Raw genomic sequence first — 541,700 nt, 5'->3', positions numbered from 1 at the left:
AAAAGCTTTACATGCTAAAAGGAAGGAAACTATTCTTAATATTTTATCACTTTTTAAATGACAGTGGTATTGCATTACATTCATGTATGTCAAGTTTCTTTAATCACCCAACCCCACCAAATTGATGACAGTCCATCGTTATTTTAGTAGAAGATGGGATCAACCAAATTTGCTTTAATTTTTACTTCAAATGAAACAGTAAATAGGATAAGGTAAATACAATCCTTTAACAAAAAGAAATACCTATGATTATATCAGCAGGACACCCCAAATAGTCCCTGGCTTCCCTGAAGCAACTTCCTGTGTCTAAGGGCATTTATATTTCCACCCATATAAAGTCTAGGCGTCTTAGACTCTGTGGATTTCTGAAGATGAGGAGGATCACCATGTCCTTTACTGTTTCTTGCCCTAACAACCAGATACATCTCCAAATGGAGGAAAAAGGGCCGCATCCACAGCAGCTAAGAGCTACTATAACCTTGTAGAATTTTCTCATTGTGATAGGGCAAAATAACCTCCTTCTGTTAACTGTTCAGTAACTCTCCAATACCTTATTTGATCCCCAAATCAAACTTGAACTAAGAGAGTCAATTCTACTGTCTGCTTTCTGTTGATTATTTTCTGTTTATCTTGTATATAGCTTGTTTGCTATTCATAATCATTTGCATGTTGTCTCTCCCATGGAGAACTGGCACTATTTCTTTTTTGACCTTTCTGTGCATCTTCAGCACTTAGCACAAAGCCTAGTACATAGTTAATTGGTGTCAAACATCTGCAATGCTTATTCTGCAGAGCTATAAGAAATAAAGTGCTTTGTGAACCTGAGGTACTGTAGCAGTGGGAGTTAGAGTGTTTTAAAAAGAGAGTTATTGAGCATTATATTATATTGAGCAAATGCAGAACAGTAATTTCTCAATAAACATTTACTAGATACTCATTATGTGGTCTGACAGTATACTAAAGGCAGTGGATAAAAAGAAAGGCAAAAAGCAATTCCTGCCCTTGGGAAAGTTCTGTTTCAGTGTGGACCAGTCAGGGAAGCTGGGATCAAACCCTGACTCACTTATTATTTGTGTGACTGGGGACCAGGTCCTTCTCTATTCTGGATCATTTTCTCCAATTTAAAGTCAGGGCGATGGTCAAAGAGAAGCCAATTAGGTATGTCTAGAGTTTAGTTTCTTGGAGAAAAGCCTGGCTACCCTATGGGGGACATATTATTGCATTGTTTAAGCCTAGCCCTGTGTGTCTCAGAGGTCAGACCTGTTATTTAGAGACAAGATTTGTTCAAGGCGTAACTCAGGACTCCAGGTTAAGCTGATCCCAAAGAAGGGTCAGTGCAAATTATGTAGGAAACCTGGGACCCCCATGCGTTGTTAGTGGGATTAAGAACTCACCTAAGTTGTCTGCATTTGTATCTGACTCTTTGTGACTCCTCTTGGAGTTTTCTTGGCAGTGACACTGGCATGGTTTGCCATTTCTTTCTCCAGCTCATTTTATAGATGAGGAAACTGAGGCAAACAGGGTGAACTGACTTGCCCAGAGTCACACAACCAGGAAGTGTAAGAAGCTAGATTTTAACTCAGGAAGATGAGTGTTCCTGACTCCAGGCCTGGCCCCCAACCAGTTGTGCTCCCTCACCTCTCCTAGGTAAGTAGTTCTCTACCAGGTCTGAACCACTGGAGTTTGAAGCACTGGAGATCCTCTCTCATGAGGGCACTCATTCTATACTATGCACCCTAAGGTTTCAGACCCTCTATAGTTCTTATCACTCTCTCCTGGGGTTTCCCTTTACCCTGACTCCAATGGGATTCAGCCTAAACTATATGGTCACACTCTGTCCAACTGCCTTTGGATTTGGACTGTCCTCTAGACCATCCTCTTCCTCCTGCTCCCCAACAAATGAATTTGCTCCTAGGTACAAGAATTTATAGTCACAGCTCTTCTTAGTACATAAAATAGAGCTAGAATATCAGAGCTGAAAGGATGGCTAGAATGTAGAAAAAGAGAATGCTGAAATTGGGAGGAACCTTAGAATGCTGAAAATAGAAGAACAGAAGTGGGAGGAGGCTTAGACCAAAGAACATAGAAATCTTAGAACAAAGAACAAAAAGAACATCAAAGGTCCATCAGCTACTGCATTTCTCAAGAAAGATGTTAAGGTCCAGAGATGAAATGATTTGCTCAATGGTATGCAGTGACAAAGGGATGCATGGCTGGAATTGTTCTAATGCTTTTTCTCCAGAACCTTTTTACAAAACCTATACAGGCTCAAATTCACCAACATTTGCAGTCCATTCTCTATGTGTGATGTCCTGTGGGGAGACGGAAAGGAAGAGGGTGTTGATCCTGTCCCTGCATCACTCACCATTGGGCTGGGCTGGGAACACTTATATAAATGAAAAAGTGAATGTGCTTTGTCTACCTCCAGGATGTACAGGATATGAATGATTCTTGTTATTGGATGAGTAACATTTGGCACCAAAGATCTATGGGTTTTGTGGGCCAGAGAGAGGAGGGAAGAGATTCTGGGCATTTGGTGAGGAAGGAGTCAGGAAGGACTTCCTGAAGAAGGTGGCATTTGAACTAGAAAGAGTCTTGATAAATAGAAAGAAGAGCTGTATTTGAAAGACAAATATCAGAAGTGGCATTGAGGTTATAATGGATAAAGCTGAAGGGACTGGGTTCAATCCCTGACTACAGTGTAATAACTGTCTAATCCTTCTCTGCACCTATTTTTTACTCATATGTAAAATGAAGTGGTCGGACTAGCTTGACCTTCAAGGCCCATTTTGTTCTAACATTTACATGACATTTGTTCTAAGGGCCTTTCCAGCTTTCAGATTCTACCTTCTGAGGTCCTTCCCAGAGCAGATGTTCTATGACCTAAGATCCCTTTCAAGCCTGATGCACTTTTTTAATAGTCTATGGGCTCTGCCAGCTCTGTCATTTTCTGTCCAAAGATCCCTCCCCACCAAAGCTTTTATTCTATTTATGCATCCCAAGGTCTCTACAATTTGCCACACAATCCCTGTTGAGTAAGCACTTGTAATTAGAAAGAGATGCACAGCCAGCTCCATGGCATTCTGTGAGTGGGACTGGCAGCCACTGGAGCAGGTATTGGCCAGGCCAGCAGGCCTGGGACTTGGGGAGAAGTGACCCCTCCTTCATGTGTGACTGCTGCAGGTTCTGGGGAATGCTGGGGCTTTCCTGGTCTCTTGTTGCCTGTTAAAGTTATCCTCTGTGAGGCTGTGAGCTGAAGGAGAGTGGGGACTGAGGCTTATTCATCTGTTTTCAACATTGTGTAGTGGAGCATAGGGTTTGGCAGGTTGGAAGCTTTCAGAATATTTTTGCCCAACTGCTTTGGGCCAGTGTACATAGCACAAATAGAGCAAATGTTATCTTTTCATGAAGAGAGGAAATTGGCTTGGGATGGTGCAGACTGGGTGGATCCCACTTACTCCCATGGATCTGAGACTTGGGCTGCTGCTTGAGGGTCTGACTTGGAGTGGGGGAGGACCACTCCTCAGAAAGAGATGATATAAAATTATGTCCCCATCTTATGGAGGGTAAAACTGAGTCTTGGGGAGGCTAAGTGAACTGCTGGCATAGAAATTATATGTCAGAACTGGGATTAGGACACCCCCTAATCCACTGATGGGTTTGGGGGTTCTCAGTTCCCCTCAACTTGGTTTAGCCTCTCTATGGTTTACCAGAGTGTGGCCCTGCTCTTGTTTCAGCTTCCTGACATCATAGGTAAGAGTTGGGTGGAGGCAGCCCTGCAGAAGTCTGAGAACTCGATTTAATATATCAGCAAAGTGGCACAGTGAATAGGATCCTGGACTTGGAATCAGGAAACCTGAGTTTAAGTCCTTAATAGTTGTGGGACTTTAAATAATTTATCATCTCAGCCTCAATTTTCTCATCTATAAAATGAGGGACAATAATAGTACCTGCTTTCCAAGTTTGTAATGAAAAACAAATGGGATAATATGTGAAACACTTTGAAAAATTAAGGTACTATGGAAATACCAGCTATTTATCAGACTTGCTTTTGGCTATACAATTATTTGGAGAGTCCTGGAAAAGATGAGGGAGATTAAATCTGGAACAGAAAGAAAGAAATGTTTGTAGCATTTTGACAGGAGCCCAACCTTGGTTTAGAAGCTGCATCTGTGGGGAATTTGCCAACCAAAGAGAAGGCAGATCTGCTGCATCTGATTTTTGTTCCCATCTTGTCAAACAAAACTACAAAAAACCCAGTTGAAGCAGCTTAACTCGGTGATATCAGAGGTCTTTCTTTACCAACTCTAAATCCATGTCATAGTGTTAATAAACTCTTGATTCAAACCCAGGTCTTCTGCCTCCAAATCTGACAGTCTTCTCTCCCCTCTTTCCTTTCCTGCTGTACTCCAGGTCTGTGATTTCTCAGAATGTGCTCAATATAATAGGTGGTTCCCTTCTCATGAATTAAGAATTCTTCCCGTCTTTTTGCATAAACATCTGGCATACCCTCTAACTCACTGGGCTTCTTTGTAACCACAAAAAACATGTCATTGACCCATGTCACACAGCCAACCTTATGCCTGTTGGGATCAGAGAAATACATGTGGATGATTGGAACTGGGGCAGAGGTTGGAGCAGAAATCAGTTTGTCTAATAGTTAGTCATCCCCTAGGGAGCTAATGGCATTCCGGGGGTCAAGATGCAAGACAAAGGAGTTTCAGTGGAGTTGTTGGAATGGGGAGGAGAGAGTTTTGCAGAAACAGGAAAGAGAGCACCATCCTATCAGAACTGGAAAGGCCATTTCAACAAAAAAATATAAGAGCTGAGAGGATCCCCAAGAACAAAGAACAAAGAATGTCCTAACTGGAACTAACCATAGAACACAGAATTTAGCATGGCAGAGTTAGAAGGAATTTTAATCATTGAGATAGAGAGAGCTTAAGAGACTGCAACAATCTGCCTTCTTGGGTGGACAGTAGTCATGGAGCTTCCTGAGCAGGCACCAAAGGCTCATGAAGTTCAAGTCCTCTACACAGCGTGAATTGAACTTAAGATTTCCAGTCATCTGTAAATTCTTCAATAGGGTGACAGTTTTCATTTTTGGTCAATCACGCAACCAGAAAAGAGGCTTTGGGATACAGGCACAAATTAGTCCTCATTTAGTCCCCATAGTGGAGATAACTGAAGCTAACAGGTAAATTACATGCCTAAGGTCACACAGCAAATTTCTGACTCTCAAATCTGGTGATACTGGATCTAACTCTTGATTCTGATGGCGTCTCTCCAGTCGAGTGATTTTTTTTTTCTCTATTCACTCCAACGGGTATCTAAGTGCTCCACCTGCCATCATAATAACCCCCTACTGTTGGCTTCACAGGTTATGTGGAAAGATCTGGCTACAGAACAATAGCTCATTCCAGCCACAGTGGAAGGATGGGGGAAAGGGTCTGTTCTTCTCGTTACAGATTCTGGGGACAAGGTAACCATACCCTGGAGAGCATAATGGCACATTGAGAGTAAAGCAGTGGTTGAGAAACAACAGAAGATCATGTTGTGTGGCCTGTTCTTTAAAGAAACATTCTAAGCCGAGTGTGGTGGCCCAGGCTTATAATCGCTGCTTCCAAGAAAGATGGGGCAGGTAGTGCCCTGGAATTGGAGGCTATGTGGTGGAGATGGAGGCACTAACCTGCCTGAGGAGGGGCTGAACAGCCCAAGTCAGAAAAGGAACAGTTTTGAGCTCCAGCTCTTGCTGCGGTGGGATCCTATCTATTAGTGACCGCCGCACTTTCAGGCTGGGCAAGATGGGACAATGCAAGCTAGATGGACAGAGAGATGGAAAGATAGAGTGATAAATATGTAGATAGACACACATATAAATAGATGGATGATAGGCAGAAGATAGATAGATATAGAGATAGACAGAAAGACAGATGATAGAGATGGATGGATGAATGGATGGAGGCACAGGCAGAAAGATGGCTAAATGATAGCTAGGAGATAGGCAGGTAGAAGATAGATACAAACATATATATACAGACATAGATGACAGAAGATAGGGAGGTGTAAGAAAGGTAAATAGATAAAAAGATAGGTAGATGTTTAGAGAGGTGGATAAACAGATAGATGATGGAAGATATAGATAGATTAGATAGGTAAATAAATGTGTGTGTATACACACACACACAGGTAGTAGATAGAGAGGTTGGATGGAGAGATGGAGAGAAAGACAGACAGATAGATGATAGATGCTGCTGCTGGTAGAATCATATCCATGGATAGTTGCTGCTCTTCCAGGCTGGGCAAGATAGGACCACACAATCTAGATGGACAGAAAGATGGAGACAGAAAGAGAGACGAGAGAGAGAGAGTCAGGAAGAGAGAGAGATGGAGAGAGAGAGAGAGAGAGATAAAAAGAGAGAGAGAAAGAGAGAATAGAAGATTGGAAAATAGATGATAGATAGATAGATGGATAGATAAAGAGAGACAGCTAGATAGATGATAGAAAATAGCCAGGTAGGGGATAGATGCATAACATACATAGATACACAGATATAGAATTCGGATACCCAAGTAAAAGTTAGGCTGACAGACTGACAGACAGCATTTGATTTGGATTGATAGTTCCCTTCAGAACCATCCTTGAACGTCTGAGCCAAGAGAGAAGACACTGATTTACAGATTCCCATTCTAGTATCTAAGCAGCAAATCCCTTTCTGTTTCCTGCTGAACGGGACTGGTTGGATAGTTTTCTTATGAGACTAAGCCTAAGTCACATGATTTGTTACCTATACCCAGCGCCAGAAGATGAGGTCTTGGGCCTCAGGTTTCAGGAAGTCACATGATCTCTGGACCTAGGTCTCTAAAGGGCAAACCCACAGGAAGTGTTGTGACCCTCAGGAAACAGACCACATTGGTGACCATTGGTCAAGGATGGTTACTTCCTTTTAGTCTATCTGATGAAAAGGCTTGGGAAAAACCTTTTCCTTCCTATTTAACTGGGTGTCCTACTTCCTGCTGGTCAGATCAAGCACATGGTGGGAGCTGGGATGCCTCCTGGGTGTGCTGGGGCTCTCCCTGCAGGGAATAAATGCTTTCTCTGTGTACCTGAAGATGTCGCTGATTAGTTAATTTGGGAAAGGGGGTCTAGCACCCATCCCACACACGGCCATCAGAAAAACACTGACTGTCCTCTTTCCACTACCTGTGTGGATCACTTCCTCTCTCTTGGGAGTGTTCTGTTCAAGCCCTGCCCAACCCTTTCTGTCCCAATCCCTGTTGTTATAACTGTTGTTTGTCCCTTTTCCAAAAGAACACTGACATCAGGGCTGATGTCCTCACTTGTGCGAGAATCAGATTAATGTGAGGCAGAGTTACAAAAATCCTCAGCCTCACTCACTCTTCCTGAGCACTGAAGCTCAGTGGCAGGAAGAGAGTCAGGATGGCTGCTGATGGCCCAGGATTCGGTGTGTGACCTTGATGTCTACAATGCCTGACCAAGCTCTCAGCTCTCCACAGCCAAGTGGCATATTTGGCTGCCATAATTAATTACCCTTAAGAATACCTTTATCCTCTACTCACAAGAGATCAGCAACCCGCCATCTGAAGATACACAATCCTTCAGAGCAAGCCCATAATCTGCGGAGGAACCTTATTCCCTCTTACTGTCTACTGGTTGCTACTTCAGGCCCATTCTTTCCTAATTCAGCTCAATCATGCTTTTCCTAGAGGCATTTGTGATGGTAACAATGCTGTTTGGCCTCATATGGCGGCATCTCCGGTGATCGTTAGGGCATTAGGTAGTTTTAAATTTGGGAGTGGTTTATCAACAGGGCAGGAGCCTGGGGGACCCATTAAAACTGCAGACTTACATAACAAGATCCAACAACATTTCAACCGGACATCAACTGAGAATGAATTTAGCACACGCGCTTATTTCCAAATGGTGATATTTAATGAATGATAGTTAAACATAATATTAATTAAAATCAATAATAACATATAATGTTTAGATATTAAGTTAAATAATTATAATCAATTATATTAGTCATAATTAATCAATGATCGATAGACATATTATTATTATATTACTATAACCTCATTAGACTATGCATTTATATCCCCCCCCCAACTGTAACAATCACAACCCAGACGAGCACACAAGCGTATAAGTGTAGGTGTGAGTGTAAGCATAAGCGAATAATAATTTATAATAGTTTTTTACTGCTAAACCCTTCTAACCCCCCTTACTAAATTTTATCGCTTCCATCAAACCCCAAAACCGGATGATAGGCCTTTAGTATGGTAATTAAATACCACAGAGAAATAGGTACCAAAACACATGTAAACAGTAACTGGGCCCAACTCAAGCCTACAAACCACTGCTCACTGCTAGAAATCATACTATTATAACTATTATAAGATATTATAGAATATTATAGGATATCATAGGATATTATAAGAGGACCCTTAAATATCCTATAAACTTTATAAACTATTAGGCACCCCATCTTTCAAACCAAAACCTTGGTTCATCTATTTTATAAGTTAAAAAAAAATGAAAAAAATTGCAAAACTTTTAATACTGACATAGTATACAAACTTAAATTTTATTTATTGTTTGTGTAGCTTAACCCAAAGCAAAGCACTGAAAATGCTTAGATGGGCTTTAATCAATCCCACAAGCACAAAGGTTTGGTCCTGGCCTTACTGTTAATTTCTTTTAGACCTACACATGCAAGTTTCCACATCTCAGTGAGTATGCCCTTTTAACTTTCATTGAGTTTAAAGGAGCGGGTATCAGGCACACTTCCCAAAGTAGCCCATGACTCCTTGTTTAACCACACCCCCACGGTTTACAGCAGTGACTAACACTGAGTTATAAACAAAAGTTTGACTAAATCATAATAAAAAGGGTTGGTAAATCTCATGTCAGCCACCATGGTCATATGATTAACCCAGATTAACAGAAGAACAGCATAAAGTGTGTTTAAGCATTCATTTCACTAAATAAAGTTAAAGCTCAACTGTGCTGTAATACACCCTAGTTGATATTAAAATACACAACTTACATGACTTTACCCCTGCTGAAGACACTAAAGCTAAGGTACAAACTGGGATTAGAGACCTCACTATGCTTAGCTGTAAACCAAGGTAATTAAATAACAAAATTACTCGCCAGAGAACTACTAGCCACTGCTTAAAACTCAAAGGACTTGGCGGTGCCCTAGACCCTCCTAGAGGAGCCTGTTCTATAATCGATAGACACCGATATACCTCACCTCTTCTCGCTTATCAGTCTATATATCACCATCGTCAGCTCACCCCAACAGGGTCCCAAAGTGAGCAAAATCACGAAACCATAAAAACGTTAGGTCAAGGTGTAGCATATGGAGGGGGAAGCAATGGGCTACATTTTTTATATTAGAACACAATGGACTGTCTATTGAAACAAAGACATGAAGGAGGATTTAGTAGTAAATTAAGAATAGAGAGCTTAATTGAAATAGGCAATAGGGTGCGTACACACCGCCCTTCACCCTCCTCAATAAAGTAACTTCAAATACCTAATAAGAATACGCCAAAAAGAGGAGAAAAGTCGTAACATTAACCCTATTCATTCATTTAGGACAAGAAACCACCATTACAAACTGACAATGATTCTCAATAAATACATTCAACCTAACAATAAAGTTTAAACTGGACTATTTTTCCATCATCTTCACCCCCATTGCATTGTATGTCACATGATCCATTCTAGAATTCTCAATACGATACATGCACGTAGACCCAAATATTCACTGCTTTTTAAAATATCTAATTATCTTCCTATTCACCATAATCATCCTTGTATCTGCGAATAATTTATTCCAATTTTTCATCAGATGGGAAGGTGTAGGAATTACATCATTTATATTCATCGGATGGTGATTTGGGTGAGCCAATGCAAACACTGCCTATACAACCGAATTGGCGATATCGGTTTTATACTGATTATAGCATGACTAATGATTAACAATAACTTCTGAGACATCCAACACATCTTCATAACAAACATCGATATCTTAGCACTACTAGGACTGATCATTGCCGCAACTGGAAAGTCATCCCAATTCAGCCTCCACCCATGACTACCTTCAGCCATAGAAGGCCCCACCCCTGTATCAGCATTGCTCCACTCTAGCACCATAGTTGGATCCCCAAGAATAAAGAACAAAGAATGTCCTAACTGGAACTACCTGTAGAACACAGAATTTAGCATGATTGAGCTGCAAGGAATTTTAATCATTGAGATAGAGAGAGCTTAAGAGACTGCAACAATCTGCCTTCTTGGACGGACAGTAGTCATGGAGCTTCCTGAGCAAGAACCAAAGGCTCATGAAGTTCAAGTCCTCTACACAGTGTGAATTGAACTTAAGATTTCCATTCATCTGGAAACAATGGGGTGACAGTTTTCATTTTTGTTCAATCACGCAACCAGAAAAGAGGCTTTGGGATGAAGGCACAAATTAGTCCTCATTTAGTCCCCGTAGTGGAGATAACTGAGGCTGACAATTAAATTACATGCCTAAGGTCACACAGCAAATTTCTGACTCTCAAATCTGGTGATGCTGGATCTAAACTCAGATATTCTTAATTCCTGCGTTGCCTCTAAATTAGTAACTAAGGGCTTCCAGGGTTGTGCATTAGCACAATATTTAACAAGTAACTGAGTGTAAAATTTTCAATGTGAGCATCTACGCTTCAGAATTGCTACAAAATCGGGATTTGGATTATTGTTTTGTTCAGTTTCTATTTTTAAGAATGTGGTGGAGAAAATTTCAGTAATACAGATTACAATTTAAAGTGCGTTATAAACATCACTTTCTGGGGAGTGGATTGTTAAATAGCTAACAGCACACTGTCAAAAGAAAACAAAAGTTTCATTTTAACATTTAATCAAAAGCTGTTTGGGGGACCTGCAATAATTTTAAGAATGTAACAATATCTTGAGGCCAAAAAAGTTTGAGGATTGTTTTTCTCACACTTCCTTACAGATTTGTGATGATCTCATTATATCCAAAGCATTATGCACAGTTTAGAGAACTGTGAAATGTCACTGATTACTGTATCATAGGGGAAGGGCTTTTAGATGTAAAGGAAGAGAGGTTCCCATCTCTGAAATTCCCATGAGGTGGGCCTATTCATAAGGTGAATCTTGATCAAAAATAAATAATAAATGTGACTGCCACAATGACTGAAACAGTATAGCATGGTTGGTGGCTCATTTCTAAAATGAGAGAATGAGGGGAAAAATTGAAATAAATAATTTACAAAATAATAATAAAATGAGACAGTAGGGCTAGTTTTGTTTTCCTCTACACCTGGGAGGTTGGGATGCTGAAATCTCTATTCTGACAAGTAACTAACAGTGGGATGCAATCCCCACCCTTTCTCTCTATGCCTTAGGCAATTTCCTAGGATTGAGCTATTCAGTTGCTTTCAGTCCAAATTTTTCTTACCATGTTGGGGGTTTCTTGGCAAAGATATTGGAATGGGTTGCATTTATGTCTCCAAATCATTTTACAGATGATTTAACTGAGGCAAACAGTGACATGTCCGGCATCACACAGCTAGTGAGAATTTGAGGCCAAATTAGAACTTGGGAACAAACAGCTTTGCAAACCTTAAAGAACTATGAAATGGGAATTATGTTTAGACTACAGACATCATTGGAGGAAAGACTGATGAAAGAAGAAGTATTTGTGTCTTTAGAGTTTAAAAATTTACAAATATTAATGCTTTAGTCAATAGCCTATTCTTTCATAGGTACTATGATATCTGAGTAAATATTTGCCAAGTTGGCAGATGTATTCAAGGTCTTGTTTCTGTTTACCAATTTTCACTAAGCTGCAAGGCAGAGGCAAAGGGTAATATTCATGGTCAGTCTATGAGATGTGTGTATTTTTTGTACTCTCTTAGAGAGCAAAAAATTGAGAGGCACTCCAGTACCTTGCCACTTTTTGTAACCAGCTGGCAGGACAGCTACCAGTCCATACACCTATCACTGCTCTACAAAAAAGCTGGTAACCTCCTGGCCATGAAGGCAGACCCTACAGGCTTTAAAAATGAGTAAAAAAATAAAAAAGATGATTAATATTTTCTTTACAGAAAGAGAGCAGCTTTTCAACCCTGAAGAGGCTAATAGCAGATAGTCTCCAGATAATTTTTGGTCCCCAATATAAAAGGCTCTCCTAGAAGAGACTATTAAAAACCTTAAAAAGAGAACTAGAAGAAAAATGGGGAAGGAAAGAGAAGTTATGCAAGAGAGCAAAAACTTCCTGAAATGTGAATTGGAAAAGGTAAAAAACTTCCAAGAAGTGCAGGGACACAGAATTTATGAATTGGAAAAAGAAAATAACTCACTAAAAAAAAATTAGTGAAATGGAAAAAAACTCCATAGAGCAAAACAACTCATTTAAAAACTCAATTGAACATATACAAAAAGAAGTAAAAAAAAAAAGCTAATGAAGAAAATAACTCATTAAAATTCAGAACTAAACAAATAGAAATGACTGATTAATTAAGACATCAAGAATCAGTCAAGCAAAACCAAAAAAAATGAAAGTTTGGGGAAAAAAATGTCAAATACTTACTTGGAAAAACAACAGACCTGAAAAATCGATCTAGGAGAGATAACCTGAGGATCATTGGACTACCCAAAAATTATGATGAAAAAAAGAGCCTAGATACTATTTTACAGGAAATCAAAGAGAACTGCCCAGAAGTAACAGAACCGGAAGGTAAAATAGGCATTGAAAGAATTCATCAAACATCTTCTGAAAAAGACCCTAAAATAAAGACTCTGAGGAATATTGTGGCCAAATTTCAGAATTTTCAAACTAAAGAAAAAATATTATAAGCAGCCAGAAAAAAACAATTCAGATACCGAGGTGCCACAATAAGGGTCACGCAAGATCTGGTTGCCTCAACATTAAAGGATCAAAGGGCCTGGAATCTGATATTCCGAAAGGCAAAAGAACTTGGATTGCAGCCAAGAATAAACTACCCAGCTAAGCTGAGCATTTTTTTCCATGGAAGAAGATGGACATTAAATGAAACAGAGGAATTCCATTTGTTTCTAAGGAAAAAACCAGACTTAAACAAAAAATTTGATCTCCAACCACGGGAGTGAAGAGAAGTAGAAAAAGGTAAAAGGAACTCTTGAAAACTGTATTTCTGTTGTGGATATACATAAAAACCACATGTATAATTTGATTTTACTGATATAACATAAAAAAGAGAAATAGAAATGGAAAGGGGACAGTGTCAGCAAAAGGGAAAAGGGGAGATAAAAAGAGGGAAACTACATGCGATGATGAGGCAAAGGAAACCTATTATATCTGAGGGAACTTAGAGGGGGGAGGAACATTGTGTGAATCCTACTCTCATCAGAGTTGGCTCAAAGATGAAATAATTAACATATTTGTTTTACAGAGAATCTTCTCTCACCTCATTAAAGAGTGGGAGACGAAAAGGGAAAAGGAAAAAGAGTAATAAGGAAAGGGTACAAGAAAGGGGAAGAGATTCAAAGGGAGGAGAGAAGGATACTAAAGAGGGAGAGCTGCGTGATGCAAGGGGGACCCATAAGTTTAATATTAGGGAAGGGGGGGAAGGAAGGCAAGAAAAAGAAAAGCATAATCTGGGGATATTAGGATAGCAGGAAATACAGAATTAGTAATTTTAACCATAAATGTGAATGGGATGAACTCTCCCATAAAGAGGAGGCGGATAGCAGACTGGATCAAAAGTCAGAACCCTACAATATATTGTTTACAGGAAACACATTTAAAACAGGGAGATACATACAGAGTAAATGTAAAAGGCTGGAGCAGAATCTATTATGCTTCAAGTGAAGTAAAAAAAGCAGGGGTAGCCATCCTTATCTCAGATCAAGCAAGAGCAAAAATTGATATAATTAAAAGAGATAAGGAAGGAAACTATATCTTGCTAAAGGGTACTATAGACAATGAAGCAATATCAATATTAAACATGTATGCACCAAGTGGCATAGCATCTAACTTCCTAAAGGAGAAGTTAAGAGAGTTGAGAGAAGAAATAGACAGCAAAACTATAATAGTGGGAGATCTCAGTCTTGCACCAATGAAGATGAAATTAAATAAATAATAAGGGGTTACTTTGCCCAACTTTATGCCAATAAATTTGATAACCTAAGTGAAATGGATGACTACCTCCAAAAATATAGGCTTCCTAGATTAACAGAGGAGAAAGTAAATTGCCTAAATAGTCCCATTTCAGAAAAAGAAATGGAACAAGCTATTAATCAACTCCCTAAGAAAAAATCCCCAGGACCAGATAGATTTATATTTGAATTCTACCAAACATTTAAAGAACAATTGGGGTCTTGCTTTATAAACTATTTGAAAAAATAGGGAATGAAGGAATCCTACCAAATTCCTTTTATGACACAGACATGGTACTGATACCTAAACCAGGTAGGTTGAAAACAGAGAAAGAAAATTATAGACCAGTCTCCCTAATGAATATTGATGCTAAAATCTTAAATAAGATATTATCAAAAGATTACAGAAACTCATCCCCAGGATAATACACTATGACCAAGTAGGATTTATACCAGGAATGCAGGGCTGGTTCAATATTAGGAAAACTATCAGTATAATTGGCCATATTAATAACCGAGTTAACAAAAACCATATGATCATCTCAATAGATGCAGAAAAAGCATTTGATAAAATCCAACATCCATTCCTATTAAAAAAAAAAACTTGAGAGTATAGGAATAAATGAACTTTTCCTTAAAATAATTCATAGCATCTATTTAAAGCCATCAATAAGCATCATATGTAATGAGGACAAACTGCAACCATTCTCAATAGGATCAGGAGTGAAACAAGGTTGCCCACTATCACCATTACTATTTAATATTGTATTAGAAATGCTAGCTTTGGCAATAAGAGTTGAGAAAGAGATTAAAGGAATAAGAATAGGCAATGAGGAAGCCAAATTATCACTCTTTGCAGATGATATGATGGTATACTTAGAGAACCCCAGAGATTCCACTAAAAAGTTATTAGAAACAATCCATACCTTTAGCAAAGTTGTAGGATACAAAATTAACCCATATAAGTCATCGCATTCTTATATATCACTAACAAAACCCAACAGTTAGAGTTACAAAGAGAAATTCCATTTAAAGTAACTACTGATTATATAAAATATTTAGGAATCTATCTACCAAGGGAAAATCAGAAACTTTATGAGCAAAACTACAAAACACTTTCCACACAAATTAAGTCTGATCTAATCAACTGGAAAAATATTAAATGCTCTTGCATTAGGTGAGCATATAATAAAGATGACAATACTACCTAAACCAATCTATTTATTTAGTGCTATACCAATCAGACTCCCAAAAAAACTATTTTAATGACCTAGAAAAAATAACAACAAAATTCATATGGGAAAAAAAAAGGTCAAGAATTTCAAGGGAATTAATGAAAAAAAATCAAATGAAGGTAGCCTAGTTATACCAGATCTAAAATTATATTATAAAGCAGCAGTTACCAAAACCATCTGGTATTGGCTAAGAAATAGACTAGTTGATCAATGGAATAGGTTAGGTTCAAAGGACAAAACAGCCAATAATTTAATAATCTAGTGTTTGACAAACTCAAAGACTCCAGTTTTTGGGATAAGAACTCATTATTTGACAAAAATTGCTGGGAAAATTGGAAATTATTATGGCAGAAACTAGGCATTGACCCACACTTAACACCATACATCAAGATAAAGTTAAAATGGGTTCATGACCTAGACATAAAGAATGAGATTATAAATAAATTGGAAGAGCATAGGATAGTTTACCTCTCAGACCTGTGGAAGAGGAAGGAATTTATGACCAAAGAAGAACTAGAGATCATTATTGATTACAAAATAGAAAATTTTTATTATATCAAACTGAAAAGTTTTTGTACAAACAAAACTAATGCAGACAAGATTAGAAGAGAAACAATAAACAGGGAAAACATTTTTACAGTCAAAGGTTCTGATTAAGGCCTCATTTCCAAAATATAGAGAGAATTGACTCTAATTTATAAAAAATCAAGCCATTCTCCAATTGATAAATGGTCAAAGGATATGAACAGACAATTCTCAGATGAAGAAATTGAAATGATTTCTAGCCATATGAAAATATGCTCCAAGTCATTATTAATCAGAGCTATGCAAATTAAGACAACCCTGAGATACCACTACACACCTATTAGATTGGCTAAAATGACAGGGAAAGGTAATGCGGAATGTTGGAGGGGATGTGGGAAAACAAGGACACTAATACATTGTTGGTGGAATTGTGAATACATCCAGCCATTCTGGAGAGCAATTTGGAACTATGCTCAAAAAGTTATCAAACTGTGTATACCCTTTGATCCAGCAGTGTTTCTACTGGCCTTATACCCCAAAGAGATACTAAAGAAGGGAAAGAGACCTGTATGTGCCAAAATGTTTGTGGCAGCCCTGTTTGTAGTGGCTAGAAACTGGAAAATGAATGGATGTCCATCAATTGGAGAATGGTTGGGTAAACTGTGGTATATGAATGTTATGGAATATTATTGTTCTGTAAGAAATGACCAGCAGGATGAATACAGAGAGGCTTGGAGAGACTTACATGAACTGATGCTAAGTGAAATGAGCAGAACCAGGAGATCATTATATACCTCAACAATGATACTATATGACAATGTATTCTGATGGAAGTGGATTTCTTTGACAAAGAGATCTAACTCAGTTTCAATTGATCAAGGATGGATAGAAGCAGCTACATCCAAAGAAAGAACAATGGGAAATGAATGTAAACTGTTTGCATTTTTGTTTTTCTTCCCAGGTTATTTTTACCTTCTGAATCCAATTCTTCCTGTGCAACAAGAGAACTGTTCGGTTCCACACACATATATTGTATCTAGGCTATACAGTGACATATTCAACATGTATAGAACTGTTTGCCATCTCGGGGAGGGGGTAGAGGGAGGGAGGGGAAATATCAGAACAGAAATGAGTGCAAAGGATAATATTGTAAAAAAAAATTTCCCAGGCATGGGTTCTGTCAATAAAAAGTTACAATAAAAAAAAAGTTGCTATTTATGTACTATGTTTTTTCTTTTTCTTTTCATTGACAATGGGATCAATTTCTGGAAGTATCCCCAATGTTTTAGGAATTTTTTTCTTGCAATCTTAAAGCGATTAAATGCTAAACTTATTAATCATTGCTTTCAAAACTGAGAATCTGCTGAGATAATATTTTAATTTTAGTTAGCTAACTTTATTTCTGTAGGTCCCCTGCTTGACCAGAGCTAAGGTCCACAGGAAAAAATAAGGTTTTTTCTCCTTCTAAAATTGGAAATAAAGATGTTATGAAATCTTCCCAGAATTCTAACTAACTACAGCATAGAAGTTTTTTTCTTGTTGGTTGTGTTTTAAATCTTTCCAGGCAATAAAATCTAGCTCAAAGAACAAAAATGACACAGATATTCTTCACAGAGATGCAGACAAAAATGAAATGAAAGAGAATTGTCACATCTTTGCCAAAAGCCATTCTATTGCACTTCGTCTACTGTGGCATCCCAGAGAAGGTGAAAAGGTGGCAAAGGTTTCTTAGGAACTTTGCCAGAAATTGCAAGAATTTCCAAGTCTGGTCATCCCCAGTCAAGGAAAACTTGCTGAGTGTGGAACTCATGACAATCCAGATAAGCCTTCTCCCAGTTGCTTGGGGTGTCCCAGCTGTAGGATTGAGGGAGAAAAAAAATAGGGGGGAGGGGTGACCTTGATAAGGAGGGAATCAAGCCAGGGGAGATCAGCCTCTCTGCATATGGGCCACTAAATGTTGAATTTGGGAAGGAATCCCAAAAGGTTGGGTGTAGTGAGGTTCTCAAAAAAATGTGCAGACTTAAACCCATATCCAAGTCAAGGGGAAAAGTCTATTATAATTATAATGCCAATTGAAGTGGTCTAAGGCCCAAAAGAATTTAGCAAAAATCCTGCCTCAAATAGACACATTTATCCTATTCTTCATGTCATTGATATGCTAATTTTATGGCCTAGAGGTAACACTGAGGAGTGGTCTCAGGAATTTGGTTATCACTGACCAGCAGATCTAGGACTATCTTAAAGCCAGAAGGCTTTAGAATCATTGACAGACAGATTGTTAGAACAATAGCATCCTAAGGTTAGAGAGTCTCAGGATCACTATTATATCTTCCCTAATTTAAAAGAAGAAATATTATTATACTCCTAGGCCAGAAGACTTTTACAATCATTGACAGACAGATTGCCCTAATAATAGCATTCAAAATTGCAAAGGAGGGGAAGCTTGAGAACCCAGATTCCAAATCCAGAAGACTTTAAAATCACTGACAGATAGTTAGAACAGAAGTACCCTAAGTTCAAGAGGACCTTCCTACTACTGTCTCCCCTGGGAGCTATATTTCATCAACTTGGCTTCTAAATCCAGATCTGCTTTTTACTCTCTGGTGACCAAGTTACTTATACTGTCTCCTAGCTCTCTCACATGTGAAATGAGGTGGTTGGATTAAAGGAGCTCTAAGGTCTCTTCTTGCTCTAAATTCCATGATCCTGTAAGCTTTTTTCCTGATTGTCAGTGCCAGTCATTTCTTCCTTGACTGTGAAATAACTATTAGAATAACTGATCTGAGAGGGATGGGGAGTAGAGGATTCCCAGGATCTTTTGAAGATGGCTTCTAGAATCTTTTTGAGATGCTTCCTGAGTCAATGATGGACAAAGAAATAGAGGAAAGGGGAAAGGCAGCAGTGAGTGAAAGCAATGCTTTCTGTCAACTGAAGGGCATAGTCCAGACGCTTGCTGACCTCACAGCCCTGGAGGACCTGTAAGTCTTGCAGTGAGTGCAGCAACAAGATGGTGTTGTAGGGACACCACAGTGTCAAAAAGACTGCCATTAGTGCTACAGCTGACCACAGGGCTCCACCCCTGCCCCGAGATCTTAGGACTGTGAGAACATACCCTATTTGGGTGTAGAAAAAGACCATGGAAAACATGGGAGGATAATTCCCAGAATACTTCCACCAACTCATTCTTTAGGATTAGATTATTTAATTTCCAATTTATTTTTGGCCTATTTTCTCCTGACCTTATATTGCATGTGATTTTTATTGCATCATGATCTGAAAATAATGCATTTACTATTTATGCTTTTCTGCATTTGATTTTGGGGTTTTTATGCCCTAACATATGTATACATACAATACAATTTTTGTATAGGTTCTGTGAACAACTGAAAAAAAGTAAAATCCTTTCTATCTCCATTCAATTTTTTCCAAATATCTATCATACCCAACTAAGTTTTCTAACATTCTGTTTACCTCCTTAACTTCTTTCTTATTTATATTGTGGTTCAATTTATCAATTTATGAGAGAACCAGATTGAGATAACCCACTAGTATAGTTTTGCTGTCTATTTCTTTTTGCATCTCTCTTAACTTCTCCTTTAGGAATTTGGATGCTATATCACTTGGTGCATATATGTTAAGTATTGATATTGCTTCATTTTCTATGGTATCTTTTAGTAAAATATAGTTTCCTCCCTTATATCTTTTAATTAGATTGATCTTTGCTTCTACTTGATCTGAGATCAGGATTGCTACCCTTTTTTTTTTTTTTTTTTTTTGCTTCCTCTGAAGCATAATAGATTCTGCTCCAACCCTTTACCTTCATTCTGTATATCTCACTGAGATTTAAATGTATTTCTTGTAAACAACATATTGTAGGAGTCTGGCTTTTAATCCAGTCTATCTGCTTCTGTTTTATGGGAGAGTTCATCTCATTCACATTCACAGTTAAAATAACTAATTCTATATTTCCTGCTATCTTATTTACCCTTAGTTATGCTTTTCTTTTTCCTTTCCCTCTTCTGTCCTCCCCATTATTTTGACCACCTCCCTTAAACAACCAAATCCTTTTAGAGCCCCTCCTCCTTTTTTACACTTTTCCCCTAATACTTCTCTTTTCTCTTCTGTTAAGCTTTCTCTTTCTTTTCCCCTTTCCCCTCTACTTCCCTATAAGGTGAGACAAGTTTTTCCGTGAAACTAAAAGTGTCTGATATTCTCTCTTTGAGCCAAATATGATGAGATTAAGATTCACACAATGCTCACCCTCCTCTCTTCTTTCCCTCAATTATAATAGATCTTATTTGCCTCTTTATGAGATGTGATTTCCCTTTTTTTTAATCTTCTTTTTCTTCTTTTTCCTGTACAATCCCCTTTCCACGTCCAGTTTCTTTTTCTTATCATCATAATAAAATCAAGTTATACCTGCACTCTCTAAGTATACCCATAACAGAAATATAGTGCTCAAGAGTTCTTTCCTTTTTTACCATTTTTATGCTTCTCTTGAGTTCTGTGTTTGGAGATCAATTTTTTTTATTCAGTTATTATCTTTTCATTAGAAATAGGTGAAATTCACCTATACTATTGAATGTCCATCTTCTACCCTGAAAGACAATGCTCATTTTATCTGGATACATTATTTTTGGCTGTAATTCAAGTTCCTTTGCCTTTTGGAATATTAGATTCCAGGCCCTTCTATCCTCTAAGTTGGAAGATGCTAGGTCCTGGGTAATCCTAATTGTGGCTCTTCGGTATTTAAATTGTTTCTTTCTGGCTGGTTGCAATATCTTGGTGTGATAGTTCTGAAATTTAGTCACAATATTCCTGGGAATTTTAATTTTGGGGTCTCTTTCAGGAGGTTATCTGTGAATTCTTTCAATGGCTATTTTACCTTCTGATTCTAAGACATCTGGGAAGTTTTCTTTTACAATTTCCTGTAAGATAATGTCTACTTTTTTTTTTTCATCATGGCTTTCAATAAGTCGAATAATCCTTAGATTATCTTTCCTAGATCCATTTTCCAGGTCAGTTGTTTTTCCTAGAAGATATTTCATATTTTCTTCTATTTTTTCATTTTTTCATTTTTGTTTTTCTTTGATTCTTGAAGTCTTGAGTCATTCATTTTTATTTGTTCAATCCTATTTTTTAGTGTATTATTTTCTTCAGTTACTTTTTTTTAAAGCTCCTTTTCTATTTGTTCAATTGAATTGTTTTGTTCATTGCGTTTTTTTCTATTTCACAAATTTTGTTTTTCAATGAATTGGTATCTTTTTCATATCTGTTTGTAAGATATTTTATGTTTTTTCAAATTTCATCAAATCTATTTTTCTTCTAACTCACTTTTAAGATTCTTTATGCAGTCTTCCAAGAAATCCTTATGAAATGGAGACCAGCTCATATCTCCCTTGGGGCCTTCACCTGGAGTTGAATTGCCTTTAGGAACTTCAGGATTTGAGATCTGTTCTTCTCTCTCTCCATAAAAGCTGTCTATGGTGAGAGTAGTTCTTTTTTTTTTTTCTTTTGCTTATTTTTTAAAGGCTTTTGGTCTGCTCTTAACAAAAAGGAGTAACAGCTACCTTAGTTTGCTCTGGGGTAGTTCTGCTGATTGACTTCTGGTGCTGGGTCATCATGGGTAGGTACTGTGTTCTTCCAGGTTCAGTGGTTTATTTGTCTTTTGTAGCAAATCTGCCAAACCACCTGCTTGCAACCAGGACAGAGCAGCCTAAGAGGTTCACAGAAGATTCTCAGGTGCATGGAAGATGCAATGCTCTGACTCCCCACTCTAGCTCCTTGCCCTGGTCTCTCTTTGCTATAGTCTGGGTTCAGCAAACTGTCCCCTTGCATGTTTGAAACAGATCTGTTCTGAAGTCCTTTCAAGGTATCTTTTTCTGGAAATGTTGTACTCCAAATATTTGTAGGCTTTTCGACTTCAAAACCAGTTTAGGGGCTTAATCTACTGTTGGTTTGAGAGAAGGTCAGAGGAGGTCACAGAAAGTCATGTCTGCTCTCCACTATCTACGTTCTTTGTTCTTGAGGTCCTTCCCAGATCTTATTTATTTATTTTTTTAAATGTCCTTTCCAGTTATGATAGGCTGGTGTTCTCTTTCCTTTTTCCTTCTCCAACTCTCTCTCCTCTCCTTTCCATCTACTCAACTGAAACTCCTTTGTCTTGCATCTTGATCCTCTTTCTCTTCCCTCTCTCGCATACCATTAGCTTCCAAGGTGACAACTAGCTATTAAACAAAGTGATCTCTACTCACTGGGAAAGGCCACCTTTTGCCTCCCATTCCCACCAGATCAGACAAGTATCCTAGAATATGTTAGAAGCTTTCTTAGAAATTGTCCAAATCTTCCCCTATCTTTTAGTTTTATAGAGAAGGAAAGTGAAGGCAAAGAAATGAAATGCTTTGTAGAAGGTCACATGATTGTTTGAGGGACCAAGGATTCCATTCTGGTCTCAAATTTCTAGACCTGGTTCTTTCCTTTTTGCTCTTGGATTGCCAAATAATATAATAATAATAATAAACTGAGTTTGGTCATTTCATTTTGGTTTGGCAAGATGGGAACAGGGGAATTCAGGTGCAGCAGATCTGTTTTCTCTTTGGTTGGCAAATTCTGCAAGGATGCAAGTGCCATACCAAGGCAGACCTGTTCTCAAAATGCTACAAACATTTCTTGCTTTCTGTTCCAGATTTAATGCACCTCACCCCTACTAGGGCTTTCTACATAATTGTATAACCAAGGACAAGTCTGCTAAATAGCTGGCATTTCCACAGAACCTTAGGTTTTCAAAGTATTTTACATATTATCCCATTTGTTTCTCATCACAAACTTGGGAAGTAGGTGCTATTATTGCCCACATTTTACAGTTGAGAAAACTGAAGCTGAGAAGATAAGTGTCTTAAATAAGGTTCAACAATTAATAAGGAATTAAATCCAGGATTCCTGATCCCAAGTCCAGGATTCTATTCACTGTGCCACTTTGCTGATATATTAAATTGAGTTATCAGACCTCTCCAGGGCTGCCTCCACCCAACTCTTACCTGTGGTGCCAGAAAGCTGCAACAAGTGCAAATTCACACTTCGGTAAACATCTTGGCAGAGAGGTGAAACAGACTGAGGGTAACTGAGAAGCCCCAAATCTATCAGTGAGTTAGGGGGTGTTAAGGACCATGTCTAAGTGTGAAGAAGCAGGTTGATTCTCCAAAAGCCCTCACAACCCCACAGTGAATCATAACACATTTGAAGGAATTAGAAATCAATTTTTACTGACTTAGATGTTGCTTGTGAATTGGGAATGAAATAAATCAGAGGCAAGAGGGAAGAAGAGAGGTCAAAGAATGCACCTGCCTCTCAGTCTCCTTGTATTGTTATCATTCTCTTACATGAAGGGATCTATTTTGCTGGTTAGAATTAGATCCCCAGCAGCCTTTAGCAGATAGCTCTTGTAATAAGGGAGATGTACACCAAAGCAGGCAAAGGCTATCTCTACTAGGATGAGTAAACGAGAATGATTTGTTCCAATGGCCATGAAGACGGCTGAAGCAGGAGCTATAGAGAGCTGAGAGCTTGGTCAGACATTGTAGACACCAAGGTCATGCACTGCCTCCTAGGCCATCAGCAATCATCCCAACTTTTGTCCTCCCACTGAGCTTCAGTGCTCAGGAACAGTGAGTGAAGCTGAGTATTTTGTGCAACTCTGCCTCACTTAAATCTCATTCACGCACAAGTCCTGATGTCCATGTTCTCTTGGAAAAGGAACAAACAACAGGTATTCCAGAAGGGATTGGGACAGAAATGGTAGAGGGAGGGCTTGAACAGAACACTCCAAAGAGAGAGGAAGTGATTCACACAGGTAGTGGAAATAGGAGAGTCAATGATTTTCTGATGGCAGGGAGCTGAAAGGGACTTGTTGCTTAGATACTAGAAAGGGAATCACTAAATCATTGTCTTCCCTCTTGGTTCAAATGGTCAACGATGGATCTGAGGGGAGTTATCACATCCAAACCAAATGCAGTCTGCCTCTTCATTAGTCTATCATCTTCAACCTACTTGCCTATCTTCTATCTATCATCTATTAGTCTTTCTCTCCCTCCCTCTCCCTATTCCTGTCCTTCTTCCCCCTTTCTCTTTTATTTACTATCTGTTTAGCCATCCATCTATCAATCTACCTTCTATGAATGTATCTGTCTTCTACCTGCCTACCTTTTATCATCTATCTGTCTGTCTCTTCATCTATCCAGCCAGCCATCTATCTCTGTCTATCCATCTATTATCTCTGTCTGTCTTTCTCTTCATCTCTCCATCTGTTTTTCCATCCATCTATCCGGCTTTCCATCTTCTATTTCTCTATTTTACACATCCCTATCTTCTACCATCTATCTATGTATATATTTATCCTCTACCTGCCTATCTTCTATGTATCATCTATTCATCTGTTTGTCTTTCCATCTAGCCAGCCAGCTAGTCAGCCATCTGTCATATCTATTATCTATCTATCTATCTATCTGCCTGCCTATCTGTCTATCTATATTCTACTTATCTTATATTTATGTATTTATTTTTTATCTGCCAATTTTCCTTCTCTTATTTGTCTCTCTATCCTTCTATTTATCTATCTCTCTAACTTCTACTTGCTTATCTATCTCTCTTTCATCTATCTATTTATCTGTCTATTTGCATATCTATCTCTCTGAATTTCTATCTCTGTGTCCATCTAGATTGCATTGTCCTATTTTGCCCAGCCTGGAAGTACAGCAGTCATCATGGATGTGATTCCCCCACCACAGCTATGAGCAAGAGCTCAGAAAGGCTCCTTTTCTGATCCGGGCTGTTCAGCCCTCTCTCTCAGGCAGCCTGGTGGCTCCAGCTCCACCACATTAACTCTGGTACTCATCTCCAGGGCTCTACCATTCCAGACTTATTGCTAGCAGCAATTATGGGCCTGGGCCACCACACCCAGTTTAGAATTTTCTCCTTTAAATTCCTCCCACTTCTAAAGTGCTACTTGCCAGAAAAGCAAAAACTTCCTATTCTGTAGCTTTTCAAGGCTTACAAAGTTTTTTCATTCAAAGGTAGACTGTGCCAGGGATTATTTCCTCCCTTTAACAAAAAAAGAAACAAAGGTGCAAGAAGGTGATGACTGAACTTAGATTACACAGGTAGTAAATAGCATGACTGGGGTTCAGACAGAGTTCTTTTTCCACTCTACTACACTGATCCTTTACTTAAGTGACTCTGGTTAAGTAACTTCCTCTTCTGTACCTCAGTTTTCACTGCTGAGAAATGGGCAATTTTAAACATATACCACCTACCTGATAGCATTGTACAAAACTTAAATGAAGCAACAGAGCAAAGGATTTAGATCCAGGAGATCCAGGTACCCATCCTGGCACTGATATTACTGGCTATATGATCATTTCACTTAACCTTCCTGAGACTCAGTGATGGAGACATAATTTTGGATCATCTCTTTCTGAGGAGTATCTTGAGGAAAGCCCTTTAAGGGGATATGGAAATGTGCACCGTTAGTGAAGAGTAAAGCATCAAATGCCAGTGTGTGCTATTAGCTTAGCAACTTGAAAACTTGCTCACAGTGATGAAATATTTAGCTGCTTCTGCTTCACAAAAGTATTTTGCTGAGTTGTCAATGCATTTTTCAGTTTTAATATTTTATCTTTTCTCACTTCTTCAACCAAACAATCATTTATCTTTATGTTGAGTTTCATAGTGTTGATGCAAATTATATTCTTTCAACACAGACACTATATTCTGGCATATCAGACATACAGCTCTTTCCTTGTACTGCTGGAAAAAGTAATCATAAGTCCCTGTTCTTTGAATATCCTACACTCTGAGTCAATTTTTTTTTCTTGACATCATTATTTCCTAGGGATTCCAAATTGCTATTAGTAAAATACCTATATATGTATATATATATATATATATATATATATATATATATATACACACAAAAATATATATACCAGTAATAACTTTGCCCACACTGAGACATATAGACTGCAATGCCCAACTTCCTCCAAGCTGCCTCTGCCCTATGATGCCTCCGTTTCCTGCACTCTCTCTCCTGCTCTTCATGCTCCTGCTTCTGACCTTCACTGCTGCAGCGAATTCCCCCTGCAGCAGCTGTGATATGTGCAGCATGCACTGTACATCCCCTGTGCCTGTCTGTTGTGGTGACTGCTGTTACTGTACAAGGCCGCAGGCTGTCACTTCTCCATCTTTTGCATCTCTCTCCCTTCCCCACACCTCACTCCCCAGTCTGGGAACTCACCTCACCTCACCTTGGTATCGCCTCATACTCTGTCCCCACCGCCTCAGCCCAGTGCCAGAAGTGTACATTGCTAATGTGAGTTTAGGTTGAATGTCAGTTCCGATCTGATTATGCCATGACCCGCTGGGCCATATAAACGTCCTCAGTGGGCCACATCTGGCCCGCGGGCCATAGTTTGAGGATCTCTGTTGTAGGGTTAAACAGGCTGGTGTTGGCTTCCCTCACACCATGGGTTGGGGCTAAAGTCGGTGTCAGGCTCTGGTTACAAATGGAGCTGTCACTGCTGCCTAAGGACCCTGAGGTTCCAAATCCTACAAAGAAAAGTGGTACTGGGTCTAGACACATTCAACATGAAGAGTAGGGTTATGGCTTCCTTGACGAGAATGGCAATAGCTGCAATAGATCAAAGGCAAGGGGCCACCTGGATGTCACAGCATCCAGCTGTTCAGACAAGTATGCTACAGGCCTAGTCCAGGGGCCCAAGGTTTGGGTCAGAACTCCCTTGGTGACACCGGAAGATTCTGCCACAAAAAGACAGGCCGGCTTGGAGAAGTCGGAGTGGGCCAGTGCAAGGGAGCTAGATTGCACATGGTAAAATCGGCCATTGAGTGGGCCAGGGCTGCATACAATGATTTGGCTAATTCTGTGAACCCTGGAATCCACAGACAACAATAACCTGCCATCTCCAGGAATTCTCAGGCCCGGTCTTAGGGCGAGGCATAGCAAGGATGGCAGCTACTGGTCCTTGGGACAATAACCGTTGCCCCTCTGAAATGGAAAATCCCAGATAAACAACAGTTCACGAGCAGAGCTGCACCTTCTTACCAGAAACTCAATACCCAGACTGACCCAGGAGCTGGAGGAGATGGAGGGTAATATCATAACACGAGTCCTGAGTAGGGGCTGCCAGGAGATGGTCATCAATGTATTGGAGGAGGGTGACTGAAGGAAACAGCCCAGAATGGGGCTAGGGGTTAGGTCGGATGCCAGGGCCATCCCAAAGAGCATGGGGGAGTTCTTGAACCCTTGAGGCAGCTGAGTCCATGTAAGTTGTGATGTGATTCCTGAGTGGGGGTCAGTTGAGGTAAAGGCGAAGAGGGGCTGACTTATGGAGGCCAGGGGAATAGAGAAGAAGGCATCTTTCAGATCCAAAACAGTATACCACACATGGCCGGGCTCAAGGGAAGAAAGAAGCATGTAAGGATTCGGACCCATGGGGTGCACTGTCTCCACCTGAGAATTGGCCTCCCGGAGGTCTTGCACTGGTTGTATGTTCCCGGACCCGGGCTTGTGCATAGGCATCAGGGGGTGTTCCAGGGACTCTGGCACAGCCGGAGGACCCCAGCCTCAAGTAGTCTACCAATGTGAGGCTTAATGCCCAGGTGCATGGGTTGCCCCAGAGAGTATTGATTAACTCTACCTGGTCGCAGTAGCCAGGAGCTGCACAACTACTGGAGGCTGATGAGAAGCAAAACTGAAAGGATTGGTCTCAGCCCATACCCAGGGACAGCCTGTTGAAGCTCAATAAGGAGTGAAGAGTACTCTTCTCACTGGCTTCTGGACTTAGTGAGTGTAAGCAGGTGGGATTCCTCAGCTAAAGGACATGTCACCATCAACTGTGGAAGGCCCAGGGTGACTGAATGAAAGGGTCCCTCAAAGGAGATAGTGGCATGCAGTTTGTGTAGAAGGTCTCACTACTGTTCCCCTTCTGAGGTTAATGGTTTGAGAAGTAGTGTGTGGGACTGTCTGGGACTCTCCTGTGGCCCCCTGAATTTGGATTGAGTGGGAACTTAGAAGGCCATAAGGCTGTTGAAGTACTAAGGCAGTTGCCCCAGAGTCGACTAAAAAGGAAACAGGATGACTCCCCCCAACATCTAGGATTACCCTTGGCTTCTGGGGGTTTAGAGGAATCATTATGGAGCCAGGGCCCCCTTACTGGGGAGTCAGACAAAGAAATTGATCTCTGGGCCATTGGTTTGGGCACTCATTTTTCCAGTGTCCTGAATGTTTACGATATGCACATTGATCATGAGACAGGGGTGGCCTGGTTGAACCCCACCCCTTACCCCCCTTTCTGGGTGGATCTGGGACCCCCATATCCACAGGGTCCCCTGGAGCCGGGGGTCTGAGCTTGAGTTTCTGCCAATGCGGCAACTATCACCTTGGTAACTGTCTTGGTCTGTTTATCAGGGCCATCCTCCCTATTGTCATAGACTCTCTTGGCCACCTCTAAGAGTTCAGTCAGTGTCTTTCCCTCGAATCCATCTAATTTCTGGATCTTCTTGTGAATATCAGGGGCTGAATTGGACATAAAATCAATAACTATTGCCCGCCATTTGTTCAGGTCCTCTGGGTCAGGGGACTCGTCTTTTCCCTATCTGATTTCATTGACTTTTGACATATTGGTCGGTTTCCTAGCTGCCACGCCTCCCTTTCCCCGCCAAACCCTCTAACAGAAACTGCTGATACCTGTCAAGAGCATCCTTACCTTGATCAGTATTAGGGTCCCAATCAGGACGGGTTTTGGGTAGGATGCCCAAGCGATGCTCTGTGTCTGTTGTTCCCATCTGGACCAAGGATTCATTTACGGGTCTCCCCTAAAATCCTCTCCCTTTCTTCAGTTGTGAAGAAGATATGGAGGAACTGTTGACAGTCCTTCCATGGAGGCTGGTGGGTGTAGAAGAGAGTCTGTAACAGGGAAATAAGGGACTGCGGTTTCTCAGAAAAGGGAGGGTTCTGTTGTTTCCAATTGTACAGATCACTAGTCCAAAAAAGTATAGCATAAAGGGGCCAGTTTGTGCCCCGCTAGGTGGGATCTGCCTCAGGGGAAAAAGAGCAGCGGGGGAAGAGCCCAAAGGGGGCACGGAGGGGTGGCTAGCAGAGTCTGCTTCATCTGGTATTGCATACACAGAACCTCCCCTAGTGTGAGGTGGGAATGGTGCAGAAAATGAAGGAGAAGGAGGAGGAGGAGGAAGAGGAGGAGGAGGAAGAAGAAGAGGAGGAGGAGGAGGAAGAGGAGAAAAGAAGAAGAAGAAGAAGAAGAAGAAGAAGAAGAAGAAGAAGAAGAAGAAGAAGAAGAAGAAGAAGAAGAAGAAGAAGAAGAGGAGGAGGAGGAGGAAGAGGAGGAAGAGGAAGAGGAAGAAGGGGAAGAAGAGGAAGAGGAAGAAGAGGAAGAGGAAGAGGAAGAAGAGGAAGAGGAAGAAGAAGAAGAAAAGGAAGAAGAAGAAGAGGAAGAAGAAGAAGAGGAAGAAGAAGAAGAAGAAGAGGAAGAAAAAGAAGAAGAAGAAAGGAGAAGGAGAAGAAGAAAGGAGAAGGAGAAGAAGAAGGAGGAAGAGGAGGAGGAGAAGAAGAAGAAGAAGGAAGAAGAAGAAGAAGAAGGAAGAAGAAGAAGAAGAAGAAGAAGAAGTAGAACCTTGACCTTGTCTGTTCTATGTTTTAAATTTCCCTGCACCCCTGCCAGGGTGTAGTTTGGATGATGTTAGGATTCATACTAATCAATAATTGATTGCTGCTGTCAGTAAGTCCCAAGGAAATTCTGGGACCCCTACTCTGTTCTGATTAGCAATCTCTAAATATATATCCTACCCCCAAGGTAATTTCCTGGGAAAACTGTGAACGAGCAGTTCCTAACTGCCCCACACTTTTGCAACTCCTCCCTTCCAACTATTCTGTTGACCCTAGAAGATAGCCAGGCTAGGGGCAACAATAAGAGACCTGCCTTTGTTGCTTAGAAGCTGCCTAAATTGATCCAGTTTTTCTCTTTTTCTTTTTTAAAATTTAAAACTTAAATAGAAAAGAAAAACAAAATAGAAAAAGAAAAATAAACGTTCTCATGTATACAGTAAAATATAAGAGATTCAAAGATGTGTAAATTTCCGTTTCAAGAGGGCATTTACAATAATAGAAAACAATGTATGGAGAACAGTCTCTCTCTAGATGCTTTTAATTAATAGTTTGTTATTTTGGTTTCATTTTTCTGGGAGCTCACAGCTCCAAACACAGTAGCAATTGCTATGAAGAGAGAGGTTGAACAGTGGCAATTCAAAAGGAAAGACACAGAAAAGGCAAGAATGACATGAGTTGATATATTGAACAAAAACAATTGGTTGGAAGAAGAACTACTTTGTTGATTCAGGTTTACTTTATCTTTAGGGGTCTGTCCAGGCTGTCACAGACTAAGTCACTCAAGCTTAGATGTGGCAGGGAAGAACTTTCCCTTATCTCTAGAGATTTGTTGAGACTGTCTTAGTATGAGTCAGTGGATCACACTTAAAAATAGAAAGGTCCCTAATTTCTGGGTGTCAATTCTCTGGCTTAACTAAGCTCTGTTTAATAGATTTGACTTAGAGATGGGAAGGAGAAATTCAAAAGTTATCTAAAATAGGGAAAGGATTCCAGGAGCCTTCCCTGGAGATGCCCTGAATTAGTCTAGATAAGGACATTTGGCCAGAAAAGATAAGGGACTTTAATTATGCACACTTTTCCTCTATCTTTCTTCACTTCCTTATCCTCTGGGATGCTGAAAGATAGAAGGGTCATGGATTATGAGGCAAGCTGTTTTCCTTTCTAAAATCTCATGTCCTTCCAGCCATTCTGAAGAGTGATTTGGAACTATGCTCAAAAAATTATGCATACCCTTTGATCCAGCAGTATTACTACTGGGCTTATATCCCAAAGAGATTTTAAAGAAGGGAAAGGGATCTGTATGTGCAAGAATGTTTGTGGCAGCCCTCTTTGTAGTGGCCAAAAACTGGAAACTGAGTGGATGCCCATCAATTGGAGAATGGCTGAATAAATTGTGGTATATGAATGTTATAGAATATTATTGTTCTGTAAGAAATGACTAGCAGGATGACTTCAGAAAGGCCTGGAAAAACTTACATGAACTGATAATGAGTGAAATGAGCAAGACCAGGAGATCATATAGTTCAACAACAATACTATATGATGATCAATTCTGATGGATGTGGCTCTCTTCAACAATAAGATGAACCAAATCAGTTCCATTTGTTCAATAATGAATAGAACTAGCTACAAACTAGCTACACCCAGCAAAAGAACTCTGGGAAATGAGTGTGAACTCACTACATAGCATTTCCAATCCCTCTGTTTTTGTCCACTTGCATTTTTTATTTCTTTCACAGGTTAATTGTACATTATTTCAAAGTCCGATTCTTCTTGTGCAGCAAAATAACTGTATGGATATGTATACATATATTGTATTTAACATATACTTTAATATATTTAACATGTATTGTTCTACCTGCCATCTGAGGGAGGTGGTGGAGGGAAGGAGGGGAAAAATTGGAACAAAATGTTTTATAATTGTCAATGTTGAAAAACTACCATGCATATATCTTGTAAATAAAAAGCTATAATAATAATAAAAAATAAAATCTCACATCTTAGATGTCTCTTCAGACATTGGGGATTATTTAGCAAAAATGAACCTCATTTCCCTATGTAAAACGGGATGATTCTGGTAAAATCTTGGTAACTAGAAAAAAACTGCCTCAGAAAGGATCTAAATTATAATATCATTTTATAATTGGACTTATTTTGCAAGTATTTTAATTGTATTTCTCCTGTATTTATCTGGTTCAGCCTCTGTGTTGATGGAATAGCTATGTCAGTTTGTGTTGTGAACAAGATTCTGTCACCTTGAAAGATTTTAAATGCAGCCAGAAAGAAAAACTTCTAAAGAGGTGCAGTTAGGAAAATTTTATTAATATCCTTAATCACACCTTAAATGGGTTTTAAAAGCAATTGATAAGATTGAAGATTTTGAGGGAAAGAAAGTCTTTCTCTCTCAGCCCCACCACCCCTACCCCTTACTGCAATGAAAAGCAAATAAGAGAGAGAGAGAGAGAAAATATATTTAGTATAATGACGATGGCAAAAATCAAGTAAAAGAAGTTTCTGTTCAGAGTGAAAAAGAAATGAGACATGCAGTTTCAAAGGTTTTTTAATCAAAGTCCACTAAAGGGAGATGTATACAGAAAGGTAAGTGAGAAAGTTTAAGCATGTAAGAGAGTTAGGAAACTTTTGGGGAAAATGGAAAAACAGTATGATACCTTACTTTAAAAACTCCAGCCAGCAAGGAGCCTGCAACTTTATTATTAGAGCTCAGGCTTAAGGAAACATGTCAGGAAGAATCTCAAGGTAAAAAGCCCATTTGAAGCAAAAACTGTCACTTAACACTTTCCTGGCTTACAAACAATAAAAGCTTTGTGTAACTTAGGAAAACAACCAAGAGACAATTGACTTTGATGGGAACTTCTAGTTAGAATTTAGAGAATTTCACAAAACTAAAGTACTGCTTAATTTTAAAATAACTTTTATATTGGTATGTATATTAAAATTGGAAACAATTGTAAATTACATGAGACTCCTATCCATTTTTTCTATAGATTCTGTTTTACCTGAATTTTAAGAATTGCCTTGTTTTTTACCTGAACCAAAAGGGAAACTTGTTTAAGGTAACTGGTGAGGAAATTCCCAGAACTGGAATAGTTTGGGACAAGAAAATCCTACCACTTCAGCCCACTACTGAACTTTGAGACTCTGAATACTAAGTGGTAAATGATCAGTTCTTTCTGAGACTGTAGAACCAAAACTCAGTTTGTTATGTAGTAACTTGAATGTTATTAGATTGTAAACTGAAAACTAAAAAAAAGGTGGAAAATGTATTCAAAATCAGTTATTTTTATCAGTTTTGCTAACCCAGTAAATGTAATTTAGTAAATTAGGTATTTCAACATTTGCTTGTGAATTAAGAGAAAATTACAGCTAATACTATTTGGTTATTATGAAAATTCTATAATTGCCAATTAAGTTATTTAAAGTTATTGTCATGTTAAAACCAAACATTGGCAGTCACTATGTATGGGGAAAAAAGAGGTATGAGGTGAAAAAGACATATCAATTCCCTATTCAAGTATGAGGGTGTACCACCTTTTGTTGGATGGAAACTTTGAGAGCAGAAACTTCAGAACTCAGGGGCAGGAGAAAAAATATAAGCCTGCACAGGAGACAGAGAAGGAGCACTCAGACAAAGGAAGAGAGCAGAGTCACTGAAAACAAAATGTCCTACAAATGTCTGTTCACTGCTACAATCTCAGATTGGAAGGGACCACAGAGGCCATCTAGTCTGACTTGTACTTGAGTAGGAGCCCCTTGCACAACATCCCTGCAAAGGAGTTGGTCAATCTTTGATTGCTGACCTTCAGTGACACTGTCCCACCACCCTGGCCCCATTGTATCCAATGCATCCCATTATACCCTTGTACAGTCCCAATAGTTTGGAGGCTTTTTACTCTATTATTCAAGTGAAACCAATCTCTCTACAACTTCTACTCAAGAAGAGGAATCACTGAAGGAGATTAAAGAAGGGACAGAAAGACATTCATGTGAGGGGGAAGAAAAGTCCTCAGAAGAAAGAGATAGTCTAGAGTGGCAAAAGCTACAAACATGAAAGAGGTCTGAGAAAAGACAAGTGGAGCTGTTGATTGGGAAATGCACTGGAGAGCAGTTTAGTAGAGTGGTGAGGATGAGAGCCATGTTCAAGAGGGGACAGAGTGACTGTTCCCCACTGCAGCCTTGACCTTGTGCAAATGTTTTCACCATCAAGCTAGAAGCATATCCGATACTGGAACTGGACATCATGTATTGGCTGCACGGCACTAGTTCCAAACTGCTTCCTATTTACTGAAGGAATCTTCACATCCTGATCAACTAACTCTATGTCATATTGTGTGACCATCATGAACACAAATGATTTCATCTCATTAAGGGCAAAGAATCTCCCAGGACAGACAATGGTGCCGGCACCCCACTGCAATATGTGCGGCCTGATTTTTCTCCTTTGCTTGTAGAAAACTACCTTTCTGCTGCCATCAGAGTTCAGGAAATGGTCATATTTGAATATAGTGGGGTCTGAGTAGATTTCTGGGTCCCTATGGAGGAAAATATAGGGGAAGATGGACACTTCATCGCCCTGGCGGAGGGCATACTCCTTGCCACTATCCATTTTCAGGATCATGTCCTCCTTCACAGCCCTTAGCAAAAAATGGGTAAGCACCAGACGTAATGTCTCTTCCATGACACTGTCCAGCACTGGGGTCTGCTGTAGCATGCTATACTCAGCAGTGATCGGTGCCCCACCTGGTCTCATCTCCTGTCCCATTTTCCTGAGTACTCCTTCTGCCTCCTCCCTCACAGCCTTCAGAGCCTCTGGGTTCTTCAGGAGGAAAAGGAGGGCCCAGAAGGACACAATACCTATGTTGCCTTGGGAAATCCAAAGCATTAATAGGTTAAAATTGCTCTGTGTTTTCTCACGCACTCCCTTTTCAACCTGTTGCTCCTGAGCAGAATGGATCCAGGCACTCACATTATCCCTTTCCAAGATGTGCTGGGGAGAGAGAATATCCCAGAAGAAATATCTGAGTCTCTTCATTCTTTCTTTATCCTTGGGCAGTCTAAAAGAGGAAAACACCTGAGGAAAGAGAGTGTCAATTTTCCTGAATTCCTCAAAGACTTTCTGGGATTGGAGGAGATCCTCAGCATGGTCTGCTCTGCCATTAGTAGGTAAGTTCCCAAACAAGGTCAAGTAACCAGCTCTAAAGACAATGTTGCAGCAGTACTGAAATAGCCCTTTCTGCTTCCACTGCTGGGGTCCTGGTCTCTTATCAGCATCAGGCTCTAGCATCAGGATCTGCAGGTTATTCATCATGTCCTGAGTCAAACCAACTAAACCAGTACCCATCAAGTGCTTTTGGATAGAATTGCGCATAATTCCAAGAGACATCTGTCCTTGCAAATCAAAGACCTTGAGGATCAAATCAGTAACTTGGAAGAGTCCATATTGCTTCTGCTCTCCTTCAGAATGGCATCAAAAGAGAAGGGATCTGTGATGTAAGTGATGTATCTACCTGCCATCTGGACAGTGAAGATCTCCCCATGATGTTCTCGCATCCTCTTCAGGAAGCTGGAGGCATCCCTAGATATGTCCATGGCATGGCCCAGCCAGGGGATGAGGCCTTTGTCCAGAGGAGGCTCATTGACCCTCCTCTGGCGGAGGGCTCCCAACCTGTACAGCAGTCACCAGGACTATGAGCACAGAAGCCCAGAACACCATCACCACAGCATAAGAGATTTTGTTCTCAGGCCACTTAGGGAAGAGTGAAAGCTTTCTGCTGATGAGAAACTTTTATAAGCATAGGAAAAGTCCTTTCTGCCTGTACCTTGTCCTGAGGCTAGCTGGAAGCAAAAGGTTAATTACATGGAGATAGGTCAGTAAGCAACTGTTGTGCTGAACTTACTGTTTTCAGAAGGCTGAGGACAAAGGGAAAACATCCAGACAGGATCAGGAGATATTTGCAGAGGGAAGTCAAAATTGTGATTAAAATGTAGTTTTTCTTTTGGGCTCCTGACAAAAAACCTTGAGAATCAGCAAGTGCAAGTAGTTGGAATCCTATGAGGACTGTGTCACAGTTGTATTTAAATTACATTAATAAATTAACCAAGTCAAAAAATTGCAATTCAAATTAATGTCCTGTATAAATCACACAGAAAAAGTCAGTGAGGGCAGTTCAAGCAGAGGTTATAGATACTTGTTCACGTTTGTATTGTGATATCATTTCTAAAAGCATTCATGTTCAATTTCCAACCCAAAGTTATATTATTGACATTTAGACATTTAGTGTGTGAGTTAAGCCCTCTGAAAAAGTCAGCAGACCAGGAATCCAAGAAAAGGATTTTTATAGAGTAAATGGTACTGATTACATCATAAAATATATAATTTGTGAGATTATAGGTGTTTGTTAATATGGGGAGGTTCTAAAGCCTTGGATGGAAATATGCACATGAATACTCAGAATGCATACAGAAAAGGCCACTTGTAGGTGTATTAATATTTTGGTAATGACAGTACAACTAGCATAAGTTTACCTAAGGGGACTGAGTAGGAGCTATGTTGACAGAAAGATTTATTGAGGTTTGCAAGGCAATGTCCTATTCTGCATCCTGTTTGTGCAATTTTCTTACTGGCTGATTTCTGTGTTATTTTTATGGTAACAGTCATATGGAAACTAGTGATATGGTGACAGAATATGCTGGTGCCTGCTCATTGTCCAGTCATTAATTCTGTAGATTTGGGGTTAAGGGAGAGTCTGAGTTCGGGGCAACAATCAGAATCCCATCACACTTAGGCCAGATACCTGCATGGAACAACTGGTGAATCACAAGTTATGCATTGCAAGGTGTAGCAGGCTCTTAAAAAAAACCACAGGATTAGAGAGAATTCTTGAAACATGGTGGAGTAGATGAGAAAATTCCAAGCTCTTCAGATTTCTCCCACAAATAAAGTTGTGCCGCAGTGCAAATGTGTGTCAGTGAAAAAATAAATAAGAGTTGGAGCAGAATAATTGTCCTTCTAGGACAAGCAGAGAAGATAGTTGGAGCAGAATAGTACCTCTCCTAGGACAAGCAGCGAAAATCAAAAGAAAGACTCCAGACCTAAGAATTAACTTCCAGGATAACTGCTGAAATAGCAATCTGGGAACTCTAGGACTAGCTGGGTTTGGAGGTAACCTAAACCTCAACTACAGGAACATTCTCCACTGGACAGTATGTGTGTGGGGTCTGTGGTCTGAGTCAAGAAAGACTGAGGGATGTCCCGAAGATGAGGGACCAGGCTCAGGTGTCTTTCTGGGACATGGCTCTAGGTAAGAAGGAACCAGTATAAGCCCAAAGAGTGCAGAAGCAGTGGGGTAGGTATACTGCTAGATGTGGGCACTTATAGGTGGATGGAGCTTTTGATTTTGAGTTTCAGGCCAGAGGAGAGAACTGAAGCATGACTTGAAGCCAGAAGCAACATACCTTTCACCTGAATCCCAAGACTAGAAGTGATTATACTAATAAGTTCTTATTTGTCTAAAATAGTGAGGAGGCAAAAGAGAAAGAACCCAACTGTAAAAAAGTATTATGGATTTAGGGAAGATTGGATTCTTCTTCAGAGGAGTATAGTAAAGTAAAAACAAAAGTCTCCCCTATCAGAGAGATTACTCTATATGGTTATATGGCTTCCTTCTCAAAAAGAATTCAGAGAACTCAAAAAAAATTGTTGCAAACCTCAAAGAATTAAAAAATGGAAATTATGTTTAGACTACAGACATCATCGGTGGAAACTGATGAAAGGAGAAGTCTTCCTGCCTTTAGAGTTTAAATATTTACAAATATTAACACTTTAGTCCAGGGGTCCTCAAACTACAGCCCGCAGGCCAGATGCAGTAGCTGAGGACGTTTATGCCCCACACCCAGGGCTATGAAGTTTCTTTATTTAAAGGCCCACAAAACAAAGTTTTTGTTTTTACTATAGTCCGGCCCTCCAACAGTCTGAGGGACAGTAAACTGGCCCCCTATTTAAAAGGTTTGAGGACCCCTGCGTTTAATCAATAGTTTAGGTACTGTGATATCTGAGTAAATATTTGCCAAGTTAACAGGTACATTCAAGGTTACCAATTTTCACTAAGCTGCAAGGCAGAGGCAAAGGGTAATATTCATGGTCAGTCTATGAGATGTGTATATTTTCTGTACCCTCTTAAAGAGGAAAACATTGAGAGGCAAAAGGATACAAGAGAGGAAAGAGAGGAAAACAAGAAAGGAAACCAAATTATCACTCTTTGCTGATTATATGATGGTATGCTTAGAGAACCCCAGAGATTCTACTAAAAAGTTATTAGAAATAATCTACACCTTTAGCAAAGTTTCAGGATACAAAATAAACCCACATAAGTCATCAGCATTCTCATATATCACTAACAAAACCCAACAGTTAGCGTTACAAAGAGAAATTCCATTTAAAGTAACTATGGATAGTATAAAATATTTAGGAATCTATCTGCCAAGGGAAAATCAGAAACTATATGAGCAAAATTACAAAACACTTTCCACACAAATTAAGTCTGATCTAACCAACTGGAAAAATATTAAATGCTCTTGGATAAGACCAGTAAATATAATAAAGATGACAATACTCCCTAAACTAATCTATTTATTTAGTGCTATACCAATCAGACTCCCAAAAAAACTATTTTAATGACCTAAAAAAAACAACAACAAAGTTCATATGGAAAAACAAAAGGTCAAGAATTTCAAGGGAATTAATGAAAAAAAAAAAGAATCAAATGAAGGTGGTCTGGCAGTACCAGATCTAAAATTATATTATAAAGCAGTGGTTACCAAAACCAGTTGGTATTGGCTAAGAAATAGACTAATTGATCAGTGGAATAGGTTAGGTTCAAAGGACAAAATAGTCAATAACTTTAATAATCTAGTGTTTGACAAACTCAAAGACCCCAGCTTTTGGGATAAGAACTCACTGTTTGACAAAAATTCCTGGGAAAATTGGAAATTAGTATGGCAGAAACGAGACATTGACCCACACTTAACACCATACACCACGATAAGGTCAAAACAGGTTCATGACCTAGGCATAAAGAATGAGATTATAAATGAATTAGAGGAACATAGGATAGTTTACCTCTCAGACCTGTGGAAGAGGAAGGAATTTATGACCCAAGAAGAACTAGAGATCATTACTGATCACAAAATAGAAAATTTTGATTATATCAAATTGATGTTTTTGTACAAATAAAACTAATGCAGATAAGATTAGAAGGGAAGTAATAAACTGGGAAAACATTTTTAGAGTCAAAGGTTCTGATAAAGACCTCATTTCCAAAATATATAGAGAACTGACTCTAATTTATAAGGAATCAAGCCATTTCCCAATTGATAAATGCTCAAAGGATATGAAGAGACAATTCTCAGATGAAGAAACTGAAATTATTTCTAGCCATATGAAAAAGATGTTCCAAGTCATTATTAATCAGAGAAATGCAAATTAAGACAACTCTGAGATATCACTACACACCTGTCAAATTGGCTAGAATGACAGGGAAAGATAATGCGGAATGTTGGAGGGGATGTGGGAAAACAGGGACACTGATACATTGTTGATGGAATTGTGAATACATCCAGTCATTCTGGAGAGCAATTTGGAACTATGCTCAAAAAGTTATCAAACTGTGTGTTCCCTTTGATCCAGCAGTGTTATTGCTGGGCTTATATCTCAAAGAGATCGTAAAGAAGGAAAAGGACCGGTATGTGCAAGAATGTTTGTGGCAGCCCTTTTTGTAGTGGCCAGAAACTGGAAACTGAGTGGATGTCTATCAATTGGAGAATGGCTGAATAAATTGTGGTACATGAATATTATGGAATATTATTGCTCTGTAAGAAATGACCAGCAGGATGATTTCAGAAAGGCCTGGAGAGACTTACATGAACTGATGCTGAGTGAAATGAACAGGACCAAAAGATCCTTATATACTTCAACAACAATACTATATGATGATCAATTCTGATGGACATGACCATCTTCAACAATGAGATGAACCATATCAGTTCTAATAGAGCAGTAATGAATTGAACCAGCTACACCCAGGGAGAGAACTCTGGGAGATGACTATGAACCACTACATAGAATTCCCAATCCCTCTATTTTTGTCCACCTGCATTTTTTATTTCCTTCACAGGCTAATTGTATACTATTTCAAAGTCCAACTCTTTTTGTACAGCAAAATAACTATTTGGACATGTATACTAATATTGTATTTAATTTATACTTTAACATATTTAACATGTATTGGTCAACCTGCCATCTGGGGGAGGGAGTGGGGGGGGGGTGGGAAGGGGAAAAATTGGAACAAAAGATTTGGCAATTATCAATGCTGCAAAATTACTCATGCATATAACTTGTAATTAAAAAGCTATAATAATAAAAAAAAACATTGGTTGCAAGAATTCAATGGTCTGAAGTTCTGTTGCAAAGACACAACACCTTTGATATCATGAAGATAAAGGATTGGATGTCTGAAGTGATGGTTGAGAAGAATTCGTTATAGAGTACTAAGAGAGGAGACTCCCAAATCTGTTTTTTCTTTCCCACCTTCAAAATACTTCTATACCTGAACTATTGCCTAGGATGTCTACGACATAAGAATTACCAGATAACTTACAGTCAATGGTTCTCCTTCACTTGTAGGAAAAGCCAAACTAACCAGTAGAAAAGGAAAAAAAAAAATTCTGCCATCCCCTGGATACTACTTATTTCCAAAAGCATCTTCCTCTACCTGGAAGAGATGGTATTCACTCTCATTGTACAGATGATGAAAGTGAATCTCAAAATGGTATTAGAACTAATTGAGAGAATGTGTGAGACAGAGGCCAGCTGTTCAACCTGAGACTCCTGTGGGGTATTGCACAGATTCACAGCATGTTCAGAAACTTGCTTTTATCCATCTATCCAGAGGTTCTAGCGACCTAGAGCCCACTAACTAAACAAAACACATAAAAACAGACTGAGGAAAAAGGGTGTCAATTTTTTCGTGTAATAATCAAGTTATAATAGCACTTTCAAGATGACAAGCAAATTCAAAGCAACAGGTCCTCATATTGTCATGTCAAGAAGAAAGGCTTTATACACAATCCTAGAATATCAAAGTTCAAAGGGAGTTTACAACATTGGAGTCAGAATGTTAGGGACAACACTTCATCTTTCTCCAAATGCCTCATTTAACCAAAAAAGAAATTGAAGTTCAGAGAGAGAATGTGACGTGTTAAAGGTCCCACAGCAATTTAGCAGGAGGAGGGGACTGAATGCAGGTTGTGAGATTTCAAGTCCAGGGCTCTTTCTACCACAGTACACTGCCCTCCTACCCACACAGTGTGCTGACTCCCAACAAGTAGTCCAGAAGTTCCTTGGTGAGCACTGGATCATGAAATACAGAGATCATTAAATTACAAATCTCACAACAAGGAGTAGCGTTTTGTGCATAGTAGGTGCTGAAGAGGTGATTGTTGCATTGAAATGCACTCTATTGTTCTCAGAGGAAATCAAATATAACCATAGCTACTCAAAGAATACCCTCCCTTAGTTGAATGGTCTTTTAAAATTTTAAGCAATATTTTATTTTCACCCAATTTTATATAAAGACAATTTTTAACATTCATTCTCTAAAAAAATTTGAATTCCAGATTTTTTTTCCTGGCTCTCCTACTTCCTCCCTCTCTGACAAGCAATTTGATAAAATTTGTACATTTGTAATCATATAAAACATATTTGTACATTAGTCATGTTTTGAGATAACTCATAGACTCAAAGGATAAATACACATGATAAAAATAAATTAAGTAAAAAATAATATGGTTTGATTTCCATTCGGACTTTATCAGTTCTTTCTCTGGATGTGGAGAACATTTTCATTAATTCCATGAATTGTATTGGATCACTATATCACTGAAAATAGCTGTTATTCACAGTTGATCTTGATACAATATTGCTGTTATTATATACCATAGTTTCCTGGTTTTGCTCACTTCATTTTGCATCAGTTCATGTAAGACTCTCTAGTAGTCTTAGGTTTTTTTTTTCTTTTTCTGAAACCACCCTGCTCATCATATCTTATAGGAACACAGTATTTTATTACTATTATGTAACACAACTTACTCAGCTATTTCCCAATTCACAGACATCCATTTAATTTGTAATTCTGTATCACGAGAAAAAGACTGATTGAAATGTGTTTGTACAGATAAATCCTTTCCCCTCTCTTTGAATCTGGAATAGAGGCTTAGTTGTAGTGTTGCTGGATCAAAGGCTATGTACACTTTGATAGCTCTTTGGGTAGAATTCCAAATTGCTCTTCCGAGCAATCAGAGACATATGCTATAAAAATTGAATGGTTCTGATAGATAATGGGAGATATGTTAATATATCTCACCAAATATATAACAGCCAACCAAACAAAAAACCTCTGGTTATCAGTCAAGGCTTCTCTGTCCAAAGAGTGCTGGGGAAATAGTCACCAATCTTTATTTTGATACAATTTGGGAAGCATCCTCAATGAGGTAAACCAGTGGCAAAATATCAAGCATGTCCATGAATCTAAAGATGGGTTAAATTTTAGTAAATAGAGATATGGAAGATAATATTCTGGGCAGAATATCATGAGATAAAGAATTGGAAAGGATTAAAGATCATCCAATCAAACTCTCATTTTGTGGAAAAGGAAGCTGAGCCTTATAGAGGTAAAACGACTCAACATTCAGTTATAAAAAGTAAAGCTGGGGACTTGAATGATGGTTTTTTTATTCCAATCCAATGTTCCTGATACTACAGCATGCATAAATAAAGACTTGTATATGAAACCAGAGTAACTTTGAGAAATTGTGAATGATGCATTTAGAGGAAAAAGATAGCATTTAAGGGGAATCTATTTGAGAAGGTGGTGGGTAGACAAGAATGTGACATGTCTGTTGGGGGCTTTGATTGCTGGGTTAAGAATCTTGGGCAGTATCCTACAGGTAATAGGAGGTGCAGGACATTTTTTAAAGTAGTCGGTGATTTTATCACTGTTATTTTAGGGAAATGTATCTTGTAGTCTGTATTTATGGGACTATTGGGACAGGGAGGATGGGAAAGAGCAAAGCAACAATTCAAATAAGAAGTTAGGTCCTACACAATGAGAGTTTTAAGGATGGGTAAAGAAAAAAATTAAAGAGATTTGAAAGAGTTTGAAGAAGAAATCAGTTACTGACTGGCTGTGAAGACAAGGAAGGAGAGAGTCTGGGTGCCTGGGAGGAGAATGGTGTCAAAATTGGGAAAAGATTCAGCTTTGGGGAAATGAGGATGACCTCAGGCTAGAATGTGTATAGTTGGGACATAAGTTGCAGTTAGCTAAAGGTAATCACACGTCCTGAACTGGAAGGGAACCAACAGCTTAATCTAGAAAGTAAAACTGTAGCCTAGAAGTGACAAATCTGATCAAGGGAGAGAATGAAAAGAAAGACTAGAAGAAGGGCCAGGATAGAGCCTTGGGAGCTCAGGGGCAGGAGAAATAGAATGAGCTTGCAGAGGAGACAGAGAAGGAGCAGTCAGACAGAGGAAGAGAGCAGGGTCACAGAAAACAGGATGTCCTACAAATAGCTATTCACTGCTACAATCTCAGCCTGTATGGGAGCACAGAGACCATCTAGTCTGACTTGTATTTGAGCAGGAATCCTCTGCACAACATCCCTGCAGAGGAGTAGGTCAATTTTTGATTGCTGACCTTCAGTGACACTGTCCCACCACCCTGATCCCACTGTGTCCAGTGCAGTCCATTTTACAATGGGATAGCTTCAACAATTTGGAGGCTTTTTACCTTATTATTTAGATGAAATCATTCTCTCTACAACTTCTGCCCATCAGCAGAAAAGGATTCACTCAAGGAGATTAAGGAAGGGTCAGAGAGACCCATGAGGGAAAAGAAAATCTTCAAAAGGAAGGGATAGTCAAGAGTGGTAAAAAGCTACAAATATGAAAGAGGTCTGAGAATTCCCTGCCATCATCCATTTTTAGGATCATGTTCTGCTTCACAGCCCTGACTAGGAGAGAGATATCCACCAAGCCTAATGTCTCCTTCATAACTGTCCAGCACTGGGATCTGCTGTAGCATGCTATATTCAACAGTGATGGCTGCCCCACCTGGTCTCATCCTGCCCCATTTTCCTGAGGACTCCTTCTGTCTCCTCCTTCACAGCCTTCAGAGCCTCAGGATTCTTCAGGAGGAAGAGGAGGGCCCAGAAGGACACAACATCCGGCTTACTCTGGGAAGCCCAGAGCATTAGTAAGTTAAAGTGGCTCAGTGCTTTCTCAGGCACTCCTTCATCAGCCTGCTGCTCCTGAGCAGAACAGAATCATCCATTCATATAATTCCTCTCCATGATATGCTGTGAAGAGAGGATATCCCAGATGAAGTATCTGAATCTCCTCATTTTTTGCTTCTTCTTTGGAAGCAGCATAGAGAAAAACACCCGGGGAAAGAGAGTGTCAAGGTTCCTGAATTCCTCAAAGATTTTCTGGGATTGAAACAGTCCTGAGTATGGCCTGCCTTGCCATTGTAGGGAGATCCCTAAACAAAGCCAGGTAACCCATTCTAAAGACAAGGTTTTGCAATAAAGTATTGCAATAGTCCTTCCTGCTTCCACTCCTGGAGTCCTGGTCTCCTATCAGCATCAGGTTCTAACATCAGGATTTGCAGACTATTCATCATGTCCTGGGTCATACCAACTACATACTATCAAAGGCTTTAAGTTATTTCTCATTATATGTCTGAATTTTTTGTTCTTTGAACTCAAAGAATACCCAATCAATTATTACCTTGGAACAGTTCAGCTTGCTTCTGTTATCCTTCAGAATGGCATCAAAAGAGAAATGAATTGTGCCAAATATGAAGTAACTGGCCAGCAATCTGAACAGTGAAGATGTTCCCATGACTTGCATCCTGTTCAGGAAACTGGAAGCATCCTTATAAAAAAAAACAGCTCACATTGTAGGCTGATTGGATTGGCTTCTCTCTTCTTAGAATTTTAGTTTATGTGCTTGGCAAACCGACAGTATTACCATTTCTGAACACTTAACCAGCAAAAGAGTCTGTTGCCCGTTGACATTTATATGTATATGTATGTGTGTGTACACACACACACACTGTGAAAGTTGTCATTGTTTATTTGTGCAGATGTGCTCGGCTTTCACAAACCTCAGATTCCACATTTGGAAAAATCAAATACCTCTTTTTGTTGTTGTTGTTGTTGAACTACCATAATCTGTAAATACATCCTTAAACATTTATTCTCTTAGCACTGACAGAAAAGCACCAGGCAAAAGTGCTTTTTTTTTTTTTTTTTTTGGAGCTGCCAAGGTTGATTGTATGTTTGCTGATTATTTATGATCTGAAATAATACATGTTTTCTTTGGAGAAGACATTTTGTTACATAATGATGACTTTTTTTTTATATACAAGCAGAATAAATTATGACACTTCTATTGGAAAAAAAAATTACGGAGCCATAGTCAAGCTTACCCAGGATCTGGCAGCTTCTACAAGAAAGGATCAGAGGGCCTGGAATACCTTATTTGGGAATTCAAAGGACCTGGGATTACAACCAAAACTGAGCAGCAAAACTGAGTATCTTCATTCAGGGGAAGAGATGGATTTTCAATAAAAGGACTTTCAAATATTTCTATTGAAAAGACAAAAAGTACACAGAAAATTTGATATTCAAACACAGGTCTCAGGAGAAGCATAGATATGTAAACAGGAAAGAAAGCTCCCACACACATTATTTAAAGGTTAAACTTTTTACATCCTTAGATGTGAAAATGATAGTTGTAACTCTCGAGAATTGTATCTCTTATTGGGGCAGTTAGAGGGAGCATACAAAGACAAAGAGTGTGGGTATAAAATGACTCTGATGTGATAATATTAAAGAAAAAACATTAAGGATTGGAAATGGATAATACTGGGAGAAGAAGAAAGGGGAGATAAAATGGTATAAATTAGATGGCATGAAAAGGCACAAAAGACGTATTACAATAGAGGGAGAAAAGGCAGAGGGATGAGCATTATCTGAAGCTTAATTTCATCAGTTTGGGCTCAAAGAGGGAATAAATATTCAGTCAGCTGGGCATAGAAATTTATGTTACAGGGCAGCTACTTGACACAGTGACTAGAGCACCAGCCCTGAAGTCAGGAGGATATGAGTTCAAATCTGCTCTCAGGCACTTAACAGTCCCCATTTACTGCAATTTCCTCATGTATAAAATGAGTTGGAGAAGGAAATGGCAAACCACTCCAGGACCTTTGCCAATGAAACCCCAAATGAAGTCATGAAGAGTTGGACATATCTGAAAAACAACAATGACAACATCAGTAAGTAATCTTCTTGAGGGAAGGAAGTACCTTTGCTTTTGTCAGTGCCTTGAACACAGCAAATGCTTAAGTTGAACCTATATCTTGAACTAAAATGCTTTTGAAAATTGTACCAAGCTCCTGAATAATATGGAAAATCTGCACTGTGCAGCAAAAATCAACCATCACAGACAGAAAACTTTGGTAGTCTATGCATTACTGTATCATGTTTTTCCTGTGATTAGATGTCCTGTGATAGAGCCAATGGAATCTATTCATTTAGACATATATACATACAAAGAAACATATTTCTAAAATATGTATATATAAAAATACACAAATAGACACACACAAATACACACACACACACATACACTTGTATCTAATGCAAGATGCCATGCAAAGGCAAGTCCCTTGACACAGGATCATAGATAAACACAAGGGCACAAACTTTTACTTATATCTTGAAGTCTAGAATTGACATTTTGGTTTCAAAGAAGTGTATCCAGACTTGGGAGGGGGTTATTTCAATAATCGTAATCTTTGACTCATGTCCTATCCAAGGTTTCCCCTGAAAACATAAAAAAGTGACTCATTTAGCCCTTCCCCAGAATTTCTTCTGGGATCATCAGAATATAGCTCATATCTACTTCTCTATAGAAAAGCTAAAAGGGTTTCCTTGTTCATGTAAGCACTCAGCCTAACAAAGCATTAAAGATAAAAGCTTTATTTAACATAACTTAAAAAAAAAACAACATAAAACAGAGAATTTGTACTTGAACTCAAAAACAATCAAGTCAACCTTTCTCTGAGATGCCTTAACTTTCTCCGGGGACTTCCAGACTTTTCATGATATTTAATCTAAGGAAGGAGTGCTTCTAGGGGAAATTGACCCTTTCTTTCCTGAGGGAGTTCTGTTTAATTGAGGTTCACTCCCCTTACCCAGTAAAGAAAAGAATTTGGAGTTAGCAGTATCAGCCTATTTTCTACATTTCTCCCAGTGACTTGTCTAGTCACTCTAACAAATTATGACCCTGAGGTAGTTTCCCAATCCCTCCATCCTACTCCAGAAAATATTTACATTGATAATCTTTTCCCCCTACTCCTACCTCTATCTTTACAGTATCAGTGAAGGACAGGTATGGATGGGTTAAGGTCCAGATTTGCTTCTCAACTGATCATTAATTGGTGGCAGAAAACAAAACTCAGAACCCTAAAAAGAATTGCTCCATCTAGTGTCTATAAGTTTTACCTTTATAATGTTCAAACAAAGGAAAAGAAATATAACTGCTTGGCCAGCACAGAGGCAGTTTCTAGAAATGTGGGTTTCTTGAGATTTATAACAGAAGAAAATTCCTTACATTAATCTTTGGGGTTTTTTTAACATGTTACCTTTAAAAAAATTGATAGTATGTTATTTTTCTAATTACATGTAAAGATGGTTTTTAACATTACTTTTTGTAAGATTTTGGATTCCATGACAAGCATTACATGTAATGGGGACAACCTAGAAGCATTCCCAATAAGATCAGGAATGAAATAAGGTTGCCCACTACCACCACTACGATTCAATATTGTACGAGAAATGTTAGCTTTAGTAATAAGAGAAGAAAAAGAAATTGAAGGAATTAGAGTAGGTAATGAGGAAACAAAATTATCACTCTTTGCAGATGATATGATGGTATAGTTAGAAAATCCTAAACAATCAACTAAAAAACTACTAGAAAAAATTAACAACTTTAAGAAAGTTGCAGGATATTTAAAAACCAACATAAATCATCGGCATTTCTATATGTTACCAACCAAGTCCAGCAGCAAGAGATAGAAAGAGAAATCCCATTTAAAATAACTGGATAGAGGCAACTACTTAGCATAGTGGATAGAGCATCAGCTCTGAAATCAGAAGGACCTGAGTTCAAATCTAAACTCAGACACTTAACACTTCCTGGCTGTGTGACTCTGGGAAAGTCACTTAATCCCAATTGCCTCAGCAAAGATAAATAAATAAAATAAAATAACTGGATAATATAAAATATATAGGGGTCTGCCATCCAAAACAGAGCCAGGAACTACATGAACACAATTATAAAATATTTTTCATACAAATAAAGTTAGATGTAAACAATTGGAAGAATATGAAGTTCTCATGGGTAGGTCAAGTTAATATAATAAAAAAATGACAATTCCACCTAAATTAATCTACATATTCAGTGCCATACCAATCAAACTGCCAAGAAATTACTTTATAAAGGTAGAAAAAATAATAACAATTCATCCAGAAGAACAAAGATCAAGAATTTCAATGAATTAATGAACAAAAAATGCAAAGGAAGGTTGCCTGCTGTACCAGACCTAAAACTATATTATAAAGCAAGAGTCTTCAAAACCATTTGGTATTGGCTAAGAAATAGATAGTATATCAGTGAAATTGATTAGGTTCACCAGCCTATATGTGATTATAGTCACCTATAGTTAATGACCATAGTAATCTAGTTTTTGATAAATCCAACGACTCCAGCTTCTGGGATAAGAACTCACTATTTGACAAAAATTGGTGGGAAAACAGTAAAATAGTATGGTAGAAACTAGGCATTGACCAATGCTTAACATTCTATACCAAGATAAGGTGGACATGGATTCCTACTGAAAGGAAGGATGATAAAGGATGATCCTATAAGGAAATTAGTAGAACTAAGTAGAGGATAGTCTACTTCCCAGATCAGTAGAGAAGGAAGGAATTTATGGCTAAAGAAGAACTAGAGAACATTATGAAATGCAAAGTGAATAATTTTCATTATATTAAATTAAAAATTTTTTGTACAGACAAAATCAATGAAGCCAGGATTAGAAGGGAAGCAGAAAACTGGGAAGGAAATTCTATATTCAGTGTTTCCGATAAAGGCCTCACTTCTAAAATATATAGAGAATGGACTCAAATTTATGAGAATATAAGCTATTCTCCAATTGATAAATGGTCAAAAGATATGAGCAGACAATTTTCAAATGAAGAAATTAAAGCTATTTCTAGTGACATGAAAAAATACTCTAAATCTAGAGAAATGCAAATTAAGATAACTCTGAGATACCACCTCACACCATTCAGAATGGATAACATGACAGGAAAAGATAATAGATAAATGTTACAGGGAAAAACTGGGACACTAATACATTGTTGGTGGAGTTGTGAACTGATCCAATTGTTCTGGAGAACAATTTGAAACTATGCCCAAAGGGCTGTCAAACTGCGTATACCCTTTGAGCTAACAGTGTCTCTACTGGATCTGTATTCCAAAGAGATCATAAAAAGGAGAATAGAACCCACAGTGCAAAAAAATTTTGTAGCAACCCTTTTTGTAGTAGCAAGGAGCTGAAAATTAAGTGGATGCCTATCAGTTGGGGAATGGCCAAATAAGTTATAATATATGAATGCAATAGAAAATTATTTTCTATAAAAAATAATGAGCAGGATGATTTCAGAACAACCTGGAAATATTTAGATGAAATGATACTAAATGAAGTGAGTACAATCAAGAAAACATTATATACAGCAAGAACAAGGTTATGTGATGGCCTTGGCTCTTTTCAATGATGAGGTGATTCAAAGCAGTTCCAATAGATTTGTAATGGAAAGAGCCATCCCTGTCCGGAGAGAGGACTGAAGAGACTGGATCACAGCACAGAATTTTCACCTTTTTGTCATCGTTATTGTTTGTTTGCTTACTTTTTTTTCTTTCATGTTTTTTTCCCTTTTGATATGATTTGTCTTGTGCAGCATGACAAATAGGGAAATATGTTTAGAAGAACGGCACATCCTCTATTGAATTATTTGCTATCTAGGGAAGAAGATAATTGGGAGAGAGGAAGAAAAATTTGTAACACAAGGTTTTTGCATGGGTAAATGTTGAAAACTAACTTTGTATATATTATGAAAATAAAAAGCTATTTTTTAAAAGATTTTATTTAAAAATTTTTGAATTCCAAATTTTTCTTCTCCCTTCCTCCCTTATTGTGATGACCGTGTTAGCACCCTGGATACTTTAGAATCAGCCAGAATCAGGATAAGCAAAAGTCCTTGATCTTTATTCTTTGTGGATGTGAGAGGAATGGCCATACAAATCCAGCCAGGAGTCATTCTGGATTTCTTACTCCACCCTCCAATCCCTATTCCCAATCTCTCTATACACCAACAGATCCAGCCTGCACAGAATGGTGGGGCAGGCCATTTTATGCCATTAGCATATGCTAATAGAGTATTGTCCAATTGGTAATTAGCCTTAAGTGCTTGCTTGTCTGAACCTCAGTGCATGAACTCAAGAGTTTCAGCCCTTTACACCTTATCTTTCCTTTCTACAAGACAGCGAGAAATATGATATAGGTTATACATGTACAATTATTTTTAACATAGTTCCATATAAGTCATGTTGGGAAAGAAAAATTAGAACAAAAGGAAAAAACCATGAGAAAGAAAAAAAATTAAAGCAAAACAAAACTCCCCAATAAAGGTGTAAATAATATGCTTTCATCTTCTTTTGGACCTCATACTTCTTTCCCTGGATGCCATTAGCATTTTCCACTCCAAGTTTATTGGAATTGTCTTGGATCACTATATTGCTGAGAAGAGCTAGTCTATCAAAGCTGATCATGACACAATTTTGTTATTGTGTACAATGTTCTCCTAGTTCTGCTCACTCCGCATCAGTTCATGTTAGTCTTTCCAGGCTTTTCTGAAATCAGACTGTCCATCATTTCTTACAGAACAATAGCATTCAATTCCATTCATGTATACCATAACTTATTCAGCCATTCCTCAGTTGCTAGGCATTCACTCAATTTCCAGTTTCTTGTCACTACAAAAAGAGCAGCCATAAACATTTTTCCAGCTATGGATCCTTTACCTTCTAATGATCTCTTTGGGATACAGACCCTGAGACAGTTGGATCAGACGCGCAGTTTGATAGCCCTTTGGGCATAGTTGCAAATTGCTCTCCAGAATGGCTGGATCAGTTCACAATCCCACCAACAATGAATGGGGGTCCCAGGTTTCCTACAATATTTGCACTGACCCTTCTTTGGGATCAGCATAATTTGGAGTCCTGAATTACGCCTTGAACAAATCTAATCTCTAAACCACAGGTCTCACCTCTCAGACACACGGGGCTAGGTGACTGGGATATTAGCTACACTTCCCCCAGTTTCCCAAATCAGTGTATGGATAAACACTGTTTTTTAAGCATTCTCAGGAGGTGAAATAGTCAAGCCTACTGTGCCCAGAGGCAAAGATTCTATAGGCCAGATAGGGACAGATTTCACTTCTTCAGGGGCTATTTCAGTAGTCTCAGCTGCATACAACTCCTTTCTCCCTTTCTCCCATCAGGTTGCTTCTCAGTTGATTGATCATGTTGAAGTACTGAACTTCTAAAATCTCTCTGGGTGTAGCATCAGTTACCATCATGCCCCAAGTGTTCTTTTGCCTGGGGTCCTAGAGCTGAGCCCCACGTCCTGTTTCCCTGAGTCAATCTATATTATAATGCCCAATGGAAGCTTCTGTTTCATTTTGGACATGGGCTTTTGGGTCTTGTTCTCTCACCCTGTTTTTTCACTCTATTTTTATGCCAACATTGAGCTTTCAAATGCCCAACTTTACCACACTGAAAGCATTGGCAAGTCTCTCTGGAAGTCCCTTGCCAAAAGGGACCCTTTCTTTCTATGTTCAGATCTTGGGAAGTCTGCATCATAGCCTGGCTATAAAACGTATTTGTGCCTAGGGTGGCACAGCATCTTATGATTTCATCTAAAGGAGCATCCTTGTGTAGTCCTAGTATAATTCTTCTACAAACCTCATTAGCCTTTTTTTTTAAGCAAGTTGTCTTATCATAATTTCTGTTGCTACATTTTCACCAATAGTTTGTATGACAGCTATCTGCAGACATCCCACAAAATCAGCAAAGGTTCATTGGGACCTTGTGCTATTTTTGTGAAGGCTTCCCCTCTAGCTTGACTTCCTAGGAGGGTGGTCCATGCTTTGATAGCAGCAGAAGCAATTTGTTCATATGCTGTCAAAGGGTAATTAATCTGCATGAAAGTGTCTGCATAATGACCTACACTTGTTAGTTGGTCAGAAGTGACTGGTATATTAACTCCACATTGCCTATTTCATTGGGCTTGTATTCTACAGAGTTCACTATACTTATAAAGCTACAAGTTTTGTCCAGGTTCTAAACATGTCCTTGCTATAGATTTTCAATCACCTAGGGGTTAAAATTCAAGAAATTCAAAAGCCAAATTCTCTAATAACATCTTAACATAGGACAATGTAGACCCATAAAGAATGCAAGGCTTTTTCAGATCTTTGATAATTTCCAAATTAAACAGAGTGTATTTTCTTTTTTCTTGACCTGAAGAGTCAAACTCTTCGATCACAGGGTATGTGTAAGGGTCAGAGGAGAAAGATCAAGTTCAGTGAAAACAGGAAGTAAACAAGCTGTAATGCTTGAGACCCCTGGAAATGATTTGCTGTGAGCAAAACCGGGACACCTGTTCCACCAAAGGGAACTTTGACCATATTGAGATTGTTTCTCCTTCTCTGATTAGCTATGCATGTGATCTCATAAACCCTATTTAAGTTCAAAGGAGAAGGAAGTCACTCTCTTTTTAACCTGGTGTTCACCTGAGAGTTCACAGGAGATCAGAGGCAGGATGTGAACACATGAATAAAAGACTTTTAGTTTACATGGCTGTTCTTGAGCATGGTACTGGTATTTAAACTACTGTTCCTTTGGAGGAGATATGGGAAAACTGGGACACTGATACATTGTTGGTGGAATTGTGAATACATCCAGCCATTCTGGAGAGCAATTTGGAATTATGCTAAAAAAAAGCTATCAAATTGTGCATACCCTTTGATCCAGCAGTGTTACTACTGGGCTTATATCTCAAAGAGATACTAAAGAAGGGAAAGGGACCTATATGTGCAAGAATGTTCGTAGCAGCCCTCTTTGTAGTGGCCAGAAGCTGGAAACTGAGTGGATGCCAATCAATTGGAGAATGGCTAAATAAATTGTGGTATATGAATGTTATGGAATATTATTGTTCTGTAAGAAATGACCAGCAGGATGATTTCAGAAAGGCCTGGAGAGACTTACATGAACTGATGCTGAGTGAAATGAGTAAGACCAGAAGATCATTATTTACTTCAACAATACTATATGATGATCAATTTTAATGGACATGGCCCACTTCAACAATGAGATGAACCAAATCAGTTCCAATAGAGCAGTAATGAACTGAACCAGCTACACCCAGGGAAAGAACTCTGGGAGATGACTATGAACCACTACATAGAATTCCCTCTATTCTATGTAGAATTCCTCTACATTCTAATACCTCTATTTTTGTCCACCTGCATTTTTTATTTCCTTCACAGGCTAATTGTATACTATTTCACAGTCCGACTCTTTTTATACAGCAAAATAACTGTTTGGACATGTATACATATATTTTATTTAACTTATACTTTAACATATTTAATATGTATTGGTCAACTTGCCATTGGGGAAAGGGTAGAGGAAAAGGAGGGGGAAAAAGTTCAAACAAAAGGATTTATTTGCAACTGTCAATGCTGAAAAATTACCTCTGCATATATTTGTAAATAAAAAGCAACAATAAAAAAATAATAAAAAATAAACTACTGTTCTTATGAAACAGTGGCTCGAGATCTCTGAAGACCTCAGAAGGAGGTAAGCTTGGTAAAATTGGTTTAAGCACTGCAAAAGACAGTGACCAGAGATTTCTCTGAGGGCCTAGGAATTAGGAGATACTAGCAATGTAAATGCAGAGCAGTACAAGGGTGTTCACAAGTGAAGTGAATGCCTAAAGTTAACCATTTACAAGTATGCTTCTATTCTCAAATCAGATGTATCTTGTCTTTCCTCTTTAGCTTAAATTAGTGCCTTTTATAATTGTGTCATAGGGGGTGGAAAAAGTTGCTGCATGGATAGTGCTGATGGTGTCACTGCTCTTCCCCCTCCTCTTCCTTCCTCTACCACGAAGGAGAAATGGAGGGGGAAGGGTCAAGAGATGGGGAATGCCCTAATGGTGCCTGCTGGGGTGTAACTGAGCTGTGAAAATGAGAAGCATTACACCCCTTAAGTTCATCAGCTCTGTTCTTGTCCAATTCTCCATTCTTTTCAACTGCTTTGGCAGTACCATTCCCTTCCTCCTCTTTCTCCTCACACTTCCTTGTCTGGCTGTTCTTGTTAGAACTTTTCCTTTTTTTTAGAACTTGTGGGATTCTCTAAAGCCAATTATATTATAATGTACATAAGGGATGTTTCTTCAGGAATTGAATCAGAACCCATAGTTTCATAACATTCAATTAGTAGCTCTCCCACTAGTTCCTCCATATCTGCCTCTAATTTTTGTTCCTTAGAGAATCAAAGAGACGTGCACTCTAATATATTTAAGATCCATTGATCTGCTTCCATGTTACCAACAAACCTGCTTCTTTATTAACCTAACTATGCATTCTACATGCTTCCCTTGGGGTGGGGGAGGCTCTTTTCTTAGTATTTGCCCCATTTCAACTAAAAACAAAAATGACTAGTTTAACTTTTACCAAAGTTTCCTGCTTGTCTATTTTTATATTCACTCTATTTCCAGTTCCCAAGGGACTTCTCCATTGACCTCAGCTGATTGCATCAGTTGAGGTGATTTGTGCCCTGCTTTGCAAGGCCCTGCATTTCTAGGGTCCCATATCTGGTCACCAAAAATGTAAAGTCCAGATTAGCTCTCTGGAGGACCTCAGGATGAGCCTGACTCCTTGGTCTTAGTGGAGGTGTAAAGGAGGCAGGAGGGCCAAGTGGCTGGTCAAAGATGGAGTCTGGAATCTGGTGTCTTCTCTTGTGTCTGTGGCTGAGAATTGTGGCTGAGAGAGCATTTCCAGTTGTATCACATTAAGTACCACACTAAGTATGTGCTTAGCTAGAGAATCATTATCTCATCAATCACACTGAGTCTTAAGTATACCTTTTCAGAGTTCAAACTGTGAGGGATAGAAAATCCTATCCAAAAATGACTACTCAGAGACCTCTCAGAAGTAAAAAGCAGAAAAGTTGTTTATTTAATTAATTCTCATGAGAATGAGCAATTCCACTGTGAGGAGGGAAAGAGAGAGAGCTCACAGTAGAAGGCCTAAAGAAGGGGATAAGGTATACAGTTTTTATAGGGTTTAGATACAAAGGATTACATTATGAGTTGGAGAACATTAAGAATAGGTGCCCCCCCATCCCTTAATTGGATGTTATTCATGCCAAAAAAAGCAGATTCCTAGTTCTGGGAGGAACCATACATCGGGCAACTAATTGGCCAGATGTAGGTAACTTGAACAGTGATAAATGTCATCATTCAAGATTAAATACATATGTCTAAAATCTAAGTACATGTTGGCTACCACTCAACATACTCACGCAAGTCACAGAGACCTAGAGAAACTAAAAATACAGAAGAGGAAGTTAAATGTCCTTGGAAGTTCAGCTGCTGGAAGTTCTTCACCTTATCTTTATCACATACAGCTGCTGGAAGTTCTTCAACTACACACACACACACACAGCTCCCCTCTTCTAATATGTAAATGATTTTTATTGTATTGTCTATGAAGAACTTACACATTGCTCAAAGTCAGTTAACAGACTTACATATTGTTTGTCAAGTTCACTATCAGAATTATCTCCTTCCAGCACCCTCCAGCCTCTTTTCTGGGGGATCATCATCTTAATAGTATCCTCTGGATGCAATAATTTCGATAGGGACCGTTGAACTATTCTGGCTATTAAAGTAATTATACAGGGTAAACATAATAGTAACAATATAATACCACTGATTGCAATTAGTCCATACCATAAAAGTTGTTTCCACCAGCTACCATCAAATCAGGACCACCAACTATTAGAAAAAGGGGATTTCCACGCCTGTGCAAGCACATGAACTATTCTGCAATATTTTTTACCATTTGCCCATTATCATCCATTTGCATGCAACAAGTGGACAAATTTAATTTTCTACAGACTCCTCCTTCATCTGCTAGCAAATAATTTAAAACTAGTCGATGCTGTAAAACAGCTTCTTGTGTTTGAGTGACTTGATCAGCTAGCAAATCAAAAGCCTGAGCAGTGTGGCTAGTTGTTATCTCCAGAACTGCTTGTAATCTAATTAGCCTATTTAACATATATATATATTAGTGTCCTGTACCCCCAGCTTCCATCCTGAGCCCATGTGGCTGGCCCATACTCTTTGATGATTCTTTCTGGGAGCCATGTATTTCCCCATCCATTAGCATCATCTGTTTGAATCAGAGAAGTATCTATACTAGTCGTATTCCTAATTGTTTGTCACTATCTTCTGGAAGGAAGAAAAACTTGGGCCTTATTGTACTTGCATAAAAACTCCCAGTCCAATTTCTTGGGAGGCAAGTATATGCCATCTGGCTACAAATCCAATAGTGTCCCCTTAAAGCTGGGTTTTTCTCATGCCAGAAGATAAAAACTCCTGTTAAGGGTGGGAAATATATAACATCCCATGGGCCAAATGGTCCTCCTTTCATGGGTTTTGAATTACACTTCCAAAGTTGTTTTTCAGGCATCCAAGTGCAATTACAATCATTTTCCCCAGTAAAATCTATATTACTCCAAAAGTTACCAAATATTTTTCTAATAGTTCCGTTACTATTTTCCCACTTCCATCTCATTACAGTACTAGCAATACCTGGCTTTGTACTGTTTAACCTTAAACATCTCCATAAATCTCGGGGTGTCTGACTAGTTGGTTTCTTTTTAAATTCCTTCAAGCATTCTTCACTACCCTCTACTGCATGTTGATGAGTACATTTAATCACTGACCCATTGTCACAAACAATTCTTGTTTTATTCTATTTTTATATTTACTACAATCTATAATATCTACCTTCTCTGGCCGGTGGGTAAAAGTCCATTCTCATTTACTTTCTCCCGTCCAAGGCCCTGTGCCTGTTTCATTTAAACAATGTCCTCCTAGGACAGCATTAGTTAGTTTCCACTGATGCTCCTCCTGATCTGACCAAAATCCTGTACCATCATGTACAAATGACCTATTACTCAATATCCAGGCTGAAAATAAAGGGACAGGTACTCAGGGCCATCGTGTGAGTTGTTCGGGTCCCCTACATATCCAGCAGTCAGTCAATTTAAAGCTAATGGCTATTGTTTGGATCAGGGTTTGAAAGATATTTTCATACCCCACTGCTCTCGAGGTACCAGTACAAAAGGTGTACCCACATAAAATCATACATGCATATACAAGACACAGTCTCCAACCCCTTGGGTTTGGTTCACACCCCCATTCTTCCTAATAGTATATAATATCCCTAATTCCTAACAATACAGTTTAGCAAAATGTAATATCTACTACAAACAAGAAAAGTCCCAAGAGAGTTCCCCAAATGAGACAAGTCAAAAAGATTTTACATGCACAATTCATCAGTCTTTGCTAAGTTTCCTGTAATTTCAGCCACACTTTCAAGGTTCCTGGATCATTCTCTACTGCCCACTTCTTTGGCGCATCCACAGGACCTTTGACTCAAGTGTGATGTGTCCAATCTCTCTCTTTGGTGTGTATTGCTGTATCTGAAGTCAACAGGATCTGGAACAGTCCTTCCCAGCTCAGGGTCAGCTTGTCCTCTTTCCACATCCGAACCAGCACCCAGTCTCCAGGCTAGAACATATGCACTGTGAATCCTAAGGGAGGAGTCTCAGCAATAAGCCCTTTTAGTTGTAAAGTTTTCAGATGTTGCAGTAAAGACATGACATATTTCCTTAAAAACAAATCCTTGGTTTCAAATATTGGATCCAAGGAAGAATTTTGAATCCCTTTTGGATAAGGGTGACCATACAATACTCATAGGGTGATAATCCCACATCCCTCCGGGGTTTTGTTCTAATTCTTTATAAGGCAAGGGGAAGGCACTTGGTCCAGGGCAATTGTGTCTCAGCCAATTTAGTCAGTTGCTGTTTAATATCCTTATCCATCCTTTCCACTTTACCTGATGAGGGCAGATGCCATGAAGTATGTAAATCCCAGGATATTTCTAGAGCTCCGGCCACAGATCAGAGGATTTTAACTGTGAAATGGGTGTCTTGGTCTGAATCTACTTGCTCCACCAACCCATACCCTGGAATGATATATGCTCAAGGAGGACTTTTATGACTGCTGAGGCTGTTGCCCAGGCAAGGGGGGGGTGGCTTCCACCCATGAGGTCAGATGGTCCACTATGACCAACAGGTATTTGAGACGCCCCACTAGTGGCAGCTCGGTAAAGTACACCTGAATGCTTTGGAAAGGCCTGATACCAGGGGGCCTTCCTCCTTTCTGGACTTGTCATTGGGCTGCCCTATTCGTCCTCTGACAAACAGGATACCCACTGACCAGTTGCCTGATATTGTGTACAAGTCGGTGCCACCAACTTAGCACCACATCACACAGGTCTTGGACACCTCAATGACTGCCCTGATATAAATGTGGGAGTACATGTCTCATATCTGCTGCGGTCAGTACTTCTCTGCCGTCAGGGAGGAGTCAGTGCCCCTCTTTATCCTCCTGAGTGTCAAGGTTCTGGGTTTCCTGCTTCTCTTCTGGGTAAGGGAAGGTGGACGCATTGGAGGCAGAAATGCCAGAATTAGCACCATCTCCTTTGTACTTACAGATTGTTCTTCTCCAGCTCGTTTCCCCTCCTCATCTGCAAAGCAATTTCCCCTTGTCTCAAAGGAATCTCCTCTTTGGTGCCCCTGCACATGAATCACTGCAACATTCTTAGGTAACATAAGATTAGTCAAAATTTCAGTGACCAATGCCCTGTGTGCCAATCCCTTACCTTTACTATTTACCATTCCCCTTTCTTCCCATATTTTCCTCAATATTCCCAAATACAATTCCCCAGGCATGTTTTGAATCCATGTATATATATGATTCCATTCTTTCCTTCAAGCAATTTTAGGGCTTAATTTAATGCATATAATTCACAAGTTTGAGCTGACTACTCTTTTGGCAAGGATCCAGTTTGAACCAGAGTCAAGTCCTCCCCATCAACAATAGCATATCCATTTTTCCTTTTCCCCATTAACTACTCGTGAGGACCTGTCTATGAACCATTGAGCGCCTTCTAACAAAGGGGCCTCCTGCAAATCTTCCCTAATCTTAGTTTGATAATCAATCACATTTAGACAATCATGTTCAAGGGATACGTGTTCCCCAGGGGAAGCAGATAAGAACATGGCTGGATTAAGGTCATGGTCTGGTGAGAATACCAAATCATCTCTTTCCAGTAAAATTGCTTCATATTTTAAAATCCTTGAATCAGTTAGCCCCTTCCCGGCCCTTTCATTCAGAATTGATCGAACTTGGTGCGGGATACTCACTATTAAACTGCCCATAAAGGTTAACTTCCAACTTTCTTCTACCAAAAGTGCTGAAGCTGCCACTGCTTTAATACAATTAGGCCATCCCTTTGCCACTGGGTCTAACATTTTTGACAAAAAGCCTACTGGGTATCGCTGCCCTCCCCTTAATTGTGCCAGTACTCCTAAAGCCACCCTGTTTACCGTATTTACATATAAATGAAAAGGCTTTTCTAACGATGGCAAAAGTAATATAGGGGCTGACATCAACGCCTGTTTAAGTTGTTCAAAACTCTGTTCTCCTTCTGGATCCCATTGCACTATATCTGGTTTCTCTTCTAACAAGTGAGTATATAAAGACTTAGTTAATAATGCATATTCATCAATCCAGTTTCTATAATACCCCTCCAATCCTAGAAATTTTCCAGAGACTCTTTTTCATCCTAGCCTTAGGAATTCCAAGAATCCCCTCCACCCGTACAGGGTCTAATCTCTTTTTCCTTCACTTATACAATGACTTAAATATTTTACTTCACGTTTCACAAATTGCAATTTGTCTTAAGAAATTCTCAGTCCCCGTGTCCCTAAATAATTTAACAAACTGATAGTGACTTGAACAAGGTCACTCTTTTCTTCCCTGCCACAAGAGGATTATCTACATATTATGAGACTTTCAACAATAAGAAATTTATCCCAGAATGCTTACACAATTCTTATATACCCAAATATGTGTTCCATAAATTGAATATTATATCAATCATTTTGCCTTTTTTTAAAATACCCAATACATAGAAAAATCCCAAACTACATATTGTCCATAACAAAAACATTTTCAAAAGGACAGAGGCAAAAACTATTATCCTTGGAGTCCCTTTTAAATAATTGGCATCAATACAATTAATTAACCTTCCTATTTTTACATAAAAGAATCTGAAAAGTCTTTAAAAACATCAATTAAACCTTTTTGAAATAACCCTTTCAAAGTATATATCACATTTCTGATTCTTTAAACACAAAAACCATTATGTATCTAAAGAAACAAATGTTCAATCAATTAACATCTTGTAAGAGCAGTGTGTCCCCTTTAAATCAGTTTGCTTTCTTCAGCCAAAAGCGGCTTAAGCTTTCCACTGCTCTCTCCCCCTGCAAAAACACATCCCATCTCACAGCTAGGTCTCTCTGTGACCCTTCTGACTAGATGCTCCATTTAAACTATTAATTGCTTTTGTAAATCAGTCTCTCTTTTTCTCTTGTCTTTAAATCACCCCCTTTTTTAACTTTAAACTTTAAGATTCACAATTAATTTTGAACCAAATTTCATAAAACTTATAATATAGTTTACAAATTACCCAATACTTTTAAAAAGCAATATACCATTTATGTAGGGAGATACAAACATGACTCCCCCAAGGTAAACTACTGGCATTTTGTTTAATAACAATAATTTTGAATTTCAATTTGAAGTCCAACCAAATAATAAAAAAAAGAAAAGTTTTTCTCTTCAGTTGTAAAGGCCACAATATTCAAATAATTTTTAAGATTTTTATCCAGAATAAATCTAACCTGTGCAAGGCAACAGTAAAATTATTTCCCCTAATTTCAATTTTATTTCAATTTCAAAATTATAGTATCTCTTTAAAATATAGTAAGTTAGGGTTTTATTTCCACTAATTTCAATTTTATTTCAATTTCAAAATTATAGTATCTCTTTAAAATATAGTAAGTTCCCAAAACTCAATCAAATATTGCAGACAAACAATTACCCAGTTTAGTCTTCTTAAACTTTCTGTTCTCTAATACCATGAAGGCAAACTTACTAATAATGATCTTTTTTTCTTCTCCTGGCACAATTTTTTTTTTTTTTGGAAACACACTTAGTTTTCTCACAGGTCCAAGAAGTCAGAAAGCCCCCTGTTCAGCTAGTCACCTCTCTTAATCTATTTTTATTCCTCCCTTCAAATATCTGCAGTTTCTTGTTTCCAACATACCAATTTAAAATTATTTTAAAATTAACCCATACTTTAGTTTGTGAGATTTCCTGAAATCTACCTAGATATTCCATTCAAACTTCTTTTCTTTAGTAAGCCAGGAAAGAGTTAAGCACCAAATCCTTGCTTAACCTTTAGCTAGAGGGAGAGGGAGAGAGAAAAAGATTTTTCAAACTTCTTTTTCTTACCTAACCCACTGCCTGCAACACAGAGGCTGAATTCTTATCTCTTATGAGCTTGCTAACTTTTAACACAGAATAGAATGCAAAGCAGATAAACATACACACACAAACAGACCCAGAGCTCTATTTTTCTTGAATTTCCTAGCTAACGTCCTGACATAAATCTTTGGACTGCTTCTGTCCCATTTTACAACTTGGTCTCAAACCAAGTTGTCAGCGGAGGTCCTTCGTTACCCTCATGCCCGCAGTCACCCGAGAGAAGCCATCTTAGAAAGTCCTTTACCATTGGGTCAATAGCAGTCCACCAAAGCAATTTTTAGGAGGGCTAGTCCCTCGGGTCTCCCTTGACCCAGGCAATAGACCCCAGACTTTCCAAGCTCACCTTGAGAACACGTGTTTCTTTTCAGACTGCTGCTGCGGCCCGTCAGGACTCTATTTCTCCTTTTCATCTTCAATTCTGCTTTTTACTGAGTATCTCTACCTTGGGTCATTTGTCAGAGAGGGAGGGAGGCTACACACTCAGAGCCAGAGACCACGGAAAAACTAGCCGTGGGCACACCTATCCCCGTTCAGGGTGAGCAGCCGTCTCCCCCAAAGACTCATCCCAGACCAAGCCCCCAAAACTGTGAGAGATAGAAATCCTATCCAAAAATGACTATTCAGAGACCTCTCAGAAGTAAAAAGCAGAAAAGTTCTTTATTTAATTAATTCTCATGAGAATGAGCAATTCCACTGTGAGGAGGGAAAGAGAGAGAGCTCATGGTAGAAAGGCTAAAAAGGGGGATAAGGTATACAGTTTTTATAGGTTTTAGCTACAAAGGATTACATCATGAGTTGGAGAACATTAAGAGATAGGTGCCCCCCCCATCCCTTAATTGGATGTTATTCGTGCCAAAAATAGCAGATTCCCTAGTTCTGGGAGGAACCATACATCAGGCAACTAATTGTCCAGATGTTGGTAACTCGAACAGTGATAAATGTCATCATTCAAGGTTAAATTCATATGTCTAAAATCTAAGTACATAATGGCTACTACTCAACATACCCTCTCTTGAGAGGCAAAAGGATACAGAGACCTAGAGAAACTAAAAATACAGAAGAGGAAGTTAAATGTCCTTGGAAGTTCAGCTGCTGGAAGTTCTTCACCTTATCTTTACTACATACAGCTGCTGGAAATTCTTCAACTACACACACACACATACACAGAAAAACTGCCTCAGAGAGGATCTCTAAATTAAAACACCATCTTATAATTGAACTTATTTTGTTAGTATTTTAATTGTATTTCTCCTGTCATTTTATTTGTCTAAGCCTCTGTTGGTGAAATGTCTGTGAAACTGTGATGTGAGCAAGATTCTCTTACCTTCAAAGATTTTAAATGTAGCCTGAAAGAAAAACTTCTAAGAGGAGCAGTTAGGAAGAACACTGGGAAATTTTTATTGATATTCCTAAATCCCACCTTAAAATGGGTTTTAAAAGCAATTGATAAAAGCAATGAGAAAGAAAGTCTCTTTCAGCCCAATACCACTACCCCTTACTGCAATGATAAGCAAATAGATTAGAGAGAGAAAGAAAATATATTTAGTACAGTGATGATGGTAAAAGCAAGTGAAAGAAATTTCTAGTCAGAGTGAAAAAGAAATGAGGCATGCAGTTTCAAAGGTACTTTAATCAAAGTCCATTAAAGGTATTTGTGTACAACTTATATTGTATTTAATTTATACTTTAACATATTTAACATGTATTGGTCAACCTGCCATGGGGGGAGGGAATGGGGGGAAAGGAGGGGAAAAATTGGAACAAAAGGTTTGGAATTGTCAATGCTGTAAAATTAGCCATGCATATAACTTGTAAATAAAAAGCTATTTTTAAAAAAAGGTATTTGTATACAGAAAGGTAAGTAAGAAAGTTTAAGCATGTAAGAGAGTTAGGCAACTTTTTGGAAAAACAGAAAAGCAGTATGATACCTTATTTTTAAAACTCCAGCCAGCAAGGAGCCTGTAACTTCATTATCAGAGCTCAGGCTTAAGGAAACAACGTCAGGAAGAATGGCAAGGTAAAAAAAAACCATTTGAAGCAAAAACTGTCACTTAACTCTTTCTTGGCTTACAAAAGAGAAAAGATTTGTGTAAGTTGGAAAAAAACCAAGAGGCAATTGAGTTTCATTGGAACATCTTGCTAGAATTTAGAGAATTTCACAAAACTAAAGTACTGCTTAATTTTAAAATAACTTTTATATTGGTATGTATATTAAAATTGGAAACAATTGTAAATTACATGAGACTCCTATCCATTTTTGTGATAGATTCTGTGTGCACACAGGGTGTGCAACATTTTGTTGGATAGAAACTTTGAGGGCAAAAACTTCAGAGCTCAGAGGCAGGAGAAAAAAGATGAGCCTGCAGAGGAGACAGAGAAGGAGCACTCAGACAGAAGAAGAGAGCAGAGTCATAGAAAACAAAATCTCCAACAAATGGCTGTTTACAGCTACAATCTCAGCCTGGAAGGGACCATAGAGACCATCTAATCCAACTTGTACTGGAGTAGGAATCCCCTGCACAACATCTCTGCAAAGGAGCTGGCCAATCTTTGATTGCTGACATTCAGTGGCACTGCCCCACCACCCTGGTCCCACTGTGTGCAATACAGTCCATTATATCATAGGACACCCCCAGTAGTTTGGAGGATTTTTATCATATTATTCAGGTGAAACCAATCTCTCTAAAACCTCTACCCATCAGGAGAAGAGGATCAGTCAAGGAGATTAAGGAAGGATCAGAAAGACATATGAGGGGGGAAAAGTCCCCAGAAGGAAGCCATAGGCAAGAGTGGCAAAAGCTACAAACATGAAAGAGGTCTGAGACAAGATAATTGGAGGTGTTGATTAGAAAATGCACTGGAGAGCAGTTTAGTAGAGTGGTGAGGATGAGAGCCATGTTCAAGAGGGGACAGAGTGACTCTTCCCCACTGCAGTCTTGACTTTTTGCAAATGTTTTCACCATCAAGCTAGAAGCGTATTCGATACTGGAACTGGACATCTTGTATTGGCTGCATGGCACTAATTCCGAATAGCTTCCTATTTACTGAAGGGATCTTCACATCCTGATCAACTAACTCTATGTCATATTGTGTGACCATCATGAACACAAACATTTTCATCTCATTTAGGGCAAAGAATCTCCCAGGACAGACAGTGGTGCCGGCACCCCATGACAACATGTGTGGTTTGACCTTTCTCCCTTGCTTGTAGAAAACTACCTTTCTGCTGCCATCAGGGTTCAGGAAACGGTCATATTTGAATGTAGTGGGGTCTGGGTAGATTTCTGGATCCCTATGGAGGAAAAGGAAGGGGAAGATGGACACTTCATCGCCCTGGCGGAGGGCATACTCCTTGCCACCATCCATTTTCAGGATCATGTCCTGCTTCACAGTCCTTAGCAAGAAATGGGTAAGCACCAGACGTAATGTCTCTTCCATGACACTGTCCAGCACTGGGGTCTGCTGTAGCATGCTATACTCAACAGTGATAAGTGCCCCACCTGGTCTCATCTCCTGCCCCATTTTCCTGAGGACTCCTTCTGCCTCCTCCCTCACAGCCTTCAGAGCTTCAGGATTCTTCAGGAGGAAGAGGAGGGTCCAGAAGGACGCAGCACCTGGGTTGCTACTGGAAACCCAAAGCATTAGTAGGTTAAACTGGCTCTGTGCTTTCTCAGATACTCCCTCTTCAACCTGCTGCTCCTGAGCAGAACGGATCCATGCACTCACATCATCCCTCTCCAAGATGTGCTGGGGAGAGAGAATATCCCAGAAGAATTGTCTGAGTCTCCTTATTTCTTTCTTCTCCATCGGCAAGAGCATAGAGAAAATGATTGAGGGAAAGAGAGAATTAAATTCCCTGAATCTCTCAAAGACCTTTTGGGATTGGAGCCAGTCTTCAGCATGGCCTGTCTTGCCATTAATAGGTAGGTTCCCAAACAAAGCTAAGTAACTAGCTCTAAAGACGATGTTGCAGCAGTATTGAAATAGCCCTTCCTGCTTCCACTGCTGGGGTCCTGGTCTCTTATCAGCATCAGGCTCTAGCATCAGAATCTGCAGATTATCCATTATGGCCTGGGTTAAACCAACTAATCCAGTACCCATCAAGTACTTTGGGGCAGACTTCTGCATGATATTTCCATGACATTTCTGTCCTCGGAAATCAAAGGCTTTAAATACCAAATGAAACACTAACTTGGAAGAGTCCAGCCTGCTTCTGCTCTCCTTCAGGACGGCATCAAAAGAGAAGGGATCTGTGACAAAGGTGACATATCTGCCAGCCATCTGGACAGTGAAGATGTCCCCATGACGTTCTTGCATCCTCTTCAGGAAACTGGAGGCATCCCTAGACATGTCCATGGCATGGCCCAGCCAGGGGATGAGGCCTTTGTCCAGAGGGGGCTCATTGACTCTCCTCTGGCGGAGGGCTCCCAACCTGTACAGCACTACCAGGACAGTGGTCACCAGGACTATGAGCACAGAAGCCCAGAACGCCATCACCACAGCATAAGAGATCTGTGTTCTCAGGCCACTCAAGGAAAAGAGAAAGCTTTCTGCTGATGAGAGACTTTTATAAGCATAGGAAAGGTCCTTTCTGCCTGTACCTTGTTCTGCAGCTAGGTGGAAACAAAAGATCAATTACATGAAGATAGGTCAGAAAGAAATTGTGGTGAGCTTACTGTTTTCAGAAGGCTGAGGACAAAGAGAAAACAGCCAGACAGGATCAGGAGATATTTGAGGAGGGAAGCCAAAATTGTGATTAAAATGTAGTTTTTCTTTTGGGCTTCTGCCAAAAAACCTTGAGAATCAACAAGTACAAATAGTTGGAATCCTATGAGGACTGTGTCACAATAATATTTAAATTACATTAATAAATTAACCAAGAAATAAAGTAAAACATTTAGCGAGGGGCAAAAAACTGCAGTCCAAATCAGTGTCCTGTAGAACACAGAGATAAAGTCAGCAGGGTCAGTTCCAAGCAGACTTATAGAAACTTGTTCAGGTATCAAGTTTGTGTTTTGGTGTCATCTCTAAAAGCATTCAAATTCAGTCTCCAATTCAACTAAAGTTATTTTATTGATATTTAGACACTCAGTGTGTGAGCCAAGCCCCCTGAAGGGGTCAGTAGACCAGGAAACCAAGAAAAAGATTTTTATAGAGTAAATGGTACTGATTACATGATAAGATATGTAATTTCTGAGGTTATAGGGGTTTGCTAATATGGGAAGGTTCTAAAACCTTGTATGGTAGTATACACATGGTTATCCAGAATGCATATAGAAAAACCCACTTGTAGGTGTAATAATTTATGGTAATGACAGTGTAACTAGCATAAGTTTACCCAAGGGGAGCTGCTTAGAAGCCATGTTGACAGAAAGATTTATTGAGTTTTGAAGGGCAATGTCCTGTTCTGCAACTTGTTTGTGCTATTTTCTTACTGGCTGGTTTTTGTGTTATGTTTTATGATAGCAGTCGATAAACTGGTGATGTGGTGACAGAATATGCTGGCACCTGCTCATTGTCCAGTGATTAATTCTGTAGGGCTTGGGGTTGGGGGAAGGTCTGAGTTGGAGGCAACAATCAGAATCCCATCACACTTAGGGATGGCTAGATAGCTACATGGAACAGCTGGTTGGTCAGTCATAAGTTATGTATTGCAAGATATAGCAGGCTCTTCAAAACACATAGGATTATAGAAAATTCTTGAAAGATGGTGGAGTAGATAATTCCAAGTGCTCCAGTTTTCTCCCACAAATAAAGTTGTGCCTCAGTGCAAATGTGTATCAGTGAAAAATAAATGAGTGGGGGCAGAATAATGGTCCTTCTAGGACAAGCAGAGAAGATCAGAAGACTGCAGGACTGAGAATTAACTTCCAGGATAACTCTGCTGAAATAGCAATCTGGGAGCTCTGGGGCTAGCTGGATTTAGAGATAGCCTGAGTCTCAACTACAGAAACATTCACCTCTGGACAGTGTGGGGAATCTGTGATCTGAGTCAGGAAAGATTGAGGGATGCCCTGCAGATAAGGGACCAGGCTCAGATGTTCCTGTTGGGACATGGCTCTAAGCAAGAAGGTACCAACACAAGACCAGTGAGTGCAGAAGCAGTGAGACAGGTACACTGCTAGCTATGGGCATTTACAGGAAGATGGAGATTTTGGTTTTGAGTTCCAGGACAGAGGAGAGAACTGAAGGATGGCCTGAAGCTAGAAGCACCATAGCTCCCACCTTAATTCAAGGACTAGAGGTGATTACACTAACAAACTCTTATTTAAAAAAAAATGAGGAGGCAAAGGAGAAAGAACCTAACTATAAAAAGGTATTATGGATATAGGGAAGACTGAGTTCTTCTTCAGCAGAGTAAAGTAAAAAAAAAAAAAAAAAGTCTCCCCTATCCCAGAGAGTAATGTTATATGGTTACCTACTCAAAAAGAATTCAGAGAACTCAAAAAAGCTTTAAAAATCAAATGAGAGAGATTGGGGGGAAAGTACATTTAAAAAAAAAAGAACAATCAAAGAAAAACACACAGATTATAAAAAGAAAGTCAACCACGTAGAAAAGGATCCAGATCAATAATTTCATCCAGTAGAATGACAATTAAGAGACAATATAACAAAACCTAGGGGATGCAGCCAAAGCAGTTTATAGTGGAAATTTTATATCTCTAAATAGTTACATGAATAAAATAAAGAGGAGATCAATAACTTGGATACAACTAAAAAAGCTAGAAAAAGTATAAATTAAATACCAAATTATAACTTCTGAAACTCAAAATGATATGGGAAAGATTTCTATCTTTGATTCCCAAACCCCTCTAGTTAATATAATTACTCTTTGACTCACAAATCCTGATCCCTTTAAATTCCAATAGAAGATCCGGACCTGTCCCAAACCCACCTGGATCTGAGCCAACTTTGGGGCTACACCCAAAAGCCCCTAGAGCTAAATCTCCCATTATAAAAGGGAGAAGCTGGGACCCCCTCTTTGCAGAGATTCCAAACATGCTAGCCATGTGAGGACCCTCTGTCCACTGGACCCTCTGTCTAGTGCCCTCCTTATCTCTACCTTCACCTATCTCCTTACTTCTAAACCCATTAATAAACCTCTTTTATAAATCTAGCTCTCGGGCCAATAAATGTTTTTGTTGGGGACTCACGCCGCTACTAGACCTCATTTACTGCCATATCCTTGCGCCGAATCCAGGGGGGTTGCAGGGGATCTCTTTTTGACTCCCTGTACTCCAAACCTGCCACTAGACCTTAACTAAACCCTAATTTCATTTAGGTACCCCAAATCTAGACCTCAACAAAAGGAGAAATTAATAAATTGAAACTAAGAAAACTATTGAACTAATTAATAAAATTAAGAGTTGGTTTTATGAAAAAACCAATTAAATAGATAAATATGTGGTTAGTTTGCTTAGAAAAAGAAAATTACCAGCATCAAAAATAAAAAGGGTGAACTTCCCACCAAAGAAGAAAAAATTAAAGCAATAATGAAGGTGAAATGGACAGACATGAGATAGACAGCTCAGACCAGATTACTTAATTTAAAGCATCCTTTAATAGATGGCTGGCCAGGACTGACCTCCACTAGACAGGCTAGAAGAGATCAGCCCCGAACCTTTAGCGAGGTACACTTTTAAGAGAGTTTGACACATCCTGGTACAGCCTTGCAGTTACAGATTTCAGAAATCACTGATGCAATTTCTCATTTACAATGGGGAAATGTCTGGATGGGAGTGAGCACATAATGGAACCTGTCAACATGTTTTGCAATATTGTCCTGACTCTGTTAGGTACACACTTCTCAGAAAGTCTGGGACTTCAACCGTTTCTTGGAAAATCTAGGGTCTTATTGTGAGGGATAGAAATCCTGTCCAAAAATGATTACTCGGAGACCTCTCGAAGTAAAAAGCAGAAAAGTTGTTTATTTAATTAATTCTCATGAGAATGAGCAATTCCACTGCGAGGAGGGAAAGAGAGAGAGCTCAAGGTAGAAGGGCTAAAGAAGGGGATAAGGTATACAGTTTTTATAGGGTTTAGATACAAAGGATTACATCATGAGTTGGAGAACATTAAGAGATAGGTGCCCCACCCCACCCCTTAATTGGATGTTATTCCTGCCAAAAACAGCAGATTCCTAGTTCTGGGAGGAACCATACATCAGGCAACTAATTGTCTAAACATTAATGATTTGAACAGCAATAAATGCCATCATTCTAGGTTGGATACATAGAAGAGAAATTTCAAATGTCCTTGGAAGTTCTTCACTTATCTTTACTGCAGGTAGCTGCTGGAAGTTCTTCAATTACACACACACACATTATGAACCAAGGGATGGGGCCCAGTCTGAACATAATACTTCCCTCAATTTAGTTTGAGCAATATCTGCCTATAAGCCTGAGGCCCCTTGACCCAGGGATGGGGGGGGGCAGTGTTTTGCCCATTTCAAGGGACTATTTTGAACAATTGTATGCCAACAGATCTGACAATCTAATTGGAATGGATGACTATTTACAAAACTATGAATTGCCCAGATTAAAGGAGGAAACAATGACCATATTTTAGAAAAAGAAATTGCCCAGGGCATTAAAGAGCTTTCTAAAAAAAAATCTCCAGAGTCAGATAGATTTACAAGTGAATTCTACTTAACATTTAAAGAACAATTATTTCTAATACTATATAAACTATTTCAGAAAATAGGCAACAAAGGACTCCTGACAAATTCCTTCCATGACACAAAATTGGTCCTGATAACAAGGAAGATTCAAAACAGAAAAGGAAAATTACACACCAATCTCCTTTAAATTTTTAAATAAAATATTAGCAAAGAGATTACAACTTATCAATATTTTAAAGTGGAATTTATTTTTTATTATAACTTTTTATTGACAATACATATGCATGGGTAATTTTTTACAACATTAACCCTTGCACTCACTTCTGTTCTGACTTTTCCCTTCCCTCACTCCACCCCGTCCCCTAGATGTCGGGCAGTCTTATATATGTTAAATATGTTATAGTATATCCTAGATACAATATATGTGTGCAGAACTGAACAGTTCTCTTGTTGCACAGGAAGAATTGAATTCAGAAGGGTAAAAATAACCTGAGAAGAAAAACAAAAATGCAGACAGTTCACACTCATTTCCCAGTCTTCCTTCTCTGGGTGTAGCTGCTTCTGTCCATCATTAATCAATTGGAACTAAATTAGATCTTCTCTTTGTTGAAGATATTAAAGTGGAATTTATACCAGGAATTCAGGACTGCTTTGACATAAGGGAAACTATTGCTATAACTGACAATATCAATAACAAAACTAACAAATCAAATGATAATTTCAAGAAATGCAGAAAAAGCTTTTAGGGGAAAAAAAAGCATCCATTACCATGAAAAGTACTAGAGGGCATAAGAATAAATGGAGTTTTCCTGAAAATGAGAAGCAGCATCTATCTAAAACTATTAGCAAGAATTATGAATTATTTGCAATGGAGAGAAGCCAGACTCATTTTTGATAAGATCAGGGGTGAAAGAAAAATATGCATTATCACTACTATTATTCAATATCATACCAAGAATGTTGGTTTTATAATAAGAAAAGAAAAATAAATGAAAGAAATTAGAGTAGGTAATGAGGAAACAAAATTATTACTCTTTGCAGATGATAAGATTGTATACTTAGAGAATCCTAGAAAACTACTAGAAACAATTCATAAGTTTAGCAAAGTTGAAGGATACAAAATAAATCCACATGAATCTTTGGCATTTCTATATATTACATTATTATTCTTGGTGAAACCATAATTATTTGGCATTCTATATACTACAAAATCCAGCAGCAAGAGATACAAAGAGAATTTTCATTTAAAATAACTGTAGATAATACAAAATATTTGGGAGTCTACCTGCAAAGACAAAACCCGGAACTGTATAAACACTACATAAACTACAAAACCCTTTCCACACAAATAAAATTAGATCTAAACAATTGGAAGAATATCTTGTGCTTTCATGGGTAGGCCCAGCTAATATAATAAAAATGATAATGCTACCTAAATTAATCTACTTATTCGGTGCCATACCAATCAAACTGCCAAGAAATTATAGAGCTAGAAAAAATAATAACAAAATTCATCTGGAAGAACAAAAGGCTAATAATTTTAAGGGAACTAATAAAAAGTGCAAATCAAGATGGCCTATATGTACTAGACATCAAACTATATTATGAAGCAGCAGTCATCAAAAGCATTTAGTTATCTGCTTGTTGTCAGCAGACCCAGCTGGTTTAACTTGATACCACCCCCCAAAAAAATTCATCTGTACTTGCCTGGTTTTGTGCAATGAGGTTATAAGATTACAAGAGGCAGAGTTTTCATTAAACAATTAATATTCATTAATTGTCAGAAAAGACTGTGATTAGCCACAAATGAATGCCAACCCCTGAGCCTCTCCAGGCAACAACAGTTACCTAGCAACACCTACTTAGCTGTAGGAGTCAAGGTTATCTTAAATTGGCTCTGAAACCTCTTTAAGCACCCCTAAAATGTCATCCATTACACCAGCAAAGACAGAGAACAATTAGGAACAGGTGTGTTGGGCATATATCATAAATCAGGATGGCAAGGGGTGACACTATTTCTATAGAGAATGCCCTGGTTTCTACTACTACACAGAACATTGCCCCTTCATGGACTCATTGGTTTGTCTGCTTTATGTTTCTTTATGTTTCCTTAATAATTTTGCGGTTTTAGGGCTTAACTATGGAGAACATAGATATAATAAATTTGTCGTGACTACATACATTGATGTTTTATCTTTTTTTGCTTTCATAGTCTCAGCAAGAGCCAATACAGCTGGTTTGTCATTGACATTTCAGACTGGCACCTGCAAACAGGGACATCAAAGGCTTCCAGACCTCACACACAGGCTGCCAGTTCTCCAGAGACCACCCCTTGCCCAGGACCATTTGACAGATACACAGTGAAGCAAGCAGATTAATCCAAGATTAATCTGCATTTCTCAAAAGCTTATTTTTACTTTTAATTTGAATAATGGAGCAGGTAGAAGTTAAATAGCCCTATAGAGAAACCTAAGAAAAGATTTTAAAAGCCTTGCTTAAGGAGAAGGACCTCATCATCACTTCAAAGAAAATTATAGAATATTACGAAGAAATGGGACCAGATGATTTTCCTCTTTTTCAGCTGTATTTTTATACAGCTGAATTTTATTTTTAAATTGTGCATGGCTGATTTTATTAGCTTTCAAGAAATGAGACATTTCTTGACTCAAACCCAAACAGATCCTGATGGACTGCCCTCTTTAGTAATGCTCAGACTCAGACAGATTTTGATGAATTGTCCTCCTTGTACACCCAAGAGGTACATCCCAACTCTGCTCCAGGACAAAGGCAGCAACAGCTTCCTGCTTCTGTCTTGGGACAGGAGCAGTGGCAGCAGGCACAATGGCAGCTTTTTACTTCCCTGCAAAAGATCCTAAAGGAAAATCCAGGGAATCATTTTTTTCCAGCTCTTTGGAACTTTTCCAGTCATAGAAGTTTCACATCCCAAAAGGCAAAGAAACTTGGAATGCAGCCAAGAATAAATTGAGCATTTTCTTTCAGGGAAGAAGATGGACATTCAATGAAACAGGTAAATTCAATTCATTTCTGATGAAAAGACCAGAGCTAAACAAAAAATTTAACTTCCAAAATGTAGAACTCAAGAGAAGCATAAAAAGGTAAAAAGAAAAGAACTGTTGAGAACTATATTTCTGTTATAGGTATACATAGAGAGTGTATTTATAATCTGATTTTACTGTTATAATATAAAAAAAGAAACTAGAGATGGAAAGAGCATTGTACCAGAAAAAGGGGGAAATAGAGGTAAAATAAGGGAAATTATATCTCAGGAAGAGGCAAAGAAAACCTATTATAATTGAGGGAAAGAAAGGAGAAGGATGAACATTGTGTGAATCTTACTCTCATCAGATTTGACTCAAAGAGAAAATATTAGACATATTTGGTTTCCCAGAGAAACTTCTCTCACCTTACAGAAAAGGGGGAGGGAAAAGGCAAAAAGGGAAGGGTTGGGTAAATAGAAAGGAAAACAGAAATAGTAGGGGAAAGATATAAGAAAGGGGGAGGGCTGCTTGAGCCAAGTGGTGCTCATAAGTAAAATATTGGGGAGAAGGAAAGAGGAAAGGAAAGAGAAAAAATACGATTTGGGGTTAATAGATGGCAGGAAATACAGAATTAGTAGTTTTAATCATAAATGTGAATGGGGAAGCACTTTCATAAAGCAGAAGTGGATAGCAGACTGGATTAAAAGCCAGAATCTTACAGTATGTTGCTAACAAGAAACACATTTAAAGCAGAGTGATACAGAGTAAAGGTAAAAGGCTGGAGTAGAATCTATTATGCTTCAGGTAAAGTTAAAAAAAAAAAAAGGCAGGGGTAGCCATCCTGATTTCAGATCAAACAAAAGCAAAAATTGATCAAATTAAAAGAGATAAGGAAAAAAACTTTATCTTGCTAAAGGGTATCATAGATAATGAAGCAATATTATTACTAAACATATATGCACCAAGTGGTATAGTATGGAAATTCCTAAAGGATAAGTTAAGAGAGCTGCAAGAAGAAATGGACAGAAAAACTATAACAGTGGGAGCTCAACCTTCCTCTCTCAGAACTAGATAAATCAAACCACAAAATAAATAAGAAAGAAGTTAAAGAGGTAAGTAGAATACTAGAAAAGTTAGGTATGATAAACTTTGGAGAAAATTGAATGGAGTTAGAAAGGTGTACATTTTCTTCTCGGCAGTTCATGGAACCTATGCAAAAATTGATCATATATTTATATCATAAAGACTTCAAAATCAAATGCAGAAAGGCAGAAATAATAAATGCATTTTTTCAGATCATAATGCAATAAAAAATACATTCAATAAAAGGCCAGGGGAAAATAGACTAAAAAGTAATTGGAAACTAAATAACCTAAAGAATGAATGGGTAAGACAGCAAAGCATAGACACAAACCAAGAGAATGACAATAATGAGACAACATACCAAAATTTGTGGGATACAGCCAAAGTGGTAATAAGTGAAAATTTCATATCTCTAGATGCTTACTTGCATAAAATAGAGAAAGAGAAGATCAACGAATTGGGCTTACAACTAAAAAAGCTAGAAACAAACAAGTTAAAAAACCTCAGTCAAATACCAAACTTAACATTTTAAAAAGGACAGATTAATAAAACTGAAAGTAAAAAAACTATTGAATTAATAAATAAAACTAAGAGTTGATTTTATGAAAAAACCAACAAAATAGATAAACCTTTAGCTAATTTGATTAGAAAAATGAAAGAGGAAAATCAAATTGTTACTCTCAAAAATGAAAAGGGAAAACTTTCCACCAATGAAGAGGAAATTAGAGCAATAATTAGGAGTTATTTTGCCCAACTTTATGCCAATAAATTTGACAACCTAAGTGAAATGGAGGAATACCTACAAAAATATAGATTGCTCAGATTAACAGAAGAGGAAATAAATTACTTAAATAGTCCCATTTCAGAAAAAGAAATAGAACAGCTATTAATCAACACCCTAAGAAAAAAACCCAGGACCAGGTGGATTACATGTATGAATTCTATCAAACATTTAAAGAACAATTAACTCCAATACTATATAAACTGAAAAAATAGGGAATGAAGGACTCCTACTAAATTCTTTTTATGGCACAGACATGGTACTGATACCTAAACCAGGTCAAATGAAAGCAGAGAAAGAAAATTATAGACTAATCTCCCTAATGAATATTGATGCAAAAATCTTAAATAAATTATTAGCAAAAAGATTACAGAAAATCATTTCCAGGATATTACACTATGAAGAAGTAGAATTTATGCCAGGAATCTAGGGTTGGTTCAATATTAGGAAAACTATTAGCAAAACTGACTGCATCAATAACCAAATTAACAAAAACCATATGATTATCTCAATAGATGCAGAAAAAGTATTTGATAAAATCCAACACCCATTGCTATTAAAAACACTAGAGAATATAGGAATAAATGGACTTTTTCTTTAAATAATCAGTAGTACCAGCAAGCATCATATGTAATGAGGATAAACTGTAAGCATTCCCAATAAGATCAGGGGTGAAACAAGGTTGCCCACTATCACCATTGCTATTCAATATTGTATTAGAAATACTAGCTTTAGCAGGAAGAGAAGAAAAAGAGATTAAAGGAATGGAGTGGGCAATGAGGAAACCAAATTGTCACTCTTTACAGATGATATGATGGCATACTTAGAGAACCCCAGAGAATCTACTAAAAAGCTATTAGAAATAATCCACATGTGAATTCTACCAAACACTTAATGAACAATTAAGTTCAATGCTATATAAACTATTTGGAAAAATAGGGATTGAAGGAGTCCTACCAAATTCCTTTTATGACACAGGCATGGTACTGATACCTAAACCAGGTAGGTTGAAAACAGAGAAAGAAAATTATAGACCAATATCCCTAATGAATATTGATGCTAAAATCTTAAATAAGATATTAGCAAAAACACTACAGAAAATCATTCCCAGGATAATACACCATGATCAAGTAGGATTTATACCAGGAATGCAGTGCTGGTTCAATATTAGGAAAACTACCAGTGTAATTGGCCATATTAATAACCAAATTAACAAAAACCATATGATCATCTCAATAGATGCAGAAAAAGCATTTGATAAAATCCAACATCTATTCCTAATAAAACACTTGAGAGGATAGGAATAAATGGACTTTTCCTTAAAATTGTCAGGAGCATATATTTAAAACCAGCAGTAAGCATCATATGCAATGGGAAAAACTGGAACCTTTTCCTGTAAGATCAGGAGTGAAACAAGGTTGCCCACTATCACCATTATTATTCAATATTGTATTAGAGACACTAGCCTCAGCAATAAAAGTCAAGAAAGAGACTCCAGACAACTAATTAGAATAACCCTTAACTACTCTCTTCTTGTCATCTTTCCCTCTCTTCGTTTTCCAAGTTTTGTATAACACCTACTACCTAGACAGGATGCCCCCACTCATCTCCAACTGCTTAATTCCTTCTGTTTCCTCAAAGGAATTAGAGTAGGTAATAAGGAAACCCAACTATCACTCTTTACAGATGATATGATGTATACTTAGAGAACCCCAGAGATTCTACTAAAAAGCTATTAGAAATAATTCATAACTTTAGCAAAGTTGCAGGATGCAAAATAAATCCTCAGCATTTTTATACATCACCAACAAAATCCAACAGCAAGAGATACAAAGAGAAATTCCATTCAAAATAACTGTTGATAGCAAAAAATATTTGGGAATCTATCTACCAAAGGAAAGTCAGGAATTATACGAGCAAAATTATAAAAAACTTTCCACACAAATAAAGTCAGATTTAAATAATTGGAAAAATATTAAGTACTCTTGGATAGGCTGAGCAAATATAATAAAGATGACAATACTCCCTAAACTAATCTATTTATTTAGTGCTAATCTACTTATTTAGTGCTATACCAATCAGATTCCCAACAAAATATTTTAATGATCTAGAAAAAAATTCATATGGAAGAACAAAAGGTCGAGAATCTCAAGGGAATTAATGAAAAAAAAATCAAATGAAGGTGGCCTAGCTGTACCTGACCTAAAATTATATTATAAAGTAGCAGTCACCAAAACCATTTGGTATTGGCTAAGAAATAGATTAGTTGATCAGTGGAATAGGTTAGGATCACAAGACAAAATAGTCAACTATAGCAATCTAGTTCTGACAAACCCAAAGATCCTAACTTTTGGGATAAGAATTCATTATTTGACAAAAACTGCTGGGAAAACTGGAAGTTAGTATGGCAGAAATTAGGCATGGACCCACACTTAACACCCTATATCAAGATTAGATCAAAATGGGTTCATGATTTAGGCATAAAGAACAAGATTATAAATAAATTAGAGGAACATAGGTATAGTTTACCTCCCAGACTTGTGGAAGAGGAAGAAATTTGTGACCAAAGATGAACTAGAGACCATTACTGATCACAAAATAGAAATTTTTGATTATATCAAATTAAAAAGCCTTTGTACAAACAAAATTAATGTAAACAAGATTAGAAGGGAAGCAATAAATTGTGAAAACATTTTCACAGTTAAAGGTCCTGATAAAGGCCTCGTTTCCAAAATATATAGAGAATTGACTCTAATTTAGAAGAAATCAAGCCATTCTCCAATTGATAAATGGTCAAAGGATATGAACAGACAATTTTCAGATGATGAAACTGAAACTCTTTCCACTCATATAAAAGAGTGTTCCAAATCACTATTGATCAGAGAAATGCAAATCAAGACAACTCTGAGATACCACTATACACCTGTCAGATTGGCTAAGATGACAGGAAAAAATAATGATGAATGTTGGAGGGGATATAGGAAAACTGGGACACTGATGCATTTTTGGTGGAGTTGTGAATGAATCCAACCATTCTGGACAGCAATCTGGAATTATGCCCAAAAAGTTATCAAACTGTGCATACCCTTTGATCCAGCAGTACTACTACTGGGCTTATCCCAAAGAGATACTAAAGAAGGGAAAAGGACCTGTATTGCCAAAATGCTTGTGGCAATCCTGTTTGTAGTGGCCAGAAACTGGAAAATGAATGGATGCCCATCAATTGGAGAATGGTTGGGTAAATTGTGGTATATGAATCTTATGGAATATTATTGTTCTGTAAGAAATTACCAGCAAGATGAATACAGAGAACCTTGGAGAAACTTACATCAACTGATGCTAAGTGAAATGAGCAGAACCAGGAGATCATTATATACATCAACAACGATACTGTATAAGGATGTATTCTGATGGAAGTAGATTTCTTCGACAAAGAGAAGATCTAACTCAGTTTCAATTGATCAATAATGAACAGAAGCAGATACACCCAAAGAAAGAACACTGGGAAATGAATGTAAACTATTTGCATTTTTGTTTTTCTTCCCGGGTCATTTTTACCTTCTGAATTCAATTCTTCCTGTGCAACAAGAGAACTGTGTTAGGTTTTGCACACATATATTGTATCTAGGATATACTGTGACATTTAACATGTATAGGACTGCTTGCCATCTGAAGGAGGGGGTGGAAGGAGGAAGGGGAAAAGTCAGAACAGAAGTGAGTGCAAATGTTGTAAAAAATTACCCAGGCATGGGTTCTGTCAATAAAAAGTTATAATTATTTTTAAAAAGTGCTAAAGATATACTTTATAGGGGATTTTGATTGTGTTTATTGGGAAATGTCTGTTGAATACCAATAAAGTGTATAAATAAAAAATTTATTTAAAAAAGAAAGTAAAATCTATGGTTACAAATAAACGAAACAGAAAATTTAATCTCCTCATGTAAGCTCCAGACAACTAATTAGAATAACCCTTAACTGCTCTCTTCTTGTCATCTTTCCCTCTCTTCTTTTTCCAAGTTTTGCATAACACCTAATACCTAGACAGGATGCCCCCACTCATCTCCAACTGCTTAATTCCTTCTGTTTCCTCAAAGGAAGCTCAGGTGCTATATTCTCCAAGAACCAGGAAACTGGCTCCCCCGACTACAACTTGCTGGTTGCTCACAGGGATTTCTCCCTCCCCAAATTTCTAGTCCTTTGCCTAAATCTCTAGCTACTGCCTCTGTTACATTGTACCTTATATCCTGGTTATATGGGTGCTATCCTTTGAGCAGAGTCTGTGTCATATCAATCTCTGTGTCTAGTTCCCAGCAAAAGGGAACTTGCAGAGAGTAGATGCTTATTATGTGTTCTGTTTAATAGAATTCGATTCAATTCTTTTATGCTAGTGTAATGATGCTTACATGGTGGAGAAGGAAATGGCAAACCATTCCACTATCCACTCCAGTATCTTTGCCAAGATTGTTAGCAAAGGGGATGATGAAAAGTCAGGCAAGAATCAAAACAACTGAAGGCTAAAGAAAGTTTTCTGCATTTTATTAAATAAACAATAATTGACAATTTGTTGCCGACTGTGGTCAGATGAATAAGAAATGTCAAGAAATAAATTTATAAACATAAGCTCTGGAATACCTTCCAGTTGGAGATAATAAGATTAAAGATGGGAAGAAGTCAAATAGCAGGTTGAAGAGTGATCTAAAAATGATGTTGTCTACTGGTCATCCTGTCATCTAGGGGAGGGGGTGGGGGGGTAAGAGGTGAAAAATTGGAACAAGAGGTTAGGCAATTGTTAATGCTGTAAAGTTACCCATGTATATATCCTGTAAATAAAAGGCTATTAAATAAAAAATAAATAAATAAATAAAAATGATGTTGACAGACTCCAAAGTCCAGAAGAGCTAGATTTCAATTCTGAATGGCTAGTAGTTATGGGAACTTGCTGTATATATTTCATATGGTTTTTGAAAGAAATAAATAAGCCTTAAAGACTTATCAAAAAGGGGACACATTGTTATTAATATGCACTTCATCTATGTTCGTTTGGAGGGTGTTAGTTACAGGAAGTAAAGTGTAATGGAAAGATCATCAGGAGGAACAATGTAAGCAGAAGCAGAAGAACAATTTAAACAATAACCACAGTTACTGAAATTGAGAAATACTCCCGAATTCTTATCAGTGAAGTGACTGAGCAAGAGTTCAGTGAAACATACTTTCCTCTTCATTAGGTGTGGTGGACTATAGGTGCAGAATATGGCATATATTGTCAAGTATGGTCAGTTTGTGGGCTTGTCTTGCTTAATTATAATTCTGTATCACAAAGGAGGTCTCTATTGATTGTGTGCAGATGTAGTAGCCATAGTAGCCATAGAGGTGTGCATTGAGAGGTAAGTGGTTTTTTAAAGGCACAATCAGACACCTGTTTACATTTTTAAGGGGAAAAATTAGGGGATGTAAATTAGAAGGCTTGGGTTCAAGTCTGTCCTTCTCATTATACTCACTGTGTCACTCCACTAGTCAGCTGGTAAAGCCATTTCCTCTCTCTGGGGATCAGTTTCCTAATCTATATAATGTATTGGTTGGGAAATGACTTCTAATGTTTCTCTCAGCTCTGCAAGGCTATGGTTCCATGAATTCAATTTAAATTAGTTGAATTGCCTTTTACTTAGGTCATAGATATTTAGAGCTAGAAGAAAGCTTAGAACTCAGCTAATGCATGCTTTTGTATCATATTATGGATATGGAGATATCCAAATCCATTGGAGATAGAAATTGAGGATAGTTCTTCACTATATTATTTGGGTCCCACCTTATCTGTATTTGATGGTTTATTTTCTCCTCTGACACACAAGGTGTGGGAAAAACAGCAGTTGGATACTGCTCAGATCCAGCCAAATGGATTTCTGGAAGGCAGCTGTTTATCTTACAAGACTAATGAATTGCAGCTTCATAAAAGAAGATGTCTAAATTAGATAGAAATTGCTATATTCCCCGGATAACCCTGATGGAAGGATAACTGTTTCCTGCTCTAGTTGAGAACAAAATTTGTCCTGGGGAAAAATCAATTCTGTAAACAATCACTTCATCTGAACTGAGGCCACAGGATGAAGCTGTCACAGGGTTTACATGCAACAATCAGTCAAGCCTAGTGTTCATCGAGGTGCAATGGGTAGAATGCTGGGACTGGAGGCAAGAAGAACTAAATTCACATGCAGCTTCAGACACAATAGCTGGGTGACCCTGGACAAGTCACTTTATCCTGTTTGCTTGTAAAAAGTTTCCTCACTTGTAAAAAGATCTGGAGAAGGAAATGGCAAAACACTCCAGTATCTTTACCAATAAAACCCCAAAGGAGAGCATGAAGAGTCAGACAGGAATCAAAACAACTGAACAACAAAGTGTTTGTTGGCAATTGGAAGGACTGACTAATAACCAGAAGACCAGAGTTTGAAACCTTACTCTTGTCTTAACTAGCTACATGATCTCAGACAAATCACATCATTTCTCTGAACCTCAATTTCCTCATTTGCAAAATAGGGTTGTTGTGAGGGAAATATCAAGATCATAGATCAGTGCAAGTTGTATAAACTATTTTTACCTGCTGGTCCTTAGTATTCTGTTTTATAAAATGGGGATAATGATACAATAGAGATAATTTACACACAACCTATTTATGGGGCTATTCTGAAGAAAGCATTTTGTAGGCCAATTTTTATTAGCTCCTCATAGTAATGGGAAGGATCAATACTTTTTTTTGGTAAGGCACTCAGGGTTAAATGCTTTGTCCAGAGTCACACAGCTAGTAAGAGTCAAGTGTCTGAGGTGGGATTTGATCTTAGGTCTTTCTTCCTAACTTTAGGCCCAGTGCCCTATTCATGGAGCCACCTAGAGGTTTCATGTTACAGATGAGGACTCTAAGGTCCAGAAAGGTAAAGAGACTCTCCTAAAATTCTCACAGGTAGTAAGTGCCTAACTGAAATCTCTATGGGCATATGGCTCTGAATTCAGTACTCCTTACAGTACATTAGTTTGTGTAGCAATTGACAAAGCTCTATAATGAGCATTGGAAGGACTCATGAAGAGTAGAATCTGAGCAGTTCTACGGTGTTCAAATGAATTTTTAGGAGAGGAGAACACAGCAGACTTAAGGGTTTCTAAGTTGGAAAATCATGTGATAAGAAAAGAGGAGCAGGAACAGAAATAGTAGCAGCAGAACCTATTCTAAGAACTCAGAAAAAGAAGCTCCAGAACTGAGTGACAATAGGTCCCTGAGAGCTCACCTGGGATGAGAGATCTGGCCACTTGGTAGCTGTCTATTTCAACTAATGTTTCTTGCTAATGATGTTGTTATTTGTCCTTCGTTCTCAAAGAGGACCATGACATCAAAGAGATGATGTCATGACTTAGAAATGATTTGGATTTAAGTGAGGGAGGACTGAAGCAGGTCACCTGCCTCACTTTCCTCTCCAGAGCCATCTGGGTCCACTGTCAAGATATAGATCTGTAGAGGGCCACAGATAGTGGGGGAACTCTGGGTGAGGCATAAGACCCTTAAGCACAGAGGGAACCTGCTGACAATGTCTGGTTCAGCTCCCCATCTTCCCTAAGGGCTCTTGGTTTTTCTGAGAAGTCAGGGGGCAATGACAACCTGTGTTGTAATTGAAGCAGAGTGATACAGGTGGAAGAGTGATACCAGGTAGCAAGCTATGTACAATAGCAAGTTGTTCATGTGGTTCCACGTGTGCAATATATACTTAGCACATGCCTAGTGTTGTTTTGGTTACATAAGGGTATTAGAGTATATAAAGGGGAAAGAACTGGGAATAAATGGACTCCATTTTTCCACCATCCTCAGGAGTCTCACCTCATCACTCTTCAACTAAGACAGTATGTTTTAAACCCCCTGTCATGGCAGCTCTAGAAAGCACAGTACATTTTGTCAACCCAACTTGGGGGCTCTAGAAAACAAGACACAATGTTTTAATCAACCCGGCATGGGGGCTCTAGAAAGCACGGTACATTTTGTCACTCCAACTTAGGAGGGCCTAGAAAGCAGGACACAACATAGATCAGGACTGAAGATGGCCCTGAATGCAGTAGTAGACCTTGGCCTTTTGAAGTTCAATTTGATTAAGACATCTGACCATTTTGGTGATTAAAGCTAGGTAAGAAAGAAATGAAACACAGAATGACCTTTTTTTACCTTATTTTTAAAAAATCAGTCTAGGAGAGAAAGTACCTCAGTGTTTCTGGGCAATATGGCAACAATTGCTATTTACACTCACTTTGAACCAATCAGGGGCTGAAAAATGACCACATGGCTAGGACTTTTTTTTTAACCAATCAGTGAGAGACAAGAGTGATTTAGGTTTAAAGCAGGCCCCTTAAGAACAAAATCTATCCTATAAAGATACCTTTTGAGATTACATTCTTTTAGGCTGTCCACATTGAGGGAATGATACCCTATGTAGACAAAGGAAAGGAAAAAGAAAAAAGAAAATAAAGACAAAGGAGAAAGGGAATAAAAAGGAAGGAGGGAAGGAAGGAAGGAGGGAGGGAAGGAAGGAAGGAAGGAAGGAAGGAAGGAAGGAAGGAAGGAAGGAAGGAAGGAAGGAAGGAAGAGAGGAAGGTAAGGGGAGAGAGAGGGTGAAGCAACTGTGCTATCTAATTGGCCAGTTACAGTTGTGTCAGTGGACTACTCACAAAGGTTGTTATTTGTCCTTCCTTCTTACAGATGATCATGATTTTGACCTCAAAGAGTTTTGTACCTAACAGACTATGCAACACCTATTGAATTATGGTTTAGCTTTATGAATCATCATGTAATTCTCCTAAGCCTGATTTTAAAATTGAACTTGGGATTCTTTATAACTTTCCTGGAGAGTTGAGCTTGTTGAAATCTTGCTGCCATAGGAGATGTGAACGCAAGTCTGGGAGACTAAACTCCATCCCTGTTATCTGAAAGGAGGGAAGAGCTAGGTGAAATTAAAGAACTATAGAGGATCTAAGACCTTAGGAAGCATAGCATAGAATGAGTGCCCTAGTAAAGAAGATCTCCAATGGTTGAAAGTCCAGTGGTTCAGACCTGATACAGGACTTACTCACCTTGTTGAGGTAAGGCAATTACATTACATTACATTGAGGCAATACAACAGACAGGGGGCCAGGCCTGGAGTCAGGAACACTAATCTTCCTGAGTTCAAGATAGCTTCTTATACTTCCTAGTTGGGTGCTCTGGGCAAGTCAGTTCACTCTGTTTGCCTCAGTTTCCTCCTCTATAAAAACAGCTGGAGAAAGAAATGGCAAACCATGCCAGTATCTCTCTCAAGAAAACTCCAAAAGGAGTCACAGAGTCAGATACAAATGCAAACAATTGAGGTGAGGCACCAAGGTGGTAGTCACTCTGAGGAAGAAGTGCCCATCTTAACCTGATTTTTGTTGATTCTACTATGGTCTAGCTAAGGCTATGGTTAGAAGGGCTCTTCCAACTCTAATGATCAAGGCTGTTAGAGAAGCTCTGGCACCAGGGTTACACAGATGGAAAAGAAAGATGTCACATGTCCATAGAAAAGTCCACCTATTCCTAATCTTTCACTTTTCCACACTCCCACCTGCAGTTCAGATGGGGACCAAAATATCATCATTGAGCTCTTTCATCTGAACCTGCAGCCTCCCCTTTTTCACCTACATCCTTCCCTGGCCAAGTGGACCACCCTTAGTTCTCAGGCCCTCCAGGGAAGATTGCATAGCTCCTCAATTATAAGTCAAGCTGGATTTCCTTCTCAGTTACCCAATTATGACAAAACTTGATGTTGCTTTGATGCTTTACTCTTTACTTACAGTGCACATGTCCATAATCCCTAAAGGGTTACAGAGGGCTTTCCTCAGGACACTCCTCAGAAAGAGATGATATAAAATTATGTCCCCATCTTATGGAGGGTAAAACTGAGTCTTGGGGAGATTAAGTGACCTGCTCACATAGAAAATAAATATCAGAACTGGGATTAGGACATGGATCTCCTGGTTCTAAATTCTTTGTCCTGTTGCCTCATTTAAGCTTTAGCATAATACTATGAAGTAGGTGGTATATGTGTAAATGTTGCCCACTTCTTAGAGATGCAAACTGAGGCTCAGAAGAGGAAGTACTTTACTCAGAGTCACCTAGTCAGTGTAGCAGAATGGAAAGAGAACTCTGTCTGAACCCAGTCATGCTATATTACTACCTGTGTAATATAAGGTGAGTGATCACTTTCCTGCACCTTAGTTTCTCCATTTGTTAAAGGGGGGAAATAATCCCTGGACCTGCCTACCTTTTGATGAAAAATCTGTGTAAGCCTTGAAGAGCTACAGAATGGGAAGTTTTTGCTATTATGGCAGAAAGCACTTCAGAAGTGGGAGAAACTTAAAGAAATGTTTTAAGCCGGGTGTGGTGGCCCAGGCCTATAATGGCTGCTACCAAGAAAGATGGGGCAGTAGTGCCCTGGAGATGGGGACCAGAGTTACTGTGGTGGAGCTGGAGGCACTAACCTGCTTGAGGAGGAGCGGAACAGCCCAAAGCAGGAAAGGAGCAGTTTCCAGCTCCTGCTCATTGCTGTGGGGGATCCCATCCATGAGTGATTGCCGCACTTCCAGGCTGGGCAAGATGGGACAATGCAAGCTAGAGGGACAGAGAGAGGGAAAGACAGAGTGATAGAGTTTAGATAGACACACAAATAAATAGATGGATGATAGGGAGATGATAGATATATACATAGACAGATGATGGGTAGAAGATCGGTAAATAGATGATAGCTATATAGAGAGATGGATAAACAAATAATAGATAGAAGATAGAATATAGATAGATTATATAGATAGGTAGATAGATATAGATGGATGGATGGAGAGGCAAACATATAGATAGATAAATTATAGAAGATAGGCAGGTAGAAGAAAGATACAAACATAAATAGATATGTAGATAGATTATAGAAGATGTGAAGGTGTAAGACATGATACAGACAGACAGATAGGTGATAGATAAAAGATAGGCAGGTAGAAGATAAGATACATACATAGATTGATACATAGATTGATGATAGAAGATAAGGAGGTGTGAGAGAGAGAGAGAGGAAGAGAGAGAGATCATAGGCAGATAGAGGATATAGATAGATAGATATAGATATACACATAGGTAGTAGATAGAGAGATGGATAGAGAGATGGAGAGAAAAATAGATAGATGATAGATGACAGCTCTAGTAGGATCACATCTATTGGTGGCTGCTACACTTTCAGGCTGGGCAAAATAGGACCACATAATTTAGAGAGATACAGAGATGGAGACAGAGAGAGAGAGAGAGAGAGAGAGAGAGAGAGAGAGAGACAGCAGACATAGAGAGGGGAGAGAAGAGAGAGAGAGAGAAAGAACAAGAGAACAAGAGACAGAGGCAGGCAGACAGACAGAGGAGAGAGAAGCATGTGATTTGGATTTAATAGCTCCCCTCAGAGCCATCCTTGAATGTCTTAGCCAAGAGAGAAGACACAGATTTACAGATTCACATTCTAGTATCTAAGCAGCAAGTCCCTTTCAGTTTCCTATCATCAGAAAAACACTGACTGTCCTATTTCTATTACCTAAGTGAATCACTTCCTCTCTCTTTGGAGTGTTCTGTTCAAGCCCTCCCCCACCCTCATCCTACAGGGATAGTCTTTGCCTGCTTGGGTAGACATCCCCCTAACTCACTGATGGGTTTGGGGCTTCACAGTTCCCCTCAATCTGGTTTATCCTCTCTATGGTTTACCAGAGTGTGTCCCTGCTAATGCTACAGATCCTTTCCACCACAGATAAGAGTTGGGTGGAAGAACAGCCCTGGAGAGATCTGAGAACTCGATTTACTATATCAGCAAAGTAGCACAGTGAATAGAATGCTGGACTTGGGATCAGGAAACCTCAGTTTAAATCCTTAGTAGTTGTGGGACTTTATTTAAGTCATTTATCATCTCAGCCTCAATTTTCTCATCTGTAAAATGAGGGACAATAATAGTACCTGCTTTCCAAGTTTGTAATGAGAAACAAATGGGATAATATGTGAAACACTTTGAAAAAGTAAGGCACTATGGAAATACCAGTTATTTAGCAGACTTGCTCTTGGCTATACAATTAATTGGAGAGTACTGGAAAGGGTGAGGTAGATTAAATCTGGAATAGAAAGCAAGAAATGTTTGTAGCATTTTGACAGGAGCCCAACCTTGGTTTAGAACAGGCGTCCTCAAACTACGGCCCGTGGGCCAGATGCAGCCCACTGAGGACATTTATGCAGCCTGCGGGATTATGGCAAAATCAGACTGCAAGTGACATTAGACCTAAATTCGTGTTAGCAACGCACACTTCCAGCACTGGGCTGAGGGAGCGGAGACAGAGTGTGAGGTAATGCTGAGATGAGGTGAGTTCCCAGGCCAGGGTGTGTGGTGTGGGGAAGGGAAAGAGATGTAGAAGACAGAGAACTGATGGCCCGCAGCCTTATACAGTAACAGCAGCCATCACAACAGACAGGCGCGGGGTATGTACAGTGCATGCTGTGCGTGTCACGGCCGCTGCAGGGGGAATTCACTGCAGCAATGAAGGTTGGAAGCAGGAGCGCAAAGAACGAGGCATTGCAGTGCAGAGGCAGCTTGGAGGAAGTTGGGCACTGCAGTCTGTATGTCTCTGTGGGAAAAGTTATTGGTGGTATATTGTTTTTGTAGCGCTGTATACATATATACAGCGCTACAAAAACAATATATATATATATATATATATATATATATGTATGTATGTATGTATTTTACTAATAGCAATTTGGAATCCCTAGGAAATAATGATATCAAGAAAAAGAAAAATTGACTCAGAGTGTAGGCTATTCAAAGAACAGTAGACTTATGATTATTTTTTCATGCAGTACAAGGAAAGACCTGTATGTCTGATATGCCAGATACTATATTCTGTGTTCAAAGAATATAATTTGCGTGGACACTATGAAACTCAACATAAAGATAAATATGATTGTTTGGTTGGAGAAGTGAGAAAAGATAAAATATTAATTTTATCTGAAAATACATTGACAACTCAGCAAAATACTTTTGTGAAGCAGAAGCAGCTAAATATTTCATCACTGCGAGCAAGTTTTCAAGTTGCTAGGCTAATAGCACACACTGGCAGACCATTCATGGAAGGAGAATTTGTTAAAGAATGCCTTCTTTCTGTTGCCAAAGAGATGTGTCCAGAGAAGGCCGATTTATTTAGTACAGTGAGTCTTTCAGAACTTACAATTACATGGAGGATTGAAGAAATGGGAGACAATCTGCATCAGCATTTGCAAAACTCCATAAAAAAATTTCATATTTTTCCTTGGCACTCGATGAAAACAATGATGTTCATGATTCTGCACAACTTCTAATTTTTATTCATGGGACGAATGATTATTTTGAAGTCATAGAAGAGCTTGCTGCACTGCAAAGCATCAAAGGAACAACTACAGGAGAGGATATCTATGAAAAGATTTGCCAAACTATGAATGGTTTGGAGCTGGATTGGGCTAAACTAGCCAGCATGACAACTGATGGTGCTCCTAGCATGGTGGGGTCTAAGAAAGGAGCAATTGTTTGCATTAACCAAGAGATGGACAAACATAACCATTCTCATCCAATAGCCATACACTGCCTCATCCATCAACAAGCGCTGTGTAGTAAATCACTGAAGTGGGACTATGTTATGAAAATTGTGGTATCTTGTGTTAACCTCATTAAACCTAATTCACTAAATCACAGACAATTTCAGGAATTTCTGTCTGAGCTAAATGTTGAGTATGAAGATGTTCTATATCACACAGAAGTCCATTGGCTGAGTCGAGGGAGAGTTTTAAAATGTTTCTATGACTTACTTCCACAGATTACAACTTTTCTGCTTTCAAAAAACAAAGAAGTGCCAGAGCTCAATGATGCAGAATGGAAATGGCACCTTGCCTTTCTGACAGATGTAATAGAGCTACTCAACAATTTCAATATGCAACTTCAAGGAAGGGGAAGGTCATCTGTGATATGCAATCACATGTCAAAGCATTTGAAGTCAAATTAGGCCTCCTCATCAAACAAGTGAAGAAGGAAAACTTCTGCCATCCCCCCACAACTCAAAATCTGTTAGCAGAAAAACTGCTGATCGCATTCCCAAACAAAACATGTGTGGATTCACTGGAAAAATTGCAAAGGGAGTTCCAATTTAGACTTAAAGAGCTTCATCTCCATGAACAGGACATACAGCTTTTCCATAACCCATTTTCTATTGACATTGAAAATGTGGATACAATCACCAAATGGAACTGGCTGAACTACAGAACTGTGACTCTCTGAAAGATGCATTCAAGTCAAGCAACCTTCATAATTTCTATGCATCTCTCCCCTCTGAGACATATCCTCATCTCAGGAACCATACACTCAAAATGGCAACCATCTTTGGCAGCACTTATGTTTGTGAACAGACTTTTTCTAGAATGAAACATTTGAAATCTCCAACCAGGTCAAGACTAACAGAAGCATATTTGCATCACTTGTTACGACTAGCAGTGACAAATATGGAACCAGACATTGACCATCTCATTAGCCAAAAGCAGACCCATAGTTCCCACTGAAATTTGTTGATTTAACTTTACTTCATTTTAAATATTGTATTTGTTCCCATTTTGTTTCTTTACTTCAAAATAAGATATATGCAGTGCGCATAGGAATTTGTTCATAGTTTTTGTTTTTACTATAGTCCAGCCCTCCAGCAGTCTGAGGGACAGTGAACTGGCCCCCTATTTAAAAAGTCTCAGGACCCCTGATTTAGAACTTGCATCCATGGGGAATTTGCCAACCAAAGAGAAGACAAATCTGCTGCACCTAACAAGATGACAAAAACCAGATGAAGCAATATAACTCAGAGATCTTTCTTTACCAGCTCTAAATCCATGCCACAGTGATAATAGACTTTGATTCAAACCCAGGTCTTCTGCCTCCAAATCTGACAGTCGCCTCTCCCCTCTATCCCTTCCTGCTGTACTCCAGGTCTGTGATTTCTCAGAATGTGCTCAATAGGAGAGGAGGTTCTCTTCTCATGAACTAAGAATTCTTCCTGTCTTTTGCATAAACATCTGCCATACCCTTTAACTCATTGGGCCTCTTTGTAATCACAAAAAACATGTCATTGACTCATGTCACACAGCCAACCTTATGCTTGTTGGAGCAGAGAAATACATGTGGATGATTGGAACTGGGGCAGAGGTTGGAGTAGAGATCAGTTTGTCTAATAGTTGTCCCCTAGAGAACTAATGGCATTCCCTGACTTTATTGAGTCCTTATGATTTCTCTTTCATGTTTACCTTTTTATCCTTCTCTTTAGTTTTGTATTTCAAAGTCAAATTTTCATTCAATTCTAGCCTTTTCATCAGGAATGCTTGAAACCCCTCTATTTCATTGAATATCTATTTTTACCCTGGAAGGACTACACTTTTTTTTTATTGAGAATGATATTCTTGATTGTAATCCCAGTTCTTTTGCCTTTTGGCTATGATATGGTATTGTATGGTATGGTGTGTGAGGTGCCAACCTCATAGAAAATCATTATCATATTTTTATATTTATATTTTTCAAAAGAATTTTAATAACATATTTATATCAGTTTTTAACAGTTAAATCTAAAACTCAAAAGAATTAGGGGCAGCTAGGTGGTGCATTGGATAGAGCACCAGCCCTGAAGTCAGGAGGACCTGAGTTCAAACCTGCTTTCAGACACTTAACACTTTCTAGCTATGTGACCCTGGGCAAGTCACTTAACAACTTAACCCCAATTGCTTCAGCAAAAAAAAAAAAAAAAAAAAAAGAATTAAAGAAGAACTCACATTTCTAATATTATGTTCATTTACCTGAACTATCATATTAATGTTAGGCATTATCTTTATACACATTACACCTCCAGTAACTAAGGTAATGCTTAAAACCATACAGCTATCAAGTTTCCATATGCATATGGCATAAAAAATTCTAGGAGGGACACATTTCACTTAAAATGAGACTAAAAAAATTTCAGTTATGCCTAGATCTATTTTCTACTACAGGATCTCAATTTATAACATCAATTATTTAATATGATATTTCATACAAGGGCTATTTATTCCAATAATTTTATGATATGGATTCACTATTTCCAACTAATCTACTGCCAAAGATTTTAATAATGACAGTAAATATTCCAATATGATACTTAGGAACACCTTACTTATCAAATTTCTCCTAACACTCTCTAACTTTCTTATCAAGCTATAATTTTTTATTACCACTATAGGTTATTATCTTTCAAATAAAATCTAACCTTCAACTTTACTTATCTTCTGTTTATTTTTTATATGCCTATTTCCTTGTGATTCAGAAACCTAAACCTTCTTATGTACCTTCCAGTTTTCTCACAAGCATTTACTTCTCTTTCCAAATCTTCCAAATCCATTTCTCAGACTACACAATTTTCCTTTACATTTCAATACTGTTATATCAATCAGCATATCTGTTACAAACTGATTGTTACAAAACAATATCAATTAGGATATCTGTTATAGAAGCATTTTTTAAATAAATGGGTAGACTAAAGAAGGGAATTAATGAAAAAAAAATACAAAGAAGAGTGGCTTAGCAGTACCTAACCTAGAACTATATTATAAAACAGTAGCCATCAAAATCATTTGGTACCAATTAAGAAATACAGTGGTGGATCAGTGGAATAAATTAAATACATACTACATAGTAATCAATGACTATAGTAATCTAGTATTTGATAAACTGCAAAATGCCAGCTTCTAAGATAAGAACTTACTATTTGACAAAAATTGCCAGAAAAACTGAAAAATAATAAGTCAGAAATTTGGCATAGACCTATATCTTACACCCCCTACCAAAATAAGGTGAAAATGGGTACATGATTTGGGTATAAAGGATGATACCATAAGCAAATTAGGAAAAACAATGGATAGTTTGGAAAAGTGTAAAATTAATTATTAAAGAAGAATAGAGAACATTATGAAATATAAAATGGACAATTTAGTTTACATTAAATTAAAAAGCTTCTGCACAAAGAAAATCAACAGAAACAAAATTAAAAGGGAAATACAAAGCTGGGGAAAAAATTTTACAGCCAGTACTTCTGATGAAGGCCTCATTTCTGAAAAACTGTTGTCAAATGTGTAAGAATACAAGTCATTCCCCAAATGAAAAATGGTCAAAGGATATGAACAGATAATTTTCAGATAAAGAAATTAAAGTCATCTATAATCATATGAAAAGATACTCTAAATCGCTATTGATTAGAAAAATGCAAATGAAAATAAATCTGAGGTAACACCTCACATCTCCCAGATTGGCTAAGATGACAGGAAAAAACAATGATAAATGTTGGAGGGAATATGGGAAAACTGGACTTTAATACATTATTGGTGGAACTGCAAATGGATGCAGCCATTCTGGAGAGCAATTTGGAACTAGTTCAAAAGGCTGTAAAACTATGCATACCCTTTGCTCCCATTACCTGAGGAACTATTTTGGTTTTCATTTTCTTTCTTTTTGAGATTTCAATTGGCTTAATCCTTCCCAAAGGTGAAATATTTGAGAGTTCCTCTCCTTTTCAATTTTGAAACATTTTTGATGTTTTCTTGGAATGATGAAAGCTTAGATTCTGCATCCCTCTTAATGCCTCTACTAGTTAAATGAGTCCCACTCAGGATGTTTGATTTTGGGCTAGCAGGAAGAGGAATATGAAATATGCTTGGCAATGTAGGCTAGTGCTAAATCCTGAAGGGTTTTACCTGTCGCTCTAAGAGCAGAGCTTTTGTTGTTGTTTTTTAAATTAGAGGCCAGAGGAAACCACAGAAGGTTCTTGAGCAATGGAATGACTTGTACATTGAGAAGATTCTTTTGGCTGCAGTGTGGAGGAAAAATGGGAGATCAAGATTGAAAGCTAGAAGACTAACTGGGAAAAAGTTGCAACGATCCAAGTAAGAAGTGACAATACTAGGTTGGTGTGTGTGTGTGTGTGTGTGTGTGTGTGTGTGTAAAAGAAAAGATGAAATATAGGTTGTAGACTAACAAGAACTAGTAAAAATTAGAGAGTGCACATGGGAACTAAGGGAAAGGGAAGGGTTAAGAAGGACTCCAAGATTGCAAACCTACATGCCTGTGAGGGATCTTCCACATGAACAGAAGACAGTGAAGGAGGGGCAGGTTTAGGGGGAGACAATCCATTCTGCGGGGCATGTTGCTTTTGAGTTGTTTGAGGGCCATCCAGCTGGACATGTCTGCTGGTTGCAGATCCTGGAGCTCAGAAGAGAAGCCAAGACTAGAGAACATGGGCTCCTTTTGGTTTCACTTTCCCAAGTGAAGCGGCATAAGTTTCCCTTAAGAAATCTAGGGATACACCCGGAGAGGCTGGGGTGTCTCTTCTCTAAAGCCTTCTGGCTGCAGCACCCTTCAAGGTAAGTTCTTTTCATCTGCACTGTTAGATGCTAACCTCAACCACTTACATGAAATTAGCTTTTACCAAGAAATGTTTCCTTTGAAGATACAGTAATAAAAGAAGTATAAACTCCCACCTGACCCCCTATACATTTTCCTCTATAGCACTGAATTCAGACGCTCAGAGAACAGGCTCAGACTTCTATTACAACATTTGTTCCATCAAGTTCACATTTAAATGGAGCGTTGCTGCTGGTTAGTCTTCATATCAAACACTTCCCTTCTCTGTAAAATTATCCTCATTGAATAATTGAGTTGCCCTTAAATGTGCTGTTTGTTTCTTTCATAGTAGTAAATGCACTTTGTCTGATCAAATTATTTTTTCTTTTGGATTTTGTAGCTTACTTTCCCATATGGCAGCCACCTCTCCTCCTGACTCAGCTACATCAACTCACCTTGGAAATACCAGCATCTATAACTACGACTATCTTGACAATATCCTGCAGTCTGTAGGAAGGAGGCCATCTTTGGCCAACTGTTCCTGCCTACTTTCTATTCCCTGGTGTTTATCCTGGGTCTGGGGGGGGGGAACCTTTTATTCCTCACTGTTCTTTACCTTGCCCATAGAAGACAACTAAACGAAGTATACCTGCTGAACCTGGTTGTTTCTAACATCCTCTTTGTGCTGACCTTGCCTTTCTGGGGGGTCTCTGCAGCCTGGCATTGGGTCTTTGGGGAAGCCCTCTGCAAAACCATCCACACCCTTTACACTGCCAGCTTCTATAACAGCATCTTCTTTTTTGGCTGCATGAATCTGGAGAAGTATCTGGATGTTGTCCATGCTCAGATCCACCATCGCCTCTGGACCCCAGTAAAGAGCTGGCTCCTTTCAGGTGGGGTATGGACAGCAGGCCATCTAGTCTGACTTGAACTCAAGCAGGAATCCCCTGTACAACATCCCTGCAAAGGAGTTGGCCAGTCTTTGATTGCTGACCTTCAGTTACACTGCCCCACCACTCTAGTTCCACTGCAGCCCATTATACCATGGGACCCCCAAGAGTTTGGAGGCTTTTTACCATATTATTCAGATATTATTTACTGTATTATTATTTAAACCAATCTCTCTACAACTTTTACTCATCAGCAGAAAAGGAGGGTCAGAGAGGCACCTGAGGGAGAAGAAAGTCTTCAGAAGGAAGGGATAGTCAAGAGTGGCAAAAGCTACAAACATGAAAGAGGTCTGAGACAAGACAACTGGAGGTATTGATTGGGAAATGCAGTGGAGAACAGTTTAATGAGATTGAGGAGGATGAGAGCCATGTTACAGGAGAGAAGAATCTGGGGAAAGAGTGGGTAGGTCAAGAGGGGAGAACATGATTGTATCCCACTGCAGCCTTGATCTTGTGCAAATGTTTTCACCATCAAGCTAGAAGCGTATCCGATATCGGAACGGGACATCCTCTGTTGGCTGCATGGCACCAATTCCAAACCGCTTCACATTTATTGGAGGGATCTTCACATCCTGATCAACTAACTCTATGTCATATTGTGTGACCATCAAGAACACAAACATTTTCATCTCATTTAGGGCAAAGAATCTCCCAGGACAGATGGAGGGGCCACCACCCCATGGTAACATGTGTGATTTAAGCCTTCTCCCTTGCTTATAGAAAGTTGTTTTTCTGCTGCCATCAGGGTTCAGGAAACGGTTATATTTGAATGTAGTGGGGTCTGGGTAAATTTCTGGATCCATCTGGAGGAAAAGGTAGGGGAACATGCAAACTCTATCCCCCTGGCGGAGGGCATACTCCTTGCCATTATCCATTTTCAGGATCACGTCCTGCTTCACAGCCCTGGTCAGCAGAGGGGCAACCCTCAGGCGTAATGTCTCCTCCATGACACTGTCCAGCACTGGGGTCTGCTGTAACATGCTATACTCAACAATGATGGGTGCCCCACCTGGTCTCATCTCCTTCCCCATTTTCCTGAGAACTCCTTCTGCCTCCTCTCTCACAGCCTTCAGAGCCTCAGGATTCTTCAGGAGGAAGAGGAGGGCCCAGAAGGACACAACACCTGTGTTGCCCTGGGAAGCCCAGAGCAATATCAGATTATACTGGCTCTGTCCTAGCTCAGGCACTCCCAAGTCAGCCAGCTCCCGCTGAATAGAACTGATCCATCCACTCACATTATCCTTCTCCAGCATCTGCCTTGCAGAGAGAATATCCCAGAAGAAGTATCTGAGTCTCTTTATTTCTTGCTTCTCCTTGGGCAGGATCACAGAGTGAAACATCCGAGGAAAAAGAATGTCAAATTTCCTGAATTCTTCAAAGACTTTCTGGGATTGGAGCAGGTCCTGAGCATGGCCTGCTTTGCCATTAGTAGGTAAATTCCCAAACAAGGCCAGGTATCCAGCTCTAAAAACAGTATTGTAGCAGTATTGAAATAGCCCTTCCTGCTTCCACTCCTGAGGTCCTAGTCTCTTATCAGCATCAGGCTGTAGCATCAGGATCTGCAGGCTATCCATCATGGCCTGGGTCAAACCAACCAAACCAATACTCATCAAATGCTTTGAGCTGTTATTGATCACCATACCTCTATGATTTTTCGGCATTTGGAACTCAAAGATTTTGAACACCAATTCAGATGCAAACTTAGAAAAGTCCAGCCTGCTTTTGCTCTCTTTCAGAATGACATCAAAAGAAAAAGGATCTGTGACAAAGGTGATGTAGCTGCCAGCAATATGAACAGTGAAGATCTCCCCATGACGTTCTTGCATCTTCTTCAGGAAACTGGAGGCATTCCTAGACATGTCCATGGCATGGCCCAGCCAGGGGATGAGGCCTTTGTCCAGAGGGGGCTCATTGAATCTCCTCTGGCGGAAGGCTCCCAACCTGAACAGCACCACCAGGACAGTGGTCATCAGGACTATGAGCACAGAAGCCCAGAATGCCATTTTCACAACCCAAGAGATCCTGTTCCAGGCCACACGGGGAAGAGTGATAGTGCTCTTTGATAATGCGAGGCTTTTATAAGCATAGGAAAGGTCCTTTCTGCCTGTATCTTGTCCTGTGCCTAGGTAGGAATAAGAGATTAATTACATGGAGTTAGGCCAGAAAGTAACTGTTGTGATGACCTTACTGTTTTCAGAAGCCTGAGGACAGACAAAGGGGAAAAAGCCAGAAAATATCAGGAGATATTTGAAGAGGAAAATCAAAATTGTGTTTGCATTGTAGTTCATCCTTTTGGCCTCTGCCAAAAAAAAACCTTGAGAAACAGCAAATACAGGTAGACGCAATCCTATGTGGACAATGTGAAACCTGTATAAAAATCAAATTAATAAACTAATCAAGAAATAAAGGAAGGCATTCAATCCAGATCAATGCCCTGTATAACTCGAGAAGGTCAGTGAGAGTAATTCCAAGCAGAGGTCGGATATATGTTGTGTCATCTTTAAACAAATTAACTAAATTAAATTAAAACATTAAATCAGAACAAAATGAGAAAAATCAGAACAAAAGGGAAAAATCATAGGAGAGAAAAAAGACAGAAAAAAAAAGAAGTGAATATAGTGTGTGATGATTTAAATTCAGTTTCCACAGTTCTTTTTCTGGATGCAGATGGCATTTTCCATCCAAAGTCTGTTGAGATTGCCTTGGAATATTGTCTTCCTAAAGGAATTTCAGTTCAGACAGTCTCCAAGCAAAATTGTTTTGTTGATATTTGGGCACTCGGTGGGTGAGCCAAGCTCCCCGAAGAAGTTAGCAAGATAAGGAATTGTATAGAGTAAATGGTACTAATTATATCACAAGATATATAATGTCTGAAGTAATACAATATATATATATATACAGAATTTATATGTTCTGTTATGTGTTATATATATAAAACATGTTATAGGTTATATATATAACATAGGAGGATGAAACTGTGCATGCATTTACCCAGAATGCATATAGAAAAGCCCACTTATAGGTGTATTAATTTTTGGTCATGACAATATAATTAATAGAGATTCACCCAAGGGAAACTGCCCAGGAGCCATGTTGGCAGAAAGGTTTATTGAGGCTTGCAGGGCAATGTCCTGTTCTGCATCCTGTTTGTGCAATTTTCTTATTGGCTGATTTTTATGTTTTGTTTTGTGGTAATAGTCATATGGTAAACTGGTGATGTGGTGACAGAATATGCTGGTACCTGCCCATTACCCAATAAAACTCATGATTAATACTGTAGGGCTTGGGGTTGGAGGAAGGTCTGGGTTGGTCTGAGAGCAACAATCAGAATTCCATCACGCTTGGGGGTGGTCAAGTAGCTGGATGGAACAGCTGGTAGGTCATTTTATTGCAAGGTGTAGCAGGCTCTTTAAAACATCACAGGATTAGAGAGGATTCTGGAAAGATGGTGGAGTAGGTCAGAAAATTCCAAGCTCTCCAGAATTCTCCCACAAATAAAGTTATACCTCAGTGTAAATGTAGATCAATGAAAGACAAATAAGAGTTGAAGCAGAATAGTAATACTCTTAGAATAAGCAGAAAAGATCAGAAGAAAAACCCCAGGACTGAGAATTAACCTCCGGGATTACTCTACTGAAACAGCAAACTGGGACTTGGGGCTGGGCAGCTTGGGCTAATTGGGGGGCTAATCGGGGCTAATTGGATTAGGATGTAGCTGAGGCTCAACTATAGGAATATTCATCCCTGTACAGTGTGGGGAGTCTGGGATCTGAGTTAAGAAAGATTGAGGGAACCTTTGCAGATAAGGGACCGGGCTCAGCTGTGCTGCTGGGACTTGGCTCTAGGCAATAAGGAACCAGCACACTCTGTGAATGCAGAAGCAGTGAAGCAGGTACACTGCTAGCTGTGGGCACTTACAGGAGGATGGAGTTCTTGGCTTTGAGTAGCAGACCAGAGTTCAAAGAACACCTGTAGCCAGAGGCAACATAACCCTCACCACCAACTCCCTAAGGACTAAAGATGATTATATTAACAAGTTATTTTTTTTTAATGAGAGGCAAAAGAGAAAGAACCCAGTTATGCAAACTTACTGTGGGAATAGGAAAGACTATGGTTCTTCTTCAGAGGGGGTTGGTGAAGTTTAAAAAAAAAATGCACGCCTCTTCTACCCCCAGAGAATTATGTTAAATGATTACCTGCCCTAAAAGATTACATGAGAACTAAACAAACAAAAAAACTAAAAAACTAAAAATCAAATGAGACTCAGGAAAAACTAAAAAAAAAAAAATCCAAGAAAAACAAGCAGATTATAAAAAGAAAATCAGTCAACTGAAAAGGAGATCCAGAGTCTTAAGGAAGAAAATGCCTCTGAAAATTTGAATTGGGGAAGGGGAAGCCCAATGAAGTTATAAGAGACCAAGAAGTAATAAAACAAAATATAAAGAATGAACTAATAGAACACAATGTATGACAGACAACTCAAAACAAAAATGAGATCTGGAGAACAGATCAAAAAGAGAAAAACATAAGAATAATTGGATTACCTGAAAGCTATGAACCTTCCTGATTGGACCTTTCCTCTCCTGTTCATTTTACAGATGAGGAAATGCTGAGTGATGATTATGTGAGTTTTGATTATGATTGTTACTAAGGAGACTAAAATCAGAAAAATGTTTCTTATATTCCAACATACTCATAGCAGCACTATTGTAGTAGCAGAATTTACAAGCAAAGTGGAGTCCTAGAAGGTGAAGAACAAATTGTGCATGTGTATGTCTGTGTGTATGTGTGTGTGTATGTTGCCTGTGTAGATTATATGCACATGCTCATGGGTCTGTGCGAATGTGGCTCACAAAACATATAGAAAGTTCTTACTATATATAAAAAGTTGAGTAATCATTCTGTTCTCCACTATGGATAGAGAGCATCAGTCAAATTCCAGACTTGAGCTCTGGGTAACAAAGGTCATGGGATATTATTGTACTGAAAGAAATGGGGAGAATTTAGGAAATTTTGGAGAGACTTTTTGACCTGATCCAAGGTGAAACAAGCAAAACTAGGAAAACCACTACAATAATGTAAATGAAAAAGAAAAGAAAAAACCCACTACTGGAACCAAGTCAAAATATTGCCCCAGGAAAGAGGTAAGAAAATGTGCCTCCGTCCTTTTGATGTGGAGGTAGTCTCTTCTCTCAAGAGGTTTGCTTTCTGGGTTTTTTTTAAATGGTATTTTATTTTTCCAAATACATGCAAAGATAGTTTTCAACACTCACCAATGTAAAACCTTGTGCTCCAATTTTTCTTCCTTTCCTCTTGCCTCTCCCCAAGATAGCAATCTGATATAAGTTAAATATGTACAATTCTTCTAAAGATGTTTCCATATTTGTCATTCTGGGGGGAAAATGATCAAAAAGGGGGAAAAACATGAGTAAGGGAAAAAACAATAAACAAGTGAAAATATTATGCTTTGATTCATATTCAGTCTTCATAGTTCTCTCTAGATGTGGATGGTTCTCTCCATCACAAGTCTGTTGGAATTGCTTTGAATTATCACATTGTAGAAAAGAGCCAAGTCCATCACAGTTGATCATTACAAGATCTTGTACATAGCAAGATTCTCTTGGTTCTGCTCATTTCACTTAGCGTTAGTTCATGTAAATCTTTTCAGGTTTTTCTGAAATCAACCTGTTCATCATTTCTTATACAACAATGATATTCCATTACACTCATATACCATAACTTATTTAGCCATTCCCCAAATGATGGGCATCCACTCAATTTCTAATTGCTTGTCACACACAAATGGCCACTACATTTTTGCACACGTGGGTCCTTTTTTCTTTTTTATTATCTCCTTGGGATATAGAACCAACAGTGGTATTATTAGAACAAAGGATATGCACAATTTTATAACCCTTTGGGAGTAGTTTCAAATTGTTCTCCAGAATGGTTGAATCAGTTCACAACTCTACCAACAATGTATTAGTGTCCTAATTTTCCCACATCCTCTCCAATTATTCGCCATCAACCTTTCCTGATATTTTAGCCAATGTGACAGATGTGAAATGTATTTCAGAGTTGTCTTGATTTGTAGTTCTCTAATCAATAGTGGTTTAGAGCATTTTTTCATATGACTAGAAATGGCTTTAATTTTGTCTGAAATTTATCTGTTCATATTCTTTAATAATTTATCAATTGTGGAATGGCTTGTGTTCTTATAAATAGGTCCATTCTCTATATCTTTTGGAAATGGGGCCTTTATCAAAAACTCTGGATGTAAAATCCCGCCCCCCCCCAACTTTCTGCTTCTCAGGGGGCTTATTTTTAATGGAAGAGAATGACAAATTTAAAAGGAAAACAATTCATTATAAATTTAGACTTAGAGTACCATAAGAATTTGTTATTTAACCATTTCAGTCATGTCTGACTCTTTGTGATCGCATTTGAGGTTTTCTTGGCCAAAGATACTGGAATTGGCCAGTTCCTTCTCTAGTACTATAGGAATAGGTATGATTATTATTCTGTATGAAGACATCACTGGGTGAACATTCTGTGTGGAGTTCATTCCATGGGACCTGCACTAGAAAAAGGCAATTGGCCAAACAGATAAACCAAGATTTGTTGTCCTTAAGATGGACTTAGGTTATATAAAAGGAACATGTTCTCTCAAAGACTCCTCCCTCCCATTCCCCTTCCTCCTGTTTCCCCCCCCCCCAACTTTGGCATTCCTGCCCAGCCCATGTTAATGCTACTCCAGAGTAGACTCTATTTGGAGAGGAAAGTTTTTAACATCTTGAGAGTGGTGGAAAGATAAGTGCAATGTCTCATTTGAAAGATGGGATGCAAGAAGTCTCAAAGGGGGACCAGAAGAGAGAGAAGGAAAAAAAAATAGATTCAGAAAGCTGCAGCCTTTCCTCACTCCCAGTTCTAGCTAATTCCCACCAAGCTAACAGAAAGCTTCCAGCAGAAATTACAGATATCTTCCTCATAATGGTTTCCATCCCTTAAAAACCTTTGTTACAAGATTTCAATGTTCTGAAGTTCTGCTGTAGAGACATACCATCTTTTAGAGCCTGGGGATATGAGTTTGGATGTCTGAAGTAATGGGTGATGAATTCTTCAGAAAATGCAGACAGAGGGGCTCAATTCTATTCTCTTATGGTACCAGGCTGATACGTAGAGGTACTTGTTTCATTCCTCTCACATTTGAAAAGTCATGCTTTGAAAAATGGAAAAGAAGGAAGAAGATTCTGAGAAGATGTCAGGTCAGGTCAGTAAATATTAAGCTCTCCAGATTTCCCCCACTAAAAGAACAAAAAGGCATCTCAGAGCAAATACAAACTGATGAAAAATCAAGAAAACTTGGGGCAGTAGGGATCCTCCTGGTATAACCCAAGAATATCTGAAAAAATACTCCAGGCCCAGGATTAATCAGTATGAAGTGCAAGCACCTCCAGGCTAGCTCCAGGGAAACACCAAGATGGTACCCTGGGGAAAGCTGGATTTGGCTAGAGCCTCAGCAGGAACCACCAAACTTTCATCCTCTTGACAACCTGGGGAGTCATGGGTCTGAGTATGAGGAGACTGAGAGAAACTTGGCTGACTCTGAATGCCAGGCCCAGAGCCAGAGCATTTGCTGCAGAGATGCCACCCTGGGCGAGAAGGAGCCAGCACATAGGGTGAGTGCAGAAACAGAGGGGCAGGGATGGTGCTGTTTATAGCCACTTGCAGAATGTTGGAGTTTTTGGTTTAGGGTTCCAGGTCAGAGGGGAGATTTGAAGTGAAACTAAAGGCATGATCCCCTCACCCATGATTAGAGGTAATTACACCTCTCATTAAAAAAAAAAAAAAATCAACCAGTAAAGAAGAAAGAATACAATGCTAGAAACTTACTATAAGAACAGGGAAGACAGGGGTTTATCATCAGAGTAGACATTGAAGTAAAAAAAGCCTCTTCAACCCCAAAGCATAATGTTAAATGTCTCCCTGCCCAGAGAAAATTTATATATGAACTCAAAAAGGAATCTAAAAATCACATGAGAAACATAAATAAAAACCATCCAAGAAAAGATTATGAAAAAAATTATCCAACTAGAAAAAAAAGATGAAAAATCTTCTTTTATTTTTTTCTAATTCTATATTGCTGAGGCAATTGGGGTTAAGCGACTTGCCCAAGGTCACACAGCCAGGAAATGTTAAATGTCTGAGAATAGATTTGAACTCAGGTTCTCCTGACTTCAGAACTGGTGCTCTACCCACTGTACCACCTAGCTGCCCCAGGCAATAGATTGTTGATTAAAAAAAAAAAATCTGAGTTGTTATGGCCAACCTCCCTGAACTTAGGGAGGTTGACTGTAGGGTTAGAAATAAAAGGGACTTTAGAAATCATATGGTCCCATACCTACATTTTACAGATGAGAAAACTGGAGGTTTAGAAAAGTTAGCTTGCCCAAGATCACACAGCATAAAGTTGAGATGCCTTGTCTGTTTCCCTACTTCCAGTCAATCCTTCACTCTGCTACCAAGATTACGTTCGCTCAACAACTTTAAAAAGGCTCTCATGTACTTACAGAAGAAAGTCAAAATACTTTATCTTCTCAGGCAAAGCTCAGCCCAGTTTGGCCCTTATTTACCTGTCTTCAAGTATCTGAAGGGTTCGTTGGGCTCTGGAAGATTGGATTAGACCTACCCTACCTAAAATGTGCTCATAGGAAACAACATCTAAGAAAGTAAAATCTACTGGCCACAAATAAACAAAACATAGAAAATTTGATCTCCTCACGTAAACTTCAGGCAACTAATTAGAATGATCCTTAACTGCTCTCTTCTTGTCATCTTTCCCTCTCTTCTTTTTCCAAGTTTTGCATAACACCTAATACCTAGATAAAATGCCCCCATTCATCCCCACCTGCTTAATTCCTTCTGTTTCCTCAAGGGAAATTCAGATGCTATGCTCTCCAAATACCAGGAAACTGGCTACCCCGACTACAACTTGCTGGTTGCTCCCAGGGATTTCTTCCTCCCCAAATTTCTAGTCCTTTGCCTAAATCTCTAGCTACTGCCTCTGTTACACTATACCTTATATCCTGGTTATATGGATGCTGTCATTTGACCACAGTCTGTGTCATATCAATCTCTGTGTCTGCAGTTCCCAGCAAAAGGGAACTTGCAGGGCAGCTAGATGGTGCAGTGAATAGAGCACCAACCCTGAAGTCAGGAGGATCTGAGTTCAAATCTAGTATAAGACACTTAACACTTCCTAGCTGTGTGACTCAGGGCAAGTCACTTAACCCCAATTCCTGCAGCAAAATAAATAATTTTTTTTAAAAAAGGAATTTGCAGAGAGTAGATGCTTAATATATGTTTGTTTAATGGAACTTGCTTCAATTCTATCATGCTAGTGTAATGATATTTGCTTAGTGGAGAAGGAAATGGCAACCCATTCCACTATCCACTCTAGTATCTTTGCCAAGAAGACCCCAAAAGAGATGATGAAATGTTAGGCAAGAATCAAAACAACTGAAGGCTGAAGAAAGTTTTCTCCATTTTACTAAGTAAATAATAATTGACAATTTGTTGCCAGCTATGGTCAGATGAATAAGAGATGTCAAGAAATAAATTTATAAACATAACCTCTGGAATAGCTTCCAGTTGGAGATAAGATTAAAGATGGGAAGAAGTCAAATAGCAGGCTGAAGAGTGATCTAAAAATGATGTTGGCAGACTCCATAGTCCAGAAGATCTAGATTTAAATTCTGAATATCTACTAGTTATGATGAAGTTTAGGTTTTGGGGTTCTGGGAACCAAAATATGATGAGGTCTAGATTTAGGGTTGTTAGGGAACCAAATGATGAGATTATATTCAGGGAACCAAAAATGAGATTATGGTTCCTGGTGGTCAAGGAGTTAAATGATGAGGTCTAGTGGCAGGTTCGAAGTTCAGGGAACCAAATGGAGAGATTTGGCTCCCCTACACTCCCTTGGGATTCGGTGCATGGGTAAGGAGTTTTGGGAACCCTTCATTCTGGCAGCATAGACATTCTTTATAAAGGAATTTACGAACCTGAAAAAGCTAGACTGATTTTAAAAAAAAAGTTTATTATAGGCATTGGGAAATAAAATTTAGTGAAATTGCAACAGAGAGGCATAAAATCTCATTAGGGAAATAGGTGAGGAAGATAGAGGATAGTAAGTGCTGGAAGAAAATATTATTCCAACAGGCAGAGGTTTCCTTGGCATAACATGGCATGGCAGGGCATGTTAGGACCTCTGCAAAGAGAGGGTTTTAGATTGTCTGTTTCATAAGCCTTGGCTACAAGCTGGGGGTTGCTCTTGATGGGGCTGGGTACAGTTTGAGCTGAATTGAATAGAAGATCTTCAATTGAATAGGGTTGGAATTCTTTAGCTCACAACTAAACCAGCCCCACCTAGATAAACCACTTTATCTGATTTCCTGGGGTGGTCTCTCACTGAGGCAAGGTTGAAGATTTCCTCCTTCAAGAAGCTTCAAGTGCTTTACCTCATGGCTCATTCCCAAAGTCAGAGAGAGAGAGAGAGAAAGAGAGTTTTGGGGGTCCCCTTGTCAGTTATGGGAATTTGCTGTATATATTTCATATGGTTTTTGAAAAAAATAAATGTGCCTTAAAGACTTATCAAAAAGGGGACACATTGTTATTAATATGCACTTCATCTATGTTTGTTTGAAGGGTGCTAGTTACAGGAAGTAAGGTATAATGGAAAGATCATTAGGAAGAACAATGTAAGCAGAAGCAAAACAATTTAAACAATAACCACAGTAACTGAAACTGAAACTTTTGAAATACTTTTGAATTCTGATCAGTGAAGTGACTGAGGGGGAGGACTGCCAGTGAAACATACTTTCCTCTTCTTTAGGGGTAGTAGACTATAGGAGCAGAATAAGGCATATGTTGTCAAGTATGGTCAGTTTGTGGACTTAATTAATTAATTCATTTGCTTAATTGTAATTCTGTATCACAAAGGAGGTCTCTATTGATTGTGTGCAGATGTGGTAGTGGTGGGGATGTGCATTGAGAAGTGAATGGCTTTTAAAAGGCACAATCAGACATCTATTTATATTTTTTAAGGGGAAAAATTGGGGGATGTAAATTAGAAGGCTTGGGTTCAAGTCTGTCCCTCTCATACATTCACTATGTCTCTTCACTAGCCAGCTGGTAAAGCCATTTCCTCTCTCTGGGCATCTGTTTCCTAATCTATATAATGTAATGATTGGGAAATGACCTCCAATGTTCTTCCAACTCTGCAAGGCTATGACTCCATGAATTCAATTTAAATTAATTGAATTGCCTTTTACTTAGGCCATAACCTTTTAGAGCTAGAAGAAAGCTTAGAACACAGCTAATCTGATGCCTTTGTTATATGGAGGTAGAAACTGAGGACAGTTCTTCCCTGGAATATTTGAGTCCCACCTTTTCTCCAGATGATGGTTTATTTTCTCCTCTGGCACACAAGGTGTGGGAAAAACAGCAGTTGGATACTGCTCAGATTCAGGCAAATGGATTTCTGGAAGGCAGCTATTTATCTTACAAGACTAATGAATTGGAGCCTCATAAAAAATGTCTAAATGAGATAGAAATTGCCAGGAGCCCCAGATAACCCTGATGGATGGATAACTGGTTTTCTGCTCTAAGTGACAGAAAAATTGATTATGTAAACAATTATGTAAGCAATCACTTCATCTGAACTGGGGCCACAGGATGAAGCTGTCCTGGGGCTTATGTGCAGCAATCAGTCAAGCCTAATGTTCATAGGGGTGCAGTGGGTAGAGTGCTGGATCTGGAGGCAAGAAGATCTGAGTTCAAATGCAACCTCAGATACAATAGCTGGTTGACCCTAGACAAGTCACTTTACTTTATTTGCCTCAGTTTCCTCATGTAAAAAGATTTGGAGAAGAAAATGGCATTCCACTCCAGTATCTTTGCCAATAAAACCCCAAAGGGGAGCATGAAGAGTCAGACAACAACTGAATAACAAAGTCTTTATAGGCAATTGGGAGGAAGAGTGGGGAAGAGATGGATAAGAAATCTTCTTGACTAATAACCAGAGGACCAGAGTTTGAAACCTCACTCTTGTCTTGACTAGCTATATGATTTCAGACAAATCACACCATTTGTCTGAACCTCAACTTTCTCATTTATAAAAGAGGTTGTTGTGAGGGAAATATCAAGACCACAGATCAATGCAAGTTGTACCAACTTTCTATCTGCTTGTTCTTGGTATTCCAACCTATAAAATGCAGATAATGATACAACAGATATAACTTACGCTTGGCCTACTTATGGGGCTGTTGTGAAGAAAGAATTTTGTAAGTCAATTATTATTACCTCTTCATAGTAATGGGAAGGATCAATACTTTTATTTATTTGTTTTTTGGGTTTTTTTTCCCTATGAGAGGGCTATCACATTTACCTGGGCAGTACCCCCTTCTATTCCATATCCATCCTGAAGGAGGAAAGAATGGATGTTTTTTTCTCTATAGTCCCCTGTCATGTCTCTAATATCTCTATATATCTTTAATATTATCTTTCCTTTGATTGAGAAAGTTCATGATAACCAAAAAACTACCAAGAATCCAGTAATCCTTTTAAATATAATTGCTTTGATTCCCCTTCTTTTTCTAAATTGGACCCATTTTCCCATTTTCTAAATTGGACATTAATATAATGCTAATCCATTCTAACCCCTTTTCTACTTTAATCTATCATAATTGACTCTTTTTTCTACAAAAGATTGTCTTTAAAAGTTCAAGTATGAGCTGAGTTCTGGACAAGACCCATGCAATCCCTATTCCTTGTAATTATGTAATGTACAATAGTAATAATATATTTCTTTTACTATACATTTTCTGATCCTGTCAAGGTGAAACTGTAAGGAAGAATTTTATTTCAATAAAAGGAAGAGAAAAGCTTTAGGTACTAAAAAGAAAATTTTATTCCTAATATTTTATCATTTTTAAATGACAGTGATATTACATTACATTCAAGTATCTCAAGTTTCTTTAATCACTCAACCTCAAAAAATTGATGGCCAGTATTTCATCTTTATGTTAAGGAGCCAATGATGGTGGCTAGTAGAAGAGTGAATAGTTATCAACCAAATTTGCTTTAATTTTTACATCAAATAAAACAGTTAACAGGATAGGGATAAATAAAAGCCACTAGAAAAAGAAATACCTGTGGTTATATCAGTAGCACACTCCAATTAATCCCTGGCTTTCCTGATACAACTTCCTGTTGTCAAAGGGTATTTACATTTCCAGCCATATAAATTTCTAGGCCTCTTAGACTCTGTGGATTTCTGAAGACCAGGAGGATCACCATGTCCTTCACCATTTCTTGCTGTAATAACCAGACATCTCTCTAAATGGAGTAGAAAGGACTGCATCCACTGGAGCTAAGAGCTACTATAACCTTGTAGAATTTTCTCATTGTGGCAGGGCAAAGCAACCTCCTTCTGTTAATTGTTCAGTAACTCTCCAATACCTCATTTGATCCCAAAATCAAACTTGAACTAAGAGAGTCAATTTTACTGTCTTCTCTATTTGCTATTCATAGTTTGCTATAGTTGTTTGCCTATTCTCTCCACCATGGAGAACTGGCACTATTTCTTTTTTAACCTTTCTTTGCATCTCCAGCACTTAGCACAAAGCCTGGCACATAGTTAAATGCTATCAAACATCTGCAATGTTTATTCTGTAGAGCTATAAGAAGTAAAGTGCTCTGTGAACCTGAAGTACTGTAGCAATGGGAATTAGAGTGTTTCAAAGAGACAAAGTTATATTGAGCAAATCCAGAACAGTTATTTGTCAATAAACAATTACTGAATATTCATTATGTGATCTGACAGTATACTAAGGGCAGTGGATAGAAAGAAAGGCAAAAAGCAGTTCCTGACTTTGAAGAGGTTCTATTCCAATGGGTACCCGTCAGGGAAGTTGGGATCAAACCCAACTCACTTATCATTTGTGTGACTGGAGACCAGGTACTTCCCTGTTCTGGGTCAGTTTCTTCTATTTAAAATGGGAGGGAGTAACTACTGTTATCAACAAGAATAGATTACTGCAAAAATGTCAGACAGTTTCAACTTTGCATATTGCTTTTGTTTAGCATCATCTATATTTAAGTATGTTGCCCATGTGAGATATCTATATGTATGTGTATATGTGCATATAGGTGTATACATGTGTCTATGTATATATGCATATAAATGTTTGTGTATGTGTGTATATGCACATGAAACCTAAATATAAAGACAAGCAGCTTGAAGAAAAGCATTGTTAGATATTTCTGGCCTGTTCATCTCCAAAGGAGACTGTGATCCCTGCTTTGATGGGGCTAGAGAAAAGACCAGGACATCTACTGCTCTGTTCTCTGAAAAAGGATACTAGACTGAAATCACCTTTATCTGTGTCTTTCCCACCTCTCCTCCCCCCAAAAATGTTGTTAGCATGTGGATGTAACTGGTTCAGAAGAAAAAGATGTTTTCTTAGCTGCTATATCTTTAATGCCTTTTTAGAGGCAATTGGCTAACTGACTTGTCCACAGTTACACACTACTAAGTGTCAGAGGACCCATTTGAATTCCAGTACTCCTGACTCAAGGGTGGATGCTCTATCCAATGAGCCAACTAGTTGGCCGTAGCTGCCTCCCCAGCTGCTATCTCTTAAGATGAGGTAGCTATACCAAATTTATAACCATTGGTTTGGCCCTTTTTTCTGTTAAACATTGCTTATACAAATGTGAACATCAAGTAAACTAAAGGAAACCCCAGCAAATAGTAAGGTCTCTCTCTTTCCTTTCTCATTTTTGCTTTTTTTTCCTAACTTTGAAGTTTCTCAGACAATCAAAGGAGTTGCAGCTCTCTTCACAGCATCACATGACTATCTTTTGGAGGATCCCCAAAGCTGGGGGACAGAGACTAAAGATTACACCATTACCATTAAATTACATGTCAAATTACCTTTATATTAAAGCAGCTGACAATAGCAGTAAATTTCAAAAGTATCTTCGTGAACAATTGAACTAAACACAGATGTTATTGATTTCTTGCCATTCAGAAAACAAAGAAAAGAAACCAAGAGATACTGCGATAAGATAGAGGCAGCTCACCTGCTGACACTCTTGAAAAGAAATTGCTTTTCTAATGCCAAACCATAAAAATTCTTCAGAAACAGCATGGTGCCTCAGAAAGAGCATTGGATTTGGAATATGGTGACCTGGCTCCATCATCTATAGTGTGAATTTTAACATGTCGTTTACTAATTGATTCTCTGTTTTTCTCTCTCTAAAATGAGGATAGGAAGACATGATCTTAATTACTCTTTTTAAGTCTTGGTATTAAATCTCCTAGGTTCCCCACCTCCAGTTTTGACAGCATAATGTGGTAGACTTGGAATCAAAGTACTGGTAAAAACCCCACTTTGTTGTGTTAGCACTTTGTGCCTTCTAAATCACTTTGTATTTACTGATCTGTGTACAGGCTGTACTCCTTCCATAGAATGTAAATTCCTTGAGGACATGAAACAGGGGAGTTAATTCTTGAAGGCTGTGGGATTAAAAAAAAAAAAAAACTTCAACATATTAGGAGCTTGATAAATATGTTGAACCGTATCTGAGTCACCATTTCTCTATGCCTGTTTCCTGATTGGAATAATCAGGGACTAATACTGCATCATCTTTGAGGTACCTTCCAGCTCCAAATCCTATGATATTGATATATTCTATATTCTAACATTTCTTCCAGCTTTTATAGTCTGTGTTCTTGGTCCCTACTCATTTTTAGGGCTCAATAGTAAAATCAATGAGTGAAGATGCAGGAGAATAATAACATTCAGGGCAAGAGAAGATAGGAAGAGATTGACTGTGGTCTCTAAACTCTATATTTTTGAGTTCTTAGTTCTATTCTCTGCAATAAAATGTCCATCATCTCTCTTGTTACTGGAGAAGTTACCAATATCAGTTTATACTGTACCTCTCCCTAGTAGCCAAGTTTGGAAAACACACAAAGACAATTCCCTCAGGGGAGATCCAGTAAGTAGAGAGCTCAAGTCCATTTTCTGTGTACCTTGTATTCACACACCCTTTGAGAGGGTCCTCAAACCCAGAATGTCTCTCTCTTTTCTAGGTGCCAGTCCCCAGATCCAATTATAGCAGATGCCTTCTAGAAGAAACGTGGGATCAGAGTGGGAAGGAAAGCATGAAGGGAAGGATGTTCTAGAGAAAAAAGCCCTTTTACTTGTATACACAGAACCACTCCCTAGTGAAAAGAATTCTAGGTATGCTCAGATAGGTCTCCTGGCTTAGGAGCTATAAGTGACAGCTCAGCTTGCCTTACTTGATAGTACCACTGGTAGCTATAGGGAAAACATTTTGACAGTCAAATGAAAGCAGAGATAGATGATCAAAGAAAAGCCAATTAGTTATGTCTAGACTTCAGTTCCTTGGAAGAAAACCTGGCTAGTCTGTGTTATTGCATTGCTTAAGCCTAGCCCTGTGTGTCTGAAAGGTCAGGCCTGTTGTTTAGAGACTAGATTTGTTTAAGGCGTAACTCAGGACTCCAGGTTATGCTGATCCTAAAGAAACCTTCCAGGAGGGTCAGTGAAAATAATGTAGGAAAACTGGAACCCGCATGCATTGTTGGTGGAATTGTGAACTGATCCAGCCATTTTGGAGAGCAATTTGAAACTATGCCCAAAGGGCTATAAAACTGGGCATATTTTTTCATCCAGCAGTCTCATTATTGGGTGAATATTGCATCACTACCAGGAGAATATGGTACAAAGTAACAGCAAGACTGTGTGATGATCAACTTTGATAGATTTGGTTCTTCTCAACAATATAGTATTCCAATAAAATTCCAGTAGACTTCTGTTGGAAAATGACAGTCCATCTAGAGAAGGTGACTGAACTAAGATTGAAGTATAGTATTTTCACCTTTTTCCTAGTTTTATTTACTTTTCTTTTGTTTCTTTCTCATGATTTAACCCATTTGTTTTGGTTTTTCTTTCCCAATATGACTTATATGGAAAGTATGCTAAAAATGATTGTCATATATAATCTATATTAGATTGCTTGCTATATTGTAGAAAGGGAATATAAGAGAGGGAGGAAAAAAAACTGGAATCCAAAATATGACAAAAATAACTGTTGAAAACCATTCTCACATGTAATTGGAAAAATAACATATCATTAAACTTAAAAAAAAAAGGCAATATGACAAAAAAAATAAATATAAGGAGGTTTCTTCTATTATAAAATCTCAGGCAACTCATATGTTTTATCTGAAAACTTGTACTGGTCACGCAGTTATATTCTAGTTCTCTTACAAATCAAAACTTATACCACTACATAGGGCAATTCTTTTTCAGCTCTGAGTTTTGTGGGGTTTTGCCATTAATTGTTGAGAAGTAAACATGGTCCTCAACCCATCCCTGTCCTTCACTGATATTATAAAGGTTGGGATAGATGTAGGGGGAAAAGGTTATCTCTCTAAGTATATAAACCCCTCAGTGTTTTCTGGAGCAGGATAGAGGTATTGGGAAACTCTTCTCAGGGTCATAATTTGTTAGGGTGACTGGACAGGTCACTGGAGAGATGTTGAAAACAGGCTGATACTGCTAACTCCAAGTCCTTTACTCAATGTGTAAGGTGGGTGAACCTCAACTATACAGAGCTCCCTGAGAAGAAGAGAAAGGGACTGATTCTAGAAGTGCCTTCCTCCCCACATTAAATACTATGAAAAGTCTGGAGGACTATATAGATCCCTGGAAAAAGTTGAGGCATGTCAAAGATAGACTGACTTGATTGTTTATGAGTTCAAGAACAAATTCTATTTTGTATGGTTTTTTTACTTGGGTTAAATAAAGCCTTTAATGGTAAAGGTTTGTTAGGCTGGGTGCTTACATGGACAATAAAGCCTTTTCATTTTTCTGTAGAGAAGTAGACATGAGCTATATTCTGATGTCCCTAGGAGAAACACTGGGGAAGGGCAAAATGAGTCCATATATTTTTTAAAAATTGAACAAATATTTATAAAGCTCTTGCTGTGTGCATGGTACTGATAAAAACAGCTACTTCTTGCCCTCAAGGGGATTATTTTCTGATGTTGTCATTGTTTTTCAGTCATATCCAACTCTTCATGACTTCATTTGGGGTTTTCTTGGCAAGGATCCTGGAGTGGTTTAATATTTCCTTCTTCAACTCATTTTACAGATGAGGAAACTGAAATAAACAGGGTGAAGTGACATGCCCAGCTATGAAGTAACTTAACTAGGAAGTACCTAAGGCCAGGTTTCCTGACTCCAGACCCAACCCTCTATCTACTATACCACCTAGCTGACAGACATCTTCAAGTTCTAGAAAGTTTGTCAAAGAGAAGATGGATTTGATTTGGTTTTCTTGGCCTCAGAGGGCAGAATTAGGGATAATATGGGAAGGAAAAGGAAGTGGAGTAGACATGGGTGTGATGATAAGGAAAGCCTTTCTAATAAGGAAAACAGCCCAAGATGTAGAATGGGATCTTCAGGAGCTAGTGGGACAGCACCATTAGTGAAAGGGATGGAGCTTTAGGCAGAGACTGAGTGACCATCAGGGATTAGACTAGATGTCTCTGAGATGCCTTGATTCTTTACTTATTAAAAAACTCAAATAACCAATCAAACATTTCCAGAAATCTATCAGTAAAGTCCCAAGACACTGGCTATAAATTTCCCACTAGATCATGGGTCTGATTTTCCCTCCTGTCAAATGTTGTCCCCCATTAGTCCCACTCAAGTCTTGTAATAAAATTTTCTCTCTCAGTCTCAGTTCCATCCATTCAGATGCCTCCTCTGGCCTCCCTCTACTCCCTTGAATGCAGAAAGATCACAAAACTCTTTCCTGGTCCTCCCCCACTTCAAGTCAGGCCCTTAAGCAGCAGCCCAAGTTTCGGATCCATGGGTGTAAATGGGATCCACCCAGTCTGCACCATCCCAAGCCAATTTCTTCTTCATGAAAAGATAACATTTGCTCTATTTGTGCTATGTACACTGGCCCAAAGCAGTTGGGCGAAAATATCTGAAAGCTTCCAACCTGCCAAACCCTATGCTCAACTACACAATGATGAAAACAGATGAATAAGCCTCAGTCCCCACTCTCCTTCAGCTCACAGCCTCACAGAGGATAACTTTAGCAGGCAACAAGAGACCAGGAAAGCCCCAGCATTCCCCAGAACCTGCAGCAGTCACACATGAAGGAGGGGTCACTTCTCCCCAAGTCCCAGGCCTGCTGGCCTGGCCAATACCTGCTCCAATGGCTGCCAGTCCCACTCACAGAATGCCATGGAGCTGGCTGGCTCTTTCTAATTACGAGTGCTTATTCAACAGGTATTGTGTGGCAAATTGTAGAGACCTTTGGGATGCATAGATAGAATAAAAGCTTTGGTGGGGAGGGATCTTTGGACAGAAAATGACAGAGCTGGCAGGGCCCAAAACCATTAAAAAAGTACATCAGGCTTGAAAGGGATCTTAGGTCATAGAACATCTGCTCTGGGAAGGACCTCAGAAGGTAGAATCTGAAAGCTGGAAAGGCCCTTAGAACAAATGTCATGTAAATGTTAGAACAAAACAGGCCTTGAAGGTCAAGCTAGTCTGACCATTTCGTTTTATATATGAGTAAAAAATAGGTGCAGAGAAGGATTAGACAGTTATTACACAGTAGTCAGGAACTGAACCCAGTTCCTTCAGCTCTATCTATTATGACCTCAATGTCACTTCGGATATTTGTCTTTCAAATACAGCTCTTCTTTCTTTCTATTTATCAAGACTCTTTCTAGTTCAAATGCCACCTCCTTCAGGAAGTCCTTCTTGATTCCTTCCTCACCAAATGCCCAGAATCTCTTCCCTCCTCTCTCTGGCCCACAAAACCCATAGATCTTTGGTGCCAGATTTCCTCATCCAATAACAAGAATCATTCATATCCTGTATATCCTGGAGATAAACAAAGCACATTCACTCTTTCATTTATATGTGTTCCCAGCCCAGCCCAATGGTGAGTGATGCAGGGACAGGATCAAGGCACTCTTCCTTTCCTGTCTCCCCATAGGACATCACACATAGAGAATGGACTGCAAATGTTGGTGAATTTGAGCCCATACAGGCTTTTTAAAAAGGTTCTGGAGAAAAAGCATTAGAACGATTCCAGCCATGCATCCCTTTGTCACTACATCCCATTGAGCAAATCATTTCATCTCTGGACCTTAACATCTTTCTTGAGAAATGCAGTAGCTGATGGACCTTTGATGTTCTTTTTGTTCTTTGTTCTAAGATTTCTATGTTCTTTGGTCTAAGCCTCCTCCCACTTCTGTTCTTCTATTTTCAGCATTCTAAGGTTCCTCCCAATTTCAGCATTCTCTTTTTCTACATTCTAGCCATCCTTTCAGCTCTGATATTCTAGCTCTATTTTATGTACTAAGAAGAGCTGTGACTATGAATTCTTGTACCTAGGAGCAAATTCATTTGTTGGGGAGCAGGAGGAAGAGGATGGTCTTGAGGACAGTCCAAATCCAAATGCAGTTGGACAGGGTTTGGCCATATAGTTTAGGCTGAGTCCCATTGGAGTCAAGGTAAAGGGAAACCCCAGGAGAGAGTGATAAGAACTATAGAGGGTCTGAAACCTTAGGTTGCATAGCATAGAATGAACATCCTAGTGAGAGAGGATCTCCAATGCTTCAAACTCCAGGGGTTCAGACCTGGTAGAGATGAGGCAGGATAGTTAGGCAGCACAACAGATAGGGAGCCAGGTCTGGAGGCAGGAACACTCATCTTCCTGAGTTCAAATCTACCTTTTTACACTTCCTAGTTGTGTGACTCTGGGCAAGTCAGTTCACCCTGTTTGCCTCAGTTTTCTCATCTATAAAATAAGCTGGAGAAAGAAATGGCAAACCATGCCAGTGTCGCTGCCAAGAAAACTCCAAGAGGAGTCACAAAGAGTCAGACACAAATGAAGACAATTGAAGTAAGGCACCAAGGTGGTAGTCACTCTGAAGAAAAAAAGGCCCATCTCATGCTAATACTTGTTGATTCCACTCTGGTCTAGATAAGGCTATGGTTAGAAGGACTCTTCCAACTCTAATGATCAAGGCTGTCAGAGAAACTTTGGCACCAGAGTTACATAGATAGAGAAGAAAGATGCTGTAAGTCTTCAAAAAAGTCCATCTATTCCTAATCTTTCACTTTTCCCACGTCCCCACTTGTAGTTCAAATGGGGATCAAAATATAATTGAGTTGTTTCATCTGAATCTGCAGCTTCCCCTTTTCCACTTGCAGCCTTCCCTGGCCAAGTGGACCACCCTTAGTTCTAGGGCCCTCCAGGGAAGATTGCACAGCTCCTCAGTTATAAGTCAACCTGGATTTCCCAATTATGACAAAACCTGATGTTCCTTTGATGCATTACTCTTTACTTACAGTGCACATGTCCATATCTCCTGAAGGGTTGCAGAAGGTTTTCCTCAGGACACTCCTCAGAAAGAGATGATATAAAATTATGTCCCCATCTTATGGAGTGCAAAACAGTCTGGAGAGTGGGGTTAAGTGAACTGCTCACTTAGAAATTACATATCAGAACTAGGATTAGTTCTAAATTCTTTGTCCTATTGCCTCATTTAAGCTTTAGCACAATGCTATAATGTAGATGGTATATGGGTAAAGGTTACCCATTTCTTTGAGATACAAACTGAGGCTCAGAAGAAGAAATAACTTTACCAGAGTCGCCCAAATAGTGTAGAAAAGCAGAAAGAGAACTCTATCTGACCCCAGTCATGCTGTTTACTACCTGTGTAATCTAATGTGAGTCATAACTTTCCTGCACCTTAGTTTCTCCATTTGTTAAAGTAGGGAAATAATCCCTGAAACTGCCTAACTTTTGATGAAAATCTTTGTAAGCCTTGAAGAGCTACAGAATGGGAAGCTTTTGCTATTCTGGTGGAAAGCTCTTAGGAATCTTACAAGGTGCTAAGTCAGTGGAACTGATGAGATAATGATTCTCTAATTTACATGTACGTAGTACTTACTATAATTCCACAAGATTCACACCTTTAAGAGACCATATATAAGGAGGAGTTCTCAGGGCCAAAGAAGAGAAGCCATTAGAAGGCCTCAGAGGAAGAGACAGATTCATTCCATCTTCCACCTTTGTGCTGGCTGGAGACATTTGGCGGGAGCTAGAGGCAGAGGCAAAGGACTAGTGGCAGGAGTTCTTGGAACCAAGGAGAGAGATAGGCCTCTAAGAAAGCGATCCAGGCCCAAGGAAGGAGACAAGACTTTGAAGGAGATGATAAAGGATTTGGCTTAACTCCTGGCTGCATTTGGGGGAATACTCTGAACTGAAACGAAGGCTGCTCCCAGAAGCCTGTCAAGAAACCTGCTTCCAGAAAATATTATATTTTAGAGAAGAACATTACATTTTGGCGCCTGAACATGGGACAGGCATGATCCTGATCCAGTGGAAAAGTCTCCTCGACCCAGAAATTAGTACAACAAGGAAACTTTGTTAAAGAGCTCAAGTAGAATTTCAGCTAAAATGGGACAGATATTTAGAAAACAGCCTTCTTTTCCTCTTCAAGGAAAATGTGTCAAAAGCTTGGTCAGACTGATAAAAGATCAAGATTTAATTATAACTTGGGAGCAGATCATTGATCTTTTAAAAATTACAGTATACATCTTGGTTCTCTATGGAAAAAGAATTGGATCTAGAGGAGTGGAATAGTAGGAGAGCAACTATGTCAATTCTACAATAAAAATGGACCTGACTCAATTTCCAAAGACACACTTAATACATATAATTTAATACAACTGGATTTAGGAAATTAATAAGTGTTAGAATAAGGAAAAAGAAGAAAGAGCAGGAGAGGGACGTGTCAAATAAACTAGGTGAAAAGAATGAAGAATCAGATAAAAATGGAGTTAAGTACAATTCTGAATATGGCACTTCACAGCAGGAGCATTTCCCATCCCCTGACCTACTTCTCTCAATTAACCCTTCATGGGTTGAGGGAGAAGGAGGAGGGGGAGAGGCAGTAACACTTTCAGAACCACCTATTAAGCAGCCTATGACAAGATTACAAAAGGCATTGGTCAAGGCTAAGAGAGAAGGACAGGATATATCTAATTTAAAAATAAATGCATACCCTGTGATTGAAGAAATTGACTCTTCAGGTCAACAAAGGAGAAGATACACTCCTTTTGATTTGGAAAAATTAAGGATTTGAAAAAAGGTTGCACTCTTTATGGGGCTACATCTTCTTACATTAAAATGTTACTAGATAATTTGTTTTATGAAATCCTAACCCCTAGTGATTGGAAATCCATAGCAAGGACATGTTTAGAACCTGGACAAAACTTGTTGAGGCTTTCAGAATATCATGAATTATGTAGGATTCAAGCCCAATGAAATAGGCAAGCAGGCGTTAATATACAAATCACGTTTGACCAACTAGCAGGTGAAGGTCAATATGCAGAGAAGTCAAAACAGATTAATTACCCCACAACAGCTTATGAATAGATCGCTGCTGCTTCAACAAAAGCTTGGTATTCTCTTCCAGAGAAAGACGGAGGTAAAGCCTTCACAAAAATAAGTCAAAGTCCCAATGAACCCTTTGTGGATTTTGTGGGACGTTTGCAAAAAGCTGTCACAAGAACTATTGGAGAAAATGTAGCTACAAAAATTATGATCAGACAACTAACTAAGGAAAATGCTAATGAGGTTGCAGAAGAATTATATGGGGACTAGACAAAGATGCTCCTTTAGAGGAGATCATAAGACACTGTGACACAATGGGCACAAATACTTATTATACCCAAACTATGATGAACATGGGAAGAAAGGATCCCTCTTGGCAAGAGACTTCTAGAGAGAGTCGTTGATGTTTTCAGTGTGGTAAAATAGGACATCTGAGAGCCCAGTGTAGGTATAGAGATAGAGTGAGAGGACAGGGTAAGAGAATAAAACCCAAACCCTATGTCCAAAATGCCACAAGGGCTTCCACTAGGCCTCAGAATGTAGATTGACCCAGGGAAATCAGAGGCAGGGTCCAGCTCCAAGGCCTCAAACAAAAAACAGGTGGGGCATGATGGCTGCTGAGTTTACAATCAGAGAGTCTTTAGAAGTTCAGGACTCTGGTGTGATCAATCAGCCAAAAAGCAATCAAATAGCAGAAAGGGATTACAATTGGGGAGAATACAGGCTTTTTAAACCAACAGGGCAGTGTCCTGTGCAAGCAGTTCCAATGTAATTGCCAGATGATGAGGAGAGATTTATAAAGTGGTAAATAGAAGGGACTAGATAGATTAACTGCTTGGAAGAAAGGGTTTGCTTGTATTTCTACAGATGGAGAAGGAATCAGATGGGTATCAACGAGTCATATTCACCTTGTCCATCAGAGAGAGACAGAAAAAGAGAAAAATCTGGAAACAAAGGAGAAGACCTAAGAACAAAATCTGCAGGAATCATTGGATTCCCTAACACAAGATAAGACTATTGCAGGACTTGAAAACCAGCAGGAATCATTGGATTCCTTGAGATGAAAAATTGTTGATGAGACAATTGCAGGACTTCAAAACTTGCAGGAATTATTGTTCCTGGCACATGAACTAATGGACAATAGATTGATTTTGGACTATTTCTAGGATTTATGTACATGTATAATTCCTCATGTTGATTCATGCTATTTGTTACATCACTGCTAGCCTGTGTGATATTGCGATGTGGTTATGTAACTTATGTAATTATGTGTAAAACCTCCCATATTGATGGATTTATGTATACCTGTTTTAAGAGTGAGCCCCTTCAGAAACCTGCTAATCGGATTTGACTTCCCATTTCCTTTGGTGTTTTCATTTCCCTTCCTAAGACGGCAGGGAGGGTGTGATTACCTCCTTTTTATGGTGTTTTCACTTCTTTTTTGAGCAGTCAGGGAAGGTGTGATCACCTTCTTTTTTGGGGTTCTCACCTCCTTGAGAAGTCAGGGAGAAGTCAGAACTACCTATGTTCTAAATCAAAAGAAAGCAGGAGATGTTAGGATTCTTACAAGGTGCTAAGTCAATGGAATTGATGAGATAATGATTCTCTAATTTACATGTACTTGGTACTTACTATAATTCCACAAGATTCACACCTTTAAGAGACCATATATAAGGAGGAGTTCTCAGGGCCAAAGAAGAGAAGCCCACTAGAAGGTCTCAGAGGAGGAGACAGAGTCATTCCATCTTTCACCTTTGTGCTGGCTGGAGACATTTGGCAGGAGCTAGAGGCAGAAGCTGGTAGAGGCAAAGGACTAGTGGCAGGAGCTCTTGGAACCAAGGAGAGAGGTCTCTAAGAAAGCTAACCAGGCCCAAGGAAGGAGACAAAACTTTGAAGGAGATGATAAAGGATTTGACTTTAACTCCTGGCTGCATTTGGGGGAATACTCTGAACTGAAACAAAGGCTGCTCCTAGAAGTCCCTCAAGAAACCTACTTCAAGAAAATATTATATTTAGAGAAGAACATTACAGAAAGCACTTCAGAAATGGGAGAAATTTAAAGAAACATTCTAAGCCGGGTGTGGTGGCCCAGGCCTATAACGACTGCAACCAAGAAAGATGGGGTGGGTAGTGCCCTGGAAATGGGAACCAGAGTTACTGTGGTGGAGCTGGAGATACTAATCTGTCTGAGGAGGAGCAGAAAAGTCCAGAGTAAGAAAGGAGCAGTTTTTGAATGGATGTCCATCAGTTGGAGAATGGCTGAATAAATTGTGGTATATGAAAATTATGGAATATTACTGTTCTGTAAGAAATGACCAACAGGATGATTTCAGAAAGGCCTGGAGAGACTTACACGAACTGATGCTGAGTGAAATGAGCAGGACCAGGGGATCATTATATACTTCAACAACAATACTAGATGATGACCAGTTCTGATGGATTAGGCCATCCTCAGCAACGAGATCAACCAAATCATTTCTAATGGAGCAGTAATGAACTGAGCTAGCTATGCCCAGAAAAATAACTCTGGGAGATGACTAAAAACCATTACATTAAATCCCCAATCCCTATATTTATGCACACATGCATTTTTGATTTCCTTCACAAGCTAATTGTACAATAATTCAGAGTCTGATTCTTTTTGTACAGCAAAATAATGTTTTGGTCATGTATACTTATTGTGTATCTAAGTTATATTTTAATATATTTAACATCTACTGGTCATCCTGCCATCTAGGGGAGGGGGTGGGGGGGGTAAGAGGTGAAAAATTGGAACAAGAGGTTTGGCAATTGTTAATGCTGTAAAGTTACCCATGTATAAATCCTGTAAATAAAAGGCTATTAAATAAAAAAAAAAAGAAAGGAGCAGTTTTGAGCTCCTGCTCATTGCTGTGTGGGATCACATCCACAAGTGACTGCCGCACTTCCAGGCTGGGGAAGATGGGACAATGCAAGCTAGAGGGACAGAGAGAGGGAAAGATAGAGTGATAAATTTTAAATGATAGGGAGATGATAGATATATACACAGATAGATGATGGGTAGAAGATTGGTAAATAGATGATAGATAAACAGAAAGACAGATGATAAAGATGGGTGTTTGAATGGATGGAGACACAGGCAGACAGGTGGTTAAATGATAGCTAGGAGATAGGCAGGTAGAAGATAGATACAAACATACATAGATGACAGAAGATAGGAAGGTGTAAGACAAGTAGATAGATAAATATATAAATAGAGGATAGAGATGGATAAACAGATGAGAGATAGAAGACAGAATATAAATAGATTAGATAGATAGATAGATGAATAAATGGATATAGATGGATGAATAGAGAGACAGACATACCAGATGGATACATGATAGAAGATAGGCAGGCAAAAGATAGATACAAACAAAAATAGATATGTAGATAGATTACAGAAGATGTAGAGGTGAAAGACATGACAAATAGAAAGAGAGACAGATGATAGAAGACAGAATATAGATAGATAGATGGACAGAGACAAAGATTGATGATAGAAGATAGGGAGGGATAAGATAGAGAGGGAAAGAGAGAGATGATAGGTGAATAGAGAATATATAGATATATATATAGATATAAATAAATACATATACACATAGGTAGATGGAGAGATGGAGTGACAGACAGATGATAGATGACAGCTCTGATAGGATTACATCCATGGATGGCTGCTGCACTTCCAGGCTGAGCAAGATAGGACCACATAATGGAGAGAGAGAGAGAGAGCAGATATGCAAGTACAAGTTAGAGACAGACAGTCAGAGACAGAGAGAAGAAGAGGGAGGTAAAGATAGAGAGAGATGTAGATAAAGAGAGAGATAGATGGAGAGAAGAGATGCAAGTACAAGTTAGAGAGAGAAGAGACTGAGACAGGGGGAGAGGGGGGAGAGACAGAGACAGAGAAAGAGAGACAGACAGAGGGGGGGAGGAAGAGAGAGAGAGAGAAACAGAGAAACAGAGACGGAGACACAGAGAGAAACAGAGATGGGAGGGAGGAAGGGAGGGAGGGAGGGAGAGAGAGAAAAAGAGAAAGAGAGAGAAGAAGAAGGAGGAGGAAAAGGAGGAGAAGAAGGAAGAGAAGGAGGAGGAAGAGGAGGAGGAAGAAGGAAATGGAGAGGGAAAGGGAAAGGGACAGAGGGAGAAGGAGAGGAAGAGGGAGAGAGAGGAAGGATAGACAAATAGATGCTAAAAGATTGGAAAACAGATGATAGATAGATAGATAGATAGATAGATGGATAGATAAAGAGACAGAGCTAGATAAATGATAAAAGATAGGCAAATAGAAGATAGATATATAAATATATAGATACAGATGGAATTTTAGAAAGAAAGAAATAGATAGATAGATAGATAGATAGATAGAAAAGTTAGATAAACCAATAGAGAAGCAGACTGCATTTGGTGTGGATGTGATAGCTCCCCTCAGAGCCATCTTTGAACTTCTGAGCCAAGAGAGAAGACACTGATTTACTGATTTCCTTTCTAATCTCTAAGCTGCAAATCCCTTTCTGTTTCCTACCATCAGAAAAACACTGACTGTCCTATTTCCATTACTTGTGTGGATCACTTCCTCTCTCTTTGGAGTGTTCTGTTCAAGCCCTCCCCCACCCTTTCTGTCCCAATCCCTGATGTTATACCTGTTGTTTGTCCCTTTTCCAAAAGAACACTGACATCAGGGCTAATGTCCGCACTTGTGCATGAATCGAATTAATGTGAGGCAGAGTTACAAAACTCCTCAGCCTCACTCACTCTTCCTGAGCACTGAAGCTCAGTGGCAGGACGTGAGTCAGGGTAGCTGCTGATGGCCCAGGATGCAGTGGATGACCTTGGTGTCTAACCAAGCTCTCAGTTCTCCACAGCCCCTGCTTCAGCCATCTTCATGGCCATTGGAGCAAATCATTCTCATCTGCTCATCCTGGCAGGGAAAGGCTTTGCCTGCTGGGGTAGACATGCCCCTGGTTTGGGGCTGCTCAGTTACTCTCAACCTGGTTTAGCCTGTCTGCCAAGATGGTTTACCAGAGTGTAGCCTTGCTCTTGCTGCAGCTTTCTGGCACCACAGGTAAGAGTTGGATGGAGGCAGCCCTGGAGAGGTCTGAGAACTTGATTTAATATATCAGCAAAGTGGCACAGTGAATAGAATCCTGGACTCAGAATCAGGAAACCTGAGTTCAAGTCCTTTGTAGTTGTGGGACTTTAAGTCATTTATCATCTCAACCTCAATTTTCTCATCTGTAAAATGAGGGGCAATAATAGCACCTACTTTCCAAGTTTGTAATGAGAAACAAATGGGATAATATCTGAAACACTTTGAAAACCTAAGGCATGATGGAAATACCAGCTATTTAGCAGTCTTGCTCTTGGCTGTACAGTTATATGGAGAGCCCTGGAAATGGTGAGGGAGATTAAATCTGGAATAGAAAACAAGAAATGTTTGTAGTGTTTTGAGAGGATCCCAACCTTGGTCTGGATCTTGCATCCTTGGGGAATTTGCCAACTAAAGAGAAGCCAGATCTGCTGCACCTGACTCCCTGTTCCCATCTTTCCAAACAGGACAACAAAAAACAGATGAAGCAACTTAACTCAGAGGTCTTTCTTTACCAGCTCCAAATCTGTGCCATAGACTCTTGATTCAAACCCAGTCTCCAAATCTGACATTCGCCTCTCCCCTCTGTCTTTCCTGCTGTACTCCAGACCTGTGATTTCTCAGAATGTGCTCAATATATAATAGGTGGTTCCCTTCTCATGAACTAATAATTCTTCCTGTCTTTTTGCATAAACATCTGCCATACCCTCTAACTCACTGGGCCTCTTTGTACCCACAGGAAACATGACACTGACCCATGTCACTTAGGCAACCTTATGCCTGTTGGGATCAGAGAAATACATGTGGATGATTGGAACTGGGGCAGAAGTTGGAGCAGAGATCAGTTTGTCTAATAGATAGTTGTCCCCTAGGGAGCTAATGGCATCCCCGGGGGTCAACAAAGGAGTTTCAGTGGAGTTACTGGAGACAGTAGGAAAGAGTTTTGGAGAGTTAAAAGTGGGTTCAAATCCTAGCTTTGCCACTTCCCACAGATTAGAATTTAGACAAGGAACTTCTTTCTGAAATTCAGTTTCCTCATAAAAGAAATGATCTCTAGCAACCCTTTAAATTCCAAAAGCATTGCCATCCAAAGATGAATAGGCATGACTTAGGATAGGCCATTCTAGGATGAAACAAGGATATGAGAAGGTCCCATCTGGAAACCTAGGAGGAAGGAGGGACCAGTGTGTGGAACATGAAGGAAGAATCCAAGAACTTAGCCATTCAGAGCTGGAAAGGGCATTGAATAAAGAATTTCAGAGTTGAAACATCTAGGTCAGCTTTTACAGAGGAGGAAACACAGAGAAGAAAGGGAATTGCACTTGAGTAAGGCCTAGGATAAGGCCTGATAGAGCTTCAGCTGAAGGGGATTAGTTCATCGAGGCTATGGTTTCCATCAAAAAATATGTTTTTCAACTACTGTTGTTTTAAGGAAAATTTGAGCTCATTTGATTTTGACTTTAAGGTCATTTGAGTTTGAGTCAGCTTTTAATTTAAGCCAATGTCCCAGTTGTTTTGAAGCTCAGTCAAGCAGGAGGGAAATTTATGTTTTCCTATTCTGAAACAGGATATGGACTGACTAACCATTCCAGTGCTATTCCCCACCAGGACAGAAAATACTACAGTGGTATCCCTCTACCCACCTCACTTCCCTCTAGACAAGAGGATCTAAGAAGAGGAGTTCCTGAGGAAGGCACAGAGGGTCTGATCCAGCCAGAGGAGGTTTGGCCCAAGCACTGCCAGTCAGTTCAAGACCAAGGGAGGAAGCTTTCTCCACCAACCAGAGAATCGGTGAGTGTGGTAGGAACTGGTCATATGCAGGGTGCTTTCCTCCAAGGGTTAGTCACCTACAGCTGTTGAGGGGAGGACAGACCACTAATGTGAGGCAGAGGGCTGAGTCTGGTTCTTACTGTCTCTGACTTTAAACAAGTCACATTATATTCTAAGCCTTAGTTTCCTATGCTGAAAATGGTCAGGCTGGATTAGGTGATCTCTATCATCCTGTAAATACAAAGCCATATCAAAATAGGATAATATTATGTAGTATTGGGCCTCACAGGCTTGCTGTGTGCTGGAATAGCTCACATGTAGAGAACACTTTAAAGTTTGTGATGTGATTTTTAGATGTTATTTAATTTGATCCTCACACACAGTGGATCCTTTCACAGTGGAAAGCAGGTGCTAATCCTCATTTAGTCCCCATAGTGGAGATAACTGAGGCTGATGGTTAAATGACATGTCTAAGGTCACACAGCAAATTTCTGACTCTCAAATCTAGTGATGCTGGACCTAAACTCAGATATTCTTGACTCTTGAGTTGCCTCTAAATTAGTACCTAAGGACTTCCAGGGTTGTGCTAGTCAATGTTTAACAACTAATTGATTGTTAGTTTTTCAATTTTTCAATTTCAAATTTTCAATGTGAGCATCTATACCTCAGAAATTCTACAAAATAGGAACTTAATTTATTGTTTTGTTGAATGTCTGTTTTTAAGAATGTGATGAGAAAATTTCAGTAGTAGAGATTACACTTTAGAGTTTGTTATGAACACCACTTTTTGGAGAGTGGATTGTTAAATAGCTAACAGCACACTATCAAAAGAAAACAAAAGTTTTAAGGTTTAATCAAAAGCTGTTTGGGGGACCTGCAATAATTTTAAGAGTGTAAAGGTATCCTGAGGCCAAAAAAGTTCGAGGATTGTTTTTCTCACACTTACCTTACAGATTTGTGATAATCTCATTATATCCAAAGCATTTTGAACAGTTTAGAGAACTGTGAAATGTCAGTTATTACTGTATCACAGGGGAAGGGCTTTTAGATATAAAGGAAGCGAGTTTCCCATCTCTGAAATTCCCATGAGGTGGGCCTATTTATAAGGTAAATCTTGATCAAAAATAAATAATAAATGTGAGTGCCACAATGACTGAAAGAGTATAGCCTAGTTAGCAGCTCACCTCTAAAATGAGACAATGAGGGAAAAAATTGAAATAAATAATTTACAAAATAATAATAAAATGAGGCAGTGGAGCTAGTCTTGTTCTCCTCTACACCTCTCTTCCTGAGATACTGTGATTGAGTGCTGGCCTTAGAGTCAGAAGATCTGAATTGAAATCTCTATTCTAGCAATGGGAGGCAATCCTCATTCTTTTTCTCTGTGCTTTAGGGAATTTCTTAGAATTGAGCTATTCAGCTGAGTTGTTTTCAGTCCAAATTTTTCTTACTATGTTGGGGTTTTCTTGGCAAAGATACTGGAGAGGTTTGCATTTCCTTCTCCAAATAATTTTACAGATGAGAAAACTGAGGCAAACAGGGTGAAGTGACATGCCCAGAATCACACAGCTAGTGAGTGTCTGAGGCCAGATTAGAACCCAGGAAGAAAGAGCTTTGCAAACCTCAAAGAACTATAGAAATGAGAAGTCTTCCTGTCTTTAGAGTTTAAGTCTTTACAAATATTAACACTTTAGTCAATAGTTTAGGTACTATGATGTTTGAGTAAATATTTGCCAAGTTCACAGATATATTCAAGGTCTTGATTCTATTTACTAATTCTCACTAAGCTACAAGGCAGAGGCAAAGGGTAATATTAATCGTCAAATCTATGACATGTGTGTATTTTCTGTACCCTCTTAGGAAAAAATTGAGAGGCAAAAGGGTATAAAGGGAAAAGTCTCTGAGGTTCAGAAAGGAAAATTATTGTGGGTGTGGAATGGGAAAATGGGGGATGTGGAGGAAGTAGACAAAAAAAAGAGCCTTGGACCAATCAATTCAACTTAGCAAAAATTTATGTACTAGACTCTAGAGAGGGATGTAAGAGTAACACACCTGTATGGTATATCCCCAGTGTTAACACATGTGCTTGAGGCATAAACATTTTCTCTCTCTGAGATGGCTCAGCACCTCACATTAATTAATCTGATACCTCAGAGTTGTTTTAATTTGGATTTATCAGTAGGATTTAGAACATTTTATCAAATGACTATTGATATCTTTGATATGTTTATGTGAAAACTACCAGTTTATATCCTCTGTCTATTTGTCATTCAGGAAATGGCTGTTATTTTGTAAATTTAGCTCAGCTCTTTATGTATTCAAGAAATGAGGCCTTTATCAGAAAAAAAGTTGTTGGGAGGGAAATTTCCCCCAATTTCCCATTTTCCTTCTAATTTTCTGCATTTGGTTGCAACGTTTTTGTGCTGGAATACATTATTAATTTTTGTGAATGTACCAAGTACCTCTGAGAAAAAGATATGCTTTCTATTTTCATTCTGTTTTCCCCAGACGCCAATCAAATCTAACTGTTTAAAGATTCTATTCATATCCTTAAGTTCTTTCTGATTCATTTTATATTAGATTTATCTAGCTCTGAAAGGAGAAAGTTGAGGTTCTCCATTAAGTTCTACTTTGTTCTCTAATAACTCATTTAACTTTTGCTTTACAAATTTGGATGCTATGCCATTTAGTGCATATATATTTGGTATTTTTATTTATCATTATTATTATTATTTTTTTTTTTTGCTGAGGCAATTGGGGTTAAGTGACTTGCCCAGGGTCACACAACTAGGAATTGTTAAGTGTCTGAGACCAGATTTGAACTGAGACCTCCTGACTTCAGGACTGGTTCTTTATCTACTGCATCACCTAGCTGCCTCAATATATTTAGTATTGATATTACTTTGTGGTCTATGGCTCCTTTTAGCAAGATATAATTTCCCTGTTTATTCCTTTTAGTTAAATCTCTTTTTGCTTTTCTTGCTACCTAGAAATTTTTTAAACTTCAACTAAAACATAATAGAGTCTTATCAAGTTTCTAATATAACTTTGTGTGAATCTTTCTGTTTCAAGTGGGTTTCATGTAAACAACATATTGTTGGATTCTAAATCTAATCCATTCTGTTGTCTGCTTCAATTTTATGGGTGAGTTCATCCCATTCACATTCATAGCTATGTGTTAACTATGTATTTCCCTCCATCCTATTTCTTCTACTGATCCTTCTTTGTCTCTTTTATCCTTTCCCTTCCCCTAAAGTCTATTTTTCTTCCAACCACTGCCTTCTTTTGTCTATCTTCCCTTTTAACACCATTCCCCTTTCTCTTATCTCCTTTCTCTCCTACTTTTTTGTTGGGTAAGATAGATTCCTAAGACCTATTAAATATATATTTACATATACACACACGTGCACACACATGTGTATATGTCATTTCCCATTCCACCATAAAAATTCTTTCTTGCATACCTCTCTTATGTCAAATAATTTCTTTCTTCCTTTTTCTCCCTTCTTTCCCCAAGGCAACCCATTTTCTTACCTATCAGTAACATTATGTTAATTGATTCATTCCTGAAACCCTCCTTTTATGCAGAACCTCTCAACTAACCTAATAATGATAAAGTTCTTAGAAAATACATGTCTCATTTTCCCATATAAAAAGGGAAATATAACTTTATTGAGTCCTTATGATTTCTCTTTCATGTTTACCTTTTTATCCTTCTCTTGAGTTGTGTATTTCAAAGTCAAATTTTCATTCAATTTTAGTCTTTTCATCAGAAATGTCTGAAAGTCCTCTATTTCATAGAATATTTATTTTCACCCTGAAAGGATTATACTCAGTTTTATTGAGAAAGATATTCTTGGTTGTAATCCCAGTTCTTTTGCCTTCTGGCTATGGTATGGTATGGTATGGTAGCTGGTAAATTTTGGGTGATTCTGTTTATGGCTCTAAGATATTTAAATGCTTTCTTTCTAGATGCTTCAAATATTTTCTCTTTGACCTGGAAGCTCTGGAATTTGGTTGTAATATGACTGGGAGTTTTGTATTTTGGGTTCTCTTTTGGGAGATGATTGATGGATTTTTTTCAATTTTTATTTTATGGTCTGGACCTCAGATATTGGGGAATTTTCCTTGATAATTTCTTGAAATATGGTAGCCAGGCTCTTTCTTTGATAACAGCTGTCAGGTAATCTAATAATTTTTAAATTATGTCTCTTCACTCTATTCTCCAGCTTATTTGTGTTTATTTGGTTTTTTTGGTTGAGATATTTCAAATTTTCTTCTTTTTTTTTCATTCTTTTGATTTTGTTTTATTGGTTCTTGATGTCTCATGGAGTCATTAGTTTCCACTCGATCAGTTCTAATTTTTAAGGAATGGTTTTCATCAGTGAATTTCTGTACCTCTTTTTCCCTTTGGTTAATTCTATTTTTAAGGTGTTATTTTCTTCAGTATTTTTGTACCTCTTTTATTAAGCTTGCTTTGTTGTGCCACAGTTCTCTTTTAATGTCCTGACTCAGTTTCCCTAATTGTCCTATTTAGTTACTCTGCCTCAGGTTATAACCATTCCCTCTTAATGTTTGATAGGATAAAGGTCTTATATCTTAGACCTTAGGCTATACTTATTCCCTCTTAATGTTTGATGGGATAAAGGTCTTTATCCATTTTAGACATGATTAGAATATCAGGAGCCTCTCCAGTACCTCCCATTATGTCATCCTAGGTGCCTCCCCCCATTACATCATCCCCATCCAGGTACCTCCCCCATTATGTCATTGTTCTTGTTACCCTATAAAAGAATCTTGTATCTGACATTCACTGCTAGATTCTTTGAGATAATAGTCTCATTCAGCCCCGGGGCCAAACCATGGATCCATTTGGTCCCAGTAAATCTCTCCCATTTAATAAATTATTAACTCTAATCTCTATCTTGCTCAGTTTCTTCGGCATTACAGCGTTTCATAATTTTCTTCCTTTGATTTTGTGTCTTTAGTTAATTTTTTGTCTACCACTCTTATTTGATTTTGAAAATGATTTTTAGCTCTTCCAGGAATTTTTATTGGATGTGTTTAATATATATATATATTTTGTTGAGTCTTTCCTTATAACTGTTTTCACTTCATTGTAGTCTGAGTTTGTGTCCTGATCTTCCCTGACATTATAATAGCCTTTCATGGCCAGGGTTTTTTTTTTTTTTTTTTTTTTTCTCTTTTTGTTGTTTTTTATTTTTTCACTTTTTTTATTTGGAACTTTATGATAATGTTGGGCTCAGTTCCTGGCATGAGGGTAGAAGTTCAAACTGCTGTTTAAAATTGGAAATTTGGAAAATTGAAGTTTGGAAATTTTCAATGCTTTCAAGATGGTGTGATCAAGACAGAGATCACTGTTCTCCCAGTTTACACTCTGGTCCTTACCCAAGAAACCCCTCTTATCCATTGGTATTGCAATCAGAATTGCTCCTCTAGTTTCCTGCTCCCTTAGGAACAGAAAAATTACTATTCCTAGGTTCCCTGGTCCTTTGGAACTGGAAATGACACTGCTCATCACGATTCCCACTTTCTCTTGGCCAAAGATGTTCTCTGCCCCTCAACAGTGACTCAAAAGTGAGAGTAGGCAATAGATTTGCAAAATAGTGTCTAATTTTGCATCCAGTACTAATGTAGAAATCCTCTACTATCTCTTTCTTACCAGTCTTAAGATTCCCTCACCATCAATGGATTGAGAATTCTGGAAGCTGCTACTGCTTCTGTTACTATCATCTAGTCTCACAACTGGTGAGGGGGCTTCAGCTGAGCCTTTTCCCCTGTGTTACAGATCTCTTTTTCCAACCTCCTATCTTATTTTGGGTTATAATTATGTCTTACTTTTACTTCATTTTGGCTGTGTCACTTCAGAATTTAATTTGAGGTGTTATTTTAAAGTTGATAGGGGAGAAATGTTGCGAGAACTCAGCTGAGTGCTTTTTTTAACTTCATCATCTTGTCTCTGCCTCCTTAGTGTGTCTATAGTTATTTCAAATGGATTTTTTTCTATCTCTTTTTTGCTGAGATGATTTATGATCAGAAATGATGATGGTTTAGGGGAATTTTGTATGTTGCAACTTTGTTGGCATTATTTCAATTAGCATTTAGATGACTCTATTGGTTCTCTAAGCACAAAAACATACCATTTTCAAAAAGTGATAACTTTGTTTCTTATTTGCCTATGCATCAATTCATTTTTCTTGCCTTTTTCTATATAGTTTTTCTAGCACTGGGTCAAATAATTGTTACAATTGACATCTTTGTACTATCCCTCATCTCCCTGGAAATAACAATAATCTCCCTTGTTACTGGCTTTAGGTATTTAATGAATTCAGAAAAGGTCTTTTTATTTCCTTTTTACATCTTCAGCAGAAATATTTCAATGCTGTATTTAGTTGAAAGCTTTTTTCCCCAGATACTGACACAATTCCATGATTTTTTCCTTATTAATATGATCAGTTCTATGTTTATAGTTTTACTAATATTAATCAGTCCATTCAGTATAAATGCAAAATAATAAAAGTATAGATTTTGATATGTTATAGAATCTGATTAATATGTTTGCTAATATTTTATTTAAAAATTTTTCAGCAATATTCATTAGGGATATTGGTTAATAGTTTTCTTTCTCTATTTATCTCTTCTCAATTATGATGTCAATCCCATATTTCCATCATAGAAAAATTTTGGTGAGATTTTCTATTGCTGTTTTTGCCAACAGTTTGTGCGACATAGGGATTGATTTTTCTGGGAATGAAATTTTCTTATAAATAAATATGTCTTAAGTTTTCTTCTTTGAGAGGTCATTTAATGCTGGTTCAGAATTTTATCAAATAAAGGTGCTCTATCACCTTTCTTTTAGTTACAAAACCAATAGTCCTTATTTAATCTTCTCATAGCCTACAATCATGTTATTAATAACTTTGTAAGCTTTAATCTCTCAGGTTCTAAATTTTTTTCAAAGTTTATACAAGTAAACTTAGGGACCACAATCCCTGCAGCTTTTCTCTGTCCTCAAACAGATTCTTTTTTTTTTTAATTTGGTCTTCTTAGCAGTCTGCCTTTTTAATTTAAAAATTATGATTATTAACATGTGGATTTTATTAGGATTTTTTGTAAGTTAAAGTTATTTTTCTTCCCCTTTTCACAACCAAACTGTTTATCTACAAAAGGGGCAAATTGTTTTAATGCTTTTTAATTATGCACCCATTCATTATCTGACCCTTTTACCCAAGCATCTTACATATGAAATGAGTGGTCCCTTATACAAAGATGAAAATGATCTGTCATTTTCTACTTCTTTCTGCTGAGTTTTATTGGTAATATACAGGGGGAAAAATGATGATTTAGGGGGATTTATGTTATATTTTCCAAGACTTCAAGGTTTGCAAAGGCTCTCTTTCACAACAACTGTGGGGGAGGTAGTATAAGATTTATTTTCATTTCATAAAGAAAGAAGCTGTAGGTTAGGAAACCAAATTATCACTGTTTGCAGATGGTATCATGATATACTTAGAGAACCCCAGAGAATCTACTAACAAGCTATTAGAAATAATCCACAACTTTAGGAAAGTTGCAGGATACAAAATAAATCCACATAAATCATCAGCATTTTTATATATCACTAACAAAATCCAACAGCAAGAGATACAAAGAGAAATTCCATTTAAAATAACTATCGATAGTATAGAATATCTGGGAATCTATCTGCCAAGGGAAAGTCAGAAACTACATGAGCAAAACTACAAAACACTTTGCACACAAATAAAGTCAGATCAAAACAACTGGAAAAATATTAAGTGTTCTTGGATAGATCAAGCAAATATAATAAAGATGATAATACTACTTAAAATAATCTATTTACTTAGTGCTATACCAATCAAACTCCCAAGAAACTATTTTACTGACCTAGAAAAAATAACAACAAAATTCATCTGGAAAAACAAAAGGTCAAAAATTTCAAGGAAACTAATGAAAAAAAAAAAAAATCAAATGAAAGCCTAATTGTACCAGATCTTAAACTATATTATAAAACAATTATCAAAATTATCAAATTATCAAAACCATTTGGTACTGGCTAAGAAACAGACTAGTTGATCAGTGGAATAGGTTAGGTTCACAGGACAAAATAGTCAATACCTATAGCAATCTAATGTTTGACAAACCCAAAGACCCCAGCTTTGGGGGTAAGAATTCACTATTTGACAAAAACTGCTGCGAAAATTGGAAACTAATGTGGCAGAAATTAGGCACTGATCCACACTTAACACTATATACCAAGCTAAGGTCAAAATGGGTTTATGATCTAGGCATAAAGAATGAGATTATAAATAAATTAGAAGAACATATGAGCAAAGAAGAACTAGAGATCATTATTGATCATAAAATAGAAAATTTTGATTATATTAAGTTAAAAAGGTTTTATACAAACAAAACTAATACAGACAAGATTAGAAGGAAAGCAATAAACTAGGAAAACAATTTTATAGTCAAAGGCTCTGATAAAGGCCTATATCCAAAATATGTAGAGAATTGACTCAATTTTATAATAATTCAAGCCATTCTCCAATTGATAAATGGTCAAAGGATATGAACAGACAATTTTCAGAAGAAGAAATTGAAATCATCTCTAATCATATGAAAAGGTGCTCTAAATCATTATTGATCAGAGAAATTCAAACTAAAACAATTCTGAGATACCACTACACACCTCTAAGATTGGCAAGATTAGAGGAAAAGATAATGACAAATGTTGGAGGAGATGTGGGAAAACTGGGACACTGATACATTGTTGATGGAATTGTGAATGAATCCAATCATTCTGGAGAGCAATTTGGAACTATGCTCAAAAAGTTATCAAACTATGTATACCCTTTGATCCAGCAGTGTTACTACTGGGCTTATATCCCAAAGAAGGAAAAGGGACCCATGTGTGTAAAAATGTTTGTGGCAGTCCTTTTTATAGTGGCTAGAAACTGGAAATTGAATGAATACCCATCAATTGGAGAATGGCTGAATAAATTGTGGTATATGAATGTTATAGAATATTATTATTCTATAAAAAATGACCAGCAAGATTATTTCAGAGAAGCTTGGAGAGACTTATATAAATTTGAGATTGTTATACATGACAACAACAAAATTATATGATGATCAACTCTGATGGATATGGCTCTCTTGCACAATGAGATGATTCAAACCAATTCCAATTGTTCAATAAAGAAGAGAATCAGCTACACCCAGAGAGAGAACTATGGGAAATGAGTGTGAACAAAAATATAGCATTTCCACTCTTTCTGTGGTTGTGTGCTTATATTCATGTTTTCCTTCTCAGATTTTTTTTCTTCCTTTATAGATCTGATTTTTTTTTGTATAGCAAGATAACTATAAATATGTATACATATATTGAATTTAACATTACTTTAATATATTTAACATGTATTAGACTACCTGTCATCTAGGGAAGGAGGTGGGGGGAAGGAGGGGAAAAGTTGGAACAGAAAGTACATGCTATGTTCATTTCCTTTTTTCTATAAAAAAAGGGATTTTTCTCTTTTATTCTGATTTTTATTTCCCAACATGATTCATAAAGTAATGTATATTAAAAATAAATAAATCAAAGACAAAAAAGGACTATAAAGAGAAATTATGGGGAAAAAAAGACAGTACCAGATCTAAAACTATATTGTAAAGCAGCAATCATCAAAACCATTTGGTACTATGTAAAGGGTCAGAACTCTGGAGAAATATACTTGAAGCAAAGATACTTATAGCAGGGTATTAACTCAGCGGAATTGATGAGATAATGGTTCTCTAGTTCACACATATTCAGTGTGCTGTAGTGATGTAATTGCACTAAGGTATATAAGGGCTGAGAAATGAGACATTCCATCTTTGACCATCCTCCTGGTGGCTCTCCTGCCTCCTGCATTCCTTCACTAAGATCAAGGCTGGTCCCAAGATCCTCCAGAAAGCTAGTTGGACATTAACATGGTCAATCAGTGATTATAGTAATCTAGTATTTGATAAAACCCCAAAATGCCAGCTTCTGGGATAAAAATTTATTATTTCACAAAAATTCTAGAAAAAACTGGAAATTAATATGTCAGACACTCAGAATAAATGTACATCTCACACCCCATACCAAAATAAGGTCAAAATGGGTACGTGATTTGGACATAAAGGATGATACCATAAGCAAATTAGAAAAGCAAACTATCGTTAACCTATCAGATCTTTGGAGAATGGAAGAATTTATATTAAAGAAGAACTACAGAACATTATGAAATGCAAAATGGAAAACTTTGATTACATTAAATTAAAAAGTTTCTGCATAAAAAAACCAAAAGAAACAAAATTAAAAGGGAAGTACAAAGCTGAGAAAAAAATTTTACAGCCAGTTTTTCTGATAAAGGCCGCATTTCTAAAATATATGAAGAACTATTGTCAAATGTATAAGAATATAAGTCATTCCCCAATTGAAAATTGGTCAAAGGATATGAACAGATATTTTTTAGATAAAGAATTTAAACTCATCTATATTCATATGAAAAGATGCTCTAAATCACTATTGATTAGAAAAATGCAAATTAAAATAACTCTGAGTTAACACTTCACACCTCTCAGATTGGTTAAAATGACAGGAAAAGATAATGATAAATGCTAGAGAGAATGTGGGAAAACTGGGACACTAATAGCATTGTTGATGGAGGTGTGAAACCATCCAGACATTCTGGAGAGCAATTTAGAACTAGACTTAAAAGGATATAAAACTTCACATACCCTTTGATCCCATCACCTGAGGAACTATTTTGTTTTTCATTTTCTTTCTTTTTGAGATTCCAATTGGCTTAATCCTTCCCAAAGGTGAAATATTTGAGACTTCATCTCCTTTTCAATTTTGAATATTTTTAATGTTTTCTTGGAATGATGAAAGCTTAAATTCTGCATCTCTCTTATTGGCTGGTTAAATGAGTCCCACTCAGGGTTTTAGATTTTGTGCTAGCAGGAAGAGGAATATGAAATTTGCCTGGCAATGTAGGCTAGTGCTAAATCCTGAAGGGTCTTACCTGTCACTCTAAGAGCAAAGGTTTTGTTGTTGTTTTTTTTAAGTTAGAGGCCAGAGAGAACCACAAAAGGTTCTCAAGCAATGGAATGACTTGTACTTTGGGAAGATTTTGGCTACAGTGTGGAAGAAAGATGAGAGGAGGTCAAGAATGAAAGCTAGGAGACTAATTGGGAAGATTTTGCAATGATCCAGGTGAGAGATGACAATACTAGGGTGGTTCTGTGTGTGTGTGTGTGTGTGTGTGTGTGTGTGTGTGTAGAAAAGAAAAGATGAAATATAGATTGTAGACTAAAAAGAACTAGTAAAAATTAGAGAGTGCACATGGGAACTAAGGAAGAGGGAAGGGTCAAGAAGGACTCCAAGATTGCAAACCTACATGCCTGTGAGGGATCTTCCACATGAACAGAAAACACTGAAGGAGGGGCAGGTTTAGGGGGAGACAATCCATTCTGCGGGGCATGTTGCTTTTGAGTTGTTTGAGGGCCATCCAACTGGACATGTCTGCCCAGTCAGCTGGTGCAGATCCTGGAGCTCAGAAGAGAAGCCAAGAGTAGAGGACATGAGATCCCTTTGGCTTCACTTTCCCAAGTAAAGCTGCTTAAGTCTCCCCTACAAAATCTAGGGATACACCTGGAGAGGCTGGGGTGTCTCTTTTTTAAAGCCTTCTGGCTGCAGCACCCTTCAAGGTAAGTTCTTCTCATCTGCACTGTAAGGTGCTAACCTCAACCACTTACATGAAATTAGCTTTTACCAAAGAATATTTCCTTTGAAGATACAATAATAAAAGAAGTATAAACATTTCCCTCCCACCTGACCCCCCTTACATTTTCCTCTATAGCACTGAATTTAGACTCTCAGAGGACAGGCTCAGACTTCTATTACAGCATTTGTTCCATCAAGTTCACATTTAAATGGAGAGTTGTTGCTGCTGATTAGTCTTCATATCAAACACTTCCCTTCTCTGTAAAATTATCCTCATTGAATAATTGAGTTGCCTTTAAATGTGCTGTTTTGTTTCTTTCATAGTAGTAAATGCACTTTGTCTGATCAAATTATTTTTTCTTTTGGATTTTGTAGCTTACTTTCCCATATGGCAGCCACCTCTCCTCCTGCCTCAGCTACCTCGACTTACCTTGGAAACACCAGCATCTATGACTACAACTACCTTGACAATTTCCTGCATACAGTCTGTAGGAAGGAAGCCATCTTGTCCTTTGGTCAAGTATTCCTGCCTACTTTCTATTCCCTGGTGTTTATCCTGGGACTGGGGGGAAACCTTTTCTTCCTCACTGTCTTCCTCTACCCTGCGCATAGAAGACAGGTAACCGAAGTATACCTGCTGAACCTGGTTGTTTCTAACCTCCTCTTTGTGCTGACCTTGCCTTTCTGGGGAATCTCTGCAGCCTGGCATTGGGTCTTTGGGGAAGCCCTCTGTAAAACCATCTGTACCCTTTACACTGCCAGCTTCTATAGCAGCATCTTCTTTCTTGGCTGCATGAGTCTGGATAAATATCTGGATATTGTCCATGCTCAGACCCACCATCACCTGTGGACCCCAGCGAAGAGTTGGCTCCTTTCAAGTGGGGTATGGACAGTGGCCCTGCTGCTTTCAATCCCTGACCTGGTCTTTGCTCAAGTACAAGAAGGTTCTGATGCTATGTTGAGTTGTCACCTGGATTTTGGATATAATGGACCTGTCTGGAAGGTGCTTCTTCGTTTTAAGCAGAGCATTCTGGGATTCATCCTCCCGCTTTTTGCCATGATCTTTTTCTACACCCGAATAGGGTGCATCCTCACAGTCCTAAGACCTCGGGGCAGGGGTCGAGCCCTGTGGGCAGCTGCAGCACTAGTGATGGTCTTTTTTACACTGTGGTGTCCCTACAACATCACCCTGTTGCTGCACTCACTGCAAGACTTACAGGTCCTCCAGGGCTGTGAGGTCAGCAAGCGTCTGGACTATGCCCTTAAGGTGACAGAAAGCATTGCTTTCACTCACTGTTGCCTTTCCCCTTTCCTCTATCTCTTTGTCCACCATCGGCTCAGGAAGCATCTCAAAAAGGTTCTAGAAGCCATCTTCAAAAGATCCCGGGAATCCTCTACTTCCCATGCCTCTCAGAACAGTTATTCCCATAGTTATTCCACAGCCGAGGAAGAAATGACTAGCACTGACAATCGGGAAGAAAGCTTACAGGATCATGGAATTTAGAGCAAGAAGAGACCTTAGAGTTCTTTTTAGTTCAATCTACTCATTTCACATGTGAGGGAACTAGGAGGTGGTATATGTGACTTGGCTAGGGTCACCAGAAAGTAAGTAGCAGACCTGTATTTAGAACCCAAGTCTCACTAGAGAGAACTCCTTCACAACTTTCAGCAAATATCCTGTTGGCCTCTTGTAGACAAAATGATCAACCTAAAAATCAGGAAAGCTAGATTGGAATCCCAGGCTTGTCGCTTAATTGTGTTACAATTGCATGGTGCTTGGTGAAGTAGTTCCCAAATTCTTTACATATAAGAACCCTTTGTTAAAAACAGAAAAATAAAAAGAAACCTTTATATAAAAATGGATGTATTAAGCCATACTCCAATTGATAAATTATCAAAGGATATGAACAGACAATTTTCAAATGAAAAAACTAAAACCATTTGTAGTCACATGAAAAAACGTGCCAAGTCATTTTTGATCCCAGAAATGCAAATTAAGACAATTGTGAGGTCATACTATATACCTCTGAGACCAGCTAAGATGACAGGAAAAGATAATGATAACTATTGTAGGGGATGTGGAAAAACTGGGGCACTAACACATTGTTGCTGGAATTGTGAACTGATCCAACCATTCGGGAGAGCAATCTGGAGCAATGTTAAAAGGATCATCAAATTGTGCAAGGGTCTGTATCCCAAAGAGATCTTAAGGGAGGGAAAAGTATCCATATGTGCAAAAATGTTTGTAGCAGCTCTTTTTGTAATGGCAAGGAAATGGAAATTGAGTGGATGCCCATCATTTGGGGAATAGCTAATTAAGTTATGGTATATGAATGTAATGGAATATTATTCTATAAGAAATGATCAGCAGGATGATTTCAGGAAGGCCTGATGCTGATGAATTGATGCAAAGTGAAGTGAGAACCAAGAGACTAATGTATATAGCAACAAAAAAATTTTGTGATGATCAACTCTGATGGATGTGGCTCTTTTCAACAATGAGGTAATTCAGACCAGTTCCAATGGTCTTGTGTTGGAAAGAACTATCTGCATCTAGAAAGAGAACTCTGGGGACTAAAGGTGGATCACAATATAGAATTTTCACTTTTTTTGTTGTTGTTTGCTTCTTGTTGTTTTTTACTTTCTCATTTTTTTTCCTGTTTGATGGGATTTTTCTGGTGCAGTATGATAAATGTGAAAATATGTTTAGAAGAATTGCTCATGTTTAACATATCAGATTATTTGCTGTCTAGGGAAGAGGATGAGGAAAAGGAAAGAAAAATTTGGAGCACAGGGTTTTGCAAAGGTGAATGTTGAAAACTACTTTTGCATATATATATATGTATATATATATATATATACATATATATATATGTATGTATTTTGCTGAGGCAGTTGGGGTTAAGTGACTTGTCCAGGGTCACACCACTAGGAAGTGTTAAGTGTCTGAAGCCAGATTTGAACTCTGGTCCTCTTGACTCCAGGGCTGGTGATCTATCTACTGTGACACCTAGCTGCCCCCTACATATATTTTGAAAATAAAGACTATTATCTTTTTAAAAATGGATGTATTTTTAACATTGACTAATTAAAGAAATATATAATAATAAAATAGTAATATATGGCATGGATTCTCAGACCCCTTCTAGTAATTCTGTGCCTAAGGGAACCACAGACTACATGCTGAGATCCACCAATATGGCAGAGACAATTCTGAATTTGGAGTCAGAAGACCTGGCTCCAAAGTTTATCTGGGCTCCCTCATTGATTTTCAGCTACCTGCTTTCCTCTCTGAACCTCAATTTTTCAGTTATAAAATAAAAGAGCTGGTATTATAGGGAAAAAAATTAAATCAAATGAGAAAGATCATGAAATTGGGCACATCCTTTGATCCAAATAGCTTGCTGACATATTTATGCCCTAAGGAATCTATAAAATTGGACTAGCAGTTCCTACCTCCCAAGCTATTGTGAAGATCAAAAGAGATAATATTTATAAAAGCATTTAGCACAGTGCCTGGCACATAGCAAGTGCTTTATAAATAGTAGCTTGTGACAGTTAGATTATGATTTTACCAAGGAGGTTAAAGTTAGAAAGAGATATTTCCTGTATTCCAAAACAGTCATAGCAGCACTATTATATTAGCACAATTCTGGAAGCAAGTAGGGGCCTCCAGGATGAGAAATGGATGAACAAATTGTGGCCTTTAAATGCCTAAAGAAGCTGTGTGTATGTACATGTGTATGTTGTGTGTGTGTGTGAATGTGTGACGCATGTATACATAGATTATGTGCCATGGGTCTGCGTAAAACTAGCTCACAAGAAGTATAACTTAGTTTACAACACAGATAGAACATTGAGTAATCATTCTGTTCTCCACAATGGATGGAGAACATTATTCAAATCCCAGGTTTGAGCTCTGGGTAACAAATGTCATGGAAAATTATTGCACTGTAAGAAATGACAAATGTGGAGAACTCTGAGAGTTTCTGAGGGACTTTATGACTGATATAAGGTGAAACAAGCAGAATTGGAAAAACAACTACTATAATAATATAAATTAAACAACAATAACTACAACATTGGACCAAGTCAAAAGATAGCCCAAGGAAATAACTAAGAAAATGCCTCTCCCTCCTTTTGATGCAATGGCAGTCCCTGCTCTAAAGGGGCTTGTTTTCAAAAGGAAGAAGACAATACCAAAAAAAAAAAAAAAAGTCACAATGGGAAAAGTTCATTATAAATTTAGATTTAGAGCAGTATAAGAATTTGTTGTTCAGACATTTCAGTTATGTTTGACTCTTTGTGACCCCATTTGGGGTTTTCTTGGCAAAGATACTGGAGTGGTTGGCCATTTCTTTCTGTATAAAGTTATTCTGTATAAAAGCATCATTGGGTGAGGAGCTCATTCCATAGGTCCAGCATTAGAAATAGGCAATTGGCCAAACAGGGCAACCAAAAAGATTTGCTGACCTGAAGATGGAAGTAGGTTATGTAAAGGGAACATCTTCTCTCAGGAGACACCATAAACACACACACACACACACACACACACACACACACACCCCTTCACCTCTACACACACACCCTCTATCATTCCTCCAGCCTATGCTAATTTTACTCCAAAGTAGACTCTATTTGTAGAGGAAAGTTTCCATCATGTTGGGGATGGTGGGAAGATAAATGCAAATTCTCATGAGAAAGGCAGGATGCAAGAAGCTTCAAAGGGGCACCAGAAGAGAGAGAGAGAAAAAAAAAACCCACCAATGATAGATCCAGAAAGCTGCAGCCTCTCCCCACTATCAACTTTAGCTAATTCCCATCAATGATAAGCTTTCTCCCTTGCAGACATCTTCCTAGTTAGTGTTTCTACCCTTAAAAACCTTGGTTGCAAAATTTTAATGCTCTGAAGCTCTGTTGCAAAGACACATCACCTTTGAGACCCGGAGATACAGGATTGGGTGTCTGAAATGATGGGCAAGAGTTCTTCAGAGAGTGTTGAGAGAGGGGACTCCCAAATCTGTTTTCTCTTTCTACCTATCTACCTTCAAAATACTTCTATACTTGAACTGTTCCCTACAATGCCTAAGATATGAGAATGACCAGATAACTTACAATCCATGTATCTCCTCCACTTGTAGGAAGAGCCAAACTAACCAGTAGAAGAGAAAAAAAATTTCTGCTACCCCTTGGATACTACTTACTCTCAACAGCATAATCCTCTACCTAGAAGATATGGTATTCACTCCCATTGTACAGATGAAGAAAATGAATGGTATTAGAGCTAATTAAGAGAATGTGTGAGACAGAGGGGAGCTGCTCAAACTAGGCCTCTTGGAGGTACTGCACAGATTCGCAATATGTTCAGAAACTTGCTTTTATCCATTCATCCAAAGACTTTAGAGATCTAATGCCCACTAACCAAACAAAACACACAAAAAACAGACTGAAAAAACAAGATGTCAGTTTATTCATGTAATAACCAAATTATAATAGACCCTCCAAGATGATAAGCAAACTCAAGGCAACAAATCCACATATTCTCATGTCAGGAAAAAAACTTATGCACAATCCCAGAATATCAGAGTTCAAAGGGAATTTACAACATTGGAGTTAGAACATTAGGGACAATACATCATCTCACTCCAAATGCTTCATTGGACCCAAGAAGAAATTGAAGCTTAGAGAGAGACTGTGACATGCTAAAAGTCCCACAACAATTTAGCAAGAAAAGGGGACTGAATGCAGGTTGTAAGATTCCTAGTCCAAGGTCTTTCTACCATACCACACTGCCTCCTGCCCACACACTCTACTCCACTAAGTAGTCCACTTGGTGAGCACTGGATCATGAGTCAAAGATGTCATCAAATCACAAAAACCACAGTAAAGAGTAGTGCTTTGCATACAGTAAGTGCTGAAGAGATGATTGTTGAGTTGAAATGCACTGTATTAGTTTCAGAGGAAATCAAATATAACTCATAGCTAATCAAAAGATACCCTCCCTTGCTTGAATGGTCTTTTAAAACTTTAAGTAATATTTTATTTTTCCCCAATTTTATATAAGGACAATTTTTAACATTCATTCTCTTAAAAAATTTGAATTCCAGATTTCCTTCCTGGCTCTCTCATCTCCTCCCTCTCTGACAAGCAATTTGGTAAAGGTTAGACATTTGCAATCATATAAAATATATTTCTACATCAGTCACATTTTGAAAGAACTCATAAACCAAAGGAGAAATACACATGATAAAAAGAAATTAAGCAAAAACTACTTTCAGATTTTAAAGAAGGGAAAGGGACCCATATGTGCAAAAATGTTTGTGGTAGCCCTCTTTGTAGTGGCCAGAAACTGGAAACTGAGTGGATGCCCATCAGTTAGAGAATGGCTGAATAAATTGTGGTACATGAATATTATGGAATATTATTGTCCTGTAAGAAATGATCAGCAGGATGATTTCAGAAAGGCCTGGAGAGACTTACATGAACTGATGCTGAGTGAAATGAGCAGGACCAGGAGATCATTATATACTTCAACAACAATACTATATGATGATCAATTCTGATGGACGTGGCCATCTCCAGCTATGAGATGAACCAAATCAGTTCCAATAGAGCACTAATGAATTGAACCAGATACACCCAGTGAAAGAACTCTGGGAGATGACTATGAACCATTACATAGAATTCCCAATTCCTATATTTTTGTCCACCTGCATTTTTGATTTCCTTCACAGGCTATTAGTACACTGTTTCAAAGTCCAATTCTTTTTGTACAGCAAAATAACTGTTAGGACATGTATACTTATATTATATTTCATTTATACTTTAACATATCTAACATGTATTGATCAACCTGCCATCTAGGGGAGGGGGTAGAGGGAAGGAGGGGAAAAATTGGAACAAAAAGTTTGGCAATTGTCAATGCTGTAAAATTACCCATGCAAATAACTTGTAAATAAAAAGCTATAATAAAAAAATAATAATAAATGGGTTGAATTCAAAAAAATACTTTCAGACTACATCAGTTCATTCTCTGGATTAGAAGAGCTTTTTCATTAATTCCACGAAATTGTATTGGGTCATTATCACTGAGAATAGCTGTTATTCACAGTTGATCTTGATACAATATTGCTATTACTTTGTACCATAGTTTCCTGGTTTTGCTTACTTCATTTTGTATCAGTTCATGTAAGCCTCTCCAGGTTTTTTCTGAAATTAGTCTGCTGATCATATCTTACAGGAACACAGTATTTTATTACTATTATATAACACATCTTATTCAGCTATTTCCCAATTGATGGACATCAATTCAATTTCTAATTCTGTATCACTAGAAAAAGACTGATTGAAATGTGTTTGTACAGATAAATCCTTTTCCCCCTCTTTTGAATCTGGAATAGAGGCTTAGTTGTAGTACTGCTGGATCAAAGGCTATGTACACTTTGATAACCCTTTGGGTAGAATTCCAAATTGCTTTTCAGAATGGTAGGATGTTTTCTTATAAATTGGGCCCAGTTCTTTATATATTTGAGAAATATGACCTTTATCAGAAACACATGCTATAAAAATTGAGTGACTCTGATAGATAATGTGAGCTATGTTAATATATCCAAACATACAACAGCCAACTAAACAAAAAAACCTCTGGTTATCAGTCAAGGCACCCTCAGTCCAAAGAGTGCTGGGAAATAGTCATCAACGCTTAATTTGATACAATTTGGGAAGCACCCACAAGGAAGTAAACCAGTGGCAAAATTTCAAACATATCCATGAATCTAAAGATTGGTTAAATTTTAGTAAATAGAGATATGAAAGAGAATATTCTGGGCAGAATATCATGAGATAAAGAGTTGGAAAGGATTAAAGATCACCAAGTCAGACTCTCATTTTGTGGAAAAGGAAGCTGAACCTTATGGAGGTAAAATGATTCAACATTCAGTTACAAAAAGTAAAGCTGGGACCTGAATGGTGGTTTTTTATTCCAATCCAATGTTTCTGATACAATAGCATGCATAAATAAATTCTGATATATGAAACCAGTCAGAGCAACTTTGAGAAACTGTGAATGATGCGTTTAGAGGAAAAAGATAGTATTTAAGGGGAATCTATTTGAGAAGAAAGTGGGTAGAAAAGAATGGGACATGTCTGTTGGGGGCTTGATTGCTGGGTTAAGAATCTTGGGCAGTATCCTATAGGCAATAGGAAGTGCAGGACATTTTTTAAAGTAGTCAGTAATGTTATCACAGTGTTACTTTAGGGAGATGAATCTTGTAGTCTGTATTAATGGGACTATTGGGACAGGGAGGCTGGGAAAGAGTTGTAGTGTTCTTCTTGTCTAAAATATGATTGTTCTCTGGGAGCAGATTTCTTGCAGGGCTTCTGGAAGCAGTTTTAGGTTCAGTTCAATGTAATAATCACCTCAAATGCAGCCAGCTGTTAAAAATTCAAATCCTTTACTGTCTCTTCCAAAATAGCCCGGTAAGCTTTCCTTGGTTCCGAGAGCTTTTGTTGCTTGTCCTTTGCCTCTGCCAGCTTTAGCCTCCAGCTCTCTCTGAATCTCCAGTTCTGCTCGACTGCAGCCTCTTGCTTCTCAATCTCCTCAACTGACTCCTTGCTGAGGCTCCAAGAGCTTCTTATATATGATCTCTTCAAGGTGTGAACTCAAAGGTTCACACCTCCGAGAGTGGAATTGTGGGAGCTGTGACTTGTGAATCTCCCGACTGAATCTTGACTTGTGAATCTTGAATGCTGTGTGAACTAATGTGTGAACTCTTAAAGGTGTGAAAGATGTGAACTCTGAACTAGAGAACTGCTAAGCATGATGCTAAAATTAGACAATTGATATCACTTTGTAAGAATCCTAACAAAGAGCAAAGCAACAATTCAAATGAGAAGTGAGGCCCTACACAATCAGAGTTTTCAGGATGGGTTAAAAAAAATTAAAGAGATTTGAGAGTTTGAAGAAGAAATCAGTTACTGACTGATGAGGAGTGCCTTGGAGGAGGATGTTGTCAACTACAGAAAGAGGCAAAAGTTGGGAAAGGATTCAGCTTTGGGAAAATGAAGATGACTTCAGGCTAGGATGTGTATAGTTGGGACATAAGATCCTGCTAGCCAAAAGTAGCCACACATCTAGGACTGGAAGGGAACCAACAGCTTGATCTGGAAAGTAAACTTATAATGATATGAATACAAGGTCTAACTATAACCTGGGAGTGAAAGAGATGACCAAATTTGAAAGTGAAGAGAAAGAATAGAAGAAAGGCCAGGAAAGGACCTTGGGAGTTCAGAGGCAGGAGAAACAGGATGAGCTTGCAGAAGAGACAGAAAAGAAATAGTCAGAAACAGAAGGAGAACAGGGTGGCAGAAAACAAGATGTCCTACAAATAGCTGTTCACTGCTACAATCTCAGCCTGGATGAGACTAGAAGCCATCTAGTCTGACTTGTACTTGAGCATGAATCCTCTGTACAATATCCCTGCAGAGAAGTTGGCCAATCTTTGATTGATGACTTCAGTGACACTTCCCCACCACCCTGGTCCCACTGTGTGCAATACAGTCCATTACACCATGGGACACCCTCAGCAATTTGGAGGCTTTTTACCCTATTATTCAGGTGAAATCATTCTCTCTACAATTTCTATCCATCAGCAGAAGAGGATTTACTCAAAGCGATTCAGGAAGGGTCAGAGAAGCACATTAGGGAAAAGAAAGTCTTTAGAAGGAAAGGATAGTCAAGAGTGGTAAAAAGCTACAAATATGAATGAGATCTGAGACAAGACAACTGGAGGTGTTGATTGGGAAATGCAATGGAGAGCAGTTTAGTGAGGGTGGTGAGGATAAGAGCCATGTTACAGGAGAGAAGAATCTGGAGAAAGAGTGGGTGGTTCAAGAGGTGAAAACATGACTGTTCCCCATTGCAGCCTTGACCTTGTGCAAATGTTTTCACCAAAAAGCTAGAAGCATATCGGAATGGCCTCTCTCTTCTTAGAATTTTAGTTTATGTGCGTGGCAAACCAACAGTATTACCATTTCTGAACACTTAGCCAGCAGAAGTATCTGTTCCCCTTTGACATTTATATGTATATGTATGTGTGTGTACACATACACACACACACACACACACACACACACACTGTGAAAGTTGTCATTGTTTATTTGTGCAGATGTAATTGGCTTTCACAAACCTCAGATTCCACTTCTAGAAAAATCAAATACCTCTTTTTGTTGTTGTCATTGTTGGACTACCATAATCCTGTAAATTCATCCTTAAATATTTGTTCTCTTAACACTGACAGAAAAGCACCAGGCAAGAGTGCTTTTTTTTTGAGCTGCCAAAGTTGGTTGTGTGTTTGCTGATTATTTATGACCTGAAATAATACATTTTTTTCTTCTGAGAAGACATTTTGTTACATAGTGATGACTTTTTTTATACAAGCAGAATAAATTATGATATTTCTATTGGAAAAAAAAATTTATGGAGCCATAGTCAAGCTTACCCAGGATCTGGCAACTTCTACAATAAAGGATCAGAGGGCCTGGAATACCTTATTTGGGAATTCAAAGGACCTGGGATTACAACCAAGAATCAACTACTCAGCAAAACTGAGCATCATCATTCAGGGGAAGAGATGGATTTTCAATAAAAGGACTTTCAAATATTTCTATTGAAAAGGTAAAAAGTATGCAGAAAATCTGATATTCAAACACAGGTCTCAGGAGAAGCATAGATATGTAAACAGGAAAGAAAGTCCCCACACACATTATTAAAAGGTTAAACTTTTTACATCCTTAGATGTGAAAATGATAGTTGTAATTCTTGAGAATTGTATCTCTTATTGCGGCAGTTAGAGGGAGCATACAAAGACAAAGAGTGTGGGTATAAAATGACTCTGATGTGATAATATTAAAGAAAAAACGTTAAGGATTGGAAATGGATTATACTAGGAGAAGAAACAGGGGAGATAAAATGGTATAAATTAGATGACATGAAAAGGCGCAAAAGACTTATTACAATAGAGGGAGAAAAGGCAGAGGGATGAGCATTATCTAAAACTTACTCTCATCAGTTTGAGCTCAAAGAGGGAATAAACATTCAGTCAGCTGGGCATAGAAATTCATGTTACAGGGCAGCTACTTGACACAGTGACCAGAACACCAGCCCTGAAGTCAGGAGGATCTGAATTCAAATCTGCTCTCAGACACTTAACATTTCCTGGCTGTATGACCCTGGGTAAGTTAACCTAATTGCCTCGGCAAAAGAAAAAAAAAAGAAAAAAAATCTATGTTACCCCACAAGGAAGTAGAAGAAAAAAAGGGAAAGAAAAGGGAGGGGCTAGTTGGAAAGGAAGGCAGAAGGAAGGAGAAAGGGGTAAGAGAAGAAAGGAAAAGAGTGATAGAAGGGAGCGCAAGTTGAAATACAAAATAAACACCTTTTAATTACATTATATTAAAAAGTTTTGGCACAAACAAAACCAATGCACCCAAGATTATAAAGGAAGCAGAAAGTTGGAGGAAAATTTTTACAGTCAGTATTTCTGATAAAGGATCATTTCTAAAATATATAAAAATCTGAGGAAAATTTTTACAGTCAGTATTTCTGATAAAGGATCATTTCTAAAATATATAAAAATCTGAGTAAAATTTATAAGACTATAAGACTTAGGATTTGGGGATGAGAATGTAAACTGGAAAGCAATATGGCAGAAACTGGGCATAAACTAATATGCTAGACCATTTATCAAAATAAGGCTAAAATGGATGCCCCCAGCATTCTCCCATTTTACTGGTGATTATGGCCAAGACAAAGAAAGTGACTTCTCTTTACACAATTTCCTTTTTTGTATACTAAGTTAGATTCTGGTTTGAGGTTGGGGAGAGGCAGGAAACAGTATTCTTATAAGAATTTGGGGGAGTTATGAATATTTGACTAAATCTTAAATTAACTGAGAAGAGGAAGAACTCTTTAAATCATCCATTTTATCCACATTAAGTTAGCAGATTGAAGCCTAGAGAGAAGTGGTGTGGGCAAGATCACAAAGACACTAAGTACTAGAACAACAATCTGAATCACTCTCCTGTGACACACAGCCCCCCATTTGTTGGAACCCTCTCTTTCACAGCTTGGAGATTCCTCTCAGGGCATCCAATGCACACCTCAACAGGACTCTTTCTACACTACCCTATGAAATGATCACTTCACCACCCCTTAAATGAGTATATTGTGAAAATTTAGGTAACCAGCTGTAAGTCCTTTGGAAGGCCAGAGAAACATGAGGCTCAGTTGGTCATAGTGATAACTTGATAGTAATCTCTTTGCTAATATTTTATTTTAAATTTTTGCATCAATATTCATTTGGGAAATTGGTCTGTAATTTTCCTTTTCTGTTTTGGCTCTTCCCTATTTAGATATCAGCACCATATTTGTGTCATGGAAAACATTTCTCTATCACTTTCTTAAAAATAGGTGTTAACAAAATAATAAGTCCTGATTTGTAGCATTTCTGAGATATAGATGTTCACAATAAAAATTTAACAATCAGCTCAGGAGCCAGTCTAAACTGATGCTAGCATGCCCCACTATTTACATTTCTTGATAGTTACCATATTAGAAATTTGAATGTTTTAGTGTTATCATGAAAATAGTTTTGACCACACAGACCACCCTCCAAAGGAATATGGAGATGCAGGGGTCCTCAAATCCCCACTTTGAGAACTGCTATCCTAGAGATATAATTATCTTCATTTTTACAGTTAAAGAAACTGGGGCTCAAGATGGTGAGCATCCTGTTGTTCTTCAGCTCAAAGTCTCCCTACTGAGTCAAGTTCCTAATTCTTAGTCTGCCATCCATAGCCATTCCCAATCTGGTACCACATTTCCTTTCCAACTCTGCCTCCTGCTTTTTTGCCCAGTCTATACTTGTTTCAGGCGAACTTGAATGGCTAGAACATATCCCAAGTTTTCCCATTTCTATACCTGTGCTTTTGTTATTTTTTATTACTAGAATGTGCTTCTATCTGTTTTCCCCAAATTCTTGCCTGTTTTTTTAAAATCCCAATTCAAATGTTACTCCTTCTGGAATCCCTGATCACTCAGAGAATAAAGATTTCTCAGACCCCTAAATCTAACCAGGAAAACTACTTGGGCTCTTATTAGGTAATGTTGTATGTTGTAATAAATGATGTGAACTCCTTAAGATTAAGGGCTTTGTTCTTCTATTGGGGAACTGAAGCCAACATTCATATGCATTGTAGCTGGCATCTGAGATCCTTTTTGTGGGGTGGGACAGAGAGAGAAATCTGCATTCAGCACAGTACCTGGCTTACAGTAAGGGCTTGTTAATTGAGATGTGTTATGGGCCAGATCTCTGAACTTGAAACAAGGATGCTTACAAGGTACCAAGTGGAATTGATGATACAATAGTTATCTAGTTTAGCATGGTTCAGTATGATTGATTTAATCTTATAACAAATAATGGTTTTCTAGAGATATAATAATTGGTTTATACTCAGTGTGGAGCATATAAGCAGGGACTGAGAGCCACAGAGGGCATACGAGAAGCTCTCGGAGCCAAGGACAGAAATTCATTTCACCTTCAGTCAGGCTCCTGATGGCTGGCCTGGCCTCCTGCGCTTCCCCTGCTAAGACCAAGGCCAAACTGAAAGGCTCTCCAGAAAGCTGTCCAGCATCAGGCAAGGAGACAATAAAGACTTTTGGACTTTAACACTTGGCTGTCCTTGTGGTGATTACTGAGTTGAAATGAAGGCTGCTCTCAGAGACCCCAAGAAAACCGAACCAAAGAACATTACAGAGATGGAGCAGGACAAGTGTGGATGAGATGGACACAGAAAGGTCTTGGTTAAGGGCAAGAGTCTAAAACTTTGCAACACACTTTTAAGATTAATAAACATCTTCTCCATCACATTCATAAGGCTAGACAATCAATAAAACAATAAATCATTCCCCAATTTGCCAATTTCTGAGATATAAATATGGTTACATCAAAAAACATACCAACCAGGTAGGATACTCACTGGTGAAGGTGCCAGACAGGGAACCACCTTAAACCTCTGAAAGCCAATAGACAAATTATGAGAGCCATTTTGGAGAGTAGTTTGGAACTATGCTCAAAAAGTTATCAAACTGTGCATACCCTTTGATCCAGCAGTGTTACTACTGGGATTATATCCCAAAGAGATTATAAAGAAGGGAAAGGGACCTGTATGTGCACGAATGTTTGTGGCAGCCCTTTTTGTAGTGGCTAGAAACTGGAAACTGAGTGGATGCCCATCAGTTGGAGAATGGCTGAATAAATTGTGGTATATGAAAATTATGGAATATTACTCTTCTGTAAGAAATGACCAATAGGATGATTTCAGAAAGGCCTGGAGAGACTTACATGAACTGATGCTGAGTGAAATGAGCAGGACCAGGAGATCATTATATACTTCAACAACAATACTATATGATGACCAGCTCTGATGGACCAGGCCATCCTCAGCAACGAGATCAACTAAATCATTTCCAAAGGAGCAGTAATGAACTGAACCAGCTATGCCCAGAAAAAGAACTCTGGGAGATGACTAAAAACCATTACATTGAATTCCCAATCCCTATATTTATGCACACCTGCATTTTTGATTTCCTTCACAAGCTAATTGTACAATATTTCAGAGTCTGATTCTTTTTCTACAGCAAAATAACGTTTTGGTCATGTATACTTATTGTGTATCTAATTTATATTTTAATATATTTAACATCTACTGGTCATCCTGCCATCTGGGGGAGGGGGTGGGGGGTAAGAGGTGAAAAATTGGAACAAGAGGTTTGGCAATTGTTAACGCTGTAAAGTTACCCATGCATATAACCTGTAAATAAAAGGCTATTAAAAAAAAAGAGAGAAAATTCCAGAAAAAAAAAAAGACAAATTATGAGAGTGAGCATTTACATTTCAAATTGGCAAAGACTATGAATCAAGGGTTGATTTATTTTGATTGTTTTTTTTAATTGTCTAGACTTAAGAAAGTGATATAGAAAATGTAGATAGAGCACTAGCCCTGAAGTCAGGAGGACCTGAGTTCAAATCTGGCCTCAGATACTTTATACATCCTAGCTGTGTGACCCTGGGCAAGTCACTTAACCCCAATTGCCTCAGGGAAAAAAAATGTTCATAATGTCCTGTGTACATTTTTGTCAGAGAACTAATTGTTAAATATTGACCAACACATCCCTACAAGCCCTCAAGTACTAATTTAGAGACAACTCTAGAGTCAAGAATATCCAAGTTGAAATCCAGCATCACTGGATTTGAAAGTCAGAAACTTGCTATGTGACTTTAGGCATATCATTAACTGTCTACCTCAGTTACCTCCACTATGGGGACTAAATGAGGACTAGCACCTGCTTCCCATTGTTGTTGTAAGGATCAAATGAAATAACTGCAAAATGCACATCACAAATCATAAAGTGCTATCTAAATGTGAGCTATTCTTATTATTAACCAGAAGACACCAAGCCTGTGAGGCCCAATATGACATAAAATCATAAGACTTCGAATTTATACAATTCTCTAGCCACCTAATCCAACTTGATTATTTTCAGAGTGGGAAACTGAGGCTTAGAATATGTGATTTTTTTTTTAAAGTCAGAGATAGTAAGAACCAGATTCATGCTCTCTGACTCAAAATCTAGAGCTCTGTTCACCCCTCGTCAATTGTAGGTCACTGATCCTTGGAGGCAAGCACCCTGCACAAAGCAAGTTCCCACCACACCTATTGATTCTCTGGTCCATGGAGAAAACCTCCTTCCTTGGCCCTGAACTGCCTGGAATTGCTTTGGCCAATCCTCCTCTGACTGGGGTCAGACTCTCTGTGCCTTTATCAAGAGCTCCTCTTCTTAAGGGAAACTCATCTCAAAACATATATGGGTTGACTGAATCTACGTCTTTGCTGGTATTTAAACCATTTCAATCATAGCCAACTCTTCAGCATCCCTTATTGAAATTTTGTTATCAAAGATACTGGAGTCGTTTTCTATTTCCCTCTTCAGTTCATTTTACAGATGAAGAAACTGAGGCAAACAGGGTTAAAGGACTTGCCCAGAGTCACACTACTAATAAATGCCAGAGGCCAGATTTGGTCTTCCTAATTCCAGCCTGGCTCTCCGTCTACTGCGCCATTTTATACTTGGTTGAAGGCCTTAGTACCTCTGTGTCTCTGTTAACCTGACCCCTTAACTTCTATAATCATATCAGTTGGTTGAAAGTCAATTGATCAGGGGTGTCCTTATCAAATCAATAAGGAAAAAAATCCTACATATGTAACTGGCTTTGCAGGCTCCCTGACCTGACAGAATTGCTATGGAGATGAGACACCTAGAAGACTATCCTTGATCACTTGCTGACTTGAACTTGGATCTTTGTTTCTATGTTTTTGGAACCTCCCATGAGAGAGAAGCTGGAAGAGATAATTCATTCTCCATCTGGGAATCTCATGGGCAGCTATGGCAAACTGCAGGTGCTTGGTCCCTTGCCCCTTCCTCGGTGAACTGTTAGAAAAGATCTGAATTCCACATCTAACACTTACTTGCTAATGATTCTGAGCCTCAGTTTCCTCATCTGGAAACTACTATTGAATATAGTTCACCAGATTGTTGTGAGAATCAAATAGGAATGTAATATGTGCAAATCCTTGGCATTTTGCATTATTGCAGTGTGAGCAATTATTTCCTCTTTTTGCACAGAAAAAAATGAATTCCAGAAAAAATGTTTCTTAAGGTCACAGAACTACTAAGTGATAAAAATGGATCTTGAGTGCAGGCCTCCTATCTTCTCATTTGTATTAAGAGGCACTGAGACCATTATATTTTCTTTTTAGCAGACTTGTCTAATAGAATTAGCCCTAGGGTTAAGCTACCATCTTACTCATTTCTCCTTCTGCTCATTCAATAGAAACTTTCCCAAACACAGTTATCCCCAGATCATTTGCCTTCCTATCATTCCAAAAAAACAGGAATTGTAGAGATCTTCAGATGCAGGCCCCTCATCTATGAACTCACTGATCCAGGATCTTTTGTAAGCTTTTTCCTTTCCCTGACACAGAGAAAGTCAGTAACATCAATTAATAAAATAAAATTTTCTCAGCTGTTCCTTGTCCTTTGTTCCCAGAACATGAAGCAGAAGAGTAACCCAAGACCCATAGAGACAGCGTTTTACCTTCTCCTGGCCTTAGCCAGCCTTAAACTCTGGTAATTACTGAGCAGGGAGAGGAGGGTGTGGGCACATCAACTATTACCAGCAGTTTAATGCCAGTTCCAGTTCCAGCTCCAACCTCTGCCCCAGTTCCAATCATCCACATGTATTTCTCTGATCCCAACAGGCATATGGTTGGCTCTGTGACATGGGTCAGTGTCATGTTTCCTGTGGGTACAAAAAAAGCCCAATGAGTTAGAGGGTATGGCAGATGTTTATACAAAAATCAGGAAAAATTATTAGTTCATGAGAAGGAAACCACCTATTTCCATTGAGCACATTCTGAGAAACCGCAGGCTGGACTGCCTCAGGGAAAATCCAAGAGAAGAGGGGAGAGCCAGATTTGAAGGCAGAAGCCCTGAGTTTGAATCCTGGCTCTGTTATCACCATGACATGGATTTAGAGCTGGTAAAGAAATACCTCTGACATCACTGAGTTTAATTGCTTCATTTTGGTTTGGCAAGATGGGAACAGGGAGTCAGGTGCAGCAGATCTGTCTTCTCTTTAGTTGGCAAATTCCCCAAGGATGCAAGATCCAGATCAAGGCTGAGCTGTTCCCAAAATGCTACAAACATTTCTTGCTTTCTGTTCCAGAGCTAATCTATCTCACCCCTTCCAGGGATTTCCACATAATTATATAACCAAGGGGAAGTCTGCTAAATAGCTGGCATTTCCATCGTGCCTTAGGTTTTCAAAGTGTTTTACATATTATCCCATTTGTTTCTCATAATAAACTTGGGAAGCAGATGCTGTTATTACCCCATATTTTACAGCTGAGAAAATTGAGGCTGAGATGATAATAATTTCAATAAGATCTCACAACTAGTAAGGATTTAAACTCAGTATTCCTGATTCCGAGTCCAGGATTCTATTCACAGAGATATCTGTCATCTACTTTACATTTTTCTATCATCTATTTGTCTGTCCATGTATCTATCCATCCACCCCCCCCCCACTCTCTCTCTCTCCCATTTTACTGATATATTAAATAGAGTTCTCAGACCTCTGCAGGGCTGCCTCCACCCAACTCTTTCCTGTGGTGCCAGGAAGCTGCAGCAAAAGCAGGGCCACACTCTGGTAAACCATCTTGGCAGAGAGGCTAAATCAGGTTAAGGGTAACTGAGAAGCCCCAAACCCATCAGTGAGTTAGGGGGATGTCTACCCCAGCAGGAAAAGACTTTCCCTGATGTCCCTGTAGGATGAGCAGATGAGAATGATTTGCTCCATTGGCCATGAAGATGGCTGAAGCAGGGGCTGTGGAGAGCTGAGAGCTTGGTTAGACATTGTAGACACCAAGGTCACGCACTACACCCTGGGCCATCAGCAGCCATCTTGACTCACGTCCTGCCACTGAGCTTCAGTGCTTGGGAAGAGTGAGTGAGGCTGAGGACTTTGTGCAACTCTGCCTCACTTAAATCCCATTCACGCATAAGTATAGCTATCAATCCTGATGTCCTTGTTCTCTTGGAAAAGAGACCAACAACAGGTATCATAGAATGGGTTGGAACAGAAAGTGGGGGAAGGGCTTGAACAGAACACTCCAAAGAAAGAGGAAGTGATCCACACAGGTAATGGAAATAGGACAGTCAATGATTTTCTGATGGCAGGAAACTGAAAGGGACTTGTTGCTTAGATACTAGAAAGGGAATCACTAAATCAGTGTCTTCTCTCTTGGTTCAGACATTCAAGGATGGCTCTGAGGAGACCTATTACATCCAAACCAAATGCAGTCTTTCTATATTATACCTGCCTATCTTTTGTCATTTATTTCCCTGTCTCCCCATCTATCCATCTATTTTTATGTATCTATCTAGCTGCCTGTCTTCTATTTATCATCTATCTCTTTATCTATCCATTCATCCATCTAGCTATCATCTACCTTCCAATCTTCTATCATCTATTTGTTTGTCCATGTATCTATCCATCCACCTCTCTTTCCCTTCCTTCCTCCCTCTCTCTATCTCTGTCTCCCTCTGTCTCTCTCTGTGTATCTGTCTCTGTGCATCTCTCTCTGTGTGTCTCTCTTTCAATGTCTCTCTCTGACTCTAACTCTTTGTCTGTCTCTCTCTCTTCCTCTCTGTCTGTCTTTCTCTCTCTTTTTTTATGATCTATTTATCTGCAATATTAATTCTGGTCCCCATCTCCAGTGCTCTACCAGTCCCAGCCTTATTGCTGGCAGCAATTACAAGTCTGGACCACCACACCCAACTTAGAATTTTCTCCTTTAAATTCCTCCCACTTCTGAAGTGTTTCTTTCCAAAAAAGCAAAAGCTTCCCATTCTGTAGTTCTTCAAGGCTTACAAGGTGTTTTCATCAAAAGGTAGGCAGTTCCAAGGGATTATTTCCCCCCTTTAACAAATGGAGAAAGAAGGTGCAGAAAAGTGATGGGTCATCTTAGATTACACAGGTAATAAATAGCATGATGGGTTTAGACAGAGTTCTTTCCACGCTATTATACTGATTCTTTATTTGCATGACTCTGGTTAACTTACTTCCTCTTTGGGGCCTCAGTTTCTACCTCTGAGAAATTGGACAACTTTTACACATATATCACTTACCTCATAGCATTCATCGTGCTAAAGTTTAAATGAGGCACAGGGCAAAAATTTAGATCAGGAGATCCAGGTTCTAACCCTAGCTCTGGTATTTATTTTCTTTTTTTTTTGTTCCCATAATCATTGAATATATATATTATAGCTTTTTATTTACAAGTTATATGCATGGGTAATTTTACAGCATTGACAATTGCCAAACTTTTTATTCCAATTTTTTCCCTCCTCCCCATCCCCTCCCCCTGATGGCAGGTTGACCAATACATGTTAAATATATTAAAGTATAAATTAAATACAATATTAGTATACATATCCAAACAGTTATTTTGCTGTACAAAATAATCAGACTTTGGAATAGTGTACCATTAGCCTGTGAAGGAAATCAGAAATGCGGGCAGACAAGGGTAGAAGGATAGGGAATTCTATGTAGTGATTCATAGTCATCTCCCAGAGTTCTTTTGCTGGGTGTAGCTGGTCCTTAAGAGAATATGGAAGTGACAAGTAAAGCATCAAACCAACATCAGGTTTTGTCATAACTGAGTCACTGAGAAGGAAATCCAGCTTGACTTATAAATGAGGAGCTGTGCAATCTTCCCTGGAGGGTCCGAGAACTAAGGGTGGTCCACTTGGCCAGGGAAAGCTGCAGGTGAAGAAGGAGAGGCTGCAGGTTCAGATGAAACAGCTCAATGATGATATTTTGGTCCCCATCTAAACTGCAGGTGAGGACGTGGGAAAAGTGAATGATTAGGAATAAGTGGACTTTTCTGTCAACTTGTGACATCTTTCTTCTCCATCTGTGTAACCCTAATGCCAGAGCTTCTCTGACAGCCTTGATTATTAGATTGGAAGAGCCTTTCTAACCATGCCTTAGCTAGACCAGAGTGGAATCAACAAGTATCAGCATGAGATGGGCACTTTCTCCTCAGAGTGACCATCACCTCTGTGCCTCATCTTAGTTGTTTACAGTTGTTTCTGACTCTTTGTGACTCCTTTTGGGGTTCTCTGGACAGAGACACTGGCATGGTTGGCCATTTCCTTCTCCAGCTCATTTTACAGATGAGGAAACTGAGACAAACAGGGTGAACACAGTATACATAGTAGCTCTGACACAGCTAGGAAATGTCAGAGGCTGGATTTAAACTTGGGAAGATGAGTGTTTCTGGCTCCAACGCCGGCCCCCTATCTGTTGTGCTGCCTAGCTGCCCTGCCTCACCTCTACCAGATGAGTATTCCTCTGCTATGTCTAAACCACTGGACTTTGAATCATTGGAGAGCCTCTCTCACTAGGATTATCATTCTAAGCTATGCACCCTAAGATCCCAGAGCCTCTCTAGTTCTTATCACAGCATCTCTCTCCTGGGGTTTGTCTTTACCCTGATTCCAATAGGACTCAGCCTAAACTATTATGGCCACACCTTGTACAACTGCATTTGGATGTAAACTATCCTCTAGAGTCCAGGGGTCCTCAAACTTTTAAACTAGGGGTCTAGTTCATTGTCCCTCAGACTGTTGGAGGGTTGGACTATAGTAAAAACAAAACCTTTGTTTTGTGGGCCTTTAAATGAAGAAACTTCATAGCCCTGGGTGAGGGATAAACGTCCTCAGCTGCTGCATCTGGCCCGCGGCCATAGTTTGAGGACCCCTGCCTAGACTATCATCTTCCTCCTGTTCCTCAACAAATGAATTTGCTCTTGGATACAAGAATTCATAGTCACAGCTCTGGTTAAGGCATAAAATGTTGTAGCCAGAATATCAGATGTAACCACCTGGAGCGCTACTGGCCAGGCCAGCAGACCTGGAATTGCCAGGGAAGTGACTCCTCCTTCATGTGTGACTGCTGCAGGTTCTGGAGAATGCTGGGGCTTTCCTGGTCTCTTGTTGACTGCTTAAGTTATCCTCTGTGAGGCTTTGAGCTGAAGAAGGGTGGGGACTGAGGCATAATCCTCTCTTTTACCCATAGTATAGTGGGGCATAAGATTTAGCAAATTGGAAGCTTTCGGAGTATTTTTGCGCACCTGCTTGGGGGCAGTGTACATAACACAAACAGTGCAATAATTATCATTTCATGAAAAGAGAAACTTGACTTGGGATGCTGAAGACTTAATGGATCCCATTTACACCCAAGGGTCAGAGACTTGGGCTGTTGCTTGAGGGTCTAAATTGAGGTGTTTGAGAATCAGGAGAGAGCTTTGTGATCCTTTTTCTGCATTCAAAGGGGTAGGGGGAGAGAAGAAGAGGTACCTGAAAGGTGGAACTAAGATTGAGAGAGAAAATTTTATTAAAAGTCTTGGGTGGAACTAACAAGGGACAACATCTGAAAGGAGGGCAAGTCAGATCCATGATCTAGGAGGGAACTTGAACTCAGTGTCTTGGAACTTTACTTATAGGTTTCTGGAAATGTTTAATTTGATTAGTTATTTCATTTTTCTGTACATAAAAAAATCATGGCATCTCAAAGCTGGAAGGAATCTCAAAGACATCTAATACAATCCCTGATGGTCACTCAGCCTCTGCTTCAAGCCCCAACCTCCTTCACTAAGGGGGTGCTGTCTCACTAGCCTGAAGCCCCCATTCTACATTTTGGGCTGTTCTCATTGTTAGAAAGATTTTCCTTATATTACAACCATGTCTATTCCACTACAATTCCTCTCTCCCTCCTCATTACTCCTGGTTCTGCCCTCTGGGGCAAAAAAAACCAAATCTAATCCATCTTCTCTTTGACAAACTTTCTAGAATTGAAGATATCTATCAGCTAGATTGTGTAATGGCTGGATGGTTAGGCCTAGAGTCAGAAAGAGTTCAACTCTGGCCTTAGGTACATTTCACCCCATTTACCTCATCCTCATCTATAAAATGAGTTGGAGAAGGAAATGGGAAACCACTCCAAGACCTTTGCCAATGAAATCCCAAATGAGGTCATGAAGAGTTGGATATATCTGAAAAACAACAATGATAACATCAGTAAGTAATCTTCTTGAGGGAAGAAAGTAACTTTACTTTTGTCAGTGCCTTGTACACAGCAAATACTTAATATTTGTTCAGTTGAACCTATATTTTGAACTAAAATGCTTTTGAAAATTGTACCAGGCTTCTGAATGATATGGAAAATCTGCACTGTGGAGCAGAAATCAACCATCACAGACAGAAAACTTTTGGAGTCTATGCATTACTGTCTCATGCTTTTCCTGTGATAGATCCAATGGGATCTATTAATTTAAACATATATACATACAAAGAAACATATTCCTAAGCATATCTATATATATATAAATACACAAATAGACACACACACACACACACACACACACACACACACTTGTATCTAATGCAAGATGCCATGCAAAGGCAAGTCCCTTGACACAGGATCATAGATAAACACAAGGTCACAAATTTTTACTTATACATTGAAGTCTAGAATTGACATTTTGGTTTCAAAGAAGTGTATCCAGACTTCAGAGGGGGTTATTTCAATAATCGTAATCTTTGACTCATGTCCTATCCAAGGTTTCCCCTGAAAACATAAAAAACTGACTCATTTGGCCCCTCCCCAGAATTTCTTCTGGAATCATCAGAATATAGCTTATGTCTACTTTTCTATAGAAAAACTAAAAGGCTTTCATTGTTCATGTAAGCACTCAGCCTAACAAAGCATTAAAGATAAAGGCTTTATTTAACATAACTTTAAAAAAAAAACAACATAAAACAGAATTTGTATTTGAACTCATAAACAATGAAGTCAACCTTTCTCTGAGATGCCTTAACTTTTCCCAGAGACTTCCAGACTTTTCATGATACTTAATCTAGGGAAAGAAGCACTTTTTTTTCCTGGAACTGGTTTTAATTTATTTACTTAATTATTCTTTTTTTTAATAACTTTTTTATTGACAGAACCCATGCCAAGATAATTTTTTACAACATTATCCTTTGCACTCACTTCTGTTCCGATTTTTCCCCTCCCTCCCTCCACCCCCTCCCCCAGATGGCAAGCAGTCCTATACATGTTAAATAGGTTACAGTATATCCTAGATACAATATATGTGTGCAGAACCGAACAGTTCTCTTGTTGCACAGGGAGAATAGGATTCAGAAGGTATAAATAACCTGGGAAGAAAAACAAAAATGCAAGCAGTTTATATTCATTTCCCAGTGTTCTTTCTTTGGGTGTAGCTGCTTCTGTCTATCCTTGATCAATTGAAACCGAGTTAGATCTCTTTGTCGAAGAAATCCACTTCCATCAGAATATATCCTCATACAGTACCGTTGTTGAGGTATATAATAATCTCCTGGTTCTGCTCATTTCACTTAGCATCATCAGTTCATGTAAGTCTCGCCAATCCTCTCTGTATTCATCCTGCTGGTCATTTCTTACAGAACAATAATATTCCATAACATTCATATACCACAATTTACTCAACCATTCTCCAATTGATGGATATCTATTCATTTTCCAGCTCCAAGCCACTACAAACAAGGCTGCCACAAACATTTTGGCATCCTTCTTTAGTATGTCTTTGGGTATAAGCCCAGTAGAAATACTGCTGTATCAAAGGGTATGTAAAGTTTGATAACTTTTTGAGGATAGTTCCAAATCATTCTCCAGAATGGCTGGATATGTTCACAATTCCACCAACAATGTGTCCCTGTTTTCCCACATCCCCTCCAACATTCCTCATTATCTTGACCTGTTATTCTAGCCAATCTGACAGGTGTAATGGTATCTCAGAGTTGTTTTAATTTGCATTTCTCTGATTAATAATGATTTGGAGCATATTTTCATATGGCTAGAAATAGTTTCAATTTCTTCATCTGAGAATTGTCTGTTCATATCCTTTGACCATTCATCAATTGGAGAATGGCTTGATTTCTTATACATTAGAGTCAATTCTCTCTATATATTTTGGAAATGAGGCCTTTATCAGAACCTTTGACTGTAAAAATGTTTTCCTAGTTTATTGTTTCCCTTCTAATCTTGTCTGCATTAGTTTTGTTTGTACAAAAACTTTTCAATTTGATATAATCAAAATTTTCTATTTTGTAGTCAATAGTGATCTCTAGTTCTTCTTTGGTCATAAATTCCTTCCTCTTCCACAGGTCTGAGAGGTAAACTATCCTATGCTCTTCCAATTTATTTATAATCTCATTCTTTATGCTAGGTCATGAACCCATTTTGATCTTATCTTGGTGTATGGTGTTAAGTGTGGATCAATGCCTAGTTTCTGCCATACTAGTTTCCAATTTTCCCAGCAATTTTTGTCAAATAATGCGTTCTTATCCCCAAAACTGGGGTCTTTGGGTTTGTCAAACACTAGATTATTAAAGTTATTGGCTGTTTTGGGAAGGAAGCACTTCTAGGGGAAATTGACCCTTTCTCTCCTCAGGGAGTTTTGTTTAATTGAGGTTCACTCAATTCACTCACCCTTACCCAGTAGAGAAAAGAATTTGGAGTTAGTAGTACCAGCCTATTTTCTACATTTCTCTCAGTGACTTGTCTAGTCACTCTAACAAATTATGACCTCAGGGTCATAGTAGTTTCCCAATCCCTCCATCTTACTCCAGAAAATATTTACATTGATAACCTTTTCTCCCTACTCCTACCTCTATCTTTACAGTATCAGTAAAGGACAGGAATGGATGGGTTAAGGTCCAGATTTGCTTCTCAACTGATCATTAATTGGTGGCAGAAAACAAAACTCAGAACCCTAAAAAGAATTGCTCCATCTAGTGTCTATAAGTTTTACCTTTATAATGTTCAAACAAAGGAAAAGAAATATAACTGCTTGGCCAGTACAGAGGCAGTTTCTAGAAATGTGGGTTTCTTGAGATTTATAACAGAAGAAAATTCCTTACATTAATCTTTGGGTTTTTTACATGTTACCTTTTTAAAAAATTGATAGTATGTTATTTTTCTAATTACATGTAAAGATGGTTTTTAACATTACTTTTTGTAAGATTTGGGATTCCACAACAAGCATTACATGTAATGGGGACAACCTAGAAGCATTCCCAATAAGATCAGGAATGAAATAAGGTTGCCCACTACCACCACTACGATTCAATATTGTACAAGAAATGTTAGCTTTAGTAATAAGAGAAGAAAAAGAAATTGAAGGAATTAGAGTAGGTAATGAGGAAACAAAATTATCACTCTTTGCAGATGATATGATGGTATAGTTAGAAAATCCTAAACAATCAACTAAAAAACTACTAGAAAAAATTAACAACTTTAAGAAAGTTGCAGGATATAAAAAAACCTACATAAATCATTGGCATTTCTATATGTTACCAACCAAGTCCAGCAGCAAGAGATAGAAAGAGAAATCCCATTTAAAATAACTAGATAGAGGCAACTAGTTGGCATAGTGGATAGAGCATCAGCCCTGAAATCAGAAGGACCTGAGTTCAAATCTAAACTCAGACACTTAACACTTCCTGGCTGTGTGACTCTGGAAAAGTCACTTAATCCCAATTGCCTCAGCAAAAATAAATAAATAAATAAAATAACTGGATAATATAAAATATTTAGGGGTCTGCCATCCAAAACAGAGCCAGGAACTATATGAACACAATTATAAAACATTTTTCATACAAATAAAGTTAGATCTAAACAATTGGAAGATTATCAAGTGCTCATGGGTAGGTCATTAATATAATAAAAAAATGACAATTCCACTTAAATTAATCTACATATTCAGTGCCATACCAATCAAACTGCCAAGAAATTACTTTATAAAGGTAGAAAAAATAATAACAATTCATCCAGAAGAACAAAGATCAAGAATTTCAATGAATTAATGAACAAAAAATGCAAAGGAAGGTTGCCTGCTGTACCAGACCTAAAACTATATTATAAAGCAGGAGTCATCAAAACCATTTGATATTGGCTAAGAAATAGATAGTATATCAGTGAAGTTGATTAGGTTCACCAGCCTATAGGTGATTATAGTCACCTATAGTTAATGACCATAGTAATCTAGTATTTGATAAATCCAAAGATTCCAGCTTCTGGGAGAAGAACTCACTATTTGACAAAAATTGGTGGGAAAAGAGTAAAATAGTATGGCAGAAACTAGGCATTGACCAATGCTTAACATCCTATACCAAGATAAGGTGGATATGGATTCCTATTGAAAGGAAGGGGGATAAAGGATGATCCCATAAGGAAATTAGTAGCACTAAGGAGAGGATAGTCTACTTCCCAGATCAGTAGAGAAGGAAGGAATTTATGGCTAAAGAAGAACTAGAGAACATTATGAAATGCAAAGTGAATAATTTTGATTATATTAAATTAAAAATTTTTTGTACAGACAAAACCAATGAAGCCAAGAATAGAAGGGAAGCAGAAAACTGGGAAGGAAATTCTACATTCAATGTTTCTGATAAAACCCTCACTTCTAAAATATATAGAGAATGGACTCAAATTAATGAGAATATAAACCATTCTCCAATTGATAAATGGTCAAAAGATATGAGCAGACAATTTTCAAATGAAGAAATTAAAGCCATTTTAGTGGCATGAAAAAAATACTCTAAATCTATTGGAGAAATGCAAATTAAGATAACTCTGAGATATCACCTCATACCATTCAGAATGGATAACATGACAGGAAAAGATGATGATAAATGTTACAGGGAAAAACTGGGACACTAATACATTGTTGGTGGAGTTGTGAACTGATCCAATTGTTCTGGAGAACAATTTGAAACTATGCCCAAAGGGCTATCAAACTGTGCATACTCTTTGATCTAACAGTGTCTCCACTGGATCTGTATTCCAAAGAGATCATAAAAAGGAGAATAGAACCCAAAGTGCAAAAAATTTTTGTAGCAACCCTTTTTGTAGTGACAAGGAACTGGAAATTAAGTGGATGCCTATCAGTTGGGGAATGGTCAAATAAGTATAATATATGAATGCAATAGAAAATTATTCTTCTATAAAAAATGAGCAGGATGATTTCAGAACAACCTGGAAATATTTACATGAACTGATACTAAATGAAGTGAGTACAATCAAGAAAACATTGTTTACAGCAAGAAAAAGATTATGTGATAATCAACTGGGATGGCCTTGGCTCTTTTCAATGATGAGGTGATTCAAGGCAGTTCCAATAGATTTGTAATGGAAAGAGCCATCCCTGTCCAGAGAGAGGACTGTGGAGATTGGATCACAGCCAGAATTTTCACCTTTTTGTCATCGTTATTGTTTGTTTGCTTACTTTTTTTCCTTTCTTGTTTTTTTCCCTTTTGATATGATTTGTCTTATGCAGCATGACAAATAGGGAAATATGTTTAGAAGAACGGCACATCCTCTATTGAATTATTTGCTATCTAGGGAAGAAGATAATTGGGAGAGAGGAAGAAAAATTTGTAACACAAGGTTTTTGCATGGGTAAATGTTGAAAACTAACTTTGTATATATTATGAAAATAAAAAGCTATTTTTTAAAAGGTTTTATTTAAAAATTTTTGAATTCCAAATTTTTCTTCTCCTTTCCTCCCTTATTGTGATGACTGTGTTAACACCCTGGATACTTTAGAATCAGCCAGAATCAGGATAAGCAAAAGTCCTTGATCTTTATTCTTTGTGGATGTGAGAGGAATGGCCAAACAAATCCAGCCAGGAGTCATTCTGGCTTTCTTACTCCACCCTCCAATCCCTATTCCCAATCTCTCTATATACCAACAGAGCCAGCCTGCACAGAATGGTGGGGCAGGCCATTTTATGCCATTAGCATATGCTAATAGAGTATTGTCCAATTGGTAATTAGCCTTAAGTGCTTGCTTGTCTGAACCTCAGTGCATGAACTCAAGAGTTTCAGCCCTTTACACCTTATCTTTCCTTTCTACAAGACAGCGAGAAATATGATATAGGTTATACATGTACAATCATTTTTAACATAGTTCCATATAAGTCATGTTGGGAAAGAAAAATTAGAACAAAAGGAAAAACCATGAGAAAGAAAAAAAATTAAAGCAAAACAAAACTCCCCAATAAAGGTGTAAATAGTATGCTTTCATCTTCTTTAGGACCCCATACTTCTTTCCCTGGATGCCATTAGCATTTTCCACTCCAGGTTTATTGGAATTGTCTTGGATCACTATATTGCTGAGAAGAGCTAGTCTATCAAAGGTGATCATCACACAATCTTGTTATTGTGTACAATGTTCTCCTAGTTCTGCTCACTCCGCATCAGTTCATGTTAGTCTTTCCAAGCTTTTCTGAAATCAGACTGTCCATCATTTCTTACAGAACAATAGCATTCAATTCCATTCATGTATACCATAACTTATTCAGCCATTCCTCAGTTGCTAAGCATTCACTCAATTTCCAGTTTCTTGTCACTACAAAAAGAGCGGCCATAAACATTTTTCCAGCTATAGATCCTTTACCTTCTAATGATTTCTTTGGGATACAGACCTGGAGATGGTTGGATCAAATGCACAGTTTTATAGCCCTTTGGGCATAGTTGCAAATTGCTCTCCAGAACAGCTGGATCAGTTCACAATCCCACCAACAATGCATGGGGGTCCCAGGTTTCCTACAATATTTGCACTGACCCTTCTTTGGGATCAGCATAATTTGGAATCCTGAGTTACGCCTTGGACAAATCTAGTCTCTAAGCCACAGGTCTCACCTCTCAGCCACACAGGGCTAGGCTTAAGCAATGTTATAATACTTTTCCCACAGGGTAGCCAGGCTTTCCTCTGGAGCAGAACTCTAGACATACCTAATTGATTCTCTTTGACCATGTCTGCTTTGATTTGACTATCTCTGACTGTTTTCCCCTATAGCCACCAGGTGGCACTATCAAACAAGGCAGCCTGAACTGTCACTCATTCCCTAAACCAGGGGACCTATCAGAGCATACCAGAACTCTTTGCCCCAAGCAGTGGTTCTGTGTATTGTTTAACAAGTAAAGGGGCAGCCCTTTTTGTAGTGGCTAAAAACTGGAAACTGAATGGATGCCCATCAGTTGGAGAATGGCTGAATAAATTATGGTATATGAATATTATGGAATATTACTGTTCTGTAAGAAATGACCAACAGGATGATTTCAGAAAGGCCTGGAGAGACTTACATGAACTGATGCTGAGTGAAATGAGCAGGACCAGGAGATCATTATATACTTCAACAACAATACTATATGATGACCAGTTCTGATGGACCAGGCCATCCTCAGCAACGAGATCAACCAAATCATTTCCAATGGAGCAGTAATGAACTGAGCTAGCTATGCCCAGAAAAAGAACTCTGGGAGATGATTAAACTCTGGGAGATGACTAAAAACCATTACATTGAATTCCCAATCCCTATATTTATGCATTTTTGATTTCCTTCACAAGCTAATTGTACAATATTTCAGAGTCTGATTCTTTTTGTACAGCAAAATAACATTTTGGTCATGTATACTTATTGTGTATCTAATTTATATTTTAATATATTTAACATCTACTGGTCATCCTGCCATCTAGGGGGGGGTGGGGGGTAAGAGGTGAAAAATTGGAACAAGAGGTTTGGCAATTGTTAATGCTGTAAAGTTATCCATGCATATATCCTGTAAATAAAGGCTATTAAATAAAAAAATAAAAAAAATAAAAAAAAGAATTCCCAATCCCTATATTTATGCACACATGCATTTTTGATTTCCTTCACAAGCTAATTGTACAATATTTCAGAGTCTGATTCTTTTTGTACAGCAAAATAACGTTTTGGTCATGTATACTTATTGTGTATCTAATTTATATTTTAATGTATTTAACATCTACTGGTCATTCTGCCATCTAGGGGAGGGGGTGGGGGGTAAGAGGTGAAAAATTGGAACAAGAGGTTTGGCAATTGTTAATGCTGTAAAGTTACCCATGCATATATCCTGTAAATAAAAGGCAATTAAATTTAAAAAAAAATAAAAAAAAAACAAGTAAAGGGGCTTTTTTTCTCAAACACTCCTGCTCCCATCTGCCTTCTAGAAGGCATCTGCATAGTTGGATCTGTAACTTCCACCTAGGAAAGAGGGAGAAATCCTGGTGTCTGGGCTCCCTTTGGCCCTCGGGGTTTGAGGACCCTCGCAAAGGGTGTGTGAACATGAGGCACACAAAGGGAATGAACTTGAGCTCTCCGAGGGAATTGTCTGTGTCTTTCCAAACTTGGCCACTAGGGAGAGGTGCAGCATAAGCTGATATTGGTAACTTCCCCAGTAACAGGAGAGATGGGGGACATTTCATTGTAGAGAACAGGACTAAGAACTCCAGAATATTGAGCTATCTTCTCCTGCCCTGGTTGTTAACCGTTCTCCTGTATCTTTACTCATTGGTTCACCTGAAAGAGATTTCACAAAATGCTCTTAATATTGAGCCCCCAAACCACTGAAATCTAAAAACTAGTAAGGGCTAATGAAAGAACACAGACATAAGAACTAGAAGAAATGTTGAATATAGAATTTACCAAGATAATGGGATTTGGAGAGGGAAAATGCCTCAAAAATGACTCAGTTTAAGCCATTGATTTAACAAACAGGAAACAGGTATAGTGAAATGATGAGTCAGATATAATTCAACACATATTTATCAAGTATCTACTAAGCTGAAGTTTTAAAAAAGCTCATAATCTTTAAAAGTTTATTCCTCTGTTCTATATCCTCAAGGAATTTACATTCTACTGAAGGTGTACAGCCTGTACACAGATCAGTAAATGATTTTAGGAGGCACAAAGCACTAACACATCGAAGTGGGGTTTGTACCAGTCCTCTGATTCCATATCTCCCACACTATGCTGTCAGAACTGGAGGTGGGAAACCTAGGAGATTTAATACCAAGAGTTAAAAAGGATATTTAGGTTCATAACATCCTCTCCTCATTTTAGACAGAGGGAAACTGAGAAGTAAGTCAAGAAATGACTTATTCAAGTTTACACAAAAGTAATGGAGCCAGGTCACCAGATATCAAATCCAACGCTCGTTTCAGGGCACCATGGTATTTTGGAAGAATTTGTACATTTTAGCATCAGGACAACAATTTGTTTTCAAGCATGTCAGTGTGTGAGCTACCCTCACCTGTATTGATAGTATTTGATAGTTTCTTTTGTTTGTTTTCTGAGTGGCAAGAAATCAATAAAACCTGAGTTTATTTCAATTCTTCATGAATATACTTTTGAAATTTAGTGCTGTAAAAATTTTTTAAAAGAAAACAAAATGCAAGCAAACAACAACATTAACAACAACATTAGTGCTATGTGTCAGATACTTTAATAAAAAAAATAATATTAACCTGACATGTATTTTAATGGTAATGGTGTAAGCTTTATTCCCTGTCTCTCAGGTTTGGAGATTCTCTGAAAGACAGCCCTGTGATGCAATTCCTTGATTGGCTGAGAAACTTCTAGGCTAGGAAAAAGAAGCAGAGATGAGAAAGAATATAGTGGAGAAGGCCTTACTTGGATTTCTTTGAGTTTGCTTGCTAATCATCATTTGTATGCAAATACAATGTATTTGACCGGAAAAGGGGTCACACCAATGAGTATAAACTCGGTATAATCTCCTCAGGTTAAGGGGTGGGGAGGGCAATTAGGTTCCAGCTAGGTTGCTTATTGGGTAGAGTATCTACTCTTGAGTCAGGAGGACTGGAGTTTAAATGGGACCTCTGACACTTATTAGTTGTATAACCCTGTACAAGTTAATTATCCAATTGTCTCCAAAAAACAGAATTAAAGATATAGCAGTTAGGAAAACAGTTTTTTGTTCTGAACCAATTGTATCCATATGTCAACAGTTTTGGGGAGTAGCAGAGGGCAGAGAGTCACACATGAATGTAATTCCAGTCTAGTATTCTTTTTCAGAGATAGAACAACAGGTTTTCTGGCCTTTTCTCCAACCCCATCAAAGTAGGAATCACAATATTTTTTGGAAATGAGCGGGCCAGAAATATCTATCAATGCTTTTCCTTAAGCTGATTATCTTTACATTTAGGTTTCACATGTATGTATACACATATACACATGTTTATATACATACACACATATATCTCACATGGACAGCATACTTCTTAAATATAGATTATGCTGAGGGGCCAAGATGGTGGAGAGTAGACAGGATTTTGCCTGGCTTCCCTCAGAATCAACACTAGATTAAACCTTTGAATGGATTTTGGAATGACAGAACCCACAAATATTTGGAGTGTAATAAATTTCCTGAAGAAGATATCTTAGAAGGACTTCAGGAAATGTCTGTCTTTATTGGGGATACAATCCAGCCCAGGAGACACAGGGAAGCCTAGGACAGAGATGCCCCACAGAGGGAATATATGGGAGGTTCTTAGCCAAAATATAGCAGTGTTGGCTACTCTTTCCTGGTTCCGAAGGCCAGTGGATCAGCAGATTAGCTATGACACCTTCAACACAACTACAGAAGGCAAATAGTGAGTCCCTGAACCCCAACATATTAGGTGGGATTTGTTCCCCCACCCAGTGCAGTGGGAAAAATTGTAGTAGCATCAGCACCAACACAACATGAAGCCACTGTCACCTTTTAGAGAAAGCTTGAAACAATCTCCCCTGTGTCTTACGAGCAGATCTCAAACTTTAAAAATGAGCAAAAAAGCAAAAACAATTCTAACCATAGATAACTATTATGAGGACAGGGAAGAACAGGACTCAAATCCTGAGGACATTCAAGGCAAAATGCCTCCAGGTAAAGTTTTAAGCGGGGAAAGATATGAACTGGTCTCCAACTCAAAAGGCTCACTTGAAAGAATTCAAAAAAGGATCTTGAAAGAGAGTTAGAAGAAAAATGGAGAAAGAAAATGAGAGCTTTGCAGGAGAGTTTGAAAAAGGAAACAGAAATTAACTGAAGAAAATAACTGCTTAAAAAATATATTTGGTAATATAGAAAATATTATACTAAAGAAAACCACTTCTTAAAAAAACAGATTTGGTAAAATGGAAAAAATAAACAACTCCTTGAAAAATAAAATTTGTGAAATACAAAGAAAGGTTAAAAAAGAAATAAAGCATACAAACAACTATGAATAACAAACAAGGTAGACTATATGCAGGATAAATAGAAAATAATCAACAGAAAGAAAACAATAGAATTAACTCTCTTAGTTCAGATTCGATTTGGGGATAAAATGAGGTACTGGAGAATTGCCCAACAGTTAACAAAAGGAGGTTATTTTGCTCTGACACAGCTAGGATATTCTGCAAGGTTACAGCAGCTCTTAGCTCCTGTGGATGCAACCTCTTCTCCTCATTTGGAGATGTATCTGGTTGTTAAGGTAAGATATGGTGAAGTACATGATCTTCAGACATCCACAAAGGTCTAGATTTTATATGACTAAAAATGTAAATACCTTTAATTAAATACCAGGAAGCTACATCAGGGAATCCAGGGATGAATTAGAGTGTGCTATTGATATAATCATAGTATTTCTTTTTCTAGTAACTTTTATTTACCTTGTTGGTAGACAACTATCCAGCCTTCTATCAGACACCCTCTTTTGACTCCACAGCATAAAAATGAAATAATGGCCATCAATTTTGTGGGGTTATATCTCATCAATCTGAGATACATGAATGGTAATGCAATACCACTGTCATTTGAGAAATGATAAAATATTAAGAATAATTTTCTCTTTTTTACCATGTAAGACTTTTTAGAATCTAATCCCTTCTCTTTGTTGAAACAAAATTCTGCCTTATGGATTCATCCTCAAGAAATCCAATAGGAGCAGAAAAGATGTAGTAAAAGGAATTTATTATTATAAACAAGGCATACAGGTTACATGAACATGGTCCAGAATTCAGCCCAGGCTTGAACTTTTAAAGACAAACTTTTGTAGAAAAGGGAGTTAATTCTGATAGATTGAAGTAGAAAGGGGGTTAGCATGGGTTAGCATTATAGCAATGTTCAACTTATAATATGGATAATTTCCTAAAGGGGATCAAGGCAATTATATTTAAAAGCATTACTGGATTCATAGTAGTTTTTTCTTATCATGAACTTAATCAATGGAAAAATAATATTGAAGATATATTAGATATATATAGATATTGGAGATTAAAAAGCTCTACAGGGAGCTGTAGAGGAAAAATTGGCCATCCTCTCCTACCTCAGGTTGGGTATATGATAGAAAGAGGCACTCTTCAGATAAACATGACAGCTATCTCATAGGGAAGCTGCCCTATGTACCAGACTACCACACTGAGGGTATTACAGGTTAGTCATGTTAGTCCCTGTCACTTATTTTTTTTTATTATAGCTTTTTATTTACAAGTTATATGCATGAGTAATTTTACAGCATTGACAGTTGCCAAACCTTTTGTTCCTATTTTTCCCCTCCTTTCCCCCACCCCCCTCTCCCAGATGGCAGGTTGACCAATACATGTTAAATATGTTAAAGTATAAATTAAATACAAAATAAGTATACATGTCCAAACAGTTATTTTTCTGTACAAAAAGAATCAGACTCTGAAATAATGTACAATTAGCCTGTGTCACTTATATTTCTAAAGGAAATGAAAGTGATAGGTGCCCACAGATTTACATGGTGTGAGTGGATAAATTCTTCAATATTATCTTTCCATGATGGCATGATGACAAAAAACTACTATGAATTCTGTAATGCTTTTAAATATAATTCTATTTTATTCATTATAATACATGGCTTAATTTGGCTTTGTTTTTAGAAAAGAACATTGCAGCAGCTGTGGAGGATGGATTGTGGAGGGGAGGAAGGAAGCAGGTAGATCAATAAAAAGCTTAGTGTAATAGTCCATGTGAGAGATGATAAGGAGCTAGAGTCCTGTGAGTAGAGAGAAGGGAAATGAAGCAAGAGGTATTGTGAAGATAGAATATTGAATATGTGAGGTAAAGACAAGGGAGGAGTTAAGAATGATTTTAGGGTTGTGAACCTGAAGAGGTTAATGGTAGTTGTATAAGAATTGGGGTGGGAGATCCCCTTTGCTCAGAGGCACAGGTCTTATTCAAAAGAATTCACAAACCCAAATCTGTGTAGCAAAAGGGATTTATTAGCACCAAGAAGCCAGCTTGCCTAGCAAGACATACTTCTTAGTAGGCAAAAAGGTCCTGTTAGGAAGATAGCAAAGGTTAATACTGAGAAGAGAATATCTTCACTAGTTGGCAAAAAGTCTTGGCAGGGCAGCTTGCTAAGAAGACAGCGTCCTTGGCAAGTATAATCCTATTTAGGATTTCTGCAGATATCTGGGGCTTACTTTGATCTTTGGTGGTGGGGATGGGGGGAAGCAACTCCTGAGAGACTGATTTTCAATTCAATTTAAAATTGAATGAGGTTACTTACCTGGGAGTTTGAGCCACTGAAAGTTGTTTGTGGCAATTCAATGGAGGGTGATTGACCAAGATCTCCAATTGAATGAAACCACTTAACTGGAAATTTGCAGGCTTTTCCCAGGGTCTGGGAGCTCTGGAAGGGAATGCAGTTTACATCTGGCCCCACAAAAGATCTCAGTTTATGTCAAACCTAGATGACTAGAAGAATATTGGTAACCTCAACAGAAACAAGAAAGGTCAGAAGAAGAAAATTGTAATATTACAGTAGAATTTTACAATTGAATTTATATTACAAACAAATGATAATTCTGACTATCATATCTCTCTGCTCAGCAAATAAATCAAATATTTGGTGAATGAGGAGCTTTTAAATACTATTTTGGGCTCCTTTTTATGACCATTGATTCATATTAATTATATTTCATTTTGAAAGTATATAATCAGCATCTATCTTGAAATCAACACAACAGAAATATGACTTATTATCTTTCCTTCCAAGCCCATAATTCTTCTGAGTTTCCATTTCTGTTGGCAAGGGGTAAAGTGAAGTACAGTTGTAGATGATTTGATAAAGGAGCTATGGGAAGCATTCATCCATCAGGACAAGAGTTTTGGAATTTAAAGGGTTAAGTCCTCTAGGGCAGAGTCTTTGTTTGGAATGAAATGATTTCAGGGAGGAAGAAATGGCCAGTGAATGTAAATATAAGTAAGGAACTGGAGAGGTCTATGCTTTCCTCTTTTAAGGGCAAAAAAGACATAGTAGAAATCCCTTCCCCTAATGACTATAACACTAAGTCAATTCAAAGATTGGACTTTCCCCTTTCATTTCACCTTCAGATAAAAGGAGTGGAGTTTAGTCTCCCAGACTTGTGCTCACACCCCTAATGGCACCTAAGCTTCAATCAGCTCAGCTTTCCAGGAAATTATAGTCTCAAATTCAGATTTTAAGATCATGCTTAGCATGATGCATATGGAGCTATGTTTAGAAGAACTGCACTTGTTCAACCTATATTGGTTAAATCTTACTTGCTGAGGAAGAGGGAAGGAGGAGAGAGGGAGAAAGATTTGGACCACAGGGTTTTGCAGGGGTGAATGTTGGGGATTATCTTTACATATATTTTGAAAAATGGGAATAGATTAATTTTTTTAAATCATGCTTAGGAGAATTATATGATGATACATAAAGCTAAACCATAATTCAATAGTTACTGCATAGTCTATGAGATACAAAACTCTTTTAAGGCCAAAATCATGATTATGTGTAAGAAGAAAGAACAAACCACAATCTCTATGAGTAGTAGTAGACTACTGTGGACCCAACTGGAATTGACTCGATGGGCAACACAGTTTCCTCTACCTCCCTCTTCTTTCTTCCCTTTTTCTCTTCCTTCCTTTTTTCCTTCCTTCCCTTCCCTTCCCCTTCCTTTCTTCCTTTCTTCTTTTCTTCCTATCTTCCTTCCTTCTTTTCTTTCTTTCTTCTTTCTTTTCCCTTTCCTCTGTCCACATAAAGTACTTCATATGTGGGCATTCTGTGATATCTTAGGGTTGAGAGATATCTTAGGGTTTACAGGATAGATTTCTTTTTTAATGTCTGTGCCTTATATCCAAATCACTCTGAGTTTCATTGATTGACTAACAAAATGCCCCAGGCCAAGTCCCACTTGGTCATTTTTTGGGACCTGATTCAGAGAGAATGTAATAACAACTGTTGATGTTTTGCTCAGAATCAAAGGGTTTTCCTAGCTTTATTTTTTTTCATTCTGTGCCTCATTTCTTACTTACTGTGTGGCTCAGGATGGTGAGTGATCATCATTTAATAAAAAAGCTGGAGATATCTCTAGGAGCAAAATGAAAGTTTATTATATGTTCTTGAGAGAAGCAGGCATCCTACCAGCCGAACAAGCAATAGAAAAGAGTAGGCACCTTTTGGGACAAGTTTGACACATTAAATTGTCCCTAATGCATATACCCCCTCCCACAACAGACTCTCATCCTCATTGGTTGAGGGTCTTACACTCTAAATGAAGGAACTACCCAGGAATTTTGGCCAATAGGTACATAGCTGCCCATATTTGATCCCGGTAGGAAGAAAATGATGTCATGGCAGAATAGCAGGAAAGGAATTTAGGTATGTCCTTGAGTCAATGCCCAAGGACAACCTTCAGGCCCACTACAATTCTGGGATAGATGAGTTTTACTTGATTTTCACAACTGTCTTGAGAGATCTCACTCCATCTTGTTCATTGCCCCGTCTTAATAACTGAAAGGTCAATTGCCTTTGTCAGACTGAAACCCATTGAAGACCTGAGCTTAAAAAACATGTAAAGGTCTGCCACTACATCCAGGGTCATCTCCAGTCTTGATCTGTGTATCTGGCCCTTGGACCCAGATGGTTTCAGAGGAGAAAGTGAAACAGGTGATCTTGTACAGATTCCGTACTTAAATCCAAATCATTTCTAAGTCACGGTCCTCTTTGAGAACAAAGGACAAATAACATCATTATCAAGAAACATTAGTTGAAATAAGAAGCTACTAGGTGACCCCATCCCTCAGCTCAGATGAGCTCTGAGGGGACCATTTCTACCTCAGTTCTGAAGGTTCTCAAGTTCTTAGAACGGGTCCTGCTGCTTCTATTTCTGGTTCCTGTTCCTTTCTTCTTATCACATGATCTTCCAACGCAGAAATCCTTAAGCCTGCTGTATTCTCCTCTCACCTTCCTAGAAATTTATTAGAACATCCCAGAACTGCTCAGGTTCTCCTCACGAGTCCTTCTAGTGCTCACTATAAAGCTTTGCCAATTGCTACATAGACTAATATACTGGAAGGACACTGAATTTAGAGTCATGTGTCAGTAGGGATTTCAGTTCAGTACTTACTACCTGTGAGAAATTTAGGAGAGTTTCTTTACCTCTCTGGACCTCACTATCTTCATCTATAACATGGGACCACGAGGTAGCTCTGTGGATAGGACACTGGGCCTAGAGTTAGGAAGAAAAACCTGAGATCAAATCCAGACTCAGACACTTGACCTTTACTAGCTATGTGACTCTGGGCAAGTCACTTCAATCTGTTTGCCTCAGCTTCGCAAATATAAAATGAGTTGGAGAAGAAAATGGGAAGCCACATCTATATCTGCCCCCCCCAAAAAAAAGGCAACTCCAAATGGGGTCATAGAGAGTCAGACATGACAGCACAACAGTTTCTAAGATCTCCAACTCATCAAGTATTCATTCTGGGACAGCTAGGTGGGTACAGTGACTTCAGCTCTGGCCCTGAGGTCAGGAGGACCCTTACTAGCTGTGTGACTTTGGGCAAGTCACTTAACCCTGACTGCCTCACCAAAAAAAAAAAAAAAAAAAAAAAAAAAAGTATTCATCTTGTCCATTACTATTAGGTGGTAATCAAAAAGTTATCAAACTGTGCATATCCTTTGATCCAGCAATATTTCTACTGGGCTTATATCCCAAAGAGATACTAAAGAAGGGAAAGGGACCTGTATATGCAGAAATGTTTGTGGCAGCCCTCTTTGTAATGGCCAGAAACTGGAAATTAAGTGGATGCCCATCAATTGGAGAATGGCTGAATAAGTTATGGTACATGAATATTATGGAATATTATTGTTCTGTAAGAAATGACCAGCAGGATGATTTCAGAAAGTCCTGAAGAGACTTACATGAACTGATGCTGAGTGAAATGAGCAGAATCAGGAGATCATTATATACAGCAATAACAAGACTATACAATGATCAATTCTGATGGACATGGCTCTTTTCAACAATAAGAGGATTCAAACCAGTTCCACTTGCTCAGAGATGAAGAAAGCCATCTACACCCAGAGAGAGGGCTATGGGAATAATGTGGACCACAACATATCATTCTCACTCTATTGTTGTTTGCTTGCATTTTGTTGCAAGTTTTTTTTTTTCTTTCTTCTTGATCTGATTTTTTTTGTGCAGCAAAATAACTCTATAAATATGTATACATATATTGGATTTAACATATATTTTAACATATTTAATGTATTGGACTACCTGTTATCTAGGGGAGGGGATGGGGAGAAGGAAGGGAAAATTTGGAAGGTTTTGCAAGGGTCAGTGTTGAAAAATTACCCATGCATATGTTTTGTAAATAAAAAGTTTTAATAAAAAAAAGAAAAAAACTATTAGGAAGTAATAATAATTAGCCTACAAGTGCTTTCCTCACAACAGCTCCAAATATAGATTTAGTGTAAGTTATCCCTGTTGTATCATTATCCCCATTTTATAGATGGGAATACTGAGATCCAACAGGTAGAAACAGTTTGTATAACTTGTATTGATCTATGGCTTTAATATTTCTCTCACAACAATTCTATTTTACAAATGAGGAAACTGAGGTTCCAAAAAATTATGTGAGCAGAGTGAACTATCAAACTCTGGTCCTCTGGTTATTAGTCAAGGAGATTTCTTAGCTACCTTTTACCCACTCATTCTTTCAATTGTCTATAAACACTTTGTCGTTCACTTGTTTTGATGCCTGTCTGACTCTTCATGATCCTTTGGGCTTTTCTTGGCAAAAATACTGGAGTGGCTTGATATTTCTTCCTACAGGTCTTTTTACAATTGAGGAAACTGAGGCAAATGGGGTGAAGTGACTGGCCCAGGGTCACCCAGCTAGTAAGTGGCTGAGGCTGCATTTGAACTCAGGTCTTCCTGCCTCCAAACCCAGCACTCTACTAATTGTACCCCTATGAACACTAGGCTTGGCTGATTGCTGCACGTAAACCCTGTGACAGATTCATCCAGCAGCCCCAGTTCAGACGAAATGATTGTTTACATAATTGATTTTTACCCAGAATGAGTCTTGCTCTCAACTAGAGTAGAAAACTAATTATCCATCCATCAGGGTTTATCTGGGGCTCCTGGCAATTTCTATCTAATTTAGATATCTTCTTTTATGAGGCTGCAATTCATTAGTCTTGCAACATAAACAGCTGCCTTCCGGAAATCCTTTTGTCTGGATCTGAGCAGTATCAAACTGTTATTTTTCCCACACCTTTTGTGCCAGAGTAGAGAATAAACCATTATCTGGAGATAAGATGAGGGGGAATAATCAAGAACTGTCCAGTTTTTACCTCCACACAATGAAGACTCAGATTAGCTGAGTTCTAAACTTTTTTGTTGCCCTAAAGCCTGTGATCTAAGTAAAAGACAGTTAAATTAATTTAAGTTGAATTCATGGAGCCACAACCTTGCAGAGTTGGAAGACATTGGAGGGCCATTGTCCAACTATTACATTATGTAGACTAGGAAACTGATGCCCAGAGAGAGGAAATGCCTTTCCAGCTGGCTAGTGGAGTGACAACGTAAGTGTACTTAATAGGGGTAGACTTGAATCCAAGGGTTCTAATTTACATCCCCTAATTTTTCCCCTTAAAAAATATAAATATATGTTTTACTGTGACTTAAAAACCACTCACTTCTCAATAAACACTCCCACCACTACCATATCTGCACACAATCAATAAAGACCTCTTTTGTAATATATAATTATAGTTAAGCAAGACAAACCAACAAATTGACCATACTTGACAACATATGCAACTATAATCCACCACTTCTCTCTAATGAAGAGGAAAGTATGTTTCACTGACAGTTCTCGCTCAGTCACTTCATTGATCAAAATTCAGAAGTGTTTCAGAGTTTCAGTTATGTGGTTATTGTATAAATTCTTTTCCTAGTTCTGCTTACTTTGTTCCTTCTAATGATCTTTCCACTATACCTTACTTCTCATAACTATAACACTCTTCAAACAAAAATGGATGAACTATCAAACTCTGGTCCTCTGGTTATTAGTCATATTAATATTGTCTTTCTTTTGACAGGTCCTTAAGATATATTTATTTCTTTCAACAACCATATGAAATATATAGAACAAGTTCTCATAACTACTAGATATTACAGTCAGAATTCAAATCTAGGTCTTCTAGATTATGGGGTCTGCCAACATCATTTATAGATGATCCTTTGGCCTGCTATTTGACTTCTTCCCATCTTTAATCTTATTATCTCCAACTGGAAGGTAATCCAGGGTTTATGTTTGTATATTTATTTCTTAACAAAATGTTGATATCTCTCATTCATTTGATATCAGTTCCCATCAATTTCTCAATTATTTATTTAATAAAATAGAGAAAATTTTCTTAATTGTGTCATTTTTCTACATATTAAATCCCATGATCTATTAGGATTAAATAAACATTAAAGTTACCAAATGAAATTTACTAATAACTAACTAAATAAAAAAATAACAAATAATTATTTTCAATATTTTAACTATGAGAATGATCTCAATAATCACTTCAAATTCTTATTGTAATTGCAAATGACTTCACTTTTGAATGTTGGCACTGTGAACTGCAGGTGCAAGTATCCCAAAAGAATTTGTAGACTTATGTAAATCTTCATGTCAAAGGTAGATTTTTATTATAATTGTGATGTCAGTTAAAGTGGGCTAAATTCCAAGAGAGAAAGAAAAAAATGCTCAAGGAGTAAGCAGGTAAATTTATAGGATTTGGAGGTACAGAAAAAAAAATACAGCAGATTAAATGACATCATGGGATTGGAGTTCACTTGCTTAGTGACAAATTTGGTAATGGGGATTAACAACAACCCCTTTCCTTAAACTAAGAAGTGTTCATTGTTTGAGTCCAGATTTTTAGATGACAAACCAAATATCCTTGAAGGATAGTTTAGTGGAATAAAAATATTAATTCCCTTTCTTTTACCACATTCTCCAAGGTTGTGTCATATCACTCCCAATAGCTATATTCCTAAAATGACTACATTATTCCCAAGTCTCGTAGCCTAGGGGATTCTTGAAAAGTAGTGGGGTCTCTAGTACTATTGAAGTTTCTATTACATCATTCCCAAGGCTAGCTAACCTGGATTATTACTACAACACCACTCCTAAGGTGCACACCACATCAATAATCCTGCATTATTCAACACAAGGTCTTTTTAAAAGAATTCTTTCCATTTATTTGGAAAGGTGAAGATTAAAAACAGTTCCATAAAAAAAAGAAGTCTTTTCCATCCTTTCAGTCTTCTCCAACTTCTTTCTAGCCACATATAACAGGAAAATAGTTTCATTGGTTCCTCAAATTATCATTCTCAATACACTATCCAAAGTGAGTTAAAACTACCTTTTCCACAGCATTCCATGTGGCTCTTAAAGCCACAGAAATCATAATAGTCTCTGTAAGAGAGGCTTTTAAAAGAGGCATTGCAGTGGCAAAGGCAACTTCCAGGCCAGTCCCTCCATCTCTTTGCTGACTGGCCTAGTAGTAAAGAAGCCCTCCCCCAGAAGAGAGGAGGCTGTGGAAATGTTGAAAGAGAAAGTCATTTCCAATAATTTTGTGATGAAGAGAGCCATCTACACCCAGAGAGAGAGGACTGTGGGAACTGAGTGTGGACCACAACATAGCATTTTCACTCTTTTTGTTGTTCACTTGCATTTTGTTTTCTTACTCATTTACTTTCTCTTTTTTTATCTGATTTTTCATGTGGAGCAAGAGAATTGTATATATATGTTTATACATATTGGATTTAACATATATTTTAATGTATTTAACATATATTAGATTGCTTGCCATCTAGGGGAAAGGGTGGAGGGAAGGAGGAGAAAATCTGAAACACAAGGCTATGCAAGGGTCAATGTCAAATTATATATATGTATATGTTTTGAAAATAAAAAGCTTTTAAAATTTAAAAAAAGAGAGAAAGTCATATCCCAAGGGAGACTGGAGGCCTGAATCATGGGATAGTCAATTCCTAAAATGGTATGAATACTAAAGTGACTGGCAGTTATGAATGCCTGTTTACTAGCAAAGCAAACATCACTATGATGGCATGAGAAAACTGAAACCAAATCCATTAAATAAGCATGCATTAAGCATTTCCTCTTTTGAGGAGTTCCCTTTTGATGGAAACGATAGATACAGAGATTAATTTGACACAGACTCTGCCCAAATGACACATACCCATATAACCAGTATATAAGGTTCATTAGGGGATTTAGGGGTTAGGGACTAGGGGCAGAAGCTAGCAATCTAGACAAAGGACTAGAGATTTGGGGAGGAAGAAATCCCTGTGAACTAGGAGGAAATTGAAGTCAGGGTAACCAGTTTCTTGGTTCTTGGAGAAAATAGCACCTGAGTTTCCCTTGAAGAAATACAAGGAATTAAGCAACTGGGGGTGAATAGGGACATCCTCCTTAGGCATTAGGAGTGATGTCTGCAAAACTTGGAGAAAAGGGAAGAGAGGGAAAGATGATACTTTGGTTATTTGGAGCATACATGATGAAATCAGAAGCTTTTTTATGCTTTGTCTATTTGTGGCCATAGATTTTACCACTGGACCCTTTCTTAGATGTTGTCTCCTGTGAACACATTCTAGGCACAGTAAGTCTAATCCAGTCTTCCAGGACCCAGGGAAGACTTCAGATATTTGAAGACAGGTAAGTGCCAAATTGTGGAGAGTCTTGATTATGAAAATAAAGTATTTTGATTTTCTTCATGAAAGACCCTCTAGAGTTGTTGAACAAATCCAATCTTGATGGCAGAGTGAAGGCTTGATTGGAAGTTGAGGAAATGGACAGGGCATCTCTAATTAATAGCTGTATGATCCTGGGCACGTTAATCTCTTTAGGCTTTGGTTTCCTCATCTGTAAAATGTAGGTATTGGGTCATATAATTTCTAAAGTTCCTTTTATTTCTAACCCTACAGTCAACTTAATTAAGTGCAGGGAGGTTTGGCCATAGCAACTCAGAAAGATTTTTCTACCAAAAATCTATCACCTATTGCTAGGAAAGTGGTCAAAGAAGTAACTATATGAAGTTACTAGTCTGTTGAAATAGGTTTGAACACTGTGTTTTCCATCTGATGCAGATCTTAGCCAGCTTATGGTCATCCTGGGCAAACAATCATTGCTTCTTATCAGATGAGGAAGGAAATAGATTGGTCCAACCACTTATATCCTGTTACAATAAATCAACCAGGTTAGACCTCAGGATGGCCAGATTTAGGGAAGCCATGCCCTTCCTTCATTCTGTCAAATTTCATATATTTAATCATTCCTGATAGCTGATGAGAGAAGGGAACAAATAGAATCTTTCAATTCTCTTTGTCTGATCCTTTGTCTTTTAAGACTTCAGAACTGTTTTTCCAGAGACTGTCATTTTGGGCAACTTTGCAATCCTCAAGAATTTACCTGTACTGAAATGAAGTACAAATTGTTATGAACTTCGTGAATTATTTATCTGTCTTTTGATTAATTTTTTTGTTTACTGAAACCTGCAAATGCATATTGGGAAATATCTGGCCCTTTTGGTTATTCATTTAACCTGGGTTAACCTGTATTCCTTTCTGCGTAAAATCCTATAAATGGAGGATTATTTTACTTTCACTTATTAATTTGTTTTGATCTTTCATTATGATGCTTCCTCATTCATAAAGTGAGAAGATTTGACTAAAAGATTTCTATGTTTCCTTTCTGCTCTAAATTTATGATCCCATGATGATGTTAACATCTTGAACAAGTCAGAGGAAAGGATGGATAATAATGTGCCTGAGGTTTTGAAAGGGAACTCAGTAGCCAGTCAACTCTTCTGACCTGAATCCAAGAGCACCAGGAAATAGTCTTGGGGCTTGTGTGAGTTGTCTTGGAGACTAGAAACTGGTCCAGCTGTAGCAAAAGGAGGAGTAGGATCCAGAAAGCTTGTAGTGTAGTAAAGTAAGCTCAAAAAGAGGTCTCTTAGAAGCTAAGAGAATGCTTGTATTGCATGCATGGGAGTTCAAGATTTGGACCAGAGTGGAAAGAGTAAATTTAGGTGGAGTGGGCCCATTTGGAATTGAAAGGAATGAGTAAAGAGTGACTATGAATAGAAAGTATAGCAGCATAAGGAAAAGTTGGTTCAGAAAAGGAAGGAGCAGGAGAGAAGTTCTAGGGAAAGCATGGCACAACACATGTCCCACTTATCCATGGAGCCCTGTCTGACCTGAGAAGGAATATGTGCATATGTCTGCATTTTAGTATTCCCATGATACAATAGTCATACCAGCCTAGAAGCACAGTGATAAAAGAGGGTAATCAGCTTTGCTTTCATCCTATTTATTCAAACTGGACATTTTTGAGTATTTCATAGACTATTTTGTGAAGAGGGTATCCAGGAGGTCACATAAAGGAAGGAAAGAAGGGAGAAACAAGCACTAAGTACTTACAATGTGCCAAGCCCTGTGCTAAGCATTTTACAGGTAGTATTTCATTTGATCCTCACAACTATGCTAGGAGATAGGTGCTATTATTACCCCCATTCTTCAATTAAGGAAACTGAGGTATACAGAAGTTGTGACTTGCCTAGATCACACAGCTATTAAGTGTCTGAGTCTGCTTAGAACACTGCTGACTCCAAGCCCAGTATTCTATTAACTGTACCATCTAACTGCCTCTAAGGGGATCTAGAAAAATGCATATGAATGACATAAGGCAAGAATGTGATAGAATGTCTTTATGAGATAACAGACAGGTACTGATATCATCATTCAATCAACAAGCATTTATTAAGCATCTATTGTGTATGTACCAAACATATTGCTAGGCATTGTGGGGTAAAGGGAGGATACAATAATGAGAGTCCTACCCCTTAAGGAGATTAAATTTTTTAAGTCACATAATAAGGCACTTAGTAAATATTTACCAACTGTTGATTAAAATGCACCAGGACTGGATCCATATCTCTACAAGAGTTTTATTTTACTATGCAAAGTTCATGTTGAGCTCATTAGCATCACCCTGTTAGTGCCCTACAACTTCTGACAACCAAAGTCCCTTAGTCTCTGAATTAGACACACTCTTAAATCTTAAAGGTATTATCAAACATTTGTTGACTTTGTGACACAGTCATCATTATCCAGCTCTCTATTAATCATTATGTCTCAGACCCTGTGGGATGGGACTCACCCAAGATTGGAATGTGACTCTAGACTAATAATAGTGGGGTATTTGTATGTATGTTGAATGTATCTGAAAAAGTTATCCTTGTTAATCAAAATTTAGGGGGGAAAGGAGAGTAGGCACAGGGTCAGTATAATGAAGAACATGTTGGAATGGAAAAACAAGAATAATTTGGTACTTAGCAGTGCCTTATAGACTGCCTGACCAGAAAGAGAAAATAAATGTGGAATTTAGAAAAGAGATCATAAGGCTGACAGAGACATGATTTGATTATTTAGACATCTGCTGGAGTTCTTGCTCTCTTCCTGCCAGAAGCATATCAGCTAATAACTTCCTGACTTGCTTTGATAGTAATTTCATCTTTTTAGTAGGGAAATAACAATGAGGAAATTCTATTCTTTATCCAGTTCTTTAGCCAGTTCTAACCAATAGGAAGGAAGTGTTTGCTGGGGTGGAAAAACTCTTCCCTAGAGCTTGCAATAGAGAGGATGAAGGAAGCAGAAGTAGTCTGATGATCACCCTTTATTTTAAGAGAACAGAGTTCAAAGAGTGTAGAGGTAGGGGGAGGAAAGTGGCAAAAGGAGAGGTGAGGTCCATAGACAAAAATCTCACAGGCTAAATTATAGGGAAATTCTAAAGAATAAAATTCTGCTGACACAAATTCCCTGGGGAAGGAAATAAAAACAATTGTCTAAAGAGACCACTGTAAATGATCAGAGGGAGAACTCAACAACCAACTTGGATTTTTAAAAGATTTGTACAGAATTGAAAGCAAGAGAGGATAATAGAAGATGGATGAAGATGGATTAATCCTATAATAGGGGCATTGGGTGTGCTGAAAAGTTCAGAATTTTCCAAGACAGGTGAGGAAAACCAAGGACAAGAAAAGAGAGAATTTCTTTGAGGTAGTTCAAAGAGGAAGTTCAAAGAAGAGAGAGGGCTGCTGCTATAGGGGGATGTCACAAGGCTAAATCACAAGGGAACCAAGGTTGCCTAATTTATGTTTTGCTTCTGATTTCTCCATCAAGGAAAGAAAAGAATAAGAGGTTAATATGGAGTTGATATTCAAGGTAAGATGACAATAAGAGAGCACCAAACCTGCTTTCACATGTGCCAGTTACTTAACATCCAATAGTCCTGAAAGAACTAGCAGATGGGATTGTTCAACCATTCTTAATGATGGGGGAATGAAGGGAATAAACATTTATATAGTTCCTACTGTGTGCCGGGGGCTGTGCCAAGAGCTTTTCATAAATATTTGGATCCTCACAAACAATCTTGGGAGGTCTGTGCCATTATGATGCAGATTTTACAGCTCAAGCAACTGAGGCATACAGAGCTTAAGTGACTTGCCTAAGGTCACACAGCTACAAGTTCCCAAAGCTATATGTGGATTCAAGTCTTCCTCTCTCCAGGCCCACTTCCCCAAATGACAAGTGATTGATGGATAGAAAAAAACAATTCCCAAACAAAGAATTATAATATTTAACAACTTTGTGAAAGTTGTTGGAAAGAATATTCCAAATGATTAATGATAAAAGAAAAGCCAAGCAAAACAACCTTAAAATTTTATTTAACATTGAGGAAATTGACCTCTCAAAGGAGGGGGTAGGTGAATGGAAGTTGGGAACAGTCAATGTCATGGAAGAACAAGCATATCAGTGCATTGTTGGTGATGCTACAAATCATTATAATCATCCTGGAAAACAATTTGGAATCATGCAAATGAAGCAGCTACAATGTTTATACCCTTTGACCCAAAGATTCCAGAGGCAGCTAGATAGCACAGTAGACAGAGCTGGATTCAGAGTCAGAAAGAACTGATTTCCAATTTGTCTTCATGTAAAGTCCTGGTTTGCTTTCTGGAGGTCTTGTTTCAGCAGAGTAATCACCACGAAAATAGCCAGGGATAAAGTCCAAATTATTTATTATCTCCTTCACAGTCTGCCTTCTTGCCTGAGGCCTGGGCTAATTTTCTGCAGCTTTCTGGAGGCCCTTCAGACTGGCCTTGGTCTCAGTGGGGGAAGCAGGAGAGCCACCATGAGGCTGATGAAGATGGAATATCTCTCTGAGTCCAAGAACTTAAGCTCCAGCCTCTAGTCCTCTGTCTTCTCCGAGTCTGTCTCTGGCTGAGTTTGTCCCAGTTTATATGCTCTATTACAATTATATCATTACAGTATACTGAGTATAAATCAATCATTTTATCACTAGAGCATTCATACTGAACTAGAGAACTCACATGCTAAACTAGATAACCATTATATCAATTCCAGTGAGTTAAACCTTGTTTAAATGACTCATATTGAGCCTTAAGTATATTTCTCCAGAGTTCCTGCCCTTTACAGCTTCAGACATCTATTAGCTGTGTCACCCTAGGAAAATTACTTAATCTCTATCTACCTTGGGTTTCTCCATTGTAAAATAGTTACTAACCCCTACCTTGTAAGATTATTGCAAGGATTCAATAAAATTGCATTGTAAAAAGCACTTAGCACAATGCCCAACACAAAATAGGTACTATATAAATGCTCATCCTGTTCCTTCCCCACTACTGCACATGTACTCCTAGGAAGTCAGTGGCAAAAAAGCACATACACTGAAATATTTATAGCATATACACCAAAATATTGAATAGCAGTGTTTGTTGGGGTAGCAAAGAACTGGAAACAAACAGCTGTTCATCAATTGGGGAATAGTTTAACAAATTATGATACCTAAATGTAATGGAATACTGCTCTGCTATAAAAATCAATGAATGTGATGAATGCATAGAAACATGAAAACTATAATGAACTACTGATACCGCAAAATAGAGCAAGGAAAACCACAGGTAACATGATTACAACAAAGTAAATGAAAAAAGAATAAAAACAATCCAAACAAAATGCTGTGTAATTATAATGAACAAGCATAGTACCAAAACTATAAGAAAGCACTTTCTAGAACGCCTTTGTAGAACATTGCAAATTATATCACATCTTTTCTTTATACTTATCAGTTTTATGCAATTTTTTTTCCTTCTCTCCCTTCCCCAACTTTAAAAAAAAAATTTAGCTTTTTATTTTCAAAATCTATGCATAGTTTTTTTTTTTTAATTTAATAGCCTTTTATTTACAGGATATATGCATGGGTAACTTTACAGCATTAACAATTGCCAAACCTCTTGTTCCAATTTTTCACCTCTTACCCCCCCACCCCCTCCCCTAGATGGCAGAATGACCAGTAGATGTTAAATACATTAAAATATAAATTAGATACACAATAAGTATACATGACCAAAACATTATTTTGCTGTACAAAAAGAATCAGACTCTGAAATATTGTACAATTAGCTTGTGAAGGAAATCAAAAATGCAGGTGTGCATATATAGGGATTGGGAATTCAATGTAATGGTTTTTAGTCATCTCCCAGAGTTCTTTTTCTGGGCATAGCTGGTTCAGTTCATTACTGCTCCATTAGAAATGATTTGGTTGATCTCGTTGCTGAGGATGGCCTGGTCCATCAGAACTGGTCATCATCTAGTATTGTTGTTGAAGTATATAATGATCTCCTGGTCCTACTCATTTCACTCAGCATCAGTTTGTGTAAGTCTCTCCAGGCCTTTCTGAAATTATCCTGTTGGTCATTTCTTACAGAACAGTAATATTCCATAATATTCATATACCACAATTTATTCAGCCATTCTCCAACTGATGGACATCCATTCAGTTTCCAGTTTTTAGCCACTACAAAAAGGGCTGCCACAAACATTCGTTATGCATAGTTTTCAATACTCACCCTTACAAAACCTTGTGTTCCAAATTTTTCACCCCCTTTTCCTAGAGAGCAAGTGATCCAATACATGTTAAATGTGCAATTCTTCTATATATATTTCCACAATTATCATGCTGCACAAGAAAAGTCAGATCAAAAAGGAAAAAAAAATGAGAAAGAAAACAAAAAGCAAGCCAACAACTTCCCCACTTTGAAAAAAAAAAAGCTTTCTTACTGGGATAGCTCTTTGGAAAAGAAAAAGGAAATGAAAAGTTTTAGCAATAAACATTCATTTAAAAAGAAGAAGAAGAAAGGTCTGGGACAACAAGATAAATACTATATTACTGTAGAAAGGAAAATCTAACCCTGATTTAAAAAAAAAAAAAAAAAAAAAAAAAGGATGGGATGGGGTGGGAAGGAAACTATAGGCCAATGAGCTTGCCTGATTTCTGGCAAAATTCTAGAATCTAGGATTAAAGAGATCATTAACACCTAGATGTTCCCTTTTTGTTACTCAATGCTACCATAATCATGAATATAGAGAAAACATGTTAATTATCCAGCAAGTGAATTTAATTACTGCATGAAGTTTGCGAATCAGCCATTGACTGAACTTGTCTCTAGGAACCAGTCTAGGTCACTTCAATAACTTTCTGACGCATTATGAATGTTAAGGAAGTAAACCCAAGTATAATTAGTTTGGGAAAATAACTGCTCCATAGAAAAGAAATCTTTCAGACCAAGAAAATAGAATTACAAGGTTCTGTAAATAACAATAGCCCCTCAGGTTCTATTATTTCTCCTTACTGGCAACAACAAAATAAACCTGACAGATTCTATCTTGAAGTCTCCAGTACCTTAAAGATGTCATGCCAATTTAAGGATTCTGATAATATTTACTACAGAGAAAACATCCACAGCAACAAACCTGATCTTTGGCAAGTCCTGGGACGCCCCCCCCCCCCAAGGTTATCCCAAGGTTAACATATTTTCCCTATTTTTGTGTGTGGTAAATCTAAAAACCCAATCTGAAGCTTCTCCTAGACCAAGCAGTCTTCCTCAAAACTAATAAAATCTCTTTACTTTGAATCAGGCCTCCTATCTTTTACTCACAATCATTGGGCACTCGTTGATGGGACTCTCAAGAAATTGAGTGCATGCCCCAACATGAAAGAGCTTTTTTTTTTTTTTTAAACAGGCAGCTTCCCTTTCCAACCAACCTGTACCCCATCTCTTTGCTGTTCCCAGAGTAGTTCAGAAGAGACATGTTCATCCCTTACTGGTTGAGTTCCAATTTAGTCTAGAAAATCTAATGTATCAATCAAAATATTAAAATATGAAATATGATCTCTATATATGATAGCCATTAAGTTGGGGAGAAACTATTATGAACAAGGGGCTAGATGTGCCCACCAACTATTACCTACATGACAGGCAAACTGGCCTAACTAAAGCAGCAAGGCACCTCTGAATGACCAATAGGAAACATGTCGGGTGAATCAAATCCCCATCACTACCTTGACCATCACTTCCTCTCAAATCTCAATAGAGTCAGACTAAGACCTGATCTCAAGAGCTCTAGGAAAAGCAAGACCTTCTAATCTACTAGTTTTAAACCCAAACCAGCATCTTTAGCAATCCCTGAAGGGAGCAATCTCTATGGAGAAGAGAGCCAGTATTCTCACCACCATTAATACCAATTTCTGGCCAATAACTATCAATGGGCAGATTAGTTTATGAGCTCCAAGAATAGCAGAAACCCTCAGATCTCTTATCCTACTTCTAGCCTAGCCCTCACAGGGATCATTTTGGGAAATAATCCCTGGGGAGATTTAACCTGTTGTTTTTTCAGATAGTATAATATCTGCACCAGAAAAAGTTCTTGTCACTGAAATATTTGACACTGCTAATGTTCAATATCAGAAGCATGATTTTATAAGTGGAAATGACATCTTTTTAGATGTGTTGACATTTGTTTGGCTGCTGCACTCTTTCCATGGGACCCTTCCATCTGACACACAGTTGCAACTTCTTATATACATTATCTCCCCCATTAGAATATGAACTCCTTGAGAGTAAATACTGTCAGTAGAAACTGTCTTTGATGTTTTGTTTGCATTCCAAGCTCTTAGCACAATGTATTCTGAAATGCCCATTTCAAAGGCAACAAGCTTCATTTTGATTTTAAATGTAGTCCTTTCCCACTTTTGCCATCTACTAGTTCTTCCTGAAATTGGATTTCTCCTGATTGCACAGCCTTTCTGGACACTCTTTCCAATACAGACTGAACTATGACTCATTCTTCTATGTTTATTTGGTCAAGGTTTGGAATATTTTTTGCTCCCCATTGCCACTTCCAGGTTCTCCCCCTTCCATCACTCAATAATCTCTCTTCTTCCACTTTCATATTTTTAACTGCCCGTTGGACATGTCAAACTGGATGCCCTGTAGATATCTTAAACACCACATACTCCAAACTGAATGCATTATCTTTTCCCCAAAATCTTTTCCTCTTCTTAATTTCTACATTACTATCAAGGATAACACTCCTACCAAATATACAGGCTCCCAATCTAGGTTTCATCTTTGACTCTTTACTCTGACTCAGTCCCCATATCTAATCAATTGTAAAGTCCTATTGTTTCTACTTTCTGGTTATGCCTCCTTCTTTCCTCTGACATTACCATCCCCAGATAACTTTCATTAGTCACTCTCTGGACTATTGCAGTAGGCTTCTGGTTGGTTTTCCTGCCTCCATTTTTCCCCATTCCAGTTTGTTCTCCAATTGGCTATCATAGTGATCTTTTAAAAGCATCAGTCTATCTGAGTTTATCACCTCCTTTCTCTAATCCCAATTCAATAGGCTACTATGACTTCCAGGTTAAAATATAAAATCCTCTGACCCTTTCTTCTCTTTCCAGTCTTTTTAGACCTTCTCCTTCCCCATCACTTTCACCATGTTCTTCAATCTAGTGAACTAGCTGCCTTCCTAGAATATGACACAACAGTCCTCCAGACACAGGTCTTTCTTCCTTCTTCCTTCCTCTTCTTAGATTCCTGACTTCTTCAAGTCCCAGCATGAATCCCACTTAATGTAAGAAGCCTCCCCTTGTCCCTCTTAATGTTAATGTCTCCTCTCTGGGATTATGTCCAATTTATCCTGACTATATTTTGTTTATATATAAATGTTTACATGCTGTCTGCTTCATGAAACTGTGAGATCCTTGAGGACAGGAACTCTTTTCCACCTTTCTATTATTCCTAAAGTTTAACATGGTGCCAGGTACACAGTAGGCATTTAATAAATACTTGTTGACTTTGCCTATAGTTTTTTTGTGCTTATTACATACCCTCTTACTGTCAGAACAGTGTGTCAGAATAGACTGAACTGGGGGGGAGGGGAATGGAGTCAGGAAAACCAACCAATCTGAGTGTGAGTAATGAAAGAGGGTGGGGAGGGAGGGAGGGAAGAGTAATGTCAGAGGAAAGGAGAGAGAATTAACCAGAAAACAGAAACAACAGGACTTTAAAACTGATTAGATATGGGGGCTGAGACAGAGAAAAGAGTCAAGGATGAAATCCATATTGGGAGCCTGGGTGGTTTAGTAAGACAAGTTATCCTTGATAGATCAAAAGTCTAGATTGTGACCTTAGAGGGATTTTTAAAGTTTATTTTATTTTACAGATAAGTCACTTATTCAAATTACATAGAGGCAGAACAAAGATCTGAACCCAGATTCTCTGACTCCAGTTCCAGGGCTCTATGCCACATGACTTTGTTTTATTATACCTCTTGTCCCCTGAACTCCAGAAGAGTAAAACATTGGTTCTATAGTATTCTCTGTTCCATCTCTGTCACTTTTGCCCTGGAAGCTATCCACACTGGTAGATCACCTCCACCCAACCCCTCGTTTCAAGCAGGTCCCACCCATGCCGCATTTTATTCCCTATTCCCTAGTTATCTTTTCAGTAATTCCATGAACTACCTTCCAATATTCATGTACCCTTGGCCATCTCCAATTCTAGATCCATTATTAAATCAATTGGCACTGTCCCTGAAGAGGGGTAAGTCATACCATTCCCTTGAGGTACCACATACTATCCCTGAAACTTTCCAAGCCAAAGTACCCCTCTTTGACTACCATTTCCCTATTCTTATGGTTTCCTTCTTTGAGAACAGACTGTTTCTGTGTTTGTAACCCCAGCATGTAGCACAGGGTTTGGAATATAGTAAGTGCTTAATTATTGCTTCATTCATATCTATCTTTGTATTCACATAGTAAGTTCAGTTTAACTCAAATAGATGTTTATTAAGCACCTACTTTGTGCCACATATTATGCTAAGCACTGGGAGCACAAATATGGGGGGGCGGGGAGGGAGGAGAGACAGTCCCTATACTTGAAGAATTTATAATCTAATGGAAGAAGACAACACAAAAAAAGGTTGGAAAGGGGGTGAGTCACCAGGGCTTTCTTGTTCCATGATGCTGAAACTAGGCAGAGCTTAAAGTCCAATTTCTGCCTAATGATTACTGAATTAACCTGGACCTTTCTGAGCTGTGCAACTTGGTTAAAAAAAAAAAAATAATTGGTAGACATTTTGCCCTGGCAACTTTTCTGATGTAATTGTGGAGCCCTTTTCATGAATCTGTTTTGTTGGAATAAGACTAATCAATAAAAAAAAATAAAAGTCTCCTGGACTAGCTAATTCTATTATAGGCCACATTCTTCACCAGCATTCCAGGAACTAAATGGGAGAGATCCAAACACAAAAGCAGTGAAGTGCTAAAGATTTGGGGGGGATTGGAAATAGTCTTTGATTAAATCACGGGGCTTGGATTTTTTAGAAAAAAGTGATGTGGTTGAAGTCCTGAGGCCAATCTGAGTTTCCCAAATCAGTGCTAAGGTCACTAGTCAGGCCATGGGAACTGAGAAGCCTCTCATCATGGTTTAAAGGCTCCATGATTTATTCTCAGTTCAGAGAGCATGAGAAAACAAAAATATAAAAGTTGGCACAATCTGGCCAATATGCTGGCAGTAAGTCCTTCAATCATTCTTTGAGACGATAGTTAAGAGCTGATTTTATGCATTTTAAAAGGAATGGTGTGGGGCAGCTAGGTGACAGAGTGGCTAGAGCATGACCCTAGAATCAGGAGGACATGATTATAAATCTGGCCTCAGACACTCATTAGCTATATGACCTTGGGCAAGTCGCCAAACAACAACAAAAAAGACTAGAGGAGACTGAAGATGATTACATTTGGAGCCACATTCTTGAATTTAAGTTTCTAGTACTAGTATAGATTAACTGCTATTAAAGTTGACCTTAGGTGTATCATCAGGACATGGAGGTGGCCTGTGGCTCTTGGAAACTGTGCCTTTAGAGTGTAAGTTTTTGTAGGTCCTACTGATCTGGAAAGCCTTCAAGTATGAGGCTAGTAACAGGTGTCAGTCAAATGTCTGTCATCTGAGGACCCAGCCTAGCTCAATGTGGAGGAACTTATTACCAAAGAGTTGGTAAGAAAGGCATTTTTTAAATTTTAAATTTCAGTAACCATTTATCCAGTAATAAATCAAGCCACAAGGCTTTATTAAGTACCCACTATGTGCCAGGAACTATGCCAGGCAATAAAACAATCTCTATTTTCAGTGACTTCATATTCTAATAGGAGAAATGTGTGTATGTGTATATGTGTGTGTGCTCTCATTTCAGGAGGAATCAGGAAAGGCTTCCTACAAAAGATAATATCTAACCTGCATCTTATAGGCAGAAACTCTGCATGGAGAAGTAAGTAAGGTATAGGTATAGGTATAGGGTGCAGCTGGGAGATAAAGCATCATATCTGAAGAACAAAAAGCCACACTCTTTTGGATCAAAGAGTGTTGGAATAGGAATAATGTCCCCTGATACTGAAGAATTAGGTTGGAATTAGTTTGTATGGAATTTTAAAAATTAAGCTGAGAAGTTTATCCCAGAGGTAATAAGAAGTTGTTAGAATTGGTTAAGTAGTGGAGTCATTTGGTCAAATAAGAATATAAGGAAAATAAGTTGGCAGAAGTGTATGACAGTTTGAGAGCAGAGAGATGTAAAACAGAGAGAGCTGTTAGGAGACTATTGCAATAATCTAGGTGATAAGGGCCTGAATTGAGGTAGTAGTTATATGAGTAAACACAGGGCTTAAATTTGAGAGACATTGTGAAGGTAGAAACAGCAAGATCTGACCACTGATTGAATATGTAGGAGGGTAAGGAAGAGTGAGCCGTCTAGGATTATGCCAAAATTACGAACCTTAGCAGTGTCTTGATTTACATGTGTAGGGAGCATCTACACTAAAGAAATCATTAATCTCTCAAAATATCTTTTGTGTTGATTTAACTTCATTTAAAAATTTTATGTATGGATAATGGATACTCCACTGAAGTTCTTTTTCAAAGAGAACCATCAACAATCATGCAGATCTGTATCTTGCCCCTGGATCCAGATGGCTCGGAGGAGAAAGTGAGGTGAGGTCTAGAGAGTTAGGAAGGAATTAGGGTGGATCCTAGTCAAAAACAGACTCTTGAATATACTGCACAATGAGACAAGATAACTTTAGTATACTTTTAGATAGGCTAATAAGACAATCTGAGAAGTTTTGGCCTATCTTTTTGTATTTTTGACTATGGAGAACAGGATTGGCTCCTTAAAGTTCCTGCTCCATATCACTACCATGTTAAACTTAATATATATTTTTAAAGTGCATGACTTATATGAAAATGTTTTACATGGTTGCATATGTAACCTATAGGAGAAAAGGAGAGAAAGATAGAATTTGGAACTCAAAACTTAAAAAAAAAGCAAATGTTAAAAAATTGTTTTAACATGTAATTGGAGGAAAATAAAAGATATTAAAATTAAAAATCAATGCAAAATGCATGCAATAAATTTATAATATCATATATAATTACCACTTCCTGGCTTTTTTGTTTTTATTTATTTTTTAGCTGAGCCAATTGGGGTTTAAGTGACTTGCCCAAGGTCAACACAGCCAGAAAATGTTAAGTGTCTGAGGTCACATTTGAATTCAGGTCCCCCTGATTTCAGGGCTGTTACTTTATCCACTACACCAACTAGCTGCCCTGACTTTTTTATTTTTTAAATTTAGAAATGTTCAAGTTCAGGGGGGAAAAGGAAAGGGAACAAGAATTTCTTAAGTACTTACTATGTGTTAGACTCTGTGCTGAAGAAAGTATCTCATCTGAGCTATTTGTAAATTTAAAACTTTCCACCTGGCTCCTCCTTGATCTCTCCTTCTGAGGTACTGAATTCTTCCCTGGTACTTCCCCTATTTCCCAAGATTCTATTTCCCCTATAAAGGATGTGCCCAAGATGAAGAAAAAGCTTCTCTAAGTCGTTTCTAGGATTAAGTCCATTCTGTCTGTTCTGTCTTGTCTCTCTGTCTGTCCCTCCCTCCTTCCTCTCCCTCCCTCCCTCTCTGTCTCTCTGTCTCTCTCTGTCTTTGTCTCTGTCTCTGTCTCTGTCTCTGTCTCTCCCTCTTAATGTTTTCCCTTTAATGGAACTTTTCTCCTTACTCTAGCTAACTCTAGTTAGGCTGATAAACTCCTCTATGGACTTAACTTGCAGGTCAATGGCATACTCCCACCTCATGGCATATTCCTTTAATGGATTCTTCCAAACGCCTTTCCTTGGAAATCCTATTGTTCTCCCAAATCTGTTTCATCTTTGTTACTCTCCTAGTGCCTAGTTTACTTCTTCCTTTTGTCTGTAAACTCTTCTCCTAAATAAACCTTCCTTTTGGCAAAGAGAATGACCATTGTGAATTTGCAACATGTTTATTTCGAACTAGGAATTGCTACCCTCACCTTACTACTTGGGGGAAGAATAATGGAAGTATCCTGGTATACTCTATAGAGAGAATGGAGCAAAGTCAATGGCCAATATTCCTTTGCCACTCCTTTGATACCAGTCCACCAGAAACTCATCCCAGGAAGAGAAACATGAATGTTCATACCATTTAGATGAACTGAAAGTCCCTAACTACAATTCTTTCAGTCAATAAACATTTATTAAACACCTACTATGTGCCAAGAACTGAGAATACAAATACAAAAACAAAGTTTCCCTACCACCACCACAAGGAACTTACAATCTAATGGAAGAAGACAATGTAATGCCAAAAGAAACTGAGCAAGACAGAGATTAGAGATCAATCCAATAGTTTATTAAATGGAGAGAAATACTGGGATCCATGTTGATCCCAGGGCTAGAGGAGACTATCATCTCAAAGAGTCTAGCCCCGAGTATCAGGATAGCAAGCCTTTTGAACGAGATGAGGTGAGATCTTTCAAGACAGTTGTGAAAATCGAGTAAGGCTTCATCTATTTCAAAGTTTTGAGTAGGCCTGAAGGACTTTAAGCATCAAGTCAAAGGCATACTTAAGTCCCCTTGTTATCCTCCTATGACATCAGTGTCTTTTTGTTTAAGTCAGATATGGGCAACTATGTACTTATTGGTCAAGTTCAATTTCTTGGGTAGTTCCCGAGTTTAGAATGTAAGATCCTCAGCCAATAAGGCTGAGGGTCAGCGGTGGGAGGGGGTATTTGCCTTAGGGATAAAAAGTGTTGACCCTGTCCCCTACGGTGCTTTCTCCCTTGATTGTCTGCTCGATGGGTGGGACTCCCGAGAATTGCTTCTAGAGATCTCTCCAGCTTTTTTATTAAATGCTGTCTGAATCACACACTTTTATGGAATAACAACAACGGAGGGACCTAGGTGGGGATGGAGGGAGGTTACCTATATTCTAATGACATTAAGGAATGTCTATAAAACCTTTATCTCAACCATTAAGAGACAGTCATAACCTAAGGCAGAATTACGAAATAGGACAAATGGAGGAACTGGTCACCCCATTAAAAGTGAACTTTGGCATTACAACACATAAAAGGAAGATGAAAAGCAAATGGAAACTGAAAAGGGATAGGATGAAGATGGGGGAAAGAAGGTACCTGGCATGAGGAAATGATGAAGAATTCCAATAGGAGTTTACCTGGGTATTGAAGTAGGTTGAAGAACTACCAGGTCTTACCATCCACCCTATCACTGTGTCCTAAAAGTCTTCTAGACCAAAGTTTCTTAAATTGTAGGACTCCTATAATGTGTGTATTGGGGGGTGGAGGTGGGGAGGGGGGAATGTTACAAAAAATTTGGCAATAGGTTTCTGAATGTTCTGCCTGTCCTACAGTGTCAAATATTCCACCAAGATTTAGTTCTTTATGTAAAAATAAACAAGCATATTCATCTCATTAGTATGTAAATTTGTTTTTGTCTTTGATAGATGGTAAAATTATATACATACTAAAGAATGATTTTAAAATACTTTTATGATTTATTATCAGTAAATGATTTGTATGTCTATATTGTATACCTATATACTCAGGTTATATAAAAATTTGAGGAGAAAAGAGGTCTTGAGTAGAAAAAGTTTAAGAAGCCCTATTCTAAATCTTACTTTTCTGACATTGTGTTACATCTTCTAGACCAGGATGCATTGCCATCTGATGTACTGATGTACTCTTATGCTCTTTGGATTTTGACTTCTGTTTTTCACCCAATAAGAGTGTGAACTCCAGAATTGTCTCACTTTTTTCTGTTTGCATGCTTATGAATTTTATTATCAGTTTGACTAACACCAACACATCAGAAGGAATCAGAAGACTAGTTTTATTATTTATTATTCAAAATGTAACATTCTCTACCAACAGTTCATGAGGAACGTGTCATTCACAATTCAGCAAGCAATTTTTATGTGTTATACGAAACAAAAAAATAACAAAGATAATTTCATTTATTGCAGGAGATATATAAGGGAGTTATCTTCTTAGTACAACCAGTTCCACTAAATCAGAGTGAACCGTCAGAGCAGAAAATGGCAAAGGAAATTTCAAGGACTCTGGAATTTTCTATCTTCAGCAACTAAGTTTTTTTAAATAACAAGAAGACAAGGAAGGAAGGCTCTGCTGTCGCTGGTTTGGCAGTTTGTGAGAGGCCATGTTCGGAAAGTGAATGATACAGAGAATGACAGAATTGATGAGATTAGGGTAGCATTTCCTAGTTGGAAATAAACATGTGACAAATTCACAATGGCCATTCTCTTTGTCAAAAGGTAGGTACAGTTAGGAAAAGAGGTTAAGACAAAGTAAGAGGCAAAACAGGCACCAGAAGTGGCAAATATGAAATAGAACTGAGAGAGCAATAGTGTTACCAAGGAAAGGAATTTGGAAGAATTCATTAAATATGCTATGAGGCCTGAGTATGTCATTGACTGGCAGGTTAGATCTATAGAGAAGTTTATTAGACCAATCAAAGTTAGACAAAATAAGGAGAAAGGAGCCATTAAAAGGAAGACACTATGAAGGGAAGAGAATATCTCATAAAGGGCTTAGTCCTGAAAAGGACTTAGCAAGATCTTCATCATGAGTATATCTTTTATAGGGGAAATATAACCTTGGAGGTTTCTCAGGGTAGGAGAGAAGTTCCATGGAAGAATTTGGTAGCTCAGGGGGAGAGATCAAGGAGAAGCCAGATGGGAATGTACCTGACAGACTAGGTCCCAGATCTGCCTAAAGATATGCCAATCAATATTTCAAAGGTACTGAAAGATACCCAGAGGTTTGAGGGATAGACAGTAGAAGATAAAGAATTCCATCCTTACTATCACGCTATACAACCAGGATAGTCTGGGAACTGGGTATGTCTGATAATAGCCAGATGGGCTTCTTCCTGAGAGGGGGAAAAAAGTAAGTCCATATCAGAATTATGTTTCCCACCCCCCCACTCCCCATTTACTTGTAGCAGGATTTGGATCCTTTTGCACTGTTTGGCATACAGAAAGGGTTAACATGTTTTTTTTTTTTTTTTTTTTCCAGCCAATTAGAATGTGAGCTCCTTGAGAGCCAGGACAATCTCATCTTTTCTGTTTGCATTGCCAGCTCTTAGCAGTATTTGACACAGTATTCTTGTTCATTGTTTCTAGTTCTTCATGATCCCATTTCTTGGCAAAAATACTGGAGTGGTTGACCATTTCCTTCTCTGACTCATTTTACTGATGAAGAAACCGAGGCAAAAAAGTTATGTGACTTGCCCAATGTCACAGAGCTAATAAATACCTGAAGCCAGATTTGAACCCAGAAAGATCAGCCTTTCTGACTCCAGGACTGTATTCTATCCACTGGGTCACCTAGCTGATTTGAGCACTTAATAAATGTTCTTTTCATGAATTTCATTCAAAGGAAATGGTCTGAGGACCCAATTTTTTTTAATTAAAGCTTTTTATTTTGAAAACATATGCATGGATAATTTTTCAACATTGACCCTTGCAAAACATTGTGTTCCAAATTTTTCCTCTCTTCCCTCCAACGCCTGCCCTAGATGGTAATCCAATATATGTTAAACATGTTAAAAATGTTAAATCCAATATATGTATACGTATTTGTACAATTATCTTGCTACACAAGAAAAATCAGATCAAAAAGGGGAAAAAATGAGAAAGAAAACAAAATGCAAGCAAACAACAAGGGTGAAAATACGATGTTGTGAACCACACTCAGTTCCCACAGTCTCTCTCTGGGTGTAGATGGCTCTCTCCATCATAAGATTATTGGAATTGGCTCAATCATCTCATTGTTGAAATGAGCCACATTGAGGACCCAAATCTTAAGAAAGGAGTAGACAACAGGTTCAAGAAGAATTAGGGAACCCTGCCACATCTGACAGTCAATCCAAATAGGATTGAGGGGAGAAAAAGGAATTTGGGCCAAGAGCCTTGTAAATTATTGACATAGAAATCAATTCTGTAGTGAAAATGAAGACTAGAATCTCATTACAAGAAGAGATCTCAGAGGCCTCTAGTCCTGAGCAGAAATAATCTATAGTTTTTTTTAAAGTTTCTTCTGTTTAAAGCTGTCCAGTGCTAAGGACTGATTCCTAGAGGCTGCCCATTTCACCTTTGATTAGCTCTCATCGTTAGCAAGGTTAATTTTATTTGGAGTTCCTCTAATTTCCCATACAATCCTAGGTCTACTCTCTGGGAATAAATAATCCCTTTTCATTTTGGTAGTTCTATCCACATCAATGGATAGAATTGACTTCTCACCTGTAGGTGGCCAAAGCTGACAGAGCAGGCTAGAAACAGTAGTCAGAAATCAAAGAAAGTTTAATTTCAAAGTGAGACAAACAGCTTGAGACCCGCCCCTGTTGGGAATCTGAGGCAGAATGGGGAGATCTCATTACTTATACCAGTGGCTGCACTGAGAGCTATAGTCCTGATCATGAGGGGTACAGCAATAATAATGTGTCATAACAGGCATTCATGACCAGAATATGGATGCAGCAGGTGCTTCTCTGGGCTCAGAGAACACCTGGTATTGGTCAAAGCAGTACAACAATTATATGAAACAATTCTGGGATTTTGCCGTGGCTAACTGCGTCCAAAGGATAAGTTACAAAGGATTGTTGTTAAGTGAAGCTCAGGGGACAGACAGCTTGTTAGGCCTTAACTCTGGAGAACAGGATGTCTCCTAATATCTTGTCAACCAGGAGATAGGAACCATGACTCCCCCTAAGTTTTCTATAGTTTAAGCTCCAGCTTCTTAAACTGTGGTTCTCGACCCCATATGTGGGACATGTAACTGAATGTGAGGGTTGTGAGATTATTATCAGTAAATGTTTAGATTTGTATGCTTATTTTTACATACCTATATGCTTGGGGTTGTGTGAAAATTTCTCAAGTGAAAAGGGATCATGAATGGAAAAAATTTAACAAGCCTTGGTGTTAACATTACTAGTTCTTTAATGATGGTCATTTTAGGAAGGAAGGAAAATGTCTTAAGTAAAGCTTTGGTTTATTTGTATATTTATTTGATTTTGAGTCAAGAACCAAAAGTTGAATCAGTGAAAACAACAGAGAAGTCCAGTCTTCCTCAGTACTTCAAGTCTTAAAAGATACACTACAAGGTGAATTCAGAGACAGGAGAGCTGGACTCAAGTATGACACTGGCCAAGGCTCTTAATCCTTCCGGTCCTCAGAGGAAATCATAAGGAAACAAAGGGTTAGACTACATCTGAAGTATCAAACAAGACACATAATAGCAATTTAAAATGTAACTGCTGAGAAATCTTTAACAAAATAAATACACAATAAGGTAGCATTACATTTTCAAATGAATTCAAACTATGGCCTGCAGGGATTCTTCTGTAGTGTCCCTTCCCCATAACAGTTTCCCAGTTGTTTGACACTACTGGGCCGGATGACTTCTTATAAAGTCTAATAACTTAGAAAATTATACTAAGGACATTAATCTTCCTGAATATTTATGTCAACAGTTTTAAGATTGGTTTCCACTTTGTAACCTTCCTTTTTTTAGTTTGTTATTTTAAAGGAAGCTTTTAGCAACAACCCTTAAAATAGTTGAGAGTAGGAAGAGAGGGAAAGTGGGAACTGCAAATCCTCAGGGGCAGGAAGGGCAGCAGAAGTACCCCAAGGGGCCGCCGTGCCAGATTCTGGGACTTCGCACGAGTGGGGCTGCAAAGGGGCCAAAACGGGTTTCTGGGAGAGGTTTCACATCTGGAGCCGGCTCTCTGCGGGCCGGCCTCCGAGGGAGGCTTTGGAGAATGGCAGCAAGGTGTAGGGAAGAGCCGGTGGGGCTGGAGTGACAATAAGAATGTTTGTAATAATTCCCTGCCCCCGTAAGACGCTCCGGGACCCTGCTGGAGTTTTCTTGGTCAGGATATGCTTCGCCATTTCCTTCTCCAGCTCATTTTTACGCAGGAGGAAACCGAGGGTAAAATGACTTGCCCAGGGTCGCGAAACTAGCGCTTGTAGCTGGCTTTGAGCTTGGGTCCCCCAGACTCCCGCTCCATCCCAGAGCTGCCTGAAGAATAACTAGCATTGGGGCAGCTAGGTGGCGCAGTGGATAGAGCACCAGCCCTGAAGTCAGGAGGGCCCGAGTTCAAATGTGACCTCAGACACTTAACACTTCCTGTGTGACCCTGGGCAAGTCACTTAGCCCCGACTGCCTCAGCAAACACACCCCCACACACAGAATAACGAGCAATGACTTCTGGGCCTAGGAAATGGACACCACGATTATGGCACACGAGAGGGGGAGTGACTTGCCTAGTCCATACCCAGCGTCCGAGGGAGCATTCGAACTCGGGGCTTCCTGAGCACGGCGCGCTGGCGCCGGGAGGACTCTGAGGCCCGGACGAGCGGGGACTGTGGGCATCTCTCCCGAGTCCCAGCCGCGTCCCGCCCGAGAGGCTTTTGGCCCCCAGGCTCCACGCCTCCCTCTGAGCCCCGGGCGTGTGCGTGAGCGCTGGGGACACGGAGTTCACATACGGCAGCCGAGAACAGGGCGTGGGACGAGTGACGCAGCTGGGGCAGCGCGAGGCAGCCCAGGTGACCTTGAATGGTCGGCCTTTCCCTTAAAAGTACCCCGTTTCCGGGTCCGGCCCGAGAAGCCAGAGAGGATCAATCGGCTCGTGACGGGAGCTCAGTTCGGACATTCCAGGTTAGCAGTTGGAGGGGTGGGAGAGGGCGGGAAGGAAAGCCAAGCCTCCACTGCGCCTGCGCCCACCGGCGGCACGCATCCCGCGACACCTCTAGCTCCGCCCCGCTCTTCCCTATTGGCTGCTTCAGGCCGCAGCGAAGGAGGCGGGATTCTGGAGGAGGGGGGGAGCTCCCCGGATGCCCCGCCCCCTTCTCTGGAGCCTCCCCCGGGTGCCTTGGTTTTTAAGTCTGAAGTAGAGGCGGCTGACAAGCCGGTTCCTGTGGGAGGTGTCTGCGCTTCGTCTTGTTCTGTGAGCGGGGACTTCTGAGGGAAGGAGGCACGCGGGCGGGCAGGGTGGAGGAGAGAGTCTACGGGCCTAAATTGGGAGCGTGAGGGGGAGGGGCGGTGGCGTGCGGCCGCGCGGTGGCGAGGGAGAAGGGCGGTTGAGGGCACCCCAGGCTCCGGAGCTCAGGGCCGGGGACGTGGGGAAGGGGCGCGGGAGGTGGGGGCGCCTTGGAGCAGGTGAGGATTCTTGCGGGGAGCGGGTGGCTGGATGGAGGCGAGCTCCAGAGTCTGAACAAGGTCGGAGGGCTCTCTAGGCCCCCTGGTGGGTCGGTCGGGGATCCTGGCCGCTGCGGGGTGGGAAGGGCTGCGTTCTGGGGGCCCCCTTTAGGGCCTGGGCGGAGAGAGCCCGGTAGAGCCTGATGGGGTGGGGCAGAGGGAGCCGTGGGAAACTTCTGCCGAGGATGAGAGGAAGCTAGTGGGAAAGTTGGACAAGGTCATAGAGCTGGGAGAGGGGAGGCAAGGTCGGACAGGCCCAGGGACCTCCCGCTTTCCCCTCGCCACAAGTGCCCACTCAGCACTTACTTGGCCCTTCCGCCCCTCAGCCACTAGTCGGCCGGAGTCCCCTTAGCCGCGTGGAAACGTTGGTGGGCTTTGCCGGCCGGGGCCGCCTCCGGTGGGGGGCGCCGGCATGGCTCCCCGCTATTGCATTGTGATGAGGGCCGGCCTGACGGTGGGGAGGCAAGCCCACCTTGCACCGCGCGAGCCTTCGCCGGGACCGCGCGCAGACATTGGGACCGGCAGTGGGGGGAGGGGTTAGGGAGGGTTGCAGTGAAGCGCCTCCAGCGGGCCGCCCCGAGGGGGCTGCACGGCTTCTGTGCCTTTAGGGGCAGGTAGGCCTAGCACGCTTATCGGAGGCCTGTGAAGCAGTCTCTTCCTTCCAGTCCCCTTCAATTTGGTGCCGAGCATCCGCCCCATTTCCTCCCCCAGAAGTGGATCATGCCGATGCATGCATGGAGTGGGAGGCAGAAACAGAATCATTTAGTGATGAGGCTTTACCCAGACGTTCCGTGGTGTCAGGCTCGTCATCTTTGGGGAGGGTTTGTTGACAGACACGGGAATGCTTTGGCTTTTCCTTCTCCAACTCGTTTTACACTTGAGGAACTGAAGCAAGCAAGGAAGTGACTTGACCAGGATCATATAGCTAGCGTACGGGACCTACTGATTTAAACTCAAATCCTCCCAACTCCAGGGCTGGTACCACTTAGCGGCCCTGGGATAATTTACATCTAGGCAAGAAAGGACACTTTCTGTCCACCATATCTTTTTTGTTTCTTGGGTGTGAAGCAGGGAACGGAGGATATCACTTTATTATGTATCTTCTCAAAGGTGAACATTTAAAATAAGCGATATGTTTCAATAGCTTTTAAAATTATTTGGGTACCTACATTAGGAAATCAGTTTTGCCTTGTGGTTTTATATACACGGGACTGGAACTCTGGAAACTTGAAGTCTGCTTCCTGGCCTGCTTATTAGCATTGGGCAAAGAAATTTAAAATCTTTGGGTAATGGTTTCCTCATCTCTAAAGTGAATGTAGGCTTTAGAACAGAAAGGGGACCTTAGAAATCATCTGGTACAAAGGCAGGCCATCTGCACAGCTGGAACCAGATTAAAGTAACTGGGAAATGTTTTAACAAAATAAAAATACAATGGAACATAGAAAATAATATTATGGTTTTCTAAGTCAAATATATGCCCACACGATCCTTATATAATGGAGTTAACAAGACTGATCTAGTCCAACCCTTATAGATAAGGAAATTGAAACCTATATTAAAAGTTCATATTAAAGGTCACACAGATGGCTTTATATATATATACGTATATACACACAGACATATGTAATATATGTATACCTGCACATATTAAGAGTCACAGAGATTGTTCTTTATCCCCATACTCACCATCACTATTGTTAATTCCAAAAGTTTCTCTCCTGCACCTCTTATCAGTATCCAGGTGTTCTTTTATTATCCCCATACAGATAAATTTTCAGATCTATGTATTGAGTCTTGGCTTTTCCTGAACTACAGCCGTGCATCACAATTGCCTATACATCTCAAACTCAACATGTCTAAAACAGAACTTACTGTATTTCCTCAAACACTCATTTTCCTAATTGTGAAAGCACTTCTGTCTAGTCACTTTGGTGATATCTTCACCTCACTCTTACGCCATATACCCAATCTGTTAAACCAGTTTCATGGTTTCTATGTTCATAATATTTTTCACTATCCTTTTCCTTCTTAACACAGCCACCACCCCTGTTCAGGTTCCTCATCACCTCTCACCTGGTAAACACAAGGCAGAATAAGACTAAATACAAGAGTGAGTAATACTCATTTATATTGTGTAATTGTATGACTTTCCACAAGTTACAACTTCCTTAGGTCTTGGTTTCTGTTTCTTTGGAGAGTTTTAAAGGTAGATGGCAAATATGGTCTCAGCCAATTATAGGCTCCTGTGAATCTCAGGGCAATGAGAGGGATCAGTAATGGTAGGATCATATTGTGGAGGATATGGAATTCCAAGCTGAGAAAGTAAATTTATATGCTTGAGCAAGGGAGATCTGTTGGAGCAGGCAAGAAAAGCATTTTTATTTAAGATATTTTGCTAATCTCCATCCTCTGTGCTATGCTTTATCCAAAAATTTGGCCATTCCTTGATTTTATCCTTCCTGTACTCAAGTTGTTTGCATTTATACAGGCTCTATTTCCCCAAAATAGCAAGTGGCTCCAGAACCCAGACATTTTTTTCTCTTGTTTGAGGATGGAATTCAGTGCAAAGACTATTTAGGACCTGGATCATAAGTGAACTAGTTACCATCCTTGTAAAATTCAGTGCCCTAAATATTTCAACTTTTTACTTTGTTTCTTTCTGTCTTGAAAAATAGGATGAAGCTAAATGCCTATAAAGACTTGGGAAACAGGGATCAGCAAGACCAGGTCAAGGAATGTGAAGTAATGAGTGCTAGGAAACCATGGAGGAGAGAGAAAGCTTAGAAAGGAGTTGAGAATTGGTATGGAGGGATAGGGAGGGGGTATCTAAGAAAAAGGAGAAATGAGGTAAGGAGGTACAAAGTAGATAAAATGAGCAGAAAGAATAATAATTGAATGGAGGAAAGTTGTGCAGATAAATCCTCAGTTGAAAAAAGATTGAATAAGAGATCAATTTAGTTTTCAAAGGTCCTCATATTTGATAGAAAATTTACTGATAGGATTTCACTTAACAGTGTTTCATTTAAAACAGATTTTTAACATTTTTTTTCCCAGTGGACCACATGATCAGAACAATTAGTAATTAATCTAACTTTGCTAACATGAAGTCTATATTAGTAGTAGCCAAAACATGCTGAGAATGTGAGCTAATTAAGTTTTAAAATTAGCTAAAATTTCAGGCAGGACACACTTGACTTATATGACATGCTGGGAAAAAAAATTTAAAAATTTTCAATAGTATATTTTTCAAATATTTGTAAAGATAGCTCAACATTTGCTTTTGCAAAACTTGTGTTCCAAATTTTTCTTCCTCTCCCCTCCCCAAGAGAGCAAACATGCAGTTCTTCTAAACGTATTTCTATATTTGTCGTGCTGGGCAAAAAAAAAAAAAAAAAATCTTATCAAAAGGGGGGAGGAGAGGAAAAATAATAAAAGAACCAAATAAAAAAGTAAAAATACTATGCTTTGGTTCACATTCAGTCTCCACAGCTCTGCCTCTGCATGTGGATGATACTTTCTATCACAAGTCTCTTGGAGTTTCCTCGAAACACTTCATTGTTGAAAAGAGCCAAGTCCATCACAGTTGATCATCATAAAATCTTGTTGCTGTACAATGTTTTCTTGATTCTACTCATTTCATTTAGCATCAATTTGTGTAAGTCTTTTCAGGCTATTCTGAAATCAGCCTGCTCACATTTCTTATAGAATAATATTCCATCACATTCATATATACCATTACTCAGCCATTCCCCAAATGATGGGCATCCACTCAATTTCAAGTTCCTTGCTATTACAAAAAGGGCTGCTACGATAAGGTAGTTTTCAGTATTGGTTTTTGTGAGACTTGGTGTTCCACATCTTTCAGATTGGCTAAAATGACAGGAAAAGATAATGGTAAATGTTGGAGGGGATGTGGAAAAACTGAGACACTAATATATTGTTGGTGGAGTTGTGAAATGATCAACCATCCTAGAATGTGATTTGGAACTATGCCCAAAAGAGTTGATCTCTTTGGGATACAGACTTAGCAGAAATACTGCTAAATCAAAAAAACCCACTTTTTAATGTTAATCCTCTGCCTCTTCCAGTTTGTATATTTTGCTAATACTTATTTGGAAATTTTCTTTGGATAGATGATTCTTTGTAAGTTTTTTTTTTTAATAAACTGTTTAATAAAATTTAACAGTAGCAAATTGCTAATACTCACAAGCATTCTTTCTGCATCATGTTAAATATTTGAATGATAAGTGAAGTTTAGTTTCCATGTCTTTAAGTTCAAGGATGGTGAACTTTTATGTTTCTGTCATTGGCCTATTTTTATATATAAGAAAAAAGTTTGAATATTCTTAATGAGGCATTGAGCTAAAAACTGAATTTTAAGTGTTAGGAGTATTTGGAGCTTTAGCCTGACACTTAGGCAAATGTAATTCAAAAAGAATTTAGAAAAAATGAATGAATGATCAAAATTAGGAACACTTTGGGTCCTCAAGCTTTGTGTTTTAAGGTACTTTTTAAAATGTAAAATCTCTTTTGAAACTCGTAGGAAGGTACTTCAACCAGCTACAATGTCAACAGACAGTGATATTACTCTCTCCACTTATGATGAGACATCTGGATCAAAACTTGCCCGAAAAGCTAAAGAGGCACCATTTGTCCCAATTGGTAAGTCTACTTGTGACAAAACAATAATTTATCAATAAAATAAGTATCAGTAAAATTAGTCCTATTCAAATAACTTCTAGAAACGTTTCGTTTTAGGTATTGTCTAAGATATTCGAAATGTACTGAGAACAAGTGGTTGTACAATTTTCATGATTAGAATTCTTGTGTGCCAGAATTTTGTTATGTTTTCTGTTATTCCAATAAGATAAGGAAAATAGCATGATATAGTGGAAAGAGCTATGGACAGCCTTTCTGTCAGTAAAGGAATCTTTACTTTTAGTCCCAGCTTTGCTGTGTCACTTTGGGCAGATCACTGAACTTAAGTGGGTGCAACTTTTCTGTAAACTGAAGGAATTAGGCAATGTTGCTGAGGCATTTGTTTCAATGAGATGTAACCTGCATAATGTACAAAGCATCCATTTTGATCATTGTTGATTCACCAATTCAGTTTAGAGAGCCTAGCACATATGTTTCCTTTAAAGATTCTTTCCATTATGAAAATTATCCAAATAATATTTGATTTTAATTAGGATTTTACATTTCTTTTCATTGTCTTTAAAATGATTTTTTTGGCCAGAGGTGGTAATGGAGACCTGTAATCATGCCTAGTTGTGGCGGCTGAGGCTGGTGATTCTCTTGAATTTGGTAGTTCTGAGCTGAAATAGAGCTAACAATAATCATGTGTCTGTAGTAAGTCTGACACTGAAATGATGAGCTTCTGAGATGGGGCTGGAGGTGGGGAAGTGATAGGATTTCTGGTTCAGTTTGGAGAAAGCCAAAGCTTTTATATTGACCACCAGGGGGATCAGGCCTGCCTGGGTGAGAGAGGAAGATGCAATGATGAAGGTGGGATGATAACCTCTAACTGGTAATGGATCACAATTGGAAGTAATATGAAGGAGAAGACAAGAGTTCGGTGTTATTTAAAAGTTTTTAATTTGGGTTGATGGAAAGAAAGTGCTGTCAATGAAAATTGGAATTGGGATAAGTATGGTGGAGAAAACAAATTATTTTGGCCATATTTGGTTTAAGATGTTCAGCAGGCATTTGGAGTTGAGGGGAAAGACAAAGGTTGGCTCTAGAGCTGGTATTCCTTGGCACACAGACAGCATGGTTTAGTGGAAATAACACTGGCTCTGAGCTCAGGGATCCTGAGTTCAAATTTCTTCTCTGAGTGATTACTACCTGTGACTTCAGGGAATCCACTTAACCTCTATAGCCTTTAGGTCTTCATCTCTGCAATTGAGGAAGTTTGATTAGATGATCCCTGAGGTCTCTACCAGCTTAAATGGGGAGAAGATGTAAAGAAAGGTGATAGATCAGAATAACTTAGGGGGATGATCTCACTTAGGGAGTGGAAAACAAGTTGTTTCAGAAAAGATGACTAAGAGATAATGATTGGACTTATAGGAGAAGAACAGGGTCATGGAAGTCAAGGAAGGATCACACAGTGTCATTTGTTCAGAGTCACATAGCCATTGACTATGGCTGAACCAGGCAGGACTTTAACCCCAAGGCCCTTCAGCTCCAGTTCAGGCTGCTCTTCCAGCAGCAGACAGAAGAGGATAGTGGACTGTTGTAAAAGTTACAGAGAGCAGGTAGAATGAGGTGAGGAAAGGCCCTCCACCTTGGCAGCTCAGAGGAGCAGCTCAGTGCCAGAGAAGGCATGTTTGGCCCAGTGCTTGGGTCAAATTTGACTTGTGAGAATTGGTGAGATATGGTAACTTTGAATATAGGTAACTTTCTAAAATTTGACTGGGAAAAGAGAGAGGACAATAGCTTGAAGGGATGATAGGGACAAATAAAGGCTTTAAGGAGGAGAAAGACTTGGCTCTATCTATAAGCGGTACAGCATAATTAGGTGAGAATTGCTTCATCCAGCTGAAACCCGCTGTGTGCATGGCAGAGCACCATGATAGACAAAATTTGTGTAGGCAAATCTTTCCCTATAAGACACAGACATCATAGATAACATACACTGAAATATAGAAGACAGTTGATTAAATTACTTGTTTATAGCTATAATTCTTTCTCTCTTTCCCCTCCCCCTTCCTGTAATTTAACTTGCATATTACCTTTTGATTCTTTGTGTTACAGGAATGGCAGGCTTTGCAGCTATTGTTGCATATGGATTATACAAACTGAAACACAGAGGGAATACTAAAATGTCTGTCCACCTTATTCATATGCGTGTGGGAGCTCAGGGCTTTGTAGTAGGAGCAATGACTATTGGTAGGTCCTTCATAGCAAACATTCTATTTCCCAATGAAGTGCCTTATTAATGTATACTTTAAAAAAAAAAAAAAAACAGAATGGGATAAATAATATTTAGAAAGATTCCTGCAGTGATTTGCATCTAAAAATAGACTTTTAATCAGTTGATCATTTAATGCAATATGATTAATAATACCTGTAGAATTTTGTATGTCAGTTACCCTTTCTGGGCTCAGTTTTCTCATTCATAAAATGAAGGGGGTTGAACCATATGATATTTAAGGTTTCTTCCAGCTCTAAATCTCATGAAGTCTCTAGGGGTTACAAAATAGACTTTAAGCCTGTTTAAAATGGCAAGGTAATTTTCCTGACTCTGTGTGTACAAAAATCATGATGTTTTCAAGTTAATGAAAAAACATTGTTAAATTCTTTATTCTTTTTAGTCTTCATTGATACTAGCCTTGTGTAGGATTATTCACATTTAAATTCCTGAATAAATCAGTCTGCTAACAGATTTTACTTATATTAGGGACAATGAAGCATTAAGCATGAAGGAGAAAAAAAAAAATTATCCTATCCGCTAGTGAAATTATACTTTGATGCAAGAGACTGAATAAATGGCTTTAAGCCCAAAGTATTAGAAGTATCATTTTCTTTTACCATTCTCTTCTGATGAATTTCCTTTTGGCATAGAAGTACTTTGATTTCTCAAAGGCTCTACTAATGAAACAAAAACTTTAGATATATTATCCTGGAAAGGCTTTTATGTACCAACCAAAAGGCCATAAGAATATGGCCTTTTTTCAGCCTTTTCATTTGGTTATCGAGTGATTAAATGAGTATACAGAAGGAGGGAAGGGATTAGGAATTGGATGAGAGACATTTATTGGATTTTAATTGTCACTTTGTAGATACCAAGGATGCCTCTTTACAAAAAGTACTGAACTTGGAGTTAGGATACCAGGGTTATTTGACTCCTGGCTCTAATACATATTGTGCAATCTAAAGTCAGTGATTTCTAATCCATTTCCTCATTTTAAAAATTAGACTAGACTAGCTAATTTCAAAGGTCTCTTCTAAAGCTGATGATTTATGATTTGTCTATGTTGCTTTGATAGCCAGCAAATGATTTTATCCTTATGATCTAGGTCTAGTTTAGGGACTAGTTTAGGGAATTAGGGAATTATGAAAAGAGTTTAATTTATATTCCTTATAGATATAGAGGAAGATGAAAATGTCAGCACACAGTGCTTTCAGTGATTTCTTGGATAAAACTTTTCTCATTTGTGGTGTTACCTGTTGTGGTCAATTTTAATAGAAAGCCACTTTGAAATCTAACTACTTGTTTTTTTTTTTTTTTCTTTCTTTAGGTATGCTGTACTCCATGTATCGGGAATATTGGGCAAAACCCAAACCTTAGGAGGAAAGATGCTGTCTTCATGTTAATATTTTATAGAGCTAGAATACCTCACATTGAGGTCTTTTGTTTATGCTTAAAAATAAATGATCTGGGGGTATATGGTTCTAAAAAGCAGCACATCAGACACAATCATGATATTTTGAAGATTTTTTTTCATGAAAGCTTTAGTTTCCCAGGTGATTCAAAGTATACTGATTAGGATCCAAGAGTTAATTAGAGGAGCTGAGTTAGTACAAAAGTAAATGGTTATTGAAGCTTACTTGGGTGATAAATTATATTCATATTTCTCAAATCTTGAAAAATTAATGATGAAAAAATTAAAGGCCCAAGATTTAAACAGCTCCTATTGTTTTAAGATGGGAAGCTGCTTTAACACAATTCATTTATTTCCTCCTTATTTTGTAGAATAGTAGAAACTTCAGTGTCTGGGGCTGCCTGGCTTTGACTAGAGCCAAAAGAATATCTGTAAGAAAAAAACCATTAAACAGAATATTGAAACAAAGAGTTTTCTTCCTTACCTACACCATAGATAACTTGTTTGTATTTAAGATTAACCAGGCTACTTGACATAGTATTTATTATAACATTAGTAAAAGATGAAAATAACATGGTATGACATCTTATATTTCTGCTGCTACAGTATTGAATTTTTTTTTAAATGTCATCTGTTTTATATGTATTTGAAGTGCTTGTTTAGCAGTAAAGATAGATAACTTTTAAAATGTGTGCAATATTGTTTTTTATCTAAAAGTCATGTCCAAGTGAAAAATAATACTTTAAGAATTGGTTTATCATATAATGAGCACACTAATGTGAACATTCTCCTTACATAAATGTTGACATTTAAATAATGCTTTGTTATACTTGTGGAATTCTGATGTTTAAGATGAATTTTCATCCCATGCTAATAACATGGTATAGATATCATTTAAAAAAAAAAAAAAAAACCACATCACGTATCTTGTACTTTATTTCAGATTGACATAATAGAAGCACCTTGCCCCAAATAGTACAAAAACAATGTATGTTCCCAGAAAGCAAATATATTGTTTTATTTGTTTTTTTTTTTTTCTGCTTTAAGTCTAGGAACAATGTAAATTTAAAAATTAAAATAAAAAAAACTGATTTTGTGGGTGTTGATTGTTAGAAATTTGTTTTTAACAGACATTTATGAGGTGCTAGTCTCATGCAAAGCACATAGGTGAGTCCAGTGGGCCCTGCCCTCAAGGATGATCTTCCTGGGATGGATGATCACGACAGCTATTTTGTAAAATAGCTAATGCAAATTAAAATAGCATAGAACATATAATTGCTGCTTATGTTTAAATATTTGCTAAAGATGAAGAGGTAGTGAAGTTCTATAAGAGATCCCTCAAATTTGATTCTGATCTTCAATAACTTCAAAGCAAAAGGTGGATCTAAAAAGGTAAAGATGATGAAAAATTGTGGCCCAGAAACTGCATACCTTGAAAACTGAGGAAGTTGTGGGTGCTAGACAGGGCAAGCATTGAATAAGAAAATAGATTATTAATAATATTAGCAAGTCAGCTGTCTGGGGATAGACATTGTGATAGGGCAGAGATCAGAGTTTGATACGTGCAAATGTGAAAAGGATGCAGGATTTTAACAACTCTGAACTATTGAAATGAGCAAAAAAAAAAAAAAGAAATGGGCAACAGTTGATTTTGAGACCAATTATAGTTCTGTACAGAAAGTGAACCATGGTAAGACAACTAGGTGGTCTCAGGCACTAGCTGTGACCCCGGGTAAGTCACCCTGTTTTCCTCAGTTTATAAAATGAGGGCAGTAGGTGGAGAGGAAAGATTGAGTCAGATATTTAACTCATTGAGGAAGAAGGGCAATGTTCCTAAGCCTGTAGATGGCAGCTACCACCATTTTGACTGGATGGTAAATGGAGATTTTTTTATGGACCTCAAACGAAGAGAGGTTTCAGTTTCAGTGGGAAGCAAGAAGTGTTCCATCTCCCTCAGCTTGTTGACCAGTGAATCAAAGGGAATGAGGGGAAAGTCCAGCCAGTGCTGGAAAGGGTGGCCATGGAGGGTGTAATGTGATGATGAAAGGAGTGGAAAAGGAAAACTTAACAGAATAAAAGCATATTTGTTGCCTATGAAGCAGACATTCCAAAGATACGATGGAAAGGGTGGAGAGCATTTAAGGAGGGCAAGGTGTATATGGAGTTAAGAGGGTGGTTTGAGGGGAATAGGAATAAGGAATCAGAAATGGGATTTTGATCTATAGGTATAAAGTATCATTGATTAGGTGGGAGCTTGTTAATCTTTAAGTGAAAGTTTTAGGGGGATTTTCAAAATCGATAGTAGTTCTGAGCCTTGGGCTGAAGTTCAGGCAAGGAAGCAAGAACTTGGAGCAGTAGAAATGGTAATAATCTCTTCAAGGCAGGAGACTAGTCTGGAGGCTTGAAGTGGCACCCTTTCCCACCTAGAAAACTGGTAGGGAATTCCACTTGTACTAAAGGTTCCTAGAAGCTAGAGATAGGCAAAAGACACATGAGGCAAGATGGAAGGCTCTCTGCCTCTTACCTTCTTCCAACAGGAGGATATTGATCAGGCTAGACATCAGGCAGAAGAACAATTATGAGAGCACTTTTGAAATTTTTGTTTATATATAGTTCCTGGGTTTGTTTTGGCAGGTGTACTCCCTAGTTTTTTATATTGTCTAGAGTAATTTTGGATGGAGCATCTTTTACTATCTCTTGCAGAGTTTTTATGGTGGTGTATAAGAATTTTGATTTAATATTTTTCCCCAATTACATTCAAAACAATTTTTTTTAAAACTTATTTTCAAAACATCCATGGATAATTTTTCAACATTGACTCTTGCATAGCCTTGTGTTTCAGATTTTCCCTTCCTTCCCTCCCCACCCCCTCCTCTAGATGGCAAGCAATCCAATGTTATAAATATTTATGCAAATGTTAAAATATATGCAAAACAGGTTTTTTTAACATTTGTCTTTTAAAATTTTTGAGTTCTAGGTTGTCTCCCTTATCTCCTCGCATAATTAAGAAACCACATGTGAAGTTATGCAGAACATTTCCACAGAAGTCAAGTTGTGAAAGAAAACATCTCCCATCCTAATAGTCTTCAAGAAAAAGTTTTTTGTGTTTTTTTTTTTTTTTTTAAAGAGAGGATGCTTCAGTCTGTATTCAGACACAATTCCTTCTCTGGGAATGGTCAGGATTTTTCATCATAAATCCTTCAGAGTAGTTATGGATGATTGTATTACTGAAAATAGCAAAGTCATCTCAGAACATTGCTATTACTTTGTGTGCAGTTCATTTCACTTTGCTTTCATGGAGGGTTTTCCAGGTTTGGTTTTGTTTTGTTTTTCTTAGAGCATCGTCATAATTTTCAACAGAACAATCCATCACCAACACATAACCACAGTTTATTGAGCCATTCTCCAACTGAGGATATTCCCTCAATTTCCAATTTTGTTGCCTTAAGAGAGCTGCCATGAATATTTTTTGTACCTATAAATCATTTTCCTTTTTTTTTGGAAACTTTTGGTATTCTTGCCTAGTAGTGATGTTAAGTCAAATACATGAATTTATAGTCCTTGGTACAGATCATATCTTTTGATCTTTTATCATTTGGGGTATGAGCATATTAAAGCCTTTTCCAACAAGGTATCAAAGTCATTCAAGATTTCTTGAAAAAGATAAATATCAGATGAACTTTTAGTGATCATATGCTTCCCATAGAAACAAAACTCATCTTTTTTAACTAATAATAATATTTTTGCCAAAAGACAGAAGACACAGAATGCAATTAATAGAAGGCAATGGAAAGATACATAGTGAATGTGACAAGGTTGCAACATAAAATAACTTCACGATTAGAAGGTAGCCTGATCAAGGATTGCAAGGAGGTAATCCACTTGTACTCCTGCAATGCCAGGAGAAAATAAGGAAAGCCTTTAGGACATCGAGTGGATTCCCTGTGGTCAACTTACATTAAGACTTCCTAGCTATGTGACCCTGGGCATGTCACTTATCTTATGAGAGGAGCTGATATTATGATTTGTTACTGATAGTTATCAAACTGTTGGGTTCACAAATCTATTTGAGTAATAAAACGTCCATTACCCTTCCTTGCAGTTTCATTTTTAAATGATCTTGGGATGACATGGCTTAATTGAATCTCACATGAAGATTTCTATAAATTTTTCCCTACATTCCTTTTATTATAAGTTTTTACTGCCCATAAATCTCCATCCTTCACAGGAACATTATGTAACAAATTTGTGCCAGCACTATGTTAAGTGCTTCACCATTATCTCATTTGATCCTCTTAATGTGGAAGGTAGGTGCTATTATCCCCCATTTTATAGATGAGGAAATTGAGACAAATGGGTTTAGGGATTTACCCAGAGTCACACAACTCGTATCTAAGGCTGGATTTGAATTGAGAATTGCTGAGTCCAGGTCCAGCACTCTATCCACAATGCCATTTAACTGCCCCTAGTAAGGTTTCTTATAAGTGTGAAAAAATCCTTAAGAAAGACCAGGTCTTCAGCTTTTGGGATAAGAACTCACAAAAATTGCTGGGAAAATTGGAAACTCGTATGGCAGAAACTAGACATGGACCCACACTTAATACCGTACACCAAGATAAGGTCAAAATGGGTTCATGACCTAGGCATAAAGAGTGAGATATAAATAAGAGGAACACAGGATAGTTTACCTCTCAGACCTGTCGAAGAGGAAGGAATTTATGACCAAAGAAGAACTAGAGATCATTACTGATCACAAAATAGAAAATTTTGATTATATCAAATTGAAAAGTTTTTGTGCAAACAAAACTAATGCAGACAAGATTAGGAGGGAAACAATAAACTGGGAAAACATTTTTACAATCAAAGGTTCTGATAAAGGCCTCATTTCCAAAATATATAGAGAATTGACTCTATAAGAAATCAAGCCATTCTCCAATTGATAAATGGTCAAAGGATATGAACAGACAATTCTCAGATGAAGAAATTGAAACAATTTCTAGCCATATGAAAAGATGCTCCAAGTCATTATTAATCAGAGAAATGCAAATTAAGACAACTCTGAGATACCACTATACACCTGTCAGACTGGCTAGAATGATAGGGAAAGATAATGCGGAATCTTGGATGTGGGAAAACAGAGACACTAATACATTGTTGGTGGAATTGTGAATACATCCAACCATTCTGGAGAACAGTTTGGAACTATGCTCAAAAAGTTATCAAACTGTGCATACCCTTTGATTCAGCAGTGTCCCTCCTGGGCTTATATCCCAAAGAGATCATAAAGAAGGGAAAGGGACCTGTATGTGCACGAATGTTTGTGGCAGCCCTCTTTGTAGTGGCCAGAAACTGGAAACTGAGTGGATGCCCATCAGTTGGAGAATGGCTGAATAAATTGTGGTATATGAATATTATGGAATATTATTATTCGGTAAGAAATGACCAACAGAATGGTTTCAGAAAGGCCTAGAGAGACTTACACGAACTGATGCTGAGTGAAACAAGCAGGGCCAAGAGATCATTATATACTTCAACAACAATACCATATGATGATCAATTCTGATGGACCTGGGCATCCTCAGCAATGAGATCAACCAAATCAGTTCCAATGGAGCAGTAATGAACTGAACCAGCTACGCCTAGCCAAAGAACTCTGGGAGGTGAATAAGAACCATTACATTGAATTCCCAATCCCTTTATTTTTGCCCGCCTGCATTTTGGATTTCCTTCATAGGCTAATCGTACAATATTTCAGAGTCCGATTCTTTTTGTACAGCAAAATAATGGTTTGGTCATGTATACTTATTTTGTATTTAATTTATATTTTAATATATTTAACATCTACTTGTCATCCTGCCATCTAGGGGAGAGAGTAGGGGGAAGGAGGGGAAAAATTGGAACAAAAGGTCTGGCAATTGTCAATGCTGTAAAATTAGCCATGCATATAACTTGTAAATAAAAAGCTATTAAAAAAAAAAAAAAAAAAAAAAGAAATGACAAACAGGATGATTTCAGAAAGGCCTGGAGAGACTTACATGAACTGATGCCGAGTGAAATGAGCAGGACTAGGAGATCCTTATATACTTCAACAACAATACTATATGATGATCAATTCTGATGGACCTGGCCCTCTTCAACAATGAGATGAACCAAATCAGTTCCAATGGAGCAGTAATGAACTGAACCAGAGACACCCAGGGAAAGAACTCTGGGAGATAACTAAGAACCATTACATTGAATTCCCAATCCCTATATTTTTGCCTGCCCTCATTTTAAATTTCCTTCACAGGCTAATTGTATAATATATCAGAATCTGATTCTTTTTGTACAGCAAAATAATGGTTTGGACACATATTTATTTTGTATTTAATTTATACTTTAATATATTTAACATGTATTGGTCATCCTGCCATCTAGGGGGGAGGGGGGAAGGAGGGGAAAAATTGGAACAAAAGGTTTGGCAATGCCAGTGCTGTAAAATTACCCATGCATATAACCTGTAAATAAAAAGCTATTAAAACTAAAAAAAAAAAAAAAAAGACCAGGTCTTTGGTAGCTAGGCAGGTCATGAGGGGCATTGACAGTGAGCCTGTATTACTATAAACAATCTGGAAGTAATCTGCTCCCTAAGACAAGCAGAGAGGAGCACGGATGGGATAAATGGACATTTGATTTTATTATCTATTTTATCCTAAGAAGGCCTTTCTTGCAGAAGGCTCTGGTTGAATTTCTTGTTCAACAAGGTTTTGCAAGGATTAAACTATCTTTGCATATATTTTGATAATAAAAAGCTATTTTAAAATAAATTCTTGTTCAATTTCTTGCATTGAAAAACTCATTTGCTGTATATAAAATAAAAATATAAAAACAACACACCAATCAGAAGGCCTCATGTCAGCCCCTTAGGTTATTTTTTCCCTATAAAAGTGATGTGGGAAAGATTCCAATCTTTGATTCCCAACCCCCTCTAGTTAATGTAAATTACCCTTTGACTCACAAATCCTGGTCCCTTTGAATTCCAGTAGAAGATCTGGACCTGTCCCAGCCCCACCCGGATCTGAGCCAAGTTTGGGGCTACACCCAAAAGCCCTTCGAGCTAAGTCTCCTACTATTAAAGGGCCACGCTGGGATCCCCTCTTTGCAGAGATTCCAAACATTCTAACCATGTGAGGACCCTCTGTCCAGTGCCCTCCTTATCTCTGCCTTCACCTATCTCCTACTTCTAAACTCAATAATAAACCTCTTTTATCAATCTAGCTCTCGGGCTAATAAATGCTTTTATTGGGGACTCGCGCCGCTACTAGACCTCATTTGCCGCCGTATCTTTGCACCGAATCCAAGGGGGTTGCAGGGGAGCTCTGTTTGACTCCCTGTACCCCAAACCTGCCACTAGACCTCAACTAAATCCTAATTTCATTTAGGTACCCCAAATCTAGACCTCAACAAAAGCATCCACTTTTAATCTACTAAAATTCTTTTAGGACTTTAACCCACCTTAAAACTTCTTAGGTCTCTAGGAACTTGCCGAACCTTATGGTGCCTTTCTCTTTTTAAGATGTTATATCCTTTTTAGGGTTAGCCTGCCAATCAATAGTGTCATCTCCTGCTAAACTATTTTAGGAATTTTGTCTGCCTTGTGAGGGTCCATTAAGAACTTGCTATGCTTTAATAGCACCTTACTCTTTAATGGCATCTTTCCCCTGGTTAACTTGAGTTCTACTAGGGAATTTAGTTCTTTCTCCTTATTAATTGCTAAAACCCCATCTGAAATTTAATCCGTTATTAATGGCATAATAAAGGCTTTGTCTCAATCTGGAGATGATCTAAACCTACAAATTCTTTTGAGAACTCATAACACTGGCCCAAGACCTCAATAGGCTTTGAGGTTTAAAACCTGCTTTATTTTGGTGGCCTTGTACAGGGAGAGTGGCTGCACCCCCCCTACTCCCTCACAAGTATTAAACCTATACTTCTATAAAAGGTGGTTGCTGGGGAGATGTGAGCACATAAAACCAAAGGATCCCAGGAATATTGGTATTCAAGATCCGCTCCAGAAAATCTTTAAAAATCCTGGGAGGGTCTGGGATGGCTTAGACCGGGCAGGGGTCCTCAAACTTTTTAAATAGGGGGCCAGTTCACAATCCCTCAGACTGTTGGAGGGCCGGACTATAGTAAAAACAAAAACTTTGTTTTGTGGGCCTTTAAATAAAGAAACTTCATAGCCCTGGGTGAGGGGGATAATCGTCCTCACCTGCCGCATCTGGCCTGCGGGCTGTAGTTTGAGAACCTCTGGTAGAGCCTGCTGAGCCAGTGTGCAAGTCTCAGAGATTGGAATGGAGGTCGTTTGATTTTTTTGTTAATGTTTTTAAATGCCAGGATTATTTTTTGTGCCTTCTCCAAAGTTTAAAGTTTTTGACTTTTATTACAATTTTTTCTTGGCAATTTTTTTTTTTTAAGCTATATGCCTCCTATGTCCCCCCTCTTCCCCCTCCTCCCTCCCTTCCAAACTACCCATCTCTTGAAACAGAGAGGGGAAGAAAAGCTGTTGAATAAAAATACACCAATTAAGTCCAATAAATCCCACAACCCAAATCCTTCATTTCTATCTTTCTGTGTCTAAATTTGTATCCATGCAAAGAATGCAATAGTCTGGGGTGAAATTTCTCAACACTTCTCTGGACTCAGGCCTGGTCATTATAATTATATAGTGTTCAGGTGTTTTTTTTTTTTTTAATACTTCTTTTTTTATTTACATTGTAGTCATGGTTTATATTGTTTTTCTGCTTCAGCTTACTTTATTTTCCTAAGTGAAGGACATTTAATCCACAGCACTCATGGGCTGGACCGAAATTTGTGTAATTAAGTTTAGGTGTTGTCAGAAACAAGCTGATTCTAAATGTCAGGTAACAAATTTTATTGAGAGAGAAAGTTCAGAGGAATTGGACGTTTCTATCCAGAAGCAGGCTCCACCTCTGATGAGAAGAGGGAGCATTAGGTGAAGAAGCAGACAAACTTTATGCTGTTAGTTCATTGCTGTTCCCCTCCCTCAAAGAATAGATTGCTCAGTTCCCCATAGGGTTACACCATTTCTTACATGTTACTCCTAAACATGTACCCCTCCCTCGTCATACATACATACACAGAACCTGTTAATGAGGTTCTAATTCTATTCAGGGTGTGTCAGCTTATATTTACATGAGGTTTAATAAGCAAGCACAAAAAAAGATAAGCCTTTTCCTTGTCCTTAATCAGTTTAAACCAGTTTTTAGCCTAGACATCTTTATTCAAAGTTTAAAGGCAAGTGAGTCTCTGCTCCTGAAAGTTCATTGGTCAGAGATACTTATCTTACAATACCTTGAAGTTTACAACATTCTATAGAAACTTAGCTTTTAGTATTTCCTCATTGTCTACTCACAGTTTCTGAGGAACTGAATTTTAACTGTTCTGTGGAAATGATGTGGGAAAGATTCCTATCTTTGATTCCCAAACCCCTCTAGTGAATGTAATTACCCTTTGACTCACCAATCCTGGTCCCTTTGAATTCCAATAGAAGATCCGGACCTGTCCCAGCCCATCCGGATCTGAGCCAGCTTTGGGGCTACACCTCAAAGCCCCTCGAGCTAAGTCTCCTATTATAAAAGGGCCACACGGGGACCCCCTCTTAGCAGAGATTCCAAACATGCTAGCTATGCGAGCACCCTCTGAACACTGGACCCTCTGTCTGGTGCCCTCCTTATCTCTACCTTCACCTATCTCCTTACTTCCAAACCCAATAATAAACCTCTTTTATCAATCTAGCTCTCGAGCCAATAAATTCCTTTATTGGGAACTCACACCGCTACTAGACCTCATTTACAGCCATATCCTTGCGCCGAATCCAAGGGGGTTGCAGGAGAGCTCTATTTGACTCCCTGTACCCCAAACCTGCCACTAGACCTCAACTAAACCCTAATTTTCTTTAGGTACCCCAAGTCTAGACCTCAACAGAAATAACCCTAACCCTAATTTGTCAGTGTTAGTTGCACTACACAGTGTGTAGGATAAGTTATTATCTTAGTTCAAATGTATAACCATTTTCCATATTATAGTTCCCTGTTCCCTGTGACTTAGTTCTTAAATGTTATTCTGTGTAAATATTTGATCACTGGAAGTTTTCATTGAACTCTGAAATGCTATTCAAAATGATTTTTTTTCAAAACTTTTTGGTTGGTGATATTTTAAATAAGATGTTCTGCTATTTTGGATACTTTTTATTTTTGGCAGAGACAACAGATTTAAGATCATAGTGTTAGGCTTGATATGCCATCATTCAATCATCTTCTTTTACAGGGGAAAAAGGGTTTGGAAAGATAATCTTCTGAACTCTCAAAGCATAGAGGCTTAGGAATTGGGGAGGAACATCAGTGATAACTACAAGTACATAAGGATTGTAATGTGGAAGAGAGATTACTGTATTTATTCAATTTGGTTCAATTAGGAGATAAAAGAGTAGGGGGGAGTTATTCAGGGACATATGGTTTAGTATCAGAGTTATGTTTTTCAAAATAGTCTTTGTTGTTCCAAAGAATCTTATTAACTCTGGGCTGTAATAACTATTCCTATTTTTTCTTTTGCTTAGATAGATACCCAAAGAAACTCTGACTTTCCAACTAAATTCCACATTACACCCCGCCCCCCCAAACACATTCTTACAGTCTTGCTGATGGGGTTCTAGTGGCAGTCAGAGAGTTGTGGAAATCTTTTGGTCGGAGATGCAGGTTCTTCGTGCACGAACCTGAAGAGTTTTAGGTGACAAAAATGGAAGTTGATTGTTGGATGAGAAGTCAGCTTTGCTAAGAGACTGACTTTATAGTGGCAAAGTCCTATTAGGGAAGAGAATGTCTTCTCAGCAGGCAGGGTCCTGGCAGCTATGCCAAGGGATAAGGCATAGTCCTGCTTTGGACATTCTGCAAAGAAGTGAGTAAAGAGAAACCTATTATATGAGCAGATCTTGGCAGGGGGAGGGAAGGAACTGGGGCAGTTTGAGGTCAGCAGACTAGGATCTCCCAAATGAAATTGCTCTGAAGGCTTTTTCAGCCTGAATTTAAATAGAGATCAGCTATCAATGGAGGTGATTTCCCTTAGAAATGGCCCAGTTAGATAAAGCCACTTAAATTGTCTGGGGAGATATACTTCCCAGGAGGGCCTGAGACTTCAATCTCCCTTCTTTACAGATCAAAGGGTACACAATTTATATAATCTGTAATTTTACAGATTAAAGGGAACACAATTTCATATCCCTGTCACTGCCACATTGTTGTTCTCCCTAATTTTCCCATTATATTACTTCTCCCATCTTTATATTACTGAATAAGGTGTCCCAATTTCTGGAAGTACTTGTTCTTCACCCTCTACCTCTTAGAAGCCCTTGTTTCCTTTCAAGCTTAACTCAAGCACAACCTCATCTTCCTAACCATTGGTGCTTCCCTACTTCTCACAAATTACTTTGTCTTTATTTTGCATATGTATTGTATATCCCTATATTATACACATTGTCTCTCCTAGAGTCCTACTTTTTGAAAGCAGGGCCTATTTCATGTATATTTTTGTATCCCCAGCAGCTATTACAGATGCATAGTAAATATTAGGTATGGCAGATTTAGGCTCAAACACAACATGGCTCAAATTATTCTCTGGTTCTCTCACTGAATTCTGTTTCTTCCAAAATTATTCTGAAAAGGGTTCCTTAGTATTTGACAGACTGACAGAGGTCTGCACAGAAAAAAGGTTAAGAACTCCCTAGCAAGAGGATTCTGGAAAAATGGTAAAAATAGATCAGAAAATTCCAGACTCTCCAGATTTCCCCAACATACTGTTATGCCACAGTTCTCTTTAACTGTTCTGACTCGGTTTCTTTGAACTAGTTTCCTTTGTCTGAGTTTCCTTAACTGTTCTGTCTCAAATCCCCTAAGCCGTAAAAACCCACTCTGGTCCATTAAGATTGGGAACCGTTTACCCTAAGGTTATAAATTGTTAGCAAGATAAACAAGAGAGTAGACCTCTTTCTGTCCTCAAGAATTTACAATATCCCTCTAAAATATTCCAAGATACCTCACTGACATCTTTATCTCTGGGTATTCAGACATCCTGTCTCTGGGCTTAGGATTTATGGTCTCCCCCATCCTGACAGAAGTTTTCCCGTGCTTCTTTGTTCTTTGTTTCTGGAAGGTATTTAAGAAATTGGGCAGCTCCCATTCATTGCTGGAGGCTGTATGACAGTCTCTTCCAGCCCTGGGACCAACATGGATTCCGTGGTCCCAGTATATCTTTATCTGACTGGATAATTTGAGACGAGAGTCCTGTCCAGTCAATTATACTCTCCAATTAATAAAATATTGAAAACTCTCTAATCTCTCTCCTGCCTCAGTTTCTCCGGCATTACAATACAAGATGAAATAGTGCTTTTGGTTAAAAACAAATAAGAGCTGGGCAAAACAGTTCCTCTTGGGAAAATAAAAAGACCCAAAGAAAGGTACCAGGATTGCAGTTTGGCCCTTAAGTGTAAACACCTCCAGATTAGGTCCATTGAAAGGGCAAGCTTCGAATCCTGGGGCTAGCTGGGTTAGAAGGTAGCTTCAGTCCTAGACACCTGAATTTTTCACTTTCTGAACAGAAAGTCTGGCAGATAGCTTGGGAAGTCCAGAAGATTGGGAATCTCTGCTGATGAGGCATATGCTGGTCCAGCTGTGGACCAGCTAGAAACCTGGCCCTGGATGAGAAAGAACCAGCACACATCCAGGGAATGCAGAAGTGGGGCAGGGACACTGCTGACTGCAGACACTTAGGTTTTTTTTGTTTTTTGTTTTTTTTGCTAAGGAAATTGAGGTTAAATGGAGTTAAGCATGTGTGACTTGGTCGCACAGCTAGGAAGTGTCAAGGGTCTGAGACCAGATTTAAACACAGGTCCTCCTGACTTAAGGGCTAGTGCTCTATCCACTGCACCACTTAGCTGCCCGAACTTACTTACAGACTTACAGACACTTACAGACAATAGAGTTCTAAGTTTCAATTCCAGACCACAGGAAAAATCTAAAGAAGGACCTGAGGTCAGAGACACCATCCCCCACATCCCAAGACTGGAGGTAATTACACTAATAAGCACCTATAAATTAAAACAAAAAAAAAGAAGGGAAAGGAGAAAGAACCCAACCGTAGAAAGTTACTATGGTGACAAAATGCATACTCAGAAGAAGATGAAGTCAAAGTTCCTGCATAAAAGTCTCCAAGAAAAATAAGAATTGGTCTTAAGCTATCTATGGAAGAGATCAAAAGAAATTTTTAAAATCAAGTAAAAGAGAGAAAGGAAAAATTAGGAAGAAAATTTAAAGAGGTGCAAAAGGAAATGCAAAAAGCTAATGAGAAGAATATATTAAAAAGCAAAATTGATCAAATAGGAAAGGAGATACAAAATCTCACTGAGGAAAATAATTCCTTAAAAATTAGAATTGAACAAATGGAAGTGAAGTGGGTTGTAGTCCCTTTAAGAAACTACATTTGTGATTATTCCTTTCTGATTCCCAGTCCCTCCTGGCTGATGCATTATCAATTCAGGAAGCTAGGACCTTTGATTCACAAATTCTGGTCAAAAGCACCCCTTTGAATTCCAAAAAGAGATCCAGGCTTGTCCCAGCCCCCATCAGATCTGAGCCAACTTGAGACTCTATCCATGGGCCTCCTTTAGCTAAATATCTCATTATAAAAATATATCTCTTTGCAGAGGTTCCAAATATGCCAGCATCATGCTTGGCACTCCAAGGAGCTTCTGCCCACTGGAATACTGTTCCAGTGCCATCCTCTCTTTATCCTCACACATTTCCTTAAGTAGACTTTAACCTTACTTTCAATCCCCATAATAAACCTCTTTTATCAATCTAGGTTTTCAGGTCTGTAAATTCCTTTGCAGAGTATCTTGCGCTGCCAGAAGGGAGTTCCCCAAAACTCCCTACCCTTGCTCCGAGTCCTGAGGGGTTGCAGGGAAGCTAAGCCCCTCCATTTGATTCCCTGAACCTGCCACTAGACCTCATTTAACTCCCTGACCTCCAGAAACCCTAATTTCATTTGGGTAACCCAAATCTAAACCTCATCAGAAGCTGATTGCTTTTAAGAAATCAAAATACAATAAAGCAAAACCAAAAGAATGAAAAAAAATAAAATATGTGAAATATTTCATTGGAAAAGCAACTGACCTGGAAAATAGATCCAGGAGAGGCAATTTAAAAATTATTAGTCTATCTGAAAGTTATATGAAAGTCTGGACATCATCTTTAAAGAAATAATCAAGCAAAATTGTCCTGATGTTCTAGAACCAGAAGGTAAAATAGAAATCCACTGATCACCTCCTGAAAGAGATCCCAAAACAAAAACTCCCAGGAATATTGTAGCCAAATTCTGGAACTCCTACGTAAAGGAGAAAATATTGCAAGCATCCAGAAACAATTCAAGTACAGTGGAGCCACAGTATAACACAAAATTTACTAGCTTCTACATTAAAGAACTTGGTGAGCAATGGAGCTAGTATTACAACCAAGAGTCACCTACCCAGCAAAACTGAGTATAATTCTTCAGGGGAAAAGGTAAAAATTCAATTAAATAGAGGATTTTCAAGTATTCATGATGAAAGACCAGAGCTAAATAGAAAATCTGATTTTCAAATACAAGTCTCAGGAGAAGCATAAGGAGGTAATTAGAAAAGTGATTCATAAGGGATTTAATAAGGTCTATCTGTTTACATTCCTACATGGGAGGATGATGTGATTCCAAAAAACAAAATTATGTAGGAAACACAAAGGGATTAGATTAGTGAGGCCAGCTGGTAGTTCTAGAACTCTGCTTTAATTGGAAATGGGTTAAAGAGGGAACAACACATATATATTTAGATTATAAACATCTAACTTCAGAAAGAAATATGAGAGTAAGGGGAGAGGGAGGCAAGGAGAGGATAAAGAATTTTTATAGGGAACCCTATTCATCTCAGATCAGGGTTAAGGAGTGAATAACATTTGAAAAGTATATAGATTAATAAGAATGGGATAAAATGTGTAGATTAATGGGAATAGGATAAAGAGAGAGAAAGGTTGAGTGGAGAGGATAAGGGAGAGACTCTTGGTGACAGGGACACATTAAGTAGCTAAGCAAGGTAGAAGCAAAGTAGAGAAATTAGCAGGGATAGGAAATCAGAGATACACACAAACATAATAATGATCAGGGGTAGAATTTATCAGAAAAAAAATCAAGGGTAAAAATGATTGATCTCAAAGTTATGTTAAAATAAATTTAATCAAAAGAGAAAAATAGGGAAGCCATACTATATGTCAGCCATGTTAATACTGTTTTAGATTATTTAAGATAATTAGATAATATAAGGTTGGAATATTGCTGAGGTGTGGGAAATGATGAATTGGTGAATCCAGAAAAATATGGAAAGACTTGGACTTATGAACGATGATGTTATCCACCTTCAAAAAAACAGGACAAATAAGTATAGTACGGCATGGATGCATATGAATGTATTTGGGTATATATGTGCATGATTATAAATATCTGTATATATATATATATGCAGATACGTTTATGCATGTATGTGTGTATACACATGTATATGTAGACACATACACATATATATATATATATATATATATGCTTAATTGTAGCCTTCTTGGGGGACCTGAGGTGGGGGGAGGAAAAGGGAAAAAAGAATAAAGTAAAAAGTGCACAGCAGAGAGCAAAAGAAAACCTACAAGGAAGGAAAGATGGACAGTTCTAAACACAATGTGTGGTATTTATTACACAGGCTTTTCTGAAATGTTAATTTATTGTTTTGTATTTTGAATCCTCTCATGTTCTGCTGTGCACATGGCAATGTTTTTTATTCTTTTCCTGACTTTTTTCCTTTTCTATTTTGTATTTGTTTTAAATAAACAAAATTTTAAAACTTTAAATTATCTCCCTGGGTAGAGGCTTCATTCAGAGTCAAATTAGGGTGGTAGTCCTTTATAAGACTATTCCTGGGTATACAATCTACCAGTGAGAGAAGGACTATGAGCAGGTAGAGGTTTAAGAATGACCTACAGCCTTGGTATACATCTAATTTACCCGCTTGGTGTCAGACAGGAGTTAAGGAAATACCAAGAGAGTCTCTTGTTTATCCTGTTTCCCCATAAAGTCATCTTCAAAGTCCTTCTTATACAAGGAGAGGAATTGGTCCTTTATCAGAGAAGTATTAGGGACCTCTGAAGGTTTTTGAATAAGGGAATGGCATGGTCAGATGGTGGGGAGGGGCTTTTTCCACAACAATTCTAGGTAACAGGAATGCTAAAATTATGATGTCCATTTCACAGAGGAGATTCACATTCACAGATCCAAAAAACTACAGGGAAACTAGGATGTGAACTACATTTCCTTGGTTTCAAGGTTAGCATTCATTCCCTCACCTCATGCTCTTTTCCTTCTTTCTTTCTGTTATGTCTGTTTCTTTGTGATCCCTTTTTGGAGATCTTCCTGGCAAAGATATTGGAGTGATTTATCATTTCCTTCTCCAGCTCATTTAATAGATGAAGAAACCGAGGTAGGCAGGATTAAATTACTTGCCCCGGGGTCACACAGCTAATGTCTCAGGTCAGATTTAAACTCAGGAAGATGAGTCTTCCTAATTCCAAACTCAGATCCCAATCCATTGTATCACCTAGCTGCCCTATACCATCTCTTAGACATAATCACATGCTAAATTATTTGATACAGTTCATTAAATGCTAGAAGACTTCAAGTAATAAATATTGGTGATTTGCATAAACTGGAGTAATTGGATCCTACTTAAAAGCTGAATTACAAATCAATCAATTAACAAGCATTTATTGAGCAATTACTGTTCCAGACAGTGTGTTATATTGTTGGGAATACAAAAAAAGAACAAAATCAGTCAGTTCCTTCAATGAGCTCACAACCTAACTAGAGTGGGGGAAGGAAGGGAACAACATATATAGAAATCAGGACACATATATATGGTAAATACAGAATAGATGAAAGCAGCCTTTAAGAGGAAGTTACTAACAATTGAGGAAGGGGTGGAGGGACTGGAAAAGACCTCCTGATGGTTATTCCATTTGGAGGATATGTGAAAAGCAGGGATAGGAGAAAACACTATAAAGAAAAGCAGGGGACCAGGGAATTTACAGACTGTGTAAATAAAAGGATTTATAAATGGAAGGGGCCTTAGGGATCACCTAGTCTAATTCTTTTATTTTACAAATAAAAAAATCGAGGCTCAGAAAAGCTGAATGACCATTTTGTCAAATTGCTAGTAATAAGTCACAGAATTAAGGTCACTATTTGTTTTATTTCTCTGACTCAGAATCTACTGTTCTTTGTTTATATGCAAATTAAATGGAGCAATTTTTTTTCTGGGCTCTTGGCGAAGATTAGCTAGCCTCTGGGTTAATGTCCAGCGTCAGACTGTTGCTGCATTCAAATAGGAATAAACATTCCACTCACATCTGTACATTCTCAAGTTCTTATTTAAAACTTGAGCAGAGTTCTGACTCTTGCTAGTGGGTAACAGTGCCACCTAGTGGTTACCCACTGAGAGCCAGATTTGACCCTGCACTGGTGACACCATCTTTTTGAGTTTGGGGTATTTTCTAGGGTTTTTTTGTTTGTTTGTTTGTTTTGAATTTTAAACATTATTTAAGCACCTGAAGATGTTTGAGAGATACGAGGGGAGAAATGTAAAGCTCTTTCAATGCATGCTGTCCCTATTTCAGCAGTTTCTATTCACAGAACTCCTTTCAGCCATTTGAATAGTGTAGGATCCATATCAAGGTAACATTAGCCCCCATTTTTACCAAGTGCTAGGTTTGCTTAAAGTTTTCTTCACAACAACTAAACCCTAAATATTGGAGGTACAAAGAAAGGCAATAACAATTCTGTTTTTCTTGAGGAGTTCACAGTCTAATGCATTGTTCATGCATTTCAACTCTGCTTCTAGATAAGGAGATCATTACTCTTTTAATTATTGAAATACATTGAAGAAAAGGCTAGGAATAGATATGCAAAAAAAAATTTTTTTTTACCTTGAAATCAAGAGAGGAAATAGATATAGAGGATCATCTATAGCCCAGCTTCTTAAGCTGTGGTTTGTGACCCCATATGAAATCTCATAACTGAATGTGGGTTTTTTTGAAATTATCAGTAAATATTTGATTTGTATACCTATTTTCAATACAGATACACCTGGGCATGTAAAAATTTCTTGGGCAAAAAGGGGTTGTGAATGGGAAAAGTTTAAGAAGCCCGGGTTTATAGCATTCATTGTTAATCAAAAATAGCCTATGAACTAATTTTAGAAACCAAAGGATTCTATGTGATGTGGTTTTATTGCTGGCGTCGAATTCCCATTCTGTTACTTGGAAGCTTAGTGACTTCCTCTGGGCCTCTTTAAGGTGCTTGCTTCCACAGCAAATATACTAAAGGAAGGGGCAAATACAGTGCTGGACCTGGAGGTAGGAAAACCTGAGCTCAAATCCCATTTCAGACACTAACTAGCTCATGGCTCTGGGTAATTCACTTAACAATCCTCTCTGCCTCAGTTTCCCCATCTCTAAAATGGGGATAATAGTACCTTTCCCCCAGAATGGTTGTAAACTTCAGATACTCGTAAAGTGCTTTGCAAATCTTAACTCGCCAGCCATCATTATTATTGTAATCAATGACCTAGCAGATTCCTTCTGATTCTAAATCCTATGAACTTTGAGTAAGGCTGTGTGGCATGGATAAAGATTGACAGGGAATATGTAACTGATCTCCATCACCCTCTAAGATTTCTTAGAGGTAAGTAAAGTAAAATAATATATTACCTTTTTGCAAATGAGGAAACCAAAACTTAGGTGAAATAGCTTTCTCATACATGAACTGTTGGAGCTAAAAACAGATTTCCTGACTACTAAATTAGTTGTCCTTCTATTACCCTATGCTTGACCTTCTCCATGGCTATTTATTAGGTTCATATGATCCTATTTTGTTCAACCCCTGGATTTTTCTGGTGTATAGGTCTAGAGGGGAGATACCTCTGCAGTTCTCTAGCCTGGTCAGATCACATCAGGAGTACTGGGTTCATTTCTGGCCTCCATTATTTTAAGAAAAACACTGCTAAACTGGAGTATATTCAGAGGGAGATGGCAAGATGGCAGAGATCATCCAAAGATCAAGCTGAGGGATCTGGCCAAGTATTTAGCCCAGAGAAATCTCTAATATCTGATGGCTGTTATATAAATATAGGGAATAAAAAGTAAGGAATAGATTTATTTATTGTGGTTCCTTGGAGAAGGTCTAAAGTCAATGGATGAACATTACAAAGTGACCAATTTAGACTTAATGTAAGAAAAGGCTTCTTATTAATTATAGGTGTCCAAAAGTGAAATGAGTTGTTGCCGGAGGTACTGGTTCCTGGAGAGTCTCCTCCAAAGGCTAGAAGACCACTGATGAGGTACATAATGGCGAGCAGAGGGCAATTCTTGTTCAGGCCTAGATTGGACTATATAGCCTCTGAGATCTCCATGGAGACACGGACAGTTTCTTCTTCCAAAAGAAGCACTTGTTTCTTACTCATGGCCTTTTTTTCAAACGTATGAATACATTAAAAAGGGCAGAAAAAGCTCACATTCCAGATAAGGGAACTCCTTCCTCCCACAGGTCCCACAGACCGTAGTCTCCATAACTACAGGACGCAAAGTGTGGGGCTCCAGCAAGTAGACTGGGGGTTCACGTAACTCTCTTGCCCACATACGGTTCCTTAACCACATTTCCTGCTTTGCTACTGCAGGCCCTTCCTTTTCTTGGTGCTTCTGCCGGTTCTGAGGCTCTGTTCAGAGGCCAAAGTCCAAGGGAGAAGAGATAGTCAGCTCCGTCTCCTCTCCCCAAGAAGTTGGGTCTGTCTGTACCCAGGGCATAAGGAATCTGTGACCCCCGGCTAACTATATAGTTAGGCCCAGAAAGGGTGAGCGTTCTCTCAGTAGGAGGCCCGACCCTGGGCGGACTCCGGACGTCGCTTAACACCCCCCGCCACGGCACAGCTCAGGGAACTGCCCTGCTCAAGGTCTCCCGCAGCCCCGGTTCGCGCCCCGGATTGGGAGCCGGAGAAAGGCGCGAGCCAGGCGCGCAGGGGAGAAGAGGAAAGCGAAAGGGAGGAAAGCTTTGGGCCCGGATCTGGGTGGACACAAGCCGAGGGACTCGGGAAGGCCGCCCACGCTGAGCCTCCCTGCCCCGAGCCTCCGTCACTCTTTTAATTGCTCCAGCGCGAAGAAAGCCGCTACCTAACCGTGATCCCCGCTAAGGCCCGGCCCCGGCTCCTCCCGTTTCGGCTTCCGTAGAGGCGAGATGATGTACTCTGCGCGGGGAGCAGTTGCCGTGGTGACGGTTGCTCGGGGCAGCGCGTCCCCGGCATCCCAGGATGAGTGACGATAGAGGCGTCTTAGTGCTCAGCCAGTCCAAGTCTGAGGGAAACCCGTCCAGCTTCAGCACCAGCCCCGGCCGCGGCCTCGGCCCCACTCTGGGCCCCTTCGCTTGGGTGAGTGCCTCGCCGCGGGCCACACGCCCTGAGCTTCGCCCCGCAGACTGACGGACGGACGGACGAACTGACGGACGCCCAGGCAAACGGGCCGAGCCCCCGCCCGCAGCGCCGCCGAGATGCTCCAGGGAGCGCCGAGCCTGGAGTCGTGGCACCGGCGTCCGAATCCTGCCCCAGGCTGCGATTCCTTCCACTGCCCCGGTTTCTTAGCTGTAAAATGAAGGCCCAGTTTCTCCGGTCAGAGAGACCGCAAACACGGATAGGTACAGACTCCACCTGCCAGACAAACATACACCTGGGGACCAGCCCCCATCCCGACAGACTGACGGAGGGACTGGGGTCCTGGCCAGAACCATTCTTGAAACCCCCCAGACTGTCAGGGACTGTTTTCTTTTACTTGTAGGACGCCCGGGCAGCCAGCTCACGCGGTCATCACCCTTGGCACGCTGAGCCCGGGACAGCCGCCACAGCCATAGAGCAGACCCACTACTCCCTTAATCCCGTTTTCTCCCTGTTTTCTCCCTCTCCACTACACCTCCTAGAGCTTTTTTCTCCCCAGATCATTCTGTGCATCAAGTGAATCCTCCATTCCTCCATCCCACTCCCACCCCAACTCAGATCTCTTCAGGTACCTCAGAGCTGGGACTTCAGAAGACACTTAAGGCACTTTGTACCCGAAAAAGAAATTTCCTCTAAGTTCTCCAGGACAAAGTATGCTAGCTATTTATTTCCTGAAGATCTCCAGTATTGGAGAACTTAGTACCTTTGAATTTACAGTTGCATTTTGGGACAGCGCTCATTGTTTTTGTTTGTTTATTTATTTGACATGAAACTATGCCTCCTTTTACTATTCATTTATTCCTTCTAATTCTTCCCTTTCAGATTACACATAAGTCTTATCTTCTTCTTTATAGGAGCCTTTTGGAAACTTGGAGATAACACTCATGTTCCTCCTAAATTTTCTTTTCCAGGCTAAACAATCTTATATTTTCACCATCTAAGTCCTGCTCACCTTTGCTTCCTTATGTTCATATAAAAAAAGGTGGCTGGACCAGAAAATCTCAAATATCTTTTCTACCTCCCAATTCTTTGATTCATTTTTTTTTTAAACAGGACAACTTGTCTGTGTGTCATTTCTCTAAAATATGGAGCCCCAAACTGGGAAATGTCATAAGATGTAGTTTTATAAGCACAGAGAACAGATGAGAACATCACTTAGCTCAATCTGGACACTCGATTTTCATTAATGAAGTCCAAGATCATATTAGCTGATTTGTTAATGTTAATTGTTCATTTATGTTAACATTGGAGGGACTATCCTCAACACTAACCTCATAAGTTGTTATTATGAACTACTATCTAGTTATCTCTCTCTTGTTTTCTACTTATATAGTTGATTGTTTGAACCCTAGTGCAGGACTTTACGTTTATCACTCTTAGATTCCATCCTATTAGATTCTATCTATCATTCTAGACTTTCTGGATCCTGTTATTTAATTAATGCACTTGTGATCCCTCCTTATCTTGCATCATCTGCAAATTTGTCATCTATTCCTTCCTCCTAGTCACTGACAAAAATATTGAATAGAGCAGGCTGTTGCCAGTGGGGGCACCCCTTTCAGGATGACAAGAATCTTTTATCGCTGGATCTGAGTATTTAGTTCCAATGTCTACTATTTGTCCATCTCATATCTTTCATTGTTGGTGCTCCTGCTTCCTCTCTGCAGTCTCTGGAGATAGGATCTGACATTTGGGTGCATGTCATAATCTGACAGCTTGTTTCCATGAATTTCCTCATATGTACTAAATGTGGCATACCCTCTCCTGTTTTCAACAAATAAGTGTCAGTGGATGAAGTAGCTAATATGTGTAGGGCTATGTGTTCAGGTTGGTAATTATGATGTATTGGGAAGGGTATTAGAAAGTCAAGAGACCTGGGTTTAAACCTTAAGGCTACTAGTTTTGCTTTAATTTGGACAGCTCTCTGAGGCTCAATTTCCTTATCTGTAATATGGAAACATTATTTGTACTGCCTACCTCTCAGGGTTTTATTCTAGACATTCTGGGTGAATTTTAAAATTTTATAGAATGAGATATTGTGGCTATCTGTAAAATGGGTATATCTACTGTGTCTACCTTGTAGGGTTGTTATGAGGCTTAGTCAGTGTAAAGCACTTTGTACAGTACTATGTAATTGTCAGCTATTTGTAATTTTTTTAACTGTTCACAATTTTTTAAAATGTTTTAATTGAACTGAATACAAAATGAAAAACAATAGAAAAAAAAAGACAAAAACAAAACAAAATATTGTCATGTGTTCAGCAGAACATCAGGGAGGATTTAAAATACATAACAATAAATTTCCATTTCAAGAAAGCATATATAATAATAGAAGAAATTATATTTATGAATATACATCTTTTCTTTGCTTCCTTGTAGGTTATTCTTTTGTTTCCTGCTGAGCACTTTTTACTTTATTTGGGTTTGTAATTATTATTATTATTATTATTATTATTATTATTGTTATTTTGCTGAGGCAATTGGGGTTAAATGACTTGCCTAGGGTCACACAGGTAAGAAGTATTAAGGGTCTAAGACAAGATTTGAACTCAGGTCTGCTTGTTAATTACTTTTTAATTCCACATTTATTAATCACTGTGTATAGAGCCCTGTGCTAGCCATTGGCTTAGAGACTAGTTGGGAAGCAGCAACATGATAATTATAATAAGTACATAACAGAAGAACAAACAGGATGTTATGTTATTGATAGGGGGTTTCTGAGAAGGATTCCAGGAGGAGGCAGAAGACCTTTTCTAGAAAGAGAAGGCAATTTTTCAGAGGAGAATGAATGCAGAGAATGTTTAAAGATCAGAAAATAGTCCGGTTTGATTACAGGATATAGTACAAGAAAAGCAATTTATGAGGCTTGGAGGCTAAAATAAAGAAGTCAGGAAGAAGAAAGTTTTTTGGAGAAAGACAATGAACTTGGTTTTGGACATACGCAGAGTCAGTTATCAATCTGTCGTACTCATATGGAGGATGCAAGTCTGAAGCTCAGAAGAGAGAAGTCAGGACTATAAATGTAGGTTTGGGAATCATTTGGTTGGAGAGAAACAGTTGAAACTTTGAGAGTAAATAAAATTTCTAGGGCAAAGAGTGTAGAGAGAGGAGAAGAGGCCAGGGAGAGACCTTTGGGGAACACTCAACTCAAGGAGTTGAAAAAAGAATGAAACAAAACAAATGAGACCAAGGAATGTCTAGATATGTAGGAATTAGAATCCAGAGAGTACTGAATTTCTGAGAAGAGAGTATATAGGAGGAGAGATGAGGAGGAATAAGTAAAAGATACTGCATTTGGTCTTGCTGACCTTTGAAAAAAATACAGTAAAGTAGGAAAGAGCAAAATCAAATTATAAAGAACTGCAGATTGAGTGGAGGCATTGATATAGGCTAAGTTTTAAAGTACCCCAAAGAAATGAATATTCATATTTTCCATTCAGTATCTCTGACAAATATCAGATATCAAGAGTTCTGCTTTTTTGCAAATGGTGGTTCGTCACTAATTGACTCAACATCAGAGAGACAAGATAATAAATGCTGGAAGAGAGTTCACTATGGCTGGATCCATCGGAGAAAGTTTCTTTTTTTAAATTTTGTTTTTGTGGAGGGTGGGGTTTGGTGAGGCAACTGAGATTGAATGGCTTGCCTAGAGTCACACATCTAATAAGTGTTAAATATTGGAGGCCACATTTGAACTCAAATCTCCCTTTACTTCAGGGTCTCTTCTCTTTCCTTTGCACCATCTAGCTGTCCTCAAAGAAAGTTCCATAGATGTGTTGGGATTTGAGCTGGATCCTGAGGCAGGTAGAGGATTTAGATAGATAAAGGACAGTGGTAAACCAGAAAGCAGGCAAAACTCAAAATATTTTAATCTACAGGCATAAATCATCTTTGCATCTGTAAAACAAGAGAAGTAGTAGGCCAGATGATCTATAAGATCCATTTCAACTATAACTCCTATCACCCTAAAGTCCTTTTTATCTGCAAGGTATAGAGGGGACTCTAGTTCCTCAGACCAATGGATTATAAATTTCTGCAACTGCAACAATTCCCCCCAAAACTTTCTTCTTCCTGACTTCTTTATTTTAGCCTCCAACCCTGTCATTTATGTTTATAAGGTTTTAAATGACCATTATGTAAACAGACTTTGCTTGTCTTTTGAGAACTACCAAGAGATAAATCATTTTGTCCACAATAAGCCAAAAAGACTAAGATTTGAAGAGGCAGCAGTTGACAATGCTGGAGGAAATCATTCATGCTGATGAAAAAATGTATCTTTGAAATTAGTGAAATATATATAAATCTTATATAAATATACATGGATGTGTTTACTATGTTCTGTGGTGGCAATTATTTCTTTTCAATACTACAAAGGCAGATGCCAATTCTGATCTCGGGAAGAAAGAATATTGTTGCTTTTATAATCTGTTCTGCATCAACAACCTTCTATTGACCTTTTCATCTGCCTGGCTCTAATTTTGTTTGTGTGCTTTTTAAATTGTCACTAAATTGTGCTTGTTTAAACATGACAAATCAGCTGAAATGACTCCTAATGTTCATTTATCTCAGTAGCACTTAACTGCAATGTTAGCCAGGATGTTGACAAAAGGTAATACTAGAGCAACAGTTGTTTATCCTTTCAAATATATCAGGCACTTAGGATATATGTAAATATTTGATGAACTCAGGAAGAGCTAAAAATTGTATCATAACCAAATAATAAAATTGTGTCTATGGCATACCTCTTTATAACTGCCCAGATTGATTCTGTAGGGGATGTATATTTAAATAATAAGAGTGGCAAGTTCTGAAATAGTCTATGGTTTACAAAGTGCTTTACAGATATTTTCTCATTTGAGCCTTACAACAACCCTGAGAGATAAGTACTATTATTATCCCCATTTAACAGATGAGGACACTGAGGCACACAATAGTTAAGTGACTACTGGGGTCTGTGGTCAAATTTGAACTTAGAGCTTCCTGACGCAAAATCCAGAGTCATCTTCTCCATGGAAACACTTGGCTGCCTCTTGTAAGTTCAGGGTCCTTGCCCTCAAGAAGCCTCCAGTTGAATTGGGGATATGACAGGGAATGAAAAATTAAAGATAGGACAAGACAATAGTAGAAAGAAGATTTTTTTTAATTATAGCTTTTTATTGACAGAACACATGCATGGGTAATTTTTCAACATTGTCCCTTGCACTCACTTCTGTTCCAACTTTTTTCTTTCCTCCCCCGACCCTCTCCTCTAGATAGGCAGGCAGTCTCATACATGTTAAACATGTTAAAATATACCTTAAATACAATATATGTGTACAGATCCGTATAGTTCTCTTGTGCAACAAGAAAAATCGAATTCAGAAAGGTAAAAATAACCTGGAAGAAAAATAAAAATGCAAGTAGTCCACATTAAATTCTCAGTGTTCTTTCTCTGGGTATAGCTGATTCTGTCCATCGTTGATCAATTGGATCTGAATTGGATCTTCTCATTGTCGAAGATATCCACTTCCATCAGAATACATCCTCATATAGTATTGTTGTTGAAGTGTACAATGATTTCCTGGTCCTACTCATTTCACTCAGCATCAATTCATGTAAGTCTCTCCAGGCCTCTCTGTATTCATCCTCCTGGTCATTTCTTACAGAACAATAATATTCCATAACATTTATATGCCACAATTTACTCAGCCATTCTCCAATTGATGGGCATCCATTCAATTTCCAGCCACTTCAGAAAGGGCTGCCACAAACAGGTCACTTTCCAAAAGGAGATATTTTGGGGGAAAAAATTAAAATAATTTTGAAATTTTAGGGGGGGAAAATTATTTTATTTAATTTTTTTTAATGGAAGTAAGTTGGGACAGCTAAATGGCACAGTGGATACAGGTACCAGTCCTGGAATCAGGAGGACTGAGTTCAAATCTACTCAAACATTTAATACTTCCTAGATATGTAACCCCAATTGTCTCAACCAAAAGAAAAAGGAAAGAAGTCAAAGAGAATATAAAACTAGATGTTCCATAAGGAGTATAAGCAGAAGATTAAGAGAAACTCATAGAAGGAAAAGATCATTCCAGTGTGAGTGGTTAGGCATGACTCTGTGCAGGCCTTAAAAGGTGTCAAAGAATTATGGTAATACAGGATTTATACCTGAATGGAACCTCAGAGATCAGCATTTTACATTTGGGGGAATTGAGCCTTAGAGATAAAGGTCACATAGATAGTAAGGAGGATAGTTGATATCAAGTTCATTTTTTTTTAAGTTGATGGTTTTTGTTTTTACATCACCTCACTTTTTATAAATAGCTCTTAACTCCACTTGGGAATTGAACCTTCCTTTCTAACAGGAAAAAAAGTCCATAAAAAAAGAAACAATTAAGTAAAAAAACAACTATTTAGGACTGAATCTTATAATGTATGCAACATTATGTCCTGGGAGTTCTCTGCCTCTCTGTCAAGAATATAGAGTTAGAGCTGAAGGGAACCTCAAAGGTCATAGGATCATAGATATAAAGATATAAAGGACTTCAGAGATCATCATCATTGTATAGATGTGGGTACAAACATATAGGTCACAAGTGGCAAAGACTGGATTCAAATCTAGGTCCTCTGATTTCAAATTCATCCCTCAACATTCTTTCCATTGAGCTATGATATATGTTCATGTATATTATAATATATAATAGGAAATGTACATTTTATTCATTCATACACTCAATTTTTTGTATATATGGACACATATTGTATACACATCATTATCTGGCCTTCAGGATTGAATTATTACAATTTCTCAGCCTGACTTCTTTTATATTTTTACTGTCATTGACTATATTTTTCTCCTGGTCCTGCTTTTCTCATTCTGCATCTGCTCTAAGAATTAGCTAAACTCTTTATAGCACATTAAAGTTTGCAAAAGCATTTTCTTCCTTTTTTAAAAATAGCTTTTTATTTATAAGTTATATGCATGAGTAATTTTATAGCAGTGACAATTGCAAAACCTTTTGTTCCAATTTTTCCTCTCCTTCCCCTTACCTCCTCCCCTAGATGGCAGGATGACCAATATATGTTAAATATGTTAAAGTATAAATTAAATACAAAATAAGCATACATGTCCAAACCGTTATTTTGCTGTACAAAAAGAATCGGACTCTGAAATAGTGTACAATTAACCTGTGAAGGAAACCAAAAATGCAGGCAGACAAAAATAGAGGGACTTGGGAATTCTATGTAATAGTTCATAGTCATCTCCCAGAGTTCTTTCGCTGGGTGTAGCTGGTTCAGTTCATTACTGCTCCATTGGAACTGATTTGGTTCATCTCATTGCTGGAAATGGCCACGTCCAACAGAATTGATCATCATATAGTATTGTTGAAGTATATAAGGATCTCCTGGTCCTGCTCATTTCACTCAGCATCAGTTCATATAAGTCTCTCCAGGCTTTTCTGAAATCATCCTGCTGGTCATTTCTTACCAAACAATAATATCCCATAATATCATATACCACAATTTATTCAGCCATTCTCCCATTGATGGACATCTACTCAGTTTCCAGTTTCTGGCCACTACAAAGAGACCTGCCACAAACATTCGTGCACATACAGGTCCCTTTCCCTTCCAAAAGCATTTTCTTTATGACAACCTTGGAAGAATTATTTTCATTATATAGTGGAGGAAAATTGGGCCCAGCCAGATGCTGCCAGGAGGTGGTCAGTGCAGACTTACTATTTTCCTCTGCTCTAGTCTCTTGCTGTGATTCCCTGGTTGCTGACCAACCTGGAGTCCTTTCAGGCCCTAGCTGCTCAGGAGGTCACTCATAGGCAGTATGATCCCCTTCTCAAAGCTTCAGTTCCTTTTTTGTAAAGTGGGCCCAGTAATACTCACACTGCCCTGACTTTGGAGAGTCCTTAGGAGGAAAAATGGTGACAGACTTCAAGGTGAGGTCTCCCTCAGCTTGTTTTTATTCCCTTTGGTCTGTAACTTTCTGCGGGAGGCATTTTCAGGCACTTAGTAGTAATACTCCAATCCACCAATGAATTGTAAATTGACCAGGTGTATATTTGGTCTTCTCCAAAAATCCAAGGGATGGAGAAACACTTACTAAATAAAGCCACTTAATTAAAGAGAAAGCTACTGTTACATACTTCTAATGTAATAGTAACAAGCATTTATATGGTGCTTTAAAGTTTACAAAGTATTTTGTATACATTATATCATTTTCAATTTGTGGAGTGGGCACTTAGGCCCCTTCCTTTTTTTTTTTTTTTTTTTTTTTTTTTTTTTAACAGACGAGAAAGGGCAAATGCCTTTTCATATAGCTCCCAAGTATCAGGATCAGGATGTAAGGTAACTATAGAAGGACATAAAATCAATATTGTCATTATGTTTCTTACCACTCATATATAAAACCTAATGAAAATTATTCTATATTAATGATACAGTTGATTATCTCAGAAAATCATTATAAAGAGCATTGGAGGAAATGTAGAGACTTACTGTTGGTATTGAATGAAAGAAAATAATGATTGCATTTAATAAAAGTGAAATACAATTTCTAATGTTCTGGAGGGAGTGCATAGTTGTAAAAGCATGGAAGATGGAGTAAGGAATTTGGGATTGAATCCTTATTCTGTCCCTTGGTAGTGTGACCTTACACAAGACTCAAGGGTCTCCCTTGGGCTCTGGGCCAGCTTGACATCCTGTGGTCCTGTAGTCAAGGGAAAAGAATAATACTTACATTCTAAGTTTTCCATATTTTACTAACAGAGATATTCTATGTTTACCATGTACTTGAAAGTGCAGTATGACTACCTTCTCCTTTTGCCTCCTTTCAATTCATCCTGCACAAATCTTTACACATAAATCTATTTTTCTGTTCAAGCAGCTTCAAGTTTTTTTTTTTTTTTATCACATACTTAGTTGCTGTTCAACTGTTTCAATTCTGTCTTACTCTTCATGACACCATTTGGGGTTTTCTTGGCAAAGACAATAGAATGGGCTGCTGTTTCCTTTTCCAACTCATTTTACAGGTAAGAAAACGGAGGCAAACAGGGTAAAATGACTTTCCTAGGATCACACAGCTAGGCAGTGTCTGAGGACACTCATATCTTCCTAACCCTAGGGCTTGTGCTGTCCATGGAGCTGCTCCCATTACTTAGTTAATAAAATTTAAGTTTCTTTAACTGGCATTGAAGGCCTTCTACAATCTGGCCCCCACCTTATCTTTCCAGTCTTATTTCCTAGTATTCTCCTCTATGTAGTCTGTGTTCCAGCCAAACTAAACAACATTCTGTCCTCTGAATGTTCTTTGCAAAGGGACTGTGCCTTATCTAAATTACATCTTAGACTTCTCTTCCCCTTCTTATTACATAGAACACAGTAAGCCAATGATTGATTTTTAGTGAAAGCACACAAAGTGTTTGCTTAACAATTTAATGTTTGGTGAGAGTACACGAAGTCAATAATCAATGTTTGGTGAATTGGATTAAATATGGAATGTGAAAACTGGAAAGACCTTAAGAGATTAATTGGGGCGACTAGTAAGGGCTCAACCTGTTACTCTAATTTTTTTCCCCTGGACTCTAAATTTCAGAATAGTGGGGGATTGTGCCAAAGTTAAAATTTTCATCTCCCCTAGCACCTAGGGCAGTGTTTTGTATGTGGTAGGGGTCTATCTGTTAATGAATGAATGACACAACAAAATTAAGACAAGTAAAATTCATGTAAAATTCATATAAAGACTTTAAAGTTTATAGTCTTTTCTCAAAATAATTCAGTGAGAAAAAATAACATTATTGTTCCTGTCTAACAGATGAACAACAAAGACTTAACAAGGCTAAGTGACTTGATTGTGATCACATAAGTCTTCTTATGTCTAATCCAATTTCTTTCTACTCAGATACATTTCTTTTTGTTCAGTTCATAAATATATATTTAATATATGTTTGCTGATTGATTGTAAATGCATCTGTTCTATATAATTATGGGTGCTATATGATGGACTTTTGTGATTTTATTAAATAGTTTTCAGAAAGTTTTGAATTTATTAGAATAAGAGTTATTTCTCAAATGGTAAATGGTCAAAAGATGTAACATGACAGTTTTCAAAAGAAGAAATTTAAGCCATTAACAACCATATGAATAAATGTCCTAAATTCTAATAGAGAAATACACCTTAAAAACATTCTGAGATCCTGCCTCCCAATCATAACATTGGAAAAAAATGACAAAAAATTACAATTATTGGAGGCTGTATGGGAAAGCAAGCATGTATATACCCTCTTGGTAGAACTATGAATTGGTCTTGCTATTCTAAAAAGCAGAATAGCTCCTTACTATACATCACAAGTTACTAAACCGTGCATATCTGTTCATCTGTCTATAAATATCAATACTAGATTTTTGCCCCAGAGAAATCAAAGATAGAGAAAAGGACCTTCAAGAACAAAAATATTTATAGCATCTCTTTTTGTAGCAGCAAAGAACTGGAAACTAAGAAATAGAGGTCCATCTAGTGGGGAATAAGTGAATAACATATGGCATATGAATAATAGAATACTATTATGTTTTAAGAAATGATAAAAAGGGATGGTTTAATAATAATTATAGTTAGCATTTATATTGCTTTTATGTTAAATCTGATACCATGCTGAGCACTTTATCATTATTATCTCATTTGAATTTCATAATTACTTAGCCTGAGAGATAGGTACTTTTACAATCTTTGTTTCATAGTTGAGGAAATGGAGACAAACTGAGGTTGTGACCTTCCCAAAGATACATAGCTAATAAGCATCTGAGGCTGAATTTGAACTCAAATCTGATTCCAGGCCCAGTGCTCTTTCCATTGCACCACCCAGCCTGTGCTTTTAAAGAAATATGGAAAGATTTGAATGAACTAATAGAGAGTGCAGTGAGCAGAACCTGGAGAATAAATTATACAGCTACAACAACACTGTAAAAGGAAACTTTGAAAGACTTAAGAACTCTGATCAATATAATGACCAACCAAAATTCCAGAATACATATGATGAAATATGCCCCCCATGATTTAGGGTACAGAATGAGATAATTTTTGGGTCATGGCCAATTCAGTGATTTGTTTTGCTTTTCTAAGTATAAAGGCTTTTACTTTTTCTTTTCTTTTCTTTTCCAATGGGATAGACAGAGCTGGGATGGAGAGAAACTAGATTTTTTAAATAAAAAATATAAAATAAAATCTTTAAAAATCTATTAAAGAAGTTTTCAGAAAGCATCATCAAATCCTTTAAACCCCTTATTAATCACCTTTACGGTTATGGTTGTTTTTAGAAAAGAATGGAATCTGAGGAAGAGATGCATGAAAATTTGCGGCTTCAGTTTAAGGCTCTGCAGGAACAACAGCACAAGAGGTTACAAAGACAGCTGGAGAAAAAAAGAGAAAAACATGTGAGCCTCAAAGAAGGTGGAAATGACCCCAAATTGACTTTTGGAATCCAGAATGAGTTAAACTTGCTTCGAGAAGGTGGGGAGCCAGCCAAAGATACCTTCAGCCAAAGGTAAATAAATGGACAGCAGATTTCCACAAGGAGAAGTATGAAGAGAATAAGAGAAATGATGGAAGATATTGGTTTCAAAATCATGTTGTTTAGATTTATTTTTTAAGTATGAGAGATTGATTTCAATGTAGTATTTGCTTTTAGTGTTTGTTACATTTGATTGAAGGCCTGTGCTCTGTTTACATAATTTTATACAAATGTATATGTGTAGCATTTAAAGTCAAATTGAAATGAGTGCTCATTATGATTTTGTTTATTCACTTGATTTTCTCTGTGGAAAGAAGAAAGTGTTTTGCATTAAAGAAATATGTTTAGCATAATGTTAGTGAGTTCCCTAGGAGCTGATTGATTTTAATATGATGTTATATTTATGAAACTTCTTTAAAGCTCATCCTCTACCATTTTCTCTTTTGCCCTTTGCCTTTTCCTTTTTGCTTCAATCTTCCCAGGATATTTACACACAAACACGAACAAACTCTGGCTTCTAAATAAAGATCAATGAAGCTTCTTTTTTGTTTTCTTGGTATGCTGAGATGAATCTTTATAACAGCAAAGAAGATCCCTATCCTTCTCATTTTTTCATATATGTCTCTTAAGGTCTCATTGCATTCATTGAATACTTGAATGATCAGGGATCTGTTTGATATGGAAGCTCCTTCCATGTCTTCTGACTCTTCCCATGTTGTTGTAACTAAAAGCATTCATTTATTACCTGCTGGCCAACCCTCTAGTGGTGAGATTTTTTGAGCTTAATGAGCCTGGGCTTCAGAGGACAGACACACAGTCCATTCAGAGTCTTTCCGATTGGGAAGGGAACTTGGCATTGTTTTGAGATGATTTCTGAGAACACAGGGCCCTTCCATATCATGAGAATTCAATGAAGAGGGATATTAGTGGAGGAAACCTCAAATGAAATAAATAATGACTGGTTTGACTTGTAGGTTGCTTGAAGAAGAGATTGAACAACTCCATGAGCAACTCAGAGAAATTGTAGATGAAAATGGAAGATTGTATAAACTGGTGAAGGAGAAGGATTTTGAAATAAAGCACCTCAAAAAGAAAATAGAAGAAGACCGGTGGGCTTTCACAGGTAGGGCTATACTTAACTTCCCTGGGACTATTTCCTCATCTGTGAGATGAAGAAGTTGTACTAGACGGTCTGTCTCTAATACTAATGGGTTCTAACCCAATGATTCTATACTGCAGTACCATAGGTCGTATATGCTATGGGTCATATAGCTCAGTGGTGCTGGTAGAGCCACAATTAGGACTCTACATTTCAGGGTTCCTTACTGGAGACCATATAGCGTGTGTGTGTGTGTGTGTGTGTGTGTGTGTGAGAGAGAGAGAGAGAGAGAGAGACAGAGAGAGACAGAGACAGAGAGAGAGACAGAGAGAGAGACAGAGAAAGACAGAGAGAGACAGAGACAGAGAGAATAGGAGGGAAGTAGGCTGCAATAAGGAAGTCAGGGGAAATTATATAATAACTTGAGATGTCCCCACTTCAGAGATAAATTATCCCCATGATTGTCTGCTGTCATCTAGGAAAGTGACAGAAAAGGGCTATTGTGGGACATTGTGCCTAGAGTAGAAGAGGGGACTGGCCAGCACTGACCTTAGTGGAGTTCTGAACTTCCTCAGGGGAGCCCAGTCTGTCCCAGTGTGTCCTGGGCATTGCAGGGCATAATATTGCAAAGGACTTCAGGGACTTCATTTTATGGATGAGGGAACTGAAACCCCAAGAGAGAACAGATGCAGCTCACTGGAGGGGAATTAGGAAGTGCAGCATAGTGAAAAAGAATGCTGACTTCTGAGTGGCAGATCCATTTCTGAGTCTTGTTCTCTTACTTTTACTTGTTGTTTGCTTTTGGAGAAATTGTCTCTCTTCCCACCTCTTCCACCCCTGGCCTCAATCTCCTCTTCTGTGGAATGAAAAATCTGAACTTGATGATCTCTAGGGATGAAATTCTGTGCCTCTGTTTCTTTAGAGCTTTAGAACTTTTTTTTTTTTTTTTTTTTTTTTTTTTTTTTGCCTACTATGCCTCCATATCTTCACCAGAATCTTAAGACATAATGATTCTCCTCTTTGGCTTAGACCAGGTTGGAGATATCTCCTTTTAGATGAGTGGAAACAAAGTTAGACCTTACCCTGCACTATTCCTGGTGAGAAGCAGGAAGCAGGAACCCAGGGTTAGTATTGAAGCCAAGAACAGAATCTCTGTGAGTGGGAAGAGGAGGGAAACCCCACTGAGGGAGGACGATAGTCTATGGGGTTGCCCAGGTAGCTGAAAGAATTGGATGAGTTGTAAACCAGAGAAATCTTGTAATGATTGCAATATGTGATTTAAAGAGTCTTTATTCTAAGGATTTCAAGTGATAGATGTTAATGAAACTCTCATGACATTCATATAAATGATAGAGGAATCCTCAGATGAGACTTTTTAGGGTTTTGAGGTTTATGCTCCAAGATCCCCAAAGAAATCTGGAAATAGAAAACAGATATCTCAAGTGCTGGTCATGTGCAATTTTTTTTTAGGTAACTTGAACACTATACAAGTGAGAGTAGATGATTGGTTGTTGTCCTTCCTTCTCAAAAAGGACCCAAGTCACTATGTTGGGATCAAGGTACAGTGTGTCCAACTATGGCTGATCAGACCAGTTTGAGCTCAGAAGGCTCCAACACAGGTTGGGCACAAATTGTCCACATGAACATTTGGAGCGGAGATGTCTCTAAATTTATACATCCCGCTTTCCTTTTGAAGTATGTGACCAACCTGAATAGAGGTAGCAGTGAGCTGGCATGTGTAAATGCAGTCATGATGGCAGGTTGAAAAGATACTCATTTAAGGTATTTCCTGACACGTGGGTCCTTGTAAGGGAGGCAATGTGATGGGATGTGATGCTCCTGGAGCCTTGACTTCTGAATGCAAATCCTGCTTCTAATAGCAGCCGTGAGCTTCTGGGTAAGTCATGTAACTTTTTAGATCCTCATTTTCCTTGCTTTGTGCTACTTCTCTCCCAGGTATCATATTTCTCTCCCAGGGTTATTGTGAGGAAAATGTGAAAACCTTAAAGTGCCATATAATTGTTATTATCATATCATATCATAACCTGTTATTAGTAATACAGCCCAATTGAAAGGTCTCCCTAAAGATATCGCGGCTGCCCTGAAAACTTTTGTCCACCCATGTAGTATTTAGCTAGAAGGAACCCATGGACCAGGCCATGTGGAAGGCACGCTGAGACCAACATCATCACTTAGCACCACTCTTGTTTCCCTTTCATAATAGTTAGGATGAATCTAAAGAAATGCTTCGCAGTGACAGATGACTGAGCCATGGGCTGGATGTGATGCTAAACCCCACTGAGACTGTCAGCAAGAACTATGTAACTGAAATAATAAATGTCACCTTTCAGTGGATGTTCTCAGTGCTCTCATTGGCCAGGCTTTCATCAGTCAGTCAGTAAATGGAAGGGAGAGATTTACTTTTCTTTCCCCCAAAGTCCTGAGTGCTCCAAAAGGAACCTTAAGCACTACAAACACAACTAATTCTCAACAAATGTTTATTGTTTCCTAGGTATAGAGTTCTATTTTCTTTACTGGAGGAGATAGGACGTTTAATTAAGACGCTCTTGAGTTTCATAATTCAGAAGTGGGATAACCACATATATAGATTAGTATAGTACAAAAATTTTAGAAAAATGCTGTGTAAATTCTGGTAGTTGAGGATGGAGGAGAATGTGTGCATTATTATTCATCTGCTACTCGTTCTCACTATTATCCCTAACAATTTTCTATGACATGTCTCTTCCTATCTATGTGTTAATCAATCAACAACTACATGGGTGAAAACTCTGCCCAATTTCCACCTCCCTTTTCCCTTTTCAATCCTATCCTTTGATCCCTCTCCACAGTGAACAGGCTTCCCATCATCCTGGGTCAATACCTCATATTCTACCACTTTCAGACCCTCCTTTTATCCCTATCACTCGGCAACTTTTTTTAATCAAAGCTTTTTATTTTCAAAATATGTACATGAATAATTTTCAGCATTCATCCTTACAAAACCTTGTGTTCTAATTTTTGCCCCTTCTTTCCTCTCCCCTCTTCCCTAGATGGCAAGTAATCTAATATATATAAAACATGTGCAATTCTTCTATACATATTTCCACAAAATCATACAGCAACTTTTTTGAATTAAATTTTATTTATTTAAATTATTATAAATTTCTATTCATTATAATAATTCTCCTTTCCTTTCTCAAGGAATCTAGCAACTGGCTTACCATCTTTCTCTTCTCATCAATTCCTCTCCTTATACTAGACTTTGATACTTCCTCAGATTATCTAATTTTCTAATTACTCAATCTACTTTAATTCCATGTCCTATCCTTTTACTACTTGTTAGGTGCAGCTCGGGAAGGTTACATCCTTGATCTCATTATTACTCACAAGTGTTCTAATAATTAAGAAAACCCAAATACTCTATTATTTTTCTTTAGGATCATATGTATCATTCTATCTCTTTCAATATCTTACTGTCCTTAAAGCTATTCTTTACCTGATTCATTGTAATCTCCAGTTCCTACCCCTTATTATTTTTTAAACCCCTGTTATGTCTCTACTTTCCTTCTTTTCTCATGTTGGCCTTAATTAGTTAGTATAATTTTATATCATCCATTACTCTAGAATCTTTCATCACTTTGTCCTATTAATGCTCATTCTTTGTCAAACCTCATCTTTGGATGACTCTTACCATTTGCTTCTTATGCTGCTAAATGGAGCTGAGAACATCTCAAAACCATGCTAACTGGGTACATCATATTTTAATGCTATCCAACTTCCACTGGACCTCACTGAAGAAAGGCCATGCTTTTATTCCTCCTTATCTTTTCTTCTTTCTTCAAAGCTTCTGTTCCTCCCCTCCCCACTCTCTTAGCTAAAGAACTCATCTCCTACTTTTTCTTAGAAATTTGTCTCCATTCAACATGAGTTCCACCTTCTCCCCTTTTCTTCATCTCTACTTTCTTTTCACTTTCCCCATTCCATGATGATGAGGTGGCCCTTCTCCTTATGAAGACCAACATATATGTGCCTTTGAACCCACCCCTTTTCAAGTTTTCTAGCAGATTGCAATCTCAATCATCCCTCTCTCTTATCTGCAATATCTCCCTCCCTCTAATGTTTCCTTCCCTACTGCCCCCAAATGTGCTCACATCTCTTCTCTCCTTAAAAACAAAACAAACAAACCAAAAAAAAAAAAACAAACAAAAAAAAAAACATCACTAGGGGCAGCTAGGTGGTGCAGTGGATAGAGCACCAGCCCTGAAGTCAGGAGGACCTGAGTTCAAATCCAGCCTCAGACACTTACACTTCCTGGCTGTGTGACCCCTGAGCAAGTCACTTAACCCCGATTGCCTCAGCATAAAGAAGTAAAATTCACTAGATTCTATCAATCCCTTAAACTATTTTTGTACATCTTTCCTAGAAAAAAATTATTTATGCTCCCTGCCTCCCTTTCCTTTCTTCTCAGTCTTTAATCCTTTGTTATTTGACCTCATGACTGCTCCATCCAAAGTTACTCAAATTTTACATCTTACATCAAAATTACTCACAAAATCTTAATTACCAGATCTTCTCCTATGTGTTGCATTTGACTCTACTGACCTCTCTTCTCTCCTGGATAGCCTCATTTTTTTTCTGGTTTTTCATGATATTACTTGTTCCTGGTTTTCTTCCTCCTATTACTCTAATCTAATCTGATTCCCTAGTCTCCTATGCTGGTTTATCATCCATGTTATATGTGTGCCCCAAAGCTGTATCTAGGGTCCTCTTCTATACTGTCCCTCTTTTGACCTTATCAGTTTCTGTGGAGTTAATTATCATCTTTATGCACATGAGACACATCTATATATTTAACCTCATCTTGTCCCTGCCCATTGGATTATTTCAAACTGGATGTTCACGATGCATCTTAAACTTGATGTAGCCAAAGCAGGATTCATCTTTGTCTTTTTTCAAAAGGACCACCATTCTTTTGGCCTCCTAAGTTTGAAACTTTTGCTCATTTTCTATTTTTGGCTCACCCCCTGGCCTGTTCCACCTCTGCACTGACTTCCTGGTCTCCTGAGGGATAATTCTACCATGAATGGTGAGTCTCTGCCTGAAACTGATATGTTATGAGAAGACCCAGCCATCCCACTCACTTTCCACTTCTAAGTCATCCTCCTTGCTATTTTTTTCTCTGTTACATGTCTGGCATCCATCTTCTTCCTAGTCATATGGCTACCATATTTTATCACTTCTCACTTGACTTAATTAAAAAGCCTTAATTGGGGGGGGGCAGCTAGGTAGTGCAGTGAGTAGAACACCACCCCTGAAGTCAGGAGGACTTGAGTTCAAATCTGGTCTCAGACACGAGTTCAAATCTGGTCTCAGACACTTAACACTTCCTAGCTATGTGACCCTAGGCAAGTCACTCCAATTGCTTCAGGGGAAAAAAAAAAGCCTTAGTTGTTTTTTCTGTCTCAAATCTCTCTATATACTTCAGTCCATCCTCCACTGGTATCACACTAGTGTTTATCTACATATATGCAGATCTGGCTATGTCTTTCCCTTGTTGGATCAAGTACAATAGCCCCCCTATTATCTCTAGAATAAATAGATTTTCTTTAAGAAAAAAAAAAACTTTAAAGACCTTCCCAATGTGGCTCCAAATTGTATTTCCAGGCTCTGAGATCCAGTCTCTGGCTTGCTTTGGGAAGACATATTCTTTAACTAATATAGATTTACAGAGAAGGGCTCCTTGCCTCATCCCTAGTAAGAATCGAAGATGACTCTGAGATTATAACTCCAAGTGAGAGGAAGGACAGAGGTACCTGGACAGAAGTAAGGAAATGGGGATCAGAAGGGTAGGGAGCAAGGGCACATGTGGGTTTATTAGCCTTTGTAAGGAATGAGATATATTAATAAACTTATAAGAATGGGGGAAATAGTGGAAAGAATATCAAATCTGGACTCAGGAGACCTGGGCTAGAATCCTGGTTCTTGTGTCACTTTGGATAAAATCATTTACCTACCAAGGGCCTCAATTTCCTCATATGTTAAATGAAAGATTGGATTAGATGAGAGGGTCCCAGTCTTTTTTCAGTCTCTTTCTACTTTGACATGCATATAAGATATTTTTGGAAAAAATTAATTTTATAAAGAAAACTATATTTGGCATATATTAATGTTTTTTCTATTATTAAGTTGTTAAATATCTAATCAGATCAGTCAATTAGTGAGACTCTTAATTCCGTTTATTATCATATTGTTTTTGAAGAAGATATGCAGGGGCATATAATGTTTGATTTTCTATTTGTTTCTTGCTTTGAATTTGACTGAGAACAGGATTGAGATTCATGGAGATAAATTATTCATGGAGACAAGTTGTTATAAAAAGAATTAAATTTCTACGAGCATGTTTATAAGGAATAATATATGCTTTTCTAAGGTTATACCCCAGATTGTATAAACTCATTTATTAGAAACCAATTGGGGTTTCTTGTTTGTTCCTTTTATATTGGGCTATTGTCACTGATTTTTTTTTCTAGTTCGACAGGAAAAGGTTTTCATATCCAAACCTCTTTTGCTTTTGGTCAATAAGAATTATTCCTTCAACTTATCTTTCAAATTTTCTTAAATGCCATCTAGTTCCCCTTCTCTCTCCACCTCTACCTACTTCTATGCTGCTCTTTCTCCAGTCCATTTTTTTAAAAAGCACTACTTTTGGAATATTTCAGTAGGATAATATTCTTATTTACCTTATATTCCCCATGCCTCCTTGACATGCTTCTTGGTGGTATCTACTAGACTAATGCTGGTATCTACTGGATTAGATTACATATAAGGTTCCTTCCAGCTTTAAAGCCTAGGAAATCTGTGCTGTGGGTGAGTGTAGACATCTCCCACCAGGTGTCACTCTCAATCTGTACAGCAATTGTTAAGTCAGCCTGAAGAGAATCCTGAAAAATCACAGGCGCTCCCTAATTATGGAATCATAGAATGTGGGAATTGGAAGGGACTTTTGAGCTCTGCTAGATAAAGATGCTGAAGATCACGAATGGTGATTTGTCTGAGCTTTTGCAGTGAGTGATTGACAGTCAGAGGATTTGAACCCAGAGTTCTTGGCTTCCAATTCCAGTTTGCACTGCCTCCACTATGTTATGCTTCTTTTTCTAAGATGAAACTTTGATTTTTGACATCACAGGAGCTATGGCGTAGTGGGAAGAATGCAGGATTTAAGAGTAATTGGGCTTAGGTTCACATCATGGCTCTGCTATTAATTAGATAGTATAGCATCAATTGATTGTTTACTATTAATTATTAATTAATTAATCAATATGTCAAGCACTGTGCTAAGCCTCCAGGATACAGATACAGGCAAACTAGAAGGTCCTTATCCCCAAATAGCTTACATTGTAACATGGGAGGGAATACCTATAGCTGGGAGCTTTGAAGGACTCAGGGGAAAATATAGCCGGGAAGGAGAAGGAGGAGGAAAGAAAATGGAGAAGGAAGAAGAGGATGATGATGATGTCTAGAGAATACAGGTAGCATAAGTGGGGAGAAGCAAACATGGCTGAGGTTCTTTCTAAAGTCCCTATTTTACTAGGTCACAGGACCTAGGTTGACATCACAGACTTATTACAGCTCTTTCAATGTCTCTGAGATTCAGTTTTCTCATTTATAGAATGAAAGGGTTGGATGAGGAGCCACTCTTCTAGCAGTGAATTCTCTGATCTGTTTGTTACTTTCTATATTTTAAAGGTAGAGTCTGTAGGATCCCAAAGCATCCATGTTTACATTCAAAGGTTTCATTGACATGATACAATCAGTTAGTCAGTTGGTAGAAAGATGTGAAGTCTTAGAACCAAAAGAACCTCAAAATTTGTACTGGAGTCTGGGCTCCAGTATTAGTTACACAAATCACTTCTTGGTGACTCATTTTCCTCTCCTATAAAATGAGGATAATTTGCCCTTCTTAATATATGGAGTCCTTAACTTTGATTACATTAAATTAAAAAGTTTTTACATAAACAAAACCAGTGCAAACAAGATTAAAAGGGAAGTACAAAGGTGGAGGGGAAATTTTTATAGCCAATGTTTCCTATAAAGGCCTCATTTCTAAAATATATATAGAGCTGTATCAAATTTATAAGAATGCAAATCATTCCCCAATTAATAAATGCTCAAAGGATGCAAACAGAAAATTTTCAGATGATGAAATTAAAGGCCATATATAGTCATATAAAAAATGTGCTAAATCACTATTGATTAGAGAAATGCAAATTTAAAACAACTCTGAGGTACTACTTCATACCTCTCTGATTGGTTAAGATGACAGGAAAGATAATGATAAATGTTGGAGGCAATGTGGGAAAATGGGACACTAATGCATTGTTAGTGGAGTTGTGAAATACTCTAACCATTCTGGAAAACAATTTGGAATTATGCCTAAAGGGCTATAAAACTATATATGACCTTTGATCCAGCAGTTCTACTACTGGATCTGCATCCCAAGGAAATCATGAAGGAGGAAAAGGGACCCACATGTGCAAAAATGTTTATAGCAGTTCTTTTTGTGGTGGCAAAGAATTGGAAAATGAGTAAATGCCCATCAATTGGGGAAATGGCTGAATAAGTTGTGGTATATGAATGTTATGGAATATTATTGTTCTATAACAAATGATGAACAAGCTGATTTTAGAAATGCCTGGAAAGATTTGTATGAACTGATGCTGAGTGAAATAAGCAAAACAGGAATATATTGTACATGGTAACAGCAAGACTGTGTGATGATCAACTATGACAGACTTGGTTCTTCTCAGTGGTTCAGTGACCCAAGGCAATCCCAATAGACTTTGGATGGAAAATGCCATCTGCATCCAGAGAGAGAACTAGGGAAATTGAATGTAAATCAATGCATGCTATGTTCACTTTTTTTTTCTTTTTCTTCTGTTTTTTTTTCTCTTTCATCCTTTTCCCTTTTTGTTCTGATTTTTCTCTCTCAACATGATTCATAAAGAAATGTGTATTAAAAATTAATGTACATGTATAATTAGAAAAAAGAAAATGAAATAGTTTAAAAAAAGAGAAGAAAAAGAAAAAAAAATGAGGGCACTGAGCCTGGGAATCAGGAAGACCTGAATTCAAATTTGGCCACAGATATTTACTAGAAAAAATATATGTACATATGGAGTCCTTAGGAGAAGGATGCTTCTCCTAAGAAATGGCCATTCTTGGATTGTTTGGCTTGCCTCTGACCTCTACACACTTTGTGGGGATTATCATGTGCTGTAGAGTCCAGCTGAGGACTCGTTTCTCAGGCCGGAGGAGAGCTCTAAGGTGGGGAGTCTGAGAGGGCCACGTTTGTACTGGCCTTGTCATTCTAATCTCATTTTATCCAGGGACAGCTGGTTTGGCGGGAGATGTAATCGCCACCAAGGTTGTGGAGCTCTCTAAGAAGAACCGAGACTTGACAGCAGAGACAGAGAGCGAAAAGACCAGAGTGAAACAGCTCAACAACCGCGTCCGAGATCTGGAGAGAGAAGTGAGGTGTTTTGATCATTGCAGTACCTTGAAACATTCTGGTGATGCTGAAGGGCTTTCTCGGCCCGAATTTGGGTTTACTTGCTGTCATTCTACTTGCTCCAAGGTGGCTGGGTGGGTGGTGAAGCCCAGGGAACCTATCAGAGAGTACAGAGCAATGAAACAAGATGAAGTAGCAAGCCAGCCATTGCATTTTGCAAGTGTCATTTCTGGACTTGCCATTTTACTTGAGTATGCCTTTTGGTTTTCCCGTTATCTGCTTTTCAAAATCTAATATGAAACTCTCTTTTATTATGTATAAGCAAAGGCATATCCAATTGGATCATATCTTCCCTTATTTATAAGTAAATGAGCTGAATCAAGCAGGGCTCACTTGTGCCTATCTGATCTTGTGCTTAATTCTGAGATTCTGGTTTTCTTTAACTGCCTACAATATAAATATACTGAACACTGACTGTGTGCAAAATTCTCTGCTCAGTACTAGAAGAGATTAAAAAAAATCCAAATAATCCCAAATACAATTTCTGCCCTCAAGTAGCATTATTCTATTTTTTTTTGGTGTGGCTTCGATTCATTCTTTTTTTTTTTTTAATAACTTCTTGTTTTTCAAAATACATGTAAAGATAGTTTTCAACATTTACCCTTGAAAAACTGTTCCAAATTTTTCTCTCTCCTTTCCCATCTTCCTCCTCCCTTAAATAGCAAGTAATCCAACATAGGTTAAACATGCACAATTCTTCTAAACATATTTTTACATTTATCATGCTACACAAGAAAAGTCAGATCAAAATGGAAAAAATGAGAAAAAACAAGCATAGCTTATAGTCTAGTAGAGAAACAAAACACAAAAACAGATAACTCCATAATAGCAAGGAAAAATTGCGTTAGAAAGTCACAAAGTGCTATGTGAAGTTTGAGGACAAGGAATAAAGTGGGTAGAAGAAAATCAGGAAAGCTTGAAGCTTAGTAACAAACTTTTCTTGAATACCAATTATTTTCCAGGCACTATGCTAGGTAAAAACAACAGTCCCTGAAAAGCTTCCCCATAGGGATGACATTCAAATTCTGTTTTAAAGAATGGGTAAGAATTAAATGGACAGCTAGGTGGTGCAGCAGATAGAACTCTGTGCCTGAGTCATGAAGACTGGGTTCAAATCCAGCCTCAGATACTTACTAGCTGCCTGATTTTGGACAAGTCCCTTAATCCCGGGAGCTTGGAGAAAGAAACATCTCACTGTTTTTATCAAGAAAACCCAAAATGGGGTCACAGAAAGTCAGACTCAACTACACAAGCACCACTTCAAAGGAATTAAGTGGACAACAAAAGGAAGAATCTAAGCACAGGAAATTGTAATCAAAGGTGAAAGATTACTGGATCTTGTAGGAAAGGGCTGGCTGGGCGATCCAGTGTGGTTGAAGTTTAGAGAATTGGAGATAAATCTGCAAAGGCAGTATTTGTAGAGAACCTTGGATGCTAGGAAAAGATGTTTGGATCTTGCTTGATAGTGAACAGAGATGTGGTGAAGATTTCTGAGGAAAGAAGGGACACAACCAGATTTTACCTAAGAAATGCTATCCAAGCAGGGAGAGGAAGGATAGATTAGAGGGAGGAGAAACTTGAAGTATTCAGGGATGAGAATCCTTGCTGATCAGCACCCTTCTGAGAAAAAATTCTGTTTTCAAGTCTACCTTGGAATCTAATAATGATCCCTCCAGAGACTCTCTCGGGGTTAGTTTTTGCTTTGTTTTTCCTAGCAAAAGAATGTACTTGAGGGCTCATGGCCAGATCAATGGACAGGAAGAAGAAAGGTTTCAACATACGCTCATTTTTTAAAAAATAATTTTTATGGCATTTACTTCATTCAAATCAATGGAATGGTGAAATTATGCTATGGCTACTGCTAAAACCTGATTCCAAAGTTTCATCAGAATGGGGAAGAGATCTTACATTCTTAAAAGATATACCAATGAATTTCAAGCTCTGGTAAGATCTTCCAAGCTGAACATCCTTCAAGTCCATATCAGGGCAGGGAGGTTCATCCCAAGAAAGCTGGACACCACTGATAAATGAAAGGCATGTCCTAGAAGGTTCAGTGGGACTTTAGTCTGTATCTGTGGAGGGAGTTCATGTATTGATGAAACTTCGAATCTTTTGAAGTATTGAAATTATAGGATGACTGAGTTCAGCACAGTCCAAAGCATCCATCCACAATCACGCTTCGAAGAGTAGAATTCCTCACTCAAGGTCAGGAATGGGCAGGATTCTAACATGAAGATCTGAGGAGGTCTAAGGGAGGACATTGTGACCCCAAGCCTACATAAGAAAATTACAAAGGAGGATCCAGCAGGGAAGTTCCTTAGAATTCAAAGAAATCAGCACAGGATTTGCTTTTAACTGAGGCCAGCTTTTAAATAGGTCTTCCCTCTGATACCTCAGCTCCCTGTTTATCTGGTATTCAGCTGCTCTTGCAGCCCCCAGGTAATACCCCAGGCATCATCCATGTGCAGTATATCAGCCAGGAGAAGGGCCAGGGAAGTAAACCCTGATCCAGAAGGAAAAGAAGGCTACATCCGGAAGGAAGCATGCAGAGTTTTAGAAGCAAAATTCTACAGGACCTGCTAAAAAGACCCATGTGTCTGGATGGCTGGAGTTGTAACTCTAAAGCTGAGGTTTATGAGTTTGGACTGATAGCTGTCCGTACAAAGTTATGAGCAGTAAACTGATGAAGTCTCATGGCAAAGGGAAGTAGTATGGCCCAGCCAGTCACATATAGCTGGACTTCTCTGGGCGGCCATTGGAAACACAACATGGTACCATGTGGTAGGGAATCTGAGCCCTCCAGCTCCTAGTAATGGCCAGCCACCTTGCAATAAGACAAGTTGCTTTGCCTACATTATTTCATTTCAACCTCACAACTGTCCCATGAAGTTGACATTATACTATTTTCCCTATTTTATAAATGAAGAAACTACAGCCTAATGTTACTTACATCATGGTCATGGTATCAGGGACAGGATTTCAACCCAGTTCTCTCTGTAGTAGTTTTAATTCCTTTCTGAGAGTCACTCAGGTCCTGGCCAACTTCTCGAGTTTCAGAAGCATGCACAGGTCATGAAAATCCTTAAGAACTCTCCTTGGTATCTCTGAGAAGGCAGTAAAAGAGTGTGTGTGTGTGTGTGTGTGTGTGTGTTTTCCTTCCCCTTCAGCGTCTCAATGTACTATGATTATTCTTGGCACCTCCCCACTGGAAGAGAGTAAGTGCTATAGCTTCACTGGTTGAATTCTACTTTGATGGGATACTATGATCTGCCATCTTTAAAGTGCTTGTCTATATAAATGAGGGAACCCCACACTTAGCAGCCCTGGTTATGGCAGGCATTCCAGAATCCAACTGGCCTAATCAGCTATTCACACTATCTATACTGAGTCTGGACTACAGTCTGGGTGGTAAATATCACCGGCTGCCTCTGCTGGTCCAGTGGATTAAGGTATTGATTGCCAATGACCTCTTGTATCGATGTGGTTCTGTTCTGGTCATTATTATGCAGTTAAGAGTTCCCCATTTTTCTTTTTCACAAAAAGTGTAGTGTACGAAATCTATAGAGATTGGGGGGGGGGAGAGGAAGAGAAGTTTTCAGACAAGGGACTTAGGAACCAAGTTCACTGCAAAGTCATTGTCTTGATATGAGAAGGATCTGTTTTTAAAGAGTAACAGGAACTCATCCTTATACCATATTTTAAGTTTTGCAAAGTATAGTATTTTGCTCAAAGCAATTTTGTGAGGTTTATTGAAACATGAAGTGTTTAAACAGCAAGGGCTCTCAGGCTGCTGTGGGTGCATGCCCATGGAATGGTGTAGCCCAATAATCTCTATTCTCTCTATGATATATAAACCTTATAATTCAAGCAATGTCAGACAAGGGGAAAGGGCAGGGAATGAGCATTTATTTATATAGCACCAACTATGTGCTGGGAATTTTGCTAAGCACTTTACAAATGCTACCTCACTTGATCCTCACAAAAATACTGTTATCATTTACAATTGAGAAAATTTGAGATAAACAGAGCTGAGTGACTTGTCCAAGGTCACATAGAGAGTATGTGTCTCTGAACTTAATGACTTCAATTCTAGCGTTCTATCCATTGCATTGTCCATTCCTAATCCAAGGACAAAAAGAGTTATCTTTTAAATGGAGAATAAATGGCAAATTAGCACAGAGCCATCAAGGTAACCACTAGCATCATAGCCATCATCCGATGCATTGGCAAGGCCATGGACTGGGTCCACTATGCCCCGTCTGGATTTAAATGCTCTTTTGAGATTGTAGCTTGGATATCAGACTAGAACCTAAGCCACAGGTTTTTAGAACTTGAAGGGACCTCAGAGATCTAGTCCAACCATCTCATTTTAATTTTTGTGGTTGTTTAATCATGTTCAACTCTTTGTGATCCCATCCTGGCAAAGATAGTGGTTTGCCATCTCCTCCTCCAGTTCATTTTACAGATAAGGAAACTGAGGCAACCAGTGTCAGGTGACTTGCCCAGGGTCACACAGCTAGTAAGTGTCTGAGATTGGTTTTGAATGCATGAAGATGAGTCTTCCTGATTCTAAGTCCAGGACTCCATCCATTGTACCAGCCAGCTCCTCCATCTCTTTTTACAGAGCAGGAAACTGACATACAGGAAGGAGAAAAGGATTTGTAAAATATCCTAAGTAGCAGAACTTGTATTCCATCCCAGGGATTCTGCTACACTGTCTCCTGATTCCCAGTCCAAAACTCTTTGTTCACATTGTAGAAGCCCCTGCAAGAGCACTATTATTGGCTTGTTTTGTTAGGTGGCTATTAGGAGACTGGAGTGAAGAAACCAGAGATAGCAGATAACTAAGATGTGACTTAAGATCATACCCTTAGATGGGCCGTGGCCACACCACTCTAAAGCCCTTGTCCTATAAAATCTTCACTGTTGGCAAGAATATTGGTGGAAGAAATAAAGAAAAAGAAACCTTTGCTCTCTTTAGGTGGTCCCACTTCAAGCTGTGCTCATAGACCTAGCCTGTGGCTAAATGGAGGATTCATGTCAATCTGCTGCTTTTCAGCTGCATTGCAATTAACCTCTAACTCACCGTGTCCTTGGGCTGGGAAGGAACCTTGGGAGGCTTTTTAGTCCAAGCTGCATCTAAACCATTTGGGAGAAATCATCATGGTATTCTGAAACAAAAATGAAAACAGAGCCTCCGGGGAAATTCTACAGCCTTCCCTGTAAGCATATTTCCCTGTCTCAACACTTGTAGTAGGAGAATTCCATAGGCACACCGAAATTTTAGCTTGAATGCTCTCCATTCTAGTGAGTGTTTTCCTGTCAAACAGCTCTGAACTGACATGTTTATCTGTCTTGATTTCCATCTGGGCTTGCCACTTTTTAGTTATGTGACTTTGGAGAAATCACAGCCTCAATATGTATCTGTTTTTTCTCATCTGTGAAATAAGGAAGATGATACCTGCATTATTTCCTATGGTCATTATGATCAAGCTGCAAGCTCAATGAGACTGAAAGAAAAAGTGATATAACAGACAAAGCAAGGGAATGTGGGAGTTTGGTCTTCATGAAGAGAGGAGATAATCCACTGTCCTCTGCTGTGGCCAGAGTACCTCTGGGATGAATAGTTGTGGGCACATTTTAGAAATAGCATTGAGAATGTCAAGAGGAAGACATCTGGAAAGATGAGAGACTTGGACCTGCTGTAAGAAGATCAACTGAAGAAATGGGAAGGGTTAGTCTAGAGAAGAAAAGACTTGAGTGGGTCATAACCTATTCAAATACCTGAGGGATTAGAGTTGTTCTTTTTAAAATCTGATGTCTGGACAATCTTCCTGGCAACTAGAGCTGTCCACAAGTGGGGTGAATAATCTCAAGAGATGATGGGCATTAAAATAAAAGCTATAAAAGTAAAAATCCCTTGTTGGGTAGGCTATATTAAAGAGTCCTTTTGGAGGTTGGTACAAGTTGGACTGGATGGGTGAAGTCCTTTACAACTATGAAAAATGATGAAATGATTCTGTGAAATGAGGATGTCTCCAGAGCACTTTCTAAACTTCAAATGATATCGAAATACCAGTTTTCTCCATCATCATCTACTTCCGTAACTCTATAAACTAGATCTGCTATACATTTACTGAGCTGTTGGGGCAGATGTAATTCCTCTCTGGCAGCTGACCCTCTGCTGGTGAGCCTTCCCATTTGGAGCTGGGCTGGTGCTTAGAGGACGTGCAATCTATTTCTGGACCGCTACTTGAAGTCTTTCCAGCTTGTTAAGAACTGTGAAAGCTTGTGCTGTACTAGCAATACTTCTGAGAGCCCAGAATCCCCTCCCCATCCTAAACATATGCCAGAGGAGGATATTAGGGCAGGGCTAAAGGATACATTTTTAAAAAAATCATTAAGCATTCCTTGGAGTTTATCTAAAACAGGTTCCTATTGTGACATATGAAAAGTTTGAGAGAAAATTTCTCGGTAACTATTTATTATTTGTAGCTGATGATTAGTAAAAGGGGTGAGTGATACTCTCAAATGCCAAAGACCATCCACAGTAGTTTCTTGACTTATTATGCCCTTGGAAGAGTGGGTATTTCTGACAGGCAACTGACTCCAGTTGGTTAACAATCAACATGAGTATTATAATGAGAGGCAGACCTATTTTAATGAGGAACTGTGGACATGACTGATCAAAACTCAGTGGGCCTGGACTTCTTCTAGATTAAATTTTCTTTGTAATTTTTTCTTGTTGGGTGGGTCAACACTTCCACTTAGATGAGGTGGACTAGAAAGGGTAAATTTTTAAACTACTTCAGAGATTTCCTTGAAAAATGGGACTTTGAAATAGGAAAAAGAAAAAGTATCTCCAGTAATTGGTTATTTAATATAAGAGAGAATCATTTCTCTCACCTAGAATGTGCTAACAGTTTCATAAGCTGTGCTGCTTAAGAATGCTGAATTATAAAGTAATTTTTGACACTTGTGACCAGGGATGTTAGAGCTGGCAGGGATCTTAGAGATCATCACCTAGTCTAAATTGCTTATTTTTTGAAGGACAAAACTGAAGTCTACAAGGGCACTGAAGTCTTAGGTCACATAACTGGTAAGTAATAGAAATGAGGCTGCAGCTCAGTACTCTTTACTTAACCTGCATATCAGCTGATGATTTCAGCCCTTAAGTAGGAAAGAGGCCTAAACTTGGAGTGAAAATCTCAGATATGACACTAGCTTTGGGACTCTGGGCTCTACTTTACCTGGGGCAGTCTCATTTTCCTCAGGTGTAAAATGTGAATAACAATACTTGCATCCTTCACTTTCAGGGATTTTTTGAGTAATGTCCTTTATAAACCTTAAGGTATTATGGAAATAGGAGCTAAGTCTTAGGAGGATTCCCATTCCATTTACTCCTTTTCCAAATCTTTCCCTTTGTTTTCAGACTTTCTACCCAATAAAACCTTGCATTATATTTGATGGAGTCTGAGATTATCTAACTGGAACCCTTCCATATCTCAAAACTTCTGTGTCCTCCCTCAGCCATCCTTTCCTCTCCTTTATTCCCTGAGGAGGTTACTTTATGGCAAGGCTAAAACTGTGTCTTGGTCTTTGCCCCTCTTGTTTCCTCCAGGACCCCTATTTATAAATCACTCTCCCCCTTACATCTCAAATTTCTTCCACTCCTTTGATTCTCCTTTGCCAGAAAACATTTTCCTATCCTAAAATAAAATGACAAAAACAACCTTTTTTCCCCCAACCTTACTGCTCTTTTGGGCTATTGACAATCTTCTGCCTTTCCCACCAAAAAATTGTCTTTCCTGCTACCAAGATCTTACTCAGCACTCTTAATCCCCTATAACTTGGCTTTTGGTCTTACCACTTCTAATGTCAACTTCAACTGGGGGACTTCCCTCCAAGGAACTTTAGGTTCCCATGGGCCAGGGTCAACCCTAGCAGCTGACTCTAAAGGGTCATTATCTCCCTTTGGCTCATGCCTCAACCTTAAAAACTTTGGGAGAAATCACCTGAATAAAGCTTAGATTTGACTTCTGGATTTTTCTCCAATGTGGATAACAGGTTGCTCCAACTTCTTCCTTGGCACTCAATATATGAGTACTGAGCAAAACAACAGTCCTACTTCATCTATTACAGAAAATGTGCAGGTTGCAAAGAATGAAGGAAGGAAACAAACATTTATTAATTAAGCTCTTACTTTGTGCCAGACACTGTACTAAATGCTTAACAAACATTATCTCATTTGATTCTCACAACAATGTTAGGAGGTAGGTGTATTATTATCTCCATTTTGCAGTTGAGGAAGTGTCTAAGACCTTATTTGAATTCAGATCTTCCTGACTCTAGGTCCACTCCAAGTGGGAACTCTTGCATGGAAAGACCAACCTCAGGTTGACCAAACCTTAAACTGTGGTTTTTGACCTATGCTTAAAAAATGAGACAGGAAGGCACCCAAATACTAGAAGTCCAGAAATTGCCTTCATAGGCCATCCTGGGCAGGCAGAGGCTACTTGCCATCTACTTCTCATGAAAATTACAATTTTCTGCTCCTAGATAATAGGAGAAAGCATACCTTCCCTTCCCTCTTTGCTGTGGTTGAGTTTGAAAATCCAAAGAAGAGAGTGTTCAGAAGAAAGGTGTGAGCAATTATTAGGCTTACTTTTATAAACTATGGGGTTAGGAGATCTGCTTGGACCAATATCCATCTTCCCTACTCTCAGGCACCAGTCGCTCTCTTGAACAAAGCTCTGTGACTAGGACCAATTGGAGGAACTCCCTATATTTTCCCAACAAAGAGCATCTTTAATTTTTCCCTTATCCATCCCACTATTTACCAAGTAAACTGGGGAAGCATCGGTTCTGTTTCCAAGATATCTTTTTCAACTGTTCTCATTGTTTCTATCTCTATTTCCATCATTATTACCCACCCAGGAAAACCCAGGTCAAACATCACCTCTTCCATGAAGCTTTGACTGTTTTCCCTAGCTGGAAATATCTCCCTTATCTGATAAGACAACACTTTCTTTCTCCTCCTATGCACTTGACATATTCTAATTTGTTCTATCTTCATCTATGTGCATATTTTATCATCCTTATTAGCCACTAAGCCTTTAAAGTCAGAGACTATGTCTTATTTATTTTTGTATCTCCCCTAGTAACCAACATAATGTCTTGCCCTTAATAAAGGTTTGTTAAATGAATGTTTTTGGAATGTGTCTGACTTCAAGTAATTTAAACACTGCATCTTGGTTTTTCTTACTATTTACTTTTCTTATCACCTACCTTTCTTATACCTCTCTCTCTCATTACCTATCTCTCTATGCCACTTACCTCTCTTACCACTTCTCTTACTATCTACCTCTCTTACTAGTATATTTCTCTTATCATCTACCCCTCTTACCAGATACTTCTTACTGCTACTCTGTCTCCTTTTCTGTCTCCTCTTCTCCTGTACTCTTAATGTAGGTATTCTTGTCCAAGTTTCCACTCTCGTAAATTATAAAATCCCCCTCACAATCCCTGCCCCTTCTCAGCATCAAAGTGTTTACTTTAGCTGGATAATTGCTGAATAAAATTAATTATTAAGTCAAATCATTTGCTTTTTCAGTTACAGACAGCTTTGGCAAAGATCCAGACACAAGGAGGTCGAGATTCAGTAACGAAGCAGTTCAATCCCAGGATAACTGAAGGAATTGTGGTATGAGTTATGTTTTGATTTGAAGAAGACTCTGTCTGTTTTATCTTTTTGTTGTGTTGTCTGCTTCACTTGCATGAAAAAATCTTTGTAATTGCCTTGAAAACTCTTGTCTCATAATCTCTAGTCTAAAGTCTCTAAGAGAATTTGAGAAGATATATAATTATGGGATTATAGAAACGAGAACATTATGGGTCCCGAGGAGGGACCATCTGGTTGACTCCAACTATAAGATGACGCAGGAACTTATTTCCTTATGTGTAAAATTGGGGTAAGATTACTTGTCCTACACTTAACTCAGAGGATTGCTCCAAAAAACCCAAACATTGCTTCATACTCCTTCAAGCATTCTTTCAAGAGTTTCTTTTATTGTTTACTCCCCCTCCCTCCATTTACAGGTAAAGGAACTAGGAGAGTTAAAGTTGATAGTACTCAAGGTAACATGATTCACAAAGGTGTTAAATAACTGAGTTGGCATTTGAAATAAATTCTCTGACCCTTTCCACTATATTAATGGTTAAGGAACTGGGAATCATTTATACTTTAGTGTGAAAATGTCACTTGTAGTTCAGTCATTTCTGATTTTCTGTGATCATTTGGAGTTTTCTTGGAAAAGATTCGGAAATGGTTGTCATTTCCTTGTCATTTGACAGCTGAGGGAACTGAGAAAAACAAGATTAAGTGACTTGCTCAGGACCACCAGCCAGTAAATATTTGAGGCTGGATTTGACTCATAAAGATGAGTTTTCTTGAGTCCTGGGCCATCACTCTATCCATCTCACCACCTACCTGCCTAATTTGCAGTTTGCCTAGAGCATACCCTGAAAATTCATTCATATTAATTTGTAAAAAATAAATTTTTATTCTTGTCTTTTTTCGACATCAACAACATATCCCTTATTGTCCCTTTTCCTTTTCTTTCAAGAGAGCCATTTCTTAAGAAATAATATGTTTAAAGACAATAAAAGTAAAAAAAAAGAAGGAAAAGTTTCAGCAAAACTGTTCAATAGGGAAAGTTTGAAAATTTGTGCAAAGTATCACACTCATAGACTTCTCACAACTGCATATGGATAGGAAGAGAATGTCTTCTCATATCTACTTTTTTTTGAGTCATGAATGTTGCTTGTAATTTTGCAAATTCACTTTTTGTTTGTGTGTACGTGTGTGTGTGTGTGTGTGTGTTTTTAGTTTACAACATTGTGGTTACTGTGCCTGTTATTTTCTTGATCCTTATACTTTACTTTGCATTAATTCATATCTTTCCATGCTTCTCTGTATTCATCATATTTGTTATTTCTTATAACAGTAATATACCATTAAATTCATGGTCTACAATTTGTTCAATTATTTCCCAATTGATCAGCATCTGCTTTCCAATTTCCAATTTTTTGCTGCTATGAATATTTTGGTATATATAGGAACTAACTTTTTATCAATAAATATCCTTAGGATATAGCCTAGTACTCTCTGTGTCAAAAAATAGTCACTTCATTTGTACAGTTCCAAATTACTTTCTAAATGATTGTAGTGATTCACAGATCCACCAAAAATGATCAAGTGTTCCTGTCTTTGCATAACTCCTCCAGTATTGATTATTCCCATCTTTTGCCATCTTTGCCAGTTTACAGGATGTGAGGTAAAGCCTCAGGGTTGTTTTGATTTGCATCCCTCTCATTATGAGTGATTTGGAACATTCTTTCGTGTAGTTTCTTAATAGTTTGAAGATTTTAATTACTGTTCACATATTTTGACCACTTATTTCTTGGGAAATGACTTTTGGTTTTATATATCTATTAATTGTTTATATTTCTTGTATATCAAACCTTTAATAGGGAAATCTTATATAAAGTTGTGTTGTTGTTTTTTTCTTTCAATTTCTCTGTTTCTTATTCTAGGTGCATTAATTGTTTTTGTGCAGAAGGTATTCAGTTAAGATTAGATCTATCCATAGCTATAAAGAGATATGTGATCTATTTCTCTTCTAACTTTTTATTGTATAATCTGTAATATTAAGTTCATATGGCCATTTAGAATGTATTACAAAATGTGGTATGAGGTATCAATCTAAGCCTAATTTCTGACAGACTGTTTTTCACACTTTTTCCTGGCAGTTTTTTTTTTTATCATGCCATGAGTTCATATCAGTTTTATCTGATATTCTTATGGAATTTTCATAGGATAAGTTTTTCCTTCTGGCCTAGAAATCCTGAGTAATCAACTCCAAGTACTTAATCTCTTTTTGAGAGCTGCACACTTCTTTGAGGATTTTTTTTCTATATTTATTTTAGTTTTTAAACTAGCATTGTTTCCATCATGGATGAATTCAGACATTTGGTTGGATATTTTCCTTGGGTTGAAAGGGGATCCTAGGAAATATTGCAGGTACTCTATGCATTAAAGGCATTCAGAGGAATTTTTACCTCAGAATTAAACTTGGTCTGTGAATGTGGGTCTCAAGCAGGGTAGGTCCTTTAATGGGAGGGTGAAAGAATGAATGCCTCAGCTCCTTTCACGTCAGGAAGGTCTGTTATTACATAAGCACCAAGACAAAATGATTTGCTTTGTGACCTATAGGGTGAGGAGGGAACTTTTAGTCAATTGTAGATACCTTAAGTCCCATGAGGAGAGCATTATAGGAATCAGGCTTTCTCTTTGAAGAGGGAAATTTGATTTCCTTTTTCTTCCTGTGTTTTGGTTGAGGCAGGCCTTTGTAAACACTGAGGTAGAAGATATATTTCATAAAAATAATGTCTGTTTTGTTAAAAGCATGCACTTGGAAGTGAATATAATTCTAAGGCTTACTAATTATGATGGAAGAATGTTAATTTCTGGATTTTGTGAACTGTGCTCCATGGATTTTGACAAAAAAGTCCATTGATTTTTTGAAAAATCAAAGGTTGGTTTTTTGGGGGGACAGTAAATTTCTTTTCCTGAGGCAATTGAGGTTAAGTGACTTACCCAGGGTCACACAACTAGGAAGTGTTAAGTGTGTGAGTCCAGATTTGAACTCAGGTCCTCCTTACTTCAGGGCTGGTGCTCTATCCACTGTGCCCCCTAGTTGTTCCCGACAGCACATTTTTAACTGGGGGAAGGAGGTGTAAAAGAGTTTTCTTCCAACCTCACAACAATGTGTGAAGAGTTCCTTAATCAACCTGAGAGTATTATACAGTCCTCACCATTGAGTAAGGATGATCCCACATAGTAAATACCTACAACTGACTGAAACAATCAGTTATTCTCTTTGAACCTTCATTTAAAAAGCTCAGGAAAATCTGAGAGCCAGCAAGGAAGGAGGAACCTAGCCCCTAAAGTAGAGAAAGAAAAGGATTTCTCTGTCCTCTCTGCCCTTACTCCTTCCCCTCCATCAGCCATGTCACTTTGAATGAGAGTTAGGAGACCAGTAAAAATACTGTATTCATTGGGAAGCAGTGATACACAATTCAGACAGATACATTAGAAAGGGACCATTTCTGGAAGAAGAAAGCCACTTCCAGTAAGGGTAACCTAGCTGGGCACTTGAGAGAGTTAGCTTTGACAACCAAAAGTTAGATGGATGAAGATTCTACAAAGAAAGGAAGGATTTTCAAGCCTTGAAATATTGGAGTTGTGAGTTACTTTAGTGCGCATGTATTCCTTCTGTGTGTGCTTCTAGGTCTGCTCTTCCATTAGATGCTATATTAGTGGGAATATACACCCTAAGTTTCTTTTGTAGCTATAGTTCTTACCTTGCCACTTAGTAAATGCCTTCCTGGAAGGGGAATCATGTCAGCTGGCTGATTGTTAATGGGTGCATGCCCACAGGAACACTCTAGAACCTAGGGGCAGCAGCCACCCCCTGAAGACTCAGCCTTTGAGGATGAGTGCAGGTTAGAAGAATATGCCAGGAAGGATGTTAAATAAATGTTCTGAAAAAGGGGGCATATGGTGAGAAGTTGAAAGAGCTCAGTCAACTCTGAGCTTTTCTAGTGGAGTAGCTGTTTGATATGGTGGAAAAAATATTGAATTAGAAGTGGAGATCTGGCACAAGTCATTGTAGGATAAAGAAAAAGATTCTCGAGATAATCTAATCCGTCCTCATTCAAATTATAGAGAAAACTGAGGCTCTTAAGAGAGAGGAAATGACTTGTCCCAATGCCATAACGGACAAGTCAGCAGCAGGTGGTTTTCAGTGGCCTAGCAGCTGGACTCATGGAGTATAAACGTGGGAGGGGCTGGGGAGAGGAAGCAGGGGGTTGGGGTGGGGAGAGAGAGAACCAACTGCTTTCTCTCCGCCTTCTCCCCATCATCCGTTCTCCCACTGGGGCCCTTTTAGGAGTCAGAAGTTCAGGGGACTGTCCCTGCTGTTCATTCCTAACTACGTGTCCACCAACACGCTTGACTGGTTGGTAGAAGTACAAGCATATGTTCTAGTCTCCGTTTTCTTTGAGGGAGTGAGTAAACAAGAACTCAGCATGCCACTTGGGAAGGATGGATGACCTTGAAACCTCCATGAGAGATTTCTTATCTAAACTCCGAATCCTGCTCAGTGTCCAGTTCAGGTAGCTGGTGGTGCCTTGGACACAGTGCTGAGCCTGGAGTCAGAAAGACCTGAATTCAGATCCAGCTTCAGATGCTTCCTAGCTGAGTGACTGAAAAATTCAACAACCCTCTGTCTCAGTTTCCTCTACTATAAAATGAAGCTAATAACAGTATCTTATTCACATATTAGCCAACTCTTAGGGTTGTTGTGAGGATCAAATGAGATAATATTTGTATAATGCTGAGCACAGTGCCTGGTGTGTGTATAATAAATGCTTATTACCTTCCCTTCCTTCTTCCTCAGCATATGGCAGCTTTTTATTATTCTCATTTATTTTTTTCATTCAACAGTATTTTATTTTCCCAATTACATGTAAAAATAGCTTTCAACATTCATTTTTGTAAGATTTTGAGTTCCAATTTTTTTTTCCTTCTCCAATTCCCTCCTCTCTCCCCAAGACATCAAGCAATCTGATGTTATACATGTACAATCATTTTAAACATATTTCCATATTAATCATGTTGTGAAGGAAAAATCAGAACAAAAAGGGAAAAAACCTTGAGAAAGAAAAAGCAATCAACAACAAAAAAATGAAAATAACATGCTTTGATCCATATTTAGTTTCCATCAGTTCTCCCTTTGGATTGAGATAGCATTTTCCATTCCAAGACTTTTGGAAATGTCTTGGGTCAATATATGACTGAGAAGAGCTAAGTCTATCATAGTTGATCATAGCACAGTGTTACTGTTACTGTGTATAATGTTCTCTTAATTCTGCTTACTTCACTCAGTATCAGTTCATGTAAGTCTTTACAGGCTTTTCTGAAATCAGTCAGATAGCAGATTTTTAATGAGTTTTTGTTTAATAACTTAATGAAGATCCCCAAAGGATACAAATAGATGTATTTACATATGCATTCATAAGTGTGTCTGTAGTCCTTTTAAACTCTGAGGATCCTTAGCTCAACTCCCTTTCTCACCTGAGGAGCTGAGACTTGAAGCAAGGCTATATGTATCTACCACTCAGGACTCTAGGTCCACTGTTTTCTAACCCAGACTCTGATGTATCGTCTTCCACATCAGTTGCCAGTGATTAGCACCCCATTTCATGTAACCAATTAATTCTATCTTTTACATGGGGATATTTATTAAAAAGGCATAACAAGAATACAAGTATAAGAATTACCTCAACATCTAGGAGCACATTCTCATTCCTACCACCTCATCCATCCCAGGGAGAATGAGTTTAAGCATTATTTGGGGAGAGGGAATTGGGATTAAGAGACTTGCCCAGGGTCACCCAACTAATGAGGCCGGACCTGAATACAGGCCCTCCTGACTTCAGAGCCAGTGTTCTATCCACTGTGCCATCTAGCTGCTCTGAAGCCAGTTGTTTGTTTGTTGGTTTTAAAAGAAAATTATTTTTAATTTATAGAATAAAACAATCATTTCTGTGTAATTTTTTTAAAAAGATGATTGAAGCAGTTTCTATAAAACACTTTACCATCCTAAGTTCACTTCTGAAAGCAGCATTGCCTATGGACAAGCCTGTTCTTTTTAGAATCCCTGCACGTGTTCCGAGTTGGGGAGCTTGGTCCTTGGATTATTTGACTTTTTGGACACAAGTTCCCCAGCTGCCTCCTCAGGGTGGGTTGGCAGCAGGAAAGTGAGCCCATTGAGCTTTGAGGCAATGGGGTTCCCATTGGCTGGGCAACTATTATGCCTGGAAACTCAATTTCCTTGCTCAACTTAGCCTAAAATCAAAGATTACCTTATCCTGGTAGGAATAGTGCAAGTCAAGTCAACAATTATTTGTAGAGTACCTTGTGTTTAACTCTTGACAAATATAGTGAAGTAGTTTGTCATTTCCTCCTCCAGATCATTTTTACAAATGAGGAAACTGAGGCAAACAGAGTGAAGTGACTGACTCAGGGTCACACTAAGTAAGTGTTTGAGGTCATTTTTGACCTCAGGGTCTTCCTGATTCTAGGCTCACCTAGGGCTATCCACTATTTCACCTAGCTGCCCCTACTATGGTAAAATAATTCTGCATTTTAAGACTTCTAAGACACTTTCCTCATCATAATTCCAGGAGCAAATAATATTCCCTAAAAAGACAAAAAAAACAACAACAAAAAAAAACCTGGATGATCAAAGAAGTAATGTGATTTCACGTAGATAGATAGTAAATGTTATAACCCAAATAGGTTTCTAACAAAATCCAGAGCCCAGGCCTAGCAGTGCTAAAGTATTAAAAACTCCTGCTGTCACAGACATTACTAGGTGGGGAGAAGCAGGGGCTTGGAGGAAAGAAAATTACTTGATTCAGAACTGTATTTTCCCTTGATGTGATTGATCAAAGGCTTTGATCAGATCTCCACTGATCAAGGAACAGAAGAGTCCTTAGGACAACTACTATTATCAGATTTAGAATCAGCTGGATTGTGGTCTAAACTCCAGAAACTTAGAAAATTCAGATAAACATCAGAAATGGAGAACTCCCTCCAGAGGTAAATTAGGTTTCAAACTTACTGAATTTCCACTTGCATTCATCCCTAACAGCTTTGGGGAATTATGTTACACAAGACATTGTTTATTGTACCTTTGCTACAATAGAGACCTCTGTTTAATGTCTTATCAGAATAGTGACTCTGAACTGCACATTTCTCTTATCCAAAGTTTCCTTTTCCTTAAACAACACTGTGAACACTAGGGGGAATTTGTACTTTTTTGACTTTTCATTCAAACTGAATTACTAGCTGTTTCTTGATGATGCCTTGTCTTCAGCTCCCCTTTCCTTTCCTTCTGGGTACTTTGTGCTATATGGTAAATAGCATTACAAAATGTTAAGATTAGGAAAATGCAGTTTCCTCTCATTTTATAAAATACTAACATTCATTCCAGCTTTAAAACCAATAATCCATGAATATTGAAGTTAAAACAACCTTGAGTCATCCAGAAAAAGTTAACTGATATTCAGCGACCTCCATTTAAAACGTCAGGAATATGCATTATACCTTTTTGAAAGATTTTTATCCAAACTATTGAGCATTTTTTTAAAAAATAATACTTAAAAGAGCAAATCCTTAGCTGTCTGGAAAACTTAACCATCTTAGATGATTCATTGCTTAAGACCACTGGAGAGATGAATGGAAAGATAATCAGTTGATTAATCTTCCTCATTAATCTTATATAAAAGCAATGACAGAAAAAGGAGAGTAATGTTTAGGATAGGGAGCCTCAGTACCACCAGACCCCCAAGTCCTACCCAGATTTTCCATTCTCGAGGAAGTAAGGACTTGTATTTTTGATTTTGAAACTACCTCTGTAATGAAAATTTTTAACGTGTAAGTCTGATGTTAGACAAGTAATTTCCTTTTTCTTTTCATTGTCAATGAAAATAAATTAGTTTAGAAAGGATAATATGACTTATGATAGGATAATACCTCACACACAGAACAGAAATTCATATTCTTATATTTTTATAGCACTTGGAGCCTTCCAAAGCACTTTTTTTCCCAACAACACTGTGAGGTGGGATCATCATTCTTTTAGAACTGGAAGGGAACTTAGAAATCATTAAGAATAATACAGTGGTTTTCCAAGGTCATGAAATTTTTGCAAAGAACCCATACCCAGTTATGCATTTTTTTAAATCAATGACTATTAATAGTACAATTTCAACCATTTCAAGATGTATAAAAGATTTTTTTTTTATGTTCAATAGCAGTCTTCATTTTGGAAAAGGGTGAGTAAGTAAGTCAGTAAGTAACTGAGTCTAACCTCATTTTACAGACAAGGAAATACAATGTCATGGAGAAACTGCTGGATTTGGAGTAAAAGGTTTTGAGTTTAACTCTTGCTTGGATGCTCACCTCCTATGGGAATGTGCCCAAGCTTTTTAAGATTTCTTAGCCTCAGTTTTCTCATCCGTAAAATAAGAGAATTGAGTTAGGTCTCTAAGGTTTTTTTTTTTTTTTTCAGCTCTAAATCCTGTGATCCAAGAGGTAGAAGCAAGACTCAAATCCAGGTCTTCTGAATCATATTGTAACTTTTATGATAATTGTGCTGCTTTTCCACTAATAATGAGGAATATATGTGTACACACGTGACGATTCATATGTACGCACATGTGCCTATACCTGTGCATGCATATATATCTACACATGTGCATGTATATAACTATAACCAAAAATGCATATATGTCTATACCTATGTGTGCCCAAGTCTGTACACATGTATAGGTACACAGATACAAATATTTTTGTTGTTCAGTTATGTCCAATTCTTGCTTTCTCCTTTTGGAGTTTTCTTAGCAAAGATATTGGAGTGGTTTGCCATTTCCTTCTCCAGCTCCTTTTGTGATAAACATATACACATGTGCATATTAGGCATTATGTATGTTTTAAGATATCCCAAAAAGCCATCCTTGTAAACTTCCATACTATGGGTGTCAAAAAAGTACAAGAATTAGGATCTTAATACCCACTGTGCTCTAGTCTTAGCTCCCTTCTTTCAAGCTGTGTCAAGTTGTTTGGGGTTCTCAGGGCCTTGATTTTGTCACCTATAAAATGAAAGGATTGAATTTGGTCCCTTCTAACTCAAAATTCTTTTTAAAAAGTGTTATTATTGCTACTACTGAAAGCCTATTATAATTCTAAGGCATTTAAAAACCTGATAGAGGTGTGGTACAGGATGGCATTGGATTTGGCCAGAGAACCTGGGTTTGAGACCCAGTTGCGGTTCTTTCTTCCTGTATCCTATGGGATGAGTCACTTTCAGCTAGTTCAACTGTAACCTGAGTGGGACCTCTGAAATCCCTCCTAGCTCCAAATTTTGAACTGATCTATTATGGCAACTTTTTTCTCCTTATTTTCCCTGTCTGGGCTCCTTTCTGTTATCCCCAAGTGCTCAGCATTCTGCATTTGAAAGCAGGCTCCTTGTGTTTCCTTTTTTCCTTAAGGTCGAAAATCCAGAAATGAAAACTTTGCAAGACAAGCTCGCTTCAGCAAACTTTAAGATGGTAGAATATCGCAACCAGATCCAGGCTATCAAGCAGGAGCTCAAAATTGCACAAAAGGTATCTCTGAGCTTCCTCTTGTCAACCCAGGCCTCACCTTGGCCTGCAGAAGGGCAAAACAGAAATGACTTTTTTTCTTTTTTTTTTTTTCCCCTTGGGTTATAGCCAAGCTCAGTTGAATTCCTAGGAGAGTAAGATTCAAGGGAAGCCAGAACAATAGATTGTATTTAGAAGTAGAAAATATTCAGTCACATGAAAATCAGGCAGTTCTTGCTGGGCATGTCTCAAGATGCACTGACCTATTTTCCATGATCTCTATTGACTCATTCAGTTTGATGCCTGAAGTATCTAGTGTCTCTCCAGAGTCCCCACCTTCATGTTCTCTTAGGCACCAAACACCCATTTACCCTCCATGTCCTACCTCAAGTTCCTCTGTCCCTTATACTTACAAAGTGCTAATTATTGTCAGATAAATGTCTCCAATTTGTTGTAGCAAACCATTTTTGGTTCGGTAATTTGCCTTAGAAATATGAGATTTGAACATGTCACTGGCGCTATTTGATTTATTTTGTTGATCTTTGAGAATCTCTTATTTAATACCAGCAACTACAACCAAAATTATGATAAAAGCTTCATTTTGATAATACTTCATAGTTAACAAAGTATTTTCTTCCCAGCAAGCCTGTGAGCTAATATTTTTATCTCAATTTTACAAAAATGAGTAACTGAGGCCCAGAGAAGAGCAGATTTGCCCGAGGTCACAGGGCTAGTAAAAATGGCAGAATGGATGCTGTGACTAAATCCAGGGTATTTTCCATTACACTAAAAGGTTCCTTTCTAAAGAAAGTGTGCAGAGTTGGAATTAGATCCCAATTGGTTTGTTATTTATTTTCATTTAAATAGTGATTGCAACTAAAATTCTTTAGAGTCTTTCCTCTCTGCTGGAGCCTTTTATATTAGCCAAGATTTCTGAAACAGTCTTCTATTGTGGAAACAAGCTGAAAAAGCTTTGTACACATGGCTCGGTTTCGGTTGACAGGCAATAAAGAGGCCAAGTTTATAAATCGAAGCATACTCTTTCAGATTTGAAATCTCAAGTCAGCTCTGGGCTTGGACCTTCACTGATGTCACCATTTGGTTCTCCTCAAAAGCCCCCCAAAATTTCACCCCAGCATATCAGATTGACATGTTCTGTTCACTCTATATTGGCTGCTGCTCAGAGATGGCCATCCATTTTTTTTTTTTTTTTTTTTTTGCCTGATTCTACGCTCTGTGGCAGGGGATGTGGGGCCAAAGTTTTGCAAATACACCATGTGGAATGTACTTCCTGTAATTATCCAGAATTAGCCAAGGTTAAGGCAAAATGGGAAACAGGTTGAAAGAAACACAAGGATTTGCCATGGCCAAGTTTATGTTTCATCTGTCATGCATTGGGTGGAAATGAGTTGGAGTTAGAAAGAGAGCTTTCTGCATCTGTGGTTTAAGGTTATTTGTTCTAAACTCTGGCAGTTGGGGGTGGGGAATGCCTAGCTATCCTGGGTATCCTTCAGGTGGGTGGCCATCTCCTCTACCTTCACCCTCTGTGGGTCCTGTCCCTGAACCCTATGAACAGTGTCATGGAAGGGGGCCAGCTGGGGTTCACCTGCAGCAATGGGCACTAATTCCACTGGCCCCTGATTTGTAGGTTTTAGCAAGTGAAGTTGGGGAGGACATCAACATTCAGCAACTGTTAAACTCCCCTGGGACTTGGCGTGGTCGAGCCCAGCAGATTCTCGTTTTGCAGAGCAAGGTGAGTTATGGCTCTGGGTTCTCTTGTTCCTTTTTAAAAAAAAAAATTAAAAAGATTATTATGGTGTTCCTGGCATTTTCCCAGCAGGTTGATTGTCCCAGCTAGGTGGTAGAAGTAGAATAATTCCCATTTCTGCACTCCAGTCCTTACCACAACCTTGGGAAGTGGGGCAGTCACATTGCCTTCTCTCCCCATCCATAACTCTCGGCTCCTCTTTCACAATGGCTCTGTAAGGTAGGTACTAGAAATGAAGAAACGAGGAAACTGAGAAAGTAACGTGACCTTGTCCATAGTCACCCCGTAAACAGAACTGGGGCTCAAATCTTAGGGCAGTGCTCTCCCTGCCGCAGCCCCAGGCCCCAGGCAGTGATCAGAGGCCCATGAGTTGCTGTGGATGATATTCAGAAGTTTTTATGAAGGGTTAGTTATCCTGACTTGTTTGCACAATCAAAACATTGCTTTCCAAAGAGGCTGCATTGCAAAATGGAAAAAATGCTAAAATAGGACCTGGGTTCAAATTCTGAACAATTCACTTCTCTCTGAGTTGCAGTTTCCTCATCTGTCAAAAGAGATGACCTCCAAGATTCTTGCCAGTAACACTCCCTGATTTAAGTCAACAAATATGTCCAAGTGTCTAATATGCCCCCTGGCACTGGAATACTCAGGGAGAATGAAGAGACTTTCTTTCTGTTGGGGTAAATACACACAAATGTAGGTTAATACAAGGCATATGAAAAGTAGTTCCAGGGAGAAGGGCATAAGTCAAAAGGCAGTTTTTCAGCAATGGACCAGGGATTTCACAGGTAAAATGGAATGATAGGGAAAAGTGGTTTAGAACATCAGAGGGGTGGGGTTGACATGACCTGGGAGTATGGCTAGCAATGGGAACTCCACCATTCTCTGAGCTCCCTTACATACAGCAGGTCCTCTCAGTCGCCATAGGAACAAAAGGCTATGTGAATTTGATCTTCAATCTCTTGTGAAAGAGGTAGGAAGTGGGGGCAGAAAGGCCCAGTGTAAGAGGGGGTGTTAGGAGATGGGCCAGACCTGTTACACAGGGGCTAGGCAGATAGGAGGTATTTACCCTTAAGTGTCAGTTCTTTAAGACTCATTCTAGTATCCCTCCTAGATTGGATCTTAGGTAGCTAATTTTCCTCAGAGTTCTGATTGACTCAGAGTGAATGTAAATAGCAATCATTTCTGCTTTGGCCAGAAACCCTGAAAATCTTTCCCTCCCAGATTTATTCATTTAGATTTATTTTGAACTAGGTCAAAGGGGAGATTCTTTGCCTCAATTGCTACCTAGCCTTAATGACTGAATGGGCATTGCCTCCATGAGACTGAGACCTGTTGAAGACCTGAGCTTAAAAAGGCCAGGTTCTCCCACTGCATCCAGGGCCATCTCCCGTCCTCCTGATCTCTCTCTGGCCACTGGTGGACCCAGATGGCTCTGGATGGAAAGTGAGGCAGGTGACCTTGCACAAACCTCCCTCACTTCAATCCAATTCACTTACATGACATGCCATCCCTTCCCTGATATCACTGTCTCTTTCAAGAACAGAGAACAAACAACAACTTCAGTCTTGGAAGAGATGAAGCTAACAGCTTCAGGCCACATTCTCTATCTCAGAATGTCCACAGGGGCTCAGAGACCTCAACTATACTAATAGTGAGTCCTTCTAAATAATTTGTCCATATTTCCTGTAGTTGTTTGATTTCAATTGCCCAAATAACAAACTCTTTGTTTGGAGGCATAACTCATTTTTCTTGTACTTTTGAGAATAGATTTGTAGAGGTTGTAGATTATACAATGTCAGAAATGGAAAGGAACTTAGAACATAAAATGTTAGACCTGGAAGGGGGCTTACAATATACTTGATAGATTGTCAGAGCTAGAAGAGACCTTAGAATACAGAATGTCAGAACTGGAGGGGACCTTAGAACACAGAATGTCAGAACTGGAGGGGACCTTAGAACACACAATGTCAGAACTGGAAGGGACCTTAGAACATAGAATGTCAGAACTGGAAGGGACCTTAGAACACAAAATATCAACGCTGGAAAGGGGTTACAACACAGGATATCAGATTTTTAAAAAATAGCTTTTAATTTACAAGACATGTGCATGGGTAATTTTTCAACATTGACCCTTGCAAAACCTTCCATTCCAACTTTTTCCCCCCTTCCCCCCTCCCCTAGATGGCAGGCAGTCCCATACATGTTAAATATGTTAAAATACATAGGACATCAGATCTTGAAGGGGCCTTCTAACATAGAATGTCAGAAGGGAACTTAGAGCATAGATCATAGATTGGCTTAGTCAGGAAGGAGCCAGAGTTGTTCTTGCTCCTCTCTCCCACATTATGGATGAGGAAACATTCTGCAGAGAGAGGACTTGCTTATCTAAGGTTACAAGTGAGTGGGTTACAAGAGAGACTGGACTGGTACTCAAGTCTCAAGGCTCTTTCCTTTGCCCCTCTCATTTGTGAGTAGCTGCACACACTGCAGTTTGGGTTTGAGGTCAGATCTCTCCATCCTTGGGGTGGCCTGGCAGTACAGGAATCCTTAAGCTTTATCTGTGGGCTTTGAATATGTTGATTCTGTGATTCAAGCTAATGTGCCTTTGAAAGGTTTAAAATGTTATTACAGAGATGTGTTGAAGTGTCTATAATTTGAGTAGCAGAGAAAAAAACTTTTCCTAATTATATATGAAAAATTAGGAGGTGGGGAAGGGATTTACCACTGTCCTACCTTCCTTAGTCAAGCTTGTTCAATTAGTACATTTGACAGGCACCCTGGTGGAACATTATGCCATTTCTCTTTTATTGAGTCAAATCAACCTCAGTGGTAGAGCCTTTCAGCTCAGACCTATACCTGTGGAATTTTATTTTTATATTCTCCCATAGATTCGAGAGCTGGAGAATCAATTAGGTACAACCCGGAACCGTTCCAATAATAATGAGGAGGAGATGCCAAATCACTCAGAAACAAAGAAATTTTCAGCTCAAGAGAAAAACCTATTAAAGATCCGTATCCTGGAGAAAGAAAAAAAGGATGCATTAGAGGTAAAGAAGAGCTTCTATGAGTGGGATTCTATACCCAACTAGATTAATCCAAGTACTTCTAGAGACACTAGACTAGCACTCAGGATGCTCAAGACAGTCCAGATTTTATCATATAATAATAATAATTAAGCATTTATTAGATACTTACTTAATGTACAAAGTATTGTGTTAGATATTGCTGGAAACATAAATCTTAGATAAGACATGGTTCTTGCCCCAATGGAACTAATAGTTTAGCTCAGGCATAAACAACAAATACAAATAACTATAATACACAATAGGGCAGCTAGATAGAGAAACTGGACTTGAAGTCCAAAGACTCCTCTTGCAGCCTCAGGCACTTATTAGCTGTGTATTCCTGGGCGAATCATATTACCCTGTTTGCCTCAGTTTTCTCATCTGTAAAATGAACTGGAGAAGAAAATGGCAAACCACCACTCCAGTATCTCTGCCAAGAAAATCCTGAATGGGGGGGGAGGGGGAATCCACAAAAATCATACAAGAATGAACAACAACAACAAAGTGACTCTATACTGTTCATAAATTAGTTTATTTGGTGGGGGGATTTAGGGCTGGGAGGGCCCTTAGATATTATCTTGTCGAACTTTCTCATTTTACAGAGACCTGTAAATTGAGGAGAAGGTACTTCCTTGTACTAGGTCATCCACCAAATAAGTGACTGAGCTGGGATCCAAACCCAAGGTCCAACCGGTGCCTGACTGGGAACCAGCTCTTTTGCAAGCAGTAGAGAATCACTTCCCTGGTGTGACCGGTGACTATTGGCCATTAGAGTGCCAGCCTGAGTGCTTCTCCCAAGTCCTAGTGAGTGGTTAGCAAGTATGTTTTCTATGACTGAGTCCTGAGGCCAAATAGACAACTCCTTGAAATCTCTAGCCGATTTTCCCACGTGAGGCTCACAGGTTGATTTAGCTGAGGTTTATCTGAGGAGACTAAGATAAAGTATTGGCCATGTAGTGGGGCCAAATTTTGGTGGGGAAGGTGTCCAGGTTAGGTTCTGACCCTTGAGTAAGCCAAGTAGTCATATCTTATTTGCTCTAGATATTCATTTATTTGTTAAACCCTTAATGTGTACTACTGGCTGAAGCCTTGTGTTAGGAGAGTTACAAAACTTGGAGGAGTTACAAAATTTAGATAACATCCAGTCCCTGCCCCCATGAACTCACAATCCACTTGGGAGAGAAGATAAGCAAGAAGGCATTATGCTCACACATAAGCCCAGATAGCCATAATGTACACTATTACATGACGTGCAAATCAGAGGGCTGAGATCAGGAGAACAAGACTGCTACCTAGTGTGGCAGGGCCAGGGAGTTTGCAAGTCTTATTGAAGATGTTGGGCTTTGTCGGATGTGTAGAAATTATCTTGGTACCGAGGCATGTTCTGGGCTCAGGAAACAGCTCAGTGCATAGGAGTCCAGTGGGGGTGAGAGAAGGGGAGACCCTGTCAGAATGGAGCGGCTGAGAGGCCTCATGAAGCTGGCACCTAGAAGTTTGGGGAGGATCTGGCCTATGGGAGGGAGAGAAAGGTTTGTTTGTTTTTGTTTTGTTTTTTAACTGTCAGAAAGGTGGGATTTTTCTTTTGTTTTTGTTTTTGATTTTTTTGTTTAAGCTATCAGGAAAATGTTGGAGTGGAAACTGACAATGGTGTGTTCAGGAGCCAGGAAGAAAACTAGTCCACAAAAGGCAGGATGGTGGAAGCAATGGCAGTCAATCAGTTTGATTATATCTAGTGAGGTTGGGGTCACAGCTGTGTGAGGACATGAAGCTGTAAGGTTGTGACAATTATTGTAAAAAGAGCCCTCTCTGGACTTGGAAGGAGAGATGCTGACTGAGAGATTCTGAATTATGGGGGCTTAATGAACCTTCATGGACCACTAGTGGATGGACCCTTTCTGCTTTCTCCTTCCTTCTCTAAGCTGAGCTTTTTCTTCTCAGGACTCACCTGTCTTCCCCTTGGGGCTGGGTAAGGATGTGATCTTTTCTTCAATCATCATCTTTTCTTCCTCACCTCATTCTTCTTCAGAAATTTAATCAGTCACACCCTATTTCAACAATTACCTTGATTTTATCCTGAGGGCAATGTAATGGCTTTCGGATCCACCTGGTCTCTTTTTCTGCTATCTTATGGTGTTTGTACAGCATGAAAAATTATTACAACAATTACTACAGCTCAGATGCCGACTCACCCCAAATTAGGAAAATTCCTAAGATTTGGACAGAAGTATGCTTCTTTGTTTTAATTTAAATTTTACCTGCCCACCCTTATAGCCTTGTGCCACAAACTTTCTTTTTCAGCTTGACTTATTAAGTGCTAAGAAGACCAGAGATGCTACTCCTGCTGAGCTCATATAAAGCCTTCTTCTTGGTCGACTGTTTCACGGGTTGTAAATGCCTCTTTCAAAAATTCTCAGGTGTGACTTCCAGCCACCCTCTGGATCGGTGATTAATTTCTATAGTACATTTTCCTTTCAGGACCAAGAGGGACTATTTTTCTCTTTGAATTACAAATCTCCAAACTCCATTTTGTCCTCAAAACCTTATTACATATAAAATAAGGGGATGGAAGTGTGCAGTCGGGTGGGAAAGAGTATAGATTGCTGAGCTTGGAATCAGGAAGACTCTTCTTCCAAAATTCAGATCTGACCTCAGACCCTTGAAGTAGCTGTGTTATAATGCCAAAAGAAACTGAGCAAGACAGAGATTAGAGACCAATTCAATAATTTATTAAATGGAGAGAAATACTGGGACCAATGGATCCCAGGGCTAGACAAGACTATCATCTCAAAGAGTCTAGCCCCAAGTATCAGGATAGCAAGCCTTTTATGGAATAACAACAATGGAGGGACCAAGGTGGGGATAGAGGGAGGTTACTGATATTCTAATGACATTAAGGAATGTCTATAAAACCTTTATCTCAACCATTAAGAGGGGACGGTCTTATGACCTTAAGGCAGAATTACGAAATAGGACAAATGGAGGAAATGGTCACCCCATTAAAAGAGAACTTTGGCATTACAGTGTGACTCTGGGAAAGTCAGTTAATCTTATTTGCCTCAGTTTCTTCATCTGTCAAATGAGCTGCTGAAAGAAATGGCAAGCCACTTTAGTATCTTTGCCAAGAAAATCTCAACTCTTTGAGTTGGACGTGACCAAACAACAATAAGGGGGTTGAATTAGGTTACTTTCCAACTCTTAAGATTTGTGTCCTGTGCCTAATTATCTGAATTGTATAGACAGTGAGGGAAAAGGAAAGAGGCCTTTCGATACTTTTGAGTCAGAGTTCAACATAAACTTAATGTTTTAGGAAATCTGGTTTGAGGTCCTTCATAGGAATGGATTGGGTGGAGAGAACAGTTAGAAAGCTGATGAAATTCAGGCTTGAGGTGGTGGGGCCTGAACTAGTGTGATTGCTGTGGGAATGGAGAGAAAGGAGCAGTTGGGACTGACAATTTAACAAGCAATAAGTGCCTACTTTGTGCAAGAAGGGCTATTGTGTCCCATGCCCAGAAACCTCCACTGTCTGAAACCTGCACAAGTATCTCCTTAGGGTCTTGTATCATTTCTCCAAATACAATAAGATCAATCAGTAACTTGAGTCTAAGACATTGAAGGGACCTCAGAGGCCCTGAGCTAACCCCCAGTCAGCCCACTTCACTTTGGAAAATTCTGGTCATTAAGATTTCCATTATTAATTAGTAGTGGCAATAATCTCATCTTAATTGAAAAAGGTTTACATAGGAGTAGTCTTGGGACAAGTTGCTCTCCTGCTCTTACTCTCCCATGGTTAAAGATTTTGTTCATTGTTGTACAGTTAAAAATAAATGACTGCTTTTTCTAATTGAATTTTACAGTTTGGGGTGTGAACTAACCTGTAGGCTCATTGAAAGCTTAGATGGGAGAGAGTGAATAGAACTCACAGTTATATTATCCTGCTCTACTAATGGTTTTAATTTAGAATAGGATTGTAGAATTAGAGAGCCCTAAGCTGAAAGAAACCCCAGAGACCATTTAACCCACCCTTTTGTTTTATAGAGTAGGAAACAGATTAAGAGATTTGCCCAAATAACATAGCTAATCATTATTAGAAGCAGGCAATGACTTGAGAGTTGGGAGTCATCCTTCTTTCCTCCACACTATGCTACCTTCATCAAAGACCTTTCTTTTGCAAGGATTCCATATTCTGAACGTTTTGTATTCTCTGTGGCTTAAGGATGACAAGTTTCTGTATGACAGTGTCTATGAAAAGCATCATTCTGGCACCAGGATTAAGATGGGGCTGTATCCATGTGAACCTCTTGGCCCAGGTGTTTTTAATGGACATCACATGGCTCAGCTGGTCCTTGGGTGAGCAGTGTAAGGGGCCAGTTGGCCATAATACTGAAGGGCTGAGCTCACAGGGTGGCTTTCTCCAAACTACAGGAGCATGTGCAAGTGAGAAAGCAGCATAGTCCAGTCAGATGTTGACCTGCTTTTCTCCATGTTAAAGATAATCAAAATGTTCCAGGAATGGACACGGTCAGTAGCATTGTGAAAAGTCTTTTTTCTTTAGAAATGTTCAAATACAAAGAAAAGATGAAAATGAAAAAGAACAATTGCTAAATAAGTTCATAACAAACCTAGATACTTTTATGAATACCTTCCAGGTTCAAGTCGCAACACTGATAATCAAGATTTCCTGCAGAAGGCTCACAATTGATGCTTGCTTATGACCACCAGGCCTAGAGTCAAGACCTGAATTCAAATCTGGCCTTAGATACAACTTACTTAGCTGTGTGACCCTGGTCAAGTCACTTAACCTTTTTTTGCCTCAGTTTTCTCCTCTGTAAAATGAGCTGGAGAAGGAAATGGCAAATCACTCCAGTATCTCTGCCAAGAAAACCCCAAATGGGGTCATGAGGAGTAGAGAAGACTGGAACAACTTCAACAACGTAATTACTGGCCAAAGAAAGTTAGGCAAGAACTTCAGACCAACTTGGACATATTTGGAGCTCAAGTGAATGATTCCTCCTTGTTACTCCTGGCCTGCACACTGCCTCTGGAGTGGCTAAAGAGACTTTTTGCTTGAAGGTTTTCCAGGAGTCATGGAAGCTGGAGGAAACAGAAGGAAGAAGAGATGCCCCCAAATGAAGGAACAGAAAAATCAGAGAGCCAGGAAGCTCCAGCTTGATGCCTCAGTCTCCCAGATAAAGTCAACCATCAGTTACATGATGAAAAAAATTATGTTATTCCATCACCACCAAAAAAACCAAAACATAATCCAACTCACATTTAAAAAAAAAAATTTTTATGGCTTAATGTTATATGCAAGTAATTGTGGTTAGCAATTTGATCTATGATAATGCTTCAGTTTCATTACAGTTTTTTTATAGAATTCTCAAGAATATTTTGAGGTCTACATTTATATGAATTCATAACTTGTTATTTTATAAAAATAATAATAATAATGACCTTCTGGTATATAATTCTAGCCAAGTGATAGTATTCTTCTAGATATCTGTTAGATTCCATATTTTTGCAGCCTGCTGTGAAATATTTCTCTTTTTTCAAAATTGCCCTTCACTTGTGTATATTTACATTTCCACTCAGTTATTCTCTCTCTTGTTTCTATAATGTGACTTACCAATATGGAATAGCTTTTCTATTCTGCCAGTTTTTTCTGCTGTGTAAGTCATAAATTCTGCTTCCACAATTCTTAATTTCTCTTTTAAACTATTCAGAAATATCCCACTTTAAAGAATGCAGACTCCTCTACTTCATAGATGCCTGTAGTTATTTAGCTGATCTGGAGACAATATTCCCTTTTATTATTAATATCTTCCCTATTATCATCTAGATTAATATCATCTCTATTAATTTATCTATTTTTGCTCAAGGTTTTTAATTGAGTTTTCTTCCTCTTGAGACCTCTGGTAATAACTTTTTTTTAAATCTTACATTTCCCTATTGCTCACTTTTTTATTCCTTCCTTATGGATGCTGAAGGACCTCAAAGTTGTCTTGGCCTTCTCCTATGCTGATAATTTATGTTTGTGACCTTCGTCCCTGCCTGAAGTGATATCTGGGGTGGGGGCAGAACTGATCCCAGATCGATGCTGGGTTCTTTGCCTCAGGATTGGGGAAGTGCCGTGACCACCCACAGGAATCCTGCTCCATGTTCTTTTGTTCCTCAGTTCTCTGACTGAGCTTTGTTGCATCACAGAGCAAGTTTCTGCCTTTTGGTTTTCTTTGGCTTAGGAAGGAGGGGTTGTTTAGACAGCCCTGACAGAGTGTGGCAGATGGTGAGGGAAGGAGCTACAGAGTAAACCTCTCAGGGGTTAAGGATTTTCTCAGCTTTATGTTCATCAAATTATTTCCTCTTTAGAGTTCTCAGTGGTCATGAAGTTGGCTAAAATTGCTGTTCCCTATTGTTCCAATTTTATTGGGTGATGTTTGAGACGGCATGAGGACTCTAGTATACCGTCTTGTTGGTCACACAACCTGGAAGTCATCCTCTGTGACGTGTTGCATGGTTTCCACCATTGATCTGCATCAATTAAGACGTTTTGGTTCTTTATGGATAATGGTGGCAATGATCTGATCCTGGGTTAAGCACAAATTTGTCTGACTCAGCCATGTATTCTATACTGCTTTGTTGACATGTTGTTGGTGAAGTTCATGCAGATGTCACAGATTTAGGTGCTTATTATATGTCTAGCACTGTGCTAAGCACTAGAGATACAAATACAAGCAAAAAGACTATTCTTGTCATGGAAATTATATTCTAATGGGGGGGGGGGGAATGGAATACACAAGGAAGCTAAGGGAGGTATGGGATGGGAAAGGCAGGGGATGGTATTGGAAGTCCTAAAAGACTTGTTCAGGGTCACTCAGCTAGCAAGTATCCAAAGCCAGATTTGAACTCTTAAGTTTTCCTGATTCCAGGCCCAGGACTCTCCACTGCTCCATCTAGCTGTTTTCTTTTTCCTTTACTATTTCTTTATGAGGCAATTAATTAACTCTGTTCCAAAAGCATTTTTTTTAACTATAAACTTTGTATGTGTGTGTGTTCTGAAAATATCAATTCTTTCCCTCATTGTTAAGGGAGTGTTAATCTTCCAATAAATGCCTTGGAGGTGATTTGTCCTATATTTTTTATGGGTTTTTGTTTGGATACCTTCTAAATCCAATATTATCCATTTTATTATTCCAAAAGTATAATTTGAGATTGATATTGCATAGGGATTGCTTCCTGTAAGCTTTGTCTTCAGGATGTCAGTCAATCTCTTCACATCCTAAGCTTTGGCTTTTTCATTAATAGCCTTGAGTTTTATTAATAGCCTTGTCTTGCCTGGGAAACGTCAAAGCATTTATGGGTTCTGCCTTCATCCATTGGTTCAAGTCCCAAATCTTCAGTCCCTCTTCTTCCTTAGTGCATATTTAAAATTTTATACTTTTCAAGTCTAAATGGCATTTTGATATCACAGGAGAAAGTTTCCATGAGATGAAGTAACTGCTATAATGTGCTTTTCATTGGGAGACCTACCTTAGTGTCATTCATTTACATCAAGTGATTAAGATAATGTTTTGATCCAACTCCTTTTTTTTTTTAATGTAAATGCCATACTCAGTTTTATTCAGAAACAAAGATGATGGATTTCATGCTATTTAGGATCAGAATGGACTTTTTATTATGTATAATCTTTCTTAATGTTTCTGAGTTTGATGCTATTTCAATTAGAGAACAGGTATTATTGTTGAGAGGTACCATCATCAGTCATGCTCACAACTTGACCCACCCACACTCACTCCATTTATCAGTCAAATTGTATCTTTTCTACTTCTACAATATTTCTCATTTCTTTCCACTCTCATAGCTACCAGCTTGTCAGTCCTTTCCTCATTCCCTAAATTTACCTGACTATTGCAATGACCTTCTAATTATGCTCAATTTGCTTCAAGTTTCTCTTCACTCCAGTCCATCCTTTATTTAGCAACTACTGATTTTTTCTAAAGCACTTCCTTAATTTTCCTAAAACACTTTCTAAAGTCACTTCCTCAATAAATTAGTGTCTTCCTATTATTTCCAGAATCAAATATAAATGTTTTAACTTTATTGCTGTCCACACACTATACAATTCAGCTACACAGACCTAAACTACTCCTGATATATGGTACTTTATCCTATGCCTTTGTATTGACAGTACCTCATGCCCAGAATTTTCTGCCTTGCCTCCTTGCTTCTGCTTCTTAGTTTCTTTGGCTTCCTTTAAGACTCAGCAAAGATCTCATCTCCTGCAGAAGACCTTTTTCAATCCTCTTAGATGGTAATATCTTCCCCTCTGAAATTCGGGGTTTTCTTGGGAGAGATTGGGGAGGTTTGCCATTCACTCCTCTGGCTCATTTTACAGATGGAGAAATTGAGGCAAGCAGGGTAAAGTGCCACCCAGTGTTCACACAGCTAGTGCCTAAGATGAGATTTGAACTCATGCCTTACTGGCTCCAGTCTGGCACACTATGCACTACACTACCTAGTCGCCTTAGCCATATATTAATAGTCATATGTATGCCCTAGTTATATGTAATTTAGATATGAACTAATTATTTATGTTATCTACTTCATTAGAATGTAAACAGGACAGGAACTGTTTTTATTTTTCTTTATATTCCTATTGTTTATCACAGTGCCTGCCATTTAGAAAGCACTTAATAATGGCTTGTTGACTAATAATCATGACATTAAGTATTTTGCCATTCTCACTGTGATTGAATTTTCTTTCTCTATTCTGCTAAGTATAGGTATCCTACAAGAGTCTGTCTTCTTTCTCTCTACACCCTCCTTTTGTGATCCCATCAGCTACCAACTATTAATCTATGTAGATGACTTCCCAGATCTTTAATGAACTTCATTTGTGCATAACTAAGTTCTTGCTGAACATTACCACCTGAATATCCTGTTAGTTGTCTCAGACTTAAGATATCTAAGATGAAAATCATTTTTCTTCCCAAACCTATATTTCCTTTAGACTTTTCTATTTTTATTGAAGGCATCACTCTGGTTTTTTGCTCTTTCTTATCCCTCATTTCCCAAACCTTGCTAATTCTTGCCAACTCTACCTCCATGACATCTTTTACATTCATCCCCTTCTCCCCCATGAGAACAGACTGTAACCTTATTCAAGGCCTCATTACTTCTTGCCTAGATTTTTGCAATAACTTCCTAAATGATCCCTGCTTCTAGCACCTTCCTTTTCTAATTCATCCTTTACATAGCTAGCAAATTGCTATCACACTGAAACAGAGGTTTGACTTTGTCACTCTTATGTGCAAAAATCTTCAAAAATTGTCTGTTTCCCTTAAGAATCTTCAGTCTGACATTTAATGCTCCTCACAGTATGACTCCCACCTATCTTTTCAGTCTTATTTCATGTCATTCCCATTCACAGATTCTCCATTCCAGTCAAACTGGCCCAAGAGCTGCACTCTGGAGACAACATTTCATTTCCTGTCTGGGACTTTACTCAGGAGGTCCCCCATGTTCCTCAAGGACCTCTACCTTTAAGAATCCTTGGTACCACTTCCTATGTGAGACCTTTATCATTCCATTTGAAAGTTTTGTGTCATTCCAATTGTTACCTATCCCTCTGCACTCTTATATCACTGAGCATACTATATATAATCTTATCCAAGTCCTTTGTGAAAATCTTTTAAAAATACAGAGCCAACACCCATCCCTATAATGCTGTATTAGAGGATTCTTTGCAAGGTGACTTTGAACCTTTAATGACCATTCTCAGGGTCCAGCCATTCAACCAGTTCTAAAAGTTTCTCTTTCTTAGTGTTCCCAAAATATTAATAATGATGTCCATAATTTTGTGAGGAATCAAAGTCAAGCTTTTTAATCTATGGTTTCCAGATTCTGTTTTCTTTATTTTTGTGAAAATTGGGACATTTTTCCTCATTCTATTGTGCCTTATCTCTTCCATCTTTTAATAAACATTGGCAGTGACTTAGTAGTCATATCTGTCAAGTGAGCCTTCTCAGGAGTATCTGAGGAGCTGCACTCTTCAAAGGTACTCAAGGGATGTTTTACACCTTCTTTGATCATTTCAGTTGTTAACTCTTGGTCAACTATTTTTGTTCAGTCCTTTCTTGGCAGAAAAAAATAAGAAAAGGAATGTCTAGTAAGAGTTGAACAGACTTTACCTCTTCCCTTTCAATGTTATCATTATCATCGTTCCATCTACTCCAGGAAATGGTCTTGTTACTTCTTTGGTAGTCTCTTTTTTTTTTCCAGTAAAACTAAAAAAATAAAGCAAGACATATAAGTAGCTTTAAAAGATTACTCCTTTTCTTCCCCATCATAACTTGGTTTTCCTGAGCCTTCAGAATTGTGTTCTGAGAGTCTCATTTCTTGACTTCCTATGTAGAATTTGAATCTATTGAATCCTACCTATCCTTTCTCTGAATTCCACTGAAAATTGTTTTCCCTAAATCTCAGTCACATATCAGAATATTTCTGGCTTTTCTCTTCTTTACTCCAAACTCAAGGATGAAATGTGTTTTTTTCCCCCCACCTAGATTTCTCCTCATTTTTGCCCCAGTACCAGATCATTTCTGGATTAGTAAAAATCAGAAAAAACAGAATCAGTAAAAAAAAAAAAAAAAAAAAATCGGTAAAATGCAGAAGTTATTCTCAATTGTTTCTCTGTGTCTTAAATAATAAAATTATCATTATAATAAAATTATGATTAAGGTAATCAAGAAATTGTTAATTACTCTGAATAAAAATATATGCAGGTCATATTTTTAAGTTTAATCTGCATTATTGACATTCCCCATCCATCAATTTCTTACATACACAATCAACAGAATAAATGAAGCCTTGATTTGTAGCATTTCCTGATTTTCAAAGTATAAATATATACACTAAAAATTTAACAATTAGCTTTTAAGACTCAGTGAGATCTGGCTCCTACGTACCCCCATTAATGTCACATTTCCCATCATCCTTTTAACTATCTTTCCCCCATCTCTAATAGGGTTTATTCTTCTAGAACCAAATTCTAATCATGAATCTCATCCTACTAAGACTCAGCAATACCATTCAAGGTTAATTTTTTTCTCCTTAAATTAGGAGCAGTAGGTCACCTTCCTTGTTACCCATGTGTAGTCCCAAATCTGGGGTTCATTGGTATTTTCTTTCTTATATATGGTTAGTGCTTAATAAACACTTCTTGACTTGGGTATTTTCTCCTGTGAATTTTTGGGGATCTCTGAAGCCTTCTTCCTATACTGCAGTTAACTTTTCTCATATATAATTTGATGGATATATGCAAAGAATTTTCTTCTCCCTTGACCCCTTCTAGTTTAGAGCAGTTTTGATTGAATTTGTTCAGATTTTGGACAAGTGCATTCTATTAGTCCTTATTAAGTGCATTTCATTCCTACCCAAGAGCCTGTCATTCTTATATTTAAAGCTGCAATATAGAAATATAAATTCTATCTTTGACCACATACGCCTTGCTTTTCTGTCCTAAAGCCTCCGTTTCAATCAGCATCGTTGTTGAAAACACCACATGCCATCCTGGAGGTTTTCAGCTTGCTGCATGACTCCATAGGCTTTCTTGATTCCTCTTAGTCATGTAATAGGTACTTGAAGAGGTCACCATAGGTACTTGAAGAGGTCACCACAAGTGGTGAGTTGGCATCCAATCTTCCAAGTCTTAGAAGAGTCTCCATCATTCTAGTCTATACCCTTAGATGAGAAAGCATATCTTTCTCAGAGTGTGAACTCCCTGAGAGTAAAGATTGTCAGTCACTAGTGAATACCCAGCAAAGTCCTTGGCACAAAGTAGGCACTTGATAAATGTTTGTTTTACTGATCTGTTCAACAAATACTCAAGTCTTACTAGGGAGTCTCCAACCACTTCTTCTAATATTTACTGTGTATCCACATAATTTTCCCTCAGTAGAAAGAGCTTGCTTCTTTCTCGGAGCACTCAGTTCTCTCCTTTTCTCTCTCCCCCTTGCCTCCCCCCCTCTCTGCCTGATATCTGTTACTTAATCCTAAATGTTGGTTTGTTTTCATACCTTTCTTTATCCTTCTATTCTTCTCCCAGTTTCTTTTCATATTCCTTTTCTGCTTTATTTTCACACTGGGAATATTTTCGGGTTTTTTTTTTTTTTTTTGAGTAATACTGTTCTCCCTGATAAACTGGGGAGCAGATCAGCATTTTTTCAACCTCCTCTGTCTTTTTGTTCTAGGAGAGATGGGCTCTTTGAGCACTGAGGTCAGCCACTTGACTGTGTTAGAAATGCTAGTGTCTTGCCCTCCTTTGCAGGCCCCTGCAAACTTTTTTCAGCTTTCCTTAAATTTCCTGCTAGAAGAAAATTCCTGCTAAATTTTATCCATTATTCATAGACTTTGTTGCTCTTACCGGCAGCTCCCCTTCTTCTTGCAGATAACCTCCTCCTAAGTTCTCTGAGGGCTGAGGGAGGGGACCTTGATTCACTAACTCTTACTCAAACCCTGGAGAGTCTTCAGATGGGAAGTCTTCAAACACTGGGCTGCGAGTCTGCATGTGGCCAACTGATAAATAACCTAACTGAGAATAACAGCCCCCTAGCCTCCTTTTAAGAGATAGTTGGCACAAATATCAACCATATTTTACAAAAGAGAAAAACCAAATCTCAGAGAAAGGAAATTTCTTGCCTGCAGTACCAGAACTAGTATCTGAGGCAGCATTTTAACTGGTCTCCCCATTCCAAGTTCTTGGATCTAAATCTTTCTGGGCCTGCTGCTGAATGCAGAGGAGCTCACCAGATATGTGATGGACCATTAAGGAGTGAATTTTTTTCAGTCCCATCATCTCATGAAGAACCATCTACTAATGGGTTGCAAGGGCTGAGATCTGTACTGGGGAAGGGACTCCCCATACCAATAAAATTACATGTCCTTGAGCTGCTGAAGTAAGTAAATTATCTTGTGCTACTTTTCATTTCTGTAATTTCATCAAAAATATTTTAGTCTTTTTCAATCTTTTAATGCTTTAAACAATTTCAGATTTAAACATACACACAATACTTTCACTCTTCAGATAGCATTGGCCAGTGAAGCCAAATGAGTTTGAAGTGATTTGTTTTAAAGTCCTATAGGAAGGTTAGGATCAAAAGAACCTATAGAAAGGGGAGAGTAAATAGTAGCATTCTTCTGGGATCAGTTTTCTCACCTGCAAAATGAGAAGGATTATGGTCTGAAAAATCCTTTTTTAAATTTTTCTCTAAATCCTATGACTATAAACCCCTTAAGGACAGGGTCAGTATCATAGCTAACTTTGTATTTCCAGTGCTGAGAGTGTCTTAATAAGTGTTTGTTGAATTACTGATTGGGTTATTTTATATAATTGTGTCTTATCTCATTTCAGAAACTCACCAGCGAGCGAGATAGTCTTCAAAAAGATCACGAAGACCTAAAACGAAAATGTGATGGCATAAAATCCCGGAACAAAGTGTTGTCCAATGAAATTAAAACACTTAAGAGCCAAATTGCAACCCTGCTTGAGAAAGGCAAACATGACGATGAGCTCATAGATGCTCTGATGGTATAACTTTCAGCAACACGTGGTGGTCTTACAGGCCCACGCTCTTCCCAAAATGTGTTAAGGGCAAAAGGACCCCAATCCTGGCAAGGACTTCACCCTGCTGCTACCATTCATCCAGCGGTCACTAGGGGGCTTAATGAAGCATTTGTAAGGGATTTTATCCGGGAGATTACTGCTTCAGGCAGACTTTGAACTAGATATCCTTTTGAATTCCTTCCATTTCAAAGCTTTGAAGATATGACAATGTATTTGCAATCTCATAATCTTCATGTTTCCTAAAAAAAGAAATTAGATATTTTAGAGAGAAAAAACTCATTGAGGGATAGAATAAGTGGGAATTACATGATGGAATAGATAAGACTTGAGCTGACCTGAGAAAATTTATAAAAGTTTGAAAAAATAGAAGGGAGAGGGAAGGATCTATTAGCTTAGATGAAGGCACAGATGGAGTCAATGCATAAGACTCATTTGAAGGGACAAAGGAAAGTAATAAAAACTACTTGTGAGACCCTTAGGAAGATCCAACCTTCTACTTTGCCCTTGGGATATGTGAAGTTAGCTTAGCATAAATCATAAGGAGATTGTCATGAAGGAACTTCCCTGTTGGTATTCAGATATATCCTTCTTTGACCCAGGAATCCTCCCCAAGTAGTACATGGGCCACCTTGGCTAAGAATGAGACTTTCCCTCTCCTTTCAGGATGTTGAAACTATTAACATTAAAACTTTATTCCTTTGGGTTTAAAAGACTTTCATCTTAAAAGCCATCTGAAAATGCCTTTTGGGGAAATAGCTTTAAGCCATTGTCAAGTGATGCCTTAATGGGCTTCTAGCCAGTGAAGAGCAAGGGGCCTGCTTTGGGGGTTAGGAATGAGAACTGAGAGTGGAATGAACTTTCTTTTCCAAACTTTTCATGATTCAGAGAGTAGGAAGTGATTCTTCAAGTTGGTGGTAGGGGTCATGTGTTTATTCCTAAGAAGCTAGAACTCTCAAGTCCTGAGTTCTCCAAAGAATACCAAACCAACTCCTGGTAAGGAAGGGGACTTAGTAGAGAGGGAACACAATAAATTGAATACTATTGAAGGAAAAATTGGGTCCAAGGTTAATGGCCTGCCTGTGTTTTCCCTTCCCTGTGCAAGGAAGAGTTTCTCCATGAGTGTAACTCAAGGGAGATCTCTGGAGGTGTGCTACAGAACTCTATTTTTATCCATGTTCTGTTTAACATTTTTATCAATGACTTAGATGGAGGCACATATGGCATGCTTATCAAATTTGCAGATTACACACAGGTAGGAGGTTTAGCTAATATAATGAATGTCAGAATTAGAATCTAAAAAGATTTGGACTGGAATGATGGACTGAAATTAGGAAGATGAAAATAGAAATAAATGTTAGGTCTCCAAAATTGGAGGTGGAGTCCAAAAAATCACCTATAGAATTCAGGATAGAGAGATGACTAGAAAATGGTTTATGTGAAAAAAGGCCTATAAGATTTTAGTGGCCTGCAAGCTCCATACAAGTCAGTAGTCTTAACATGGTAGCCCAAAGCTGCATGAATAGAAGCCCTACATCCAGAATGAGGGAAGAGATAATCACATTGTCCTTCACCTGTAGCCCAGACTACATCTGACATGTTGTGTACAGTTTGGGATATAGCATTTATGTTTCCTATTTGGAGTGTGTATATAGGAGACAACTGTGATGATGAGAAGCCTAGAGATGCTGTCATTGAAAGACAGCTTAAAGGAAGCCCAGAAGAGAGGAGATTAGGGGTTAGGGGTTGGAAGGATTATCCTTCTTTTCTGATATCTCTAGTGCCATAGGTAGGAAGGGATCTAGATTTATTCTTCTTGGTCTCAGAGAACATCACTTGGAGCGACATGGGAAATATGCAGAAAAACTTGTTTTGGTTCAGTGGAAGTAGGAATGAAAGGTCCGTTGTTTCCTATGCCTATAAATCTTCAAGCAGATGTTAAATGACTGCTTGTCAGGGACGCAGTCCTGAAGCACCTTCAGGTGCTTATTGGCTGAGATGTACCCCAATATCCCTTCTTCCTCTGAGAGTCTGTGATTCTGGTAGATACAGAATGATGATCTCCAATGAGTGGTTGTTTGTTTGTTTGTTTGTTTTTAATCTCCACAGAGCCAGCTAAAGCAGCTGCAAGATATCTTAAGTAAACTTAGCCAACAGGATGAAAGGGCCAAGGAGACTCAGCAGAATTTGGACCAGCAGCTAACCATAGAGGCTCAAAAAAATAGCTGTATAATAGCTCAGCTCAGGAATATGGTGGCTGAACGAGAGGCCAAAGTCCAGGAGCTGGAAGAAGAAATTGGTCTCCTCACTCTTCAGGTAAAAGTGTTGTGTGAGCATCTACAAGCCACATCCTTAAGAACCTTTTGCAAGTGATAATTCACCTTGATGATTTATTATTATTGATGGCAGTAATAGCAGCTATGTCATGAGAGTACATGGAACAAGCAGAAGACAAGAGATGTGGGGTTTAAGTCTCTCTTTGTCACCATTGAACTGTGTGACTTCATGGGCTAAATCACCTTTCCAGGGTTCTAATTCCTTACAGATTCCCTACATCAGTTTGTCTGGAGCCTCCATCCCAGATTCCTCAGAATGTAGTTGGTTAATAAGAGCTCAAAGGAACAGTGAAAGGTTATCAACATAACCTCATTTTACAGGTGAGAACATCAAGGCCCACAGAAGTGGGTTATCTTGGCCAAGGTCACAAAGGGAAAAAGTAAGATTTTGAACCCTGGTCCCTTGACTCCAAATGTGGTGCTCTATTGTTATATCATGTCATCTCTTGGGAAAGCACGGAAAGACTTACTTCCTGGTCAAGGCTTCATACCTATTAATAAATATATCATTTAGTCTTGAGTATGAGTTGGAGATATCTTCACTGGGGGTGCTTGTCAAAGAGCATTTTAGATTCTTCTCCCCTGATTTTTTCTTTGTTGGGATTTCACTTTTGCCTCTTACATTGTTTTATCATAGTAATTTGTGAACATGCTACAATAGCCATATTCAATATTTTTATTATATTATTTGAATTTTCAGCACTTGGCACAGGGCTTTGCACACAGTAAGTGCTGAATAATTTTTTCTTTCATTTATTCCTTCATTCTAAGCTGTGTGAGATCTGAAACTGTGGCATTTTTTCATTGTTGTTTGTTCGGCCCTGACTAGAAGGCCATGGACATAAGTGGGAAGCTTAATCATGGTCTATTGAATTGAATAAGTGGCATAAATAATGCATACTCCCTAAATACCTGCCACAGGGGTGGGATAAGGAGCTAGGGAACCTGATGGTTTTCCTATATAATAAGATTGTTTTCCAGGTCATGTGGCTATTCAGGAAACCAGCCCTTTATAGATGTGCCACACTGCTAAAAGGGGGTCTAACTCTCCTTGGTGATATGAGAGAAGAGGGTGACTAGGGCAGGCCTGTGGTTTTTCATGTTTTGCCTTTGTCCCCATTGAACGTCCTTCCTCAGTCTCCCTACCCTCATCCCATAGCAGAAGAGATCCAGGCACACAACAGTCAACAAATAATTAATTTTTAACATATTGACTGAATAGCTGTAATAGCCAGTGTTGATCACTGGCCCTGGTAACATAGGAGGTAGAGAGAAATGGAAGGAAAAGTCTTTGCCTTCAAAGAGCATACAATTCTCTTAAAAACAAGTTTTTATTGAAGTCTTCTGTTTTACTTATAAAAATCTTTATAGTTTTTCCCAGCACCTCTTCCCTCCTCTCCCATACAATAAATATTAATTTTTAAGACACAAAAGAAAGAGAAGGCAAAAATCAGTACACCTGATCAACACACTGACCAAGTCTAAAAATATGGGAAGACTTGGGTTAGCATTGTCTTTGTGCCTCTCTTCATTTGAGTCCTACTTAAATTTTATGATTTTGTTATATTTACTTTTGATTTTTCTTGGTGTCTTCTCTCCATTTACATTGTTGTATGTTCTGTTTAGAGTGTATATATATATATATACACTATATATATTTAAAGCATGGAATCTAATTAAAGAGATAAGATAAATCTTTTCATCATATCCAGGATTTCATGAGTATAGCTACACCCTCCTTCCCAATATTCCATGGCTCTCTTCTGAGTTTTGCATAACCACCTACTAAGAACTCAATATATCCAGAGCAGAACTAAGTCATTCTCTTCCCTCCAAACTTTCCCCTTTTCCATCCTTCCTCATTTCTATTAAGGATCCCACAATTGTCCTAGTAACTCAGCTAAACAATTTCAGAGACATCCTCAAAACTCGATTTTCCCTCCTCTCCTTTCTAGACAGTGAACTCAGTGGAATGAGCACAGGGATGCTCTTTTGACTGTACTTAATAAATGTTGGGGTTGACTAGGAACAGTTGACAAAGCATTTTCTTCATGACCACACTAAGGTAGGTTTTTACCCCAGTTTTACAGATAGGGAAACTGAGGCTCAGGAGATCAAACCACTTACTCAAGGCCATATAACAAGGATCAGTCCAGATTCTAAACCAGGTCACTTAATGTCCAAACTGAATGTTCTTTATGTTTTATTGTTGCTCTTGTGGTTGAGCCATACCTGTGACTTCAAGAGCATAGAGAACTCCTAATGCTGAAATGAGGACAGCTAGATGTCACAGTGCATAGAGTACCAGGCCTGGTGTCAGGGAGACCAAAGTTCAATTTCAGCTTCAAACACTTACTATTCTTGTGATCCTAGGTCACTTCACCCTGTCTGCCTCAGTTTCCTCACCTGTAAAATGAGCTGGAGTAGGAAATGGCAAGTCATTCCAGTGTCTCTGCTAACCCCCCCCAAAAAAAAGGGTCATGAAGAGTCCTGTACAAATTAAAACATATTTTAAAAAATGAAATGCCCTCCAGGAAAGCAGGTTATGCTTCCTGCCTGGCAAGGCTTTCAATGAGAAGTGAATTTCCCAGTCACACCACCAGGAGGACTTGAACCCAGTTTTTCCTGATTTTGAAGCCAGCTGTCTATCCATTAGGCCATACTGCCTCTGTTCTTTCTGTTATGGTAGAAACTGGCTATTTTAACATGGAAAAAGGAAAGTTAAGGGCATGCATCAGGCTTTTCAGTGCATGCACGTTTTCTTGTTGCACGTTATTTTATTAATACTGATTGTGATCTCTATCATTTGTCTTCCAATCCTCAGTTCTCTTGGCCCCGATCAAGAGGAGAAAGGAAGGATTCTAGAGAAGCTTGGGCTTGGGGGACTATGGCTGACTGGCTCCAAGCTGCCGCCACCACTGCTACCACCATTCCCTGCTGTGGAAGCCTCTCCTGTGCCGTCCTGGAAGGCTGACCAGTTGGGCACATCAGCATACCTATTGAATTTGTAACAGATGCATCCTCTGCCTTTCAAGCTTGGGAGGATGGGGGCCAAGGCCAGGGGACATAACACTAAATCAATACACAACATTCATCTCTAAAAAGGATCATAATTTCCAGATCAGGAAAAGTCTGAACTAAAGAGCTAGGCACAGTGCCCTGCAAGTTTATAAACCCCAGCTGAATCAGTCTGATATGGTAATTTTCTGAGGGTCTAAGGATTTAAAGTGGATGTCTCAAAGTAGAAACTGCACATCTGTTTGGGGAGCTTTCTGTGTCTAACACTGTTATGCCATCTGATTTACTGGCATGAAGGGAGGCATTATTGGATATCATTATTATGCAAGAGGCATTTTCATGAAGCCAAACTCACTTTTCTCTCCTGGTGAAAGGAATCTAATTTATTTATGACTTTTGACGTATATGTTAAATTTAGCCAAACAATAACAAAAATGTTCTCTTTACTTCCATGACCCTTTCTGAGTTCTTTTTCTTCTGTGCATTTTCTTTTTGGATTTTGTCAGCTAATTAACAGAAGTATAATTAACATAGTTACAGTCAGTGTGTATATTGTTCATTCTGATTCCTTTGCTCTGCATAACTTCTTAAGTCATCCCATATTTCTTTGTAGCCTTCATATTTATCATTATGGCATAATAATGGTCTATTACTTTGGGTATGGTGGGAAGACAGCTCGATTTAGAGTTGAAGAGAGTTTATACTATTGCCTGCATGACCTCAAAGCCTCAGCTTCCTACTCTAGGAAAAGAAATAATGAGATAATCTTTAAAATCTTTTCCATCTCTAAATGATATGATTCTAAATGCCACAATTCATTCAACCACCTTTTCGAAAGTGTTTTCTATATGGGTTGTTTATAAGGTTTGGATTTTTTTTTTTTGGAGGGTGATTGTCATTATATAAATAAAGCCACAGATGAACATTTGTATATAGAGAGATCTCCCCCCCCCCCCCTTCTCCTTTTTATTATGTCCTTGTAGGGAAATCACAGGAGCATTCTTTCAGACATTTGAAAGAAGGTTCATAAAGAATGCTCCAATTCATTTCTGCGCTTTTGAATGCTTGGGTTCCAAAGCTTTGTCAAACCCTGCTTGTGTTGCTTTTTGTTTTTACTGCAGCATCTTCAGAACAAAGATCGAAGTGAGGACTCCAATTTAATGGATGGCAGCCCACTGTCTTCCAAATTTTTCGAGGAGCCAAACTTTAACCTACTCAAAGCGCCTGTATCAGCCGGAGATCACGTTGGGAGGGTTGGAACTTCTCGGTAAGAGCCATGCAACTGAGATATTTGCAATGAATATCAATTATTCAGAAGGATATTGGTTCCTGCCAGCCATCCAAAACCACAAATGCCATTTTAAGATGACTGCGGCATTTCTTATACAATATATGGCTGCTTCTTATTACATTATCTCTGCATTTGTAGGAAGGACCCATTTAAACACAGACATTATTACATTAGGAATGTGTCTATTACAGTTCGCTTTAATAATAGCTGCATGGTTGATTTTTAAGTGCCTCTGCTTCTAAGGATTCAAAACAGGGAATTCATTTAATTATTATCTGTGCTATTGTTATGCTTCTGCTCACTTCTTTCTAAGGTAGCTGCTCATGGTGCCCTGGTACCTTTGTGTTCTCAAAGGTTATGGCTGCTGGGTGCAGTTTTATCAGGTCCTACCTACCCAGAAAGGATTTGGACATGATACCAGCAGTGAACTGTAATTTTTTTTGTCTAAGGACCAGTCTAACAAAGTTCAGAGAAACTCCTTTGAGGGTTGGCCAGAAAGTGTTGATTTTTTTTTTTGGTTTTTTTTTTTGCAATCACAACTCATAATTAAAGGTGTTGGTTCAATCAACATGGAAATGATGGATTCTTGAAGTATGGAAGTTGTTGTTGCCTTTGTGGTTTTGGAGTATCTAGTTTTGAGTAGCCAGGAGTTCTCAAATGAGTGTGCAACCCTGATTACCTGTTGCTTCTCATGATTTGGGTATGGGTACAGAAAGGCTGACAGAGTTCCAGCAATAGCCAAGAAGTTGGTTCATACCCTGTTGAAATAGACATCACTGTGGCTCCCTTGGATTTCTGCTCAGCCAGATTCTGACTGAGCTTGTGTTCAGTCACCCTGAGAGACCCTTCTTATTTCATGCAGAACGGTGAGCAGCCTGGGGCACACTCTGGTGGAATCTTCAATCACTCAGCCCTCCCTCCCCAGTCCTAATATATCACCTCGAAGGTAGGTCCTACTGATGACTATGGTTGTTTCCATTAACCTGCATTTTTGAAGTTTCTCAAGTGCATTTCCATCCATCATCATGAGTCCTAACAGGACAGACAATTCAGGGATTAGGAATCCCTATTTTGAAGATGAGAAAATTGAGGCTGAGAGAGGCTGAAGTGGCAAAAAACGAGACTTGAACTGAGGTCCTCCCCTCTACTTGAACAGTTAAATGTTTTAAAAACTAGGGGGAAACTTTTTGGGAAAAGCTATGAAAGATTTACATAAAACAAACAGGGATTACACAGTATAGGAAAGAATGGAAGGGCTGGGATTTCCATGATGTAAGGAAGTACCCATTCAGAATGGACCCATTCATATATCAGACTATGGACCTTGGAGCCTCTCTTTCTGATTGGCTTCATGCATGCATTCACCTGGAGCTGGAACCCCAAGGTATGAGAATAATTCAAGTTTTGATCAGAAATGTCACCTATCAGAGATCCTTACAAAGGCAGCTCCTTTATATACACTAGTGAGGTCTATCACAGAATGTGATGAACTTTAATCTTGGCTCTGACACTAATTCAGTTCTATGACCTTAGACAAATTGCCTTGGACCTCAGGTTAATCATCTGTTAAATAGCATCATAGGGCTAAGAGCTCAATGAGACTTTTCAAATCATCTTGTCCAACCCACTCATTTTAAAGATAAGTAGGTAATATGGCATAGAGCATGGCTAAGACTGAAGCAATCTGGATTCTAACCCTGAAACTTCTGCTTCTTTGCAGTGTGACTTAGGCAAATAATGTCCCTTTAAGGACCTCATTTCACACTAAAAAAGAGAGAGGCATTGCACAAAGTTTCCTTTTAGCTCTTAAAGCTTGTGATTGAGATATGAGAAAGACAAAGTCAAGCTGAGTCCTATGAATCGTCCAAAATGGTAAAAGTAATAAATAAGCAAGCCCAGCATGTTTGACAAGTGAAGGAAGACTAGCTGGAAGCACCTGAGAGGCAGGTTTTGTTACCTTAGAGTCATCTGCCTTGGGATAAATAAGTTAATCATAACTGGAGGTCTTCAATCAGAAACCACTTTTGGATCTGCTGTGGAGAGACAAAATGGACTAGATGGCCTCAGGGGTCTCCCTGGAATCTGGGGCTCCCAATTCAGTGCCTACACATTGAGAAGGCTGGAGTCCCTCATCTCCATCTCTATCATTTTGAAGCTTTGTTAGGGTGACTTTAAAACAAAGTGATCAGTCACAAGTGTTTCCCAGCCCCCAGAATTTGTGATTCTCATGCTTTTTGTAGGCCTTCAGAGATGGACTTTACAGAACTGAAAAGGAGTCAGGCCCAGATAATGGAGTACAAGACCCTTTTACAGTCTGCTGAGGTGGAAAGGGACCGGCTCTCGGAATTTGTTGCTGTCCTGCAGAAAAGGTAAGTTTCTGCAAAGGGTTTTTCCTGTTCTTGATCATGATGATCCAACTGTCAACAGCCCCATTGATGTCTAGGACAGGGACATTTCTGTCTTCAGTCTGTTCAGCTCATTGACCCGTTGGCTTCCATAGCTTTCTGTGCTTCAGCTAAAATAATATATTAACTCACTGGAGTTATATATAACTTACTGTAAAGTCTCTGTCCTTTGCTTCTGAAATGGTTTTATAGTTGAGATATGATTGCAACATTCATTCATCTAATGTTTCTTAAGTATCCCATTGTGTGCAGAGAAGTGTGGCAAGTGCTAGGGGAGTGCGTGGGTTAAAGAAGCATAATTTGGCACATCACCTTCTCTACCTAGAGTCAAGAAAATTTGGGTTACTTCTCAGCTCTGAAACTTAACTAATTGAGCAGACATGGGCATTTATCCTTTATGGCAGGGAAGGTAAAGAAAGTAGCATTTCACCCCACTGCACACCCTTCATCTAAGACAGAAGGCAAGTCAAAGGTCAAGAAGTCAAAGGTGGAAGGGTATCCAAAGCCTCCAAAAGGAAATGACCTCACTGTCCTGTACCTCCTGGCAATCCACGGGCTGTGTGGCTTTGAAGACAACTCAGATACCCTTGGCAAGGGATCCCTATGAGAACCAAGCTTGACCATCACTCTGCCCGTCAGGTTCTCCTTGGCCACTAAGTTTGCTATGAAGAAGACTAAGATGCCATGCTGGTATTCACTGCAGATGTGAAAGCCAACAAACATCAGATCAAGCAGGCAGTAAAGAAACTGTAGGACATTAATGTGGCTAAAGCTGATACACTGATCTGACCTGAGGGAGAGAAGAACTTGTCCCAGACTATGACGCTTTGAATGTTGCAAATAAAAATCTGTATCCAACTAGCTCCACCTATGATAAAATATGTTCCAGTAAAAAAAGAACAGATGTTTCCCCTACCTGGAACACATATACTCTTCCTATTTCTGACCATTGAAATCCTTCCATTTGCTTCATGGTCCAGTTTAGGGGTCACCTCCTTCATAAAGACTTCCCTTTATTTCCTCCTAAGAGTGGTCTGCTTCTCGTCTTCTAAACTTTCTTAGAGCATTTTGACTGGCTCTAGAAACTCAACATTTGTTAAGTATTTCCCTTATTCAAGGTGCTATTCTACCTTATATCATGGACATCTTATATTCCTTTAGTATGTTATATTTCTTGATGACAGGCATTGTGGTCCCTACTATATAGGTACTTAGATGTTTGTTGAATTTGTTAGGAATTTGAGGGGGTGAAAGGAGATAGTAAGATTATAGAAGATTCAGTCCCTATCTGTAAAGAACATATAATCTTTAGAGAAAAGATACACACAAATAAAACAATTAGAGAACAAGACAGCATATAATAAAATGCTAAATAGTATTATGGGAGTAATTAAGGAACAACAATAAGAATGATCATTGCTTAGTTCAGACACAAGTCTTAGTGTGGGTTTGAGTCACCATGGAAGGTGATAGAGACAAAAATTATTTTTCATGTGGTTGTTTTATTTAGCAGTTGGAAGGCTACCCGTCATTCTAGTAACCTTGTGCAAATCTCGAAAGTCTGTCTAAGTAGGACACTTTTGGATTATATGTTGAACTTATGAAATATTTAAAAAGCAAAGAAATTTGCCTATAATAGAGTTTTGAAGTTTCATGTAAAATTCTCTTTCTGTTCCATTACTTATACGGAAATACTCATTTTATTTGGAATTTGTTTAAGTTGGAATAAAAAAATCTAAAATTCATAATTTTTTTTAAACTGCTTCCCAGGCATTAAGTGTTTAATGATGAGTGAGATATTGACTTTAGAACACCAAGATACCATTGCTAAGCAATGAACTGAACCAGCTACACCCAGCAAAAGAACTCTGGAAGATGACTATGAACCATTACATAGAATTCCCAATCCTTCTATTTTTGTCCGCCTGCATTTTTTATTTCCTTCACTATTTCAAACTCTGATTCTTTTTATACAGCAAAATAACTGTTAGGACATATATTTTTTAACATACTTAACATGTATTTGTCAACCTGCCATCGGGGGGAGGGGATGGGGGGAAGGAGGGGGAAAATTGGAACAAAAGGTTTGGCAATTGTCAATGCTGTAAAATTATCTATGCATGTAACTTTCAAAATAAAAAGCTATAATAAAATTTTTTTTTTTAAAAAGATACAATTGCTAAAAGGAATGGGAAGATTGATTTCTGGATCAGGGATCCATACCAGCTTAGAAAGTCAAAATACATGGGGTACTATGACTGAGCAAATTTGGTAATTCCACCCTAACTGCTCAGAATCTTTCACTAGCTCTCTGTTGCTCCCTATCAAATAAAGCTTAAATTTCTCTGTCATTCAAAGTCCTTCACAATCTAGAAGCATTCATCTTCTCTCCCATATTCCCCTTTATGAATTCTGCTCTCATGTCAAACTAGACCACTCTACATCTGTTCATTCACCCTTCCCTTTCCCTATGTCTTTGCTTATATTCCACTGTCTCTGTGCCTGATGCATTCTCTTCTCTTCAAATATTGGGTTTTTGCTTATTCTTTAAAACCTAACTTAAGAGCCACCTCATTCAGGAAGCTTTCCTTTTTTCCCCTCTATTATAACGATCACCCCTCTCATGCCTAACTTTATTTGCATCTTTCAAAAAAGGAGAAGAGGCTAATTATATCTTTTGTTCTTATATCACTTATTATTTCTAGATATACCTTACCACCAATACCCCTGAATTAAATATTCCCTAGAAACAAAGCAAAATAATTAAGCAAAAACAACTAATGTTTTGATTATGTCTCACAATGTAGTATTTGTATAACATTAAAGAAACCATTATGCTGGACCCAAGAGATTGGAGTATTGGAGTTTTCTATTCTGGACCTAGACATGTAGTTTGAACAGGTTTGGTCCTCAGGGAGCCTGCCTTTTAATGAAAGGGGAAGTGGGAGGGAGGGGGACAGAGCCAAAATGATGGAGAATAGACAGGTCTTTGTCTGAGCTCTTCCTGGCATCCAGATCAAGCTTCTGGGAAGGTTTTGGAGTGACAGAACACATAATTATTTAAGGGTAACAATTTCCAGCAGAAGATATCTTGGAAGAAGGTCAGGAAAGGTCTGTCTCAATTGGGCAGGAGGAGAGGGGGATATGTGGCCCAGCACAGGGAGGCCCAGGGCAGAGAGGCCTCCAGTAGAATCTGATGGGAGGTTCTGAGCCAAAATACAAATCCACAAATAGCATACACTACTCTGTCCTGTTTAGAAGCCAGTGATCAGCAGACTAGCTGTGAGACCTCCAACACAACTCCAGAAAGCAAATAGTGAGCCCCTGAACCCCAGGATTACAAGTGGGATTTGGCCATGCTCACTTAGCACAGAAGGAAGCCAGCAGCACCAGCCTTATGGCAGAGTGAAGCCACTGTAAAGGAAGCTTGGGACAATCTCCCCATGCTCTAGAAGCAGATGTCAACCTTTTAAACCTTTAACAATGATCAAAAAAACCAAAAAGAGCTCTGGCCAAAGATAGTTGTTATGGGGACAGGGAAGAACAAATCCTGAGGACAATAAAGGCAGAATGCCTCCAGATGAAGCCTCAAAGAGTTATATGAGTTGGTTTCCAACTCAAAAAAACTCTCTAGGAAGAATTCAAAAAGGATTTTAAAAGAGAGAAGAAAAATGGGGAAAGGACATGAGAGGTTTTCAGGAGAGTTTGGAAAAGGAAACAGAGATTATCTGAAAAAAACAACTCCTTAAAAATAGATTTGGTGAAATGGAAAAAGAAAACAACTTGAAAAACAGAATTGGAGAAATGAAAAAAGAGAACAGCTTCCTTAAAAATGAAAAAAGAATCCAACAAAACAACTCATTTAAAAGTTCAATTAGTCAAATGCAAAAAATTAGCAAAAGCTAATTGAAGAAAATAATGCACTAAAAATAAAAATTGGACAAGTGGAAGTGAATGATTCTTGAGATATCAAGAATCACTCAAACAAAACTCAAAAATGAAAAAATAGAAGAAAATGTGAAATACCTTATTGGAAAAACAACTGACACCCCACTGCATCCCAGAAAAATAGATCCAGGAGAGACAATCTAAGAAATATTGGATTACTTGAATGTGGTGTTTTTCTTTTTAAAAATATAATGGTTCTCTCTAAGAGCAGGTTTCTTGGGGAGGTTTTCTGGAGGCAGCCTTAGTTTCAGTTACGAGTAAATAATCATCCAAATGCAGCCAGGTGCTAAAAGTTCAGATCTTTTATTGTCTCCAATATAGCCCAGTTAATTTTCTTAGAGGCTTATCTCTCTGCTTGGTTCCAAGAGCTTTTGCAGCTTTGTCCTTTGCTTCTGCCTCTGCTTTCTTCAGCCTCCAGCTAGCACTTCCTTGCCTGGGGCTGGGCAGCTTCATGTAGAGCCTTTCAGACTAGTGTTGGTCTCAGTGGGGGAAGTGCAGGAACCCAGCCACCACAGCTGTGTGAGATGAAGTGAATTTGGTTGCGCCTCCGAGAGTGGGCTTCTGCTGAACTGACCTACGCTCCCTTCTTCAATTTAATTCAGCTGAACTCTCCTCTCAATGTTTTCAGCTCAACTCCCCAAGAAAGCCTCTGTCTGTTTCTTATATAAGATCTCTTCTGAGAGAGTGGGATTATGGGTTTCTCCCAGAGTGCTCTCTGGCCCTGAGAGCTTCAAGGGAGGTGTGAATTGGTATATCTCATACTAAATCCTGAAATCTCCCAAACGTGTGAACTCCAAGAATACTTCTTATGAGCTCTCTAAAGGTGTGAACACAAGCATTGTGTCTATCAGTTGTACTTAGTACCTTGTTTCAGTTTCTGTTAACACTAGGATTCCAACACTTGAAAACCATGATGAACAAAAGAGCCTAGACAACATTTTTCAAGAAATCATCAAGGAAAACTGCCTTGATGTTCTAGAGCCAGAGGGTAAAATAGCCATTGAAAGAATTCACCAAATACTCCCTGAAAGAGACCCCAAAATGAAAACTCCAAGGAATTGTAGATAAATTCCACAATTAACAGATCAAGGAGAAAATAATGCAAGTAGCCAAAAAAAAAAAAAAAAAAAAAAAACAACAACAACAAAAAACTCACTTCAAATATTGAGAACCCAATCAGGATTATCCAGGACCTAGTAGTTTCTACTTTAAAAGATCAAAAGACTTGGCATATGATATTCTGGTGGGCAAAGGAGCTTGGACTACAGCCAAGAATCAACTACCCAGCAAAACTAAGCATTATCTTTCAGGGACAAAGGTGGATATTCATTCAAACAGAGAATTTTCAATTATTTTTGATGAAAAGACCAGAGCTGAACAGAAATTTTGATCTTCAAATACAGATCTCAAGAGAAGCATGAAAAGGTAAAAAGAGAAGAAAAAAAACTTATGTTTTTTTTTAAGTCAAAATGTTTACATCCATATGTAGGGAAATAATAGGTTTAATTTTTGAGAACTATATCTTTGTTAGGAGTATACTTAGAGGGTGTAGATATAATCTGACTTTATTGTGATGATATAAAAAAAAACTAGGGGTAGAAAAGGGATTGTTCTGGAAGAAGAAGAAAGGGAAAATAAAATGGGATAAATTACATCACATGGAGAGGCAAAAAAGAAAGGGGAACTAGGGCCCCTTTTTCATAATCTTTGGTTTATTAAATCCCCACCCTCAGAGCTCAGGGACAGTATTTGAAGCTTATGCTCTGGTCTCTCCAAACCAGGAATAAAAAGGTACTAATGTAGAACACGAATTAGGTATGGAACAGATATTTTATTTCTGTACACCAAAGTAATATTTAATACAAAAGACTCAATAGTACTCATTAACAGAATGACTCAAATGGAACTCAGTAACATAACTACTGTTAAAGGACACTGATACTCAAACCTCATCAGAACATATAAAGCCTTTGGCAAGACTGATTAGAAGATTTGGCAAAACTGATTCGTTTTACATTTCACTTTAGCTCCACATTGCCTCTCAAAGTGTCTTTATATTCTGATGAACCAGGCCAGGGTCTTGCTCTTGACCTCTTCTCAATGGTCATTTCCTCTGATGAAGTAATTTCCCTTTCTTCCTGTGGACCTCTCCAACTTGCAAGGCTTGCGTCCAACCCCAAATATGCATTTTGAGGTTCACACTTGGTCATTTGCTCAGGACAGTAAACGAAGCAGAAAAGTCACCCTGGTTATATAAAGAGGGTCACCTTGTGGAGTCGCCTTACTCTATCCACCACAAGATAATTAGTTGTCAGAATGGTGGAGGCTGTGTATGTGTGTTTAGAGTCAGCCCACTTTCCAACCTTCACTAGAAATCTCCCATGCTACTTGGAGGGAGCAGTCAGTCAGAAGCTATTTCTTCTTTTAACTGACAAACACCCTACTAGTCCCTACCACAGTCTGCATCATCCCAAAGTGACAGATCCTTTCAGGTTTAGGCTACTACATGGCTGGAAATAATTAGGAAGTTTGTCAGTGAATTTGCCCCATCACACAATCTAGGGATATACATGCAGGGGGTGCTGTCATAGATCAGTGTCTACGGGATTCAATTGCTTCCCTAAGTTGTATTCTTGTCCTAGCCCAGTAAGGTGAAGCTGTCAGAGGAGATGATAACCAAGATTGGGGTTTATCATATGACAAAAAACCATAAACTCAGAATATTTAAATCAGAAGGGAGAGTGGAGCCTGATTAGCATAATCAGAATGATGAAGGGCATAATGAGAACTGGTTAGTCCCTTTTTCCCACTGTCCCATAATAAAAAGAGTCAGAGGGTTGCTCAGTGAAATTAAAGGGCAGTGAATTTAGAATTAATAAAATGAAGTGCTCCTTGATAAAACAGAAAGTCGACCTGTAGAGATTCACTAACAGCATGGGGTTGTGAAGTGTAAATGCTGCGCTGGGACTTAAGAAAGGAGTATATAATTTTATGACCATTAGTAGCATTTTTAGCCATTCTAGCTATGGCAGTGATAAGGGTAATCGCAGCTAATGCTTCAAGGAAGGCCTGTGATCTCCTGCCAGGACAAAAAAGAAGCTTTCTCTAAAAGGAGGATCAGGCAATTGGCTTTAGTGCATTAGAAGCTATTTTCTCTAGAAAATTGGTTGTTGGTAGTCACTGCTGGGCATAGTATATTGGACTAAACATATTCTCTGGTAGCCCTTGGGTTTCTACCTCAGCCTTTGTAATTGTGTGGAAGTAGCATGAGGTTATAGAAAGGTGAATAAAGGTAGCTACTTACTGTGGATTGTCCAAGAGCCAGCTTCCTCTTCTCCTCCAAAGTCTCAGGGCACCTATTAACAGCATCCATCTTGCTGTTGTTCTTCACTCCATATCACCACCACCCCCTCTGAAATTTCTTCAGTTTAATGATTGCAATCCCATCCACATTCCTATTGTTTGTACTAGAAACATAAAAAAGAAGCACACATCTCCACTATGGGCATCACATTACAAGCCCCTCTCTAGTTCTGTTTCCTCCTCCCTAAAATGAGTGGGTTGAAAGAGATAAGCATTAGAACTTTTCCTGTGTTATGATCTTAAAAATTATTATTATTCTTTGTTTTTATATCACTTCCATTTTCTATTTCCCCTCTCAGGGAGAAATCCCTTAAAACAAAGATGATGTTAGCAAACAGTTAGCAAAAGTTAACTTTGACAGAGTCTAACATTACTTACCCTGTCCCACATGCATAATCTCTCATATCTTTGCAAAGAAAGAAACAAGAACATTTTCATAGGGGTCCTTTGGTCCAATTCTAGTCATTTTAATTTCACAGAATTTCTTTTCAATGGTTTTGTTGTTGTTCTTTCCATGTAAATTGCTGCAATAATTGTGGATATGATTTTCCTGGTTCTGCTTATTTTATTTCATTTTGTTTCTGTTCATATAAACCTTCTTCATACTTCTCTGTGTTCATTAGATAGAGTATTTACCACACAGTGCTAAGGGGAAGGAGGAAATACAAATACATGCCAAAAAAGAGGCCTTATCCTCAAAGAATTAATCTAATGGGGGAAGACACCACATAAAAGGGAGGAGGAAGTTGGGGTGGCAGAATAGGGAAGTTGGGTACAGTTGGTGAAATGGTGGAGAGTGAGTTGAGTTTGGGGTAAAATAGCACATATTCATCACTTCTTATAGAATAGTAATCTTTTCTTCCTCAGAGGGTAAACTGAATCCCAGAGAAGAAGACATTGCTCAAGATCACATAGCTACTAAAAAGCAGAAATTGGATTTGAGTCTAGATCTTTTGACCTTCAATCCTTTATTGTCTCCACAATATTACACAGCCTCTATTTTCTTTTTTTCTTTTGTCTTCATAACAGTTACTTCCAGGAAAAGACCTTCCAAATGGTCTAATCTTTGTGTAAAACACTGCTGTTACTAAACTATGCATATCCTTTGATGGAATGATACCATTATTAGACTTACACTCCAAAGTAATGACAGACAGAAAGGACTCATTATATACAAAAATATTTATGATAGCACTTTTTGTTATAGCAAAGAACTGGAAACAAAATTGAGTGCTCATTAACTGGGAAAAGGTTAAATAAATTATGGTTTATGTATGTAATGAAATATTATTGCTACATAAGAAATTTTAAAAATATATAGAGATTTAGAGAAATCTGAGAGGTCTTGAATGAACTGATGTAGAGTGGTATAAATAGAACCAGGAGAAAAATTTATGACTTGGCTACATTGTTGTAAAAGGTAACTTTGAAAGACTTAAAAACTTTAATCAATGTAATGACCAGTAACAATGCCAGAAGAAAAATGATTAAGAATGCTTCTCACCTCTTAATTAATTTGCTTGTATAATTCAAAAATGATATGCAAAACTGTTGAACTAATTCACATTTTCAGGAACAATGTCTTTCCAGCTTCAAATTTCCCTGGGATTCCCCCTACCACAACCATCTTTATCAATTTGTAGATTGTGAGGTAAAATCTCAACATTTTAAAAATTTGCATTTCTCTTAGTGTTTGGGGGCCAAATTTTCAAATGATTGTTTCTAGTTTACAATTCTCCTTTCGAAAACTGGTTTTATGGTATATTATTTTTCCAATTATATGTAAAGATGATTTTCAACATTCATTTTTGTAAGATTTTGAGTTCCAATTTTTTTCCCTCCCTTCCTCCCCAACATAGTAAACAATCTGATATAGGTTATACATGTATCTTCAATTTATTTTTATTTTTAAAAGCTTTTTTTCCCCAAAACATATGCATAGTGTTCAACATTCCCTTTTGCAAAACCTTGTGTTCCAAATTTTTTCCCTCCCCTAGATGACAAATAATCCAATATAGTTTAAACATGTGCAATTCTTCTATACATCTTATCATGCTGTACAAGAAAAATCAGATCAAAAAGGGGGAAAATGAGAAAGGATATCAAATACAAGTAAATAACAACAACAAAAAGTAAAAATACTGTGTTATGATTCTCACAGTCCTTCCTCTAGGTATAGATGGCTCTTTCCATCACAAGACCATTGGAACCAACCTGAATCACCTTACTATTGAAAAAGCCACATCCATCAGAATTAATCACTGTATAATCTTGTCATTGCTGTTGTATTGATAAGGGCAGGAACTTTGGAGAAATATACTTAAAGCTCAGTAAGATTGATTTAAACAAGGTGTTAACAGTGGAATTGATAAGACAATGGTTATCTAATTTAGCATGTGAGTTCTCTAGTTCAGTATGATTGATTTAGTCTTACAACAAATAATGGTTCCCTAGTGATATAATGATTAGTTTATACTCAGTATACTGTAATAATAATGTAATTGTAATAGAGCATATAAACTGGGACAAACTTAGCCAGAGACAGACTTGGATAAGTCAGAGGCCTGGAGGCTGGAGCACAAGCTCTTGAATGGGGAGAGAGACATTCCATCTTCATCAGCCTCATGGTGGCTCTCCTGCTTTCTCCACTGAGACCAAGGCCCATGTGAAGGGCTTCTAGAAAGCTTGCTGAGCTGCAGGCAAGGACACAGACTGTGAAAGAGATAATAAAGAATTTGGACTTTATCCCTGGCTATTCTTGTAGTGATTACTCTGATGAAACGAAGGCTGGCCTCAAGACCTCCAGAAAACTAAGCATAACATTACATTGTATAATCAATTTTTATTATATTTTTATGAGTCAAGTTGGGGAAAAAAAATCAAAGCAAAGGGGGAAAACCATGAGAAAGAAAAAAAAAAACAAGACAAAACAAGAACAGTGAAAATAGTATATTCTGATGCATATTCAGTCTCCATAGTTCTTTTTCTGGATGTAGATAGCATTTTCCATTCAAAGTCTATTGGAATTGTCTTGGATTATTGTATTGCTCAGAAGAGCAAAGTGCATCATAATTGATCATTACACAATCTTGCTGTTACTCTATATGATATTTTCTTGGTTCTGCTCAGGTCATTCAGTATCAGTTCATGTAAGTCCAAAAATTGTTTTTTGTCCTATATTTTGACATAAACTTTGCCTTTTGTTGCTATATTTATATACTGAGGAATTTCTTTTGGTGTATTGCATAATTATGTCAATTCCTTAAATATCTTGGATACCAGACTTTTTAATTTTATTTTTTTAAATTTTCAGTTCTACCTTCTGTCCTGCTCTCTGCTACTCCCCACCCAGCAAGAAAGCAAGAAATATTATGCCCATTATACATAAACAGTCATGCAAAATGATGCCAAACTTTTATCAGTAATATTTGATACATATGTTTTTCCTATCCTACAATTTCTCTACTATTCTATCTTCATTAATTTTACTTGTGCAAAGACTTTCAAAATTTTATGTAACTGAATTTTCCATTTTGTCTTTTATGATTTCCTTTGTCCCATGATTGGTTATGGATTCTTATACTGACCATAGATGTAGCTGTTTTCTTCAAATTTGTGTGTGTGTGTGCATGTGCGCGTGTGCGTGTGTGTGTGATGACTTTTTCTGAATTACAATTTGGTATCCACTTTGAGCTTAGACTGGTACATGTTGTAAGGTATTCTAGTTACCTAAAATTCTCCAGGCTTTGGTTTACTTATCTGTAGAATTCAAGGATTAGACTAAGTGTTTCCATGGTCCCTTCTAGGTCTCAATCTGAGTCTGAGTTGGTATCGACCTCATTTCTGCCAAACTTCTTTTCAGTTTTCCCATCATTTCTTATCAGAAAGGGAACCCTTCTAAGAATTTATGTTCTTGGGTTGATTAAAACTGGGCTGCTGTTTTGCTTCAGTTGGTTCTGTTTTGTTTTGCTCATAGAAGCTGTTTCATTGATAAACTTTTTTGTCTTTTGATGAGTACCAAGTTATTTTGATGACTACTGATTTATAATAGTTAGGTGATGGTTTAGTGATGCTCCAGCACACTTCATTTATACTTTTTTTATTATCTCTTTTAAGATTCTAGACCTCTTATCTAGTTCAATAAAATATTATCTTGATAATCTAACTGGTTTTTTAAACTAAATTTATAATTAGTTTAGGTATTATTGCCATTTTAAAAATATTGAACAAACAATAAATTAGGTACATAATACATAGTAGTAAATGACCATAGTAATCTAGTGTTTGAAAAATGCCAAGATCCAAGCTTTTGGGAAAAGAATTTGACAAAATTTTCCAGGAAAACTGGAAAGCAATTTGACAGAAATTATATTCCAACATCTCATATCATATATCAAGAAAAGGTCAAAATGAGTACATGATTTTGAAATAAAATGTGATGCCATAAGCAAATTAGGGAAGCATGGAATTACTTTATCTATCAGATGTATGGATAAAGGAAAAATTTATGACCAAACAAAATAGCATTACAGGATATAAAATGGATAAATTTGATTACATTAAATTAAATAGATTTTCCACAAACAAAAATAATGCAGCCAAGGAGGAAAGCAGAAAACTAGAAGTTTTACAGCAATTTTCTCTGATAAAAGCCTCATTTCTCAAATATATAGAGACCCAACTAAAATTTCTAAGAATATGAGTCATTCCTCAATTTATAAATGGTCAAACAAGCAGTTTTCAGAAGAAGAAACCATACCTCTTTATAGTCATGTGGATAAATGTTCTAAATCACTGTTGATTTTTTTGCTCAGTCATTTTCAATCATATCTAATTCTTCATGATCCTATTTGGAATTTTCTTGACAGAGATACTGGAATGGTTTGCCTTTTTTTTTTTTTCTTTAATTGATTTTATGGATGAGGAAACTTAGGCAAACAGAGTGAAATGGATTACAGAGCTAGTGTCTGAGGCTAGATTTGAACTCATAAAGTTAAATCATAGGTCCAGCATTGATCCACTGTGTCACCTAACACTATTGATTAGAAAAATGAAAATTAAAACAATTCTGAGGTATCATCTTAGATTGGCTAATATGGCATAAAAGGAAAATGACAAATGTTGGAGAAGATGTGGGGAATTTGGGATACTAATGCACTCTTGGTAGAGTTGTAAACTGACTCTAATAATTCTAAGAAAATAATTTGGAGCTATGCCCAAAGGACTATAAAACTACAAAACTACCTTTTGATACAGCCATATTACTCTTAAGAATGTCTGTATCTAAAAAAGATCAAATATTTATAGCGGCTTTTTTTGTGTGGTAAAAAAGAATTAGAAATTGAAGGGGTACCCATCAATTGGGGAATGACTGAACAAACTGTGGTATTGTGATAAACTATTATGCCATAAAAATGTCAAAACAGGATGCTTTCAGAAAAACCTGGGAAGGCTTATATAAACTAATGCAAAATGAAGAGGGCAGAGCCAGGAGATCATTGTACATAGTACCAGCAATATTGAACTATAATTAATTGTCAATGACTTAACTATTCTTAGTAATACAATGATATAAGACAGTTCTAAAGGATTTATGATTAGAAATATTATCTACCTCCAGAGGAAGAACTGATGGAGTTTGAATGCAGATTGAATCATACTTTTTAAATTTTTGTTTTTGAGGGTTTTTTGTGTTCTATTTTGCAACAAAGCTAATATGGATTTTAAAAAATATTTTGCATAACTGCATATGTACAAACAACCTTTTTTCTTATTTTTATAACAAGGATGTTCCATACTCCTACCTTAATAATTATCTTAATAAAGACTTCTTGATTCAATTAGTCAGTCAATCAGAAGTATGAATTAGGTGTGAATAAGGCTTGGACACCACTATTGAAACAGTCAGTCAACCACAGGCTAATAGTCTAGGTGGTAGAGATGCTTGATGAATTTAGAAGGCATGAAAATGGAGTTAAGAGTGCTACACAGGACACATATTGAGATTGACTAAAGAGATTTAGTCACACTCTATGGGACATACATAAAAGGCTAATTTTAAAAACTTGTATAAAAGGCTCATTTGAAACTTGAGCTTTCAAATCAGTTCCTGAGAGTCATTGAGGGGGAGGAAAGAGCATGTCTCCTTGAACAGAGGAAGACAGTGAATTTTAAAAGTTCGTAAGATTTTGAACTTTCTATCAGCATTCTCACAGCATCTCTAGAACAACTGATAGTAGTGTATAAATTGGGGAGGGGGGGTGTAAGAAAACACTAGCTTCACTGAGTATAGGTAGCTTTGGGATTTTACAAAGATCTCAGCAGAAAGCTAAACCCTGGAACTTTTGAAGACCCTGTGAAGAGGGAGAAAGGGATTCTACAAGCTGTGTTAACTCTTCTTTGCCACATGTATCTAAGCTTGAGCCTATGATCTTCTGGGCTCTTTATGTGATTATAGGAGAGTGTGCCCTGGTGTAAGGGTATGGCTTGTATTAATTATTCTTACTATATACCTTAAAATGTTTATTTCTAAAAATTATTTACATTTTGTTGACTAATTTATATTAGTTAATATTAGAATAAATATAGTGGTGGAAGCTTATGAGCTCTAGATACTGAAAGAACATCTCCCACCCTCTTAGGTTTTACCCTAGATTCCTGGGAGGAGAAAGAGTAACCTAGGAAACCAACACAATTCCTTCTCTTGTATTTTCCTTTCTTAATTTCCCCTTCTATTCCCACTTATTTCCCATTAAGGCTGATATAATTTTTATACCAAACTATGACTATGTATGTGTGCACATGTAATATGTTCAATGTTCAATCCTATTTTATATGGTTCAGATAAGAATGAGGTTCATCTAAAGCCTGTTCTCCCCACCTCTTTCTCTATGTTTACATACTTTCCTTACATACCTCAATAATGAGAAATAATAGGTTCCCTCATCTTCTTCTTCCTTTCTACACAAGTATATTCCTTTTATTTCTCTTTTCTTTTCCCTCTTAAAACTCTCAGAACAGAATATATTACTATCAGGTCTGCTTTTCTTTTAATTAACTCCCTTAATACCTTTTGATGATATGAAATTTTGAAAAGACACTTGTATTAGAATATTTGTTTTTCATCATTATATATCTCTCTACCAATTGCCCAAGAAGATTTAATTCTCTGGGTTTCTCTAGACTCATAGGTTTACACTTCACAGTTCCTACTCAGTTCTAATCTTTTTAACATGAATGTTTTAAAGGTGCTCTTTTCCATGAAAGATCCCTGTAGGGTTATGCTCAACTTTGCAGGATGTTATTCTTGGTAACCTATAATTTTTGGAATCTGTATTCTGAAGCCTTCTTTCATTTATTTTAGAAGCTGCTATGTTTTATGCAAATCTGACTGTAGTTCTTTGATACTTATTCTTTTTTTCCCTGGATATTTGCTGTATTTTTTTTCTTTGACCTGGAAGCTCTGGATTTGGACTATATATACTTCAGTTTTGGATCATCAGGAAGTGATTGGTAGTTTCTTTCTCCTTTCATTTTACCCTCTAAGTATTTTTTTTAAAACATTTATTTATTTATTTAGATTATATATATGCCCATTCATTTTTTACATACTTCCATATGAATCATATCAGGACAGAAAAATCAAAAGGGAAAAACCACAAGAAAGAAAGAACTAGAAGGGAAAAAAAAGTGAAAACAATATGCTTCAATCTGTGCTTACTCTCCACAGTTCTCTCTCTGGATGTGAATTGCATTTTTCATCCAAAATAATCTAGTTTTTTGTGAGAATTTTTTTGGTTTTAAGTTATTATTTGTTTATTTAAAAATTATTTCTTTTAAAATTTTGAGTTCCAAATTTCTTCCTCCCTCCTACCTAAACCCCACCCACTGAGAAGGCAGGCAAAATTATATTAATTGTACATGAGAAATCATGTAAAATATATTTCCATATTAGCCAGATCACAAAAAAAGAAAGAAAAGAGGGAAAGCCATACTTCAATTTACATTCAGAGTTCATAAGTCCTCTTTCTAGAGGTAAATTGCTTTTTTTTTCATCATGAGTTCTTTGGAATTGTTTTGGATCGATGTATTGATCAGAATAGCCAAGTCTTTCACAGTTGATTATCATTATTACATTGCTGTTACTGTGCACAATGGTCTCTCAGGCCCCATTTCGCTTTGCATTCATGTATATAAGTCTTCCTAATTTTTTTTTTCTGAAACCACCCCCTCATCATTTCTTATAGTACAATAATACTTCATCACAATAATATGCCAAAATTTATTTAGCCATTCTTTAATTGATGGGAATCCCCTCAATTTCTAGTTCTTTACATCACACACACAAAAAAAAACTAAACTCTGCTATAAATATTTTTTGTATATGTAGAGCCTTTCCCTTTTCCTTTGATTTCTTTGGGATACAAACCTAGTAATGATATTGTTGGGTTTTAGTATGCACTGTTTCATAGCCCTTTAAGCGTAGTTCTCAGTTGTTCTCCAAAATTATTGGAGCAGTTCACAATTCCACCAAAAGTTTTATTAATATTCCTATTTTCCCTCAAACCCTCTAGCATTTGTCATTTCTGATAGTTATGAGGGGAGACAGAGACAAGATGTGGGAATAAAGGAAGGGACTCCACAGAGCTCTTCTCCAAACCCTTCCAAATGCCTTTAAATAATGACTCTTAAACAAAAAGATGGACTCACAAAAATATGGAGTGGAACAATTTTCCATCCAAAGACAGCTTAGAATGTCAGCAGGAAAGATCTGTTGCACCATGCTACCATGGTAGCTCACTTGCAAACAGACCATGACAGCATAGCCCCAGCCACAGGAAAAAAGGAGTAGGTCTTGGGGACTCTTGAGTCAGGGGCAGCCAACAGTGGATTCCAGACTTCTCAGCCCACAGATGACAAGAACCAGTTGGAAGGTTGTCAGTAAAGATCTGTCTCACTAGGAGATGAAGGGAACTCCAGCAAACCAGAGGTGTGCTTTGGGAGCCACTGAATCAATAGTGGCAGCAGCAGCACTGCAGCTTCCAAAGGTCTCAGCTTATAGGTAAGAAGGTTGAACAGCTGTTAGAAGAGATCACAAGGATTTCTTTGCTAGCACTGAGGGAGATCTCTGTTGCTTTGTCCATACTCAGATCTGGATTGCGGTGCTGGCTCACGATACAGGTCCCTACTAGGATCTTCCCTACTAGGATCTTTGAAAACAGCTACACAAAACTTCTGTTGCTTGGGACATTGCATCCTCCACCCTGGAAACAGAGCCCCACTTTAACAAAGAGTTAAAATAGATTTAGAAAATGAGCAAACAACCGAAAAAGATTCTGACCATAGAAAGTTGCTATTGTGACAAGGAAGCTGAAAACATACAGTTAGAAAAAGATAATAAAGTTAAAGCGCTTACATCTAAAGCTTCCAAGAAAAATAAGAATTGGTTTCAGGCCACAGAAGAATTCTGATAGATATGAGAGTTAATTAACATTTCTCTGATCAATACTGATTTACAGCATTTATTTTTCATATGACTATAGATAGCTTTGTTCATATCCTTTGAATATTTCCCAGTTGGAAAATGGCTCTTATTTTTATAAATTTGACTCTGTTCTATACTTTTGTTTTATATATGAGAAATGAAGCCTTTATTAGAGAAATATGGCAGTAAAAAAATTTTGATGTTACTTTATTGTACCTTTTACCAAAATGTGGTCTCCCTCAATTATCTATTTTAATTAGATGTATTTTTGTTTTGTTTTGTCTGAGATCCTCTGCTTTTTTTTTTTTTACCTCTGTTGAAGCATAGTAGATACTGTTCCAGCTACCCACTTTTAAACTGTGTCCTTATTTCAAATATGTCTCCTTTTAAATATTTTATTTTTATTTTGAGATCTTCATTTTAATTTTTGTTTTTTAATTTAATAGTATTTTTTCAATTACATGTAAAGATAGTTATCAACATTTACTTTTGTAAGATTTTTTTTTGTTTTTTTTGGTAAGATTTTGATTTCCATTTTTTCTCCCTCCTTTTCCTTCTTTTTTCCTAACATGACAAGCAATCTGATATAGGTTACATATATACAATCATATTAAACATATTTCCACATTAGTTATGATATGAAAGAAGTAGAACAAAACCATAAGATATAAGAAAAACAAAAAATGAAAATAGTATGCTTTGATTTGCATCCCTAGATCCCTCTGTAGATGTGGATAGCATTTTCCATTATGAGTTTTTTGGAATTATCTTTGGAATTATTACTGAAAAGAGCTAAATCTATCAAAGTTATATCATTGCACAATGTTGCTATTATTGTGTACAATGTTTTTCTGGTTCTGAACTTCTTTCAGCATCAGATCATGTAAGTCTTTCCAAGCTTTTCAGATAGATTTTTATACCTAGTTCAGTGTGTCTGTGTGTATATTTATATGATTTTTCTCTTTGAACCAATTCCAATAAGAGTGATATTCAAGCATTTCTCTCCACCCACAACCAATCCCTTTCCCCCTCCATTATAAAATCTCTTCCTTGCAGGACAACTTAATAAGAAAAATTTCCCCATTCCACTTCTTCCTTCTCCCTTCTCCCAGTGCATCTCTCTTTCTCATTCTTTTATTTTTGTTTAAATCATCACAATATAATCAACTAACACTCATTCCCTCTGTCTATATAGACTCTACATGTGTTATCTTTTTATATAGGAATGTCAGCAGTTTAATTTCATTTGAATTTCTTATGATTACACTTTCATGTTTGCCTTTTTATGTTTCTCTTGATTTTTTTGTTTGAAATGTCAAATTTTCTATTCATTCTAGAAATGCTTGCTTGAAAGTCCTCTTATTTTATTAAATGTCCATCCACCCACCTATCCCATACTCACCCTGAAAGATTATACTCAACTTTGATGGATGAGCTATGTAATGCTAGTTTTGCCTTCTGGTTTATCATATTCCAAGCTTTCCTCTTCCTTGACATGGATCCTAACTGTGATTCTATGATATTTGAATTGTTTCTTTCTGACTGTTCATGATATTTTCTCCTTGACCTGGGAACTCTGTAATTTGGCTAAAATATTCCCAGGAGTTTTCATTTGGGGATCTCTTTTAGGAGGTGATCAATTGATTTTTAAATTTCTATCACCTCCCCCCAAACCCCAGGAAGCTAAGATACAAGTGCAGTTTTCCTTTCTAATCTCTTGAAGTAATGATATCTAAAATCTTTTTTTTTGGTCATGGTTTTCATATGTAATTAAATGATTCTTAGATTGTCTCTCCTTGATCTGCTTTCTAAGTCAAGTGTTTTTCCAATGAGATATTTCAGATTTCTATTTTCCCATCCTTTTGACTTCGTTTTATTGTTTCTTAATGTTGAAATCATTAGTTTCTACAGTTCTAAGTTTTAAAGAATTATTTTCTTCAGTGAACTTTTCTATTTCTTTTTCCATTTAGCCAATTCTGCTTTTTTAGAAGTTCTTTATTTTTGGTGAATTTCTGTGCCTCTTACTATTGTCAATTCTTTTTTTAGGGCATGTTTTTGCCTCTTTTATCAAGCTGTTAATTTTCATTTTATATTTTACTTGGATCACTCTCATTTCTTTTCCCAATTTTTGCTCCCATATTCTTACTTCTTTAACTCTTCCAAGAGTTTTTATTGGTCTCGGATCCAATTAACATTTTTTTTTTTTGAGACTTTGGTTGTAGCTATTTTTCACTTTGTTGTTTTCTAGGTTTATGTCTTGGTCTTTCCTACCACTATAGTAGTTTGTGATAGTCAAGTTTTGTTTTTTTCTGTTTGCTCATTTTTCCAGTATATTTCTTGACTTTGAACTTAAAGTTAACCTGGAGGTGGAGAATCACTGTCCCAAACTTCAGTCTTTTTCATGCTATTGTTTTCAGATCTGATTTTGCAAATTTTTGGTACCTTCAAGATGGTGGGATTTGGGGAAAGGTATGTTATTACCTTTCTTGTCTTTACTCTTATCTAAACGTCCTTGATTACTCTTCAACTATAAATATTAGCACTCTTCTCCACCTTTCTCTTCTGAAACTGTGACCCAGAACATTTCTGGGCTGAGCATTCTCAAAATTGCTGCTGCTGTTCTACTATTGATGCCAGCCCATGCAGACACCCCATACAGGCTTCTACCCTAGTTTCACAGATCTGCTGACCTCCTAAGCTTTCTTAAGTTGGCTCTGACCTTTTCTTGGCTCTGACATTTCAAAATTTAATATGAAGTATTATTTAAAAATCATTTGGAGGGGAATGTTAAGAAAGTTCAGCTGAGTTGTTACCTCTAATCTGCCATTTTGGCTCCATTTCCTCCTTTCCCCAACACCCCCTAGTTCTAATAGATCTGGGAAGTTTTCATTTATTATTTCTTGAAAAATAGTGTCCAGAATTTTTTTCATCCCTGTTTTTAGGGAGTCTGATAATTGTTGTTAAATGATCTCTTCTTGAATTATTTTCCACGTTATTTGCTATTGGCAGCACATATATTATATTTGCTTCTATTTTTCAGACTTTTTTATACCAATATTTTTTGCTGTCTCATGGAGTCCTTGATTTCTATTTTGTCTTATTTTAGTAGGAAGCCATCATTTAGGTAGGGTTAACCACTTTGTGTTCTAAGGTATTTATTCTTTTTCCAGTTCTTTTTGATAGAGAATTTATTTCATTTTTATCTCTTCCTTTCTTCTGGATATTCATTTGGTTAATGGAAAATCTATTTTTTTTCCTTTGAGTCTCTTCTTGCAACTTAAGGAATTACTCTCTCGTTGTGGGTTGGATTTTGGATATCTTGGCTCTGTTATAAATCTTTAGAGTATTCTTATATTCTTGTGTTTATTCATTTCTCCATCCTTAACTCTTGAATTGGGACATTGTAACAGATCAGAAACCTCCTCCTGCTGAGGTTTGGGGATTGGGTAGTTGACCCTGCTTGCTCTCAGTTTAGATTCTTACACTGACTTCAATTTCTCAAGATCAGACTTACCTTCCTTCAGCACAATGGCTCTTCACGACCCTCTCTGGTCTGTTAGGATGGATGCCATTGACCCTGAAGCCCTAGGGCCTGGGGTTTTCTAGTCTGAGGGCTAACTTGAACTACTGAATTTACTGGTTGCTTCCAAAGTCTCCTGCTATGGATTCCCACCACCCTGGGACTTTCTCAGGAAGTCCTCTTCTCTTGCTGCCTCAGGAGAGAGATCCCTGCATGTCTATGTCTCTGGTTGTACCAGGAGCTGCTATCTTGTTTGCCTGTGCTGTCACTGGCCTTTCTGGGGCCCTCTTGTATAATCAATCTGTGGATTTCTGGTTGATTTTATGTGCAGTTATGGAATGAAAAAGTAAATTACTGTAGTTTTATGTGCATTTTAAAGAAAATCACCATATATTCTGGTTTGTGCTGGAATAGTTATATGAGAGTTGGGCTATCTGCCTTTTTTCTTTAATTCCTCTTCAGTTGTGAATTTTTTTTCATTTTTGATATGAAAAATTTGATTTTCTTCTCTTTTTAAAAATCAGATTAATCAATTCACACTTTGGTTTACTTTCTTGATGATGTCCATCTTTCTTTTTAAAAAATTATTTATTTTAAATAAGGTTTTGTTGATATTTTTTGTTCTTACCTCATCTTAATTATCCCAGCTTTTCTCTTCCTCCCCTCTACCAGGAAGCATCCTATGTAACAAATAATATTCTTTTTTTACTGAGGCAATTAGGGTAAAGTGACTTGCCCAGGTTCACACAGCTAAGAAGTGTTAAGTTTCTGAGGTCAAATTTGAACTCAGGTCTTCCTGACTCCAAGGCTGGTGCTCTTGTGCACCATAGCTATGTGCCACATAGCTGCCCATAAATAGTATTTCTTAAGAGAAACAGACATCAACATAACTGTTGCATTCATTGAAAAAGTTCAAACACGTGCAATATATAACACCTATGGACCTCTGACTTCCATGGAGGAGAGTGGGCTTGTGGAAATTTCTCATCTCTTTTCATTTGAGCCCCAATTAATTTAATCTCTATAATTTGTTAGTTACTTTGGATTTTTTGATATATAGTTTTTCTTTCCATTCACATTGTTGTATTTATTTTCTTAGCTTTGCTTCACTCTGCATACTCATATAAATCTTTCTATACTTCTCTGTGTTCATCACACACATAATGTCTTTCAATTAATTTTCCTTCTGATTTTTGACTTTTGCATTCTAATTATGTCATTTTGTTTTTCACATAATTAGTGTTTGGGGTGAATTTCTGCCTATTATTCTAAAATTTTCCCTCTCATATTTATGTAATATGTGTCCTCTCTCAGGAATATGCAAATTTTATTTCTCCCTTAGGTGTTCCCTTGGCTACCCTGAAGGGGATAGCCAGGGGCTTTTCTTCTACTTTTCATCTTGAACCCCGCATTGTCTTTGTCTCTATATCTCAAGTAGTCTCAACATTTAAACAGACCACCATTATAATAGTTTTATTGATTTCTTCCTTATGAATTCTAATTTTTAGCCATTTTTCTCCTGTTGAATTTCTCTGTTCTCTGAACCATTTTGGAGGTCTTTGGAGTTGTTCCATCATTGTTTAAAATTTTTTTTAAATAAACAAAAATCTATTTTTTTCTCTTTCTCATCTTTCTCTTCCATTTAGAGGGGGAAAACAAAGCCTTTTTTCTATTTGTAAATTTGAAATATATTTTTATTGTTTTTTAAGATTTTTATTTTCAAAACATATGCATGGATAATTTTTCAACAATGACCCTTACATAGCCTTGTGTTTCAGATTTTCCCCTACTTCCTTCTACTACTCCCCTAGATGGAATGCAATCCAATATGTTATACATGTTAAAATATATGTTAAATCAAATATGTATATATATATATATATATATATATATATATTATATGATTCTCTTGCTGCACAAGAAAAATCAGATCAAAAAGGAAAGGAAATGAGTAAGAAAACAAAAGGCAAGTGAACAACAACAAAAAGAGTGAGAATGTTATGTTGTGATTGACATTCAGTTCCCACAGTCTTTTCTCTGGTTGTATATGGTTCTCTTCATCACAAGATCATTGGAACTGGCCTGAGTCATCTCATTGTTGGAAAGATTTATGTTCATCAAAATTGACCATGGTATAATATTGATGTTGTCCTGTACAATGATCTCCTGGTTCTGCTCATTTCACTCAGCATCAGTTCTTTTTTTTTTTTTTTTTTCTCTTTTTTTTTTTAATGTATTTTTTTTTTTAATTTAATAGCCTTTTATTTACAGGATATATGCATGGGTAACTTTACAGCATTAACAATCAGCATCAGTTCTTGTAAGTCTCTCCAGGTCTCTCTGAAATCATTCTGCTGATTGTTTCTTACAGAACAATAGTATTCCATAACATTCATATACCATAATTTATTCAGCCATTCTCCAATTGATGGGCATCCACTCAGTTTCCAGTTTCTTGCCATTACAAAAAGGGCTGCCACAAACATTCTTGCACATACAGGCCCCTTTCCCTCCTTCAATATCTCTTTGAAATATAAGCCCAGTAGTAACACTGCTGGATCAAAGGGTATGCACAGTTTGACGACCTTTTGAGCATAGTTCCAAATTGCTCTCCAGAATGTCTGGATCCTTTCACAGTTCCACCAACAATGTATCAGTGTCCCAGTTTTCCCACATGCCCTCCAACATTCATCATTATCTTTTCCTGTCATGTCAGCTAATCTGAGGGGTGTGTAGTGGTATCTCAGAGTTGTCTTAATTTGCATTCCTTGATCAATAGTGATTTAGAGCACCTCATATAATTAGAAATAGTTTTAATTTCTTTATCTGAAAATTGTTCATATCCTTTGACCATTTATCAGTTGAAGCTTGGCTTCAGTTCTTATAAATTTGAATCATTTCTCCATATATTTTAGAAATGAGGCCTTTATCAGAACCCTTAAATGTAAAAATGTTTTCCCCAATTTATTGTTTTCCTTCTAATCTTCTCTGCATTAGGAAAAACAAAACCTTTAAAACAAATATGTTAAACATTAAGTAAAATGTTTATGTTGTCAATGTTTAAAAAATATTTGTCTCTCCCCCTGTTAGGAGGCTGATAGCAGGCTTCATCATTGGTCCTTTGAAATTATGGTTGGTTATTAAATTGGAATAGAACTCTTAAGTCTTTCAAATTTATCTTTAACATTGTCTTTGCAATGTTCTTGTTCTTATAGAAATTATCCTTCTGATTCTACTCACTTCAATACATCAGTTCATACAAATTTTCCCAGGCTTCTCTTCTTTCTCTTTCATTATTTCTTTAAATAATATTTTTATATTCATATATTTTATATATTTAGACGTGATATACAAATATTTCCTCAAAAAATTGATGTCTACTACTTTAATTTCAAGTTCTTTGTCACTATAAAAAGACCTCCTATTAGTATTTTTGTGCATATGAGTCCTTTTTCCCAGTCTTTAATCTTCAATTTCTTTGAACTATAGGTCAAATATTGGTATTGCTGACTCCACAGCTGTTATCAGGAGGCTTTGCATAATTTGTCATAATGGTGCCACTGTCCAGAGTTTCCCTTTGTTGTGAATTTCTTGTTAATTGAAATATCTTTTTCCTTTGAACATTTATCCATTTCATTTCTTCAGTCAGCTTTTATCTATGTATCAGGGACACTGCTGATTTTTCTGTAAGTCCTTTTTCTTTTTTTTTTTTTTTTCTATTTTTTTCTAATCCTTTTCTGACCATAAATCCAGGCCCTTTCTACAGCCATGATGCTTGTACCTCTTCTCTAAGATCACTAGGTTTAGACAAGATATACAGTCCTCAAGGAGTGAGGGTAATCTATTGGGACATTGCTTCAGGGAGATATAAAAGGCCATTGTAGTTGGACCTGTTCTCCATCTTTTTAGCCTCCTTTTTGAGACTGACTTTCTTTATGTCCTAGGCTGAGAAGGGGGTGGAGAGAAGTTATCCCAAAAGATTGTTGAAAGGTCAGAATTGGTTCAAATAGGAAAAAATATACATATTCAATAGGAATATAGAAATCTGTCTTACTCTGCAGGAAAATAGTAGGGGAATGGGATATGGGAAGAGGGAAGGGTGATAAAAGAGAGGCATATTGGGAGAGGGAGTAGTCAGTAGCAAATCACTTTTGAGAAAAGAAAAGGTGAAAGGAGAGAGAGAATAAATGGGGGAAATACAAATCACAATAGTAATTGTAAAAAAAACTGAGGCAAGTAAACCTTTTCTTAAGGATTTTTATTTTTATTAGGCTGAGAGATCTATGTTTTCTTTCACAACTTGATTTTTATGGAAATGTTTTTCATAATTTCACATGTGGTTTAATTGTAAATGGAGATAAGAGAGAGAACCTAGAACTCAATAATCTTAAAAACAAATGTAAAAAAAATTGTTTGGAATGTAACTGGGGGAAAAATATTAAATAAATAAACAAACATTTCCCAGCCCCCAAAAGAAAAAAATAGATTGCTGAAAGAAAGCTCTGAGATGCCTTTTGCAATTGGGTCATTTCTCCACTTTTGTCTCATTTCTTCTATTGAAAAGTTATTCACTCCCAAACTTCAAAAAAAGTTATGGCCAATGCCATTTCTGAACTCTTCTCTCATCTACAATCTTCTCTCAAGATTCACACTCCTCTCCATTTTCCCTCTTTTCTTCTTTTTCAGTCTCAGGGATTGGATTCATGCCCAGGGAGCAAGAAAATCCTTAGGATGCTGCCACAGGATTAATTCCAAATTTTGGTGCCTAAAACTAGAAATACCACCAGGGATTTGGGGCCAACCTAGCCATAGTATCCATAGACTATATGAGGTGTGAGAGAGAGAAAGAGGCAGTTTTGGGGATGGGAAAGTCACAACTATGGTCTGGTGAGCTGGTTCTCAGTTATTTTCTCATAGTAAAAATAGTAAGTTAGTTATATGGTAAGTTCTTTTCCTTTCCTTCTTGTCAGTGCTGTATTGATGAGTCTGGGGCATTTTTTTGGGTAGTGAACAGGAAGTAGTATCCTAGGTTACTTCTCATTCCACCATCTGCCCAGGATTCTTTTTTAATTTCTCTCCCCCCCACCACAATTGAGCTAATTAAAACCTTAAATGCAATTTTCATTCAATTATACCATGTGGAATAATAGCAACCTAATCTTTCTTTATTCTTTTAGATGCTCAAAGTACTTTCCTTCAGTAATTCTGTGAGCAAAGTAGTGCAAGTATTATTTCCATTTTACAGATAAGAAACTTGAGGAGTAGAGAGGCTAAAACCTCTACTTTGGTGACATTGTTATTAAGGTGCAAAGCTGAGATGCAAACCCTTGTCCTGACTCCAAGTCCAGGGCTCTGTCCTTTATACTATCTTCTAGGCAGGCTAGAAAGTTCAAACTCAGACCCTCTCACCACAGGTCCTAGGAGAATGGGAAACTGTGAGGGATGGGAAAGACACACCTGTCCTTGGGGGCTCTGGCCCCTTTGCTTAAGGAAGGCAGAAGACTGCGTCATTTTGGTCCTGTCGCACTTTTCCTTACCTAATTTCACGGATTTTCCCATCAGTGTCATTCGTGGATTTGCCTTTTTTAATGTTTCAGAAGATGACTAACTTTTCCAGTATGGCTTCTCCCTCCATGGATGCAGATCGCAGCCCTTCTTTGCTGTTTCATCATCTGCCAGGTCACAAAATGTCATTGTTTCCTGAGCAATCCCCTGCTGAGCTTAAGTAAGGTGCCTGACACATAGTAGGCACTCAATAAAATGGTCACTGAGTACATGAATGAAGGATGAGAAGCCCCTCTACATTTCGCTAGACTCATTCCCACAATTTGGACACCCAACCCATCATCGCTCTGGAACTTGCCTCCTGCTGGCATTGCTCTTAAAGTATCCATGTGCAGGGGAGAGGTCCTGCCTCAGACCCTCCCCATCTGGGTGACCATAAGCAGGGCAGCTCCCTTTTATGAGCCTCAGTTTCCTCATCTGTAAAATGTGGGAAATTACCTTCACCCTCTTCACCTCCCAGACTTATTAGAAGGAAAATGATTTGTGAATCACCAGACACAAAAATATGGCGGAATGCCATCAGCCTATAGCATGCATTGAGAAGATCACTTTCACTGGCATGAAGGCGGGTTGCTCTTGGCATTTGCTGAGTTGGCAGAGCCCGGGGCCAGGCGTCAGCACCGTGGATTCCTGTTGTGACCTGACCAGGCGGGGCCCCTCCCATGGTTCCCTTTGTCCCTGTAGGCAGACAAGACAAACAGGTCCCCAGCAAGAATCCCAGCTCTCTTGGAAAGCACCTGTGACCTCCCTTGCCCTTGTGAGTGCTATCGCCATTACATCAATACTAATCATAGCTGCCATTTCTTTAGTACTTTAGTATCTACAAAGCACTTTCCTCATCAAACCCTGGGAAAATAATAAAAAAAAAGTCCCCATTGTACAGATGGAGAAACTAAAGCTCACACCTTTAGAGGACTTATGGTCACACAAGTGGTCAGGACTCACCACCCATCAGTGTGTCTTTCCGACTTGGATACATATGCCCCTTGAAGGGACAAGACAGAAAGGGACCGGGTGCTTGGCATGCCTCTCTATACAGAAGTTGCCAACTTCTCTACTAGCTATTTCTGTCAGAAGTGGCTCACTGGGGATGGAGTTGTGCCATCCCTTCCCCTTGGCCAACTTGCTTCTATGCTCACTGTCAGTTCCGAATGCTGAAAGAATCTCTGCTCAGTGCAGAGCCCCACTCCAAGAATTCTGGGGAACAGAAGGGAAGGAGAGGTCTGCCCTTGCTCTCAGGAAGCTTACGATGTGGCCAAGGCAGGAGGACTTATAGCACTTATACAGAAAGTATGCTAGAGATACTCTTGTAAAATTCAAATTACAAGCTGAGTCATGGAATTCAAGATCCTGGGAAGTATGAGGTACCTCAGGAAGCTTGGTTTCCACTCTCTATTTTAAAGCAGGAATCTTTTCTATGCATCTCTACAAATAGTCATCCAACTTGTAGTCACATACTTCCAGTGATGGTGAACTCATCCCATAGTGGTCTCATTCTTTATTTGAATAGTTCCAAATTTTAATTGTTTTTCCTTTTATTGAGCCAAAATATGTCCTCAGTAACTTTCTCCTCTTATTTGTTCCTAGTTCAATCTTCTGGGGCTAATTAGAATAAGTGTAACATGAATATAATTGATAGCTTTCCAGACAATCTCCTCACCATCTTGATTATCCTTTTCTCTAGACAATTTGCTCATAAATACTTTTGGTGATGGTTGTGATGAGGGGAAATGCAGAGTCGGGGAATGATCAGAATTAGGTAGAATCAATCAGAAAAGTTTGCTGAAGGAAGCGAGTTTGAGAAAAAGTAAAGGACATGCATAAAAAGAAAGGGGGCAGAAAGCATTCTGGATGCAGGAATAGAGTGAACAGATATGTAGTGCATGTTGTGACAGGATAATACATGGCAAATAGATTAATTTTTCTGGAATTGAGAGTCCATGTTAGAGGCATTAGGAGAAATGAGACCAACAAAAAGGAACTGTCAAAAGGGAGAGGTAAGTGGTAGAGAGGCTTTGAAAGACACTCCCCCAAAGTGTCAGTTTCATCTATAGGGGGTGTTCTCTCCATCTGTGAAGACCGCAATCCCTCCATGTTATTTATTTATAAATGTGCAGATTCCTATGCCAAACACTGGAATATGGTACAAATTTTAGATTTTCACATACTCGATAGTTTTATCAAGCTTAGAATTTAGTAGGAGGGATTCTCTTTGTATAACAAAATAACTGTTTGGACATGTATACATATATTGTATTTAATTTATACTTTAACATATTTAACATGTATTGGTCAACCTGACATCTGGGGGAAGGGGTGGGAGGAAAGAGGGGAGAAGTTGGAACAAAAGGTTTTGCAATTGTCAATGCTGTAAAATTACCCATGCCTATATCTTGTAAATAAAAAGTTATAATAATAAAAAAGATGAAAAACAGAAATTAAAAAAATAATTTAGTAGGAGGGATAGACACACAAATAACTAATACACATCAGAGAAGTATAAAAAAGTGCTGTATGTTGTTCGACAAGTAAAACCATACCAACAGTAGGGTATCAAGGAAGGTTTCCCAAAGAAGGGGCCTTGAAGTCAGTCTTTATTTTTATTTAATTAAGGTTTTATTGATGTGTCTTAAGTTTCCTACATCATCTCTCAGTTATTCCCACTGTCCCTTTCATACCTCCCCCCACCAACGAGTCTTCCCATGCAACAAATAGTATTTTTTAAAAATGAACAAAAATCAGCACAATTGATCAAGACATTGAAAAAAGTCCAAAAACATGTGAAATATGTAACTCCCACCTCCATGAAATGGTGAGCTGAGGGTGTCCTGAGGTTAGTTTAAATCATGGTTAAGATGACTTAAAAAGGGGAAGATGGCATGCTAGGTATAGAGGACACTGAGCAAAGGTGGGAAAGATGTGGAGTGCAGGATAGATTCAGATGGAAATATCCCAAAGACAATTTGTAAACACAGGACTAGAACAGGGGTTCTTAACCTTTCTTTGTGTCATAGATCCTTTTGGCAATGTCTGGTGAACCCATGGATCCCTTCTCAGAACCATTTTCTTTTAAAATAGTATTTTATTTTTTTAATAGCATGTAAAGACAATTTTTGACATTCTTTTTTTCATTTTTAAAATTCATTTTAATAAGATTTTGAGTTCCAATTTTTTCCTTACCTTTTCTACTCCCCCCCAAGATGCTAAGTGATTTGTTATATCATGTGCAATCATGTAAAACATATTCATATATTAGTTGTGAAAGAAAAAACAAAAGGAAAAAAGATACACAAAAAGTAAAAATAGTATGCTTCAATCTGAATTCAGACTCTTATCAGTTCTTTTTCTATGTATAATAGATCCTTGTTTTTAAATGAATAAAAGAAAATATATAGAATTACAGAAGAATTTAATTATATTGAAATAATGATGGAATTTTCCCCATACAAGTTCAAACCATCCACAGACTACAGTTTAAGAATTCCTGGATTATAGAGAGAACAAATGATAAATGTAGCATTCTTCAGCATACAGGGAATATCTCATAGATGAGCACCCTGTATATCACAAAACAATTTCTCTTCCTCAACGCTACGCTCAGATTATAATGAGAAGGAAAGCCTCAAGCTGTTGCTTCATAGACACACACTGAGTCATTGGGGCCCAGGACCAGATATTCTAAACTGATTCTTATTGTGATCTGATTAGATCTGTCTACATCCCTGGCTAATTTTTATTACCTACAGAAAAAAAAGATCAATAAATCCATGAAATAGGATTCCCATTGTTCCAAAACACAGATCTAACAACTTTAGGGTCACAATCCTATAGAGAAATGGAAGGAAGATTTACAATCATTCATGAAAAATTGCTGGCCAGGCCATCATGATGGCAGAGGAGCTTTAGGTGTAATGACTCTGCCTCATTTTCCATGTAAATAATTTATTTAAGTTGTGTTATGCATTTGCTTTGGTTTTCCCAAAACCAAAATATCTATTCTCTAGACTTTTATATTTTTATATATTTAAATTCCAAATTCTCTCTTTCATTCATGCCCATTCCTCACCCAATGAGAAAGCAAAAACATGATATATGTTTAATATGATATATAATAATATACCATTATACATGTGAAGTCATGCAAAACATTTTTATATTCATTACATTGCTCTTCCAAGAAAACAAGGAAAATAACAAGTGAAAAATAATATACTTCAATATGCTTTGAGTTCATCAGTTTTCTCTCTGAAGGTGGATAGAATTAGTTTATCTTTCTTTAAAAGACAGGATACGTGTTTGTCTTATAAGTTAGCGTCAATAATGACCAAAATTTTCATTTGAGTTTTGTTGCCATATAAAATGGTACTCATTTATATGTTTGTAGTAATTTGTAGCAGTGTTGATTTATACCTCTCTTAGTTTTATCTCTCCCTTGAGAATCAGGATTAGCTTTATTTCATAGAAATGATTTAATTGATTATCTTTTTTCTTTATTTTTGAAAACAAGGTTACATAGCATAAGGATTTCTTATTATTGTTATTTAATTGCTTTACAGAATACATTTTGAAATCCATATGGTCTTAAAGGTTTTTTTCTTCCATTGTAGTTCATTTATGAATTTTTCAATTTTACTTTTAGATATCTGTCTTTTAAGTTAGTCTTTTCATATTTTGCTAATTATAGTATTTTGCATTTTTGTAAATATCCATTTCATTTGGGTTTTCAGTTTTGTTATCATATAATTTGATATCATAATTTCTGATGATTTTCTCCATTCCCCTCCATTTGTTGTGAATTCTGCATTTTAATTTTTTGCTCTGTTTATTTCTCTTTTTTATGAAATTAGTTAATTGTCTATAATTTTTCCTTTTTAAAAGAATCAGCTTTTTGCTTTATTAATTCAATTAGTTTTTTAATGTTATTCATTTTGTTTAAGTTAGCGTTCTCACTTTTACTTTTTTAAACAATCCCTTTTATGTTTATTTTGGGATATTTGTTTTGTAGTTTAAGATTGAATTAATTTCTAAAAATTTTGTTTCTATAATTTATTCTTTGACCTACTTATTATTTAAAATGTTATTTTTAGGGCATAGTTAAATCAATATCTTTTGTTCATATTTCCATTACTGATGATAATCTTTATCACAGTCCAGTATGTTTCAGTTTTTGTCTTTCTACATTTGTCCATGAGTTATTTCTTTGTGTATTTACATATGATCAACTTTTTATATGTCCCCTGAAAAACAGGAGAATATGTATATTCTCCAAGGTACCCATTCAGAAGTCTCCATAGAACTAACAAATCAAAATTCTCCAACATTTTCTGCATGTCTATAATTTCCTCCTTGTTTATCTTATTGGATTTACTGAACTTTAAGAAAGGGCATGGAGGTTATATACTGGGGAACACAAGTGATTCAGTTTGGCTGGAGCAGGAGAATGTAATGGGGAATATGAAAAAGGGCTATAAAAGCAGGGTGTTACCAGATGGTGAAGAGCTTTGAGTGCCAGACTAAGGAGTTTGAATTTTGTTTAGTGAGCAATGAAGGGTTTTTCTATCAGAGCAATGCTGCTAGGGGAGTTTCTCGCTCTCTCTCATCCCTCTTTCCTAGATATTTTGGGAAGCAATTGTGAGTAATTTGAATAGCCTTAGCAACTGCACCCAAATGAAATTGTGGTAGACTCTGATAACTGGGGAGAGTTTTTAGTCCTATATTTTACTTTTATTCTCAAATGCTCTCATCTCTTCTGAACCCCTAGACATATGATAGGTATTGTTAATGCAAGTTAATACTGTACCACTCTGGTACTGGAGGAAAGATAGTAAGGAAAAGCAATCTGTCTCAGATTAAACAGAAGTTGGAGGCAGGGCAATTTTTGTAACCATGCAGGGTGGGATGTAATAAAGACCTGAACTATCTTGGCATAAAGTAGTGAGACTACAGAAAAAAAGATGTGGATGTAAGAGCTATTGCTCAAAGATTTTTTAATTACCTTTTGTAGACAGATCACCTAAAGCTTGTGTCCAAACAACCTACTCTGTCTAAAACCCTCTGCTTGACCCTGAGCATAAGACTAATCCTGGTTGTGCAACCTCAGCCAAGTCTGTTACTTGACCTCCATTGTTCCTTAGTTTCCTCTTATATAAAATGAGGCTGCTGAACCCGATGGTCTCCAAAATCCTTGGCTCTAGATCTGAGGCTCTTTATGAAAGTCGTTTCAGAAACCAGCACATGAACTATTCTGGTGATGAAGCCTCAGAGAAGGAAATGCCTTAAGAGAAGCTGTAGTCATAACTGAAAGAGGACATTCTCCAAATGAAGGTTAAGAAAGTTAATCAGATCACTTTTGTTTGTATGCCAGGGTTGATGAAGGGAACAACAAACTTCTGGAGACTGACAGGAAACTCCAAGAGGAGCGGCACAGATGTGTAGTTTTGGAGCAGCAGCTGGAAAAAACCAAAATGGACACAGGCAAACCCAGCACTTCCCAGAAGTCAACAACAAGGACCAAATCAGGTAAAAAGCATGAGTCAGTAGCCAGGAAGTCAATACCCAGAGATAATCTATTGAGAGGAGCTTATCACTAGTGGTTTGGGAAAGTTTCCTATGTATGAATCCCCTAGGAAGAGACAGAAAGAAGAGAAAGAGCAGGATGGTTGGCCACAGGAGATCATGAAGTCTCCATCATAGGCAGCCCTCAAGCCCAGGTGTAATGACCATTTGTTTAGGATATTTTCAAAGCAGTTCCAGTTCAAGTATGAGCAGTAGGAGATGATCTCTGAGGTTCTATCCAACCCAAGTGTATGATAGCATTATAATCCCTTAAATGACAATATAATTATAAAATGGAAATCTTAAAAAATTAATTTCCTTCAATAAGAAAGGTGTTTTTTGTTTGTTCAGTTGGTTATCACAGTTGAAACAACTGGGATTGTCTTTAGAAATAATAAAAGTAACAAATTGCATTTCTTTCCCTAGAATTTTTTTAGATATTTCCTCACAACAGTCCTGAGAGGTAGGTAACGCAAGTATTGTTTTCCCTATTTAGCTGATGAGGAAACAGAAGGAAAATGACTTATCCAAGATCCTGTAGTAGGGGAGTCCTCCTCTAGTCTCGGGGTTTCCCAGCAGAGGCTGCAAGACCCCTTCTCAGAGATGTCATAGAAGAAGCGCCTGTTCAGATGCAGAATTGGACTAAGGTGTTCTCTTGAGTTGCCTTTTCCCTGACATCTTCTGTCACTAAAGCAATATCTTTGTTAGCAAAAAGAAGACATTGCAAAGACGTGTTGTCAACCATTTTTTTTTTTTTACTAGATTTAGAAGTACTGTAAGAGACCCAGGGATACAGGGAGGATGTGGAGTCCTTCTGTGACTCACCTCAGTTGGGTGCTCCCTTCTGTGGTCCAGGTACTCCAGGATCTAATGGTACCACATTGTGTATGGAACTGAGGGACCCACCTTTGAATCCTGGTTCTGACCACAACTAGTGGTGTAACTCTTGGTCAAGTCATTGGACCTTTTGTCTGGACCACATTTTCCTCATGTGTAAAAGGGATGAAGGGAGGCCTAGGAAATTTCCAGCTTTGGCCCTACCAAGGCCAAAACTTACAGAGAAAGCCAATATGATAAGGATTCAGAAAAGGTCACTGGGTTTTAGCAGTTAAGCTTTTTGGTCACCATACTGTTGTCTTGGAAACACGATTCAGAAGTGAAAAATTAGGAAGTCAAAGTAATGAGTACAGATTGCTTTTTTTTTTAAAAGAGATTTTGTTATAAAAAGGGAAAGAAATATAATGTGACAAATTAAGGAGTGGTAGGTTAGATGAGGGGTTTTTTAAGAGTAATAAAATAGATACATCTGCAGATGTATCATAGATACAATGGAACCAGTTGATAGGAAGGGATTTCCAGTATATCATGCTTCCTTTATTGTATGGAAGGTGTGGTGGCAGTGAGAGTATAATAATACCCAGAAACAATAATGTAGGAATGAGAACTGGTAACAAGTTTCCTCCTCCTCCTGTTAGAGCCTCTTCTCACTTAGTGCTGCTGAGCCAGGAGACCTGGTGAACACTTGTATAATAAACCATGAGATTTAGATTTGGAAGGGACCCCCTGAGATTATCTCTGAAGAGCTCTTCATTTTATAGGGGAGGAAGCTGAGGTTCATAGAGTTTCAGAGATTTGGTCAAGATTGTATTAATAATGAAAAACACTGCAGGGATTCAAATCCCACTAGCCTTGCCTTCCAATCCAGTGTCCTTTCTATACCATGTTGCCAAGTCAAGGACTTAGAACTAGTTTATGGAACTCCCCAAGATCTTGCTCACTCCCTGTTATCTGTTTGAAATTTCACCTAGCTGAAGGTGAAATTGAGAGTGGAATTAGAAGGTACATCGCATTTTAAGGTCTGTCAGCATCCATGAAAAGCTATTGCTGGTGATGAAGTAATTAGACCCCCTGTAATTTATTACCACTGAAATATGATAATCTGCTGCTATAAATATGAAAGCTTCACTAACACGGTTAAAAAAAGAATTCACTGCAGAATGTTAACATTTTATTCCCTTGATCAGACTTTTTTATGGCTTATGGACTATAATCCTATAAATGTCTAATGCTATGAAACTATTCACATCCCTGGATAGAGCTTCTCATTTTATGTTTAATTTAATGAATTAATAAATCCCTAAAACAGAGGGTGTAACTCAGGATAAAGTATTGATTTGCTAATAAATCACCAGAAGAGGTTTTGTTTTTCTTCTAATAAGTCTTTTTAGACCCAGATAAGCTGGAAGGACCTTAGAATCCAGAATCTAGAATATTAGAAATGGGAGGGATTTTAGAGACCACCCAGCATCAGGGATCCATGGAGAGATTCTAGGGACTCCATGAACTTGGGTGGGATAAAAATTACATCTTTATTTTTATTAACCTCTAACCTAGGAGACCAACTCTGTGCAATATATAACAAGCTCTGGGGTTGTCCTGCATTTATTAATTATTATACCCATCTGACCATCATTCAGTTCCTTCTCCAATGTCTCATTATGTCGAGACACCCAGGAGTCTAGAAAGCTCTTTCAGTTCTGACAGTTCCTTCCAAGCAAGAAAAACTTGGGGATACAGACCTGCTGATAGAATCTTTTACTTGAGTGCCAGACTGCCTAAGTATGAATAGACTCTTCAAAAGAGGGTTAGCCGCTGGTTTAGTAACTTTTTTGGCCATGGCAAAGCATTCTGTCAAGTCAGTCAGCAGCAAATAATATTTGATTTATTTTTAGTTTATTTATTATAATTAATTAATTATTGATTATGGGCCAGGGATGGAAGGCAGTGGAAGCCTCGATTGAAGTAGTTACTGAGTCATACAAAGATAGGGCTTTCCAGGTGATTTATATAGTAAATGCTTCTCTGCCCTCAATTGTGATTCTTCCAAGTTCCCAAACAAGAATTAATGCAAGTTTGCCTCAGTGTGAGTCTGAGTTGCCTCAGACTCATTATCGTTACAATTCTGTCAATAAGTTGTCAGTCTCATCAATGACAAGTCTATATATTGCCATAAGATTGGCAGTATATCTTATATATTATTACACATATAATTATATTATATATTTATTATTATTATAATTATAATATATATGTATAATATATTATATAATGTAATTATATAATATCTACCTATTAAACGATCACACACATACATCATGGGTTGCTAGAGCTGAAAGAGGAGATTCTTCTGCTCCTCAACCCAATTTTTCATCTGCAAATTTAAGTTTCCTCTCTCTTTGGTCTTTCTTGGACAATTATTATGTGCTCTCCTTTTCAATTCACCTTTAGAATTATGAAGAGAATATTGGATTTGAGTCAAGATATCCTGATTCTAACACTCATAGCTGCCTTACTGATAACAATTTTATTTCTCTTAGAAAGCACTAAACCAAGACTGGAGTTCAAAGCTGGCCTTAGACATTTACTAGTTTCACACTCTTTGCCCCATTTCCCAGTTCTTTTGCCAGGAAAACCCCCAGTAGGGTCACAAAGAGTAGGACACAACTGAAATCACAACTTAGTAGCTGTGTGGCTTTGAGCAAGTTCCATAAACTGTTTGCCTCAAAGGAAGGTCTAGGAAGATTAAAAAGGTTGGGGGGGAGGGTCTAGGTGAGGGAAGACTTTGAACACCAAACAGGATTTTTATATTTGGTCCCAGAGGTGATGAGGAGCCATTGGAGTTTACTGAGGATGGGAGGTATGTGGTCGTGGTGTGGTGTATGACGCAGTCAGACTATTACCTTAGGAAAATCTTTTTGGTGGCCGAAAGAGGGGTGGATAATAGTGGGGATGAGACAAAAGAAAATGGGCCATGTCGGAAGTTTGTGGATCTCCCTTACCACTGGTTTCATTACCAGGGATGCCGTGCAGGAGAGCTTAGGAGGGTCCTTTCCAGCTTCTGTGAGTGTTCGTTCCCACACATCAAACTCTCTCTCCATTGTTGACTTTCCACTGGCATTGTCTTGTTTTTTACCTCTTTTTTCTTCCACTTTCATCATCACTTCCCTCACCCCATAATGTTTTTAGTATTTCATTCTACCTGTGTCTCAGGGCTTAATTTCCTGCCTGGACAACAGAGTGGCCAAGGTAGGGGCTCAAGCTGAGAAAACACTTCTATTGGGGATGATCCACTTGCTATCTTGCATCAAAGCCTGGACTTCAAGCTTCTGGGGAAGAGGATTTGTTTCTTATGGGTGCCAGAATTCTAGCCCGTGCTTGTCACCATTTAAACCATTTCTTAGCCCCAGCTATTTGTTTTTCTAGAGGGCAACAGCTTGTTGTTTTGACAGATGAGAGCCCTGAGGCTCAGGTGGTCCAAAATTTTTTCCCTAAGATGGTAGATCCAGTTAGTGGGGAATCAGGATCACGGTACTTGAGGACTATAGGATGAATGAAAGAGCCTGAATGAAGTGATTGCTCTGTGCCAAGTTCTGTGCTAAGTAAGGTGGTGCTTACCCTCGTGGAGCTCATGGTTTACAAAATCAGAAGCAAAGATCCAGGGGCCCTCAATGGACAGTGACAGTAATGGACAGTAATGCATCTTTAATACCATTTCCACTCATAAAACCAAGTCCCTTTCTGATATAGAATCATCTGATGATGGAATTTAGTGACAAATATTTTTCCTGGGTCTTCCATCATTCTAGATGCTGAGGAGATGGGGGCTGTAACACCTGCAGAAGGGGTCGGCTCTCACCTCCTTAATGGTTGCTTCCCTGAATGATGGTTCTGGAAGCCAGGCTGAAGCAGGACCACCTGTATCAGGAGGTAGAGTGCTGCCAATCCCAGGGCTCTTGGCTACATTTAAAACTGGAAGGGACCTCAAAGGTTCTTGAGCTCAACCCCCTCATTTTACAAACAGGGAAACTGAGGTCTATGTGATTTGCCTAAGGTCACAGAGGTAGTAAGTGTGATCCTATGATTTTTGATCCCCAAAATGCTTTCTTCACCAAAGCCACAATAGTTACAATTCATGGAATATTATTCCTACTTTATAGATGAGAAAACTGAATCTCAGAGAGATGGAGTGAGTCTTCCAAGATCACACAGTGAGTGCTGGCACTGGGAGTGGAACTCAGATCTCCTGATTCCAGATTGCCTTCCAAATCAGCAATCCAGACCTCTGTCAGTGAATATCAGGAGAATCAACCTGAACCAGTTGTTCCCACTATTCCTAGAATAGGCCAAAAGAGCCAAGTAGGTGGAAGGATAGAGCAGAACCCCTGGAGGCCAGGGACTGCTTGGTTTCCATCTTTGTGCCCTTGTGCCCAGCCCAAGGACTTGAATACAGCAGGTGCTTAATATTACTTGTCAGATTGGCCTGGGAGGGTGAAGGCGCTGGCCAGTCCAGGTCTGGTAATCCAGCGAGACACATATAAAAGCCTCCTGCTCTTTTCAGACTTGCTAAAATGGGAAGCTGACAGCAGAGAGGCTCTAATTGCTACCCATGCTTGAATGCTAATGTTTTCATCCTGCCCCACGCTGAGCGTCCTGGCAGATGACTGGGGATAGAATTCTTGCAGATCTAGCAAATGAGGCCCCCAAAATTCTGCCCTGCAATATATATGCAAAGGGGGGAATGATGATCCTTCTTCCTGCATAAATGAAGCCACTCTTTGGCTCGGGGCAGCACAGACATTCTGGCTGGTCTAGAGAGCAGAAGAGCCCACATATCTTCTCTGTATTCAACCATCTTCTCATCCTTTCCTCCTCTTTATTCTTGGGTTAGTTTTTTGTTGTTGTTTTGGCAATTGTGATTAAGTGACTTGCCCAGGGTTACACAGCTGATGTATTAAATGCCTTAGGTTGGATTTGAACTCAGATCCTCCTGGCTCCAGAGCCAGTGCTCTATCCACTGTACCACCTAGCAGCCTTCTCCCTCTTTATTCTTTCTGAAAAATAAAACCTTCCAAACTTATTAAGGAGGACGTATCCTTTCCCTATTGCTGTATAGCAGTGACACATGCAGAATTGTGCCTGTCAGAATTGGAAGGGACCACAGAAAAAGGTGCCATATTGATCACACGGTTTGTTGATACTTGTATATTTTATATGTTATTTTATCTATATTTATACAATATATTAATATAATTTAATAATAAAAGTTTAATACTTTAATAATATTAACAACAGCAATAGGCAGTATTTGTATTTGATGAGTAGTACCAATGTTATTATTCTGTTTACAGAGGATAATGGGGCTCAGTTAAATCATGTGATTTTCCCAAGTGTCAGAGCTGAGATTTGAATCCAGTGGTCTCACTCCTAGGCAAGTGCCCCTTGTAAAGTGCTAGATAAGCACTTGCCTAGTGTCTATTACAGTGTCTGGCAATAGTAGGGACTTAATAAATGCTTTTTCCCTCTTACATTTGAAATATAAGGAAATTGAGCCCCAACTAGAAAATGTGATTTGGATAAAGACACTCCATAGTTAGCAGCAGAGACATTCTGGGGATAGGTTCTCTACACACAGTCTAGTACTCCTTCTATAAGATGTTTGCAGCTTGAGTGGTATTTTATTTATATATATAAATGTGGTTTTCAACATTGGCTACAGCCACTCTGAGGGGATGTGAGAAGACAGATAAAAGATCTGTGCCTTAAAGTGTTCCCTTTTATTCCCAAAAAAGTCAAGCTTCTAGCCTCCTGTTTATTGCCAAACTTCTATACTTATCACCTCTACTTCTTCACCCACTCATTGCCTTGCAGTCCCACTTTTAAATCTATCTCTCCTGAAATAATCTTCCCTAGCCACCTTGATAGCCAAATAGGTACATCTTGATTACCAAGTTCATGGCCCTTTATCAGTACTCGTCCTCCTTAATTTTCTATATCTAACACTGAAGACATCCCATCTCCCCATCTCCCCATACCCCCCTACACACACATTCATGGATACTCTCTTTTCCAATGGTTTTTATGATATTGCTACATCCTAGACCTCCTCCTACCTAACTATGCCTTCTCTGACCTTTATCCTGGTTCTGCATCCCTTTTTCTCCTAAATAGCATGTCATCTTTATAATAATAGATCTGCTACACATATAGCAGATTTGTACTAGAGCCAAAAACTTGAGATTGTTGAGGTACCAGTTCTTGAGATATTTTTAAAAGGAAATTATTAGAAAAATCACAGACCTTATTATTCCTTGAAAAGCAAATGAGAAATTATCATTGACTATTGACCCATGTACCTGCTTTCCGTTTCTAGAAAATCCTGAGAATAATGTACACCTATCTCTGGGTATCCATGGTGAAGGCATGAGAGGGGGACAAGGGAGGTTTCCACAAGCAGTAACTTCTAGCAGACCATGTGTATGCTGTCACAGATCTGGTGAAGATGATCACAGAATACAAGGTGCTAGAGTGTTAATTGCTTTTTTTTTACTACCAAAAATTTTTGCTCATCAGAACAAAATACCACCATAAAGACACTCTTCAAACAAGGCTTCTGTCATGTATATCTTGAAATCATACAAGGTTACTTGAAAGATAGCTTTAATGAACCTCTTAATTCTTAATATCAGATGAGGTATAATAATGATGATGATAATAACAATAGTATTTGTATAATACTTCAGAGTTTGCATGACAATTTGCATCTATTAGATCCTCATCACAATCCTGTGAAATAAGTGTTTGTGGGTGACATTGGGCTAATTGCATCAGTTCCAGGACTGATCCATAATCCTTATTTAAAAGTACAGCCTAACTATCCTCATGGAATCAACCAAATAGACCAAGAACTACTTTTGTCTTTCTAGACTCTAATGTTCATTTGGACAGACAGAAAGTCCATAAAGCTGGGCCATAAGTAGTTGGATCTTGGACAGACTCTGTGGGTGAAAAAATATCCAGGACCAAAACTGAGTAGAAGAGGTAGCAAGTGATTATGCAGTATCTTTTAATGGCCCTAAGCTTCTCTCTGGAACAAAGACAACCCACCTTTGCAATACTGACTTGGGAGTCATAGCATAACACAGTCTCTGAAGAATTAAATCTGTGAGTAACAGAGAGCAATGGAAAGCAGTTGAGGGAAGGAGATGTGAGAAGACTGGATCATATATAACCAAGGAAGGATTAATTGCACAGAAACAATGAGGGAGATCACTGGGAAATGTTTGATTAGCAATGGAGGTGGGCTTGTCAGGTAGCTTGGATAATGAGAGATCTAAGGAAGGCTCCTCATATGTCTGGGTCCCTAAATGAAAGTCACACAAGACGAGTGTTACTATTTGTCCCAGTAGAGCCGACTGTACCTATACTGTTGCAATCACAGCTACACCTACCTTTATATAACACTTTAATACCAGAGCAGGGACAGTGCCATTTTTCATTTATATATCCCCAGAACTGAGCTCAGGGCCTTCACATAAAGTAGGCATTTAATGAGTATTTGATTGCCCCGAGTTGAGCTGAAGTGAATTGAATTGACTTAGGCTTGGTGACTGTAAAGGTGGCAGATTGTCAGGTTGCAGAGCTCAGTAGGTTGGGAGGCTGGGAGGGTTTGGTGGAAAGCTGTCTCAGCAGGAGGAAAGGGTGGGGCAGAGAGAGATGAGAACGCGAGTGGCTCATGTTGTTTTCTGGCTCTCTCCCTGATCCCTTACCCCCACGTGCCTTTCCACCTTTGGGCACAAGTGTATCAGGAAATGTGATTTCTCTGAGCCAAACAGGGACATGGGTTGTGGGGAGTCAGGGCAGTAAGCCTTAGCAATAATCTTCTTTGCTCTGAGTTTCATGAAGGCAGAGTTTAGAGGTGTTGGAAAAGATGTGACATTGCAGAGGTCGTTTCCCTTCCCTGACTTCAGTGCCCCCATATGTAAACTATCAAAGTTATCTTCCAGGTCTTTTGTTTTACATGTCCTAAGGTTCCTTCTGGCTCTAAATCTTAGTATTCTTTGACCTCTCCCTGTGGGATAGTTGACTTTCCCTGAAACATCCAGAGTTGATTTCCTTTCCCTCTTACTACCTACAATGTTTTGATTCAAAAAATTCAACAAGCATTTATTCAGTTCTGCTACAAAGGTCTCTGCCCTCATGGAAATTCATCGTCTATTAAAGGGATAAGATGCTGATCCAGAAGGCTCTGATGCAGAGTAATTCATGCTAAGTTCATAAAATAGGCGCCAAATGCTTGTGATTTTTGAGGAAGAAAAGAGCCTTAACTTGAATAGTGTGGCTAAATATTTCCTTCCCTGTTTATAAACCAAGGCGTTGACTATTTGGATCAGTTACATACTTCAGAGAAATGGAAACGTGCATAAATAGACACATAGACATATACATACACACCTATATAGATACATTAGATACATACATAACTAGATACATACATACATAGATAGATACATAGACTACAGGCAGACGTTACTATATAAATAGATACATAGCTAGGTAGGTAGGTAGATGAGATAGATAGGTCAATAAAATATATATGGATATATGTATTATACTCCAAGTCCTATACAAAGGAAAAACATTCTTCTGTGTTTAGAGTTTTGAGTATGATAAAAAATGGCTGGCATTTGTGATGTTACCAGTGGCCCAGAAGGAGAGCTCCTATTCTGAAATCACAGGGAGCCTAGGTTTGTCGTAGAAACAAAATGATCTCAAAGAAGAGAAATGAGCTTTTCTCTAACTCTGTACCCTAGAGTAGCACTCTGGCTCATGTCTATAATCTCCTTAAAAGTAGTTTAATGGGGCCCATTGAGAAAAAGTCCTTAATGAGTATATTAAATAAATAAATAAATAGATCAGATCAGGACACAAATTATTTCTTCCACCATAAGAGATGCTTAAAATGCAAAATACTGATATTTTACTTTATACTGCACCTTTAACAAAGTACTTAAAACACAAATCCAGAACCTATCATACCTATTATATTCTCCTAGGAGATAAGAACTTTGTAGAACTACTCTGCAGATATTTCCCATTCACCGTCCCATCCAAGTAACTCAAGAGGTTCAGATTTCCTGGACAGTGAAGCCCAGTTCTTTTCTCCTTTGAGGTTTACAATGATCCTGTTAGTGGATACTATTAGGATCACTGGATGGTATTCAAAAGCAGACTTGACCATCCCCTCTCCTGTCTGGTTCCTGTTCTGCAAAATGGAGGTAGACTTTAATATGTCTTTATATGATTCATTCCTAAAATTGGAGAAAGGAGCCTTCAGACCCTCTTTCAAACCCTTTCCTCAGAGCATCCCTTTACTTGCTAGAAGGGTTACTATCCCCAGCCCAGCCAGCCCCAAGGTCATCAAGCTTCTCAGATGGCCTATGAAGAACCGACTTTTAGCACCTAATAAGAAAAAGTAGTTAAAATAAGAAGCTATCTGGTGGTTTGCCTTCTAGTGGAATAAGAGAGGGATGGCTTTGGGGGAGAGCCAGGTGAGCAGGGTTCCCAGCAACTTTGTTGTGTCCCAAGATTTCTGTCTGCAACCATGGAATAGTATCTGTCTGCACCTCCATCCAAGTCACCTGCACTTGTCTTCCTACAGTTCCACTTGCTCTATGTGTATTTTGGAGTACTCGGGTAGGTGCAGAGTTTACTGCTTTGAGTACAAGTATTATCTTCCCTGTTTTACAAAGCAGTAAACTGAGACTTTTGGAATAAAACTGACTTGCCTAAATCTATGATACAGGTTTTCTGAAATCAACTCCAGTGTTGTTGGGGTTTTTTTGTTTTGTTTTGTTTTGTTTTTACTATACAGTATATTGCTGAATATGAAATATTATTAAGATATACGGTAAGTTTTGGCTCTAAACTTTTTTTTGCCCTTTTATCAATAGAAAAGATCAGCAGTGGCTTCTACAAATACATATACAATAATACAACTGAGTTATATATAGAGAATATTGTTTTTAAAATTGCTCACAGCTCCTCTGAATCATCAAGGATGATTAGGGAAGACTTCCTGGAGGAAGTGCTTTTAAGTAGGGATTAAAAGATTAGGAAGGAATTCTACTGTTGACCCAGAAAGAAAAAGGTGGGTATCAATAAAGCTTTCTGAAAAAGATAAGCGTGAGAAGGGTTTTACTGAATTTACTTTTCATACAATTACGCAGGACTATCTGCTAACAATGCAAGACATAACCTAAATGTGAGTGAAAGGAGGGACATGTCCTTGAGCCAACTCTCAGAAGTGCCACTGGAGTCACAGGTGGAAGAGCTGACCTCTAGGTAATCTATTCTGTTGGCTTCCTTCCCTTTTATTAATTTGTTTTTTCCTGTAGAAGGTCATAGCTATTCTTCAGGGACTAATTTATTGGGATTTGAATGAAGCAAGGAAGACCAGCCAACAGGTGCCATGTTTTTAATTCTAGCAATTGTCTCCAGGCATACAGTAGTATTTGGACCATGGCGCAGGGTCCAAACACAGAATCCCAGCATTGCAGAGACAGAAGAGGGTCTCAGAGAGCATCTGAACAAGGATATTCTCTATGCGATTCCCCCAAAGAGATCATTTGGCCTTGCTCAAAGGTCTCTAGTGAGAGAGAATGCTGTTCTTCCCAAGGCAACCCATTCCACTTTTGGAGAGATCTAATGGTTAGCAAGATTGTCCTTTCCCCAAGCCTACATCTCCCTCTCTGTAACTTCTACCCTTCACTCCTTCAATTCCACCAAAGCTTTCCTCTTGGATCACACTGAACAAATCTAACCCTTTTTCTACATTGCATCCCTTCAGATACTTGAAGCCAGGTATCATCTTTCCTGTAAATTTTCTTTTTCTTTAGGATGAACATCACCTGACCCTCACATATCATGGGTTCAAATTTCTTCATCATCCTAGTTGTAGTACTTCGGATGCTCTCCAGGTTATTAATATCCTCCTTAAAATGTGGTCCCCAGAGAATCGATGACAAATAGCCAAAGCAATCTGACCTGAGTGACAAGACTGGCATCTTACTGGATGCTGTGCCTGAAATCCCATTAGCATTTTTGATTGCCATATCATGCTGCTGGCCCATATTATGCTTATAATCCACTAAAACCTCCAGAACTTTTTCAGATAAATGATTCTGTAGCGACAACTTCCCAGGGTCATTGCTTTTGCAAAGCTGATTTTTTTTTTAACCCAAGTGTAAGATTCTACATTTGCCTAGATTACATTTCATTTTATTATTTCATCTTATTTGATCTCATGCTCTAGCCTCAGTTCTGAAGTTTTTGAATCTGGTAGCTGTCCTTCCCAGCTTTTGTTGTCTGCACTTTTTATGAGCATAATATCCAAAACTTTATCCAAGTTCTTGATGAAAGAAGGGGTAAATAACACAGTCCAGGTATCCTACCAAAGAATGACCTAGTCTACCAGAGATGCCGTGCCTTTAATAATTATTCTTTGGAGTGGGCCATTTGCCACCTTATCCAGTAGTGACATGGTGCAGTGGCTAGAGTGCCAATACCCAAGAAGTCAGGAAGACTCCTCCTCTTGAATATAAATCTAACCTCAGACATTTTTTAGCTGGGTGACTCTGAGCCAGTCACTTCACCCTATTAGCCTCAGTTTCCTTATCTATAAAATGGGCTGGAAAAAGAAATGGCAGTCCATTCTAGTATCTTTGCCTAGAAAATCCCAAATAGGGTCACAGAGAGTTGGACATGACTGCAAAGACTCAACAATTTTATCACCATCTAAAATCATCCCACTGGGGTAGCATCAAACTCACAAGAAGAACAAGAAAAACCTTGTCAGATCTAGGGAAGCCATATCTCCAGCACCCTCCTGATCTGGCAGTTTAGTGGCCTACTCAGACACTACCTGTGTGACCCTGGGCAAGTCACTTAATCCTGTTTACCTCAGTTTCCTCATTTGTAAAATGAACTGAAGAAGGAAATGGCAAATCACTCTTGTATCTCTGCCAAGAAAACCCCAAATGGAGTCCGACATATTCCGATATACAAGTTGCTGTTATTGAAGCCCCTTGGATAGGATGACCTTAAATTTTATGTATGTATGAGCAACAAGATACTACTTCTTCATTTTATCCCCCTTTTTATAGATGAGGAAACTGAGTTTCCTTAGAAGGGGAAGTAACTTGCCTAGGATCACACAGGTAGTAAGTGAAAAGGAATTTGAATTCAAGTCCCCTGACTCTAATCTCCCCAGACTGTCTTCTCTAATTCTTTTACTTTCCCTTTAATTCTTTTTGGTCACATTCCTTTCTGAACATCAGTTTCCTTCTCTGTGAAATGCGGATAATGAAACACCCCTTAGGGGACAGAGTGGTCAGGGCATTGATTTATAAACCTGTGTAACCTCACTGATTGAGCTAAAATGCTCTGTTCCCATTGGGAGAGTTCCTTCATTCTTTGTCTAAAGCATAGTCTCTTACCTTCTCTGACATCTGTTTTTCTGCCAGTTTAGATCCGTGAGTTTCTTTGCTTTTTGCTCTGTGTGTGTTCACTGGGGAGCTAGTATTTGGTAGGAAGAAAATCAAGTCTTGTATATAGAGATGGATCCTCCTTTCCCCATTAATGAATGTGATCAGGAGCTTAACTTAAACTTGAAAAGCACATCCCCTAGACTAACAAACATAAGCACATCCCCTAATAACAATATAAAGGAGGAGATGGCTCTAAATCTAGCCTGGTAACCCTTCCCACCAAGTCCCTACCTCCTGCTTCCCCTAATGGCAGGAACAGAAGAGCCATTTGGAGAAGGATGGATAGAGGAGATTCTGGAGATGTATCTATCCCCACCTCCCTTTAAGCCACAATTGAGAAAGCCTTGCTATGCCTGCAAGAGCCCTGAGGAGCTCTCCGATAAAAATCCACATTTCTACAGCACTTTCGAGGTTACACTTCCCTCACAGCAGCCCTCTTTGGCAGGAGGTGCAAATACTATCCCCATTTACAGGAGCTGAGGCTCCAAAATGTTAAAAGTCCCTAGCCTGGAGTCCCTCCTTCCCCTTTCCCCTTTCCATCCCCCTTTCTCTCTTCTCCCCCTCCTCCCTTCGCTCCCTCCCCCAAGCAAGTGTCTGAGCTGAACTTTGCTACTTCCCTGCCCGACCTCTTCCCAATCAAAGTAAGTTGTTTGAGAAGCTGAGTTTTGCTTTGCATTTGTGTCTGTTTAGACTTTTGATCCAGGCTGAAGAAAATGAAGCCTTGAAAACTGCCATGAGCAACATCCTGAAGGTGAAGGAGGAAGACTATAGACTGTACCAAGAGACCATGAGCCAAGTGAAGCAGATCTTCCTACAGGCCCTGCGGCAACAACAAATGGAAAAAAAATAATAGCCACCCTTCCAGGCAGGATCCTGGGGGAAAGAGTAGGGAGGCAGAGCTGAAGGAGGCAGGCTTCTGGCCTCCAAGCAGCCAGGCCAGGCCCTAGAATCCCATAGCCGCAGGCTTTGCATGTCGGTTTGCATCACTTAGAGAATTACAATTGGAGGAGGAGCAAGATCAGGGATGGGAACGGGGCTCTAGTCCCTATCCCCTCTCTTTCTGATGGCTCCATTTAAAATGAGTAAGTCCAAGATAAAGTGAGTTAAGGACTAATCCCTCAGGGTTCGACACTGACCGCACAAGAGGTTTTGGAATCTCATCTTAGTATGGAAAAAGCTCATGAAGCATTTATAATGTGTAAAATTTAACATCATCCTATCCAAGGGACCACAATAACAGCAACTTGTATAGGATGCTGAGATCATAGGATTTTAAAGTGCAAAGTGACCTTAGTGACAGAAGAGGAAACTGAACCCCTGGGAGGGAAAGGCACTTGCCCAGGGTCATAGAACCAGCAAGTGATAAATTTGAACCCAGATCTCCTGACTCCCAGATGATTCACCCCACCATGCTGCCTTGTTCACAAAGTGCCTTTACTTCCATCATCTGATTTGAGGCCCATTTTAAGACCATCAGGGAGGGATACTCCTCCTTGTCCAAAGACACACAACTAATTAGAATTCATTTCATTTCAATTAAATTCAACAAGCATTCATTGAGTACTTACTGTATACAGGGCCCTGTGTTCAAGATTAAGGATACAGAGATGAAAAACAGTATAGCCCCTCGCCTTCATGGAGCTTAGCCTAACAGATGGCATACATCGTGCACACAAATGTGGTACTAGGAGAAATGTTGAGAGGCAAAGAAAGAATCCATAAGGAGCACACTAAGAAAATTGGAGATGAAGGTCAGAGGGCTTTTTAACTTGAATAGCAGATTGGGGAGAGAGAAGGAGTAGAAGGAAGAAAGGGATTTCAAGAAAGGTGAGGAGAGAACCCACTCCAGGAATGGAGACAGCAAAGGTAAGAGAAGGCAAGATGGCACCAGGAAGCAATTTAGGAGTCCACTAGTCCAATTTGGGTAGAGTATTGTGTGTGGGCCTGCAAGTAATGCTGGAAAGGTAAGTTGGAATCATCGTGAAGACCTTGGACGTCAGGCTAAGAGGTTCCTGGTTTGCCTATGGACGATAGGGACACACCAAAAGCTGTGGGACAGGGGTATGGGAAGAACAATAAGAAGAATGTTCTGGCAGATACAGGAAAGATGAAGTAGGTAGGACTTCTTACTCAGGTCACAGTCCTACTTTCCACTATCCTTCCTCCCTTTTGTAGTGCATTTACTTATTTTGACTAACTCCGAACAGTCTCAAAGCTCCAAATGAAAACCCATGAATTGGGCTCAGGCCCACCCTTCCAAATGGGTTTCATTTCTTAGTGCCTAGAGATAAGTCCTTGGAACAGCAGGTAAGGCCTCTGGAAAAGTGATGCAGTGTTAATAAGCACAGAGTAATGATTCACCGAAGTGTCAGGGAAACATGAAATCTGCACCATGTCTGTATGTTTATAATCCCCAAAATTCTAGGTTGAGGTTGCCACTATAGAAGAATTTATCTTCCTCAGCATTATTCTCTTGCCCAAAACCCTTCTGTGGCTCTCCATGGTCCTCAGGCAATGAAGCTTCTCAGCGGGTCCCTGGAGGCCTTTTCTGATGTGACTCCTAGCTTCCTCTTCAGGCTTAATTCAGTCATTCTCTTTATACTACCTACTCAGACTGGACTGCTAGTTATTCCCTACTCTCATCCTGCCTTCTCCTACCTCCATGGCGTCAGTCCTAGGAGGCACTTCCTCCTTATTGCTACCTGTTGAAGTCTTTCTCTTAAGGCACATTTCAAATGTCACAGCTATGAAGTCTCCCCCGATCTGATTTGGATTCCCACTTCTCCACCCACCACGACCACCACCACTACCAAAGCTGGAAATGATCTCTTCAGATTTCCCCAGAGAAGTCTGCCCCATTCACTCTTCTGCTATTATCACTTTCTATTTTATGGCATTTTTTGCATATAGAATTTTCCCATATCAGTAAAATGTAAGTTTCTTGAAAGCAGGAACTAGTCTTTTTTCTCTATACTTGAACCATTTGTCAGGGTTCCGTGTAGTCCCTGACCATAACAGGCTTTTAATGTTTATTAAATTGAACTGTAGGTGAAGGATCTTTAGTTCTCCATAGTCACCATTTTGTTGTAGAGTTCTAAGGTCCCTTTGAGAATATAGGACATGGAAAGAAGGAATTTTAGAAGCCCCACATTTTACAGCCCCAGAGAAAGGAGGTGGCTTGTCTAAAGTGACAGGGATGCTAAATGGCAGAGCCAGAATCCATACCTCATTCTGCTGACTCTGTGCCCAATGACCTCTACTCTGGACACCATTGTTGAGTTAATGAAATGCCAAGGGTGACTATAGTGCTAAGAGAACTGAATAAAGAGGCAGCGGCCTCTCTGGGCCCAACCTGTATAAACATCAATCAGTAGACATTAAGTGCCTACTATGTTCTGGAACTATAAAAATAATCAAAATATAGTCCCTGCCCTCAAGGAATCACAACCTAATGAATCTAATCTAATATCCTTTCTCTGGGCCTCAGTTTCCTTATCTGTAAAATGGGGGGACTAGATCTCTGAGGGTCTTCAGGTCTAAAACCTTTAGACTTAGGTCTAAAACCTCTGATCCTCTGATCCCTTCAAAACCTCTGAACTATTCACAAAGAGTCTTGGAATGGACCTTCTCACTGCAGAGATCTCTTCTCCCACACTGCTTTATCAGCAGACTGAGAGTTGGAGGACAGAAACCCGACATCAGCGATGGTTTTTGGCAGCTCCCCGGCTCGCTCTGCTGACGGGAATAGCTGATCTCCACTGGGGGTACTGCAGAGAGCCAGAATGGGAGGACTTCAAGCTGAAAGGAACCATAGAGACTGTCTAGTTCGCTAGCTCTTCACTTTATAGAAGAAATATCTGAGGTCCAGAGAAGAAATGGACTTGCCTTTGAAGGACTAGAGGAAGAATGGCCTTGATAGTGAAGGAAGCATTTGTTGAAAACCCATGGACTTTCTGATGGAGAGAAGCCAGGGCGTACCTGGAAGAATATACCTTCAAGATGTCTCCTTTACCTGATGCAAACAGTACATCTACAACCTTTGTAATAAGAAAAGCGTGGACTTCCACTGGGGCTCTGCCCTTTACTAGCCTTGTGACTTTAGGTGCATCTCTCTCTCTCTGGGCCTCAATTTCTCAAACTGTAAAATGGAGCAGAATTGGACTAGAGCTTTTAGCGGTCTCTTCAAAGATATATGAGGTCCAAGCATACACTAAAAATGGGCAAATGCATGAAACCAGAAAATTCAGTTGCTCCCACATAAAATCTAGATGTGATAGTTTCAGAGGGAAATGGTAAAACTGGTCCACAATCTCAACAAATCCAAAGGCACACTGATTCTAATTCTGGCAACCTGGATTTGTAATAAGGGAACATTCAGTGGGAAATTGGCAGGGAATTTCCTTGGCACATGGTGTGTGTTGTGGGGGATAGGCTGGGGAAGGACTTGCTCTGTGACTATAATGGTCTCAACCAGATTGCCAGGAGGGTGTTTAACCTATTTAGAAGTACCAAACTGGTTAAAGTGTCCTCATTTAAACACAACACTAGATGAAGCTAATTCTGAATTGTTCCCTCCTTTTCAGCAAATGCCCCAAAGATTTCTACTGGATAACCCTATGTAACAGAATTGGATGAAAGTACCCATAGACTAGAATACCCATAAATAAATTGGCTACACAAACACATACATGCACACACATACACACTGTGTACATATACATGCACACACTGTTAATCTGGAGGTCTCTGAGTTCTGACAGAACTTAACTTCCTTGCCTACTTTTGGGGTGAGACATACTGACTTAGCTATGTTATAAGAGTAATCAGAGACCATCTCTGACAGATGGATTTGGTTTGAGTTTGGGTGTCGTTCTATACTAACCGTGTCACTGTTTTATTGCCTCCACCTTGGAAGAGAAGGGCTTAAGCCCTAAGGATACCTAGTCCTTTATAGGTATCAGATTGTCAAAGCACTAAACATGAATTAGGTTTATTAGCAGCACACAAGGAAAAGGCACCTACTTATTGCCTTTCTTCCTCAATATTATAGACCTCAGGCTAGTTTTCAAACCATATCCATGCTGCACATCTCAGCCCTCTGCCTCTTTCCTAGTATCCCTAAATACCTGCCTTGGAATTGCACTCATTTATTCCTTTTTGGAACTGCTCCTGCAATGGTGAAAGTTGGGCAAGAGATTTTCAAGCATCAGTCGTGTCTTCCCAGTATTTATGGAGATGTCCCATGGCAGTCGCAGCTTTTGACAAGTCTTTCAATAGAGCAGAACTTGTGTTAATAATTGTTTAGACATTTCTAGCTAAGAATCGCAGAAGATTAGAGTTTGGAAGTGCTTAGAGACCATTTAAGTCAACCCCAACCCATCTCCAGACATGTATATACTATAAATGTCAGCCTTGCATCAGTCACTTTGGAAATTGAGAGACTGATGAAGTGTTAGGAGAGCTGATGAAAACAGTGGATCTGATTGTACCTTACAGTGAGAACAAGGAGTGAGTTGGTGTGTTGCTTGGTTAAGTCTGAAGCATGAAAGCCCTGGCTGTACATGTCTCGAGAGAAACAATGAATTCAAGTAGGACATTAGGCTGACTGTCAATGTCTCCTTAGTGTAGTGTTTGTCAGCATTTGTCAGCATTGTGTGAGCACTGATGAAAATGTGGTGAGATCAACCTCTGTCTCATATAATGTAGCAGAATCATGAGATCCTGGGTGGTTTCTTGACTAGACCAAACCGAGGCTTTCACCTTTAACTAATTCCTAAACTTTCACTGAATTCTAAAGCTCAACAATTGCTGAACTTTTCTGGTTCCTAAATCTGTCTGGTTCCTTTGACTAAGAGATTAGAAGTACCCAGTCTATTATCTGCCCTTTTTCTGGCATTGACATCACTAAATAGCTGCATCTACCATCCAGTCTATCTTTTCCTTCCTTCTCTGGGTTTTCTTGGTTCACAAGAAGAAAAAAATACAAATTCAGAAATAACCCACCAGGGAAGAGGTCACAAAAAATGAATATAAAAGAAAAATTATTCTCCCAGATTGTATGGTGCATGAACTTCATAAAAATGTAAATAGTGCATATTTTTTAAATTACTTGTCAAGACAATTTTCAACATTTTTATAGGATTTTGAATCCCATATTTTTTCTTCCCCATACTCACCAAAATAACTGATAATGGTTAAACATGTACAATCATGAAGCAAATTTCCACATTAGTCATATTGTAAAAGAAGAAACAAAACAAAAGGGAAAACTACAAAAAAAAAAAAAAAAAAAGGAAAAGTAAAAATAGTGTGCTTTGATCTGCATTTAAATTCCATTGTTCCTTCTCTGGATATGGACAGCAATTTCCATCATGAGTCTTTTGGAATTGTCTTGGATTATTGTATTGCTAAGAAGAGCTAAGTAAAACTAGCTCAACTAGATCACCTATGACTAAGTCAGCCATAGTTGATCATCACACAATGTTGCCATTACTATATACCATGTTCTCCTGGTTCTGCTCATTTCACTCGGCATCAGTTCATTAAAGTATAGGTTTTTCTGAAATCATCTTGCTCATCCATTCTTATAGCACAATAGTATCCAATACATTTTTATACTACAATTTATTCAGCCATTCCCCAATTGATGGGTGCCCAAACATTCTAAGTTATTTAATCAAGTCAGATTTCCTCAGAATAAGTTCAGCCCATGACTTGCCTTTTCCAGTGTGGGAACCCCACATTGTAGGCTAAATTCCTGATAGTCCCAGAAGAGAATAGCAATTGGTCCCCCCCCAGATGCTCCTTGCAGGTTTGAGACTGACCTATCTGGATACACCAGATTGTGGTCATTGAGCCATTCTACAATGGGCTCCTCCTCTATTAGTCTAATCAGTTAGGCAGACTCCTAATTACCAGTGAACTTTTAGGATTCTATCCCAATCACCAAGTAATCACTCAGCTAACTACATATCCTCACCCTCTCCACCAAAAGTAGGGAGCTATCACCTTAACACTTCCAAGAGCAACCCATGAATCCTAGAAATGCCCAGATCATTATTACGTAGTTTAGGAAGGCAGGGGTGGAATAAAAAATGATTTTTTGTTCAGTTGAACAAAAAAACCATTTGTTCAGTTGTATCCAACTCTTCATGACCCAAAGACCTTCCTGTCTGTGGGGTTCTCTTGGCAAAAATACTGGAGTAGTTTGCCATTTCCCTCTCCAGTGGATTAAAGCAAACAGGATTAAGTACCTTGCTAGTAAATGTCTAAGGCTGGGTTTGAACTCAAGTCCTCTTGACTCCAGGCCCAGTGCTCTATCCACTGGGCTTACCTAGCTATTTCTATAATTTGCCCTTTATAGTTATAATGATACCTCCAGATTTTGGAGAAGTTTGAGGTTTACAAAGCACTTCCATTCCTACAATCTCATGAGTTAAGTAGTGCAACTATCATTAGCCCCATCTTACAGATGAGAAAACTTAAGGCTCAATTTGAGTGGCTTACTCAGGGTTACCATGCCTCATAGGATCACAGTATAGATGACTTAGTCCAATTATTTTACAAGAGAAGCAGGAACAAGGGGAAGATTTCCTCTGACATGTAGAAAATAGAGCTGGACCCACACCCAGTGTTCATTCTACTATCCAGGCTGTCTCTCCACCAATTCCATTGTCATGGAGTCCTATAGGTACAAGGTTCAGGGTGGAGAAGAGAGGTATGGTTCCTCCTTCCTGCTTTTTTCTCATCCCAGAGGCTAAAGCGTTTTATTCTCTCATCCCTTTCCTTCCCTCCTTCCATCTCTTCATTTTCTTAAGTCTTTGAGATTAAGCTGGAGGCCCCTCTCTTTCCTTCTCGTACTGCCATTGTGCTGCTACAGTGAAGTAGCAGGGAAGGGGATGATAGATTTAAGGTACCACAGGACATGCTGGGCCCCATCAATGCCAAAGTAAGAGCCACAATGAGACTGAATATATCTTCTAGTGCAAAGGAATTATTGGTCAACAAGGTGTAATTCTCACACCTAGGAGTCTTGAGACTATAATCCAATCAAACCCTGTTTGTTCTACTGGGTCTCATCTTTTCTCTCCGCTCCCAGTACTATGTGCATGATACATCTACCCACCTGGACTATTGCAATAGCATCTGGACTTCTCTTAACCTTGGGCACATAGTTTATCCCTCCATCCTATACAGTTGTTTTCTAGACCATCTCCCTTTCCTCTCCTTCCCTTAATGAATCTCTACTCAACCTAAATATCACCTCCAGGAAACCCTCCTGTTGGTAATGACCTTCCCCTTGGAACCTCCCCTTACCTCTTCATACCTCTTGAATGTACTTCCCATATTAGTTGAATATTAAAGTTACCTTTTTGTGTCATACCCATACAAAACTCTCAAGTCCATAAGAGAAGGGCTATATGTGCAATCTAAATTTCATGTGTTTCTCAGTCCTAAGCATAGTGCTATCCACCCAATAAGCACTTAATGAATGCTTGTTAAATTAATAATGTGTAATTTCCAGAAAATATTCCTGGAGATGGGTTTTTCTAAGGCCAGTAACCACTTAATAAATGACTGTGTGTAAATTTCCATAAAATATTCCCAGAGTTGAACTTTTCTAAGGCCAACTTCCCCACTCCATTATATCCAAGTAGATACACCTTAAAAAGCCTAAAAGCTGGAGACATTAACAGAGGCTGACATGACTGATGTCAGGGCACATCAAGGCATTGACATCGTGTAAAATAAATGGTCAATTTATGTTCCCAGGTTTACAAATTGGAGCTCAATGATGCAGGAAGTAGGTAATGGGGCCCGGCCTCTATGGAGTTTACAGTGTTCTGCCAAATCTTAATTAACAGGATTGCAGGATCTCTGTAAGAGGTTATGGAAGGAATCAGGGACAAGAAGAGGAAGGGAATTAGTGAAAAACTGGTGAATGAGAGAATGGCTCTGCACCCCAAGAATTTTTGTCAGCACCTGTGTTAGGACATGTGTCTGCCAGCTGAGGACCCAGAAGAAACTGGGATGAAGGCCTTGAAGTTAGTTTCCCATCTCCTCCCCACCAAGATTCAGTTCCATTCCTCATTAATCAATGTTACTGGGAATCTACTGTTTACAAAGCATCACACTGAGCATTATTGGAGGAAAGCTAAAAGAAATTTCATGAAAGGATCTTTCTCTCCTATTCTGCTACTATGTCCCCTCTCTCTCAGGTTGTTTATCAAAACAGAATGTAAGCTCCTTGAGGGCAGGAGTTGTTTTTTGTATTATATTCCCTAATACCTGGCATATAGTAGTCAATACATGCTTTTGTATTGATCTCTCTGTCCTAAATCAATCTCTTTCACTGTCTCTGCCTCTGCTTGTGTCTGTGTGTCTCTCTGTATCCATCTCTTTTGTCTCTGTGTCTGTCTCTGTTTCTCTTCATCTGCAAAGTGAAAGAAATAAGATTCAAAAACCTCTAAGGCCTCTTCAAAAACCCTTTAAGATCTGGATAGGTTTGGGGTTCTAAGGGGTCTTAGAGATTGTTGAGTCTTAAGGTCTCCTCCTTACTTTGGCAGATTATGAAATTGAGTCACAGGAAGACCAAGTGATTTGCCCAGTAAATATCTCAGGTGGGCTTCAAACCCATCTCCTTCAAATTCAAGCACTCTATATCATCTTTACAGAGAGAGACATAGAGACAAGCAGACAGACAGAGAGAGAGAGAGGAGAGGAGAGGGGAGGGGAGGGGAGGGGAGGAGAGGAGAGGAGAGGAGAGGAAAAGTGAGGGGAAGGAAAAGGACAAGATCAGAGAAGAGAGAAAAGAAAAAAAACAGGAAGAGGAGGAGAGAAGAGAAAGAAGAAAGGAAGGATCTATAGATCTGCTAGTCTTCAGAGACATACCTATGAGCATCTGATAGCACTGGACAATATATTCAAGGACTTTTGAGGAGGTAGGAAGTTGGATGTCCCTGTGTTAAATGATCCTGCCCTCCTGGGATCTTGTATCTGAATCTGAAGCTTTTCTGTCCCCTCTCTTTTCATCTAGTTGTTGCTGTCACATAGAACCTTGGAACCTCAGATCTGGAAGAGCCCTCAGTATACAAGGTATAATTGAGGCAGAATCTCTTGTAAAACATCCCCAACACATATGTGCTCATTCAGCCTTCATGTGAACACCTCTAGGGAGAGAGGAATTACTTTGCCTCTGTCAGGGCAATTAATTCCCTTTGCGTCAGCCCTTAAGAAGTCAGTCTTCATAGTCAAGGATGCCTGCCTTCCTGTAATTTCCATCCCCTGGTCCTGGTTTGCAAGACCAGATGATCTCAGAGCTAATTTTAGAGGTCAAGAGCTACTTCCTAATTTTTCAGGGAAGGACTTTGCTCCATTTACAAAGTAGCAACTAGCAGTACCATGGATGCTCTGAACCTGCTGTTTTCCCCACTTAATTCTGGTCATATAAATAAACTTAATCCCTTCAGGTCCTAAAATCTAACCACTATCTCTCTCTCCTACACCTATCCAGGTCTTCTCTAGAGTAGCATTCTTAGTATTCCCAACAAACCTCTGGTACCATGCTCCTGTACCAACACCCTGCCTCCCCTCACCTGCCTAGACCTCAAAGTATGGGTGTGACTTTATAGACATGCTAATCACCTCCATCCCTTCCCCGAATCTTTCCTGAATGGAGTAGAAGAATGCCAAGGACTCTTTTACCCAGTTTATAAATATTGAAACTGCAAGCGCAGAGAAAGGAAATTACCTGTCCAGTGTAACAAGTTCAAAGCCGGGTTCTTTGATACCAAATCCAGAATGTTTTCTATGATATTATTTGATCTATTTGAACCACTTAGGCCCAAGTAGTGATTCCTGATCCTCAGCTAATTAGTATTAAAACAGAGGTTGAGAAGTGTAATAAATTCCCCCCCACCCAGGAAAGCTTAATCTAATCTTAGGGACACCCAGAAGAAGTAGAAGAAAGCCATACACGATGAACAATTCACCTTGAAGAAGGGAGTTAAGGTCAAGGCAATAGAGCACAAGGTCCTCTGGCCTGGGAGACCATAGGTGACAGTCCAAGAACAAACTCTGCAAGAGTTTGTAAACTTGGACATTTTCCCTTGTCCTCTCTAAAATAACAAAATGAAGGGGTATGGATGGTCCCTATGGTCTGTTTCAGAACATTTTGAGATTGCACAGTGACGTTGGTCCTAGAAGGCTTCCTGGAGGCTGAAGCACAGGAAGGAGAGGCCATTTCAGGTCACAGTCCTTGGATTGCCTGACCCCTTTATCAGGGCAGGTATTGGGGGTTGAAAAGAGAGGAAAGAGGGGAAGCTGGGCACTGGCCAATGGCATGGATATATTGAACCCCTAGCTGCGAGCCAGAGGAGCCAAATTTGGTTCTCTAGTCTGTTACATTTTACTTACCTGTGTGTAAGTCACCACTTGGGTTCTCTGGGAAATAAAAGGTTTAGGTTCCATGATCTTGGTCCCTTTCCAATTCTAAATCCCAGGCTATCATTCCACTGAAATATTCCCTCTCAGATCGGCAGTCTCCTCACTGCTGCCCCTGCCCATATACCCCCACTCCCTGAGAAATCCCCGAGGCTCTGCCCCGGCCTCTCCTGCAGCCTGGCTGTGACTGGCAGCTTCCTAACCAACCCCCTCTCTGCAGAGCTGAGCTGGGTGAACACCAGTTCTCTGCAGCCCGGGCTCCACTCACAGCTCAGCTCAGCCTCCTCTTTGGGCTGGGAGGGAGGGGGAGACCCAGGGGCCAGACACACCCCTTGCCTAGGGCCCCCAGAGCCCAGCCGGACCCACTGCTGGACAGACAGACACAGTCAGCCTTAGTGTCAACGTACCCCCCTCCCAGGGGCTCGGTCCAGCTTTGCCGGCCCCACAGCTGGACAGAGGGACAGAGGAACAGACGGACAGCCAGGTGCCAACTCTGCCCCATCCCCTGGGCTCAGCACTGCCTGCTCCCCTCCCTTCCCCTCACCCCACTTGTGGCTCCCCTGGGACGCTCTCCAGGGACAGTGCCAAGGGGGCACCAACAGTTTCTCAAGGTCAGTGCCAAGCCAATGCATGCCCTTGCCAGACTAGAAGCGCTTCTTATTCCTTGGGTGTCAGGGCCCCGCGGGCTGGGAGGGGGACTCAGGAGAAATAAACTAGGAACCCCCAGTACCTACCCCCCTCCCCCACCCCCCAATGCTTTCTCTCAGGGCCAAATCTGGGGCAGAAGTAGCGGGATGAGAGGCTGCCAGGACAGAGGCATTGGGGCAGGGATAGGGGAAGGTCAGCAAAGTGCTAGGGCTGGGGCCCGGGTCCCCAGGAAGGAGCATCCACATACCCCTTTCTCCAGTCTCACTTCAGTCCCTAGAATCATTCTGGATGGGGGCAGAGCAGTGGGGCAGGGGGCATTCCCAACTGGGGCCCCTCCACATACACATGCACCTACTTCCCAAGACCCTTGCAGGAATGCCGAGGCTGCCCGGGCCTTGGGAAGCTAAAATTGGAAAGGGACGTGTGGGAGGCAGCTGACAAAGCTATTTCTCTCGCCTTGCCTTACTTCTCAGTTCCAATTTCAGTCACTTACTACATTAGCACGTTCCCCCAGAGGCCCTCGGACCTCCTATGGTCAATGGGAAGGCATCTCCTGGAGGGGAGGGGCCGTAGGGCTTGGGAGCTGAAGGAGACCTTAGTGATCACCCCATTCAACACATTCATTTTCAAATGAGGAAACCCCCAAATGAGAATAGTGACAAGGTCACGAAGCTAGCAAGAGGCAGAGGTAGGGTTCAAACTCAAGTCTCCAAACTCTTTGAGTCCAGCAGCCTTCCCACCTTGCAGGGAGTCCCCAAAGTCTCGGTGCAGGTTTAAGCTATGACTGCACCCCCATGACGGTGGTGGGAGAGCCGGCCGAGGATCCGAGGAGCTGGGAACTCCGGCTCTGACTTGCTGTGTGATTGAGAAAGTCCTTCTGGACTCCAATCTCTTCCTCTGTAAAATGGGGTGATAGACATATCCCTAATGGGTTTTTCTAAATAAAACATGAAGTAGAAACAGTATAATGGTGAGTGGGAGTGGAGGGTTGTGGGAAGAGAGGGCTGTGGAAACCTGGTTCTGTCGGAGCAGATCAGTCTCATAACTACCTAAACAACCACGTAGAGGAGGAAGTATGTGTATGTTTGTGTCCATTTTACAGATGAGAAAACAGAGAGAAGGAAGTGACTTTTCCAAGGTCATGCAGTAAGTAAAGAGCAGAGTTGAGATTTAAACCCATGTCCTCCCGCCTTAGAATTCAATGTTTCTTCTACTAGCAAAGGGCAGGGACTTTGTCATTGTGGCTAGAGCCACACGCTTCTCACCACTGATCTCACCCTGCAAGAGACAGACTGCTTGGAAGTGTTCTCGCTGGTTACTACAGAACTCTACCCAGGGAAGGCAAGCATGGCTCAGCAGTCTCAGGAGCCTCGCCTCTGACCTTTCCAGAGTCCCTGTTCTGGAAAAGCCCTGTCAGGGACCCACTTGGAGTCACGGTGGAACTGGCCTCTGTCCCCAATGAAGCAGCTGGGTCCCAAGGAGCATAAGGAAGCTGGGGGGAGAAAGAAGGGAGGGAAGTGGTATAGAGGGAGACAAACGGGAAAGGCAGACAGGGAGGAGGAGAAAGAGAGGTAAGGAAGGCTGGTTGGGAGGGAGGAGGAAAAAGGGAAAAAGAAAGACAAATGGGAAGAGAGAGAGAAAGAGGGGCAGAAGGAGAAAGGGAGGGAGGGAGAGAAGGAAGGAGGGAGAGATCAGAAAGAAAAGACTTAGAGGGAGAGGGAAAGCGAAAGGAAGATATAAAAAGAGGGAAGCAAAGAAGAAAGAGAAGAGAGGGAAAACAGATAAAAGGGAAGGTAGAGAAAGAAGGGGAAACTCAAGACTCTCATAATGTACGTTATTGGAAAAGGGCAAACTCCTGTAGGCAGCAATAAGGTGGATGAGAGGAGGGAGCTCTCAGGAAGCCATGTGGAGGGTGGGGACCCCAACAACCCAAACTATCCAATAATCCACAACCACCCCTTTGCACCCCCTGTCAGAATAACAGAGAGATGCAGTATCCTCCACGGAAGAAGCCATCATGAGATTCATTGTTCAAGTCCTAAGCCAACCAGTAATTCAGAGTGACATCCCTCTTCTCAACAAGTCCCTTCCTCCTTATGGGGCCTCAATTTCCCCATGTGTAAAATGAGGCAGACTGGCTAGACTCCAAGGTCCAGTCTCTGTATCAGATGTTTGAAGGAACCTCCTAGAGCTTCTCCTCCGACAGAGCAGGAATTTCCTCAATATCCCCAGCAAGGGGTCTTTTAGCTTTTGACTAAAGACCTCCAGGGATGGGGAACTCATCCCCTCTAGAAGCAACCCATTCCAGCTCTAATTAAGAAACATTTTTCCATGCATAATCCATGGATTATGCTTTGTGAGTGGGGATCAGGGAGGAGGATAGAGATTCAGTGAAAGATAGGGTGGAGGCAGATTAAGTGAGGTGATGGGAGCTAAGTGAGGGAACTACAAAGTAAGGGAAGGGGGCTCTTTGTTTGGGGGGGGGGTGAACATTCACTGAGGAGATAGGTGCAAAGTGTAGATGGGGGCTCATGAAATGGGAGTTCAGGATGGGGGCTCGATGATGGCTGAGGAGGAGGGGAGGGCTTTGGGCTCAGAGAGGGGATGGAGACTCAGTAAGAAGGCAGGAAGTATGGTACAGGTGGTGGTACAGGGGAAAGAGCTCGAGCTTGTCTTGGGATCCCAGCTCTACCACTTATTTCTGGATTCTTTTGTAGGTCTTTTCCCCATCTGATGCCTCAGTTTCCCCATAGGGGAAAATAAGACGGTTGGACTAGATGATTCTTCCCAGCTCTAAAACATATGATTCTATGACCCTCCTCCCAACCTGGAGTCCCAATGTATGGTCAGAATTTGTACCCCAATTGCCCCTGTAGCCCAAGAGCAAAGTGGGGTACTTCCGCATGCCCAAGAATAGATGGCTGCTTGGAGAACCTGAGATTGAAGACCCTTGTGGGACAGGGACCCCTCTTTTGGGGGAGAAGAGAGAGTCATTTAACCTCTCAAGTCTGTTCTCTCATCTATAAATGAGTATATTGCTATAGTAACATATATTAATATATCATCCTGTGATATAGTGAAAAGGTGACTTGGATTTGAATCCTAGGGTGATGACTTATTAACTGGGTGACCCTAAGTTCCCTGCCAGACCTTTCTAGATGTCGGGTTCCTCATCTGTGAAGTGAGGGGGGCAGGGTCAGATGGCATCTAAGGGCCCTCTGGGAGGGCTCAGCCCCGAGATGTGGATGGGAAAGGAAAGGGCCCGTGTTCAGCGTGTCCAGCCCGGGAGCAGGACGGCCCTGGCAGAGGAGGCCCCTGAGGAGGAGGCAGGGAGATAAGCTGGCCTTCCTCCACCTCCCTCCCTCTGCAGGAACCTGAGCCCTGGCCCGTGGTGGCAGAGCCAGGGCAGTAATAGGAGCAGGCTGGCCCAGGAACCAAGCTCCTGAAAGGGAGGCAGCAGGAGGGACCAGGCCTCACGCAACCCTTCAAGCCCACTCTAAGGCTCCTGGGAGACCCTGACCTCAGCCAGGTAAGGCCCCTGTCCCCTGTGCCATGCAAGCTCCCTGGGAGATGGGAGACGTTCTGGGGATAAAAGGTGGGGAGAGGGGTGGAAGGCTTGAGGAGAATGGCTCCCATGGATTATGCATGTTTAGGAGCTCAAGGGTGCAAGCCACAGCCCCCGAGCGGCCATCTGGAGACCTGGATTCTTGGCCCGGCCTTGCACCTCACTCACTGCGGCCACTTGAGCCCTCTCTGAGCCTTAGTTTTCCTAACTGTAAAAGAGTCAGCTAGAGCTGCCCTGCCTCCTCCATAGGTTACTATATAAGCCCAATATGAATCCAAGGACATTTTCAAAAGGAAGGTGGCTTAAAAAAAATAGTAAGTGAAGAATTCACATTAATATTCTTTGAGTGAGACCTACTCCATGCAAGAACTATTATTCTTTCTACCTCCTCAGTCTGGAGGATCCCAGAAGGGCAGGGCTGGGTCTTGCCTTTGCAGGGGGGAATGAGTTTGCTTGGGTTCAGGGGCTATGATTCCCAGCCTCAAACCAGGAATTTCATCTTGCTCCCAGGAGTCCCAGGGTAGAACATCGAGTATCCCTAAGGGAGGCAGATAGACTGAAAAGGGCGGGGCACCACAGGGACCCCATTGGTGCTAAGTTGCTTGGGCTCTAGGACAAATGAGCAGCTAACCTGGTCAGGTTCTCTCCTCCAGCTCCAGGGCCCCACTGGTCCCCTTCCTTGAGGATGGGCATCAAGACTTCCCTGCCCCCTCCTGAGCTGGCCATCTATGCCCTGGTTCTTGTGGGTGCCCTGGGCTACGCTGGCAATGGGCTCTTTGAGGCATCTCGAGGTAAGCCCCTCTATAGAAAAAAAGGATTCTTTGTCATTTTTGGGGGGTTGGAGGGGAGGGAGACTTGGAGTCAGGAAGACTGAATTCAAATCCAGTTCCATACACTTAATACCTGTGTGATCCTGGGCAAGTCATTTGGTTTCTGTCTGCCTCAGTTTCCTCACCTGTAAAATAAACATAACGATAGCATCTGCTTTCCAGGGTTGTTATGAGAATCAAATAAGATGATAATTGTAAACCGTTTAGCACAATGCCTGTGCTATTGCTGTTGTTTAGTCATTTCTGTCATGTTCAACTCTTTGTGACACCATTAGGGTTTTTCTTGGCAAAAGATACTGGAGGGCTTTGCCATCCGCTTCTCCAGCTCATTTTGCAGATGAGAAAACTGAGGCAAACTAGGTGAACCGATGTGCCCAGGGTCCACCAGTAAATGTCTAAGGTCAGATTTAAACTCACAAAGATGAGTTTTTCTGACCCCAGACCTGCTGTCCTAACCACTGCACCACCTTGTAGATGTACATAAATCTTAGCCCTCATCATTACACTACTTAGAGACTGATACGTAGACACTGAACAGCATACATATATGCCCAAATGCATAGATTGCTTTCAGAGGTGGTGAGCTCCCCATCCCCTCAAAGCAAAGACCAGAGGATCACGTCAGAGACAGTGAAGGTGACATAGAGAGGTTTCCTATTCAGGGATAAGTTGGATGAAAAAGGACCTTCTATAATATGCACAGATGTAGATATCTGGGGAGGGGTCCAGGGTTGTGAATCGATCAGCAGATGCTCTGTTTCTCACAGTCCTAGAGAAATTAAATGACCGCCTAAGGTCACACAGCCAGCATGTGTCAGTGACCCCAGGAGGATGACTGTGGACGCTGTCGCTTCATAGAAATAGGCAAAGATGGACAGAAGGCAAACCCATAGATGTAGAGGTGCAGACTTATACAAACACACACACACACAGCATTTATAGGGACGCCTTCCACCTTTCCCCCTCCCCCCCTGAAAGGGCTCCACCTTTGCCCTCAGAGAAAGCAATGATGGGACCCCACGAACCTCCCTCCAACTTCAGCAAGGGAATGACAGTGTTTTCTACAACTCTTTTCAGATAACATGAACAGGAAGGCGTTCAGAGAGTCGGTGAAGCCGGGTTGGCATTACATTGGACGAAAGATGGTGGGTACCCACTTCCCATCTTTCTTTCCCAGGGGCCAACAGGACTTCCTCTTTCCCAGGGCAGGAATTAAGCCCCCTGCCTTCTCACCCTATCTACTGTTCCTTCTGACTCCTGACCCCTGGGCCTCTGAGCCTCCCCTTCATCCTGTTTCTATGGTACAGCTGCCTCTTTACACCCCTTCCCTTTCCCAGAGCAACCACATTCCCAACTGAAACTGATCCCTCCTAAGTTCCTTGTCCTTAGTGTCCCTTCTATCCACCAACCAAACCCCCAGGCTAGTGTGTCCTGTTAGACCTTTTTTTAAGAGCATCTGGATTTTAATGGAAGTTATAGAATCCTAGAAGTTGGGGCCAGAAAAAACAATAAAGATTCTCTGATCCAAACTCTTCATTTTATAAGTGAAGAAATGAAGGCTCAGAGAGATGTACTGACTCATCACAAGTCTCCCAGCCATCAAGTGTCAGAGCTGAGATAACCTGATCTCAGTGGCTCCCCAACCTTTTTGAGTGCAAAGAAGGTGTTTTAACTTTAATCTCTCTGAGTACCCACTTTTCACCGCCTGGGATGGTGGTTGAACTGCTAATAATCTGCTGATTAACAAAACGTAGCTATAGATTCAGGAATATTTTGAAATTAATTAATAGGCTATTAATCACAGTAACATCTATATGTACATGAAAATACTACCGTATGAGACATAGTTACCCTCTGGATCTATCCATTCATTTATTGCACTCACTCATTTGTATATTCTGTCAGTGAGTGAACCTTAGTTTGCATGTGGATTTATGAACCCTTTGTAATAGATCACACAACTGCCAGAAACCCCCATTTGTACCCTGAGAACCAATACATGAATGAGCCACTGGATCTACAAGCATATATTTCGCCCTCATTGTGTACCAGGTTCTGTGCTAAGAGCCAAAGTAGTGATGATGGAATCCCAAGCTTAGGGGGAAATGTTTGGGAGCAGGGCAAGTGAGAAAATTTCCTGGTCGCCACCCATAGGTGACCCTACTTGTTAAAGCAACCTTACACTGAATCTTTTTTGCCCAGCCAGTGCTGAATATCTACCCAACAAGAAAGGAAGCAAATGCCATACTGTTCAAAAGAAGAAGGAAAAAAACCCAGATAACTGCATTTCATATGCAGGGGATTCAAGCCCGAGTCCTCTCCAATCTCCAACCCAAAGTGAGAGCCCTGGGATCTCTCTCCTTCCTTTTTTGTCATTTCAGTCATGTCCAACTCTTCATGACCCCATTTGGGATTTTCTTGGCAAAGATAATGGAGGGATTCACCATTTCTTTTTCTTCAGTTCATTTTGTAAAAGAAACTAAGGCAGGAGGATTAAATGACTTGACCCTCAGCTAGTAAGTGTCAAGTCTTCCTGACTCCAGGCCCACATTCGATCCCCTATGGCACCACTTGGACCCTCTGTTCAGTCTTCTTTCCCTCCGCCAGGATGTAGCCGATTTCGAGTGGGTGATGTGGTTCACCTCCTTCCGTAACATCATCATCTTTGCCCTCTCGGGTCATGTGCTCTTTGCCAAGATCTGCACCATGATTGCTCCACAGGTGAGTCGGGATCCCCCAGAGGTAAATGTCAGCTTGTTCAGTCCTTGCTTGTCCTATATATGTCCCCCCTTATGGCCTCACATGCTTGTGGCTCTGGCAGAAAGTCTTTACCCAAATCTAGAATCAATGAATTCTAGACTCCTTGAGGGTTGGGACTATTTTGTCTTTATTTTTGCATCTCCTCAGTGCCTACTATTGTGTCTAGCTTACAACAAGTGTTTAATGAATAATTTGACTTGAACAGAATGTCAGAGCTGGGAGGGACTTTAGATCATACAGTGTCAAAACTGAATGATGCCTCAGAGATCGTACAATATATATTCATTTTCAGGTGTGGAAACTTAGGCTCAGGAAGGAGAATGACTTATCTAATGTCACATAGAACATTTTCCTAGAAAGGTGGGACTCAGGTCTCCTGACTCCCAACAGAGAGCTAGCCCAGTTCCCTCATGACACCTCTGTGTCCTTCACTGAGTCTACTCTCCTGTCCTTCTTTTTCTTCCTCAGTTCCGCTCATGGATGTATGCAGTGTATGGATCTCTAGCTGTGCTGGGGACCATGGGCCCCTCCTACATGATGCTCCTGTTAGCCCATTGCATAGGTCTCTACACGGTTTCCCTGCTCAAGCAGCAGTGGCTCTGCTTTATCCTGGGTCTCGCCAGTCTGGCCTCTTTCAAGCTGGAGCCAGTCAATTCATGGCAGGTGCGTTGGAGATGGGGGCAAGATTGAGGAGGGAAGGAGAAAAGACAGGCCATGGTTACTCAAGGAAGAGTCCCAGGCCTTAGTGCTGGAAGGGAATGCAGACATATACTAGTCCAATCTTTTCATTTTACAAAGGAGAAAACCGAGTCCCAGATTCTTTTATCTTTTAGCTGTCTATCTATCTATCTATATCTATCTATCTATATATATTTATATCTATATCTTTCTATTCATCTATCTGTCTATTCATCTATCTCTCCATCTATCTATCCATCTATCTATCTATCTATCTATCCATCTATCTGTCTATTCATCTATCTATCTATCTATCTATCTGTCTGTCTGTCTGTCTTTCTATCCATCTATCTATCTATCTCTATGTCTATCTATCTGTATACAGTTCCAAGAACTATGCTAACCACTACAAATTTGGTTTGGTTGGTGAGATGATACATGGGCTGGGATGATCAGAATGAGCTTCCTGCAGATGGTGGAAGCATGTGGGCTGGGGAGGGGGAAGATGCCAAGATGCCGCCAGTGAGTGCGGTTACTGTTCTTTCTCATCCAGAGCGGGTTTGTAACGGGCACTTTTGATCTTCAAGATGTGCTGTTTTACGGGGGCAGCGGCTTCACGATTTTCCGATGCATGAGCTTTGCCCTGGAGAACTGTGCTCGATCAGAAGGCAATTACTCCTTCCTGGACCTGCTCAAATACAACTTCTATCTCCCCTTCTTCTTCTTTGGACCCATCATGACCTTTGACAAGTTCCATGCTCAGGTAAGGAATCCAGGGAGGATGAGCTCCCTTGAGGGCAGGGCTGCATCCCACACACCCAATGTAAACTGAGGGTGGGGTCTCCCTAAGGGCAGGACTGTGACTCTAGTAGAGCAAGACCAGAGCCAGGTAAGCATCTCCTCCTCCCCCACCCCCAGGTGAGCCAGCTGGAACCTGTTCGAAGGGACTGGGAAATGTGGCAGATCCGTACCCAGGCAGGACTCAGCCTGGTCTCCATTGTGGCTGTGGACGTGTTCTTTCATTTCTTCTACATCCTTACCATTCCTAATGACCTCAAGTTCACCAATCGGCTCTCAGATTGGGCCTTAGGTGGGTGAGGACTAGATGTGGGATCTGGCAGGGACCAGGGGTCTTTCCCCACTTGCCTGGGACTCCCTCCTCTAGGGCCTATGCTGATTTTCTCAAACAAAAATGGCTTAGAGAAAGTGTTTGAGAATTCTGGAGGACCCTGTATGTAGCAGGCCTCCCACCTCAAGTGACCTGAGGGGTAGGTAGGACATGTCTGTCCTGGAAGAGTAGGCAACATGTCTGTCTTTGTGTTCGTATGTATCTGTGTATATGGCTGTGTTTATATATATCTGTGTACACACATGTGTTTGTGTGAGTCTGTGTTTTATGGGCCCATATATACATTTATGTGTATATATTGGCGTGTTTGCATGGGTTTATTAACATGTGTTTTATGTAGCTGTGTATATATGTTTGCATGTGTCTGTGTCTCTGTGTATGTTTCTTGTGTAATAGTTTATACATATCTGTGTGTACACATACATATTTGTATGAGTGTATTTTATGGGTCCATATGTATGCATTTGTGTGCATATGTTGGCTGTTTATATGTGTCTATGAATATGTATTTTATGTGCCTGTGTATACATGTTTGTATGTGTTTCTGTGTTTGTATGTTTCTTTGTGTATGTGTGTATATGTATCTATGTATAAACCTGTGTGTTTGTGTGAGTCTGTTTTATGGGTTCATATATATACATTTATGAGCATGCATTGGTGTGTTTACATGTGTCTGTGAATATGTATGTTATGTGCCCACGTATATATGTTTGTGTCTGTGGCTCTCTGTGTTTATATGTTTCATGTGTGTGTATGGGAAAGGTGGGCCAGAGAACTGAGGCTCAATCAGAAGTGAGCAAAAGCACTCTTCTAAATTCTTTTAGAGAGGAGGACTAATCAATTCAATTCAAAAACTTATTAAGTGCCCACTTAGCGCTTTCTTCCTCTCTAAATTACTTGGTAATATAATATATATATATATATATATATTTATCTGGATACTTGTATCCTTTCAGTAGAATAGAAGCTCCCTGAGGGCAGAGACTGTTACACTTTTGTGAAAGCCTATGTGGCGCTTAATGGGTACTTGCTGAATATTTCTTGAATTTGAAGAGAATCGAATTGTAAGACTCCATTTAATTATTGGGGATACAAAGATGTAAAACAAGTTCCTGCCCTCAGGAAGCTTACATGCTAATAATACATACATGTATACATACAAATATTTACACAAACATTGATAATGATAATTCAAGGAAGAATATAATGGAAAAGAGAAGACAGACAAACAGATAGAGACAGAAAGAGAAAGACAGAGACAGAGAGAAGCAGAGAGACAGAGACAGAGACAGAGACAGAGAGAGAGGAGAAAGAGAGAGAGGCAGAGAGAGAGAGGAGAGACAGAAAGAGACAGAGACAGAGAGAAGCAGAGAGACAGAGACAGAGAGACAGACAGAGACAGACAGAAGAGAGAGAGAGGGAGAGGGAGAGAGAGAGAGAGAGAGAAAGAGACAGAGAGAGAGACAGAGATAGAGAGAGGAGAGAGAGACAGAGACAGAGAGAGGAGAGAGAGAGGCAAAGAGAGAAGAGACAGAGGAGAGAGAGAGAGAGAGAGATTGGCAGAAAGAGGAGAGAGAATTAGATAAAATTTTCTCAATCAAAATTTGAACAATAGAGATTTCTTTCAGCTGAGTAGGCAGAGGGGGAGTAGTCAAGGAAGGTCTAATGGAGGAAGTGACCCCTGAATTGATCACTGGAAGAAGGGGAGGATTTGAATAGTCAGAGATGAGGAGATGTGTGTCCTAGTTATACAGGATGGTCTGAACCAGTTCACAGAGAGAGCCTGGCAAGGACAGGATAAGATTGGGAAATACTTTCTTGTCTGCTCTGACTAGAAACTCACATGTATGAAGGGGAGAAGTTAGAAGGAGATAAAAATGTAAAGAGAACTGGAGTCAACTGTAAACGGCCCTAAATGCCAGGCAAAGGGTTTGCATTTTTGCCTGTGGACAATGGGGAGCCATGGAAGGTTCCACCAAATCTTAGTCAGCTCCAGTTTGTGTGTCCCATCCATTATTGGGCTGAACAGGGACAGAGGAACAGGGGCCAGCCCTCTCCTTGGGAAGACTAAGTCTGGTGACGAGACAGGGACATCTTGAGAACATATCTGTGAGAAGCCAGAGCAGGACCGCGTTCCCCATGGTCAGCACAAATAAGATTCAGGCCCTAATAGAGTAGACTGGAGAAGGAGCAGGGAGCAGGGAGTGTGCTTCACATAGGTCTTCTGTAATAAGGGAGCAACATGAGCAGCAAATCTCAGAGAATTGCAGACCATCAAATCCTTGAGCCAGTAATGGGCTTGGCTAAATGGGAAGAGTTGTGAAGGGGAGAGAAGACAGACATGGTGGGCTGGGGCCAGACTCTGAAGTGCCTTGAATGCCAGAGTGAGGGGTCTACACATTATCCAAAGCAAGAGTCTAAACCTAAAACCCTGATACAAAGAAATCTTGGAGGGCTGGGTTCAGTTTCTGGCTGTAATTTATTGGGTGACTCTGGGCAATCTCTTCTCCTGTCCAGTGTCAGGTCCAGACCTCAGGGGCAAAGGGAAGCCGTTTTATTTGATTTCTGCAGTCCCTTTTTGCCCAGAAATGCTTCTGTGATTCTATGATTCTCTTGACACAGACGTGGTCTTGCGGACATGGTATAACCTTAATTACCAGGATATGTGTGTGGGGAGGGGAGAGTGAACATAGGGGATCAGAGGCTTCCCCTTCCGAGAAAAAGAAGTTTCTCGGCTTCAGCTGTTACCTGGCCAAAGAGTGGGAAGAAGAGTAATTCAGGTAGACAGGAAAGGAGAGAGGAGGTAGGGATTCTATTCAGGGAGAGGGTCCTGGAGAATCCTGCATCTGAGGGTTCACAGAAAATTCAGAGCATCCCCTCAGGTCCCTTATACCTTCTCATCTTGGGATAACCTCAGCTTCTCAACCATTTCCTCTCCCAACCCCCCTTTCCTCCCAAGCCAGGGATGACGCCATCTCCTCTCTTCTTGCCCAGATAAAATTTTCATCCTTTTTGTCCTCAAACAAAGAGCACCTTTGTGCAACTGTCTCCTCGCTCCCTTGGCCTCTACAGCATCCTCCCACAATAACAACTCCTATTTCTGAGGCGCTTTAGAATGTACAAAGTACTTTGCTCAAAACGGTCCTAGGAAATAAGAAGTATGGGGGACATCACCCCCACTTTACAGAGGAGGAAACTGAGATCAGGAGAGGTAAAAGTATTTTCCAGTGTCAATTGCTATAGGAACAGATATAAGATTGATATAGAATTGATTTTCCAACCAATTGATATAGGAACAGAATTCAAGTCCAGATTTCCTGACTCCAACTCCAAGGGGAAAAAAATAAGCAAAAAAAAAAAAAAGCTCCAAACAACCAAAAAATCAAAAACTGAAATCCCGAGAAGGGCACATGGAAAAATCAGGTGTCCTGACTTTTAGCCCAGGAGTCCAGAACAGAGGAGATAATAATCTCCTGTCATCTTGCCTTGGCAGACATCTTCAGGGGTGCTCTGTCCAAGTTGGGGTTTAGGAAAAATACAAGCTAGAACAAGTCCAGAGTGAGCATGATGGTGAGGGGCCCAGAGACAAAATCATATGAAGAATATCAGAAAGGACTGGGCCTATTTTGCCAGGACAGGAGAAAATTAAGAGGATGTGGAACTTCTCTTTAAGGATTTGAAGGGCTGTAACATGGAAGGTTTATCCTGCTGGATCCTGTCAGGCACCGAGAGAGGCAGGCTGAGCTCCAGATCAGGGGCCAGATCTTAGCAAAATATAGGTATCAGATCAGGGAATAGTAGGTACTTAAGTGAAGTTCCCTTAGTTCATACAAAGAAAGACAGATTTTAGTTTTATAGCCATATAAAGAAAAACTTTCTAACACTCAGAACTGTCTGCAGGGGGAATGGGGTTTTGAGCCCCTATCCCTGGAGAGCTTCAGATGGAGGCCATCTAGCCACTTCTGAGGGTCGCTAACCCTTCTGCAGTAGCTTGTCTGAGATACGTATTACCAAGGAACACTGATTATCCATTCAACTGTCTATCAAACAAATCTGGCTCAAATAACCCCTTCCAACCTCAACTTTTAAGCCTTCCGTGAGCTCAACTTCTGCCTCTTTGAATCAGACCCTAAGACTCTGCAGACAAAGTAACCACTGAGGCCATTTGATGATCATTGTGTTTGACTTCCTCTCAACACAGCTCCAAACTTTCAGTCACTTTAAGATATTCTCTGTATTTTGGACAGAAATGTAAGCAGGAGGGGCAAGGTCCAGCTAGTGCAGGACCCAGTGATGGAGACTGGGGCAGGATAATCAGTCATTCAATCTGCAGGATTAAGAGAGCATTTTGTTTTAAAAAGTTTTAGATTTTCACAGTAGTCCCCTTGGAGAACTGGAACCCCAGGATGGAAATGGGAGTGAGGGTCCCAGGCTCAGGATACAGAAGGCTGGACAAGTCATGAAGGCTCCCTCTTTAGGTTCTATAGAGGGCTGAGGGGGGAGGGTCTGCCTGCATGTTGGGAGGTGGGTGCAGTGACTTCAGAGTGTGTGACCAGGTCCTTGTTGGCTCCCAGCGGGCCTGGCCTACTCCAACCTGGTGTATGACTGGGTGAAGGCAGCCGTGATGTTTGGCGTGGTGAACACTGTGGCCCGGCTGGATCATCTGGACCCACCCCAGACCCCTAAATGTATCACAGCCCTCTATGTCTTTGCGGAAACGTAAGTCTGTTCCCTTCCCACCACCATCACTGCCATGGGGCACTAGAAGCACCCTGTCCTGGCCCCTCAGAACCTCCGTTCCATTCCTCTGCAAGAGCTCCCTAAAAGTCCCCTTCCCCCCTGACTTTTGTTTCCTGAAGGTCCCCTGTTTCTATGAATCTCCAAGATGGGCAAGACCTGAAAGGGCATCTGGTCCAACCTAAATCCAAGCAAGAACTCCTCTATAGAATCGCCTCTGCATAGGCTTACTATCCAGCTTCTGTTTAAAGACCCCTGATGATAATATACCACAGACTACTTAGACCTACCCTTGCCCTGCAGGTCACTCCTAACGCTGATTCTTTAGGGGTTATATATGCAATTTCCCAAATTTCCCTTTTCTCTTCTTCTTCAATGCTGGCACTCATGCTATGTCTGTCTGCAGTAGCTTGTCTGAGATACGTATTGCCAAGGAACATGGATTGTCCATTCAACTGCCTATCAAAGTCTGGACATTAGATCTTGCTCATTCACTTGATCTTGGCAGTGTGGACTATTAGACTTAACTTTATCTGGTGAATGTGAAATCCATTGAACAGGTTCTGGAGCATTCAAAGGCTTGGTGCAGTTGACACAATGTCATCTCAAATAGAAGCATCTGAATGACTTTGGCATCTATAAAAAATTTCTGCATTCTATGTCATCTTTAGAGAATCCTGCATAGAATATACTTTGGTTATAACAAACACTTTTGGCAAGCACCGGTTCTTAATGGGATACTCTAGAATTTTACCAGAAATTGAAACTAATGAGGTTTACTGACCTATAATTAACAGACTCAACTGTCTTTCCTTTTTTGAAAATGAGAACATATTTTTCTTTCTCCGGTCTATGGTAGCGATCTCATTTTCTACCAACTTTCTTTTTAAAATTTTATCTCATCTTTATTGATGCCTTTTTATTTTTACACTCCATTCATTTCTAAACATATTCAATAAGCCATCCTTGTGACAAAGATTTTAAAAGAAAGAGAAAAAGGGCAATTCAGCACAACCAACACATCAAATACTCAGAGTTTTCAAAGACCACTGAGAGTGGCTCATCAATCACACCTTCCAGTTCTTTTCTCCATAGAATGTAGTTTTCTGGGCCCATAATTAAACTCATCAAGATGACCTAGATGATTTCCTACCATCTCCTTACATATCTTGAGGTTTTTTTTTTAACTTCCTATTAGTCATCTTCTATCCTTTTTAGTCCAAAGAGTATTATCCTTAGCAGAGAAAAAAGAAGCAAAATAAGAACCCAGTAGTTCTAGCATCTCTCTTTGATCTTCCTTTTTGCCTCTCAAATGGCTAATAAGCATTTTCTGTTATTCTTAGCATTTTAAGTCATTCTCAGTTGATTATAAGTTTTGGCTTTTTAATCCTTTTCCTTTAAGTCAATAAGGCACATATTGTATTCATTTCTCATTCTCTTCCCTTGCTTCTGTTTTCTATATCTGTCTTTAGTGAAAATATCACACATACATATTTGATACATAATATATAACCACTATCAACAAAAATGTGCAACAAGGTAAAATATTATTCCCCAAAACTTAGCCTTTAACAAAGCATTACTAAATGAATTAACAAACATACAAAAAAATTTTTTTTACTTCCTTATTTATTTTCCTTGAGAGCAAAAGAGCTTGCCTTTCCTTCCCTCTCCTTCCCTCCCTTTGTCTTCTCTTGCCTTCCTTCCCTTTCCCTTTCCTTCATTTTTCCTTTAAATATATAACCAGTGTTCTCATTCTGCTTGTCATTCTGCATTATTTCAACAGTCATTCTATATTTCTTTGTAAGTAAATGTCTTTTTAAAATTGAAGTGGTCATTGAGTGTCCTGCGCATTCAAATAGATTTCTTTGGAGACATTTGTTCTTTGGAACCTTTTCCTCTGGAATTATTTTTCTTCATGTCTTTAGAATTCATTTTTGAGAAATGCCCAACCATCCTGAATTTTAAAAGGATTTTAGTCAATAGGAGTCTACTTATCCTTTCTCTAAATTTTGCTTTCCAAAACTCTAGCCTATATATTAATGAGCACTTCAAGGTTTTCAAAATACTTTATATTATTGATGTAATGCTTATAAAAACCCTGTGAGAAAAGTACTACTGACATTATATCCTCCATTTTTTTTCCAGCTCAGAAAGCTGAGGCTCAGAGAGGTTAAGCGATTCATCCACCGTCATATAGCAAGCAAATATAAGAATCAGGTCTTCAATTTAGGTCTTCCTGACATCAAATCCAACATGTTTCCCACTATTCTCTACTCTTCTCATAGAACTATCAAGTTATGTCTGCTAGTCTCACATATCTCCCTGAAATATTGCTATGCCTTCAGGCTTTCCAAAGATACCCCTTTTGTTCTCAGAGCTCCCTGAGACACCCTTGCGCCCCCTGAGTCTCCTTGAGAAATCCCTATACCCTTAGGACTGCCTGAGATATCCCTGCCCCTTTGGGGCTTCCTGAGACACTCTAGTCTCCCCAGAGTTCATTGAACATCTCTGTCCCCTCAGCACACCTTGAAACACCTCTGCCTCCTGAGATCCCCTTATTGCCTGTCCTAAGAGTCCCTCTAAGATATCCCAATCCCTTCAGAGTATCCTGAGATTCCTCTCTCTCATAAGGGCTCCCCAAGATACCCTTGTGCCCTCAAAGCTCACTGAGGTATAGCTATGTCCCCTTAGGGCTCTCTGAGATATCCATACCTCCCTGGGCTCCTTCCTCCATCACTCATTTTTTCTCCACATCCTAGGCACTTTGACCGTGGGATCAATGACTGGCTGTGCAAGTGAGTTGACTCCTACCCCAGGCATTGTTTGCTGGATGAGGGGAACCCATGAGCAAAAGGGGACAATGTCAGGTTGGGGTGTGGCCAATGCTGGAGGTTTGCTGGTTTTGATTATGTGTATTTGTTACGGGGGATTCTTTTTTCTTTTTTCTATAATGGCTGGGAGCGAGGGAGGTTAAGAGGGAGAGAAAGTCAATTTTCGTTCCTTGACAAATATATAATTAGAATGAATGTAGGAAATGAAGGAAGGAGGAAGAAAACCATTAGATTTAGATAGTTTCCTGAAGCAGGACTTCCCTGGGTGGAATATTCAAAAGCAGCATTTTAGATTCTGGAAACTGGCAACATCTTTGGGACACACTGGACAAGGGTGGGGGGGGGGCAGGCAGGCAGCTGATCAGGGGACCTGTGAACTACCCACCTTCCCAGATTCTTCTGTTGGGGTGACTTACACTCTCCCTCTACTCTCCCAGTCTCCCTTGCAGGGAATCCTGCCCAGGTCCCCTACAGAGTTAACCCTCTCCTCCCCTCTCCCCTGCAGGTATGTCTATGATGCTGTTGGTGGGGAGCACCAATCTGTGGGGCCAGAGCTGGGGGCCTCCCTGGCCACCTTTGCCATCACCACCTTGTGGCTAGGGCCATGTGATATTGTCTACCTGTGGTCTTCCCTGAACTGTTTTGGTCTTAACTTTGAGCTCTGGGTACAGAAGCTTGCTGAGTGGGGACCATTGGCCAGAGCAGAGGTGAGCTGGAATCGGGCGGGGGGGGGGGGGCAGAGACAGAAGAAGAGAGAAGGAATATGGCAGAAAACGTCAAGCAGAGACTGGGGAGCTCCTCACTCCCCACTTTACGTGCTCCCTCCCTCTGGATCCTACCCCCAAGTTACTAAATATTCTACTGAGCAGGGGCTGGGGCTAGAACAGATTACACAGTTCATTTATTTCGTCTAATTGGTGTTCAGTGTGTTGCCCTGAAGGAGCCCTGAGCCAGAAGGCTTAAGACCTGACTTCTAGTCTGTCTTTCACACTGATCTTCTTTATGACCTTGGATGGCAAGTGATTTCCTCCATTTGGTCTCAGTTTCCTCATTTGTAAGAGGAGAGGATCAAACTGGATGGTCTGTGAGATCTAGGAGTCTGTGGTTCTATTACTCATAATCACAATAGCTAATCAATAATATTAGCATTTCTATAACCCTTTAAAGTTTAAAAAGTGCTGAAATATGTTTCAAGTATTATCTCCCGCATTTCACAAAAGAGAAAATTGAGGTTTGTAGAAGGGAATTATCTAAGGACACACATCTAAGAATTGGCCAGCCAGGCTTCCTGCCTGCAAACCCAGTCCTGAAGTGAGACCAGGAGCAGGAAAGGGAAGATTATCCCTGGTCCTATTATCCTAGGCCCTACACTCTGGATAATAAAGAGGGGACTATGTATTTGAGGCCCATGAAGTCTAAAGTTCTATACTTCTCTGACCCTTCTTAACTCTTCCTCCTCTTCTTCTTCCTACCCTCCTCTTCTTCTTCTTCCTTTTCCTTTTCCTCTTCTTCTTCTTCTTCTTCTTCTTCTTCTTCTTCTTCTTCTTCTTCCTCCTCCTCCTTTTCTTTCTCCTCCTCCCCTCCTCTTCTTCTTCCTCTTCCTTATTCTTCTTCTCTTTCTCCTCCTCTTCTTCCTGCCCTCTTCTTCTTCCTCCCTTCCTCTTCCTCTTCTGCCCCTCCTCCTCTTCTTCTTCCTTCTCATTTTCCTCTTCTTCCTCCTCTTTCTCCTCCTCTTCTTTCTCTTTTCCTCTTCTTCCTTTTTTTCTGCCTTCTCCCCTTCTTCTTCTTCCTTTTCCTCCTCTTCCCACCTCATCCTCCCTATGCTTTCCTTGGTCTGGACAGGCCTCAGTGTCGGAGCAGATGTCCCGGAGAGCTCGAGCTCTCTTTGGGGCTGCAAACTTCTGGCTCATCATCGTGTACAACCTCATGTCTCTAAACAGCCTGGAGTTCATGGAGTTAGTGATCAAACGCCTGCTGCTCACAGGTTTGTTTGGGCTGTTGGAGACCCGCAGGGAGCAGAGAAGGGGAGGGCAAAGATGGGAAGCCCAGAGGCTGGCAGACTAAATGACTAAGCATGTGTATGTGTGTACATGTATATGTCTGTACATGTAGTCATGTGTATACACATACATATATGTGCTTTGAGATCATATGTGCATTGAAAAGTCGAGCTTTGTGTCATAGTGGGCTGAGGAGAAGAGAAGTAGAGAAAATCTGTGGCCTTCGCCAGCATGTGGAGGCTAGGTCAGGAAAAAGCACCAACAACCTCATGCTGCTTTCCTAGGATTCCCTCAAAGCACCTTGGTCATCCTGTTTGTCACCTACTGTGGCGTGCAACTCATTAAAGAAAGGGAGAGACTCCAAGCCCTAGAGGAAGAGAAGGAAGCCGCCAAAGAGAAGGCTGCATAGGGAGAAATGGGAGGAAGAAGACAAACACAAGGAGGAGGAGGCAGAAGAGAGGAATCCATACCATCATCATCCCTAGCCTTCCCCAGAGACCCTCCAAGCAGCCTGAGCAGCCCCCTTGCTCCTTGCCCTCCGTCCCCCGACTCCCTGATTTTCAGGCCACAAAGGAGGAAAAGCTTTCAAGACAGAATAAAAATTTTTGCTACAACAACTCGATGGGTCTTCCTTCTCTTCCAAAGGCACCTTGGTATAAGAATCACAGAACCTTGGTATAAGAAGGGCTCTCAAAGGTCAAAGCTCAACTCCTACCTGAACAGGAGAGCCCTCTACATACAATGTCCCCCAGGCTCAGTCAGCATGTCTTCCCTGGGACATGTCCGTGAGGGGGAGTCATGGCTTTCTGAGACAGCCTCTCCCTCTTTGGGATTGCTCCACTTGTCAAGAAACTTTTCCTTGCATCAAGTTTAAATATGCTTCTTTCCCATTCCAATCAGAGCAAATCTACACCCCTCTCACGGCAGAAGTTCTGTATATTTAATCTGTCACCAAGTGTTAAGGGGAGCCCCTCAGGAATCGGGGAATGACAAATACCGTGTGCCGGCAGCTGACAGCTGGTGCATCTGGCCCTAATGGTAACCAGATCCCATTTGGTCAGTGGCAGTCTATGATCAATGCTATATCGATGTATATCTGCCATCCCTAGTTCCATGTCTTCACTGTTCTCAGACCTACCGTACAAGAACCACAACTTTTGTACAATTCAATTCAGCAAACATTTATTAAACCTCCACTGTGTGCCAAACGTGGTGGGGCTAGGCACTGCGAATACAAAGACAAATGAGAATGACCTTGGATTAAATGGCCTCTGAAATGCCCATAGTAAGGGCTTAATAAATGCTTGTTGACTGACTAAAATTCTGCAATTCTGTAGTCTGCTGACCTTGTTGCTGTACATATCTTACATGGCAGGACATTTCTGAAGAGACACATCCAGGATTTAGACCTAGGTCCACTACATCTCTATTTAAAAAAACAACAACATTCTAAATGTTTTTTCAATCATGTGTATACATTTTTAATATCCTTTTTTTTTAACCTTTGAATTTCAAATCCTTTCCTTCCCTGTCTCCTCTTCTCTCTCCTTGAGAAATCAAGCAATTTGATATGTGTGGAATCATGTAAAACATTTCCCTATTAGCCATGTTGAAAATGCAGACACAAAAAAGCCTCAGACCAAGAATAATAAAGAAAGTTTTAATATGCTTCAATTTGCATTCAAACTCCTTCAATGTTTTTCTCTGGAGATGGAGAGCATTTTTCCATAAGTCCTTCAGAATTATCTATAAGTCCTTGAGAATAGCTAAGTCATTTACAGGTGATCATTTTGTTATTAGTGTTACTGTGTACAATGGTCTATCTGGTTCTGTTCCTTTCACTTTTCAGTGAAATGTTCATGTAAGCTTTCCTATGTATTTTGAAAAACATCTTGCTCATCATTTCTTATAGCATAATAGTATCCCCTCACAATCATATACTTCAGTTTGTTCAGCCGTTCCCCTTCTGATGGGCAATCCCTCAATTTCCAATTCTTTGCCATCACTAAAAGAAAATCACTGTGTGTGTGTGTGTGTGTGTGTGTGTGTGTGTGTGTGTGTGTGTGTATTTTTCCATTAAAAAAATCTCTTTGGGATACAGCTCTATTAGTGGTATTGCTGGGTCAAAGGCACCGTTTTTTATAACTCTTTAAACAGTATTCCAAATTGCTCTCCAGAATAGTATCACTTCACAATTTCACCAACAATGCATCAATTTATACACATCTATTACCTTTCTATTTATTAAGCACTGAATCATCTGATATTACTTTATAACTTGTTTGTGGACTCATTTCTTAAAAGACATTCCCTATTCCTCGAACAATATAGCTAAGAAAGCTATAATGAGGTACTGATATTTAAGCATATCCTGAATTTTAAAATCATGCTTTCCAGCTGAGATTCTGATTAGAACTATGGACTTTCCACTTGTTATTTTTTTTTAAATACTATTAGAACATCTGAATTAAAATGATACTTCTAAACACTGAATTTGAAGAGATCCTATATAGAGCAAGCTTTTATAGAATGCTATTTTATTTATTTATTTTTTTTTTGCTGAGGCAGTTGGGACTAAGTGACTTGCCCACAGTCATACAGCTAGGAAATGTTAAGTGTCTGAGAGCAGATTTGAACTCCTGACTTCAGGGCGGGTGCTCTATCCACTATACCACTTAGCTGCCCCTAGAATACTCTTTTTAAGGTACAATTTGGAATCTATTTTTCAAATTCTTAACTAATAGTTATTTGATTCCTAGTACTTTTCCCTTTATGATTTTGGAAAGAGCTACATGTCTAGATCCCTCACTAAATCACTGTCTTCTGTTTCAAAACCCTCTGACCTCACACCCAGCTCCTGGAACCTTCTCATTCACCAATGTTCTTTCTACCTTCCTTTTAAAAAATCTCTTTGTAGCCAGTCTTACCGCTTCTTTCTCCAGTTCCACAGATCCCTTGTATATAGCTATCCTCAAATAGAATGGAGGTTGGTTGACTGCTTATTAGAGAGTTCATATAGGGACACATCCATCAGGTTGTGATTTGGCTTTAGATAACTTCAAAAGATCCTTTCTAACTCTAGGTCTGTATAGTACTATGCAAAGTTCTACTGTGCCTTCTCAAATTGACTTTTTAAACTTCTTCCTTCTTTGCATCCTCCTTCCCTTTCCCCTCTTTCTCCTTCCTCTCGCTCTCCCTTTCTTTTCCCTTTCCCTTCCTCTCTTTCAACTAAGGTAGAAAATAAACTTATCTGAGTCGAAACAGGGCAGCTATATGCTGAAGGCATGCAACCCTCAAGCTTCTGTCTCCTTTCCATCAGGAGCATTTCCTACTAAAATGCTTTCAAGATTTTTGCCTATTTGTTGGTTATTTTGGCTCTGTGAGACACCACTCTCCTCCCTCTTACTTCCCATTCCTACCCAATATTTGCCTTCCCAGTAATTCCTAAAAGCACTATGGCCCATAGACGTAATTAGGTGACCCAGTGGATGGCATTCTGGGCTTGCTATCAAGAAAGTTGAGGTCAAGTCCCACCTTTTTCCCCCATTTTTGCAACTTCAGTAATTAGCGGAATGCTCAATCCATAGTAAGAGTAAGGAAATGTTTGTTGACTGGAATAGGATTAGTTACTAATCTCCTAGGCTGGGAAGTTAAATGGGCTGGACAAGGGACGATGAAGCTCCCCATCTGCCGGGGTCTCCGCTAGCAGTTCCATACTGGGGGTGATTTTGTGACCCCATCCAGTCAACTGAAAATATGCGGTAGGGTGCTGGCACAACGAGACAGAAGGACTCCTCCGGAGTCAGAAGACGAGATTTAGAATTTTACAGCGACACTGGATTGCTACAGGCTTTCATCCTTTTGGGACCTCGGTTTCTCTACCGGTAAGAATAGTCGTAATAATATATGCCTGGTCTACCTTGTGAGAATCAAACAAGACAATGTTTGCTCATCATAAAACACGGCATAGCTTGGAACTATTATTTTAGTTGTTTTCTACATTAAGTTCAGTGGTTAGAACAGGGCTTCAATCCCAGGAGAAACCAGTAGATGTCACTCTGTTCCCAGACCCCACTAACCTTCCCTTAAGAACATGGCACAGGTCTCCGAGGAAGATGTTGGATGACAAGGGTATGGGTGACGAACAAGATGGGATGGGCATCCTAATGGGAGGAGGCAGGGATGACTTCTCTGTCACGGAGAATTGGAAGCCTTGGGCTCATAATTGGAACACAACCCTAGAAGAATATACTTTAATCTAGAGACACAGGGTAGACTTAAAAAGGGGGCAGGATGGGTTGGTATTTGAAGATATGCCCATGTGAGGAAATTTAAAGACCAGAAGGGGAAGTATGGGGTCATAGGAAGCAACTGCTGGCCAGTGGATGAAGCACAAATCCTAGTCAGGAAGCCTTGAGTTTAAATATAACTTACTAACTGTGTGATCTGGGCAAGTCACTATTTGCCCCAACTTTTCCATCTGTAAAATGGGAATAATTATAGCACTTATCTCTCAGGATTCAAGTACAATATTGTAAAGTGGCACCTAGCAGGTACTACATAAATGCCAATTATTGTTATGAGGGTCAAAGATTTAGAGCTGTTAGAAATCTCAGAGTACAATTCTTTCATTTGTCCAAAAGGTCCTTTGACCCAGCAAAATCACTACTAGGTCGGGAGCCTAAAAAGATAAAAGGAAAAAGAAAAGGACCTACATATACAAAAATATTTATAGCAGCTTTTTGTGGTGGTGAAGAACAGAAAATTGAAGGGATGGTCATTATTTGGGGAGTGGCTGAACAAGTTGTGGCATATTATTATTATGGAATAATATTGTTCTATAGGAAACAATGAGCAGGATACTTTTAAAAAAACCTGGGAAGACTTATATGAATTGATGCAAAGTGAAGCGAACAGGACCAGGAGATCATTGTACACAGTGACAACAAGGTTATAATGATGATCAACTGTGAAAGACTTAGCTATTTTCAGAAATAGTGATCTAATACAATTCCAAAGAACTCATACTGAAAAATGCTGTCCATTTCCTGAGAACTAGTGAACAGATAAAAGCACACTTTTTCCCCCATTTTCTTTACTTCTGTTTTTCTTTTTGCAGCAGAGCTAACAAGGAAATATGTTTTGCATGACTTCATATGTATAATTGATATCTTAGCACTTGCTTTCTCAATGGGTAGGAAAGGAACTGGAGGGGAAAAGAGAATTTGGAATGCACAATTTTTAAAAATAAATGTTAAAAATTAAAGGAAAACACAAGAATGAGAGAGCAAGAGCGAGAGAGACTGCAGGGACACATGTTCTGGTTTTCAAAAAAAGGGAAGAGAAATCTGCAAACACTCTCTCTCTCTCTCTCTCTCTCTCTCTCTCTCTCTCTCTCTCTCTCTCTCTCTCTCTCTTTCTCTCTCTCTCTTTCTCTCTCTCTTTCTGTGTGTATGTGTGAGTGTGTGTGTGTGTGTGTGTGTGTGTGTATGTGTATTGCCAGTTAACTTGAGTTAATCTGGCCAAATTCTGAAGGTATTAAAGGGATGGCTAGTCAACATCAAGAAAAAATGATCTCAAAGAGCCAGCATTTTTCCATCAAGAAAAGATCATATCAGATAAACCTTATTTCCTTTCTGGATAGAGTTTACTAAATTAGGGAAATTATGTAGAGATAGAGTTAGATTTTAACAAGATATTTTATAGTCATGCTATTTTTATTGTTTTCTTTATTTTTCTGGTTATCCATGTACACTAATTTTTTAAAATACATATTTCTTTATGAATCATGTTGGGAGAGAAAAAAATCAAAACAAAAGGAAAAACTCACGAGAGAAAAAAAAAACAAAAGAAAAAGTGTGAACATAGTATGTGTTGATTTACATTCATTCTCCATAGTTCTCTTTCTGGATGCAGATGGCATTTTCTATCCAAAGTTTATTAAGATTGCCTTGGATCATTGAACTGCCAAGAAGTCTTTCATAGTTGATTATAGCACAATCTTACTGTTATTATGAACAAAGTATTCCTGGTTCTAGTTGTTTTGCTCAGCATCAGTTCATATAAATCTTTCCAGGACTTTCTAAAGTCAGCTTGTTCATCATTTTTTATAGAACAGTAATATTCCATTACTTTCATAAACCATAACTTATTCAGCCATTCCCCAATTGATGAGCATATTTGCTCATCAATGATGAGATCATTTTCCAATTCTTTGCTGAATCTCATGCTATTTTTATGAAAAAAGATGATGAGATGTGGCCTAGTGGGGTTCAGACTTAATTCAATGGTGGAACTCAAAGGACAGCCTTGGACTTGGACATGGTTTCTGTCCCATTCCCTATGAAGTTACGACCCTAAGCCCAAGTGCTACAGAGATCTAATGAGGAATGACTTGTTTTCACCAACAGAGCATGTGATCATATGTTATGTCTTTGCTCTCCTCCTCCCCCCTGCTTTGTCAACTCCTCCAGCTTTGGGTTCCCAACCTCCTCCAACTTTTCTTTCCACATTTGATACCACGCCTCACCCCCCAGATCAGCCAAACTTTTAGCAATGAGGAGTAGAGGGAGAAGCTCCTGATTCTGGAGTTAGGAAATTATTTCCTTCTCATTTTAAATTATGGCAGCCTATGCTGTTTAGAGTGAGAAAAGACCTTAGAGCTTATCTAGTCCAACTTCTCTGCCTCAATCATTGTAACATTTACTTTTGAATATACTGAAAAACACAGAACGATGGTCAAAAAGAAGCATAGGGTCATCTAGGTAGCATAGTAGTTAGAATACCTGCCATGGAGTTAGGAAGATCTGAGTTCAAATCCTACCTCAAACATGTGACACTTGCTAGCTATATAATTTTGAGCAAATAACTTAATTCTATTTGCCTCCATGCCCCTCCCCCAAAAAACAAAAGGAAACATAGACAAGTAGACAGTTTTGAAAGTAACCTATAGAATTTATTTTATTTTTTAAAAAGCAAGCCATAGGATGTGAAAATTTCCAGTTTCATGTAGAATCCTCATTTTAAGTCCTGCTGTGTGTAAGGAAGTACTCCTTTATTAGTATTTAGGTTCAAAACAAAACAATTCATTAAAGCTAAGGCCCAAGATCATAGAAAAGTCAGAGGTGTGTCCTGGAGGGGAAGAAGGCATCACCATCACCATCACTAAGATTTATGTAACACAAAACTACTTTTCATATGTTTTCTCACTGGATTCTCACAATAGTCCTATGAGGTAGGTTTATGATTATCTATCTTCATTTTGCAGATGAGGAAACTGAGTTTGAGAGATGGGAAAATAAATGGAAGGGAATAAGCCCTTACTTATCACTATACTTATCACTACTATGTACCAGGCTCTGTGGTAAATAAGCACTTTTACAAATATCTCATTTGAACTTCCTAATAACTCTGTGAGGGAGGCGCTATTATTATTCCCATTTTTACAGTTGAAGAAACTGGGGCAAACAGAAATGATCACACGGCTAGAACGGATCTGAGATAGGATTTGAAGTCAGATCTCATCTCACTTGGTTCCTAGTGCTTGGATCATGAAAATACCAACAACACACGGCTAATCAAAGTCATGCAGCTCTAATCTTTTGAAATCTTTGGAAATTCTACCCCCACTCCCCAGGGAAAAAATTTGCTATGGACTCAGGGAAAGCTCTCACAGATTTCTGAAGAGGTCAAGGGTCAGGAGGTCTGGGTTTTAAGCTCCATTCTGCTATTCACTCAATGTGTGATCTCAAACAAGTCAGTTTTCCCATCCATACAATGGGTCAAATCATTTTTCCCATTGATTAAAGCAGACAAAAAACGTTGCATAACCTGCAGAACTTATTGTATAGAAAGTACAATAGAAAAGTGAGTTCTCAGTTTTTCTTTTTCTTCTTTCTTGATCTTATTTTTCTTGTGCAACAATTTGACTGTATAAATATGTGTACTTTTCTTGGATCTAACATGTATTTCAACATATTTAACATGTATTGGACTACCTGCCAGCTAGGGGAGGGGGTGGGGGGAAGGAGGGGAAAATTTGGAACAAAAGGTTTTGCAGGGGTCAATGTTGAAAAAATTACCCATGCATATGCTTTGTAAATAAAAAGCTTTAATAATTTTAAAAAAATTTAAAAAGAAAAGCAAGTTTTTATCATTTCAGTTATTAAATTCTCTCCCCGACACAATTCTTTTCTCATGGTAATCTATGAGGTCTATAGATTATGCAAGGATTTTTGTTTGCTTGGTTAAGGTTGCTTGGAAAGGATATATTGGAGATGGGATTTTAATTCAAATCCCTGTACTCCAAGTCTAAGGTTCTTGATGCATCCCAACTTGTAATAGAGTTTTTTGAGTATGGTGTCTTTCCATGGTTCAATAACAAGTGATCTTAGCATCCAGTACAAATAACTAGCTAAAATAGGAACCTCCCAGATTTTTCCTCCCCTCTCATCTATAAATCAGGCAAGCTCCTCCCCAGCCCCCCTGGTGGCAATCTCCCACTGCTACCACCACCACCAATCTCTTCCCTACCTCCAGAAACATTTGAGGGGAGGGCATATTTTATGTTATGGGTCTCAAATACATACATTGCTCCTTAATTCCCTGCTGCCTTTGTCCCCTTAGAGCCAATGGTTATGTGTCTGCCCCAGGAGATGCATCTGTTTGGGGTGGGGTCCCCCAAACAGGAAATCCGTGCAGCCTAATGGAACCATGACCAGTATAGAATCTTGAAATCAATAATAAAATCTTTAGATCTCAGAATCTTATTGCTCCAGAACTTTATTCTTTTTCAAGGTCTGTATAATACCTATTTTCAGTCTATAACCCCCCCATCCCACCAAATCACAAGCTCTCCTGGGATGGAGGAGATGGGCAACAAAATCTTGCATTTCCTAATTTACAAATGAGAACCCTGAAACTCAGAGAGATTGAGTCACTTGCCCAAGATCACACAAGGAGGCAAGGACAGCGTCTCCATTGGAACCCAGATCTTTTGCCTCCCCCACCCTGCTACTCCCAGCCCGGGGCTCTTCAACAAAGACGCAGGTAGCGGAAATTACAAAGACCATCCATCACACAATGGGGATTCTGTCGGAGCTGGTAGATTGATTCCCTGAGCAGCTGAGAGAGCCAGGACTGAGAACAACTTCTGTGGGTTGTTCCTGTGCCCTGACGTGAAGGGAGGAAGGAGCAGGAAGGAGCGGAGTGCCGTGTTGTCTCTTCCTCATCTCGCGTTCGACACCACCTCTCTTGGGTCCAGTTGCTCCCTTATCTGGTCCCTGTCCTCTTCTCCTGAGCCTTGTAACCCGGGAGGTAGGGGGGGAGGTGGAGTGATATGGAGTGGAGGGGCCGTGGAGAAATAGAACCGATCCTACCCATTTTAAAGGCAAAGGGTAATCCCTCATTTTTACATATGAAAAAACTGAGGCAGTGAGGGACTTTTCAACCCAAGTGGAAGGAGCCTCTTCTGGCTCCAAAGCCAATGATCTTTCCATGATACCCCTCTTCTTGTCCTCAAGGAAAGATCTAACAGCAGGAAGATGAAATTCAATGTCCTCTCCCGGGGTGAGGGGGGGGGGAGCACCTGCCAGCTAGGACTCCGGGCTGACCTCCACATCTATCACATCTTTGTCAGCCTCAGAACATTGAGCCGGACGGGCAGGAAGGTGGCACTGGCTGCGTAGGGAATCTCCCTCAGGACTCCCTCCCATTTCTTTTCCTCCTCATCATACCTGTGTGAGAAGAGAAGAAAGGGAGATGTGTGTTAGAATCACAGAATCTCAGAGTTGGAAGAGACCTTGGACACCAACTAGTTCAACCTAGACTTGGAAAAAAGTATCCTCCATGACACATGGTCATCCAGTTTTGAAGACCTTCAGGGAGGGAGGGCACACTCCCCCATTGGGAGCCTATTGCACCTGAGCATAGCTCCAAGTGGAAGGAGATTTTTCCTGGCATCAAGCTTGAATTTTCCCTCTGTGCTCTCAGGTCTGCCCTCCAGGGCCAAGCAGAGCACATCTAATCCTTCATCCATCCATTAGCTCTTCTAATATTTGAAGCCAACCACAGGACCTCCCCATGACCTCTTCCCCAAGCTAAACATCTCAATTCCTTCAACTCATCCTTGTGTGACTTTGTCTCCAGATCTCCTTACACTATATTATCTTGTAGTACAAATGTTGTTCAATCATGTCTGGCTCTTGGTGACTTCATTTGGGGTTTTCTTGGCAGATATATTAAAGTGGTTTTGCAATTTCCTTCTCCAGCTCATTTTCTAGATGAGGAATCTGAGGCAAATAGGATTTAATGACTTACCCAGGTGCCTGAAGTAAGTGCCTGAAGGGATTTGAATTTAGAGCTTCCTGACTCCAAGCATAGTCATCTCCTATTTTATATTTTCTAAGTTTAGATGTTTTATTAGCTTTTCTTAGAACATTTCTAGTCAACTAAAGAAGATATATTGCCAGATGAAAGAAAGAAGACTAAACTATAAGGAACAGAGAAGAAGCAGGATAGAAGAGTATGGAAGAGGTAGGCTTAAATCTTAGTTCTGACATCTACTAGCTGTGTAACCATAAGCAAATCATTCAATCTCTCTCAGTCTCAGTTTCCTTATCAGAAAATAAGTCTAAATAAGATGTGTATTTATGTACCCAGATTGTTATAGGTGCAAATGAGAAGATTGGTTGATTTTTAGTAGGGGGATTTTAATAAGGCCTGTGAGATCAGGCCACCTTTAAAGGGCTAAAGAAATGGTATTCAAATGGCTGAATTTCAAGTATGAGGGAAGGCCATTAACAGAGGAAGAGTCTCTTTCTCAAAGAACTATTTATACAACACTTAAAAATTTGCATTTGACCCTTAAAAGAACCCTGTGAGATAGATGCTATTATTATCCCCATTGTACAGAAATGAAAATTGAACCTAAGGGAGGTTATGACTTGTCTTAGGATCACAGAGCTAGTATCAGAAATGAGATCTGAACCCAAGAAGTCTAGTCTTCTATGCATAGGTGCCCACCAGTATCCTATAGAGTTATCAAGTCCTAGAGCTGTCGGGCACCTCAGAAGTCATCCTTATTTAGCAAAGTAAAAAGCCAAGGCTCATAGAAGGGAGAGGATTTGCCCAAAATCACAGAGTCATTGACCAAGTTGGGATATAAACTCAAGTACCATGACTTGTCAGCCAAGGCTCTTTTATTTACACTCCTCTTTAAGCAAGTTTAGGATGTGAAAATCCTGATTTTTATGCTTGAAATAGACAACAATGTAGTGCCATGAATAGAACACTGAACCTGGAGTTAAGAAGCTCTGAGTTCAAATCTAGATTCAGACACTTAATAGCTTTGTGACCTTGGGCAAGACACTTAACCTATTCCCACATCTGTTAAATAATGAAAATAATAGCTCCTACCTCCCAGGATTATTGTAAGGATAAAACAAGGTCAAATCTGTAAGCCTTAAAGTGCTACATAAATGCTAGCTAGCTATTAAAGTAGGAATATAGGGTTTGGCAATCCTTGTGAGGAGCTACCTAAAGACATTTATTTATTAACCAATCTATTTAATTATTTATGAAAAGAATTGAAATTTTCTCAATTGAAAAAGAGTTTTAAAGTAAGGAATCACTCCTCTGATGCTAATGATTGAGGATATAATTATGGTTAAGGTCGAGCCATGTTGCAGGTACTTTCACTGGCTGTGACCTACCAATAGAATGCTCTTTCTCCTCATGCCTGTCATTAGGCTTCCTTCAAGTTCTAACTAAAATTCCATTTTTACAGGAAGCCTTTCTGGGTCCCTTTAATTCTTAGTGCCTTCCTTCTACTGATTATTTCAAATTTATCCTATCAATGGCTTATTTGTATATTGTTTTTGAATGATGTCTCTCCCACTTAATTGTGAGCTCTCTGAAAGCAGGAACTATCTTGTATATCTCTTTGTATCCTGGGAATATATTTAGCACAGTGCCTGGAACTGATCCTTTCCATTTTGTATTTTAAGGCTTTTTCCAGTGCTGACATTTCTGTGATCTATATTCTAACATTCTTTCCAATTCTAAGATTCTATATTCAAAATACTTTCCATTTTTGACATTTGATGTTCTAAGGTCCTTTCCAATTCTGATATTCTTTTTCTGTTCTAGGGTCCCATCTGACTCTGCTGTTCTATGAATGAGTCAATCACTGAATATGTGAAGGAAAGAAGGGACTCCCATTCTGGCTGCCTGCTCAGCTTGTGCCAGGGGAAGCTGACTTCAATTTAATTCAAATCATACTGCATTCCATCTGCCCAGTTCCAGAAGACAATTTCAAACCTTCCAAGATCCCCTGTGGCCCCACCCAAACCATCTTACCGCCATATGTCATTTAGCTCTGTCGGCACCAGCTCGCCTGACTCAGTTTCCAGGGTAGCAAAGCCCCCAATGGAGTAAAGCGTCCCAGCCAGGCTCACCAGACTGAGTGAGCTGCGCTCCTGGGGAAAGGCCAAAAATGGCTCCCACCTGGTGAAGAAAGCATAGAGATTACTGAATTTAGAACTGAAACAGTTTTTTGACACTATCTTTTCTAGACTTTTTATTTTTCAGATGGGGAAACTGAGCCCCAGAGAGAGAAAGGATGTCACAAAGATTACTTCAATAATATACTAGCAGAGTCAGAATTCCAACTCAAATACTTTAATTCCAAATCTTTCCTCTGGGCTATTCTGTCTTCTAATGAAGGAAAAATGCCCAAGAGGAGCCAGGGGCTGGAGGGTTGTATCTTGGCTAACTCCTGTTCCCTGAGCTTCCAGGATACCCCAGCACAGGCCAAATGGACAGAGAAAGTAATCGATCCCATTTAGGGGGCAGGGGATTCGCTAGGGAAACAGAGATTTATTCTCACCACCTAGCAGTGTCACTGGATGCTACCAATGCCCAGGGTTGCCAACTCAAAAGTCTCTTCCTCTGGGAAAGCTCATCCTTTTGGCCCTATCCCCTGAAAAGTCTGTGCCTTAGAGCTCTAAAGGAGACTCTCCCAGAAAGACCCGAAACACAACAGCTGTGGCAAAATCCCACAGCCCAAGGCAGGAGGCAGAGTTTTAGGTCTGCATGCATGGCTCCCACCCCCTTTCCCTCTTGGGATGCTGGTGGGGTCATACTTATTATCCGCTATGTTGTACACTTCCGATGAGCTGGTCAGCCCCGTGTTGGTGACTCCAGCCACCACATAAATCTTGCCATCGTGGACTGTGGCCCCAAAGAGGGATCGGGCATTCTGCATGGGGGCCAGCTCCTTCCATTCAAACTTCTTGGGGTCATAGACATATGTCTTATTCAGGCACTTCCTGTGGGAGAGAGGAGATACCTGAGGCAGGAGCCAAACTGGATGAGTCTTTGACCTTTAAGCTTCCCTGACTCTGGGACTTTGCTCAGGTGAGTTCCTATATCCAGAATCTCCTGCCTGCTCTTCTTCTGCTGTTGAATTCTCAACTTATCATTTTAAAGTTCAAATTAAATGTCACTTCTTCTAGGAAGCCTTCCCTGGTTCCTCTGGTAGATATGGACCTTGTCCCCCAGACCTCCCATAGTGGTCTTTTCTTGCACTTATACAATTGTGTGTTTATTATAACCTTTGTTCCTATATTGTATTACTTGCTCTTTGGGATGGGGGAAGAAAGGGAGGGAGAAAAAAGTGGAACACAAGGTTTTGCGAGGGTAGATGTTGAAAACTACCTTTGCATGTATTTTGAAAAATAAAAAGCTATTCTTAATTTGTTGGGGGGGTCCTATCCTTCTGCTTCCTAAACCATGGGGTCCAGGAGGTACCCATCAGATCTTATTGTACCTTCACCAAGGCCCAGCACAGGGTTTGGAACACAGAGATGCTCTTGGTAACATGTTCTATGATGTATGGTGAGGTGGGGGTGGAAGAGAAAGGATTGATCCGGCCTCTGTAGGATCATCAGACTGGGAGGGATTCCCAAGGGTCTTCTAATAATCAGCAGAGCCTAGAAGCTAAAAACCTGGAGGGGAAGTCAGGGAATGAATGGGCCAGGCAGGAAGTCTAATGGAAATCAGGCAGGGAGCCCAATGAAAATGACACAGCAGCAAATGTAGGAAACCAGATGGCAAGATCGCCTCTGAAACCTCCGTGTTCCCTTTCTCTGTCCTGCACCCTGCAAGGAGCTGGCCACCTTCAGGCTGGTATCTCTGGGTTGGTGGCTGAGTCAGGAGAAGCAGGACCCCAGTCAGCAGCCACCTCTCCCACCCCAGCCAGACCCGCTCCTTTCCTCCCAGACTCTCTTTTTCTCCCAGAGCAGTATTTTCTTTATCCCTTTAGTACAGAACCAGCAATGGATGGGCTGCGCCTCCTTCCACAACTTCTCCAAAGCCCCAGGGAGGAAGGGACCACCGGCCTCCCCATCTGGTGTTCAGAGCAGCCTACTCTGGATTCTCACCCCCCGGGAGGCCAGAGAGATCTGCTGAAGTCCTAAGTCCTCAGGCTCTTACCGGTCACTTCCTTTGCCCCCGATGACATAGATGAGGTCCATGTAGGACACCACAGCATGGCCGTACACCACGTAGGGCAGCGGGTCTGACTCACCCCATTTAAAAGACCTAGTGGAGAGAAGGAGAGCACAGGGTCAGCACTTTATCAGCTTAGCCAGGACCCCAATGCAATCAGGCATCTTAGACACCTCTCTCCCTTTAGACCCAGGATAAATCCAGCTCCACTGTCTGGAGGGTTTTATAAACTTTTCTACAACCACTGGGAAACTAAAGCTTAGACCTGTCCACACATGGTTGATCCAGAATGGATCTTAAACCTCAGAGGCCCAATGCCCAGCCCAAGTTCTACAAGAGCATCTTTGAAATCAAGTCCATGGGAATCGCTAATTACTAAGCAACAGCGCCCTCTTCTTCTTCCCAGCCCATAAGAAGCTAAGAGAAGTAACAGGAGACCCAAGAAAATACAAATGGATGGGGCAGCTAGATGGCAAGTATTAGTGCTGAAGTCAGGAGGACTTGAGTTCAAATCTGGCCTCAGACATTTAACACTCCTAGCTGTGTGATCCTGGGCAAGTCACTTAACCCCAATTGCCTCGGCAAAAAAATAAATACAAATGATCAAGGACAATTTTCATAGAATAAAATAATTTGTAGCTATAAGAAAACAAAACTCATCCTCAAAACTTTACAATAATCTAGTATCTGCCTCCTCTGTTCTGGCCTGCCTCAGAGGCAGGTTCAATCACCTCAAACTCTGTGTATGTGTGTGTGTATACATATGTATATATATATATGTATACACACACATACATACATATACATATATACACAATTATGTATGTCTTTTTATTTTTCCCCCAATCACATGTTGAAACAATTTAACATTTAAAAAAAAAGTTTTGAATTCCAAATTCTAGCCCTCTTCCCTGAGACAGTAAACAATATCCTTGACAATTTTTAAATGATCTAAAATCCCTGCTGTACTACCTTATGTTTTCTCTTCTCTAGACTGAATGCTTCCTTTTATTTATAAAAAATTTCTTTTTATAAAATATATATTATGTATATGATATAATTTATAAAAAGAAAATATTTTTATTAAATGTGCCCTTGGATTTTTAATAGCTATATGACTCTAGGCAATCACTTAACATCTCACTTTGGTCATTTGCTTCTAAACTCTCGATAGTATGGTTTCTGACCACATCATTCAACTGAAACTCCTCTCTTCAAAGTAATTAATGATGGGTCAGTTAGGTGGTGCAGTGGATAGAGCACTGGCCCTGAAATCAAGAGGACCTAAGTTCAAATCTGGTCTCAGACACTTAACACTTCCTAGCTATGTGACCCTGGGCAAGTCACTCAACCCCAATTGCCTCGGGGGAAAAAGAAGAGTTATTAATGATCCTTTCATTGTACAATCTAACAGTTTAAAAAAAAAAACAACTCCTCCTTGATTTCTCTGTGACCTTTTTATCTATTTTACCTATTTTTTTTACTCATTACTTATTATTATTTGTTATTTATCTTTTTTACCTATTTATCACCATAGTCTCCTAGATATTTTCTCCTTCCTAGACCTTGTTCTTCTCTGGCTTTCCTCCCATCGGGCTGGCCACCCCCTATCTCCTGTTCTATAGTTCATATGTCCATAGCTATGGGGCAGATCGGTGGCTCTACAGAGAGGCGAATGAGGGTTTTCATTCCTATGATTCTCCCTCTGTGCCTTACTCTCCCCCATCCCTCTTCTCCCCACCCCCTGCCTCTCCCCTATGAGCCCCTTACAGTCGGTCATAGCACATCACTGAGTCCAGGCTCTGCTCTCCTTCCTTGAGCTCTTTGCCACCCACAACGAAGATGGAATTCTCAGCCTCGCCCAAGCCAAATAGACAGCGTGGGGAAGGGAGGGGCGGCATGCCCATCCACTCGGAATCCAGGTGATCAAACTGGAGAGGATGGAACAGAAGTGAAGGTGAGGTTTCGTGCCCACCCTGACAGCCCACCCAGCCCCTCTCCCAGCCTTCCTGAGGGACTTTCCTTTCCCTCTTCTTTGTAATTGATCTGCTTCCAGGTAAGCTACTCCCTCTTTCACAGGACATCTGGAAGGCTTAGAGACAAAGAGCATTCCCCCTTCCAGTCTCTCCCCTCCCCAGCACTTTCCTACTCTAAACATTTCCAATTCCTTAAAAGACATGGTCTTCGCTCCTTTCACCATCCAGATGGTCTCTGCTCTCACTCCACCTCATCAATATCTTTCCCAATATATGGCACCTAGAGCTCCAAATGAGGTCTGACAAGGGCGGAGGAAAGCAGGACTTTTGTCTCCTTCGGGATTCACATTAAAAAAACTCTTGTCCTACAATCACTGATCCCCTAGATTAGTGTGCCCCACTTTTAGTTCTAAAAACAAACTTCCTTCCCCTTCTCGTTGGACCAGGATGGTTCTAGAGCCACCTCCACCCTCCCTGCTCCTCTAAATCCCTCTAAAATGGAAGACAGCTGCCAAAAGCCAGTCCTGATGGGAAAAGGGACTATTTATAGCTCCAGTTTGGGGAGGAGAGGGGCAAACAGATAGGGAGCTCAGGGAAAAGATATGGAAGAAGAGGGAGCTTTTCTGGGAGTGAGCCTGAATCGATAACCTAAGGGGCATAGTCATGGATATCCTGGGCTAGCCAGACTCCCATTCCCTTAAGTGTGGGCCAACACAATGTATGAAAGACTGTCTTGTGGAAGGGGGATTCGATTTGTTCTGCTTGGCCCCACAGGGCTGGGACAGGAATGATGGATAAAAGGTGGATTTTAGTTCAACATAAGGCAAGAGCTTCAGGATCATTAGCTCCAGTCCTTTGCTTTTCAAGTGAAGAAATCCACTTGCAGAGAGGGAAGGGGACTTATACCTAGCAAGGACTAGTATTCAAACCCAAGCCTCTTTCTAGATATATTAGAGAGGTTTTCTGTTTGCTTACACAATCCTCAGAAGTCCCTTCCACATCAGAGGGGCTACAATTCTGCAGTTTAACAGCTTTCTAACTGGCCTCCCTTCCTTTAAGTTTCTTCTGTTCTGATCCATTTTATACATCACAGAGTTATTCTCCCCAACACTCAGAATTATTCCTCCTTCATGCTACTAAGTGGCAAGAGTTCTGAATCTGGAGCTCAGAGGAAGAAACTCAAATTCCCAGCTATTTTTTCTTTGCCACATTGTTACTAAGTAGCCTGTTATTTTGTTAGTTAGGAAAGCCCTTTTCTCTCTCCAAGCCTCAGCTTGTTCCTCCATAAAATGAGGGGCCGGAATTAGATGGCCTCTGGGGTCCCTTCTAGCTGGGTGATGCTGTCCAGTTTTTAGCTACAGTACTGCTGGTCTCCAACCCCACCAGGTACCTGCAGGAAGTAAGAACTCATGGGGTCCTCCTTGTTGTCCTCATTGTAGAAAAGGCCTCCCGCCACAAAGATCTGGTTCTCTTTGGTCACAAGGCTAACGTGGTTCTTGGGGATCTGAGTGGACAGGGAAGCAAAGTAGCACTCGTTGGTCCCGGGGTCATAGGCCACAGCCCCTGTGTCGCTGATCATGAAGATCAGGTCCTGCAGGAACATCCCAAAGCGCATGGTGTCATTGAGGATCCCAGGGATGATGGTGTCTCCGTCGTCAGCCTCTTCTGCTTCCTTCTCCCCAGCTTTCTTCCCTTTCCCGGACGGCCCTCCTGCATCCACTCCATTGACCATGCTGGCCCTTTCCTTCCCAGACAACTCATCTCTCTTTTTTTTCCTCTTTAGAACAGTCATCTTCCCTTCGTGGGAGTCCTTGACCATCTGAATCTTGCGGAGTAACTCGGGCTGGGCCCTCACCAGTGGGTGCTTTTCCACCCGACTTTCAAGGTAGTCTCGAGGCAGAAGGCGGAAGCGGATGCTCTCGAAGACGGTGGGCAAGGCTTGGAGTCGGACCTCCTTGTCGTCCCCCGTGTTGGCCCACTTCATCACGGCCTCAAAGACCACCTCCTCCTTCTCCACATTGAGGCTATCGCTGGAGATGACGGCGATGAGCTCATCGGCAGAGAGGCCATAGAAGTCTTGGTCGCGGGAGATGAGGGGGAAGCGGTCGCAGATGAAGTCGCGGGCGGCCACGGCCAGCCGGGCGCAGTCCAGCATGAGGCCCAGGCGGAAGACCGCCAGGCAGTTGGCGAGGCAGAGCCGCTTCTGCAAGAAGGAGACGCAGATGGTGAAGATGGAGGGGATCTGGAAAAGGTTGGCGGCTGCAAAGAGATCCTGAACGTTGTCCTCATTGAGATCGATCTCCGAGGTGTAGAGGTAATGCAGAACCTTGCCCATCACTTCCGGAGACACCTCCTCCAGGCTGATCTCCTGGATCCCCAAGTCCTTGAGGAGCATGGCTCGGAAATAGGGGCTGCAGGCGGCTAAGACCAGCCGGTGACAGGGAAATTCCTGGTCCTTCACCTTCACCACACAGTCCAAGAACTTGCGGTGGTCTAGCATGTCCTTCAGTCCATCCTGGAGGAGGGTCTGCTGGTAGAGTCTCTGTTCTTCTATTTGGTCCAGAGTCTGGGCCATGCTGGTCGTCTCCTCGGCCTCAGAAGGTGGGGAACGGGTCGCTACAGCAAGGAATCCCACAAGTTCCCCCTTCGTGTTGGACCCACTGGTTTGAAGCGGGGGACTGTTCTCACTTATTACCTGGGTGACTCAGAGCCTCAGTTTTCTGCGCTGTCAAATAAAGTGGATGGAGTCAGTGATGATTCCAAACTCCCCTTTAACTCTCTAGTCAAGGATTCTCTGATCCAGGAATTCACCTCTGCTTTCAGAGAGCCACAAGAGCTCTGAGGATGGACCCCTCCATCTATCTGTGAGACAGTCGATCCACTTGTCCGGGCGCCTCTGTGTTGGACTTGGCTGGGGCAGATATATATAGCAGGAGCTGGCTGGAATCTGGGCTGAGGCTCCACGTAAGCTGATCCGCCTGGGGTATGATGAGTGGGGCAGAGGGACAGTTGGGGGTGGGGCAGGGGGGACAAGACAGCTGGGCTTCCCCTCCCCCTCCCCTTCCATCCCCCCCTCACACCCTGCTCCTTAGAGACTCTGGACCTGAGTCAGTCAGCTATGAGTCAGTCCCAGAGACGGGGGGGGGGGGGTGATCCCTAGAGAAATGACAAGGACCACCACCTCCCCAGCCCCAGACTTCAGAACAGAGCAATGACGCCATTTGGGATGAACCAAAAACTGTCTCATTTCTAAACTGAGCTAAGGCTGTGGCTCCATTTCTCTCTTGGCTGCTTGAAGACTTCTTGGGGCCATGGCACATGTTCCCTTAGAAGAGGTCACCTTTGAGGAAAAGAAGGGGAGCCTGGTAGGAAAATTCTGGGGGAGAAATTTTGAGGAGAAACTGAAAGGGATGGGGGTGGGGAGGCAGAGCCTGCCCTCTGGACCCTTCCTAGGTTGGAGCCAACAGCTGTGGCCTAAATCCCTGGATACTTGGCCACAGGGTGGGGCCTCCTGGGGACCAGCCAGCTCTGTAGCCTAGATAATATCCAACCTTGGGGATCCTTAAGGTGGTTACGGGCTCAGCACTGCTTCCTGGACTGTGACACTCCATCTCCGTGGTTGTCCAGGCAGGAAGGAGAGAGGGAACCCAGCCCAGGACTGAGCTCCTGTGGGCCTATGGGCCACCCGGGCTCAAGAAAAAGGATCCAGTATCAGGACCCATCAATGGATACTCATTTCTCCAACCTAAGACAAAAGGAGTGAGGTTTCTGGCTCCGTGATCTGGAGAGCACATTCTATACTTCTGTTTGCCCTCTTAGGATTGATGATTTAGAGCTAGATGGGACCTGAAAGGCTTTCTAGACCAATCCAGCCCCAGTATTTAGCAGATGAGGAAATGGAAGCCCAAGGGCATAGAGACAGCAAGGGCAGAGTCAGTATAGGAATGGCTCTTGGCCCTGAACTCCTTTCCCTTTTCATTAAGTCACACTGCCTGAATACAGACCAGAGGAGAATGCATTCCCTTCTATTGGGAAGCTGGAGTCATAACAAGTCTTCCTTGCTCTTTGAACAAGTGAGAAGGAAGGTATGTTGGTCTTCAAGGAGGCCTTGTCTTAGTCCTGTCCTTTGGAAAGCTCAGATCCAAGGTGACAGGACCAGGACACTCAGCCATAAAAATTCTTCAAACTGCTGCAATAGCTCTTTTTTTTAAAATTAATTATTATTATTATTATTTTTTTTTTTTGCTGAGGCAATTGAGGTTGTGACTTGCCTAGGATCACACAGCTAGAGCTTTATTTTTTTAAGCCTTTATTAAGCACCTACTATGTACCAGGCACTGTGCTAAGCACTTTACAAATATCAACTGATTTGATTTTCACAACCCTAGTAGGTGGGTAATATTATGATACTAATTTTTGTTATCATTTAGTTGTTTTTCAGTCCTGTCTGACTCTCTGGGACCCCATCTGGGGTGTTCTTGGCAAAGACACAGGAATGGTTTTGCCATTTCCTTCTCCAGTTCATTTGACTGATGAGAAAACTGAGGCAAACAGAATTAAGTGACTTGCCCAGGGTCACACAGCTGATAAGTGACTGAGGCTGGATTTGAATTCAGGAAAATGAGTCTTTCTGACTTCTGACCCAGAACTCTGTCTGTTACACTACCTAGCTGCCTCATTTTACAGATGAGGAAACTGAGATTAAAACTACTTGTCCAGTATCATATTGTTAGTAAGGGTCTGAGGTCAAATTTGAATTCAGTTCATCCTGATTTCAAACACAGAGTTCTGTCCACTGTGCCTTCTGGCTGCCCATAAAGGTTATTACACCAACTGTATATGGACCCAAGGAATCTAGGGCCCTCTGCTCCCTCTCTCCCATGCTCCCCAGAGGGTCTCCCCAGGGGCCAGGACCTGGACTCTTGCTCCCCTGACTTAGATCCCAAGATTAGCTTGTCCCAGAAGTGACAAGGCCTACAGCTGAGAGTTAAATTTAGCCCCTTCACATACTGACAAGCTATGATTCCAAGTCACTCACCCCCCATCCTCACATCGTCACTCTCTGACTCATTTGTTTTTACCCATAGAGTTGGGAGGAGTTGAGGCTGGTACTGAATCACTACCCCTTTCTTTCCTTGACATCACCTGAGAGAATGTTCAATGGACCTGTTCAATGGACCCCTGAATCCGAACCATAGATTTCTAGAATGTCAAACATAGAAAGGAAGGAGTCAGATAAATCAGCGAGTCCAATCCCCTCATTTTACAGATGAAAAACTAAGACCCAGAGAGAGGAAAGCATTTGCCCAATATCCTAAAGTCAGCAGTGGCAATGGCAATGCTCAAAGTGAAGTCTTCTGATTCTCAGCTCTATTTTGTGCCCCAATTCCCCCAAAGTGTTGATATATATATATATATTAATTTCCATCAGTCCAGGTCCTTTTTGCCACTTGTCTAGGCTATGGCAATAAATTACTAAAATTATTCCTTTTTTCCTCTTAAGAAATGCTATTTGTGGGCAGCTAGTTGGAATAGCCCTGCAGTCAGGAGGACCTGAGTTCAAATATGGCCTCAGACACTTATTAGCTATGTGATTCTGGACAAGCCATTTAAACTGTCTGCCTCAGTTTCCTCAATTGTAAAATGTGGATAATAGTACCTCCTTCACAGGGTTATTGTGAGGCTCAAACAAGATAATATTTATAAACTTTGGAACAGAGTAAGTACTTAATAAATACATCTTTCTTTCCCTTCCTTCCTTCCTTCCTTTCCTTTCTTTCTTCCTTCCTTCCTTCCTTCCTTCTCTTCCTTCCTTATCTTCCTTTCTTCCTCCCATCCCTTCCCTTTCTTTCTTCCTTCCTTCCTCCCTCACTCCCTCCCTTTCTTCCTTCCTTCCTTCCTTCCTTCCTTCCTTCCTTCCTTCCTTCCTTCCTTCCTTCCTTCCTTCCTTTCTTCCTTCCTACTTTCCTACCTTCTTCCCTCTTTCCTTCCAATCTAATCCAATCCAATAAGCATTAATTAAGTACTTTCTTATGTGCCAGGAAGTGTGCTAAGCACTGGAGATAGAAGAAAAAAGAACACCCAAACAGTTTACATTCTATGGGAGGGAGACAACATGTTAACAGATGAGCACATGCTTGATAATTTAAGGAGGGTGAGAGCATGATGGGAAATCAGGAAAGACTCCCCTAGGGGTTAGCACCTGATCTGAGCCTTGAAGAAGTTAAGATACTGAGAGGGAATGTATTCCAAGCATGACAAAGGCATGGAAATGGGAGTTGGAATGCTAAGTTTGGGGATCAGCAAGTGGCCCAGTTGGCTAAGAATACAGGACACATAAAGGCAAATAAAATGAAATAAAACTGGCAAGGTCAGGTAGTGCTAGATTGTGATGAGATTTAAATGCCAAACTGAGAATTCTGCTTTTTGTACTAGGTGAGATTGTTCAGTCATGTCCAACTCCTCCTTATCCCATTTGGGGTTTTCTTGGCAGAGATACTGGAGAGGTTTGCCATTTCCTTTTCCATCTCATTTTACAGATGAGGAAACTGAGGCAAACAATGTGAAGTGACTTGTCTAGGGTCATACAGCTAGTGTCTGAAGCCAGATTTGAACTCATGAAGCTACGTCTTCTTGAGTTCAGGCCTGGCACTATCCACTGTGCCACCTAGCTTCCCTCTAAATTGTCTGAGTAAGGGTATAACATTGGTTTAACTGTGAGAATTATTTTGGCAGCTATATACAAAGAGCTCTGGACATGTTACAGGGAAGGAAACAGGTGCGTCTGAGAAGGGGGCAGGGATTTGTCTAAGTTTACATAGACAGTAAGTTAGAGAAGAGCTGGTAATTCAAACTGAGATTTCTACATCCCAGGCCAGCTTATGTCCCACTTCCCAATTATGTCTCCTTTCTCCTTTCTGGATTCTGGGTTCCCCGTCTGTCAAACAGAGGGGCTGGAGGAGGGGGCCCTAAGTGCTCTTCCAGCTGCCACATGTGGTCGGTCCGTTTACACGCACCTTGCCCGTCCTGGTGCTGATTATGAAGGAGGAGTTACTCCTTCACCAGTTCTCCACTTCCTTCCCCTCACCCCACCCACAGGCCATTCCAAAGAGAAAACAGAAGAACCTTTTACTACCTCCCTCCATCACCACATGCTTGCTTCTGCTCAAGAACAAAAGCAGGTGAGCAGTCCCAGAAGTCTCGAGGAAGAAATAGGCTGTGACAAGCTCCAGGATTTCATACAAAAGAATTTATTCATCTTCATTCCTCTGCCTCAGTCACACATCTGTGGGTCTTTTTGCAAGGGACTCTGCCCAGTCTGCCGTGGACACTGGTCTCTGTAAGGGGGCTAGGACCCGGAGGGCCAGTCACATTTCTCCATCCGGGTCTGGTCCATGATTCACTGAGCTACATTGTCAAGGGACGGTTACATTAAGTGTGTGCTCACTGGGCACCAAAACAGATGGATGAGGAAGAGTGGGGAAAGGGCAGAGGAATGGAGACCCAGAATCAGGATGGTAGAATCTCTCCTTGAGACCCTCAAGCAACAGAGTCCATTATCTTCCTGTCATCCCATTCTACTTTTTGTGACATCAGGAGGTCTTTGCTTCTGGAAATCTGTCTCTTTACAACTTCCACCCATTACTGATCCCAGAGCTGTCCTCTGCAGCCAAGCATTCACATGATAACCCTTAAAAATACTTGAAAGCATCTATCCCTTCCTGCTCAGACCCTGTTTTTTTTTGTGCTAAATATTCTAGTTCTTTCACTGGCCCTCACATGGCAATGGTTTCCAGTCCCTTCTGCTTCCTGGTTACATTCCTCTGGCTATATTCCAGTTTTCAATGTCCTTCCCAAAACTGGGTTTTAGAGTTGAACACAAGATTTCAGGTGTGTTCCAAACAAGGCAGAGGACAAGACTTTCTCCATATTCTGGGCTAAGGGGCCTTAGATTAGCTTTGTTGTTTTTGCTGTCTGGTCATTATCGGCCTGTACTAGGCTTGCAGTCTGCTAAGCTCCCTTCTCCAGGTCTTTTTCACACAAATTTTTGTTTATCCACTCGAATTGATGGGTGCAGAGAATGAAAAGCTCCAGCCTGGGTCCCGAATGCACCCTCTTGCCACTCTTGGGATGGATAAAAGAGTAGGGACTCATCACCTGTACCCAACCAGTCCCCACCTTAACGTGTACATTTAGAGACACAAGAGATCAAACAGAGAGAGAGAGAAAGCTCATTTTCAAGGATCCAACCTTGAAACCTTGTAGAAAATCTCTCCACTGTCCCTCTGATGAAGTGAGAGAAAGAAGGAAGTGACTACAGAACATGGAGAACTATTCCAATTGTGACACTTAGGTACCTGAGGCAAATCATTTAATTTCTGAGTCTCAGGAAAATGAGAATAATAACATTTGCATTATTATGAAGCCCCCTTCCCCCCACTGGGTTGTTGTAAGGAAAGCATGGCGAAAACCTTAAAGTGCTCTATAAACATATAAAATATTGTAACGTTATTTTTGATGAGCGATTACAAATGTTGGTAGTGGAGAGTCTTTGTTGGGCATAAGTAGGATAAAGTGACTTCCGATGACTGAGGTGTCTTCCATCGCTGAAATTCTGATTCTAGGAGGGTCGGTGGTGAGGAGATTTGGGCTGACAACTACCCCCGGGTCCCAAGAACACTTAGGCTCCCACTTCTTTGCTCTAGCTAGGAAGGCAGAATGAAGAGAATAGAAGTATCAAAGGTTCAAAACATCAATTCTGTACCCTTCTGCCAGACCCTCTGCTGACCGCCTCAACCCTTTCCCAAGTGCCCCAGACCCAGGGCACCATGGTCGGCCTTAAGTCTGGAACTGGAACATAGGATGGGGAAGCAACTAAAGATGAGGCACCAGAAGGTCCAGGCTGCAAACACCCTCGGAATAACTTCTTCCTGTACTTCTGTCAGTGCCCAGAACTGGAAAGCAATTCAGAGACCATGGGAGCCCAGAGGTTCTTAACCAGGGGGCCGTGACCTTGTTTTATTTTTAAATACTTTGATAATGATTTTTAAATAGAACTGGTTTTCTTTGTAAGCCTATGCATTTTATTTTATACATATAAAAACACCATTACGGGAAGGGATTCATAGGCTTCATCAGATTGCCACTGGGGTCTATGACACACAAAACTAAGCCCCCTGAATCTTTTGAGATGAGGAAACCCAGATCCACAGAGAAAGGGCTTTCCCATAGGGCTGGGCCTAACCCAGGCTTTCTGGCTCCAAATCCAGAGCTCTGTCACTGCTCTTAACCTGGGAAACGGTGGATCAATTCTCCGCCGGCTTCCCAGCTCCCAGACATCCCAAGCCTGACCTGGGACCGGAGACAGCCGTTCTTCCATATGGTGGAAGAGCGTCCGGGGTCCGAGGGGAGCCGTGCAAGAGGAAGAAAAGCTACTTGCCCGTGGCTCAGTTTCCTGGCACATGAATGTGCTCATCCAAGAATGCCAGGTCAGCCCCTCCAGGCTGGCATCCTTAGCATTGTTTTTTGAGGCACTCTGCCCAAGCTGCAGCAACTGGGGGGGCTTGACAGGGGGCTCAGAGATCTCTGAACTGTGTCCAGGAGAGGACCTGCCTCTGCAAATGAGAAGCCCCTTTCAGCCAATGCCCCCTCCCTTAGTGGGGAGCATCGGTGGGGACACTTCCCCCTCGCTTGGTCTTATGACAACTATAACTTTTGGCGGTCAGGGACCCTACCTTATCTAAACTTCTTATCTCCCTCGGCACTGAGCCCTACCCAGAGTACCCAGAGAGGCTTAATCAATGTTTGATTTTGTGTAGGATCATAGGATCTAAAGGTGGAAAGGTCCTTAACATTAAATCCCATATAATCCAACTCCCTCCATTTCATGATCAGGCCCACTGCTCAGTGGGTTCCTGGCACTGGAATTTTTGGAAATGTATTCCAGCACTGGGAAATACATTATACAGATATGTGTATGTGTATATATATGTTAAGGATGGAAAACCCAATGAGTTAATATTTGCAAGTTCCAATTCCAGGTCTTCTACCTCACTGAATATTGGAGTGACTTTGGGGGCAGTTTCCCTGTCCTTATAATGAGGATACTGGACCTAGGTAATCACCAAGACCCGGCCAAGGTCTTTAAACTTAGGCTTTAGTCTGCTTCCCTGCCAGCTCAGACACCCTGAGAAGACCTGGTCTCTTAGCCCTCATGCTGCCTTTCAGAATGGCCCCCTCCCTAAACCCCAAACCCACGTTGGCGCTTCTTTTTTGGACATCAGAGTATTAGCCCTGGTACCCAGGATGGGGGAAACCACAGAATCACACTTTTGAGACCTGAAAGGGATTAACCTAAACCTTATCTAGTCAAAGCTGCGATCCCTGCTCTATCACAGTCTAGAACATTATAAGTCTTTGAGGGTCAGGGAACTCACTGCCCTGAGATAGCCCCCAGGGGAACTGCACTAAGGCAGAGGGAAGACAAACTCCTACCCTTTCCAAAAGGAATGCCTTTAAGGTTGGGAAAACCAAGGCCGTTCTCTGAGGCAAGGGGAGGTCCTGGATGCAGGGCTTGGTGGAACTGCCCAGAGGATTAGCTTCAGGATAAAGTATCTCAGCAAGAGAGCCTGAATTTCATTCCCCTCTCTCGCCCAGCCCTGCCACTGACCAGCGACTCCTGACCAGTTGGGCTCCATATACTGGGAGGAGTAGGAGTCGACCCCCAGTAAATGACCAAAGCAAGGAAGCTAGGAGAGTGGAAAGTCTCCATGGGGCCCAGAAAAGTCTGCTTTGAAGCCATTTCCCAAGAAAATGCTGCAGTGGGTAGGCCAGTGATAATTAAAGACCACAAATTTACAGCTAGAAAGGGTCTATCACCCTCATTGGAGAGAAGGGATGGGAGAAGGGAGGGGAAGTGATTCCCCAAATATGGTTTAGCAGCAAATCTGATCTTCTGATACAAAATCTAGGACTTTCCTGGACTCCCACATATTTACCAAGCAACCATATCAGGTTATTTCTGGCCTGGAAGTATCCAAACATGGTAAGCAAGTACTATTATATTGTCGTGGAGAACCCAGAGCCTGTAGCCCCGTGTGAGCCTATTCCCCAGGAAATCCTGTTATCCCAAATAATGGGATAAAAAGAGCATAGATAACTTTGTTTTTTCTGGAGTAGCTAAAAAGAAGGAATTCCCCCTTGATCAGTCACAAAAGTTCTGGGACTTGGGGGGGAAAAGGGAAAAGTGGCAGAAGAGGCACAGGGAGGGTCCCTGCTTGAGAGGGGAAGGGGCAGGGGCAGCAGAGAGCCAGCTGCTGAGCAGCCAGCCCCTCTCACAGTCCAATCTCCTTCCCACCATGTTGAGCACAGCCAGCTCAGAGCCTCCTCTCAGGACCAGGGAGAGCATCTTTTCCCTTTTGCATCCTGAAGATCCTTCCAATCAAGGTTCTCCAAGTAGAAGAGCTGATATTGGAACCCAGGACCCAGAACCACTTATCTAATGATCGTTCCACCCCCTATTCCCTCCAAAGTCTTCTTCACCCAAACTACTTTCATAGAAGATAGCCCAGGAAGGAAGAGGGTTTGAAAGAATACTTTCCCATATGCCCAATGGGTCCCCAAAGTGCGCATGTTTCTGCAGCATAGGACCCCCTAGGGATGGGGGGTAAGGAGGAGGACAGTTATTATTGAGCTAAAAGCTACTCCTTCATCTACTGCTCATGGCAAGTGCCTCATTTTCCAGGAAGAGTCCAGTGGAGGAAAGCCCAGACATGAACAGTGATCTCTGCTCCCCCTTCCACCACCCCCAGGCCCAAATACTTCTAAGCAGATCTTCCCTTGCCCCACTCCCCATAACTCCCCCACTCCCCACCCCCCAAAAATGCATGCAGCTGGGGACGAGGGAGTTATCGTATATTGATTACACAATTTTTCTTTTAAAAAAAGAATTTTCCCCCCATCAATCAACAGAAAACTGGCTACCAACATTTCCCAGGGTGAGTCTTCTTAAAACATTCCACTCCCCCCTGGGTTGCCCCACATCTATACAGAATAAAGTGCTTTGTTTATTAATTATTATTAATAATATTGTTTATCACACTTAAGGGTCCCATGACCAGCCCTCCCCCTGGCATGGAGTCAAGTGGGCCCATGGCCACCCGCTGCAACAGCTCAACTCTGGCCTTAGTAAGTGCTCCGCATCTAGCTCCTGGATAGCCCCGGCCGCGGCCCTGTCCCCACCTCCCACCTCCCTGGCTGCCAGCCGTGGTCCACACTACTAGGGTTGACTTTGGCTTTTGTTTTTCCTTGATGTATAGCAACTCCTCTGACCACTCAAGTCACACAGTTCATAGATCCCCGTGCTCCCGGAAGTGGAGGGGCCGCCTCTGCCATTAGGGTCCAGCATGGGGCAAGTCTGCCCAGGTGGACGTTGCCTATTTGGACAGTACCGCCACTCGAGCCCCAGCACCACTTCGGCTCCCGTTCTCAGCCCTGTCCTCCGCAAGGCTGTCCCCTGGTTCCAGGGGGTTTTCAGCAGGGGAGGGAGGGGAGAAGAGGGTCCATTTTCTTCCAAGTCCTCAATCTTCCTGCTCCATTTGTGACATGGCCATGGGAAGGTCCTGTCTCCCAGGACCTGGTATCAGTGGAGGAAGAGAATAGAGGGAGGGGAATTAAGGTGCAAAGAATCTTAAAAATTACTTAAAAAAAAAGTTACAAAATGAAAAGTAAAGGAGCTTAATGAGGAAGAATTAGCTTATGGAACTGCCTCAATTTAGGAACAAGGTTAGGAACAACCTTAGTTGCAATAACTGCACGACTGGGTCTACTGCCTCACATGTACTTGCTGAGGTCCCCTCTGCTTAAGTTGAGGCAGGAATCCCAGTTTGTGCAGGAGGCTCCGGGCCAGCCCGAGCCTCACTACAGCAGCCGGAGAGGAGGGAAGGGACGGGGAAACTGAGGCAGGCTTCAGCCCCTTCCCGAGGCTGGGGGAGGGGGCGGATGGGCACGAATGCCCACTTAGCCCCAGCACAGAGGAGCGGGGACCAGATTCAGTTACTCCTGTCATGTCCAAGGCTTCCACTCACCCTCCATCCTCTCACATATTCCCTAATGGATACGCTCGCGTTCCTGCACACACACCCTGTATTTCCTTTAGATGGAGGAGAGCAGCGGGCTGGGAGCCAGCGCCCCGATGCCCCCCAGCCAGCACCCAACAGCTCCCCCTCTCCTGCCTTGCAGACTGCCCACAGACACCCCCCGAGGCACCTGAGCTCGCTCCCCGGCACAGTCCTGAGAGCCAGCTGGAGGGGCGGGAGAGACCCTACCCAGCAGGTGGGGGCAGCCCCAAACACGCTTGCCTCTCAGCTGTGGCTTCCCCCCAATAATGTGTTTGTAGCACCTGGAGACCCGGAATAAAGGCCTGTTATTTCCCTGCTCCTACTCTGAAGGAAGTCTGACTTTTCACTGGCCAAACCTTGGTCCATGTCATCTCTTCCAGTGCGGGGGGGAGGGGGGTGCACCCAGAGGGAGGAGAGAGATGGCTGCGGCTCAGGTTCCTGGGTTGCCGCCCACGGGGCCAAAGCAAGGAGTGGCCAATCCCTCCCTGAACCCCGGCCTGGGCCTGGCAGTGTCCTACCTTGGGGGCTGGGCTGCATTTGGAGAATGGCCAGTGACCCCTCGAGGGGCTTCTTTGGTTGACTGACCTCAGGCTCCTCAGAGGACAGAGGACTTGGCAGATGCCATTATTCCCCCCCTCCTTCTAAACTGTAAGGCACTTTGAGAACCAACTCCTCCCCAGCAAGCTGTGATTTCTCTAGTTTGCGAAAAGGGCCCTTTCCTCACCTCTTCCCCCAATCCCTGATCAGGCAGAGCTTGGTTCTGTGCCCCAAGCCTCAGAAAGTCCCGAGGAGCCTCCCCATCTCTGCACCCTCACCCGCGGAAGGCCTCCCCCTCCCCAGGCCGAGGGCTAGCACAGAACTGGCTCCCACCGACCGGGACCTGCTCTTCCCAATGGGAAAAGGAATGGTCCCACTTATCAGTCACCGGGGAGGGCCTAGCAGCCACCAAGAGAGGCTGTTGGAGGAAGGTGGCAGCTGGAAGCAACAAAAGCCCGGCCCTCTGCCCTGGCCACCCTGGACCGGCCCTCTGCCCCGGCCGCCCCAGTCCGGCCCGGCCCTCTGCCCCAGCCACCCTGGACCAGCCCTCTGCCCCAGCCGCCCCGGTCCGGCCCTCTGCCCCGGCCGCCCCAGTCCGGCCCGGCCCTCTGCCCCGGCCGCCCTGGACTGGCCCCTGGGAGTGAGGGGAAGGGCCGAGCACACCCCTGGCACAGCCCCAACTTCCTTTCCCAAAGTGTGACTAAACAGCTACGACTCCATGTCCCCCCGCCCTGAAACCCCCTAGTCCTGGCCTTCTGTAAGCTGGGCTCCCTCCCAGCCCAACTCGTGGGTCCCAGGCCGGCGGGCAGGAGGAGAAGGGATGGGGGCAGGCGGGAGAAACAGCATTTTGGCAAAACTGACGGGGCTCAGCACATCCCCAATCAAAGTGAATCTAGTGCTTGTCCTGAGGTCTTTACCCCCCCGACACATAGAGAGACACCAAAACACATACAGTGGTCCCCCATTTGCACGTTTTCCTTCTTAGACACACTCCTGAAGACACAAGGACGGGCAGACTCGGCTGTACGGATGTGTATGTGTGCACTCACCCTGTACGGTCACCCTGGACCCCACAGGGACCCCGGGGGTCCCTCTCAGGCACACCTCGGACATATGGAGACACAGACCCTCATCCCCTGCCCGGGGCACACACCAGGAGGTGACTTCCACCCTCGCCAGCCTCCCCTCTTTGCACTGGCCCCTTCCCCATGGGGCACACGTGGCTCCCCTGGGGGGTGAGGGACCACGCCTGGATCCCCATTTACCTCACAGGGGGCCCTCAGAGCCTGGCTTAGCAAACTGGCTTCCACTGACCCGTTTGTGCTCGAAGAAGGCGCCTGCCTCCCCCACCCGCCCTGCCTGCCCCCTTCCAAGGCTGCTCGCTCATTTTACAAAAGGAGAAACTGAGGCTTCCCGGACCCTGCACCGTTCTGCTCCTTTCTTCACCAAAGCAACGCGGAGCCCCCCGACTAAGTGGCACCGGCTCCTGGCCCGCTCCGGGCCTCCCTGGGCCCACCCAATACCACCACACTGAGACCCTAGGCAAAATGGAGCTGAGTGGTTGGAAGGGGAAGGGGAGCACAGGACTTCAGAACTGGAAGGGATTGTAGGCAACATCTAGTCCGGCTTCCTCCGGGGCAGACGAGGAAACTGGGGTTCCGAGATGGCCGGCAGCCTGCCCAAAGTCACGTGGGTGAGGGGCAGAGGGAGAATCTGGCCCGGGTCCTTGGAAGTCCCATCAATTGCCCCATCCACTCTGCCGTGGAGGGAGAAGGGGGAAGGACACGCGGGGGGCTCCACTTTCCAGAGTCAGTCCTCAGGGTCCTTTTGGAGGCACAGCCGGACACACTCGAGAGGTGAGGAGAGAGTCCGGAATGGAGCGGCAGGGCCAGCGGGGGAGCGGGCGCCCTAGTTGTGGCTGGCATTGACCTTCCCCGTGGAGAAGAGCGGGGGTGGGGGAGGTAAGTGAGGGGGGGGCGGCAGGGTCTGGGGCAGCGGGGGGGGGGGGGGCAGGGCGGGGGGGCGGGGGAGTCAGGGCCAGGGTCAAGCCCGGGGGGTGGTCACCGCCATCGGGAGGGTCCGAGGTCATCGGGTGACTGACACGAAAGCACTTCTCTTTGTGGGCTTTCAGCATGTTGGAGAAGCGGAAACGCTGCCCACACACGTCGCAGGGGTAGGGCTTCTCGCCCGTGTGTGTCCGCCGGTGCCTCTTCATGTTGGGGCGACTTGTGAAGCTCTTGCCGCAGATCTCACAGATGTACGGCTTCTCACCTGGGGAGGAGGGAACCGGTCACTCAGGGCCTGGCTGGCGGCCCCCCCACCTGGCCTCCAGATGCAGACCGCAGTCACTCACTCCCCAGCAGAGCGCCCTCCTTCCCCTGTCCCTCGCCACCTCCCAGAACTCCCTCCGTCCCTCACGGACACCGAGAGCCAGGGACGGCTCTGGCCCCTCTCCCCCCTCCGGCTGCCTCACGGTGTGGGCCACGGCCCAGAGGGGCACAAAGATGGAACGAGCCATGGGCCAGGAGGCAGAAGTCTGTCGTGGCTGCCGAGAGCCCCCCAATCCCTCTGGGCAGGTCACTTCCTGCCGGTCCCAAAGGGCCTTTGGGTACTTCGGAATCAGAGGGCCTGAGTTTGGAGCCGGGTTCTGACGCGCACTAGCTATGTGAACCTACACAAGTCATTTCTCAACTGTCTCTTCCTCTGTCAAATGGGGATGATCCTTCTTACATTCTCTACCAAGCGGGGCTGTTTCAAGAAAGGGGAGTCACTGATGATTACAGACCTAAGAGTGGGAGGGGTCTCGGAGGCCGAATATTTGATAGATAAGGAAACTGAAGCTTAGGGAGATCTTACCCAAGATGACACACAGAATAAACAACAGGGGCTCCAAAGCTAGTGGTCTTTTAGTGTATTATATGATCAGTTCTCATGAAGAAACAGGTCTCCTTCACTAAGGCAAGGGCCATGTGCTATAGTTCTTGCTCAGTCTTGGTCAGATTTGAATGTGATTTCACCACTTATTCTTGAGTCTATTAAAATATTCCAACTGACAACTAATTCCAATGTGACAATCAGAAAAATATTTCAAGTTGCCAAAGGGGATTAAAAAGCCTATTCTTGAATTGAGACCTTGGTGTGTTAATTTTCTCTTTCTGCAAATGTTTACTATTCCTGGGAGTGGTGGTAAATGCCCATAATCCCCAATGCTGGTGAACTGCTCTAAGCCCAGAAGTTCTGAGCTTCAGTAGAAGGATGTCCTGGATTCTAACCCAGATCCTCGCATCCTAAAGAAAAGCTTTCTTCCATACTGTGCTGAATAGTTCTCCTCTCCCCTCCCCACTCTCTAACAGTCTCCCCACCTCCAGGGACACGAGATATCAGAGCTGGAAGGGACCTTATAGATCAATGGGCCCAAACTTTTCATGTTACAGATAAGAAAACTGAGACTCAGAAAGAGGAAGTAGCTCTCCTGAGTGACACATTAGTAAGTCATTGGAAGAGTCAAAGATGGAGAAAAAAGGGGGAAGAAAAAAGACAAAGACAAGGAAGAGGAGGAGGAAGAGGAAGACTAGAGAAAGAGGAAGAGGAGGAGGAGAGAGAAATAGAGAAAAAAGAGAGAAATAGAGGAGAGAGAGCACCCCAGCTTAGTTACCTCTCCTAGAGAAGTTGGGATTCTCCCCAAGAGCTAATGATCCTGGGTAGGGGGAGATAAGATGGAGGAGATGATGGCAGGAGAGGGAGAAGGGAAGGAAGGAGGGGAGCAGGAGTCTTCAAAAGCTCTCACCCGTGTGTGTCTTCATGTGCTCATCAAAATACTGCTTCATGTTGAAGTCCTTCCCGCACCACTGGCACATGAACTGCTTGTGGCCAATGTGGATGCTCATGTGGGACCGCAGCTGGTATTTGTACTGGAAGCGCTCGTTGCAGTTCTGGTGAGGAAAGGGAGGAAAAGAGAAATGGGCGTGAAGGACTATGGCACCATCTTCAACCCCCAAGTCAAGAGGTCTGCAGCTGGTCCTGGGCTGGGCTGTCATTAAGGAGAGAAGCTGAGGGTGGAGGGCAGGGGAGGGCGGAGGGAGGGAACTGGTCTGATCCATGCGTTTGAGAACATCAGTTTCCCTCTGTGAGTCTGAAAATTCAATTCAAAACTCACCAGTTGAATTCAACTAAACGCTAAATATGTGGAAGGGCAACAAACAGCCTCAAGAAGCATATGTTTCTGGTGATACGAGGAATAGATAAATGCAAGATAATGTGAAGACAGAGAACAGTAACTGGGGGAAGAGGCGATGTGCCTCGGAGAAGGCGTTTTGTAGGAGGTGGCTCTTTGATGGAAACTAAGGAGACTATAAAGCACCAGCGAGGTCTTAGCAGATTCCCGAGCTGAAGAACAGCCAGACACAGACCAGGGATGGAGCACCGAGTCCAGGGACAGCACACAGGCCACTTTGGTGAGAGGCAAAGTGTTAGAAGCAGAAAGACACGAAGGGTCAAGATGGTGAAAGGGATAGGATGAGACACACTTGCAGAGTGAGCCTGGTGCCGGATTATGGCAGGGCTTTAAAAGCCAAAGCGAGGAGCTGGCTGGTTAATTTTGGAGAAAAGGGGACCTTAAAGGGATCGAGTTCAACCTATGTCCAAACAGTAGCCCCATCTACATTCTGGACCAATGGTCGTTCAGCTTGAAGGTTCCTAATGAAGGACAAGGAATCCTTCTTCTCCAGGCAGCTCATTCAATTTGAGGGTGGTTCTGATGCTCGGGTGTCCTAGTAGTGTGGCAAAATCTGCTTCCCTGAAAATCTTACCCATTACTACCAGACCTGCCCACCGAGACCACGCAGGAGAAACCTAATTCTCATAAACATTCATCACATCAGTGACTAGATGGCACCAGGACTAAAGTCAAGAAAACATGAGATCAAATCAAATTAGGCTCAGACACTCATTAACAGGGAGATCCTAAGCAAGTCTTCTGTTTGCTTCAGTTTCTCATCTATAAAATGGGAATAATAATAGCATTTTTAACTCCCAGGATTGTCATGAGGATCAAATGAGATAAATTGTGAAGTGTTTAGCCCAGTGCTTGGCACATAATAAGTATTACATAATTAATGTTAGCTATGATTATGTTTATAATTATCTTTCCTCCCCAATTCCTTACCAAGTGTTTCTCTTTTCCAGGTTAAATATCCCTATTCTTTGTTTTAATTCAATAAACATTTATTAAATACTTATTTTTATATCAGGTACCCTGCTGGGCAGTGGACAACCAATGACAAAAAATCAACAGGAATTTACATTTGGGTTTCTTGAACCCATTAGACTCTAACTTGTGGTTAAGACTAACCATTAGACTCTAACTTGTGGTTAGACTCTAACAGTGGTTCTCAAACTTTTGTTTTCAGTGTCTTTATCCTACTAAAATTATTGAGGATCTCTCCAAAGTGTTTTTGTTTATCTGGATTATATTTATAGACATTTACCATATTGGAAATAAAAACTATTTTTGAATTTGTAGACCCTCTAAAAGGGTTTCAGAGATCCCCAGGATTCTCTAGACCATACTTTGAGAACCACTGCATTAGAGTATTGGTAAATATTTAACAATCAGCTCTCCAGGGAGAAATTGGAAACATGACATTTTAAAATTTAATCTGAATTATTAACATTTTTTTCCATTAAAGTCTAAACAATCAACAAAACATATAATCAAGTCCTGATTGGTAGTTTGCCCATGTCTAAAATACAAATGCTCTCAGTGAAAATTTAACAGTTGGATAAATGGTCAAAGGATATGAACAAACAATTTTCGGATGATGAAATTGAAACTATTTCTACTCATATGAAAAGGTGTTCCAAATCATTATTGATCAGAGAAATATAAACTCTGAGATACCACTACCCACCTCTCAGATCGGCTAAGATGACAGGAAAAGATCATGACAAATGTTGGAGGGGATGTGGGAAAACTGGGACACTGATACATTGTTGGTGGAGTTGTGAATGCATCCAGCCATTCTGGAGAGCGATTTGGAACTATGCTCAAAAAGTTATCAAACTATGCATACCCTTTGATACAGCAGTGCTACTACTGGGCTTATATCCCAAAGAGATATTTAAAAAGGGAACCTTAAAGAGGGGAAGGAGGGAGGAAGGAAAAGGAGGGAAGGAGGGAGGGAGGGAGGGAGGGACACATAATCCTTTTAAATCTCATATTCTATATTCAATCTATCAGCTTTAGTCCATCAAAATCTTTCTAAAGACTACTTGTTGGCCTGATTAGGCTCTGCCTTTAATGCAGGTCTTAAAATGGGTCTGAAATTTTGCAACTTTCACCTTTTACACCAGAGAAATAACAAGTTTTGCAAACCCACTTTCACTGACCAATGACCACAAATCCAGGCTGCCTTATTTAGGCAAACAAACAAGAACCTTTGAGAGAAAAAGGCTCAATGGTTGTTTTCTCTTTCTGAGTTTCTGATGGAAACACACAAACGTGTGTGTGTGTGTGTGTGTGTGTGTGTGTGTGTGTGTGTGTGTGTATCTCTGGCTTCTGGTTGCTGGACTCTCATGAAACACTAAGCTCCCTCCTCTTCTTTGCTTACGTGAAAGCCTGGCTCTAGCCATACCCCCTCTAGGAAGCCTTCTCTCATAATCCCTGCCCAAAATGACCTCTTCTTTGTTCTACGGAAACAAGCATTTATTAAGTGCCTTCTGTGTGCCAGGGAACTGTGCCTGGGATTACACAGCTGGTCAGCATTTGAAGTCTTCCTCTAGGAACACGACAACATGATGGTAAGAACATCTGACCTGGGAATCAGGATACCTGGGTTTAAGTCCTGCACGACCTCAAACAAGTCCCTTTCCTTCCCTGGTCTCAATTTCCTCTTTTACAAATGAAAATGTTGGACCAGATTACCTCTAAATTCTCTTCCCAGTTTGGGGATTTTGACTCTGAAAACAGTCCAGAACATAAACTAGTTCATAAAATGTTAAGAGAAAGATAATGGAAGATTAAAAGCAATATTGCTTTGTAAAATGAGAAGCAATGGAAGGAAAAAACATGTCAAACAGAAAACTTGGCATAAGACCCAATTAAACCAGATCATTCCTAGAGCATTTAAGAATAAAGATGGAAGGAAGAAAAACAAATAAAACATGGAAAAGATCTGCTAAGATTTTTATAACAAATTATTCTCCCTAATGATGACAGTAGCAACATCACATTTGAATGCTAATACATTGCTGTTCCTGGGGAGCCCTGAATGAGAAAATAGAATATCACTAAAGGATTATTAAGAATAACAAAGAGGGAAGGAGATGGACTGTACCAAATTCCCCAAAAAGGTTCATGGTGGAGGCGACACGGTGCTGAAGATGCTGTGGGTAAGGTAAGGAGGGAAGGTCTGACACAAACTCCTTTGACTTCCCCCAGGCCCACAGGTGTAACTTTAGGACCCCTTCTTCCTTCTCCCTGGGATAAAAGAGGCTCCTTTGATTTTCCAGAGGGGAATGAGCTCTGATAGCCTCTCAGTGACAGGGTCAGACAGAAAACAGGGACTTCGACAGGCATGAGAACTGGGGACTGAGTTTCTGGCCAAGAAGGAGAGGGTACCCCTTAACGTGGCCCTCAGAAGGGGGCTTACCTCACATTTGAAAGGCTTCTCCCCAGAATGCTGCAAGGAATGGACTTTGAGGGACATGCTCCTCTTGAAGGACTTGCCGCAGGTCTCGCAGGTGAAGGGCATGTCCTTGGTGTGAGCTGAGAAGTGAGCATGGGTGACAGCTGTTAGAAGACCTGACCTTCTACCTGCTTTGGGTTTAAGGGATGACCCTGGACCTCCAGAGACAGCCATGTTCTGTTAGGCAGCTCCGAGTAGGTGGAGGTTCTTTATAACTCCAATCTGCCTATTTGCCCCGCTGTAATATAACTTTCCCTCTTCACTGATTCTAATGCTGCTTCCAGGGACTACACTCAGACTTCCTCTTCCATGAGAAGATGACTGAAGATTGTGACTGTGTGGGTGGCGTGCCACACGTTTCCATCTCTGTCCCCCCAAATATCATCAGCTCTTCTCTGGACTGTCGGCATGAGTAGCTCCAAAATTATCCAAGAAACTTGTATTCGTGTCTCATGCAAAGTATCAATGATTCTCAAAGTGTGGACTCGGATTCTGAGGGTCCTCAAGCCCCTTTTACTCCTGTCTCAAGATCTATTTTCATAATAATAATAAAACACTTTAATTTCTGATGTGGTAAATATTGATAGCTAATACCCACAAAACAAAAGTTCTTTGTGGTCCTCAATAATCTTAAAGTTTTTTTTTTTTTTTTTTTTTTTAAAGAACCAGGGGTCTGTGATTTTTAAGGCCATGGGAGATCACATGATATCAACCTAGACCAAGTAACTCATTTTACAAATTAGGAAATTGAGGCACAGGCAAAGAACCTGACTTTTGCCTAAACCCACACGGTTAGAAAGTGATAAAAGTGGAGATCTGACTGGAAAGCCATTATTCTAAGCATCCCAATGTACTCTCTCTAACCTTTTCCAATTTGAAAACATAATGATTCCATTCACTTTGTTAATTATGATCATCAAAATGACATCCTAAAATACCTTGCACAAAAAGACATCCTCCCTGCCCAGTGGAGGAGGGGGAGGAGCGGAATGGCTCTGGGGACAGGTCAAGGAGCAGCTTCCTGGATTAAAGATCAGAAGCCAGAGAGATCTTGGAAGTAATTGATTTGGACAGATTCGGAGATTTTAAGTGATTTTTCTGGCCACAAAAGCAGTACATAAATGAAGGCAGAATCTGAACTCGGGTCTTCCACCTCCAGCTTCTGCCTTCTTTCCATTATATCACCATGCTGCTTCCTTGCCCAGATCAGCCAGAGGGGAGAGGGGAATCCGGAAGGAGGAAGAGCCTCATGTGGAGTCCCCAAGTCTGTAAGGAGGGAGCCGGCCCTCCCCACCTCTCTCGGGATCCTTCCCCAGCTTGGCCCGTCGGCCCCCCAGACCTGCGTCCCTCCCGCCGTGGGCTTCTCCCCCAGCCCCTGAGACTCACCAACCATGTGCTTCCGCACGTGGGCCATGGTATAGAATTTCTTCTCACAGATCTCGCAGGAAAACTTCTTCTCCGCGTAGCCATGGACAATCTTGTTGTGCTCGTGGAGGGACCAAAGCTTCTTAAAGGCTTTGCCGCACGTGACGCACTGGCCAGGGGGAAGGGGAGGGGGGGGAGGGAGAGGAAGGGGAGGGAGAACTTCAGTGAGAGGCCCCGAGATCGGCCGGAAAGACCCTCAGCAGGGTTAGAGAAAGCCCACCCTCCCCAAAAGACACACACACTCACTCACACATTCACACGGCTCCTAGGGATACCCTTCACTCCCCAAACTTAAACCTTTCTGGTTCATCCGTGGGAATTTAACTCCCCAAGAATCACCCCCTTGGCCAATCCGGGAGCTCCCCCTGGCCTTTATCCTGTTCTCCCCAAGCACCTCCTGCATACGTGTGTGTGTGTGTGTGTGTGTGTGTGTGTGTGTGTGTGTGCGCGCATTTCCTTGCCCTGTGTTTCCTTAACCTGAGGTCCATGGCTCCCTATGAATCTGTGGATAGATTTAGGGGAAGGGCTGTGAACTTGGATGAAAAATTTTTTTTTATTTCTACAGACCTGTTTTCCTTTGTAAACCTATGTATGATATTTAAATGCATTACCCTGGGAAGGGGTATATGGGCACTGTCCAAGGGGGATATCCCACAAAAGCGGGCTAAGAGCCCCTGCCTTGGACCCTAGAATGGCAGAGCCAGAAGGAGGTGAGTGTAGTCCAAGTCCGCCCAGCGGCCCCTTCCCCCGGGCCTGGGTTCTGCTTCCAGAGACATCACAAAGCCAACTCTCCTTGTCACCAGGGCAAAGAGCTGCTGCATTCAGTGCAGGAGACACGCTCTCGGCGCCCTCCCAGCCACGGCCTCACGAGCTGTCTCTGAGGGAAAGGCAGCCTGCCTCTTCTCGGGAATGGCGGGCAACCCCATGGAGACAGCCCTGAAACCCCAAAGCCCTCTGAAAAGTCTCCTATGGTTATAGGAGAACCTCCCCCCCCCCTTCCTTCTCCCCTCCTTCCTCTTCCTTTCCCTCCTCTCCTTCCTCTCTCCTCTTTTCCTCCTTTCCCCTTTCCTCTACTCTCACTCCTCTTCCTCCCCTCCCACCTCCTCCTTCTTTCCTCTCCTCCCCTCCTCCTTCTCCATCCCCCCTTCTCTCTCTTCTCCTCTCCTCCTCCTCTCCCTTCCTCTTTCTCTCTTTCTCCCCCTCCCCTCCTCTTGTCCTTCCCTCCTTCCTCCTCCCATCTCTTTCTTCCCTCCTTCCCTCCTCTCCTTTTCTTTCTCTCCTTCTCCCCTACTCCTTCTCCTCTTCTTCCCTTTTCCTCCTCCTCCTTTTCCCCCCTTTTTCCTCTCCCTTCTCTCCTCCTTTTCTTCTCCCTTTCTCCTCCTCCCCTCCCCCTCTCTCCTTCTCCTCCTTTCCAGCTGGCCAGGTCTCCAGGACACCCCCTGCATACATACAAGAAGAGCTTTCCTGCCTCTGTGTCCTTGCTCACTCCCCCCCCTGTGCCTGGAGGCCTTGCCCATTTCCCCAGCTGTTGGTGCTTAAAGAGTACCGTGAATTAATTTGTACATCTCTGGTTTGTACCTATTGGTTTATCTGCTGGTTAAAAAGGAAGTTCTTTCTTAAACTAGGGCAGGGCCAAGTTTTTGCCCTTCTTTGCATCCCTAGCACTTAGCACAGAGCTAATAAGTGGCTAAGAAATGCTTAGAGATTGACTAGAGCCGACTGCCAAACCTTCCCCCTCCCTTACTATTTGGCAGCCGCCTCCTCCAGGAAGCCTGCCCTGACCACCCCAGCTCACTGGTCACAAGTTTTTCACATGCATGGATCTTGTCTCTCCTACCAAACCAGGATGTCCCTGGGGACCGAGGAGGGCTCTTCCTCCTCCACGGGGGACGGAGAGCTAGAGTATAGAACATAGAGGGTTGGAGTTGGGAGAGAACTCGCCATTTAATTCAATTCAATATGTATGTATGTTATGGGCAACTGTACCACACAGTAGGGACACAAATTTTAAAAGCCTCTGCCCTCAGGGACTTACATTCTACTGGGATGAGAGAACATGTTCACAGAGGGACATAATATGATGTGGGGCCTGGGGCTGGTGGGGAGGGATAAGCATTTATGAAGCACCTACTGTGTGCCAGGCACGGCGCTAAGTGCCTTACACACTTTATCTTATTTGAAAGGGTGCAAAGGGGGGAAAGGGAGTATTGGAGAAGAGACAGACTGGAGGTGGACTCCCTGGAGGAAGCAGCCCCTGAATGGAGCCCTGAAGGAACCTGAAAGGAGACATGCTCGCCTGGGGCCTGTGGGCTGCAGAGAGGGGGAAGTGATGTGTGAGGGTCAGGGAGCTCTGGCATCGAGTCTGGCTGAAACTGCAATGATGGAACCGAGAGTAATTGGGAATAAGGCTGGAGAGTGGGTCACAAGCACAGCGTGAGGGCCCTGAATCTGTGGCTAAGATGTTTGGGCGTCATCTAAGGGGCAACAGGAAACCACCGAGTATTTTTAAGCAAGGACACGGCCATCCATGACTCTCAGGGTGATTATCTGACAAGCTGCTTGGAGGACAGGCTGGAGAAGAAAAAGTCCAGAGGCGGGGAGACCCGTAAGGAGGCTGCTTCAAATGGGCCTGAAGTCGTCTAATGGCCAAATGAGCAACGAGAGAAGGAAAGATCTGAAGAATCCCAAGCAACAGGACGTGACAACTGTTTGGATATGGGGCCTGAAAGGGAAAGGGGCAGCTCGGTGGCCCTGGATAGAGCACCGGCTTTGGAGTCAGGAGGGCCCGAGTTCAAATTTGGCCTCAGACACTTAACACTTCCTGGCTGTGTGACCCTGGGCAAGTCTCTTAATCCCAAATGCCTCAAAAAGAAAAAGGGGGGGGGGGGGGCGGGGGGAAGAACAGGGAAAGATCAAGGATGACATGAAGGTTACAAACCTTCCAGGAAACAAGCATTTATTAAACATCTGCTAGATACCAGACACTGTGTAAGCGCTTCACAAACATCATTTCAGGGGATCCTTACCCTGGGGGAAAAAGGACCATCATTGTCCTCTCTGGCAACTGAGGAAACTGAGGCAAGCCCAGAGTCCCAAAGCTAGGGAATTTCTGAGGCTCGATCTGCCCTCAGCTTCTCCTGGGTCCGGGTCCAGCGTTCTGGCCCACTGCACTACCTGCCTGCCTGTGGGTGCTCTCAGCAAAAATGGAGACGGTTTTTAAAAGAGAACTTGAAAGGAGGCAGCGTGACGTAGTAGAAAGCTTGAGAGGTGAGCGTGAGGGGGTGTGGGTTAAAAGTGGATCTCTGGAGCCCCAGACCCTCAGGTTCTAGCCCCCCCCCCCCCAGAGCCGGCTCATCCCTGGGGAGAGGTGACTGCACTCTCGCCAGGGCTGCCATGTTGGAAAGGCTTCAAGGACGAGCCTGGTGGCGGCCCCTGTACCAGTCATCTGGGACTCCCACTAAGGGCACGGAGGGGCCCGTCACCAGAAGGGGGGGCGCCTGCTGGGGACTTCTGACGCCCCAGGGACCAGCTCCCGGGCCATGATCTGTGTCAGGGGAAGGGCTCAAGCCCGGCAAGCACCAACACTTTTAGAGCAGCCAGATGGCAATGGTACAGAGCGCTTTAAGGCCTGTAAAGAGCTTTATAAACATCCCCTCGTCCTCTCTTCCCAACAACCCAGAGGTTGGAGTTATCGCTTATTATTTTATTCTCATGAGGAGACAGGGCGAGCCGACTTAGCCCTTCAGGTCTCAGCACATTCCCCAGGCTCAGATACCCTTGGCTCTGTGCTACCAAAGCCGGGATTGCGGTGTCTAAGAGATGGAGGGAGCCTTTGCAGTATCTATTAGACTCAACCTCACAGGCTCCCATGACTGGCAGGAGGGAAGGGCTGTAAAATGCCTCCTATGGGCTAGCTCCGATCATCGGCCGGGGGCCTCAGTCTCCCCATCTCTAATATGGACCAAGGTGGGCACTTAGGGTGGTCTAGGAGGGCAGGGACAGGCTGAGGGGGGCTGGGAAGGGGGGCCTCCCACCTGGATGTTCCTCTCGCAGTCGGTCTGATGATGCAGCAGGAGCTCGCTCTCGAGCAGGAAGCGCTTGCCGCACTTGTCGCAGATCTGCATGCGGCTGTGGGTCACGTTCATGTGCTTCTCCAGGTACCAGCGGTTGTTGAAGACCCGGGGACACTTCTGGCACGGGTGGTGCTGCTTCTCCTCCAGCTTCACCTTGGGGCCCAGGCCATCGGGGGCCGGGGCGGGCAGCTGGGCGTCCTTCCTCCGCTTGCGGCCCCTCCGGCCCCCCTCCTCAGCCGCCTCCTCCTCCTCCTCCCCTGACACCCCCTGCTTGGCGCTCTCCCTCGACCTGGTGGCCACGCTGCTCCTGGTGGCCTGGCCCGTGCGGGAGCCCTGACAAGCAGCCCTGGGCTTCTCCTTCCTGGCCCGGCCTGCCTCCTCCTCCTCCTCCTCTGTTGTTTCTGCCTCCTCTTCCTCACTATGCTCCTCCTCCTCCTCCTCTTCCTCCTCCCCCCCATCACCTTCCTCCTCCTCCTCTTCCTCTTCCTCCTCCTCCTCTTCTTCCTCCTCCTCCTCCTCCTCTTCCCCCCCACTGCCACCGCCTCCCCCCTCCTCCTCCTCCTCTTCCTCCTCCTCCTCGCCCCTGGCTCTCTCCTCCGGGCCCAGCACCACAGTGGCCTCCCCAGCGTCCGTGGCCGCAGGCTTGCCCTCGGGCCCCTTGGACACGTGGAGCGTCTGGTTGTTGAGGTTGACCTCCACGATGATCTGCTGCTGCTCCCCGCTGTAGGCACCCTGGCCCTCCAGGTCCTCCTCGGAGTCCTCGGCCCCCTCCAGCTTGCACAGGGCCCCGGGAGCCGCGCCCTCGGCGCCCCCGGCCTCCTCCTTCTCCTCCTTGTAGAAAGGCTTGGTGGGCACCGGGCTCAGCCCCAGGCCGCCGCCGCCCAACCCCGCGCCGTCCTCCACCCGCACCGAGAAGGGGTCGGGCCCTTCCCGGGCGTAGATCTTGGGCTGCGTGGGGGCGTCGGCCTCCTGCTTGATCTCGCAGTAGTAGGAGGCTGGGCCGGGCGGGCACCCCCCGGGGCCGGTCCCGGGCCCCAGCGCCATAGCCACGGGCCCAGGTGGCCCCAGGGAGCAGGCGTCCAGCAGGTCCTGGCAGGAGGCCGCAATGTCCGCCATCTGGAGCACGGAGGCGGCGTTCAGCACGTCCTGCACGTTGGCCGCGTTGACCAGCAGCTTAGAGGTATAGATGAAGTTGAGGATCTGCTGGAGACCCCGAGGGGCCAGGGCCTCCAGGGACAGCTCGACCCTCTGCAGCTGCTTGTTCTGGGTGAAGAGGGAGTGGAAGAACTGGCTGTAGGCGGCCAGGACCCCCTTATGGGCTGGGAAGACGCTGTGCTGCTGCACCAGCACCAGGTCCACGTCACAAAGGTCTGGCTGGAAGAGACGCTGCTGGTTCAGCCTGTCCATCAAACAGGTGAAGTGCAGGGCCACATCCTCCACCAGGGAATACTCGGCCGATGGGTAGTCAGTGGTCTTCTCAACTATCAACTGTGAGAGAGAGAGGGGGGGGGGAGAATCCCGGCCCTGTCAGCAGGGAACGCAGAGACCAACCCAGCCAGCCCCCCCCCCCCCCCAATTACTCTCAGGACCCTGAACAGGAAAGTGGTGGCAAAGGGCGGCCTTCTGCAGCGCCAAACCCCGGCGTTATAGCTAACATCTATGAATGTCTCTGCATAAACATAAATGCAGATATGCAGAGATACATATAAATACAAATGTCTATAGACAGATATAAATATCCAGATATAATCATTCATCTACTAAAAAGAACTAGATCCTGTTGCCTTGAGAGAAAACAGTAGGATTCTCTGAGGATCCATTACTAACTCACCCCCGCTCCTCTTCCCATTCCCCTCCACCTTCAGGTTTATTCACATTCCCTGGGTTCCATATAAATATAACAGTCTATAGATATAAATATCTATATCAATATAAATATTCAGATATAATCTAGTAAAAAGAACTAGATCCTGTTGCCTTGAGAAAAAAACAGGAGGATCCATTACTAACCCTCATTCTTCTTCCATCCATCCCCAACTCCTTCCCTGGGTTCCAGATACCCTAAGGCTCTATAATGTCAAAGCTGGGATCAGGATATCCAAGCGATGGAAGAAACCTTATGTATTATCTAACCGCAGGATCATGGATTCAAAATTGAAGGAAACTTAGAAGGTATTGAATCTAATATTCTCATTTTATAGATAAGAAAACTGAGACCTGGATAAGAAAAGTAACTTGTCTAATGCAACAGCTTGGGCTCAGGTCCAGGTGACCCTTCAGCCATTAGAAGTCACTTTCTCCAACTTGCCATTTACAGACAAGGAAACTGAAGTCCTTCCTTCCCGTGGGGTACTGAGCCAGGTGTATAGTACTCAAGGCCCCCTATTCGCCAATGCTTTAAAGTTTACAAGCATTTTCTTCAGTGAAATAGGAAGAATATAAATGTTGTCATTCCCACTTTATTGAGTAGAAAACTAAGGTTCCAAGAGTCTAGAATGAAGGTTTCCCAATTCCCAGTTCCAAAGCTTCTTCTAATCTGTCTACATCCCTCCTTTAGCTGTCACTGACCCGAAGTCTCCATCCCATCCTTTCCTGTGCTACTTATCATAGGTTTAGGGAGGAAGTGGGAAGAAACCAAAACCTTCTCCTCCAAGGATATCCACCATCTACTCTGACCTATTTTGTATGTTCTCATGGTTTTCAGACCTTCAGCTCAGGTTTTCAGGTCCTTGAGGGCAGGAATCACTTTTGCTTCCAAATAGATATTAAGTATCTAATAAATGTTTATTCATTGATAGCCTGAGTTATCCGGATCTACAGGAATGACTCTGTAGAAGCCTCAAGTTTGAAATCTGGCTCTGCTATTTCTTAACTGAATAACTTGAATAAACTTCTTTATTTCCCTATGCCTCAATTTCTGTACCTATAAAATGGGAGTAACTATACTCTTGAAAAGGATTATCAAAAAGGGAGCATCCTATTAACCTATTCAGCTACCAAGGACCTGGGGTCTTTATTCACCCTGATCACTCTTATTATCTCCTTTACAGTATTGCTGTGTGGGAAATCCTTTGTAAATCCTGAAGTGCTAGAGAAATGGAAGCAATAATTATTTAGAAAAAGATTTATTCTCTTCATGGCTCATCCCCATCCATTATCTCACTTAATTCTTCATAATAAGCGTTCAGAGGTCCACAGGGCAAATGATTCTTTCCAACTAGAGTGAAAACCCACTGTAGGAGATTTCACTTTCATAAAAATAACACTATTTTTGCCATTTCTATCATCGTGTAAGAATGACAAAGCTCTTTACCCAGAGCACCTCTATGGTATAACTAATGAAACCTTTTCTGGAGCCCGAGCACTTCACACCTGAACCATTGCAATGGTCTCCTAATTCGGCATTCTGGCTTCCACGCCAAGCTTTGCTCTCTCTAAAACACCCTCCACAAACTGCCAATCTGATAGTCCTAAAGCCGAGGTTCCACAATGTCGGAGATAAGCCAGTGCTTCCCTACTGTCTCCAAGATAAAATTCAAAAGCTAAAGGCCTATACAAGCCCTTTATAACAAGCTTCCCAGCTATCTTTCTAGTCTTGTTTTCTATTATTCTCCTTCATGATCCCTCAGGACCAGCGTAACTCACTGGTAATTACTTCCCATAAAGAACATTCATCCTCCAACTTTGTGCCTTTTGTCAAGCCGGGACCCCATATCTGCCACATACCCCTTCCTTGTCTTCACCCCTCAAAGCCCCCAACTTCCTTCCAAAGCTAACTCAGGAGTCAACTCCTACTCTAAGTCAAGCCAAAGTACCATTATCCCTGCAGTTAGCAGTACTCTCTCCCTTAGGAAATTACTTTTTCAATCATTTGTATTTATCTTTGTTCCTGTTATATCTCCCCACAGTGTGAATTCTCTTAAATCAGTCAGGACTTCTTGGTTTTTGTCTTTCAAATCCCAGCATTTAGTACAGTACAAGACACATAGAAGGTTTAATGAAGTAAATTACCTTTGTGTCTGAATACCCAGATTAGCCCTTCCTTTCTTGTAAAGTGGGGATTGAGAAGGTAATTTCTCCAAACAAACCTTTTTCCCCCAATTTGCAAAATGACAATAATAATCCCTCCCTTTCAGGTAAAGAGGAAAAAAATGGAAGCAGTTTGGGAGAAAGCTTAAGGAAGCGTCAGGTCACAATCAGCCATCAATAATTTTTGTTGTTAAGGCATTTCACTTTGGTACTTCATGGCCCCCGTTTAGGGTTTTCTTGGCAAAGATACTGAAACTTTTCTCTAGGTCATTTTACAGATGAGACAAACTGAGTTAAATGACTTGCCTATGATCACAAAGTATCTGAGGTCGGATTTCAAAGATGGGTCTTCCTGACCCCAGGCCCCAGGTTCTATTCATTGCTCCACCCAGCCATCCCAACCATTAATAATAAACGCTAGCATTCATCTATGACTTAACAAAGCATTTTGCTGATGTTATCTCGTTTGATCCTCATGACCACACGGGGAAGTAGGTGCTATTATTATCCCCCTTTTAGAGAGAAGGAAAGTGAGGCACAGAGATTGGAGCAGGTCCTTTCAAGTCCAGAAGCTGCCTGAATTGGAATAGTTAAGTAAGCTATGGGTAAGTTTTAAAAAACAAACCAGTGTTTTACTCCAACTAACGTCTGGTGTTGGCAGTGACCTTAGAGATCATTATTATATTCTCACCCCTCACTTTATAATAGATGAGGAAACTGGGATCTGGGGAAGGGAAGAAGGTTCCCCATAGGAGGATGTGAGAGTGGGCCACAGACCAGAAGGGGAACGCGGGGTCCAAAAGAACCAAGGAATTCCACATCTGAGAGAGAACAGAGTCTGGAGCCTGGGGCTGCAGGCTCTGCCACTCACTGGCCCTTCAGAATGTTGGGCTTTCTGTTCTTCATATATAAAATGGGAATAATAACATTCGGCCTTCCTACCACCCAGGGAACAGGGGAGATGCTGATCACTGTCTCCTGTGGGCTGGGCCGGAGGGGCCTGGGATGCCAGGCCATCCCCTCCTGGTGGGCAACCCCCCCTCCAGAGGGCTGAAGCAGAGACCACGCAGGGAAGTCGATGGTTCTGTTAACATTTAATGAAAGGAAAAATCCTTCTCTCCTTCGTCAAATGGCCAAGAGCTAGATGCCCAGGCAAGGAGCCAGCCCCGTGGGGCCCAAAGCGGGATCAGTCTCCACCTCCCACAGGCAGGCCTGGGGGCCCAGGACAGGGAAGGATACAAGCCCACATGTGCAACTGTGGACACGCACACAGGCTTGCACCCACACGAGTCTTGGGGGGGAGGGGATGCAAATGCACACATGGAGGTCTTCAAGCAGGTTTCAAATACACCCAGAGAATCACTCAGCTAGGAGTCAGGAGATCTGGGTTCAAATTCCAGCTCTGCTGATTAAATTTACTCCCTTTGTGACCTAAGAGAATAATTTTCTCCTCTGCAAAACAAAGAAGTCCAATTAAATGATCCCTGAGGCTCCTTTCAGCTCCAACATTTATAAATTTATGAGTCTAAAGTATGGGGAGAGGGGAGTTTGTTTTTTAGACTAGACCTGTGCCTTCATGGGTTTGAAGAACTTGCAGAGTGGAAACTCCCTCCACCCCGGCAGATGGACCACTCCCCAGGAATTTAACCTCTGACAGAGTTCCCTCCCTTAATAAGTTAAGTGGGAAGTTCATAGTCACACGGCCCATAAGTGTTCGATCCAGGAGTTCCTAACTTCGAAACTAACAGTACATGTAAGATATGAAACATTCCCTTGGACTATCCTCTGAGGTTTTCCACCTAGCGTGGCTAAAGCAGAAACCAGGCCAGGAAGCTGAAGCATCTTCCCCAGGGCCCTGCAAGGTGGTCAGCTTCCTGTGGGCCTGGGCAGCTTTGCTGGGAAGGCCAGTGGTCACACAATGACTCCGTGTTCCAGCAAAGCAGCCTGCCTGCTCCTGGTGACAACCAGTAAAGCCATCAGGCCAGAGGATCCCCGGTGTCACCTCCCAGAGGCTGGGGGGTGTGCCTGAGAGACCCACCTGTCCCTGGACCTGTCCAGGAGCCCCCCTCCCTTTTCCTCCCATCCCTCAGTGTCACAGCACATCTCAGAATCCACTTCCTCCAGGAAATCTTATCGGATTAATCCAACTCGATACCATTATTTCAGACAAAACTTCTCCCCTTCATCTACAAGCATAAGAAGCCGTTGCTCAACTCTATTTGTCTGTGCTGTATCCTGTTGGCCCCATAAGGCCTCTCTCCCCCAGTCTCTGGGATTGTAGCCCTGGCTCCTCCACTTATTAGCTGTTTAAGCTGGGCAAATTCCTTCCTGGCTCTTGGGCTTCAGTTTCCCCATGGGGAGTGGGAAGGGGAGGAAGGGGAGGAAAGGGATAGATTAGACCAGAATTTGGACCAACTCAGCAACTGTGAAAGTTCCTTCCAGCTCTCAGACCCCAGGACTTCCAGCCCTTGCTGAGAAGTTCAGTCTCTCCCTCCAGCTTACACAAGGTATAGGTAGCAAAGCAGAGACGTGAACCCAGGGATTCTGGCTCCAAACCTCACATTCTTTTCCTTGGGCCATGCTTCCTCAGTTGCTAGGATCCTAGGAAGAAGGGCTCTCACCCTCTCCCATCCAGATCCACATCCATCCAGATGCACCACATCATAGTGGCAGGAACATTGAACTGTAACCTGAGGGCAGGTCTCAGCACTGCCAGTATCTGTCTGGGTCATCTTCAACCAGTCCTTCCAATCTCAACCTCAGTTTCCCCATATGTCAATCAGGAATTCAAATGCCTTTTTTTCTTTTAATTCTTACATTAATACTTTCCTAGGTCTCAGATATCTGTGTTCTATACTGTCAAAGGTCATTACTAATGTCCCTATCAACCCTTAAATTCTTAACAAGTACCTACTATGTGTATTTATACTCATGTGCAGTCCTACATTAGTACTGAGATGGGAGAGGAAAGGGAGACCTCTCACTTTACAGAGTTTTACTAACACAGTCCTTTCCATCACAGAACTCAAAAATCAATGGGGGTAAACTCCAGAAATATCTCAGTGCTTCAGGGAAAGAAGTCCTTTACCAAAGGATTGAATTGAGGAAGATTTAGTAGGAAAAGGATAGTGGTAACAATGGTCTTTGCTCACTTTTTAGCCTCCTAAATCTTTCTACAGTAGTCGAGGCTGCTGACCACCCCATTCTTAATACCATCTTCAGAAAGGACTCCTGATTCACCTCCTACCTCTTTGACTACTCCTCTGACTCATCCCACTCCTCCTCTCCCCTGAAGACTATAGCCCACCTCTAAAGACTGGCTCCTGGGTTCTCTTCTCTGGTGATCTCATCAGCTCTCTACTCTTCAATGATCACATCTCAAGATCAATCTACCCAGTCCCTCCTCGGACATTCCCCATCTGTGTGACGTTGGACAGTTCCCACTTCCTAATTTCCATGACTTCATCTATAAAAATCAGAATATGGTGTAAGAGTCATCAGATCTATGATCCCCAGACTCTTTAACTGCCTGCTGGATATCTCCATGCAGAAGCCCCCTCTAAGCCCATCCAACTCCACCATCTTCCAATGAACTCAGCATCTTCTGCTTCCTCTCCCAATTTGACTATTTCCCTAGAAGGTACCATTATCACTTCAGTCACCATCGAGCTACTCAAGACTCCAGGGTCATCGTTGTCTCCTCCCTCTCCATATTTATTCCTATTGTCAGAGCCAATCAATTTTACCATCATCAGATCTCGGGGTTTTACCCCTCCTCTCAGTCATCCCCAGATTTTCACTTGGGCATCCCAAAAGTCTTACTGCCGTTTTAAGCTCATCACAATAAGAATTTGGGGACACTGGATAATTCCCTTCTCTTCTCCACAGGTTAGCTTCCAAAATAAATTTCCTAATCTAACCATATTTCCTTTTTAGAGATTTTTCATTGCCTATAGGTTCAAATACAATCTCCATAGCCTGGCATTCAAAGCCTTGATGTCATTCTCATTTCATACTACTTTCCTTCACAAACCCTATATTCTAAGCAAATTAGACCACCAATCCCCAGTCTCACCCTGCTCCTTCCTGTTTCCATGTTCATGCTGTCACTCATGTCTGTAACAGATTTCAATTTCAGGTCTAGTTCTAGTGTAACCTCCCAGAAATGAAGGCTTTTCTGACCTGACCTTACCAGTCAAAAGTGAGCTCTTCCTTCTCAAATTTCTTAGCATGGGGTTTATATCTCTGCTTTTCTGCTTTTAACTTTTCCCTTATTTAAGTTCTCCCTTATTTCAAAGGTTATTTGTGCACCTGAGTCCCATTCCCCTTCCCCTGATTATATTGTGGATAGCTAAAGAATGGGGTGAGCTCTACCTTTGTATTCCTAGCATCAAGCATAGCACTCTGAACAAAATAGGTGTTTAATAAATGTTTATTATTTTGCTGAATCTGAGAAATAAGGAGGTTAGATGATAGAAGGGAAGGGAAATATTGCCTATATATTCTCTGTTTCATCATAGACAAAGATGATGTCTTTTGTGGGACTATGCCATAGACCACCTGGACAGAAGGAGGAAATAGATGAGTTGAGGAAACAGATACAGAAGTGATGGAGACTTCAATCATCTTGATATGTCCTAGAATTCTCTCGACGCCAAAAGCACAGACACAATTAAATTCTTGTCTTGTCTTGATAATTTCATCCTGAAAAAGGTAGAAAGAGCCATAAAGGTCACCATACTGGTGACCTGACCAATGAAGAAAGAGGAACAGAGTGTAGAAATGATTGGAACCTTAGGAAAAAGTGACTAATCTATCTTCAATCCACAACTGAGAAGGAAAGAACAGTCAGATATCATCTTATAGGTAGAGGAGGCTAGATGGTACAGTAAATAAAGTTTTGGACCTGGAGTCAGGATAACCTGAGTTCAAATTCAGCCAGAGATACTTACTAGCTGGGCAAGTCACTTAATCTCTGCTTACCCGAGTTTCTTCATCTATAAAATAGGGATAATAATAATACATACCTCCCCAGACTGTTGTGAGGATCAGATAATATCTATAAAAGACTTAGTATGGTGCCTCACATATAATAGGTACTATAGAAATGTTAAGTGTTATTATGTTATTTATTAAATGTTAAGTTATTATTATGTATTATTAAATGTTAAGTTATTATTACACTAAAGAAAAGATTTCAAGGAATCTCATAAAAAGATAAATGCAGAGATTCTCATAAATTAGAATTCTTCAGAGAAACCTTGACCAAGAATGATCAGAAACCCTCAAGAATGAAATTCTACAGCTACAGAAGAAATAACTCCCATAAGGAAGAAAATAAGAGAAAGTAGAATTGTGTAATGAGAATGAAATGGATGCACAGAAAATTTATCAACCAAGTTAACTTAGATTTTTAAAAGACAAGGATAGAAGACAGAAACAAGGGCACGTAATAGAAGATGAAGCAATGAGAACAATTTGAGGAGAGCTAAAAACTCAAAATGAGAAGAAGAAAACTAAAGACAATCAATGGGGATTTTAAAGCAATATTTGTACCATCAAATATTAACATCAAAGTAGACATAAAACAAGGCATTCGTCACCATCATGGAGGATGTCCGGTGCAATGTCTCAATAGAAAAGGAATCTCTTGGTCCTCCAGATGACATTGTACCAGGACAATGCAGAGCCTTCCACATGAGATCCGCAAAATATTCAGCCTATCTATGCATACAGGAAATAATAGATGAAGGATATCTATCTATTCAGATAATCAGTAAATCAATAAACAATATAAGTATCTCTGATGTGCTATATGTTCTAGAAGCTGGAGATACAAATACAAAGGATGAAATAATCTATATGTACTTGTAGGAGTTTATTTTCTAATGGGGAAGGCAAGGGCGTATATAAATATAAGCAGCATAAACAGAAATTCACAGTAGTTAAACAGTAAAGCTATTTGGAAGGGAAGGAACTAGCAATTGGAAGTAACTGGGGAAGGGTTCTTGACTTGAAGGTGGTGTTTAAGCTAAATCTTCTATAGAAGGAATGTGCAAAGCTAAGGAGAGAGTACCTTCCAGGTAAATTGAACAATCCCTGTAAAGGTTCAGAGCGGGGAGAGAGAGGACTACATGTAAGGAACAAGGCAACTTTGGGCTGGATCACAGAGAGTGCAGAGAAGGTTAGAGCCAGGTTGTGAAGGTCTTCAAAAACCAAGCGAAGGAATTCATGCTGGATCCTAGAAGCAACAGGAAGCCACTGAATAGAGGAGTCCCACGGCTCTATTGATACTTAAGAAAAATTTACTCTGGTATTACTGTGTCGGATGGAGTGGGATGATGAGATACTTGAAGGAGGGAGACCAATTAGGAGGCTGCTGATATCATCCAGGCCTGAACTGTGTGAGTGTGAAGGGATCATTTTGGCAGAAATGTCAAGATCTGGCCACTGATTTGGATGCACGGGATGAGAGAGAGAAAAGCAAAGGAGAATACCAAGGTTACAGACCCAGAACATGAAGAATGGTAGTGCCTTTGATAGAAATTGAGAAATTTAGAAAAGGGAAAGGTTTGGGGAAAGATGTGAGTAGTTTTGGAAATGTTGACATCAGAGTAGCTCTGGGACATCCAGTTTGAAATGTTCCATAGGCAATTGTGGTACAGGACTATATATCAGGGGAGAAATGAAAATCACAAATAGGCCCTGGATGTGGAGTAGGACAATCTGGCTTAATATCTTGAGCTGTTGACCCTATGTTGACCTTACTGTGACATGAGTCCAGTCTCAGCAGTATCCAAGGTCTCCTCCTGCTCTAACCCTACAATTCTATCAACCAGACTGTGAAATTCATCCATAGATCTTGGATGCACTACAAAAGAATAATGAATTAAAAAGGAGAATTAATTGGATTGCTTTAAGGAAAATGCAGAGGTTTTAAAAATTGGTATCTTTTGACATGACATCATTTCATTTCCCATTATTTTTCTTCCCTCTCCTCCACCTAAGTTCATATCTTATAACAAAGAATAAAAAAGGACAAACAGCAGCTCAATAAAACTAACCAACACACCGGAACCAATCCAACCATATATGCACTGTGCAACAACCATAGTTCCCCATCTCTGCAAAAAAGGAAGAGAAGTTCATTCTCATCTATTTTCCTTGGGCCCAAGCTTGGTCATTATAATTATCCAGCAGTCAGTTTCAATTTGTGTTGTTCCATGTTTTGTTGATGAAATTTTCTTTTCTAATGTGAATTTATCAATGAGAAACATTCTGATATACAAAGAAAAAGCAAGAAGATTACATCAGAAAGTGAATGCATTCTGATGATTCTGCACTGCCGTGAGGCAGAAAATACCAGTGCCCAATGAAAGTTGTAGATTATCCAAAAGCAACTGAGGAGTACATTGTGGGTGTGAAGAGGCTGCAATATTTTATGAAAGAGAAGCTCCATCAAGGGAGCCATGTCAAAAATGGTGGCAATCGGCTCATGCAGTCAGAGAGAAGGATGAGAGTCTCTGTGTGGGATCCATCAGGAGCCATAAAATGTCAACAGAAGGCAAGCACACTGGGTGGATTCCTGGGATTGGATCTGAATGAATGGAAGGAATTGTTGTTCAGTGATTTTTCAGTCACATCTAACTCTCTGATTGCACTTGGGGTTTTCTTGGCAAAAGATACTGGAGTGGTTTGCCATTTTCTTCTCCAGAACATTTTACAGACAAGGAAACTGAGTCGAAAGGGTTCAGTGACTTGTCCAAGTTTTTGAGGCTGGATTCGAACTCATGTTCTTCTGACTCCAGGGCTGATATTCTAAGCTGCCTCAGTGGAAGGAATGCCCACCTATATCAATAAAATCACAGATGCACTGACATGTATTATTACTGGTGGGAAAGAGGCAGATCAAAGAAAGGACAGGATTACTTGCAGGAGGTAGAGAAGACTATAACTACCAAGAGAATGAAGAAGAGATTAACTCTTTATTTTGTCTGTTTTCCTTGCCAAGGAGACTGGAAAGGACAGAACACAAATGGCTAATAAGGAATCAACCTTCAAGATAAGGAGAGAGATGATAAAAGAATCCCTGGCTGTATTTTATGAGTTCAAATCACTAAGACATGATTAACGACATCTGATGCTTCTGAACTGGTTGATGGGATCCTGAATCAATGCCAGCCTCATCTTTGAAACTGTGCAAAAATAAAATGTCCCAGAAATAACAAAGCTAGGTCAATGATAAAAATAAAAGCTTCAAATAATTTTTTTAAATTATATTGCACTTTTTATCATAACAAAGAACTGGAAATAAAGTAGATGTTCATTGACTGGGAAATGGCTAAGCAAACTGTAGTATACACATCATAAAATATTATTGTTCTATAAGAAGCAACAAATACGATGGAGATGGAAAGCATGGGAAGAATAGTATGAATTTTTAAGTAAGCCGAACAAGGAAAAACAATATACACAAAAACTACTGTGATGTAAATGGAAAGGACAATGACAATAAGCCAATCCGACTGAAGGCTATTAGATTATAATGCCCAGACTTAATCTCAAAGAAGAGATATGAGAATGTACTTCCCCACTTCTTTGCTGAAGTGAGGGACTAGGGATAAGGAAGACTACATCTAATGTCAGATTTTTAAAATATTTTTTGCTGAATCATTTTCCTTTCATCTTTTTTTTTTATTCTTTGTTATAAGTGATCTGATCTTTTGGAAGGAAAGAGAGGAGGAGGGACACAATGGGAGGTATAAGTGATGCAAAAACAAAATATATCATTGAAGTTTTATTGTAAAATAAAAAATATTATGGAGAAGGAAATGGCTGTCACATGACTGAAGAGCAGAAAATTATTATCCTGATTTTCCAAAAAAAAAAAAGGGGGGGGGGGAGGAAATAGTACGGAATCTGCAAACTATAAGCCAGGAAACTTCAATTCCTAGTAAAAATCCTAGGATATGTCATCAAATAGATGCTTAATGACATGTGACGCAGCACAGTGCAGTAGAGAGTGAGGGACCAGGAATTACCAGACTTGGGCCCAAATCCCACCTCAGACATATGCCAGCTCTTCAAACCAAGGCAAATCACTAAACCTCAATGAGCCTCATTTTCCTTATCTTTAAAATGGGGATAATAATAGCACCTATTTCACCCACTTTTCATGAAAATCAAATGAGATAATATGGGTAAAGGACTTTGCAGTCCTTAAAATGTCATATCGATAGATGTGAGCTGTTACCTAGAAGAGAAAGTGGGGATTGTAAAAAAGTCTTTATAAGGAATAGATCATGCCAGATTAATTTCATTTCCTTGCTCAAAAGAGTTACTAGAATGAAAGGTCAGGAGAAAGATTCAAATATACCTTGTCAAATAAGTTGCTGAAATCTAAGAAGAACCTTTCACATTATCCTTGAGGATAAAATGGAATAATGGGTTTTGTATTCCGAACTGGTTGAAAGATAGGACTTGAAAAATCATCATCGTCCAAGGATTGTGGAAAACTTGGGGTGTGGTCTCTAGTAGAATGAGGGAATGAGGCATTTATTATGTTACGTGCTTACTATGTGCAATGATCCAGGATCTGCCCTTGTCCTTATACTATTTAACATTTTTATCAAATTTATAAATTTATCATGTTTAACATTTTATTTTAACTTGGATAAAAATATAGATGATACATTTATCAAATTTGTGAATGACAGCAAGTTGAGAGGGATAGTTGATATATGTAATGACAGAGTAAAGAACCAAAGAGATCTAGGTAATCCAAAATATTCTAATGAAATGAAATGTAATAGGAATATGTACAAGATCTCATGATTCACACATACAAGATGAGAGCAACCTGACTAAGCAACAATTCATGTAAAAAATGTTTGGGCATTTTATTGGATGAATAAGAGGGAAGAGTATGACTCCAGACTCAAATGGCAAACCCCTTATTCAGTATGTAAAACCCTGCAAGATCTTACCTTTTCTGACCTCTCCAAACTTCATATACTTCATTGTCCTCCATGTACTCTGATGATACAGCTACATTGTCCTACTTGCCACTTCTCACACATGATGCTTTATCTCCCACCTCCATCCCTTTGTACTGGGCCATCACTCCTGCCTGATGTGGTCTCCCTCCTCACCTCTGCCTTCTAACTTCTCTTCAAGATTCAGTTCAGATTTCCTTCACAAGGTTTTTCCCAGTATCTCCGTTCCTTAAGGATTTCCAAAAGGAGGAATTCAGAGAGAATTCTCATCCTCTGTCTCAGATGAGGTAAATTACTGCTAACTGAAAGTACTGGCCATGTGGTTGTGATTCTAAATCACATTAGTCTAAATGGCTCTGAAGATTTTATGATTCAGTAAGGAGGGAACAGACCCCTCAGGTACTTTTCAGCATTGGCCTTTTGGGGTCTGGGTCGCTCCTGGCTCTAGGAGTTGATTATTTTGAAAGCAATAATAATTCAATCACTTTAGAAAGCACAAAGAAACTGAGGCTGGGGAAGGGCCAAAGGCCAGGGCACGAAACAGTCTTGGTAGAAGACGCTCAATCACTGAAGGTAACTGCATCCCCCCAGATACCACCTTCTGCCACCCAGTTCGAAGCCTGCCCCTGCCAACTCAGAATGTCATTGATTTTGCTTCTCTTAGGATGGATTTTCTTGGCTCTGGAAGAAAGTTGCAAGGGGAAGGTCAAGATGAATTGACTCCCAAAAGCTAACATTTTCTTCCCCTCCAAGGCCCTAGGCGCCAGCTTCCAAGAGACGAAGGAGAATACACAGCGAGGCAGGGGGAAAGAACTTTAATTTTCTTTTCTTTTCTTTTATGCTGAGGCAATTGGGGTTAAGTGACTTGCCCAGAGTCACACAGCTAGGAAGTGTGAAGTGTCTGAGGTCAGCTTTGAACTGATTCAAATGGTCAGTTTTGACCTCCTGACTTCAGGACTGGTGCCTTATCCTCTGAGCCACCTAGCTGCCCCAAGAACTTTAATTTTCTAAAGCATTTTCTCAGTTAGGATCCCAGTTAGGGTCCTCACCACAACTACTCCTTTTTGTCTCCATCTGTTAAGTTGCTGGTTTGGTAGATAGCATATAGGAATCCCCTGCGGCCCAGAGAAATTAAATGATTCACCCAAGATCACAGGATAAGGGGAAACAGAACTAAGACTCGGAATTACTGAATCATATACTTTCAGGGCAAGAGGATAACAAAAAGGGCATGTACCTTAGTCCAGATGTCAAACATGGGCCCCATAGCCAGCAAGTGAGCCAGAAGCAGATTAAAATGCAATTGGGAAAACATTAACAAAATAAGTTTTAAAAATCATAGAATCTCTCTCTTTTTCTCTCCAATCTCTCTCCACCCCTTCCTTCCCCCTCCTCCCCCCCAATCAGGATTACATGATTTGCCCAGTCTCACATAGCTAATAAGTATTTGAACTCAGGTCCTTTTGACTCCAGGCCACTGCTTCATCCATCACTGTACCATGAAACTGCCCCAATATGTGGTTTCCTAATAGGCACCCACAGGGATCCTTATGTAGAGTTTAGTGATTTCTATTTGAATTTGGCTGTACTGCTCCTGGCCTTAAAACATTAGGTATGAAGATCTAACTCACCTGTAAACTAATTAATAGAGAAGCTGTTCCTACAGCTCCAATTCCCCAAATCCCACAAGCTTTAGAGCAGGCAAGTTCCAAGAGCCCCCAGATTCTTGGATCATAGAGGGCCTCCCCTAAAGCACCCGTGAAGCCTCCTGTAACATCCCTGACAAGCGGCCATCAGCCTCTGCCCAAAGGCCTGGGGCCCCAGAAGAGTGACCACCTCACCTGACGATCAGTCATCACAAAGTCCCTCCACCCACGTGAAATCTCTCTGGGTCACTCAGGCCCTCTGAGGCCATTGCTCCACGATTCTGCTGCTGTTCAGTCATTTTCAGTCATGTCCATGGCAGCCCTTCCTGTACTGAAAGACAGCCCCCAGAGATCCAAGAGCCTCAGACCTGGGAGGGATGTCAAAGGCGTCAGGTCCAGCCCTGGCCAGTGCAGGAATCCTCCTCTCAACAATAGCCTAAGTAAGCCTCTATCCTACCTTTACTTAGACAAATCCAGGGGCCATTTCTAGGAACGATCCTCTGAGGCAGCCAATTGCACTTTGGGCCACCTCTCATCCTAAAATCATAGGATTTTAAATCTGGACCCGGAATTGCCATCAGAGACTGCTTAATCCACAATACCCTCTCCACCCATTTTCCAGATGAGGAAATTGAGACCCAGAGAGATCAACTGACAAATGTAAGGGTCAGAAGTAAAATTTGAACCCAGGTCCTCTGACTCGGAACTAGTACTCTTTTTACTGTGCTTGCACCTGTGATCCACTGCTCCTACATTTGCTCTCTGAGGTCAAAGTTAAGACAATAAGTGTCAATATTCTTGAAGTCAGAGATCATTTCCCCTTATCTTCTCCAAATGAAATCTCCCCAGTCCTAGTCTCTCCTCCATCCTAGTTCGGATCAAACCTCAGCCCTGCTATGTGGTACCTCGATGACTCTGGGCAAGACAGTTCTCTCCCTGGGCCTCAGTTTTACCATCTGAAAACTGAGGGGCCTGAGTGAATGATGGCTAAGGTTCCTACCAGCTCTGAAGCCCACTTTTCTTCTGTACCCCTTAGGCTCAACAAAGGCTCCTTCTAAAATGCGGTTTGACCTAGGAAGCCTGGGTGACCTAGGAAGCTTCTGACCCTGACTACCTATATAGGACAAGGTACAATGAGCACATTAAATTTAACCGCTTTATCCAACCCCATGAAAGCCTTTCAAATACCCCAGTGCCTCCGATATTCCACAACCTGCTTCTTCTCCTCTCTGATCTGCTTGCCCTCTGACTTGTTTCCAGTTGTGTCCATGATATTTTAAGGACAAACATGGAAATAGGAGAGGTCTCCTCTAACCTGGGGCTCTGAGCTAATTACATAAAAATGAACTTCCTCTTGCATAAAAGATACCCTGTATCTTTAACAACCAATCTTTTTATTCCATTATCAGAAATGGATGGAGATGGCTAAACTGATCACACACTCTCCCAACCTCTGAGACAGAAGAAAAAAAGTAGAACCTTTTCAGAATGGCTCAGGGCTGCCATCTTCACCACCACCATCTCACATTTAAGGTACTTCGAGGGAGAGAATGCAACCTACCATTTCACAGATGTGGAAATGAAGGCTTAAGGAGAAGGGACTCGCCTAGGGTCATACTCTGGGAAGCAGAAAAGCCCAGTCAGGTCCCGGACTCCAAGCCCAGAGCTCATTCCACCACACCGTGATGCGTGCCTTTGGGATATCACTAAGTCAGACACTCAAAGTCACACTCTACTCATTACAGACTGAGGTCTGGACAGATGAGGGTCCTTCTAGAGCCTCTAGACATAATTTCTGGGCTCTCTAATCCCAGTCCCCTACCAGAAGGCCCCCGTACAGTGTTCTGGGAAGAGAATCAGAGTAAGAAGCATGATACCTGGGTCTGGAGCCCAGCTCTACAAATTACTAAACATGACCTAGGGCAATGACTCATCCTTCCAACTGTGGAGATTTGAACTGTGTGTGACCACTTCATGGAATTCATTATTTGCATTAATTGGGACCTAGAGCTTCAGTTTCCTCAACTATATAACATGAGGTTTTAACTAGACAAGTTCTAACGTCCTTTCCATGGCTAAAACTTAAGAACAAGTTCTATTTGAGGGCAGAGCTGGGAGAGCAATCTGGAGCCAGAATCAGGATTATGCACGCCCAGAACACTGTAAAAAAGCTCAGCCTCCAATCTGGCCCCTTTCTTGGCTCTGAATTGAGAAAGAAAAGGGGAGAAGCAGAAAAAAAACACAGGGAGGGGGAGAGGGATGGGGAAGGATAGAAAAGGGGGAAGGAGAGCTAAAGACAGAGACAGGAAGAGAGACAGAGACAAAAAAGACAAAGACAGAGAAGAGACAGAAACAGAGAAAAAGAGACAAAGAGAAAGAGAGAGTCAGAATCTGGAAGATAGATAGAGAGAGAGAGAGAGAGAGAGAGAGGGAGGGAGAGAGAGAGAGAGAGAGAGGAAGAGAGACACACACACACAAAGGAAGACACAGAGACAGAGAGAAAGAGACAGAAAGACAGAGGAAGAGACAGATCCAGAGAGAGACAGAGGAGAAAAAAGAGAGAGACACATACACAAGAAGAGACAGAGAGAGGCAGAAAGACAGAAAAAGGAAGAGATAGATCCAAAGAGAAAGACAGACACAGAGAAACAGAGTAAAAGAGAGTCAAAGTCAGACACAGAGAGACAGAGAGAGGAGTGCCTGAGCACATGTGTATCTGTACGTGTGTTCGTGCGTGAGCACACAAGAGTGGATCCCAGCTGGGGACTTCCATGCTCTCAGCATTCTGTGGGCAGAGGGAGAAGCCCCAAGGCAGAGATGCCCCGGACCTGCAGATCCCAGAGGGCCTGGCATCCGGGAAAGAACGTAGGTTCGTCCTCCACCTGGCGCCCGCAAAAGGGCAGGAGCTCTCTTCCCAACACCCTCTCCTTCTGTTCTGCCCCGGGTCCTCCCCCAGGGACACATCAGCAATAAAAACTACCCAGTGAAAGTGCTCTCCCCTCCCTCTTCACCTCCATCTGCTGAAATGCCTCTCAATGCCTGGCGTAGTAAACACTTAATAAAGAAATGTTTGTTGAGTTCATTTGAATTCCTTCAAGGCTCAGCTCAGATGACCTTCCCCTCTGGGGAGCTTCCCTCGCTCCTTCACACACAAGCAGCTGAAAGGGATTTCTCCTCCTGGAACCTTCGGGACCCATTTTGTCTGGCTCTCTCTTACCATCTGGTTCCCCTTCGCACTACTCAGCCACAGCTGGGCCAGCCCCGCACCCCAGACCCATCTGCCAGAAGTTTCCCCAGGGCAGGGAAGCTGCTCTCTCCCCTTGGAGCATCCCCCCGTATACAGCAGGCATTTATTAAATGTTTGTTGAACTGAACTGAAATCGGGGTAGGGGGAACAGAGGGGAGGGGATGATTACGGTTTTTCTCTCATCTTAGACATCAGCGCAGTCACTACAAACGAAAGGACTTAATGATCTCAATTCCATAACAAACATCTGTGTGCCTCAGGCACAGAATCCTGGCCCAGCCTGTTTGACAGTCTGCACAAAGCTGGGGGGGGCGGGAAGGGGGGACCTCCCTGGCTAACGGATAGAACTTGAGCACGCCTCAACACCCACCTGATGCAAGCACTAAACACTGCAAACTAGACCCTGGGGGACAGAGAGGGCTAGACTTGGAGTCCAAAAGGCCCGAATTCAAATCTTCCTTCACAGACCCTAGTATAGGGACTTAAACTCTCTCACCCTCCGTTTCCTCATGGGTAAAATGGGGATAACAACAGCACCCACTTTCTAGGGTTGTAAGATGAGATCGTACATATAAAAGAGCTCTGCAGACCTGAAAGTGATAGGGGAATGGTCTTAATGGCTGGGCAGCTCTGTGGCTAGAGCCTTGAGCCCAGGGTCAGGAAGACCTGAATTCAAATGTCATCTGACTTATTAGCTGTGGAACTCTGGGCAAGTCACTTAACCCCGTTTGCTTCAATCTCCTGGAGAAGGACTGTCCTTGCCAAGAAAATCCCACGGACAATATTGGCGTGCTGTGGTCCTTGGGGTCATGAAGTCAGGTATGACTGAACAATGCTGTTATGTGTGAGTTTTATTATATGGCCCACTACCACGACCTCCAGAAAGCCTTTAGAGTCTGCGTCTGTGTCTCTCTCCCTCTCTCTCTCTGTCTCTCTCTGTCTCTGTGTCTCTCTGTCTCCATCTCTCTCTCTCTCTCTCTCTCTCTCTCTCTCTCTCTCTCTCTCTCTCTCTCCTCTCTCTGTCTCTCTCTTCTCTCTCTCTCTCTCTCTCTCTCTCTGTCTCTCTCTCTCTCTCTGTCTCTCTTCTCTCTGTCTCTCTCTTCCTTCTCTCTCTCTCTCTCTCTCTCTCCTCCTCTCCTCTCCTCTCCTCTCCTCTCCTCTCCTCTCCTCTCCTCTCCTCTCCTCTCCTCTCCTCTCCTCTCCTCTCCTCTCCCCCTCCCTCCATTCCCCCCAAAAGGCAGAGAAAAGCTGAGGTTTTGCTGTCGCCTAGTTGCTGCTGCATCTCTCTGATCTCTGTCAATCCTCTCCGCAGCCTCCAATCCCTAGTCTACAAAACTCAGGGTGGGTTTCTGATTTTTTTCTAGGGCTGCCAAAAGCTCTCTCAGGTTTCTGTTCCCACTTTACCCAAGTTCCCTTTCTCACGCCCTCTCCATCTAGTGGCCGAGTCCTATCAATTCTTCCTCCATCCTCTCTGCTCCCTCAGGAGACACCTAACTGGCATCCAACCTGTGCTCACATCACTACCGCACCTACCCTTTAGCCACTCAATGGCATCAGATCCCAGGTTTTAATCCCCTGTAAAACAGATTATTCATTATTATAATAGCTGGTATTTTTATATGGCACAAAAGTTTGCAAAATGAATATATATACATAATACATATATATATATATATATATATAAATCTCCTTTAAATATTAATGACAACCCTGGGGAAGCAGGTGTTGTTATTATCTATGTTTTACAGATAAGGAAACCAAGATAGAGAGAGCTTAGGATAACAATGCTAGTAAGTATTTCTGAGGTAGGATTTGAGTTCAGCTCTTTCTAGATATTCATAATATAAAAACATATCTCTATCTCTCTCTCTCTCTCACACACACACACACACACACACACACACACACACACCATGACTCCTCTGCCCCTCTGCTCACAACCATCCATTCCTTTATCGGATTCTCAATAACAACCCCATGAAGCTAATAATCCAAGTAGCATTATTTTCATTTTACAGAAGAGAAAACTGAGGACCAGAATCACAAAGCTAGAAAATGTTTGGGTCAGATTCAAACTCAGATTCTCTGACACCAAACCAGTAGGTTCTTTTGTCAATACTTCCTTTCCACTTCACCGGAGCAACCTGTCAAATGCATTGCCTTCATAGCCCTTGTTGCTTTGCAAAATCTCAATGGACAAATAATCTAATCCTTCAGCTGATAATTACCAGCCTCCACTTCTAAAATGTTTTAACTTTATCAAGTACTTTTCTAACAAGCACCTTTCTCCTCATTTTATGGAAGAAGAAAGTAAGATTGCAGGAAATAAGGTGTTTGTCCAAGGTCATTCAGTTAAGAAGTATTGCAACTGGCAAACTGAGCCAACAAACCCAATTAGGGAAGCATTTGCTAAGTGCCTTACTATGGTCAAGGTACTGTGATTGGTGGTGAAGAGAGATAAAGAAATAGCTAGGACACAGATTGGCTATGAATGCCACAAATCACAAGGGACATTTCCAGTGCTCTGCTGGGGAAAATGTGGGATAGCTGATTTCTGAATCTAAGGGAATATAGTTGTGCATAAGAAAAGAAAAAGGTGAGGAACTCGGATGTGCAGGAAGAGCTGTAGGAATAGAGGGATGAAATCAGGAGAGCCAAGTCAGCATCACACCCAGGGAGTGCATCGACGGAAATGAAGAGGTCAGTCCCAGAAAAATGATTTCTAAAAGGCCGTGTACAGCCCAGGAGATGAAAGAGTGAAACCCATCTCCCTCCTTTTTTCTGGAAGTGGAGGCTCCTCAGGCATCTATGTGGTCAGATACAAGGCATCATATCAACCTTGGAGTCTGTCCTGTTTTGCTTTGAAATAAGAGAGGGTCTAAGGAAGGTAAGGCACAGAAACAGCTGTGATGTAATAACAAAAGGCATCAAAAATATTAAAATAAAATTAAAGGATAAATACTTTTTTTTAAATACAAGGAATAGAATTAGCCAGTAGAAGCTATCAGACAACAGGCAAAGAAACAGAGAAGGAATCCAGCCTCAGACACTAACTGTATGACCTCTTTGCCTCAGTTTACCTATCTGTAAAGTGAGCTGGAGAAGGAAATGGCCAACACTTCAGTATCCTTGCCAAGAAAACCCTAAATGGGGTCATGAAGAATTGAACATGACTGAAATGACTGAACGACAACAAAAACAAGGAATAATGTTCCTTGATGACTGGGCGGCTGGGCCAGGAGGAGCAAGAGAAGAGCTTATCTCCTATCTAGCCTTCAAAGTCACCAACATCATGGAAAGAACCCTGGTCAATAACAGATTTGTTTCTGTCCTATTTGTCCACAGACTTAGGTTTGATGCTCCACTTTGTCACTAAGAAACTGGATGATCTTAGAACACTTCCCAATGAGACAGACTTCATTTCTTCATCTGTAAAAGGAAGCAGTTGGACCAAAGGATCTCTTAAGGCCCTTCCAACTCTGACATTCCATGGTTCTGGGATTTCACAATCTGAGGGAAGGGATCCGTGTCTTCCAGGACCTTGGGAGCCTAAACCAGTCTCTGTCTGCATCCCAGCCCTCCTATTCCCCTCTCTGCCCCAGCCCCTCTCCCCACAGAGGCAATGCCAGCTGGCTATGCCAATAAGCCAGTTCTGAGCCCTGCCCACCTCCCTCAACCAGATGTGCTGGCTCCCACCAGGCCCTCCAGCTGTGGGCCCTGCCCTTCCCAGTCCAGCTGTGCTGGCTGTGACTTTTTCCAATTGCCCAGGAGGGGCCTGGAAAGATGACAACCCCCTATACCAGTGACTCTCCTTCAATCAATTAACAAGCATTTGGTAAGCCCACAACTATGTACTAGGCACTGGGGCTCCAAAGACAAACAAAAAGATAAAACCTATTCTCCAGGAGCTAACATTATCTCTGGGAAAAAACCCACAATGTATACAGGATAATTATAAAGACAATAAATACAGATAAATGCAAAGCGGTTAAATAAAAATGAGTTTAAAAGGGAGGAAAAGCTTCAAATCCCCTAGACTCCATGATCCCACCAGTTACTCCCAGGTATGTCCTGCCTCTATGTGGCCAAGCAAGATCCAGTGTCAAGGACGAACAAGTTCCCCACCCCTATGACCCCCACATTGGGGAATACCAGGTGGAGTGCACAATCACAAGCCATAAGAACCATTCAGCTTCATCTGAGCCATTTTACAGAGGGCAAAACTAAGTGCCAGAGAGTAAGAGAACAGCTGAATGAAGTTTCAAACCCAAATTTTCTGACCTTAAATCCAGAATCCTGTCCAGTACACGGTTCTGGCTGAAAGAACCTGGAACTTAAAGGGACCTTCCATACAATCTGGAACTGAGCCTTGAAAAGGTTTAAGATGGGACAGGAACCCACTTTCAAGCATCGGAAGGAAATCCCCAAGAAAGAAGAAATCAGCCTGTCCTATTTGGCCTCAGAGGGCAAAGTGAAGAACACCGAAAACAGGATAAAGGAAGGAATTTTTAGATCTCATATAATTGGGAACTTACTAAAAACCAGACGATGAAAATGCACAACAGGCTGCCCTGACGATGGTCTTCAGGCAAAAGCCAGGCAGTTTCTCATCAGAGAGGCTCGAGAATTCCTAACTGGGGCAAAGCAGGTCCAGGTGCCCCCAGCCAGAGATCTCTCCCAATTCTGAAGTTCTTCACTTATGTGAGAGAGCCCAGCCCTCTCATTTTACATTAGGGGGGACAAACAAGGTTCATGGCCAAGGTCACACGGAGAATAAGTGTCACAGGCTCTGAACCTAAGTTTTTCCAAACCCCCTCCTCCCTTCCATTCCATCTCCCCTCCATAATCCTTAAGAGACTCAGCACCTGCATCCTATTCCACCTCCAGGAAGCTTCCCACAATTGCCCTGTTAATATGAACCTTAACCCTCTCAGGCTTCACAGAGTCTTTCTAAATGCACTTGTGTTTTATTTCAAATGATGGTTCTTTGGGGGTTTATTTCTCCCCTTGCTGAACTTTCACTTTCATTGGCCTGGGACACCCACCTTCCTATCTCTACCTCCTGGTTTCTGTAGCTTTCTTCAAGTCCCAGCTAAAATTCTACTATTTGTGGGAAGCATTCCTGAAATCCTTCTTAATTCTAGGCCTTCCCCCAGTGAGGATTCCTATTTATCCGGAATACATTTTAATTGTACTCGACTGTTTATATGATGTCTCGCCCATAACATCATAAACTCCTCTCTTTTGCCTCTTTATTTTTCTAGCATTTAGCACAGTACCTGACATACAGTAGGTAGGTGCTTAATAAATGTTTAATGACTGACTAAATCTCAAGCTCCCATAAAACAATTATGGCTTCTCTAAACAGTCTAACTTCCCTCCAAAAGCCTAACACAATGGAAACTCAATAGACTATTAGTTAACTGAAAGAGGGCAAGTAGGTGGTACAGAGATTAGAATCGCTGACCTGGAGTCAGGAAGACTCATCTTCATGAGTCTAGCTTCAGACACTTGCTAGCTGTGTGACCCTTTACCTGTTTACCTCAGTTTCCCCATCTAGAAAATGAGCTAACGCAGGAAATACCAAACCACTCCAATATCTTTGCCAAGAAAGCCCCAAAAAGGTCACGAAGAGTTGGATGAGACTGAACAGACTTGAGGACAAACTCCTTTTCATAGCAATCTTTGCATCCCCAGCACTAGTTCGTACAGGAAGGTCTTTCCTGATTCAAGCATTTCATTTTAGAAGAATTACAGAAGAGTTATGACTGTAGAGGATGGGAAAGTGCTATACATAACAAAAGCTTTGGGTCTTTGGGGGTGGGAAGGAGTGACTTCAAAGGTTCAGGAAAGACCTCTCCCAAACAGCACCCTACTCACCAGCCATTATGTCTACAATTCCACTGGGACAGATGGATGATAAAGAAATGGCTTATTGTGTATCTAATTTATATTTTAATATATTTAACATCTACTGGTCATCCTGCCATCTAGGGGAGGGGGTGGGGGGGTAAGAGGTAAAAAATTGGAACAAGAGGTTTGGCAGTTGTTAATGCTGTAAAGTTACCCATGCATATATCCTGTAAATAAAAGGCTATTAAATAAAAACCAAAAAAAAAAAAAAATGGCTCAGTGCCTGCCAAAGGGTAGGACTGTCCCTTGCAAAAAGAAACAGGAAAGATTCTGGGTTTTGGTCCTGGACAGGTGAGCTCACTGACTTTGGGACTCTGGAATATACATCTGATTTGTTATAAACTTTAAAGAGAAATATAGAAAATGATGATAATAATAATAATGGTAATTCATTTTAAGTTAAAATTATGAGTCCTGATAAAATCCACATCTAGCTAACAGGATTTTTAGACATTAAAAAAAAGGGGGGGGGGATTTTAGAGACTACCTAGTACAATCTTCTCAATTTCCAGAAAAGTCTAAAGTTCAAGAAGGCAAGAGTGGTATAATGGAAAGCAGTGATCTCAAAGTCAAAAGATCCGGATTAAAATCCAGGTCACACTTACAACTGTTCCTACCAGTCACTGAAAGCCATCTCAATGCCATCTTCTCCAGGGAGCCTTCCTCATTATTCCAGCTGGTAAGGACCTTTCCCCTCAAACCTCCCATGAAACTTTGTGCCCAGTGACATGGGAGAAACATCGGGATGAAAGCACAAGGGTTAGACTGGACAGAGGCAGGTAGTGGGAAATGCAGAGATAATGAGCTCCCACATTCCCCTGCCTCCATCCTCTCTGCTGGCTGGAGAATCTCCAGCTCCAGCTAAGGGGATTCTCACAAGCTGCCTCCTCAAGTCCTTGATGACGAAGACCACCTAGCCTGTGTCTGAGTGCTTGACTGTCCTGATACGACCCCAAGCAAGGGCCTGGAGGGGGGTGCAGTTTGCTGAGCTTGCTGTTCTATCTTCACGAACAGTCTCCTGGGAGTCCTCTGGTGTAAGAGATGTCCTGCCATTCCATCATTCAGTGCCTGCTGAATTCAGTATCAGAGCTGACTCAACCACACACACAGTTGCCTCCCATACACATGCAGGACCCACAGGGGGTCTGGAATTAGAGAAGTCAACTCCTTCAAAAGCCTTCCCCCCAAATGGTTTCCTGGTGCTGTCAAGCCTCATGGATCCACCCTAAGAGGAGATATGGGACTGTGAGCTCTCTCCTAAATGCAGAGTAGCCCTCCCAGAGCTCCCAGGGCCCAATGTCCAGGTCGATGCTGAATGGGGGCAGCCCCTAGGGTAGGGCAGAGACAGGAGAAAGGAATTTAACCCCTTAAAGCTAACAGTTTCTCATTCATATTCCTTCATCCCAGGGACAAATCAACACTTCTAACCAGGCCAGTCACCTACGACTATTGCTAGCTCCTGGACTCTCCTAACCTTGTCCCAAATCACTCCCTGCTTTTTACTTTTTCGCATTATATATTATATTATATATCCCCAAGGGTAGCCTAGGAGTAGGGATAAATAGCTTGTGCTAGTTGGAGTGGGGGAATATATATAAGGAATTTCTCAAAGCCCCTTCGCCATCCAGAGTCAGTGGAAATAGAATAGTTCTAAGGGAAATGCTGAAGAGAGTCATTTGGAGCTGGGGTAAATTACACTGAGACAGCCTGCTGGGTGGGAGGGGGGGAAGCTGGGGACACTGGAGGGTCAGGTTTACTGGGACTGAGTGTCCAAGGGAATAGAAAGGAGGGAGCCTGGCAGTGGGTTTCTGTTTGGCAATTGGGAGGGAAGGGGAATTTGGAGAAGGAGAAACCTGGGATTTAGGATTTGAAGATGGTACAGAGAGCAGCAAGAGGTTCCCTGTTGGGATGAGGAGGTCTCAGCAGTTCTCTCTACTGCTTAAGAGTTTGGGGGACTGATGGGACTATGTGTGTGTTCATGGTTAGTTGAGAGAGAAGTCCCCTGTTATATTTGGGGAGAGGGTTGGGACCAAGAGGGAGGACAGGTTATTGGGGTGTCCCAGTTGTCATTCCACTTGGGAAATCTGGAGGAGGGTGAGGATGAAGGGCTAGGAAGCTGACTTTAATTGGAAGGGAGGACTAGCCCCAATTACCCTGGGATTTGGGGAATAAGGTTTAGGGAAGACAGACTGCTCATCTATCTAGTACTCTGGAGCTAAGGCCGGGTCCCCGCTGGGACTGTGGGGCTATGTTGCGATGGGGTCAAGATTTGTAAGTGAGGAGGCTGGCGCCGGCTCTGAGGCGGGGTGGGGGCCATGCTGGGGTGATGGGTGGCAGAGAGGCTTCGGGATGGGACGCTAGCTTGGGCTGACAAGGAGCTGTATATAGGTTGGGGGCTGGGGAAAGGAAGCTGGGGGATGGGAGCGGGGTCCCCACTGTCCTACCATTTTGCCGCCAGCGCTGGGGGCTCACAGGGCCCAGCTGGATCCTCCTCCTCCCGCCCCCGGCACCCAGGGCCGGGCCGCTCCATGAAGCGCCGCGCTGGGGGGGCCCTCGGGGACAGGGACACAGACCTGGACGTGGACCTCCGGTCTCCGCGCCGCCCGGGCCCCCGGGGCCGCCCCCCAGCTCAGCGCCTGGGGCATGGCCCCCCGGCTGGGGGAGGGGAGGGAGGGAAGGGGGAGGGGAGAGGCTGGAGCCGGAGCTCGGGGGTGGGGGGATGCAGAGAGGCTCAGAGCCCCGCGCCCATCCCGGCTGGGCGGCAACGCGGCGGCGGCGGCGGCGGGAGTCGCGAGCGGAGGCAGGAGATGGATGCGCGGCGGCCGGCGGAGAGATGCAGCCAGCCGGGGCCGCGCACGGAGTCCGAGCCTCTGCGGCGGCGGCAGCGGCTGAAGCCTCCCCGGCCCCGAGCCCCGGATTGGAGGCTCCGCATCAGATGGGGCGGCCGTCTGGACGTTTAAAGGGACAGGCCACCTTTTCCGCCGGCTCCGCGGGGCGCGCAGCGAGTCGGGAACGGGGAGCTGGGAGGGGAGGACACGCGTGGCGCACTCAGCCCACGCCCACCCGCTCCCGCCCCACGCTCCCGGGAATGGGGAGACGGAGCCTCGGCGATCGCAAAGATCTGGTCCCCTGGCTGAACGAACACAGTCCCTGGGGGCAGTGACTGGTGATATCCTCGGGGAGGACCGGGAATCTGCGGGAAGAGGGGAGGCTTGGAGGGGAACGGAGGTCATATGACCCATCCTCCACCTCCCCTTCAAAGCATCGTCTCAGTAGCTGTGTGACCTTGGGCAAGTCCCTACCCCCGCCCCCCGCGGGGACTCAGTTTCTTCCTTTGCAAAATGAAGGAGCTGGACGAAATGTTCTCACGTCTCCTTCCAGTTCTGACATTGTACGAAACCCACGAAGTGCTTCACCACGCCCCATCCCCACGCCCGACAGCTGCTGGGAAGTTCTTCCTAGGTCTAACCTTCTTCTCTTACGACTCTGGAACTGCATTTCTTCAAAGGTTAGCTCCTGGTGACATTGCTCAAGGCCCCACATCCCCCTCCCTTCTTTCCATCCAATCTCCCAAGTTCATTTATTGCCAAGACTGCTCTCGGGAAAGATTCTTTGCTTCCCCGATCGCCTCCACTGCCCAGAGACAAGAACTCCCCACTCCAGTCTTAGATAACTGTTCGGACTTTTATTCCCATTGATCCGTGTGTGTGCGTGTGTACACCCCGTCTCCCAACCACATGGGGTGCTCCCTTTGCCCAGGGAATTTTTGTCTCGTCTAACCTGCTCGGGGTGGAGTGGGATTGGGGTGGGGCAGAGAAACGTGCACACAGGAAAGGTGTATTCTGCAGATGTTTGCTGACTGGTCCTGATGCTCCGTGCCTCTAGTTTTACCACAGACCGGGATCTGCCAGGGAACACGTCCATCATCAGCCACAGACTGAATAAGGAAAAGAACCTGAGACCTTGGATGCTCCTTTCAGTTATTTATAAAATGAGGGGGAGGGCATTCTCCAAAATCTCTACCATTCATTTTACATTCTGACATTTAGTTTACAGAAGAGGAAACTGAGACCCAAAGGTGAAAGGCTATGCTCAAAGTCGCAAAGTTAATAAGAGGCTCTGTTCTAAGGACCCGTCCATATTGCATGACTTTGTGACCCAATCCAACACTAAGGCATTTTCATTTTAATAGAAAAATCCTTAAGACAAAGGAATGACGCTTTAATAGTTGGCTTTCAAGAATCAGTAAGCAGATGGGAAAGATATTTCAGAAGCAGGGAAATAGTCTATCTCTGTAGATAGGTAGCTAATTTTCCTATGCATAAGGGCAATTCTGGAAGTAACTTTCATTCTTCTCCTTTTTCTATCATCTACTTCTTCCCCCCCGCCATTCAATAATGGCTAGTCCTTATACCTAACCTGCCTGGATCTGGCATCTGAATTCCTGTCATGTTACCAAATGCCTGGTGGATATTTTTGAACTGGTCGTTCCACAGGTTCTTCAAAGTCACCATGTCCCCAGTAAGACTCATTATCTTTCCCCCAAACCCACCCTGAGCTTTTGAACTTCCCATCGCCAGCCTTCTGATCAGCCAACTTTGAAAGCTGTGTCATCACTGACTTCTCACTCTCAGCCCACACATCCAATCAGTTGCCCAAGCTTGTCATTTCTACCTTCACAACATTTCTTCAGTACAGGTCCCCTCTTCTCTCCACCCATACAGCAACCACCCTAATTTGGGCCATCATCTCCTCCCAACTGAACTATTGCAACAGCTTTCTATTGCAATAGTCTCCCCACCTCGAGTATTGAGAGTAGAGTGATACTCTAATTCATCTTCCACACAGCTGCTAAAGTGATTTTCCTAAAATATAGGTCACTCCCCTACTCAATAAACTCCTGTGGCTCCTTATTACTTCTAGGATCAAATATAATTTCTCTTTGGTATTTTAAAAGCCCTTCACAAGCTGCCCCCAACCTATCTTTCTAGGCTTATAACAAATTCCTTTCCTTTATGAATTTTTTGGTCTAGTAAATCTGTTTTCTTACTTCTCATAGAAGGTATTCCATTTCCCTCTGTGCCTTTGCATTGGCTATCCCATGCCTACAACACATCCCCCCCTTTGTTTCTGCCTCTTAGAACCCCTCCTGCCTCTCAAGGGTCACCTTAAATGCCATCTTCTACATGAAGCCATTAACAACTTGCCCATCTGCTAGTGTTCACCAATCATCTTAACCCATTTTCTTTCTATCTAATCTATCTACCAATCTAGATATATCTAGCTGTAGGGATTTATCTATTTATCTCCTTATCTAGATATAGCTATAGAGATGTGCTTGTTTATTTATATCGATCTATATAAATGTATATATACACACATAAACTGTTTCCTTTTTGTCTTTGTATCACCAGCAGCTAACATAGTGCTTGGCACTAGATACTTAGTAAACGCTTTTGGATCGATAGAACAGGCCACTGATAGATGGCCTTTAACACAAATACACACATATCCCTGGTGTCCTTTCAACCAGGAACATCTCTCCTGTGGGCATGTCCCACATGTAGTTCATGAAGGAACCCATGTATGTAATACATGCCTGTCACAAAGCCTCTGCCACATAACAGGGCTGTTTGTTAAAGCCCTGTGCCTACTCAGTCTCAGAGAAGAAAGCCAGCAAGACCCCAGAGAACAGGAGGGATGCTGAAACCTACAGACCGAGCCAGAGAGACAGATGGTGCCCTGAGTGCTGAGTATGAATTAACACATTTGGGTCTGGTTACCTCAGTACTTAGCACAGTGCCCAAGAGGACAGCATTCCAGATTCAGAAAAAAAAAAAAAAAAAAAAAACGGTTTCCTAGCAATCAGTTGTTCCCAAATCCTAGACATAGGTTAGCTCTTTACCCACATCCCTAAGTGAATCCTAAGCCTGGAACAGGGAATGAGCTCGAACCCTGGTCATAGGCTCTGGGCCCTTATCCCATCAGTGAATTCAAAAATAGAATGTGTTAAACAAATATCTTATTGGATCCTCACAACAACCCTAGGAGCTAGGAGCTGTTGTTATCCTCATTTTTACAGTAAACTGAGGAAACTGAGGCAGACAGAAGTTAACTGATTTGCCACAACTAGTAAATGTCAAGAAAAAATGAATTCAGCTCCTGTCCTAGTGAAGGACCCTCGAGTTGAAGATCTCAAAGGTCGTTCCTACTTCTAAATCCACGATCCTGTATTTTCCTAATGAGGCCAGAGTCAAAGGAAGAGGGATACTTAAAAATAAAATAATTATAAGTGAGTTAGAGGGTTGTGAGACCCAAGGGGTCTGTGGAGGAGAGAGGGAGGAAGAAAGGAAAGAGTCCTTTTGCTCTGATTTGAGGGACAGCTCTTATATTTGTTTCCCCAAATGCCTGTTCCTGGGATTAAAGGGGTCAAACATAGCTCTTCCTGTTTAGGTACCACTTAATACTTTCCCAAAACTTTGACATTCTATTTGGTCTTCATGGTACCCCATTTGACAGAAAAGTAAACTGAGGCTCAGAGCAGGAGGTGACTTGCCCTTGGTCTCCACAGAGACATAGTGGCAGAGCTGGAACTGAAAGCCTAGTCTCCTGACTCCCAGCCTGGGCTCCCTTCCAGACAGTGCTCTAATCTCCTCCTCTCTATTGCTCTTCCATTCCTCCTCACTCCCTCCTTGCTGCCAACCAGCTGCATGCAGGGGGGTGGGGAGATGAAGACAGAGGTTTCCAAAGAAGCCATGCAGATTATTGCTGGCTGGCGTGGTAGGGGGAGGGAACCGCCTGACTCTAGGGAAAGCCAAGGTCATCTCCTCCATGGCCCCCAATGGCCTGACACACCCTGGCCTGTCCCCAGCCTCCCACTGCCCCCAATCAAAGGGAGAGGGATAAAGAGAGGATAGTGGAATAAAAGAGCCCATTTCTCTCAGCTGAGAGGAAGGGGGTGGGGAGAATAATGCTGATTTTTGGCACTGCCAGACCTGGCCAGAGCCAAAGTAAGACAGAGGAACAGGGAAAGTTACGCTGGCGGTGAGGGACTACGAGGCCTAAGGGGACTTGGGGAGAAAGGAAGTAACTCACACTGGACCCATCAAACCCACTGCCTTCCACCCCTGCTCCAAACCGTCCTATTCCAATAAATTTATAGGGGCAGCTAAGCAGGGCAGTAGATAGAGCATTAGGCCGTGGGATTGAGAGATCTGAATTCAAATCCAGCCTCAGATACTTACTAGTTTTGCCACTCTGAGAAGTCACTTTATCTTTGTCTCCCCAGCTATAAAAATGAGAATAATAACAGCACCTGTCTCTCAGGGCTGCTGTGCCGATCTATTGAGATGATATTTGTAGAGCACTCAGCACATAGTAGGGGCTATATAAATGCTTATTCCCTTCCCTTCCCCTTTCTCCTCAGAGAGCTCCCTGGTAGGGAAGATGCAATCCCAGGCTATGCTGGAACTCAGATCCCAAACATTTTCCCTGGCAATGGCCAAGGAGGCCAAGTCAAGGCCCTAAAGAGGACACAGGCAGAGTGACTGAGTCTCTGGAAGTGGGGAACCAGAGGGCGTAGCTCTAGCCAAAGGGAGCTTAGACTGGCCGCAGCTCCAACTCTAGGCTCCCTGGGCTTCGTCTCTTCCAGCTCTGAGTCAGAAGGATTTTCTGGCCTGCTGCTGCTCCCTAGAGGTTAATGTGCACAGAACTTGGTTCAGGGAAGAAGGAGGAGACTGACAGAGGGAAAGAGGAATCCAAGCCAGGCCAGGGGCCCAAGTCTCTCTTTTGCTTTCCTCCTCCTTCTTTCCCTGTCCCCCTCTTAAACCACCAACTCCTCCCCGCCTCGTCCAGGCCTATGCCAGGAAAATATAGCCAGCACTCAGTTATCTCCCAGGGTCCAGAATGCTGTACCGCATGTGACAGGCCTTTAGCGGATGTTTGTCAAAATCATTTGAACTGGAAAAGATTTCTTTTCCACTTCTGGATCTGTTAAAGTCCCTCAAATCACATTCACTCTGCTACCTGAAACCTTCCCTGACTTGTCCCCTTCTTGCTCTCACCTCCACCCCAAATCAAAGAGGCTCATCCCCCTGCACAGATCCTGGTCTTTCCACATGTGGCACTATTTGTAAGCCCCTTATGCCCATCAACAGGGGAATGGCTGAACAAGCTGTAGTATACGAATGTAATGGAATACTATTGTGCTATGAGAAATGGTGAGCAGGCGGATTTCAGAAAAGCCTGGAAAGAGTAACATGAATTGATGCTAAGTTAAGCGAGCAGAACCAGGAGAACACTGTACACAGCAACAGCAAGATCGTGTGACGATCAACTATGGTGGACTTAGCTCTTCTAAGCAAAACAATGATCCAAGACAATTGCAATAGACATGGGATGGAAAATGCCATTTGTACCCAGAGAGAGAACTTTGTTTTTTCTTCAGTTTTTATTGATTTGGATAATATCTCAAATATTTTTAGATTTTAATATGTTATCAAACATACTTTTTATTAAAGCTTTTTATTTTCAAGACATATGCATAATTTTTCAACATAGACCCTTGCAAAACCTTGCGTTTCCAAATTTCTTGCCCTTCCTCCCAATCTCTCCTCCAGATAGCAAGTAATCCAATATGTTAAACATGTTAAAATATGTTGAATCCAATATATGTATACATATATATACAATTATCTTGCTGCACAAGAAAAATCAGATCAAAAAGTAAAAAAAAAAAAAAAAAGAGAAAGAAACAAAATGCAAGCAAATAACAACAAAAAGAGTTAAAAATGCTTTATGGTGATACATATTCCACTCCCACAGATCTCTTAGAGAGAGAACTTTGGAGACTGAATGTGATCATAACATTTTATTTTCATTTTTTGTTTGTTTTTTCTTTTCATAGTTTTCTCCTTTTGTTCCTGTTCTTTCACATGACCAATGTGGAAATATGTTTAATATGATTGTACATGTATGACCTATATTTCATAAAGGGATGCTGACATTTGTTGAATGTTGTTGGATTCCAGAGGCTCTCAGTCTAAGAGACAGCCCCCCCCCCCCCACCGAAGAAGGAAATAAAGATAACAACAATGATTTGTTAAGCATTTACTATGTGCTAGGCACAGTACTGAGAGCTGAGAATAGAAGCAAAAAGACATTCCTTATTCTCCAGGAGCTCACACTCTAATGAAGAAAGATAACACATACAAGGACGCTGGAAAGAGGTGAGACTAAGGTTTGGAACCTGGAAACCAGAAAGAAGAGGTCTAGGAAGGGAATGGAGGCCAACTAGGGTTTCTCCCCTAAATGGGGCTTCCAGGAGAAACTCATCATTGGGAAAAGGGGTGGGTGTTACAGAGAGATGTTCCAGGCTGAAGTAGTTATGGCCATGCTCCTGATTGCAAGAATTGCACAGGTCATGCATCTAGCCCTGTGCTCTGCTCTAGAGAAAAAGCAATGGAGAGGCAAATCTGGGTTCTGTCTGCCATAGGAAGTCAGAGAAAAGAGCAATCACCGGGTTAAAGGAGTCAGAGCTGGCTTCCTCAGACAAGTGGGGCTTAGGGAGTTGTTGTTTGCCCTTCATTCCACAAGAGGACAATGAAATCAGGGACGTGATGCCATAACATGCAAGTAAACTGAAGTGAGGTTGGGCTGTGCAAGGTCACCTGCCTCACTTTCCCCTCCAGAGCCACTGGGTCCAGTGGAAAGGTATACACCAGGTCCTGGGGACAGCTGGATGGCGCAGTGAATAGAGCACCAGCCCTGGAGTCAGGGGGACCCGAGTTCAAATATAACCTCAGACGCTTCCTAATTATGTGATTCTGGGTAAAATTAGCTAGAGAAGAAAATAGCTTTGCTAAAAAAAAAAAAAAAAAACAAACAAACCCAAATGGGGTCACAAAAAGTTAGACCTGACTGAAAATGACTGCATAACAACAATTAAACAAAACAAACAAAATAAAAATGTGTATAAGGGACCTATGTCGTCCCTAGTTTTTCCCAAGCTTTTAAAACCTGGTTCAGGTTCAGATCTATGAAAATAAGACCCTACTGGTCTATTTCTTTTAACAAACTAACAAGTCTACTAATTTAATTCAATAGCATAGAGAAATGTGACAAAATGTATCCTTACACAGAAGTACACTTTCCCACAGCTTATGACACCCTCAGGAAAGGGACAAAGGCAGTAGAAGATACATTATTAGGACATATACATTGAAGTGAGAAAGGCAATGGCCAACTGCTCTGGTATTGTTGCCCCCCCAAAAAAATCCAAATGGGGTCACAACAAAGTCAGATATGACTGATAAAATGTTCCAACAAAGATATAGAAGGGTTATATCTATAGGGAGCTTTTGTGTCCAGAGTATACTTGTGGATTTGTTCCTTTCAGAGCCCTTCTCTACTTCTGATGCTTCCCCAATGTTTTTAAAAGACATGAAATAAAATAGAAATGACAAAAAAAGCAAATGATTTTCCTGCGAAGTCACTGGTGCCCTCCCTTGATACCATCACAGGCTGCTTTCTCTGTTATGCTCTCACCTGGTAGTCTGAGTATTTCTACTGAGCTTCTTTCTGTTGACATCTATTGACCTTCCTCTACTATATGGATTCTTCCTCTTAGGGGCTGCTTGGTTCTCGCAGGGGTCCTCAAACTACGGCCCGCGGGCCAGATGCAACAGCTGAGGAAGATTATCCCCCTCACCCAGGGCTATGAAGTTTCTTTATTTAAAGGCCCACAAAACAAAGTTTTTGTTTTTACTATAGTCCGGCCCTGCAACAGTCTGAGGGACAGTGAACTGGCCCCCTATTTAAAATGTCTGAGGACCCCTGTATCTAGAGCATAGACCCAGAGCTACTGCAACTGTTTTGTGATGTATATCCCAGCCCACAGCATACAGTCAGCTAGCCGGAGAAACCTTTAGGCATTTAAAGCCACCATTTAACTCCATGGTTTCTACCCTGGGATGCCACTCGACAAAAGTGAAGAAAATTTCTTTCAATCCTTTCTACTTCCTTCACTCACCATCCTCCTCCATAGGTTTTACAAATGAATCGACATACTAATGTGATATTGTCCTTGGCTGCCTTGTCTTTCTGCTTGGCAGGGAGATCAGGTATTGCATATTAAGGCAGTTTCTAGGTTTTGTTGCAATGACTTTTACTTCTGTAAAACTTTTAAAGAAAATGTTGATAGTTAGCATGTTATTTATCAATAACTTGGGCTCTTTCTAGTTACTATTTTTTTCTGCATTGGTAACCTACTTCAATATGTCAAGTTGAAGCTGTAGCAATGGTATTCATTGAATTCTCAACATTATTTTTTCTCCCAATTTGTTCTCGACTTTTATATTTGCTCTAAATCAGGACTTCTTAACTTTTCTTTGGACCATGGATTCCTTGGGCAGTCTGGTGAAGCCTACAGACCCCTTCTCAGAATAACTTTTTTTCCCCTGAGGCAATTGGGGTTAAGTGACTTGACTAGGATCATATAGCTAGGAAGCTTTAAGTGTCTAAGGTCAAATTTGAACTCAGGTCCTCCTGACTTCAGGGCCAGTGTTCTATCCTATCCACTGTGCCATCTAGTTGCCCCCAGAATAATATTTTTGATAAAATAAAATAGAATTACAAAAGAAGCCAAATATATTAAAATACAATTATCAAAACTTCTTTTTAAATAATTTTAAATAATAGCTTTTTATTTTCAGAATACATGCAAAGATATTTTTCAAGATTCACCCTTGTAAAATCTTGTGTTCCAAATTTTTCTCCTTCCATTCCCTCCACTACCTCCCCTAGGCAGCAAATAATCCAATATAGGTTAAATATGTGTAATTCTTCTATACATATTTCCATATTTATCATGCTGTATAAGAAAAATCAGATCAAAAAGGGGGAAAAATGAGAAAGAAAAACCAAGCAAACAACAACAACAAAGTGAAAATACTATGTATCAGTCCCCACAATCCTTTTTCTGGATACAGATGTTGCTCTCCATCACAAGTCTATTGGAATTGTCCTGAATCACCTCATTGCCGAAAAGAGCCACATCCATCAGAGTTGATCATCACATAATCTTGTTGCTGTATACGATGTTCTCCTGGTTCTACTCATTTTACTTAGCATTTATTCATGTAAGCTTCTCCAGGACTTTCTGAAATCATCCATTACATTCATATACCATAACTTATTCCGTCATTCTCTATCTGAATGGACATCTGTCTTCAGACAAAAAGAGCTGCTACAAACATTTTTGCACATGTGGGTCCCTTTCCCTTTTTTATGATCTCTTTGGGATATGAGCCCAGTAGAAATACTACTGAATTAAAGGGTATTCACAGTTTGATAGCCCTTTGAGCCTAATTCCAAATTGCTCTCCAGAATGGTTGGATCAGTTCACAACTCCACCAACAATGTATTGGTGTCCCAGCGAAACAGGTTTTTAAGTTCACATATCTTAGGTTAAGAATTACTACTCTAAGTAGTAGTGATTTGATTCTACATAAACAGCTGTTTTAGAGATGATTCCCACACCCAGTAACCAGTTATTCCCTATTATTAAGGGCAAAAATACTTTCGTTTTTTGAGGTAGTATCCCATGCTGATATTTATAACATTTTCCATTCCCTTTGGGAATAAAGTACTAATTATTTATAGATGTGAGGTACCTGACTTGTTTTCTTGATCTTTGAAAAATTTCTTAAAACTGAGTCATATTTTCCAACACCTTCTTCATCCCTATGGTGACTATAGCATAAAGGTCACTGAGAATCACATATATGCTGATTTAGTTTGCAGGATCTTGCCAGGTTCTTCATAGCAAAGCCTGTTATATTGTGGGTCGCAATCCCATATGGGGTCAAGTAACAGAATGAGAAGGTCATGAAATTTTTATTTATTTTCAGTAAATATTTGATTTGCAAGCCTATTTTATATAAAAATTTCTCAGGTGAAAAGGAAATGATAAGTGGAGAAAAGTATAAGAAGTCCTGTTCTGTAGGATTTCTCTGTCTCTTCATTCTTCACTATAAATGATGATGCTTAAATTGCAATGATGTTTATAGTGCTCTGGTTATACTCATCTTGAGGACTATGAGGAGAGAGAGTCAAGCTTCCTGTGAATTGGTGTTTCCTTTAGCTTTTGGGTATCAGAAGATATCAATTCCTTAGCCCCTTCCTTAGCCTCTTCAAGGAGAACTTAGAAAGTCTCTTCCCTTTGGCTACAGCATCTTGGCTCCTTCATCACAAGAATATCCATATAGATGGGTTCATGTTCTCCCTATAATTTGTGGGTTTGTGGTCTGATTTGTGATCTGATTTAATGTGACTGACTATGGAAAATGAAGTAACCTATTTCAGATTGCTTGCTGTCTTGGGGAGGGGGAAAAATTTAGAACTCAAAATATTGCAAAATGAATGTTGAAAACTATCTTTACATGTAATTGGAAAAACAAAATAACACTGAATTAAAAAAATTTTTAAGAGAGTTAATATATAAAAATTGTATAAAAAGTGAGAGGCAGACCTCTCTCTGCCTCCTTTTCTGCCACTGTATCACTATAATTGTGGGAACAGAGAGGGACAGTAGCCAAAGGCATGGATGACCTGACATGCTTTTCAGATTTGTAGATGGCTGGCTAGCACATTGACAGGACTCAAAAAGATCTCCCTTAAGTGAATAACAAAAATTAAAACTAATCACTATTGGGGAGGCTATGGAAAGACAGAATTATGGGCAAAAAATCAGCCACTTTTTAATCCACTTTATGGCGATGAGCCTTTCCATGGTTTTTTTGTTTGTTTGTTTGTGTTGTTGTTGTTTTTCTTTTTTTGGTTCTTAGGCAGCAGATTTAGTCTGTCACTAGGACTGTGAATGCCTCCAGATAAATGGAACCTGCCAGAGCTTATACCTGGCTGCTTCACCTTCGAGAACCCACATTTACATCCACACTACAAAGAGGCATCAAAATAGAGCTTAGTGGAGGATAAGACCCAATATTATATAATGAATGCATTAGATGGAGAAAAGGGGGATGGAAAGATAACCCAATCTTGGACCTAAAACTTCTGATACATCCTAGCTATGTGACTCTGTGCAGCTTCTCACAACACTTCCCCTACTTCAACCTCATAACTTTCTAAGACTGTAAATTGAAGAAGAAATCTTCATGCTCTGATTGCTGATTTGCATGGATAAGAATAAGAAGAGTATTTATATATTGTTTTAAATATGTTCTCATTTGATCCTCACAACTATGCTTTGAAGTAGGTGCTATTATTATCATCCCCATATTACAGATGAGGAAACTGAAACTTTTAGTGGTTAAATGACTTATCCAGAGATCACATAGCTAGTAAGTATTTGAGGCAGAATTTGAAATAAGGTCTTCATGACTCCAGTTCTAGTTCACTATCCTCTCCACCACTTAATTGCATAAAGGGTTTCACACCAATAAAATCAGAAGTTGCATTTTTAGAAGTATATTAAAAAGATATAGTGGTATAGGCAGTCGGAGAAGAAAATCATTACTGATTGAGTTTGTGGGATAGGGTGGGAGGATAACATATGACTTGATGTTTAAAGAGTGACTAGGACTTTGGCAGGTAAAGAGGGGAAAAGATATGTACTACACAAGAACTGGCAGCACAAAGGCAAGGCAGGAGGATATCGAGGGCATCTGGAGGGGGGAAAACAGGGAGATCACTTTGGGAGGGTGAGTGGAACAAAGTAATATGAGATACAGCTGGAAAGGCAGAATGGTGCCAGATTGTGGAGGGCCTTTAAAACTAGATTTAGGAATTTGAACTTTACCCAGGAGGCAAAGAAGCCCCTGAAAGAGTTTGAGCAAAGGAATAGAATAACCAGGTTTCTACTTACAGAAGTATTCCCTATCCCTGCCCCACCTACAATCTCCATGTGGTTCTAATTTTGTAGACAAGGATGGAGAATTCACTTGGCCAAGTGAAGAAGACAGGATGGGCTGGGAACTAATTCAGGCCTCCTAGATCCTGACCAAACCTCAGATAACCAGAGAGAAGGTTGATGGTATCCTGGATGATTTTTTGTTTGTTTTTTCTATGCCATCTCATGAAACAGAGCACTATAAACATCATTGCAATTTAAGCATCATCATTTATAGTGAAGAATGAAATCTTCAAATAAAATTTGAAATCCTGGAAATATTTCAGTATTCAAAAATTGGAATTAAAAAAAAATTCAGTTATTTTCAGACATGTCTGAATCTTCATGATCCCGTTTGGAGTTTTTTTGGCAAAGATACTAGAGTGATCTTTGTCACTCTCTTCTCCAGCTCATTTTACAGATGAGGAAAGTGAGGCAAACAGTTTGTGATTTGTCCAGGGTTAGTGAGGCCAAATTTGACCTTGGATCTTCCTGACTCCCAGCCCAGTGTTCTATCCACTGAATCACTTAGTTGCTTGCCAACCTGAAATCCCCAGGTATGTCAATTAAGCATTAGACACATTCTTGGAGTTGAGCAAGGGAAGATTGGGAACCTGGAGAAAATGCTTTTGTCTTCCTCTCAGCCGGACACTGCCCTAAGCTTGCTGAGACTCTGTGCTAACAAGACTCAGCTGCCTGGTACTGGGGGATTATAATAGAGTGGTAGCCCAGGAATCTCTTTGATATTTTTATCAAAATAGCCAAAGGCGTGGATGACCTGACATGCTTTTCAGATTTGTAGATGGCTGGCTAGCACATTGAGAGGACTCAAAAAGATCTCTCTTAAGAGAATAATAAAAATTAAAACTAATCAATATTGGGGAGGCTATGGAAAGACAGACACACTGTACTGATAGAGCTGCAGATTGGTCTAACTGTCCTGGAAAGCTATTTAGAATTATGCTAAGAAAGTGATTAAAATGTCCTTAGCCTTTGAGCTAGAGATTCTACTATTAAACACATACCCTCAGAACATCAAAGAAAGAAACCAAGAACCCATCTACACCAAAATATTCAAAGCAGTACTTTTTCTGATAACAAAGTTGATGCCCATCAACTAGAGAGAGGTTAAACAAAGTGTAGAGCATAAAATTTTGAAATATCACTGAGCTATAAGATTTGATGAATGTTAAGAATTCAGAAGAAAGATTTAAGGAATTGATATAGAAGAAAGTAAGCAGAACCACAACATTGTAAATAGAAAAAACAAACCCAAACTCTGAAATTGAATTATAATGACTAGTATCTCATCCTACATAAAAGGTGAAAAAATGAGCTTCCCTACTTTTTTGTAGAAAGGAGTATAGTTTTATTTTAGTTTTTTCCCTTTTTCTTTTCCCCTTTTTTCTTTTTATTTTGTATTAAAGCTTTTTATTTTTCAAAACATATGCATGGATAATTCTTTGACATTAACCTTTGCAAAACCTTGTGTTCCTATTTCCCCCCCACTTCCCTGACCCCCTCCTCTAGATGGCAAGTAATTCAATATATGTTAAATAGAGTAGAAATATATGTTAAATCCAGTATATGCATAGATATTTATACAATTATCTTGCTGCACAAGAAAAATCAAACCAAACCGGAAAAAATGAGAAAGAAAACAAAATGCAAGCAAACAACAACAAAAAGAATGAAAATGCTATGTTGTGAACCACACTTGGTTCCCACAGTCCTCTCTCTGGGTGTAGATGGCTCTCTTTATCACAAGATTTTTGGAACTCATCTGAATCATCTCATTGTTGAAGAGAGCCACGTCCATCAGAATGGATCATTGTATAATCTTGTTGTTGCCATATACAATGATCTCCTGGTTCTGCTCATTTCACTTAGCCTCAGTTAGCATAGTAAGCAAAAGTGTGTTTTTAAGTGTGGAACACTGCATATATACTCAAACTCAGTTTCTTAGTTTTTCTAAATAGTCTTTTTCCCCTTTCCGTTTTTTGTGTTAAAATCACTCATTGACCATCCTTGAGATGAGAGAAGGATATAAAAACAAAAATATTTTAAGACTTATTTTAAATCCATGGTGTTTAATGGATCAGTAAATACATGGAAGTCTCTCAAAATACGCATGAACAAAAGCTCTAACAAGTTAGAACAAGTCCATTCAAGAAAGATGAAATATAATAGGAGTTTATGGAGAGCTTTGGATTTAAAAACTCAGTTTCACAAATACAGTTTGGGAAAGGCATGGCTATGGCTACATAACTCTTGATCTAAAAAAAAAACAACTCAGGGATTTAGTGGGTTGCAAACTCAATATAAGTCAACACAATGAATATGATCCTAGGCCCAGAGGGGTAGTGTCTAGAAGTAGGGAGGAGATAGTGTCTCAGAATTCCAATATGGTCAGACCATGTCAAGAGTATTGTGTTCAGGGTAACACAATTTAGGAAGGAAACTGTTAAGATGTAGAACATCCAGAAGGGGGTGACCAGGATGATCAAGGATCTCCACATCGTGCCATGTGAGAATCACTCAAGGAAACTGGGCATGTTTAGCTCAGAGAAGGGAAGTTGGGAAAACGTAATAAGTTTCTTCAAATATTTGAAAAGCTGACAGGCAGAAGACAGATTAGTCTTTTTCAGTTTGGCGCCAGAAGGCTGAACTTGGAGCAATGAGTAAAAGCCACAAAAAAGCAAATTTTAGTTTAGGAAAACACTTCCTAACAATGAGAGCCGTTCCACAGTGGAATGGGCTGCCTCAGGAAGTAATGAGTTGGTTCTTCCTCAAAGCAAAGCTTGGATGATCCCCTGTTGGGATGTTACAGAAGGGATTCCTTTTGCTACATGGGTTGGACCCAATGGCCTCTGAGCTCCCTTCCAACTTAGAGAGTCTGCAATTGAGTCTGTGAAAGGGGATTGAGTTGCTAGGGGAGGGAAATGGCAAGTTTAAAGCACATCACTTGGAAAGTATATTCTTAGGAATCACAGGACCCAGACTTCAATTCTATTTCTGGACTACCTGTGTGGCCTTAGCCAAGCCTTTTGACTTCCTCATGGATTAAACAAGACCTTTGGAATACATGACCTCCAAGTTCCTTTCAAACTTTAAATCTATGATCTATAATAATTGGAAAGCAGTTAGCTAGCAAACCAGAAGGGAGGTCCTGACATGATGGTATCGTGGAAGAAGCAGAGAACTTGGAGATAAGAAGCCCTTGGTGTGAGTGCTATCTCTAGGACTTACTTTATGATCTCAAGCATCCTGCTGCCTGCTAAACCATTTCTGAAGTCCTTCCCAGTTCTGACAGTGATTTTGCAAAAGAGACTAGTTAGATGGAAAAAAAAAAACCAGACTCTTAGAGATGGAAGGAATTTTACTGTCTGACTTGTACTTGAGTAGCAGTCTCTTCTATGAAATTTCTGACAATGACACAGTGCCCATTCTGAGGACAGTTTGGATTGTTAGGAAGTTTTCACCTAAGCAAGCCTAAATCTACCTTTTTTGCAGTTCTACTTATTGGATCTCCTTAGTTCTGTATTCTGGAGTCGAGCAAGTGACGAATAATTCTCTCTCAAGAAAATTCCCTGTTCTTCACATCCCCAAACAAGATGGTACATACCTACAATGAACAGCTCTCAAATTAGGTAGTTAGCCTTCCTTGAGAGACAGAAGATCCCTTCTGTTTCCTTTCTCTACCCAAACTGAAGAGTTTCATTGTGATTCTATTTCTAGTCTAGATAGAGTCCTATCTCTAGGAAAAAGAGAGAAGTTATTGACCCAAGGAAGAGAAGGAAAATTGGCAGAATCAGGGAAGGGGTTGACTTCAGGGAACACTAAGGCTCTCCAACCTTTGGGAAATAGAGATGAATGGCAAGAGGAGGGGGCGTTTCATGAAAGAGACAAGAGTTCAGTTAGATGTCAAATAATTTTTTGCCTTTCAGAAAGGGCTCTCTAGGTGGGGGCCAGCTTATGTCGAGGCAGAGAAAGGTAGAAATAAGCATAAAATAGGAGACAATGAGGAAACTATCTTGCTGGAAAAAAGGATGCAGTTGAGGAGAGTTGGCTCCTCGGAAAGCCTTGAATGCCAAGTTGAATCTAGGTTCCCAAGCACGTTGCTCTTCATCATCCCACTATTCGGGGGCCTTGAGGCCAAGGGAGAGGAGAAAATAGATCAGGACAAGAGGGCACAGTTAATCTGTTATGTACAACATTTCTTAGAGCCTAATCCAGGGGCCTCCTGATTAACAGGGAAGACTGGGAGGAGGCCAGAGACCATTTCCCTCCAGCTTTTCTCTTAAAAGCCATTTTAAAAAATGCAGTCAGCATCTGGAAACTAAGAAGAATCAAATGAAAACCATCTGCTGACCCATCTATCTGGTTGTGGCACATCGTCCCTTCAAGGACCACTTCAGCTAATGTGCTCCAAACACTTGCCAAAACCTAACTTCAGATCCCAGAATGCCTTAGAAAGACTCCAGAGGTCACCTGGCCCAATCCTTTCTCATTTTACAGAGACTGAGCTCCTGAGAAGAGCTTTCCTGTGGTCACACCGATAGGAAAGAAAATAAGCTTTTATCCATCACTATAGGTCAGGCACTGTGCTAAGCTTTTCTTATAATATCTCATTTGGTCCTCACAAAAACCCTCAGAGGTAGATGCTGTTAGTGTCCCCACTTTAGAGACGAGAAAACAGAGGCAAAGAGGCTGAGTAACTAGCCCAGTCTGGTTGTTTCCAAGTCCATCACTCCAGCCAATGGATTGCCAGTTGTCTCCTGTAGCTGAGAATAACTACTCATTTCCCTTATCCTCATGGATCACTTTTGGATGTATTATGATGTAATGTTTTGTTATTATGAATGTTGGTGGCTTATCCCCCAAAAAAGAGTGTGAGTAATACTAGGGCAAGAATATCACATGCTAAGTGCCTTAGAAAATTATGAAACCAAGTGTTCCTGGGCCAAGTTCTTTGCTCTGTCAACTGGGTACTAGTATTCCTGTTTTCCCAGAACCCCTCCAATATTTGTTATTTTCTCTTTGTTATCTTTGCCTATCTGATAGGCATAAAATGGAACTTTAAATTTGATTTAATTTGAATTTTTCCAGTTCTTAGTGATTTGGAGAGTTTTTTCCATATGTTTTTGATACAAGGATAAGTATTTCCTCCTTTGAAAATTGCTTTTTGGGGGGCAGCTAAGTGGTGCAGTAGGTAGAGCACCACCCCTGAAGTCAGGAGGACCTGAGTTCAAATCTGACCTCAGACCTTTAATACTTCCTAGCTGTGTGACCCTGGGGAGAGGGAGGGGGGAGGGAAGGAAGGAAGGAAGGAAGGAAGGAAGGAAGGAAGGAAGGAAGGAAGGAAGGAAGGAGGGAGGGAGGGGAGGGAAGGAGGGAAGGAAGGAGGGAGGGAGGGAGGGAAGGAGGGAAGGAGGGAAGGAAGGAAGGAGGGAGGAAGGGAAGGAGGGAAGGAAGGAAGGAAATAAAGAAAATTGCCTTTTCACATCCTTTGACTATTTACTATAGAGAATGGCTCTTAGTCTTACAAATTTGAATCAGTTCTTTAAATATGTTGGAGAGGTCTTTAACAGAGAAACTCATTGAAAACATTTCTTCTTAAATTTTATATTAGATATGTTTGTGCAAAATTTTAAAAATTTTTTAAAATCAAAAATGTCCATTTTTATTTTATGTGATCCTATCACTTGCACTTAGTCATAAACACTTCTATCTATGAATCTGATGAGTAATTTGTTCCTAGTGTATTTGTATCTAAGTCATGTGTCTTATGGCAGGGTCTCCTTTTCATGGCTAACATACTTAAAAATTGGTGCCTCTATTTTTTTTCTTCATTCTTTGTAATTTGGCTTTCATTTCATCATTCTACTGAAATTGCTCTCTCTTCCTACTCAAGATCTTAGTTGCCAAACCTAATGCCCTTTTCTCAGTTCTTACCTTTCTGGACTTCTCAAACCTTTGATACTGCTGATTACCATCTTCTTGATACTCTCTTCTCTCTAGGTTTTTGTGACACTGTCTTCTTTTATTTCCCCTTCTACCTATCTTGACCATTGGTCAGTTTCCTTTGCTGGAACTTTGTCTAAATAATACATGGATGTCTCCCAGGACTCTATCCTGGGCCCTCTTCTCCTTTTATACTGTCTTGCTTGGTGACCTCATCAGCTCCAATGTATTCAATTATCATGCTGATGATTCTCAGATCTCTTTATCCAGTTGTAACTTTTCTCCTTACCTCTGGCTTCACATCTTCAACTTTTTATTGGCCATCTCAAACTGGATATCCCATCGACATCCTAACCCGATATGTCTCAAACTGAACTCATTATTGCATCCTCCAAAGCATTCCCTCTTCCTAAATTCCCTAACAATGTCAAAGGTACCACCATTCTCCTTGTCACCAATGCCAACCTTAACTTCCTCTCTCAATCCAATAAATTGGCAAGTCCTATTAATTGTATCTTTATCTTATCACCTTACACCTGTACCATTCATTGTAATAGTCTGCTGGTCTCTCTTGCCTCAAGTCACACTCCCAGAAGTACAAAGTCCATATTAATTTCCCAATTCAATCAATCAACTTAAATGGCTTCCTAATTGCTTCCTATGTTTGGCTTTTAAAGCCCTTCATAATCTCCTTTCCCCCTCCCCCACCTTTCCAGTCCTCTACACCTTATTCCCTGTCCCCCACCTACTCTAGCCTCTGATCCAGTAACACTAGTCTTCATACTCATCTTTCTTTACTTTTTCACTGGCTAGCTGTCATGTTTGAATCTCTGTCTCTGTCTCTGTCTCTCTCTTCATTTTTATTTTCTGGCTTCCTTCAAGTTTCAACTAAAGTCACACGTTCTACAGCCTTACCCAGTCCTTAATCTTAGTACTTTCCTTTAGAGTCTCTTGTTTATCTCTTATTTATACATAGCTTGCGTGCATCTCCTCCATCAGACTATGAGCATCCTGAGAGCAGGGACTAATTTTTGCCCTTTATATTCCTTGCACTTGGCACAATGCCTGACATAAAATAGATCCATAGAAAATGAATAACTTAAGCCCAATTTTCAGCTTGCAGTTGTTTCCTTAGCAGTTTTTGGCAAATAGTCCTCAGTACTTGTACAAATGCTGTTAGTGTTGGTTCAGTATATTATATAAAACATGAATACAATATATATAATACAATAATATAATATATATACAATGTATACATAACAATATATACAATGTAGATGATTTAAAAAACTAGGATGTTTTTTAAACCAGTATCCAAGTTTTAATGATTGTGTTGTAGTACTTTGATAAACATCTTCCTTCCCTCCTCTCACCCCCTTTTTAAATTAGCCTTGAGATCCATGACCTTTGTTCCTTCACAAAAATTGTATTTTTCCCAGCGCTGTATTCTTTTCGGAGCATGATTGGCACAACATTGTGTAAATATATTAATATTGTTATTTTTATATTATCTTTCTCTTCTTAACCACTTTGTTAGAGGAAATTTAACATGGTTTCATGGGATTTAAAGCTGGAAGAAAGCTTGAAGATTATCTAGTCTCTTTCATTTTATAGAAAAAACAGGCCTAGGCCTGGGTGTCTATTGCAGTGGTCTCCAAAATTTTCTATGTGTTCATTACTATCATCAAAAAATCTTAGAATCTGCAGTCCTCATTATTTCAAAGTTAGATTCACATATTGCTTTGACAATAATCATATGCATTAGCATTCTTATGTCTAAATCAGAAAAATGAGAAAATATTTAATCTTAAGGATTACTAACAATGCCTCCAGAGCAGACCTACACACACTTTACTAAGTCACTTCAGCAGCTAGCTGGAGCATGGGCTGGAGTGAGAATACTCCACACAAGGAGACCAATTAGGAGTGCTATAATAATCCAAATGAAGCTTCCTAAATAGGGATGCAGAGAGAGGTGAGATGATGTGGAGATAGAAATGACAAAATCTGGCCTGGTTAAGTGATTACATATGGGAAGTGAGTCAGTGAGGAATCAAGGATGACTCCAAAATTGTGAGCCTGGAGGGATCCAAGGGAGGTTGGGATACTCAGAAGGGGGCTTTGGAGGAAATAATGAAATTCTTAAAGCAGTTCATCCATGTTTGCTCATACTATGGATCGTCCCACCAAAACCAAAGTCTGAATATCGGGCTCGTAGCTTCTACCTTCATTGAACACAAAGCCAGCCAAGAGGTGCAAAGGCTAGGGACATCTGCAAGAGTCTGAAGAACAGGGTGCAGGTAGTCTGCAGGGAGAGAGGATAATTTTCCAAATGGTCCCTATATAGTCTCAGGAGGCTAGGTTATAACTGCCTTGAGAAGGTCCATAACAGGGCAGAAAGGGGGCAGTTGAAAGCTCACAGGCACAGAATGAGCAAAAGTAGGGGAAACATTTTGGGGAGAAACTCCACTGTCGGAAAGAATGGGATGTGACCTATCTTCTCATCCTCCTATTGGTCATGAAGCTCTTGGGGATCATCCTACAGCCTGCCACTATGGAGACCACTGACATTTGGGCACAACATGAGTGGATCAGCCTAGCTTTTCTAGTTTTCTACAACTTGGCTCCAACCCACTTTTATAGCTTTTATTCTACTCCCTTTCACACCCTTTGCAGCAACCCAAGTGGTCTACTTACTTGGAACACTTTCATGCCTTTACATCAATGCTCAGAAATACCCACTCATTTCTATATGCTGAAGGCAAAAAAACCCTTCTATCCCCATTCCCAGTTTAAAAGAAAATCTCTTTCCTCCAGTGTTCTTAAAGCTATCTGGTTTCTTGTCCCTAACAATCATCCTCTCTCCCTCCAGGGATATTCTGAGGGCATATAGAAGGGACTTAATAAATGTTTATTGTATTACTTATGTATGGACAGCTGTGGTGACAGAAAATGCTGGAAATGGAGCCAGGGAGGCCAGGTTTCATACCTTGATGTCAAGGGGACCTTTAATAAGTTGCTTAATCTGTTTCTAGATCTGTCAAAATAGAGCTCTAGTACCTACTTTACAGGTTGTTGTGAAGCTCAAATGTGATCATGTATAAAAGTGTTTTGCAAAATTTGAATTGTTTTACAAATGTTATGGATTATTAGTGGAGTTCAGAAATTATCAAACCCAATTTGTTCCTTTTATAGATGATCCTGGACACTGATACATTGTTGGTGGAGTTGTGAACGAATCTAACCATTCTGGAGAGCAGTTTGGAACTATGCTCAGAAAGTTATCAAACTGCATACCTTTTGATCCAGCAGTGTTAGTACTGGGCTTATATCCCAAAGAGATCATAAAGAAGGGAAAGGGACCTGTATGTGCCAAATGTTTGTGGCAGTCCTTTTTGTAGTGGCTAGAAACTGGAAAATGAGTGGATGCCCATCAGTTGGAGAATGGCTGAATAAATTGTGGTATATGAATATTATGGAATATTACTGTTCTGTAAGAAATGACCAACAGGATGATTTCAGAAAGGCCTGGAGAGACTTACACGAACTGATGCTGAGTGAAATGAGCAGGACCAGGAGATCATTATATACTTCAACAACAATATTATATGATGACCAGTTCTGATGGACCTGGCCATCCTCAGCAACGAGATCAACCACATCATCTCTAATGGAGCAGTAATGAACTGAACCAGCTCCGCCCAGAGAAAGAACTCTGGGAGATCACTAAAAACCATTACATTGAATTCCCAATCCCTATATTTATGCCCACCTGCATTTTTGATTTCCTTCACAAACTAATTGTACAATATTTCAAAGTCTGATTCTTTTTGTACAGAGCAAAATAACGTTTTGGTCATGTATACTTATTGTGTATCTAATTTATATTTTAATGTATTTAACATCTACTGGTCACCTTGCCATCTGGGGGAGGGGGTAGGGGAAAGAAGGGAAAAATTGGAACAAGAGGTTTGGCAATTGTCAATGCTGTAAGTTATCCATACATATAACCTGTAAATAAAAGGCTATTAAAAAAAAAAAAAATGATCCTGGAGGTCAAAGTGGGAGGGCCAAACTAAGTGGCCAGGTGTCCTGATCCTTAGTGCAATGCTCTTTCCAACTCTATTGTATTGTTTCTCATTTGGCAGAGAGATTCATTAGAGTCTATACCTTTGGAAGTAGCCCCATATGGCTCCCTGCCCTAGTCTGGCTCTTGATAGCTAAGTCCAGATGTTCCTTCAGTTTGAGTCACTGACCAAGATCACTGAAGAATCCCTTTCTTCAAATCATATTTTATTTCTCCATTTAGCATTAATGCTTTCTCTTGGTAGAAATATTCTCTCCACCTTCTGCTATCCTTTATTAATATAATTAACTGATTCAAGCTTTAGCACATTCACCTGTTTCAAACATTATCCATTCCACTCCATCACATCTGTGGAAATACCTCTTGGAAATTCTGTAAAAGAATGACACATGATCTATACAGGGGTTGAAGATCTGTTAAGGAAATCACGGGAATGTACTTATAAAACAGCAATCCTGCACCGTCAGAGAATTTCCCTAATTGGTTCATAGTGCCTATGCTCTAGAGTCAGCCATTGAGTCTCATCTTTGCTATGACTTAAGGCATAAGTTAACCTTGGGTCAGAATTCTCAGGGTCTGTTTTCTTGTTTATAAAAGGAGGAAATGGTTCTTTCCAGTTCTGAAGTCTATGACCCTAACCATGAGTATTTTCAGACATTTAGCAGAGTACAATTCAAATCTTCAGTACTGAGAAGCCAAAGTTGATGCTTGCCCTGAAAACCAATCTCTTATGAAAACTTACTTCACGCCACCTCTTCATAACCTGTCTGGAGAGACTATAAAGCCTGTCTCTCTAGTGGGGAGCTACTACAGGAGGTACAAAAGGGGTTTTCAGGCAAATACATCATTGGAATGATTCAAACTAGTTCCAATGGTCTGCACCCAGAGAGAGACTGTGGGGACCGAGTATGGATCACAACATATTATTTTCATCTTGTTTGTTGTTTGCTTGCATTTTGTTTTCTCATTTTTAACCTTTTTGATCTGATTTTTCTTGTGCAGCATTATAATTATGGAAATTTGTTTAGAAGAACTGCACATGTTTAATATATGTTGGATTACTTGCTGTCTAGACAAGGGGAGGAAATTTGGAACACAGAATTTTGCAAGGATGAATGTTGAAAATTATCCATGCATGTTTTGAAAATAAGTTTTTGTTTTTGTTTTTTTTAATTCATCATTAGAGAACCACCTGAAGTACAGGGCAGAAAATATGCCTACCTATTGATCAAAGGGAAGATGACAAGAATGGATTCTAGCAATATACTTTCTCCTTACATCTCCTTTCAGTAAATCCATTTTGACCCCACTGACGCCGCCTGCTACTATCCTCCCTCTCTCACAAAAGCTGTCTTCTACTTTTGCTTCTGCTCTCTCAGCAATCCAGCTTGACCCTTCATTCATTGGAAACTAATCTTTCCAAAGTTGTCAATGATTCTTTGCTCTAGCCTGAACCTCTAACCTCTTCCCTGAATCTGGGCTCTGAAAGCTCACTTTTTATTACCCAGATACAGCACACTATTTCCAAGACCCTTCCATGCCATGTGGAGGGCATGTGTATCCCTCACACACACACACACACCCTTTTCCCACTCTAGCACTCAGCAGTTATCAAATCAATACCCCCAATTCCAACCACATTTCCTCTTACCCTCCTAGTCCTGGTGCCCCCTCCCCTATATGTATTATTTTCCCCATTAGAAGATAAGCTACCTGAAGGCAAGGTCTGCCATCTTGCTGGTATCTGTATCCTGAAGCACTTAGTTTAGTGCCAAGCATGTGTTCCAACTCCTGTGTACATGAATGTGTGCACACGCACACATGCACGCGCACACACACACACACACAGCCCTATTATCCTATAAGGCCTGTTCCTGGTATTTTGGAGGTGCTTGATAGTCGAATGAATGACCCCCTAGATGACAACTAATGCCATGTATCTGGACAAATCTAGTATTCCCAATGAAATTTGGACACCTGAAAACAAGTCTAAAAGAACTCGACCAACTCCAGTCTTGTCACAGAATTTGGGGAAACAACCTTGAGTAACAAGGAGTTAGGGTTAGGGTTAGCAGTTTGTAGACTATACTCTTCATAGATTAAAATTTGCACCTGAAATTCTTTTAATTCTATTTATTCTAGTTCTCAATTATGAAAACTAGAACCATCAATGTAAAGATATGAACAATTCCTAACCATGACAGAATACGCTCTTTTCCATTTCAGGAGAATAATTTGGAGCCTTGGAGAAGAAGAGGAAAGATGAGACACATAATAAGAGACTGGGATTAAGTATATTTTTAATTTCTACAAGGTCTCCTTCAAGGAGTAGGGAAAATTTAATTGAAATGTATATAAATTTCCATATGTACAAAAGTATCTTCTACATTTCTGAAGGCTACCAGCTCTCAAATATTCCCTTTATAGTAAAGGTGACATTACAAAAACAGCCCGATGATGCACTTTCTAATAACAATACACAACATAATTGAATTTTATTCAAAAATAATTTCAAAATACAGAACAAGTTCTTTAAAAAGAAAAGCTATTTCTGTAATTTATTTCAGTAAACATGTGAGCTGAACGCTGCAGCTGAGGGATGTCCCTTGTGAGGGAGGAAAACAAGCAATGCTTCGGTTCAGTATAAAAATCCACTCTGGGCTAAGAGATACATGGAAGTCCCAGCCCAAGGGTAACTTTTACTATCACCTAATTAGATCTGGCAGTTTCTATCTGAGGTTCCAAACTTGTTACTTCTCTGAGTTGTACTTAGTTTGTCTTCATCCCAGTAAACTTTCTGAAGACTTTTGGTATGACATAAGCATTATTGTGCACTTAATATGAAATGTCTAGAGAGGCATGGTAGTCTGAATTAAGTATTTTTCCTAATAAAATTTTTTACTAGTTTGGTAGTCAAACAATTAAAAAAAACAACAATTTTCCATAATATGGTGGTTTTCAAGAAAAGATAATTTCTGACTTTTCTAATTTGAAGCCAGCCTTTAAACTGCCATGCATGCCATTGACACCCTGTTTTGTCCATCTTTTACATTTCAATATGAATTGGCAATTAAATACAACTGGAAAAAATCCAATCAAAGACCAAATCAATTACACCAATTTTACTGTTTATAAAAAAACAAAACAAACAAACAAAAAAACCAAATGGTCATTTCTTTTGTGTTCTGAAAATTATGAAGGCCTTAAAAAAAAAACAAAACACTGTTGCAACATTATTTTTCAATGCCACTCACAAATGCAAAGATGTTTTTTTTTAAGTCATAGAAATTCATTCCTTAATACAGAAGCTCTATACAGAGATGTATTTCTAGACTGGCTGGATCACTTTGACAGTGTGTTTCCTTTTTTAAAGCACTGACAGGAGAAACCTGCTTCTGTGAATGCTTTCAGCAGGTACACCAATTCTATTCAGTAGGTCTAAGGAATCAGATTGCCATGCACAATGGCACTGCCAGGGGGCATATAGAACATAGCAAAACTTGGAAGAAAGTTAAAGGTACCACATCTCAGAAAGAACCATTTAGGATGTCACTATGTCGCAAAGACAATTCATTTCCCCCTTTGCTGCAATTGTAATGTACAGTGTATAAGGCCAACGTATTAAAGAGGCACCAAGGGGCACCCAAGCACCAGAGCATGGACTGAAATGCAACTTTTTTCTTAACAGGTTAAACTTCTAACAATAGTCTTTTTCTAAAAGTAGATAAAATGTTAATTTCTCAGGGATGGTGCATCCAAATATGATATTTACAATTAAGGCTAGTTGCTATTCTTAAACTCACCCCCTGGCTCATAGTAATTATGATCATATGATGTTTTAAGATCATCACTTTTCTCATACCTTTGAGACAGCAAAGAATAGAGGAATGAATTAAGAACCTTGGAGGCATTACTTTGTATTCCCTGGCTACTACTGGCATTAAATCTGTGTGGTTTTATTTCTGAAAGTATGTATGTACAAGACACCACTGAATCGGTGTATAAACAGTTTTAAAACTTCAATCAGTTTAATAAAGAGAAATGGCAGCCTCTGACAATTCTCCTTCACAGTTCTACTCTTGGCAGCCAAGAAACTAAAACTGAACAAAAGACCAAAAAGTCCAAAATATGAGTATTTGGGGACAGACTTTAAATAATCACGAAATTTACAAAAAGATAAAATCTGGCGAAGGGGAAAACCTGATCTCGGAAAATAAAGCCAATTTTCATAGTTGGCTACTGTGAAATGTGGCAAAAATAATCTCTTAAGTGACAGATTTACATACTTTTCAATCTTTTGTTCACCACCGAAAGAACTCAAGACTGATAAAGTGGAGTCTGGTTTCCCTTGATTTCCATTTGATCCTGAAGAATAGAATAGCAGACTGACTGCCATTACATTTTTTCACATATTGGATACTTTTCAAATAAAAATATAATCAGCACCACCAAAGGAACTTTTCAGCTGTATCGGCTGCTTTCACTGGGGCTCCGGTGATTTGAATAGCTTCGGTCACTTTCGCTGTCAGAGCCATAAGATCTACAACTCCTGGACAATAAATAAATAAATAAATAAAGACAACCCCTTAATTTTAAAACTGCAAAATCCTGTTCTCATATCTTACATTTAAAAGTAGTCTGAAACAATGATCTTGTGATGAAGAGAGACATATACATCCAGAAAGAGGACTGTGGGAACTGAATGTGGTTCACAAAGAACATTTTCATTCTTTGTTCTTGTTGTTTGCTTGCATTTTATGTTCTTTCTCATTTTTTTCCTCTTTGAGCTGATTTTTCTTCGCAGCAAGATAACTATATAAATGTTTTTGTATATATTGGATTTAGCATATAATTCTACCATGTCTAACATATATTGGATTACTTGCCATCTAGGGGAGGGAATGGAGGAAAGGGAGGGAAAACTGGAACATAAGGTATTGCAAGGATTAATGTTGAAAAATTATTCATAGATATGTTTTGAAAATAAAGTTTTAATTAAAAAAAATCAGTCAGAGCACAATTCTCAACACACTTATTTACAAGACAGACATAAAACTGAGATTATCAGAAAAGAAGGTGAAGGAGGCAGGGAAGTAGCCCAGTAATGAGAACAGAATAGGCCATCTATAGGACTCTCAATCATTTCCTACTTTAAGAGAGTAGCTCTGGGCTAAAAGCATAATGCAAGGAAGGTCATATACCAGGAAATTCTTTGCAAATCATGTAAAAATACAGAATTCTGATTTAATAAAGTAATTCACAATCCTATATATATTAGCTTTCACTTTTAATTTTTAAAATGACTGAAGAAAGAAAAATTAAGTAAAGAGAAACAGGTGAACCAAAGAGTTAACCTGGGGTTAGTAACTTCAAATTGTGAAAACCCAGGGCAGCTATTGGCCAAGATAGAATTTACTACTATATTCACCAAGTACTAGTTTAAAATAGGTACTCTAAAAAGAATCATTACCATGTCACTGTGATGCTCCTTTGATATATTAGCAAGGTTTTTTGACTGAGTAATTGGTTCAAGCAGCTGATCTCTCAATCAAAGTAAATAATCACAGTGTTTCCTTTTAGGTTCCAGTTTTCTCTTCTAAAAGCATTTGATTTTGTCAGTCTTAATTATTTCTAAGAAATGGCCCTGGTGCAGAAAGTGGGACATGGTTTTGTTGCTTTACTCTCAATTGCTTCCAAAATGAAAGTTTGTCCAAAAAAGCATGAATATTTAAAAATTCACTTTAAAAATTAGCATGAATAAAAGTAAACTGTGATCTAGACTGATAATACCTACATTTTTAAAATTCAAGATTTAAAACATGCTATTTCTGCACTCGATAGTTATTCCTCCTTCTTGACACAGTAAGGATGACAATTCTTAACATAGCTAGGCAAAGAGTTACCTATAGGGACTTCTAAGAGTCCACATAATAGACACTGACCTGGACCGCCTATTGTAACTCCGAGATCTTCGGTAACTGTCACTCCTTTTGCTCCTACTTCGACTGCGACTTCTGCTATAGTAGCTGTCATAAGTGTAGGACCTACTTTAACCATTAAAAACAAACATTTAAAGCTTTTCAAAGGTAATCATTCCTATACACTGCTTGAAGAAATTCTGAAATTATACATGCATAGGGGTCTATCTTGAATATACCATATGAAGAAAACACAGGAATAAACTATGTAGCAAAAAAAAAAAAAAAAAAAAATTTCTCATTAATGGGAACATCAGGTTTGTCATATTAAATATAACAATATTAGCCACTTTTCATAATAAAAAGGCGCTACAAAATTATTATAAGTGAAAGACTGATTGAGGTTAAGAGAGCTTATTAGGCAATTATGTTCCACAAAAACCTGTCATCACAATTTTAAATCAACTGTTACTTTTTGATATCTCCTTTCCCTAGCCACCTCTCTCCTACACAATACTTGTGGTCTGCCCCAAAGAACATAAACTCCTAGAGGGAAAAGACTGTCTTTCTTTTGTATCAGTATTTCTCAAATTTCAGGAACTCAGCCAATGCCTAAAGGTAATGTGTTGAATATCTGCTTTGTCTTTCATTCATCTATAATGCATTGATGCATAAATTGTCAGAAGGCCTTTAATTTTTAAAAACAATTAAGTCAATTCAATTTATTTTAATTCTGAAGAGGAATATTTTAAATGAATGAATTGTGACAAAAACATAAACAATACCAGCATCAATGGAGGAGTGTGGTATAGTATATATAACTCCAGCCTAGACTCCATTTTGCCAACTGCATAATCCTAGATAAATCTCTCTCTTTCTGAGCCTCTACTTTCATCAAAATTGATTAAAGATAATAAAGGGATAATATCAACTCATGGGATTACTATGAGAAAAGTATTCTATAAATTCGATTCACTGAATATTTAACAAATACCTACTAATTGTAAAGTTCTGTGGTATGTGCTGGAGATATAATGACAAAAATGAACAGTCCCTGCCTACAAAGGGGATAACATGTATATAGCATATATACAAAATAATTAATGGAGGAGAGAAAGTAAGTCTTTGAAATTGTGTAATAATGTCAGTTATCTCGTTATTACATAAAAATGCAGTTCAAACCTGGATCGACTGTGATGATCATAAGAGCTGCTCCTAGATCGGCTTCTGCTGTACGTCCTACTATTGAATATTTACAGGGAAAAATTTTGTAGATCAATTAAAATGGGCTATTGTAAAATTATAGAAATCCAAATATTTATCAATCAGTAATAAAGTAAACTCAATGACAAACTTCTGGAATATATAGCCACGCAATTTCTGTTTTAGTCTTTAAAATGCTTCAACATTGTACATGAAAGACCCACTATTGCTTACCAACTCTTCTGTTTGTTTGGATATTTTTAAATACAGGTACTACATAAAATGCTATGACATCAAGTTTGCTATATCTGGCATTGGGGTAGGGTATTGATGAAAGTGGATAGAAGGAATCTGCAAACTATGTGAGAAGGGAGTTGTCATTTTGCAATGGGTCTGCAGAAGCAATGAGAAAGTTCCTGGGGAACACCTAGAAACAGGTATGGGAACTGATAGGTCCTGGGCTTGAGACTCTGTAATGAGAATATCAAGTTCTTTTCCTTGACAGAAGTTTTCCCAAGTTTTCCACCCTAACAAAACTGGTACCTAAAACCATGCACCCGCCCACACCTTATTTTCTACTAGTGATCAAGAAGTACATGCAATTAGATTAAAAAAAAAAAAAATTGGGAAGAACATGAAGACACCCGGGGTCTATATCCTTAGTTTCCTTTCTTTGCTCCCTAGGTGAAGAGTTTGTACTTTCCTTCCCCAAGACAAGAACATCAGAATCTAGGGATAGGAACACATTGTATAGATAGTCATTTCTTTATAGCCTTTCACCTTTTATTTCAGTTTAATCATGTTTGTCCAGTGTTCACCAATCACTGCTTGCTCCTCAACTTCCAATATGCTTAAGTCTTTTTATAGATATTGGGAAGAGATAAGAGCAGTGATTGTAGGATGACAGTACAGATTGAAGTCAGCAAGCATTTACTAAGAGCCTACTATATACAAGATCTAATAATACCATTTTTAAAATATCCATATTACAGAAATACAGTGTTCTTTATGAGACACACTTACCTGTGGCTTTTATAACTGTGATAAGAACTACTGCGACTTCGTGATCGATCTCTACTGTACCATCCTCTGCTCCTACTTCTAGAATAACTTCTTGAACTACAATTCAGAAAAAGTTTATGAGATGTGACTATAACAACTAATATAAACATAACAAAGTAGCTCAAATGCTTTGTAGTACAGTTTGAAATATGATACTACTACCCTAAAAGTAATGGATTTCCCATCACTTGAATTCTGAATAACATTATCTGAGATATTAAAAATGGACTTCCCTTTTACACACTGTTTAGGTTCAGGTCAGACAAGTGACCTCTTTAGTCTCTTCCAACCCTGAAATTTTGTGACAATAGAACTACCACACCTGGCCTCTAATATCTCATTCTCTAGTGCAAATTTAATAAGCAGAAATGGTGCCAAATAAAACAAAGATAGAATTTATATTGTGTTGTCTTTCTTGGTATTGATAATCAGAAGTTACCTCTTGGATTTATCAAAGAATATTTTGTGATCTTTTCATTGCATTTTATTGCAAGAGAACTTTGATAGCTTCATTTAGTTCTATTGGATCATATACTTTTTTTGGTAGTTATATATAGGTAGAGATATCTCCTAGATGAAAACATGACTAGATAGGGTTTCACAAACAATATTCTACAGTAAACATTTTTTACAATCACAGAACTGACTAAAAGGTACAAAAATATTTTTTAACTACCTATTATTATTATCCAGGGTATAACATGAAACTAAATGGATAACCCATTGAGCTAGTCTATGAATCCACATTAGGACAAGACCCTACAGGTGGATAATGAATAAGCTAGGTCAGAATCAAAGAGGAAAAAGAAACAGGGTTAGACTACAATTGAGAAATTGCATAGAACTTTCAATAATCCTGACTTCTTACTTTAACACAAAAAGCCATCTCTTGAGATAACAGATTCATCTAAGTACTGAAATATAGTATTAAAGGGATGAGTAATGAGAAATAAAATATAACAGAAGGAAACTTTTTTAATAAGGAACCAGAAAAGGAGTCAGTCAGCAACCTCCCATTACAATGCTCTTCCCTAGCCTTCAATAATTATAGTTTCATTCTTTTCACTATGTAGACTATAGTGAAGACAAAGCTAGACATTTATGGAAATTTTCTTCTTCCTTATTATTGGTATCTTCACCTAGAAAAGTGTACAACTTTGTCAACTTGACTATTTATCTGAAGACTATTCTTAAAAATAATTTGTTTTAAATTTTTCCTTCTAAATAACTCTATACAATTATTAGGGTCATAACTTCTATGGAAAAAAGTTTCCTCATTTATAAAATGAGGTTAAATTAGGTGATCATAAGATTCCTTTTTAGTTCAGGTATCTCCCAACTCTGACATTCTATCAAACAGTGGAATTTTTATTTGGGGGTGGGAAAGGAGGAAGAAGGGGAAATGAGAGGAGGAAAACAAAAATCAGAAAATTGCTCACCGATAAGAATAAGTAGAACTTCGAGATCGACTTCTTGAGTGACTATAGGAGATAGACCTTGTTCTATGTCTTGATTTGGTTTCAGATTTACTTCGGGACCTACTTGGACTCCTGGATTGGCTGTTGTCATCTCGACTGGGAGTCTGTTCATCACTAGAGCTCTCTTGATTTCTTGGTCTCCGGTTTAGTCGTGCAGTTTTTCTCACTTCATCAAAGAGAGAACCAGGACGAACTTTGTTTTTGCTTTTGATTTCTATTCTCAGGCCTTGTGGTTTTGTGTCAGGTACAGAAGGTAAAGTTTTAACTTCCATAGTACTGGAAGTTGTAGTTGCTGATAGATTACCCACACCTTGTAAAGGCTTCCATTTATTATCAACTATATTACTCTGGCTTCTTTCACTCACATCTGACTTAACAGCATTTTCAACAGTATTGGCAAAACCAAGATTACCACCATCCTGCTTTCCTACTTCAATCACAGTCTTATTCTCAGTCACATTGTTTTCTTGATTAATAACCACAGTTTCTAGATTTTCATTCTGTAAATCTTGGTTTAGGGTAATGTTTATATCTGGAGTACCAAAATTCAGATTGCTTGGAGGGGAAATCTCTAACTTTACAGGTGAATTGCGTTCTGGAGTACAAATCTCCATATTATCATCTGTCTGTACCACATCTTCTGTTCCACTCTGAATGGTTTCATCATGCTCATTATTTTTTTGGGAAGTAGATACATTTTTTTCTGCATTTAAAATGCTGGTAGAAACACTGGGTTTACCATTGTCTTTAGAGAGTGGATTAGAATCTGCTGAGGTATTAATCATATTATGTTTGCCTGAGTGGCTGCTGTCACCACAAAGTTTCTCGGTTTTCATATTCTTATCTTTAATAATATCACTATTTTCAAAATCTTGTTTTTTCCCTTTTATATCCTTGGTAGCTTGATTTTCATTAATCTCTTCTTCTTCCTCTTCACCAAATTCCAGTGGAGGTTGCCAATGAAATATTTCCTTTCGTTTCTGAACCTTATGTTTTTTTTCTTTTTTTCCTTTGGATTTCTCTTTTACCTTTTTAGTGTGTTCTTTTTTAAGATTCTTCTCTGATCTGTGTTTGTGTTTCTTTGATTTTCCTCGATGGTTTTCAGAATTGGAATGGGAGCTCTCTGAAATGGAAGATGATAGGTGCTGTCTGCTTGGCTTCCAAGCACTCTCATTATCTGAAAGAAGGATGTTTCCTGAAGATTTTGGCGTAGGTTTGGCCTTGACATAGGTCTCAACAAACTCTACATCAGATTCTGATGTAGCCTCTCCTTCTTCTTTATCAGAAATTGGCCTAGAATCTTCCTTACTTTTATTTACTTCTCGCTCTGAATTAGACTCAGAGTCCCATCTACTGCCAGCATAATTCTTCCTTTTAGATTTTTCTCCATTAAGAAGATGGTCAGATAAATTCTCATTCAACATCTTCCTTTTGGAATGATCACTATCCCACTCAGATTTTGATTTCTCGTCATCTCTGTTAGATGATGCACTTTGTTCCTGTTTTTTATTACTGATGACTTCTCCTTGGACATGTTTATCTCTTTCCAGATTTGGCTGTGTAACTTTCCCAAATGACTGTTCACTATCTGAAGAATAATCTAAAGATGACTTGCTTTCACTATCTTTTCTCTTTCGTGAGGATTCATCACCACCTTTGGCAGACTTATTATTAAGTGTTCTTTCAGAGCTACACACCTGCCTTTTCTTTGAATCATTAATATTCTTCTCATTGACTCGAGATTTTCTTTTTCCTCGTCTTCCATCATCACTGCTAACAGAATATGAAGATGACCTACTATATCTGGACCTATCACTGTATTTACCACGTGAATGGGATCTGGGAGTTGACAGAGACCGAGACCGTGAATGAGAACTAACTGGACTCCTTGATCTTGTGTATGATCTTGAATAAGACCTACTTCTAGAAGACCTGCTTCTTGATCTTGGTGAACTCTCTGAACTTCTATCACTATGATATTTTGAATAACCACTCCAATCACTATCTGAACTCTTTTCCCTCTTACGATAAGAGGATGAAATACTGGGCTCTTTTACATTTGTTAAACTGTACGTATTTGGGGGAGGAAGTAAATGTGTTGTCTTTGCCTTCATTTCTTGAATTCGTTCATAAGAAGGCTTCCAGGGCTTCTGTCCAGGTTTCCATCGTGAAGGTGGAGGACTATCACTTAAAGGTATTACAGGAATACTCTCAGCTACTATTGGCTGCACAACAACTTTGTCATTTGGTGGCACTGCTGCTCTTATGGGTTCTGTTTTGACTGGTTTGTTTTCATTTAATCTAGGGGCTGTACTTCTTGGAGATTTAGATCTTGTCCTCTGACACCTGGACTTGGAATTGGATCTGGACTTTGACCTACTTTGAGAAGGTGATGAGGATTTTGATGCTGTCCTTGACCTAGAGCTTCCTTTGGAATATGAACGGGATTGGGATTTTGACCTGTAGTACGAATGAGAATCTCTGCTATACTGGGTTGAAGAGCTTTGTTCATCTTTGTCAGACTTGGACCAGCCCCTCTTAGATGAGTGCTGAGATGATGACGATGAATGAGATCTCCTTTCTCGATCACAAGATTTCATTTGCCGGATTGAAGATCTAGAGGATTCAACATTTGAAAGTTGAGAAACTTTCTTTTTCTTGGTTGGTTTGTGTCTCTTGCAGTGTTTCTGCTTTTTAGCTTTCTTTTTATGTTTTACTTTTTTCTCTTTTCTGTGTTTTTTGCGATGACTGTCAGAATGTCTTACTGTACTAAGATCAGAATAATAGCCATTATATGACCATGATCTTGATCTTTGAGATAAGCTTCTTTCATCCCACCGGCTTGAACATGGGTCACTTAACCTATAAACAAGGACACAGAGTCAATTTCATTAACTAGATTTTTTTTTTTTTTTTTTTTTTAGTATCTCAAGGTTAAGCACAATAAAAGTGTTTTTGTTTTTTTTTTTTTTTTTGCTGAGGCAATTGGGGTTAAGTGACTTGCCCAGAGTCACACAGCTAGGAAGTGTTAAATGTCTGAGGCCAGATTTGAACCCCTGACTTTAGGACCAGCCCTTAGCTACCCATAAAAGTGTTCTTTAAAAAACATTCTAGGTTGCTACTAAAAAACTATTCACTACCAAAACCATGCATAAAACCTTAAGAAACCCTTGTAACAGATTAAAAAAAAAAAAAAAAAAAGATTCTCTAGTGTCATAGAAAAAATAAAATAATGTAGAGAATTTAAGGCTTTCCTCAGAAGTAATGCCAACAAGACAACACAGTATAATGAAAAGAGCTCAAGGATATGATTTCACAAGTCTTGGGTCTAAATTATGGCACTACTACTTTTTTGCCCATGTGAGCCTGAGCAAATTATATAACTCCTCTAAGCCTGTTTTTTCACATGAAAAATGGGAGATTGGACTAAATCTCAAAAATCTTTTCCAACTCTAAATCCTATGTATATGATCAATTCATGGCCTTCTTCCAAAGCAGGCCTTTACCTAGTGGATAATTCCACAAACATCCTCACTTCAGCACTATCTTAGACCCAAATTGCAAATGCTCTGGGGTTTCAGGAGTGCATGTCTTGACCAATTATTCTAGCAAAGACATCATTCCTTAAATGGATGCCAGATATGGAGTAGAAGACTATGCTTTGAAGTAGGATATATTACAGTGCATGGGGTAACAAGAGCTGACTTTGAAGTTAGACAATATACAATTAACTCCTGGCTTGGCTACTTAGACTTAGGTCTTCCTTGGCTCTAGTCTCCTCACCTGCAAAACAAGTGGGTTAAACTAGATGCTTACTTATTTGACTATTTCCTTATTAAATTATAATTCAAGTATTTACTTAGTGAGTACCCACTCTGCCCTGGTAACATCTTAAGTCAATGAAAATATAAAACAGTCCTTGCCCTCAATAAGCTTATATTCTTTACATTCAATACACTTACATAGTGGACGGAAAACAAACAAACACACACACACACACAAAATTTACACCATAATTTAAGTTTTGCAAAATGCTTTATAAATCTCATAATTTGATCTTCATAGCAATCCTTTTAGGAAAGTACTCTTAGTACCCCATTTACAGAGGAAGAAAAGAAGGCAAATATTAGTTAAGTGAATTGCTCAGAACCCAACTGCCATGAAGTGTCTATAGGCTGATTGTGAACTCAGGTTCTTCCTGATTCCAGAAATATTAAGTATTTTCAATGCACAGAATACTAACCATAAGACCTCTAAAATTCCTCCAGTTCTAAAACTTAAGATCCTAACACTTCTCTATACTATAGCAAGGAATATGCTTCACAGATTCGAACCAAACCCCAGAGAAAAAAAGTGGCCTATACAAAATCAAGCCCCCTTGCACTGTCACCCACTGCCCAGCACTCTTTCTACTGTGCCATGTTGTCTCATTTGCTATCAGATCTTGAGAAATATGTCTAGGAAACACCTTTTTGCGTAATTAAAAAACAAACAAAAATTTATCATCACTACCAAACTGAATACAAAGTCAGAATCTTTTTACATACATACATACGTACATATATACATACATACATACATATATGTATGTATGTTTCAGAGAACCTCCCTTCCATGTAGTTTACCCCTGAGATATATGTTGTGTGTGTATGTGTGTTTCATGTGTTGTATGTTCCTGTCATTACTTCATATGACATCAATTTAAGATTGTGACTTCTAATGAAAAGGGTCATTTCTAATCCTTCATTCCATACAGCCAACAACAAATTCATTCATACAAATCTTGAGATTACTCCATCAAGAAGAGAGACCCTGTCTCATTTCTAAAATATATAAAGAACTGTGTCAAATTTATAATACAAGTCCTTCCCCAATTGATAAATGTGTCAAAGATCCTTTTTCAGATGATGAAATTAAAGTCATCTATAGTTATATGAAAAAAATGCTCTAATCACTACTCATTAGAGAAATACAAATTAAAACAACTCTAAGATACCACCTCATACTTCTCAGATTGGCCAAGATGACAGGAAAAGAAAATTATAAATATTGGAAGGAATGTGGGAAAACTGGGACACTAATGCATTGTTGGTGGAATTGTGAAATAATCCAACCATTCTGGAGAACAATTTGGAACTATGCCCAAAGGGCTATCAAACTGTATATATCCTTTGACCTAGCAGTGCCATTACTGGGTCTGTATCCCAAGGAAATCTTAAAGAAGGGAAAAGGTCCCACATGTACAAAAATGTTTGTAGCACCTCTTTTTGTGGTAGCAAAGAATTGGAAAATTGAGTAGATGCCCATCGATTGGGGAATGGCTGACTAAGTTATGGTATATGAAGATAATGGAATAGTATTGTTTTATAAAAAATTACAAACAAGCTGATTTTAGAAAGTCCTGGAAAGATTTACATGAACTAATGCTAAGCAAAACAAAAAAAAAGCAGAAATACATTATACACAATAACAGCAAGAATGGTCAATGATCAACTATGAAAGACTTGGTTTTTCTCAGTGGTTCAGTGATCCGAAGCAATCCCAATAGTCTTTGGACAGAAAATGCCATCCATACCAGAAAAAGAACTAAGGAAACTGAATGTGGATCAACACATGCTTTGTTCACTTCTTTTTTTCTGGGGTTTTTTTTTTTCTCTCTCCTATTTTTCTTTCTTTCTTTTTTTGCTGAGGCAATTGGGGTTAAATGACTTGCCCAGGATCACACAGCCAAGGAAGTGGGGCAAGAGTCTGAGGCCATATTTGAACTCAGGTCCTCCTGGTTTCAGGGCTGGTGCTCTACACATTGTGCCACTTAGTTGCCCCTTGTATTTTTCTCTGATTTTTTTTTCTCTCAACATAATTCATAAAGTAATGTGTATTAAAAATAAATAAATTTACTAAGAAAAAAAAGGAATAAAGACCCTTACTTATCTCCTTTACTCCATTTTTCTCCGCTGGGTGGTCTATATGCTCTTAACCTCTGCATTTCTTCCTTCCAATGAGGTGGTGTTTCACTGCTTTCATCATCATCAGATTCAGAACAAGACCTTGATCGAGGTGGTGTATGATATCGCTTTAAGAATAAAGATAAAATTTAAAGTCTCAGTAAACGTCTCCTTATAATACTGTTTGATTTTAAGTAGAATCTGGTACAAGACATTATCTGATATAATTATGCTGTTCCTTGTGGCTGGAATTTCAATAATATCCAATTCTAAAGCCCACTTTAAATAGTATCTCCTTCACAAAAGGGGTAAGGGGTAAGTGTGGTTAAGTTTCCTAATAAGGGATGCAAAAAAAAAAAAAAATCTTGGGGCAGGTAGGTGGCATAGTGGATAGAGCACCAACCCTGAAGTCAGGAGGACCCGAGTTCAAGTCTGATTTCAGACACTTAACACTTCCTGGATGTATGACCCTGGGCAAGTCACTTAACCCCAATTGCCTCAATCAAAAAAAAAATCTATATGTAGTCTTAAAACTGAAAGAGGGTAGAAAGAAAATAGCCTATTGTAGGAAGTAGCTATAATATATGTAAAATAGCAGGTATCAAATAATTTGCAATGGACAAACAAAAATCCAGACAAAGGAACCAAAAATAAAACACAAAATCCAGAAAAAGGAACCAAAAATAAAACCTGGAGTCTCAATGCTATGAACAAAATGTAGTGAGAAGCAAAATTAACTACAAAATTAATGCAATTAATGCAAGAAGGCAAACTTATCTTGGGCATATCAGTGATGGTGCGATGGGATCCATAATTTGAATATGGTTCTAGAAGGAGATGCCTCATGTGAAAAGCACAAAATAGATATGAGAGATGGTAAAATAAAATTACATGTTAAAAAGAGATACTCATGTGAAAGCAGAAACCACAAGAAAACAGACACAATTGAGAACATTTGGGAGAAGTTCAATGAAAAGAGAAACTGAAATCATAGTATATTATAGACAGGAAAAGGAAATAGTGAGAGCGATAGAGCAAACAGATGATTAACCCAACATAGAGACAAGACAGATTAATAATGGAAAAATTAAATTATTTGGATATGTTTACATGTTCCATATAAAAAACAAAGAAGTTAATCATTTTCTGATTTGTCATAGTAGTAATTTCATCATTTAAAAAGTTGAAGAAAGGCTTAAAACTGTTGCTATTCTGTACTAGATTCTGACCAACAAAGAGAAACAGCTAAAGTAGAAATGATAGGCACTTGTTAGGAAAGTGACTACTCTTACATTAGAATTTGTGATAAGAGAAGAAAATCAGGCATCTTAAAATGTGGGACAAAAAGATTCAGAATTTAGAGAAAAGAAAACAACTAGGTTATATAATCTAATATTATATAACAACAAAAACTCTCACCTTTATGTAGAACTTCAAAGTTTTGCAAAGCAATGTATATCTATTTTATTTAATTTAGTCCTCACAATAACATGAGGTAGAGTACTAATAATAGTATGATTTCCCCCCCAGAAAACTGAATCTCAGAAGTCAGGTGACTTGTCTTTTAGTATCAGAAACAGTGTTTGGATCCAGATCCCTCTAAACTCCAAGTAGAGACTCAAACTCTTATGTACTCAAACATTTGGATGAATGTACTAAGATTACATTTAACTGGTATAAAAGGAAAACCTCATATTCAGATTAAAAAAATACAAGAGGAAAATGATTAAATAGAATTTATCTGAAAAGGACTGCGTTTGGTAGCTTGAAAGCTCAAGATAAATTAACAGTGTGAAACAGCCACCAAAAATGCCAATGGGATATTAGGCTGCCTTAGAAGACACATAATATGCAGAAGAAAGGTTATAATCGCACTCAAATTCGGTCCTGGGGAAGATTAAAAAAAAAAAAAAAAAAAAAAGATGAAGACCCTATCTCTTAGATATCATAATATGTTGGAAGATATGACATATATATATATATATATATACATACATACACACACACACATATATATGATCATAATATCTAAGTATATAAGAAGCACAAATTATGCCTTTGTGAAGTGTGAAGGGAGAACTCTTTACTGATTTAGAGGAAAGACTACAGGGAATCACAAAATTTCAAGAATTAGAAGGGGCCTTGATCTTTAAAGCTATTTAACTGAAGTAATTCCTGACCAAGAATATCTTCTACAATCTACTGAGCAAGTGGTCAACCATTTTATTCCAAGAACTTGAGTAAGAAGAACCCCACTACACTTTAGGCCATCTATCCAATCTATTGGTGAAAATGTTTTTCATTATCCAAAGAAGGAAATCCACATCTCTTATATGTCTTCCCATTCTTTATACTATTCTGAGGTCAATCAGAAATAATCTAATCCTAGTTCTGGGGAACTAGGTGGTACATTGAATAGAGCGCTGGACCTGGAGTCAGGAAGATTCATCTTTTTGAGTTCAAATCTAACCTCAGACACTCAGCTGTGTGACCTTGGGCAAGTCACAACCCTATTTGCCTCAGGTCCCTCTCATCTGTAAAATGAGCTGAAGGAAATGATAAACCTCCACTACCTTTGACAAGGAAAACCCCAAATGTGGTCAATGAAGAGTTGGACATGACTGAAAATAACTAAACTACAAATCCTAGTTCTTCCATAAGGCAGTCCTTTCCCTTCTTGTAAGCAACCTTTCTATTTCCCCTAAGGTTATCTCATGAAGACAAATTAGACTAGTCCAGCTAGGCCCCACAGATGGGCAGAACTAGGAGACGAGTGTAGAAATTACACAGAGGCAGATTCTCAAGGTATAAAGAATGGTAAGATAAGAAAACAAAAAACCCAACCTGGACTTCATTACTAAAAACAAATAACTCATTAATATGAATTAATTAATATCAATACTCAAAATGCATGTCTTTTTTCTATCTAAATAAAATTTTTATGAGCATAATACATATCTACACTGAGGTTATACTTGAGCTAACAGAAAGGGAACATTCCACAGGAGATCACATCTTTACTATCACCCAATTAACCAAATGATGTTGAAAACAAGCTGCTGCTGTACTTGTTCACGGACTACAAAAAAATTTCTTTTGATTCAATAGAACAAATGACACTTGAAAAGACCACAGGTTCCTGAGCACATCAAAATTATACAGGATCCTTAATATAGTAATTGAAGACAATTTTGTTCAATAATTCTTTGATCATTAATATCAGGCAAAGTATAAAACCAAGAGATGGATCATTGACAAAGATGTGTGATTGAGATAGAGGATAACTGGTCCAAGTCCAAAAGGGATTCTCTGTACATGATGAGGTACTCCACATACTCCAGTTTTTGTATAACACTGTTAATTATATCAATCCTTGGAACACTGCAAAACCTCCAGGACAAGATTTATAGTCATTCAAAAGAGCATGGTTTAACTATTCAAATAGGAAAAATCTAGTAGATGGATAGTTATTAACCGGTATATGATGGATAATTAAATGAATTACAGAGTCCTCAAATAGTATATGTATCTCTATATCTCTATCTAGATTCACATGTAGATCTAGATATATCCTAGAGGCTACAAAAGCATAATAAATTGGTACCAATATTGAATAGGAAGATAGCAAGCTGGAAAGCTTTTGAGATACCACAAGTCATTTTAATGTCTTAAAATTCTCCCTGCTTCTCCCTGAATCCTTTTAATATTAAAAGTTGTAGGGCTTGGAAGAGTACAGTCTCCAAAAAACTGAAAATGAGTATTACTCAGAAGACAATGGATAAAGGAGAAGTCTATATGAATGTGAATAGTATGCCACTTAGAACAAACCAGTAATTTCCATACAGAGCTATCTCCAAAGCAATTTCAATAAACTTTGGATATAAAACATCATCTGCATCCAGAAAAAGAACTATGGAGAGTGAATGTAAATCAACACATGCTACGTTCACTTCTTTTTTCGGGGTATTTTTTTCCCTGTGGTTTTTCCCTTTTGTTCTGATTTTTCTCTCCCAACATGATTCATAAAAGAAATGTGTATTTTTAAAATACATATATTATTAGGAACATAGGATTTATTTTTTTTTTAATAAAGCTGGTGATGTGTTGAGTGATGAATAATCTGTGAATTCTACTGGTTTTCTGGTGATGTCAAAAGTAAATAAAAGACAATATGTTGAATGAATGCACAGAAACAAACTTGGAGAACATGGATAAGACCCATATGAGATAGGCAGCATGTACTATTACAATCTGCAGTGGAGACAATATTCATATTGATTAGAACACAGATCCATTTTAATATCTGAATTGTCTTCCAAAGAGTCTAGTCTAATGTTCTGAAATGGGTATTTAATAACTACTTCTTGAGGTTATAAAATTAAAATAGATCTCATATCATCTACACAAATAACTTGTAAAAGGAAAAGTCAGGGGCAGCTAGATGGCACAGTGCATAGAGCACCAGCTCTTAAGTCAGAAGGACCTGAGTTCAAATCTGACCTCAAACACTTAACACTTCCTAGTTGTGTGACCCTGAGCAAGTCACTCAACCCCAATTGTCTCAAAAAAAAAAAAGTCAGAAGATACACACGATTGTGCCTCGTCCTTTAATTTTCCGTCCTGATTTTGATACAGATGGCTTCTGATCACTTAAAACAGGTGCAGCATCAGGAAGTTTCCTGGAGCAAAGGAGAAAAAAAAAAAGCAACAAAAATAAAGACATGAAAATTAAAACTTTCCTTCCCTGAATATTACACTTTAAAAACATAGCAGGATCTATAACACATTACAGCCAGCAATTCTGGAATATATTAAATAACTGCATTTTGTCCCTTGAGGACCAAAATTATTCAAATCATTTTTGATGAAAATCTTTTAAAAATGCATTATCCACTTTTCTGTCTTCTTAAAGCATACTTCAATGTCATTTCCTCCTAATTTGGGCTCATTACAATGATCATCTGTTATTGTACTGTTCTGTACATAACATTGTGATGTCTTTAAAAATAATGACATAGCTATCTTGCTCTGAATTTTGCTTAGAATCAAAAGGATCTTGGTTAAAATCCTAGCTTTGCCATTTACTTGGCCAAGATCCCTTCATTTCTCTGAAGGAAGCAGCAACATGTTATGAAAAGCACTGGATTTGTAAGACTCTGGGTTCAGATGACAGCTCTGCTATTTATTATCTTTGTGACACTGGATAAATCACTTAATTTCTCTGGGTCTTATTTCCTCCCCTGTAAAATGGTGGGTGGGGCTGGAGGGAGTTAAACTAATAGCTTATAGCTCTACATCTATTTTTCTTAGTTTCTTTATCTGAAAAATAGGAATAAAAATCATATCACTTATCTAAATGTGAATTATCTATAGCTATGTTAAGCAGCCTTAATAGTTCTATATCTTTTCTAATTCTGTCCCATTTCTTTCTACCAGCTGCTATTTTTCTCTGCTGTTAAACTATTTGCAATGTCTATAATCTGCTGCCCTGTTTTACAGACTATTTTAAATTAATGGCCCTAAAAATGGTTCTACCCTCTCATGCAGAATAAAATGCACCACGGGCTTTGGCGACTATCAACTGTCTTATTCAGATTTGCTCTATGGATGGTAGCTGAGATTCAAGTTATTCTAACCCCAATTCAATTAAATGAGCATTTATTAAGTACATTTATTAAGTACAAACCATGCTGAACCAAAGAACAGTATTATGGGTAAGACATAAAAAGTCTGAAGCATGGGGCCAGACATATAGGAGACATTTCCTTATAAACTACCTGGCAAAGGAAGAAAGGCAGAAAAATTTGGACACAAACATGCCATAAATGAAGGTCAGAAAACTAACAAGGAAAGTCTAGGCAGTGTATCATGAGAAATCTGCTAGGAAAACATTACTTTCATCTGCAGCTAGGGACAAGAGTAGTAAAGGCAGGACAAGAATTAAAGACAAAAAACAGTCCAATCTGACTGGAATACTGAGTACGTGATGTGAACTAGCATGAGCTACTGAAGGGAAAGCAATCCTCGCTCTCCAGGCCTTTCTTGGCTATCCTAGGGCATTGCTTTCTTTCAGTCGGTCACAACTCCCTTCTGGAGGGGAATCTCCAGACTCTGCCACACCATCCCCCTCCCCACACCACTATGCCATACACACAGAGAGATGTAACCCCTCCATTATGGAATTTCATCTGGGCCAGAGCTGTCCTGGACTAGAGAGTGGAGCTGACCTGGATAGAGCACCAGTATCCAGCAGGAATGGATTCAGCTATCTATCCTTCTGTCAAAAGTCTACCAACACAGTCTAAACTTTCCTTCCCACCCTTTCTTCAGAGAACAAGAATGAAACCAGTCATTACCATTACCCTTAAAAAAGAACAACAACTTACACTGCCCCATCATGGCTCTGTTCACAAACTCTGTCCCTGCCTAGCCCAAAGGTCCCTTCCCGATTCTTGTTTGATGATCTCACAGATGTTAAGTAACTTAAAGGCAGCAGAGGCCATCTCATCATGGTTTTTACTCTTTACTGGGCATATGGTAAAGTACTTAATATTTCTTTTATGAAGGAATAAGGCTAGAAAAGTTGAAAAGAGCCATACTGTGGAAGTTTCTGATGCAGGATCAGGATTTATGCTTTCTTTGGTAATGCAATAGAAAGTTACTACAGATTTCTGAGAGGGGGAACATAATTAAAGTACTACAATAAAACATTACATAGGTAGCTGTGTGAAGGAGATAAGCGAATATAAAAGGGATAAACAAGAAACAGGAAGACCAATTAAGAGAATAATCTAAAAGTCTTAATAATTCTCTTTTAAGAATTTAGGAAAAAAGAACAGTTGAGGTCTTGAAGTAGGGTGGTGACTGTGGAATCCAAGAGGAAGGGACAGATTGCAACAGACACTGCCAAGCAGAAATGAATGCCTTAAGAAACAAATGTCTAAGAGAAGACCTCTAAGTCATTAAGACCTCTAAGAGAACTGAATTAGCCAACGTAACATCAATAACAGAATGACATAAACATTCTGTTTTTACAACAGAGGGACTGTCACTGACTGGCAAGAGAAAGGAATCTGTGGCACCAATTACATTCCAGTCATGATTCTTATTAATTTTGCACTATTGAAATTCCAAGTTATTTGCAACTATTATATACAATTCAAAACTCAAATATGATTAAAGTTTCTTAGTCATTAATCTTCCTTGTTCCTTCTGAGGTAATTCTTTTCAAACAAGTGTTGGTAAGACATACTCTACACTAACCCTCAGTTTGGAGTATTAAAAAGCTATAGCCTCTTCTTGAATATCTTAAACTACCACGTTTTAGCAAGTAGTGTAACAAACAAAACATTAGCTGAAAGGATTCCACACGAGAAAAAAACAAGGTTAAAAACCATTCTACTTACGGTTCAGGTTCCACAGTGACAATTGGCATATCTCTTCTTAGTAAGAAACGATTTTCAGGTACAGGAGGAATCTCTTCAGGTCGAACTACTGGCTTTTCCCTTTTGGTATTTAAATCCATTCTTTTCTCACTTGTATCACTCCTCTCAGAGTGACTTTAAAAAGCAAATGAAATCATCTCCAATTAAAATGTAAAAAGTTATTTCACAAGAAAAAAGTCATATGAAAATGTCAAATGTTAAAATGATGGCAAACTTTAAAAGGTCAACTGTATAATGTTAATTATATAGGTAATCACAAATCACAAAATTTCAGAAAAGCTCCTTCACAAAAGATAGTCAACTCATTTATCACCCAAGGGCCAAATTTAATATTTTTCCTTGTCAGAAATATTCAAACCAACCCAGATAAGAGAAGAAGAAAAAAAAAAAAAAAAAAAACATATGCATGGAAATAAAAGGTGCTCACTCTTGCTTGCTTTCTCTCTCTTTCTCCTCTCCCCCACCCAAAAAAAAGAATTATGTATTTCTCCCCCAAGAGTCTAAAATATTTTCCATCTTCAAGCCCATGCAACTTGATAGAAAATGAGCCTGTAATGATTTTCCAGAGTTTGAATGAGAACAAAAAATGCCGTAATTCTTCAGTTTGTGAACTGACTCAAGTTTTCTGAACTATACTCATATGTATAATACTTTCAGATAGTTGGCTTTTATGTCACTACCCATCACTTTTCTTAACAAGCCTATGTTGTATTATCACTTACCCCTTCTGACTTGATGACTGTTTAATCCTCTGCTCTTCTTGCTTATTACTCTCTTCCTTTCGTCTCTTTTTAGAACGTTTTACTTTGAGCCTCCTCTTGTGTTTTCGCCTTCTACTTCTCTCATTTTCAGCTTCACTATCAGAAGATGATTCTGAAGAGGAGGATGAATTAGAAGAAGAATCTGAGTCTTCTGAATGAGTTGATAGCCTCCGTTTTTTCTCCAAAGCTTTTAAGAGATATTAACAGAAAAACAGACAGTTATTAATGCCTAACTGATGAAAAATGTGATTACACAACTATATAATTAGAACAAAATATCTAAAACTAAACACAGCAATAAGCAGATCTCATACAACTGAGCAAACTCAGAAAACACAGCTATTCATTCCCTTGTCCTATTCTTTCACTCCCCAAATAGATTTAGGAATAAAGCAGTAAGATAAGAGGACAAGTGTCCATTAGCTGGTTTTTAGATATTTTTAAGTCCATCATTGTAAAAAAGAAGGTAATAACAGGATGAAAACTAGAAGTGGTGAAAATGGAGGAGTTAATAATTCTGATGCTTCTTTTCAACCTGGTACTATCTTTTCCCAAATACAAGAGTTCATGCACAGTGTATACAGTGCCCAAATCTAAGCTCCTGTATTAGGAGAGAATCCATACATATTACATATTAAAACATGACCCCAATTTTGCTTAAGAAGAAAACTACTACTTCAAAGTAGAATTACCACCTTAATGAGAAAACAAGGTCCAAACAAGGCATTCACCTGATTGAAGAGTATCTTCACAATTTCCTACCTCAGAGTTTCCCATATTTTGGGCCCTGAAATTATGTTCACAGTTCCCTACAATTGTAGCATTAAGGGAATATGTATATGTATTTATATGCATTATATATGACACAAAATGAAAGAGGCAAACTGAACATTATTTCCATAAGGAAAAATATGGCACAAAATGAAAGAGGCAAACTGAACATTATTTTCATAATGAAAAATTAGTCCACATTCTGATACATAATTCCATATTTAATATTTTGAGACAAAAAATTTATGCTAGCCGAGAAAATTTCTCACAAAATCCTTACTAATATCAAAACACTTAAGATTTGAAGGCCTCTGGAAGCTGTTCTTTGCACTTTTAGCTTACAGATTTGGATGACTAAATTGATCTACCAACCAAGTAAATGCAGGTGTTCCAAAAGACTTAGTACATTTTGAAGACCTGGAGACTTAAAAGTATACTATAACTTTTAAACATCCTACAAATGATCATAAAGTAAATTTAGTAAAGTAAACAATTTTTAAGATTACTAAAAAACATATTTCACTGAATCCTTCTTACTATTAAGAATTTAAAGCTTAGCAAAACAAAAAGATATCCCAAAATAACAGCTTTTCCATGGCAACAGTTAATTGTTCTTTATTTTCCTATTACACACATCTATTGATCCCCAAGATCAATAGACAACATTAATATTTACTTCTGCAATTTATTTTAGGGGACTAAAGAGGGAATGAAAAGTAGAAAATCTCTTACCATCTTTTGCTGATTTTGTAACAAGTACTCCACAGTCAATAACTCGTACATCTGCATAAGGTCGGCTTGCTGCATCAGTTTTCAGATTTTCAATTTGTTCAATCACTTCAAAACCAGAAATAACCAATCCAAAAACAACATGTACGCTGTAACAATATAAAGTTCACAAAAGGATTAGTTAAGTAAGTAATAATGATTACTTTAAAAGTCTTTATTTAAAATGCGATCTACATTATATACTTCAACAACAATACTAGATGATGACCAGTCCTGATAGATCAGGCCATCCTCAGCAACGAGATCAACCAAATCATTTCTAATGGAGCAGTAATGAACTGAACTAGCTATACCCAGAAAAAGAACTCTGGGAGATGACTAAAAACCATTACATTGAATTCCCAGTCCCTATATTTATGCACACCTGCATCTTTGATTTCCTTCACAAGCTAATTGTACAATAATTCAGAGTCTGATTCTTTTTGTACAGCAAAATAATGTTTTGGTCATGTATACTTATTGTGTATCTAAGTTATATTTTAATATATTTAACATCTACTGGTCATCCTGCCATTTAGGGGAGGGGGTGGGGGGGTAAGAGGTGAAAAATTGGAACAAGAGGTTTGGCAATTGTTAATGCTGTAAAGTTACCCATGTATATATCCTGTAAATTAAAGGCTATTAAATAAAAAAAAAAAAAAAAAAAAAAAAGAATGATGTAAATAGGTACCAACCCCATAAAAAAAAATAAATAAATAAATAAATAAAATGCGATCTAGCATTTCATTCAGTTGGCAAAATAGAATCTAAACTTAAAATTTGTATTAGTTTTCTAATTAGTATTTTGAATATATATGTCAAAATAAAATGTCATAATAATTTTTAAGTGCTTTGAGTTTTATAAAGCACAACATTCATGTAATCAATGAGAAAGGCCAATGTAGTTAATGTGAAATGGTAGAAAAAAACCTGAAGGGTCAAGAGACCTAAAGTTGAAGTCCGAGCTTTGCAATTTACTAGTAGTTGAGTAACTTTACCCAAGTCACTTAAAACTCTCCAGGCCATAATTTTCCCATCTTTAAAAATCAATGTACTAGGGCAGCTAGGTAGTGGTGGATAAAGCATCGTTCTTGGGAGAAAAATCTAGACCTAGTCAATGTTAACTGCGTGAGCCTGGGCAAGTCACTTAACCCTGATTCCCAAAATGAAACAACCAAAAAAAAAAAAAAAAAAATCTGTATGCCCAAAGCACTGACTACAGAATCCTTTCAGTTCTAATATTCTGTGATTTTCTGAAGACCAAAAAAGAGGCCTATCAACTCCATGTATAAATCAATATCCGCTCCACTGCAATCAAAGGATCTCAATCACTTATCCTACCATTATAATGCCAATGTAAACGGACAACTCTTACCCATCCAAGTGTGGTGCAGGCTTTGTGGTTCTGATTAAGTAAACGTCAACATGGAGAAGATGGCAAAACCCAGGCATTCAGATGAAGAGTGTGGAATGATTTAAAGCGAATGGTATAGAAAACAAAAGAGGTGAAGGTAAAGAAAAAAGGAAAAAAAATTTAATTATTCATTTGACAAAAAAAAAAACCCTTAAAACTGTTTACAGCATCCATTTTACTGATGAATTCAAATTTTGAGATTTAACATTATACTGAATTATAGAATCAAATTACCAAAGAAATGTTTATTTTTTAGGAAAAAATACATGTATAATATACATTTGATTTAGACTCATGTCCACAAACACAGGTGAAAAACTACTTAAGACAATGAGGATAATTAAAAAGAATAAAGCAATTTAACATTTGCCCTACAAGGGGTTAAAAGCACTACCAACATTTCTCCAATGAATTTAAGTTTAATTCCTCTACTATGTAGACTATTTTTCCACACCAAGTCTGTGGTTTAAAAAAAAAAATCATCAGTGAACCCATCCACACTAAGCCAGCTTCAGGGAGATTTTGACAGTACTGTTCAAAGAACTATTCAGCTCTCTTCCTTGTTTGGTATTCACATTACTAGCAGCAAAGGTGAAATTCTTTGCAGAGTTCAATATCTTGTGAAAATAAACTTCGAGGGAAGCACATGGCCCATTATGACACAATATTCTGGACCATGGGGGAAAAAATATAATGTTCCTGTTTCTGCTGGAGCAATTCAGGTTCAAATTATGCAAGTATATGATTATGATCATGAAAATTTAAACATATGCTAATTACCCTGTTGTGCACATTAAATGTGATGCTGAAATTCAGCTAAGCAACAGGAGATAAACAGATTCGGAATTACACCTCATAAGCCTTTCAGGTTATGAGGAGAAACAGTTATTTGGGAGAAAGGAAGAGATACCATGCTGCATAAAAACTGTAAACTTTTTAGCTTATCCCAAGGAGATTATCTTACTCATTTATTAAGAGAAATTCTAAAACTTATAAACCAAAGAAAGAAAAATCCATGACTTCAATAGCAGCAATAAAAATCATTATTCTAAATGTTATCTCTTTATTATATCCTCAATTTAAAAAAAGAACTGTCATGATCATGTTCATAGTCAAATAAACTCAGCCATCCAGAAGATGCTATTTGGTCAAAAAAAAATTATGAGAACTAAGGAAAAATTCTCCAAAAAAAAAAAAAAAAAAAAGATCAAGAACCTGTCTTTGCCTTCCAAAGTGACAAATTTTAAAATTATGGTTGGACTAGAAACTCAAGCTAATGTGGTTAAAAAATGAATTTAAAATGCAGGCAAGCAAAGATGCAGAGAACTAGTAATTCTTAACAAAATACTTAAAATTATCAACTAGCATCAAAATACTATTTTGGACAATATGCACTTTTGAGCATAGGAATGTTTCTATTGTAAGTCACCAAACCACACTCAAAATGGAAAAAATAAATTTCTAGGGAAAACTACTGTTACATTGTGAAATAGATGTTAGAACACTCAAAAAGAATCTAAAAATACTAGGTGACTGTTAGGGACCACCATATAAGGGAAATGGACAATACATATAGAAACTATTATCATGGGGAATGCTTATGATGATGTAGTTAAGATATAGTTCTTTCTCCTCAGATTCCCCTATCTTTCGCAAATCATTTCATACTGGACAAATAATCAGAAAGTATTCATTCTAAATTTGATTCTTTTATGCATCACTCAACCCTAAAACATACTGGCAAATAGATTTACAATACAACTTTTGTAGGAAATGCTGAAATGACAGCTCTCTGACTCACAACAGTGCTCTAACAAGTGAATATGGAATGGTTATGACACAGTCAATTTTAACTTCAATTCAACTGAGACAGAAGATGAAAGTAAATGAGATACCTGCACTAACTGTATACTAACTACCTACCTCACAGGATAAACCTTAAAGGTTCTGTAGGTCTCTTGACCTACAGAAAGGTGAGCTATTATCATGGTGAGGAAAACATTATTTTGAAAGCAAAGCAATTATTTCTTTCAAAGAATTTTCTTTAGCTGTCCTTCCAAGCATAAACAAAAATAAATTTCAATTGCATTTGCACTTCAGAACAGGAAAATGTAAATCTTTATTTAAAGGGGTTAAACAAGAATATTGAAATGTATTCAAATTAACATGCACAGTCTAACTAGTAACAGTCAAGAAAACTAATGTGAAACAGATTTTTTAATGCCCAGTCAATATTTTCTGCATTTTCTCTTTGGGTTTCAACACAAAATCTGGATGAATAGCTGAGGAGACAAGCCAAATCAGCTAACGCAAAAAAATCAGGTGATATGTTTAAAGTTAAAATGGGCAAAGAACTTTTAAGCAACTAATTACATTTATGTTTCAAAATCACAGCTTTAAAATTTAACAATTTTAGAAAGTCAAATTAATAAATAAACTTGTCTAGTCTAAGTACACACACACACAGGTATCAGGTATACAAAGTAACAATTTATAAAAAGCATTTACCAAAGATCAAAACACTTCCACACATATTATTCCGAATTTCTCAAGTTCACCAGATATGGGTTATTGGTTTTATGTAAAAGATATCTCTACACTAAAGCGACTTAATAAACTCATTATAGTCATATCTTTTTCATTAAAGGAGCTTAGTGGAAACAAGCCACTGAAATTTCTTTTTAGTGAATTAACTATCTAATGATTGTCTGACATATACTGTGGCCAAAGTTCATTTTCTGATCAAGCAAGAGGATTTTATTTTATTATTAAAAGGACTCAACATACTAACACAAGATTCAATGCACATAACAATATGATCAAAAAGATAAAGGCAAAGACAGAGAAAGAAAGGAGAGAGCCTTAGAGTAATGAGACATTACCTTTGGAGCGCACGGTGTAACACTGTTTCTGTAAATTTTACACAAAAATGGCAAGAAATAAATTGTAATACATTTTAAGACAAGACTGAATCTATGTTTTAATATCAATACAAATTTGAAATTAATTATTTTCAAGTTTATGCAAAGCAAGAAAGCTTTTAAAATGGAGGGCTCTAAATTTTCTTTCACACATAATCTAATCTGTAAAAGCTAGATTAAATTTTTCTAAAGCATTGATTGAAGTGGGAATCTGTTTGCTCAGAGCCTTAATACTGCAAAGGTAACAGTATCAACAAACCCTAATTATCAAACTTTGTAAACACTTCTTTTTCCCAAATCCCAGAAATTGGCTGAGACAATTGGTATCTTTCTTTAAAATAAGGGTACAGTGTTGTCAATACAAAGTTTTAAAAAAAAAAATCCAAAAGCCAGAGAGCAGTTTACTACCATTCTAGCAGTCTAAAGTCAAAATTTCAACGGAAAATTTGGGTTAGATTGTTCAAAGGAAATATTCACATTGAAAAGGAATTTTTTACTAATATACTTCATCTGGTGAATAAGCAGTGTTCAATGCTTATAAAACTCAGCAATTTTGAAGTCCCACATCACATTGGCCCATGACCAGGAATCAACAAAAGAATGAATGTCCCCACAAACAGCCAGGACTCTGCAGTTATTTAATCCTGGAAACAAACCAATCAAAACCCATCTGGAACTCAAGGCCATGTACTCTCATTGGATTAAAAGAGTAAAGAGAGTTAAGAAACATTCCAGAGTGGAGAGAACCCCTGTCACCTCAATTTAATTTTCTTGTCCTATCTATTTCTGGTATCTATCAGCGTGAAAATTAAATGATTCAACAAAGGTAGAAATAATTTTCAAACCACTTAGAAAATATATAACACAAAGTACTTCTTTTGGCCAGAGGAGAAACAAGCTACACTTATGTACCAATCAGCCAATCAATTTAATAGTATTGAAAAGCTAAACAGAGCTATTTCTGCATGTTCGTGTGAACAAACAAGTTGTCTTATTTTGAAAGAATTACTTCAAAAATTATAACAGTGGAAAAATTCTGGCAGCAGATTTGGCACACACTGATCTTGAACCATTTAATAAACTGTTTCTAATTTACTAACAAAGGCATTTGTACATAAATTAGTTCCTGCCAACAAAGCACATTAAAACTCCCAAAATAAATGGACATGTTTTTATGTGGAAACTGCAAGCCTGCTGAACAATGAAAAATCTATACTTGCTAGGAATTCAAGATTCTGTGATTCTAGGATTCTCAAAAAAATAATACAATAACACAATTAAGTAAATACTTTAAGAGCCAGTCTAAACTTACCTTTAAAAGTGCTAGATTTTCCATTATTATAGATCTCCCAAAACCACTGTAAACTGATTTCAGAGGTCCCAAAGTTTTAAGATGATAACACTTATGCAAGAATTATCTAATATTACTGAGTACTAAAATGTTTAAAATCCCAAAATGTAGAAAGCCTTTCTCTAACTTGCTTCTAGTTTTAAAAAATAAAACATACCAAATTCCATCATTAAGATCAAAGCTCTTCCAAGAATTCACTTGAAAAAACACTTGCTAATTTGAGGCCACTGAAACATGAAGCAACATTAAAGTTGTGGTCAATTGGGATTACAACTAACAAATAAATGGGTCATAACTTTTGTTTCTGGAAATAAATGCCAATATTAAGAAGAGCCTTTAAAAGGTGTTCCAAATAATAAACACTACAATTTCACGTGCTACTTAAAAATGTTAGTCTTCTTATATTGGACTACTTGCTGTCAAATTGCAGGCAAAAGTACTGCTATCCAATTGTCAAGTGTTTTGATATTAAAAGTATCACTAGGGGCTGGTAAAGAGCTACAACAAAACAGAGCTGCCTCATATTCCCCATATGCTCACTTAAATCTATAGATTACCTAACAATAATACTTGGCTATCCTTTATTTTAGTGGTTTTTCAATTTTTTTCACAACCATGTTATTTTTTAAAAAGACAAATACCAAAATTTTTCTTAAGATTCAAATAAAAATTTCCCCTTTTACTAAAAATCAACTTCCCATAATATATTAATGTCCTATAACAAATTTAAAAAAAAAAAAAATGCAGCATCCTAAGGTCTCAGGAGAATATTTGCAATATAAGTAAGCACTACTCTAATAACTTTCATGAGATATCTGAGGAAGCAATTACTAATAACCTCCATTTATACAATGTCCAAGACACTTTTGCAATATTGCAAATTACAAATATTATGAAGAGCCTAATGTAAATCAAAAAAAACAAAATTCTCAAATTTAATAAATGTTAAAAACTGTCCTGCATACCTGGAGAAACAAAAAGAAAGGAGGAGAGGGCAGGAAAGAGGGAGAGAGAAAGAGAGGGATAAAGGGAGGAAAGAAGGGAGGGAAAGGGAGAGAAAGAGAGAGAGAGGCAGAGACAAGAGACAGAGACAGACAGACTGAGAATGACTGGGACTATATTTCCTGATTTTTTTCCCCTAGACTGCAGACTTCTATGAGATACAAGCCTTAGAAAACATACCAAAACAATCAACTTGTATAAAGCTATTCATATAACACCACTGTCTTTCTTTTAAAAGCCCAATATAAATAAGACCTTCTCTGAGTTACTGATAAACAGCCCATTTTACAAAAAGATAATGAAAATCTGGGAGCCTGAATGAAGGGTCTTGAAAGATTATTAATACTAATAATTAAAGAACGATAACATAAGTAGTTTTTCCCCAGCATTCCTTTGATTTTCTTGTATTCCATAAAGTCCTCCTATTTAATTAAAATAAATCCACTGGCACAGCAAATGGGTATTAAAAGATTTTTGCATCTGGAACATTTGGACTCTTGCCTATCAATATCTTCCAGCATAAATTTCCCATAAATGACTTATTTCTCCCCAGCTATTCTAGTTCCTTGAATGTCTTCCTCTATAAAATGAAGGGATTTGACTAGGTATTACTTCTAAGGGCAATTCTAGCATGAACACTCTAAGATGCTATGATTCCCATTTACTGTGGTTTCATTTAGATCTTTCTCTAAAAATTGTCAGACAAATAGAAGAGAGTCAACATTCTTATTCAACTCAATCCCAAGTGATTGAACTGCAGCATATGCCCTGAAACATACCAATTTCCCAAGTTTTCACTCAGGATTCTAAGCATAAATAAAATTAAAAACATCATTTATTTCAAGTGAATTATGATGCTTTGTTAAGAATTCATATTTTCTCAGGTAACAGTACTTTCATTAGTCCCTTGCTGTGTTCTCAACAACAAAATTTTCACAAACAGGACTAAATAAATAGCTATTTTAAAGAATCTAATTTCAGGGAAAGCAATCTTCCATGAATTCTAACATATTTAATACGTGTTGGGAAAATAGAGAATAACAAAAGCATACAAAACCAAAGAGTCTACCTGGAAATCTTTAGTTTCCATTCAGAGAACATCTTACCCAGAGACAAACACCTTTTTCTAATGCCACATCACTTTTATACAACTTCAATTTCCCTGAGGGGGACTCCAATGTAAAAAAATACACTCACAAGACACTACCTTGCAAGAACTTCTAAAGATCCCATTAGAAAACTTACAAAACAGATCCAAGAACCTCAGGGTTGGTCCTCTGAGTTCACAGTTATCTATTCCAACTTCTTAAGTAAGAAGTAGTAAACAACAATCACCTCCCTCTCCCTTTTAATGTAGTTGACAAGTGCTTTTCCAATCATTTAAAAGATCTATTTCAACTAAGAGGAACCCACAGCTTCTAGGGCTCCAATTTGCTTTAGTGTTGGGAAGTTTTTCCTTCTCCCCAGTAGAATTTGTCCCCTCTGAAACTTCTGTCCATAGCTCCTAATTTTGTTCCTGGGGCAAAACAAGGATAATCACTCTTTCTCATGATAGTTCTTCAAACCTTTTAACCCCAACCATCCAAGTTTCCTTTGACATCTCTAATTTCAACAAATCCTAATGAGACTGATCTCAAAGCCCTGGCCCATCCTGGTGGTCTATTGGACACTTTTCATTTTACCAACCCATTCCTAAAATGTAGTTCCCAAAATGAACATACATTTTTAAGACCCCAATGAGGTCTGACCTCATTGGTCAGGCAGAATATCAGTGAAACTATTGCACCTCCTTCCCCAATTTTAAGCACTATGCCTCTAAAACTTGGCCTAAGATTGCATGAGCTTTTTTGCCTAGCATTATCACACTGCTGACCAAAAGTGACTCTAAAGTACACTTTCATCTCTAGGCTGCAATCCTGACTTCCCCAGACTTTGTCTACAATGCTCTATAATGCCCTCTTCATTCTCATGGCCTTGGACTCTGCACACTTTAAATACCATTTCTCCTCTTACTTCTTCCTCTAGCTGCCTAATCCCTTTCCAGAACAACCATTTTTTAAGGCTAACACTCAGGCCATCCATATCATGCTTGTATGATGGGTACTTTCATCTCTACTCTGCCCTACTTTCTTATATGTTATCTTTTCCCACTAGAATGCATCCTTAAGGATAGGGACTTACTATTTGTATTAGCAATTCCAGTGCTTACTGCAGTGCTTGGTACATAATAAACATTTAAATAAATGTTTATTGCCCTACTGACACTAAAATTCCTCAATCATTTTTTTCAGAAGAAGTTCTGGTTAGCTATGATCCCCCATTCTGAATCTTTTTTTTTTTTAAATCCCAATTCAATTTCATCTTACTAGATTTGGTAAGAAAATGGTTAGCATCCCTTTTCCCGTTCAGCTTCTAGAATCTCTGGAACAAAGTTATGACTAAGAAAGAATAAGGTAGAGTAGAATGAAATGAAGGAGTTTAAGAAAGTACATGAAACAATAATATGCCAATTACAGTAATAGTACCAGAATGGTTTTAAAAGCCCTCTGGAAATCTCCATCATTCCAAATTTATTAACTATATAGCATGTCTATGTTTCCTAAAAATAGTACATTATTCTTTTTCTAAAAATTGACCAACTCCAAACTTTTCACTGGATTTGGGATTTAAGAGAGTAACCATAGATTAGAAATATTCAACATACACTCTTCCTGTTATGGATACTATTCTCCATTTGTATCTACTCATTCAGATTTTTCACTAACATAACAGTTTTCAGGGTTAAAGGAAAATATCTTACTTTAGGAACTGTGAACATTGGTTATAAACCAAAGGGAATGGTTTCAGTTTATGTAAAAATAGCAAACAGATTTCAGTTAAGAATAATGTAGGCAAAATTACTATGCAATTTGGCTCAATGACTTTGTACTTTTATACTCCCTTTCACTCCAGGAATCTTTTCAGAACAAAAATAAATCCAAAATAGAAAAGTTATTTTTTTTTACCTCAAAGTGCCACTTGTATGGTTAACTATTGACTATACAATACATATACCGTCATACACCTATACTTTAGTGTCCACACACATACCTTGAGTTGATCTACTAAGCATGTCAATATAGAGATCTATCACACACACACTCTCACACTCTCTCTCTCTCTCTTCTAGAAATGTCTATATATTAAGTAGCTTTGAAATTGGTTTGATTATTGGTTTGGCTATTAAGCAAGATATCAAATAAAAGTCAGGCTGTCTTTGAGCTTTAAAATTTCTTCTTAATACTAATTTGTTGAGATATGAGGCTTATAAGCTTATGTTTGAATATGTCCTTCTGAATTTGTAGATTTATATACATAAAGACCTGACTTTTATTTATGGTTCATACTCAACAGCATTCCAAAGGAAATTAAGCTAGATGAACAAATGCAGTTATAAATGCAGTTACTTTTCTACCTAAATATTCTTCAAAAGAACATAAACATTAGGTATATTATAGTAAAAAAGTATGACTTTTTTAAAGGGGGGGGAATCTTTTACTAGTTTACCGATTTTATATTGGAATTAATAAATTTAAAATTTGAGTTTTTAAAAACAATCTATTCTAAGTATGAAGATAAATGACTGCTATTTTAAAATCAAAGTTTAAAATTTATTAATATGTGAAAAAGGAAATCTAAAAGAAACTTTAGAGCCCTCAGATGGTAGCTTCTTGACTGATGAATCATTAGTTTGTCATGTTCAGAGTTCAGATAAGTTTAAAAATGGAAATCTTGACCCCAATCAAAAGCAAAGTTGTTACATTAAATTGATTTCAAACAACAAGGATTAGTTTTTCATCTAAATTCTTTTTGATTAACTTACTTTGGAACTCAAGAAGAGTCAAAAGAAACCATTTGGTATTTCCCAACTATATAATGCATAAGCCAGTGTTTTAAGGTACCTTTCTAAACTAATCTTCCAACTTCTGGCACAAAACTAAAATGATTTCCACTTTGTGTTTCCCTAGCTTTCCATTTTTTACAACATTATTTAGGTATAGACCTAAAAATGTCTCTTATCTGAACTTTTTTTAGATCATGTGGGAAATCTTTTTTTCAGGCAAAAGTAAATAAGATTTTTAACGAACAATTTAATCCTTTATGACAGGGAAGCGCCATTCATTCTCATCCACTAAAAAAAGATGGCAAAGAAAACTTTTTTGTCTAAGCCATTGGGAATACATTTTTCCAGTTCATGTATGCCCCAACAGTGAGGTTTACTACCAATATAAAATGCACCAAACCTTTTGTTATACGATTCTCTTTTACATTTATTCTATATAACAGTGACTAGAATAAGTTTGGATACTTTTTTTTTTTTTTTTTTTTTTTTTTTAGCAAAAATAAAACAGAAAATGTTGTAAGACAACCAAATAACTAAAATGAATGCTGCACGATCTTCATTAAGAAAGAGTTAAGTTAGTTATTTTTTTGTGTGTATAAAAGCTTTTGTTAGGTTTGGTTTTTGATCTAGTGATTTGAAGTTTCCTGAATACTATAATGTGAGTGGATAGTTATAAACTGGGACAATCATTAAAAAAGAAACAGCAGCTATAGTGGACCAAATCAAATAATTATGCAAATATAACACACTGAATTTGAATACTTATGAAATGCTTTTTATTAAGCAATCAGTTATATTTATGCAAGAAACGGAAAATAATGGCACCTTTGAGACTGACTCAAAGAGCTTTAATAAAACAACAACAAAAAAAAATATCACATTTCAAAACAAAAATACATAACAATTTACTCAAAACTTACGGCATGCTTTGCCTCATGGCACATTTGGTCCTCTTCCATGAGCAATTTCAAAACACTGGGCAATAAATAAAACTAGCATACACTTATGTGTATTTTAATTTGGTGGCTGTAAACTGAGCCCTGCAATTTACTTAAGACATTAGAGTACCTAAAAGTCAAAGCCAATTTCTTTTATAAAATGACTTAAAATGCTTTGAAGAAATAATAAGCTTCCAGTTATAGCTCTATAAACTCCATTCTTCAAATCCAGGACAAATGCTGAATGCTGAGACCACTCCAGCTAGACATTACAATTACTATAATATTCAAAATGGGTAGGCAGGTAAATGATTTCATAAAAACTAAACTGATAAAACTCTAACAATATTGGTTTAGCAATACCATCTTTCTCATGAACAGCGCTTCTCTGTTTTAGAAAAGCTCAACTCTGAAATATGCCTACTCACATGAAAAACTGGGAACCATTGGTATGTTTCCCTCGATTTGCCATTGACAAAAGGAACGCTCTGTCATGTTTGAGAACAAAGTTTTCATCTGTTTGAAGAAAGAACAGGTTAGTCAGTCTCTAGTTATATGTAAGTCAACTTTTAAAATGTCATTTTCATAGTAATATATGGAAAGTTAAGGATGAAATTCTTCTTCTGGTCAGTATTGATACTCGACTGAATACTTAAAAAAAGAAAATTAAGTCTAATGAAATAGCAAAAGTTCAAACAAAAGATAGGCTCCCAAAATGTATTTATTAAAGTCTTGAGGGGGAAAAAACCCTGCATTTTTAAAACTTTAAAGAAACAACCTTAGAAATCTCTCTCTTTTTTTTAAACTTAGAATCTGCTCACAAGAAAGATACCTATCTATTATTATAGAAAGCCAATGAACAAAAGTTAAAGCTATTGTATTGCAAAGTTCTATTTTCCCCAACAATACCACATATACTTAAATAGTAGAAAAAATAATTGAAATAGCTGAGGTTGAAAAATACACATATTTGCACATTTATTTATTGAACTTCCAGATATGAACTTTTTACAGAAACAAATTCAAATTTATATCACAAAAGATAAAATGGCAGGGACACATCTAAATTATGAATAAAGATAAGGGTTCCCCTCTACTCAACAGGACTACTAAAGTTATCAACAAAATCTGGGCAACTAAAGTGAAAAAATATATTTAAACGGAAAATAGAAATCAACTTTAAAAGACACAAGCATTTGCTATGGAGAGCAATGAAATGAAACCTAAGGCTACTTTAAGAATCTATCTATAGCATTACAACTTCAGCCTGCCACAGCCAAATAGAAACATATTAATAAATCAGCTATTATAACCTTAAAGGGCACTGAGTAAGAATATAGTGAGGAGCACTAATTTAAATGTTCTAATAAAAAAGACAACTATCCTGCATATTTTTTCATGCCTCCTTAAAACATTTCTACAAGCATCCTTTTTCAAAACAAACATTTGGTCATAAAAATTCATTCAACAGAAACAAAGTGCTTTAAAAATAATTACCTTATGAACAGGCTTCTGAAAAGAGTAATAATCCAATTTTTCAAAAGAAATATACAAGGCTATTATCACACTGTAATTCTCATAGTTTTGAGGCCTGAAACTAGACGCCCCCCCCCCCCCCCGACTATTAATCCTTACAAATCTCTTTTCCAGGACTTTTTTGGAAAGAGGCAAAATATAAAGTTACTTTTTAAAAGTTTTATGCTAATACTATATAATCATATCTTTTTAGTAACACAAAATAAAACATACAAACTTTTGGAAAGGAAGGGAATACCACGATTTAAAACAAATTTGTTGCTTGTATTGAAAAGAATCACTAGATTTTTTTTTCTGACATGTAATGGACAACCATGAAAAGAAAAGAAATCCAGACAAATGTAGGTATGAAATCATATACAGAATTCTCCACACCTTCAAGCAATCTAGAAATCCAGCCATCAACTGCCCCAGGCTGTCCATAAATTTATTAGGAAGGGTGCAAAGGAACAGAGTTTGAATTTGTGTTACTGAGCTTCGTTCTCTTACCTTTTCATTTTGCAAAAGACCACATTCTCTATAAACAAAAGAATATGTTGACAGTTTTAGGCAGGAAGATAGGAGTTTTCATGAATAAAGTTGCCTAACCTCCATGCTGAAAGTCATGTTTAACCAATAAAGTTAGCCTTAATTAATCTTGTCAATTAAAAGTTAAATATTACAGTGTTTACCCCAAAATTCATGCAGATAAAAGTATTTTCATGCAAAGTTAGTTTCATGCAAAAGATGAACTATTAAACTTTTCATTAAAAGTCTAGGAATCAAACTTGCTTTATCCCAGAATTGAAACAAAAAACAAAAAATACTAGGCCTTACCTTTAAAATAGCCACCATAAATTGATTCACCTCCTTTTCCATTACCTGTAAAATATGGATTTTATTAAGCAATCCTGAAAACTTAAAAGTTAATTTTAATATTTTCAAGGAATTACTCTTAGTTCCTATGTGGAAGGCACTTCCAAAAATATCTATAACATTATGAAAACCACACAGCTCCAAAACCTTTCAAAAATTCAGAACTTAACTCCACAAGGCTCTTTATTTAACCCTAATGTCCAAAGAGATGCTAACTCCTACCCTAACAAATACCATTTCAACAAAGGCTCAGTTACTTCAAGAAGTAGTCAACACATCAAAATGTCAAAAAGCTTAATATCTTAGTAATTCTGGAGTTCATAAAACATCAGAATCAGAAGACCTGAATCTGAATCCAAGTCTGCTAACTCATTGCCTGTTGGGCTTTGAGCAGGACACTTACCCTTCTTGAGCCTTAGTGTATTTATCTGTAAAATGAGGGGTATGGACTCAACAAAGATCCCCATTTAATGGTTCACAAACCCCTTGGAAGTTTATGAAACTGATTTGAGGAGTCTGTGGTACAAATTCTTTTATGGATCCTCAAGAAGTAACTGCTTATGAATATTATGAGTATCATATTAAATTAATAAATATATTATTATTATAATAATTTGGAATAACAAAACTTGGGAACCAACTCTAAGTGTATGATACTACGAAGTAATTACAATACTAAAAATCAATTTCATGAGAAAAAAAGAGGAAAATAAAAATCAGAAAAGGCATTTAACAAACATTTACTGACACTATACAGCTAATTCTACTCTAAAAATTTAGATAAGATGTATTAGGGAAATAAATGATGATGAAAGATTCTCGAATCTAAACAGATGGAGTGTTATAAGCATAATGTTCAGCTTTACCTTCACTGAAGTCCCCACCCTGAATCATAAAGTTTTTAACCACACGATGGAATGTAGACCCTTTGTAACATAACTTCTTTCCAGTTGTTTTCCCAAGACCTTTTTCACCTGAAAAAAAAGGTTACTGCTACAAATATATACGTACACAAACGACACATGTGTGTACATATGTGTGAATATGAATATATAATTTTAAAGAATCAGTAATTTATTAAGGAGAGCTTTCTATATTCCCAGAACTAAAGTGAGCACAATGGAGAGGGCCAAGCAAATTCTGGTCCCAGCTCTCAACTAGAGAGATAAAGAAAGATACAAAGAGAAAAAAACAAAACTAAATATATATAATTAAATCTTAAATTAAATGGAAAGAATTGTAAGAAATATAGGCATTTAAAGAAAGAAATGATCGATATGAATTAAAAGAGAAAAGAAGATTTGAATTGGTTCTTATGGGTAAAATAAGAGGTTTGGAGTAAGAAGACAGATTTTGATTTCTAGTTTTGCCACTTCCTAGCTTGAGTAACTAGAGGCAATTCATCTAATATCTCTAAACCTCAGTTTCCTCATATGTAAGATCTGTGAGGCACGATATTTTTGTATTCTCTTCCTCATGTCTGTTGTGAGGAAATTTATTTTATAAATCTCAAAAGGGTTAGAGATAGATACTGATTATTATTGTTGAGGATGTATAGCATGCACAAAGACAGGAAGGGGATACCTGTATAATATGTTCAGGGGATAGTGAATGGGTGTTTCTGGCTGAAATAGAGGAATCCAGTTAGAGAATAGTGGGAAATAAGAATGGTTACATAAAATGGGGGCAAATCATAAAGAGCACTGAAAGATGTGCAGGAGTTTATACTTAAGGTAGTAAGCTATTGCAGATTCCCAAACAGGACAATGATATGATTCTTAAAAATTACGTTTTAGGAAGATTATTTGCCCATAGTATGCAGGATGAATTGGAAGGAGGAAATCAGAGAAAAGTCAACCTGAATTCCATTACAACAATACAGAAAGGATATGATTAGGTTTACACTAGAAATATGATTGATTTAAGATTTTCACAGAGATAAATTAATACTATTAGCTTGTGCTTTATATAAAAATCGATAAGAGAAATATATTAGGACTAACATATGTCACACCTATAGACAATTATCTCCTCATGATAATAAAGGGAAATAATAACTCAAGTCTTCATCAACAATCCTAGACTTGGAAAAACTGAATTTTGTCACAGATTAGAACTAAATTTCTTAAAATAAAAGTGAATTCTATTCTCTGGTTCGCACTTTAGAAAACTGCATTATTAGATTTTGCCACCTAAGAGGAATAGCAATCTTACAACTTTTATTCGTTATTCCCAAAATAATGGTTTCCCAATATTATCAGAGGAATCAAATATAGTGATTTACAAAATTCATTTCAATCTACTTTTCCTGGAAAATATTCATTTTTGTCAATCAAGAGACAGCTGTAATAAAGGCAATTTTTCCCCTACAAAATACTATTTAATACTTCGCTTACCTGAGCATAAGCAAAGGAAATTTTTACATGTCTTTGGACATATGTCTGAGAAGAGCTGAAACATAATACGACCAACTAAAAGAAAACACATGGAAAAATTGGCTGTTATCAAATAAATTCAAAACATTTTGAATATAATCAATGATACCAGTTATAATAAAAGGAAAGATTCAAATAGATAAAATCCACAAATAATTTTAAAATCTCATTTTAATTGTTTTAATTCTTCCATCAATATGCCTGAAACATTAAAAACAAAGCAAAAAAGGAATATTATATAATAATATACCATCTGCTATAATAAAATACCAAACATGAGGACAGTGAAGAAAGTAATCTGAATCTAAATCCTCTACCTGTTCAATCTGTTATCTTTCTAAAACTGGAACTAGAAGGAGGTACTCTAATTACAGCCTGTCTGAAGGTATTTCATTATGTATCCTATTCCAGCACAACTTCACACTGGAGAGATAATCAGATGTAAGACACACACAAAAGGTAGACCAGAAGGAAGAAGCAGAAAAGTCAGAAGAGGCTTGGGTAAATATTACAGAATCCCATCAGCCAAAACATCCTGAGTCAACTTTCCCCACAGATGCCATGAGTGTTTGTAGGTGCCTAAGCCCCATGTTTAGGGATAATGTTTTGTAGCTTCTGATCTTACTATGGAAGCATACTAAAGGTTTTTGCTGAGTTGTGTCTAATGCCTTATTATTAATGAGCATATCAACTGGCACATGAGATCTATAGGATTAGTAGTAAGGCAGCAAGTTATATAATGGATAGAGCACTGGGCCAAGGGGTCAGAAAGATCTGAGTTCAAATCTGGATTCAAATATTATCCATATAACATTAGGTAAGTCACTTTTGTTTCCCTCAGTTTGCTCATCTGTCAAATGAGAATAATGACAATAGTAATTACCTCACAGAGTGGTTTTGAGGATCAGATGAGATATTTGTAAAAAAAAGCACTTTGTAAAGTCTTAAAAGTCTGTTATAAAAAATGCTAGCTAGCTGCCCCTCAACCAGCATATCTTAAGCAACTACAATGAGCCAAATATTATGCTAAGTCCTCAGGATACAAAGACCATAATGAAACATTCCCTGTCCTCAAGAGGCTTATATTCTAACACAAAATATACATAAAATAATAAAGTAATTGGAGGGGAGGAAACCAGGAGAAGTCTCATTTAAAAGTAGATTGTGAGATGAACTTTGTAGGAAGTTGAAGATGGTAAGAAAGGACATGGCAGGAAAAGTACATTCATTAAAGCACCCAGTAAGCTAATACTTTACAAAAGCACATTTGAATTCAGACCTTGACTCCAAGCCTGCATTCTATCCACTGTGCCCAACTATTGACTACTGGCCATTTTCAGGATTTTCTTTGATGTACAAGTGATTTTTTTTTGTAAATCCTAAAATATCTCAAATTTCTGCTCCTAAAATTTTCAAACTATCTTATAATTTTACTGTCCTTAACAAATTATTTATTAGAAATCAAAGGGAGCCCTCTAGTGGTACTAAGACTGAAAAAAATCAGTGATAAATATCTTTTCAAAGGTTAGTTTTTCTTTTCACTTGCTACTATGATCTGCTCATAGCTAACATTGACCATTTTCAAAATTGTCTCTGTCCCAGTCTTTCTGATGACCTCCAACTCATATCTTTACCGCCTTTCAGACATCTCAAATTGATGTCCAGTTGACATGTTAAATTCAGTATGCCCTAAAAAGAACTCATTATCTTTCTTCTAAACCTACCCTCCCTTCCTAATTACTGTAGAAGGAAACACTATTCTCCCAAGCCCTCAAGCTCTTCACCTAGGATTCATCCTGAGTCCTCACTCATTTGTCTAGCTGGCTCCCCCAATATTCCAGCTGCTGCCAAGGTCAGCCAATCTTACAAAGAGGGCCCGGCCCTTTTTTTCTCCCTAACATTGCCACCATTCTGGTAAAGGTCCTTATCATCTTATGCCTAGATTATTCCAACAGATTCCTGGTGGGTCTGTCTGCCTTGAGTCTCTCCCTTCCACAATTCACCCTTCATTCAGACACCATAAGGTAATTTTCCTAAAATGCAGGTCCCTTTATGTCATTATCCTCTCAATAAAATCCAGTAGTTCCCTTTTGCCTCCAGGATCAAATATAAAATGCTATGTTTGCATTCAAAGATCTTCTTTACCTAGTCTCCTCCTACTTTTCCAGTCAACATGTACTCTTTAATCCAGTGATATTGGTCTCTAAGATATTCCACAAAGAAGACACTTCATCTCTTGGCTCCAAGCATTTTCTCTGCTGTTCCTCAGGCCTGGAACCTTCTTCCTTCCTCTGCTTTAACTGACCTCTTTGGCTTCCTTCAACTAAACTAAACTAAATATCAACTAAAATATAACCTTTTACAGGAAACCCTCTAAATTCTAGGGCTTTCCCTCTTTTAGTTATTTCCTATATTATCTTGTAAATATATTTATTTACATCTGCTTTCCCTCATTAGATTGTGAGCTCCTTGAGAGCAGGTATCATCCTTAGTTTCTTTTTGCAGGCATTTAGTATAATGCCAAGTACATAGCAGGTGCTTAATAAAAGTTTATTGATTTGATTTTAAGAACAAGACTATCTTAAAGCACTTAAAGCATTATCTTAACACCTCATTTTCTCAAATCAGAAATTAATGATTGTTATACTTGTAGAAAGCCCTCTTAAATATTGAAAGACAAAACTGTCTTCAATCTCTTGATTCCTACTGAAAGAGTTTAATAAAATAAAGGTTTTCTCTCTTCAACCCAAAGAGTAAAAGGCAGACGTTTTGACTCCAATACCCTAATGGAGTATATGCCACCATAATGAAGCAGATAGAACTATGAAAGAAACAAATTTTAAAATATACAAAACTTAAGAGGTATGGCAAAAACTTGAATTCATTCCAATATCAGTTCAAACTATTTCTCTGAATGTAACTTTATATATTTAAATTGATAAAAGGAGAATAAAAAGAAGATATTAAAAAAGAACTGGGTTGATTCAAAAATCAAGGTAACATTATTTTATCATAATTATAAAACCATGAAAATAAGATCATAGACTCCAAGCTACAAAGGATCTCAAAAGCCATCAAATCCAATGCTTTCAATTTACAGAAAAGGAAAGTCAAGGTCACCGAAGTTAAGGTCTTCCTCTCCTATGCCTGCTCTCCAGTCACTGGACTATCAATAATTATACTTCAATAGAAGTAACAAAAGCTTATTTATGAGCTTTTTAGTTTCAAAATAAATCGTCTGTTATAATAGAGCTGAAATCTGAAAGATAAAGACACCAAACTATAATCTCTAGAGCTGCTTATCAGCATGGTATAAAGTACAAAGAGCACAGCAGTCAGGAAAACTCAGTCTGATGCCTTTTGACCTACCCCAAGAAGGTCAAAAATAGAGAAAAGACTGCATATATAAAAAATATTTTATGGCAGCACCTTCAATAGTTACAAACCAAGTGGAAATAAAGTAGGTACCCATCAAGTTAAGTAGAGAGACCTGTCTCTCTTCAGAACCTTCGAGAATTCATAGATGAGCCTAATAATATTAAACAAAAGGCCCCTTAGAAAGGCACCTAGGTGGACCAATAAACAGAACATCAGGCATGCAGTGAGGAAGACCTGAGTTCAAATCCAGTCTGAAGACACCTACAAGTCATTTATAAGACCTGCCTCAGCACTCACTTCCCATTATGTAAGATATAATAATAGCACCTAGTTCCTAATGGTTATTGTGAGTATCAAAGAAGATAACTGCAAAGTACTTAATATGGTGCCTGCAATAAAGTAAGTGCTTTATGTTAGCTATAATAAAAATGATAAAAAGGCCTCGGAGGTTTTGTTTTTGTTAATGTTTTAATGATCAGAAAAGCAAGGAAGGGGGAAAGATACACTGAAGGAAGGAGGAAAGGTTAAGAAAGGGTAGAAGATATTATCTTATGTAATCTGATTGACTAAATGTAAGAAAGAAAACAAGTCTTTACAAAGCACCCCGTGCCAAGAATTGTGCTGTTAAGGTTTGTGTTAAGACTATACAAACAAGGAGGGGAGTGGTAGGGGGATGCTGGACATGTGGGAAGGGGTAACAAGAAAGAGTAGATTAAGCAAAGGAATTGTTTTAAGTAAAGCAAAGACTTGACCATGGAGTGCAGAATCCAAAATTCAAAGAAAAGTTTAAAGGAAAAAACCTGGGAATGCCCTCTGAATAAGAGAAAAAGAAGGGAGCAGAAGCAGAATGAATCAAACCCACAACACTAGTGCTAAATACACACCTCTCATCATTTTTCTTTATAAAGGAGTTGGAATCTCTGATCAACACAACTAATCATAATTTCAGAGGCCTCGGAGAGACAAGTGTTTTGGTGATAGCTATGTGAGAATTTGTCTTTACTCAATTATGCATATTTGTTGCAAGTATTTTGCTCCTTTTTCCCCTTCAATTGGGAGGGGAGAAGATGGTATTTAGTCAATTGAAAAAAAAAAAATAACTTTTAAAAAAAGAGGGTGTAAGCTAAATAGTGTTAAAATGAGAAGGCAGGTAAATGAGCAGAAAAAAAACCTTCAAGTTTCTCTCTGATAAAGGTCTCATTTGTAAGATATGTATGGGAGAGGATTTAAATTTATAAAACTAAGAGCCATTCCCCAATAGATAAAAATCAAGGGATATGAACAGGCAGTTTCCATAAGAAATGAGAAATGGAAGCTATCAATAACCATATGAAAAAATGTTCCAAATAATTAACAATTAAAGAAATGAAAATTTTAAATACCCCTAAGGTTCTCTCTCATATCCTCAGATTGGCAAAGATGATCAAAAAAGAAAATGACACTGGACGGGCTGCAGGAAAATAGGTACATTAACGCACTGTTAGTAGCGCTGTGACATAAATGGTCAGTCATTTTGGAAAGCAATTTGGAACTATGTCCAAAAATTTACTAAATTGTGGTCCGGTTGTACCACTATTAAGCCTAGATTTAAGAGTTAAAAGAATCTAAGGACAAAAATATTCAAAGCAGCTCTTTCTGTAGTCACAAAGAATTGACAATGAAGGGAGGAAAGGATAAATTTAGGTAAAGACTGAACAAGAAAATACTCATTAATTGAAAATTGTAACTTTTAAAATGGAAATATTGATGAGTGCCTGGGCATACCCAGCCCAAACCATATGCATACACATGAAAGCTACTGGCAGAACATAGCAGAAACTTTAAACCAAGGTAACAGGAGTAAGTCGTTTTTTACTTCTCTGGGCCTCAATTTATTCAACTGTAAAAAGATTAGATTAGAGCTGAAATTTTCTTTTTGTCAGTACATTAGTACCATTAACTTGAGGCATGAGCATGCATGAGAAAAATTTTAACAGATATTTATGACTAATTTTATTTATGAATAATAAGTGTATAGAGTAAAGGGACCTGAAGTCAAGAAAACGAGTTCAAATCCAGCCATATTCATTTATTAGTGATGTGACCCTGGGCAAGTTACTTATCCTGTTTGCCTCAGTTTTCTCATCTGTAAAATGGGGGTAATAGTGACAGTATCTACAAGGCTGGTATGAGAATCAAATGAGATAATACCTGTAAAGCACTTAACACATGCCTTCCCTTCTCTCCCATGCTCTCCATGGTCTCAGGAGCTTTAGCTTTTCCACTAAAACTTCAACAATGCCCTTTTTTTCATGTTACAAAAAAGATAACTTGATTTACTATGGGTTTTGCTTAAGAAGTGTTTTCACAGAAGTATTTTTCTCAATTCAAAAGAAATACTTTATACTGGATAGCTTCTTTACCTCTCCATACATTTCAGTATTTCAATATGATTCAACTAACTTTGTTAAGTACAGTATTTACACATGCTCCTATACTCAAAACTAAGAATACAAAGATGAAACTGAGTCTTCCCTCAAAAAGCTTATAATCTAAAAAGACTATGACACAAGACAGAATGTGAGAGCAGCAAAGGTATGACAAATGCTCTAGATCTGTGCTGTGGAGATACACCTTTCCCCACCACTGATTATGTGCCTCATTTTTTCATAAATTGCTGCAGCCAAAAATATTTCTCACCTGGAAATCAATCATCTACTGACAAAGGTTCCTTACTCTTAGCTAGGATACTCTCAGACAAGCCGACTCTGTAGGGCCTCCCAGAGCCGTCTGGAATCAGGGATAAGGCAAGAGAGTTGTATATGATCATGTGCATGCCTTTCTGAGAAGTGCTCCTGTGGCATATTAATTCACTTCTGTTCTTAGTGCTGTTGGCTGTTCACTTCCAAAGGGAGATATTATCAACTCTAGGCATATAAAAATCAAAATCCCCAGAGCCTGTACTTAGTTCAGTTCCATGAATGATAAGACTTTTAATAGATATTTATGAATAACTAATTTCTTAGATGTGTTTCAATTTTTCTGGGCACATGATTTACTAAAACACTCACTTCAATTTTATCCCCATTACTCAGGTCTGAATCAATGTTTCACTGATTCACATCTACAACTGAATTTAGTCTTTGTAATCAAGTAATTTCTAGTCTAATGAATGAGATGACCTCATATAAATAATAAAAGCACTAAAGTGCTAAAAGTAGAATCATTAGAAGAGAACAGGAGTTAGCTGGTTCAATTTTGTGGGGGTAGGAGAAATTCCAAAGCCAAGATACTCTCAGAAAACAAAACAGAAAAAAACCCTTTCTGATTTGTTTAAAATTCAAAACTGGAGACAATCAGAATTGTCAGTCCATGGATGTCATAACTACATTTTTCCAATACTTAAAAAACCTCTTCTGCTTGATTACTCTGCAACTTTTTACAGTAAGGAAAAGGTCATAGGTGATATCTGTAAAGCAATTTCCTGTGGGACCAATCAATGTAGGAAGAAAAAAGTTCCTCCATAACAGTTATTCCCAAGAGCTCCTTTATTAACATGAATACATTTGGTGATCTTTGGACCAAAGAAAAGACAGCTTGCCAAAAATCCGATAAAGATAATATGGAAGTGGTATTTTCCAAATCCTGGTAATGAAGTCTATAATCATCTTCCCTATATCAAAACTTTTAAGGAAAAAAGGTAATTTTTCTTTGAAGACAGTAGAACAGGTAGCCAGCTTTTCTCCTAAAATAAGCTTTTTTCAAATCCATAAGATGACCAAGAGTAGCTCCAGTAGAATATTTCATATGATGCGAGATCACAGAACCACAGATATAGAGACAGAAGGAATACGAAAGGCAATCTCTGATGTTGTTGGCCGATTTTGCCAAACTGTTATTTGTCTTTTTTAAATCTTTTTTTATGAAGTTTCCTGAAGATGGAACATAGACTATATTTAGAACTCAATGTAATATAAAAACAAAAGGCATTCAAAAACCTCTAAGAATTTCAGATACCCAAAAAATGCCCTGACCACTCAAGGCACTACAAACATTTATTTAAACATCTACTATGAGCAAGGACTGAGGATACAATGGGAAAAAACAAAACCATATCCAAGTTTGTTATATCCTACAAAATACAAAATTATTTCAAGGAGAGAATTCTATGGGGGGAGGAAAAGAAAGAAGTGAAGGTAGGGAAATGGCATCTATACTGAGATAAGCATCCTGAGAGAAGATGGGATATTCCAGGTATGGGGAATAAGGCTGTCAAGAGATATGCTGAATGTGGGGTGCAATTCATTGTCTGGAGTGATTAGAAGACAAAATGTATAAAAGTGAACAATGAAACAGGAAAGTAGGTAGGAGCCAGAGGGTGAAGGGCTTTAAACAACAAGCAGGAGTTTTTACACCCACTGAAGGTGACCTAGTGAGATAGTCATGTCTACCCCTGGTAAATTATTTTGACAACTGTGACAACTGTAAAGGACTAGAATATTAAGGATGTACAGAGGTCAATTAAAAGCTTGTTGCAATGGCCCAGGCAAGGGCTGAGAGCCTGACCCAAGATGAGAATTATGTGATTACAGAGAACAGGAAAGCTACAAGAAATGCTGTGGGGATAGAAGTAAGAAGATTTGACCAGATGATCAGAAATGAAGCTCGTGGTAAAGAAGGGAGAAGAACTAAATTTCTATGTTACATTCTAATATTCCTTGCTCTTCTACTTCTACTCTTTTTTTTTTTTTTAAACGGGACCAATGATTCCATTAACTGTGGTTAGCTTCCCTAGTAGCAACTTCCTCTACTAACATAATTCATAGATATTGAGCTAAAAGGGGCCATAGATGTAATCTAGTCCAACCTGCTTATTTTACTGTGGCAGAGATAAGATTTGAACTCGGAGCCATAAGCACTTTCTAAGCAATTTACTCTCAAAGACCAAGGTCACAGGGTCAAGTAGGAGACTAAGATAAGGTTTGAATTCTAATAGCAAGGCCAACTCTAAATGTTCTTGTAATTATTTTGTTGCTTTCACTTCCAAAAGAATTATTTATACTATATATAATTGTATATTTATTTTGTATATATCCTATATTTTCTTATCTGAGAACATGAAGCATCTTCCTACTAGACCACATAATAAGCTCCTTGATGGCAGTGACTTTGCTTTTGTAAACACCAAATGAATACCAAATAAACAAAAAAATAGAAAAAAAATGTTTGAATAAACTCTATTCGAAAATAGATACTTGATCCAGATAAAGTTCATATCACTCTGCAAATATCTTTCTGAAAAGCTAAGTGGAAATCAAATAAATGCCAATGACACATTTTAATGTATAATAATTACTTTAAATGTATAATATTCATTAATATGTACAAATAAGTACAAAAAAGTTAATTTTTATTCAGGATGTTTTGTGTAATAACAATAAGCACACCCTCTCCCCATATGAATCCTGTTACCTTAATAAAATGTGCCTAGACTATTATTGTTTTAGAGTAAATATTTCAAGGGCTCTTGATTTTACTAGCATGGCCTTTTACCACAAGCCAAAAATAAATACATATATTTCAGTCCCTTTCCATCTTGGACAGTCCTTTCCACTATTATTGAAATAATTCATCATCTGAAGGCTAAGTCCCCAGTGGGTCCCCAGGGATTAAAGTTAGGCTGGTTCTAGAAAAGATACACACAAAGTATCAAGAAAGCCTTTCCACCCTGGAAAGGTGCTTGTGCTCCAATAGTATAACCTTACCTCTATCAATAAGGTTTATGAAAGAAAAAACTACATTATAAACATAGTTTATAACATCAGGCATCAAACAAGTGATCCCACAGTGGATCAATTAGAAATGGTTTGGTAGAACAATTAAGTACCACATTACTTCCAAGATAAGCACTTAATAAATATTCACTGAACTGCTACGTCATAGCAACACCATGCGGTGCATGCTTGTTGTAATGGTTATTTGAAGACATGATATGATCAAAATCATGAACACAATAATAGTATAATAATAGCAATAATAAAGCAACTAGTATTTATATAGTTTTAAGGTTAGCGAAACACTTTACAAACATTATCTCATTTATTCCTCACAACAACATTGCTATTTTTAGGTGAGATTCTCATCTCTAGTTTACAAAAAGAAAAACTGCAGTGAACTTTATTTGCATTTTCAAGGAACAGGGTTTAACAGTTTTTACTTAAAAAAATATGCAGAACATCTTCTATGTGATCTAAAGATCAGACTCTAACAGCTTTCAATCCATGCTAAAGGGAGATGAAATAAACTACATAATGCAGTGAGGTAATTAAAACTACTATGATAAGCTTTTGGTTGATGTCACTTAACAGAACCCACTGATGGATTTTTTTTTCTAGATAGCATACAATCCTGTAAAAACAGCTTGGAAAGGAGGCCGTTCTAAAAATATTTACACATTAAAGTAAGTATTTTGCCTTTGGCAATCCGAACTATTTGGTAGCATGACTTATATGTTGTATCATGATACAAATTACTGGGATTATCGTGCAAAAAAATGTTAAGACACTCTAGTTTCATACACAAATTTAGTAAATTCATCTTCACAGCTTTATTAAGGAGTCTCGGAAATTTTGGCTATAGCTTCTTTTGAAAAATGCAGTCTGAACTGCTGATTCGGTGCTTCAGCAAGGAAAGGCCAGAAATACATGAGTTCCCACGTAAAACCGGATTGGTAGAAATGGGAAACCATAACTCACTGGCACTGGGAAGGGGGTCAATCAGCTATACAGATTTTCTAAGTTAGAGGAAAAAGAGGTATTTAGAGAGTGAGATAACTTCTAGAAGAAGAAAGAACAAACATCCCTGGGTCACCAAAGATAATAAACTTCAGAAATAGATAGATCAAAAGCTACCAGTCAGGCAAGAGGTTATTTGCCAAGGGCAGGTAGCATAGCGACAGCCCTGAAGCTGGAAAATAAGATGACCCGTGCAAGTCCCAACTCTGCCTCTCAGTAACTGTAACCTTGGGGGGTTACTTTCTGTTCTCAATAGAAAATGCTATAATCTCTCAGATGGGTGACACCCTATGATTCTAGTCCCTAGAGAACTAGGCAAGAAACAGCAAGTCACAACCAAATGAGCACAGTTGGATTTGGTCACGACAGGGCGCTTCATTTATTTATTTATGGTGGCACTTCAATTGGAGTCTGCCTATAAAAAGCTTTTCATCAGAGTAACTAATCAACAACTCCCCACCACCTAAGAGGGAGCCATTCCCTGCCCTCAAGATCCGTCCCTGCATCTCACACCTACTGTATGGAGAGCGTCTAACGAATGTTCACAGAACTCCATTGGACCTGTATCAGGAACTTCGGAAACGAAAACGGAACGGCAGCCTGAGGCTCAGAGTCAGGCTCAAAGCTGGCCTCTGACCTATCAGCCGCTGACAAGCCAGGGGTCCGCCTGCTTCCTCATCTCCGGCAGGTGGGGATTTAACCTGGGCAACCTCGTAGGTCCTTTTCCAGCTCCGGACCCAAAGATCCAGTTACTTTAACTCGCACTTGGTGCAGTTGCGGGGCGGACAACTTAATTGAGCCCCGCCAGTTAACCCAAGAAGACGTGAAAGAAAGATGAAGCTGGAAGGGACCCGGGCTCACTGAACCGGCGCCCTTGTGGCCCTGGGCGCGTCACTCCCCTCTCCGGCAACTCTCGGGCGCAGCTGTCAAACGGGGAGAGCTCTGCCCGCACCTCCTCCCCCGCCCAGGGACGACTCCGCGAACAGCCTCCGAGGGCCACGGGCATTGGCGCCAGCCCCCTGCCCTTCCCAAGCCGGGGTAACCGCGGCCCCCAGAGCGGGGGCACGGGCGCCGCCCCACTTCCGAGGCCAGGGGGAGGGAGCGAACAAAGAGGGGGTCGGGCAGCGCCTCTTCTTCGGGAGACGCGGAGAAGGGAAGGAGGGAGGAAGGGGGTGTGTGCGGGGCAGTCCGGACCCCGCGGGGCCGCCCCCCCCCCCCGCCTTGCCAGCTCGCTCACCCGGCTCACGGTTGATCTCGATGTCAAAGTGGCACTGCGGCCGGTCCTGCGCCCCCATCGCGACAGAAGCGGCGACAGCGACAGCTGGCCCTGGGGCAAGAGAGCAAAGGAGGAGGCCGGTTAGGAGGCGGCGGCGGGGCCCCGGCACCGGCTGGGGAAGGGGCGGGGGGAGGAGGGCGGGGCTCCCGGGAACGCGCGCGTGAGGCCGCGGGGGGGGGGGGGGGGGGGGGGGGGGGGGGGGTGTCTCCGAGCTCCGCCGATTCGCCACCGGCCAGGCCGCGATCCCGACCCGAGCCCAGCGCCCCCCTGTCCGCAGAGATTGGATGGGACCCAGGGCAAGAAGAGACGGTCCTCACCTGGCGGCTCTTCCAGCGGCAGAAAGCAAAAAGCGGCAACTTCGTCGGCAGCCCGACACCATAAACCTACCGGCGCTTCCCCCTCCTCCCACTCAGGCCCTGCCTCCCTCTACAGCAGCCCCCTCCCCTTCAACTCCTTCCGCCTCCCCCTTGTGAATACCCACCCCCTCCCCCCGGCCTTTTGGCGTCACCAAACAACGCGAGATCCCTACCAAAGCCCGCGAGAGCGAGGGAGGAATAACGGAAGAAGAGGAGTGCGGGGGGGAGGGGAAAGAAGGAAAAGGGCCTGCTCTGAAGCTGGCCTAAAGATCTTGAGCTCTATGAGGGAGGGAGAAAGAGGAAAGTCGGGGGGGGGGGGGGGGGGGGGGGGGGGGGGGGAGGGGGGAAATGGAAGCAAAGCGTTCTGCGCACGCTCCTGTCCTCGCTTCCCTTTCGCTCCTCCCACCTCCGGCTCTCGGACCCCACCCCCTTTTTTCGGCCGCTTTTCTCTGTGATACAGGATCTGGGGAGGAGTCTGCGCAGAAAAGCACTTCCGCTTGGGGCTGTGGGCTTGATGGAAAGTGGTTTGGGGATAGACGGTGGGAGCGAGTAGTGAGGGGCGGAGCAGGGAGAGAAGGGGGGGGCCGGTGCTCATTCCCATGCCCCCTCCTCCCACGCAGTAAAGGCTTTTTAAATTTTATTTTGTCCGATCCTTCTCACCTCCCATTAATCAGCGCTCATGGGTTTTCATCTTAACTGCATTTAACGTGGCTAAGAATCCTGTGGGACAGTTCGGAACTTGAACTATAGCTCCCCTCCCCCCCCCAATATTCTAATTCGGTGATATTATTTCCCAGTCCACCACGGGGACTTAACGTTGAATTCGCAGAAGGGTATTAGGCTAGATGCTCTCCGAAGTCCGTCACTTCTTGTTCTACCCTGTAAACCCGGGCCAAAGCGCCTAGGAAACCTCGGAGGAGCGGGAGGGCCAGAGGGCCTAGTCTCGGCACCCCTAGGTTCTGTGTGGAAGAGCGTCCGTACCGTCCGCCAGCAACTTAAGCACCTACTGTGTGCCGGGCGCTCTCCTAAACGCCGGGGGTACAAAAAGAGGCAGAATGCAACCCCCCGGCCCGCAGTGTAACGAGAGAAACCAGATGCGCACGCATGCAAAGCAAGCTATATACGGGAGAAGTAGGAAATAATTAAGAGGGGAAGCACTGAAATTAGAATTTTTTTATTAAAAAAAAAAAAAAAAAAAAAAAAAAAGGAAGACTTCCCGGTAGAAGGTGGGATTTTATTGGGGCTTAGAGGAAGCCCGGGAGGTCAGAGGGCCACGGAAAATGCCTGTAGGAGAGTGTCTTGTTTGTGCAATCACCTACAAGCCAGTCACTGGCTCAAACTGAGGTGGAGTGTAAGGTGTGAGGGGACTGGAAAGGGAGGAAGAGGCTACATTCTGAAAGGCTTTGAATGCAATAGGGAGTCGCTGGAGTTTATTGAGAAGGGCAGTGACATGAAGCGACTTGCATTTTAAGGAAATCACTTTAGTGTCTAAAGAGAAAATGAATTGGAGTGGGAGAGTTTCTGAGGGAGGCACAAGGGTGAGGCGAGAAGGGCCTGCAGCAGAATGCTAGGGTCTTGTCTTGTCTCGCGTACGGAAAAGCATCCTTTTTCTGTTAAAGTGCTCTGGAAGTTATTTTTAGTATTCCTCTGTTGCCGTGGCTACATGAATTCCACTTCTAGCATTTCCAGAGCTAAACTGTAGAAGTATACAAGAATAGTCACAGAGAGTAGAAAATTGAAGAATATTCTAAAGAAGCCTAAGTAAACTCTCCACATTTACTTATTTAAGTAAATGACCTTAAAGATATGGCCACTTTACTTCAGATTTATTTATTTCCGTTTTAAAGCCAGAGATGACCTTCAAAATCATTTAGCATAAGCTCTTCCCTTTACAGATCATATCATTACAGATCATTATCGTTGCAACTGACTCTAGAGATTATCTTTATTTTACAAAGTCATTTTACAAATGACTGAGGCCCATGAAAGGAAAGTGGCTGCTCAAAGCCACATGTGTATTATTTATCCAAATCCAGGTCCTCTAAATGCAAATAGAAAGCTCTGTATCATCCCTGCCTTTTTGTACTGTAGTTCTCCAAAAGTGGAAGAACAAGAAAAAAAAAAAAAAAAAAAGAATTCTTTTTGTCTCCATGTAATATGTTTAATTTTTTTTTTTTTATTTAATAGCCTTTTATTTACAGTTATATGCATGGGTAACTTTACAGCATTAACAATTGCCAAACCTCTTGTTCCAATTTTTCACCTCTTACCCCCCCCCACCCCCTCCCCTAGATGGCAGGATGACCAGTAGATGTTAAATATAATATGTTTAATTTTAAAAGGGAAATTAAAATGGTATTTCAGAATTTGCAAATTTTACTGATAAACCTTTGAACCAACAACTATGCATAGGGAAGAGAAGTGTCTATTTAAAAAAAAAGTTTGCTAAGCATTTCTGATAGTACTTTGTAAAAAGATGGAATACCCATGCTTGTTAAAAGTAATAATTTGTCAATAAAATTATTGTATAGATAAGAAGCCATACTTGACAGTTTTGTGCAATTAAAAATGAATTCTTTTCTAAACTACTCGTAGCTACATGATTATGATATTCCTAAAATAATGCAGCAGGAAACCAAGCCAAGAAGGAAATAATTCTGCCTTAACAAATGATTTAGCAAAGAACTCTTGAAGAGTTTACTTTTACCTTTATCTCCAATTCATCTTTTTCTTTGTTCAGACATTCCATCTACCTCTTTCTTCTTAGGAGTACTACTTGAAGCCTTTGTTTTACTTTTCAATCAATTCTAATCTCACATGCCACGTATCCCCTAAAAGGCACAATAACTACTATTTCACATATACAATCTTTCCATATTTAGTCAGGGACGTAGTAGAAGGGAGATCCTAATTGGTAGAGGACTAACATCAGAATCAGGGTTTAGGTCCTTCTGCTAAAGCAAACTAGTGTGTGACTGTAGGCTAGTCCTTTAAGCTCTCAGTGCCCTATGAACTCTCTACCTGGTCAGCTAACTATGACCAGGCAAATGTCTGAATTCTCATTTTTGTGTAGGTTAAGTATAGTAAGTTAAGTAATTAAGAATAGGTTTTATATTTTCAAGTAAAGTTTTATTGTATTTTTTAAATAGAAACACCCATAGAGCACTAACCCTGAAGTCAGAAGGATCTGAGTTTAAATCCAGGTTCAGACACTTACTACTTCCTAGTTTTGTGATCCTGGACAAGTCACTTAACCCCAATTGCTTCAGCAAAATACATATACACCATTCTTAGCTTCAGGTGTTAGTAGACTGGATTTGGCTTTTGGTCAGAGTTTGCCCACTTTGTAGATCAGGAACTTTTTTTTTTCTGCCAAGGGACATTTGGATATTTATGACATCATTTGTTGGCCATGCAAAATTATTAACTGAAAGAACTCAATTAGTGGAATGTTGTGTGTCTAGTTTTCAGTCCATCATCATCTGCAGTTGATTTGGGGCTAGACATTCTTCACCCCTGCTGTAGATTATTAAATTATAGACAAAGGAGGAATTTTCCACAGCTGAAAGTACTTCACTCCAGTGCAGTCACAAATCTGGGAAAAAAGCAGAATACTCAGGATGAGAAGGGAGTAAAAAGACGTGGGATAAGACTTTTGGTTCAACTTATGAGCTCTCTGAATTGGAAGAGAGAGCTTCCCCTTAGAGCTTAATTTTCTCCTCTGTAAGTGATGTTCCCTTTCACAAATGTTGCAGGAGTAATAGGTGGCACAGTGGACAGAATGCTGGGCCTGGAGTCAGGAAGACAGGAATTCTTGGCTGTATGACTTCTGTCTGCCTCAGTTTCCTCTTCTGTAAAATGTGGATAACAACCTACCTCTTAAGGTTATTTTGAGGATCAAATGAGAATATTTATAAAGTGTCTATGTTGTTGTTCAGTTATATTCAATTCTTCCTGACCTCTTGGACTAATGCTGCCCATGGGATTTTCCAGGAAAGATAATGAAATGGTTTGTTGGGGAGGACAGGGAGTTTTTAGTGGATTAGCGGATTCTAGTGGATTGCCTTAAAGGACTTGCCCAAGATCACAACTAGTAAGTATCTGAGGCTGAAGGAAGGCAGTGCATGAGATGGTTTGGACTGCTTCCACTCAAGCATTGCTCCAAGTGTCGCATGCTCCTTCTTTGTCTTTCTTTCTCAAAGAGAATCAATGACATCACAAGAAGGCCTTCTTGATGTGGGAATGAATTGGATTTAATGGAGGCTCAGCTGCCAGTCATCAGCCTCACTGTCTCCTCCAGAGTCATAGAAGTCCATGTGACCTGAGATGCAGAGGGTGACCTTGACCTTTCTAATTTAGTTTTTTTCCCAGGTCTCAGTTTGTCTGAGGCTGTGCCCATTCAGTGAGTAAAGTCTAGGTGAGAATTGAGACAAAAGATATCCCAATTTATATCACAAAACTATCACTTGGAGATAAGAAGACCTTTAGAGTTTCAACGTCTCAAGGGAAAGAAGAAGTTATCTCACTACTGTCCTGCATCTAGCTAACAAAAGAGAAGGAAGTTCTTTGGTCAAATGTTTTAGCAGGTTCACTACTACAGGTTCCAATAATAGATGATAATGATGGTAATAATACTAATAAATGTAGCTTTATGATTTGCAAAACATTTTATGTATGTTAATTCATTTGATGGTCTCAAGAATCCTGGGATGCAAGTACTATTATTATTCCTGTTTCCAGAGGAGAAACATGAGGCCTTTGATGGTAATGAAGGTGATAATGCTCAGAGTCATAGAGCTAGGTTCCAGATTCAAGTGCTGAATCTGGCATCTTCTAAGAGCCCCCCAGTGGGGTGAGGGTAGGGGGGGCGTAGGATCTAATGAAGCCAAAATAAGCAAGCACCCTCAGGGATCTTCTTGCTGCAAACATATATTACCTCTACCTTGCAACCTCTTGAGTTTCTCTAGTGGCTTACTATAGCATCTTTTTCATAAAACATACAGACTTTCTTTCATATATTCCCCCCAGAACACCCCACTGGAAAGATCTTAAGCAAATGCTTTTATGTTACATAAAGACAGTTCAACTTCATCTTTTCTGGCTTTCTCTTGCTTGTAGAGATGAGCAGGAAATTACAGAGAAATAGGAAATCAATGGCCATGGCAGCCTTTCAAATACTTGAAACCAACCATTATCACCTCCTCAATACCTCCTGCACACCCCCACATAAGTCTCTCTTCTCCAAATTAAACATATGAAGGTTCAAGAGTAACCCCAGAGTGGTGAGTCACAAATATTGGGTCCTTATTTGGAGGTAGCTCCAGTATTCAGTAAATATTCTGAAATATCTGGATTTTTGCCTCAAAGAAAGAAGATATTTCAGCAATATTATTTGTTTGTGAACAAACTAGAGCGACTATATCCACCCCTTCGATATCCACGATGCTCTTTGAAGCTCCAGATGTGCTTTATTATATATAACCTACAGATGGACAGTTCTTTTCACTAAAACCACAGAGTCCTTCTCCTCTTAGAGGATCCAGAAGAATGCTCAAGTACTTCAACAGATCCATGAAGACCTAAGTAAGTCTATGGGCACTACCTCCAGAATCACAATCCAAGACGTCTTCTCGTCATTGGTGACTCTTGCCCATGTTCTTGATGAGGGATAAGGATACCAAAGAAGAGGTTGGGCAGGAATGAGTGAGGTTCAGCTCTCCAAGGTGTGGGTTCTGGTGAAGGAATTTCGCTAAACCCAAAAGCTATGGTAAAAAAAAAAAACAAAAAACTTTATTGTTAAAGAAACACCAAGAGGGATTCTCTTGGCGGGCATTTCATTCTCAAGAAAGACATGATCTGCAAAGAGTCATTTTCTGAAGACCTATTTTATGCATGAGTTTAAGGGAAGTCTGTAGTGGATGTGAAATCTTGCCAGGTGTTGTGACTTCCTCCAAGAAAGCTTATCTTGCTCCGAGAGGATGTAAGACCTTTTAGGTTTGTAGATCAAAGAAGACATTTTGTTGGTGATTTCACATAATTTTACAGGGCTCACTCAGATCAAGCAAAGTTTTACTCTCATCATTCTTACACGTGTTCTCTCTAGAAATTTTCATCCAAAATTTTGTCTACCCCTGCCTGTTTGTTATTTTTGCTGTTTCATTGGTTTCAGTTATGTCCAACTCTTCATGACCCCATTGGGGTTTTCTTGGCAAAGATTCTGGAGTAGGCTGCCATTTCCTCCTCCAGCTCATTTTACAGATGAGGAACTGAGGATTGAGTGACTTGCCAAAGGTTGCACCTCTAATAAATATCTGGGGCTGAATTTGAATGCAGATTCTCCTGACTCGAGGGTCAGTGCTCTATCTGCTACAATATCTAATTGCCTCCCCCCGACCCAGATCGTTATTTTTCACAACCTCACTAAGCCTGTCCTTCCCGTCTCCCCACCCTCCATTCTCCAACAGTGATTTCCCCAGGTCCAGTCATTATTTAGGTATGGGGCAAGTCAATTTCTTTCAACTTATATGATGCAGATCATTATGGAGCTTAACTTAGCCATTGAAAACGGTGTCCTTTGCCCCTATTCCTGCAATTATATCTGTGTCATTTTCCTTATTATAGAAGAATGATCAATATGATGATTATTTAGTCTTGACTCCAGACTTGGACTGATGTGGTAATCAGGAGACTGAAGCTGTTATCCTGGCTCACTCCCTGATTAATTAATGTAAATCATGTCATCACTTAGAATTCCATCCTCTTTTTGAATTCTAGTTTCCTCTTTTTTAAAATAAGAGGGATGGGACAAGACGGTCTCTGAGGATCCTACTTGCTCAGATGTTCTATATTTCAAAATTCCTTGGGGTTTAAAGTTTGAGGCCTTTCCAGCCCTGAGATTTTGGGCTCTGTAGACTAATGATACTTTGAACTTTAAAGTCTATGTTCCCATAAGAAATAGGTACAGATGCCATTGACCTCTTGAGTTATCATGTACATCAAAAATGAATTCAGGATAGCTAGGTGGTACAGTGGATAGAGCACAGGCCCTAGAGTCAGGAGAACCTGAGTTCAAATGTAATCTCATATACTTACTAGTTGTGTGAGCCTGGGTAGTCACTTAACCCCAATAGCCTTCCCCCAAAAATATATACCATATACATAATGTATATGTATTACATATGTAACATACAGTATATATTACATAAATATACTTGTGTGTGTATATATATATATATATTACACACACACACAGGTTCTGTCTTCTAGACTAATTCTAGTTCCAAATCTTCTTGAATTCCCTCTGGAAATAAGTCTCAGCTTGCTGGACAGCATCTGTAACCAGTCATTCCAATAGCACAGGGCTGAGCCTACAGCTTCTATGTCAATAAGCAAGCCGTACCACCAAAGGGTGGTAAACCACAAGCTTCCACAAATGGAAAGGAGCAAACTAAAAAAATAATCCATGTGATTAAGGAGGTCCTTGGAGATGTATCCTGGGCTGCAGGAGTTATCCAAGTGCCACGTCAAAGGAGACTCGTTCCACAGTAGAATCGCTGGAGCCTCAAGAATACACACTCCCTTTGGAAAGCACCCAGAGAATCTGCCAGCAGGGCAGCCCAGAAAGAACAAAACAATCATTTCTTTGTCCTCTTGAGAGCTGTCATTATGAGGATTTGACAATTTGGATAAATTGGAGATGATCAACAAATAGAAGTCACTGGCATTAAGAGGGATTGGTAAAGGTTTTTTGTAGAAGGTAAAACTTTAGCTGAATCTTGAAGGAAGCCAGGAAAACTAGAGAAGGAAGACAAAAAGAAGCAGGAAGGAGTTCCAGGCATGGGGGAAAGTCCATGGAAAATGCTTGCAGTTGGGAGATGGAATGTTTTGTCCAAGAAACAGAGAGGAAGCCGGTGTGACTGGATTATAGAATACACGGAGGGAAAGGAGGGAGACAGAGCATAAGGTTTAATAAGATTGAAATGTTGGGAAGGTATCAGGTCATGGAGGGCTTTATAAGCCAAATAGAATTTTATATTTGATGCTAGAGGCAAAGGGAAACAAATGAAGTTGATTGAATAGATCGAGGGCATTGCCAGACCTAGATTGTAGGAAGATCACTTTGACAGCTGATGGAAGCTGGATTGTGGTGGGGAAAGGCTTGGAGAAGGGAGACTGACCAGCAGGCTATTGCAACAGTTCAGGTGTGAGGTGAAAGGGGCCTTCATGAGGATGCTGGCAATGTAAGAGAGAAGGGGACATAGGTTGAGGAAGGTAGGAACAACAAGACTTGGCAATTGATTGAATATGAGAAGGTTGGAGAAAGTGAGGAATCAAGGATGATATTTAGTTGTAAGCCTGGGTGACTGGCCACAATATTTGGGAAGTTAGGAGATGGGGAAGGTATGGGAAGAAAGACATTGAGTTCAGATTTGGATATGTGGAGCTTAAGCTATCTGTAGGACATTTAGTTCAAACTGTCTGGAAAGCAGTTGGAGATGGGAAATTGGAGATTAGAGAGATTAGAGCTAGATAAGTAGATCTGAGAATTGTCTGCACAGAAATCATTGGACCCATGGGAACTGATGAGATCATCAAGCGAAACAGTACAGAAGGAGATGTACCCCTTGTGAGACATCATGATTAGCAGGTGGATCTGGATGACGATCCAGAGGAGACTGAAAAGGAGCCATCAGCCAGGCAGGAAGAAAACCAGGGGAGCAGTTCTAAAACCTAGACAGAAAAGAGTATCAAGATAAGGGTGATCAGTAATATCAAAGGTCAAGAGAGATCACTGATAACTTTGGAGAGGGCAGTTTTAATTGAATAATAAGGTTGGAAATCAGACTGCAGAGTGAAGAAGAGAGTGAGAAAAAAAAAAAAAAGCCACACCTTATAGACAGCCTCAAAGAGTTTCAACATTCAAAGGAGAAAATATAGAGGATGATGGCTAACAGGAAGGGTTGATGGATCAAATGAGGTATTTGAGATTGAGGGATCAATGGCCTTGTTTGGAGGCAGTAAGGAAGAAGCCAATAGACAGATGAGGAAACTGAGGCTGAAAGAGGTATCTGAGGCAGCATTCAAACACAAGGTCTTCCTGACTCTTGGTCTAAGACTCTTTCCATTGTGTCACCCGGCTGCCATGAGCTGTTTTAATACCTTTCTCTAGCTCTTCTACTTAAGACTTATTTCTGCAGCACTTCATTTTATATAATAGGTATTATTTCTTTAAAAATTGCATAGAAATGACCATTATTATTAGTAATAGTAATGAAATAATTCTTATTTTGTGTTATTTTTTAATCCTTCTGGTTTTGTCACATTCTTTTTAACTCCATTTGGTGTTTTCTTGGAGATATTGGAATATGTTGCCCTTCTCAAGGTTATTTTGCAGATGAGGAAACTGAGGCAAAGCATGTTGAATGTATTTGCCTGGGGTGTCATAGCTAGTAAGTATCTAAGGTCAGAAAATGAATAACACTTTAAGGTTAAGTATTTTCCTCCCAATCTCTCTATGGGGTAGATGGTACAAGTGATATTTGTGAGTAAAATATGATTTTAAACAAAAACAAACTCTCCCTGCAGTGAGTACTTTTATATATATATAAAAAAAATCACTTTACTAACTCTTTGGTAAGTAAATTGGGGTTTTTATCCTCCAGCTGTTTTCAAAGTGAGACACAAATGGAAGACTCTCTTTAGAATTTCAGAGATTCATGATTTTGTCACTGTATGTGAATTCTCTCTACTGACTGAGATTACAGTTCTTCTCTATCTCTGTAAATAGTCATCATGACCTTTCTGTGCTTGCCCTGATGGTAAACTCCGTAGTAATGAGGTGTTCTAGGGCAGGTAGGTAGGTGGTATGGTGGATAGGGTCCTGGACCTGAAGTCAGAAGCCTGATCTTTCAGGACTCAAATCTGGCTGCAGATATTCACTAGCTCTGTGATCAGGTGCATCTCACTTAGCCATATTTGCCTCAGTTTCCTCATCAGCCAATGAGCTGGAAACAGCAAGCCTGCTACAGTACCTTTGTCAAGAAAACCCCAGACAGGACTGAACAATAATCACAATGAGCTCTTTTGCACTCGAGTTGGCTGGTTCACAGTTCATTGCTGGGGTTGTACTCGTAAGCCAATCTACCATAGAAGAGATTTTTTTTTCTTTTTTAGATCAGATTTTGTGTTCTATTAACATGGAATCTTCAGGGAATCTAGGAATTCCTCCTCCCACAATGAAGTATTGGAGGGCTTAATAGGAAAATTAAATACAGTTTTTAAAAAGTATACTAGTGATTCACTTGTAAATTGTAAATGAAAGGGCTCTGTGCTGACTGGTACAGGTAGTTTTATTTTATACAAAAAAATACATAGTTGTAGGACATTGAAAGGCAGATGAGTGGGCAGTAATTTCCATGTGCCTTCCAGATATGGATAAATGTTTAACCAGCTCTCTCAAAAATAGATGCATGTGTGACCCACTTTGAAGTTTAATCTGTATTATTAACATTTTCCCCATCTCTTTTTTTAAGTCTATACAATCAACAAAACAAATCAAGTTCTTATTTGCAGTGTTGCCGAATTTCAGAGAGGTAAACACTCATAACAGAAATTTAACGATCAGTCCAGCTGGTTTGAGCTGGCTCCAGCATACCTCTCCTCTCAGTGGGATATAGGATGCTCTCTAACATTCAGTCCACCTAAACTCCTCCTAGTTGTCCAAGTTCAAGTTACCAGAGCTGGCTACAGAGGACATGAGAGCTGACTGCCTAGATCTTTGGCCAGAATCCAGGAAGCATTCCCAATTCCCACTGTCTGCCCCATTTCTTCTCAGAATGACTTAGGGCTGAAAATATTTTTTAAAATGATCATTTGGTGTTTCATACACTTATTAAAATTATCACAGTTTCCGAACTGTGATCAGAATTTAAAAGATACAATATTAAAACTCCTAGTTGCTTCATACCTCCAGCGAAATTCCCAAGATCTCCCCCCTTCTCCTTCTGGGTTTTGGCTGATTTTTAAAGTCAGTGGGAGGTGGTGGTTGGGGAGACAAGGAGGAAGTTGTCTCACCAATAACAAGCTCCTACTGTCTGGGTAAGCTGGTCATCAGAGGATTCAAGGCCGGAAGCTTCTGGTAGGGTGCCAGACATTCCCTCTGCTCTCTAGTATCCCGGTGTCTTCAGTCGACCTCCCCACTAAAGATTCTCAAGTCCCAGGCCCTAATTTACAAGCAGAATGACACCTTTAACCCTTCCCATTTTTAAAGGCAGACTCAGAATCCCTCGGGTCTCGCTCTAAAGCATGCCTACTGTGATTTCCATAAAGCAGGCTTCTCTCTTGGTTTTTTAATGTCCCACATAAAAGACAACTTTTTGACAACCCTATTTATATGAAGAATTTCAGACAATTCACCCTTCAGTTGCTGTCTTTGGCCCCTTAAAAGTTCCAAGAAATTGCAGGGGAGGACCTAAACTGTTTCAAACATAAGTTACATAAGAATGAATAATCTCATATAGTAAGATACTAAAGAAGTATCAAATAGTGTAGAAAAAGTCCTAAAACCTGAAAGGTCAGCTTTTGGTGAAGGGAATCATTTAAACAGATTGTAACCTTTAAGAGATTCCATGTCTCCATGACACAGGGGATATTTTATCATTTGAAATGAGAATAGGAATGATAAAATCATAAGATTTCAAACGAGAAGAAATCTTAAAAATCATCTCTTCCTCCTTCCCCCCATCTTTTTGAAAAAAAAAAAAAAGCTGCCATTTAGAGGGAGAAAGTTACTTAGGCATGGGCTACCCTGCCAGGAAGGGACAGAACCTGAATTCATACTTTAAGGCCTTTTCATTCCAGGACCAGGATCCATCATTGCCATAAATAGAAGTTGGATTGACCTAAAAGTTGCTCTGTGGCTCCAAATTCTCTTTGTGTGGGATTTGTCACTTCTACGAGCTCCACTCCCAGCAGTTTTGAGTGAATATGCTGAAGGTCCAAAAAAAGGATGTTGGATTCTTGATTCAAATGATGAGCTCTGAAGTCTCTTCCTACTCAGAATCTGGGATTTTCTAAATTTCCTAAATGGAAGTATCCACTTCATACAGAGGGAGGAGGCAGCCCAGTGCTCCAAAGTTATACCATTCCAAGGAGTAGCCAGGCATAGAAAGCATGCTAAAAGGAGATGGAGTTCCTCATTCTGTCAAACCCTGAACTGGAGAGAGATTTCTACTCTTGCTTAAATTTACCCTAGAGGGCTTCACACCCTATCTTTCACTTTGGAAGTGTAGGAGATTATACTAATTTGTGTATAGGCTACTGAGAATGGCTCTCTTTCCCATTTACTTCTCCCTTGTTATTTACATTATTTATGATTTAATTAAATGCTTTTCTTTTGGATTTGTGACTCTCACTTGGTCTATGAATAGAGAATATTGCACCAGTGGGAGTTTTGAATGTTATTTGCATAATTGATTACCCAAAATCCTAGCTGCTGAATTTAGGAAAATATAGCAGGGTTTGTTTTTCCTAATGTAATAAAACACTACATTTGGAGTCAGAAGTTTTTTATGAAGAAAAAGAGTTCTTTCCCTCTGTTTCATCCCACAGAAAATTCAGAAAACAGATAAAGGATTTGCACAGTAATTCATAAACAATTAATACAATTCCCCCTCCCTAGTGACATATCTTTATTCCTTTACAATTCTGCAGATTCAAAGCATCACCTATAGTTTTAACTCTCCTCAGATAGGAAATTAATTTACGGTTGCTAGAGTGCTCACTCCCTGACATTTCTGATGTGTTCCTTCTTCACCCCAAGAACCCCATAAAAGGCTGCTAGTCTTATATTTCTACCCTAAGAGCTTAGAATTCATTTGGAAGGAAAATTAACTGAATTCTCTGACTACATTGTTTTTGTGCCTCAGGGCTGTGAGCATCAGTGATCTGGAAGGTAGGTTGTGCCCATGTAGGCTTCCTTCTCTCCATTCTTACCCCTCATCCCATATGAGGCTGTTCATAGCTCTGTGACTCTCTAGTCTGAGAGCCAGCGGTCTCAGAGGAACTTCAGGGGACATCGTGTTATACCTGCATTAATGTAGCAGTCAATGATTAAATGGGTGTATTCGTATTTGTATAAATATCTAATCAATATTGATTTAGAGAGGATCTATTTATGTATCCAAGAATGAGCTAGAAATTTATGAAATATGGGAAGATTCCCATTCAATACCTCTAGATCTGGACTCTTTTCTGAGTTTGAGAACTGAGTTTCCAATTCAGTTACAATTGCTATTATATGTCCTGACTTTTCTCAACCTCAACCTCAAGGTTTTCATCTTAACTCTTATAGTTCAGTGTTTTAAATTGCAATACTCATAAAAATGTTAATGTCTTTAGCTAAGACCCTTGTTCATTTTAAAACTCAACAAGTGTTTGTTGATGTAAATTGAATTCAGAAGCAGCATGATGCAATAAAACGCTACATTTGGAGTCAGAAGACCTGGGTTTAAATATTGACTCCCTATTTTTGACCTGTAGGCCTCTATGGGCCTCAGTTCCTTGAATAAAATGAGAAAAATGGATCAGATAATTTGAACTCAGGAAGACAAGTTGTCCTAACTCTAGACCTGATACTTTATCTGCCCTATTGCACTTAACCTAACCCCTAACATGCATATTGATATTTCCTCAAAAACTCTTTTTCTTTCTTCAGTTTACCAACTTCTGTGATTTATTCCTCCATTCCTTCTCAGCTATGAAAGGGGACATGTCTTTGATTACATTACCTATAAGCAATATTAACTTAGTTCAGGTAAACAGGCCCAAGGACCATCAATTTCCCTTAGAGGAATAAAATATTATTAAGATAAAAAAAATTAAAAATTCTTTTGAATACAACCAAGTGAAAGCTTATTTGTATAGAATATATTTCATGGGATATGGGAACATTGAATACATCTAAGTTAGGTGAGCCCAATTGGACTGAATTTTAGAATTCAAAGATGGTAGAATCTGGCTTGATAGAAGAACTACAGAATTCTTATAGCAGTCCAAGGAGAGGAAAGCCCTGAGCTTCCCTAACCTTTAGACTGGGCTGGACTCCTGGACTTAGGTCATCCCTGTTTCCCTCAGGGTGGTTTGGTAAAACTTCTGGACATAGGGCCCCATAACTTGGTGATAAAGTCAGTGAGTTTGCTGCCTTCACATCATTTTTCCTGCAGTTCCCAGAACTCTCTGTGTCCACCATGGCTACCGAGTCATCACTTGTGTCAGGACATGAAATCTGAAAAGTCTTTTGCATGGGGGAGAAAAACAAGTAGACCAAAAGCATCTTAGTTCTTTCTAACAACAACACTGTCTTCCAATGTCATGTTTCTTCCCTGAGCATCTCTTTCCTTTTCACTATTAAATTGCATGGGATGGGAAAGACTCCTGGGATGTCTGACAAATTTTGTTTCAGATAGCCTAGAAGATGGATGGGGGGGCTTCATTCTTTAACTGTCACTAACTATATGTTCTCTACAGAATTATTGCAACTGGTCTTGTGGACCACAATAATAAATCCAAATTTAGGCTTTCATCTTGACTCTTACAGTTCAGTGTTTTAAATTGCAATACTTCTAATGAAAAGGTTAATGTTGAAAGCAAATTATTCCAAATTTTCATTGATAGATCTGTATGCCTCATATGGGCCCATGATTTTATTTATATATATTTATTTATACTTAGTACCTTGTTTCAAGTTCTGACCCATAACATCTCCTCATAGGATCAGATCAATTATACTGAACCATGCTAAATTAGATAATTATTGTCTCTATCAACTCTAATGACTTAACAGTTTGTAAAGATTCCAACAGACAGGCATCCTGCAATAGATATTTTCCTAGGGCTCTCAATCATACCCTAAGGATGAGCCTATACACAAATGTTCTACTTCCATATTCAGACTCCAATATTCCTATGTTGAACTAATATTTGTAAAAAATAAAAAAAAAAGCACAGTGCTTGTTATATAGTAGGTATTACATAAAAGCTTATTACCTTCCCTTCCCTTTTTAATTGAAATTTTTTATCATTCCATGTATTCTTATGTCTTTACTCTTCTTAACCCTATTAATCTTCTTTAACTTAATTAATCTTCATAATTTATAATCCTTCTACCCTACTGTTCTCTCCCAGGAGTTCACCTCTGTTCTGACTTCCCCAATCTCCATCCATTGGTGAACCAGGTCAACTGTCTATTAATTTTCACTCTTAAATCCTTTGTTCCCTTGTCATTTCTCTAATACCACCTTGCCAAACACCAGCTCTGGATTATATCTACCATCTATTTCCTTCTTTTCTCCTCATGGGCTGCTGAATAGAGGTGGAAAAAGCCAAGAAACCATGTTGAACGAGTCTGCTACAAATTGATGTCACCTTATCCAACTGGGTCCTCATTATAGCATGGGAATTCCTCCGAACTGCTCCTGTATTCCACTTACCACAGTGGCTCTTCCAAGCTTCTCTTCTTCTCAGGCTTTTGCCAGCATTCCTTCCCTTTCCCTCACTCTCTCAGCTAAAGATCTCACTGAAAAAATGAAAGCCATTTGCTGAGAGCGCTTTCTTCTTTTCTTCTGCCCCTCATATCTTTCTGACACCATTATCTGTTATATCACTTTGGTCTCTTATGAAGGGGTTGCCTTTCTCTTTTACCAACCTTTCTAATATACTTTCTTTGGGGGGGGATAATTTTAAAAAATTTTACACTTAATACAAAATTAAAAAAGAAAAAGAAGTCATATACACAGCAGACCATAGAAGATTCAATATAAAACAGTAAGTTTCCATTTTAAAACCTATGTAATAAATACTATACATTGTTTTCAAAGCTGCCCTGCTTTTCTCTGCTTTCTTGTTGATTTTCTGCTTTGCACTTTTTACTTTATTTTCTCCCCTCTCCCTTCCATCATAAGTGCAAGTCTTTCCATGTTTTTCTAGATCATCATTTCCTATACCACGGCAATATTCCTCTGTGGATTCAGACAGCATTTTTCCTTCATGGAATCTTTGAAGTTAATTTGGGAACTTATAATAGAACAACTTGTTCTCAATGATACTGCTATTGCTGTATATAATCTCTTTAATATACTCTTGATTTCTTTCCTTCTATCTTTCTAGGTGATTGTCCCCATTATCATTCCCGTTCTGTGGCCAATTTCTCCTTATCTATCAGTTCCTCTCCTGCTGCCAATAAAACCACCATGTCTCTTCTATCCTTAAAAAACTCTCAACAGAGCTTATTATTTCTACTAACTATCTATCATCCTATATCTCTCCTCTGCTTCTCAACTAAAACCCTTTAAAAAGCCATTTGCCCTCATTGCCTTAAATCGAATGACGTCTTGTCAAGTCTTCATCCTCATAGAACTCTCTGCAGTATGTTATGCTATTTGCCATTTTCTTCTATATATTTTCCTCTCCTTTCCTTTGCATCTTACTCTCCTTAGTCTACATTGTCGGATCTTCATCCATGTCATGCCCCCTAAGTATGGGTTGAGCTCTTTCCTGACAACTTCTCTCAATGTTATCTCATTTGCTGATAGCATCAGATACTGTGGATTCAATATTCATTTCTATGCAAAAGTTAATTGCCAGATACACATTGGACATTTCAAAAGGGATGTTTGGATCCTCAAATTCAAGATGTCCAAAGTAAAACCGTATTGCTTATTTCTCCCCAAACCCAAATCCCTTTCAAATTTCCCTGTCACTATTGAAGACATGAATCCACTTCCAGTCACTCACATTCAAAATTTCATATCATCTTCACTTCATTCACCTTTATACTTGTGTTTTAGGAAGATTTCTTTAAAGGATTGTAGTGGGAGATAATTAAAACTGGGAAATGGGATAAAAAGGCTATTGAATAGTCCTAGCCTGATACTTTATGAATAGAGAGAAAAAGACTTCTACCAGAGTATTGTGAATGTAGATGCAACATTTTACAACAGATTGGATGGGTGAGATGAGTGCCGGTTAGGATGCCATTGAGATTTAGAGCTTGGGTGAGGTTTAGAGAGGATGGTAATACCCTTGGTAATAACAGGAAAATTGGGCTTGAGAAGAAAGATAATGAGCTCTGTTTTGGACATATGGAATTGAGTTGCAAGGACACAGCATCCTTTGAATTGGACACAATTCCTTGGACTTTTTCCATGGTAGTGCTATAGATGGAAGTACAAATTATGCCTGAGTCGTCAACTGACCTTGGCTTAAGGGACATGCCCCAGACATCAATGATGATTTCATTTCTTTTTAAGGAAAACTAATCTGTTGGTTTAAGGTTTTAAGGAAAACTAATCTGTTTAAGGAAAACTAATGTTATAGAGGAACATTAGGAGGAAAGGGTTACATGCTTACAGATTCATAGGCACAAAATGTCACACACAGAATCATCCTTAAAATTCATGTACCCCAACCCCCTCATTTTATAGATGAAAAAACTGAAGTCCAAAAAGAAAAAGTCACTTGTTCAAAACTGAATAAATGTAGGTACCTATAAGTTGATCCTATGTTGTAAAGTCCACTTAGGCACAGACTTGCTGACTAATGATGGTAGGGTAGAAACAAAGCAAAAGAAAATTTCCCCTCCCCAGTCTTGGAAAGAGCAATTAAAAAGATAAGTAAACATTTTTTATTTGGAGCCAGCAGGGTTCTCAAATGAGAACCTTCCATAGACCAGAACTGGTCACCATGGGCGTGATCCATGATCAAAACAGACTCATTTTATGTCTTTGATAAAGGCTTGTTTTACAAATACAAATCTAAGCACAACAAATATTGATCAATCACATACTCTGGGCAGGTTTTTGAGTTTGGTTGCAGAAGAGACCCCCAAAGTTCCAGAAACACAAGGTCACTGCCCCAATGGGGCTTACTCTAATAAACAAGACTATTTGGTAAGTATATCCAAGAGAATCTCAAAATAAAATGCTAAGTGAGATCTGAAGCTTTAATAAAAAAAAAAAAAAACAAAGAAAAGGA

General features: G+C 39.5%; 9 protein-coding genes, 2 long non-coding RNA genes and 2 pseudogenes across 23 annotated transcripts; 5 read left to right on the top strand and 8 right to left on the bottom strand.

Annotated features, from left to right (window-relative positions):
• Nucleotides 1–33,453: 33,453 nt before the first annotated feature.
• LOC100918355 lies at nucleotides 33,454–35,366 on the bottom strand (annotated as a pseudogene).
• Nucleotides 35,367–43,677: 8,311 nt separating this feature from the next.
• LOC105748981 lies at nucleotides 43,678–61,854 on the bottom strand (annotated as a pseudogene).
• A 1,582-nt stretch (nucleotides 61,855–63,436) lies between these two features.
• Nucleotides 63,437–66,713, bottom strand: LOC100926550 (5-beta-cholestane-3-alpha,7-alpha-diol 12-alpha-hydroxylase). The gene has a single exon (XM_031959968.1). It carries the CDS (start codon nucleotides 66,145–66,147, stop codon nucleotides 64,621–64,623), a length of 1,527 nt encoding a protein of 508 aa, XP_031815828.1. The 5' UTR covers nucleotides 66,148–66,713; the 3' UTR covers nucleotides 63,437–64,620.
• Nucleotides 66,714–94,428: 27,715 nt separating this feature from the next.
• On the bottom strand, nucleotides 94,429–97,124 carry LOC100918099 (5-beta-cholestane-3-alpha,7-alpha-diol 12-alpha-hydroxylase-like). Its single transcript, XM_031959956.1, has one exon. It carries the CDS (start codon nucleotides 96,572–96,574, stop codon nucleotides 95,048–95,050), a length of 1,527 nt encoding a protein of 508 aa, XP_031815816.1. The 5' UTR covers nucleotides 96,575–97,124; the 3' UTR covers nucleotides 94,429–95,047.
• A 27,613-nt stretch (nucleotides 97,125–124,737) lies between these two features.
• Nucleotides 124,738–139,023, top strand: ACKR2 (atypical chemokine receptor 2). Its single transcript, XM_012543461.2, has 2 exons — nucleotides 124,738–125,001; nucleotides 137,144–139,023. Exon 2 carries the CDS (start codon nucleotides 137,157–137,159, stop codon nucleotides 138,270–138,272), a length of 1,116 nt encoding a protein of 371 aa, XP_012398915.1. The 5' UTR covers nucleotides 124,738–125,001; nucleotides 137,144–137,156; the 3' UTR covers nucleotides 138,273–139,023.
• Nucleotides 139,024–200,442: 61,419 nt separating this feature from the next.
• On the bottom strand, nucleotides 200,443–203,208 carry LOC116422402. The gene is made up of 2 exons (XR_004233014.1): nucleotides 203,027–203,208; nucleotides 200,443–200,691 (listed from the first exon to the last, which is right to left on the bottom strand). It is a non-coding gene; the product is annotated as an uncharacterized LOC116422402 (long non-coding RNA).
• On the top strand, nucleotides 201,861–212,000 carry HIGD1A (HIG1 hypoxia inducible domain family member 1A). 4 transcript variants are annotated; one of them, XM_031959915.1, is made up of 5 exons: nucleotides 202,333–202,469; nucleotides 204,758–204,830; nucleotides 207,264–207,382; nucleotides 209,480–209,614; nucleotides 210,967–212,000. In XM_031959915.1, exons 3-5 carry the CDS (start codon nucleotides 207,286–207,288, stop codon nucleotides 211,014–211,016), a joined length of 282 nt encoding a protein of 93 aa, XP_031815775.1. In that variant the 5' UTR covers nucleotides 202,333–202,469; nucleotides 204,758–204,830; nucleotides 207,264–207,285; the 3' UTR covers nucleotides 211,017–212,000. The 4 variants fall into 4 exon arrangements, with proteins under 4 accessions (XP_031815798.1, XP_031815775.1, XP_031815764.1 ...); XM_031959938.1 differs by lacking the exons at nucleotides 202,333–202,469; nucleotides 204,758–204,830 and adding an exon at nucleotides 201,861–202,180; XM_031959904.1 differs by lacking the exon at nucleotides 204,758–204,830 and having other exon boundaries at nucleotides 202,335–202,469.
• An 18,773-nt stretch (nucleotides 212,001–230,773) lies between these two features.
• CCDC13 (coiled-coil domain containing 13) lies at nucleotides 230,774–352,724 on the top strand. Of its 2 annotated transcripts, XM_031959884.1 has the most exons (16): nucleotides 230,774–231,646; nucleotides 243,014–243,240; nucleotides 244,182–244,330; nucleotides 253,693–253,835; nucleotides 263,488–263,577; nucleotides 273,057–273,173; nucleotides 274,798–274,902; nucleotides 277,809–277,967; nucleotides 291,391–291,567; nucleotides 293,710–293,916; nucleotides 298,076–298,221; nucleotides 299,108–299,191; nucleotides 300,486–300,614; nucleotides 332,895–333,049; nucleotides 344,152–344,266; nucleotides 347,161–352,724. In XM_031959884.1, exons 1-16 carry the CDS (start codon nucleotides 231,530–231,532, stop codon nucleotides 347,318–347,320), a joined length of 2,280 nt encoding a protein of 759 aa, XP_031815744.1. In that variant the 5' UTR covers nucleotides 230,774–231,529; the 3' UTR covers nucleotides 347,321–352,724. The 2 variants fall into 2 exon arrangements, with proteins under 2 accessions (XP_031815744.1, XP_031815748.1); XM_031959888.1 differs by lacking the exon at nucleotides 299,108–299,191.
• Nucleotides 352,725–358,107: 5,383 nt separating this feature from the next.
• Nucleotides 358,108–378,557, top strand: HHATL (hedgehog acyltransferase like). The gene is made up of 13 exons (XM_031959872.1): nucleotides 358,108–358,523; nucleotides 361,931–362,089; nucleotides 362,779–362,916; nucleotides 364,033–364,100; nucleotides 365,563–365,676; nucleotides 366,184–366,378; nucleotides 366,947–367,156; nucleotides 367,312–367,483; nucleotides 372,097–372,241; nucleotides 375,022–375,057; nucleotides 375,599–375,800; nucleotides 376,936–377,077; nucleotides 377,378–378,557. The coding sequence occupies exons 3-13, from the start codon at nucleotides 362,811–362,813 to the stop codon at nucleotides 377,500–377,502; spliced, it is 1,515 nt and encodes a 504-aa protein (XP_031815732.1). The 5' UTR covers nucleotides 358,108–358,523; nucleotides 361,931–362,089; nucleotides 362,779–362,810; the 3' UTR covers nucleotides 377,503–378,557.
• Nucleotides 378,558–385,270: 6,713 nt separating this feature from the next.
• KLHL40 (kelch like family member 40) lies at nucleotides 385,271–396,152 on the bottom strand. Its single transcript, XM_003762234.2, has 6 exons — nucleotides 394,968–396,152; nucleotides 393,372–393,532; nucleotides 391,587–391,694; nucleotides 390,236–390,421; nucleotides 389,451–389,597; nucleotides 385,271–386,827 (listed from the first exon to the last, which is right to left on the bottom strand). The coding sequence occupies exons 1-6, from the start codon at nucleotides 396,150–396,152 to the stop codon at nucleotides 386,716–386,718; spliced, it is 1,899 nt and encodes a 632-aa protein (XP_003762282.1). The 3' UTR covers nucleotides 385,271–386,715.
• Nucleotides 396,153–400,806: 4,654 nt separating this feature from the next.
• ZBTB47 (zinc finger and BTB domain containing 47) lies at nucleotides 400,807–448,163 on the bottom strand. Its single transcript, XM_031959852.1, has 6 exons — nucleotides 447,690–448,163; nucleotides 420,377–421,903; nucleotides 416,304–416,451; nucleotides 414,882–414,997; nucleotides 411,020–411,164; nucleotides 400,807–409,503 (listed from the first exon to the last, which is right to left on the bottom strand). The coding sequence occupies exons 1-6, from the start codon at nucleotides 447,690–447,692 to the stop codon at nucleotides 409,049–409,051; spliced, it is 2,394 nt and encodes a 797-aa protein (XP_031815712.1). The 5' UTR covers nucleotides 447,693–448,163; the 3' UTR covers nucleotides 400,807–409,048.
• A 2,462-nt stretch (nucleotides 448,164–450,625) lies between these two features.
• LOC116422398 lies at nucleotides 450,626–477,754 on the top strand. Its single transcript, XR_004233011.1, has 4 exons — nucleotides 450,626–450,998; nucleotides 472,428–472,493; nucleotides 476,615–476,737; nucleotides 477,593–477,754. It is a non-coding gene; the product is annotated as an uncharacterized LOC116422398 (long non-coding RNA).
• On the bottom strand, nucleotides 472,485–523,907 carry NKTR (natural killer cell triggering receptor). Of its 9 annotated transcripts, none has more exons than XM_031959796.1 (17): nucleotides 523,632–523,907; nucleotides 523,276–523,365; nucleotides 511,849–511,923; nucleotides 510,319–510,426; nucleotides 509,414–509,458; nucleotides 507,490–507,577; nucleotides 496,928–496,957; nucleotides 495,517–495,662; nucleotides 493,975–494,200; nucleotides 493,214–493,366; nucleotides 490,399–490,486; nucleotides 485,790–485,935; nucleotides 479,824–482,724; nucleotides 478,346–478,441; nucleotides 477,302–477,361; nucleotides 476,144–476,248; nucleotides 472,485–474,750 (listed from the first exon to the last, which is right to left on the bottom strand). In XM_031959796.1, exons 2-17 carry the CDS (start codon nucleotides 523,331–523,333, stop codon nucleotides 474,663–474,665), a joined length of 4,413 nt encoding a protein of 1,470 aa, XP_031815656.1. In that variant the 5' UTR covers nucleotides 523,334–523,365; nucleotides 523,632–523,907; the 3' UTR covers nucleotides 472,485–474,662. The 9 variants fall into 9 exon arrangements, with proteins under 9 accessions (XP_031815656.1, XP_031815658.1, XP_031815664.1 ...); XM_031959798.1 differs by having other exon boundaries at nucleotides 476,144–476,245; XM_031959804.1 differs by having other exon boundaries at nucleotides 477,302–477,358.
• Nucleotides 523,908–541,700: the final 17,793 nt, after the last annotated feature.

Source organism: Sarcophilus harrisii, chromosome 1 (genome assembly GCF_902635505.1).
Source record: "Sarcophilus harrisii chromosome 1, mSarHar1.11, whole genome shotgun sequence".
NCBI classification, from domain to species: Eukaryota; Metazoa; Chordata; class Mammalia; order Dasyuromorphia; family Dasyuridae; genus Sarcophilus; species Sarcophilus harrisii.
Note: the sequence above shows the minus strand (reverse complement) of the source record. Positions and strands in the feature narration are given on the sequence as shown.

What these genes read in the sequence shown, in the direction of transcription:
- LOC100926550 (XM_031959968.1), bottom strand. Translation starts at nt 66,147, where the DNA reads ATGGCGTTCTGGGCTTCTGTGCTCATAGTCCTGGTGACCACTGTCCTG.
- LOC100918099 (XM_031959956.1), bottom strand. Translation starts at nt 96,574, where the DNA reads ATGGCATTCTGGGCTTCTGTGCTCATAGTCCTGATGACCACTGTCCTG.
- ACKR2 (XM_012543461.2), top strand. Translation starts at nt 137,157, where the DNA reads ATGGCAGCCACCTCTCCTCCTGCCTCAGCTACCTCGACTTACCTTGGA.
- HIGD1A (XM_031959938.1), top strand. Translation starts at nt 207,286, where the DNA reads ATGTCAACAGACAGTGATATTACTCTCTCCACTTATGATGAGACATCT. An exon ending in GGCACCATTTGTCCCAATTG is followed by an intron (nt 207,383 to 209,479) that starts GTAAGTCTACTT and finishes TTTGTGTTACAG; the next exon opens with GAATGGCAGGCTTTGCAGCT. An exon ending in AGTAGGAGCAATGACTATTG is followed by an intron (nt 209,615 to 210,966) that starts GTAGGTCCTTCA and finishes TTCTTTCTTTAG; the next exon opens with GTATGCTGTACTCCATGTAT.
- CCDC13 (XM_031959884.1), top strand. Translation starts at nt 231,530, where the DNA reads ATGAGTGACGATAGAGGCGTCTTAGTGCTCAGCCAGTCCAAGTCTGAG. An exon ending in AGCTCAAAATTGCACAAAAG is followed by an intron (nt 273,174 to 274,797) that starts GTATCTCTGAGC and finishes CCTGATTTGTAG; the next exon opens with GTTTTAGCAAGTGAAGTTGG. An exon ending in TTGGTCTCCTCACTCTTCAG is followed by an intron (nt 293,917 to 298,075) that starts GTAAAAGTGTTG and finishes TTTTTACTGCAG; the next exon opens with CATCTTCAGAACAAAGATCG.
- HHATL (XM_031959872.1), top strand. Translation starts at nt 362,811, where the DNA reads ATGGGCATCAAGACTTCCCTGCCCCCTCCTGAGCTGGCCATCTATGCC. An exon ending in TTGACAAGTTCCATGCTCAG is followed by an intron (nt 367,157 to 367,311) that starts GTAAGGAATCCA and finishes CCCCACCCCCAG; the next exon opens with GTGAGCCAGCTGGAACCTGT. An exon ending in CTCTATGTCTTTGCGGAAAC is followed by an intron (nt 372,242 to 375,021) that starts GTAAGTCTGTTC and finishes TCCACATCCTAG; the next exon opens with GCACTTTGACCGTGGGATCA.
- KLHL40 (XM_003762234.2), bottom strand. Translation starts at nt 396,152, where the DNA reads ATGGCCCAGACTCTGGACCAAATAGAAGAACAGAGACTCTACCAGCAG. An exon ending in GTGATGTGCTATGACCGACT is followed by an intron (nt 391,695 to 393,371) that starts GTAAGGGGCTCA and finishes TCTCTCCACTAG; the next exon opens with GTCTTTTAAATGGGGTGAGT. An exon ending in GGGGGCAAAGGAAGTGACCG is followed by an intron (nt 390,422 to 391,586) that starts GTAAGAGCCTGA and finishes TCTCTCCCACAG; the next exon opens with GAAGTGCCTGAATAAGACAT.
- ZBTB47 (XM_031959852.1), bottom strand. An exon ending in CGTGCGGAAGCACATGGTTG is followed by an intron (nt 414,998 to 416,303) that starts GTGAGTCTCAGG and finishes CTCACTTCTCAG; the next exon opens with CTCACACCAAGGACATGCCC. An exon ending in GCACATGAAGACACACACGG is followed by an intron (nt 409,504 to 411,019) that starts GTGAGAGCTTTT and finishes CCTCCTCCCCAG; the next exon opens with GTGAGAAGCCGTACATCTGT.
- NKTR (XM_031959796.1), bottom strand. Translation starts at nt 523,333, where the DNA reads ATGGGGGCGCAGGACCGGCCGCAGTGCCACTTTGACATCGAGATCAAC. An exon ending in AATGGTTCCCAGTTTTTCAT is followed by an intron (nt 496,958 to 507,489) that starts GTGAGTAGGCAT and finishes TTACTTAATCAG; the next exon opens with AACCACAAAGCCTGCACCAC. An exon ending in TACAAAATCAGCAAAAGATG is followed by an intron (nt 494,201 to 495,516) that starts GTAAGAGATTTT and finishes ATCTCTTAAAAG; the next exon opens with CTTTGGAGAAAAAACGGAGG.